General features: G+C 49.6%; 1 protein-coding gene across 2 annotated transcripts; it reads right to left on the reverse strand.

Annotated features, from left to right (window-relative positions):
* Positions 1–45,460: 45,460 nt before the first annotated feature.
* Positions 45,461–436,830, reverse strand: ITGA9 (integrin subunit alpha 9). 2 transcript variants are annotated; one of them, XM_058290624.1, is made up of 28 exons: positions 436,651–436,830; positions 416,043–416,170; positions 414,470–414,576; positions 402,787–402,910; positions 388,273–388,340; positions 380,317–380,446; positions 372,946–373,031; positions 371,378–371,446; positions 366,920–367,057; positions 363,363–363,468; positions 362,077–362,171; positions 356,316–356,406; positions 353,741–353,786; positions 347,509–347,663; positions 337,213–337,373; positions 237,007–237,156; positions 217,870–217,946; positions 194,773–194,923; positions 137,951–138,037; positions 134,767–134,846; positions 125,148–125,237; positions 123,023–123,131; positions 118,400–118,507; positions 92,249–92,374; positions 90,322–90,441; positions 85,293–85,394; positions 68,273–68,392; positions 45,461–49,608 (listed from the first exon to the last, which is right to left on the reverse strand). In XM_058290624.1, exons 2-28 carry the CDS (start codon positions 416,050–416,052, stop codon positions 49,510–49,512), a joined length of 2,805 nt encoding a protein of 934 aa, XP_058146607.1. In that variant the 5' UTR covers positions 416,053–416,170; positions 436,651–436,830; the 3' UTR covers positions 45,461–49,509. The 2 variants fall into 2 exon arrangements, with proteins under 2 accessions (XP_058146607.1, XP_004471221.1); XM_004471164.3 differs by lacking the exon at positions 436,651–436,830 and adding an exon at positions 436,000–436,199.
* Between the last annotated feature and the right edge of the window lie 56,150 nt (positions 436,831–492,980).

The raw sequence follows: 492,980 nt of genomic DNA on the forward strand, positions 1-492,980 counted from the left end.
TTTCCAACTTTTGGCAGTCGTGAATCACGCTGCTGTGAACATCGGTGTGCAGATGTCTGTTTGGGTCGCTGCTCTCGGTTCTTCTGGGTATATATCCAGTAGTGGTATTGCAGGGTCACGTGGCAAGTCTGTAGTTAACTTCCTCAGGAACTGCCAAACAGTCCTCCAGTGGTTGTCCCATTCTACAGTTCCACCAACAGTGAATAAGCATTCCCATTTCTCCACGTCCTCTCCAACATTTACAGTTTTCCGACTTTTTAATGGCTGGGCCTTGCTTTGCCGGCAGGAACGTGCACCTGATGGTCTATTGTCCAGAAGCCTCTGGAAGAGTGCAAACCAGAGGGGCAGCTGCCTGGTCTGAGAGGAGAGATGGACTGAGGATGTAAAATTTCTGGACATTCTGAAACCATTAAAATCACTTTTATAATATGAAAAGCAAATATGTCGGAGAAATGAAGCTACTGGCTGCATGGACTTGACCTTGAGAGTTCACAGATTGCTCCCACGACATCCCGTTCAGCACAGCAACCGCAGAGTCCCGCCTCGGCTCAGGGCTAATAGGCCCCACCTCTTGGTGGGCATGGCAAGGTGCTGGAAAAGCCTGTGGGTGGAAAAATCCCCATGGCCAGGCTTGGACTATCTGCCGCGGTGATCCCCCCTGTTCGGGCAGAGCTGCCACGCCGGGTCACGTGACAGATCACGGCAAGTTCAGCGGGGGGGCTGCCCCCAGGTCCTGAGTCCAATCCCATTCCAGCCCTGCCCTGCTCTTCAGAGGGCCCCGTGGGAGCCCTCATCCAGCTGGGCCTCCTCCTGAGAGGGGATTCCCTGAGGAATTCACGGGGCCACCGCCTGTGACTACCCAGGGCTGCACTCCACCCCTGCTTTTTTGTTTATTTGTTTTTTAAGGAGATACCAGGGATGGAACCCAGGACCTTGGGTATGGGAAGCAGGTGCTCAACCACCGCACTACACCTGCTCCCCCCCACCCCTGGAGCACACTTGCGGCACCCAGGACGCTGGAATTTCCAACCCAAACATCTCTGAACCCACGTCTAAGACCAGTTTGAGTCTCTTCTCTGGGTCTCTTTTCTTGAGCGCTATGTCTGTAGCAATCAGTCTCTCTCTTTATCAATCACCTATTTGTCTCCAATCTATTAAATCATGAGTTCAGAGTGATACCTCAAATTCCAGCACCGCACGATTCATTCCAGCCTTCCCCGTTTTCGTATTTCCAACTCCCGTCTCTAAGAGTGAGACACTTGATTCCCATCATCCACAAATTATTTCTTTAGGCACTCAGTCTTAGAATACCCAGAAAGTAGCTTCAGAATTGCTAACCCATTCCACTGCCAAAAAAAAAAAAAGGCCACTGAGTAAGTTCAATATTTATAATTCTTTTTGTCTTTTGTCAAAATTCTTTATTCAAATGGTACTTGGATTAGTTCCTCCACCCCTGAATTAGGATCTGTTTTAGCTTTTTTTTTCCTCCCTCCTTGTTGAAATAAAAAAAAAATTTAGGTAAGTGAAACATTTACATTGTTCTTAAAGTCAGAGCTATGCAGAAAGGTATACTCAAAGAAATATCACTTCCCCATCCTTTCTATCCCATTCCCAACCCCACATCCTCTCCACCCTATTTTCATCCTCCCCTTTTTGGTGACCACTCTCATTAATTTCTGGTTAATCCCTCCTGTGTTGTTTTGTCCTTTCTCCTCCCCTCTTCTCTCCTCCCCTCTCCCCCTCTCCTCCCTTCCCCTATATTTCTATTATTATGTGAGTTGAACATATTTTCACAGCCTTAAGGGCCATTTTTGTATCATTTTTTTAGTGAATTTCCTGTTCATGTCTTTTGCCCATTTTTCTCTTGAGTTTTCGATCTTATCTCCTCAGTTTTTTCGAGTTCTTCCTCTGATGCAGATCGAAATTTTTTTCTTCCATTTTGTCATTTGTTGTTTGTTTTTTTTTCTTTGCTCACAATGTTGCTGGTTTTTTCTCCTTTAAAATTATTTCAGTTTTATGTAATCACATTTATTACTCTGTTCTTTTATGGCCCCTGGATTTTGAGTCAATGAAAACCTTTCCCTACACCCAAATTATGCAGGAATCCATGCATGTTTTCTTCTACTACGTGTCCAGTTTTATCTTTTACAGTTAGATCACTAATCCATTTGCAATTTATCCTTTGGTATGCTGTGAGATGATCTAGATGTATCTTCATTCCTGTTGTCCTAGCACCATTTATTAAAAAGCTCATCTTCATCCCAGTGATCTGAGATGCCACCTTTATCCCACTCAAAATTTCCATGCGTGCTTAGGTTAGTTTCTGAGCTTTCTATTTTGCTCAAATGGTCTATCTATCCGTGCATCAATACCACACTATTTTAAAGATCTTACATTATGGGTTTTTTTTTGTTTTACTTTTAAAATACTTTATTTTTCAAACGGTTTTACATTTGTAGAAAAATTTAGCAGAGTTTTCATACATCCCATGCCCAGCTGTCCCTATTATTAACACCTACATTAATGTGGTATTTTTGTTATAATTAATGAACAAATAGAGATACATTATTATTAACTGAAGTTCATACTTTGTGCAGATTTCCTTAGTTTTCACCTGATGTCCTTTTTCTCTTCCAGGATCCCAGCCAGGATGCTGCATTATATATATATATGTATGTATGTATTTTTAAAATTAAAGTTAATAGCTCACAAGGAATTTTACATTAAAAAACAAAAAAACAAAAAACATAAGAGGTTCCCATATAACCCACTCCTCACCCCACCATATCATTTTTGTAAACTGTATTTTTTTGAAGATATGTACATCACAAAAAAAAGTTACACTAAAAAACATAAGAGGTTCCTGTTTACCCCCCACCCCCCACCCCACTCCTCCCACACCAACAACCTCTCCCATCACTGTGGCACACTCATCGCACTCGGTGAACACATTTTGGGGCACTGCTGCACCACATAGATAATAGTTTACCCTGTAGTTCACACTCTCCCCCAATCCATTCAGTGGGTTATAGCAGGATGTATAAAGTCCAGCATCTGACCCTGCAATATCATTAAGGACAACTCAAAATCCCAAAAATGCCCCCACATCACATCTCTTCTACCCTCTCCCTGCCCTCAGCAACTACTGTGGCCACTTTCTCCACCTCGATGCTAAAATTTCTTCTATTACTCGTCACAGTATCTTATACTATGTTTTAAGGTCTAGCAGGGCTAGTCCTCTACCCCATACCTTTTCTTTCTCAGTATTTTCCTACATGTTCTTGCAAGGTCATTTTTCCATAAAAATGTTAGTGTCGACGTGTCTAGCACCATTTACAAATGGTGATTACAGTGTTCTTAGAATTTTGAATTAGTTTCCAACATTTTCAAAGGGGATCACTTGAAAATCTAGGTTTCTGATTTCTCTTGGAAATTGGGAAGCTCTATCAACATGGGGCTTTTGTTTCCGCATGGCATAACAGTCTGGAGCAGAGTGGCAGCTGTGGGTTGGCAGTAGCCACGCCACAGAGGTCTCCACTTCTACCCATTCCTCACCGCCCCCGACCTCTCACCCCTCAACTTTTTCGTGCATATAAGTTCCCTGCTTGGCATCTGAGTTGGCGAATCTGACTTTAAATGATCCCAAAGTATTCCATGTCTACCCTCATCATCCATTTCTATGTCTCACAATGGTAAAGTTATAAAAGGCATCAGTGGTTAGTCATGGGGCGGGGGGTTGAAGAAATTGGGCAGGGGGGACAGGGTGGGAGGGGGACTTCTGCCTCTTTCTATTTCTATCATTTATTATCTATCTATCTATCATCTATCTATCAATCTATCATGAACCTGAGGAGTATGTCTTAAACCAAAAAACAATACATAAAAAATAGAATAACAACTATTAAAATAAAGCAACAGGAGAGGAAGCTGTCACATCCCAGAGAATACAACTTTCCAGCCAGGGACACTCTGTATCCCACCCAAGGGATGCAAACTCTAGGTCATGCGCTGAAATTTTTCACACACCTTTGCTGGAAGATGATATATTGTGCATGTTAAGTCTATTTTGACAGACTGGGCACTTAAATATGTTTCCACTCCTACCATCTTGAATACAGAAATTCCCAGAGAACACCTTATAAATTGACGGCCAATACCCACTTCACCTAGTGGAGAAATAGACCAAATACCAGGACATATTGGCAATATTCATGCCACAGAGGATGGACCTCCCTCTCCCCAAATGCTTCATGATAAAGTGAAATATCCCAGGGAATGGAATTTTCACTGGGAATTTAGCAAAGAGAGAATCCACCAAGTAATTATAGTCCTAGAATGATAGAAAGCACGATCTTTCTTCTAAAATATTGAAATTCAGGAAGTCTTCAGAGAATAACGCAGATCATATATATTATATCGGGTCTGACACATGACATGATCCATTTAAAAAATTTAAAATATTAATTTAAAAAAGAAAATTCATTAAACGGAGAGCTGTTAGTCAAATAAATTAAACAAATGAATCTAGATCTGTTATAGCGCCTATAAAAATATTTTAAGTTGAGGAGCCCAGAGACTAATATAGTGGTAGACAATATTTTTAGATATATTCTATTATGCCTCAATGACATGCCTTTGTCCTTTCTTTTGGTGTACAGTTTAATTTTTTTTCTGGATTGCCACTATTCTTTGTTACTAGCTTTTTTTTTTTTTTAAGGAGGGACCGAAGATTGAACCCATGACCTCTTACATGGGAAGCAGGCGCTCAACCTCTGAGCTACATCTCTTCTCCAACTTCTTCTTAAAAAAAAATTCTCTAACAACAAGCAATCTGGTTTTCACACTTGGCAGATAACTTAATGATGGATTTTAACATTTTTGGTTGACAAAAGACTGGTATTTTCACTCAGTACTCCACAGCTCAGGGTCATAGTCTCAAACCAGAAGAATATTAATTGTCAAAAAACTTTATCGTTAATCACCTGAGACTGAAGATAATTAAGTACAATGGAAAGTGCTTTCAACCTACAGGCATAGAGCATACAGTTAAGCCTTCATGTACATGGGCATAGACATGGAAAAGAATCTATATTAAATGCCATGAGAAGAATGTAAACTGTGTAAAGTCAAAGGTTATCTCTGCTGCCTTTTAAGGTGTGTTTAAAGTTAAGACTTTTAAAAGTAACTGCAATAGAATTGTAGAGAAAATGTTGCCAAGAGGTACCACCAATTTAGTGGCATTTTACCCATTATAAGGGGACTGAGAGTGGTAAACCTGCTTGACAGTGATAATTTTTTGGAGTGGAGAAATTAGGTTACAAAACAGTACATAGAGACAGTCCTATTTCAACAAGATCACTGCTCTATGCAGTGATTAAGATAATTCTTAATTTCCCTTCTGAAGAATTTTGCAACTTGGAACAAATGCCCTATTTTTAAATTGCTTTTATAAGTTCATGGGAGAAGTATTTTGTTCTTTTAAAAGACCCTTACCTTCTTTTCCCATTGTTTCCTGATTGCTTAACTTAATTTCTTGATCACTGTTGCCCCTCAGCAGCATTTTACCAAAGTTCAGGAAAAGTTAAACCTCTTCTCCTAAACACAAAAAATAGCTGCGTATTTTTTTTAAAAAAGCGTAGTTCTGTTAGAAAGGCTGCATTGATATATCTCGACCGCCAGGAGGCAGTCGGTAGCCAGAATATTTCATTTTCTTCCTATTCAAGTTCTGACGGGCAGAGGGCCTTTCCTTCCAGTTTGGAATAGGCAGAGAGGTACTGTCCTCCAGCCACCTGCTAGCTGAGTGCCTGGCCCTGCCTCTTCTGCCTCACCTCCCAGCTGTGCCTCATTTTCCTGAACAAGCCCGGCTCCCTCCTACCACCAGGTCTTTGCTTTCCTTCTGCTTGTAGTTATTCCTCCTTCATAATCGTTTCCTATTCATGGAAGACTTCCCTGATCTCCAAAAACAGGCAAACCCTTTCAGATCATGCCTTCATCACACCACTTATTTGTATGATTATTACTAGAGGCTGCCTTCCTTTTAAAACTCTATACTTTTTAAGTGGAGAACCCTTTCTTCTTTAAGTCACCACCATATTCTCTATTACTTAGTCGGCTTTTAAATTTTATTTTATTTTGAAAGAAGCTTTAGATTACAGAAATGTGGCAGAGAAAATATAAGGGGATTCCCATATACCCCATCCCCTCCTTCTCCCACACTTTTCCACTGAGAGGGTTTTTGGTAATTATTTGCTGAATGAATGAGTGAATGAATGAATGCATTCTTTGATGAATTTGGGTCATTTCCAGAGGTCAGCCATTTGCACAGCCTTCTTGCAGCTTGCTGAGAAGGGGTTCACCCTGGAAGGTAACTTTCCACAGCCAAACTCAACAGAAGCTTGTGGGCTGACGTAGGATGCCTCCTAGTGAGAGCCGTGGCTATCGGTCGCTTCTTTGGGGAACCGTGAAAGTTGGAGGCAGGGGCTCGAGGCTGGATGCATCTAGCGCATTATAGCGCTGCACCTACTGGGTGCTGATGCTGCGGCTAATGAGCCGGGGCTCATGTCGGACACCTCCAGGCTACTTGTTCAGTCTTGACCACTGTGGCCCCAACTGTCCCGGCACTGGCCTTCCCAGCGCTTGCCCTGCTGCAGCCGCGACTGCCCGTGCCTCCCACCACTTTTGGGCTCAGACAAAGCCTCGGGCGTGGGATCCGGCTGCCCAGCGGCTGGCGAGGGAGCTGATATTATCCTTCACACACTGCAGGTGTGGGCGTGTTAACGTCCACCGAGGAATTTTGTACCCCTGGGGTGCAGGTGACGGAAAAGAACCAGCAGACACATGAGCTTTCTATCCCTTGTGCTGGCGGGTGAGCTAGAGGTGGTCTTTCAGCCTCGTGAGATCCGTGGTCAGCTGAGCTTGCTGACAAGCAGTGCCAGCTCAGGAACGCACCCCTTCTCTTCGCGCTCCCCTTTCTCTGCTCCACCACCCTTTCCCCCCTCACTTCTGCTTCCCCAGCATTGTGCTCCCCAATAAACTGTTCACATGTATAAATCTTTGTCTCGGGCCTTATTTTCTGGGGAACCTGGGCTAGGTCGGCCCCCCCTCCTGCCAGTCCTGGGCACGCACTGCAAATGCGCCCCCTTCAAATCCCTTTATGGTGGTCGTTCTGCCTCCAAACCCCCCAAACCCCCCATCAGGCAGGCACCCTTTTTAGACAGAATGCGATGCAATCAGTTAAATTTAACCTTTCTTAATTATAACCACAGTTCTGTCCTGATTCCCTGATACCTATATCATCCTGCTCCAGAACATTCCTTAGTGTCGTCATTTCTTCAGGTAGCTGATACTCTCCTTTAAAAATGATTTTGAGGACAACCAGCAAGATGGCAGTGGAGTAAGGCGCTTCTAGAGTCGGCTCCTGCTACAGGGCAGTTAGCAAACACCCAGAGGTCTCTGGAGCTGCTGAAGCACCTTTTGGGGGCTCCAGGAGGCCAGAAGAGCATCCTGCCACATCCAAGAAGAAGTGGAAGGAGGAGACTGCCCGATTGCAGAGAAGACTCGTGAGTAGAGGCTCCACGCCCCAGAGGCCGGTGCCCATCCTCCCCTGGAGGCACGAGCTACCCCGGGAGCTGTTCCGTGGCTGGAATTGGAAGCTCCACTTCCCCAAAACGGGGGAGGAAGAGACGGTTGGGCACCAACTTCAGCTACTGAGGAGTAAGTTTAGCAGGCTACAGTATAATCCTAAGAACAGCTAACGTTTGAACCTGTCCAGGTCAGAGAGAGGCCAGTGGCCACCATTTTGACTTTGCCCCCAAATGGAGGGGAAGCCTCACAGTGATGGTAGGGTCCGGTTTCTTTCACCCAGATCGGCCTGTAACCCTCATCTGGCCTTCAGCCCCACCTCTGGCAGAGAGGAATTTTGGTACAGGCATCTTTAGCCTCCTGGGTCCCACTTCCATATCCCTTTCCCTGGAGTCAGCCACTTTGAACTCTGAACTGATTGGTGTTTACACCCATCTTATAAACAACAATCTTTGCTATATCCTTCTCTTTCTCTATCAGACGTTACCTATTAATTTCCCCCAATGGCAGGTGAGGATGTAGCTCATTTTATGAGCCTTGTAACCGCCACACTGGCCTTCCCTGATGGCTGAAGTGTGTAATCTTCCATGGTTTGATGGCGTGATTGGCCTCTGGTGGAGCTCTCTTTTCCTGTAGATCTGACCTCATTGAAGGAGGAAGGGGAATGGAAAATAAGGAGAAAGGGCGTCTCCTTCAAGGTGACTGCCTCAGGTCTTCAAAAAAGGCAGGATCAACCTCATTAGGCATGAGGGGCAAAAGAGGTTCATGGAATCCTTTATGTTCCCATTCCAATGCTTGGGTCCCACACATTTCCCCATTAATGCCCTAAATTTTACTTAAGGGATCTAATAATCTGTGGATGTAGTGGAATTCAAAATGTGATAACCTCTAGGATCAAATCTGGAGTCTTGAAACAAGAATGTAGAACGTTGAGCTGCTCGGTCTTTTTCATTAAGTTCTCCAGGGTGATTAGAAATAACCAGCCCACCTCACAGCTCTGGAGTTCTTCACGGCCTCCCTGGAGTTTTACTTCAGTGGCCCCTTGATCCCTCCACAGGTGCTGTCTTCATTTCCGGGGGACCTCAGGTTTGACAGTTTGCCTTGGGCTGCTGGAACAGCACCCTTTAACTCCTCATGGGTCCTCACTGCCTCCAGGCTCCACCAACTGGGATGAAGAGCTCAGATCCCCGTCTCCTTGAGGCTCTGCCATTTGCAATCACTCCTGGTACCAGCATCTGGGCGAGGGAGGGTTCTTGGTTGTAACAAACCAGAACACACTTTGGCTAGTTGAAGCATAAAATGAATGTGTTAAAGGGAGGCTTAGAGAATGAGGCTCTGCAGCTCTATAGTTAGACGCCAATCACGCTGCTTAAGAGGTCTAGGAGAAGGTTTTTGTGTCCGTGGCTGGGCAGGGGCCCTGTGACATGCCCTGCTGGTGCTGGGGCATGTAATGCCACCCCGAGAGGCTCCACCCTCTGTCTCTGAAGGCCCCTCCTTCGCCACGTCACTCTCTTCTTTTTTTTTTTCCAGAATTTATCCCCCCCTCCAGTTGTCTGTTTCTCTGTGTTCGTTTGCTGCATGTTCTTCTTTGTTCGCTTCTGTTGTTGTCAGTGGCACGGGAATCTGTGTCTCTTTTGGTTGCGTCATCTTGTTGTGTCAGCTCTCCGTGTGTGCAGTGTCATTCCTGGGCGGGCTGCACTTTCTTTCGCGCTGGGCAGCTTTCCTTACGGGGCGCACTCCTTGTGCGTGGGGCTCCCCTACACGGGGGACACCCCTCCTTGGCAGGGCACTCCTTGCGTGCATCAGCACTGCGCATGGCCAGCTCCACACGGGTCAAGGAGGCCCGGGGCTTGAACCGCGGACCTCCCATGTGGTAGACGGACGCCCTAACCACTGGGCCAAGTCCACTTCCCACTCACTTCTGAATCAAAGTCTTGCACACCTTTATTTCACTGGGAGCGCCTCAGTCCTACAGCTGCAGAGGGGACTGAAAAAAGGGAGTTTCTGCCTTCTAATCTGCGGAGGCAAGATTATAAAGTAGGAATTCCCGAAGCACATCAAGAGTTATTATAAAGTGCAAGGGACTGAAAATCATAACAATTATTTACTACAGTGTATAAAGGTGAAGTTGTGATGTTGTTTCCAAAAATCAATTGTATAAATAGAACATGGGGATTAGAAACAACTTGAATATCCACCGAGAGTGGAATGGATAAATGAAATGTGGTTAAGCTATATCATAGAATAATACATAATCGTTTTAAAAATGAATGAACTAATTCTATATATAAAACCGTTGGGGTGAGATGGTTGCTTCTCACTGCCTTAGAAAACTTAACAAAAGAATCTTGAAATGTTGAGCAAAGCCAGCAAGTAATGGAATGATGCATAAAATATGATCGCATTCACGTAGACTAAAAACAGCACTCTCTGTTGTTCATAGACATGCATATCTGTGTCTGTAAAAATGTAAAAAATCCCCCAATACTGGAAAGATGCACTCTAAATTCAGGATAGTATTTCCCTCTGAGGAAAAATGGAGGGGATGGGAATAAGAATTGGGGACATAGGGGATTCAACATCATCCAACATATTTTATTTTTATATTAAAATACTTGAAATACTGGAGCAACTGGACATTCAAAGCCCAGAAACATGAACCTTGACCTAAACGTCACACCTGTAAGATATTAACTCAAAATAGACCATAGATTTAAAAATAAATTATAGAACTGTAAAATTTAGAAGGAAACATAGGAGAAAATTTTTGTTAGTTGAGGACTTCTTAGACATGATGAAATATCCATAAAAGAAAAAAAATCAATAAATTGGACTTCATTAAAATTAAAACTTTTGGCAGTGGACTTGGCCCAGTGGTTAGGGCATCCATCTACCACATGGGAGACCCACAGTTCAAACCCCGGGCCTCCTTGACCCATGTGGAGCTGGCCCATGAGCAGTGCTGATGTGCACAAGGAGTGCTGTACCACCCAGAGGTGTCCCCTGTGTAGGGGAGCCCCACGCACAAGGAGTGCGCCCCGTAAGGAGAGCCGCCCAGCGCGAAAGAAAGTGCAGCCTGCCCAGGAATGGTGCTGCACACACGGAGAACTGACACAACAAGATGATGCAACAAAAAGAAACACAGATTCCTGTGCCGCTGACAACAACAGAAGCGGACAAAGAAGACACAGCAAATAGACACAGAGAACAGACATCCGGGGTGGGAAGGGAAGGGGAGAGAAATAAATCTTTAAAAAAAAAAATTAAAACTTTTGGTCTTTCAAAAAAAATCTATAGGTTGGAAGAAATATCTGCATACCACATATCTGACCAAGGACCACCATCTTGAATATATCAAGAACTCTGAAAACTCAAAAATAAAATATCAGACAATCCAGTTAGAAAATAGGCAAAGGACATGGAGACATCCCACCAAAGAGAATATGAATGGCAAATAAGCATATGAAATATCTTTAGGGAAATGCAAATTAAAACCACACCAATCTATCACACCTATTAGAACAAATAAATAAATTAAATAGTGACAATATCAAATACTGGTGAGGCTGCAGAAAAACCAGGTCATTCCTACATGGGTGCTGGTCATGTAAAATGGTAGAATAGTTTTGAAAAAAGACCTTCTCATGAGGATTTTCTCTCTGAGATCTCCTTGTCACTCTCCCCTTGAGGACAGATTTCCAGTCTGTCTGAGAGGACCAAGAGGCTCTCCAATGGTGGGCTGGATGTGAACTCCCCTCCTACCTGTCTTGGGCCCTGTGCTGGTTTGGGTCTTTTGTGGACCCCAGAAAATCCAGTTCTTAGAACAAACCCATCCCTGAGCCTATAAACCCATTGTAGATGGGAGCTTTTGATTATCCAGTTAAGGGATCTTTTGATTAGATCGCTTCAGTCAAGGTCCTTTGATTAGATTGCGGGACCCAGGATGGGTCTTAATCTTTTTACTGGAGTCCTTTACCAATGGAGGAATAAAAGCCTCAGGTACAGAAAAGAGCAGCAGAGTCGGATAGAGGCCTTCAGAAGCTGATAAGCCTGGGAGAGAGAAAAGCCACAGGCCTGGATGAGAGGGGAGAGAAGACTAAATGCGTGCTGTGCCCTGCCATGTGCTTGACCACCCACAGCTGAGCTCCGAGAGAAAGCAGCTGTAGATGCTGCCACCACGCGCCTGATGGCCTACAGCTGCGGCTGGGTGAGAAAGCACCTCTTGATGATGCCTTCCACAGCCTCAGAACTGTCAACGTCATCTCCTGAAGTTCCATTAGAAAAAGCAACCCAACAACCTTCAGCAAACTAAACAGGCCCCCTGTAATTTCAGGGGTTGTGGGGATGGCCACTCTCTGATAGCCCCTGAAGAAACCTTGAAACCAAGGGGCGGTTGTTTCCTGAGGACACAGAGGACCCCTGGAGGGCAGGGGAGCCAGACCTCCTCCTAGCCCTACAGAATGTCACCTGAGACCCAGCTTACCGTTTTTGCTTTTATCACCATGGTTGACTTTGGCCCTTTCCTTCCAGCCTGTGTCTGCCTTAGACGTCTTCTCGCTTGCAGGTGTGTCTGACCAGCAGCTTCCTTGCCCTGGGGCACTTCCGGTCCATTCAGCTGGGGCCACGAGACACAGAACATGACTCTGGGTATAACAAACAGCTTTGGCTCATTTTATGAGAAGGGGCTGTGAATATGATAAACAGGCAGAGCATCACACACTCCTCTCAGGATCGATTTTAGGAAAGATCTGTTCAGAGTTTAGATGGTCACACATGCAACTAGCCCGGGGTCTGTTTTATCCTAAGAATCTTGTAAGCTAATACCTGGCAACACTCTCTTTTACAGTGGGGAGATGGTGCTCAGTGGTTGGCACCGGGGTTTAGGAGCAGATGTGGTACCTCTCACTGGAGGAGAGCCAGGTGTTGCAGCTAGCTCTTGGTGCCTGACAAACTTACCTGAAATGTAGTGGCTTAAAACAGCCACCATGGTTATTGCTCATGGGTCTACGGAGACAGCTGGGTGCATCTGCTGATCGAACTTGGTGGGATGATGGAGAATGAAGGGAGAGGGAACTGGCTCACGTGGTTCTTGTCCTCCAGATCAGGCCTGGGCTTGTTCACATGACGCCTGAGCTGAGTTCCAAGAGACCAGGTAAGAGAGTGAGCAGAAACATGCAGGGCACCTGGGCTTGGACCAAACTGGCCCGTAGTCAAGTCAGCCATGCATCCTGGTGGCCAAATTAAGTCAAAGGGCCAGTCCAGCTTCAAAGGGAGGGGACGTAGACTCCACTCCTTGATGGGAGGAATTGCACAGTCACGTGGAAAAATGGGAGGGGAATGACTGGGACCATTTTTGTAAGCCCACGGTGGGTTCAGCCAAAGGCCAAGGCTTTAGGGGAACTGGGAACCGGAGCAGCTGGGATCCAGGGCAGGAAGGATTTAAAGAACATAAGGCTTTAGCCCTGGGCATAAATATTACAAAGGTGACCTGACCAGTCACGTAAGCCATGGGAACCCAAACCAGGGCTCCCTCATAAATCCAGATCTGCCTAAATCAAGAGCTGGTCCTTTCAACCACACTCCTCACCCATCATCTGTCAACAGGTTTGGACACAGTGTGAGAACATGAGGGAATATTTGCTATTACAGATAGCCTGGGAAGGGCCTACCTGGAGACTCCATGCCTGGGGCCATTTCTCAGAAGAGCTCGGTCAGTACTTTGAATTTCTGTTGTAGCAGCAGTTACTATATACTCCTTGTCCTCAAAATATAGAATTCCTTGAGGAAGTTATACTATTCACTGCACTTGGAACATGCAATGTGTATTTTTTACTTCCGTGTTTCAAGCCCTCACCCTATTACACTCTAAGGAGCCAATCCAGCAGGGGTCAAAGGAAGGACAGAAGGAAGGTCTAAGGATGCAAACATGACCGTGCAATTGACCTCTGTCTGACCTTTCACACCCTCTCCTAGATATGAACCCAGCCCACCAGTGGAGAACGCTCCCACACGGGAGCAAAACTAAGTCGGCAGGGCGTTCTGTAGAATACATTTCCATTCACCAAGGCCAGAGGGCCCATTCACCAGGCCTCGTGGTCCTTTATACATAATTTTTTTTTTTTTTTAATGTCTCAAGAGGCTTTAAAGAACACTCAAGAAATTATATGGCTTCTGGTGGGGTGTATTTTCATAGCCTGGTTTAGAGAAAGACCATGCATTTGCTTGAAGCTGTGTGTTCTCACATCCCGACCTTCTTCGATATTTATAATTAAGTCCTAGTTGGCAATATTTACTCTGGCTACATTAATGCCATAAGAATCGATCCTGATATTTACTGATGTTAATTATTGATATTAAGCATTGACAAGCAGGCTTCTAGTTTGTAAACTTATTTCTATCAGCTCTATACGTTCACGTAAGTTTCAACACTCAGTTAATAACAAGTGAAGAATAAAACAAATTTTATTACTTACGGCTACTGCCAACAGTGTATGGGTAATAAAACCTTGAACTATAAGGTAGGTTCATTTAAATGAGAATCCCAGAGGGTTTAAATAACCCATGTAATATAAATGTTGTGCAGAGATTCTCATCATGCTCTGAGGGCCTTGTATAACCACTTTTTACATATTTAAGTCAGAGTTGAGTAAATTCTTAGTAGAGCATGTGAGAAGAACTTGAGACCCGAAGAAGTTACTTGGCTTTTTATTTTTATTAGATTATTTTTAAATTAAGGTATAATTAAAATATAGAGAAAAATATGGACTTCCACTGCTGGCAATAGGATTAATCTTTCTGCTGAGAACAACTGAAAGTTAAAGATGAACTGTCATATTTGCTTTTCTTAAATGGTTGATGAACTGTCAAGATAAGAAGCCACATGCAAGCCAAACACAAGGTCAAGGCGGCAACCACGGTGGGGTTGTGGGATTTTGGTGCTAAAATGAATGCTCAAGCCAAGCTTTGGTCTTGAAGATGTTTACCAAACTCAACTACCTTGAACGTCAGTTTTCATAGCATCATGGGACATGGGAAACTGGAGACATAGTCCTGGAATCACTCAAGGAGGAGAATCTGGAAGAAGTCTCTCTTTCCCCTAAATCTGGACCACCAAAGAGGTACATTTTCAGTGAAAATGTAAATCACAAATAAACTCACCACCACCCCACCTAGAAGAGATGCAAGGAAATGGTTTATAGAGAACATTCGTATTGAGTAAAGGAGGGAAAAAAATCTTCCTTGGAAATTTATAACCTCATGTCTGCTGTAATATGACGTTTAAGGCTGATTATATACTCATGGTGGTCTGAAAAAGCTCTAGGCAAGACTTTATTTTAAAACAGTCCCAAATTATTAGTTCCCTCAGGCACTTTGCGGAACAAATGAAAATCTTCTCTGGAGGAAACTACCTCAAAGAATTCCCACAAGCAAGTAATAAAGGAAATGATCCCCAGGGTTCTTAACCAGGGGTCCACGAGCTTGAACTGAAATTTTTAAAAAACCACATTATTCTTGTGGGGACGTGTTAGTGCGGGTGTGATAGATTTATTAAATAATAAACTATAGCGTGGACTTAGTAAGGGGTCCATGGTTTTCACCTGACTGGCAAAGGGGTCCATGAATCAAAAAAGGTTAAGAACCCCTGCCTGATAGTAAAAAATTATACAACATGAAGAAAACAAATCACCATGACTAGAACCAGCAGAAACAAGCATACAACAAAAATCTACATTAACTATTGGAAAAAACACATATCATACAATAAATTTGAATACATTTAAAGAAATGAAAGAAAAGCGTAAATGTATGTGTGGGATTAAGAAACTATAAAAAATGCTCAAGAAGGTTAAAAAAAGAAATAAGTAGAACATGAAAAACATGAAAAAAAAAATTGAATTGAAAATTCAGGGAAGCAAATTTGGCCCAATGGATAGGGCATCTGCCTACCACATGGGAGGTCCACGGTTCAAACCCCTGGCCTCCTGAACCCGTGTGATGAGCTGGCCCATGCGCAGTGCTGATGCATAAAAGGAGTGTCGTGCCATGCAGTGGTGTCCCCCACATAGGGGAGCCCCACATGCAAGGAATGCATCCCGTAAGGAAAGCCGCCCAGTGTGAAAAAAGTGTAGCCTGCCCAGGAGTGGCGCCGCACACAGGGAGAGCTGACACAGCAAGATGACACAACAAAATGAGACACAGATTCTGGGTGCCACTGACACAAGCAGACACAGAAGAACACACAGCGAGTGGACACAGAGAGCAGACAACTGGGGGAGGGGGGAGGGGGAAAGGGAGAAAAATAAATAAAAGCTAAATCTTAAGAAAAAATTCAGATATATGAAAACAATTGACATTCTGGGAACAGTGTGCTGGTATCTGCAACTTGCTTTGAAATGCATAAAAGTAAGACATAATGATGGATGGAAGGAGGAATGGATAGATACGTGATAAACCAAATATAGTAAAATATTGATGGTAGAATCTAAATCTTCTCTTTGAGACCTTTTACTACACTAAAATCACAACAAGTCCCCAAAGGTGAAGTACAAAGTGTGACCCACGAGGAAGCATGCTATACTCTAAAAGAACTGCATGGGTGTTCCAATTTATATAGACAGAAATCAGGGGAATGCTTGTGGGTATGGGATAATGGTGGAAGGAATATAAATTTGGATCAGGTTGAATTTATCGATATGGGCCCACTAAGCTGAGATAATGGGTTCAGTGCGGTAGCTCGAGGAGTTAGAAAGGGCTCTAACAGTTAGTTTGGGTGGCTGGCTAGAATATGGACCAAAAGATGGCCCAGAACAGGGGTTCTTAACCAGGGGTCCACGAGTCCATGGAAAAATTTCAGGGAGTCTGTGAGCTTGAACTGAAAAAAATCAACTCATTATCTTTATTTTCTCTGACCTCTAAGAGCAATCTAGCATTTTCTTCACTTATGAATATATGCAATAAATAAATTACAGTAGTATTCATTTCACCTGACTGGCAAAAGAGTCCGTGGAGCAAAAATGGTTAAGAACCTCTGGCCCAGAACGTCTGAACTTGTGATGCACAACTTACTTGGTAAAATGTAGATGGGGGATCCAAAGGCTTAAAGAGATTGGAATGTTAGAGTGGATTCACCATTTAAGACCTGCCCACCCACCCCAGAATGTCCAGAGGACACACCTTTAACCAGGACTGTGAGGAATAAATTTGTGAGACTAGGCGGCGGACTTGGCCCAGTGGTTAGGGCGTCCGTCTACCACATGGGAGGTCCGCGGTTCAAACCCCAGGCCTCCTTGACCTGTGTGCAGCTGGCCCATGTGCAGTGCTGATGCATGCAAGGAGTGCCCTGCCACATAGGGGTGTCCCCTGCGTAGGGGAGCCCCACGCACAAGGAGTGCACCCCCTAAGGAGAGCTGCCCAGCGCGAAATAAATTGCAGCCTACCCAGGAATGACACTGCACACACGGAGAGCTGACACAACAAGATGACACAACAAAAAGAGACACAGATTCCCGTGCCACTGACAACAACAGAAGTGGACAAAGAAGAACACGCAGCAAATAGACACAGAGAACAGACAACCGGGGTGGGGGTGGGGGGAAGAGGAGAGAAATAAATAAATAAATAAATAAATAAAAATCCTAAAAAAATAAATTTGTGAGACTAACTCCATCTTCCCTGAAGAGCTCTGTGGTTGCTCTTCTCTGTAGGTCAAATAGTATTATGGGAACTGCTGTTCTGGAATTAGAATCCTTAAACTCTATGGGAATGAGCAGATCCTGGGCTGGTAGAAGCCAAGCAGCAGCAATTAATCTGCAAAGACAAGGTACTCATGGCTACTGCAGTGAAAGGCACACTCAGAGGAGCAATCAAAAGAGTCTGAGTCACTTGGAGGTATGGCATTGGCTAATAGTCATGGGGCCCCTAGAAGTGAAATGGATGGGCAGTCTACTGAATTCCTGCTTGATCTGTATTAGCAGAAGAGTTCTACCTCAAGTGAACAAAACCCTAACTTGAATTACAGACGCAGAGAATCACGGCCCCTTAATCAATTCCCAGACTCGAGACAGCGTACAGAGCCAGAGCCCCTTGAATGTGGGGAGGCCAGGTCCCCTCCGGGAAGGATCCTGTTACACTGCCAAAAATTTATACTGTTAATCTTCCTCCTAGCTTTCCCCCAAAAGACCTACGGCCTATTACCTGGGTAACTGTGCATTGGGGAAAAGGAAATGATTGGACATTTTGGGGATTTTTAGACACTGGCTCAGAAGTGACATTAATTCCAGGAGACCCAAAATGTCACTGTGGTCCGTAAGTCAGAGTAGGGGCTCATGGAGGTCAGATGATCAATGGAGTTTTAGCTCAGGTCCATCTCACAGTTGGATCAAGGATGCATAATTGGAATAGACATACTCAGTAACAGGCAGAATTCCTACATTGGATCCCTGACTTGTCGAGTGAGGGCTATTAGGGTAGGAAAACCAAGTGGAATTCAGTAGAACTGCCATATCTAACAAAATAGTAAATCAAAAGAAATACCTGGTTCTTGGGGAAATTGGAGAGATCAGTGCCACCATCGAGGATTTGAAGATGCAGGGGTGGTGATTCCCACCACATCACCATTCAACCCTCTTATTTGGCCTGTGCAGAAAACAGATGGATCTTGGAGGGCGACAGTAGATTATTGTAAACCTAACCAGGTGGTAACTCCAATCATAGCTGCTGCCCCAGATGTGGGATCATTGCTTGAGCAAATCAACCCATCCCCTGGTACTTGGTATGTAGCTATTGATCTGGCAAATGCTTTTTTCTCAATTGCCATTAGTAAGAGCCACCGGAAACAGTTTTCTTTCAGCTGGCAAGGCCAGCAGTATACCTTCACTGTCCAACCTCATGGGTGTATCAACTCTCCTGTCCTACGTCATAAATTGTCTGCAGGGATCTTGATCGAGTCTCCCTCTCACAGTACATTACAATGGTCCATTATATTCATGATGTCATGTTGATTGGACCTAGTGAGCAAGAAGGAGCGATGACTTTAGACTTATTGGTAAGGCATTTTTGTAAGAGAGCATGGGGGATAAATCCAACAAAAACACTGGGGCCTTCCACCTCGGTGAAATTTCTAAGTGTTCAGTGGTGTGGGGCATGTTGAGATATCCTTTCTAAAGGGAAGGGTAAGCAGTTGCATCTGGTCCCTCCTATGACCAAAAAAGAGGCACAATGCTTAGACGGTCTCTTCGGATTTTGGAGACAACACATTCTTCATTTGAGTGTGCTACTCTAGCCCATTTACTGAGTGACCAGAAAAGCTGCTACTTTTGAGTGGGGACTGGAACAAGAGCAGGTCCAAGCTGCTGTGCAAGCTGCCCTGCCGCTTGGGCCATATGGCCCAGCAGATCCAACGGTGCCAGAAGTGTCAGTGGCAAACAGAGATGCCGTCTGGAACCTTTGGCAGGCCCCTATAGGAGAATCACAATGCAGACCCTTAGAATTTTGGAGCAAAGCCCTGCCATCCTCTGAAGGTAACTACTCACCTTTTGAGAAACAGCTTCTGTCCTGCTACTGGGCATTAGTAGAGACCGAAAGCTTATCCATGGGCCACCAAGTTACCATGAGACCTGAGCTGCCTGCCATGAGCTGGGTATTGTCTGACCCACCAAACCATAAAGTTGGGAGCAGCACTCCATCATAAAGTGGAAGTGGTATATACAAGACAGGGCTCAAGTGGGTCCTGAAGGCACAATGAGGAAATACCCCATATGCCCATGGTCACAGCTTCTGCCACCTTGCCTTCTCTTTTCCAGCCCACAGCTATGGCCTCTTGGGGAGTTCCTTATAATCAGTTGATTGAGGAAGAGAAAACTTGGGCCTGGTTTACAGATGGTTCTGCACAATTTGCAGGTGCCACCCAAAAACGGACTGCTGCAGCACTGCAGCCCCTTTCTGGGATGTCTGTGACCGACAGTGGCAAGGGCAAAAACTCCCAATTGGGCAGAACTTTGAGCAGGGCACTTGGTTGTTCATTTTGCTTGGAAGGAGAAATGGCTGGAGGTGCATATGTGAACTGATTCATGGGCTGTTGCCAATGGTTTGGCTGGATGGTCAGGAACTTGGAAGGATCATGATTGGAAAATTGGTAACAAAGAGGTCTGGGGAAGAGGTATGTGGATAGACCTTTCTGAGTAGGCAAAAAACATAAAAATATTTATGTCCTATACATCAGAGTGTGACTTTAGTAGAGGAAGATTTTAATAATCAGATGGATAAGATGACCTGTCCTGTGGCTAGCAAACAGCCTCTTTCCTTAGCCACTCATGACATTGCCCAGTGGGCCCATGAACAAAGTGGCCATGGAGGTAGGGGTGGAGGTTATGCATGGGCTCAGCAACTTGGACTTCTCCTCACCAAGAATGACTTGGCTACAGCCACTGCTGAGTGCCCCTTCTTCCAGCAGCAGAGACTCACACTCAGCCCCTGATATGGCACCATTCCCCGAGGTGATCAGCCCACTCCCAGGTAACAGGTTGATTATATTGGACAACTTCCATCATGGAAGGGGCAGCAATTTGCTCTAATTGGAACAGACACGTACTCTGGATATAGGGTAGCCTTCTCTGCATGCAATGCTTCTTCCCAAACTACCATTCGTGGACTTACCAAATGTCTTATCCACTGTCATGGTATTCCACACAGCATTGCTTCTGATCAAGGAATCCACTTCACAGCAAATGATGTGTGAGAATGGGCACGTGCTCATGGAATTCACTGGTCTTACCATGTTCCCCATTATTCTGAAGCAGCTGGACTGATAGAATGGTGGAATGGCCTTTTGAAGACTCAATTACAGAGCCAACTAAGTGGCAATAACTTGCAGGGCTCCAGGGGGTGTGCAACTCTAAATCTGCATTCGTTTCATTGTGCTGTTTCTCCCATAGCCAGGATTCATGGGTCCAGGAATCAAGGGGTGGAGATAGGAGTGGCATGACTAACTATTACCTCTAGTGACCCAGTAGGAAAACTTTTGCTTCCTCTCCATGCAACCTTAGGCTCTGTTGGTTTACAGATTTTAGTTCCAAAAGGAGCAGTGCTTCCACCAGGAAACTCAACAATGATTCCACTGAACTAGAAGTTAAGACTGCCACCTGGCCACTTTGGGTCCTTGTGTCTCTGAAATAACAGGCAAAGAAGGGAATTACTGATCTGGTTGAAGTGATTGATCATGTCAAGGGGAAACAGGACTGCAACTATACAGTGGAGGTAACGAAGAGTTTGCCTGGAATACAGGAGCTCCTCTAGGGCATCTCTTAGTACTGCCATGTCCTATGATTCAAGTGAATGGAAAATTGCAGCAACCCAATCCAGGCAGGACTAACAATAGCCCAGAATCTTCAGGAATGAAAGTTTTTGGGTCCCCCACCAGGCAAAGAACCACGGCCAGCTGAAGTGCTTGCTGAGGGTAACGGGAACAGGGAATGGGTAGTGGAAGAAGGTAGTGAGGAGTACAAACTTGGACCACGCGACCAGTTACAGAAACACGGCCTGTAGTGGTTAGGAATATTGCTTCCTTGTTTTGTTATGAGTATGATTGTTTATGTATAGAAAACAGATATCTTTGTTTTCTTCCCTAAGTTTTCCCTTATCATATGTCATAAGTTACATTAGTTCCGTGTCATATTTAAGGGTGTCAAGTTTAAGAGTGAATATTACCCAAGGACTTGCACCCTATGAAGGGAATCAGTGCATTTCCAGTTGTATGCAGGACAGTTGAAAGTTGTTAGGTGGTAATATGTATATATTTATACTACACACACATTTACATATATCTGTTACTGTTTGTACTTAGAAACTAAGTATGGTTTAGGGTAATGTGTATAGCTGCCAAGTTGACAAGGGGTGCACTGTGCTGGTTAGGCTGATGTGCCAACTCAGCCAGGTCATTGTGCCCAGTTGTTTTGTCAAGCAAGCACTGGGCTAATTTTAAAGTCCATTTCATGGACTGTGATGACAGTGAGTTGATTGCATAGATGGTTGATTACAACTACAATCCACCAAGGAGATCGCTGTTAACAGTGAATGACATCTTATCCAATCAGTTGAAGGCCTTAAAAGGGGGAGTGATTTCATCATTCAGAGAGAGAATTTCCATCTGTACTTCAGACAACCAATGTCTCCTGGGAACTCATCAAGGACCTTCATCGGAGCCCCTGGTTTGCATCCTGCCCTGTGGAATTTGGACTTGCGCATCACCAGGGTTGAGTGAAAGAATTTTATAAAATTTCATACCATTGATAGATACCTCCTGTCAGTTCTATTTCCCTAGAGAGCCCTGACTAATACAGTAACAGAATAAAATTTTTAAGTCCCTGGAACATACATTTTTAAGTATAGTGCTAATAATAGGTTCAAATAAAATTTTTTTATTTCATAAAGACATCCATGGAACTAAAAGAAAAGACTTCATTGCCCTTATTGGACACAACATAAAAACTAATTATGATTGTTATGTTTAAAGAAACAAAAGAAGCTTGACATTGTATGCAGAGAACAAGAAACTCCAAAGAATTGCCTATCAGAGGTGAAGGACGATCAAATATATCTAAAAATATAATACCTGAAATTAAAATCCCAATAAACAAATCTAAAAGCAACTTGGACATAGCTGAAAAGATTTGAGTGGAAAAAAGACTAGAAGAGATATTAAAGAATGCTGCACAGGGAGACAATTAAATGGAAATATTTATAGACAACAAAGAGGCAAGGAGGATAGAGTGAGATGTTTCAACATTTAATTAGAGTTCTAAAAGGAGAAGGAAGAGAGAATGGAACAGGTGTAGCAGTTTGATATTATTGATAAATTCCAAAAAGAAATACTGGATTATGTTTGTAAACTGATCTTTTCCTCTGGGTGTATTAGATTATATTGGATTCATAGGTTTACTTGATTAAGTAATTATGTAAACCTCTTGTGCCAGTAGGACACATCAAAGGGTGGGGACTCACAGATAAAAGGCAAGGGAAAAGACAGAGTTGGAGGGTTTTTGATGTTGGAGTTTGATGCTGAAGCCTTAGGTTGGAGCCCCGGGAAGTTAGCTCACAGAGGAAAGAGAAGCAAGCCCCAGGAAGAGAGGAATGCTGAGCCCAGGAAGAAGCAAGCCCTGAGAAGAGAGGAGCCCTGAACAGAGAGAAGCAAGACCCTGGAAGGGAGGAACCCAGGAAGTCTGAACCCTGGCAGACGTTGGCCGCCATCTTGCTCCAACACGTGGAAATAGACTTTGGTGAGGAAGTAACTTATGCTTTATGGCCTGGTATCTGAAAGCTCCTACCCCAAATAAATACCCTTTATAAAAAACCAATCCATTTCTGGTATTTTGCATCAGCACCCCTTTGGCTGACTAATACAAGGGGTAATATTTAAAGAGATGCAGAGAACTGATGAAAAACTTTTCAGTAGAGTCGAGGAAAACAGGTGAAAGGCATCAAACCATAGAAGCCCAGCAAATGCCAAGCAGGATAAAGAAAAATAAGTTCCACGTAACCCATCAGAGTAAATTTGGTGCTGAAAAAAAAATGAGAAAATCTTAAAAGAAGCCTGAGAAAGAAGACAGATCCTTTTCATTTTATTAATAAATTTTTTTTAAATTTTAAAAAAAGCTTTAGATTACATAAATGTTACATTAAAAACATAAGGGAGGGAAGCGGCTGTGGCTCAATCGGTTGGGCTCCCACCTACCATTTGGGAAGCCCTGTGTTCATAACTCAGGGCCTCCTTGTGAAGGCAGGCTTGCCTGCACGCTGCGGAGAGCCGACTCAGCAAGGTGATGCAACAAAAAAGGAAGACAAGCAAAAAAAAAAAAAACTCACACAGAAGAGCGTGCAGCAAATGGACACAAAGAGCAGACAGTAAGCCAGCCGCAAGGGGGGAGGGGAAAGGAAAAAAATCAATACAGTCACAAAAGAACGCACAGCAAATGGACACAGAGAGCAGACAGCATGCAAAAAAAAAAAAAAGCCACGGGGGGGGGGGTGGTGGTGATAAAAAAAAAACAACATAAGGGATTCCTATATGCCCCATTCCTTCCCTCTCCCACATTTTCCCATTTTAACAACATCCTTCATTAGTGTTGTACATTTGCTACAATTGATTGCTTCTAACCATGGAGTACAATTTATATTACAGTTTACACTCTGTCCCACACTATTTTGTAGGTTTAGACAAAATATACAATGGCCTGTGTCCATCACTGCAATGTCATGCAGGACAATTCCAATGTCCCGAAAATCCCCCCATATTATACCTATTCTTCCCTCTCCCATCCCTCCGAAGTTATAGTGGCCTCTGCCTTTATATCAATGATAAAAGTTCTTCCATTGCTAGAATAATAGTAAGTCCATAGTAGGATAATAATAAGTCTACTTTAGTCCATTGCTCATTCCCCAATCTTGAGGATTTTGGGATGGTGATGCCCATTCTGCTTCTCCTTGAGAGGGAGCTCAGATCCCATGGGGCAGCTGGATGGGACTATCTTGCTTGCAGTCGCAGACACTCTCTGTTCCTTGGGATGGGTGTTGTCCATCATCATCTCCTTGTTAGTTGTCCTGGGTGAGTCCAGTGAACTGGACAGTAGATATTGCAACTTTGCTGAAATTCAGGGCTCAACTATCACAAGGATGGACCAAGATTTAAGTCCCTGGAACATACATTTTTAAGTATAGTGCTAATTATAGGTTCAAATACAAGGGGCAGAAGAACCATGTGTGGAGAACCGATAAATGAGTTTAATCTGTTACACTGGGGAGCATAAATTCCAAAGTTAGTTCCACTGACAGGAGGCCGAATTCCTGAGCTGTCTGCCCTGCTTTTAGTTTCTGGATGGACAGATCCCTTTTCAAGGAGTCACAAAGGGAATGATGGCTGACTTCTTAACAGTAACAAGAGTCAGAAGAAAATGAAATGATGTTTGTCCACTTTGAGAAAATAACCATCAATCCAGAATTCAATACTAGCAAAGATTCAAGAAAATGGACAAACTAAAGGCAGTTTCAGATAAAACAATGCTGAAACATTTGCCATCAGCTGACTCTATCTAAAGGAAATTACTAAGATTTTACTAGGCACAAGGAAAATTATTCCCTGATGGAATAATTGCATGAGATGCAAGAAACAATGAAGGGCAAAGAAAGTGGCAAATAGATGGGTTAATCTAAATGAGCATTTATTAGAGAAAACAATGAATCGATGACTTATGAGACTAAAATATGTGATACATTAAAAGATAGTGGTTAACTGTAGACTGTGGTGTGTTAAGCAAGTAAGCTATGTTAAATCTTACAGTTCTAGGGTATCTGGGCATCCACATAAAGAATAAAAGAAGAGGGAGTAATGGAGGGAAAGGATGGAATGTGAGAAAAAAGGTAAAAAAGGAGAGAAAAAGAAACATAAAAAGGTGGATAAAAGAAAGCACAAAATAAGATGGTGGGAATAAATCCAGTTATTATTATTTTTTTAAATGCATTTTTAAAAAAGATTTATTTATTGCCCCCCTTCCCCCCATTGTCTGCTCTCTGTGTCCATTCACTGTGTGTTCTTCTGTGTCTGTTGTATTCTCATTAGGCAGCTCCGGGAACCCATACTGGGACCTTCCAGAGTGGGAGAGAGGCGATCATTCTCTCGTGCTACCTCAGCTCCCTAGTTTGTTGTGTCTCATGTTGTCTCTCCTCTGTGTTTCTTTTTGTTGCGTCATCTTGCTGTGTCAGCTCTCTGTGTGGGCAGCACCACTGCTAGGCGGGCTGCACTCCTGCTGGGGGTGGCACTTCTTGCGTGGGGGGCACTCCTGCACGTGTGGAACTCCTACTCAGGGGCACCCCTGTGCGGGGCAGTACTCCTTGCACGTGGCAGCATTCCGCATGGGCCAGCTCGCCACACGGGCCAGTATCGAACCCTGGGCACCTATATGGTAGACAGGAGCCCAATTACTTGAGTCACATCCGTTTCCCTGTTGTCTTTTAATTACAATAAATATAAGTAAACTAAATATTCTAGTAAAATGACAACGACTGTTACAATGGATTAAAAATCCAGCTATATGCGGTTTACAAGTGACACATCTAACATGTAAGAATATAGAAAGGTCATAAGTAGAAAGATGGAAAAAGATATGTTGTGCAAATACTAACCAAAAATCCTTTAAGACCAGAAAGTATTACTGCAGGTAAAGAAATTCTGTGCATAATGTTAGAATATTAAATTTTTATTTTTGAAAATATAAGTATTCTATATTTGTAGGTATTTAATAAAATAGCCAGATGCCTAATAAAAGGCCAAAATGGCTAGAAGTTAATGGACAGAAATAAGAGGAGATACTGAAAAATCTACAGCCATATTCATGTTGGATATGGAGAGAGAAACAGGATTGTTTCTGAATGACCCTGAAAACTTGTCAGGGTTGCCTGGCGATGAGTTAAAAGAGTTAGCAGCTTTCCACCTGCCCAGTACTTCATGGCTACAGTTTTCCAGATGCCAGCAACTGGTGTTCTCAGGGGGATGTACAAATTTCCTGATGGACATGTGTAGAACAATGCATTCTGTAATCGCTAGGTACACATCCTTTCCATGTATACATGGAACAAAAAAGTAAATTGACTATATATTGGGTGTATTAGGCCATAATGTAAGTCTTATCAGTTTTTCCCCCTGATTAGGGAAATTGTAGGTTTACAGAACTATCATGCATAAAATACAGGATTCCCATGTACCAACCCACCACAACACCTTGCATTGGTGTGGAACATTTCTTACTACAATTGATGATAGTTCATTTTTAATAATTGTACTATTAATTAAGTTGATAGTTTAACCGAGGGTTCACTCTTTGTATAGTATAGTTCCATGGCTTTTTAAAAACGTTTTTATTCTGTTGCATATAGACAATTTAACATTTTCTCGTTTAATTGTATTCAGATATATATTTCAGCGCTGTGAATTGCATTCTTAATATTGCACTACCATCACCATCACTGATTACCAAGGCATTTCCATCATTCCAAAAAGGAACTCTGTACATTTAGGCCTTAATTTCCCATTGCCTATCTCCACCCTATCCACTGATAACCTATGTTCTAGATTTTGACTCTATGAGGTTGCTTATTTTAATTGATTCAAAGCAGTGAGATCATGCAATATTTGTCCTTTTGTTTCCAGCTTGTTCATTCAACATGATGCCTTCAAGTCATCTATGTTGTCACATTTATCAGGACTTCATTCCTTTTTAATGGCTGAATAATATTCCAGTTTATGTATATCCACATTTTATTAATCCATTTATTGGTTGATGGACACTTGGTTGTTTCCTTCTTTCAGCAATTGTGAATAATTCTGCTATGAACATTGGTGTGCAAGTATCTGTTAGAGTCCCTGCTTTCAATTCTTTCAGGTATATACCTAATAGTGGGATTGCCAGGTCATGTGGTAATTCAATACTTAGCTTTCTGAAGAAGTACCAAACTGCCTTCCACAGCAGTTGTGACATTTTACATTGCCACCATCAATGAATGAGTGTTCCTATTCTGCATCTTCTCCTATACTTGTAATTTTTTTTTTTAATAGCACAATTTTAATGTGTGTGAAATGGTGTCTCATTGTGGTTTTGATGTGCATTTCCCTGATGGCTAATGACGATGGGTGTTTTTCATGTGCTTTCTGGCCATTTGTATATCTTCTTTGGAGGGATGTCTGTTAAAGTCTTTTGCCCATTTTTAAATTGGGTTATTTGTCTTTTTGTTGTTAGGCTGAAGGATTTTTAAAAAATATACTGGATATTAATCCTTTATTGGTTATGTAACTTCCAAATATTTTCTCCCTTTGTGTAGGTTGTCTTTACTTTCATGATACAGTCTTTTGAGGAACAAATATTTTTATTTTGATGAAGCCCTATTTATCTATTTTTTCTTTTGTTGCTTGTGCTATGGATATAAAGTCTAGGAAATCATTGCCTAACAAAAGGTCCTGAAGATGCTTCCCTATCTTTTCTTCTAGGAGTTTGATAGTTCTAGCTCTTTTTTTTTTTTTAGATAAAATCCTTTATTTTATGTATGTTTATAAGGAAAAAAAAAAGAATTTCCAGCTTTTTTTACAAAGTACATGATTTAAAACACAAGTTAAAATTCCAATAAGCCAGGAAATACAATTTTTGAGTTACTATCTGGTTAGTGAGTTATTGATATGAGTTGATTGTCTTCCTAATACACTAGCTTTGCTGGATAACGAGGCTCAGCTGAAATGTTAAATCTGATAAACATTTGCTCATTTTAAGGAAGTAAAGCTGTAAAAGCAGTGATTCTGTTCAGCATGAGGTCAGTAGATTTAACAGGGCTGTCTCCTTTTAAATGTGGATCCAGTGAGCATGAGGGTTTGTCATGGTTTTAGGGACACCTGATAGATAAATTAGATGAAAACCAGTCCGAGATGCTGGAAGGGGAGTGAGGGATAGCGATGGGGTCAAAGCAGGGACTGCCCTGGGAGTTTCCACCACGAGCTGCTCCACACGTGCTGTTTTCCTTGTGTGTCCGCTGCTCTGTGGCTGAAATTTCCAGCTCCCCCAGGTCTGTGGCATTGGATCTTGTGGCTTCTTTCTCTAATGAGACAGCCCAATTCTTGTTGCGCCTTTTTTTCCTGGATGAGGTTTGTTGTGACTCTCTCTTCCCAGCTGGTGATTTTGCTTTTCTGTTGTTTCCATTTAGCATTCGTGCATCACTCCAGCCACTTCTTGAACACAGGCTAACTGGTTATTTCATTCTTTATGTTTTGAAACTGCAAGTAAGAAAGCATTCTGATTTACCAGCTTTTGTTTCACTGTGAAGTGGATGGGAATCGGAATTTTCATGCCTGTGTTTTGTGTTGAACAAGTTGCCTCTATACAGAGTTACACAACACTTCTTAGATTGACTTTTTTGTGTCCCTTGCACAGGGCTTCTAAAATCACAAAATCTGAGAGCTGAGAAGGGGTTTCATGGGCCATCTGGTCCCTTCTCCAGTTTCTTGCTCTCATGCCAGCACTAAGGGCCAGCTCCACCAGGGCTAGCGAGCCCTCAAGAGGCGATCCGTCTTCCCGCAGCTCCCGCCCCTTGTTTGAGGTCTGCGCTACACAGCCTCAGAACACAAAATGGCTCTCCCTCTCTTGCCATCTCATCCCTCTTCCCACAAGGTAGATCCTGGGCTTTTTTTCCCCCACTAAGTTAAACATTCCTAGGTCATTCTTCACATGCCCTTCATTGTTGTTAACTCTTCTGGCTACTTAAAAACTTTTTAAAGTTATTAATACATTTAAGTGGTTTTAAATGTAAAGACTGTACATGAAAAAAATCTCGCCTCTGTCCCTAGCCAACCACTTTCTGTCCAGAGACAGCCCAAGTTGCCAGTTTCTTGTGTCCTTATGCAGTTTACTTTGTGCATTTACAAACAGAGGTGTGTGTGTGTACACTTACATATTCTTCCTTCCCTTGTTTCTTTAAAGGCTGACTCTTCCTAACTTGTTTTTGTGTGACAATACAACTTGGACTTTTCAAATCCGTTCCTAAGGGGCACTCTCTCTCTTTTTGATGACTGACAATGTTCTGTTTTTTTAAATTTTTTTATTTTTTGGTCTTTATTTATTTTTTTAATATTACTTTAAAAAAATATGAGGTCCCCATATACCCCCCACCCCCTTCCCCCCACTCCTCCCCCCATAGCAACATTCTCCTCCATCATCATGAGACATTCATTGCATTTGGTGAATACATCTCTGAGCATTTGGTGAATACATCTCTGAGTCTAGCTCTTATATTTAGGTCTCTGATCCATTTTTTTGTTTTTTAAAAAAGTATTTATTTATTTATTTACCACCCCCACCCCCGCCATTGTTTTGCACTCATAGTCTGTTTTCTGTGTCCATGTGCTGTGTGTTCTTCTATGTGTGCTTGTCTTCTCTCTAGGTGGCACTGGGAACCAATCCTGGGACCTTCCAGAGTGGAAGAGAGGGACTCAATCTCTTGCCACCTCAGCTCCCTGGTCTGCTGCACCTCTTATTGTCTCTCCTCTGTGTCTCTTTTTGTTGTGTCATCCTCCTGTGCCAGCACTCCTGCATGAGCCAGCACTCCACTTGGGCCAGCATGCTGCATGGGTCAGCACTGCGCGTGGGTCAGCTCTCCACGTGGGCCAGCTCGCTGGCCAACTTGCCTTCATCAGGAGGCCCTGGGTATTGAACCCTGCACCTCGTATATGGTAGATGGGAGCCCAATCGCTTGAGCCACATCCACTTCCCTCTCTGATCTATTTTGAGTTGATTTTTGTACGTGGTGTGAGGTAGGGATCTTTTTTTTTCTGAGATTCAGTTTTCCCAGCATCATTTGTTGAAGAGACTGGTCTTTCCCAGTTGAATGGTCTTTGCCCCTTGACAAAATCATTGGGTCATAAATGTGAGGGTTGATTTCTGAGCTCTAAATTCTATTTCATTGGCCTCTGTGTGTGTCCTTGTGCCAGTACCATGTTGTTTTCATTAATAAGTTTTCAGATCAGGAAGTGTGAATTCTCCAACTTCATTCTTATTTTCCAAGATGACTTTAGCAATTTTGGGCCCCTTACCATTCCATATAACTTTTTTTTTTTTTTAACAAATCAGTTTTATCAAAACATATTAAGAAAGCATAAGTCTATCCAAAGTGTTCAATTAATGGTATTTGGTGTAATCATATATTTGTGCATTCATCACTTCAATAATTCTTAGAGCACTTTCGTTATTTCAATAATAATAATAAACAAAAAACAAACAAAATTCATTACCTCTCAGTTTCTCTGTATCCTGCCATACATTGTCACTATTCTTTTTTTTTCTCTCCAATATATTTGTGTTTATATTTTATAAAAACAGTCTTATATATGCAATATCACCCATATTTGTGTTTTACATGAGGTTTTACTATCTTAAATAGTCCCATGTTATATTTTTCAGCTTTCTTTCTAGTAATATATATGACCTTAAACTTTCCCTTTCAACCACTGTCATACTCTATTGTATGAGCACTACTAGTTACAAACACCGTGATATGCTCTAACCATTTCTACTCATTTCTAAAGAATTACAAACAACCTTTTTACCAATTCTACGCAGAATAACCCTCAGCTTTCCATTCTCTACTCTCCTTCTATTTTCTGGTGGCCTGTATTCTAAATAGTAACTCCATGAGTTTGCACAGTATATTTTAGCCTAAAATAGTGCAGTCACACAGTATTTGTCCCTTCGTGTCTGGCCTGCTTCCCTCAACATAACGTCCTTCAGGTTCACCCATGTTGTCCTGTGCTTCACGACTTCATTTCTTCTTACCACTGCATAATAATTCATCATGTATATATATCACAATTGGTTTATCCATTCATCAATTTATGGACACCAAGGTTGTTTTCAGCTTTTGGCAATCATGGACAATGCTGCTATGAACATTGTTGTGAAGGTGTCTGTCGGTGTCTCTGCTCTGTGTTCTTTTGGGTACATACTTAGTAATGGTATTGCCAGGTCAAATGGCAAGTCTGTATTCAGTTTCCTTAGGAACTGTCAAACCATCCTCCACAGTGGCTGTGCCATTCTACCTTCCCACCAACAGTGAATAAGCATTCTTTTCTTTCCACATCCTCTCCAACATTTACAATTTTCCAACTTGTTAACAGTGGCCATTCTAATAGGTGTGAAAATATATCTCATTGTAGTTTTGATTCCTTTTCCTTAATTGCTAGTGATATTGAACATTTTTCATGTATTTCTTCACCATTTGTATTTCTTCTTTGGACAATTGTCTTTTCAAGCCTTTTGCCCATTTTTTAATCAGTAATTTGTATTTTTAATTGTTGAGTTGTTTGATCTCTCTCTATATCATGGATATATTAAACCCTTATGAGTATGTGATTGCCAAGTATTTTCTCCCATTGAGTCAGCTGCCTTTTCACCCTTTTGACGAAGTTCTTTGAGGTGCAAAAGTGTTTAATTTTGAGGAGGTCCCATTTATCTATTTTTTTCTTTTATTGCTCATGCTTTGGGTATAAGGTTTAAGAAACTACTGCCTACCATAAGATCTTGAAGATGTTTAAATTTTCTTCTAGGAGCTTTATGGTTATCACTTTTATACTTAGGTCCTTGATCCATTTTAATTTTTGTATAAGGTGTGAGATAGGGGTCCTCTTTCTTTCTTTTGAATCTGGCTATCTGGTTCTTCCAGCAGATTTTGTTGAATAGACTGTTCTGGCCGAGCTGAGAGGGCTTAATTGCCCTGTCAAAAATCACTAAACTGTAGATGTGAAGGTCTGTTTCTGAGTTCTTGATTCAGTTCCATTGGCCAATCTGTCTTTATGCCAGTACCAGGCTGTTTTTACTACTATATCTAGGTAGTATACTTTAAGGTCAGAAAGTGAGAGTCCTCCAACTTCATTCTTTTATTTATTTTATTTTTTAATTGATTTTGTAAAAACGTTACATTAAAAAAAAAATATATATATATATATATATATGAGGTCCCATTCAGCCCCACCACCCCCACCCCACCACTCCCCTCCCAGCAACACTCACTCCCCTCATCATGACACATCCATTGCACCCGGCAAGTACATCTCTGGGCATCTCTGCACCTCCTGGTCAATGGTCCACATCATGGCCCATACTCTCCCACATTCCATCCAGTGGGCCCTGGGAGGATTTACAATGTCTGGTGATTGCCCCTGAAGCACCATCCAGGGCAACTCCAAGTCCCAAAGGCGCCTCCACATCTCATCTCTTCCTGCCACTCCCCATATCCATCAGCCACCATGTCCACTTTTCCCACTCCAATGCCACCTTTTCTCTGTGGGCCTTGGATTGGTTGTGTCCGTTGCACCTCTATGTCAGGAGGAGGCTCAGATTCCACATGGATACTGGATGCAATCCTCCTGCTTTCAGTTGTAGGCACTCTAGGCTCCATGGTGTGGTGGTTGTCCTTCTTCAACTCCATCTTAGCTGAGTGAGGTGAGTCCAATAAATCAGATTGTAGGAGCTGGAGTCTGTTGACGCTCAGGGCCTGGCTATCATATTGTCAGTCCAGAGATTCAAATCCCCTAAATATATCTTAAATCCCAACACCAACTACAATTCCAGTAAAGTAGGATGAAAGTCTTATGAAAAGAGATCCCATCTGAGTCCAGTTCCATCACGCAGAAGCACCAGCTCCAAAGAAGGGCCATCTGACATGGCAGTGAACCCCGTCTGCCATGACCATAGAACCCGTGGGTCTCTTTAGCCCTCAAAGGAACCAATACCTGGGGATCGTATCTACTTTATCTGTCTCTTAGACTCTGCTCAGTTGTGCATAAGGGCAATCCTTCTGACAGCCTCCAGACTCTTTTTTAGAGACTCGTAGCCATACAAACTCATTTCTGCTTTCCATTTCCCCCTTACATTAGGTCAAACAGCATTTTAAAGTCATGTTATTATATGTAGACAGGGATATTCTGCTGATCCGCATTGAACCTTTAATTCAAGGTCATTTTCTAGTTGCATCTTCAGCTGGTATTTGGTAGTGATCCCTCGGTGCCAGGGAGGCTCATCCCTGGGTGTCATGTCCCACGCTGGGGGGAATGCACTGCATCTACATGCTGAGTTTGGCTTTGAGACTGGCCACATTTGAGTAACATGAAGGCTGTCAGGAGGAAATTCCCAGGCACAGTGCTGCTCTAGGCCTTGTTCTTATTTCAGGCATATAGGCTCACAAGCATAGTCATTAGTATCATGCTCTCACTGTTGGAACCTCATTCCTTCCTGGTCCTTACTGTTGCACCTGGGGGACTGCCGCTCTTCCCCTAGGGACCACGACAGAGCACCCCCGGCCAGGAACTCAGTACCCCCCCAGCTGTAGTTTTTAATTGTTGCCACTATGAGTATATCCAAACATTACCATGCACCCTGGGCATATGCCCTGTACAGCTCGCTGTCAGCCATATATCACCTGTCAATAGTATCCTATACCAGTATTCCTCCGCTGCCATTGTTGAACCACTCTGTTATCCAAAACTTCCTGAAAATTGAAGTCCAGTGTAATGTCAGGGTCCCTTACTAGTAAAATGGCATATAGCGATGGGTTTAAAGGTTAGATATAGAATACGTGTTGACTTGGAAAAATTCTACATCCTATCTTTTTTTTTTTTTCCCTATTTATTGAACTTTTCTTCACAAGAGCCCTAGACCACAGTAATTCATATATACAATATACAGTACTCCCCCACATCTACCATTAAACCTTTTCCCTTCCACAGCGATGTTCTTATAACTTATTCATATCATATTTACTTAAAGTGATGTACAGACTCCAAGACTATAGCTTTCAAACAAGGTGACATCTGTGCTTACATTGTGGCCCATACTTTAGGATATACAGTTTTGTAAATTTTTAGTTATCCTATGTTTTACATTGTGGTTTACTTTATTAGTCTGTCATCCCCTATATGTTTATGGTGTAATAGTACATGTTTTATATCCATCCTTGTGTACTCTCATGAAAGTCCTCTCTTACCCCACATTTACTTTGGTTCCACACATTTAACATCCATTTTCCCATCCCCTTGGTGCCCACAGGGACAGCCAGCCTCCGTTTCCCGAAGAGCCCGGTCCAGAGACACTTGCGACATTGTTCAGGGCCTAACTTCCTCAATTACCCCAATGCCCTGGGAGCCACCCTTTCTCTCGAGAGATACAGTTCCCTCTATCTGATGGCATTAGTCCTCCCCAGGATGTGGGTCCACCCCCACTCTCATTACTTGGGTCTCTACCCAATGGTACCACCCACTCTGGCAAAATGAGCATTCAGACATTCCCCAGGAGCCCGTCCCGCATCCGACCATCCCCTCCGAGCATCCTAAACAGGTAACCCTCTTAATTATATTTTGATATGATTTTCTCAGCATTTTACTCTCGACCAACACCTGATGCTCTCCTATGTTCGTATGCTACCCTTCCCTCCCCCCACTTTTTGGGCAATATTACCCATCCGCCATCCCCAACCCCCCTCAAACCCGCAAAGCCCCATCCAAAGGCAACCCCTTACCCCCATTTTATCTCTTCTTTGTGTTCATACTTACCGCCAGCTCATCATAAATTCCATCCCTGCAGACGTCGGCTCACATCCTTCCTCCACCCCCCGATTTCCTGTAAGCCTATCGTTCAGTCGCTAGCTCTCTGAGGCAGCTTTCTTATTTCATATCATTGAGTTCATGTAGTATTTGTCCTTCAATGCCTGGGTTGCTTCACTCAACATAAGGTTCTCAAGATTCATCCATGTTATCACGTGTGTTTGTAGTGTATTTGTTCTTACAGCCGAGTAGTATTCCATTGTGTGTATACATCACATTTTGTTGATCCACTCATCTGTTGATGGGCATTTGGGTTGATTCCAACTTTTGGCGATAGTGAACAATGCTGCTATGAACATTGGTGTACATATATCGGTTTGTGTCCTTGTTTTCAGTTCTGCTGGGTATATACCCAGCAGTGGTATTGCTGGGTCATATGGCAAATCTATGGTTAGTTTTTTGAGAAACCGCCAAACTGTCCTCCAGAATGGTTGGATCCTTCTGCATTCCCACCGGCAGTGGATGAGTGTTCCCCTTCCTTCACATCCTCTCCAGCACTTGTATTCTTCTGTTTTTTTCATAGCTGCCAATCTTATGAGAGTAAGATGGTATCTCATTGTAGTTTTGATTTGCATTTCCCTGATAGCTAGAGATTTGGAGCATTTTTTCATGTGCTTTTTAGCCATTTGTATTTCTTCTTTGGAGAAGTGTCTGTTTAAATCTTTTTCCCATTTTTTAAATGGGTTGTTTATCTTTTTATTTTCAAGATATAGGAGTTCTTTATATATGCAAGTTATAAGTTTCTTATCAGATATATGGTTGCCAAATATTTTCTCCCACTGTGTTTTTACTTTCTTGACAAACTCCTTTGAGGTGCAGAAGGATTTAATTTTGAGTAAGTCCCATTTATCTATTAGTCCTTTTGCTGCTCGTGCTTTTGGTGTGATATTCATGAATCCATTTCCTATTACAAGGTCCTGTAGATGTTTCCCTACACTGCTTTCCAAGGTTTTTATGGTCTTGGCCCTTATATTTAGGTCTTTGATCCATCTTGAGTTGATCTTTGTATAAGGTGTGAGATAGTAATCCTCTTTCATTCTTCTACATATGGCTATCCAGTTCTCCAGGCACCATTTGTTGAATAGGCCACTCTCTCCCAGTTGAGAGGGTTTGATGGCTTTATCGAATATTATATGGCTATATATGTGAGGTTCTATATCTGAGCTTTCAATTCAATTCCATTGGTCTGTGTGTCTCTCCTTATGCCAATACCATGCTGTTTTCACTATTGTAGCTTTGTAGTATGTTTTGAAGTCAGGTAGTGTGATTCCTCCAATTTCGTTTTTCTTTTTCAGTATGTCTTTGGCTATTCGGGGTCTCTTTCCTTTCCAAATAAATTTCATAGTTAGTTTTTCTAGTTCCTTAAAGAAGGCTGTGTTGATTTTTATTGGGATTGCATTGAATGTGTAGATCAGTTTTGGTAGGATAGACATCTTAATAATATTCAGTCTTCCTATCCATGAACAAGGAATATTCTTCCATTTATTTAGGTCTTCTTTGATTTCCTTGAACAGTCTTGTATAGTTCTCGGTGTATAAGTTTTTTACCTCTTTAGTTAAATTTGTTCCTAAGTATTTGATTTTTTTATTTACTATTGTGAATGGTATTTGTTTCTTGATTTCCTCCTGATCTTGCTCATTATTGGTGTACAGAAATGCTACTGATTTTTGCGCATTGATCTTATAACCTGCGACTTTACTAAACTCATTTATGAGTTCTAGAAGCTTTGTTGTAGATCTCTCAGGGTTTTCTATGTATAGGATCATATCATCTGCAAATAGTGAAATTTTGGCTTCTTCCTTTCCCATTTGAATGCCTTTTATATCTGGTTCTTGCCTCAGTGTTCGAGCTAGTACTTCTAAGACTATGTTAAATAGAAGAGGTGATAGTGGGCATCCTTGTCTTTTTCCTGCTCTTAAAGGGAAGGATTTTAGAATTTCCCCATTGTAAATGAGGTTGGCTCTGGGTTTTTTTAATATATACTCTTTATATGTTGGATTTTTATTTGGATTGTGTTGAATCTATAAATAAATTTGTGGAGACAGTTCTTAACGATTTCTTAACGATATTTAGTTTTCTAATCCATAAACATGGAATGATCTTCCGTTTATTTAAGTTTTCTTCATTTCTTTTAGCAATGTTTGTAGTTTTCTGAACATAGGTCCTTTATGTCCTTGGTTAAGTTTATTCCTAAATATTTGTTTTAGTTGTTATTATGAATGGATTTTTTTTTCTGATTTCCTCCTCATATTGCATATAAGTAGTGTATAGAAACGCTATTGATTTTTGCATATTAATCATGTATCTCACCACTTTGCTGAACTTATCTGTTAGTTCTAGTAGCTTTGTTTTGGATTTTTTAGGATTTTTTAGATGTAGGATCCTATCATAAGCAAATAGTCAAAGTTTTTACTTCTTCCTTTCATATTTGAGTGACTTTTATTTCTTTATCTACCCTAATTGCTCTAGCTAGAACTCCTAGCCCAATATCGAACAACAGTTGTAACAGTGGGCATCCTTGTCTTGTTCCTGATCTTAGCGGGAAAGCTTTCAGTACAATGCTAGCTGTAGGTTTTTCATATATGCACTTTACCATATTGAGAAAGCTTCCTTCTATTCCTATCTTTTGAAGTGCTCTTATCAAGAAAGGGGGCTCTTTATTGTCTAATGCCTTTTCTTCATCGTTTGAGAGGCTCATGTGATTTTTCTTCTTCAATTTATCAATGTGGTTTATTACACTAATTGGTTTTCTTGTGTTGTACCACCCTTGCATACCTGGGATAAAACCCACTTGATTGTAGTATGTAATTCTTTTAACGTGCCTTTGGATTCTGTTTGCAAGTATTTTGTTGAGGATTTTTGCATCTATATTCATTAGAGATGTTGGTCTGTAATTTTCTTTTTTCATAGTATCTTTATCTGGTTTTGGTACTAGGGTGATATTGGCTTCATAGAATCAATTTGGTAGCGTTCTTTCCTGTTCAGTTTTTTGGAAGAGCTTGAGCAAGATCAGTATTAGCTCATCTTTGAATGATTGGTAGATTTCATCTGTGAAACCATCTGATTCCAGGCTTTTCATCTTTGGGAGGTTTCTTTTTTTAAAGATTTTATTTTTATTTATTTCACTCCCCCGACCCTGCACCCCTGTCCCCCCTGCCCCCGTTGTCTGCTCTCTGTGTCCATTCTCTGTGTGTTCTGTGTCCACTTCTAGTCTCATCAGGCGGCACGAGAATCTGTGTCTCTTTTTTGTTGCATCGTCTTGCTGCATCAGCTCTCCATGTGTGCAGTGCCACTCCCGGGTGGGCTGTGCTTTTCACACGTGGCGGCTCTCCTTGTGGGGCGCACTTCTTGTGTATGGGGCACCCCTATGCAGGGGACACCCCAGCGTGGCACGGCACTCCTTGTGTGCATCAGCACTGCACGTGGGCCAGCTCACCACATGGGCCAGGAGGCCCTGGGTTCAGTTGAGCCACATCCACTTCCCTGGGAGGTTTTTGATGACTGTTTAAATCTCTTCACTTGTGATTGGTTTGTTGAGGTCTTCTGTTTCTTCTAAAGTCAGTGTAGGTGGTTCATGTGTTTCTTGGAATTTGTCCATCTCATCTACATTTTTTAGTTTTTTGATATACAGTTGCTCGTAGTACCCTCTTATGATTTCTCTTATTTCTACAGGGCCAGTGGTTATGTCCCCCCTCTCATTTCTGATTTTATTTGTTTGTGTCTTCTCTCTTTTTCTTTGTCAGTCTAGCTAAGAGATTGTTGACTTGTTTATCTCCTCAGAGAACCAACTTTTGGTTTTGTTGATTCTTTGCTCTCAATTTCATATATTTCTGCTCTGATCTTTACTAGTTCTTTCCTTCAAGTTGATTTGGGATTAGTTTGCTGTTCTTTTTCTAGCTCTTCCAGGTGTGTGGTTAGATCTTCAACTTTAGTTCTTTCTTCTTTTATAATGTAAAAATTGAAGGCTATAAATTTCCCTCTCAGCACTGCCTTTGCAGTTTTCCATAGGTTTTGATCCGTTGTGTTCTCATTTTCATTTGTTTCAAGATATTTGCTGAATACTCTTGCAATTTCTTCTTTGATGCACTGATTGTTTAAGAATGTGTTGTTTAATCTCCATATATTTATGAATTTTTTCTTTTTCCATCTGTTATTTATTTCCAGGTTTGTTCTGTTATGATCAGAGAAAGTGTTTTGTATAATTTAATCTTTTTAAATTTATTGAGACTTGTCTTGTGACCCAACATATGGTCTATCTTAGAGAAGGATCCATGAACACTTGAAAAAATGTGCATCTTATTATTTTGGGGTTCAATGCTCTATAAATGTCTCTTAGGTCTAGTTCATTCATCATATTATTCAGGCTCTCTGTTTATTTAGCCTCTGTCCAGATGTTCTATCCAATACTGAGAGGTGTTTTGAAATTTCCAACTATTATTGTAGACATATTTATTTCTCTCTTCAGTTTTGCCAGTGTGTGCCTCATGTATGTTGAAGCACTCAGGTTAGGTGCATAAATATTTACTATAGTTATTCCTTGGTGAATTGCCCCTTTTATTAAGATATAATGACTTTCTTTATGCCTTTTAACAGTTTTGCATTTAAAATCTATTTTGTCCGATATCATTATTGTCATTCTAGCTCTTTTTTTGGTTACTATTTGCATGGAATATTTTTTTCCAACTTTTCACTTTTAGCCTGGTTGTTTCCTTACATATGAGGTGAGTCTCTTGTAGACAACATATAGATGGCTCATATTTTTAAAATCCATTCTATCAGTCTAGGTCTTTTGATTGAGGAGTTCAAGCCATTACCATTTAATGTCATTGCTGTAAAGGCATTACTTCATCCATTTTGACCTTTGGCTTTCTGTTGTCATTTTGTACTGTTGTCTGTCTTACTACCCTTTAGTTTACCTTTCCTAATAATCTTCATTTCTACCCTCTTCTCCAAGTCTCTTGCCCTTGTTTTTTCCTTTCAGGCTGTAGCACTCCCTTTAGCATCTCTTGTAATTCGTTTTTTTTGTTTTGGTAAATATTCTATCAGTTTTTTTTTTTTTTGTCTGTGAAGACTTTGAACTCTCCCTCATTTTTTTTTTAAGATTTATTTTTTATTTATTTCTCTCCCTTTCCTTCCCTCCCCCCCCCCCCCAGTTGTCTGCTCTCTGTGTCCATTCGCTGTGTGTTCTTCTGTGTCTGCTTGTATTCTTTTCAGCAGCACTGGGAAACCGCATCTCTTTTTCATTGTGTCAGCTTTCCTTGTTTGCAGCCCCATTCCTGGGCAGGCTGCACTTATTTTGCACAGGACGGCTCTCCTCATGGGGCACACTCTTCACATATGGGGCTCCCCAAACAGGGACACCCCTGTGTGGCACGGCACTCCTTGCTCACATCAGCACTGAACGTGGACCAGCTCCACATGGGTCAGGAGGCCCTGGGTTTGAACCCTGGACCTCCCATGTGGTAGGCAGGTGCTCTAGCAGTTGAGCCAAATTTGCTTCTCTCACCCTCATTTTCAAATTATTTTTAAATTTTTATTATTCCCCCTTCCCCTTGTGGCTTGCTTGCTGCCTGCCCTCTGTGTCCATTTGCTGCACACTCTTGTGTGTTTTTGCTTGTCTCCCTTTTTTGTTGTGTCACCTTGCTGAGTTAGCTCTGTGCGGTGCTTGTGGGCTGCGCAGCACTCCGTGGCATGTGGGTGAGCCTGCTTTCACAAGGAGACCCCGGGACGTGAACCCAGGGCCTCCCATATGGTAGACGGGAGCCCAACTGATTGAGCCACAGCCGCTTCCCTCACCCTCATTTTTGAAGGAGAGTTTTGCCAGATACAGAATTCTTGGCTGGCAGTGTTTCTTTTTCAGTGCCTTAAACACATCTTACCACTTTCTCTTCTTCTCCATGGTTTCGGATGAGAGGTTTGGCACTTGATTTTATTGAGGTTCTCCTGTATGTGATGACTTGCTTTTCTCTTGCTGCTTCCAGAATCCTCTCTTTATCTCTGTTATTTGTCATTCTGAATAGTAGGTGTCTCGGGGTAGGTCTATTTGGATTTATTCTGTTTGGGGTGCTTTGTCTTTCTTGGATATTTCTTTCTTTCATAAGGGCTGGGAATTTTGGGTCATTATTTCCTCAAATACTTTCTGTCCCTTTTCTATTCTCTTCTCCTTCTGAGACACCTATAATATGTGTGTTTGTATATATCACTTTGTCATTCAGTTTCCTCAGAGTCTCTTCTGTTCTCTTCTGTCTTTGTTCTGTCCTTTCCAGTTCAGATGTTCTGTCTTTGAAACCACTAATTCTGTCTTTAAGCAATTCAAATCTGTTCTTATGTGCCACTAACGTATTTTTTGTCTCATCCATTGTGTCTCATTCCCATAAGGTCTGTTACTTTTCTTTGCAGGCTTTCATATTGTTCTTTATGCTCACCCAGTGTCTTCTTAATATTCTTTATCTCTTCAGTCATATTTTCTTTCAATTTTTGAATTGACTTGAGAGTTGTGTGATTATCATTGATTAATTGTCTTAAATCCTGTATCTCTTCAGGATATTTGGTTTGTTTCTTTGACTGGGCCATCTCTTCCTGCTTCCTAGAATGGCCTTTTTTTTTTTTTTTGCTAATGTCTAGGCATCTGAATATGTTGGTCTGACTTGCATTTAACAGGGCCAATCTGGCTGCTGCATGGAGAGCAGACTGAAGGAGATTGGTAGCAGGAGCAGGGAAACATTAAGAGACTATTGTAGGGAAGTGGACTTGGCTTAATGGATAGGGCATCCACCTACCACATAGGAGGTCCAGGGTTCAAACCCAGGGCCTCCTTGACCCATGTGGTGAGCTGACCCATGCACAGTGCTGATATGTGCAAGCAGTGCCGTGTCATGCAGGGGTGTCCCCCGCATAGGGAAGCCCCACGCACAAGGAGCACACCCCGTAAGGAGAGCCACCCAGTGTGAAGGAAAGTGTAGCCTGCCCAGGAGTGGCACTGTACACACAGCGAGCTGACGCAGCAAGACGATGCAACAAAAAGAAACACAGATTCCTGGTGCCGCTGATAAGGATAGAAGTGGACACAGAAGAAAACAGCGAGTGGACACAGAGAGCAGACACAGTGGGGGGAGGGGGGAAGGGGAGATTAAAAAAAAAAGAGACTATTATAATAATCTCCTTGGACAAGGACAGTATTGGTAGAAGTGGTGAGACATGGTCAGGTTCTGTGTCCAAATTTAAAGTAAATTTGGCAGGATTTCTGAGGAATTGGACGTGGACGGGAGAGGGATGAGTCAAGAATGGTTATAAGTTGGGAAACGGACTTTGGCCCAGTGGTTAGGGCGTCCGTCTACCATATGGGAGGTCCGCGGTTCAAACCCCGGGCCTCCTTGACCCGTGTGGAGCTGGCCATGCGCAGTGCTGATGCGCGCAAGGAGTGCCGTGCCACGCAAGGGTGTCCCCCGCGTGGGGGAGCCCCACGCGCAAGGAGTGCGCCCGTGAGGAAAGCCGCCCAGCGTGAAAAGAAAGAGCAGCCTGCCCAGGAATGGCGCCGCCCACACTTCCCGTGCCGCTGACGACAACAGAAGCGGACAAAGAAACAAAAAAACAGACAAAGAAACAAGACGCAACAAATAGACACCAAGAACAGACAACCAGGGGAGGGGGGGAAATTAAATAAATAAATAAATCTTTGGAAAAAAAAAAAAAAAAAAAAGAATGGTTATAAGTTTTTTGGCCAGAGCAATCATTAGAATGAAGTTGCCTCTTCCTGAGGAGAGGATGGCAGCAGTTGTGCACCTGCCAAGTTTGAAATGCCTGTTACCTAGCTGCGTGGACAACAAGAGAGTAGTTGATGATATGAGTCTAGAGTTCAGGGCAGAGGGCCAAACTGGAGATGTTTCTGTGGATGGCGTTTAAAACCAGGAGGCTGGATGGGCTCCTCTCCAAGGGAGGGTAGATGGAGGGGCGTTCCCAGGCCTGAGCTTTGAAACTCTTCCAATATTTAGTGGCAAGGAAGACAAGCAGGAACCAGCAAAAGAAGCTGAGAAGTGGCTGGTGCAGTAGGAAGGTGTGTTATCCTGGAACTCAAATGGAGAAAGTGTTCAGGGAGGTGAGACTTATTCTGGGGAAAGAAAATGGAACGGATGTATGTGTGTGGCTACCAAATACGTTCACATTTAACTCCATTATACCCTGGAGATTGGCAAGCAAGTCACTTAATTCCAAGTTGGACAAGTATGCACTGCTGATGGGAGTGCATGCTGTGCAGTGATTTTAGAGAGAAGCTGGCAGTGTTTTACAAAATAAGAAGGTAACCACACTAAGATGCAGGATATGTAATATGTACCAAGAGAGAGTCCAGCTGAGGTCCATAAGCTCTCAGGCTCAATTCCATTTAATTGAAACACAGAAAAATAATATTACGTACATACATCTCTAAGGACGTTAGCCTTGCTGTCTCTGGGAGAGGAATGTGAATGGCGATGGGGAAGGAAGGGAAATATAACATAGAACAAAGGAGGGCTTTGTATGGGCATGAATATGATTAACCAACTGTGCCCCTGAGGTCCCCTCACCTCCCACCTCAAATAAAGGCTGTCCTCTTGCTTAAATCTAGGTGGATTTAAGGATTTGAAGGATACATGCTTAGGGCTTAAGGCAGCTATAGATCCTGAATGTTTTATGTGTCGTGGCGATGGCAGGACTGCTAGTTGCCTCCAGTATCAACTGGCCTCTTATTCCTTAATGAAAGAATCCCGATTTTTGTTTGTTATTTTATCCTAGGTCTTCTGTGTGGATGGGTTGATCTATATGGCAACTTCTGGCCCATGATGTGTGGGACTTCAGGGAAGCTTAGCTAAAAGGGAGGGGGCTTGTGCCCTTTAATCCTTCTCTGCTGTTGTGCAGGAATATGGACATGATGGCTGGAGCCCTGGTTGCCACCTGGGACCACGAGGCAACTGGAGGATGGAAATCACATGCTGAGATAGAGAAGCATGGGATTCTGACTCCTAGAGCTGATTAGTTCAGATCTTGATAACCCACATCTGACCTAATTTTAAGTAAGATGGGCACACACTTGTATCATGCTTAAGTCATTGTTATTTTGGATTTTTCTAATATATGCAGCCAAGCTAATAAAGTGGGTTCTGAATAGATGTGAAATTGGAGAGAAATTCACTCTTTCCTAATCTGCCATTTTTTAGAGGAAAGTTTTCCTGGCCATCTTTTTCATCCTTTTTTGAATGTACCTGCTTTTTCATTAGTTTGGTGTCTTCAAAGGGTAGTAATTATTACCTCTGTAGAAATTTATTGGTTTTAATTTTTAGGATTTTTAAAAAATTATTGAAGAATCATATCAAATAAAATATGAAATGATCTGGCCTAGACTTTGAGAGGAAGCAGAGGTTTGGCAACAGGCCCAGAACACACGGCCTCAGATTTCCGCACGGAGTTGGCAATAACTCTTTATACATCCTTTACTTGGACGTGGATGTAGAATGAATGGATCTGACATCAGGGACAGGTGGCTTTACTGATGGATCACTGCCAGGCGGTTTGGTCGTGTAGCCAGAGCTCAATCAGCACTTACATTCATTCTATTATGAAGCACAGGAGCCTCATGAATAAACAAACTTTAAGGACAAGATAAAATTTGGTGGACTGAAAAACTGCCCATTGAACTGGAAGCAGATCTGACTGCTGGGCCAATTTTTCTTCCTCTTCATTTTGTTTCTTTTGATTCCTTTACGTTTGTCAAGGCATTTTCCTGGCTTAAAGGAGAAGGTTGGGCAACCTTTGAGAAATGTGTTTAATTAGTGTGAGTGATGGTGGCAGGTCTTGTTATGCCTGGAAGCATCCGGAATTAAAATGCTTGTCATTACTTACGTGGCCACCGTGATAAGTGTTAGGCTCATCAGTGCTCTTTGCTACTGACAAATCTCTTTTTCTCCAGAACTACGGGTCGGGGTATCTTTTGGCTTGGCAATTCATACTCACCCAGATGTAAATAAAAAAAAAATTTTCTTTTGCCAAGTGTTTTACTTATCATTTAAAAAATACAATCTTACTACAGAAAAATAAGAATATTCAGACAAGTAAAAACATACATATGGCGTGTATGTGTGTATATTTTAACCATAAAGATGGTAGAAGAAATTCTAATAAATATAAGAACAAAATATAAATAATTAGTGAAACAGAAAGCAAAAACCAGTAAACTTGACTGACACAGTCAAAGAATCACTGCTGAAAAAGACCGACAAAACAGGTAAATCTTTGTTGGTCTCCTCTTGGGGGAAAAGAGGAGAAAACACAAACAACGATTGGGGTAAGAGCAGGGTCCTAGCAGAGGGAGAAGGTTAAAAATCTAAGCAAATACTATGTTTGCAAATGTTGTAATGCTACCAAAAAACTACTGGGAAAATGCTTAGTGAGTGGTGGGCGCATGTAGAAGGAGTCTATTACCAAGTGAGGTATCCATCCCATCTAACCTGGGCACATTTACCTCGAGATCAGAGTTCCAGGTGGGTGACGCACAGAGAGGGTGATAGCCTCTAGCAGGTGGCCAAGGACCGGAGACAGTCCAGCCACACCGAGAGGGCTGACGGACCTTGCGATGCTATTTAACGCTCGTGTGGACACTGAAATCTCAACTTCGACATCCTGAAAAGGCTCCCGTTTGTCACTAGCAAAGAAATGACAGTCCAAACTCCGGAATCGTTTGCAGCCATTTTTATTCCAAACTTTTTCGTAAACCCGGCACTCCCCAAACAGTGCAAGTGAATTAGAAGTGACCGCGTAGACTCTAATACATGTGACGTGGTGAGGCGCGACAACCCTCTCTCCAGAGGTCCTCAAGGAAAATGCGCATGGATGCATCAGTAGAGAACAGCAAGTGGGATAGCGCGGCTCGCCATGCAATCAAACACTCTCAAAGCCTTTGCACGCCCTCTGCCAATCACACCGTGCACATCGGGATTTCAGAAAACCTTCACAAAGCCTGAAGTCTACATCGCCGCGCTGCAAAGCATGGCATCATGTGGGAAATGTGTTCATTATCCCCCCTTCACGTGCTGAGAATCGGAAGACATTCTAGAAGGCTCATACCGGCCCCATGGGCTCTGCAACCCCCTTTCACCATTCTTTGTTTCAGAAAATACTCTCCACTCTGTATATTATTACTTTATATATCAAAACAAAACACTGAAGCTCTGCATACCTGGAGCATTTCCCAAAGGACCCTCACTTTCGGCCTTTTCTCTGCGAAGGATCATTTCCCCCAAATAACAATCCTTCGAAATACCTCTGAATTTCTGGAAAAATTTGTACCCGGTGTACATTCCATCTTCAGCTTTTTCTGCTCATGTAACTCATACACAGATGCTTTTACCTGGCCATAATGCCTCATCCCAAAATAAAGGAGAATAACCTTTCAAAAAAAATCACTGTGCTAGGGTCCCAACAGGGAGCACACAGTACAGCTATCATTTGGGGGGACCTACTATACTGCTACATTGACAACAGGGTCCAGATGTCTCTGGGAGCTGGTGAGTTCTTAAAAAATCTCCTTGCCTTTGGGTGAAGGACAGTAGCTACGCTGGTTCAGTGCAGGACTCGTTATTGGGTTTTCTACAGTTCACCACCCTTCAGCGCATTTCTGCTGATGTGGACAGAGGTTTCCTGAAGAACCGCCGGACAAAGCCCTCGGTGACCTCAATGGCCCGTGACCTCGGACGTGTGCCTGTCAATCGCGATGCAGCAAATGGACCCAGCCCACCCTCCCAGGGCCTCCTCGTTCCTAAAACTTCATGGCATCGTCTTTTTGAAGGGTCTTAGGCTCACGCTGGGGATGTCCCAAATTCTCTTGAGTGCCATGTAAACTGAGCATAAGGGAATTATCAAAAAAAAAAAAAAAAGGCATTATTTTACTCAATTTCTACGAGGGTCCTTTTTCATACTGAAAAAGCATCTCACTGCTCTGACAGCTGGTGAGAACTTGTTGAATTCACAACTAAAAGCTGAAGTAGGTGGAAGTCAGGCTGCCCAACAGAGTATCTTACAGAATTCCAGTGCTCCCATAGGAGAGGGAGGAAGGCGGCCGGAAGCGACTGTGGCACTTTAAAAGGGTGTTTTGGAGAGGACACACAGGCACACCCACCCCTGGGGAGCACCCTGTCTGCTTCTCCTGGGGTCTCCTGAGGGCTTCTGTCTTGGGGCGGAGCTGTTGGAACTGCCTAGGTTGAATACCCTTGACTTTCATTTCTCGATCACTGTGCTAAACGCCCAACTTTCCAGGCCCCGAAGCTCCGCCCGGGGAGCTGTGCACCATCAGACAAAGCAGGAGCAGCACCTCTCTCATCTGCAGGTTCTTGGGGTGGCCGCCGGCATTTGCTCCTGGGGTTCCCAGGATGGTTTTCTTAAAAACTGCCCGATGAAGCCTTAGCGACCTCATGGGTGCGTGAACCCGCGTGTGGGTCCACTGCGCAGAGGCAAACAGAAGCAAATGCACCCCAGCTCTGCGGCTGCACGCAGCAGCCTGCCCGTCACCCTTCTACTCTGTCGCCAACGTACAGCACCCCTCGTGGGAGGCTGGTGAAATGCATTCGGCCAAAGCTGCTGAGGGGCTGTCCCTGGCCTAAGAATCCAAAATAATTAATCTAGGCAAACGTGGTATGATTAACAAGAGCTCATCAAGGAGAGCTGCAAACGTAAGCCATGAAGGAATCATATCTACCCTCTGTTCCAGGAGGCTTTGGGCCTGTGCTGCTCTTTGGAGAACTCCCAGCACCTGGCACAGCGTCTGGCATACGGCAGGGGACTCACAAATATTTGCTAAATGAATGAATGACACCCTCCCAAGAATGCCTTTCTTAGGGCTTTGACAAAACTTAGAAAGCAAAATCCGAGTAAGAACTGGTTTCTCTGCCTGACCCTGCTCTATAATGACCCCGGTGCCTCCATCCCTTGGTCAGAAGCAACATCCCCGACTTCATCTAAGGTCAGCGCAGCTCGTGTCATGGGTCCTCTGGCTTCTGCGCTCTAGCCTCGTGCTCACCAGGAAGGAAGCGTGATACAGTCATTATTACTCGCTCCATGCCAGGTTTGCACCTGCCTGGAGCTCTTGTCATTTTACCAAAACTTTAGATCTGTGGGCAAGTGTGAGTCAAACATGAGTCTAGAAATCCTGTCACCCCTGAAGCTGAGATCTCTGCCTTTTCCACTATGTTCACAGATCCCCCAACATGTGGGCTCCCAGTAAACAAGGCCCTGCACGGAAGATCCTTGGTGTTTTCTGCATGTGCCTGCAGCTCGGGAAGGCTATACAGAGCCATCATCGGCTCTGGGCAGGCCAGCTCTTAGCCCTGTGTTTTCTCTTTCCCATTATCCAGAAGTGGCAACAGCAGTGCTATCAGTTATTGAGTGTTCGCTATGGCCCAGGGACAATACTTAGCAGGCGACATCCATCATCTCATGGGCCTTTTAAAGCACACTGCATTCACAGCTGGGTAGCACAGCGAGCCTGATGATAAACACTTTCAAACAGAGAGCTCGGATATTGAAGGCTGTAACTCTGCATTTGCATGTGCAGGGGGAGGACCGCAAGTGCCAGGAACACTTCCTTAATAAATCACTTGCATGCAAATCCTGATTTCAGGGTCTGCTTCTTGGGAATCCCAACCAAGATACTTAGAAAAAAAATAAAGACAATTTGAACAGTCATCTCTGGGAAGGAATCTGCAATTTCCATTAGCTGGGAGAGCAAGAGTGACAGGAGAAATGGAGATCTTTGATGTCAAATTACCATGAAAAGGCGATGCCCCTCAGTATTCAGATACAAGTCTTTGCTTGGTTGGCACTGAGTTAGCCCTTGAGGTGTGTGGACGCGGATGCATGATGCCCGGGATGCAACGCCATTCTGAGGTTTACCAGATGACCAACTGGCACTGCTCCAAGCTTTCACCCATGGATCTGAGTGGAAGAAAGGTGAGTTGTCTGCTGTGTGAAGGTGATGCAGAGCAGACTTCTTATTGCTAGTAATCAGGTTTTTCCATCCAAATTCCTGTTGGGAAAGTTCCAATGAAAAGGACATGGAGAAAATATTTATAGTTCTTTAGTACATTACTTCAAACTTGACTCCAGGTAATAAAGATGTGACACGTCTCAGGGGTCTCACCACACGCACAGCTCATATGCAGCACTGCCAGCTTGGTGGACTCATTACACGAGGTTTCTTCAGCTTATTTTATCTGTCAGTCTTTTTTTTTTTTTTTTAACAGCAAGTTCCGAAGAATAATAAGAGTTTTCTCCTTTAACATTTGTATACATGTACATGTTTTTCCAAGATTTCAGGCCAACATATCAGTGCTTGAGTGAATCATATAACTATTTAATAGAAATAATAAACCATTGATACAAATATAGAGACATAATCAGTATAAAAGGCTTATATTTATAAAAATACTTTTAGGTAATAGTTTTCCCCTGAGGGTTGACCATGCATGTTGCATCCATAAATATTGCTCGGCTCTGTAGCTCACTTTCTAAAATTCAGAGTTCATCTCTGAACGGAAGTGACGGTGGCTCCAGTCACATGACCTGGCCTAAGTGGCTGCCTTGGGCTGGCACCCAGGCTTGATAGAATGAGGAAGAGAACAGGATCAGTGGGGCCTCCGAAAAATCTGGAGAAGATTCTTTCTTCCAAATATGGAAGATACAAAGATCAAGGACGAGAGGCGAATGGCGGGTCGTGTGACTGGGGTGGCAGGTCACTGGTTTTTCTGGGCCCAGTCCCAACTCTCTTCATTCTCCTTCCGGTTCTTCTCCGCTTCAATGATTTCTTTGTACCTTCGGCGAAAGAAGCCCATCTGAAAAGCAGAAGGAGAAGGCGGTTAGCAAGGCTGGGAAGCAGCCACATTGGGTCCAAGGCAGCCGGGCCCAGGAGTGGCCTTGACCCACCTTCCTAGCCCTGGCACAGCTCAGACCACTCCTTAGATTAGATTGTTTTAGAAAGCACATGGGAAAGGAAGGCATTCTCCAGGGCTCCTTTTCCAAACTCAGGAACGTCCTGCAGGCTGTGTGTTGATGAGTTGCTCAGCCCTTGTAAAGGGCTTCTGATGGAGTGTGTGCTGGGGAACACCAGTCACTGAGTTATTTATAGGTGTTTGGGAATAAAAAATGGTTTGGGAAACACTGCATTCTTTTTCGTTCTCTTAGAGACATGTAATGAACATCAGAGCCATAAAAGATCTGATAACTCCTGCAGGGAAGAGACCCAAGGAACCGACATTTCCTGAACTTGACTCATGACAAATCTACTAACATCTTGAGAGATATTAGCCATCTGCGGAACAATGTGATAACTGCTCTAACATCCGTTGGTTTTTCAAAGTGTCCGCAGGTCCTCATTCTACCCTGCGGTCATCTAGATCGCCTTTCTCCGAAATGTTTGGAATTCACATTACCTGTGCGCCATAACCAGCATATGAACTCCCTTAAAGCTGGCATTGAACCCCGATCCTTGGATGGCAGTTTCCTTGACCTTGGTTCTGGTCTTGTGGCTTTTCACATATGGCAAGAGGAAATTCTAGTTTTTCTCCTACCGTCACCACAGGCCCTTCAGACGAACATTTAAGCAACTTTTTGAAGGCCAAAGCTTACCTCCTCTTCCACGCCCAGGGAGACTGGGCACTTCTGGTCCTCTGCTCGTCAGTGTCGGCGCCCTCTTTCTGAAGTAGGATACCTCTCCCTGCATCTGTCCTTAAACTGGACTGGCTGAAGTGGGTGTACATATGTCATCTGCTTGGGTGGGTAACTAAGAAGGGCGTGCTACCTCACAGTTTCCAGTGGCACTTGCTCACAGTGTAACTAGCTCGATCACACATCCTTTTTGACCTTCCCTCTCTTCCTTGTCTTACTTCCGTGCTTCCCTATCAGTGTTTTCTGAGATCACCTTCCAAAGAAAGTAGTTGCACTCAGATCCTTATTTCAGAGTCTGCTTTAGAGGAATTCAAACACACACACACACACACTTTGTCTGCTGCTGGAAGGCCTGCTACACTGCAGGTCTGTGGTATTGCAATTGTCATATTTGTCATATATTGTCATATTAGAGAACTCTGAAGTCTAGCAACCTCTAAAGAGAGGCTACTGCCAACGAAGCATGTATATATAAAATACCCTCTAAGCAAATCATAAAGTGAGCACAGCTCTCATGGGCACATTTGACCTCTTTGTTGGGTATTTGTCCTCAAGCTTCTCCACTTTGACTCAAGCAGCAGAGGAAGCAGGCACAAAGATTATCAACGCCCCAAAAGTGGGGGTGGTAGGTGGGCGTCAGTGCTTAACCTGCTGCAATGTATTCCCAAGCCCCAAAAGGGTACTTAATGGCCTAGCCAAAGACGGGGACTCAAGAGAGCTGCCAGGAAGGAGTGAATCACCCCCACCCACGATGCCAAGGAGATCCTGAGCACTCAGCTGGACTGGCATCGACGAGGTGGTGTAGTCTGAAGGACTTGAGCGGGCAGAGGCTTTCTTAGAACTGGGAAGGGTCTTGTGTTCTGAGCTTTGAGCCTCAAGGCCAGCTTTGTGAATGGACATCGTGACCCTGGTGGCTTCTCCCAGCATAGACCACACCTGTCAGGACCCCACTTTCATAGGTAACTCCACACGTGCACTTTTCTCTCCTCACACCTCTTCCGCCTTTTGCCCTCTGCAGGGGCAGTGGGGAGGAGCTCAGCCTCAATGTTTTGGATAAGAGGAAGAAGGTCATTGGGGTCTCCCCCAAGACACACTCCCAGAAGGCCAGAAAAGAGAGCAAGACTTCATGGAGGGAAGCGGATGTGGTTTAACTCACGGAGCGTCCACCTACCATATGGAGGGTCCAGGATTCAAACCCAGGGCCTCCTGACCCATGTGGTGAGCTGGCCCACGCGCAGTGCTGCTGCCATGTGCAAGGAGAGCCGTGCCGCGCAGGGGCGTCCCTGCGTAGGGGTCCCCTCATGCGCAAGGAGTGCGCCCCACAAGGAGAGCCACCCCATATGAAAAAAGCACAGCCCGCCCAGGAGTGTCGCCGCACACACAGAGAGCTGATGCAGCAAGATGATGCAACAAAAAAAGAGACACAGTTTTCCAGTGCTGCAGGATAATGCAAGCGGATGCAGAACAACACACAGCGAATGGACACAGCAGACAACGGGAGGAAAGGGGAGAGGAATAAATAAAATAAATCTTAAAAAAAAAAAAAGACTTAATGGAATGTCTAACTCCATAGCATCTGCTTGAGATATCATTATTTAAAGATAAAGAGGCGGCTGGCCTGGCAAAGATGGCACAGGAGACACTCATGAAAATAGGTTGGATGTAACGTGGAAATAAGGCTATTTTGCAGATAACTCTGGCTACCGATGGGGTACTATATCAATAATCCCAGTTTACTCAATTTAATTCCAGATAAGTTCCATCTCTCTACTGTGGCACTCATTAAGTAGAATTTTAACTATCTGCTCCCTTACTATTGACCACATTTGTCTCAGGACTCCCTGAAGGCAGGATTTGTGCTTTTTATCCTTAGTACTTAGCATCTCCCTTGTACTCAGTATCAGCATAAAATTACAAAAATGCCCAGAATCCTCCATTCCCTCTGTATCGATGCCCTTTGCTCGGTGACTTTGTACCAACTCCCAATGAGGTGGAGTCTAGCCCCCACCTCCCGCCTTGCATCTGGGTTGGGACCGGCTTTGACCAATAAGGTGCATGGGAGGCGAAGTGGCGTCAGCTCCATGCCTGGGCCCCAGGAGACCTTGCACATGTCCACTGACTTTCTCAGAACCCGGCCCACATGCCATGTGCACGGGCTCAGGTCAGCCTGCTGGAAGACAAAGGAGCACCCCATTGAGGCCTCCTAGAGCAACCAGCCCCCACTGACGAGGCATGGGCGAGTCCAGCTGAGACCAGAACTGCCAAGTTGAGTTCAGCCCAAATTGTCAATCCACAGCTACAGAAAGGTCATTCTTAAGCCACCAAACCTTGGGGTTCTTTGTTATGCGGCAAACGTTAACTGATACTGAGCTCAACGTTATTTCTGCTGAAGGACTCACCACCCATAGGAAGTGGCAGAGGGGAATCAGACAGAGTTCTAGATAGGAAGATTAATAGTTTGCCTGGTTCTGCTGAACCAGATGGTTCTTGTTTATCTCTGAGATGGACTAAAAGTTGGCTCACATCACTTAGCAACACCAGCATCAAGATTTGATACAGCAAGTCCGTTTACACCACAGGAAGGATTTAGAGCACCTGAGTTAACTCCCATAAGTGACTCTTGTTTGTGCATGCTTTAACTGTGTCATACTTGTTACCAACCAAGTGAAGGCCCAGCCATCTCCTGCAGGCACCCAGAAGCAGCCCGCTCTCTCGAGTGGACTTATTCCCATGTGGTGGCATATCTGTCCAGAGCCTTGTCACTAAGGCATCAGTGACAAGATTTCTCTAGAACCCCTCAGGTCCAAAAAAAGATCATAATTAAATTTCAGTACCACTAGGACATTTACTCCTATTCTGCATTTTTCTTCGAAAAGATGAAGCCCTTTCTGTAAACTCTAAAGTTGTGTCCACCCTGTGATTACAATTCCCCAAAGTCCAAACAAATGCATGGAGAAAAAAGACTGGAAGGAAAGATTTACAAAACATTAACAGTGGTTATTAGATTGACAACTAGGATTATAGTTACCTTTTTTCTTTTTCTCTACTTTCAAAAAATTTTGGAACACAGAAAATTTTGTTTATATTGAAAAGGGAAAACTTAAAAAAAAAAAAAAAAACCCAAACAAAGCTAGCAATGTTTAGCTATTTGGGAAGGTTCCTTTTATCTGGCAGATTCATCTGTGATTTGCCGGGATGCCGTACCTGGGGAGATGAAAGCTAATGTTTACCAGGTATTAGCATTATGTGCCAGATGCTGTGTGAAGCCCCATTTGGCAGTATCTCATTTATCCTCAGAACCTACTATGAGAAAGCACGATGATTATCACCTCCATTTCACACACAAGGAAATTAAGGCTTGGAGACCTTAAAGGATTTGCTGAAATTGCACGGCAGGTCTGCGGTGCTGACTCAGTGACCGTCTCTCCACGACAGGAGAAATGGGGGGAACTCCATGGAACTTTGGCATTCACCTTCTAGATCAGTGTGGATAATTAGCCTGAACACATGCCTCTAGCAGCAAGCTCGGAGAACTGGTCTACCTTTCTAACAGGGAGCTCTACCCAGCACTCAGCCCAGGGATGAGCGGTCCTGCCCTGTTTGAGAAGAAGGCTAGAGCAGAGCGTGGAGAAAAAGTTGCCATGCCCTTGCCATACTTTTCCATAGTGGGTGTAGCAGTTTGATATAACTGATGAATTCCAAAAAGAAATATTGGATTATGTTGGTAATCTGGACTATTACTGGGCATGATTGAGTTATAATTAGGGCTTTAATTGGGCCACGTCATTAGGGCACTGAGTCTTCACCCCTTGGTGGCTGGGGACTCATGGATAAAAGGCGTGGCAAAGGACAGAGTTGGAGCTTTTGGAGAGAGGGTTTCTGATATTGGAGTTCTGATGTTGGAATTTGATACTGAAGACTTAAACTGGAGCCCTGGGAAGTCAGCACGCAGAGGAAAGAGAAGCCAGCCCCAGGAAGGAAGGAACCTTGAACCCAGAGGAAAGCAAGCCCCAGGAAGGTAGGAACCCAGGAAGCCTGAACCCTGGCAGACGTCGGCAGCCATCTTGCTCCCAATAGACTTTGGTGAGGGAAGTAACTTCTGCTTTATGGCCTGGTATCTGTAAGCTCCTACCCCAAATAAATACCCTTTATAACACCCAGCAGACTTCTGGTATTTGGCTGACTAATACACTGGGTCTAGCAGGGTTGCTGGGAAAATTCTTCCCTCTTGGCTGACTCTCACCTCCACGACAACATGATAATAACAGGATAGATTTAGGTCCCAAAGTAAGCCACTGAACTGTGGGGTGGTTTGTTAAAGGAGGAGGCACGAACCTCTAGATAGCAAAACACTTCTTGCCACCGTAAAAGCACTCCTTAAAGAGCTGTGGCCTGAGTGAGGGGTGGGCAGAACCTGATGGCCCGGCATCCGAAACCGGGGGTCCCGGCCCTGCCCTGCCCCCTCCTCGGGCAAGTCCTGGGCGTCTTGGGGCCTCCGCTTCCTCCTGCACCAAATGAAGGCCTCCCCCAAGTGGTATCTTCTGAGACCCCCTCTCCTTCTGGCATCCTTAGATTAAAGGGGGGGAAATGGTTTTGGAATTTTTTTTTTTTTTTAAGATTTATTTATTTCTCCCCCCCCATCCTGCTGTCTCCTCTCTGTGTCCATTCGCTGTGTGTTCTTCTGTGTCTGCTGGTATTCTCATTAGGCGGCTCCAGGAACTGAGCCTGTGTCACCTCACTCCCTGTTCTGCTACGTCTTCTTATTTTCTCTCCTCTGTGTCTCTTGTCGCGTCATCTTGCTGTGCCAGCTCTCCACGTCGGCTGGCATGCCTGCGTGGGGCGGCTTTCCTGTGCGGGGCGGCATTCCAGCGTGGGCCGGTGCTCCACGTGGCCAGCTCACCACATGGGCCAGCTTGCCCTGGGCATCGAACCCTGGACCTCCTGTACGGCAGATGGGAGCCCAAATGCTTGAGCCACATCCGTTTCCCCAGAAATCTTAACATGTGCTCAAAACAGAAATCCAAATGAAACATCCAAACTGCTCTAAACCAAAAAGAAATGGGAAGTGAGGCTTTGTCTTCTGGTCCCGAGGCCACAGATTTTTAAAAATGCCTTCTGGGCTCTAGCTTGCTGGTGGCACAGCGTCATTCTCTACAAACCACTCCCGGGGGAAGCCTCTTGCACCGCTCCTGCTCACATACGGCAGGTAACCCCTTGCTGTTCGCCAAGCGCACAGGCGAGCTGCGTCCCCTTTTCATCTCCTTGCCTGCCTGGCCACCCTGCTGAGCAGCCAGGGCCAGGGGTCTGGTCTCCCCACGGCCAGGCTGGGGACCTCTGCACTGGCCGCCCCTTCAACAGCACGCGCTGCACTGACTTCCGAAAGTTCTCCATTCACCGGTCTGTCTCGTGCTCCACCACATCCCTCCTGCCTAGCAAAGGCCTCTGCATGCAGCATGTGCCCAATAGATGTTTGTGGAATGAATGGACGTACCATCGGAGGGCTGAGAGTCCTCAGGGTGTTGGCCTCATTTCTGCTCGTGGGGTCTTTCTCGACGGCCAAGTAAATTGTGGTTAGCACCCTGATGCGCGGTACGGACCACTGCCCCCACCCCCGACTCGCCAGCAGGGAAGGTGGGCCGTGTGGCTTGCACCTGGGTCCCCTTGCGTTGGCCCGACGTGGTGAATGACCCCCATTCATGGCCAAAGTCTCCTGCAGGTGTGACCTGCAGAGCAGCGCTCCATGGTGCTTTTACCTGTCCTGGAACCAGCTACAGGTCTTTTTTTTTTTCCCTCTCCCTTCGACCCCCCCCCCCCACCCTGAAGTTGTCTGCTCTCTGTGTGCATTTGCTGTGTGTTCTTCTGTGACTGTTTCTATCCTTATTAGCGGCATTGGGAATCTGTGTTTCTTTTTGTTGCGTCATCTTGCTGTGTCAGCTCTCCGTGTGTGCCGCACCATTCTTGGGCAGGCTGCACTTTCTTTCGCGCTGGGCGGCTCTCCTTACGGGGCGAACTCCTTGTGCGCGGGGCTCCCCTATACAGGGGACACCCCTGCGTGGCAGGGCACTCCTTGTGTGCATCAGCACTGCGCATGGGCCAAGTGCACACGGGTCAAGGAGGCCCGGGGTTTGAACCGCGGACCTCCCATGTGGTAGACGGACGCCCTAACCACTGGGCCAAGTCCGCTTCTTTATCGCCAGGTGTGTCAGGCCTTGGCAGTCACGGCTGCCACTGGGCATCGCATTTGGCCTGAAAATCACCCCCTGCCCGAGCAGTGCCTAAAGAGACGCAGACGCAGCACTGCCCGGCCTCAATAGTTCTAAGCCTAACACAACCCGCACAAAATTCCTCAGCGGGAAGCTGCAGTTGCCGCTCACATCTGTCAGTCTTCGGAGCCCGAAGACCATTTCTTAAAACATGACCCACTCTCACATCCAGAAGGATCTAATGTGGGCATGCTGGCACAGCAGGGCAGCTGCACATTGCATGTAAGGGGTGTCGCTCGTCCCAGATACATTGATTTGTGAATTTACTAGACCTATTTTCCAACAGAGGGCAGTAGAGGGTCTTGTTCAAACAAAATCAGTTGATCTGAATTTTTTGCCAGAAGTAAAGAAATTTTACTTTTTTTAAAACTAGCGGTGTTATTTACTGCTTTGCACCAAGACAATGGGCCCAATCTTGCTCCTTACGTGACAAAATTGCTTCTGTTCCAGGAAAAGGAACATGTGACCCTTTTGCCTGATTCTGGTTTTTGATACAGATCTCAAAGCTCCCAGCCTTGAGGTTACCAAGTATTGGTTCCCCAGAAACCGCACTGTGGGACAGGCCTGCCCGGAGCCCAGCGGACCTGCCCAAAGAGCGGCACGGAAGGGACGTGGCTCGAGCAGCCCAGGGTGCCGTCCGCTCCGGCCCAGCTAACTGTCCCCTGCACAGGGCAGCGCGGATTCCGGCTGGAGCCCCGGTGCCTGCCTGTGCCCCGGAGGCCGATGGCACCCTCGGGCCCCTTCTGGCCAACGGGACTCCTTCCTCAGCACCCTTGTCCAGTGCCACTTTCTCTCAAAGGTGTCGGGGAACGTTTTTGGAAAACTGAGTTTCTGGTGTTGGCGTTAAGGCGCAGGTTTATTATAAAGTAGAATTCAAGCTTCTCAGCAATCGAGACACATCAAGACGTGGCGGCATTGCCCCTCCACAGCGGGCCTCCTCGGGCATGCACGTCCGCGCCCACTAGCCCTCACAGGAACCCTGCGGGAAGCCGGGGAGAAGTGGTGGCAAAGCGACGCCTTTGCTTCTAGGAAAGCCCGCTCCGAGGGTGCTGGACTGCGGTTCGTGATGAGTCTGAGCTGGAACCTCGCAGCCCCACGCTATCTTCCAAGCCCATGGAGTCAACGCTTTCCTGGTGCCTTTTCTGGAACCTTCCAGGGCTTGCTTTGCAAGGAGAGACTCAAGCCAGGCTTCCCGTCTCTGGGAGCTGAGGGAGCACCTGCTTTCTTTGTGTCCAGGCTGGTCTTGATGGGAGTCCCAACCTCCCGACAGACTCACCCAATTTCCTGATATAAACGCCCGTCGAAACCTGCCAGAAAACTTGCAGGGAAACGGCAGCTTTCCCCCAGTAGCCCTAGTGAGGCAGGGCCGCGCATGGCACCGAGCCCTTCCTTCCTTCTTCGGGTGCGTGAGGGACAGGCTGGATGACTTCGTGGTGTACAGGCTCCTTGCCCTCGGTGGCTTCTCCCAAATCCTCAGCTCCTTCTTTGGATGAACCCGGGGCCTTCTGTTTACTGGCCTCTTCGGTGACTCAACTATTTACATAGCACGTCTCTGTCTTGAGATGTCAACTGGGCCACACCAGCCCAATATTTACTTCCAAACGTAAACAAGCCCCCGCCGAACGTCGCTGGCACATGGCTTTAATTCTCCAACGGCGCGAGGTGTGCGTGTGTGTGAGTGTGTGCTCGTGCGTTTTCTTTTCCTCTGGAGCAGAAGCCAGGATGGGGCCGTGACAGCCTGGTTTGGAGGGAAGGTGATAATCTCCATGTCCTTTGGAGGGGCCGTCCCACCCTACCCATTTTTCGGAGCCATTTCGCAGATACATTTCTCTAAGCTTTTCTGTTTGAGGACAGAAGTCAAATAAAAACCACGAGCCCAAAGCCAGCCCTAGAGCAGCTGCCTCTCGGAGCATGCCCAGCTCACGGCGGTTTGTGGAAGCCCTTTCCCGAGGGTGCCAAACTCACTCTTGAGCCTCTCTCCCCCGCTGGCGAGAGGGCCACGCAAACCAGCTCCAGGCCTCCTCAGGGAAGAAAGGGGCTGGCGAAGAAGCCATGGCGTTTCTCGTTGCTCCAGCCATCTCGGTTTGCAAAGGGCCAAACAGGAGGAAGGAGGAGAGGATACTACTGCAAGCAGGAGGAGAGGGTGGCCTGTGTGTTTTGGCCAACTACAAGAGAGGGAGAGAGGAGGGGGGAGGGAGGGAGGGAGAGCGTGTCTGTGTGTCTGGGCCCCACACGAGGGAAGGGGTTTCTCTTCCATGAGGGAGAACCACCGCAGCCCCTTCGCTCTTTCCATGTGACGCCAAGTCTGGCTTGATGAATTGAAGATGCTCCTTCAAGTTGTACGAGAAGTTTCTATCCCTGCTGGACCCCCAAAGAGGGAAATGTCCTCAGGCGTCTTCAAACCCAGTCAGGAGGCAAACGAAAGGAGAGGGGATTGCATTTGGATTCCACCCCCGCCCCCCCCCCCTCAAAAAGAGCTTCATATTTCAAAGTTCTCTTCTCGCATGGTGGTTTGGCCGGCCACTGTAATCCTCGCACATACCATTTAAATTACGGCTCCCGGGGTCTGCTCACATCTCGGCTTTGGGAAGCCAGTTAGGATCTATTTCAGCGTTTGCAGAAGCGTCTGGGCAGCTCGGGGCCTTGGCTGTGGCTTTGGGGCCGGAGCCAGGGCCTGCTGCCCCCGAGCAAGAGACTGCCTGAGATGCCAGAGGGCGGGCCTCCTGGGAGGACCCCGGGCGGCTGAGGGTGGGCAGGGGGCCTGGGGCTCGGCTCTGGAAAGGGCTCTCTGCTTTAGAAACACGGTTAATCGGGGGTGTGCAGGTAGCACCCAGGAGGCGCTGGCACAGGGCACTGGGAAGGCACCAGCGGAGCTCGCGGCTCCGGGAGGTTTCGGTACCATGTGAGGGTTTGTGTTTCCAAGACAGCTTTGGGGAAGAACCACAACGGGCTCATCAGCTCAAATGGCAGGACCACGAGTTAGGAGCAGAGTCAAGAGCCACCCTGAAGGGCAGCTCAAGAGGTGTGGCCACTCTACGAAGGAGAGAAGAGTGGAATGTCACCCGCCATCTCCAAATGTCCTCGGGGGAGTGTTCCCTGGTCAGCAGTGACGACTGGGAGCCACTCGGTGGCCTGTCCATTGAGAGGAGTGGAGGGAGCTATACAAGGTAATGCGGTGATAAGCCAGACCATTACGACCTCCCCTGCAAGTCAAACATCAGGCTGGACTGTGGGCCCATTACGCAGATTTCCGGACCACCCAGTGATCTTGGATCTCTGTTCCCTGCATTTAATGCCTGAGTCTCAGGATACTGGCACAGGAACCAGAGTTGACAAGAGGTCTGTAGGGGAAGTTTCAGGCCTAACAAAACCACCTACGCCAAGCAAGTTCCTTACTGCATTACATCTTCTTTGGTTGTTGTTGCGTCATCTTGTTGCACCAGTTCTCTGCACTGCTTGGGCCAGCTCGCCTTTACCAGGAGGCCCCGGGAATCAAACCTGGGACCCTCCATGTGGTAGACGGGAGCCCGATCGCTTGAGCCACATCCGCTTCCTGTGCAGTACGTCTTCACTTAATAGACTTCCCACTATGACATGAATGTGGCGCCAAGATTTACTTTCTTCCCCAAAGGAGCTCAATGGTGATTTTTGTCTATGACACTGTGGAAGAGAGATGAGACGTCGTCTACTTTAAAACAGAACAGAACTTCTAGGTAGGCGACTCTTCCTCCTTTTTAATTGTGACTTTCAAAGAAAAGATACAAATTTTGCCCATATTTCTGAACATCATGATTGTGGTGGATTAAAGAGGGCCACAAGGGAAGCAGATTTGGCCCAGTGGTTAGAGCGTCCGCCTACCACATGGGAGGTCCACAGTTCAAACCCCGGGGCCGCCTGACCCACGTGATGAGCTGGCCCACGCGCAGTGCTGATGCGCGCAAGGAGTGCTGTGCCACGCAGGGGTGTCCCCGCGTAGGGGAGCCCCACGCGCAAGGAGTGTGCCCTGTGAGGAGAGCCGCCCAGTGTGAAAAAAGCGCAGCCTGCCCAGGAGTGGAGCCACACATGTGGAGAACTGATGCAGCAAGATGACGCAACAAAGAAACACAGAATTCCAGTGCCGCTGACAAGAATGTAAGCAGACAGAATAACACACAGTGAATGGACACAGAGAGCAGACAACTGGGGTGGGTGGGGGAGGAAGGGGAGAGAAACAAACAAACAAAAAAAGACAGCCACAAACCCTTTGTCGCTCCGCCCATTGAGAGGCAGGGTTTATTTTCCTTCCCTCTCAGATCTGCGCTGGCAGGTGACCGCTGTGACCTGCAGTGTGGAGGAGGCCACGCTGCGCCAGTTCTGGGCTCACCGTTGAGACAGCCGGCAACTTTGGCCATGGTCGTTTGGAGCCGAGCTGTCGTCTACAAAGGCAGACGACTGCGACAGAAGGACCACACGGAGAAGACATGGGTCGCCATGAGAAGGAGAGGGCCAGCTCAGTCCCACCTTCCAGCAGGCCCTGCCAGGCTGCCAGGCCTGCTCTTCGGACCGGCCCCGCCACCAGCTAAATACCCCTAAGTGGCCCCACTCTATGTCCTGGGGAGTAGAAGAATCACCCAGTCAAGCCTGTCTTGAATTCCCGACCCATAAATTTGTGAGATATAATTTATATGGTTGTTTTAAGCCTCTCAGCTTCGGGGGTGTTTGTTACGTAGCAGTAGCTAACTGGTATAACCCTACGATTTAGGCAGCACCATCATATTCATAAAACCCTGCTGGAGTGAATGCCTTGGGGTATCTGTCTGTTTTCCCTCTTTCCTGAGAGTGACCGCCACCATACACCCATTGGGCGTCTTCCTTCCCCATTCTAGTCTTAGCTGCGTGGATCAATTGGAGATACATGACCTGAGCTCCACTGGCCGATTCTCTCCCTGCCAAATCCCTGCCTTGGTGACAGGAGTGGCCATCTGACTCAAGGTGGGCCAACTGCATTCTGTCTCCCAGAAACGTGGAATTAGGAGTCAGAGGAGGCTGAGCAGGCTGTGATTGGGCGTCACTGAGATGTAAATTTGGAGGGACTGGGGGCACCCACCTTCTACTGTGTGCAGGGAACAGTGGAGCAAGCTGACCTGCTGTGGGAGAAGATGAGGCAGGTGTGGGGGGCTGGGTAGGGGGCTGGATGGGGGGTGGGGATGGGGAGCTGGATGGGGGAAAGGCTGGGGGCTGGGTGGGGGCTGGATGGGGGGAGGGCCTGGGTGGGTGGTTGGGTGGGGGGCTGGATGGGGGGAGGGGCTGGGGGCTGGATGGGGGAGGGGCTGGGAGGCTGGGTGGGGGAGGGCCTGGGTGACTGGGTGAGGGGCTGGCTAGGGGGAGGGGCTGGGTGGGTGGCTGGGTGGGGGGCTGGATGGGGGAGGGGCTGGGAGGCTGGGTGGGGTGCTGGATGGGGGAGGGGCTGGGAGGCTGGATGAGGGAAGGGGCTGGGGAGCAGGGAGAACGGCTGCCATGGTTTCTGGAAAATCTCCAGGCCTGGATGCACACATTTCTTTTGGGATCTGTGAGTGCCTGTGCATCCTTAGAATTCTCTCGTCCTTTTTGCACAAGTGCCTATGAATGGGTTTGCTTTCTTACAACGAGAAAAAAAAATGACTTCTGTGATGCCGGAGGTCAGCCCTGAAGAGAAAGCGTCTCAGGCCAGCGAGGAGTCGGCAGTTTTCTTCTGTGGACTTCCCTCCTGCGAGTCTGGAACGGCCTGGGAGTGAGCTCAGCCCAGCTCCCCGCAGCCACCCTGCTCAGGCCAACCCTCACACCTCCTTCTCCAAACTACGTTCATATATATATATATAGTTTTTAATTTTTAAAAAAGATACTTAGATTACATAAATGTTACATAAAAAATATACGGGGGAAGAGAATTTGGCTCAATGGATAGGGTATCCACCTACCACATGGGAGGTCCGCGGTTCAAACCCCGGGACTCCTTGACCCGTGTGGAGCAGGCCCACGCGCAGTGCTGATGCCCGCAAGGAGTGCCCTGCCACGCAGGGGTGTCCCCGCGTAGGGGAGCCCCAAGCACAAGGAGTGCGCCCCGTAAGGAGAGCTGCCCAGTGCAAAAGAAAGCGCAGCCTGCCCAGGAATGGTGCCGCACACACGGAGAGCTGACACAGCAAGATGATGCAACAAAAAGAAACACAGATTCCTGGTGCCACTGACAAGAATACAAGTGGGCACAGAAGAACACACAGCGAATGGACACAGAGAGCAGAAAACTGGGGGAGTGGGGAAGGGGAGAGAAATAAATTAAAAAAAAAAAAAACATACATAGGGGATTCCCATTAGCCCCACCTCTCCCCTCCCACACGTCCCCACATTGACAGTGGCCTTCATTAGTGTGGTACATGTGTCACAGCTGAGCAACACATTTTGAAGTGCTGCCACGGAGCGCGGATTATAGTTTACATTGCCATGTGCGCTCTCTCTCGCACCGTTTTGTAAGTCCCAAACTACTTTGAGTCCCCTCTTCCCCTCTGCTGCGGGGCCTCCAACCAGGGCCTAAGCTAAAAATAAGGAGAAAAAAGAATTAAATTAAATTAAAAAATAAAATAAAATAAAAGTAGGGGGAGAGTGCTGTCCTTTCCTCCCCGACCCTCCAGTCCAGTGGCCACCGGATCCTGCCTGTTCTAACGTGGCCCCCTCTCCCCGCCTATGGCCGGCCGCTCTCCCCACACAGGCACCAGGTGGCCACCGTGGAGCTCGGCTGCTGCACCGCTCGAGCACCTGGCACCTCCGGTGACAGTGGGCCCTGAGTCCCACAGCAGAGAAGCCCCTTTCGGGGACTGACTCGTCCCCCGGCCGCCTCAGGAGATGCTCTCCACACACCCCTCTCCCGCGGTGTGCATTATCCCCCTGCCCTTCCCTGCCTCCTTGTGCGTCTTTAGCCTGTAAGACCTCTGCCCCTCAAGTGCTGGGGTCTTCTTGCAGAGGGCCCCGGGGGGAGTGACTGGCCTAAGCCCCCACGGCTGGCATGTGCCAGGGCTGGGACACCACCCCCCGGCACCCACCTCCATGGCTCGCCGCTCACCCCTCACCCACCTGCGGCCCCCAACCCCCCCGTGGCCGGTGGGGACCAAAGTACCTCGTTCCCAGAGCAGCAGGCCTGCAGCAGCCGCCACCCCACGCATGCTCAGAGGTCTAGATGGTGAGGGGCTCAGGCGGGCAAGGGCCACGTTCAGTTCTGCCCCCCAGGGCCCAGCTCTGTGTTTGGGTCACAGCAAGCGTCCAGGTGACGAGAGTTGAAAGGAAATACTGCTCTGCAGGCTACTAGCAAGGCAGGTGCTTCTGTTTTTCCAATTGTGATGCCTTTTTATTTTGTTGTTGTTTTTTTAAAGATACATAGATCACACAAAATGCTACACTGAAAATTTAAGAGGTCCCTTTTACACCCACTTCCCCTCCTCCCCCCCTACTCCTCCTACATCAACAACCTCTTTCATCATCGTGGCACATTCATTGCATTTGGTGAATACATTTTGGAGCACTGCTGCACCACACGGATTATAGTTTACCTTGTAGTTCACACTCTCCCCCATCCACTCAGTGGGCTATGGCAGGATATATAATGTCCTGCATCTGTCCCTGCAATATCATTCAGGACAACTCCAAGTCCTGAAAATGCCCTCACATCACACCTCTTCTTCCCTCTCCCTGCCCTCAGCAACTCCAGTGGCCACGGTCTCCACATCAAGGATGCAGCTCCTTCCATTGCTAGAGTCACAGTAGTTCTACAGCTGGGTCGAAGCCCCCTCTCGACTTAGAGGTGGAGGGGACATCGCCAGCCCAGGGTCGCAGGATGGAGGACAACAATACGGACTAGAGCTGAGCAGGTTGGACACAGGCAGCCTCGTGCCACAGCGCCCCCGAGGCATGTTTACATCCTTTTCCTCCTGTCTGGGCTACAGTGCGCGCTGCGCCCCTTGTCCACTGCGCCCCTGCTCTTTCCCCGGTCGCAGCGGAGGCCCGCGGCTGCCCTCTCAGGCCCTGGCTCTTTGGACCACAGCCTGGCCTCGGGGTCAGGGCACAGCCTGTCAGTGCCCTTCAGCAGCTGCCCTTTAAACAAACACAGCTGAAGCAGAGCGGAGTACATGGGGGGCAGAAGGGGGCTGGACTGTGCAGTGGGGAGGGACGGCGCCTGAGGCCGCAGGGGGGTCCCTATTCTGTGTCCCTGCCTGGCCCCGCACACCTCCCATTTCAAGAGCACACGTACAGGCGGAAGGAAGTACCGAGCACACACACACGAGCAGGCACACACGCGAAACAAAGCCTGCGGGGCCAGCGAGAAGCCGTCTTTTCAGGTCCCACACGTGGCACTGGCTTTGTTTCCCGCACACAGCCTCAACGGGCAGGACACGGAGTTGAGCCGAGGGGGAAAAGAGAGAGAATTACGTCTCTCTATGGCAATTTGGATTGAACAAACAATAAACTGTCAGATTTCAGGAAAAAAAGAAAAAAGAGGCGAGACGCACTGTTGGTAAATAGGCTGGGATACGTGAATTGGTATAACCTTTCCAGGGGGCAATTTGCAAGATGTAATAAAAGCCTTAGAATAAGCATTCCTTTTGACTCGATAATGCCATTTCTTGGGTTTCATCCTAAGAAGTTAATGAAGGATTTGTGTAAAGATTTGGCTCTAAGTATGTTCACTCCAGCACCCTTAAGAGAAGCGTGAAGCCAGGATTAAACCAGCTTTCCACACCAGGGGCCTGGAAGTAACTGCAGTGAAAGTTATGCAGCCTTAAGACAGTGCTGGGAATGGGCTTTTAACTACGTGGAAAGTATTCTCAGTATTGTGTTCTTTGAAAAACGTAGGCTGTGAAATAGCCTGAGATAATGTCAACTTATTGTGGCAGTTTGAGATTAGGTGTGAATTCCAAAAAGAGAGCTTATGTTTGTAAACTGGTCTCCTCCTCTGGGTGTGGGCCCCTTTGATTGCATTAGATTCAGCTGAGATACCTTTGATTAAATTATGTTAAGATTAGGGTTTTGATTCAACCTCGTCAGTAGGGGGTTACTCAGGTTAAGTCCCCCTCTCTTGGTGGGCTCTATCAAAGGACACTCACTCAAGAAGACACACAGAAGATACATGAGAAAAGAGAAAGAGCCCTGTAGATGCCTGAGGAGAGAACTTTGACGCTGCGGCCCCGGGAAGAGACAAGCTCAATGCCAGCCTGTAGCTGACAGAGAGGAAGGCTGAGCCCCCGCAGAGACGGGCAAGCACCTTGCTTCAGCACGTGGCACTCGCTTTGGTGAGAAAGCAACCTTGAGTTGGACTCTTTTGGGCCTTGTAACTATCAGCTTTTACTCCAAATAAACACCCTTTATAAAAGCCAACAGAGTTCTGGTACTTTGCATCCTCACCTCTTTGGCTTACTAATACACTTCTTTTCAAGTAATGTGCTCAATATATTTCTCTTCAACCTCCAGACACCTTTTTAAGGGCTGTATCTCTAAATTTAAAATAATCAGTCCAATTGGTCATCTGAAAAAATGTACAAGAAACACTCTTTTCCCTGTGTTTCTAGAATTCTCACTTTTTTTTTTCCTGATTAATAATTGGGCCCACTGCTTTAACTTTAGAGGTACTTCACCTGAAAATATATTTATTACTGGAGAATATAATGTGTATCCTGTTAAAAAATAAGTTGATCCGTATTCCAGGTTCGTGTATATATATGGAAAGAAGCAGGTCATGAAGAGGCACAATCCTGTGCTCACAGCGGTTAATTCTGGGCTGTGGATCCTGGGTGTTTTATAACTTTTTTTTTTTTTTTTTGGTTAAACATAAAATTGATTTTAAATTTCTCTGCCTTGGCTTTTGTAATTTAGTCATATATTTTGAAGATCTGATAATAGCAGATTGCAGATACAATGCAACATACCTTCTAAAGCTGCATAGAATTTTGCTTATATACATCATAATTTAACCCATGCCCCACAGATGACACTTATGTTTCTTAACTAGTGAAAACTATATTCCAAAAGTTTTTTTCTCTTACTGAGATGTTAACATGCTTGACGAATAAATACACATTATCTTACAATCCCAAAGCAATCAAGTATTTGAATTTAAAACATCCATCCACAGTAATTTGAGAGGCTGTTCCCACCCACATCTGTAACCCAGAACCCTGGAAAAGCAGGGGCTTTGGTGTAAGGAAGACTCAGCCACGGCCCTGGTGCCGGTACAGCCGCTGGGGACACCGAGGAGACCAGCACAGACTTGTCCCGCACTCACCTGGAAGGCCCCCTGCCCCGGCGGAGGAGCTGAGCCTCCACGGAGGACACCGTCAGTCGTGAACAAAGGGGCTCTGAAATAAAAGGGCTCACAATCCCTGGGAGGAGAGCGTGAGGCCAAGAAGCCCCCTTAGACTGGGAGAGGGATCCTTCCTGGAGAAAGTGACGGAGGTGGGGGCCACCTGCAGATGAACCACTGTGGGGCTGGAGGAACTTAGGGTGACGGTACCCAGGCAGTGCTGTAAATCTAGCCCATTCCAGCTCCCCGAGCTCTGCGGGCAGAAAACCTTCTGAAATTCCCCAAGGGGAAAAGAACACAGAATTGCTCTGCAGTTCTAGCTCTTTCTTCAGGTAAATGGTAAAGCACCCTATTCCCAGCTTCTGTTTCGGAGTGAGGCTCCCACCACCCTTTATTTGGACAAGTGGTAACACTGTCAGGGAAGATAAGAGACAACGGGGGAAGCGGCTGTGGCTCCATCAGTTGGGCTCCCGTCTACCACATGGGAGGCCCTGGGTTCACGTCCCGGGGCCTCCTGGTGAAGGCAGGCTGGCCCGTGCACCGCGGAGAGCTGACGGCCCGTGTGCTGCAGAGAGCTGGCATAGCAAGATGATGCAACAAAGGGAGACAAGCAGATACAGATAAAAGCACACAGCGAATGGACACAGAGAAGAGACAGCAAAGAATGGAACAAGCTGCAAGGGCGGAAAGCAATCAATCTTAAAAAAAAAGAGAGACAAGTGGGGGCAGTGGATTTGGCTCAAGTGATTGAGTTCCTGTCTACCGCATGGGAGGTCCCAGAAGAGACGTACAGGAGAGCAAGCTGACTCAATGGGGCTGGTGCAGCAAGCTGATGTGACAAGGAGGAAAAACATAATGAGAGACCCAACAAAGCAGGGAGCAGTGGTGGCTCAAGCGATTAAGCACGTCCCTCCCACACGGGAGGTCTTGGGTTTGGCTTCCTAAAAAAAAAAGGAAGATGGGCACACAAAAAATAGACACAGCAAAATGCAAACAATGAGGGGGTGGAGAGAAATAAAAAAAAAAAAAAAAAAAAAAAAGAGACAACGGGGGTGAGATGTTTGTTTGCTCTCCCTCAAAAGTAGTCCAGGGCTTGGCTGTGAATGTGCTCAGAGGGGCCAAGAGTCCTTTCCCTGCCTGGCGGGGACACTGCCTTCCCTTCCGTCCACACCACAAAGGACACTCCTCTCCCAGGGCACTCTGACCCCGGAGAGGCAGGAGGGCCGGGCTCCCGGGTGGGGCCTGGGGCCTGAGATCTCCAGGACTCACCTTCCAGAGCAGCACCGCCAGCAGCAGGAAGATGAGGACGCCCACCAGCAGACTGATGGCGATGATCCAGCCCACCACGTAGCCGCGGGGCTCCAGGTTGTGCAGGGCCTCGAAGACCACCTAGGGGGACAGGCAGGAGTGAGGACGGAAGCACCCGAGGCGCGCCTGGCCTTCGGAGGGGCCGTCGAGAGCCACGCGAGCCGCTCCCGCTCCCGCACGGGCTCCCTCATCTGCATCCTCGGGTTGGGGCTGGTGGCTCTTTCGCCAGTTGAACAGGCACTTGGAATTGAAGCTGCGAGTCTTGAAAGATCAGCCTGGGGTGGGGCAGCGGCCACCGGTGGCTCTGAGCGGAGGAAGAGGGAGAAACGGGTGCAACGCGGGGGCACTGTTGGGACATTGTCCTGAAGGCCACTGCAACGACCGGTGCAGGCCACTGCAGATCTTGTCATAATCTACAAAATCGAGTGGCGGGGAGTGTAAACGACAAGGTGAACTGTGACACATGCCCCGTGGCCAAGCTCCAAAACGTGGTCATCAACTGTGGCAAACGTGCCACACTGACGGAGGAGGGTGTTAAGGGGGGAAAGTGCGGGAGGGGGAGGGAGGGGGCATAGGGGGATCCCCGACATTTTGAATGTAACATTTATATAATCTATCTTCAAAAAAAACCCGAGTATATTAAAAAATATGTATTTAATAACAAAAAATAAATATTGTGATGTGAACGTAAGAGTAGTGAAAAACTTCAGGCCAGTTGTGTGCATCGCCTCCCAACCCTGCCTGCAGTGATGCCACAGCGGCAGGTGGCAGAGGGCCACGGTGGCAATGCTCATTGGTTCAGGTAACCGGATTTGTCTACCACCCCTCGGTGCTCTCCCCTCCCGCTGCCAGAGAGCTGGTTGCTGAGCACCATTCACACTGACAGGCCGGGGCTCTGCGGCTGGCCCGCTGGTCACGACGCAGTTTGGAGTTACAGACTCCTTCTGTCCCCTGCGGCCAGATGACCCTCCCTGACACATTCCAGCTTCCCAGCGCTGGAGACCAAAACCTCCCACGGCTCCCGCAGGTCGACCCAACCAGCCTTCTGTCACGCTGTGGCTGCCCTCCCCTTCGAATGCCCATCCCGTCCTGGGCGCACCTGTTGGAAGCCAGCTCTGTACGTGAGGCCCGGGGGAGCTCGGCTCCACCAGGGAGCCCCACTGCACAGCAGCCCGGGGTTCCTGCCGCCTGCACGACGCCGGGAGCAGCGGGGGGGCAGCACGCGGACTTGACACTGCCCAGCGTGCTCTTTTACCTTCTTGTTGTTTTTTCCCAGACATATTTTTCAATTTGTTTCTCTCCCCTTCTCGCCCCAGTTGTCTGCTCTCTGTGTCCATTCGCTGTGTGTTCTTCTGTGTCCGCTTGTATCCTTGTCAGCAGCACCAGGAATCTGTGTCTCTTTCTGTTGTGCCATCTTGCTGTGCCAGTTCTCCATGTGTGCGGCGCCACTCCTGGGCAGGCTGCGCTTTTCTTGCATGGGATGGCTCTCCTTACGGGGCGCACTCCTTGTGTGTGGGGCTCCCCTGCGCGGGGACACCCCTGCGTGGCACGGCACTCCTTGCGCACATCAGCACTGCACGTGGGCCAGCTCCACATGGGTCAAGGAGGCCCGGGGTTTGAAACGCAGACCTCCCATGGGGTAGGGGGACACCCTATCCGTTGGGCCACATCTGCTTCCTCTATTTTGCCTTCTAAGGGCCTGGCTCCCATCTCCTCCTCTAGGTGACCAGCCTCCCAGGACCACCACGAGGGGTCATCCTTGCAGAAGGCTGCCGGGAAGAGCTGGGGTGTGGGCAGGGGCTGGTGAGGAGCTAACATGTATCAAATGCTTCCCTGTGCCAGGCTCTGGGCTTTTTCCTGCCATTTTTTTTTGCCGAATCCACATAAGCCCCCCCGATGAAGAATTTAACACTCATTTTACAGAGGGGGACATGGAACCTGGAAGGAAACAAGCAAATTTCCCTGGATCTGGAGAGTCAGGATTTGAACTCAGGTCTAGCCAATCCCAACCCCCCAAAGCTGAGCTTGTCACCACCACATCCATACCACAGAATGCCTGGCTGGTGGTGGCCCTCCTTACAGACTGCCACTCACACGGGTAATTCACTGGTAATAAGGAAAGAAAGCACGACCATCCCTACCTCAGGGTCTCATTCCCAGGGCTGGGGCAGAGGGAGCGTGTGTGTGTGGGGGTTGGATGATCATCCATGAGGCACATGAGCTCCCACGGTTTCACCTGCAGATACTGAGGCTAGACACCTCATCGCTAGGGAAATCAAGGAGAACAGAAACCATTCCTTCTTGTCTGTCGGACAAAGCAACGAAAACTGGCTACAGAACCCATACTCACTAGCTGTGTGACCTCAAGCAAGGCATTCTACCTTTCTGAGCCTTGCAAAGTATGGGTAGAACAGCACGGCCCTGTAGGATTCAAGGGGATGCTAAACATAGAGCCTGGCACAGCACCTGGCAGTCTACGGTCAAAAGCGAAGGATGCCCTTATTCTCACCACTACATTGCTGGCAGGGAGATTTTTTTGAGGTTGTGAATGGTTGGCTCCTTTTTTTTGGTAGATTTAATTTTCCCCACCCCCTCATTGTTTGCACTTGCTTTGTCTGTTCATCGTCCTTGTTTCTTTAATAGGCACTGGGAATCTATCCCGGGACCTCCCTGGTTAGGGAGGCACCTAATTGCTTAAGCCACCTCCACTCCCTGCTTTGTTGTGTCTCTCATTATGTTTTCCTCCTTGTGTCTGTTGTTGTATCAGCTCGCTGTGCCATCTCACTGTTGGGCTCAGAAGGCACTGGGAACTGAACCTGGGTCCTCCTGTGTGGTGGCAGGAGCTCAACTGCTCGAGCCACATCTGCTTCCCATAATTGGCTACTTTTTAATTTTTAAAAACTATTTATTGAAGTGGAACCTACATGAAGTGGAACCTACATCCTAAGTGCCCAGCTCACTGAACTGTCACACACCGTGTGCTGCGCACCTACGGAAGCAGCATCCAGATCAAGAGAATGAATGGGCCCAGCATCCCCGGAGCCCTGCTCTGTGACCCACTCCAGGCATGGCCCCCAGCCTCCTGCCTGCTAATGGCCTAGATTAGCTTCACCTGCTTTTGTCTCTGTAAATGGAATGACACTGTCAACTCCTGTGTCTCTTTTCTCCCAGCATTGTGTTGAGAACATTCATCCAGGTTGCAGCAAGTTCATTCCCATTGCCATAAGGTATTTCACGGTATGCACACACCCTCATTTATTGATCCATTCTGTTGACGGAGGGCACTGAAGCAGTGGCCAGGCTGAGGATATACAAGAAGTGATTTTCAGGCAGCAGGCAATCCTCTGGGAGGTGGAGGGAGGGAATGGGCTCTAAAGTCTGCCATCAAAGCCCACTGCTTTTCATCGGGCTCTTGCCCCTACAAATCACCTTTCCCTTCAGAATCTCTCATGGACAGATAGACCACGAGGCGCTGTGGCCACGAGGCAAGAATTAGAGGTAGGAGCCTGGCCTCGGTGTGACCTTGGGCAGCTAAGACGCTAGCTCAGTTTCCTGCTCTGTGAAATGGGGGTGTGGCTACACTAAAGCACCTGGTGCCCGTGTAATCAAAGTTTGCTAAACCTTCTTGCTGCCAGGGAACTGCAGAGACAGGCCGTGAGCCCAGTGGGGGTTAGTTGGAAGGGCCAGTCCCTTGGGACAACCCAGATGGCCTCTCGGGGCCACTGCCTGCCCCAAGGCGTCTGAAATCGGCATCCTGGCAAAGCCACACTGGAGGTTTGGTTTGTGGACACAGAGTTGGAGTATCTGCTACAGTTCGTCTGGCAAACTCCCCAAGGAGGTGCCGTCACTTCCCTGGAGCATGCTTAATCTTTTCTATTATTTTTAGCAATGCCATTCATCTTGGACGTGGGTTTTATGCTCTGGCAGCGCCAGTTCCCTCCCATCACGACTCTGATAAACTCATCTGCGGGCGACGCTCCGTATCCCGCAGTTCCACGAAGTCACGGCTTAGATGAAGACCCAGGGGAGCGAGCAGTAAGCAGCACGGACTGACGGGTGGAGCGTCAAGACACACTGACAACCAGGCAGCTGGGAGATGCAGGTCGCACCTGTCCCTCTCTAAACAGCCTTTCCCTCCAGCCTCTGGTCTCCATCCCCAGAGCTCCAGCCCAAGTACGAGCCCAGCCTTTCCTCCCCGGCACTATTTCGGGAGCCTTGAGAGGCCCCCAGCTGGTAAGAGCTGTCTTCCTAAAACACAGTTCTCAGCCTACACCACCCATGGCTTCCCTTTGTACCGTCTAATCCAGGTACCTCTACAATCTGGTCTCCCTCCACCCCCAGCCCACGACATGTATCCACATCCTAGCCAGCTGGCGTAGGCACCCCAGGAAGGCCAGTGGCTCCCCATTTTTCCACAGGCCGCTGTCACCCCCTGGCGACATTCTTGTCCATTTGACAAACCCCAATGTCGCGCATCTGAAAAACGTTCCTAGCCTTGGATCCGTAATTCTGTACTTGAAAACGTACTCAAAGAAATGTAAAATACAGACAAAGTTTTATGCTCAAAGATGTTCTATGCCAAATGATGTCTATTGATGCCAGATTAGAATTATCCAAAACATTTAATAACTGGGGACTAATTAAGTAAATTATGTTTGATCACAAAACGGAATATTATAGACTTATTAAAAGTGATAGTTTTAAAGCTGGCTGGCAAAGTATCATTTTCAAAAACACGACTCACTGGACACATGTCAAAGATTTACTTAGTTCACTGCTGAAGGAGTCATAGGAGAGCAAAGCTAGTTCAAAGATGGAGCTAAAGGGAAACGGACTTTGGCCCAGTGGTTAGGGCGTCCGTCTACCATATAGGAGGTCCGCGGTTCAAACCCCGGGCCTCCTTGACCCATGTGGAGCTGGCCATGCGCAGCGCTGATGCGCGCAAGGAGTGCCGTGCCACGCAAGGGTGTCCCCCGCGTGGGGGAGCCCCACGCGCAAGGAGTGCGCCCATGAGGAAAGCCGCCCAGCGTGAAAAGAAAGAGCAGCCTGCCCAGGAATGGCGCCGCCCACACTTCCCGTGCCGCTGACAACAAAACAAGACGCAGCGAATAGACACCAAGAACAGACAACCAGGGGAGGGGGGGAAATTAAATAAATAAAATAAATCTTTAAAAAAAAAAAAAAAAAAAGATGGAGCTAAAGAATGCATAGTCCCAGGAAAAGAAGAATGTTCAAAAATTACGCAGTCTGATACAAAATTGGTTAATGCCCTACAGGGCAATAAACTATAACCTTTGGGATTACATTTCTACTAGAGAGAAGTTATTTGCATCTTCACTAGCAAAAGTCATTTATAACTTCTTGGTGTGATATACACACCAGGCAACTTTACAGAATCTGGGCTCTAGAGAGTTAGATAATCCTAGGGCAGGCCTGCTGGGCCAGTGCTTTTCAAATTTTAATGTGTCTAAAAATCGAGTGAGGAATCCTGTTAAGAGGCAGGCTCTGAGTCAGTGTCTTTGGGATAGGGGTCCAAGGCTCTACATTTCAAATAACCTCCCAGGCAATCCGAAGCCGCTGGGCCCATGAAGCACAGTTGAGCTGAAAGAGGCCAGGGAATGTTCCGGCATGCTGCTGCAAAGACATGCTGTCATCCTCGAGCCTGGTTTCCCAGTTTGATACTTTTAAAAATATGGCAATAATGCCGGGAAAATGATACATGCTATAACGCTAAGTGAAAAAAATCAGAATATCGACTAAATATATCAGAGAGCTAACTTTCCAGGATAAAAGTAGGAAATTTAAAAAGGAAATAGATGGTTTCTGAGATTAGGGGTATTTTTTTTCTCTTTTCTACTTTTTGCTACTTACATTTTTTAAAACTGAGCATTTTAAACGCAAATTTTAAAAAATCGATGAGACACCTTGCTTCAACATCCCCTTTTCTGAGAAGCTGCTTTCAAGTTCTTTTAGCAGAGAAAACCTACTGTAGCATCCCAATGTATAAAACAGAAAAAAAGTGGAGACTGGTTGAACGGAAGTGGGACCCAGAGCCCAGGCTGCTCAGCCTTCCTTTCCAAGCCCTGCCCTTCCCCACCCCAGCGGCAGCCACTGAGCCACCTCACGGGGGCTCAGGGGCTCACCAAGTTCAAGTTTAAAACCGCAGCCTGAGCACTTTACGGTCCCAGGTCTAAGACCTCCTCACTCTGTACGGGAACGACGCACCCTCCTGTCTGCGACAGCAGTGAACTTTGAATTCTTACACAGGCTTGCACACATGTATTCCTGTCACCTAAACCAAGATGTGTTGTGATTCACCAAAGCACACAGTAATGACTTAAATGTCCTTTCTGCCACGACATTAGGTGGAGCACGGATATGAAGCAGTCTGCAGCAAGAGAGGTGACGGATTGGAACCTGGAGTCTTTTGGAGCCTGCAAACGTTAGGTCTTTTGGGAGAGTCCTGGCCATTCATCCATTCACCTAGCGGCCTGTTGACCCATCCCTTCAGCAGACGCATTACGCAGCACCTACTATGTGCCTGGAATCGTGCGGATTCACTGACGAATGAAATAGGCAGTCTCTGCCCTCCTGGGACTTCTAGACTGTGGCGAAACCTGGCCGGTAACACAAATAAATGCAAAATCCTACTTGGCGGGAAGTGCCCCAATCACGTGGTGTAAGACTGGATACTGTGTGATGCGAAGGCCAGGAGTCAGGAAGGAGCTCTCCGAGGACCTGCCGGAGCTGACTGCAGAAGGATCGGCAGATGTTAATTAACCAAAGAGAGGGGAGAAGAAAGGGAGCGGAACGGCATGTGCAAAGTCCGCGTGGCAGGTGCGCACTGGCCAGGGTGCGATGGCTGCCCCTAGTGGGGCTGGAGCAAACGAGTGACCCAGAAGCCGCAGGAAACTGTTGCAGATGAGGCTGAGAGATTGGAAGGGTTGCAGGCTGCAAAACGAATCTTCTTCTTTATCTTAAGAGGAGTGGGCAGCCCAGAGAGGGTGTCCGGCAGGGATACGATTTGCATTTTGCAAAGAGCCCTCGAGCTGCAAAACGAACCTGGGTTGGAAGGCAGAACTGTATTGAGGGGTATAAGGGAACACAGTCCCAGTCTGAAGGCCGCTAGGGAAGAGATTTCCCAAGGGGAAAGCCACGTCTCCAATAAGAAAGGAGAAGGGAGTGAGAGGAGAGCAAAGATGGAGAGTGCAAGGGCGCCTGCTGATTTTGGAGAGGTGGAGGGAAGGGATGGGCACGGCAGCGGGCTGAAGCTGGGGGGCTGACGCTTGGGACACGACCTAATAACACGTAAGGAAGTGAGCTGCAGGAAGGTTTGTCTTGACCGAGTCTTCAAGGGGGGCGGGCAGCCCAGACACGGTGCCCCTTGCCTGCCGCCACCCGTGGTTGGCGCGCCAACGTTAGGGAGTGGCCAGGAGCCAACTCGCAGGGGGAGGCAGCTGGCGATTCTAAATGACAGCATTTGATTCGCTTCCGCGCTCCTGGAAGCTTTCATGCTCTAAACAGAGAAAACACGCCTGCTCTGACAGCCACAAGGGCCCAGATCCCCGAGGGCCCAGGTCCCACGATGGGGACACACCCGGCCCGCGCTCTGCGGAGGGTGGCCGGCGGTGCCGCCCCAGACCCAGGCCAGCTAAAGATCAGTCACAACAGCAGGGCGCTCTCCACGGTCGGCTGCACACATGCAAGTAAGTCTCAAAGGAAGGAAGGAATTTCTGTAAAACGAAAAGAGGAGAGAGAAGACAATCTGGGATGAGGAAGGACCTGTCCACCTGCTTGTGATTACATCTAATAGGTGGGGGGAGGCTGGAAGGATGCGGAGGAGAAAGGGTTGTGGGGGCTGGAAGAAGCGTTCTCAGCAGAACCCCGTCTTCCATGGCTCTCGGGGCACAGAACGCGCCCCAATTCCTAGCAGCAAGGAGCCTACAGAAGTGACACATGTGGACAGAAGACAAACCGTGCACCTGGCAAGACAGACATTAGAAATCTGTGCTATGACACACGGGGATGCCTGAGCTGCCCCCTGCCTGCCAGGTGCTGGCTTTCAGAGATCCCTCGAGCCACTAGGATGGGCAGGGGAGATGGGCAGCGGCCAATTCCTTTGTGGCGACGGACAGGTCACGTTTGTTCAGAGCTTCCCAGGTGCCGGGCACGGGGCCGAGAGGTTTAAATCTACGACTCCCACAAGTTCTCACAACCTCCTTTGAAGGGGAGGAAAGAAGGGAGTTGTTTTTTTTTTAAGCTCAAGCTATCCAAGGTCCCTGTTTTAGATTGAATTGTGCCCCCCCCCCCACCAAAGATACGGGTAGGTCCTTATCTCTAGCCCTGCGAACGTGGCTTTGCTGGAAATAGAGCCGTTACAGCTGGAATTAAGCGAGGTAAAGCGAAGTCACATTGGAGTCGGGTGAACCCTTGACCCAATATGACTGACGCCCTTAGAAGTAGAGGGAGTGGAGACAGACAGACAGACAGAGAAAAGACATGGATGGGGGCGAGATTGAGTCCTACCAAAAGCCACAGAATGCCCCGGATTGCTGGTGAGCCACCACCCGATCCCACGGACCTCAGCCGACACCCTATCGAGGTCTTCAGCTGCCAGGACTGTGCGATGAACTTGTGCCGTTTCAAGCCACCCAGTGTGTGGCACTCGGCTATGGCACCCGAGCCAAGTAAAACAAGCCCGAGGACTGCGAATTCTCTCGTCGGCATAGCTGTGCAACAGAGGAAGGATGAGGCCACGGCCGGCAGAGTTCCAGAACCCACTGGCCACCAGGACCGAGCAGGATGGACTTCTAGGGCCATCAGAGCCAAGGGTCACTTCTAAGAGGGCCACCACCATGACTGCGCCTCCTACCGCCTGCTCAGCCAGGCCACCACAGCTCAGAGGCACAGCGGCTAAGAGAAGACTCGTGGCTTGCCAACGGGCAGACTGGTGGCCAGTCCTGGCTCTCCCATTCACGATGGACCTCAGGCAGGTCCCTTCACCTCCCAGAGCCTCAGTTTCCTCAACAGAAGATGGAATTAATAGCACCTTGTTCACAGGGCAGGGTGAGGTGAGAGTGACAGTACAACATGGGCCTTGAGTACACACAAGAAAATCCACTGCAGTGAAGTCCTTGAGCATAACACAGAAGTACCTGTTGAGTGGGGCGCCCGATGCTTGAGGGGAGAGTATTTCCATCTGTAGCCAACACTGCTGGTTCTCTGGCCGGATCTTCTTGGATCCCCTCCACTAGTTCTGTATGCCCAACTTGCTTTTCAGGCTTTTTTTGCTCTAGGGTTTGCATCTTCTTAAGAGGCCGCTTTCCCCTCGGGTGCGTCAAGAGGGTGAGATACGTAGGAGTTGGTGACCCTCTGAGGTGGTCCCTAGCCAGTGGCCAACAGGTGCAGGTGTACAGAAACTCAGTTTCCCGGCTTCACTGTGGGACAAACTCTGAGGAGTTATTGTGCTCCAGAGTTCCCCAGGGAATCAGGCTTGGGCTAGGATTTCACCGGAAATCTTATCTGTGCTTCCCTTCTCCCCTTCCCCTAGCCTGTCTCCCTGTTTCTTTCATGGAGCACTAAACACTACCCCAATAAACCACTTGCACACACACACCCTCACCTCGGGATCTGGTTCCTTGAGAATCCAATTTAAGGTGCCATCTGACTTCATCCGAAATGCTTGATGTTCCCTTTTCTGCCTGAAGAATTCCTTCAGTACTTGCTCAGGGGTCACCTTCCATGGAACCTGCCTTTATCTGATCAGCACAGGAGTTCTTGGCATACTAGCATACTGTGCTGCAGGTGCACGTGTGTGTATAAGCTGTCGGTGCCCCCACGAGGCTGCGGGAGACTTGAGGGTCAGATTTTGTCTCATTCGTATTTATTGGTGTACAATTAGTGTCTAGTGAAAAGACACTAATTTCACTAGACAATTGGTGTATAGTGAAAAGAATTCAATCGACCAGACTTCTACAGCAGTGGTTTTCCTGGAATCCATAGGGCCCTGGGGTTCAGGGACGGCACGCAGAGGCCACCAAAGGAAAACGAGAAAATGAATAGAGGGAATTTCAGGTACCCCATCCCTGATTCAACCAAAGCACACTTCAATCAGAAAAGGGTTCTGCAGCTTAGAAATGGGTTCTGCAGCTTAGATGACGACGATGACGACGATGACAGGAATAATGAATGACCACTGGAGATCAGTGATTTAGAGTAAGTTGAACCTAGTTCTTGAGGATTTGGGGGAAGGAGAGGTGCCCTTTTCACTTGGTTCGTCCTCTTGGGCATCTCCCTCTGAAACGACAGCCCCCATTAAGGGGACCCCACGTGGCTGTGTCAGGCAAGGGGCTGTAAACTGAGATGTCATTTAATCCCTCCCAACTCCTGCCTACTCCCAGCACAACCGCCACACCCTTTTACTGGTGTAAATCTACCTGCCACTTCTCTCCACGTCCTCCATCACCATCATATCTTATCACCATCATATCTTGCCAGGGGACAGTCACAGCCATCTAACTGGCCTCTTTATTTCCACCCTTGTCCCCTCTAATTCACTGCCCACATAGTAGCTGGTGAATTGTTTTGAAGACTTTACATTGGACTGTGGCACTCATTGCTCCAACCCCTGCACCTACCCACCAGCTTTTTGGTCTGGACCCCGCCTGCGTCTCGCCGCTCCTCTGCTCATCAGGTTCCGGCTGCTCTGGCCTTCTTCCAGTGCCGTGAACATGCCGAGCTGTCTGGGTCTTCACGTGGCTCTCCCTGCCTCTGGGACACTCTTCCATATGCTGGACGAGCTAATTTCTTCTCACCCTCCAGGTCCGGATGCCTCAGCTTTCTTGGAGAGCCATTCCTCGACCCCCTTGGTCTAACGCAGGCTAGATATCCTCTCATGGCCCTACTCTCAATGGGAAATAGAACGTTTTTTTGCATGCTTGTTTGCTGCCTGTCACCTCACGGTCGGCTCTGTGGGGGGGCAGGGACCATGCCTATTTTGATCCTTATTGTGTCTCCGGGGCCTAGGACAGCACCAGGCCCTCAGAAGGAAGCCTGTAATGAGAGCCACCGAACGAATAAGCAAACGATGACCATTAGTAAACATGAACTCAGGGGGTTGGCAAACCCTACTGGAATTTTCTCAATTTCTGACGGTCAGAGCTTAATTCTTGCTCCCATCCAACATGTGGGGCTGGTTGGGGGGACAAGGGCCCACCACCTTCTGATGATGGTACAGGATGAGGAAGGCGAAGACCTCCCACCCCCCTCCTCTTTATCCTACATCTCAATATAAGTCGAGACCCAAGGTCGCATGGACCTTAGAGAAGAGAATTTTAACGGAAATTGGCCACACAATGGTAAAGAACAAGTCACAGTCTATTTTGTGACAGTAAAGACTATAAACTTTGTGTGAGAAGCAGCCCAACAACCAAGAACTATGAAAGGCATCTTCTGGGATAAGTTTTCTTTACTGTGTTAGATTATGTCCCTCTGGCTGACACATCCCAGCTTGCGCCTTTGGCTGGGGCAGTGGTGGGAGTGGAGAGAAGGGGCGACTCGCACATGGGGAGGGTCACTGAAATGCTGTGGTGCACCGAGCACCGGTGGCATGCCAGCTATCCTTCCGGGGGCTTCACTTGGGGTCACTGGACCTCCTCAGCACCTCCAGGAGGTAGGAAGCAGCTCTCCCATTTGAGGGAACTGAGGTTAGTGGAGCTTACCAGACACCCAGAGTCACATATAGGAACGGAAGGGATGGGATGTGAACCCAGGCTCTCTCACTCCAAAGGCGCCAGCTGCAGTGTCCCCGTGTCAAAGAAGAAAAGGCCCCAAGACGAGGAAGGGCTTCCTGAAAGGGCCAAGATGGGAACCGCACCTGGATGGCTCCAGAGAAAACCAAATTGGAGCTTGCTGTCCTTATCCACGAGCGCGCGACTGGGCAGGCTCATTCAGAAGCGAAGGCGCGGCCACCGCCGCGAGGCCCCGGGCTGGGGTCTGTGCTCAGCCCGAAAGGGAAGCCCCAGCTGTGGTGAGGGGAGCTGCTGGGCTTCGGGGGCCCCTGGGTTTGTTTTTTTCTGCCCCCCCCCATTTGTCTGTTCTCTGTGTCTATTTGCTGCGTGTTCTCTGTCCGCTTCTGTTGCTGTCAGCGCATGGGAATCTGCATCTCTTCTTGTTGTGTCATCTTGTTGTGTCAGCTCTCCGTGTGGGCAGCACCATTCCTGGGCAGGCTGCACTTTCTTTCGTGCTGGGTGGCTCTCCTTACGGGGTACACTCCTTGCGTGTGGGGCTCCCCTACGCGGGGGACACCCCTGCGTGGCAGGGCACTTCTTGCGCGCGTCTGCACTGCGCGTGGGGCCCCTGGCTTTTAATGGAGGTCCTTAAAGCCAGCCAGCGCCTTCCCCTGCAGCCTGGATACCCAGTCCCTGTCCCCACGAGCCTCAGGGCCTTCCCACGTGGCTGAGCGACTGCAAGGGCGGGGGCAAGGAGCGCCCTGCCAGGAGCGAAGGGCCCTGGATGCCCTCCTTGGCGCAGCCTCGGGCGTTTGGGGTCAGCCGCCCCTCCTCCCCACGGAGGAGCATCCTTCGTTCCCAGGAGGAGGGGGCTTGGGGTTCCCCACGAGGGAGGGGCGTGCTTCTTCTTCCAATTAGAGCCCCCCCCACTTCAGGGTGAGGGAAAGCCCGGCCGATGGTAGGGGGCTCCAAGCAGGAGGTGAGCGCCTCTCTGGACCGATGGTTCCCACAGCAGAAGCTTTAGAAAGGCCCCAAACATGTGCCCTGTTGAGCCAGCAAGGAGACAGCACCCCGTCAACCACTTACTTCTCAGGACTGAACAAAACCAAAGGCTGCAACCCACCCCCGGCCATCGCTGGGCAAAGATTTTCATGATTCCTCCTTAGGATTACAGCTTGCCCGGGAAGGTGCCACCAAAAAAGTGGTCTGAATGACCGAATGAAGATGGCTTCAGACGGAGCCCCAAGAAGAGCCCGGGGGTGGCTGGCCTGGCACTGACCCCTGATAGTACAGAGACACCCTGGGGGGACGTGTGTCACTTACTAGCAGCGCAGCATTTATACTCTCATGCTGGGCACCCCCCCGCGTGACTCTCAGGGTAAGGCAAAAGGTCCTTCCTTCCCCCTACAAGAGACGGAAATGCCAGCGACCCTCTTTTTCAGAGGTGACCCAGGGTGCTGGAAAGTTCCTCCCCTCGGCCAGCGGGAGGCTGTGGCCAGGTGTCTGGCCGAGGTGGCCCCACACCCCGGCCCCTCGGCTCCTGAACCCCTCTCTGTCCTCAGTCCAGGTCTCCGGCCTTCCCGGCATTTCTGAGGGACCAGGTATCCCTCCAGCCCATGCCGGTTCTGCTGACGTGCGACAGGGCCGGTCTCTCCTGCGGCCCCTAAGTCCCAGCCTGGAGCCTGCTCCACACGGCGGGGACCTACGCATTCACCCGGCTATCCAGGGGTGAAAAGCACCCGTCCCGCTCTTAAAATAGAACGGGCACAGGCTCCTGGCGGAACTCACGCAGGCTTCTCCTCTAGACTGAGAAGGGCGTGTGGTTTGGTGGCCCGCGGCAGCAGGCTGATTCTGTAGACTCTTGGTTTGCTCTGGGGAGCTGTGGGTCTCAGTTGTTGGGAGACTTGGGAAGCGGCTGTGGCTCAATCGATCGGGCTCCCATCTACCATAGGGGAGGCCCTGGGTTCGCGTCTCGGGGCCTCCTTGTGAAGGCAGGCTCGCCCACACGCCACGGAGAGCCACCCGCCTGCAAGTGCTGCGGAGTGTCCACTCAGCAAGGTGACGCAACAAAAAGGGAGACAAGGAAAAACAGAAGAGCGCGGAGCAAATGGACACAGAGAGCAGACAGCAAGCAAACCATAAGGGGGGGGGCGATAAATAAAAAAATGTATACATATATGGGAGACTTATTGAGTCTTTGTCCTCATCTGTGGGCCCCACTGGCCGATACGGGGACCAGTGACAGCCCCCCTCAATGTCTTCTGATGCCTAACTAGGGCTGCCTATTCACGCGGCACACTCTTCTGTCCAGGATGAATTCCTTTTCTTTACGAAAGCCAGCCTGCCAGGGCGTGATGTGCTACTTTTGGGGGCTCCCTGTCCATTTTTCTCCACCTGTCCCCCTGCTCCACTACACTCTCTGAAAAATAAGGGTGGTCCTGAATTCTGAAATCTAAGCATCACTGGCATCTGGCCAGCAGTGCCTTGAGGTTGCAGTTGCAGAGGTCTCACCTGGAATTTTCAGGTTTGGGCTGTACAAAGCCAGGTGAGTTTGATGTAGTGGGCCTTGCATACAAGCTAACACCCCACCTGGAGAGTACCCCAAATCTATTTCTTATTAAACAAGGCAAATGCCTCAAGAATCTACTATTTCTATTCCAAAGTCTCTGGAAAGCACTGCTTTTACCACTGCAGAAAGAAAAAAGTCAAAAAACAAAAACACAAAGAATTACAGGAAAAGGATCACACTTTCCTATCAGTTAAACTTATCACCATGTACATTTTGTGTGGTCAAAAAGCTGGGTGTTTTCCTCTTCTCTCCGTCACACTGGTCAATACCAGCCGCAAGGACATTTCCTGTTCATTCTAAGGTCAGAACAATTTGGTGCCTAATCTAAAATCTTGTGAAGTTTTGCCTGATTTAAACTTGGTGGCTAGCCTTTCTGGAAATTCCCCTCCAGACTGACGGCTGACAGAACAAACACGCAGGGAAGAATGTGTTTGTTCTAAAAAGGAAAACCTCCTACTCAGAAAAGATTATTTTTTCTTCTGCTAGAAAAGTTGAGAACAGATTATAGAACTTCATCTTAGCCCATGGACTGAAAAGGCAAAGTTACGGAAAGGAGGGTGAAGGGGGCATTCTCAGACTCCAATGTGTGCTCATTTTTTCTTAGGAGTACAGAAAAAAAAATCAGTTGAAATGAGTTTCTTCCCAAGAATTCTTGATAATGAAAATATCACCATAATGCTCAAAGTGAAACAGTAATTAATAGAAGTGGTATTTTGGGAGAGTACAGATGACTCAGAATCCAAAAGTGGGAGATTAAGTGATGCTTTCCTGGATCCTACAGCCTAGTTTTCTGAAAGAAGGCAACATTCCCAGTGAGATATATATATTTTCATCTATACAAGGGCTAGGGTTAGGGTTAGGGTTAGGGTTAGGGTTAGGGTTAGGTCACCTGTAGGAGACCTGTTCATTACTTCCATTAGCTTTTATATGGGAATCTACCCACTGCCAGCACATTCCAAACAGCTCATGTTAGACAAGTACTTCTTTCTATAAAACTTTTTAACAGAGCTATAGCAATAAGCAGTGAACGGCCTCTCTTTCTCTCCCCTGCTGAAAGTTTGAATTAGCAGTGAAATGGCCAAAAGGCAGGGTGGAGAAGGCAAAAGCCAATTCCAAATATTTGACCTGCCAGAAAAACTGACCCTAAGCAGTGAAGAAGCTCAATGTCATTTCATTTGATTTTTTAAAAGATTTATTTAAATTTAAAATTTACTCCCCTGCATTGTTTTGCGCTCGCTGCCTCCTTGTTGCGTGCTTTATTAGGAGGTGCTGGGAACTGAATCTGGGACTGCCCGTGTGGGAAGGAAGTGCCCGATAGCTTGAGCCACCTCTGCTCCCCATTCGATTTCTATAATTAAAATTACTGCTTGCTTGGACAACTTCTGGGTGCGTAGCACAGCACAAGGTCTGCATTTGACATTCCCTTGCTGCATTGAGTGTGCAGAGCCTAATCCTTTGGGCAGCTTTTACACCCCCAAGTCAGGGGATTCCTATTCATCCTGGACCAGGAGCCGACGTTCTTGTCTCTTGCTCACCAAAAAAGGGAACAGACCCCAGGATTTATTTTCCATGTGAGCCCTTCCCACCAGGCTCCTATAAAAGTGGGCCCTGGTCCCATCTTGTCCAGCCATTTAGACACGCGTCGTCTCGCTGTTATCAGAAAGTGAGTAAACGATCTTTCCTTGTGAGTAAATGATCTTTACCAATTTGTTACTTTTTATACATTTGCCATAGAATGTTGACTCTTCCAAGAGAGAGCCAAGTCTCCCTCGAGACAAGATGAGTTCCGGGAAAGGGATGCAAAAAACGGACCACACACCCATGTAGAACTTGAGTGTTAACGCAGCAATTAAGGGACTTCCAGAACGGAAAGTAAAATCACTTCAAATAGAGAAAACAAAACAAAACAAAAGAAGGGATTGCATAGCGCCCTGGTGAGAGCAGCTCACAAGCTGCTGCTCCCCCAGGACCTGAGACCGTGGGTACCAAACAAAAGATGAGCCTTTCCCCCCCCTTAGAACAGTAAAAGCCAACAGCCAAATCCCAAGGTCACGCTCTCCCTGCAGATGCTCTCCTACGCCCCCACATCCAGGCCCCGTGGTTTTCCGCGTCCTCCCACATCGCCGAGGCCTGAATGTCTCCACTTCGGGGAGGACGAGCGGGCCACGCAGAGAAGGAAAGAGCGGTTGCCAAGGCTTGGCTGTTTGGCCGTGACCCCTGCCAGTTCTTCAAACCACTTGCTTTAAAGCACCCAGTGCTTATCCAGGGCGCAATGGGACTGGCAAGGCAGGCGAGGGTTCAGGGAAGGGCCTGAGAAAGATAAAAACAGCCTTGGCTTCAGAGTGGAAAGCCGAGGTCCGTCAAGGGTACTTCCAGACTCTTTTCCTTTCGGCGGGCCTCAGCAGGGAAGCGTCACACAACGATGGCACCCTACAGAACAGCGCTAGCCCAGCTGCAGCACACCGCAGCATTTCTGCAGGGGGCACGGAAACTGAGGCAGGACCGTCCCGGGCCCACCACGAGCTCCAATTCCAGCTCCATGCCACCCAGGTCACCCAGCGGCCCTCCCCCTCTGGAGAGGGCTGCACAACCTCCAATTCCAGCTCCCCGCCACCCAGGTCGCCCAGCGGCCCTCCCCCTCTGCAGAGGGCTGTTCCTGAGGGGCGGGGTGGGGGTGGCTCACCGTCATCTCCTCCGGGTTCCCGTTGGCTACTTCCACCACCCTCAGGGCAGGTTCCACCTTCACCTTGGCTCGGGCCATGAACTGGATGACCGACGAACTGTCCTGTGGAGGAAGCCACACAGCTTGCTGTAAGGTTTTTCCGACAGTGGCAACGGCTGGGCCTCGAGGTAACAGGCAGAACTGAAGTTCTAAGATTCCGTGTAGACCAGACAAAAGAAGGAACAAACGCACTCCTCTCCATCCCAGGCCCCCAGAGCACGCGGCCAGCACCCAGCCTTTCTCTTGAGAATTCCCTCCTATCATGGAGGATGCTGAAAACTATGGAGTTTGTCAGCCCTTAACGCATGCAAGCTTGTGTGCGATGGTTTGGGAGAGGTAAGATATGTGGATATTGATACTGACACATTCACAAAGAGATGAGAATAAATAAAGCTGTTTAATTAAGTACAGCAAATCCAGGCCTGTCATTGCCCAGAAGGCAGCTGGTTTGTATTTTTTAAGCATCTGCCTGCTCTGACCACAACCCTCAAACCCTCCACACGAGGTAGCTTTAACTCTTTTCTTTTTTTTGGTCTTAGATGGAATTGTTTTGGAATTAAAGCTATTTAACACTGAAAGGAAGTACTGATGGAGAGACGAGAAAGGGGGATGCACCCAGACTATAAATGATCCATGTGGATGTAAGAAGCAATGGCCCAAGGAGAGAGGGGAGTGGGCAGGGGGCACTTCTAAGATTCAGGAAGAGTTCACCAGCCAGAGGTAGTCAGTGCCCACATCCAAAGCCACTGAGCCACATGGTAAGAAGATGGCTCCAAGGCAGGGAGGAGAAGGGACTTGGAAAGGGACAGGGGTTGGCAAAACGATGGCCTAGGGAAGGGCCAGCACCGAGCCAGGGGTGCGGTGGAGATGCCGCACTGATCACTGTGCAGAGGCAGCCGGGCTTCCGTGGTGCAAACCGAGGGCAGGCGTGGAAGTTTGGTATTATTATAAAATAGATACTGGATTGTGTTGGTAAACTGGTCTGTCCCTCTGGGCGTATTAGACTGTAAAAGATTCAGAGGTTTCACTTTTACTTTATTCAATCAAGATTAGGATTTGACCACATAAGTAGGGTGACTCAATTTGAGTCCCTCTGCCTGCGCCCCACCTCACGCCTTTGTGGGCTGTATAAACAGATGCTCAATCAGAGGCAGGGAAGCAAATACACAGAGGAGGAGAACACAGAGAGTGTAGCTTTGGACACTGCAGCCCCAGGGAGAGAGACGAGCCTTATGCCAGCCTACAGCAGAGATCGGAGGAAGCTGGGACCACGGAGCCTTAACAGGAAGAGGAAGCTGAGCCCTGGCAGACGTCGGCAGCCATCTGGGTCCAACACGTGGCAACAGACTTTGGTGAGGGAAGTCACTTACGCTTTATGGCCTTGGGACTGCAAGCTTCTACCCCACTTAAATAACCTTACAAAAGCCAACCGATTTCTGGCACTTTTCACCAGCACCCCTTTGGCTGACTCACTCAGCAGGCAACCACGGCATGCTCGGCAGCCCACGTTGGGGACCCCACCCCCTGGGGGGTGCCTGGGGCTCTGGCGGCACCGAGCCTCCCTGTGCGCCCACCCACTTCTACTCAGCTTGTCATGCAGGGAGGCCTGTATTAGGTGCTTTGACCTGCTCCTGGCTACATCTCCTGAAATGAAGCAAATGGAGAACTGTCCCTACGGGGAAGAGTCTCGAGGTGGCCGTGTGCTCACCTCCACAAAATCCTTCCTGGGATGACCTCTGCACAGTTTACCTGGGAGTTATGCACAAATTGTTGTTTTTTTCTAAACAATAAAACATGGGCGGTGGACTTGGCCCAGTGGTTAGGGCACCCGCCTACCACATGGGAGGTCCGCGGTTCAAACCCCGGGCCTCCTTGACCCGTGTGGAGCTGGCCCATGTGCAGTGTTGATACGTGCAAGGAGTGCCGTGCCACGCAGGGGTGTCCCCGCGTAGGGGAGCCCCACGCGCAAGGAGTGCACCCCGTAAGGAAAGCCGCCCAGCGCGAAAGAAAGTGCAGCCTGCCCAGGAGTGGCACCACACACACGGAGAGCTGACACAGCAAGATGACGCAACAAAAAGAAACACAGATTCCCGTGCCGCTGACAACAACAGAAGCAGACAAAGAAGACGCAGCAAAAAGACACAGAGAACAGACAATCAAGGTGGGGGTGGGAAGGGGAGAGAAATAAATAAATAAATAAATCTTTTAAAAAACCCAATAAAACATATTTCAAATGCTTCCAGGAAGCATGCCATTCAAATGATTTGCTCTAGTTAATTCATGTGCAGCAGGAAATAACTTAGTATGCAAATAATATTTTTTTCCTACCAGTTTATCGGTTTGGTGAATTTTGTGGTTTTATGTATTATGTATTTTCAACATTGGATATGAATAACCATCCTAATAACCCTGGATGACGATGAGGAGGATGACAATAATAAAGAATAACCGTGAAGTTCAAGGCCCAGCCGATGGGGCACCCGGCACAGGACGAGCTCCTGGAGGACGTAGAAAATGAGGTGAAGAGAAAGCCTCAGGGTCTGGAAGAGCACTTTCAACGAAATCTGAATCCTCTGCATGATTTAGAAAATCTGATCCCACATTTCAAAGGAAAACTTGTTAAGGGCAAGACAATAAAACCTCAAATTCCCTCGTCTGGGGCCAGACCTTGGGGTCAAAAGGAAAATAAACACAACTGGAGGCGCAGGCAAACCACGAGGCTGGCCCTGCTCCACAGGCCGGCTCCAGTGCCGCGCTGTCCTCAGCTCCCCGAGGGCGTCCTCTCCGGCTGCAGGGGGACGCCACACCACATTCCCAGCCCCGCGGGCAGCTGGGGCCCTCGCTGGCGCCCAGGGCAGCGTCGTTCCAGGCTGTCCTCTGCTCCTGAAATTTCTGCAGCTTTCTGCCGAAGGGCACTCAAAGAATGAGCCTCCGACGCCCACATGATGCCCCTCCGCTGGCAGCTCTTTGGCGTGGGGCTCCACTGAGCCGGATGGACCACGGGAGGGTGGTCGGGGGCGGGGAGGACATGCTCCTGGGCAAAGGGTCACCACTGGCAGGGAGATGCAAAAGGACCGGGCCCCAGGGCTGGGCCCAAGGAGGGCTTGAGGTTTGCAAGGAAGTGCAGACGGCTGAAGCGCAAGCAGCAGGAGGTATCGGAGGGCCTCCCACGGTCAGTGGCACGGCCAGGGCCCTGGAGGCAGCCGCCCACGTGGCACAGGGGGTAATGCGGCAGCAGTGCCATCTGTCAAGGAGGGACAGGGAGGGATGCAGAATCACATACCCTACCTGGGGTCTGCACAGACCCCCTTCCGGAATCACGGCCTGGCCAGCGGGGCTCTCATTCATTCCTGGTCCTCTCCCAAAAGGGAGAGGTGCAAGAGAGAAGCACTGCTGTGTAAGCCCAACTGGCCCCAAAACAGGTTCTCCTAAAAGCAAACCAGGGAATCAAAGCTAGGTCTCCATGGGTGTGAGAGCGGCAACAGCTACAAGCAGAAAGTGGTAAAAACATCCGGTATCCCCAGTGCTCGCATGTTCTCCAGGCAATGAGTTACAGCCACGACCAGTTTAAAACAAAACAAAACATGGAAGGGCTTTTCTAAGGATATTCATTCGCAGGCTAACGGGGTTGAATGGGCTAACACATTTAGTCTTTCCAAAGGAAGATTACTACATCTCTGTGGCTAACACCCATGTTTTGTTTGATCTTCATGTGTAATTATTTGCACAGCATCTTCTTGGAACTGGTCTCTCATACGCAGCAGTTCTCCTCTTAATATAAATCATGGCAAGTCTGTGTGATTCTTCAAGGGTCGCCAATTCACCGGGGGTATTTTTTAATGAAATGCCTTTGATAAACTCGTAACAACAGAGTGGCCTGAGGTTGAAAAGTTGGACCTCCCTGAAAAAAGGTGTCATCTAAAGCAGGGGTCAGCAAACTACAACTTAGAGGCCAAATCCGGCCCCCTGCCTGTTTCTGTAAATTAAGTTTTATTGGAGCACAGCCATGCTCATTGGTCTGACTACTGTCTAAGGCTACTGTCGTGATACGGTGGTAAAGCTGAGTAGTTGCAACAGACATACATCTGCGAAGACTAAAATATCTAGCCTTTTACAAAAAAGTTACCAACCCCTGATCTACAGTGTTGTCCCCAGACCATCAGCATTAGCAGCATCTGGGAGCTTGTAGACTCTGACACCATGCCAGGAATCTGTGTTTTAACAAGATCTTCAGGTTATTCTGATAAAGGCTTAAGGGTGAGAAGCTTAAATGTGGAAACAAAACACCTGGTGAGAGGAAAGCAGATTTGGTTCAATGGATAGAGTGTCTGCCTGCCACATAGGAGGCCCAGGGTTCAAACCCTGGGCCTCCTTGACCCGTGTGGCGCTGGCCCACGTGCAGTGCTGATGCGCCCAAGGAGTGCCCTGCCACGTGGGGGCATCCCCCGCGCAGGGGAGCCCCACGCACAAGGAGTGTGCCCCATAAGGAGAGCCGCCCAGAGCGAAAGAAAGTGCAGCCTGCCCAGGAGTGGCGCCACACACACAGAGAGCTGACACAAGATGACGCAACAAAAAGAGACAAATGCCCAGTGCTGCATGACAAGAATACAAGCGGACATAGAACACACAGTGAATGGACCGAAAGAGCAGACAATGCGGGGTGGGGCGGGAAGAAGGGGAGAGAAATAAATAAAAAATAATTCTTTAAAACAAAACAAAATGCCTGGGGAGGTTGTTAAACTGAGGATTCTGACCCAGCAAGTCTGGGGTGGAGCTCCCAGGCTGCACTTCCAACAAGCTCGCAGGTGCTGCGGGGCCTTGGACCACACTTTGAGTAGCAAGGACCTGGTATTCTTCCCCCGCATCTTCCAGCAGCAGGATTACAAAAGGCGCTAGCCAGGAAAAGTTTTACAGGGGCAGCCCGAGTTGGATGAAGAAACCAGTTCAAATGTTCTTGAAGGAACCGAGAGCACAGCCCCTCAAGACTCACCTTCTTCAATATTTCTGTGTTCAGCAGCATGTACACATCTATGGTGCGACTTTCTTCTTTAGCGAGTGCGCTAAGGTTACAATGCATTGTTAGACAAGAAATCCCTGGCTTTTCACAGTCCTGAGAAGAAAAATCAGAGAGTTGTCACATGTTATGAAGAACAGAGACAAATCCACGGTGATTCATAGCCCAGCGGACTCCAGGAGTGCCTCTTTTCCTGGCGACTAAGGTAATTCCAGGCAGAGGAAATCATTCCTTCCGGCAACCAGAGGGCAATATTGGGATTTCCTGTGTGGCCCCAGAGCGTGTCTTGGAGTCAGGCAATCATTTAAGCGACTATGAGGAAGCTGCTCGTTGGTTTACTACCGGAAAAAAAATTGAATTTCACAAGGAGGAACAATTCTTTTAAGAAGAAATACATTCACATATTCCAAAAGCATTCTTCTTATGAGTTTTAAACCCAAATGTATTTCTCGTCTAGTTCTGTGATAGCTGTCTGTGCAGTGGCAAACACACTTTCATGTCCATTTTTTCAGTCAAGTCAGATCAGAGGGCAGGAAGTCATGGGACTCTTGTTCGAGAAAACACAATGAATTACTCGTAGAAATCTAATTTCCAAATTTAAGTTACAAAAGAGGAATTTCTCTTTTGTGTTATAGGAGCCAAAATGAATATACTTACCCTCATGATGTTTCATGTCTGAGGTAAAAGTTTCAGCCAGACACAGAGTTCTAACTATCAAATAACTAGATATCACTCTAACTAAGGCTTTTAAATTCTAAGGGCTTTTAAAATCACATGTATCATCAGCATCACAGAATTTTTAAAAAAGTCCAGGCCTTCCACAGGGCAAACAGTTCCACTTCTATTGCAGGAGAAGAGAGTGAGGAAAGAAGCAATAAATGTGGGGCCAGAGCTGAAGTGCAAGGTGTATGGGCTGAAACAAGGAGCTAAAGAAATATAACCAGAGATGTGGGGGAAGAGGCTTTGGAAAAGCTTTATGATTGTATCTTCAATAGTGTCACAGTAAAAAAAAAAATTAAAAACAGGTATAACTTACATACAGTAAAGAGAGCAAATCTCAAGTGTACATCCCTATAAACTTTTACATAGTTTACACCCTGGAAACACCACCCAGATCTAAGATGTAGAACATTCCAGCATCTCAGCGGGCTCCCCTCCATCCCCTTCTCAGTCAGTATCTCCCCAAAGTAACCACTGTCCTGAAATCTATTCACCATAGATGAATTTTGCCTATTTTTGAAAAACTTCTAATGGAAATCTTACAGTATGCATCCTTTAGTCTCTGTCTTCGTTTGTTCAGTAGCATGTCTGTGAGATTCTTTCAGGTTGGAGTGTGTAGCAGTCATTTGCTACTTTTCATTGCAGTGTAAAGGTCCAGTATATGGATATACCACAGTCTCATTATTCATTCCCCTGTTGATGGGCATTTGGGTTGTCTCCAGTTTGGGGCAATTATAACTAACACTTCTGTGGACACTCCTGTGCATGTCTTTTGGGGGAAACAAGTACTTATTTCTCCTGGGGATATACCCAGGAGCGGAATTGCAGGGTCGTAAAGTATACATTTGGTTAGTTTTAGTAGATACTGTCAACAGGTTTCCCAAAGAACCTTCACTCTTGTTTAGACTCAAACTAGTTGTAGAAACTTTTTACTTTGTGCTTGGTGGATTTCAAAGGCTTAGCCTTTCTCAGGCACTTGTGTTTGGGATGTAAAGTTAACACTTCGATGGAAATTTCAGGCTGAAGAATAGATGACCACAGTCTTTATGACTTTATGAGTCTACTTGATTAAAATCGGATTTGAGAAATAATCCATTCCAACCAGAGAACTGGCCCCACATTTCAGATTTGGCTCCCTAGTGAGAACCATGCATGCTACCCCAATTCCTGAGCAAATTCTTACCAACACTTTTCTTCCAGACTTTGTGAAAAAAGCAAATATTGTGTGGAAGATATTTTCTTGTTCTTGAGGGATGATGCATGGGGTTGGGTTCTTCTGGAAAGAGCAATTTCCCTTCTCTTGGCTCACCTGAAAATGAAAGGAGACCCATCAGAGCGGTCAGTCCCAGGAGACTGGGGTTTCTCATTGTAGAAACTATTTTCCCGCATCCATTCTCCAGTGGACAAGGAACTAAAAGCTGAAAGGTAGAAGCTGTAACATCAACAGGACCAAACTATATGAAATGTGGATCCTAAGTCCCAAAAGAATCGAGATGAGATGGCAGACAACATGCATGCGAGATGTGACTAGGAAATTTCATAGGAAGGAGCAAAGTGAATCTTCCATTTCATAGTTCCCCAAGCACACGTACAAACGTCTTTACAGCAGCTCTCTCAGAAAGCCACTGATGCTCTTTATCCACATGGGAAAACTGAGACGCAGGGAGTCACTTGCCCAAAATCACTGAGTCGAGAAGTAATGGAGCCCCAAATCCTCAAGATTGAGGAATGAACAAACACAAAGGGGAAATGCAACCACGGACCAAAGTACACACTACTATTGTAGAAACGGAAGAACTTTTAACATTGACATGAAGATAGTGGCCACCAGAGGTCCCAAGGGGAGGGGGAAGGAAGAATGGGGGGACATGGGGTATTTTTAGGGCACTGGAATGGTTCTGCATGATTTTGCAATGATGGACCTAGGCCATTATCCATTTTGTCAAAACCTATAAAATTATATGGTGTAAAGTGTAAACCATAAATGTAAACTAGAGACCATGGTTAGTAGCAATGCTTCAATATTTGTCCATCAATTGTAACAAATGGGCCATACACATGTAAAATGTTATTCTTAGGGGAAAATGTGAGAGGGGGAGGGAGGGGGGTATATGGGAATCCCCTATATTTTCAATGTAACTTTTCTGTAGTCTAAAACTTCTTTAAAAATAAGGTTAAAAAAAAAAAAGGAGTAACGGAGTCATATTTTGAACTCAGGTCTTCTGAAACCACTGCCGATGGTTTTCAAACTGTATTCCACGGCACACCTAGGTTGCTATTAAAAATCCCTTACAAGGTATTGTAAAGAAGGGAAGGGCATTCAGTGGAACTGCTTTAGTGCCCATCTCTGCTCCAACGAGAGCATCAACCACGTGATGGCATTTAAAACCAGGCTTTGTTAAAAAAAAAAAAAAAAAAGCTGCAAAGCCACTGCACTGAGCTGAGAAGGAACTTAGATGCCCGGTAAACTCTTAGTGAGTTGTCTGATCTGCCTCTACATGATCCCTGATAGCCATGGAAATAGTTCTGAGCAATAGCAACATGAAAAACAAAAGAACAAAAAACAAAACAAAACTGTGTGTGGTCTTCCAAGGTGATTTATTTAAGAAACGTTATTGTTGATGCCTAAATTGAGGAATTGTTGAAAAAACTATGCAGGACCTGAAGACTGAACTGAGCTTAAAGTCAGGCCGCAAAATTAATCCCAAGTGATTCATGAATTAGGATTGTATTTACAATTTCATTTCTAACCAGACTAATCTGCTTAAACAAAACCCTGCCCCGCCTTTAATAACCTCGAGTAAAATACTGTGAGTCTGAATTTATTCAGGAAAGTTTTAATTTCTCACTCACAGCAGGGAACACAATGTAAAGTTTTTACACGAAGAAATGTTTAACTTAAGATAACAATGTTAATCTTTTCATAATGAAATATAAAATAAGATTCCCCCAATTTTACTAAATCAATCCCTATTTTATCTTTGATCTGAACACCTTTCAGGATTTATTATTCATGCTTGAAAATAAGTAAAGATTTCCCAAATTAGCTTTTAGGAAAAAAAGTATGGCCTAGTATTACTGTTCTTGAAAAAATGTCTCATTCTATGGGATTCTCTCAATTACTTTATTTGGGCTGCAAAATTTGGGGAAGACACACAACCTAAACGGCTTCATTCACTGCTGGTTGGGATGCTTCCAGAGGTCACCAGAAGGAACCAGTGGGAAGAAGGCAATGCAATTTCATGCAGCTATGGAGTTATTCCAGGGGTGCAACTGCTGCATAAATATTTTAAAGCTCAATTTAGAAAGCAATACAAAAATAGGAGGGGTTAGGAGAGAGAAATAAATAAATAAATAAATAAATAAATAAATCTAAAAAAAAAAAGTTCTGCATTCACATAAATTAGAGGAATTGAAGATGACATACTGTTGACTAAACAAATGGCTGATCTCAAAAGATACACATTTTAATGAAATGATTTCATGAAATGTGAGAATGGAAAGAGTAATATTAATACAATTAATACGTTAGTGTGTGATTGTAACTATGTACCTATATGATTAAATACTATAAGTGGATAGCTGATTGCCTCATTCATTTTTCTAATTTCTTTGATTGAGGTAAAATTTGCATTCGCTAAAATGCATAGATCTTAAGATTACAGTTTGATGAGTTTTGACAAAGGATACTTCAGTCCAGAAAGCTCTCTCTGGCCCCTTTCCACTCAGCCCCCACCCCCCCACCCGAAGCCACCATAGTTTTGATTGCTATTAGGTTGGCAAAAAAAAAAGTGTTTGAAATTCACCTCATTAGGGAAGTGGGGACTGTATTATCTGGGGGGTACATCACTGATGGAAACCATTTCCATTCACTGGGCATTGGAGAAAGTGAATGCATATACAGAATTCCCATCATTTTTCACTCTGATTCTTGTGGGTCTCCACTTCGCCTGTGTGTCTCCCGGAGCTGACGTTTGCTGAAAGACCACAGGAGAAAAAAGGTCCTTCCACAGCCCAGTGGCGTACATATTCTTCTGCTGAGATTACCAGGCTGGGCCACCCAAACACATTCGGCCTGGGTTTAGGGAAAGAGCGCGGCTGAGTCTTTCGAGGCATCTGTCCCTGATTAAAACCAGGGCTAGGGCAGAGTCCTCTTAACTCTGCAAATTGGCCCTCGGGGCGAGGCAGGGAGAGGATGGAGCAGTCCCAGCAGGCCAGTTTTGCTAACGTGCTGCAGGTGTGAGGAGCCTGGTACTGTGGCCCACGAGACGCCTCCCGGGTCAGGCAGGGGAGGGGGCGAGCCTCAGTGCCAGGCGCCGCGGCAGAGACCAGGCTCAGAGCAGCGCTTGCCTCTTTCCACCGCGAGCTTCTGTGGACAGGGGCGTGACGATGACATGGCGTGCCACGACGTGCCACCGGATCCACTCCCCGGGAGCTGGAGACCGAGTCTGCGGTGAATGGGAAATTCTCGGGCCGCACTGCTCCCGGCTGTGCTTACGCAGGAATCGCTGCTGTCGGGGCAAACGTTTTTCTGGAAGGCTCTGGGTGGGTCCTTTTCAAAGGGAGATAGAAGTTCTCCTTGTACGGTGCGGCTACTCCTGCGGTTGCTCCCTCAGCTAAAATTCAATCACTCAGTTCTTTTCGGGGTCTTGAAAGAGGGGCTTTTCTGTGTTGGACAGAGATGTATGCAATGGCCCCCGCTTTGAGAACCCTGACTGAGCGCATTTTATTTTATTTCCTTTAATCCGCGCACCAATCCCTTGCGGTGGGTGCTCTGATCTCCACTTTACAGATGAAGAAACTGGGGGGCAGGGGGAGGCCAGAGGCTCAGCCTGGGGTTGCGGAGTGAGCAGGCGCCCCAGCTCCATCTCCCGCACCGCCTCTTAGGTAGGAGGCCTGCAGGTGGGCGTGCGGGGTGGTGGGTGTCACAGAGGTGCGACTCTGAGAGGAGCCATCCCTCCCTGTTGGTACCTGGGTCAAAAGGAAAGAGCTACAGGCTCAGAAGGATTGGACGCGGCCTCCATCCCACCATCGTGGCAAAAATCTGATTCCTGCTGGGACCGTGGAGGATGCCAGCGCCTGCTGGCTGGGAGGCCAGGCCGCTCAGTGCCGTCTCTCGCACTGGAAGGGAAACAGAGCACCTTGGAATGTTGTTTCTGGAAGGCAGCTCCAAGATCAGGCAGCATCAGGCAGGCCTCAGCTGACAGATAAGGAACCAGAGGCCCTCAAGTTCAGGGACTTGTCCAAGGCCACGTGGTTGGCGGTCGGCAGGGACCAGCCCCCAGTAAGGAATTTCCTAGCACAGAAGCCCTTGGCGGACACTCAACGGCAAATGGCTTTGGCCCCAGCTCCGTCTCCTCCCGGCTGTGCCAATTCAGGCTCTCCAGAGCCTCAGGGTCCTCATCTGTGAACTTAGGATGGTGGGCTCTCTGGTCGTGACAGTTGTCCTCGGTTGCCAACTCCACTCTTTGGGGACCATCTGTGCACTTTGTGGGGTCACCTAATCTCACATGATGCAGGGAAGCAATTGCTGGCCACCCCCTCCCCACCACTTGGCTTTAGCTACCATCTTTTAATTCAGAGGCAAGGGGAAGGCAATGTTTTCTCCTTGGGTGGCAGACAATCCAAGCACCATACAGCTAATGTCCGAGAGCTTTGTCTCCTTAACTGCCCAAGGACTTTCTAGACACTGCTCTCTCAGCTCATCTCTGCCTCCTTCTCATGTGTTTTTCAGACAGAGTCTGAATGTTTCCTGTGGTTGCTTATCCTCTGTGACCTCTGAGAGCTGGAAGAGATCCATGTCTACTGGAATTTGAACAAAAGGACTTTAATGAATATCCAGAAGAGGACAAGTGGACATGGGACAGAGTGTCAAGGCTGAATTCTGCCAAGGCAGCCATTGAGGGTTTTCTACTGGCATCTGTCCTGCCCATTACCCAAAGAAAACATTGTGCAACTTGAAACCAAGAGATGGTGGTGATTTGCGAAACCACAGGGAGCCCTGGTTGGGAGAGCCCAAGGGGCATGTGGATGGCACCCGGTGGCAGGGTCCAGGTCAGCCTTGGCTAGGGAAGCCTTCAAGGTCAGCAGCCTCCGAGGTCCCAGGCTTGTCGGAGGATGACACACCCCTGCTCGCTCTAGGTGGCCTGGCAAAACCTTGTTTCATGGAGACCTGGGTTGGGCGCATAAGTCAGGGCTGATTCCATGGGTATGATACTGAAAAAGAGGAGACCCTTTGTTTCATGGAAAAGTAACATCTAGAACTTTTACTAAAGACCTTCCAGACTGTGGTGATCTGATAAAAGGGATGGAGAAAACAGGACCATTTCTATGTTGTAGGCTCAAGAAGACGGTCTGCATAAGGTATCTCTAAAAGTTGTTGACTGACCTACAGAGAGACAGAGAGACAGAAAGACACACACACACACAGAGTGAGAGAGTGAGAGAGAGGACACAGGTCTCTCAAACCCTATCAAGAGCAGCCCTACCCGCAGTCCCTGCCTCCAGGCCTGTAGCCTGAGGACTGGAAGAATGGAAAAGTCCTCTGATCTGTTTTCTAAGTCTCAAACCCCAACACATCACCCTGGAAACTTATTCCAGTTGACTATGGCCATGTCTCAACGAGTTCAGATCTCAACTGGAATAATAACAGCTAACATTCGAACTATTCTAAGCTAAGGCACTCACTGAATTCTCACCACACCCATGTGAAGAGGGTTCTATTATTACTAGGGTAACCATATAATTGTTTAAATCAGGACACTTTCGAAGGTGAAGTGGGGGTGGGGAGAATTAACAAAATAGAAGAGCAAGAAAAAGACACGTATCAGGGCTGTGTCAGGCAAACTGGGACACCTGGTCTCCTTAATGATCACCACCATTTTACAGGTGAGAAGTGTAGCTCAGAGAGGTCCAGTAACCCGCCACGTACCTCTAAGCTCTGACTGGGAGGAGGGCCCCATCAGGGTGCTCCCTGTTCTGCCCCATCTTCCTCCCAGTCAAGCTGCACAGTCACGTTTCCATCCACCAAAGCCCAAGTGCACAGAGCACGATCTCATCATTTATCTGTTTGCAGCCCTGAGAGCAGGTCCTACTGAGGTCATAAATCTTGCCTCCAGATTTATATCTCCACCAGCAGGTCAGCCCCTATCACAGTCTGCATTCCTAACTTCTGCTATAACAAAGCACACGCTTGATGAGGAACAACAACTATACCCAGACACTGACTCCAATGTGGCATAGACATATAATGGGAGAAACCCAGAGAAGCTTCAGATGTAGAGCTGATGGTGTCTGTCTTCAAGGCATGGGAAGAGGCTGGCCTTGTGCAAGGAGGAGGATGGTCAGTGTTGCATTGGGAACACCTGGAGGTCCACTGGTCCATCCATCCATCCATCCATCCATCCATCCATCCATCCATCCATCCACCCATCCATCCATCCACCCACCCATCCACCCATCCATTCACCCATCCACCCACCCATCCATCCATCCACCCACCCACCCATCCACCCATCCATCCATCCATCCATCCATCCATCCATCCATCCTTCCTTCCATCCATCCATCATCCATCCATCCATCCACCCATCCATCCATCCAACCCTCCCATCCACCCACCCATCCACCCATCCCTTCACCCATCCACCCACCCATCCATCCATCCACCCATCCACCCATCCACCCATCCATCCATCCATCTACCCATCCATCCCACAAGCGTTCATGTAGCATCGTCATTGTACCTGGCACTGTGTTGTATAGAAGATAATGGTGAAGACCAAGACCTACCTTCAGGGCACTCGCAGTCTAGCAGGGGACTGTGACCTGCAGCCCAGGTAAGCACTTTCCCCAGGAGGACCCTGTCTACTGAGCCCCGTCCCTGCTTTAAACTTTCCAGGGTCTTCACATTGCTCTTGGGATCAAGACAAAACTCATGACAGGGCCATGCCCTCCAGGCATTTCTCTAGTCCCGTATCCAACCGTGCCCTCTTGTGCTCTCCTACTGCAGTCACGCTGGCCTTCTTTCAGGCTCTTTGGCTCCCCAGGCTCCCCGCTCCCCCCTGGACCTTTGCACCTGCTGTCTCCTCCTCGTGGAATGCCCTTTTCTTCTTTTCTCAGCCCTCCACTCCTGGTATCTTCCTCAGAAGCCTTTTTGACTCCCCTCCTAGCTCAGCCCCCTAGGCAGCCCTGGGTAACTTCGCCATCTGTGTGTTTGGCTATGTGATTCAAGTCTGTATCTCCCATGGAGCAGCCCGAGGAGGGCAGAGACTGCGTCAGCTGTGCCCACCGCTGGCTGGGGTTCCAGGGACAATCAGAGTCACCATTTGGAAAGTGTCCTTGGTGTGACGCTGCTTGAGAGCAGGGCGCAGTCAAGTAAAGAGAAACCAGCAATTGAGCAAAGGAACAAACTGAGTGGCAAGAGCAGTCCCCGTGGACCGAGTTTGGGTCTCCACCAATGTGGATCGTGGGGAAAGTTGGCTCTAAAAACCATCTTTGTTGAACTGGCTGGGATTAAAGGGAGCCTCGGCTGATTTCTGAGGAGCATGTGTTTCATGTTAACTCACATGCATCTGTTAATCATTCACTTTGCGCTCCCTGCTACATCCCTGGGACACTTTTCCATATCACGTTACACCAGTCACAGTGGAAGGCAACTGGGTAAACATGACCTGTCCCCTGACTGGCCACCTGCTTTTCTGAATTCACACGCCCTTTGAGTCTGAAAACCCAGGAAATGTTCTGAATGCCTACTCCGCTAATTCAATTACCTATCGCCTACCCTTGGAACCAAACTATCAAAAGACTGTAAGCCCCCTTGCACCACGGGAGCCTGATCATTTACCACAGTGGCTTTGGTGGCATTAACTCTAGGACTCCTCAGTTTGAAATAAAAATAGTACACACAATGACCGACAAATGATACCAACTGGTTGCTTGGGCTGACCTAGAGACATTTACTACTCAAAAGATAAATACGATAGCTACATATTTTCCACTCAGCGGAATGCGAGCTGCGACACACTTTTCAATTTTGTAGAGCCCTTCGTATTATAGCTCACGTTAAATCATGTTGCTATGACTTACCATTGAGTATGTCTCGGTATTAACTAAAGAACCATGAACTATGGGAATAATATTTCTGATAATAAATTCTAAATACTAGAACGGGTGGAAGCGCCATTTATCACTCTGATGTTTCAATAGCAATGTCCCTATTTAATGTAGGGCCAGAGAAACAAGGACCGCTAGCTCGGATATTTTCTAATTATGGATAAACGTTATGTTATTAATGTACTCGAAAGGTGGAGAACACAATTTCTGCGGGTGTGCTCATCACACCATTGAGAGATTACAGGGAATTCTCACGGGCATCCTTTGGTAGCTCCTTGGGAAGAGCGATGGATTCCTTTTGTTTTGTGAAAAGGAGCCCCTTTTCTCCATCAGTTCAGCAAGTTCTGACTTTTTATTTACTTGTTTGTGTAGCTAGAGGCTTCACTGTGTTCATACAAATAAATAAACAAAAATCCAGGGAGGAAAACTACTTGAGGATCACACCATGAGGTAAGTTAATAAAAGGATTTGGACAGTCCTAGTCTTGATGCTCAAATAAAAGAGCCAGGCTGTTTTTGAACTGAAAAGGGTAAATGACAACAACGGCCATCTGCTGAATCTTCAGAGTTAGTCGCTGGAGCAGGGGGAGCAAAATAAAGAACGATCTAGTGTCATTTACTACCAGAAAGGAAAAGATTGCAAGTAAAAATAACCTAAAAATATAACTAAAAACCTAAAAATATAACTTAAAAAATTAGTGTTTTTCCTCTCTTTATGATGGAAAACTGTCTTCTACATAAGATACTTGCTTTCCCTACCCACTGCCCCACTAGTAAGGCGAATACCTGTCAAAAAATGGCATGAGTCTGAAAGACCAAACTGAAACAAAATAAAGGGGAAAAGCCTCAACATCAACATTCCAGAGGAAAAGCAGAGCATAATCTAGAGTCCAATTTTGAGTTCTGTAGGCGTCTGCCATTATTTCATGAAAAAGTCCACTTCTTATAATAAAGCCAGTGCATCCTCCCTCCCCGACCCGTTCCAGGGTTTGACGACACGTTGAACTAATGGCTCTCCCACCCCACCCCTTCCTGTGGGTGGGACAAGTTACAGGCTGAAAGTCAAAAGTGCAGGCCACTACCAGGCTGCCCCGTAAAACAGAATTCATTTACATTTAATCAGAGAAAGACAACTTTCCCAGATGAGGCCCATTTCACAAGCAGGATGGCCTTTTCCTGGAGTTAAAGTGATACAGATGGGGTGTAGTTTTCAGAGAAGGAGTGACACAAAAGAATTTCCAGATGCAGGCAGATTCTTTTTAGAGGGGGGAAAAAAAAAAGATTAAAAAAAAGAGACATAAATATGTTATCTGAGCACATGATGTACATGCCAAAAATGTTTTCCTTCCACGGATAATGAAACATTTTGAAGCAGAACAGTCTGTTGATTTGGATAATAAATGAGTCAGTAACCCCCCTAAGAGAAAACACAGTCCTTGGAATTGCATCCATTTATTTAAAAACTCTGGTTCTAGCTCTTGGTCCCATCTTGGAGAAAAAACCAAACTCCCTGCCCATCTCACTTAAAAGGTCCCACTGACACTCTTTGATTCATCGGCCCAGCTCTGCATTTATTAGGCGTATCACTTTATCATTCCCCTTCAATCGAAAGGTAAATACTCATTTTCTGGATGCTACGTTTCACGTGTCATCATTTGTCTAAGCTCTTACGCTATTTTCCCTGCCAGTAGATACATCAGAGCAGTGAAAAGAGAAACCTAGACATTGAGGGAGCCCAAAGTTTCCAGAGCTTCATGGGAGGCCTGGCACATGCTTTAGGTCATAAGTTTAGATTATTAAAGAGAAAGGAGCCAAGTCGGTGCCCTGACAGCTGGGGAAATAATTCCTTCTCAGTGTCTAGCCCTGTTGATGCAATTCTTTTGGTCAGAAGAAGCTGTGTGTGTGTCAGAGAGGAGTTTTCCTGTGTTTTTTTTGCTTCCGAGGCACACACAATTAGGCGAATCAGAACCATGTGTTTCTCCGTAAAGGCTGATGAACTCTGTTTATCCTCAGCGAGGTTTCCTGTGATCCACTTCAGTTAACAACCAACAGGCCCTGCAACCAGCGGGCTCTGGGTCGTGCCGCTTTGAAGGCAGGAAAAAAGGAACGAGCTGAAGTAAACCGCGTCACCGTGGGTTTTTTAGGCCTCTTCGTGGAGGAGGCCAGAAAACAGTGCGGGGCGCCGGCGTTCCCAGTGGCCCCTGTGCCGCCCATGGAGTGCTAATGCTTCCAGATGCCCAGCTGCGGTGGACGAGACTCGGGGCCCTCCCGCAGCAGGTGTGCCAGCCTGGGCCGCTCTCTGTCCACGCGGGTTCCAGGGCAGTCCCAGGCCCCGGCGGGCGCGGCCAGGCGGGCTGGAGCGGCTCCTCCCCCTCCCCGAGGGCGTGTGTCCAGGGTCCACCGCGCACGGGCACCTACAGCCCTGCTCCCTCTGGCCCTGGCCGAAGCCTGGGGCTTCCTGGAGAAGAACGTTTTAAAGCAAACTCGAGCCTGACCCACTGTGGGACCTTCGCTGCTCGACTCCCGTCCAGGCATGTGCGGAAGGAAGGAGGAAAGATTGTCTGGGGCCATTGCTGAGATGAGCGGATTTGTGTGGGAGAGGGGTGGGGAGAGAGGAAGAGAGAGGAAGAGGGAGGCAGGGAGAGAGGGAAGGGGGAAAGGAGAAAGGGAAAGGGGAAGAAGGAAGGGGGAGGGGAAAGGGAGGGGGAGAGGCAGGGGAAAGGGAAAGAGGAAAGAGGAGGAAGGAGGGAGGGGGAGGGAGAGGGGGAAGGGGGAGAGGAGAGAGGGAAAGGGGGAGAGGGAAGGGAGGGAGGGGAAAGGGAAAGCGGGAAAGGGAGGGGGAGAGGGAAAGGGAGGAAGGAGGGAGGGGGAGGGAGAGGAAGAGAAAGGGAGAGAGAGAAAGAGAAGGAGGGAGGAGGAGAGAGGGAGGGGGAGAAAGAGGGAACGGGAGAGAGGTAGAGAGTGAGAACGTTTTCTGGATGCCTCTGACCAAATGCTTGTGGGGTTTAGCTTGGGAAGCAATCACTCCTAAAAATCGTTCATTTCTGTTAAGTAATTCAGCCCCTTATGTCAAAATGGCACCTTTAAAAATTCTCACATTGCAATTATGGCAACCTCTGAGGTGGTTTAGGGGAAGTTTCCAAAACCTCTCTCCTGGGGGCTTTTAGGCTGCGGGTGTCCGGATCCCTAAGGACAAGCCCTTCCTAAAGGCAGAAGGAAACTCATCTATGGGGACGTGGACAGAGAAGGAGCAGCCCGTCTTTCCTTTATTGGCGCGCATACGATGTCCCAGGCACCAAATGCTGGGGAGTCACAGAAATCAAGGCAGCCAGGACCTTTACTCTCACGGCATTTTTAATCTCAGGGAAGAAGGCAAAAAAAATAAATAGTAAGTTCAGAGAGTGATGAAAGCTAGTAAGAAAACACTGGAAAGGGGACGGAGAGTGACGGGGGCTTGCAACTTTAGCTGAGGCAGAGGCAGGTGCAAAGGCCCCGAGGCAGGGCCGTTGGAGAAGGCAACCGGGAGAGCGTGATGCACCCAGTGAATCGGGGCTCGAGGAATGGGTGGGCTTTCCACCGCCTGCCAGAGGGCAGGGAGAAGCCCAGGGCAGGGCCTTAGAGTTAGGATTAGGTTCATGGTCCAGTGTGGCTGGAGGACAATGCAGGGGCAGGGTGGAGAAAGTGGGGGAGGGGATCAGTAGGAAATGACCTGGAAAGGTGGGCAGGGAGGTCCTGCAGGGCTTGGGGCCTCATGGGACCCAACAGAAAGATCTCCTTGTTGATCTCTTTTTTTTTTTTTTTTTTTAATTATTTCTCTCCCCGTATTAGGAGAATATGCGGAGAACATAAAACGATGAGAAAATGAAAACTAAAGAACTATGATCTTTTCTGGAAGAAAAGTGGGAAGAATGACTAAACAATAGCTCAACTTCTCTATAAAGGGAGCGAGGCAACTGTTTTCCATTTTAGCTAAAAAAAAAAAAAAAGACCAAAAGGAAACTAGAGCATGAAGAATTGAGGACAGCCATTAAAAAATGGGATACAGGCGATATTAGAATGGCTTAATCAAGGAATCTTGCTGGAAACGTTGTCCTGTGGTACCTGGAGATGCCTTAATTGCACTCTGTCCAAAGGCAGAGGGTGGGCTCATAGGACCCCTCAAACCTACCGTCGGCCTAAGGGTTATAAGCCCACCTCCAGCTGGAGAGGGTTTAGCAGCCTTGGGTCTTGGTAGCAAGAACTTCTCAGGATGAAAACTTCGTACAGGGCAAGCCCTCGAATTTCTACCGGAAAAAGTGCAGGTGAAAAAGGGGGTGGAAAAGCAGCATGTATTCCCAAGGGGGGTGAGAGTAGTGATTGGGGAAAAAAAGAGGTGATTTGTTCAATTTTGTTTAGGGTTATTTGCTGGGTTGCTTTAAAGCTCCAGACCTGGCTGGCCTACAAGTTGTCTGTCTCCAGCAAGCCTTGTGGCAATTACTCTCTGCGGCAGTTTGAGATTGTTTATGAATTCCAAAAATAGATCCTGGATTATGTTTGTGAACTGGTCTGGTCCTCTGGGTACATTAGACTGTATTGGATTCAGAGGTTTCACTCTTACTTGATTAGGTTATGATTAAGGCTTTGATTGGGCCATTTCAGTGGGCTCTTGAGTCCCTGCCCCCTTGGTGTGTAGGAACTCACAGAGAAAATGACATGCATTTGAGACAGAGTTTCATCCTGGAGCCCCATAGGGAACACACACAGAAGCAGATCCGTGAGGGCAGAGAGAGGAGCCGTTAGCCTGAGCGTTTGCAGCTGACCTTGTGGAGAGAGCAGAGCAGCTGAGCCTGAGAGGAACGAGCCCCAGGAGAGAGACGAGGCTTACCCCAGCCTGCAGCTGAGATCGGAAGAAGCTGGGACCACAGAGCCTGAAGAGGAAGAGAAAGCCTGGACCCGGGCAGACATCAGCAGCCCTCTCACTCCAACACTTGGCCACAGACTTTGGTGAGGGAAGAACCTTACGCTTTATGGCCTGGTGACTGTAAGCTTCTACCCCAAATAAATACCCTTTACAGAAGCCAAAAGAATTCTGGAATTTTGCATCAGCACCGCTTTGGCTGAGGAATACACTCTCCGTGCAAAACTGTGTCAAAAAACCCAGGACTTTCCTCCTGTAAAATGCGGCTCAGCGACCAGCCGGCTCTACAAATCGGTGTCACCGTCAACGGCTGTTGCCAGGGAATGTCACACATTCTGGCAGAAACCTCCCTGAGAGCGAACGCTGATGAGCGCACACACCACGACTCCTCAAGTCCAGGGTAGAAATCACACAGGGCACACGTGGCTGGAGCTTCAAGGGAGAGAGAGGAAGCAGGCCTAAAATCAAGGCGGAGAGAATCCTCTGGAAATACCGACGTGGCGAGGCCTTCATGAGCAACGACCGCTTTACGGACCCCTGAGCGACGGCGTGTGGCCCTCCACCCTGAACCTTTGTGCGCGAAATGTTCCCATGTACGGAACCGCAGGATGCCGTACAGGCTGGGAGCCCTTTGCAGGCCTTTGGATGTCATTTGACGCCTGGGGTTCCGGGCAGTGAGGCCGGCCCGCCAGGGGCAGAGCTGGCACCCGAGTCCCAGGTCAGGGCCTTGGGCTGGCAGTTCAAGTTGGTGGGGGACGCCCTGCAGCCATGACTATGGCAAGGTTTCCACGGTCCCTCTAGGCCTGGAAGAAGACACAGCAGGCCTCACTGAGCTGCCAAGGAAAGCACAGACCCTTCCGGAAGCCTCCTCCGGGCTCAGGGCTGAGTTAGGGGCTCCAGGAAAGCGTCTCCTATTCATCCCACTATTTCCCACCACCTCCTCTGTGACCACCGGTTCACCATCCCCTTTCACCCGGGTTACTGCAGCGGCCTCCCCCTTGGCCAAAAAGAGCAAGCCCGAAAGCCAAGCTCTTTGCTGAGAACCCTCCAGCGGCTTCCCTACAAAAGCCGGAGTCCTTGGAGTGGCCCGCAAGGCCCCGCACCGGGGATCGACGCGCTTCTTCTGTAAAGAGTCAAAAAGTGAATAATACAGGTTTCGCGGGCGGTACATTCTGCTTCAGCTACTCAAGTCTGCCACTGTTAACGTGCATTGTGGCTTTGTTCCAATAAAACCTTATTTGCGAGAACAGGTTGGAGGTGGCCTATTTGTCGACCCCTGCCCTACGCTATCGACCGAGCCACTGCCATTCCTGCGAGCCCCCCTTCGTTTCATCCAGACCCACAGCCCCCTTGCTGTTCCGGAAGCATGCCAGCATGCCCCGACCTCAGGGCCTTGGCACGGCACCCCAATCTCCAGGCGCTCAGCACCTTTTCAGCGAGACCTTGTCTGAACGCTCTATTTCAAACTGCAACCTTTCCCACTCCCTGTTCCCTTGCCTTCTTTATTTTTCTCCATGGCATTTACCATAACTAACATATTATGTGTTTTACTTATTTATTTGTCTCTCCCACCAGAATGTAAGCCACATGAGTGCTGGAAATGTTTTTCGTCGGTTTTATTCCTGTAGTAACACAATGCTTAACATATGGTGGGTGCAAAGAAGTATTTGTTGAATGAATGTATGGATAAAAAAAACAACCCACAACAGCCTTGTGAGGTCTTATCACCATTTTAAAGAGGGGGAAAGGAAAGCTCAGAGATTTATAGAAAATGCTCTAGACCAGGGCTTCTCAGATATTAATGTGCAAATAAATCGCCTGGGGCTCTTGTTAAAATGCAGATCCTGATTCAGCAGCTACAGGTGGAGCCTGAGAATCTGCATTTCTAACTTCCAGGTGATGAGAAAGCTGTTGCACAGCAACCAGACAAAAATGACGGCCTGACGCCTTGCAGGGGCTTGTGTAGTCAAGGTTTAAGAGAGAACGCCAGGCTAGCCACTTAGCTACTCCGGGACCTGGGCTCCCGAACTCTTGTGCCTCCATTTCCTCATCAATTAAATGATTAAACGATTACAGGATCAAAAGATTACATTTCCTGTTAGGCCATGTAGGAAAGTGTGTTCTTGTTATTGGTAAATAGGCCCTCACTGAAATCCAAGCTTGGAAAGATTTCCCGGATTGTTCCAGATTTTCTTGCTTGATTTTGAGGGATGGCTTACAGAGCTAGAGAAACGGTGGGAGGGATTTATCTAACGTTGAATTCTACTCCATGAGCTTTTTCAAGGTGTTTATTTTATTGCACCATATTAAAACTTCTTTGATATTAAAAAAATGACCTGAAATTTGTCCAGGCAAAGCACTTGGTATAGTGCCTGGCCTATAATAAGTTAATCAAAGTTAACTATTATTTTTTACTACTGCTATCACTACTTTGTAGCTGAATCTAAGGGCACCCTCTCAGAATCCTAATGAATTATTATTTTCTACTTCACCAAAATAGGAAAAGGCTACATTAGTGCTGAAAACAAAAAACAATAACAACAACAAAAAAATTCATTTACTATTAAATGGTTAAAATTTTCTGCTGGACATATATGAGTATTTTGAGACGGTTTCCTGAAAGTAGAAAAATGTAATTTGCATTGCTCTGATTACTGGTGAGGCGGGGCATCTTTCTACAGGTTTGATTCCCACTAAAATTTCTTCTTTTGTAAATTATCTGTTCATATGCCTTTGCCTGGTTTTATACTTTTTGGCCTTTCCTTATTGATTTGTAGAAGTTATTTATATATTAATTGTTAACTATGTTACAAATAAATTTTCCTAAATATCGTTTAGTTTTGGTTATTATGTCTTTTGATCACACAAAGGTTTAACGTTTTTATTTGGGAAGTAGAAGTCTTCTATAATTTCTTCTCAAATGGATACTCAATTGTTTTCACATAGTTTATTGAATACTGTATACATCTCTACAGTTTTTGGCTATTATTTGATCGAATATTTTTTTCTGCCCAGTTTGCTATATTCTCTCCTTTTGGAACTGCCATTATATGTATGTTGGTATGCTTTATGGTGTCCCACGTATCTCTGAGGCTTTGCTCATTTTCCTTTTTTCTTCTGTTCCTCAGAATGGATAATCTCTATGGACCCATCTTCAAAAGTTCACTGATTATTTATTCTGTCAGCTCAAATAATCTATTGAGTCCCTCTAGTGAATTTTTAAAAAATATTCAGTTTTACTTTACAACTTCAGAATTTCCATTTTTTTTTTTTTTTTTATAATTTCTATCTCTTTATTGATATCCTCTGATGGATGGGTAATTGTTACCATCCTTTCCTTTAATTCTTTAAACATGGTTTTCTTTTAGTTCTTTAAACATATTTATAATAATTGCTTTGAAGTCTTGGTCTGATAAATCTAGCATCTGTGCTCCACAAAGATGCTTTCTAATGCCTGCTTTTCTCCCCCTATATATGGGTCACACTCAGCTGTCTCTTTGTATTTCTCATAATTTTTTAAAATAGAAAACTGAACATTTTAGAGAATATATTGATGCAACTCTGGATTCTGACTCCTTCTCCTTGTGGTAGTTGTTGCTGCTATTTGTGGTTTCGTTTGTGTGCTTTAGTGACTTGACTGAAATTCTGTGGAGTCTATTTCCCCTACAGTGCATTAGTCTCTGGGCTCTGCTTAGGATTTTTCTTTTTTTCTCTTTTTTTTGCATTTGTTTTGATATGTAAAACTGTTTTCCTAGGGGTTTCCTTGTCTAGCATAGCTTAGTGGTCAGCCAGTGATTGGTCAGAAATTGTACATAAACATGTTGGGCCAGCAAGGTTTCCACCCTTTGCTGATGGAGCGGTGTGTGGGCTGGTGAATGCATTCAAAGGTTAAGTCATTTACAGATCTAGTCCAGCTTTTATCCTCTTCCTTCTGGAGCCTCACATTCAGGCAGTTGAGTCTCCTGAATTTTCTAGGGGGACAATAACATTTCTTGAAAAGGGAAATTTTGTTTCTTCCTTTACAATGAAGGTTATTAATTTCTTTTTATTGTTGAGATCGCCAACATTACTAAATTTTAAGAGACTATAAAGCAGACTCATGCCTTGCTTTTCTCTTAGGTGGGACAGCTTCCAATGTCTCAGCATTCGGTAGAACTTTGCTGCAAGTTTCTAGTAGATGATCTTTATCAGGTTGGGGAAATCTCCTATGCCTTCCTCACTGGGGATTAAAAAATAATAATAAAGGGATGTTGAATCTAATTTCTGTCTTTCTGGCCCTCATCAAGACTATCAGCTGGTCATTTCCCTTAATGCTACTATAATGACTATATTCATTAATATCCTATTGGAGAACAAACAGCATTCCTGGATTACATCCTCCTTCACTCGGAAAATATATTCATTTACGAGGAATTAATCTGCAAATATTTATTTAGAATATTTTTACCTGTTTACAAAGTGGGTCTGACTTACAGTTTCTTTCTTTCTTTTTTTTTTTTTTTTGAGTGTGCCCACTAGCCATTCCTGATTTCTGTGCTAGAGTCATGCTAGCCTCCTAGAATGGGTTGTTTATCTTTTTCTACTCTCTGGAAAAATCTATATAAAATAGGAATTATTCAGTTCCTTAAAACATTGGTAGAGTTTGCCTGTAAAGCTATTTGGGGCTAGTGGATTTTTATTTTTGTTTTTGTTTTTTTGGTATAGGTCTTTTGCTACTTTAAAATTTATTTCCTAAGGTAACTGTTCTAGTTGGGTTTTTTTTAACCTCATGCATTTCTTTTAAGTTTTTATGTTTGAGGGAATAAAATTGGAAAAAGCAGAGTCTTATAATTTTAAAACGTTTTTCATATGGGAATTGTTCTTTTATCATTTCTAGGGTTTTTGGCATTGTCACTCTTTTTTAAAATTTTTTGATCAAGCTTGCTGTAGGTTTGTCTATCTTATTGGATTAAAAAAACCCAACTTTTAGTTTTACTGATCTAGCCTACTTTTTGTTACTGTTTTTTTCTTTTTCATGACTTTTGCTTTTATCTTTAATAATACCTTTATTTTCTCAGAATTGGGTTAATTTTATTGTCTCTTTTCTAGCTTTTATGTTGTCAACTTGGCTCACTTATTTTTCCAAGTCTTTTCTATTTTCTACTGCAAGTAGCAGCATTTTCCTCTGTGCAGGTTTTGGATATGTCCCATTGATTTTGATATGAATATGATTTCAATGTCTTTCATTTCTAAATTGTTTATCCCTTCAACTTCAATTTCTTTCTTATCTCAAGATTATATAAAGGGGTTTTGAAAAATTCCCCAGTGCATATGCTTTTGGTTGGTCGTTTGGCTGTTTTGTTTTTAGCTTCCACATTTATTGCATTGTGTTCAGAAAATGTGGCTTGTATTACTTTGACTTTTAAAATCCTGTTTAGTTTTTGTGGTGTGATATGTGGGTCATTTTGGCAAATGTTCACATGTGTTTGAAAAGAATGTGCTTCCCTTATTCATGTGTTAGGAACCCTGCTAACTGCTCCATATACTTCAGCATCTCAATCCTCAAAATGTGAGGTGGTCCATTTTGCAGATGAGGAAAATAAGTCTGGAGTGTTTAGGTAATTTCCTCAAGTTACCCTGGCTGGTGAGTGGGGCAGCACTACTGAAAGCAAGATGTTCTGATTCATTCTGTCTTGTTCCCTCTCTATGCAGGAGGTCACAGTTGCTAGTGGCATTATTCACATACTCATTATTTTAGTATGCCTATTTGTGTGACAATTTTGGAGAGAACGGTGTTAAATTTTCCTGCAATGACTATGAATGTGTCAGTTTCTCCCCGTATTTCTATTAGATATGGTTTCACATTTTATAGCTGTGCTGTTGGTTACATAAAAGTTCATTTATGTTACAAATTCTTGGTAGAATGCATCTTTAATCACTCTGATTAATGTTTTTTGTTCTCAATTCTATTTTGTTTGCTGCTGATATTGCTATACTTGCATTCATTTTGTTACCATTTGCCTTATATATCATTTTTTTGGATGCTGTACATTCTGGGTCATTTTTTAAAGTGTATGTCTTGTTAATAAATTAAAAAATAAAGTTTACTGGGGGCTGGGGATCGGCGGGGGGGGAGGCGGGGAATGGGGAGTTACTGCTTTATCGGTAATGGATGGCGGTGATGGTAGCACAACATAACTTATTAATTCCACCAAGCCGTAAACTTAATGGTTAACATGGCAAATTTCATATTTTAATATGTTACCACAATTAAGGTTGAGGAACCAAGACTCAAGGTTTACCCAACATCACACAGCTGGTAAGGACCAGAACTAGGACTGTTAGCCAGGCTGATCCGACTCCAAAGCTGTGTGCTTCCCGCGGCGCTGCTCAAAGCCCTCCTGGCAGCGCCGCCACCCCAGTCACCAGAGGCGGGCTTCGTCGACAGACATCAGCCAGGGGCTCTTAACAAGGGGTCCGTGAGCTTGAATTTAAACATCTCGTGGGGATGTTTGTGCGGGTGTGGTACAGTTATTAAATAATTCACAGTGGAGTGTGGACTTAGTAAAGGGTCTGTGGTTTTCACCTGGCAAAGGGGTCCACGGAACAAAAAAGGCTAAGCGCCCCTGCGCCGAGGATTCCACGGTGAATACTAAGTGAGAAGCATCACCGCAGGGACACACAGGCGCCACCTGCTATGAGAAGAACTAAAGCAGAAGGTGCAATCATGAAACAAACGGAAGACTGATATCTTCAGAGGGGCAAAAGGGACAGTATTTCCACCAAGAAATAAACTGGAGATCTGTAAATTTAAAAATTTGGGTCATTAAAAATAAAAATCTCCATATACGGGCAGTGTGGTAGAACTGATACAGAGGAGGAAAGTGATAAGAGCGAAGAGGTTTTCCCAGGATGCAGGGCAAAAGGACAAAAAGGCCAGCGACACTTATAATTCCATTTTTAAATAAAAAACTGGTCTGAAAATCCCAGATCATCTCAATGCAAGAGCCGGAAGGCAGGGGAGAGGCAAGTGAAAGCAAGCTGAAGCTCTCTTGTGGGAAGATTCTGCGTACTGATTAGCTCAAGGCTTTGATCACATTACAAAATACAGTTAAAAATGTTAGCAGTTATTTAGAAGTATAAACACAGAATGTAGGACATCCAAGTCCCTAAAGAAGAAGAATCTAAAACAGAATGAAGACAACTCAAAACAACCCACCAGAAGAAAGTCCAGGGCTTTGCTAAAAAGTGCTACAGTGTTCAGGCCAGTTCTTATTAAGCTGTGTGAAAAAGACGCGTCCTCAGTCCACGCAGGAACCTTCTCTAAGGAGCGGGCGGCTGGGTACTGCCACCAGCTTTGGGGACCACAGAAGCCGTCGCTCTCTGCAGGGTCAGAGGCTCATCTGCTGGCCCAGGGCAGGTCTCGGGTCAGGCTGCCTTGGGCAGCAGGGGGCTTGGCTTTCCCCATTCCTGATGGCCAGAAAAAGCGAAGGTTTCAGATCTGAAGACATCCCAGGGGCTGTACACCAGAAGGCGGGGTTAATTTACCACCTGCCATGGGAGATGACCGGGCTTTCGTTCTCCCTGGCATTCTGCAAAGATGCCCACCAGCTGCACGCCCTGCGGCAGGCAGAGGATGGTGACCAGGTGGGGTCCTCCCGCAGCAGCTGCGGCCCCTGACGCACTTGCTCATAGCGGCCTCCTGCCTGGAAGGTTCTGCTCCTCACCCGTCCACAGGTGAGCTCCCCCTACTCATCCCCTAAGTCCCCACATGAAGAGCCTACTTTGTGAAGTATTCCCTGCCACCCCACCCCCGGGCTGACCACTGGTGCCCTGCTACCATCGCTAGGCCCTCATGCTCCATTATTGCATTTATGTGGTATGCTACCGCGTTATGCTTTTTCTACTGCCACTGCATTTTACATATGTTTCTGGCAAGACTAAGAACTTGCAGGTGCAGCTGTGTGACTTATTCCTCCCCTCAGAGACCAAGATGGGTGTTTGCTCAGCCAGTGCATGCCAAATAATTTGGGAACGATTATTTGCAATGACTTTCATTTTCAATGGACTTTTCTAGAGGCTGTTACTCTTCTTCTCTCCTTTGTGTATTTTTTTTTTTTTAAAGATTTATTTATTTATTTATCCCCCCCCCCACTGTTGCCTGCTCTCTGTGTGCATTTGCTGTGTGTGCTTCTGTGGACTGCTTCTATCCTTATCAGTGGCACCAGGAATCTGTGTTTCTTTGTTGCATCATCTTGTTGTGTCAGCTCTCCGTGTGTGCAGTGCCATTCTTGGGCAGGCTGCGCTTTCTTTCGTGCTGGGCGGCTTTCCTTATGGGGCGCACTCCTTGCGCGTGGGGCTCCCCTATGCGGGGGACACCCCTGCGTGGCAGGGCACTCCTTGCACGCATCAGCACTGAGCATGGGCCAAGCTCCACACAGGTCAAGGAGGCCCAGGGCCCTTCTTTGGAGCTGGTGTTTCTGCGTGATGGAAATGGACTCAGAGGGGATCTCTTTTCATAAGACTTGCATGCTACTTTATTGGAATTGTAGTTGGTGCTGGGTTTAAGATATATGTAGGGGATTTGAATCTCTGGACTGATAATATGACACCCAGGCCCAGAGCCTCAACAGACTTCAGCTCCTACACTTTGACTTATTGGACTTACTCCACTCAGCTAACATGGAGTTGAAGAAGGTCAACCACCACAACATGGAGCCTAGAGTGTCTACAACTAGAAGCAGGAAGAGTGCATCCAGTACCCATGTGGAATCTAAGCCCTCACTTGACATAGGTGTGCAATGGACACAACCAATCCAATGTCCACAGAGGAAATGTGAAATGGGTGTGGGAACGGTAGCCATGGGGGCTGCTGGGTGTGGGGAACGGGAGGAAGAGATGAGATGTGGAGGCGTTTTCGGGACGTGGAGTTGTCCTGGATAGTGCTTCACGGACAATTACGGGACACTGTAGATCCCCCCAGGGCCCACTGGATGGAACGTGAGAGAGTCTGGGCTATGATGTGGACCATTGACTATGGGGTGCAGTGATGCTCAGAGATGAACTTACCAGGTGCAATGGATGTATCACGATGATGGGAGAGAGTGTTGCTGTGGGGGGAGTGGGGGGCGGGGGCGGTGGGGTTGAATGGGACCTCATATATTTTTTTTAATGTAATTAAAAAATAATAATAAATATTTAAAAAAAAAAAAAAAAAAAAAGGAGGCCCAGGGTTTGAACCCTGGACCTCCCATGTGGTAGACGGACGCCCTAACCACTGGGCCAGCCAAGTCCAATTCCCTGTCTATTATTTTCATGGTCATTCTATCTTGGCTGCAAGACAGACACAGGCCAGTTCCTTGTGGCTTGCCCCACAGTTTTGCTAGGCTGGGGGAAGTCAGGATGTTGCCCCAGGGCTCTGTGCAACCCCAACGGGTGAGAGGCAGTAGGAGTTTATGGCCTTTCCTCGCCGTTGCTATGGCTCCCTTTCTAGGTAAAACCTATGCAGCGGGGAGGGGCTCAGGGCCATTTGCTGCAGAGAAAGGAAGGTCGCGAACCTAGGCTGGGAGGATACAGTGGTCACACGTGATTAGGATCCCCCTGGAAATCCTTCCCATGTAAGTCAAGTCGCTCTCCATCCACAGGCAGCTGGAGCTCAAGAAACGCCTCGGGAGAGCGCAGAAGACGTACTGGTGGGGACTGGAGGCACTGGTCCTCCTCAGGAACTCCGCCAGCAGCCCCAGAGACTTATGAATGAATTCTGACCCAATGGTTGGAAAACAATCCTGCAGACATAGGGCTGTAGGCAGGGGGGTGGTCCAAGCTCAGCGGGCCAGCACTCGCACCCCCATCACTCTATGTGGGTGACGAGCAGTGGCACTGTTCAAGGGAGAGGAGCAATGTGAGGGTTGCTTTACAAGGCCCAGCTTGGGAAGTGGATGTGGTTCAGCAGAGAGAGAGGCCGCCTACCATATAGGAGGTCCAGGGTTCAAACCCAGGGCCTCCTGGCTCGTGTGGTGAGCTGGCCCGTGCGCGGTGCTGATGTGCGCAAGGAGTGCCATGCCACGCAGGGGTGCCCCCGTGTAAAGGTGAGGAGTGGCCCCCGCGCCAAGGAGAGCTGCCCTGCATGAAATCGCAGCCCGCCCAGGAGGGGTGCCGCACAAACACAGCTGGCGCAGCAAGATGAAGCAACAAAAAGAGACACATCCCTAGTGCTGCCTGATGAGAATGCAAGCGGACACAAAAGAACACACAGTGAATGGATACAGAGAGAAGACAGTGGGGTGGGGGTGGGAGGAATAAATAAATCTTAAAAAAAAAAGGTCCAACTGGCACCCAGCAGCTTGAAGCCAGGAATGGTGGTAGCTGAGGGTGGGGTGGGGTAGGGTACAGTACAGTTTCTCCTAATGGGAGGGTGCTGGACCCCCCAAGCCACCCAGATCCCCAGAATGAAAGCCCTGCTCCATTCACAGTCCTAGAACGTCCATGCCAGGAGTCTTAACCAGAGGTCCATGAGCTTGAACTGAGAGTCACATAACGTTATTCTTGTGGGGACATGTTGGTGCAGGTGTGATGTATTTATTAAATGACATACTGTGTAGTGAGGGCTTAGTAAAAGGTCTGTGGTTTTCACCTGACTGGTAAAGGGCCTGGGGAACAAAAAAGACAAAGAACCCCTGGTCCCAGTGGAGAGAGTCGTGAGCTTCGTGCATCACACCTGATCTGGGGAGGGTTCAGGCTCTCCTGAGAAGGGACGGGCCGGGGCTGGGAATTCTGCAGAGTCCCCTGGGTGCCCTTGCTCTCAGAAGCCATGGACCTTAAGACAGGGGCTGTGCTGGCCACAGGCCTCTGCAGCAGCCACACAGCAGTCTCGCCTCATCACACATTGCATCATGCAGCAGGTGCTACATGTCCAGTCTCACCATCGCTCTGGTCTCCCATGATGATTTTTTAGAAGAACACAGCGCTTTACCATTTGTTGAGTGAGATTTCTGAGAAGGGAGTGGGATTTACCAGAGAATTTGCTTTTCCATACCCTGAAAATGCCAAAGGACTGGTCTACTCACTCGAAGACTTGGCCGTCCTTGAGAATTTTTTCACAGGCTTTATGATAATTCTAAGTGTAGTTTTGAAAATCCAAAGGGTTTGTTTCTGATTCCTCAAGGAACAGAATACGGCCAGGTCACTCCACTTGGATTTGTCCTCCGACCCTTGAGATGGCTCCCTTGTCTGTCTGCTCGTTGTTTCCACTCATTGTCTGCTCACTATGTCTGTTTGTTTTCTTTAGGAGGCATGAGGAACCAAACCTGGGACTTCCCATGTGGGAGGTTAGTGCCCAACTGCTTGACCACATCCACTCCCTGCTCGTTGCATCAGCTTGTCTTCTTTAGGAGGCACTGGGATCCGAACCTGGGACCTCCCATGTGGGAGACGGGCACCCAACTGCTTGAGACACATCTACTTTCCCCTACTTGGATTTTTGAGTATTCACTCAGTCAGACCAACTGCCGTGCAACTTTCATGCAAGCCAGCTATTTATAAATGTGCTCCAAAGTCCTTTCAGTGGCTTTTCATTGGCCCAATGATTAAAGAGAAAAAGGAGTGTACTTTGTTCTAAGAAGACTTCAGAATCTGAGAGGCTTATATTTCCTGTTTTGGTCAATAAATAATTTGGCCCATGGGGGGAAAATTCTCTCTGCAACAGGTGTTTGTGGGAACAGCTCTTAGAGCACAATGTATGAGAACATAACTAGACACCTGGGGGGACGGTGGGGTAAACGATGACTAAGGAGGTAGACAGGAACACGCGTTAGCCTCATGCTAAGTTCAAACCACGGTGCGCAATGGGTATGGACAGTGGTCCCAGCAGAGCTCACACATGTGAGCACAGCCCGAACACTACAGAAGAGCGCGAAGGATGATGCAGTTCAGCCCGTCAGCCCAACATGACCCAAGAGAACTGCAGTGCCAGAAGTCACTGCCATCCCACAATGCCTTCTGAGCTCCACTCTGGGGGCAGCATCCTCTTCGAGTCTGGGCCCAGATGTGCCACATGCTGTGGGCTTGGTGGCTATGATTTTCAAGCTACCTACAGAGAACTACCTATGGAGACCCGCTCTCCCTCATGTGCCCGTACCAAGGACAGTGGCTTCAGCGGTCCCTCAACGTGGACCACATGGGCTTTCCTTGGGTACCGCCTTTCCTGAGCTCCAAGCACCAGTCCCTCCCAGGACTAGAAGGACCACTTTGCTGCTGGATCAAAAACAGGCAGTGGGGGGCCAGGGCAGGGAAACCCTGAGGTGGCTTCTGCAAGAGCCGGGGTGACAGATGATGGTGCCCCTGCCGGGGTGCGGGCAGTGGAGAAGTAAAAAACGGCAAAGTTCTGGATTTGTTGGGAAGGTGGAGACATCAGGATTGGCTGATGGACTGGATGTAAGGTGTGGGAAAAAAGAGAAGTCAAGAGTGACGCACGGTTGTGGGTTTTTTTGACACAAGGTTTTTGAGCACTTGGAAATCATTTGCTGAGAGGGAGAAGGTTGAAGGAGAAGTGTTAGGAAGGGGGCTGCCAGGAGTCCAGTTTTGGATCGGACTGAGAAACTTGTTAGGTATCCAGATGGAGCTGGCCTTCGGTGGTTGGCTGTTAAAGTCTGGAATTCATGGGAGAAGTCTGGGCTGGAGATAAACATTTGGCATCATCGGCAGAGATGGAACTCCAAGCCATGCGTCTGGATGAGCTCTCTGAGGTTGAGCGCAGGTAAGAACGAGGCCCCAACACTGAGCCTCAGGCCCTCGAGAAGTCAGGGAGGTGAGAGGGGAAGGCAGAGAGAGAGGAGAAAACCAGGGGAGTGGGATGTCCTGGAAGCCAAAGAAAGTGACTGTTTCAAGGAGGATGGTGGGAATGATCAAGCTCGTTACCAAGCTTCCCTTGAGATAAAACTGTCTCCAGCTGACCCGGGATCAGGGCACATTGCATGCTATATTCTGTAGAGGAACTTGGGTTTCAACTTACACTTTTGACTTACGGACCAATTCTTCATCCTCTAGGCATCAGTGGCCCCTCTGAGAATCTTTAGGAATGCCATGGATCTTCAGAAAAATGCAGGCAGACATACACAGGACTGCGGACGGTCTCTGGGGGTTCCCAGAGCCAATAAAGACTATTCTAGAAGCTGGGCTCAATCAATCCTACCCCTTCTTAAAAGGAGTCTGGGTGTCGCAGGTCCCCCCAGCTTCTCCAGATTTCTTTTCAAAGCACAGCGAGTGGGTGAGAGTCAGGAGTGGAGTGGGGTATGCAAGGTGAGCGGGGCAGCTCAAGTCGGAAAGCAATAGTGAAAACAGAACTCACCACCACGTCTTGGACGTGAAACATCTCTGCACCACCGGAGGACAGCCGATTGGGGAAGGAGATGCTGACAGAGGACCCAGGAAGGGTGCTTGGGCCAGTGTTGTAGACCTGAGGGTGGGAAACACACAGAGCAAGTTCTAGTGGAAATAACAGATATGCCTTTTAGGGCATGCACGGATTCTCTAAGATCCTTTGAAGTGATGTATAAAGATTCTGGAGTTTGAGATCTAGGAGGTCATAACTTGAAGTGAGGTGAAACATACAGAATGATGGGCTATTGCAAAGAAATAGAAATTCTTCCAATGTGAATTCCAAAACCCCAAACTTTCAAATTACTTTTTAGCAATTTCTTGTCTTTTTCCTACTAAAAATTCTCTCTTTTTACCTATCTAGGAATTTACTCACAGTGAATGACACCTTTGCACTTAGTGGGAGATGGGAACTCAGGTTCTCAAACTTCAGCATAGCCAGAATCCCCTGGAGGGCTGGGAGGGGGGCTCACACCGGAGTGCCTGAATCAGCAGGTTTTGTTGGGGCTGGAGAATTTGCGTTTCTAGCAAGTTCCCAGGAGCCGCCATGCTGCTGGCCAGAAGCCACACTTTGAGAACCGCCATTTTGTCTAACCCCTTTCCTTTTCCGGGTTGAGGTAAATTAGCCTTAGGGTCTAATTTAGAGAAAGGGCTGTTTTCATTATGCTACCCAGCTGACTCGGCTTCTTGGCAAGTTGCAGCTAGTCACGTGCTAATTTTTTTTTGATGACATCTTTGTACCTCTTTTCTATCCCAGCCTTGGAGCCTATAAAACTTTGTCTTAATAAAAACAGGAAAAAAAAAAAAACAAGCAAAAAAACAAACAAACAAGCCATTTTCTCTCTTATGCCCCCTGCTGTCCTCTGTTTTCCAAGAGCCAACCAGCTCCTGAAATATGAGGGGAAAGATGGTGACCATAAAGAAACTGAACAGAGAAAGGAGATGAAGCAAAGGCTGAATGGGAACCTCCAGGAAGAAATGAAATATAAAGGAGGAAAAAACGACGGACAGATTTATAGAGACAGGCAGGAGACGGATGGCTGCTTAGGTCTGGGGGGAACGGAGCTCGGGGGGTGTGGTAGGCAGAATAATTGCCCCCCGAGGAGGCGCACGTCCAAATCCCCAGGACTTGTGCACATGTTATATGGCTCGGGGGATTAAGGCTGCAGGTGGAATTAGGGCTGGTAATCGGCTAATCCTAAAATCGAATATCCAGGTGGACCCAGTGAAGTCACAGGGGCCCCTAAGTGGGGAAGAGGGAAGCAGAAGGACCTGAACCAAAGAGATGGCATCGTTAGAAAGCCTCAAGGGGCCATGGCTGGCTTTGAAGATGGCAGGGCGGGCTCGAGTGCGGGCAGTGCCTAGACACCAGAAAAAGGCAAGAAACAGTCTACCCTAGAGCACCCCAGGGAGGAAGGCAGCTCTGCTGGCAGCCCGGTTTTAGCCCGACGAGCCCATTTCTGACTTTTGCCCTCCAGAACTGAAAAAGACTAATTTTTTGTTGGTTCAAGCCACTTAGCGGGCGGTCATTTGTTACAGCAGCAATAGAAAACGAATCCAGGGAGTGAGTGCAAATGGGCATGGGGATTCTTTTAGGGTTGACGAAAATATTCTCAAATTAGGCTATGGACATATTCGGACAATTCTGTAAATACACTGAATTGTACACATTACAACAGAATGAACTTTAGGGTATGTAAATGGTATTTCAACAAAGATGATATTTTTTTTAAAAAAAAAGATGGGTTGGAACTGGAGGGGACGAAATGAAACCCTGCTGAGTGCCCTGGGGAAGCGAGAGAAATCAGGAGCTCAAGGCGTCTCGGAAGCTGAGGTCAGAAGGGCAAGGCCAGGAGAGGGGCTGGAGAAGCTAATTAGTTCTTCACACAGGACAGAACGTGTGAGTGGCTCCAGCTGGCTCTTCCCTGGAAAGCCGTGTCTTCACTTTTTACAATAATTGGCTCTGCATCAAAAAACGGAGAGGGGGTGAGTAGATGTTGCCAATTTTTGATTCAGAAAGTACAAAATTGACCAAAAACAACAACCCTGAGACACAAGGAAAAGGAAGGAATATCCGACCACAATTGAGATAACTAATTCAATGTGAGACATGAGAGCACAGAACTGAAAAGGAACCCCTGGCACGTCTGGGAAATCCCAATTAAAGCATGAATGGTGGCAAGCGAAGAAGAAAACGATTTGGATTTGCACTAGGTTGACTCATTAGAACCAGAAGGATGGAAGAGCTTGTATTACCATATTTATTTATTTTCAACAAATGTCTTAACATTGGATTCTCTGCAAATGTTCCTGTGCAACATCTGCATTAATTTTCTTCATTATTTTTTCTTGTGCTTGACTCATACCCAAAAAGCCTTATCAATGGCTGACAAATTATTCTAAGAAAACTGTGACAAGATGTAGAAAGCAGGCTTGGGACTAGCATTTGTTTCTCCCATTTGCATTTGCAGTGGAGTCTTAAAATAATATAGCTTGTTGAAGACTAGTTTTCACAAGACACAGAAAAATCTCTTCATATGGAAACCTTCCTATTCTAAGGAGGAATGCTGCCGGAATAAGGAAATATAGAAATGTTTTATCCATAGTTCTGACCCCATCCTCCCCCACCAGCCCCATTCTCCACCATCGTCCCCACCAAACTGGACAACGGCCTTCCTGTCGGATGATCGCAGTAATGATGATTTTACCAGAAAATGACTTGTCAGAGTTGTCAAGGAAACTGTCAGCTTTGCTAACACAGCATCTCCTGATCAATAGCACAGGCCATCAATCTTTCAGAGCCGCCAACTCTCTGAACCCTGAAGGAAATGCAACGGCCTTCCTCAGGCAACTGATAATCAAGAAGTTTCTCTAAGGGGCTTGCCAATCACTCGTTCTCCTGGGCCCAGATTCTCTAAACTATATCCTATTTCAGGTCGGATTTGAGGAAAGCTATTTGCCTGGAACACCAAACTTGAAGCTCCCTGTAAATGCCTTTGGAGAAACTTAAACATATGGCCTCAGATTTCTTCCTTTCTCTCTTTGAAAGAGGGATAACGTTTCTGTATCTTTTGTATAACTGCTCCTCCTTGCCTGCTCTTTTCAACACCTACACCCTCTTCATTCAATAGTCTGCCATTCGAACTCTTTTAAATACTTTCCTTGACTACATCTTTTATTGCAAGACACCTCAGATATTATGGGTAGGGGAGAGTATAAATAATCAACATGAAACAAATCCATCTGGTCTTTTATCTGTTTTCTACTCAATTACAAAAAGTAATGGAACAACATTAGCGCTGAAAAGCAATTCAGAAACAGAGGTCCTAGTTGCAGCAATTACGCCAGTCACAAAAGCAAGCTCTACCCCCGTCTTTCCCTAGCTCTCCTATAAATCAGGGGTAGGGGTGACAGCTGGGGCTTAGCTGGCTGGGAGGCACATCTGCTCTGGGATGGGAACATGTGTTATCCATCACGGCCTCAGAGGTCTCCTCCTTGGGAGAACCAGACCATTGTTGGGGAGAGCCCACGAATGTTTTACTGCCTCAATCTCTTGACCTTCATCCCATCACTATTTGTCAGCCCCTAGGTCCATCAAGGAGTGGCCACATGGAAAGGAAGTCATAATTATTTGGCCACAACAGTGAATGCCAGACCAGGAAACCATCCTCTCCATGGGGATGGATGGAGTAGAGGCAGGGAAGAGCACTGGGAGCTAGAGCTGGAGAGCTGTGGGACCGTAGCTTATGGAGATCTACTCCTTCACGCCATCCACAGCTCCCGGCAGGGTGCTGGACCACACAGGGGCATCAGGCAATGCCTAATGGGTCCTGGCCCCAGGCCCCACCTCTCCCAGCTCTGGGACCTTTGGTATGTCCACTTTCACTTGGGCTCCCATCTCCCTGTGTTTGTCAATCGACGGCCACTGGACTGGACGATGCCGAGATCCCTCTAGCTTTACATTCCAAGACAGGCCCTTTGAAAAGCACTGGCCTGAGAATTCACAAGGGAGAGCAGGGGTCAGCAAACTAACGCCCATGGGCCAAATCTGGCCGGCTGCCTGGCTTTGTACGGTCCACGAGCTAAGAACGGATCTCACATTTTTAAATAGTCGGAAAAGAACCAAAAGAAGAAGACTACTTCACGACACGTGCACATTCAATGAAATCCCGTGCTCTTGTGGACGGGGCTTCTGTGGGACAGTGGACTCCGGGCTGGGCTGGGCTGGAGAACCTCCTCTGAGGCTGCTCAGTGTGAGAACAGAAGGGATCCTCACGGGGCTATTTGGGCTGGGACGTTGCCCTAGGTCTCAGCCATCCAGAGGCTTTCTTGGGGAAAGCTGGTCTCCATCAGCTCTTAAATATGCTACAGGTAAGATATGGGCTGTAGTTAGCAGAAGCCGAGGTAGCCACACAGCCAAGAATCAAACAGGGAACGGATTAACTCTGCGAAAGGTTGTAGAAGACATGCCCACACAGCACCTCCTTGGCCAACCGGGCCAGGAAGGGTTTCTCCTGGAAAGAGCCGGCCCTTTGGCTGTGTGAGAGGCCCTGCCCTCTGCCCGGTGACAGAGCGGGCCTCGGGGTGCGGGTACCTGGAAGGTGATGTTGAGGGGCTGGAAATGGCACTCCAGGTCGTCCAGCTGAATGAAGCTGGACGCGGCCACCGACTCGCCGTACACGAACGAGGTTGGAGACATGACTCTGAAAGAGGAAAGCGTGAGACCCGTCATCCCCACCTACAAGAGCATTGTTGTCTTGAGAGCTCAGACACGTGTCCCAACCTTTTGGGAGGTTCTACTTCTCTCCCCTGTAAATGGTCATTGGTAGGCCAATGTGCTCTAAAACAGACTCTTCCAGTGGTGTCTTCTCATCTTAGGTTGACTCAGTAAAAATATATAAACACACACACACATAGACATACCCACATAATTACATATATGGATTACATTTCTAAAATGAGAAGGAAGACCATGATACTGTTGATTTCAATTTTTTAAAAAACTGGATTATAAAATGACATAATTTCTGGTTTGTCATTTGAAAAAAAAATTTCTGGGTCAAGGAAGATTACGGCAACCTCAAGAAATAAACATAAATGAATTATATATCTGGCATCCTAAACTCTACCATGTGACAAATGCAAGAACCCTTAACTTTAATTTGTCAGACTCTCAAGGGTACTAGAGGTCCTTAAAAGCTGAGTCAGTTTGTCAAGATTTTTCTTCCATTTTCAAATAGAGGCTACATAAGCGGTGACAGAGAATTCTAGGTCGGTTTGTAGCAATGTGTTCAAAGCAGCCCGTATGAATGAACCCCAAGAGAAAAGTCTAAGCCCAGCCTCACTCAGATTCCCAGGCGAATAAATGACTTCAGATGAGATTCTAAAGCAACCCACTTGGCTAAACATAACAATGTAGGATTTTTGGTACCAAGCCTGAAGGGGCAGCAATTCACTTATTTTCAGTGTAAGTACATTGTTTCAGAAACGAAGTGTTTCCCAGCATTGTCAAATGGCAAGAACTGGTTCACTGGCTCGTTTAAACTGGCCCTGAGTTTGAAGTTCCAGGGAAGATGAGAGGTCGACTAGTTTGTTTAACTGACGGCTTCCTCAGGGGCTGTTAACACCTCCCAACGAGCTCTCCTAAGGCCTGACAACAAGATCAAGTGGGAGGCTGTTTTCTTCTTTGTCTCCAAGGACAGAGCTGTTTCAGGGACAATTTTCCCTGTGCCTCTGATGAGACAAGTAAATAAACCATTCGGTTAAAAACAGAGCTGTGAACAAAGGCAAATATATGTTAATTTCAAATATATTCCACGAGTGCCTCGTGTCTGGAGAAGGTGACGATAAATGCCACGAGCTCAGGAGCAGGGGATGTGCAGGCTCCCGGCGGAGCGGCAGGATACAGCTCCTTCCTTGTACTCCCACTTCCTTCCTTCTGTGTACTCACACTTCCCCTTCTAGACAAGGCCGGGACCCAGAAGCGCTTGAAAACTGAAAAAGGAGAAACTTCGAACCTCCGGAAAGTTCAGCTTGCGCTTGGGGCCGGGGTTCAACGGGTCCTCGTCTGATCTAGACCAGGTGTGCAAATCCCTGTTCCACTCCCCGAGACGTCTGCGCTGTGTTAGCGGACGCCGGAGACGGGGAACTGAGTTCTCACGTTTCTGGGCTGGATTTGGGCTGGAAACCTGCTCGGGCTGTTTAGGGTCCCTGCAGGCCGCAGCCCTGCCTTCCAGCAATGCCGGCAGCGCTGAGTGGTGGTGGGCGTCACCTGGGCGCGCGGCTGGGCCACCGTGCGCGTCACCTGGGCACTACACAGACACTACATAGAAGTGCCTCTGGCTCTGCAGAAGGGGTTGGCAGGGTCCGAAAGCCTGGGCTTCCCAGCTGCTACCTCTGGCTGAGCTTTTAGCCAGGAACCACGCCGGCTACCATGTGGCACTGTGGGGCAGTGGGGGCCGGGAATATCTGCATATCAAGGTGTTCAGAGGATTATAGGACTTGACCGTGTCATCCCACGTCTCATGTTACCTTCCAGGTGCGCGCACGACTGGGAAAGAGAAAACAAGGAGGAGGGCGCAGGCACTAAGGCCACAGCGACTCCTGCTTTTCAGAGCTCAGACGAGGGGGCGTGGCAGGGCCACGGCTCCCGGCTGCACGGGCCCCTGCCGGAGGGGCCCACGGCTCGGGTTCTGGGAGCCCGGGGAGGGGCGGCTCACCCGGTGATGGACGTGTCCACCTCGTGCATCAGCGGCACCACCAGCATCAGGCCGTTGTCGTGCAGGGACCCAGGGCGCTCCACGTTGCCGCTGCGTGGGAGAGAGGGGTGAGCGCCGGCCCGCGCCGGGGTCCAGCGCACCCCGACACCCCTCCAGGGCGGGCGCCGCCCCCGCGCGAGCCCTGGATCCGCTGTTGGTCTCCGCGCACGCCCGCGGCGGGTGCTCTGTCTTACGTCGAGGGGGGCGCTGCACGCGCAGGGGGGTGAACGCATGTGGTTGATTTGGGAGGGCACCCCAGGAGACCCCAACAGGGGAGGGGAGAGGGGAGAGAGAGGGCAGAGAGGACGGGGAAGGGGTGCTCTCCTGGGTGATCCCTCCTGCGGGGGAGGCGGAGAGCTGCCGCCGGGTAGTGGGGGGCAGGCGGGTGTTACCCGCGGGACCTCTGCCCTGGACACGCAGGTGAGTGGGCTCCCGCCAGAGAGGCAGGTGCTGGGACAGCCGCCCAGTGTATGGGTGCGGCCAGGGCCGAGGGGTTATGGGTGGGACACAGCAGGTGCTACTTCGACTCGCTGGTTCCACCAGGGAGTGGCCCCGGGAGGGCACCGCAGCCAGGAAGGGGTTTCCGCCCTTGGCCGTGATTTCCCAGCCCCAGGTCCTGCCCATGAGCCATGGAGCGCCAAGCCCAGGAGGGCGGCCCTGGCCAGCCCGGGCCTGGTACCCGCCCCCGAGCTCCCACGACAGCCCGCAGCTCTCTGGGCCCCCGAGCTCCCACGACAGCCCGCAGCTCTCTGGGCCCCCGAGCTCCCACGACAGCCCGCAGCTCTCTGGGCCCCTGAGCTCCCACGACAGCCCGCAGCTCTCTGGGCCCCTGAGCTCCCACGACAGCCCGCAGCTCTCTGGGCCCCTGAGCTCCCACGACAGCCTGCAGCTCTCTGGGCCCCCGAGCTCCCACGACAGCCTGCAGTTCTCTGGGCTACCGAGTGGCTCGGGGGAGAGAGCTTGGCACGGGGACTCAGTGCAGTCATTCTGGAAAGGCGGATGCGGACGTGGCAGGCGGGCTGCTGGGACCGGGTGGTGTGCGGGCACGACATGGCCTTCCCTCCCTGGGTCCCCAGAGGGCAGCCCCCTGCTTCCCACGGGGGGAGAAGCCCAGACAGGGTGAGAAACCTGCCCCAAGGTTCCTCTGCAAGCTGGACAGGGGGCAATTCCAACGCAGCTCAGACCCTAAAGCAGGGCCCCGTCCACCGGGACAGCCTCCCCTGGTACTGGACGGGGCAGGAGGCGGCAGGGGAGAGAGAAGCTGGGTCTCTTCCAGGTTACTAAATTCACATCCGAGTTGTGATTATCCCAGGGAAGCAACTCCCTTGGGAAGGGGCCTGGCACAGGCTTTCCAGGCCCAGGCAACTGTGACACTATTTGGGGACTGTCGCTAAACTTACTGTCGAGCCAACGGCCAGGAAAGAACAGGGGACCCCCGCCCAAGGCCGAGGTCCCCCTCCAGGGGTGGAAGGCGCATCCACCAGCCCCCTGAGGGCGGGGCAAGGCTCGGGGCAGACCCTTACCTACCACACTCCCCCAAACGTGGGCTGAGCTCCCCCAGCTCCGCGCCTCCGTGGCCCCTTCCCAGCCCTGCCCGCAGCTTCCTCTCCACCCAGCCAGCGCTGACAGAAGCCCGCACACCTCCTCCCTCCTATTGTTCTGAAACAATGGGCGCTGGGACTCTGACCCCCTAAAGGCCACAGCCCCTGGGCTCATCTGTCTTCTGCTCTTTGAGTGACATCAGAGGGCAGCCACCTTTTGCAGAAGCAGCAGGATGCCGGGCCCACACAGCAGAGTTTCCTTGCCCTTCCTTTCCCAGGGGCAACGAAAGCCACCGGGCAAATGGGAGGCCACTGCCCCATCCAGGGGACGGCACCACCCTGCCTGCTCCCGCCCCCACCCCCAGCTTCCTGCCAGGTCTGCGTAATCCAGGGGTTCCTAACAAGGGGTCCGTGAGCTTGAACTGAAATTCAAAGAAATATTATTCTTGTGGGGACGTGTGGGTGCAGGTGTGATATATTTATGAATAACACACAGTGTAGGGTGGACTTAGTGGAATGAAGAAGGTAAGACCGTCTGCAGTCAGCACTGTCCTCTTAGCCCAGCCACCTGCCGCCGTGGGCAGCTCTTGCCCAAGGGCCTCGGCCGTCACCCGGCGATTGCTCCAGACTGAGCTAAGCTGAAAAGTGGGGATAATGAGGCCGAGCTCAAAAGCTCCCATGTCCTGCAAGCTCAGGAGCTGGCCGGGCTTTCCTGGGCTCTGCACAGCCAGGCTGGAGGCTGCCGAGGCGGGGGCTCTTGAGAAACTGTTTCCTCTCAATTTTACGTCTCCTAAATCCACAAGTGGGCAGGAGGCCTTCAAAGGGTGGTGACAGGAAGAAAGGAACGTTTGATACTTTAACTGCGGCTTTCAAGATAAGGAACTTTCCCATCACAGCGGGAAGCCAAGCGCCGAGCGGGCCCTCTGGAGCGGAAAGACCAGGATTTCACCAAAGCCTGGGAAGAAATGGGTGCTGCAATATTCTGCTGTGTTTAACAGACCATATGGCTTCTTTAACTTGAGAGTCAAAGAACCAGGAGATTCTAATATGTAATCACCACGGCTACAAATATTAGGTGTCCCGTGATGCTATGCAGCAATATTAATTTATGTAAGAGAATTTTCTTGAATTCACTAAGTTATTGGCATTTCCTTATGTGCCCAGCACTTAGCCCTGCATCTGAAAATAGTAAGCACTTAATGGATGATTACTGAGAGAAAACAGTAAGCACTTAATGGATGATTACTGAGAGAAAACAGTAAGCACTTAATGGATGATTACTGAGAGAAAATAGTAAGCACTTAATGGATGATTACTGAGAGAAAACAGTAAGCACTTAATAGATGATTACTGAGAGAAAACATGCCCAGCACAGAGTAAGGGACTACAGATAGTGATTTTTGGATTTGGTTGCTTGAAAAGCCTTTTTAAAAAAAATTTATTCTCACCCCCCCCCCCTTGTTGTTTGTGCTGTCTGTGTTCTGTGTCTGTTCACTGTGTCCTCATCTTCTTTTTAGGAGGCACTGTGGACCAAATCTGGGATCTCCCATGTGGGAGGGAGGCACCCAATGGCTTGAGTCACTTCCGCTCTTAGGTCTCTTATTGAATTTCCTCATGGTGTCTCTTCATTGCGTCACCTCGTTGCATCAGCTCGCTGCACCAGTCCATTCCATCAGCACGCTGTCTTGCTCGTCTTCTTTAGGAGGCACTGGGAACCAAACCAGGGACCTCCCAGGTGGTAGGTGGGCACCCAGCTGCTTGAGCCACATCTGCTTCCTTGAAAAAGCCTTTTTAACAAGCTCAGTGCCCAGGTCTCACTCCAGTTCAATTAAATCAGCTTCTCCTGGGAGTGTGAACAGGCATTAGTATTCGTTAACGCTCCCCGGTGGATGGCACTGTGCACCTAGATCAAAGGCCGCTGCTCCGTGGATAATGGATATTGCACATTAGCAAATGAAGGTTCGCCATTGCTTGAATGGCTCCCCCCCCTTCCTCTCTGACTGGTCCTGAACAGGGCTGGGAGGCAGGTAGAGTTTCCCCTTGTCACATTTCCTGCCCAGTGCTAATGACAAGGAACACCGACTGCCCCCGCTGTGTGCTAGTGAATCTGCCCAACAATGGTGAGTCTTCTTCCGGTCCGACAAACAGCGGGGGATGAGAATTTTCCAGTCTGAACAGACATCGGTCTGTCCTTACTAAATCCCACAATCTCACACTGAGCTTTTCAAGAACTTCCGCAGGCTCTCCACCGCCTTTGGAGCGTAGCTCAGACGTTCTCCGGCTACCTCTCCTCTTGCAGCTGCATCTTCCACTGCCCTTGCGTGTTTTCCACCCTCCCTTCGAGGTGGCCCATGAGTCCCCAGTTCACTCCAACGCCCACTGCCCATGTAGCTATAACAGAGAAGGTTGTACCCTGTACATTTCCACTGCTATGCATACGTTTCTTCAGCCTGAAAATAGATTCTTTGTGTAAGGTTCTATTTAAATGCCACCTTCTCAGGGAAGCCCTTCTAGATTTACCTATTGGAATTAAGTCTCAACGCTTTGCACCTGTTTCTATTAAATAACAGGCACGTGTTACTCGAACATGAATTATATGATACTGAAAATACTGTGAATACAAAAGCATCCAACTTTGTCTAATTTCAGAGCTGGCCGGCCCAGCCACTGTAATCTGCGTTTACTGGCTATTACCCCATGTCACGGCTGCTCTTGCAGTGGAAGCCGTCCTGCAATGGAAGGTTGTGGGGATTTGGGGGATAACTTTGAGTGTTATTATTATTTATATCTACTTAGTGTATCCAGTTGCAACGCCACTCACAAGTTCATTAAGCCCAACTGCTGCCAAACAGCAGGCCCGAAATTCATCAGCTTTGGAATGGAAGTTGGATGGGATGACACACAGTAAAGAAGGTCAAGCAACCCATCGTGATGGGCTCTGGGTTTGTTTTTCCTTTTCTTTTTTTTTTACGATTATTTACTTATTTATTTCTCTCCCTGCCCCCTGCCTCATTGTTTGCACTCACTGTCTGCTCTCTGCGTGAGCTTATCTTCTTTTTAGGAGGCACCCGAACCCGAGACCTCCCACGTAGGAGAGAGGAGCCTAATTGCTTAAACCACACCCACTCCCTGCTTGTTGTGTCTCTCGTTGTGTTTTCTCACTGTGTCTTCTCGTTGCATCATCTCGTTGCATCAGCCTGTCGGTTCGGCTTGCTGTCTTGCTCATCTTCTTTAGGGGGCACCGGAAACCGAACCCGGGACCTCCCATATGGTAGGCAGATGCCCCACTGCTTGGGTCACCTCCGCTTCCCTGTGTTGTTATTTTTAGGAGAACATTCTCTGAAATATCAGAGATAATGCTGAAAAAACTCAGGGCAGCAATAAAAGCTAAAATGTGCTTTGCTGTTTGTAGATTGAGGGGCTTGGTTCCCTTCCAGCTTGAAATTCATTCCCAAGGGAAAATTCATCCTTAATTTTGCAGGCTGGAAATAACGCTGGGACTGGGAAAGGATTCATAGGAAAGCAGAGGGGAGGCCAGTGGGAGACAAAAGGAAAGCCGCCCCCGCCGTACGGGGCCTCGCGCGGTTCTTTACCCAACGCCAGGCACGCAGGTCCAGCCTGGAGCCCGCAGTGAGTCAAGAACCAACCCGGAGAGTATGGAAAGATTCAGGGCTTGGGGAGCATCTCAGTCATCCCTTGGGTAAGTGGTGGTTTTGTTTTTTTGGTGAAAATTTAAAAATAACAGCGTGGGCGTAATGGTGTTAAAATGCAAGTTTTGGCTGAGGCGTAATAGATGCCAAAATTAAAGGAAAGCACTAGACTCGCATTTACTATATTTGGTGGCAAAATCCAGGATACAACTTCAAGGATGTAACAGAGGTGAAAAGAGGAGGAATTCTGGAGACAGTTTTTAGAGAAGACCGTTCTGGTTGGAGAAGAGGGTATCTGCCTTTTTTTTTTTTAAATAGATTTTTTAAAATTTATTTTTTTAAAGATAAACATTTAAACACAAAATGTTACATGAAAAAATATAAGAGGTTCCCATATACTCCTGGCCCCCCCACTCCTCCCACATCACCAACCTCCTTCATCGTTGTGGCACATTCATTGCATTTGGTGTATACATTGTGGGGCACTGCTGCACTGCATGGATTATAGTTTACGCTGTAGTTCACGCTCTCTCCCAGGAATCTGCCGTTTAAGCCAAGCTTTGGGAAGAAGTTTCGACGGGATCTTGATCAGAACAGTCTGATTCATGCCCAGGAAATATAAGGAAGCCGGGGGCTGCCGGCTTCCCCTCAGGGGCAGAGTGAAAGAGAGAGAACCGCACAGCAGCCACCTGCACTTGCAGAGACTGTCAGGTCAAGACTGGTGAGAGGGAGACGAGGGCCCTGGTGGGAAGCCAGCGTGGCGCCGATCACCTTTGGGTCTGTCCTGGAGGACACACAGCCTCCGCAGCAGATGCTGAAGGTGTCTCTGGTTGCCCTAGAGGCTCAGGGCGGGGTAAGTGGAAGGAAGGGGCGGTGAGAGGCCCCTGGGGTGGGAGGTGGTTCTCCAAAGGGAGCTAGCTTTGACCTGCCCAGCCTCGAGAGCGCTTACCACTGTGGCTGTTAGAGTCAGACCTTTCTCTTTCAAAAGTAAAGGTTCATAAGTACAGCCATCACAACCTAGAAGGTCCCATCCAGCTGCCCCATGGGACCTCAGCCCCCTCTCAATTAGAAGCAGAGTGGGCATCACCTTCCCAGAATCCTCAGGAGTGGGGAACGGGTGATGGGCTAAAGTAGGCTTACAGTTCTGCTGTGGACTTGTTGTGAGTCTAGCAATGGAAGAACTTTTATCATGGATGTGGAGGCAGTGGCCTCTGGTGGTTTTAAGGGGAGGGGGAGGGAAAAATAGGTGTAATTTAGGGGCATTTTCAGGATTTGGGAATTATCCCGAATGACACTGCAATGACAGATACAGGTCAATGTATAACTTGTCATAACTTGCACAATTGTGTGGGAAAAAGGGTCAACTACAATGTCAAGTAGAACCCATGCTTAGCGGCAAGGCTCCAAGATGTATTCATCAATTGTGGCAAATGCACCTCACTAAGGAAGGATGTTTAATGTGGTAAGTGTGGGAGCGGGAGGGAGTGGGGCATCTGGGAATCCCCTATATTTTTTTATGTAACGTTTATGTAATCCAAGTTTCTTTTAAAAATATATGTATTTTTTTAAAAGTCAGACCTTTCCTGTTTCACTCACTCCTTCTCACAACCCTGATGTGGGCCTGGAGGCGTCAGAAACTGCTCTCAGGCAAATGTGGGGGGACCAGGAGAAGCTCTGCTGGAAGGAAGCAAGGTCATTTCCATGAGGCAGACTTTCAGCCGCAGCTTATACCGGCAGAGGGCAGGAGGCCTTTGCTTGCCATCAGGTTCAGAGTTTTATTTCAGCGCCAAGGCCCTTTGATGACGGATTTGCGACTGGGCTTGGGGACTTGGAGTGGAGGTGGGACCTTGTCTCACCGGCGCATGACCTGAGGACGTACAGGACTGCCCTGGAGTTATTCCGAGCTGCTTGGTGGTGGTCAGTGAGCGTGCAGTGCTTGCTGACGAGTCACTTCCCCTTCCGTCTCCCCCGGCATTACCCGTTCCCGTTCCCCATGTGTTCATTACCTGTCACTAGCACGCTAGTCCCACGAGGGCAGGGACTTGTCTGCTTTAGTCAAGCACTGTGTCTCCTAGTGCCCAGCTATCTGGCCTGCGGTAAGGGCTCCAACAAACGCCTGTGGGATGAATGAAAGCAGCGAGCCTGGCCTGCCTTGGCACTCTGGTACACGGTGTGTCAGCCTCGGTTTCTTGTCTGAAGCCTTGGGGTGGCCTCTGTCTCACCCATCGCTGATCCCTCTTGGCCTCGGCTTGGCAGCCCCTTGATGAACGCACGTGGAGTTGAGAGGAACAGTTCAACGTGCAATACCGAGTTCAGTCTGGGCATCCCACGAGCAGCACCTCTGTTTCCTTGCACAGCATGTTGTCTCTGGGCTGGATGAGGCCACGAGGCTCATCTGACACGTCTGGAAAGTCCTCCTCTGTGGCCTGGAGGAGTGGAACTAGGAGCTCTTTCTCAGTTTCTGATACACTGTCTTCCCTGCAGGAAGAGATGAGCCTCCTCGTTTCAAAGGTGCCCACGTGGGCGGGAGGCCGCAGTTTCACAAAGCTCCCTCTTGTGCCTCTCTCTGTGCCCCAGGTCCTGTAGGTCTTCAGGCTCTGGACCACGTGCCCCCTGGGGCTCAGGCCGTGCCTTGCTGTGATTGGTGCCTGGTCTCACTGCTTGCTCGCCCCGTTTCCAGCCTTCCGCTCCCCCAGCCTCTGTTAGCCACACAGTCCCTGAGCTTGGAGTCACCCTTATTGGCGCATCTTGCCTTGACCCTGGCCTTCAGGATGTTGGTTCCAGGCTCCTGACCACTTCTGGGATGAATTTAGGTCTCTAAGCATAAAAGGTTGGTTTGGAGGTGAAAGCCGGCTAGAGAGACACGGTAACTAAATGCAGTGCATGGACCTGGATTGGATCCTGCACCAGAAGAAAAGTAGCTACAAAGACACTGTTGGGAAGTGGACTTGGCCCAGTGGATAGGGCGTCCGTCTACCACATGGGAGGTCTGCAGTTCAAACCCCGGGTCTCCTTGACCCGTGTGCAGCTGGCCCACGCGCAGTGCTGATGCGTGCAAGGAGTGCCCTGCCACGCAGGGGTGTCCCCTGCGTAGGGGAGCCCCACATGCAAGGAGTGTGCCCCGTAAGGAGAGCCGCCCAATGTGAAAGAAAGTACAACCTGCCCAGGAATGGTGCCACACACACACAGAGCTGATGCAGCAAGATGATGCAACAAAAATGAGACACAGATTCTGGGTGCCACTGACAAGAATGCGAGCAGACACAGAAGAGCACACAGTGAATGGACACAGAGAGCAGACAACAGGGAGGAGGGGAGAGAAATAAATAAAAATAAATCTTAAAAAAAAAAGACTGTTGGGACAATTAGCAAAATCAGAACATGGACTGCAGATTAGATAATAGTATTGTATTAGTGTTAAATCTTCTGAATTTGATACTGTGGTTATACAGGGGAAGGGCTTCATTCTTAGGAAATGCATAGTGAGGTATTTATGGGTAAAAGGGCACGATGTTTGCAACTTTCTGATAGTTAAGAAAAATACTGTATCTAGAAAGAGAATGATAAAACCAATGGGGTAAAATGTTGACATTGGGTGAACTGGGGTAAAGGATATATGGGAAGTTCCTTGCACGATTCTGCAATGTATGTGCTAAGTTTGAAGTTATTTCCAAACAAAATTTAAATAAAAAGGTTACCTTGGCTAACCCTGGACCATCCTGATCAAAGATATCTTCCTGTTCAAATGCCTCTCCCCCATCCCAGCTGCCAGGCAAATACCACCTAGGCGCTCGCGGATTCTGGCATGGGAAGGCACCTCATCACTCCCCTCCCAGGCACTGGCAGCCAAACTGGAGATGGGCAGGCGTGCTCTCCTGCAGGGAGCCATCCTTGCCGTGCTGTCCCCTCCCCTGGTTATCCAGCCACCCTGCCTCCAGGACACGCCTCTGCAGAGGAGCCTCTGCCAACAGGCCCGGAGGGGCCCTCGGGCTGCAGGCACCCTCTCCCCATCCATCGGGGGATGCACCGCACGTCCCTGAGATGCAACCGATCTCCCTGACCACCACCGAGGACCTACGTCCGATCTGGACAACGCACTGCAAAGCAGGAGCCAAACAGTGGTGTGCACTTGGGTAAGAATCTTCCCCCCTGCTCCTCTCCCTCCTCCGAGGCAGGACAACTGGACGGTTCCCAGTCCCTCCCAGCAGATCTGAAGAAGTGACTTACGCAGGCAGAAGAAGACAACTTCCATGCCACCCACCGGGCCAGGGCGTCATCGCTGAATAGCCTTTTTCTTCCTTCTCAGCATCTCGGGGCTCATCAAAGCATGGCCATGGCATCCCCTACCCTGGTCCCCCAGATCTTGTGTCTTACAAACATCCCCCTTACCTCTGAGCAGTAATGTTGAATCTCAGGACGTCCTCTTCCCCCGACAGGTGGCTCGTATCAAAGATCACACTGAATTCATACTAAAGGAAGGAGAAAGTGAAAGTTGGCATCAGCAGGCTCTTCTGACTTAATTTGTGTTTGCTACAGTCTTCTGCAGTTTCTTGCCTCTGGAAGCTCACTTGCAGTACAGGCTTTATGTTTCCTGTGTATCCTTCTGCCAGGCCAGAGCACAGCTTTCGCAGTAAAACCAAGCCCAGAGTATACTCTGTCCTTTCCAGCAAGGAGGTTCTCCTTAGGGAGCGAGGCATTTGTTCTTTAAATTAGGGCTTCCTAAATTCCACTCACATATCACCTTCCCAATTTTTGGCACATCTGCACCTCGTATCACAGGTGATATTATTCAGTTTTTATTTTTATTTACTTGGTCTTTACAGATTTTTTTTTTTTTTGAGGTAGTGGGGCTGAGGATTAAACCCAAGACCTCATACGTGGGAAGCTGGCGCTCGACCACTAAGCACATCAGGTCCCCTGAGTTGGTTTTTCTGTTCGTTGTCTGTTTTGGTATTGTTTTGTTTTTAAGAAGGTATTGGGAACAGAAGCCGGGATCTCCCATGTGGGAGGAAGGCACCCAACTGCTTGAGCCACATCTGCTCCCAGAGATTGCTTTTAAAGGAAATTTCATATCACCACCATGGATGGGAACCCAGCATCACTTGCCATAAAGAGAAGGTTGTCAGAAAATGAATACAACGAAGACAAAGCCACATTGGAATCTGTTGCTGCTGAGGGCTCGGGGCATGAGGGCCACTCTACCTTTGTTAAAAAGGGAGATTAAAGATTCTAGGGTGCGTTGAGGACATGCTAACAGTGCTGGAGACTGCACATGGTTAGGATAGAAAGAGAGCTGAGAGATGGACTTTCTCGGTGTCAGGGTCAATGTCGTTGAGTTCTGTGGCCATGTATCACCTCCAGAAACCTCACGAGCCCCCATCGTCTCAGGTGCTCCCAGCGGTGAACTTGGGGGACACTGCTCTGAACAAACAGCTTTCACCAGGCTGATGAAATATGACATGTGCTGGGGCGGGGGGCAGTGAGATGTGGGAGGGACCCTTCCTTAGGGCTTAACCCAACGAGGGTCTACCACAAACCAATCTCGTGATCTCGGCCAAGACACTGGCCCTCTGTGCAGCTGAGGAAAGGGGGTTGGATGAACTGATTCTTAAATTCCATCAAGCTCCAGAGCCTAGGACTTACTTCATAGCTAAATATTTGAATTCCGTTATGACTCATTCTAGGCAATGGTCTACTTCTGCAACACTGAATTCTGCCGAATTGAAAGTAACGAACCATCTACAGTGGACTTTGGAAATCCTTTCTAGCCAGAAATTTCTTTTGCAGAGGGACTTGTCAGCCTTCAGTGAGGGCATGGAGATGGAGCAGGAAGCAGGTGGGAGGATGCAAAGGAAGAGAGAGTCAAGGGTCTTGTCCCAGCAAAGAGTCAGAACTTGGGCAGGACGTCTGAGTCGAATATACTAAAGATCAAAGTGAGGTGAGAAGTGAAATATAAGGGCGAGAAGCCAAAACCAGAGACAGAGGCTGTGAGAAGAGAAGGTCAGAAACCGGGCAGGCTGGCCACGAGAGAGAGAAACCTAATGCCAACCAAAGTGTGTGGCAAGACCAGGCATGAGGCTTGGCGGGGGGTCTGGAGACCGAGACCCCGGAGGCCAAGAGCAGGGGAAAGCAAGCCAGGCTGTGTGTGGAGAGAGGAAACTCCTGCCCCTGCCAGGAAACTTGCCGGGTTTTCTCCAGGGAATCACCCCATCCTGGGTTGAGTCTAACTGGAGGTCTTAATATCTCTACGGGCGAGGAAGGTAGTGGTGTCACCTGGCAGGAAAAATAAATTGATGGATGGGTGCAAAGGGCCTCCCCTGACATATATACTTCTGCTGACTTTGGCTATTTTGAGAGTTAATGAATTTAGATAAAATTTAACACCCCACTAGAGCGAGCAGGGCATTTTAGGTTCGATTTGTGATGTAGGTTGTTCTTTGCGGTGAAATGGCGACTGTGAAGCGTTTTCAGTTAAGCCTCTTTTCTGTTACTCAAAGTATTTCAATTAAATGTGTACGTGGTAGGGCCATGAGGTCCAGGGCTCAGCCCTCTCCTCCGTCTCCCACCTCCCCGGACTTTAAAGGACTTGGCCTCTACTCTGTCAGCTATTTGTAACCTGTTTTCTGAGGGCAGCCGCTCTTGGGGTTTCCCTTCTCCCAGGGCAGAAGGATGAATGTGGACAGGGCCAGGAACGAATCCAGGAAAAGGCTGAGGAATCTTGGACACGACAGCCGCCGTAGTTTGGAGCAGGTCCATCCAGTGGGACCAAGAAAGATGATTTCTTTCACACTAGAACATTCTCACAATTGGTTCACAAAATAGCTATTACATACCAGGACCGAAAAGCCCTCGAGATGAAAGTGATCTGACTCTATGACACAGACAGGAGAGAGAAGGATTAAGCTTTCATTTTTAAGGAGGAAAAAGTAGACAAAAGAGTATGAAATTTCCTTCAACTCATAGCAGGGAAAGTAGCTTTCATTTCAAAAAGCAGACCTGGTCCTTTAGATTTTAGCTTTGTCTCCAAAGATCACATCTTCTAGGTTTCCCTGCATCTCCCTATACTGTTGGCACATACCAGAATGCCCCATAAATGTCTGGATATACCGTTATTATATTATTGTTTGAATTTTAGAACATCTGGCTCCTTATAGACACTAAAGGGACTGCAATTTCTTTTAATTTCTTCTTTTTTAGTGAAGCTGAATACAATTATTTATGTTTCGAGAGTCTTCAGAAAATTTTGAGTGCCCAGAATAGTGATGGAAAAGGGACTGGGGGTCCCTAACCATGTTTTTTTTTTTCCTATGTTGCCTTGGGGACTGGAAGTGGCCTGGAAACCACCTCGGATACTGCTTGCCAAAGGGCGAAGGCCACGGAGGAGCTCTCGTATTTGGGGTCTGCCACGGGGACTGAAGAGAGGGCCCAGGTGGCCACGGCCCCTCTGGAGTGTCCTCTGGGGTATACTGCCATGGACAGGTAGGTTTCCGTGGCCCCCCAGCTGTACGGATGTGGAGAGAACTTTGGGGGGGGCTGCGGCTGATGGGAAGGGCGCCCCGTTGCTGCCCCTTACCTTCGACTTCGACCTCATGAAAGGAAACCCCACGCTGCATTTGAGGAAGTCCGACTCCAGGAGCTCACAGGAAATGCCCATCTCCTCCTGAAAGAGAAAGGCACCAAGAGATGGGCAGACGGCAGGGGACACAGGCGTGCCGAAGTGGCCACAGCGGGGCACACGGCGGCTGTGGCAGACGCAGCCTGGTGTAGGGTGGTTCTCGGGTCACAGCCCGAGGGCTGGGAGGGGAAGGGGTTCTCTGGCCAGCCTCCGTGCCCAGGCCTCCTCTGGCTGACCGCCCCCTCCATGGGCTCCCAGCACAGGACACGGCTCGGCAAAATCACGCTTTACTCTTTACGAGTACTCTGGCTCTGGATTCCAGTGCTCTCCCGGTGAATGTGGCTAGACCATGTGAGAGCTGGAAGCCTCCTAAGGCTTGACTTAAAAGGCATGCAAGCAGTATTTCTAGCCCTGTTCTCTCTTTAAAAAGAAAAAAATTTAAAGATTTATTTTATTTATTTATCCCCCTCCCCCACTATTGTTTGCGCCTGCTGTCTGCTCTCTGTGTCTGTTCGTTGTGCGCTCCTGTTCTTTTTAGGAGGCACTGGGAATTGAACCCAGGACCATCCCCTGTGAGAGGCAGGCGCTGAATCGCTTGAGCCCCCCCTGCTCCTGCTTGTTGAGTCTCTCATTGTGTTTCCTCGTGGTGTCTCCTACTTGGTGCCATCTCGTGTCAGCTCGCTGCGCCAGCCTGTTGCATCAGCTCGCTGTCTCGCTTGTCTTTGGGAGGCGCCGGGAACTGAACCTGGGACCCTCCGTGTGTTAGGTGGGCACTCAACTGCTTGAGCCAAATCCCCCTCCTGGCCCCTCTCTCCTATGCAAACATTCTGATCCTGCCTGTCAAGATCTCACTAGGTTAGGAAAGACAAACTCGAGGAAAAAAACACCAAGGGGAAGAGGTTTTCTTTTGATAGCCTGAAGGAACCTGGGCAGAGCTGCCCACGCGCAAGTCTTCTGAGGGTGGGGGAGGGCTGGGGAGAGGTTTCTGGGCATAGCTGGCCTAGGCTAAGTGCTGCACACAGGGTATGAGGGAACCTGGAGGGAGAAGCTGCTGGGAGCTGGTGTTTTTCCACAGGACACACCATTTACAACTGCTAACTACACCTGCCTCCTTCTCCCCTCCGCCAGAGCTTCTAGAGGGAATGCCCCAACTGGGGGCAAGATGGCAGCCCGACAGAGCCAGCTCGTGTGGACTCCAGCCCTCCGTCCTCCGATTCCCAAGACCTGCCCCTCGGCTCAGGCCAACATATCCATTCCTCCAGACAAGTGGAATGAAAAGTTTATTGTGCATCCAATCAGTAAAAAAAATGTGAGCACTCATCGCAGTATATCTATTTAGTTATAAATTACAGATACATATGGCTATACTAATATATCACGAACATTATCAAACACACACAAAATAGAAATGACAAAAAGAGGAATAATTAGTCTATGGGATTAGAGGTCAAGATAGTTCCTGGAGAGGCAGTGAGTGGCGGGGAGCTCCTGGGGTGCTGGGGCAAGATTCCGACTCTTGATCTGGGTGCTGATTTGAGACCTGGGCCCACTGGCATTAGCACCACCTCAGGAGCCCATTTAAATAGGCAGAGTCTTGGGCTCCACTTCAGGTGTCTGGAATTAGATTCAGAAGGTATAGGCCTGGGAAGAGCCTTTTCCATAAATGATTCTGCTGCGCAACGATGTTGGAGAGTCACTGATATGAACTTTCTTTCCTTCGGTCAGTTCTACAGGCTGCCTGAGGAACTTTCTTAAAACCAGCCTCTCCCCACTGCAAACAGAATAAAGTTCACACTCCTAGTCCTGGTCTTCCTTTGTCCCATCATTTTCTGCTTCTGCCCTTGCCACCCTCAGCCCCAGCCCCCAGCACACACGTTACGTTCTACCGACACCCTTTGCCTGGTATCCTTTCCAGACCCTTGCTTAAGCTGCGTGCACTCTCCGGAACGCCCTTCTGCTCCTCCCCCTCCAAGAAGGAGCCAAGGCGCGTCCACTCTGCCCCCGACACTCACGAGTGGTAAAGTTACGTACACCCGTGGAAATGGCACGGGAGTCGGAAGGGACCCGTTCCACAAGCGTCCACGGGCTAGCGTGGGTCATGCCACACAGCAGGCTCAGTGCCGAGGGCACAGGTCCCTGTCCGTGAGGAGCTCACAGCACAAGACGGGGAGACCTCCCAGGACGGCACCAGACCTCACCGGGGAGGGGGACGGCGCGCGTGAGGGGCTGCTCCTGGGACCCAGAGGACACGTGGTGGCAAGTTCCACAGGGAAGGCCCAAGAATAAGTTCTCAATGCTGCTCAAGACTTGCACGTCGCAGCAGTTGATACTGTTGATTCACAGGTGGCTTCGAGAAGGAGCTACTCCGAATCCCAGCTGATCAGCTCTCGGGGATCAGAAGCAGCAAGCCCAAGTTAGGTGACTTTAACTTTCAGTTTCCCTGGGACAGTCCTGGTTCCTGCCTGACCAGGTGGAATTACTCTCCAGAGTGTTTCAGCACACACACACACACACACAGATAAACATACATATACACATGCATATGGGCGGCATACTTGGCCCAGTGGTTAGGGTATCCATCTACCACATGGGAGGTCCGCGGTTCAAACCCCGGGCCTCCCTGACCCGTGTGGAGCTGGCCCATGCGCAGTGCTGATGCGCACAAGGAGTGCTGTGCCACGCAGGGGTGTCCCCTGCGTAGGGGAGCCCCATGTGCAAGGAGTGCGCCCCGTAAGGAGAGCCGCCCAGCGTGAAAGAAAGTGCAGCCTGCCCAGGAATGGTGCCGCACACACGGAGAGCTGACACAACAAGATGATGCAACAAAAAGAAGAAACACAGATTCCCATGCCACTGACAACAACAGAAGCGGACAAAAGAGATGCAGCAAATAGGCACAGAGAACAGTCAATGGGGGGGGAGGGGAAATAAATAAATCTTTAAAAAAATAATATACATGCAGATGTACACATACCCACACACACACACACACACACACACACACATACATGTATACATACATATATGTATCTATACATGGTATCATCACCCAACCCAGTCCTGGACCCTTTTCTTATGCTCACTGCCTCACTGGCTTTCCTTTTAATCAGGAGAGAGGTTTTCAGTTTAAGTCAAAGGCCCACCAATTCTTGAAGCAAAGATTTATCACCGCAAGGACTTCTTAAGTCCTTCTAAGGAAAGACTCAGGCCTCAAACCCGTACTCTGGAACTTGAGGTGACCTCGGTTTACTTAGCTTTGCACTAACACTCCTTTTGATTATTGAAGGACTACAGAATTGCCTTATTTTTTTTCCCGTTAATTCTGAAATGCTTGAAAGTAACATTTAAATCCATTCTTCCATCATTGTTCCAAATCTTTCTTCCACTCTACTCAGTTAATAAAAATTTCCAAATTGTGGTTGGATATCAGTAGGGATAAGCAGAAAGAGTGAACACCATGTCACGGAATGAGAGGGCTACGCTTCAGCTCACGCCTCGTGCGCTCCTGGAAGGTGTGCTGAAAGGAAGTGCACAGACCACCCCTGCTGCCGGTCAACCAGCACCACCGCGGCCCAGAGGTTTTGAGTTTCCAGAGGTTTTGAGTTTCCTTGGCTGCTCAAGCAAATCCCATCGAACGGGTTGCCTTAAGCACTGGGAATTTACTAGCTCACAGTTTTGAGTCTAGGAAAAACTCCAAATCGAGGCGATGTGTTCTTCCTGAAGACTGGCCTTCTGGGGCCGGCGGCCAGCAATCCTTGGTCCCGGGCGCCTCTGTCACATGGCAACACACATGGCGGCCTTTCCTGGCCTCTCCCTTCTCTTCCCGGTTCCGCTGACCTTCAGTTCTTGCTTCCTTTGGCTCTCTCTCTTTCTGTCTGAATTTCAATCTGCTTCTAAAGGACTCCAGGAACTGGGTTAAGACCCATCCTGGTGCCATCGGGCCACAACTGAACTGAAGTAGCCACATCCCAAGGAGGTCAAAAGGGCCATCAGAATGGGCTCTGGCAAATGCTACAAGTTCCTGTGTGGATGGCGGTGGTGCCACCCAGCTCCCAGCCGACGGGAGCCCCTACCCCGAGAGTTTACAACGCCCCACCCCGCCTCCGCCATCTGCAGCCAGTGAGTGACATGAGCACTAGAGGTCACCCTCCTTGCCGCAAGGTGGGAAGCTCTGAAGAACAGTGCGTGCTCCAGAGCTCCCGGCTGAGACTCCGTTCTCACTTCACGTGCCCCTCTGCCCTATCCTGCTCCCCCACTCCCATCTTTCCAAGAGTAATTTCTCCAACAAACCACCTCTGTCAGAATTCCCATCTGAGGCTCTGGTTCTGGGGAGCCTGACCTAAGACCCACTCTTTACAGCTGAGGCTCCCAGCATTGCAAGCCCCGGAAGCTGCTGGGCATTTGCTGCCACGTGGGGAGAGGCGAAGGGAGGGGAGCCAGGGGGACATGCATGTGCTAATAAATCTTGTCGAAGTCCATAATAAGGAAGAGAAAACTTCCCCAACCCCGGTTCATAAAACCTGCAGAGCTCTCCCCATCACAGGTAATTTGGCCTAAAACCACAAAGCAATGTCAGCCCCTCCTCTGTTCTCCAGGTTTCAAACCGTGCCCAGGGCGTAACCAGGGTCATTCTGGAGCCAGGTACTCCCTTGGTAGTCAGGTAGTCACAGCAAGACCCAGAGAAGCTTTAGAAAATGATCTCTGGGGAGATGCGGCCACACGAAGCTGACGCCGGCTCTGGGCTGCACGTGCATGGAGAGTGCCTTGGTGAGAGTTACTACCTCCTCTGCCGGGCACACGGCACCCAGCACGAGATCCCTGGGAAGAACCCCAGGAGCCACACTTCTCTTTTCCTTTGGTTCCTTCCATGTGCCAGTCCTCGCTTACCCTGACTTTGGCTTAGAGCATTTAACTTGAGCATTTTTTCAAGGCCTATGATTATTAGCCTCTCAGCTGGCTGAGAAAGTGGACAAGGGAACAAACTATCTATCCACAGTCCCTGATTGCCAGGCAGTGTAGACATCTGATTATCCACTTCAAATACAAATTCAATGCAGAGTGAAACATACACCTCACTGCAAAAGATGCAGACTTTTGTGGAATCAATGAAGGTGATGTTGGGAAACTGCGTGAATCACTGCAAAGCCACCAGAAAATCCAGATTTGGCCGAGTTAGAGCAATTAATTGTTGAAGAAGTAAAACTTATCAAGGATAACACATTAAGATGCTTCAGAAGATAAGGATTTAAGTTAAAAAAAAAGATCAAGAGATGAAATCAACAGAAATGTGTGCAGTATTATTTTAAAGATGCTAGTACAGCAAATAAGTTTCTGCCTTAGGTCTAAGACACCATTGACAATATAATTATAACTTAAGTTCTGTTTAACGTAGGTTAAAATGAACTTGTTTTCATCATTTTTAGTTTCATTTCTCTAGTAAAGTCCCAAATCAAAATGTTTGAAAACCTTTTTACTATGAAATTTGGAACCATTTCCCCAGTCTCGATTTTCCTTGGCTAACAAGGACCGCCGATCCTATAAATATCGGGGTTTCTCCCTGGAGATTGTGAGCGAGTCGGTCTGGATTTTCTACAGTTTTCACCAGCACACATTACTCTCAGGATCAGGAGCATATCAGTTGTTTTGTTTTGTTTTTAACCAAAATGATGAACAGCACATCTGGTCTGCACACATTCACCTCTGGATTCCCAGGGCCTGGCCCCCCATCCTGGCACTTGGTAGCGACTGAGTTTGCATTTATTAAATGAATGCCTTTTGGCTCGTGGGGGATTCAGATGGAGGGACGACAAGAAGAAATCTGGTCCGCCTGGCACGGGAGTGCTTGCCTTGGCAAAACCCGTGTCTTTTCCAGACGTCCCCCGGCCCTGGGAGCTCATCTGGCGCAGCCCGCCCCAGCCCTGCCTGGAACATGTGCTGGTTGCAGGAAGAGGCAGGTAATGACCTTCCCGTGCCTCTGGGACCTTGAGGCTCCTTCCTCCCCGCCGCACGAGGCATGCAATTTGATTCTGAAGCAGTGTTCTACCTGACCAGCAACGGAGAGTTCTTGGGGAGCAGAAAATCTGCGAGGTCCAGCTCAGCACCGGGCTGAGCCGGATGTTTGACTGCCCTTCTTCTGGCTCCCACATGCACTTGCCAAACTGAAGATGACCCTCGGCTCAGGGAGAACTGCCTTAGGCTGAGCAGCAGCACGGTATGGGGGAAATACAGTCAAATGTGAGAACCGCAGCTTCAAGGCCTGAGACTTTGTGGGCATTTAGCATAAGCCTAATGGATTAATTGGGACTCGGCTCTGCTTGATACTGAGTGATCTCCTATGTTAGTAATAGAGAGAAAATGCTGTTTGTTGGCTGCTCATCTAAGGCCCCCTTCCATCTTTCCCAAGTTAATTCAATATATAATTCAGGTAGATTTGGGGAGCATCTTATCCCAAATTCTCTAACTTCCTGAGGAGTTAAAGGTGAGCAGGAGCTTCCGATTACCTGGCGCAATGAGTTAACAAGAAGAGACTTTATTTCCAGAAAATACTTTCTTGGCCCCACAATGATGAGTCTGCTTGAGCGTCTCCAGAATAAAAAAACAATACATCCTATTCCCAGAGGGAAATCCTCTGGGACAGGCCCATGAAATTCCTACCCAAGACGAAAACTCTGTGGCTTTGTAGCATTTAAAGCACCCAGGCTTGGGCACTGGTGTCCCTACTCTGATTATTGGCTCAGATATGTGACAGCTGTGCGTCCCCAGGTAAATCAAGTGTCTTCTCTACCAGCCTCCCTTTTCTCATCTGTAAAATGAAGAAATAACACCTCCCTGACAGGACTGTGGCTCGACTGCCAGGGCTGCTAGGGGTGACGTACGGGGCACGTGGATGGCCCCTACCCACGGATGACTATTTAAAATCCATTACCTAAGAACTCTGTGGGGTAGCTTCTCTTCTTGTTCCATCATACAAGGAGGAAACTGGAATATAAAGAGCTTAACTCACAGCCAGCAAATGGTGGAGGCAGGATTCCAGCTGGCTTGACCCCTCCCCAATGCCTGTGTTCATAACTGCTCTCCTGCACGGTCTCCCGAAACGTTAACTACCTTCTCCCAGCCCAATCCGCCCGTGCATCTCCCCATAGAAGGCAACAGGATGCTCTGAATCCACACGGGCATGGGGCAAGGACCTGATTGTTTGCACACCTCGGATATTGGAGACTTCAGTTCCCAAGACAACTATTGCAGGTGCCAGCTGCTGAGAATCTTTTGCCTCCTGCTGCTTGCTGGGAAGCCAGCTTCTGAACAACACGCTACGAGGAGGAAGTCCACCTGTGAGGGAAAACTTCCATCCCCTGCTCATCAGAGGACACTGGACGCGGAAAACTGATGTGCTAATGTGCAACGAGCGGTGGCTGCACTATGCAGTGTGGTACTCGATTAGCAGGGCCGGAGGTCCAGGAGGCAAGGCAAGGCACAGCCAGAAGGCTGCTTTGTGAGCCAAGGCAGCAGCCACCTGTCTACTCGCACCCTCATTCAGGTAATAGTCACTGACTGCCTCCCCCATGTCAGGCCCTGCTCCTGTGCTCGGGCTGCACCCGGGAGCAAGGCCCCTGCCTTTACAGCATGTGTCGTCCATGAGGGATGTGGCAAAAATGCAAAAAGAATTAAAAAGGAAATTCAAAATAACTACAGAAGCGGCAAAATAAAAAGCAGATAAATTGGACTTTGTCAAAATAAAAAATTTTGTTGCTTCAAAAAATAGCCTCAAGCAAATGAAAAGACAGCCCACAGAATGGGAGAAAATTTTGGCAAATCATATGTCTATAAGGCACTTGTATCTAGAATATGTAAAGAACGCTTACAACTTAATAATAAAAAGACAAATAACCCAATTTTAAAACTGGGCAAGGGATCTGAACAGACAGTTCTCCAAAAGGTCAATAAGCACACACAGAGATGCTCAGCATCCTTGCTTACCAGGGAAATTGGAAAGAAAATCACAATGAGATACCACTTCACAGTCACTGGGACGACTATAATAAAAAGACAGATAATAACAAGTGTTGGCGAGGCTGTGGAGCGATGGAAACCCTTGTACATTGCTGGAGGGTTAACTGCTTAGGTAAACAATGTTCCTCAAACATTTAAACTCAGAGTTACCACATGATCCAGCAATTTCACTCCTAGGTATATACGCAAACAAAATGAAAACATATGTCCACATAAAAACTGTACACAAATGTTCACAGCAGCATCATTCACAACAGCCAAAGAATGGAAACCACCCAAATGTTCCATCAACTGATAAGTGGATTAACAAAATGTGGTATAGCCATATAATGGATGGGAAGTTGGAGGTACAACAATGAGTACAGGTTTACTTTTTGGGGTAATGAAAATGTACTAAAACAGGGAAGTAGATGTGGCTCAAGCAGTTGGGTGCCCACCTACCACATGGGAGGTCCCGGATTCTGTTCCTGGTGCCTCCTAAAGAGGATAAGCAAGACAGTGAGCTGATGTGGTGAGTTGACACAACGAGATGACACAACAAGGAGACACAATAAGCAGGGAGTGGAGGTGGCTCAAGCAATTGGGTGCCTCCCTCCCACATGGGAGGTCCTGGGTTCAGTTCCCAGTGCCTCCTAAAAAGAAAATGAGCAGACACAGAGAGCACGCAACGAACAGACAGACAGAGCAGACAGTGAGCACAAACAATAAGGAGGAGGAGAGATAAATAAAAAGAAATCTTTAAGAACATGTTCTGAAACAGATCGTGGTGATGGATGTACAACTCTGCGATGACGCTAACCAACTATTGAATTAAAGCACACTTTACATGAGTCGATTGTACGGTATGCGAATTCTATCTCAACAAACCTACTTAAAAACAATCACAGATTTTAAGAAGCACCATGAAGGAAGCAAACAGCGCTGCACCTGGTGTAGGTGAATGAGGACGGCCTCTTCAGGGAGGTAACATTTAGTCGTAGCCCACACGATGAGAAGGACGAAGAACCTGGGGCGAGGGTGAAGTGATCCAGGCAGAAGAGAGAGCGAATGAGAAACCCCTAAGTGGGCAAGGGCAGGTGAATCCAAGGAAGCGACCAAGGGAGGTGGAAGGTGAAGGGCAGAAGAAGGCGCGCTGGGCGGGCTGAGCCCGGCAGGTCATAAGAAGGAGCTTGGGCTTCATTCTAAGCACAGAGCAGGTGAGTTGTATAAGCTGCTTCGTATTTTTGAGAGTACAAAGATATCTTCAAAATATCTGCAGTACAAAGTGGATCAGAGGGAGCCAGGGTGGAGAATACCAACCACGGAGAAAGACGAGGCCCGTGTCCACCCTGTCCCCAAAGAATCCATGGGAATCGAGCATGACAGATGGGGCGCATCACCCAGAAGACTGTGTAGCTGGGAAACCGATGGTCCCAAAGTGGCCTCTAAGGAACCCCGAGCTGACGGTGCCTAGCACAGATGCTAAGTATGCTGAAGGCCTGGCGGGCTGGGCCGAGCACACGGCCCTTCTGCTGGGTGGCGGCGGTGACCCAGCAGTCTGAGAGCCTCAGGAGTCGCCCGCATGCAAGGGGGCTTTGGAGGAGCGTGCCAAGGATGTCACTCAAAGCAAGCTGTTGACACTCCAGCAAAACCCTCATTTGGAAGTCGAGGCCAGGCTGTCCCAGGTTTGTTCCCGCCAGGCTTTAAAAGGCGAAGCAAGGAGGATCTATCTTTGGAACACGCGTGGCGCGGAGGGCGGGTAAACCACACACCTGTTAGGGCAATAGGCATCTGGCTGTGGCTTAAGGGACACCAATCTCCCCCTCCCAAGCTGAGTGTCAGACTTTGGAGAGTGCTCTCCACCCCTCAGAGGGGAGGAGCTGGAGTGAGGAGCAATCATCTGAGCAGAGGGGGACACATGCCGTCTCCTCCCAAACAGTCCTCCCGGCCCTTAGAAGAAAAGTGCTTTGAAAGTTTTAAAATGAGTCAAGATAGGATTTTTGGAAACCAGTAATGGATTAGAAATGGCTTGCATAAGCTGTCTTGTTCCTGCAATGCATCCCTCCCTGGTGCATTAAATCGACTGTTCAGAGCTAATCTTTCCATTTTCCCCAAAAGAAGACAAATAGAAACAGTTCCCCAAATGCTCTTTCTGGATCACAGGAACACAAACTTGAGAATCTAAACAGACATATAAACACATCTAAATGAACCAGCCCTCACTGAAAAGCACAACGTGAAAAGACCAGCAAGACATTGCTTCTAAGGCTTGAGAAGTAAAGCATTTGATTTTCATCCAAGAAGTTTCTACTCCTATTAAATGAAGGCAAATGAACTACTCTTAGGATTTTTAAAACACAGTTTATATTCTTAGATTTAAAAAAATATTTATCCGAGTCTGCGATGTCTTGGTCAATAAACAGTAGAACTCAAAGGTTGAAATGAATCACGAGTCAAATTCTTTTGCTTTTCTATCACTCTTTCCTTTTGCCCAATACTCAACAAGGTAGGGACCTCTCTTGAAGGAGAGGAAAGAATTTAACATCATGGCGTAAAAACAACTCAGGAGCGCTATTTGAGTAGCAGGTTATACAGGAGCCAAGGGTTGGAAGGGGCTCTGATACTTAGGGAAATCTTGGCCAGGAGTCTTGATATTAGAAATTTATGCATGGCAAAGAGTTCCGTCCCATCAACCAACCTGCGTATCCTCCTTCCCACTCAAAGCTGGTTGGCCAAGAGCCTTGCCACTCAACGTGAGGCCCTTGGACTGGCAGTGTTGGCATCATCGGGGAGCTTGCTAGAAATGCGGAACCTCGGGTTCCCCTGCTGAATCAGAAACGCATGTTTTAACAAGATTTTCAGGTCATCTGTGTTCTGTGTGATACTGAAGTTGGAGAAGCACTGTTCTAAATCACTGAGTCCACCCACCTAGGAAGCATGATGTCCACCCCTCGCAGACCAACTTCCTTGCGCTCTCTACTGTCAAGAAAAGTAGTATGCAAGTTGCCAATGTTATTAAGTCTGAGACTTAATTTTCTGGAGCTGAGGACTGGCCCATTCACAGGCCCTTTGTCTGGGTTCCTCCAAAAACACATTCTGGGATGGGTATTGGGGTACGAGCAGTTTGTTTGGGAGGTGAATCTCAGAACACTGTGAGTGGGAAATTTCACCGACAATGGGTGAGAAAGCAGGGGCATCTACCCATCAATCCCCACACCTCCTCGGCTGAGAGCTGGTCCAGGGACACTGACGGTCCAACACGTCCAGCCCTCTTGTGCTTGAGTGCAGTGAATTCCTGTAGCCAGAGGAAGCCCCAGGTAGAGAGATGCAGGGGCTGTCTGCAGGTGGCCGCGAGGGTAGGCCGGGGGACGATGGGAGGGTGTGCCCAGCATCTTTCCTCTCTCCCCTGCCCATAGGTAATGCGGACAGAGAAGAGAGACCAGAGGCAGCTACTGCTTCATCCCTTGGTCAAGGTGAAGAACAGGGGCCCCAGTCCAGCAGCCCTGGAGCATGTCTTCACTGAGTACGCGGTGGGCCCCGAAACCTGGAGCCTCCTTGCCACCACAGATGATCTCCAATCTCCTCACACCTAGACCAGTATCGAATGGCCTCCCTGCTCCAGGCTATCTTACTCCAGCCTGTTCTTACTCCAGATGCATCTTCCCACATTATTTGCCCACCAGCCCTCAAAAGTTATTAACAATCAACATTCTTCACTGATGGGGAGCGTGACTCGGTGCGCCTAGAATCAACTGGAAGCTGGAGATGGCATGTACAGTTGTGTAGGCTGTTCACGGCACAAGAGACCTGGCTGAGAAGACTGGGGCTGAAATCCAGCCCATATTGCTCTACCTGGCACAAGGCTGTACACCACTGGAGAGAGCACTTTTCTCCAATTTGCATGATGAAGCTGGGAAAACAATGGTGACCCAGTGAGGAGCTTTGTCAGAAAGACTCAGAATGGAGGTCCCACTGTGAACTCACAGAATCGAAGCACACAGCCTGTACATGCATTTGCTGAAATAGCTCCCTGAATGGTTCCAGTGTGCACCCCAGTTAAGGACCTTGAGGTTTTAACCTGTATTTAAAATCCTCCATCAGGCCTCTGAAAGATGCAGATTGCCAGCTCCACTGTCCAGAGTCAGATTCTTTCAGAGGGGAAGTGGTGCCAGGGAGTCTGGAGTTTGAATCGCCCGAGGCCAGTGTTCTACACCAGACTTTGGAACACTGGCTCCAAGAGCTAGCACAGTGGCCGCCACTTGGGCGGTCAAGGAACGTGAGCTCCAGAGTGCACAAGGAAAAGTGCCTTCCCGGGGGCTCTGAATGTGGTCAGAGGCTTGGGTGCCCCCGGCTGATGCCCCTCCCTGCTTGTGCATTGCCAGATCAGAGGCTCGCAGGACATCTGTCCTGCCCACTGCACTCTGGGGACAGTGACACAGAGAGAAGAACTCTAGAGACCACGGCTGGCGCCAACAGTGGTGCCCACCTCCTGCTACCCCAGAGGAAGGCCATTTGTTCATTTTAATTTTGCCTCAAATGGCAGCTTCTGTACAATAATTCTTTTAATTAAAAAATTTTTTTTCAAAGTGTATTTTAATATTTGTTAATTTTTTTTTTCTTTTTGAGGTATCAGGGCTGGGGATTGAACCCTGGGACCTCATATGTGGGAAGCCGGTGCTCAAAGCCACTGAGCTACACCTGCTCCCATAACAATGGATGTGACGTGTGTGTGTGTTTTGTTACTTCTTCCATGCTTTTGTTCATGCTCTTGTCTAATAATTCTGTGTTGCATGAGCCTCAACGTTCCTCATTGAACCATATGTTGTCTTTCAAGGAGGAGTTCCCAGCTTGGGAGGAGCTGGGAGGATCAACGGGTTTGAAGGTAAACCATTTACCACCCCCTTGCGGCTTCTTGCATGCTGTCTGCTCTCTGTGCTCATTTGCTGTGTGTTCTTCTGTGTCTGTATTTATTTATTTTCCCCTCCCCCCTTGCCGCTTGCTTGCTGTCTGCCCTGTGTGTCCATTCACTGCGGGCTCTTCTGTGTTCTCGCGTTTCTTCTTTCTTTTTATTGCGTCACCTTGCCTAGCTGGCTCTCCACAGTGTCTGCGGGCGAGCCCGCCTTCACAAGGAGGTCTCGGGACATGAACCCAGGGCCTTCCGTATGGTAGACGGGAGCTCATCTGATTGAGCCACAGCCGCTCCCCGAAGGTAAACCCTTATAATCCCGTGTGATGAGTGCTTGGCTGAGGTGTGCACAAAGGGCTGCAATCGTTCTTCTTTTACAAGAAGCCCCCCATTCCCACCCCCATTAAGTCCTAGTTTCCCATTCATTATTATTTCTTATCTTTCCTTTGAATGACAAATTCTAAAAGTTCTTTCCATTATAGAGTCCAAGACTGGGCAGAATGGTCTACCAGAGAGCCATCCCAGTGCTGACGTGAGTGGGACAATTAGCTCACCATTTGAACATACAAGTCATAAGCTATTACAAATGACAATACCCCCAATCTGCCAGAACTTGCTGAGAGGCACTTATTCAGAACTTTATCTAGGAGATAAAAAGCCTGAGATCTGGCCCCCTCTCTCAAGAGGGACCCGGTCATGACTTTTTCACTGAGCTCATCCAATGTGCCAGGCATGAAGATTTACTGGCAAGCTTTTTGTTAAGCAAGACACAAAGCAAGTGCCTTGGCAGGGATCAAGCTTCAGGAAATGTCCATGAGGACAGAGAAGGGAGCGCAGTGTGTCTCTGTGGACATACAGTTGGTGAATGCTTGAAAGAAATGCCCGATGCCCAGAATCTCAATGCTCAATTCCCAACTGGAACAACTGCAGGGCAATTTTAAAGGAATTGGATTTAGAGCATCAAGTCCATTAAGAAGGACCCACTGACATAATTAAATGTTAAAGGTATGTGCCCCTTTAGTATGATCAAGAACATAGGGAAGCAGATTTGGCTCAATGGGTAGGGCATCTGCCTACCACATGGGAGGTCCAGGGTTCAAATCAAGGGCCTCCTGACCTGTGTGATAAGCTGGCCCACGTGCAGTGCTGATATGCACAAGGAGTGCCCTGCCACGCGGGGGAGTCCCCCACATAGGGGAGCCCCACACGCAAGGAGTGTGCCCTGTAAGGAGAGCTGCCCAGTGCAAAAAAAAGTGCAGCCTGCCTAGGAGTGGTGCCGCACACATGGAGAGCTGACACAGCAAGATGACACAACAATAAAAGACACAGATTCCCCATGCCACTGACAAGAATACAAGCAGACACAGAAGAACACACAGCGAATGGACATAGAAAGCAGACAATTGGGGGGGGGGCGTGTCGGGGAGGGAAGGGGGAAGGGGAGAGAAATTTTAAAAAATAAAGATTATAGGAAGACGGACTTGGTCTTCAAGGATTATATTTGGTTAATTGAGTGTTTAAAATGCCTTGCACACACACATAGTAAGGGTTATTTCTGCTTGTTTCAATGGTTGGGTTTCAAATTCAACCTTGCTGGAGTCATTTGTGTAAAATTAATAATCTGTCCTGGTTCTTTCAGTTGAGTCTATGAAAAAGGATGAACCGTCAGATTATCCAAGACCAACTCTGTTTATCCTGAACGTGTTGGACTCTTTCAGGCCTCTGATTGGGTTAGAAGCAGGCTTGTTTGTGGGGAGAGAGACATGTGGACTGGATTATTTATTACTTTCCATGCTCTGACCCTGCACAAGTAATTTATTGATCAACATTTTCTGTTTCCACAGCTTTCCCTGTGTTTCTCCCCCACAGGACAGTTTCGCTCAGTCTTCATGCTACTGTTGAAAATGCCTTCACTTGTCTTGTTTTCCACGCCTGGTTTTAGTTCTGTCTCAGGGGTCTAGCCTGACTGCACAGTCTCTTTCGCGGCGAGGAAGGATGGGGCATTCGAGCGCCGTCAGGGCTCTGTAAATACCCACTCACCATTGCCAGGCACACCGACTCCCCGTTGGCAGATGGCCCTCCTGTTGCTGGAATCCTGGCCTGTGACCATGGAGAGACGCACCTGCCTGGGACTGACAACCTCTTGGGGGAGTCCCTAACTGAGTCCCTTCCCTTGACTGGGACACTCTGAGACGTGACTTCTACTCTGGACTGAGGCGGTTACCCACCCCTTCTCTGCTCCCTTGGGGCTTTGCTTGATGGCCTCCATCCCTTCCCAGTTCCGCTGCCCCTCCTGATTCTTCCCGGGAACACTTCCTGGTAAACCACTTTAACGTGAAGTCTTGTCTCAGGATTCCATTCTGGGGAACTCAGCCTCAGATGGGAGAGACGGGATATCACCGCGGCATGCAGCTTTCCCCCTCTCTGTGCCCCAGCTGTGGGGCGCCAACCTGGCGTCAGCAGCGGCATTTAAGGTGCTGAGCAAATGGCTTCCTGGGTCTTATAAACCTCACATCCTCCCTAATGCACCATGAGGGGCAGATGTGCTCCACTGGTGACGGCCGGTTCCAAGCAAATCAGCATCCTTTCAAACAGAGAACTCTGCCTGCCCCACATGAAGGATGCCAGCCCAGAAGGCCGTGCAGACTTAAAAGACTCACATATTGATTTTCATCCACTTAAGTGCCTCTTCAACACGGCCTCGTTTAATTAGCGTTGCTCAGTGTTTTCTCTGTCCGCTTTGGGAAGGAGTCCTCCCAAATTGGCCACACCAGGCTCCAGGGAGTGAGATCAAGGCCCAGAAGAGCATGTGAAAGCCACTCTCCTCTTCACAGAGCTTCAGCGGGGAAGGAGCTGGGACTCCGGAAACTTCTCGGCTTGTGATTGCACAATGATGGCTTTTCAAAGGGACAGATTTGAATCTCGGTTCTGCCCCTCGCCAGCTGGTGCATTATGTAACCTCCTCCACATAAAACCACAGGTAGTAGGTGGGAGGATGGCAGAGCAGGAAGCGCGAGGAGCACTTTCCACCCAAACAGCTATGAACTGGCCCAATTGTCTGAATCAACAACTCTGCAACTGTAGAGTCTAATGGAACAGCGTCCAGGCGAGCAGGAGGAAGAGGCTGGTACACTGTGATAAATCCTGGTGAGTTTCAGCTCCCTGCAGCCACTGCCAACCCCTTTCCCAGCCTCACGGCGGGCAGCAGCAGGGACTGGAGCTTGGGTTCCTGGCACCGCTTGCCGGCGCAGGGGTGGGACATAACGACCTAATGCTCCAAACTCCAGGGGGGTGGCCTGAAGGGGGCCTGGGCAGCCAGTGCTCCAACCACCTGGTGTGGCAAAGGCGGCAGAGGAATAACCTTCCTCAGTGGCTGCGTTAACTGGGCAAGTGCTGAATCAAGAAAATGCAGCCTCAGATGCCACAGAAGAAGCTCCTGGTGTACTTGCTGACCCCTCCCCATGCTCGCTACAGTGCGGGGGTGCAGCCAGCCTGCACTCCCACTGTGGGACCCTTAGCCTGTTCCAGAGGGAAGAGAATGGCTCCTGCGTGCACAGCAGGGTGCACGTATGTCAGTGCCAATCTATCAAGTAGGAGTTTGAGAGACTGAGCCTCTCAAACTTGCTTTCCCAGAGTTTGTCCTGAGGGCAGAGAAGTGGCTTGCAGAGAGCTGGGACAGTATGAGAAACAATTAAGTTGAAATGGCCTGGGGTAAAGGATTATCTCCATTAAGTCACTCAGGAGAGCACCTGGCAAGGGGAGCAGGGAGGTTGTTCTCCTATACAAAAGGAGTAGAGCGGTGTTACTCCAGTAAACTTAAAAGGGAATTCCTAAGGTCTCCAGCAAGCAGAGCCCAGAGCCACCCTGCCCTTCCCATTTGCCTGAGGCTGATCTTGATAGGAAGGCTCAGCTCTGAAGGAGGCTACCAGCGAAAGCTAAGCCAATTTGCAAGGACAATGAAAAGTAATTTTTGCCCCGGCTTATTTGTTTTAGCTATCTCCTGGCATTCAGGAACATCTCTGCAGTATTCCTAGCTAGACATAAAATTAAGGAATAGACCGCTCAGGAACTAAATCCCAGAGTTAACACTTAAAAATATCAAAATGTACAGTGTGCAAGAAAATATTACAAGACAAACAAGGTAACGAAAAAGATGGCCCACCCAAAGGAATAAGAAAAATTCAGAAACCATCAAGAGGACTAGACTTTGGACTAATCGGATATAGACTTTTAAAAAAATGACCCTCCGTATGCTCAAAGAGATAAAGGAAAACACACAGATGAACGAAAGGATATGAGGAAAACAATGAATGAATAATATGGGACTCTCTTTAGAGAAATACTGGAGTTGAAGAACATAATAACTGAAATGAAACATTCCCTAGATAATTTCAACAGTAGCTTGGAAGTGGCTGAAGATAGAATCAATGATCTCAAAGACAATGGAAACGATTCAGGCTGAGAAACTGAAAGAAGAGTAAAAAAGAATGAAGAGAACCCAAGAGAGCTGTGGGGCACCATCAAGCGTACTCGTATGTGCATTTTAGGAGTCCCAGTAGGGAAGGAAAGACAGAAGGAATATTTAAAGAAATAATGGCAGAAAACTCCCCAAATTTAACAAAAGACATGAATATACACATTCAAGAAACCCAATGAACCCCAAGCAGGATCAACTCAAAGAGAACCACTCCTAGACACATAGTAATCAAACTGTACAATACCAAGGACAAGGAGAGAGTTCTGAAAACTGCAAGAGAAAAATTAAAAGTTATGTACAAAGGAATGATGATAAGATTATCAGTATGTAATGACCATCTTTGTCCCTCATAGTTGTTTTTGACTTAAATACTTTTTTATCCAATATTAGTATAGTTAGCCCAGCTCTCTTTTGCCTACTACTTTTTTTTCACTGTCAACCTATTTGTATCTTTGACTTTAGGATGCATCTCTTGCAGACAGCATATAAGTGGGACATGACTTAAGTCATGTTTTGAAAGGATCACTATTGCTTTGTGGAGACTGGACTGTGTAACTGTATAACTAGTCTCTTGCCTTTATCAACTTTTCGCCTCTTTATCTCTTTGTTTCTTTAGAGGGAATTTTAAGTCCTCCAACCATGTCTGAATTTGTATGTTTCTTTCTGTCATGCCATTTTTGCTTTATGTATTTGGAAACTCCTTTGTTCCAGATTCTATTACCCAAGGCATTACTTATCTGAATGAATTCTGTGGCCTCTACAAGTTTAATAAATATACTTTTTATAATTAAAAAAAATAATAGGTTGGTATGTGGGAAATCTGTATTTTATGTGTGGTTTTTCTGTAAACCTACAGTTTTTCTAGTAAAAATACAGGTAGTAATTCCTATCCCACAGTCTTGCTGTAGGGCTTTAATGAATTACTACAGGGGCTGCCACCAGTGCTGTCACTGCTACTCTTAGGCTCTATGGAGGGGCTTCTCAAATGTTTTCTTTGCTCTGCCTCTTACACAATGCACTGGCAGATCCTTAGGCTGCCAGCGGATAAGATGCTCTGCCTTACTGGGCTGCCTGGAAACAGTGTATTGGGCTCTGACCATGTGGCAGGCTGTGCTGTAAGCATTTTGCTTGGATGGTCAGTTTATGCTTCCCAGCAGCTCTACACGGTAAGTTTACAATGACCCCAGAAGCAGTTAGGGAGGCCCAGGGCAGGTGAAGGAACATGTCCAAGGCACAGAGCAAGGACATGGTAGCACTCGCACTCGGAGACCGAAAGTCTAACTCTGGAGCCCTGGCTGCCTCCCAGATGCCAGCGTGAATTTGCAATTCTTTACCAGTTCCCAGGTGCTGGGCCCACACGCCTTGAGCACTGCCCTGGATTCTTCAGGAACACGGGGGGCTCTTTTCCCTCTGGAGGGAAGCGGCTCCCCGGGCAGGACCCACAGCAGAGCTCAGCCTCCGGGGAGAGGATTGGGGATCGGTCTGCGGAGCCAGCAGACACCTGTGTGGCCCCCTCTGGCCCGGAGCAAGGGGTGCTGGTAAGTCTGCAGGGCTCCCTGCCGCCACCTGTGGGCTCTTGTGCTCAAGAGCACGTGTGCCTGCCTGGCAGATGAAACCCGTCTCCTGGTAGATGAGGAGCGCAGGTACCTTCCTTCCCCTATCGACCCGAGCCCCTGGAAACGTTCACTGGAGACGGCCAGACGTGGGCACGTTTGCACTTCCAGCTCACACGCCTGGGGAATACCTGTCCCTGGAAGGGAGAGGGCAAGGCTCATCCACTGCAGCAGGTCACGGACATGAGAGACGGGTGCTCCTGCCTGTGTCGGCCGGGGTGGAAGCCCTCTGGCTACGGGGGACGGAGACCCACTAGGGAAGCGGACCTTCCTCTGTCAGTAAAACGTCTTCCCATCAGAGCCTGCGAGCTGTGCTTTTACTCGTGTCCCCGACACCTGTACCGGAGTGGGCTGACATCTCTCTAGGTGTCTCTCCTTTTGACTGAGTCTTCACTGGCCACCGGCTGCCTCTGGGACACCCAGAGGTCACCTTCTCCAGTTTGCTGCCAACTCCCCTTCTGAAAAATGGGTCTAGAAAACCAAATTTGTAAAGGTGGAGGAGGGAATGAACTAACGATATTTACCAAGTACATTCTTCATGCTTGGTGCTTTCAGGACCATCTTATTTAATCTTTTTTTTAATTTTTAAAAAGACTTACTTATTTCTGCCCCACCCCTCCTGTTGTCTGCGTTTGCTGTGCTCATCTTTTTTTTGGAGGCACCAGAACTGAAGCCGGGACCTCTCATATGGGAGGGAGGCTCCTAATCGCTTGAGCCACCTCCGTTCCCTGCTTTGTTGTGTCTCTCATTGTGTTTTCCTCCTTGGGTCTCTTTGTTGCATCATCTTGTTGTGTCAACTTGCTGCCATGCATATCTTCTTTAGGAGGCACCAGGAACTGAACCCAGGACCTCCCATGCAGTAGGCGGGAGCTCAATCGCTTGAGCCACATCCGCTTCCCATCTTATTTAATCTTTACATCACAAAGGGCACCTCATAATCCTCAATTTACAGATGAGGAAAAACGAGTCCCTGAGAAGCTGGGCAACTTGCCAAAGTGCGCCCAGCTTCTCAGTGGCCGAAGCAGGATTCAAACCCAGGTCCGCCTGGCTCCACGGGCCCCGCGTTTCCTCCACCCCGGCTGCCTCCCCGTGGCCGCCCCGCCGGCGCACATCCCACCTCTGAGCAAACAGGCGGCCACTTGCCCTGGCACTAAGCAGGCTGCAGGGAGAGGCCTGAGGCCGCGTTTCTGCCAGGGAAGGAAAGACCCACAGCATTTTAAGCCACGAGCCACACTCTGGTCTGCGTGGGGTTTCCCGACCAGAAATAAAAGCTGAACAAGATCAGGCGGCGTCTCGTCACCTGGAGGACGCACAGCGCGCTCAGCGCAGGTGGAGAGGGCAGGCTGACCGCACAGCGGGGGGCCCGGGCCTGGAGCTGGCCGCGGACCCGTGCTGGCCCCACGCGCCCACCGCTGCGTCCCGACCAGCAGCCGCTCGTGCAGAGAGCTCCGCAGGCTTTTTCTACAGAGCAAAGCGTTTTCCTTGGCGTGAGGCTCAGATTTCCCGCCCTGCTGGATGATCTCACGAGTAAATGCTGACAGCACCCCCGCCTCCCCAGCCCCAGCCAGCTCAGAAGGACTTTGTTTCTTGTCTTCTCAACTGGGGCCCCCTCCACCCCCCCACTGCCCTCTGCATCTGCAGCCTGAGGCTGGCCCTGAAGCTGGAAGCTTCCAAACGCAGGGCTGAGGGGGAGGGAGACCCCTCTCTCCCCGTGAGGACCAACTCCGCATCTCCTCAGCAGCAGGGACTTTAACTGCTGAAGAGTGACCCATGGGGAAAGAATTCCGTGTTTAAGTCTTACAAGTAGGCGGCACCACGAGGTGAAAGGCAAGGAGGCTCAGTCTTTTCAAGGATTTCTGAGGAGGAACTCTCCCAACCAGAAATGTTGCCTCTCGTCAATGGGCACCAAATCCCACGCCACTATCTCCAGCCAGTGGCATTTTAACCTGGTCTTTGGTCATGTCTCAGAGTTTCAAGTGCGTACTTAAAAAGCCTGGAGAGCACTTAGGAGTGAGGGCGAGGATGGAAAAACTTCTTCCTTCATCAACACGATCAGGGCAGGAAGGCCAGAAGGATCGAATTCCTCACGTGCTATTTGCTGTGTGACTTTGGCCAAGTTACTTGCCTGCTCTGAGCCCCAGTTTCATCACTGGTAAATGGTGTAACAGTGCTATAGCAGACATCTCTTTTTTTTGCCAGTCACATCCATCCACTTTTCTGACAGCCTCTACCCCAAATTCCTTCTGGGAAGCCATCCCTTCCCCACTCTCATGTGCTCTGGGTGGTACTCCCTCTCACTCGCCCCCCTCCCAAGGAGTGGGGCGTGTGAACCTAGGCTTGAGCCAATTAGATTAATGAGGCTTAATAAGACACAAGGAACTTTCGCTGAAACTTCTAAGAAATCAGATTATTCATTCATGATGTCGTGGCAGACACTTTGGCACTCTGAGGGGACAGCCTGTCTGAGAATGGAGCAAAAACAAGAAAGAGAAGCTGACCCAGAGAGAGACAGACAGACTCTGACGACTTCCTGAGGCCCCCCAAACAAGCTGCGACCCAAGCCAACCCCAGGCTTTTTACTGTTTGAGAAACAATAAATTCTCTTTCCACCCAAGCGAGTTGGAGTTGTTTTCTATCGTGGGCCACCAAGAGTGAGGACAGGCACAGATTCCTCTCTCACCACGTTCCGAGAAGCAAGTTAAATAAAGGCTCTTGAGAGGGCCCGGCTGTGCATGAGCCGGAGCACGGCCGGGGGAGGCTCCTGTGCTGCTGTGCGGGGCGCCTGGTTCCCCGGAGGTGGGAGCAGGGGGTCAGCCGCTGCGGTTCCCAGCATCAGAGACTCTCAGGGGGATGCACGTGAAAGTCCAAGCCCAGGTGGCTTGGGCTCACCCATGTCTGGTGGGGTGACGATGACGACGTCCCCTACCCCGAGGAAGCGCGATGCCGCCTTCTGACAGGATGGGCTCGTAAGCGAGGGTGGGTGTTGCTGGCCCAGCTGAGGCAAGTCCCGGTCGTGCCCACCCTTCCACCAACCCATCAGAAAAGACCTGCCCCGACACTGCCACTCAGCGCCCCGGCTCTCCCCTACCTCGCGTTCTTACCGTGTTACTTCAAAAGCACAGATCTGGTTATTTGGTGTCTGTAGCAGTTTCGTATGGTTTATGAGTTCCAAAAATAGACATTGGATTATGTTTGTAAACTGGTCTGTACCTGGGCGTGATTAAATGCTTAGGGCTTTGATTGGGCCACGTCAGTAGGATGTTGACCCCCTTGGTGGGTGGGGACTCACAGATAAAATCACACGGCAGAGCAGAGGAGTTAGCTGGAGTTTTGATGCTGGAGCTTTTGAGCTGGAGGCCCGGGAAGTAAGCATACAGAGGAGCTTGGTTGTGAGGAAAGAAAAAAGGCCCTGGGAAGAGAAACAAGCCATTCACAAGCTGGCCTTGTGGAGCTAAAGAGGAGCTGAGCCCAGAGAGAAGAGAAGCAAGCCCTGGGAAGAGAGGAACCCAGGAACCCTGAACCCTGGCAGACGTCGGCAGCCATCTTGCTCCAACGTGTGGCAAGAGACTTTGGTGAGGGAAGTAACTTATGCTTTATGACCTGGTAACTGTAAGCTCCTACCCCAAATAAATAACCTTTATCAAACTCAACAGACTTTTGTTATTTTGCATCTGCACCCCTTTGGCTGACTAATACAGTGTCCACTGAGTCCCCTGTCTTCATTGCCTGGCAGAGGTTTTGAAAGAAAAAGTGCAGCTCAAAGAGCGTTTCCATGGCTGAGGGTCTGCCTTGGGAAGCTTAAGAGAAGGCTCTGTCTTGTGTACCAAGCTCTCCAGGCTGATGAGTGAACAGAATACCTGCTCATCACTTTGCTGGAAGAAAAACCTCTCTTCTCAAGCCAGTGCACATGCCAGACCAGCCCCATGTCATGAGGTTGATGGTAAGCATTGTGTCAGGGCAAGAAGAATTAGATAAGAACGACTCCTGGGCATGATCCTAGTGCTTCACAGAAATGTCCAATTTAATGCTCCCAACAAACCTATGAGGTCAATATCATTATTAGCTCAATTTTACAGGGAAGAAAGCTGAGGCCAGGAAGAGGTGCCATTGAACTTGCCCAAGGTCCAACAGGTAGGAACTGGTGGCAGGGACTAGGGACAGACTGAAAGCCAGGATGCTGCATTCTTAACTACTATACTGTGTTGCCTCATAGATAAATTGCATCTTAAAAAGCATCATGCTAAAGTGATCTGCTATATCCATCTGCCTAAGAGGGATATCGGTATAGTTAGCAGTGAAGTGTACAGAGATGGGATTAAAACTAGGCTCTACAAACTCAGCATGTAAATGCATTACCTTCCCCCCAGTGTGGGACATAACTCCCAGGGATGAGCCTCCCTGGCACCGAGGGATTACTACCAAGCACCAGTTGGTTTTGCAACTACAAGGATCTTGAATAAAAGGGGGAAATGGTAAAGACAAATGAGTTTATATGGCTAAGAGACTTCAATATGAGTTGGGAGGTCATCAGAGGGGTCGCTCTTAAGCACATCTCAGCAGAATCCCAGGGATAGCCAAAGTTGATACAACCCCAGGTAGTGGTGCTCCTGAGGGCTACGGAGACACCCAGGTCCTACGGTCATGGCAGATGGCTCTGGAGTTCAGTGCCTTGCCAATGGGTGCTACTTTGGAATTTGTGCTCCTGAGTGTGATGGAGTCGGACTCAGATGTGACCTCTCTACACATGCCTCTTCTGTCACTTTTACTGAACTTGTGGCACTGGGGTTGGTGTATGCTCAGGAGACTTGAATCTATGGACTGTCCATGTGTCAGCTGGGCCCTGAGCCTCAGCAGAGTTGCAACACCTACTCTCTGGTTCATTGGACTTACCCAGGTCAGCTAACAAGGAGGTGAAGATGGTCAACCATCACCCAGGGAACCAAGAGAGTTTACAACTGCAAGCAGGAGAATTGCATCCATCAGCCATGTGGGATCTAAGCCCCCTCTCGATTTAGAGGTGGAGTGGGCATCGCCATCCCATGGTCCGCAGGATGGAGGAATAAAATATGGATTAAAGTGGACTTACTGGTATTCTACTATAGAATTATTGTGACTCTAGCAATGGAACAAAGTGTATCACTGAGGTGGAGACAGTGGCCAAGGGAGTTGTTGAGGGCAGGGAGAGGGAAGAAGAGGGGTGATATGGGGGCGTTTTTGGGATTGGGAGTTGTTCTGAATGATATTGTAGGGACAGAGGCAGGGCATTATATAATCCTGCCATTACCCACTGAATGAACTGAGGGAGAGAGTGTAAACTACAATGTAAGCTATGATGCATGCTATGTAGCAGTGCTCCAAAATGTATTCATCAAATGCAATGAGTGTAACACACTGATGAAAGAGGTTGCTGTGGGAGGAGTGGGGTGGGGAGTGAGGAGTGGGATATACGGGAACTTCTTATATTTTTTAATGTAACATTTTGTGTGATCTATGTATCTTAAAAAAAAAAAGACAATAAAAATATTTTTAAAAAATAAAAAATAACTGGGCTCTACCAAATGGAAGCCTTCAGGCCCTCAGTCTCCTCATCTGTAAAATGGGGATAATCCAGGATTTCTGAACCTTGACACTTTTGACAGTTAGGACTGGATAATTCTTTGCAGGGCAGGGAGTGGAGGTGGCCCTGTATACTGTAGGGTTTTTAGCAGCCGCCCCACCTCGACCCACTAGAGAGTTCCCTCCCACTAAAATGTCGCTAGACATTGCCAAATGTCCCCTGAGAGGCAAAATCATCCTTGCCTGGGGCAGATGGGTGGCAAAAGGGCCACCACTGTCCACCCTCCCTGTGGGAGGAGCATACACCCCTTTCCGGCTCCTCCCATCACCAAGTGGACATCATTGCTTCCCCTGACGCCAGCTGGGGTGCCTGACTTGCTCTAACAGAAAGCAGCAGCCGGGATGCTGGGCCTGTTCCACGCCCGGGCCTCAAGGGGCCTTGGAAAGTCTACTCACTCTCCTGAAACCGTGCCGAAGCCACCTGAGCCTGGGCTAGCCTGCTGGAGGGCGAGGGCACACGGATGGCCACTGCCCTGCAAGAGCCGGCCCCGGTTGACCTGCCAACCAACCAAAGAGGACCAAGGTCAGTCGAGATCAGCCCGGCCAGAGCCGAAAAAACTGCCCAGCTGCCTCCTAGAGTCAATGCGCCATGACAAGCACAGTGGTTGGATTCAGCCACTAAGTGTTGGGGTGGTCTGTCGTACTGATGAAGACGGGCAGGCTCTGAAGAGTAACTGAGAGCACCTGGGAGCTACCTGGGCCCCAGCGAGCCCACGGAAGGATGCAGGAAGGGGTAGCCACGACGACGCCCCCTTCCACCTCCCAGGGCCTGCGCTGCCAGCCCAGGGAGAGGGGGACCCCGGCGCGCCCACACTCCACTGTCCAAGAAACCAAGGTCGATCTTGTTTTGTGGTTGAGCCCCCAAAGAGAGACGGCCCCGAAAGCCACAGGTGACAATATTATTAACATCATTAAAGGGGAAGGGCATAGAGAAATAGTCGCGGCGCAAGAGCATGGATCTACTCGGCTCTGAGTGGTGAGATCACATGATCGAGGCTCTCTGCTTGACGGGAGGGAAGAGGGGGACTTGGGGAGATACGGGACGTGTTCAGGAAGCCCTGGTGTCACCTCACTGCACTTTGTACTCGTGTCCCCCGGGGGCTGAGGGGTGAACTTCTGAGGGCAGAAAAACATACCACCTCTGGAGATGGAGGACAGAAAAGGGCCATCCATTTTATTTAATGTCCCAAACCTTCCAAGAACCTGAGGGAAGTTCAAATAAAATGAAATAGAAGTACACCAACATAATAAAAACAGGGGAGGTTTTCATGAACTCCTTCAAAGAAATTTTTTCCTCGCCTGCTGAAAGTCCAGCCATCCCCCCAGAGATCCCACTGAAATAGAAAATAGCTTGCTTATAGAGTAGTTTTCCCCTACCTAAGTATTTGTAAATTATTGACTTTAATTCCAGTATTAATCCCTTTGGAAACAGAAGGAAATTGGGATTAGAGTAAATCACTTTTACCTTGGTACTATCTGAATTTTCTTTGTTTGGCTCAAAGTAAGGTTTCCTGCATAGTGTAATTTAAATGCCATTAATTTTCAGACATTTTCCCATTTTAATTTTTTCTTAATTTATATTCGGTGTCGACAGCAGTGATCAGCATCACTTTCGCTGTAAGATTTTAAATGATACCTTAAGAATTAATTTTATTCCATTTTTCCACCAATAAGAGCAATAATTCTCAATACAGACAATTTGGCCAAAATAAAAAGGTGGTCAATGGACAAGATATAATCACCTATACCACTCTGGCAACAACCATTGCTGACACGTTACTTCCTTTATTCAGTGAAAAATTAAATTAATGCCTTATCTTTAAGGGGCAAGGGTCTAAGAAATGCTTACCTGGAAAACATCTACCCTGGCATCAGGGCAGAGCCTCCTTCAAGACTTTACTTGCTGTTTACGTGGAGGCCAGGTAGCGCAGAGGGTCCTGAGAGCGAGAGGGTCGTCTGGGCTGATTATCAGAACTTCGTGCCCCCAGAGACTTGGTCTCTCGTCCCTTCACAGCCCCTCTGCCCTCATTTAAAAGGGTGGCTCTAAAATTGTTAGCAGTTTCTCCCTCGCAAGGTTTAAAATGATTAGCTGAGCACAAGATTGGCCGTGGCTAACAGTGACTTGCACTCCTGTGCAGTAGAACACAACCCATGTGGAGCCTACGTGTCCAGATACAGCTCATTTCCTCACGAGAACAAAGGAGCCACATGGCTCCCCTCCCGTGCCCCTAGAATTCACTGCCCCTAGCCCACCCCCCTCAGCCATCCCTTCTGACCTGGAGTCTTACCCAAGCCCCAACCCCTTCCACTGACTATAGATGTACGGTATAAATTCGTGACTGCCTCTGCCAGGGGCAGGTGAAGTCTCGCTTCAGACCCCCACCATGCCGGTGGGTGGAGGGCACTGAGGTCTGCTCTCCACACCCCTCCATCGGGAGAGCTCCCCAACAAACTTTCTGCCTGCCATCGTCGGTCTCCGTGTCCCAGTGAGCGCCGTTTTTCTCTAACAAAAACGATATCACCCCATGTGGCAAAGTTTATGCTTCTACACCCATTTTCTCAAAAATGAGTGTTTTATTCATCTTTTTAAGGAGGAATTACCTATGTTTACAGCATAACACAAACTACTCTAGAGAGGGATTTAGAGGGCACAAGAACCAAGGCAACCAGTGCTCTCTCAACTTGCTGCACGTTACGTAGAGCTGTGCTGCTCCCAGTATGGTCCACAGACCACCGGCCACTGGTGAACTGGGACAAGCACAAAATGGGAAGTCAGCATACATATGCAGGGATTCCACAGATGTCTGATAAATCTAATAATAAAAAACTCACTTTATATTTTGTATGTCTTAAAATACTTTATTCTTAAACTTGTTCATTTTTTTAAAACAAAGATTTATTTTATTTATTTCTCCCCACCTCCTCGTTGTTTGCACTTTGCTGTCTTTAGGAGACACTAGGAACTGAACCTGGGACCTCCAATGTGGGAGGGAGTTGCCTAATCACTTGAGCCACTCCATTCCCTGCTTTGTTGTGTCTCTCATTGTTTTTCTTCTTGTGTCTCTTGATGCATCATCTTGTTGGGCCTGCTCGTTGCGTCAGCTTGCTGTCTTGCTTATTTTCTTTATGAGGCACTGGCAACCTCTGCTCCCTGCTTTGTGTCTCTCATTATGTTTTTCTTCTTGTATCTCTTGTTGCATCATCTAGTTGTGTTCAGCTTGCCGTGCCTGCCTGTCATGCCAGCTCTCTGTCTTCTTTAGGAGGCACTGGGAATCGAACCACGAACCTCCCATGTGGTAGGTGGGAGCTCAGTCGCCTGAGCCACATCTGCTTCCTAATAGCTCATCTGTTTTTTATGAAAATGTCAGTTTGTGACTGACTGTCAAGAAAAATAACCAATCCTTCATCATCAATCATCTGAGAAGCCCTGATCTGGAGCTGCTGAATTCTATCTTTTCTTTCGCTGACACCTTAGGAGGAGTTTCAAAAGCCTCTCATCTGCGAGGTTTCCTGGCCGCCCCGGTCTCTCTCACATGGCCGGTTTCCATGCTGACCTCCCTCGGTATTGGGGATGTACAGCCAAAGCAAGGCAAGGCAGAGGAGAGACCCCAGCGCTGTCAGGTCTCCTCCCGCTCCTGCTTCTCCAGTCACTAGAGGACTACATGTACAGAAGAAAACTTAGACACGACGGGGAGCCGGAAGTGAGTGAAAGCAACTCTGTCCACGTTTAATCTACTTAGCTGCCTTTCTCACAGAACTGAGACCATTCGCCACGTCCTGCTATTTTACAGCCTACTCCGCTTCTGCTCACACACTTCACAGCGGCCCCAAAACCTCGCCCAGCGGCTCCTCACTTTCCTCAAATTATGATACAACCCTGCCCAGTAAAGGCTCCGTTTTTAAGCAGGAAGCGCCTTTCTCTCTCCTCTGCCTTTTTTTCCCCCTTAAGATATATTTATTTTTTACCCCTGCCCCCTTGTTGTTTTGCACTTCTGTCTGCTCTCTGCATCCATTCATTGTGCGCTCTTCCGTGTCTGCTTGTCTTCTCTTTAGGTGGCACCGGGAACTGATCCTGGGACCTTCCGGAGTGGGAGAGAAGCGCTCAATCTCTTGCTCCACCTCAGCTCCCTGGTCTGCTGCATCTCTTATTGTCTCTCCTCTGTGTCTCTTTTTATTGCTTCATTTTGCTCTGCCAGCTCTCCTGCGTGGGCCAGCACACCGCGTGGGCCAGCCTGTGCTCACCAGGCAGCCCCAGGAATCGAACCCTGGACCTCTTACATGGTAGACGGGAGCCCAATCGCCTGAGTCACATCCGCTTCCTTCCTCCCTGTATGTTTCAGTCACCTCAACTATTCTTCCTTTCCTGAGGAATCAATCTTCAGCACCAGTCAAAAAGTCTCAAGGTAATTTTATGAACTCTACTCTCTGCCTCAAGGGGCACTGCAATTCCCCCCTGGAAATCCTGTCTATGCGGCACTTTTTCACAAACCTGACAACTCAGTATAATGTTTTTCACTCTCTGCAGCAGCACACGATGAAATCTCTACACACAGTTCCCCCACGAGCCCCTGACTGCTGATTTGTTTGGGGAAGCATCAGTATTTTATTTTATTTTTTTTAAATTTTTAAATTTGCATCAGTATTTTAAAATGACGGTCAACAATACGGCGCCCCTCTGTACACCCAGGAGCACGCTTGAGAGTATGGGAATGATCGGCGATCAAATTTACGGGATTTTAAATATTGGCTAGACACTTTGCTCAGGGGTCTTACATGTGCTGAATCCCTGACTTCTCAGAGCAGCCCTGGGAGGCAGGAATTGTTAAAGTCACTTTACAGGGAAGTGGATTTGGCTCAACAGATGGAGCCCCCGCCTACCACATGGGAGGTCCAGGGTTCAAACCCCGGGCCTCCTTGACCCCTTTGGTGAGCTGGCCCACGCGCAGTGCTGATGCGCGCAAGGAGTGCCGTGCCACGCAAGTGAACCCCATAAGGAGAGCCGCCCCGTGCGAAGAGAGTGCAGCCTGCCCAGGAATGGCACCGTGCACACAGAGAGCTGACACAGCAAGATGATGCAACAAAAAGAAACACAGATTCCCGTGCCGCTGACAGGAATACAAGAGGACACAGAAGAACATGCAGCGAATGGACACAGAGAGCAGACAACTGGGGGGAGGGGAGAGAGAAATAAATAAAAAACCTTTAAAAAAAAAAAAGGCCAGCTCAGAGATAGAGGGCCTATGGGAATCCCCTATATCTTTTATGTAACATTTATGTAATCTAAATATCTGGAAAAAACCCACAAACTCCCGGCACCATGAGCGTGACCTCAAAAACACTCGTTGCGTTGCCTTTTCCTCCCTCCCCCCTCGCTCCGGCTTCCAGGGACCCTGCCCGAGTCAACCGGCCGCGCCCACATCCTTGTCTCGGGCCTTGCTCCGGGGGATGCCCAGCTGGCGGCATCGCTGGCCCGTGGTCGGTAAGCCCGAGGAGAATGCGTGGTCTGAGAAGCACCACGTTGGGGGGAAGCGGCCCCACGAAGCCCTGACGGTCCAGCGGAAGCAGAAAGGGCCATTTCCCTGGACAGCTGCCCGGAGGGCACCCCGACAGCTTGCAGGGCCAGCGGGCAAACTCGAGGGCAGAGCACCCTTCTGGAGCAGGCCCTCTGCGTGCAGGGCGAGGGGCGAGAAGAGGGGTGGAAGAAACTGGTTTCCCACGGCCTCCTCTTGCCCTTACTTCCACTGCCCCCTCCACTGTACCCTAAACGGCAGGTCTGTCCCTTGGAAACTGCTGGGCCGTCGATCAGCTGCATCTTCTGCAGCCTCCACCCTTCAGGAGAGAAGGAATGGACGTGCTCAGAAAAGGGGATGCTACGTCAGACGTGGCCCTGCTCTCGCATCCTGCCTCTAATTGGCAAGCTGAGGGTGGAGAGCGCGTGAGTTCACGTGGGCCGGGCCAGGCCAGGGGAGGCTTTTATTCTAGAAAAGTCGGTGAATGGAGGCTTTAAGAGAGCCAGATGCTCAATGTGCAGACTCGTTCCCCTCCTTGCCCAATTAATTCACGAGGCGCAATCAAAATAAGATGGATGCTGTACCCTTCAGCCAAGTAAAAGAAACCTCAGTGCCCCAAGCCAAAGCTAATATATTGTACGCTGAAATTGGCTGGAAAGCTGATACGGGGCAGGTAGAGCATTGCACAGAGGGCACGCTGCAGCCCTGGGCTGTGGGCGCCTCCCAAGCCGAGCGGCCGCTTCGGAGAGGCTGAAGAACGAGCGGATTATTCTGAATCTAGTATTTGGTTTCCTTCAATGAGGACCAAAACTCAACAAGCCCCTCGGTTTGGTGACTTTCCATAGACCGTTTCCTTTCCTAGGCGGGTGTTTCATCAGTAAAAAGTACCCTTTTATAACCTGTGCAGCCATTCTCCTAGGACAGGTTTCAGACTTACGGCTTGGCTCCGGCAGCTGGCTGATGATCGTTAGCAGTGCACGTGGTTCTGTTATGATAACAAATCTGGTCTCCGTTTAAAGGTCTTTATTTTCAATAAAGGCAGGTTTTTGGTCTTTTTTTGGTTTGTCTTCTAAAGTGAGGAAAAATGTAAATGCATGTCTTTTCTTCCCCAGAGTTAAAGTAGAGCTTTATAATACATACATACATGCATACATAAACATTTTCATGACTTTTTTTAAAAAGATGACTTATTTATATATTTCAACACATCCTCCCCCGACCCCGTTGTTTGTGCTCGCTGTCTGCTCTCTGTGTCCATTTGCTGTGTGCTCTCTGCGTCTGCTCATCTTCCCTTTAGGGAACCAACCCAGGGACCTCCCATGTGGGAAAGAGGAACTCAATTGCTTGAGCCACCTCTGCTTCCTGCTTTGGTGAGTCTCTCATTGTGTTTCTTCTTTGTGTCTCCTTGTTGCGCCATCTTGTTGCATCAGCTCATCAGGTTAGCTCCCTGTCTTGCTCGTCTTCTCTAGGACGTACCGGGAACCGAACCTGGGACCTCCCATGTGGCAGGCAGGTGCCCAGATGCTTGAGCCACATCTGCTTCCCTTCACGTCATTTTACAAACATATTCAAGGGCCCAAACATTAAGGCAGACCAGTTTTAACATAGGCACGGCATCTGCCTTCCTGCTGCTTGTTCACTGACGTCCTACCGTGGACTGAGACGCCCGTGCCATCCAGCCCTGCCAGTTCTTCAGCCTCAGCTCGGACCTCATCATTCTCTCCTTCAGTATCGTTTAGCCCCACTGGCCTTTTCTGGAGCAGCCCAAGCTCCTTTCCATCTCAGTGTCTTTGTTCTACCTGACACTCTCCCACAAGGTCTCAAGGGATCCTTTCATGACTCTCAAGAGTGTCACCACAATTGCAATTAATTTTGTGAGGTGCTGTGGAGCTACCTATTTCCCCAACTGTAGGCAGAATGAGGGCCTATCTCTGTTTGCTAATGTATCTCCTAAGTTTTGCACATGTAAGAGACGCACTTTACAATTCCTGAATGAATGAACGACACTGCAATCCTACCTACTAGCCAGGCAAATGCCATTCTTTTTTTTTTTTTTAAGATTGATTTTTTTAATACTTATTTCTCTCCCCTCCCCTCCCCATTGTCCGCTCTCTGTCCATTCACTGTGTGTTCTCCTGTGCCCGCTTGTATTCTTGTCAGCAGCACCAGGAATCTGTGTCTCTTTTTGTTGCATCATCTTGCTGCATCAACTCTCCATGTGTGTGGCCCCACGGCTGGGCAGGCTGTGCTTTTTTTGCATGGGGTGGCTCTCCTTACAGGGTGTGCTTCTTGTGCGTGGGGCTTCTCCATGCAGGGGACACCCCTGCGTGGCACGGCACTCCTTGCGTGCATCAGCACTGCGTGTGGGCCGGCTCATCACATGGGTCAGGAGACCCGGGGTTTGAACCCTGGACTTCCCATGTGGTAGGCGGACGCTCTATCAGTTGAGCCAAATCTGTTTCCCCCATTATGCCATTCTAAGCTCACACTTTTTCATTTGTAAGTTTAGTACTTGTAGAAGGAGAAGTAATTCCTTGTGCTTGTAGAATATGGGTCAATGGTTATTCCCCAGTGCCTCATTCTGAATTGCCACAGCAAAGGGGGGCTCCATATTATTTCCAGTCAGTCTTTAACTGGTAGAACCTTCTTTTTCTAAAACAATGTTGTATAGGAAAATCATGCGGAAAGTACAGATTTCCCCATAACCCCCCCTATTACTAACATTTTGCATTGGTGTGGTACTTTAATAGAACTTGCTTTTGACTTACTAGAGTAAAAAGGGAGGCTTTTATCCTAAGAAACTCAAATGTCTCGACAAGTCAGCTTTATCCCGCTATATCAGGAAATTGGAACCTCTTACAGAGTCTCAGCTGTTACATAATGCAATCATTCAATAACCCACCAGTTTCTTAAAAGAGCTTCGGTTCAGGAGTGCAAACAGCACAGAGCCAACGGCATCTGACCATTCATTCATGTATTTTGTCTTTGTTTCCTAGGGCTGCCCTTGTGAATTACCAAAAACTGAGTGGCTTAAAATAACCGAAATTTATTTGCTCACAGTTCTGAAGGCTACAAGTGCAAAATCAAGGTATCAGCAGGAGTCCTCCCTCCAAAGGCCCCAGGGGAGAATGCTTCCTTCCTCTTCTAGCATTCATTCCTTGCTGGTAGAAACATTTCTCTAGCCTCTTGAATTAGTCAGCCAAAGGGGTGCTGACACAAAGTACCAGAAATCTGTTGGCTTTTATAAAGTGTATATATTTGGGGTAGAAGCTTATGGTTACCAGGACATAAAACCTAAGTTACTTCCCTCCCCAAAGTCTGTGGCCACGTGCTGGAGCAAGATGGCTGCCGACGTCTGCCAGGGCCCAGCCCTCCTCGTCCTCCTCCTCTTCAGGCTCTCCGTGGTCCCAGCTTCTTCCAGCATCATCTGCAGGCTGGGGTAAGCCTCGTCTCTCCCCCAGGCTTGTTTCTCTCTGGGCTCAGCTGCTCTGTCCCCCCTACAAGGTCAGCTGTAGACTATCAGGCTCTCTTCCCAGGGCCTCTGCCGTGTCCGTGGAGCCTTCTCTATTCCTCTGTGTTCTTCTCCTGTGTGTTTACTTCCCGGGGCCCCAGAATCAAAAAACTCCAACCCTCTCCTCTGCCAGGGAGTTTTCTCTGTGAGTCCCCATCTACCAAGGGGACAGGGACTGAACATCCTACTTTTGTGGCATTTGCCAACATAATCCAGTATCTATTTTTGGAGTTCATAAATAATACCAAACTGCTACACCTCTCTTTCCATGGTCACAGGTTTTCTGCCTCCGTGTCCAAATTTCCTTCTTCATATGAGGACATTAGTCACTGGACTTAAGGCTCACCCAATATGACCACATTGCAATGTGATTATTTCTGCAAAGACCCTATTTCCAAATAAGGTTAGAATCGCAGGTAACGGGAGTTAGGACTTCAACATATCATTTCGGGGGACACAATTCAATCCCAAGCTTATTTACTTAGGTGACTTGAGTTTTCCCCCTGATAGCTGAACCTGAGTTGGGGCGGCTGGTGACTGAGTTAGGAAAAGGGCATGAAGGCAACCCAAGGCATTGGACCCCAGAAGGACGGGGCCTCCACCTGCCGCTCCCCTCCCAACTGTCCACTGGACCCGGGAAGGACGGGGCCTCCACCTGCCGCTCCCCTCCTAACTGTCCACTGGACCCGGGAAGGATGGGGCCTCCACCTGCCGCTCCTCTCCCAACCGTCCCACGCTCAAAGGCAGGTGAAGCAACAGAACGGGCTGTGCTAATGCCACCGTCCCACCCCCACCCAAGGGCAAAGCCATCAGGTGCAGGTTTCCTTTGGCGCTCCCTTATGGCCGAATTAATTCCAGAGAGGAAAACCCAGGCGTGAGGCTGCTGCCAGCTCTCCTGGGTCTGGCGAGGAGCCACGTGGCACCACCGGGGCAGCCTGGTGGGGAGCCTGGGCGTCGGCCAAGATCCTGGGGTGCTGAAGAGAGCCTTGTTCAGACAGATGGCAGCTGGGTCAGAAACTTCACCAAGGCTTCTTGCCCACGGGCCCCTGCACAGAAACACCAGTGATGAGGTAACAGAATGAGCCAGTTCACGAAGCACCTGGCGTTCCGGAGAGTCGCAGCCGGAGCCAAGGGGCAGCCGCGCATCCCACCAGACATGCAAACAAGTCTCTTCATGCAGAGAAGACGTCGGGGCACCCTGAGGTCAGCCTGTGACTGAACCCCACTCGCCACTTCCTAGCTGCCTCTCTTTCTTATAATCTCACCAAGCCTCGGCTTCCTCATCGGAAAAACTGAGATCATAACTGGACATACCTCACTGGGTTGTTGTGAGGGTTAAACGTCTTCATAAACGTTAAGTGCTGAGTCTAGGGTCTGGTTCATAATCGGGAACTCAGTAAGGGTTAGTTCCCATAGCCTGCTGTCTATGCCATTTAGATGCTTCCAGAGCCCAGTGAAAGAAAGCAAGCTTATTGCTTATTTTTGTGTGAATGCTAGAAAATCCCCGATACCAAAGAAAGAGAATGCTAGATGCAGCTTGTTTATGAATATAGATTCAAAAATACTGAATAAAATATTAGCAAGTCCAGCTAATATATTAAAAGAATGATACACAACGACCGAGTAGAGGTTGGAACTTATAAAATATAATTGATGGTATTAAAAGGTCAAAAAAGAACAACCGATGTTAGGTTAATATGTCGATATTTCAAATGTTAATTAATAGGCAGCGAAAAAGGAAGTTGTAATTTCAGTGATCCAAGTGATCGAAAACTTTAGATTTAACGGAATTGGACCGGGTCTCATTCAGAATAAATGGAGAGACACTCAGAACAAATACTACAGAGTGTGACTCTGTCACAAAGGTAAGATACCCCAAAAAGAGTCACTTGAGGGGCAAGACATGGATCACAAAAAAATCAAAACCTATCTGGTGGGTCTGAGGCAGTAATCTGGGAATTTTGTGCTGTCATGAGCAAAGCCCGTTTATTAAAAAGAGGGCCTGGGGAAGCGGACTTGGCCCAATGGATAGGGCGTCCGTCTACCACATGGGAGGTCCAAGGTTCAAACCCCGGGCCTCCTTGACCCATGTGGAGCTGGCCCATGCGCAGTGCTGATGCGTGTAAGGAGTGCCCTGCCACGCAGGGGTGTCCCCTGCATAGGGGAGCCCCACGCGCAAGGAGTGCACCCCATAAGGAGAGCCGCCCAGCATGAAAGAAAGCACAGCCCACCCAGGAGTGGCGCCGCACACACGGAGAGCTGACACAACAAGATGATGCAACAAAAAGAAACACAGATTCCTGGTGCTGCTGCTAAGGATAGAAGCAGTTACAGAAGAACACACAGCGAATGGACAGAGAGAGCAGACAACTGGGAGGGCAGGGGAAGGGGAGAGAAATAAATAAAAATAATTCTTTAAAAAAAAAAAACAAAAAGTAGAGGGCCTGTCTGTTTTAGGTGTGGGTACCCCAAAGCGGGCCCTGAGATGAGGATTCACGAGCAAAAGGTGTTGGAGAACATGCTCCCGGGGGCGCGGCAGGGAAGGAGCCAGCTAGGGTGGGTCTCGGCCACGCCCCTCAGAGGGTGGCCCCGGCCTGGCCCTCCGGGGCACAGCGTCCTGCCGGCAGGTGCTGGGCCCTCACGAGCCCGCGGCAGACGCAGGGTCACTGGTCCCGGGCTGCCCAGGACGGGGCAGTGCGGCCCTTCGAGACTCCAGGTCCAGCAGCCGGGGCGGTCCAAGGCCCTGGAGGAGGAGCCCTGGGCGCGGCTGTTAGAACAGGAGCAAACCAAAGGGGGGGCCGGAGGGGGGGCACAAAAGGCAGGAAGGGTCGGGGACATCGGGAGGGAGCAGGGACATCCTGGCGGCACTGGCCGGCTGCGTGATGGACTGGAGCAGAGGGTCCACCGCCCCCCTCCACCCTGGTCCCAGACCTTAGCTTTGGGGGGGCCACCCTAACTCTTCTGGGGACAGTCAGGATGCGTGCAGCCCCAGGAAGCCCGCAAACCCAGAGCTGGGAGTGGAACCTGACCAGAGACGCTAGAGAATCTTAAATCCCGACACCAGCCCTTGTGGTTTTTCTAGGAGTCCACTGACCAGCGAATTGGGGGTTTGCACTTTAGGGTATGGAAAGCACTGAAAAGAGTCTCGGATTTATGAAAAAATTCAATGCTAGGTGGGAAAATCTATCAGGTTGAATCACATGAAATGGTTAGCATTCGACTATTTTTTTTGACCTACGACAATATCAATTTCCTATGGCTCAACTTAACCCTATTAAATTCGTGTTTTAATTTACAAGTTATGTAAGTTACTACCACTAGGTAGTACACTAGAATATGTGTAAAACGATATGTTCCAAAAATTAATGAACATTAGACCTATTACTAATAGAAACGACCATTCCTGTTTTGTGCATAAAAGCCCCCCAGAGATAAAAAAGGATTTTATAACTGATGCTGAAAGCATATCTGACCAGATGTCGGGCACCCGTGTTAACGCATTCCTTAATACAATTAATGAAAAGCAGAACTCAAGCCTAAGGCCCATCGTGCCCCAGTAAAGTCAAGACGGAGAAGGATACCCACTGTTCCCAGTTATCACCCATGAGGAAGTGACAGGCTGATAATAGACAGGAGGACGCAAAATAATTCTTGGCATGTGATATGGTTTCTACCTAGAAAGCCCTAGGGAAAAAACCTGAAAAACTGAGATACAATAAGTTCAGTAAAGTGAGCCAACTTATATAACTGTAAGTTTTTTTATACACAGGTAATGGCTTAGCTAAAAAATATAATGGAGGGAAGCAGGCGTGGCTCAAGTGATTGAGCTCCTGCCTACCACATGGGAGATCCCAGGTTTGATTCCCAGTGCCTCCTAAAGAAGATGAGCAAGACAGCAAGCTGGTGCGATGGGTAGGCGTGGTGAGCCTACGCAACAAGGAGACACAAAGAGGAATAAACAAAGCAGGGACACAACAAAGCAGGGAGTGGAGGTAGCTCAAGTGATTGGGCACCTCTCTCCCACATGGGAGATCCCAGGTTTGGTTCCCAGCGCCTCCTAGAGAGAAGACAAGCAGACAGAGAGAGCACACAAGGAATGGACACAGAAAGCAGACAGCAAGCAAATAGCGAGTGCAAACAATGAGGGGAGAAATTAAAAAAAAAAAAACCATCACAAGCCCCCTAGGACGTTATGTAAGTTTGTTTTGTAAATTTACAACTTTTACTGTATACTTATTGTTTATGTATATTCATGTATGAATGATATACTTCAATAAATTGTTTTTTTTTTTTAAAAAAAAGAACCCATAGCATAGATAGCTTTAAGCCCACGGTAATAGAGCTCACAACCAGCCCAAACCTAGGGCCTGCAAACCTGGGGGATGAGAGACTGCTCTGGTGGGAAAGAGCTGCCCGCTTAGGGGTGAGTTTAGCACCGCAGGAGTCAGCTCACTCCTCAGGGCTGGCCCTACACAGCAGTACAGCCTCACCAGGTGGTGGGAGCATTTCTCCACATCTCTATTTTCAGCTGTTCCCCTTTCCAGGGAGATGAGTAATGAGCATACAGTGCCAAACTACTATTTTGTAAAAAGGACATTTGGCCTTAAATATCATTTATATAGTAATCATACAGTACATGGAAAGATAGAAATACACTTTATCTATATCTCTAGCCACCATTCATTCATTTGTTCATTCCACAAATACTGAGGACCTACTGTAATCAGGTGCTTGGGATGAGTCTGAGAATAAAAAGCCATCCCCTACTGTTTGGAGCTTATATTCCAGCAGGAGGAGAAAAAAATATACAACAGATAAAAATATGTAAGATGGTAATCAGTACTAGAGAAAGGCAGGGGAAAGGGAATGAGATGGCGGTGTAGGCGGTAGCGGGGTGTTGCCAATCAGGTGACATGTGAGCAGAGACCAGGAGGGAGTGAGGCAGTCTGTCATGTGCAAAACTTGGGAAAGAGCCAGCGCAAAGGTCCTGAGGCAGGAACAAGCTCGGAACAGCAAGGAGGCCGCTGTGGCCACAGTGGAGGGGGTAAGGGGGAGAGTAGTAGATAGGACCTGACAGGTATTAGAAGGCCCAAGGTTTATAATAAGATGTGAAATTATGAGAAGGGCTGAGCAGAGGAGCAGGTGGGGCCAAGGGTGGCAGCAGGGACACCAACTATGAGGGAGGCTACTGTAATCCGTAATCAGGTGAAAGAAGATTGGGAATTGGACAGAGATGGAATCAGCGATGGAACCTGCAGGTTCAGCCAGTAAGCGTCTGTGGAACACACGTGGGCGTAAGAGAAAGCGGGGAGCCAAGAAGGATGGGGGTGCTCGTTTCTGCGAATGGCGCTGGCAGGTTTGGGGGTGGCGTGGGTTAGGATCCCGCATCGGCTGCCCTAAGTGTGGAAACCTGTCAGGCATCCAGTGGAGGCTGGCCAGGCAGTCTGAAACGGAAAGCTGGAGTTCCGTGGTGAGCTCTGGGCTGGAAAGGGAACTTTGGGAGTTGTCAGCATATCAGGGATATAAAGTCATGAGGCTGGCTGAGTTCACCCAAGAAATAAGCATAGACAGAAGAGGAGAGGTTGAGGGGCTCTCCAGCATTAAAAGGTTGGAAAGATGACGACACAACAAGAGAGACTGAGAAGGCACCACTGCCCAGGGGGAGAAGCAAGAGAACGGGGGTCGGGGGGTCTCAGGATGCAGGAGAAGGAAGTACTCTAGAAGAAGGGAGTACGAAGACTTGACAGGAATTTTATAAAAGTGTCTTAACCGCCAAGGAGCACACAACTGTCATTCACCTTTAGGGATGCAAATTAAAGATACGGAGAAATACCACCGCACGCCAGGATGGCTCAAACCGAAGTGCTGGCAATACCAGAGGCAGGAAAGGCTGTGGAGCGCCTAGAATTCTCATGCATTGCTGGTGGGAGTGTCAGACTGAACTACTCTGGAGAAACCCAGCAACAGAACGATAGATAAACACACCATAGCATATTCATAAAATGGAATTTCATAAAACATACACAAATCCCTGATACATATGTATGGATGGATCTCAAAAACAGAACGTTGAGTAAAGGAAGCCAGACAAAAATGAGTACACGGCGTATGACTCTGTTTTATCTGAAGTTAGAAAATAGGAAACATGAACCCATGGCAATATGAGGCGCGATACGCCCTCTGGGGTACATCCCACCTGGACAAAGACATGAGGGAAGCTTCTGGGCTATTGGAAAGGTTTTCTTGAAATGGGCAGGGGCTCTGGGGGTGGAGACATCTAAAAAGTTTTATTCATCTGTAGAAGATTTGTGCATTTTACTGTATGTACCTTGATGAAAAAAGGCTATTAAAGGCCAAAAAAGGAGGGAGCAATTATAGGAGCTAATAACAGCTGAGAGGCCCGGACAGAAGAGGACTGAGGAATGACCCTGGGTTCCGCCAGGAGGAGGGTGCGCTTGCACATCGCTCGTTAGGCTCAGGCACAGTCCCGCGGCCCGGGGAGCCTTTTCTCCTTTTCTTTAGTTGTGGGCAGCTGTGCTCGCAGCTCTGAGCTCTCTAAGCTGGTCCTGAGACTCTCTTCTAGAGCCCTCAAGGTCTCTCCCTGCTCTGGAGTGTCTAGTTTCTCCGGCCCGTGCACCCCTTGGCGCCTTCTCCTTCACGGTGAGTGCCCTAAATGCCTGCCGTTCTCTAACTTAACACAGGCACAGGCGCTGCTCATGGGTAAGAGACTGCTTCCCCAGCCAGCCGACCAGCTCTTCGGCGAAGCATCTGCGAGATTTCCTGGCGGGTAAGAGGATGAGAGCTGGCCGGTGGTAACATTCGCACCAGCTCAGGCGCTTACGAGTGTGTGACCTTAGTCATGTCACCCTAACTTTTCTGAATCTGGAGCATAAAGAAACCTTAAGCTTGCTGAGCCTTTGTCCCCTCGTTCTACACCCTGGGCATAAGACTGTCTATCTCAAGGGGCTGCAGTGACCACCCAGTGACGTGGATAAGGCACCCAGCAAAGTGCTGGAAGCACGCTCCTAAGTGCTCACTCCTTCCCTCCAAGGCCACCTAGTTTTTTGCTTCCTGTCTTCCCCCAAAGGATCACACCTAAAGCACCTCCAGACCCCACCCCACCCTGGCTCCAAGTGCATCTTCTTTGCTGTCTTGATAAGATTACTTAGTTAGATGACCCAAAGTCCGGAGCTATCGCTGATGCAATTTATCAGCACTCTGCATACAAATTCCCGAAGCTCTTGTTAAAATGCAGGTCCTGACACAGCAGGTCTAGGGTGGGGCACTTCTAAGAATCTCCAAAGTTATACCAATGCTGCTGGGTCCACAGACCATATTTTGAGGAGCAAGTCTATAAGTGATATAATGAAACTTCCAAAAAAAAAAAAAAAAACCATAAAAAATCAAAGGGAGAAAACGCATCGAACATAAATACAAATTGTGCTGTGGCTGCCACATTAGCAGAAATGTCACGTTCAGATCCTGGGCAATAAGAAGTCTATGCTGTGGTCATTGGATCACAAGTTGGACCTGGGTTCCCCATTTTAAGTAGGAAGATGCCAAACTAGAGAAATCGTGGAGACTGATAAACCGAATAGGGAAGGTGGGACTGGAAATGACATGTGCCAAACAGGAACTGGCCTCGGCGCTTTCTTGGGCAGACTGACCCAGAGCACCTCTTTGTTGAAGGCCAAAAATCTAAATGATGTCATTGGAATGGCTTTGTTTTACGAAAATCAGAAATACACTCATCAGTGGAGCTAGAAAAGATGGAAAGGAAAAGTTGGAATCAACCCAAATGCCCATCAACAGATGAGTGGATCAATAAAATGTGGTATATCATACAATGGAATACTACTCGGCTGTAAGAACAAATACACTACAAACACACGTGATAACGTGGATGAATCTTGAGAACCTTATGTTGAGTGAAGCAACCCAGGCATTGAAGGACAAATACTACATGACCTCAATGATATGAAATAAGCAAGCTGACTCAGAGAGCTAGAGGCTGGAAGATAGGCTTACAGGAAATCGGGGGGTGGAGGAAGGATGTGAGTTGACGTCTGCAGGGGTGGAATCTATGATGACCTGGCAGTAAGTATGAGCACAAAGAAGAGATAAAATGGGGGCAAGGGGTTGCCTTTGGGTGGGGCTTTGCAGGTTTGAGGGGGGCTGGGGATGGGCGGATGGGTAATATTGCCCAAAAAATTGGGGGGAGGGAGGGGCAACATACGAACATAGGAGAGTGTCAGGTGTTGGTTGAGAGTAAAATGCTGAGAAAATCGTATCAAAATATAATTAGGAGGGTTACCTGTTTAGGATGCTTGGAGGGGATGGTCTGATGCGGGACGGACTCCTGGGGAATGTCTGAATGCTCATTTTGCCAGGGTGGGTTGTACCATTGGGTAGAGACCCAAGTAGTGAGAGTGGGGGTGGACCCACATCCTGGGGAGGACTAATGCCATCAAATAGAGGGAACTGTATCTCTCGAGAGAAAGGGTGGCTCCCAGGGCATTAGGGCAGTTGAGCAAGTCAGGCCCTGAACACTGTTGCAAGTATCTCTGGATGTGGCTCCTCGGGAAATGGAGATTGGCTGTCGCTGTGGGCCCCAAGGGGAGGGGAAAATGGATGTTGAATGGATGGAACCAAGCTAAATGTGGGGGCAAGAGAGGAGTTTCACGAGAGTACACAAGGATGGATATAAAACATGTAATATTACACCAAAAACATATAGGGGATGACAGACTAATAATGTAAACCATAATGTAAAACATAGGATAACTAAAAAACTTAGAAAACTGTATATCCTAAAGTATGGACCACAATGTAAGCACAGATGTCACCTTGTTTGAAAGCTATTGTCTTGCAGTCTGTACATCAGTTTCAGTAAATATGATATGAATAAGTTAAAAGATTATCACTGTGGAAGGGAAAAGGTTTTATGGTTGATGTGTGGGAATACTGTATATTGTATATATGAATTACTGTGATCTAGGGCTCTTGTGAAGAGAAGCTCAATAATTAGGAAAAAAGAAAAGAAAAAGATAGGATGTAGAATTTTTCCAAATCAATATGTATTCTATATCTAACCTTTAAACTTATCGCTATATTCCATTTTACTAGTAAGGGAACCTGACATTATATTGGGCTTCACTTTTCAGGAAGTTTTGGATCACAGAGTGGTTCAACAATGGCAGCGGAGGAATACTGGTATGGGATGTTAATGACAGGTGATATACGGTTGACAGGGAGTTATACAGGGCAAGTGTCCAGGGTGCATGGAAATGTTTGAATATACTCATAGTGGAAACAATTAAAAACAACAGCTGGTGGGGTACTGGGTTACTGGACGGGGGTGGGGGGGGCTCTGTCATGGTCCCTAGGGGAGCAGCGGCAGTCCCACAGGTGCAACGGTAAGGACCAGGAAGGAATGAGGGTCCAACAGTGAGCCCCTGATACTAATGACTATGCTTGTGAACCTATACACCTGAAATAAGAACAAGGCCTAGAGCAGCACTGTGCCTAGGAGTGTTACTCAAATGTGGCCAGTCTCGAAGCCAAACTCAGCATGTAAATGCAATGCCTTCCCCCCAGCGTGGGACATGACACCCGGGGATGAGCCTCCCTGGCACCGAGGGATCACTACCAAGTACCAGCTGATGATGCAACTAGAAAATGACCTTGAATTAAAGGTTCAACGTGGACCAGCAGAATATCCCTGTCTACATATAATAACATGACCTTAAAATGCTGTTTGACCTAAATTAAGGGGGAAATGGAAAGGACAAATGAGTTTATATGGCTATGAGTCTCTAAAAAAAGAGTCTGGAGGTTGTCAGAAGGATTGCCCTTATGCACACCTGAGCAGAGTCTCAGAGACAGATAAAGTAGATACAACCCCAGGTATTGGTCCTTTTGAGGGCTAAAGAGACCCACAGGTTCTATGGTCATGGCAGATGGGGTTCACTGCCATGTCAGTTGGCCCTTCTTTGAAGCTGATGTTTCTGCGTGATGGAGCTGGACTCAGATGGGATCTCTTTTCACAAGCCTTTCATACTACTTTACTGAAATTGTAGTTGGTGCTGGGGCTTAAGATATATCTAGGGGATTTGAATCTCTGGACTGACAATATGATAGCCAGGCCCTGAGCCTCAACAGACTTCAGCTCCTACACTCTGATTTATTGGACTTACTCCACTCAGCTACATAGAGTTGAAGAATGTCAACCACCACACCATGGAGCCTAGAGTGCCTACAGCTGAAAGCACGAGGATTGCATCCAATATCCATGTGGAATCTAAACCCCCCTCTTGACATAGATGTGGAATGGACACAACCAAGCCAAGGTCCACAGGAAGGAGGAATACAGTAAGGATCAGAGTGGACTTAATGATATTCTATTCATGAACTATTGTGGTTAATAATCGAGAAAATGTGGCATTGATGCAGAAAAAGTGGCCATGGTGGCTGCTGGATGCGGGGAAGGGGAGGAAGAAAAGAGATGTGGAGGTATTCTCGGGACTTGGAGTTGTCCTGGGTGGTGCCCCAGGGACAACTGCCGGATGTTGTATGTCCTCCCATGGCCCTCTGGATGGAACGTGGGAAAGTGTGGGCTATGGTGTGGAACACGGGACATAGGGTGCAGCGATGCCCGGAGATGTACTCACCAGACGCAATGGATGTGACATGATGATGGGGGCGAGTGTTATTGGGGGGGGAGTGGTGTGGTGGGGGCGGTGGGGGCGAATGGGGACCTCATTTTTTTAATGTAATATCTTTTTAAAAAAATGAATAAATTGAGTAGAATCTGGGAAAAAAAAAAAAGAAAATAAGTCAACCACTCAGTGGAAAAAAATATTTGGAAAACACATAAATGCATATTTGATAAAGGTTTGATATCAATTTTATAAAAGTAGTCAAACAATTTAAAGATAGTAAGCAAAATAATTTTTAAAAAATGGCTAAAAGATTTGAATAGGTATATTTTTCCAAAGAAAAAATACAAACATCCAAAAAGCTCCACAAAAAGTTTAAATATCATTAGGTATTAAGGAAAACCAGATTAAAATTACAATTATAGATATATTTAAAAAAAAAAGATGGAAAGGGCCATCTTACGGGTTGATCAAGGTCGGGTGTCTACCAAAAGGAGGAGATTTGTTGGGTGCTGCTCAGTAGGGCCGGCTTGGGTCCCACCACCTGCTGGTGCACGCCTGCGTGGGACCAGATCAGGTCCGCCCCAACACGTGCTCCTCAGGAGGATCCTCGAACTTCTGAACTCCTAAATGCAATCCTGCAGAGGCCGAAGGAACTCGGGTGAAAGACTCGTTGGCCGGCCATTCCTTCTCGGTCCCCCCCCAGTCCTGCTGTGTACCTTGAGATGCCGATGCTCACACACTACGTCTCCCAGCGTCTGCTCTGGCTGGCCCTGGGGGCTCCCCAGTGGCCCCTCTTCCCTTCTTCCTAATTCTCAGCACTCTGTGTTTGGGGTGGCATACGCCCAGCAAAGAAACCCATCTCCCAGCCTCCCACGTGGCTAGGGGAGGCCAAGCATAACAACGAGGTACCCTTCAAGGAGACACACTTGAGGCATGCTTTTTGGGGAGAGGCCCGGCAAAGCTCTCTAAAGGGGCACACTCGGCTGGCAGAGCCTTGTGCCCTCTGCCCTTCCTTTCCTTCCTTCCTGGAATGCAGTCCCAGCGTTGGAAGGGAAAACCAAGAAAAGCCACGTATGAAGAGGAGAGCCCAGGCGAAGGAGAGCTGAATGGAGAGACAGAAGGAGCGAGACTCCTCGTGGAGTTGCCTAACAGACCTGGAGTGCCGCCCTCTAGATTTCTTATTACGAAAGAAAATCCAAAACCTCATCAGAATAAACTGCTAAGAGTCGCCTCCTCTGTGACACGCAGCCCAGCGCCGTCTGCGTTTTCATTCGCCAGGCCCAGGAGGATGGGGGCAGGCTCTCTTGTCCTACTCAGATGCTGGATACGGCCCTGCCAGCATCCAGCACAGAGCACCGGGGCCGTGGACCCCGCCGCCCGTCTGTCAGTCTGGCCTCAAAGGGCTGAAACGACAGCTCTGGCAAGCTGCACGGCCCTGAACCGTAGCTCTGCGTTCTCTGTGAAATCTCACGGTCACCCACATTTGCCAGGTCCCTAAGCCAGATGCTGGCAGAAAGATCCTTTGTGCCCCCGACACCGACGACGTGACAAACACCCCAAGAGCTCAAAGATGTCTGTTACGGTGCAAGTGGAGATTGTTGACGTGCCTGTAACAGACGCTCGGAACACCAAGGAAACCAGCTGACGATGCACCTCCTCGAGCAAACCATTTCCGTGCTCCACCAGGATCCTCTTGGATCCCTCTTAGGGGCCCACCTGCTCCCCTATCCCCAGGCTCAGTTTCCATTCCTGCCCGAGATTCGTCTTCGGAGACCCCAGCTTGGGCTCTGGGAGCCCCTCAGCTCATGCCTCCCCCTCGGAGAGTCAGAAGTGCCCAGGACATTTCCTCCCGCCCCAGTGGCCCTGAGCCGACGGCTGGCCTTAGCAGGAGAACATCCTGACTTGAGAAGGGGCGGTGCGGCGGTGTCACGCCCTCCAGGGCGCCCTGCAGCGTCCGGCTGAGCCCGCGCTCTGGGCGCTGTGCCCGAGACTGGCCCTGCCCTTCCTGCACGCCCTGCTGCTTGGGACCACTGGCCGCAGAAACTTCTCATCTCAGCCTCTGCTTCCGGGAAACCCAGCTGATGACACCTAATTTCTTCAACTTGATTTTTAAAAAATTTTTATTTTATTTCCCCACGCCTTGCTGTCTGTGCTGTGTGTCCATTTCGTGTGCATTCTGTGTCTGCTTATCTTTTTGTCTTCTCTCTGGGAGGCACCAGGGACCGATCCTGTGACCTTCGAAGTGGGAGAGAGGCGCTCAGTCTCTTGCGCCCCCTCAGCTCCCTGGTCCGCTGCGTCTCTTATTGTCTCTCCTCTGCGTCTCCCTTTGTTGCGTCATCTTGCTGCACCAGCTCTCCGCGGCGCGGGCCATCAGCTCTCGACCACGCGGGCAAGCTGGCCTTCAGCAGGAGGCCCCGGAAATCGAACTCAGGGCCTCCCACATGGTAGACGGGAGCCCAATCGCTTGAGCCACGTTCGCTTCTCTCTCCTTGACTTTTTTTTTTTTTTTAATTTTCTTTTATTTGGCTTAGCTTAGCAGTCCACTTTCATGGCTTTATTTTTAAGAGGTGGTACGCGGCTCGATGAAAAAGATTTTAAATCCAGGGCTCCCTCTTTCCCCTTAAAAGCGGAAATTATTAAATTGCTGTTTTGCAGTTAGTTAGGAAAACCACGTCCAGAGGTTCCACACATGTTTTCTAAACGTCCCTCTACAGGCTTGTCCGAACCCTACACCTCCGGGAAACGGCCTTCTTAATTGATCCGTGTCGTAGCTATAGCTCTGTTGACATTTCTCAAGCAAAACGCGGCCTTCCTTCGAAACTCAGTGAATACACAAATGAAGCTTTTCATAGACGTGAAAACCGAGCGCCGCGGTGGAACGCGGAGGCCACGCTGCAATTAGAAACGGACATCTGGCTTTCCCCGCCACTTCCTCACTGCTGCCGCCACAGGAAGGGCCCAGCCTTCTCTCCTGCACGGCTTCATTCTCGGCTAGGATCTCTTAGGCTTCGGGGGGCCAGAAGACACTAAAGCAATGGCCACATGCAGCCCAGGAGAGGAATGCTGTGCCGCAACTCGCTCCGTGCCATCTACTCTTACCCTCTCAAGGAGGAAGGTCAGGACCGGCAGAAGCAGCTCAGAGATGAAGGGTCTCTAGGAAACCTGCCAGTGGAATGGGACAGACCAACGATGAGAAAGAGAGAGAGCGAGAGAGAGCGAGAGAGAGAGATTGCTGCCGTGCCTGCCTCGGCTGGGCTCGGGGCCAGGTGAGGTTTTTCTTTCTGGCTTTACGCAGGAAGTTCAAGGTAAAGTCACCAGGGGGCTTGGGGCACTGGATTAAAGGCAGGAAAGGGGCGGAAAAGACTTATTATTTTCTGAGTATCGATATCCACCCTCAGGGTTCTCTTACAAGGGCAAGCGGCAAGTTCATTCATCATCTTAATGGCCTGGCCAAGATGTCTATAAACATCTAAGGGGAGCGTTTTACTCGGGGCTACTATTAACTTGACGAGAGACACCAGAGAAAGCAGGACACAATGAAAACCAGTTCCTGCCTTGAGTGAGCGCAGCCGGAGATCTCGAGCGGCTGTTGGAGATCTGCTGAAGGCTAAGGCGCATTTCTGCCTTGCAAAATGTTCTCAGGCACAATGTGTGCTCTCCTGGCTCCATTCATACTTCTCATTTTGTTCACATGGATGGAGGCAGCTTCTGTGTAGGACGTTCTCTCTGAAAACAAGCCAGGGCACTCCCTCTGCTAGAAAGGTAGACCAACACGTGTTTAGGCCTTCCAGCTCTATCAGGATTAGAAACTGGACCTGTTTTATCTCTTGGCACCATCTTGCAGCCGTTTATCTTGAAAGTGAGAAGAAAGAAACTCCTGGGAGAAAAGCACTACCCTTTCAGTAGAAGAGGTAGATAGCAACTGCAGAGAATCATTTTACAAGAAAAACAAACTTCTGAGCCCTCTATGCTTCTGTCATAAAGAATAAGCCATTGAAAGCCACAAACGCTGACCTGGGACGTACAAACCCGACTTGGGGGCTGAATTTAATACAAACCTCAAATCACTCACTCCTTGGAGGCCGTTTACTGAGCTTTCATTCCAGTAATTTGAGACACCGTCACACCCACCCCCATTCCCACATTAGGCCCATGGGAGCAAAAAAATAAAAATAAAAATACAGGGTCCATCCCTCCATTTCGATTCTCTCCAGGAGATGAGAAGGTGAAGCAACAACTCTGTACTCCAAGTTCCAGCGATGAAACACCCACCAATGCGGAGTATCGACCGCATTTCTTATCAGCCTGAAAGTGCTCTGGAAGCTGTAAAACGTGTCTCACGTGCAGGTTCTATGTTCTCTTGGCTGAACTCCGCGTGCCCCCGGACCAGCTTCTCTTCCCAACTTGCCTCTTCCAGCTGTCCCAAGACGCGCATCTCAACGCGTGACGTCTCTGGCGCGCTCATTGCTGCTCAGTGCGTCCTCCTGTCCCCGGCCTCTGTCTGTCCTTCTCTGATTCCCCAGTCCAGCCCTCATCCGCTCAGACCGCTCTGCTGCAGAAATCACCTGCCCAGCGGCCTTGCTGGGCCCGACATTTCTGTCCTCGTTCCACGCAGGACACGGCTGCCATGGAACCCCACTTTTTCCCTGTCATTCCTCTGCTCAGAAACCACAAGTGGCCCATCTCCATTATAAAAGACCCCAAATTCTGCAGCCAGGTGTTACAGGACCTGCCGCAGGCCCCCAGCTGCGGCCCCAACCTTCGAGATTCAGGAGCGAGCCTTGCCGCTTTGGGGGAGTGCGTTACTCCCCCTTTGCTCTAAATCCTAACACTACTGAATGTATCACACATTTGAAGAATTAGATATCTTAGATTTTAGTCAAATATCCCCAAACCAAAAATCCTAATATTTCGACAAATAGTAAGAAGACAGAAAAAAAACCCCCAAAAACCCCCAACATTCTTAAAAGAAAACAAGCAGGAATTACAAAAACTGCCAAACATTTGTTACCTGACATAAATTGACTAAATTTGATACTGCTTTCCATGTCATTTTATTTTTGAAACAAAACCAATTCATTAAACATAAAAATAAGATCAGTTTAACGCTACATTTTTAGACAGTAGGAAAACATACCCATACCCACAGCCAGTCCTTTATTAAGAGCATGCGTTTTAATTTGAGCTGTCTTACATTCCCGCTTTTTGCTCTCCCTCCAGCACTTAATATTGGTCTGAAGCAGGTGATCAATTTATACTTAGATTCCGAGTAAATGGGAGAACTGTAAGAGTGCGCCTGTGTGTGGCAGGGAGGCGAGGGCCACCGAGGCAGGCACTCGTGTACAAGTAGCCTGGGAAGGTCTCCTCTAAGCCAGAGGCTGAATGTAAACCCTGAGCCTGACTGTTGCAGGGCCAGGCCTTCCCTCTCGACCACACTGGCCGTTATTTTATTTTATTTGTAAAGATTTATTTTTTATTTATTTCTCTCCCCTCCCCCTTCCCCCAGTTGTCTGCTCTCTGTGTCCATTCGCTGTGTGTTCTTCTGTGACTGCTTCTATCCTTATCCAGGGCACCGGAATCTGTGTTTCTTTTTGTTGCATCATCTTGTTGTGTCAGCTCTCTGTGTGTGCGGCGCCATTCCTGGGCAGGCTGCACTTTCTTTCGCGCTGGGCGGCTCTCCTTACGGGACGCACTCCTTGTGCACAGGGCTCCCCTACGCAGGGACATCCCTGCGTGGCACGGCACTCCTTGCGCACATCAGCACTGCGCATAGGCCAGCTCCACATGGGTGGAGGAGGCCCGGGGTTTGAACCGCGGACCTCCCATGTTGTAGGCGGACGCCCTATCCATTGGGCCAAGTCCGCTTCTCTACACTGCTCATTATTGTACTTCACTTCTAAGACCTTCTGAAATCCAAACTCCAGCTTATCTGCATCTTGCAACCACTGCTAAGTGCACATATCCCAGCCTGCAGATATTACAGCTCTCAAAACGTGATTAGCTTTAAAACTTCAATGCAACGACATCTGAGCTGACCTTCTCCATCCCGACTTCTCCCAAACACTCGTCTACACCGTGAGCTCCCAAACCCCAATTCTCTGGCTAGCTTATCTGCCGCTGAGGCAAGGGCATGAAATACAATCAGGGCTGCTGACAGGCTAAGTTCTACCAGAACTTCAGATCCTTGATGCAAATGGGAGGAGGGAGAATGAGACTAGAACATACAGAAGCCGGCGAGGCTGGAGGTGGCAAGTCGGTGGCCTAAGGCTGGATGTGGTCAGTGAACATGTTTTGTCTGGCCCACACGATGCTCGGGAAGCACTTTCATTAGTGGCCAAAGTAGAGAGATTTCACATAAAAGTGTGGATTTCTGGCTTTTATCGAAAAATAGCAAGTCTGGCAGCACTGGCCCTTGTTCGCACCTGGCAACCACGGACTAGCTGCTCTGAGGTGGCTGTGCCCTGTGGGTGAGATGAGAACCCTGCATTTCTCCACAGTCTTCACTGCTCCCTCTTGTCCCACATCTGGCTCTCTGCAGCCATTTACTACACCTGCTTTGCTCCAGCCCTGGGGACTGTGAGCAATTGTATTTTCTTTTTAGTTTTTGCTTATATGTTCAATTATTAAATGTACAAAATAAATTTAACCAAAAAATAGCACAAACTTCCAGGTCCTCTCTTTTGCCCATCCCTCTTTCCCTGCTTCCTCCTCCACCAGCCAAACCAACTGGCCACCCTATCTTCTCTGCAGCGAGGGCCCCAGCTCCTGCGGCATCCCACCTCCCCAAGCATTTATCCAGGGATGCTGGCCAACGTGGGACTAGCTGTTAGAGTAACGACACTTGCTTCACCTTGTCCCATCTGTGCTTCAAAGCCGCTTTTCAGAGCAACTGGCACCCTGTACTTTGCTGACACACACGCCTTGCCCCCTCTTTAGGCTGTGAGCTTCCCAGGAACAGGCGCCAGATCGTTGTCTCCCAGTGCTGTACAGCCCCTGGCACTCAGTAACCACTATCCACGCAAATCCATTCCTCACCTAGAGGTAAGGTCAGCGCCTTTTGTTCCAGGCAGCGTGGCAGCAAGAGTCAAAGCTAGACCTTCTCCCGCCTCCAGGGCCACGTGGCTTACACCTCCAGGGGACACCGTTCACCTCCGTCCTGTGGCCTGGTCTCCCGGGAGTGTCATCCACACAGAACCCAAGGTGGACCCAAGGAACCCGGGAGCTCCTCGCTTCCAAACTGCTTGCTCTCTCTTCCTCCTTTTTCTCCCTTTCCACCGCACCCCATCCCGGGGGAGGTCCCGCTCACTGCTCCCGCAGGAGACCCCAGGAATAGCCACACGCGGTGGAGACGCTCTGCCAGGGAGTGCCCACTTCCTTGCCTGGCAGGGACACGGTGCGTGGGCCTGTCCCATGCCCAGCTGCTGGCCACTGCACACTGAGCTTTGGCCGAACAGCACACACCAGCCAGTGCCCTGGACAGCCCCCGGTATTAAGTCCTATCTCACAGCATGGCTTCAAGTTTGCTTTATTTAGGAGAGAAGTCAGAGGTGGCCATCCACGTGCACCCCACATTTTACAAGTGGCCTTCCCTTACAAAGCAAGAACCAGAACAAGTCTGTGAAAGCGGCCGTGCCTTAGAAGAGAATAGAGAAAATCAAGTACCGGGGATTTTGTGGTTGTTGTTCAATCTCAGCAGTAACAACTAATCATCACTAATTGGCTGTGTGATAGGTCTCAGGGCATGGGTTCGTAACTTTTTCTGTTCCACAGACCCCTTGGCCAGGCAGGTGAAAACTATGACCCCTTACAAGTCCACACCATACTGTGTATTATTTAATAAATATATCACACCCACACCGGCACGTCCCCATAAGAATAATGTTTTTTTGAGTTTCAGTTCAAGCTCGTGGACCCCTTGTTAAGAGGCCCTGCCTTAGAGGCCTGCGTCCTGAGCTGCTCTGGACAAGATGGCTAATCATCCACCTGTCCATCCATCCGTCTGTCCATCCATCCACTAACCCTTCTTCAGGGCAGTCCTGGGCAACGGAGTAAGGAACGTAAATCACCTGAGCTGAGCTTTGACGGCAGGGTCGTTCCTTAAACACGGGGAAGAGGCGATTCCTTGGCGCAGGCAGGTAAGGAACGCGTTGCAAAGGGCCCCGAGTGTGAACGTGGGGTGAGCAACGAGGCCGTGAAGAGGGAGGCAGGAGAACCAGCTCACAGCAGCTCAGGTAGCAGGTGCAGAGGCGCGCCTCCTGCCCGGAGACCGTCGGTCACCAAGAGTGACAGGGGCAGCTTTCTTCCCAATGTTTCATTTGCAGAACTGAGATTACAGCCTTTTTAAAAAACCACGAACCTTTTAAATTACGTACTTACTGCGGCCCTAATTATTTTTTGCCTTCGCTTACTATTTTCAATATTGATAAAGTTTGTTTTTGCTGAATTCTCTGTTTGGCTCTAACCCACTTTTTTATCAAACAACTTCCATATCCTTGCCTATCTTATCTGCAAGTAGCTACTCTTCAGAAGCCAGGGCCTCGCCCTGAGGTCCAACCAGGAGGCTGGTCATCTGAAGACAGCCCCTTCCAGGCCAAAGGCTGCCCGCGCCTCTCGACCTGGGCTGCTTCCTGGCCCCCGGGTGTGTGACCTGCAGCCAGGGCAGGCCAGAAGTGCCCGGGAATGACCGTTCCTGAATGGGTGACAGGGGTTGGTGGATAAACCTTCCAGCAGCTCCCGCTGCTCAGGGCGATGCTCCTGAGATGTGGCCCACCCCATCGCGGGAGCTGCAGAACGAAGCCCCGGTGTCCGCAGCAGGAACCTGCTCACTAAGGCCCCTTGTCAGCCCTTCCTCCCTTGCCTGTCTCAACCCCGATTTCCACGTGGTGCTTCCTGAGGTCACCATCCTCCAAATTAAACCACCTCGACCGACACCGTTGTATCAGGGTCTGCTTAGGGCAGGTCCTTAACAAGGGTCCATGAGCTTGAATTTAAAAATTTTAAAAAAGCATAATTCTTGTATGGATGTTTTGGTGCAGGTGTGATCTATTTATTAAGTAAGACACTGTGTACTGTGGACTTAGTAAGAGGTCTGTGTTTTTCACCTGCCCGGCAGAGGGGTCTGTGGAACAAAAAAGGTTAAGAACCCCTGGCTGAGGGGAAACCCAAAATAGAACAGCTACTAGACTTGTGAATTCATATATATCAGAGAATATCCTGATTTTGATTTCACAAATGGAGGTCAGGTTAACTGGGTATAGAATTCTTGATTCACAAAGGAACACATGGCTCTAATTTTTTACCTTAAAATTACAGGAAAGAAGTCTGTGAAAAATGTGTTTCTTTGATTTCTGTTATCTTCATATCCTTGAAATAAAAAAATTCGTGAAGCTACTGTAGACTTTAGACTCTTATGTTTCTAACTGGTATTTGCACATCCCATTCAAGAAAATGGAGATCTTGCTTAGCTATCTATTCTTACAGGATCTGTTCAATTATTCTGGAGCTGGGTTTTTTTTGCTTCGCCAATGGTCTAGTCTCCCACTTCCGTATCTATAGTCTTTACGTGGTCCTTTTCTCCTGACACTGTAAAATTTTCCCTCTGCTCGACCAAGTCAGTTTTTTTGGTGGTGATTCTACTCTTTCCTGATTATAACACATATTTTAATTCTGCCAATGCCTTTTTGGCTTCATTATAGTAATTCCATATCCCATCTCTGATGTTTATTTTTGCTTGCCTCTCAGTCCCTTCCATTTTCATCCCATCTCTTGTTCTCCTATCTGATCTTTGGCTGTGTTCATTTTTTCTTGAATTTCATTGACTACAAAAATTGATACTCTCTAAAATTTCCTTTTGCTTTCTCTTATCAATCTTATTTAAAAAGTTTGCTCTCCCCTGTGCCTTGCGTTATATTTTTCTTAGTTTCTATGTTAAAATCTTTCCGTTGGGGCATGTGGGTTCTGTTAGGTTTCTGCATTATTAACAGGGGGTGCTCTTTTGATGGCTCCTCACTACCTGCCTGGGACTGTTAGAATCCTGTCCTGGGCTGGACGATGCCACTGGATCAACCTCACAGCGTGGCTGCAGCCACAGCGGGGGAGTTTTGTTTCCTGGCCCTTTCTGCTATGGCAGGGAGGGCCACCTTGCTCCTGGGCTCCTCGGGCTGGAGCTGGCTCATGGCAGCACCTTGCTGTCCCCGTGCCCGGCTGCCTTTCATGCACTAATGCTCATCACATACCAATAAGCCTCTGATACCCTGTCAACTTTCTGCTAGGTAAAACCTAACGTTGTGCGTGCTGAAGATTTTTAACGTTTGCTGGAATTCAATGGCGAAGAGTTAGAAGATGATGTACTCCCACCTTCCCCATGAGCAGCTACTGTGGCAAATGACTTAAACCCACGGCCTTCTCAGGACCCTTGTCCTTGACCGATTGGAGCCCCCTTGCCCAGACCGCCTGGTCAGCTACTCACCACACCTCCTCCAGGGGCCAACGACGCTGCAGGAAAATCATGGCCTACCCTGCCTCATGGGGGAGCAACTCGGCTGTGCAATTTATGCTCTAGAGCATCCCTCCCCGTCCGTGCCCCTCACAGCCCTCATCCTGAGAGCACTCCTCCAGTAAATCACACCACCCAGAACTCAAGCAGTAAGGAGGGAATGGGAAAATATATCGAAAGCCCTGGTGTGTAGTAGGTGGTCAATAAATGCTACTTCTCATCCCTGAAATAATTGTAGGTCTCAGGACAGAACCATTTGTCTCTGTAAAAGAGATTAATCACAATACTACTTAAAAGAGAACAAAACTGGAAATAATCTAAATACCCAACAATAGGAATTCGTAGGTGATCCACTGTATATCTATGTGATAGAAAATTAAACAGTCTTAAAGTTATAAAGAAAAACATGATGAATGGAAGCAAAGTAAGACAGAGGAGTCTACTTAGTTTATAAAATAATACTACCAAGTCCTGTACTCTAGCAGAATCTACCAGCTCTGAACTTTCCAGTCAACAGAACAAAGCCTCATCCGTCCAAAGACTGTTCAGAAGGTAAAAATAGGCTAAAACACTTGGAGGCAGGCACAGCTATTCCTACTTCTGAGACTGGAGAGAAATTTCTCCCCAGGGTCCTGAGTGAGAGAAATCTGTGTAATATACTGATCTAGTTGTCATCCACATGCCTTCAGTTACCATGGAGATGAGTAAACCCACCTCCCCTAACTGCAGGGAGGTGGCATCCTGACACTGCAATTCTGTGAAAGAATTCTGAGAAAGAGGTTTTGAAAGGAACCAGAGAGACAAGAACTCTATAAAGATACTTGGTTTTCTCTCGACCTGGTTTAATCCAGGAACGATTTTCTGGGTGTAGATGGATGGAGAGCCAACCCTTCCCACAGTCCTTCTTGATTCCTCCTTTGTGCCCTCCCCAACTCTGGGGCTCCTGAAAGCTCTCGGGCGGCAGGGGGGTTGAAGTAACTTCTTGGAGAGAAGTTGGCAAGTTCTGGGTGACCCCACAGGCTTGAGCCACCCACCAAGGTGGGCAGGGCTGGCACCATCCCGTCAAAACCGTAAGCCTGGCTGGTGTATCTGAACAGAAGACTGCCCAACGTGCTCAAGGGGTCAGCTGCGGGCAGGGCAAAGACTTCCCTCAGAAAGCGGTTTTGGTTCCATCAGAACTCAGAGATTAAGGCGCCACAGTTCAACGCTGTAAACACTAGAAAAAGCTGCAAATTTCCCATCTGAACAGCTGTCGACAGTTAGACCCGCCGCTGGGTAGAATGAAATCTGAGTCTACTCCTTCCCCCTTGTCGCCTCCTGAGAAGAACTTTTTCTCTCCCTTCCCAAATGTGGGATACGGTGAGACAGGGAAGATTTCAAGCTCCTTTTCTCTTTCTGAGTCATGTTTTTTTAAACCCTCATTCAAATAAATTAATTTTACTCAAAAAGAAAACACCATAATTCATGGAAATAATTTCTCAATCGACTCGAATCTGTTAGGGATAAATAAATAAGTCAAAGTACAGGCTGAAGCACATGGCCCTCTCATGGATAACATCAAATGCACGATCAGTTATAATTAGCCTGATAAACAGTGATCTGTCCTTATTTCTTGCCTGTTCTTCACAGCAACAACTACTGACCTAAACCTACCATTCCCTCTAGCGTACGTGAGCCAGAGACACTATCCATAACATGTGGAGAAGGTGCCAGACATAAAACTGCAGAGAGAAAGTTCAACAGGAGAGAAGTGATGGATGACAAGGTAAGCTTCGGTTACTGCCCCGACTTGCTGCAGTGTTGATGACTTCTTTGGCTGTGCCAACATATCATCTGAGTCCAGAAGGGAAGCATTTCAACAATTCCACATAATAGGCCTTATTGAAAAACCCGTCTCCTTTGCAGCAGCATCATAGCGTATTCCAAGCTCTGATGGAATGTCTGGCCTCCTGGTCAACCCAGGCGCCAGCCAGAACGAAGGCTCTCGTTGGCGGTGTCCCCTTACCTTCTGCCACATGTTAATGAAGAACAGCTCCCGGGAGACATTAAAGGACACGTTGGCGTCGTAGGCGTCGTCCCCGAGGTTGGAGATGGAGATGTTCAGGGAGATATTCTTCACGGCGCCCAAAGCTAGGTATGGGGTTTTCTCATCAACGCTGCAGTGAAAACAATAAACCGCAGTTAATGCCCTGACTTAGCCCTAATGGGACAGGAGGCATCAGGGGACAGATGGAGGGTAGGGGAAGAAACTCCACTGGGATCAGAACTACAAGTCCCAGGAACCCCATTTCGCAGTCACCGGTCCTCGGGCAATCAGTTAACTCCCGTGGGTCTCAGTTTCCTTGCCTAAAACACAGGGATTCTGCCTTGCCCAATCACTAGGCTGTTCTGTGCTCATGTGAGATCTTACAAAGCAATCCTGGAAAATGAGAAAGCATTAAGTCACCTATACTTGGGATTAAGTCATCTATTTTTGAGCACCTTCTCCATGCCAGTCAATACTCTATGTGCTAGGAAAAGAGCAGTGGACAAAACAGAGTCTTGCCTTATTATAGCTTCAGGAGACAGACAACAAATACATAAAAAGGTAAATATTTATGTTAGGTTGAGACAAAAGCTACAGAGAAAAAATATGAAGGGTAAGGAAGATAGAGAGCCCCAAATCTGGAGGTAGGATAGGTTAAAATTTTAAATGGGGTGGCCAGGAAAGCTGAACGGATGAGGTAACTTCTCAGTAGAAATCTGAGGGAATAAAGGGGATGAGACACATAGGTATCTGGGGATCTAGCAAAGGAAAACTCCCTAAGGTGGACGCTTGCCTAGTGTGTTTAAGAAATGGCAAGGAGTGGGTGTGGAAGTGACTCAAGTAGCTGGGTGCCCGCTTCCCACATGGGAGGTCTGGGATTGGTTCCAGGTGCCTCCTAAAGAAGACCAGCAAGACAGCAAGCTGACACAGGTGAGCTGACACAACAAGCTGACGCAATGAGATGTTGCAACAAGGAGACACAATGAGAGACACAACAAGCAGGGAGTAGATGTGGCTCAAGTGATTGGGTGCCTCTTTCCAACAGGGGAGGTCCTGGGTTCAGTTCTCAGTGCCTCCAACAAGAAGGCAAGCAGACAGAGAGAACATCCAACAATCAGACACAGAGAGCAGAGAGTGCAAACAATGAGGAGAGGTGAGAAATTAATCTTAAAAAAAAAAAAAAGCAAGAAATAGCAAGGAACAGCTGAAGTGGCACAAGTGAAGAGAGAGTGGGAGAAGATGAGGTGACAGAGGTGAGGGGAGTGGGAAGACTGACCTGGCAGGGCCCTGTGGGCCAACATACCAACCCTGGTTTGAGCCTGTGTGCGATGGCAGCCACTGCAGGGTTCTGAGTGGCAGAGCCACACGATGTGACTTACATGGTGGAAGGCCCACAGTGGCTGTTAGGTGGCACGGTTGGGGGTGGGGGAAGCAGAGAGTGCGGTTAGGGGGTAAGCAGGCTGCTACGTGGTATGTGGTTAGGAGGCTCTTGTAATAATCCAGAAGGTGGCAACTGAGTCTCGGGTGGTGGCAGGTGAGGCATAAGAAAAGGCCAAGTTCTGGATACGTTTCAAAGGCTGGACCGACAGCTTTGTTCATAGACTGAATGAGGGGTGTCAGGGAAAGAGAGAAGCCAAGGATGACTCTAGGGCTTTGGATTTAACAGATGGAAGGAGAGAATGTCATTTACTGAGGGTAAATGACTGTGGGTAGAGACGGTTTTGCAGAGAAAATCCAAATGCCTACTGGATTTGTAAGAGATGTTGAGGAGGCAGCTGAATGCATGTGTCTGACATTGAAGGAGGGACCTGGACTAGAGATACACATTTGTGATGGACTAGATAAGTTCACTAGGGAATGAAAGCAGATGGAGGGAATGGACTTGGCCCAATGGTTAGGGTGTCTGTCTACCACATGGGAGGTCCGCGGTTCAAATCCTGGGCCTCCCTGACCCGTGTGCAGCTGGCCCATGTGCAGTGTGGATGCGCGAAAGGAGTGCCGCGTAGAGGAGCCCCACGCACAAGGAGTGCGCCCTGTAAGGAGAGCCGCCCAGTGCGAAAGAAAGTGCAGCCTGCCCAGGAATGGCGCTGCACACATGGAGAGCTGACACAACAAGATGACGCTACAAAAAAAGAAACACAGATTCCCGTGCCGCTGACAACAACAGAAGGGGACACAGAAACAAGACACAGCAAATAGACACAGAGAACAGACAACGGGGGTGGGGGGGAGGGAAGAGAAATAAATAAATAAATAAATCTTTAAAAAAAGAAAGCAGATAGAGGAGAGGACTCACATGTAGGGGTTGTAGAGGAGGAGAAGCCAGCAAAAAAGACCAAAAAGAGTGTACAGGAAAGGAATGTTTTAAGGAGGGAGTGATAGATTTTGTCAAACATGACACATAGGTCAATATAGCATGAAGAATTAGGACTGCCCATTGGATTTAGCACCAGGAAGTCATTGGTGACCTCGAGAAGAACCCGTTTAAATGGACTAATGGGAGTAAAAGCCTGCTTGGAGTGGGTTTAGGAGATGGTGGAGGAGACTCAATGGAAACAGGGAGTACTGACAACTATTTGGAGGAGTTTTTCTGTAAAGGGAAACAGAGAAATGGAATGGTAGCTGGAGGGGGAAGTGGGCTCAAACGGACCTTTTTTAAAAGGTGTGAATTATCTCAGCTTATTTGTAGACTAATGGGAAGGATCCATTAGAAAGGGACCAATTAACAAAGAGGTTAGACTCTCATTGTTAGAGCCCAACCACTGTTGGAAGGCACCTGGTGAACAAACAGAGGAGAAAGTGGTTCATACTGCAGTGTGGATGCTCAGTAGCTGGGGTGTTAGGACACACAGAAGTTCCCTTGAGATTCCTTCCATTTTTTCAGTGAAATAGAAACAAGGTCAAAGAGTGGGAGAAGGAAGGGTTTGAGGGGTGAGAAGATGGAGTGAAATGGTAGCCCCAGAGAGTGGGCAAGGGGTGATGATGATGGTGATGATGATGATGATGAAGATGCACAGGAGATTCACGGTAATTCCTATGTGATGGGGGCTCTGGATGAAATAAATGAACATCAGTGGTCAATATTTAGTTGGCCAACCAGTTGACGGGAGATGTGATAAGCATATGAGAGTTGGTGTGAAGGATAGTTGTTATTTTTGACTGCTCAGCACCCTGAAACCTTCCTGTTTGGGGGAAGTCCCATGATAGGTGGTAGAGGCGTCTCAGCAGAAAGAGGGCACACCCTCCCTCTCCCCTCTGCCTGGTCACTAGAGCGTGGGCACCTGACCATGTGCAGTCAGGCCATCTCTGGTGTGGCTCTAGTGTGGTGAACAGCAGCGGAGAGTTGAATGGATTCTGAGGGTTCCACAAAGGTCCTGGGGCCCTTGGAGATCATCTGAGGTGTCAGAGGCGTCGAGAGCCCAGGATGGCATCCTGGTCAAAGTCTTTCCTGCCCGTTACCTGCCTGCGCTGGTTCTCCAGCCTCCCTGCCTATCCTACGGACTAGCTCACATCCTTCCAGTAAAGTCATTTTCTGCTTAACCAGAATACATTTTTGTTGGGAAGTGAACTTGGCCCAGTGGATAGGGCATCTGCCTACCACATGGGAGGTCTGCGGTTCAAACCCCAGGCCTCCTTGACCCATGTGCAGCTGGCCCATGAGCAGTGCTGATCATGAAAGGAGTGCAGTGCCACGCAGGGGTGTCCCCCGCGTAGGGGAGCCCCACGCGCAAGGAGTGCGCCCCTTAAGGAGAGCTGCCCAGCGCGAAAGAAAGTGCAGCCTGCCCAGGAATGGTGCCACGTACACGGAGAGCTGACACAGCAAGATGATGCAACAAATAGAAACACAGATTCCCGTGCCGCTGATAACAGCAGAAGCGGACAAAGAAGACGATGCAGCAGACAGACACAGAGAACAGACAACCAGGGCGGGGGGGTGGGGTGGGGGGAGGGGAAATAAATAAATAAATAAATCTTAAAAAAAAAAAAAAGAATACATTCTTGTTGTTTGCAGCCATTAATTCACCTAATACAGCAAGAAAGGGGAGCAAACTATCCAAAATCTCAATAGGCTACAATACTGTGAAATGAGGGGAGTTTTAAGGGGAGGAATCATCATTACCCATCCCGAAAGAATAGACTTCACTCTCCTGGGTGTTTGGCACATCAACAAGAATAACATATACGATGAGAAATCTGATGGCCTTGCTTTGGAAGCAAGAGCCCTGAAGATCCAAACAAGATGTGAAAAATTAGCCTAGAGAAGAGTTTCAAATTCTTGAGTGGCCTCCAATAAATTAAGACCTTGACCTCAAGCTATGGTGACAGTTATTTATTATTGTTGGCCACTTGAGCTTTAAACAATTGACGAGCTATTTCTGTCCTCTGGTTGCTTTTCTAAGATTAAAGGAATAAATCTTCAGGCCGTTGAAGAGTTATGAGAGAGAGCTAACCCAGCTTTAGCTTCAGAAGGAATTGTATGAGCCCTACAAATAGCCCAGGCACCTCGGAGAACATCTCTAGCTTCCAAATGAAATATTAAGCAGAGAGGCACCTACAGCAGCACAGGTCCACGGGGGCAGGGGGCTGCCTCCTCATTCCAGTTTTGTTGTTCATGTGACCAGACTCCTCTGCTCCTGTGTAAATGGCAAGGGATCAGGCCAGGGACATCAAAGTTTCTGCCAGTCCCCAGAGCTCGGGCCTCTCACTTTACCGTGCAGGAAGGTTGTTTCTGAAGTAGCAAAGTCAAGCGAATCAAGCATGACTGCCTGGTTCAGGGAAGGCAGGTGCTTTCAAAGGGCCAAGCCACAGTCCAGGGCAAACAAAGGCTACACGCAGCCTCAAGGGAGGCGGAACTGGCCCAATGGATAGAGCATCCGTCTACCACTTGGGAGGTCCAAGGTTCAAACCCTGGGCCTCCTGACCCGTGTGGAGCTGGCCCACACGCAGTGCTGATGTGTGCAAGGAGTGCTGTGCCACGCAGGGGTGTCCCCACTTAGGGGAGCCCCACGCACAAGGAATGCGCCCCATAAGGAGAGCCACCCAGTGTGAAAGAAAGTGCAGCCTGCCCAGGAGTGGTGCCACCCACACGGAGAGCTGACGCAGCAAGGTGATGCAACAAAAAGAGACCCAGATTGCTGTGCCACCTGAAGAGAATGCAAGCAGACACAGAAGAACACACAATGAATGGACAGAGAGTAGACAACTGGAGGGAGCGGGGAAGGGGAGAGAAATAAAAAATAAATAAATCTTAAAAAAAAAAAGCATCCTCAAGGCTGTTTTAGGGCTTTCTCCGCAGCAAAATACCTATGACTACAGCAGGACATTCTGCCTCCAGCGTTATCCTTAGAAATGAGGGAGGCAGCTGCCAGCACGGCCCCAGGTCCATTCAAAAGCGTTATCCTTGCGGAACCTTACGTCACCATGCAAGGGGTCTGAGGCTAGACCCGTTTTCAGAGATGAGGAAACTGGAATGCAGAGGGAGAAGGAACGAGGCTGGGGTCAGGAGCAGGAGCCCCCTGTGCCTTCAGAGCCCGTTCCTGTCCCTCACGGCTCACCTTGTCCCAAGCCTGGCCGGGAGTGTCCCCAGGAGGCCCTTTGGGAGCCCCCTGCCCGGGTGAACTCAATGCCCGTATCATCAGCATCCCCGGCCCGTGTGCTCCCCTGTCCTTGCAGGCACCGACAAGGCTTACACACTCAGCCACGGCCGTCTGACAACCAGGACGCAGCGGGCAGGGGCTGTGACTCCTGCTCATCACTGCACCCCCAGGGACAGAGCTGCAGCCGGCACCCAGCAGGCGCTCAACAAACCCTCGCTGAATGCACGAGAGAACACCCACGGCGCCCGCACCACGGAGCCTCAGCTCCACCTCTGCATTTTGGAGACACTGAGCTCAGGGAGCCACCAGACGGGGGTCACACTGCTGCAGTCTCGAGGCCACGCTTCCCTGGGCGCCAAGGCCTCTGGCCTGCAGCTCCTAGAGAAGCGCCATCTCGGCCGGGAAGGGCTTTGGCAAGAAACGCCTTTCAGCGACATCTGAAGAAGACAGGACTCCGTGAAGAACCACCGCCCTGACGGCGCGGCCGAGAGAGGAAAACGTCAGGCGCGGAGTTTCGCGCCAAGGAGTCCACACGTACTTATTGAAGAACAATCTTTCTAAACTTTCAAGGAATTTTATTCCCTGTGATAGTTTCCCCATTAATTCTAATTTGCCTGAGCAGCCTTCTCCGCGGGTCATGTCACTCTGTACAGCGATGACTCCGGTGGACTTTTCTAGAAAAGCATCCTTTCCCGCCAACGTGAGCTACAAACCGTCCTGTTCTCAGGTTTACATAAAGCATCTGTCTCGCCTGCTGGAAAGATACCGCTCACTTGTTATTAAAATTCCTGTCCTAATACATCTTATAACAGCTGTTGTCAAGCATATTCCTGGGTTTATGTTTAAACTTAGCACCCATTTGTTCGGTACGCCCAAGTGAGATGTCACCGTTGACACCTGGGTAGCTGGGCCGGGCCAGGGAGCTCTGCAGAACGGACTCTCGGACCTCATTTGTCACTGTACGTTACTAGCAGGCACCATCACATTTCCTTACTTGGTAGAGGTAATCCATTGCCACATCAGGCATCCTATGCCCTGAGAGCAAATTCTCTTTCCACCATCATGGAAAGAGTCTTAAACACAGGTAAATTTTCCATATGAAGATGATAAATTAAAATAGCTGAATGACACCCAATAATTTTCCATTGGATCATTTTAGATTCTCCATAACTATTTATTCATTTAGTTTATTTATTTATTTTATTTCTCTCTCCCCACACCCCAGTTGTCTGTTCTCTGTGTCTATCTGCTGTGTCATCTTTGTCCGCTTCTGTTGTTGTCAGCGGCACAGGAATCTGTGTTTCTTTTTGTTGCGTCATCTTGTTGCATCAGCTCTCTGTGTGTGCGGCACCATTCCTGGGCAGGCTGCGCTTTCTTTCGCACTGGGCGGCTCTCCTTATGGGGCGTACTCCTTGCATGTGGGGCTCCCCTACACGGGGACACCCCTGCGTGGCAGGGCACTCCTTGCGCGCATCAGCAGTGCACATGGGCCAGCTCCACACGGGTCAAGGAGGCCCGGGGTTTGAACCACGGACCTCCCATGTGGTAGACGGACGCCCTAACCACTGGGCCAAGTCGTTTCCCTCTCCTTAACTCTTAAAGCTATAAACTGGGACCTTCTTTAAATAATCTGTGACTACAATCTACTTGCTGTAAAATACTTTTTTTGCTGCTAGCATGAATCTGCCCTGAGTAAAGGATGCTAACGCAGGCATTAGGCCCGTGCATTCTAGCGAACTGCATTTTAAAAACTTCCTGTTACGCCACTATTATCTTGGTATACCTGCCCACCACAATACTATTTGATGACAACTAAGATGATAGCACCGGGTAGCCAAACCCATCCATTCTTCACACATGCCTGCTCTCCTCCCTTCCTCCCTCCCTCATTTCCTTCATTTCATCCATTACTTTTAAAAAAGACTTTCCCAACCTAGGGGCCAGGGATGCAGGTCCTGAGAGAGGCAGGAATTGAGCATGCCTTAAAGAATGACGAGCCCTTGGTGGGCAGAGAAATAGGAGGCACATTCCAGACAGAGAAGAAAAGGGATGTGAACACAGGAACGGCCAGTGGGTCAGAAACACGAGCAGCAAGATCAGTGAGGGGCAAGCAAACCACAGAAAGTGGGTCCGGGCTCCGGGGAGTCTTACATGCCAGGGTATGGGTTTGGGGTCTGACCCTTCAGGAAGGTGAACTTAACATGTTATTATTACTTTTAAGATTTATTTTATTTCTTTCTTTCTCCCCACCCCCTCGTTGTTTGCACTTGCTGTGTCTGTTTGTCTTGTTTCTTTAGGAGGCACCGAGAACTGAACCCGGGAGCTCTGATATGGGAGCAAGGTGCCTAATCACTTGAGCCACCTCTTGTTTCCTGCTCTGTTGCGTCTCTCGTTATGTTCTTCCTCCTATGTCTCTTGTTGCGCCATCTTGTTGTGTCAGCTCGCTGCGCCTGCCTGTTGCATCAGCTCGCTGTCTTGCCATCTTCTCTAGGAGGCACTGGGAACGTGTGTCCCCTGCTTTGTTGGGTCCCTCTTTATGTTTTCTCTTCTTGTGTCTCTTGTTGTGTCATCTTGTTGCATCAGCTTGCCATGCCTGCCCATCACTCCAGTTGGCTGTCTTCTTTAGGAGGCACCAGGAGAACCAAACCATGGTAGGCGGGGGCCCAATCGCTTGACCACATCCGCTTCCCGTGTGGTAGGTGGGAGCCCAATCGCTTGCCATCTGCTTCCCGTGTGGTAGGTGGGAGCCTAATAGCTCGAGCCACATCCACTTCCCAACCAGGTTATTTTGAATCACCACTGCCAGGGCCGTTGCAAGTGATTTGTTCGTAATAAGGCACCAAAATGAAAGTATTGCCAGATGTGGTAGGCTCTGGTGGGTCCATCCCCCTCCCCTGAGGCCCCAGGATTGCAGCCTACCGCCGGCTGCAATTCCGCCTGCTGGCATCGCCATCTCTTTGCTGGAGGATTTTCCTCTGGAGGCTGAAGCCTACTCTGCAAAGCACCAATGAATTCAGCCCCAGCTGCCCCGCAGCAGCCCAGCGCCAGGGACCGCTAGGAACCTGTATGGAACCACCCAGCTCCCTCACCCACTGGGTGCGCCAACTCTAGAGTCCACGTGCTAGACCTGCGCTGCCCCATACCGTAGCCACTAGCCACAGGTGGTGCTTGCGCCTTGAAATGCAGGTGGTCTGAAAAACACCCACTGCCTTTCAAAGACCTGGTACCCCCACCCCAAAGGAGGTGAAACGTCTCGGTAATTTTTTAACATCAATGATATGTTCAATCATATATACATATATTTTAAAGATTTTATTTTTACCATTTCTCTCTCTCTCTACCCCCTCGCTGTCTGCACTTGCTGTGTCTGTTCATCTCCTTGTTTCTTTAGGCGGCACCAGGACCTGAACTTGTGGGATGGAGACGCCTAATCCCTTGAACCACCTCCACCCCCTGCTTTATTGTCTCTCATTATGCTCTTCCTCTTGTGTCTCTTGTTGTGTCATCTTGTTGCACCCGCTTGCCAAGTCGGCCTTCATACCAGCTCGCTGTCTTCTTCAGGAGGCACTGGGGACCGAACCAGGGCCTCCCTGGTGGTAGGCGGGAGCTCAATCACGCGTGCCGCATCCGCTTCCCTAATTATATTTTTGGTATATTGAGATAAATAAAATTTGTTTTACCTGTTTTGCTTTACTTTTTAATGTGGGTACTAGGAAATTTTAAGTTGTCATTATATCGCTATGAGAAGCAGCGCTCTAGAGTTTCCCCCATGGGGACACCTCCTGCCTTTGATCGAAGGAAAAGAGGTGCACGTGCCCCCCCAATGGCCTCTCCCTCACTGAAAATCGAGGCCCTCGCTCCCTCACTGCTGGTCAGCAGGCCAGCCCGTTCTAGACTCCGGATAAATTCTGCATATTTTACTTTTAACAATATAATACGATTGATTCGTGACTATCTTTAAGGGCACACATTCGCTCTGGTTACTGCGATCTCTTTGGAAGTAGAGGTTTAGGAAAAATAAAGTCAATTTGAGATAACATTGAGTATCTTCAAAAACCAAATCGGTAATGGTTAGCTTTAAAAACACACTTGCAGGTAAAATGCTCCAGTGAATATTGCCAAAACAAACAAACCACCAAAAAAGTACCACGTTGTGAGCCTCTCTTGCCCACGGAGTGATTTTGAGTGGCACCAAAACTCCGAAGCCCCAAGCTGTACGTTGCACGAGTGAACCTCATTCGGCGCACGTGAGGTGGTACCTCAGGGCTCGGTGGGAAGGCGGGGGGGCCTCCCCACCAGCAGACCCCGAGACGCGTTTGGGAGCATGTAGTTTATTGGGGCAGTGGCCCCATGGGACCCCAGTAGGGGACTGGTGGAGGGAGACGTGGAAGCACGGGCCGTGGAAGGTGTGACATTGAGCCCGTTAGCTCTGTGGGTACAGAACGTGCAGCGCGGGGCGACCCCATCTGCGGGATGTGCCATGCCGGTCAGCCCCCCACAGAGGGCGCCCATAGGCTGGGTGGGGGCGTCGGCTCCCGGCACCGCTGGCCAGCTGGCCAGGTCCCGGGGTGCCTGCTGCAGGGTGCGACGCCAGCTTTAGGGCCAGGAAGAGAGGACCCGCTCACCACGGTCTGTCCGTCCTCATATCTCCCAGCATCCGAAGGGACCAAATCCTTGGAGAATCCCCACCCAGCCCTTGCGATCTACAGCCTGTTCACTTGCCCTTTCTGAGCACCTGCCACAAGGATGCCTCCCGGGGCCAGATCCTCCATCTCCACCGCTGGTTTCTGCTCCCGCCGGCCTCGCAGAACTGCCAGATGAGGGTAAACGTGACCGAACACACCCCTGCGTCCAGGGCTGCCCCGCAGGGGCGCTGAAACGCTTGTCTGTGGCTGGCAGCTATTCTTGAAGCTGTGTAGTTGTTCCCTATTTCAAATATCACTCCTGCCCTAAAACCAGGGCCCCTTAGGGGCAGGATGCACAGGGCGCTGCCTTGCTGAGCCTGATGGGTACAGGCTTCTGAGCTTTCCCACTAAAACTCACTGTGGGGACCCTGCTGGAACAACTCGCGGAGACTTAGAAGGGAACGCATAGTTCTTTTTTTTTTTAAGGTGCCGGGCCCAGGAATTGAACCTGGGACCTTGTGTGGGGGAAGCTGGCACTCAACCACACAGCCACATCAGCTCCCTGAGTTGTTTTTTTTTTCATTTATTTGGTTGTTGTTTGTCTTGGCTGAGTTTTTAAAAAAATATTTATTTATTTATCTCCCCTCCCCCCATCTGCTCTCCGTGTTCATTCGCTGTGTGTTCTTCTGTGTCTGCTTGTATTCTCATTAAGTGGCTCCGGGAACCGATCCTGGGACCTTCCAGGGTGGGAGAGAGGCGAACATTCTCTCGCGCCACCTCAGCTCCCTGGTCTGCTGTGTCTCTTATGGTTTGTCCTCTGCGTCTCTTCTTGTTGCGTCATCTTGCTGCACCAGTTCTCTACGTGGCGCAGCACTCCTGCACAGGCCAGCACTCTGCGTGGGCCGGCTCGCCACACAGGCCAGGTTGTCCTCACAGGAGGCCCTGGGCACCGAACCCTGGACCTCCTATGTGGTAGACAGGAGCCCAGTAGCTTGAGCCACATCTGCTTCCTTCTTTGTTCTTTTTAAGGAGGCACCAGGGATGGAACCTGGGGCCTCCCGTGTGGGAGGCAGGCGCTCAACAGTGTGAGCCACAGCCACTCCCTGTGAACACACATTTCTGAGCTTCTCTCTGCAGGTCATGCACCTCTGCAAGAGATTGCTCTCAGCTTCCCAGCCCAGGAAGACAACTGCTGATCCCTTCCTGTCCAACACACAGCAGGATTCGCACCTCTTTGCCCCAGAATGCTGCCCCAGTGTTGACTCTTCAGCCTCTGTTCACCTCCGTGGGCCTGAGGCCTTTCCCGGTCAAATTTGCTGTTGCATCAGTTATTCCAAAGCTCCCTGGATTAGCACTGAAGCATTTGCCTTCAAAAGGCCACACTGGAGATCTTTCCCCTGTGACGTGGGCAACCCCTCTTTATAGAAAATCAGCGATCTCTTCCAAACAATAGATAAATGCATTCTCAAAACCCCCAACACTTCTGCGCCTCCAAAGAATGAAGCTGCCAGGTCCAGCCTTCAGTGCAGGGTGCCGGGAGTGTGCCCCCGCCAGGTTCGAAAGACACAGAGTCACCTGAAGGTTACGACCCTGCCCTGGGAAATAAACTGTAACAACCGCCTCCAGGACGGAGGGAGCGAAATCCACCCGTTTCTCAGAACATATATCATACGATCTAGAGAACCAAGGACGTTTTAGAGCAGCAAGGGCCATCGGAATTGAATGCAGACCCACCTCCCTCTCTATTTTGCAGGCAATTCAGGACCAAATTAGGCAAATGGCTCATTAACGTATCTGGTAACTAGTGGAAGTACCAGTTTAGAGGCCGTTCCAGGATGCAAACGTTTTTTGTATCCATCAGGTTCCAGGCGGGAAGAATCCTCTAGAAGGGATTAAAATGGAGAACTAGGTATAAAGGGGTCATAAAAGACAAAATAACAAACAAGGGAAGGAGCAAACAAAAGGCTAGAAACAACTGTCACCCCTAGAGGGGGGGTACAAAAAAGAGGAGGTGGACCTGGAGCTGGGGCTACCCAGACGGGGCAGAGGCCACAGAGCGGAAATAACTGTTGCCAGAGACGCTGCTCGAAGAGGGTGGACAGGGGAGAAATAACGACCCCCCTCCCACTCCCATTGGCTGAGCTAACAGGATGCCCATGAGGAAGCAGGGAAATTTCATTTTCAGAGTCTGCCCCCTGCGAACCGAGCAGGGGGAGGAGGGCACTGGGCTGGCACGCTGTGATTTCAGATTCTCAGTTAAGGACTCACAGCTCATAAAAGGCTGGAGGAGCTCTGACCCAGTTGCTCTCGTGTGCTAGAACTCGGGACAAAGCGGGCTGGAACCACAGCAAGGAGCTGCGCTGGAGTCAGATCTCATGGAACGCTTAGGCGCACACTCAGAATTTCTCTTCACTACATGGAGGGAAAACTGTTTTTTGTCTTGCCAGCAACGTGACCGCCTATCATGTTGGTATTTTTGTAGATTTCATGGAAACACCCAATGATTTAGAATCACGGCTGTGAAAGATCATCGCTGCTTCCCAATTTGAGAGGTTCGAATTATCGCTGCAACTATTTAGGGATTTATCTTACTAGCCAAGAACATCAAAAAAGATCTTTAAAAAACAAATCACCAAGAGATATCCAAAAAGTTGCCTCAAAAGGGTGCAATTCTAAATGTATTTAAGAAATCAGATCTAATCTTGTTTCATGTTTTAGTATTGGCTAAGAGAGTGGGAATTGATTTTTTTCTGCCCAATCATGAGTCTCGCCCTGTGGGAATCCCACAGTAGACCCCACCTGAATGCAGATCTTGGGCAACCTCCTGTGGTTGCAGCCTCAGCCTCTCATTTCACACCCTGAGACATAGCTTTTGCTCAAAGTTCAGCGCCCCATATGGGACCAGCCTGCTTCTCTGGCATGGCCCCACCTCCGCCACCACTCAGGTCCCTTCCAGGTCCTGCCTCTGGCCTCCCTGGACACACCTCCCGGCCGTCTGGAGCAGCTTCAGCCGAGCCCCACGTTGATGCGCTTACGTGGCTTGCCCAGACCCCCATCCTCTGCTGGACATTTGTCTACTTTCAGATACACTTGAGGAAATCTAAACAGCAACTGTCGGCATTAACTACTTTCTGCTTTTGTTTTAAATCCATAACTCCAAGTAGCTTTAATTGTTTCATATTGTTTGTACCCTCAAATTCTACATAAACCACTAATACTCTCATTGAACAGAACACACCAAATGTATGCTTCTAAGAGTGTACGTTTTAAATTTCTCCAACAGGGGTTATTTATTATGCCACTGTTATGACGCCATATAATCTGAGATGTTTCACATCTTACCGTGTTTCATAAATCCTTTCTGATCGTACAAAACAGACCCACGTGGTGATTAACTCCAGAGGGAGATGGCAAGGCACCTCAATTAAAATTTATGGTGGGTCAGGGGACTGATCCCTGGGACTGAATTTGTGATTTCAAAACCACTTAAACTAACCAGAACCACCTCCCTCGTCCATACACACCTGGGCCAGTTGTATGCTCATAAAGTGAAGGAAAAGAGAAAAGCCTTTACCAGGGTGATCCGAGCCAAAATAGTGGTTTCCCCAGCAACGTTCAGATATGAGGTAAACATGTGTTCCTTAAGAAAATGAACATGACGGTGACCCCGCGGATCTTGCTAGCAAAAATGTGACCCTCGCTCTGGCTCATGTAGTAACTCAGACAGTGGTGGCATCAGTCTTTGCTTCCAAGGCCCTCACAAGGAGTCTGCAACTGCAAGCAAGAGAGTCCCATCCAGCTGCCCCATGGGACCTAAGCCCCCTCTCGATTAGAGGGAAGTGGGCATCACCATCCCAGAATCCTCAGGACTGGGGAATGAATGATGGACTAGAGTGGACTTACTGGTATTCTACTACAGACTTCTGGTGATTCTAGCAATAGAAGAACTGTTATGGTCGTGGAGGCAGTGGGCACTGGAGGTTCTGAGGGCAGGGAGAGGGAAAAAGAGGTGTAATATGGGGGCGTTTTCGGGACTTGGGAATTGTCCTGAATGACACTGCAATGACAAATACAGACCATTATACATCTTGCCATAAAGTATAAAATTGTTCGGGAGATAGTGTAAACTGTAATGTAAATTACAATCCATGCTTAGGGGCGATGCTTCAAAATCAATTGTAACAAAGGTTCCACGCTAATGAAGGGTGCTGTTAATGTGGGAAAATGTGGGAGGGGTATAGGAGCAGGGCATATGGGAACCCCCCCATATTTTTTATGCAACATCTATGTAATCTAAGTATCTTTCCAAAAAAACAAAAATTTTATGATTATTAATAAAAGGGCACCCCCTTTCTGCCGAGGCCCCCCTCTGTCCCTCCCAGCGGCCCGGGCTCCCTCAACTGGCCTCATATGTTTAACTGTGAAAAGCACTGCTGGCTCACGGAGGACTTCCAACCCTCCTCAGCCTTTCCTTTAGGAGTGGTCTCTGGAATCACAGCTCGGGACATCTGGAACAGATCAGGTCCACTCACTGTAACAACTGGATTAAGGGCAGAGAACACCGAGCGGGGCAGGGGAATTCCCGAGAGCTGCCGGCTGGCCTGACGTCACCAGACGGGGGGGCGCGGTGACGCATGCCTCGAACCACAAGTGGCGCGGTGCCCCCCACGCCACACACATGCAGCTCGTTACACTTGCCCACCACCGCAGGGAAGCAGGCAGACCAGCTAACCCAAGAGACCCCAGATCAGCAGGGCCCCAACAAATCACTCTGCTGCGGCCAGAACTTGTCCCTGCCCTGGCTCAGTTACCAAGTGGCGGCCCTAAAGGGGCACAGACAAGAAAACATACCGGAACGACAAGGCCTCCTGGATTTGGGATCTTTCTCCAGTGAGGCGGCCACGGGAGCAGGGGCGAGCAGCCACCCCCGCCTGATTCTCTATCTCTGGGGGCCCCTGAAGGCAGACACAACCTTCAAATCAGACGCAGCATTTCAAGGGGCCTCGCTGAAGTACCCATTTGTCCGCCAGGTGGCTGCCCACATTTGCCACGGCACCACGCACTGCTCTTCCTGAGCTCCTCAGAGCTCCAGGAGTGATCGGAGCCTTCGATGAACAAAGAGCAGGGAATGAACGTTTCCTTCACACGCCATGTCTGACAGAAGCTGGGAGCCACAGGGTCACACTTGCTCCAGCGGCTTCTCCACAGAACAAAGCCCCGGTTCTGGCCACTACCATAAAGAGTCTGTTGTCCACTTCAGTAAGCAGCACGAAACTTCTGCTTCTCTTCCAGGTGAACAGCACGTGGCCCTTCTGCTCTGAAGACTGCAACTGCTTCCGGGTCACCACCAAGGGAGGACGTTTTACGGGGAAACCCTCTCTCACACCTCTTGCGTTCGGAAAGTGCTCTTTATAAACGAAGTCTCAGGGAAGGAAGGCTCAGAAATAATCTCTGAAAGACACGAAGCCCCACTGACCGGCTGAAGGGGCCTCCCTCCTCCATATCACCTCCTAGGTCTGGGCTTTTAAAATCCCATCGAAATGTTCCAGGTCTAAGAGGGCAGATAAAATGTCCATCAGACACTGGGTAATTTCCGCGCCACTGAAAGAGGATAAAACGCACTAAATTTTACTGGCCTCTGAATTCCATCATCCTAAAAAGGAATCAGCCTGCCTGAGATTTAAAAGCAAACGAACACAGTGAGATCTAAGTTCTACAGCATCTCAAGTCAGGTTCTCTGGAAGTGGCAAAGTGACAAGGATTCCGGCCAAAAGACAGCGAGCGAGAGACGCGGGAGGGGCCGGGGAGGAGCAAAGCAAGGCTGTGGGCTCTGGTACGGGCTAGCCTGGCCGGCTCCTCAGGGGGGCTCTTGACCAGTAACAGTGCGTGCAGTCGTCCTTGCTTGAGGAAAGGAGTCTTCAGTCAGGCAGTCGGTCGGCCGGTCAGTCGGTCAGTGGGTCGATCGGTCGATCAGCCAGTCAGTTGGTGAGCCAGTTAGTCTTTCAGTCAGTCAGTCAGTGATTCAGTGGGTCAGTGCACTGGTTGGTCAGTCAGTCGGTCGGTCGTCATTCATTCATTCATTCATTCAGTCAGTCAGTCAGGCGAGGCAGCTCCCAGGGCTGGGAGCGGACGTGAGCGCCTCGCAGCCGGCGCCACACCACTGGGGAAGGCGCACCTGCACTGTACAAGGGATCCCGCCGTGGCTCCAACAGAGCCCACTACTCCGCCCTGGTCATTTTTGGATGTGGAATGGAGTGGGGGACGAAGGCTCAGACAAGCTGGCCGCTCCCCGCGGGCGCCCTTCCTCTCGCTGCACTGCAGTGACCTGTGGCTCCCGGGCAGTTCTTGCCATACCCTTGCTGGGCACCTTCGGCTCTGGGCGGAGCCCGTGGGCGCCGGGAACGGAGCAGAGCAGCGTCCTGTCCCTCCTCAGCCACCGGCTGCGGCTCTTCCCCTGCAGGCACGGCCCTCTGACGGCCTGAGGTTTCACGAGGTGGCCCAGAACAAACTTGGAAAGATGCTAACGAGAGGGTGTGTGCAAGACAAGAAGCCCACGGGGCCGGGGCAGGCAGGAGGCGGATTTACTTGAGAAAACAGAACTGTGCTCCTCAGGAATTTGGCTTTTCCCACAGGTACCGTCTGCCCTGGGAAGGGGATGCTTAGCATCAGCGGCAAGAGACCAACACACACGGTGGACTACACTGCAGAACGCTCAGCAGAGCAGCAGCACGTGACCGCGCGCCACCTGAGACAAGGGACAATCTGGTTCCTCCGTGCCACTGCCGGCGCGTGTTCTTGGGCTGAAAGGCCACGAGAAGGAGAATAACGGCCCCACTGTACGGCCACACTGGAAAGACGCGGAGACATAAATTCTCCGATGGCTGCCTGTCTTTGGAAGCCAAGGAAAATACGATCAAATAAAATTTTATTAGGCACACTGTGAGGTAGCCCTAGACTTTCCAGGTTGCTGGAGCGGGAGACCCAGCCACTTTTGTGGTTGCCGTGGTTACAGCCTGAGCTCCAGGCTCCTCCACAGATTCCCCAGCCTCTTAGCATCCAGAACCTTCTCGGTCGGGCTCAGCGCCGCGGGGGCAGAACCGGTCACTGACGTACACTGTGGGCTGGGATAGATTTCCACGCGCATACGGGATGAGGTCCTGAAAGTTCAGTGGGCGCCTCTCAACGTTTGGGGAACCAACAAAGGGAAACAGTCAGTTTCGTGGGGAGCGGCCCCTCTGTCCCCAGGAAACGACGAATTAGACCGTGCCCACGATAAGTCATCTCCACCTGGTCCGCAGGGCATCACCGTGGAAGAGGGAGGTGGGACAAGGTCCCTGAGCTGCTAGTGGCTATTTAAGGACGGGGCCGGCTGTCTCTGCCCTTGGACTTGGGAGCCTCCTCACCCGGTGTGTTTCCCAACTCCGCATTTTAACTTTCCTTTTGACCTCAGATGGCCATCTGGCCCCCGCGCACATGCTTGAGAGTTCCCGACCACGAAGAGCCTGACACCCAGGTACTTTGTAAAACCGTCGATGGGGCACCGTGTCAGTCCCTGCACTTCCCTGGGCCGGGCTGGGAGCCGGGCTCCTGAGCTCCAGTGTGTGGCAGGTTCTCCAGGGAAGACACAGGGGCCAGGGCTCTTATGCTCTCTCTGCCTGGGACGTGCGACGGATGCATCCCTCACCTGCCTTTGCCGCTGCCCTCCAGAAAACGGGAACGAAGCCCCTGGGCCAGGACACGGCTCACGGGTTTGCTTCCAGACCCAACGCACGGCACGGAGTGTGTAACACGCTGCCCTGCTTGGCAGAGAGGGTCCAGAAGAGAGAAAAGGTGCAGGTAAAGTCAAGAGCATGAGATCTCCAGGGTGCTGCAAGCCAAGGGGCAAGCACAGCGACCATAGAAACGGAGAAGGCTGGGTGTTTGGCAATGAGAACATTTCCAGGGAGTTAAGGGGGAAAAGGCGGGTTGCCAAAGGTGACTGAACACGCCTGGTGGAAGTGCCAGAATAAACCCACCAGCGGAGATCCTTTGAGAAGGCAGACGCAGGAGGCGCTGTCCATTTTCGTCACCTGCCCCTCAGACCCCCCGAGAATGCTCGTGCCGAGCTCCGGCCGCTGGAGTCTAAGTCTTCGCATCGGGCCTTTCCCAGAACCACCTAAGGCTGCTGTCTGTCCCAGGCTGGGGGTGCCTGGGAATTCACTGTCTCTCTCCGTGCACCCCCAGAGAAGCCCTCAAGCAGTGACTCTCAGGAGTTGGTGGCTAAACGTCCCAGCTCCTTCGCCCCTCGGATGCGGTAACGTTAAGGCGCATTTGCCACCATTTCCCAGTTTCCCCGCTGGAGTGAGCTCCAGTCACCCGCTGTGGTAGCTGGGGGTGGTTGACTAAGCCACCTGGTGAGCCCCTCAGCAGGCTCTCCGCTTTCCCACTCTATGCCAGCTGACTCTGCAGCTCCGCTCATCGCAAAGCGAGTCTGCGTCCCCAGGCCTTGACTTGCTTTGGCAAACAGAACATGGCAAAAGTGACAGAACCAGACATTCCTGGATTTAATCCCCCCCTCGCCTGCCATGAGCCCTTGAGCAGGTAGGCTGACCTCCGTGACTCTCTGTATCCTCCTTGCTATAGAGCGTGGGAATATTTACTTCTCAGTGCTGTTGGGAGGATTAAATGAACTGATATGAATGGCACCCATGTGGAATCTAAGCCCCCTCTTGATATAGATGTGGAGTGGACACAACCATTCTAAGGATGGATGAATAGAGTATGGATTAGAGCGGACTTACTGATATTCTATTCATGAACTATTGTGATTAGTAATCGAAGAAAATGTGGCATTGGTGTGGAGAAAGTGGCCGTGGTGGCTGCTGGGGGTAGGGAGTGGGAGGAAGAGATGAGATGTGGGGGTGTTTTCAGGACTTGGAGTTGTCCTGGGTGGTACTGTGGGGACAGTTACCGGACATTGTATGTCCTCCCGTGGCCCACTGGGTGGAACATGGGAGAGTGTGGGCTATGGTGTGGACCATTGACCATGAGGTGCAGCGGTGCTCAGAGATGTATTCACCAAATGCAATGAATGTCTCATGATGATGGAGGAGGTTGTTGTTATGGGGGGAGGAGTGGGGTGAGGGGGGTAGGAGGTATATGGGGACCTCATATTTTTTTAATGTAACATTAAAAAAATAGACAAAAAAAAAAAAAGGGAAATAAATGGCGCTCATCTACTGAGCGCTTACCATATGCCGAGCACTTAACTGTGCACTAATTCATTGACTACTCAAAACAACCTCACAAGGTGTTGCTAGCATTTCCCCCATTTTACAGATGAGGAAACAGCAGAGAGGTTAAGCAAGTTGTCAAGGTCAAGCAGCTGGGCAGGCACTCTGTGAGGCACCTGGCATACGCGGTGGGCGCGCAATAAACAGGCTGCTCTTCCAGTCCCTACGTCAGAGCCACCGTCACTTCTACCTCACGCAGTGCAGCTGCTGAGCCTGACCACGTCTGCCCCTTTTGAGAAGGGCCGCGATTTGTTTTGAACTCTAACTAGCCGTCTTGGCACAGTGCTTCTCTTCTAGAAGGCTGGTCCTCGGTCCCTGCCAAGGGCTTAGGAAAACGCACTTCACCCCGGGACAACGGTAGACCAAGGCTGAAACCATGTGACTGCTAGATGGTTCCTCTACCTTCACAAATATTCCACTGTCTTTTCCACCTCTCTTCAAATTTTCTATTTTTTTTATTTTTGTGAAGTTGCCTACCCAGGAGGTACTGAAATGTTCTACTGGTCTCCTATAAGATGCATCCAAAACAATTCTTTTTTTCAGTTTGACTGCCACAGTCTATTTTTCTTTTTCTTTATCTTAACCACATACGATATTTCTTAGATACTGTGAGTATACAGACAAATAAAACACAGCTGCATTATTGTACAAGAGGAATTTCCAATCCCATTTAACAGACACGTCCCTATTCCTAGACATTTAGGAAATGGTGTGCTTTGGAACTAGGTTCAAGCCCATTAGAGATAATGGACTTTTAATTGAAGGGCTGATTGTTTAAGAGACAACAAGCCTGCCAGAATTCATGCTCTCTGGAGAAAAATAAAAATACCCGAGTCCTGGTCACAGAAGGCATTTCCTGGCCACTCTGGGTGACCCAGCTCCTCCCAGACATTTCCCTCTGTCTTCTTAGGGCAGAGGTTCCCTGGTCCACTGGGGATCAAGCTGCTTCCAGCCACAGTGCCTGCTGTCCACACAGTTACCAGCAGGATCTTTCTCAAGAGCTGCTACCCCTTCGCTTCAACTTTTTAGAATGGAGGGGTCACAGTGAACATACGAGGTTCTAAAGATAGCATGAGGGGGGTGGGGGGGTATATGGGGACCTCCTATTTTTTTAATGTAATATTAAAAAAATAAAGACAAAAAAAAAAAAAAGATAGCATGAAAGGCAAAACTCATGTTCAAATTGCCCTTGTGGGGAGGCGGATATGGCTCAAGCAATCGAGCTCCTATCTACCATATGGGAGGTCCAGGGTTCAATGCCCAGGGCCTCCTGGTGAAGGCGAGCTGGCCTGTGTAGTGAGCTGGCCCACGTGGAATGCTGCCCCGCGCAGGAGTGCTGGCCAAAGCGGAGAGCTGGTGCAGCAAGATGAAACAACAAAAACAGACACAGAGGAGAGACAATAAGAGATGCAGCAGATCAGGGAACTAGGCGGCGCAAGAGAACGACTGCCTCTCTTCCCCTCCAGAAGGTCCCAGGATCAGTTTCTGGAACCACCTAGGGAGAATACAAGCAGTCACAGAAGAACACACAGCGAATGGACAGAGAGGGCAGCCAATGGAGGGAGGGGGGAGAAATCAATTAATCAATCTTAAAAAAAAATTGCCCTTGTGAATCCACTGGGAGGATGACTGGGTGGACGCCAATGTCTTAGTAAGTCCACCCCTCCTGCAGCCCTGCCATGGACCTACATGAGGGGTGTGAGCCTCAGATGGATGGAGAGAGCAGCAGACTCGAAACGCAAGTGGAAACACACTTTCATGACGTGGGACAGTTGGCCACATGCCCCTCCCCATCTCAATTATTTCTCTCTGTATCATCTTACTGAGCATGCTGAATTTATTCGATTGGATTAAACGCACTTGTGCCATGAAGCTTTCTTACACCCACTGTCTGCGAGATGAAGCCCAGCCTGACCGGTGGATTGCAGTCTGGTTTGTCCCTCCCTCCGTTTCCTGACCACCCCATTCGCCCCAGACATCTGCTCTCCTCGCCTCCATGCCTCTGCTCCCATGTTCCCTCTGCCCAGAACGTCTGGCTCGTCCTCACCCCCGCTACTAGCTCATCGTGGAAGCCGCTCTACAGCCCTGGCCCCCTGTGCTAGCACTCAACAGGTGGCACTGCCACCACCCAGTGCCATGCTCCTCTCCCACCAGACTGGGAGAGCAGGGCCCCCATGTCACGAATTCCAGCGTGGTCCCTGGTACTTCCTAGCTTGGACAGTAAAGGAATGTTCACCCCGATCTACTAATGGACAGCAAGAGTACTGGGATTTTCCTAACTTAAAATTTAACCTTGGCTCAAGTGAATATTTTCCTACCACGGGAAGTTTTCTACGCTCCAAAAAAATCTCAACAAGGTCAAGCAAATCCATATATTGCTTGGCTTTATGTGACTCCGTCCCTAAAACACTTTTTGGAAGACCTATATAAAATGAAAAGGAGTGAGCCGATCATTTATGAACCTTATTTAGAACTGGTTTCACTAATAATCCCAGGAGGCCCTTCTTATTAATTAAACAATTCAAACATCTACTCCACAAGTTTTAAGTAATTTTCTCAACTTGGCAAACACAGGCAACTCTAATCTGCTTTTGTCCCGAGTAACAGCAATGATAATAGGGAAGCAGTTTCAAAGAGTATTTGCATATGTGGGGGGTAGGGGGTGATGCCCTCATCTTTCTCCCAAGAAACTCAAACACAAGAAAAAGAAACTTAGTATCATTTCCTTTGACAGATAAAAGATTAATCATCCTGAGTAAAAGTGTCCTAGCACAGGCAGTGGTTCATCAGGGGACGTCACTTTCATTCCACTCAAACTTACATCCCACCATTACAAATGAGGGGCACACCATGGTATTCTAGGGAATAACTATCCAAACGGATAACTGTTTCTGAGAAATGGTCATAGGTCCTCCTGGACGGGTCTCTTGGCCCCCAAGGCTAAACCCATCTCTCAGAAGGAATTGTTCCAAAGGAAGTCATTCTCTGAACCGTGGCCAAATGAGTCAGGATCAGCTCCTTCCTGCTAAAAGAAGTAGAAAATGAAAGGCTGGCAAGGAGGAAACAGAAGGCCTCCGAGCGGCCTTTAGCCTTCGGGGAAACTTAGAAACAATAGCGAGCCTGTTCACGTGGATCGCGAGAGCCAGCCCCTCTCCTTCATCCCACCCTGCCACAGAGCCAGGACTTTGTGTTCAAGCAGATATCATTGTTAGGTGTGGGGGGAAAAAAGAATTCCCATCGTAATAGGCTGAGCCATAGGAAATTGCCCCAAACGATCAAAGACCAGCAATCTTGTCTGGTTCGAGTAAACTTAAAACACGACCCCGTCCCCAGGCACTCAACAAACCTAAAATGCAGGCTAGATGGTGAGATGGGTGGAACTGCCAAGAAAACCCAAGCCACACCAGCCTCCCCGAAATCACAGCTGTTGTTAAAATTATTTCACAACAGACAGGCTTTAAATCCTAAGGCATGCCTGTAACCCACCAAGGCCCTCTTCAGCAAGGAAATGGCCCCTCACGGGGCCTGGGGTCCTGTAAGACAGGCTTGTCGGAGCAGGGTGGCGAAGGAGCGCGGACGTACCTGGAGAGCAGCAGTTTGCCCTGCAGCTGCAGGTCCGCGGCGCAGTCCTCCGAGCGGCAGTTCCTCTCAAAAACAGTCTGTGAGAGAGACACAATGGGAGAGTTGGAACAGGATTCTGATGGCGGATGAGTCAATAACAGCCAAGGGCGTGTTGCAAATCAGCAGGGGAGCACTTCCTGTTAAGGGAGGAAATGCTCCCAGGGGATCCCTCCAGCCTCTGTGCCCACCTAAAAGAAACCAGCACCCCGGCTTGGTGAGGGGCCCCTTTTCAAGGCTCCAAGGAAACACAAGTCCATGGTGGACTTGAGGTCATGACTGCTTTCTAAAATTCAGATTCATTTCTTAGTCCACTGAAGTGCTTTTTATTCCTCCCCACCCCCTCGGTGTTTGCATTTGCTGTATCTATTTGTTATGTGCTCGTCTTCTTTTTAGGAGGCACTGGGAACTGAACCCCGGACCTCCCATGTGGGAGGGAGATTCCTAATTGCTTGAGCCACCTGCACTCCCTGCTTTGTTAGGTCTCTCATTATGTTTTCCTCCTTGTGTCTCTTGTTGTGTCATGCTCACTGCGCCAGCCCATCATGTCTGCTCGCTGTCTCTCTTGTCTTCTTCAGCAGTCACAGGGAACTGAACCCGGGACCTGCCATGTGGCAGGTGGGAGCTCAATCACTTGAGCCACATCCGCTTCCCTGAAGTGCTTTTACAAGTAGCTTTTTCATGAAGGGTACATGCTCTTGGCTTATCTGAAAATGTCTTTTAGATGTTTGCAGATGTGAATGAAAAATAATCTAGTTGAGAAAAAAAATGTGTAGATGATAGTCTGGTCATTTCCCTTCTTTTTGCTCTCTGGGAGAGGGGGAAAAAAATCTATATTTGATGGGGTTCTGCTTGAACGACAGGACCACTTTCTAATTTTCAGTCCCAAGGGGAAATGCAGAAGGCATGACGCTGAGGGATACCAGACAGGCAGAGGGAAGCCTGTCCCGTATCTAGGTGGGGCCGCCAGCACTTAACAAGGACACAGAGTCCTTTCTCCAGCCAAAACTGGGGCTCAACAGCCAAAACCCCACCCATGGGCTCTGTGTGCCAAACCCCGATATATTTCCAGAGGATGTGGGACAAGCCTGAGCAGGCTCGCATCTTTGATACGAGGTCTGCTGGGAATGGTGAGTGGCATTTGGAGAGGGGCTAAAGCTCTCTCTGTGGGAAACGGAGGGCCTGCCAGTTCTCCCCTCAATCGGGGCTCAACCTCTTTGGCGTTTCTCAAATCTGGACGGCAGCTTCCCTGAGACTGGCAGAGGCTCTGCTCTCTTTAGACAGCTTTGATCATTTCAGGGGATTTGGAGAAAAAGAGACTTTTCCTTGGCCATTTAAAAATTACTATTTATTCACGATTCAACTTCTGTAGTGTCATTGTTCGTGTTCAGGATTTTTTTTCTCCCCACAGAATATTGTTCCCTCCCACAGAATCCTTCCAGAATGTTCCATCAGGCCAGCACGGACTCCAGCCAACTCGTTGGCCAACCAACAGTCTAGATCCAACCGAGTAATTTTGCCTATGGAAATTCATTTTCCTGTGCAACATTTTCAAAAGAGTAGAATGTCCCAGCCAACATTCCCTCCCTTGATCATGGGGGGAAAATCTCACGGAAGTCTTGGGCGCAAAGGGGACACGCACAGGTTCTTTCGGCTATCACGAGGAGCAAGGACCGAGCCAAGTTTCCAGAAGATTTCAATGTAAGGCATCCATGTTTCGTTTGCCGTCTCGACAGTGGTGGTTGGGAGCGGTATGCACCTCAGAAAAAACATGTTCTTAAATGTGACCCATTCCTGTTGGCATAAGCCCGTGGTCAGTAGGACCTTTTGATGAGGTTACTCCAGTTAAGCTGTGGCCCAGCTCGATCAGGATGGGTCATAATCATATGACTGGAGTCCTCTAGAAGAGCATGAAATTCAGAGTGCGAGAAAACCAGAGGGGGCAGCAGAAGCTGAAGGGGAACAGAACCCCGAAGAAAAGGGAGCGACCAGGAGAGGCCACCACGTGCCTGGCCACGTGACAAGCTGAGGACCAAGGATCGCCAGCAGCCAGCCCCAGAACGCCACGTCTCCAGGGAGAAAGCACGGCCTTGGTGAAGCCTTGATCTGCACTTTTTCCTAACCTCAAAACCATTTAAACTGGCTAGTAAGATAGGGAATCCACAGATGGATCTGGAAGCTGGCAAGAAGTCCATGTGGACATCAGTAACCCCAAGATGGCTGCTGGAGGACCCTCCCCAAGATACTGCCACTCAGAAGAAGACTTCCTCCAGAAGCCAGGAGAAGCCCGGATATTCCCCAGGCCTTATCATTGGGCCCTCATGGGGGATTGATGGGTGGGGTAACCAATCAAAGCAGCAGACAGCTGGGACTCCTCCCCTGCCATCAGCAAAGGGGTGGAATAATTAACAGTCTAAAAAGCAGGTGCGAGGCCTGAGTGTGTGCTCTCTTGCCTGTGGACCCCTGTTCCTGCCCTCTGTGCACCGCTTTTGCCATTTTTCCTCTGCCATATGGCCACGCAAATAAAACCTGGGCGTTAATAATCTATCATAGGGAATTGTAGCCTATACAGAGGGCTATAAATCAGCCCTCTTTATCACTTTTCAGCCCCTTCCTCTGTACCTGGGACCCCTGCTCTGTTATTTTCTCCCATTTCTCATCCCTCCCTGCCTGAATAAATCACTGACCCAATTCACCCAGTGTGCTCTTCATTTCTGCAGCACAGTCAAGAACCTTGACAAAATCCGGTAACACCATGAGTGAATAAATTCTCATCATTTAGCCCGACCTGTTTCATGGCATCTGCTTGAGTAGCCAAGAAGCTAAGTCATCGACCAAAGAAAAAACCGGAGGAAGTGGGTACGAGGGCGGCACGGATGCCTCCGGCGCCACGAAAGGAAGGCAGAACTGAGCTCAAGAGCAGCAGCGGGGCTCCCCTGAAGCTATCGCAGTGTAAGCCTGAGGGTGCCTCACCCACACGGCCCCTGCCAGGTCTTGCGTCCAACTTTGTATTCATTCCTTATGCTCTTTTTTCTTAAAGCGGGTCCCCTCTCCCCACATTCCAAATCCTAGAAGCTTCGAGGCCCATAAAACCCAGCACGGCCCTGGGTTACACTTTCTTCCTCCCACGTGTTTCACAGCTGAGACCGGGTGTCTGACTTCCCGACTTGAAAGGCGGGCTGGTGTGCGGTGAGCCGGCCCACGCGCAGTGCTGATGCGCGCCAGGGGTGCCCTGCCACGCAGGGGTGTCCCCACGCAGGGGTGTCCCCGCGCAGGGGAGCCCCACGCGCAAGGAGTGCGCCCCGTAAGGAGAGCCGCCCAGCGCGAAGGAAAGTGCAGCCTGCCCAGGAATGGCGCTGCCCACATGGAGAGCTGACACAGCAAGATGACGCAACAAAGAGAGAGACAGACAACAACAGAAGCGGACAAAGAAGAACATGCAGCAAATGGACACAGAGAACAGACAATGGGGGTAAGAAAGAAATTTAAAAAAAAAAATCTTTAAAAAATAAATGGATAAGAATAAAGGTGGGCTGGGGGCGGGGGGTGGAGCAGATGAGAGCAGGAGAGGAGCCCCCCCGCCTCATGCACAGGAGCTGGGCCCGGCCCTCCTCCCCTCACGCTGCCCCGGCTTCTCTGACCTTACCACGCCCCACCTCGGGGCTCCCCCCTACGCGGGTCCTCAACTTCTCCCCTTCCAGCACCCCCTAGCTCACATCCTCTCACCCTTCAACACGCGAAGACAGACCCTCGGCACGTTCAGGCCCGGCCGTGCACACCTCCCATTCCACGTCCTCTGCCTGCCGCCGCTCATCTCAGGTGCGATGACTCAACCTGCAACCGCACGTTTAACGTCTGTCTCCCCTGCTAAAAGCACGCTCCGTGACAGCAGGGATGGCGTGAGCCTCAGCCACCCCTGCGCGTGCCCGCAGCGCCCGGCACGTCGCAGCCGCTCGGTCAGCACCGAAGACCACGCGACGCTCTGAGACGTGGCGTGGCCACGGGAACGCGCAGCCCAGTGGCGGCGGCCCCAGTTCCGGCCACCGCTGGCCCACGGCCCCTCGGCGCCAGGGCTGGCGCTCCCTGAGCAAAGCACCCGTCCCGCAGTCACACGGAGGCCCAAGGCCTGCTGGCGAGGCGCGCGTGCTTCGTCAAAGCCCGTTTTCCTTGGGCTTTCCTTCCCTCGTAATCTGTTCTCTGTTTCCGGCCCCTGCAACTGGATTCTCTACCTATTCAATCTAGTGTGAATTTCCGTCCTACAAAGGCAAACGCGGAGTCTTACGCACTCGCAAATACATATACGTGTATAGATACACGCAAGCACACACATGTATACATATACGTGCACATGTAACATATATGCGAGTGCACACAGATACCCTAAGTGAAGGCTTCCGCTGAGCAGCTAAAATTAAGCACACACTATAGTGAGAAGATCAAGTATTAGATTAGAAATGGAGAAATTAAAAATCCAACCCTCGTTTCACTGTGTTACATTCAGAAAATTGTCTTTTTCTCCCTCCGGGACTGAGTCTCTTCATTTCTGTGAAATGAATATCAAAATGTTGTTAATCCAGATCAGCAGCCCCCCCAGGGTGGGAGGTCTGAAGTTATGCTGCTTTGTTTTAGGCACTGTGCATCCCAGTTTATACCAGCAGATGTGAGGCAACTTTAGTGCAAAGGAGTGAAACTCGGCTTCCTAATTTATGCTAAAATAAGAAGACAATGGAAGCAAAGGGTCAAGGTGAATTTACCTCTGCGCAGCAGATGGTGCTTTCCCCAAATGGATGCAACAAAAGCTCCCATTGTCCTCCTCACCACGTGACTGTGACACTCCTGCCTTGGAGAGGCCTGTCTTTTCTCCTCTCGAATCTGGGTGGACTCTGCTGGAAATGACACCCTGGGCTTTCCAAGGCTAGGTGATAAAAGGCAATATAGCTTCCTCCTGGCTCGCCTGGGACACTGGCTCTTGGAAAGCAGCCACACTGCTGTGAGGACGCTTCCCACGGAGAGGCTCCCATGAAGAGGAAATGACGGCATCCCCTTGAATGGAAGGGGGTCCCACAGCCCCCGGGGCAGCTGCTGAGCTGACTCCACGTGGAGCGAGGACTAGCTGTCTCCTCCAAGCCCTGCTCCAAGCACAGATTCATCGACAGAACAAATGAGTGGGATTTGAAGCCCCTGAGTTTAGGAGGGGGCTGTAACACAGCAGTAGATTTCTGCAACAGCCCCCCAACCTACTTGCCTCCTCTAACCTGGGCAACGCTGTGAACAAAAGTGGGTGCACCTTCCAACCCCAGTCAAGCCTTCACCCGGGTAAGGCCCTTCCCCATGCTGGGAATGCAGTTTTTTTTGTCAGTTTTTTAATTTTTAAAGATTTACTGATTTATTTATTTCTCCACCCCCCGCTGTTGTTTGTGCTTGCTGCCTGCTGTGTCCATTCGTTGTGTGCTCTCTGTGTCTGCTCATCTTCTTCTGGAGGCACTGGGAACTGAAGCCAGGACCTCCCATGTGGAGGGAGGAGCCCAATCGCGTCAGCCACACCCGCTTCCTGCTTGTTGTGTCTCTCATTGTGTCTCCTCGTTGTGTCAGCTCACTGCACCAGCCCAGCGTGTCAGCTCGCTGCCTTGCTTGTCTTCTTTAGGAGGCACCGAACTCAGGACCTCCCGTGTGGGAGGCGGGCGCCCAACTGCTCGAGCCCCATCCACTCCCCCCCATGGTTATTTTATAGATAAAACAGCAAGACAGCAGGAATCCAGAGACCCAAGTCACGCATGGGAGGGTCTGAAGTTGAAGCTCAGAGCTCCTGTGTTCTGGACCTGGATTACTCTCTCTGGGCAAGGAGGCATTTTGTTTCCTAAAGAACTGACAAGCCTCTCTCTGGGGCAGGAGCGGGGGCAGACTGACACATCAGCAAGCTCCAGGGCCACCTAGAGTTCTAGGAGCAAGCTGACTACTTCTCCCTTCCTGAGTACAGACAGCCCAGATGCTTCCTGAACCAATGGGCCGCGCGCCCGATTTTCCCCACCAGCTCCAACGCGGGCCTCAGAAAAACTCTTCCTGCTTTTCCTGTGTCCCCCAAGTCCTTGGGATAAGACAAGCTTGGCGACCTGGAATCAGACAAACCAACCAGTCTGGAAGCAATTGTCCCCCGCCCTCCTCCTCTGGTCCTACCTGCTGGTTGGCCAAAACCCTGTCGATTCATTTGCCTGGAAGCAGCTTTTCCGGAGAATGGAAACAGATCTAAGACGCTGTCACACCTTCTTCCTCGCTGGCTAAAGGGGGGGGCCACACCACGCTCACAGGTGACTGCTGCTTCATTCCTCAGGCTCCGGGCTGCTGTGGTCTGGGACCCCACAGCCTCTGCCAGCACAGACTGGATTTCCAGGCTGGCTGCCTCCTCACCCCGGGCCCCCCCTCAGGTCTGCTTGGAAGCTACCCCGTTTTCTTTTGCAAATCCTTATTTGACTTCTTTTAGAAAAGGGCCAGCAAATTTTTTTCTGCCAAAGGTCAGATAGGAAATATTTTTGGCTCGGGCGCCGTGTAGTCTCCGACGGCTCAAGTCTCTGCCGTTGTGGTACCCGGGCAGCCGTCGACAATACCTAAAGGAAAAGGCATGGCTGTGTTTTGACATCCTATCTTCCGAAAACACTGGCAGGCTGGACTTGGCCCATGGGCGGTAGTTTGCCAACCTCTGTTTCCAGAACATTCGGTTTTGGGTATCTGCATTCCCTTCCAGCCAAAAGAAGAGGGTAAATCCAGCTCAGGCTGCATTTTGCTCTGGGCCAGAGCACAGAGGCGGCATCGTCCGGGCTTTCCTTGGGGGTCACGTGACTTGGGGTTGAGCACTCAATGGCTGGTCAAAGCTGACCTCAGAAAGGAAGACATCCAGGATGCCCAGGCCTTGGGGGCCCACTTCTCCCCAACGTGGCACTGGAAAAATGTCCTCTTTTGGTCTAGTTCCAAGGAAAAGGCAGATTCCAGCTGTCATGTTCAGACGGGGGGCGGTTTCCTGGACTCGGTAATATTTGCTTGAACCAAACCCACGCTTGTTTACATGGATCAGACACTGTTTATAGGGTTGCTCTGGCAACCGAGTCCCCTGCTGAGGCCTGAAGGATTGGGACAATTGGATTGGTGGGAATAAATGCTTTTCAAATAATCCATCCCACCGAAACCAGACGGGAGAGCTATTTTTAAGCTCAAAAGATTGAGACACTCCTTTGCGCAATGGCTTCGCCGTATGATGCTGCGTTCTACCCAGATGGTGGGAACAGCGCAGCTGTGCTGGTGTCTCTCCCATCGTCCCACGGAAGCTCCTGGAAGCACCAGGCACGCGTAAGTCATGTCTGCAACCCTGACACCTCGGCCAGGGTTCGAAGATGCTTGCACGACTGTCGTCACCTGAGTCTAAGAGGTTTTCTCCTTCTGCTTTTGTTTCAATGGCCCTTTTTTCCAGAATCTGGCCCATTACTGGAGCTCAGAGTGGTCCCAGTGCCCAATGACTCCCTGACACGGGAACCAAAGGCTCGTCACGCGGTGCTTAAAATTCAGGCCACACAGACATACTCGCTCTCTAAAGAACACCACATCCATTCCTGTCAATGAAAGACAAATGCTTCGTGAAATGACAGCAGAGAAAAGTCCTCTATTTCAGCGTCTTTAAAAATTGTCTTTTCAGGTTTTGAAATCACGGGAGGAGGAAAAAAGTGCCCCTTGTCTCCCTCTGAACACAAACACGGTCCCAGTTTTGTTTCGTGCTCCTGTGGGAAAACTGGCAGCGATAAATTGTTCTGCCTGTGGAAATCCCTTGGTTTCCCCTCCATGGCTCTGCAGGTGGTGGCAGTGTCCCTCCACCAAAGTGTCACGTGGATGATCCCGTTCAGCTCCCGCGACGAACTCAAGAGGAGGCTGAAGTTGTTCAGCCAGGCCCTGGATTCCAGCCCAGTGCCCTCCCCGGGTCCGCCTGGGCCTGCTTGGCCTTTTCCAGACTGTGTTTATGTCCCTCTACAACCCCCAGCCACAGCTTCCCTCCTAGGGACTTCCATGGCCTCCCAGGGCTGGAAATTCTCCCACTGATCTCCATCCTAGAATCGGTTGTGCTCTCAGTCGCTTTTCTTTTCTTAAGCTCTTGCTCATTCGTTCTAACAAGAGGCAGGAAATGCAATCGGCCAGTTTCAAGGGACCAGTGCTGTCAAAGCGAAGGAAGAGTATGCTCGTGCCACACTGACAAGCTGTCGTAGCAGATGTAGGCACGCAACTGGGAGTGAGAAAGGAGGACCCTAAACTAGAGAGGAGCCACTGGAAGCATTTCTCCCCACGAGTCAGACTTCTCCCCACCGACCAGCAAGGCCACCCCTACATAAGCCTACGGCGGCTGAAAATTCTTTGATGAATTCCCAAAAGAGAGAGATGATAGCCTCGACCTAATCCATTCTTGTGGGTGTGAGACCCTTTCGACTGGACTAAGTCAGCGAGGCGAGACTCAGGCTGAGGCTCCCGCCTCTCGCTGGGTCTGATATAAACAGCCACACACAGGTAAAGGAAGCTCCGCCATATTCGATCCTGCCCTGTGAGAGAGAAGACTGCAGGGGAACAGAAGCCCCGAGAGGCCCAATGAGAGATGAGCCATCGCCTGATAGCTCAGGCAGAGCGGCTGACACTGACAGAGGCGGCTGGAAGGAGACTTGCCTGGGCCCTGTGCCCTCAGTGGGGGGAGGCGAAGGCCAGCGGCCACCTTGCTTTGCCCCGAGGCTGGACGACAGGCTCACCAGCAGCTGACTTTAGGGAGAAAGCACCTCCGGTGGTGCCTTGATCTGGGCATTTCACAATCTCAGAACTGTAAGTTTTACCCCCAAATAAATCCTCTTCCTAAAAGCTAGCCAATATCTGGTACTTTGCATTGGCAGCCTTTGGCAACCTAAAACATGGCCCCAGCGTTTGATTTCCTAAATCAACTCAGAAGATCATGAGAGGGGCTGAAACTTTTTTCCTAGACAGACACTGCCCATGGGGCACGTTCCTTTGCTAAAACACACACATACACAGCGGCAGGTTTTAAATAAGGCAGGGCAATACAGAAGCAAAACTACCAGACATGAAGATTTGGGGGAAAAGTGTTTTTTTTTTTTCTGAAAAAATGTCTCAGATGATTAGAACAACCTTCGCCTAAATTGCAAAGATAAAACACAACACTAAAGAAGTAGTTTTTCAAGTTCACCCCACCCTTGATAGATGCAGGCATCCACTTTCCTCTGCCCTTAGACATAACCTTGGAGTGGAAATCTTAGAAAAACAACAGATGGAACCAAAAACCCCCTTCCCCTGGTCAGCGAGACGTTTAAACTATTTATTTTTCTCACTTGTACTTGAAGCTAAAAGATTTCTACACGTGTTTCACAATGGTGCCCTTTCTGAAAAGAATATTACTCAGAAGCTGATGCCAAAGAATATAAAAGTGGGTTGAACTGGGTGGAACAGGGGTGGAGGTGGGGAAACTTCCTCTCTCACCCCCTCTCTGCTTCGGCTGGACCAAACTGCTCCCCTGAATCCAGGTTGGAGGGTCTCTGAACGCTTTTTGGGTCTAATGTCTGAGTTACTCTGCTTTCTCTCCTCGTCCATCCTCCCAGCTCCTCCACCTTGCATTCCTTCTGCAGCGACATTCACTCATGACAATGAAACTGAACCTTGTAGCCATAAACAAGAGCATTTTTAACCAGATGGGCACCTTCAGCTGGGAAAGTATTTGTTAAAGCCCAGGCTATAAAAATAGTGGATTTTCACAGGCATGGAGCTGGATTCCTACACACGCAGCCAATGAAGGGGCTTGGGGAGGGGGGACAGATGTGCCAGTTCCAAGCACCATGGAGGCCCAAAGTGTATAACTTCACCACGACTGAAAATGAATATTAAAGCAGCTCGCTTTTCCCTTGAGAGGTGAAAGAGTGAGTAATCTGAACCTTTTCATTTGCCAGCAGTAGTTCCTCCATCTGGGTTTTCTAGGGCACAAATACAAGGTGGTATAGGTAAGTCATTGCCGTGTACACACCACTACCCTGCCCAAAGGGAATTCCCAAAGGACTGACTGAGCACATTTCTTTTAATTACACAGCTCTGCTGACTCTGTTTATGAAGAGACACTGAGGTGATGTCCAACATTTGCAGGATGATCCAGCCCTGTGTTCTTTCAGAAGGGTTCTTTAAACTGAGCATCTGCTCCAGGCGAGGCACTGGGCTAGGCACTGGGGATCAGCAGCAAGTAAGGGAAACTAGGTTCTGGCCCCCACAGGGCTTCCATTCTAGCGATGGAGATAGAAAATTGGGATAGATGTGATGAAGAAATCAAATTGACAGCCAAGCCAGGGTAGTCGGGGGATGGTTCACTGAGGAAATGACATTTAGGTTGAGACCTAAAGAATGAGGAACTTGCCATGAGGAAAGAGCAGGGAAGAGCTTTCTAGAAGCGGAATTAGCATGTGCAAAGGTCCTGAGGCAAGAAAAGGCTGAGAATGTTTGAGGAACTGAAAGAAGAGCAGGATAGCTGAAGCACAGAATGTGGCACCATCATTCAGGATCTTGTTGGTTTTAGCAAGAACCTAATTTACTCCTAAGGGCAGAGGGAAGCTACGGGGGGAGGGGAGGGTCAGAAGAGGGGTAGATTATGCAGGAGAGTGACCCAATCTAGGTGAGAAACGATCGTCCCCTTCCCTGGGAGGTGGCAGTAGAGATGGAGAGAAGAGAAGGATTTCCTGTGTCATTTGGGCTTGTGGTGGTACGACTGTCTTTTCTGTTTTGTTTTTTTTTTGAGAAATCAATTTTATTGATAAGTATTAATAAAGCATAAATCCACCCAAAGAGTACAAACAATGGTATTCAGTGTAATCACATATTTGTGCATTCATCACCCCAGTCATTCCCAGAGCACTTTCATTATTCCAATAGCAACAACAAACAAAACTCATCACCTCTCAGTGTCCATGTGCCTCGCCTGCTGTATATACCTGTTATTCTTTTTCCTTCTCTCTAGTATATTTGTATTTGTATTTTGTAAGAACAGTCTTATATATGCAATGTCACCCATATTCACGTTTTACATGAGGTTTTACTATCTTATACAGTCCTATGTTACATGTTTAGCTTTCCTTCTAGTAACATACATGACCTTAGAATTTCCCTTTCAACCACTGTCACACCCATACGCTAGCACTGCTAGTTACAAACAGCATGATACACTTTAACCATTTCTATTCATTTCCAAAGATTTCCAAACAACCTTTTCACCAATTCTGCACAGATTAACCCTCAGCTTTCCAATTCCCTACCCTCCTCCTATTTTCTGGTGACCTATACTCTAACCATTAACTCCACGAGCTTACACAATATATTTAGTTCCTAACAGCACAGTCCTACAGTGTTCGTCCTCTTGCTGCACTCAGCCCAATGTCCTCCAGGTTCATCCATGTGGTCACAGATGACTGTCTTTTAAGAAATCTGGTCCGACGGGTCATCTCTGAATCTTCCCGTTTGAGATAAGCAAAGGGGCATCCCTGGGACTGACAATCCCAAAATGCTCACCTGTGGCACTGGCCAGATCCCTTTGATGGCGCTGGAGCCAACTAGTAAGATAGGAAGTCAATAGGCAGATCCGGAACCTGGCAAGAAGTCCATGTGGACATCAACGACCCCAAGACGGCTGCTGGAGGACCCTGCCTAAGATTCTGCCATGCAGAAGAAGACTTCCTCCAGAAGCCAGGAGAAGCCCCGGATACTCCCCAAGGACTTTATCATTGGCCCTCATGGGGGATTGATGGGTGGGGTAACCAATCAAAATGGTAAATGGCTGGAACTCCTCCCCTACCATTAGCAAAGGGGTGGGATAATGAATGGTTCAAAAAGTGGCGCAAGGCCTGAACGCTCTCTCTCTCGCCTGTGGACCCCTGTTCCTGCCTTCTGCATACCACTCTCGCCGTTTCTGCTCTGCCATGTGGCCATGCAAGTAAAGCCTGGGCTTTTACAATCTATAATGGAGAACTGTAGCCGGTAACTCAGCCCTCTTTATCCCTTTTCAGCCCTGTCCTCTCTACCTGGGACCCCTGCTCTGTTATTTTCTCCCATTTCTCGTCCCTCCCTGCCTGAATAAATCACTGACCTAACTCACCCGGCGTGCTCTTGAAATTCATTTCTGCAGCGTAGACAAGACCCTAGACAAAATCCAGTAATGGCGCCATTGCTTCCTACTGGAGGGGCCACGGCAGCCACGGACCTGCTGAGACTGAACACACCTGAGGGGAAAGGCACCGGCACGGGGGAGCCCCTGCCACGTCGGAGCGCCGGTCGCACTCACGCCGCGGATTACTTTGTTCTTTCTTCCTCACGACACTGTCGGGCCAGCTTGGGGAGGAGATGAAGGCTTCCAGAAGCTGGAGAGAGTGGTACCTAAGGCCGCCTCACATTTCAGTGCTTTGTTATTACAGCTAATCCCACAGTCACCCGGAGGTAGACAAGCATCACCCCAAGCAACAGGTGAGGCAACAGAGGCTCCAAGGGGGGAAAGGACTTGCCCAGAGCCACCGAGGGAGCACCTTCTGCTGTGGGAGAGGACCTGGTCTCCTCTTAAGGCTGTGCTCCTTCCCCAGAGAAGCCAAGCGGAGAGAGGAGCCCGGGGTGCTCTGAGGTGTGGACTGTATTAGTTTCCTATTGCTGCTGTAACAAATCACCATGGGTTTAGCGGCTTACACACAGTGCAGATTTATCATCTCACTGTTTCGTAAGTTAGAAGTCTGGGTGTTCTCTGCTGGTTTTGCTGATACAGATATCATGAGGCCAAACCAAGGTCTGAACTCTTATCTGGGGGTCTCTGGGGAAGACTCTGCTCTTCCAGGTTCACTCAGGCGGTTGGCAGGACTCAGTCCCCTGTGGCTGCAGGACTGGGGTCTCCATTTCCTGACTGACCCTCAGCTGGGTGCCTCTCAGCAGCCGAAGGCCCCCTGCGTTCCTTGTCACGCCGCCCCCTCCGTCTCCAACACCTGCAGCGGCAGGTCGGGCCCTTCTCGCACCTCCCATCTCTCAGGCTTCCTCTTTTCCTGCACCTCTCTTATCCCTTTGCCATCTGTTCTGCCTCCAGCTGCAAAGTTCTCTTCTTTAACATGGTCCCTTGATTAGGCTGGGCCCCCCGATAACCCCGGACACTCTCCCTATCTTAAAGTCCTTCAGTACCTGTGAAGATGGAGCATGGTCACAGCTTCTGGGGTCAGGGCGGGGTCCTCTGGGTGACCCGGGGGCCCCCTGCGGAAGCACGATTCAGAATCGGAGCTCTGGCTCTGTGTACAGGGTTCGAAGTCAGGTCCCTGCCGTGGCCACGGGTGTGCTTCCCCGAGAGAGAAGGGTAAATGCCCTCCCGTGACCAGTCCAACCACAGGGCTGCTCCTTTCCCAGCAGGTGGGCCACCAGCGACTTTTCATGACTGTTTTATTTAGTTCCGCACTCACTGTGTCAACAGCCGAGGTCAACTCCTATTTAATGAGGAGTCAACAGCAAGCCAGAGGTGTTTCCAAAGACTCCCCTCTAGACCGTCCGGGTCACTGCGGTGAGCCCCTCCCTGGGCCTCCCGTCTCGCCGAAGCCCAGCTCTGGCCCCTCCCCACGCAGAAGGCGCAATGCTCTCCTGCTCCCTGAGAGCCCAGGCCACCTCCTCCACCAGCGAGCAGCCCCCCACGGAGCCTCAGACCGTCCTCCCAGCCCTGATGGCAGCACCCCTCTGTATTAGTCAGCCGGAGGGGTGCTGGCGCCAAACGCCAGAAATGGGTTTTTATAAAGGGTATTTATTTGGGGGAGGAGCCACAAAGCGTAAGTTATTTCCCTCACTAAAGTCTATTTCCACATGTGGGAGCAAGATGGTGCCAACGTCTGCCAGGGTTCAGGCTTCCTGGGTTCCTCCCTTCCAGGGTCTCGTTTCTCTCTGGGTTTAGGATTCCTCACTTCCTGGGGCTGGCTTCTCTTTCCTCTGTGAGCTTACTTCCAGCTTAAGGCTTCAGCATCAAACTCCAACATCAAAAACCCTTAATCTGCCCTTTGCCATGCCTTTTATCTGAGAGTCCCCACCCACCAAGGGACAGGGACTCAACAGCCTAATGATGTGGCCCAATCAAAACCCTAACCATAACTCAATCACGCTCAGGTACAGACCAGATCACAAACGTCATCCAATATCTATTTTTGGAACTCATAACCATATCAAACTGCTACGGCTTCCCCTTAAGTAAGAGGTGTTTGGCCACAGGAAAGACAGGCAGTCCCTATTTCTCTGCAAGTCTGTCAAAGCCCTCCAGCCTTCAGCGTCCAGATCCTACCTGCTCCTTTAGACTCAGGCTAACTTCCCCTCTCTCCATGCCAACGTCTCCTTCTCAGCCGGAAGTGGTCTCTGCAGTGAAATTCACACGTGCTGCCCCGGATCCCACTCTCTGCTCTGTGAAAGTTATTCCTGCACCATCTGTCTGTCCACGGAAGGCAGCCAAAGTGCTTTCTCTTTCCATCAAGGCCTTACACGTAGGAGGCACTCAACTGACTCAATGGCTCCTGGAATTGGAGTCCTTTGAAATACTTCGCTGGTGAATGGATAAGGGGGGCTGTTTTTAAATATCAACTATCCCCCAAGGAGAGGCAGGCAGGTCTCTGCTTTCCTTAAATTTTAAGATGGCATGTATGCTCGTCAGGCCATAATGGTGGGACTGCGTGTCCTGCGCCCGTGCTTCCAGAGCACCCCCAATCCCAATTCTCTCAGCTTCGGTGGCCAGTCCACTCTTCACCCACACAGTATGGTGCCACAGCTGGACCCCGGAGCCCACCTTGTCTCCCTGTTCTGTCACTGTCAGTGCAGGTCTGCCACTTTCAGCAGACCACCGGTGGAGCAGACCACGGCTCCAAAGATCACTAAGATTTCACCCATCCCTTTGCACACTCTCTTGTTCCCACAGTGGGCTTGGTGGCTTCCAGTTGAAGAGCTGAAGGCATCTAAAATAGTTCAATCCTAACTCATGTTACAAAATATGATCTAAGGAGCTCTGATGAGTTTATTCCTCCTATGAAAGAGGTGAGGCACTCTTTGCGTTTGCTCTGCTTTCTTGACTGGCCTAGCTCTCGGAATCTTTCTTCCCATCCCACTGAGCCAACATCTGGAGGACACATGGAGGAAGATCATGAAATTAGCTTTTTTTTTTTTTCATATTCAGGAAAAGGAGTATAAGCAAAAATTGCTCTCCCAGAGTATTTCTCAGACTTCTGGACAAGCTTCCCAATCTAAGAACAATATTTTTCTTGTATTTTAATTTCAATCGAAGTTATCATATGGTTAAAAAAATAATAGCCCCCTGCTGCATACCTCCCCATTACTCTCCAGGGGCAACACCTATTACCCATGTCCTTTTATGTTTCTCTCAATGATTACTTCCATATCTCCAGAAAACATGCCATTACTGCTCTTTCTTAACTTGTCAAATCTAAACATCATCTATCGAATTCCTGCTCTGATAGATGAGGATTGATCTCCCTCGCATCATGGCCCATTCTCCTCAACCTTCCTAATTTCAATAGGCAAGTCATTATGTTTAATTCCTCTGTTGCAGAGGTTCTCAAACTTTAGCTGCATCAGAATCACCTGGCCAGCTTGTTAAAAAGCAATTTTGTGGGCCCCAAATCCTGAGTTTCTGATTCAGCGAGTCTAGGGTGGGGTCCAAGAATTTTCGTTTCTAACAAGATCCCAGGAGATGCTGACATAGCTTGTTCTGGGTCCAACTTTAAGAACCATTGCTCTACTGGTTGCACCTGCAATTTCTAGTAATAAACAGCTATTCCTTGTCTCATAAAGTTCTGCAATATCTCTTGACTCATTAGTTTAAAAGGTAAAGATGACTACAGAATTTGTAGTTATGTTTTTCTGTATTATAAGTAGAAATCTGATTTTGGTTTGATTGTAGAGAAAATCAATAAAGAATTCTTATGTTATTATGGCTACATAATTACTGTTCACAGTAGAGCCAAGACAAGTGTCATGATTAAATATTCTCCTCTACAGCACCGAAGTTAAAACTTGTGGAATACTCAACTTCTTATACCTAAGGGAGACTGTTTCTATTATCAAGATCAAAAATACTCCTTTATACTCTTCTCCTTGCTCAAAAGCCTACCACATTTTAATTTGTTTTATATGTGAACCATGACACATTGAACTTATTTCTATTTTTCCTGGAGATTTTGATTGCCTTTAGTTTTTCTTATCTATAGCAGAAATATACATTCTATCTTCATTGTATCCTGAATATCTGTCACTTTTTCCTCATCCTGTTATACTGCTTCATTCTTTCTGAAGGCCAATGATTCCCTGCTCAAAATTGGATCAATTGCTTGTTAGATCTACTGGGTTGTTGTTGTTTTTGTCACTGGGGGTTAGGTCCACAGTTTCCTGTATCGACATCTTGTTCCTTACTGTTCCCTTGTTTGGTTGGATTACATCTCAGTGATTTCCTTCAAAGAGTTATTAGGGAGGTAAATTTTCTGGGTTCTGCTTGTCTAAAAATGATTTTACTTTAATTTTATACCTTTCTGTTAGGCAAAGTATAAAATTTAGATTCAAAATCACTTTCCCTCAGAATTTTGTTTCCTTATTTCTCTATCTTAACAGCCTCCAATCAAGTTAATAGGAAGTCTAGTGGACTACTTGGTCTGACATATGTCTCCACTATCACAATCCTGCACTCCCTTATCCTGAAAGCATTTAGGATTTTTCTTTATTCTTTGCAGCACTGACATTTCAAAATGATGTGTCTAGAATATTTTTGGTTTATCTTGCTTGTGAGTTGATGGGTCCTTTCAATGAAAAATAGTATCTCTTCTCTAACTCTGGGAAATTTTCTTCCATTATATCTCTTACAATTTCCTCCTCATTTTTCTGTTCACTTTTTCTGGTATACCTATTTCTTAGATGTGGAACCTTGTAGAATAGTCCTTTAGCTCTCTTTTCTTTCTTATTTGTCTTTTAGCTCTGTTCACTGGGAGATTTCTTAATATTTTCTTCTAATCCTTCCACTGAATTTTTGGCTCTGTAACTGTAATTTTAATTTTCAAGAACATTTCCTTCCTATTCGATTCTTCTCTTTTAGAAAGAAATACATTCCATTCATTATAAATGGATGGGATATATCCTTAAATTTCCTGTGTTTACTGCACAGAGTTTAAGGTTTTCTTTAAAGAATTTTATAATCTCTTCTATTCTTGGAATTATTTGTTTTCTTTCAAGCCAATTATTCTGTTGATTTATTTCGGACTTTCATTTTCAGGCATTACATCTTCCTCCAATCTTGGGTTTCCTTTCATATTTAAGAATGAGGTAATAGGGCTGAATGGAAAGTCTGTGGATATATCTGGGGGGATGGTAGGAGGGGAAGTTAGCCCTTAGAATGGAGGTTCCAAATATCAGAAGAAGTAAGGCTTTCCTCTGGGAAACCAGCCACTCCCCACCTCCCCACATACAAACTATCCCAAGCAATTTATTCAATAATTTAGAAGAGAAAATGTCTGGTTGCTAGCAAGTCTGCATCCCTGAAGCATGTGGGAGTGAGGACAGAGGGGGGAAGTCAATTATTCCATATACCAACCTTCACGTCACACCCCCTCCCTGTTTCTACCCCCTCTGTAACTGCTGGCCATGGCTGCAGCCTCTCTGGTTCCACGGGTAGACAGATTCCCAAGCCCTCTGTGTATAGTTCAAGGTTCCATCACCGTTCCTCCAGAAAATTACCAACTCTATTCCATCATCTTTCCTCCATCTCTCGCCAGCTGATGCCCCGTCCCCTGCAGTGTTTTCTTCCCTGTTGTGGATTAACTCATTTACAGTCATTACAACACGTCTTGGGAGGCACAGACATAAACATTAGTGCTTGCTTGACCACCTTAAAGTGACCAAAAACAGGATTTTAATACTAATCTGCTTCTGAATCATTGGCTTTGATCAGGCTGCTTGAACCTAAAAGTGTCAGCAAAGGTTCTAAGATGATGTTCATTAAAGGATGTCCACTTCGCTGCCATTGATGGATTTACAGGTATAAGAGTTGGGTTCACTGTGGAAGATATGTCCAGGGCTAGCAAGAGGCTGAGCAGAGTCGGTAGCTACCTTATAGTCATTTCAGAGACGAATGAAATGATTCCCAGTACCCTGAGTTTGGACTATTTCCATGAACAAAACTATGGGTGAGTTGCTGAGGTCAGCAGGAGGTCATCTGAGAATGCAGAGAAGTTCTAGGACTTGGAGACTAATGATGGAGGAATTATCATAATACCGTGATTTACCGAGGCCCCAGTCTGACCTCTTCTCTCCACTTGATCGTCAGGAGATGACATTGATTTCTACTCCTCAGTCATCAGCCCCTTGTCCTGCCTCTTCATCTTCTCTTTCTCTCCTCTTACCCTTGCCTTCGTCACACTTCCCCTAAGGCCAACCATCCTCTCCTGCCCCACATAGATACCTGCTATCCTCGTGGTCTCTCCCCTGACTCCACCAGAGCCTGCTCCAAGAATCAGCAGGGCCACTGGTCACCTGCAGGGCCACCTGAGTCTTGGAAGATGTCTGCGGAAGCGTCCTAGTACTGCCAACAGGCTGTGCGTCTATGTGCAGTGGGCACTCTTGGCCTTGCTATATTCCCATTACAATGTCTACCCCCATCCCCAGCTGACGTGAGTGTTGGTTGCTAACGGCTCACAGCGGCCCCTTCTCCAGAGCACTGTCCTCAGCTAAAGGGAGCCTGCGTCAAAGGGGTCACACAACCCTTCCAGCCAACGGCTGGCTGATACAGGGCTCAAGATGCCAGCGCCCTTGCCTCAAGGAGAGAACAACTCCCTGGTGTAGTTGATGCCCCACAGTCCCTGGTGGACCAGGCCATGGCTAGACTTTCGCTGAGATCACATCCTTGCTCAGCCTCCTCGCCTCGCTCGCTTCCTTCCCGCTTTCTCCCAGGGACCACGTCGCCCTCGAATGGTTTACAGTTTTTGAGCCGCTGGACAACAGTCTCAACGTGTTGGAGCACACGGTCGTTAGAAGCTTTAAGGTTCTGACCTGATTCTTTTGGGCAATCTTCTGTCCCTTCTTCCAGCGGAGCACGGGTGTCAGGGCCGGCAGCTCCCGCTCCTCGTCCCCCGTCACGTGCTCGCCAAGGCTGTAGGCTGCTTCGAACACAATAGGGCTGATCACGTCCTGCACCCTCCGCTGAAACAAAAACCAAAGGCGCACGTTAACAACTCCTTCCGGGTGACGGTGGCCCACGTTTACAAAGACGGCTCATGTGACTCGCCCCTACGATCCTCGCAACCACCCTTGTAAGGTAGGATTTCCTGACTTTCATATTTTCAGTGAGGTAATGGGGGCCTTGGACAGTTTATGTCGTGTCGCTAGGTGGGGTGCAGGGTGCCACATAATCTTCCCGTTAGCATATGGAAGGCATTATTTCACTCATCTTCCAAATATTCTTATAAAACGAGTTGGCGGGCGGGAGAGCATCTGCTCTCGGGGCAGGGCTAATCCTTTGCACTCATAGTGTTTTGATGATCAAAGCTCTTTTGTGTTGAGCTAAATATGAATCTTGTGTTAGGGGGCAACGCTGAGGGGCCTGGCGTCTCCACAAAATTCATCTTCGGCTGGAGCCAAGGATGAAAGTCTGATGTCTTTCCTTTGGAGCCCAAGGACTTTAAGCCCCAAGGAAATGACAGGTGGGGAGTCCCAACAGGAAAGGAGAGGCAGGGTTATGGAGCCCTGAGGTTCCTCAGAGCTCTTGGGGCACTTGGAGACACTGGAGGGTAGCTTGAGAAGCTCCCGCAGCTGAGCAGGAGAGAGATGGTGGATGTGGCCGCACCTGTGGCAGCTGAGCTGTGGGGCATGGGGGGCAGGGGGAAGTGGCACAGCCACCGCCAGGGCTGGGACCCTGGCCAGGGGCTCTATATGTGTGTCCTGGAAAGCTTTCCGCTGGCAATAGATTCCGTAATCCAGCACAAATAAAATACAAGATCTCTCCAGAGGAGGGAAGGGGTGCCTTTGGATAAACCATGCACCAGATTTTGGAAGCACTTTTAATAGCCTGGTCCTTTCCAGAAGGAAATGCACACCTGGGATCCAAATCCTCTCCGCCTACTGACAACGTAGAGATTGTAGGCAGTGGTGAGAATAATCAATGACTGCAGTCTCACCGCTTTCACAAAGACAGCCTGAGTGCTTCTTTAAACTGACCATGACCACCTTAAGATTTTGCATTTCAACACTTCATGGGGAAATAAGCCAGGTATGATGTCATCATTCTTGGAGGTAGGGGTGACAATGGGGCAGGAAGAGAGAAGTAACAACATTTCTTGGCTACCAATTTTACTCCAGGGACGGGGCCAAGCTCTTCACAGACATTATCTTACTTAATCCTCATAACGCCCCCATTTTTATAGACAAGGAAACAGGCTTAAGAGTTCACATGAATTGCCCTCCATCCCGAAGCCAGTAAATGGTGGAACCAGGTGCATTCTTGGAGCTAGAAGCAAAACTGTTTTTCTTTGAGTCCATAAAATACCACTATTTAAAAGTCATCCCAACCACTTTAGGTTCCAACACCACCCTAAAAAATTACTTTTGACTTAAGAGTATATAGGGCAGGGAGGCAGAAGTAGCTCAAGTGGTTGAGCACCTGCTTCCCATGTACGAGGTCCCAGGTTTGATCCCCGGTACCTCCTAAAAATAAAACATACCAGCAAGGAAGCCAACTCGCATTTGGGAGCAGATGTAGCTCAGTGGATGAGCACCTGCTTCCCATGTACAAGGTCTTGGGTTTGATCCCCCCTACTTCCTTAAAAAAAAGAATATATAGGGCAAGTGTGGAAATGTTTCACCCAATAAGGTAAATGTGAATAATTGATAAATGGGGCCTTGAAGAGACCTGGCTCTAAATGTGAAGTCATTAAAGTTACGACCACCAAAGAGGGATATTCTGGCCTATTTTCTTTTGGGTGAAGAATGAAACTGGACATCTAAGATGGGACGACTGTGCTCTGGCACTGATGACTAGCTGCATACACCTGTTTTAGTAAGCTTGAAAAGCAGCCTCTTATTACACGTTCCAACAGCTCTGGGCAGAGGGGACCCCAAGGACACGGAGCTGACACGGACGCCCAGGGGGCTGCGGTGGCCGGCTTGCTGTGACGCTCCGAGGCCCATCACCTGCCCCCTCGCACTTGAGCTCTGCAGCAGCGCTGAGCCAGGGACAGCCATCAAGTCACAGATGGCAAGCTGAGGTCCCCAGAAGGGAACGGAAAAGACGCACCTGCCGACCACCGCTGAGGTGCCAGGCCCTGTGCTAGTTGGGGGTGGAATCATGCTGCCCACGAAAGGCACGTCAGGTCCCAAACCCTGGTCCTTTGGGTGTGGACCTATTTCAAGGGGCCCTGGAAAAGAAAGGAGAAGCTGCTGCCATGTGCACTGTCATGTGGCGGAAAAGCCAAGGGGCCCGAAAGACTGCTGGCCAGACAGAAGACACTGGCCCCAAGAGGAAGCACGCCATCTAGCCTCTGAAACCCCGAGCCAACCAAGGCCCGTTGTTAAGCCAACCCACTGCACGGTATTTGTTTCAGCCGCTGGGAAGCTAATACACTAGTGCTTTATGCATTCCTACTCATTGAACTATCACACCAGCTCTCCAGGAGGTAGCGCATCCCATCTTACAGACTTGCAAGGGGAGGCTCGGAAACGACCCAGCTTGCCCACGTTCTCACAGCTGCAAGCGGCCAGGGGATGGATCTTAGACTCAGCACCCTCTGACCCCAAGGTCGTGGCCCCTGGTCGGGCACTGAGGCTGCAGACGGCCGACTGTCCTCACAGCCAGATGCTGAGTGCCTGGCCTGGGGGCTCAGTCGTGGATTTTAGTCCCATGACTCCTAGACAACCCCAGGTCCAAGGTCAAGCCCTGATTTGCAACCAGGTCACTCAGGGCAGACTTCCACGTAAATGGGGCCAGAGCAATAGGGCAGTAGTACAAGTGCCATATCTGATCACGCATTGCCCATGTGTACATGTTCTGGTCTGGAAGTCTAGGTAAACAGTGCAACCACCTTGGAAATGAAGGAAAACCTCTCGACTGGAACTAATTCTTTCCCCCTCCAATTTTAGTTTAAAAAAAAGGTAGCTTGACCTCTCTAGCAGCATCCTTTAGAAAGGTGCTATGCTGGCCAGTGTTCATTCCAACGATGAGCAGATCAACAATCTCTTGCCCAAATGCACGTCCAGGGCATTGGAAGCTCCTTGCCCCTACATGATCAGAAACCAGTCCACACCCTCAAAGGACAGCTCCTCTTTCCCACCCTGTGTTTATTTCCCTGAGTTGTAAAGGAAAAAGAGCAATGATAATTAGCGCTTTCTCTTCAGTTTTGCAAGTGCAGCTACCCTCGGCTGAGCACCGCAATTAAGTGGAGAAATTCCTCAGAGGAGAAGAGGCACAAGAATCTGGCTCAGGCCTTAGACACTGAAATTTTACTGCTTAAAAAAAAAATCACTATGAATCAAAGCTTCTAAAGTGGAACAAACAGACCAGAAAGCAAGAATCTACCTTCTCCTGCTAACGTGCACAGGAATCTCCTGCCTCTGACACTGTCAGAGAGCCCAAAGAGGAGAACACCCAGACTGGGGGCAGAAGGGGCAGTGGCTGAGGCTTTACAGGGGACTTAACATCTGCCCAATTTAAAATTTATTGGGTGCCTACTTTATGCCAGGCCACGTGCTGAAACCCCAGGGAAGCAGACATGAAAGATGGTCAGGGAACAGTGAGTCACAGGGGAAACGGCAGGTAATGACGAAGCAGAGCCACATGCACCAGAGGACACCTTGGAGACACAAGCCTCCCAGGGGGACCCCTGGACTGAGCTATAAGACAGGAGGACATTAGACAGCAGGTGGGTAGCAGGCTGGCCCAGCAGTGGGCAGGGCTGCAGTGGACCGCAGGTGATTCCTGAAGGTCAGGCTTGTGGGCAAGGCTGGGGGCTATTGTGGGCAACAGTTAAGAGAGGGATGCTCAGGCAGAGAGCATCTCAGGTTGTACGGCCTTTTATCCTAAAAACTAGAGGGTGGGTAACATGATCCTAGAGGCTGTGCTATGAAAAGATCCCTCTGGGAAGCGGATGTGGCTCAGGCAGTTGGGCTCCCATCTACCATATAGGAGGTCCAGGGTTCGATGCCCAGGACTATCTGGAGAGGTTAAGCTGGTCTGTGCAGTGACCTGGCCCACGTGGGAATGCCGTCCCACACGGGAGTGCCACCCTGCGCAGGAATGCCACTCCATGCAGGAGTGTCAGCCGACACCAAGAGCTGGCGCAGCAAGATGACACAACAAGAGACATAGAGGAGAGGAAATAAGAAGACGTAGCACGATGGGGAGCTGAGGTGGCGCAAGAGGGTAATCGCCTCTCTCCCACTCCGGAAGGTCCCAGGATCGGTTCCTGGAGCCACCTAATGAGAATGCAAGCAGACACAGAAGAACACAGAGTGAATGGACACAGAGAGCAGACAATGGGGTGGGAGGGTGGGGAATAAAACAAACAAAGAAAGATGCCTCTGGCTGCAGCAGGCTCGATTGATGGGGGTCAGACTGGAAGCAGGTGGGCCAGCAAGGAGGCTGCAGGAGGCTGTGCCTTAGGAAGAGCCTCCCGCTGTAGCATGGAAGTGGATTGATGTGGGTGAGGACCAGGGACCAGGCTGGGAGGTTCAGAGGACGCTAGAGAGGACCTCAGTGGGACCCTGCAGTGGGGCTGGAGAAGAAGGGAGGGGTGTGAGAGAGATTTAGGAAGAGCTGATGGCAGGACTTGGTGCCTGGATATGGGGGATGAGAGAGAAGAGTAACGGAGATGCCAGGTGTTGAGTTCGATGACTGAGAAGGCACGAGAAGGAGCAGATGTGCAGTGAGTTCAGGTGCATACACTGTGAACTCTGTTGTGACCCAGACATCTCCTTTTCTGCCCCCAGAATCTAAGTAAGGAGCAAAAAATTGGGGAATCATTTGATCTTCACTTAATCAAGTCTGTGGATTAATTTTGTATTATTTTGAAATATTTGCAGAAATTTTTCCCCTTAGTTTTTCACAGCCTTTCTAAAAATCTATAAGCTGAGTTTTCCAAGAAAGATTATTCAAATAACTTTGAGTGTTCTATCCATGCAATGGTCCAGTCAGGCTTTATTCCTTGTGTAAAATTCCTCTGCAATCCATAATTTGCACTATGAAGTGGTTTCGTTTCCACGTTCTGATCACCCGACTTAACCTGGAAGACACTGGCTCCATTTAAAGTTTCACTAGGGATTGCTGGCACTGGTTAGGTACTCAAAGCACATCAGGATGTTAAACTTCCTTCCCGTCTCATGGAGTAAATGGAGATGTCTCCTGCAGATGTATGTGCAAACTGTTAAAGAGCAATTAACATTTCTTTTATACCATCTCTTCCATAAGATATAAAGGAAGGGAACAGTTCATTTTATGAGACCTGTATTACCCTGATGTAAAACCAGACGAAGACAGTAAGAAACTAAAGAACCATATCTCTAATCAATTTAGATGCAAAAATCCTCAACAATGTATTAACAAACAAAACACAACAATGTGTAAAAAGAAAAATACAACATGACAACGTGAGATTTATTCTAGCTATGCAAGGTTGGTTCAATATTCAAAAATCACTCAATGTGATCCACCATGTCAACAGGCTATGGAGGAAAAATTATATGATTATATCACTTGCCCCAGAAAATGGATTTGACAAAACCCAGGATTCATTCATGATAAAAATGCTCGGCAAACAAGGAATAAAGGGAAACATGTTCACTCTCATAAAAAGCATCTACAAAAGTCCTAGCACCAACATCATACTTAAGGGTGAAAGACTGAATGCTTTCCTTCTAAGATCAGGAAAAGACATGAATTTTACTCTCACCATTCTTATTCAACATGGTACTAACAGTTCTAGTTAGTGCGATAAGGCAAGAAAAAGAAGTAAGACTGTTCCTATTTGTAGATGATGTGATTGTCTATGTAGAAAATATAAGGAAATTCCAAAACCTTCTACAACTAGTAAGTACACCAAGGTTGTATGATACAAGATCAACACACAAAATGCAATCCCATTTGTATATATGTAATATATATTTGTAATAGGAATATCATGGAATCCAAAGTTAAAAATACCATTTCCAATCAATTCAAAGAAAACGAAATCTTAGGTATCAACTTAACAAAGCACATACAGGATGCTGAAATAGAAAAAATATATTCATGGCCTTGGGACAGAAAAAGATTTCCTAAGATGAAAACCACTAACCATAAAGTAAAGGTTTATAAATTGGATTGTACAAAAATTAAGAACTTCTGTTTATCAAGAGACTCCCATTAAGAGACTAAAAAGGATATTGTAATACATATATAACACAAATAACTCATATTCAAAATATATAAAGAACTATTACAAATCATTAATAGATGATACAAATTTAAAATGAACAAAAGATATGAAAAAGCACTTCAAAAAGTGAATTAACATCCAGATGGTCAATAAATATGTAAAGATGCTCAAAGAAATGCAAACTAAAACCACACTGATATTATGAAATTTAAAAAGACAGTGATTCATAATAAAATCTGTTGCCATTAAAAAAACACAAAACACCACCACACTGAAATACCCATTATATACCTACCAGAATGGTTAAAATTTTGAAAGGATAGACAATACCAAATATTTGTGAAGAGATGTGGAGAAAATGGGACTCTTATACACTCCGATGGAAGTAAATATTGACATAACAGCTTCGGAAAACTGTTGACCTTATCTTTTAAGCTACCACACCCTATGACCTAGAAATTCCACACCAAAGTTTATACACAACCCAAAATGCAGACATGTGTGTACCAAAAGACATATGCAAAAATGTTTATAGTGGCAATATGTTTGACAGTCCCAAACCTGAAACAACCCAAATGTCATTAAGAAGAGAATACATAAATAACTTGTGGTGTATTCAGACAATGGAATAGCATCCACCAATAAAAACAAATGAACACTGCTATATCCAATACCGTGGAGGAATCTCGTGGTCACAACGTTGATCACAAGAAGCCAGACACAAAAGAGAACCCACTGGATGATTCCATTTATACAGCATGCAACTCAGGCAAACTAATGTATGGTATAGAAGTCAGGAGCTTGGTACCAAGTGCTGGGAAGGAGTGACTAGAAGAGAACATGAAAGTGGCTTCTGTGGTGCTGGCAATTTTGTTTCTTGATCTGGGTGCTAGTTACATGTGTGTGTTCAATTTGTGAAAATTCCTTCCTTCCTAGAGAAATGTTATGCTTCAAAAATTAGGAGTAAGAAATATCTCCCATCTGACTTGTATGAAGTGAGCCTATAGTATATGTACAAATACGCAAAGATATAAACAGATACAAACATAAGGATGTTCAGCATGATTTGTTAAAGCACAAAACTGGAAACAACCTCAGTGTCTCTCTATAGGGAATGGGTTACATAAACAATGGCCATGTCATACAGTGAAATACTGTGCACCTTTTCAAAAGATGAATAATTATCTATGCATCTCTGCGGAAAGTCCTTAAAGAAAGGTTGTTAAGAGATAAAAGGAATATAATATTATGTTTAATATGAATCCACTTATGCAAAAATAAATGTTCTTAAGTATACACACAGAGGTTTTGTAAATACACAGAAAAATACATGGAAAGATAGTTCTGGGAGCAGAAAGTGAAAGGGAGAAAGGAGAACTTTCATTTTTATTGTATGTATGCTGCCATGTTAATTAAAGTCATTTCTTTAGTAATTTTAAAATCAAATCAGATTAAAAAAATTTAGAACTACATGCATAAGTAATCTAAAATAAGGTGACACAGTGTTAGAATAAAAACTAGAGATTCAGGGGTCCAGCCATCTGTGATTCAGAGTTGGAATCCAGGCCTCAGTTTGCCCATCAATAAAGTGGAGATATAACCCAAATCGTATATGGTTATCAATGAGAATCAAATGACTAAAATACATGGAACACCTAGCACAATGAGCAACATTCCATAGAAAAGCAATAAACAGTGGCTATTTTTTTTTATCATAATTTTAAATGGTAACTTTGATATGAAAATTTGTAAAAACTGCCCTGTTGGGAAATGAATGCTTATTACGAACTGTGCATCTAGCAAGAACATCTTTCACGCATGTGATGGATAATTTTACATGTCATCATGCCTAGGTTATGATGTCCAGTTGGACTTAGATGTGGAGATCATCTGTAAATGGGATTGGTGTCTTCAATATGTTGGGTTCAAGTAGAGGAGGTTACCCTTGATGATCTGGGTGGGCCTCACACGATCAGCCGGAGGCCTTTGGAGCAAAGAACTGAGGGCTACAGAAATAAGAAATTCTACCTCAGGACAGCAGCATCATTCTTACAGGAATTTTCTAGCCTTCTGGGCTGCTCAATGAACCTGACTTGAGAGCCCTTACAAATGCGTGAGCCAAGTCATTAAAATTAATTAGTGTGTGTATGTGTGTGTGTCTCCAACGGGTTCTGTGTTTCTAGAGAACGCTGACTGATAATGCAATATAAACGGAGACCAAACATGGTTTCATCTAGGGGTCTCAGAGGATAAAAACAGACAAAAGAAAGGCTTAATGACTCCCAATCTAATTGCCAAAACTGAAACCAAGGGAGAGAATTCTAAAAATAATTTTTAAACAAAATTTATGAACAGTACCACTGGCTATCATGGTCTTCCAAGACAGGATTTACACTGGGACAAGAGAACAGCTTTATCTTTGGATGATTTCAGCTGTAAACATTGTCTAGACAGACACAGCTCTGAAGAACAGTTGACTTCAAAGGATTCCGGAGGTCCTGTCAAGACAGCAGCCAATGACTTCAACGCAGATGAGTAAAGCTCATTTCTGACAGTTTCAAAGAGATCAGCGATTTTAATTATGACTACATATTACTTGATATGTAACAGCATACTATGTTCACAGATATCATCGTTAGTCTGAAACGTACGCCTCTTTGGCAAGCGCCGGCGCTCAGAAAGGCGGAGGGAACCCGAGCTCCCAGTCTCTGGAACGAGCCGGTGACGGGCAGGGTGGTGTGCGGCCACAGAGGGCAGGACACGGAGCGCGAGTCGGGGCTGGTGACAGCAGGCGGGAGGGGCCGGCTGGCGTGAAGGGTGAGTGGGAACTCCAGCACACAGAAGTGGAGAGGAGGCAGGTAGGAGGAGGTGAGAGTGCATAGCGGAGATGCAGGGAGTGGGGGGCCCACACAAGAACTGGGGGATCCCTGAGAGGGGGGAACTGTCTCTGACGCGGTGCGAGGTAAGAGTGGAGAGGGTCAAGAGTCCGTGGTTCTGTAAGGAAAACCTCAGCAGCCTGACGGGGGACTGGGATCGAGGCCAGCTGGCAGAGGCAACACGGAGATCTAATAGGCACCTGCATGTCGGTGGAGTGGGGGCGACACGGGAAGCAGGGAGCAAGGACGGTGACATCTGACTTTCCTAGGTCTGAGGACCAGCTCCGTCTCTCACAAACGTGAGACCTTGCTCACAGCCCTTAGTCTCTCCGAACCTGTTCTCCCAGGGGCGAAGGGGGTTGACGGAACCAGCCTTGCCTGGTTGTGATGATGACTAAATGAGACCATGAACTTCAAGCATCTCAGAGAGCTCCTGGCGCTCGGTCAACGGCAGCATCATCCCCTCCATCGCCATTGGCACCAGCTCCTGAGAAGGGCCCAGAGCGCAGCACCTCAGGGTGCAGGGAGGCGCTGCAGGTGCGGGGTGGAGGGGGGCACACTAGAGCCAGGTCGCAGGCCCTCAGACACCGGGTTCAGGAGTGGGCTCTTGACTCTGTGGGCAATGGAGACTCGTCCTTTTTTTCAGTCTGCTTTTGGGTAAGAACCCCAGGGGTGACCTGAAACCCTGGCTGGCTGGATAGGGGCAAAGCTGGGACCACCACACACAAGTGAGCCCCCACACGGCTGCCACCTGTGCACGCTGGGGCGGGAGGGCAGCTGCTCCGAGGAGGGGCCTTTGGCCCACTGGCACAAGGTGCTTTACTAGCACTAGCCGAAGCCCAGGTGGGAGGACAGGGGCCCATTTATAAAGAGAATCGCCTTGGGAGGAAGAATTGAGACTCCAGATTAGAGCACTCAGTGGGGTCAGGATGGTGGGGAGGAGGACCCTAACCAGGACAGGGACTGCAGGAGGAGGGGTGAGGGAAGGGGTAGGAATGAATAATTCCACGTTGGCTGTGGTCAAGGAGCTGCTCTGAGATGTGGAGAACGTTTTCCTTTGCAGATGTCAGTTACTCCATGAGGAGAGAGAAACATCCCCAAAGAACTGTTGACCTAGAAGGTCCCTTAGGGATGACGTAGATGCTGGTTCCCCCCCAATCTCCGTTTGTGGGGCTGGTGCACGTTTATCCCCTAGCTTAGCACGTTGGTTGCCTTCAGCTCACAGCTGCCTCTTCTACAGCAATCGTTACATGGGAGGTCCCTCACTTAGGAGATTTGGTGCCAACCCACCCCACCTCACTCCAGGCAGACCCCTAGCAATGGCTGACTGGCATGGGTGGGTGAAAGGTTGGGGACAACTCTAGGTGCAACTCAAGGTCCAGAGCTCCCCTTGGGACCCGGCTGAGGTTAGTCTCTGGCTGAGAACACCTTCCTGCTGACCTCCATCCATCTCCTGCCCCATCCCGTTTCCCACATTCCCCTTCTGTTGCAAGCACTCCCTCAAAAACTGTATGAGCCTGGAGCCCCGCTCGGGTTCTGCTTCTAGAGAATCTGAACACAGCAACGCAGTGTTTAAAAAAAATTGTGGCAGCAGAAAATATATTTAAATACACATGTGCAATAAAATATGGCCTTGCTGGAGGAGCAGAGAGTCCCTGCTCACCTAACATCCTATCTCCAAGCCTTGGACATACCCAAGGGGGAGTCCCCTCCTGCCTACATGGAAAATCCTCTTTGTAGAAATGAAAAAACTGAGGGCCAAAGAGGCAAAGAGGCTCACCAAGTCAGAGCCCGCCTCTTTCTTCATTCTGCACCCATTCTGTGAGGGGGTGAGAATTTGGTAAGGCTCAGAGAGGGAAGTTGTGTCCACAGATGTCTGAAAAGAGGAAAGAAGAGATGCCTCCGTGGCCCTGGAGACCCCTGTGCATCCCAGCCTCTCACCAGGAGCCAAATGTGGCAGAGGAGGCAGTGCATGACCATGGCACGTGGTCTCTGAAGTGACCCCTTCAGGCCCTGAGTGCTCTCAGGAGATGCTGGTCTGCAGAGGACCAACACGTGCTTATTTGCACTTGGCCTGCATGACCAGGAGAAGCTGCATCAGGTGGGTGACAGATTCAGGAATGACTTGTTCATGTGTCCGTCTCTCCCACCAAACTGAGATGAGAGTGGCATGAGGGACAGAAATCAAACTCTCAAGGCCACTCACCCCACATCAGCCCTAACCTCTATTTTTGAAGCTCTAGGTATCTGCAGATTCCCATATACAGCAAATGCTGTTAGTGCCCTGCCCAGATCCCCTTTTCCCGCTGGTGGACTCTGCTCGGGCTGTTCTAGGCATTGGTACGACCGGCACATACCCACAACCTTCAGGAAGGACTGCCCTTGACTGACTGGAGTCAACTCTCCCAGAGATGCCTGGGAGGTTATGCCCTATGATAGGCAGGATTTTAAGATGACCCCCATTGATGCACACCCTCGTGGTGTGGGAAGGATTGTAAATACGATGGATGTCGCTCCCTTGGCTATACTGCATTTCATGACCAAGATGAAGGGATTTTGCTGATGTAATTGAGGTCCTTAATTAGCTCATCAAAAGAGGGATGGTCTGGGTGGGCCTAACCTCCTCAGGTGAGCCCTTTAGAAGAGGGCTCAGGTCCTCCCGGAGCTGGGGACTTGAAGCAGTAGAGACATTCTCCTGCTGACCTGGAGGAAGCAAGCCCACCGTGGATTCCAGAGCTGCCAGGACATGAGCGAGAGCCCAGAAGACAAGCCCTCATTTCAGCTTGGCCCAACTGACATCCGGCTTGCCTGCACAGGCATGTCTTTTGTTAAATTTGGGGGCGTCTTCAGCCTTTGTTTCTTTGAATCGTCTCTCTGCTCCTTCCTTTCTCCTCCTTCTGGGGCTCCCTCCATGCACGTGTTGACATGCTTGATGGTGTCCCACAGGGGGCCTCTGGCTCTGGTCACTTTTCTCCATTCTTTCCTCTTTCTGCTCCTTCCACTGGATGACTTCAATTGCCTTATCTTCAAGTTCACTGATTCTTCTGCCAGCTCCAATCTGCTATTGAAGCCTTCTTGGGAATGTTAAATTTCTCTTACTGTGGTCTTCAGCCGTTCGGTTCCTTTTCATAATTTCTGTCTCTCTATTGACACTCTCTTTGTGCTCATCTATTGTTTCTTGATGCCCTTTAGTTCTTTGTCCATGTCTTTCTCTAGCTCTTTGAGCATATTCAGGACCTTTTTTTTTTAAGGATTTTGTTTGGAATGCCCCAAGACTGGTCCTCCTCAATGATGGTTTCTAATGCTTAATCTTCTCCTTTCCCTGGGCCATCACTTCTTGTCTCTTTGTATGTTCTGCAACCTTTTGCTGAAACCTGGACATCTTGATTTTTTTTTTTCATTTTGATATTTTAATGTGCTATCACAGGAATTTAGACTTTGAGGAGGTATCTTCCTTAAGCTTGTATTCAGCTAATGTTATGACCAAGCTTTCCGAGAATGCCAAGACTAACAAAAACAAACAAAAAGGGAGTAAGAAAACACCTTTCTCAGTCTTTCCTGATTGACCTGTGTGAGTGTTCTTCAGAGCTAATCCATAAAACGAGCTTAAAGAATAGCCCCAGGCCAAAACATAGGGGCCTGCACCGTCCTCTTGGTGTGTGTGCTTTTGGTTCTAAGAATTCCTCCATTTCCACGGATACGAATGTCTCTTCTTCCTAGAAAAGTTTCCTCACAGTCCCAGGCACTGCTCTGTGTCCTGCAGCCAGCAGTCTCTTGCCTCAGGCAGATGACTCGGGGACTCTCTCGGGGTTCTGTAGGAGCCCGGTGAGCCCGCTGCCTTGTGCACAGGGCAAGTACTGGGACAGCGAATCCCTCGGGTCACCACCAGCAGACTGGGCCCGACATGATGCTCCCAGTACACGCACAAGGACTCCCTGCTCCCTTCAAAACCAGGACCAGGATCTACACTGCAGGACTGGGCTAGCTCAGGGTCAAGCGGTGAAGGGCAGGAGAGGGGCCAGCCTGGGCACCACGACATCCTACTGCTTTTTTTTTTTTTTTTGAGCATTGTCACTAAGCATGAATTATAATTTACATTATAGTTCACAGTCTCAAAAATTAAAAAAATAAAGTAACAAAGAATAAAAAATAAAACAATTTTAAAAAGTATAAAAAAAGAAAAAATACACAGTTTATACTCTCTCCAGCACAATTTTGTAAGTTATGACAACATACATAATGGTCTTTATCTGCCATTGAGATGTCATTCAGGACAATTCCAAAGTACCGAAAATGCCCCTATATTTTTCGGTACACCCATTTTTCCCTCTCCCTCCCCTCGGAACTTCCAGGGCCCACTGCCTCCACATCCGTGATAAAAGTTCTTCCATTGCTAGAATCCCAATAAGTCTATAGCAGAAGAGCAGTGAGTCTACTCTAGCCCATAGTTCATCCCCCGATCCTGAGGACTCTGGGACGGTGACGCCCACTCCTCCTCTCATTGAGAGGGGGCTTCCGTCCCCTGGGGCAGATGGATGGGACTCTCTTGCTTGAGTCAGACTCTCTCTGTTCCTTCGATGGTAAATCCTACTGCTTTTAAGCAGTGTTTTTCTTTATTCAGCACTTGCCCTATTACTGCAGTCCTTTAAGTGTTTTCTGCAGCTTTGAGAAAGATGTTTCTTCCCATTCTGGGTAGCTCTTCAAAACTTCTGTGGGGAGGGGTACAGAGCTCTGAAGCTTCGCATTCCACCTTCCCACTGGAGTGGAGACTTGTGTGTGGCTGGGAGTTGTTTTAAGCTGCTACATTTGTGGTACTTCGTTCCACAGCATAAAAACTGACACTACCCCCCTCCCCTGGCGGCCGGATGCAGCGGCATGAAACCTTCCCGCCCTCCCATGCCTCTGGGTAGGATGAGCTCAGTGGAGCAATTCACACTCTGCAGCTCTCTTGGGATTAAGCCAAGGCTACACTTTTCCTGAGACCACATCCTTGACTTCTTCCCTGGCCCCATCCTGTTTCCCCCGTTCCCCCAATAACTCTCTGGGAAAACTCGCCATCTCAGCCTCTGCTTCTGGGAAACCGGACATAAGATGCCACGTTCTACATTCTGTCCTGAGCTTGTTGGTTTACACAGCCTTAAAGAGGCGATAAAGGCTGCGGAGAACAGGAAGGCATGACCCAGAGCTCACGTCAGACCCAAGTATCAACCGGGAAACCAGTGCCCTGGGCAGACTCCCGCTTTAAACGCCACTCTCCACTCTTCCCACTCGGAGTTTCACCGTGCCCTTCTTTTATTTATTCCCACAAAGACTAGCAAGCTCTCCAAAGCCTCAGGCTTAGGCTCAAGGCGTGGATTAAAGACACAGAGCAGGCTCAACCCCCCTCAGGGACAACCTTCTTCTCTTTTTCAGAGTTGTTCAGAGATTTACAAAGGGCAAAGCAAGGAAAGAAAAGGGCTGGGGCTTGGATTATCCTCAGAAATGAATAATAAACTTCCTCACCCCTGACACACCGATGATCTACTACCACACTTCACATAAGCTACATACTTTTATTTATTTTTTTACTACTTTCAACCAAAACTGTATCTTAAACCACAGATTCTTGACCTGGAAGAGAATTCAGGGGCCCATGGACTTAGATGGGAAAAATTTTCTTTTTACATCTATGTTTTTATTAACCTTTAACTATGAGTTTCATTATAAATGCAGGCAATACCCCACAGAGGTATGAGCAAGCTCTGTGACTTTTTCATCAATGGAAAACTCAGATCTTCTCACATCACAGTCCAGTCATTGCAGATACTTTGAAATATTGTTTATGCTCATCGTTACCTAGAATTCCAGTTATTATTTAGTATGTTTAATGAAAAGTAGTAGGTTTTATACTGTATTACAAATGTGGTTTGTTTTCAAAACATTTTGATAACTGGACTTCAATATAATTGGTTTTCTTTGTAATCCTATGTATTTTATAATATGCATCAAAAACACAATTCTGAGAAGGGGGGGCCATAGGTTTCCCCCCAGTTGCCAAAGGACTCCATGGCACACAAAGGGTCAACAACTCCTGTGTTAATGATAAAAGGTACAATTAAAGGGACCATCCCGTGGTTTCTGGCATGCTTCAGAACAGGCTTCAGAAACCACAGAAAGCAGCGCTCTGTTGTTTCAGTCTTCCTAAGCTGTATGAATTCCCTGGTCTCAGCGGTTAAAAATATACCGTCCATTACGTTTTATGACAGGTTCAAGGCCTGGGCTCCAAATCGCCCCAGGAACCCTGGGGTTTTAAGAATTTGGTCCTGGGCAGATATGTTGGGCCAGGGTAGAGCAGAGTTGCTTCAACGCTGAGAGTTATATGAAACCATCTGTTGCCCGAGGTGAGCCCATGGGAGGAGGCGGGTGGAAAGAGGGGGTTCTCGGGGCTTTGTGAAGTGTTCTCTCCTTCTACAAAAAGAACCCTGACCTTTCCAGGGCACGCCTGCTGCTTCATGAGCCCTGAGAGGATCTCTAGAAAGGTGAGATGCTTGCCCTAGATCTTGGTGGTATGTGAAAATCCTCAACTGTGACTGAGTCAAAATACCAATCCCACAAGATTTCCCAATTAAACCACAGTGGGCCCACTGGCTCAATTTGGGGGTTCTCTAAACCAGCCCAATATCTCTGAATGTTTTGCAACTTGGCAAGTGAAGAACGTAGCTGCCCCCAAACCCGTACGAAAACAAGGTTATTAAAATTCCAGTGATTTTCATCAAAGCCTGTTCATTCTTTGGTCTATTGCACTCTCCTTTCTGCCACTGGTTTTGGCAGGGTAGCCAGTGGCCGCCATGTTGTTAGGTCCACTGGATACTCCCTCTCTGCCCTCTTCTTTCTTGACCCCCAGAGGTACTCTTCACAGATGACTCTTTTCTTCTTGAAGATCTTTCATCCCCAGCACCCCCAGGGGATGGTACACTCCTCCCGTCTCCACTGTTCCCTGTCCTTCTGTGTGTGATGACGTGGAAAGCCATGAGTGACACATTTGCTCCCACCCGCTAGACTGAACTCTTTGGGAGAAGAGGCCATGTCACATGCACCTCAGTGTGTCCAGCCTTTAGCACAGCGCATGGCACAGAACAGACACTAAAAATCTGCCGTGATTCACATGAACTAAAGCACACACTTTTCCAAAAGGAAGACCTGAATTTGAAATCACCTCTCCTACAAAAAGTCCACTTTATCCAGTGGACCGCTAGTCCACACACAACGTCAGCATCAACATTTTAACTAAGTGCGGTCCTGAACCTTTATTTCTTTGTTCTGCCACCACTTCCTTTCAGTGTTTATATCTTACACCTCTGTACTGCTTTTCTTTTCAGATATTCCCTCTTTTTAAAGCTTGACTGTTTTAAATGTCTTTTAACTCAAAAGAGGCAATGGTTACCTCTCCATGAAGCATTGTGAAGTGACAATAAAGACCCTTTATCACACCTCATTGATTGAGCTTCTGGGATTGCTGGTCCAATAATACAGAAGACAGACTCTGGACTCTTATTTGCTAGAAAGGGTTGGAAGTTTGAAAAATGGGCCTGAGCGAGGTCTCCTTTCTGTCCCTTTGGCATTTGCATCTGTCACATTTACACTGAACTAACATCAACTCACCACCAATGCCAGGACTGGGCTGGATGCTTTTGCACAGGTTATCTTCTATAAAACCTCCACCAGATTACACCATCAGTATTATTTTTCTCCCAAATGGGGAAACACAAACTCAGAGAAACTAAGTCTGTGAATGTATCATTTTGGAGTTTACTGATATGATCCCAGGAGACTGCTCACTCTATTAGGAATCACAGCTGAATATTCTGATCTATCATTACATTCCCAGCATTTTTAGCAGAAATCATTTATCATATCACCTTCTCATTTCTCCCTCTTCGATTTGGGTAAGTCTTGTTTATTACCTCCTTTCCCACCTGGCCATTAGATGGAAATTTTGCACAAATTTAAGAGGACCTATGAGTTTTGACTGAAAAATGTAAAGAATGAAAAATAAAATCTCATCTTCCTCTTGGGTAGATAAAATATTAAACAGAGCTCCCCTCAAAAATTTGAAATCTAAATTAGGAGAAAGAACCAGTCCTTCAATTCACCCAGTCTAGGGCTGTCCCTTTTCATCTCCAGCACAAGTCTGCTCATTCCTGCTAACGAGCCCTAACTCCGCTCATTAACCCGGCCAGAGCGCACGGGAGACCCAGTGCTCTTCTTCCAAGAGATTCTGTCATCCAACAATAATCACTGTTTGCTATTATGCCAGTTACTTAGGTATTTACCTATTGTTGCAAATTGTTGAGTATTTTTCAGAGATACACCTCTCCTGCTCTTCAGCGATCTGACCTTGCCACTTCCCCCACCAGAGGTGGAGTTTATTTCCCCTTCCCTCGAATCTGGATGGGCCTTAGGATTCACGTGTAACCAATAAAACGTGAACATAATACTAGACAGCTCCCAAGGCTAGGTCAGAAAGGCCGCCTGGTGCTCTGGGGATGCGCACTCTGGAATGGCCGCGTAGGAAGCGTGGAAGCCCCCCCACCCCTGCCCAGACACTTCCAGGCTGGAGGTGCCAGCTGAGCCGAGCCTTCCAGCATCCCTGCCAAGGCGCCAGACGAGCGGATGAAGAAGCTTATATGTGCAGCCCCTAGCCCCAACTTGGAGGCTCCAGACATCAAAGAGCAGAGAGCAGTCATCCCCAAAGCACCCTCCCCAAATTCTTTGCCCAGCTGTGAGCATAATAAAACGGTGGTTGTCTTATACCACTAAGTGTGAGGTGGTTTGTTACAGAGCAGTGGACAATGGAAACACCCATATGCTGTGGGCAAGACTACTTAAGAGTGTCATGGGTGGGAACTGTGTCCAAGAGGGTGCACATAGTTCACATAGTAGGTGCTGAACCACTCTCATTCTGTCATTCAGGAAATAATTCTTTAGAATGTTCCCTGTGCACGGCAGGTTGTGGTAGCGTTTACGAAGATGAACAAGAGAGCATCACACCGTGCAGGGATATACCATTGGTCTTTAGATGGAGACAAGACCTGTTCACAAATAATTCTAACACAGACCTTAAGAGACAAAATGTTAGAAAAATTCAGAGGAAGAAACCCTATCCTTAAATTAAAGGATGGGCAGAGTGTTTGACAGGAGGAAAATGTGTGGAGGAATGACATGGGTGTGTGTAGAGTGCAGCTTCTGTGCACGCTCCAGGCAGAATAGAAGCAAAAAAGCCCAGAGCATGTCCCGTCTCAAGCAAGGGGAGGGGATTCCAGTGAAGAGTTTGTTGCTGAATGGATGAAAAGTAAGGGTGGGGAGCAGGTGTGGGTCCCACCTACCACATGGGAGGTCCCTGGTGTGGTTCCCGGTGCCTCCTAAAGAAGACGGTGAGGTGGCGTGACAGGTAGGTGTGGCAAGCTGACCCAACATGATGACACAACAAGAGACAAGAAGGAAAACATAATGAGAGACACAACAAAGCAGGGAATGGAGGTGGCTCAAGCGGTTAGGTGCCTCCCTCCTTTGGAGGTCCCAGGTTAGGTTCCCGGTGTCTCCTAAAGAAACAAGGAAGATGAACAGACACAGCAAGTGCCAACAATGAGGGAGTAGAGAGAAATAAATAAACAAAATAAATCTAAAAAATAAACAAAATAAGGTGTACCATTGCTTGCTTTGATGAGTCACAAACTTTGGGGATGATGAGCTACACCTTAGTGGCTGAACCCCTCCAAGACAAAAACGTCAGACTCTGGGGGGTCCATCTGTCTGCCCAGCTCCTCTCCCTCAGTTCAGGAAATGCCTGGACTGACAGCCTCCACTTCAAGGGCTATCCTAATCTGAAGTTTCAAAGACACCCTGATGCTGATAAAAGCCACCATAAAAAACTCGGTCCTGCTAACACTATAAAGCAGTGTTCATGCCTGCAACACTGAGTCACTGAAAAGTGCAGTACGAGTCTATTTTGTTGGACCAGGAAAGTGTCTTTGGGAACTTTAAGCTCAGAGCCACGTGTACCAAAGACAGACCCTCAAAACTGGCTCGCATGAGTTGGATGAGCTGTCTAGAGCCCCCAACGCAGCCTTCTTCATGAGACTAGAAACAGAGGTGATAGAGTTCTTGTTGGTTTAGTTTGTCCACTAAATCTCTGCCTATCTGCATGACAGTCCATAAGGTATTTTTAAAAAAGAACAGAAAAGACAAAGGAGAAAATAGTTAAAGCTTTTTGGTGTTCACCTTCACAGATGTCCTAAACGTTTTCTGATAGTAGAAATAACTGATTTTTAAGTTCTTAAAATAGTATTCGTGCTACATTTATAATCTCTTTCATCCTCCCTTTTTAAGTGAGTAAATTAATAATGTTTTTTATGTTAGAAAGGGAAACATAAATGATTGAAGCTTTTATGATGTCACTACTCTCCCCAATCAAGATAATTTTGACCATAATTTTTAAAAGCATATTCCAGAAATACAGCCTTATGGAGCACCCCGAGAGTCCCTGATCCCTCCCACCCCCCGTCCAGACCACCTGTTTACAAGTAGGTCAGCTCAGAGCCAGGGCTTGAAGGAGGCTGCTCCGTGTAGAAAAAGCCAACACGACGATTCGGATACCCACTTGTAACTGAAAATCCCTGCTTGGATTTCCATGCCAGCGAACCTGGCAGGAATTGGCAGACTGACGGCCAATGGTGAAACACAGGGCTCCCCACCAATTCAAGACGGCTCCTGGTAAAAATGAATTATTTAAAACGAACCAGCCGTCCTTTCACAGGACCGTGCCTGCCAGGGGTCCGGGCCTGCCTGACACCACTCCTGAGTCTGGGCTGTTCTGGGGCTGTGATGTCATTTCTACCAGATTCGTAGGGCTTCTCACCCCTCATTGCTACGACAGGCAGCCCCCAACCTTTTAACCCCATTCTTCCCTGGAAATGTTATATTCTAAACCTAGACCAGACAATAAACAAAGCTGCTAGCTACCGAACAGTCATCTGGTCTCTTTCAAGTATCTTTTACTATGTAGAGCATAAATCCATCATATGCTGAATGCTGATGCCTTAAACTAATTTGGAAGGTGGGAGTCACGCAGATATCAAATTCCACAATGGCTGAGATTTAGATTCCATCCACAGTTAAGGCTCATCCTACCATCAGACTTGGACTTGTCCTCAGTCTCATCTACGCTAAAGTAATCGCCAACTGTCTCTCAACGGACAACTCTGCTACCCAATTTCACACCACGAATCTAAGGTTTCTCCTGGTGCACACATCAAAGGCTTCCTGAAAACACTTGTGTTTCCAAGGAAATGGGAAGACACTGAGAGTTCCCTTGGTCTCTGCCAAGCAACAAAGGAGCTACAAGCCTTGCTGTTGCCACGGTCTCTGTACTGAGTTACAATCCCCCAATATCTCTCATGCAGGCCAGGAAGTGGGCACGTGCCAAGAAACCATCAACTTTCCAGTGTCTCTACCAGACAGGACAATATTAAACACCAAGGGAGGAAATGGCACAGAGCCTGACGGGACTTCCTCTCCTCCGCAGCCGTGGCCGACCACCCAAAGAGATCCGATGGGAAAAGCCAGAATTCGGAGAAGCAGCCAATGGGGGGGGGGGCACATTTCCCTCTGTGGACAGCCTCCTCGCTGACCCCTTCTCAACCTCACTTTAATCTCACGCCAAGGTGGAATACTTACCTGGCAGAGGTGATCCCCTGTACCTGTCCAACCAAAAGTATACCTGATGGCACTCCCCAAAGCCTGGCAGACACAGAACTCCAGGGAAGGTCTGTTGGGGGGCTCTGTGGGCTCATGGATTCACACAACTCTCAAAGGAGAGGTTTTCCAAGGGAAACAGCATTCCTTTAGAGCGGCACACGTGGCCATTTAAACTTTAGCTGCATTAGGAACATTTCAAGCGCTCAGTAGCCTCGGAGAGCTGGTGGCTACTGTTTTGGAGTGTAAGGATAGAACATTTCTGCCCTCACAGAGAGTTCTACGGAGAGCACCGCGCCAGCGAACAGCTGTAAATCTGTCTACCTGGGAAACCTGAGCCCCTGTCCGATGACAGGGCAGCAAATCTCAGCCTTTGCTCAGTACCACCACCGAAAATTACACTTGAAACGGGATATTTCCTCCCACCGTAAGGAGGCCGACTCCTGATGGAAGATGTAATTGCTTGGTTTAAAAGCCAAAACAAGCATTCTACGACCACTGCGGCCCAAATGACGTTCCCCACCAAGGCATGTCCAGAGCCTCGGTGGTGCTGTGGGTGACAGCCGGTTTTAACAGGATCTCTGAAGGGGTTACTAGGGAAGGTGCCGCCACCCTGAGCCAGGGAGGGCTCTGCGCCAGTACCACGGGAGGCCCTCGAAGAGGAGGCCATTTGAACACAGGCGGAGGCGGGTGGGGGGAGAGGTGCCACGTGCCCAGGCAGGGCTGGGGCCCAGGTGGACAGCCCGCCACCCCAGGGCCTTCTGGGAAAGCACGGCCCTGCCGCCATCTTGATCCTGGACTTGCGGCCTCCACGGCTGAGAGACAGTCGCTTCCTGTCGGTTGAGCCGATCAGAATGGACAAACCCAGTCGGTGACTTCAGCCTAAAAGGGTGGGGAGCACGCAGCCATCCATTCGACCTGGGAACAGCGATGACCCGTTGGCACTTAGGGCGTCAAAGCGTGCAGCTGCCCCTCAGGGGGAGCGACTGACCGTGGGGCCTTCACCTCCCACACAAGCTACACCACGTGGCGAGCAGAGACACAATTTTTATTTTATTTTTTAAAAACCTGCCCAGCCATTCCAAGTGATTCCCCCAGTAAATGACCATCAATAAATAACCAAACCGCGTGATATTTTTTTTAACCAGCCGCCCTCCCTCGGGGAGACACTGAGGGCAGTAAAGAAACAAATGCATCTTTTTAGCCTCAGTTTCTAATAAAACGTTGCTTGCTCAGCAGCGGCTGAGCGGTTTTTCCAACATTGCAGGAGTCCACCTCCTTTCAGTATGACTATTATACCGCAGATGAGCATATGGTCTGAGTTTCCAGAGGGCTTTATGAATACTTATTCCTTCCAGAAACCACATGAGAAAACACTTGTTCCTATTTTATTAGGGGTGAACAGTTGAACGCCAGAGAGATTAGGAGACCTGCCCGAAGTCTCACGGTAATGAAGTGGCAGAGTCAGGCTCAGAAGTCACACCGTCCGTGGCGGGGAACGGCGGTTTCTTGCCTGACCTACCACATTAATGTCCTCTGGGGCGCCCTGCCTCCTCTGCTGCACTCTCCAGAACATTGTCCACACAAGAGCCAGTGTGATCTTAAAATACAAGCAAAGGGAAGCGGATGTGGCTTAAGCGGTTGGGTGCCTGCCTAATACACAGGAGGTCCCAGGTTCGGTTCCGGTGCCTCCTAAAGAAGATGAGCAAGACAGCGAGTGGATGTGATGGCCTGGCAAGGTGAGCTGATGCAACAAGATGACGCAATGAGGAAATACAATGGAGAGACACAACAAGCAGGAGAGGAGGTGGCTCAAGCCATTGGGAGCCTCCCTCCTACATAGGAGGTCCCGGGTTCGGTTTCCCGTGCCTCCTAAATAAAAGCAGACGAGCACACAATGAGCGGACGGTGAGAGTAAAACGAGGGGGGACAGAGAGAAATAAATAAACTAAATCTTTTTTAAAAAACACCAAAAACCACACACCCCATTGGTGAGAACCTTTCAATGGCTCCCCATTGCTTATCTAATTAACCCCCCCCCCCAGCACAGTCCTCCAGGCTCCCTGTGAACTGACTCCGACCATGTGTCCACCTTCTCCACTCTCCCCCCTGGCGTCACACTCCAATCACATGCGCTCCCCTTTGTCCCTGAAACACTCACCCTGCCTCCAGGCCACCACTGTGGCTGTGCCCTCCCTCTGCGATGCTTTGCCCGCCAACACTTAACGCGGCTAAGCCCTTCTCAGACACATCGCCCTGTCATTTCCCACAGAACAATCCATTTCCACGTGTGTGTTTATTACGTGTACTTCCTACCATCCCCACCGGGTGGGAAGATCTGGGAAGAGCAGCCCTGCCTACTTCATGGACTGCTGAACGCCCAGCCCAGAACAGGCCTGGGCGACGAGTTCCTGGAAAGATGGCCTACTGTGCGTCTCCGTCCAGCCTCGCCAACGGCCTTGGTGCTTTCGTGGCGGGGCAAGGAGACCTCCCTTTGTGCCCCATCGATTTCCCTCAACTTTCTGAAAACGAGCTCTCCTTTCAGGGATTTTGAGGGTGGGGTGGGAAGCACAGAACTCCACCAAGGACAACCGCCAAAACCAACACTTTTCAAGTTTCCGTTCACAGGGAGCGAAGAAAAGAGAGGGGCATTGAGAGAAGGTGAGCCGAGATTAAAGCGCTGAGCAGGGCCAGGGGCCCACGCCCCCCCATCTCCACACTGACACAGAGCCCTCAGTGAGGAAACCCTAGAGCGAAACATTTGCTTCCATAAACAACGCGCTCCTCAGTGTTTAGCCTGGGCTCCTGATTTTCAAGGGGAACCTGTTTTCTGCTAGCCTCCCTGTACACGCAGCAGAAAAATTACACAGATTTTCATGACTTGCTTTTAAAACACACCAGAAAGCGAAACTTCGCTTCTAATAAACTTGCTTCTAGAATTCACCTGACGATTTAAAATATGTGGCTCTGTGACAGAGTTTGAAACAAAATGTTAAGAAGTAGAGAAAACTGGGAAAAGTTCACCTGATTCAACTCCTGACTATTGAGCGTCTCTTAAGCCACTGTTGTCCTCACTCAGCTGGCTATTTCTCCCCATTCTTTCTCCACTGAAATTTCAGATACTTGAGTGGCTCCAGCTGTCTCAAAAAATAAGTATGGCTTCTATCTCCCTGTTCCTGCTTCAGGGCTAAGAGGGATGTGATATGGGAGAGGGGACAGAGAAAGAACCTTGGAACGCCTCAAAACTGAATCAGCGTCCCATAGCAATGCTTGCCTGTCTGCATCCCCTGTCCATTTTCTGACTGAAACCAGCAGCCTGCTCTCCAATTCCTGCACAGGACCCAACGAGCCTCGAGTAGTTACAACTTGGCTTGGACACACCTGGAATCAGTATGTCCTGCAGTGGGCGCCATCTTTCCCTTCCCGATCCCAACAAGATGAAATGAGGGCCACCTGGCAGGGTGGACAGGGGAGGGGAGGGGAAGAGGCAGGACTGGGAGAAGAGAAGAGGGCCCTGAGCCCACGGAGGGGCTGAGCTGTGATACAGTCCCAGTGCAAGCTCCAGCCAAACCCACAGAGAGTTGGAAAGAAGGAATGCCCTTTCAGAGCAGTCCCAAGTTGGGGCAAGGGGCTGCTCCAGGAAAGGGGGAGGTGGGTGACCTTGGGCAAGGTCAGCTGAGGGCCACGCCAAAAGGAAGATGACAGCATACGGGAAGAAGTCCTTTACTCCTGGAGGGAGTCTGAGCGACACATCACAGCGTCCACCATTTTGCCTTTCTCACTTCCCATTCTTCCACTCTCCAGGTGGGAGCTCTTGAGGGCTTGCTTTGTCAGTACAGATGGAACTGCCTCCTTTTTACCTGCTGCATGGTACATTCCATAGTATGAACGTACTACAGCCCACCTAATAATGTTCCTGTTTGTGGACATTTTGGCGTTCTCAATTTTTCTACCAATATAAATAGCATTGTAATAAAAATCCTTGCTCGGAGCATGTGTGCAAATATTTCCGTAGAGAAGATAGAGAAAAGCGGAATTGCTGGGTCAAAGGACACAATTTAATATATATAGTCAAGTCGTACCCCATCACAAGTGAATGGGAATAATTATTTCTGCATTTTCACTAATATTTGATGTCAATCTTTTTAAATCTTTGCCATTATGATAGGTAAAAAAATGCAATGCTTGTTCATTGTTTTCTGTTACCTTGATTAGCAGTGAGAATAAATGTTTGATTATTCACTGAGCTATTGTAATTCCTAGACTATGAATTGCCTCTTCATACCTTTTGTTGGTTTCCTACTATTGGTATATAGTTTTCTTTGTTGTTTTTTATACTTTTTACATTTTATATTCTGATTAGGAATTCTTTGCCTATTATAATATCTTCTACTAGTCTTCTTACTCTGTTGATGGTATCTAGGCCAGAAGAAAGGATTTTTATTTTAATAAAACATACCAATCTGTTCTTTATAGTATTGATATCCAGTAGCTTAAGACAGCGTCTCCTACTCCAAGTTCATGAGTACAGCCTTTATTTGTTTTCTACTCCTACTAGAATCATGATTTTTACATTTAACTCTTAAATCCACTTGGAAATTATTTTTGTGGATGGAGTGAAGGATTTAACCATTTTTTCCAAAATGGTTAAGCCATTTTTGCTACTATTTATTGAATAGTAAAATTCAGCCTTTGCTCTAAGACTTGAAACACAATCTATTATCTTTTAAAAGCTCAAATGTACATGTTTGCTTCTTAATTCTTTATTCTGCTTCACTGATCTATTTGTCTATTTTTGTACCAATTTTATATGGTTTTATTTACCATTTGAGAAATTTTTATATCTGATTGAGCAAGTACCTTCTTCCACTATTTTCCCTTTCCTAAAAAGTTTGATTCTTTCCATACATTTTTCTTTTACACATAAATTAAAGAATTAGGCTGTCAAGTTCCATAAAAACAAATCTTATAATAGTGTTTGGGGGCAACTGATAGAGATTTATATGGCATATTTCCTTAAAGATTTAGTCAAATCTTTTAAGTCCTTTATAAAATCTTTTAGTTGTCATTCTATGATTCTCATACATTCTTACTAGGTTATTTCTGAGATATTTTATATTTGTCATTATTGTGAATTCCAGTTTTATTAAGTTATATTTTCTCACTAGGTACTGGTGTGCAGGAAAGCCATTGATTTTTATGTTTCGATCCAGCTAAGCTGCTTAAATCTATTAATCTAGGTTTGTCAATTATTTGGTTAGACTTTGTAGGTAGGTAGTATCATTTGTAAATAATCAAGTGTTATTTTTCACTTTCCACTATTTAGACCTAATTTACTGTTCTTGTCTTACTACATTGGGAAGAACTTTCAATAGACAGTGGCAATGGAAGCACATATTCTAGCCTTATTCCTGCTTTAAGGAAAATTATTTCTATATTTTACCATTAAGCATGATTTTTTTGTGTGGGCTTCTGATTGATACACTTAATTAAATCAAGAAAGGTTTCTTTAGTCCCTAGAATTTGCTACCTCTGTTTTAGCTCTAGGGTATACACGCCATGGCCAGAAAATAGGCAGACACCTCACTGTTTCACTCCGTTTTGCATCTCCAATTTCTAAAACAGTTATTAGAACCAGAGGCCCACAATTACTGTTAGTTCAATAAATTAACGGGATAAAAGAACAAAGTTGTTTTGTTGTTGTTGTTCTAGGAGGTACCAGGAATTGAACCACAGACCTCTTATGTGGCAAGAAGGCGTGCAACCACTGAGCTACACCTGCTCCCCTGAAATTATTTTTTAACAGTGTTTTGAGCATTGTTTTCCATTTTTAGAAAAACAAAGTCACCAACTTTAAATTCCGATTAAAGGAAGAAAGTTCTAATGTGTGTGTAAGAATTCAGTTAAAGCCTGTAGAGATGAAATTCAAATCTGGTTAATATCAGAGATATAGCTTAATATTGCTGATGATTGTTAGCAGAAGCCATGGCATCTGGAAATTACCAATATTCTATCTCGAATTCTCCCTAAAATTTCCTTAAATATAGGTAGCTTCTGGCGAATATGCTGCTTCTGGGAAATTACCAATAATTGACTTATATTAACGAGATGTTAAAAAGTAATTTTTAAAAAATCCTTGGAGCTGCACTACACAGTGGAATCTTAAGATAAACAATGGGTGATAGTTAATAGTACAATTATAAAAATATGCTTTCATTAATTGTAACAAACGTTTCATACTAATACAAGGTGTTAATAACAGGGCAGTATACAGGAATCCTTTACTTCATGCATAATTGTTCTGCAAGCCCACAACTTTGCTAATAAAGAAGAAAACACACAAAAAAGTAAATTCCAATGTTGATATCCCATTTCTACTTTCCCCCACTTCTTTCTGCGAGCAACACCTGCCTGAGTGACACAGGAGCCTCTGCTCTCCTACTACACATTATCTTCATTTCCTCCTGAGCTCTCTTGTCCCACCTCTGTGTTCTTTCCTAGAGAAATGTCTTGTAGGTCCACGTTATACCCTCCCTTTTCTCCCTCCCCACTTCCCAACTGCCATGGAGCAGATAAGGTCTGTATTCAGAGCTGTTCTGTCTCCAGTTCATTGGACTCACCCAGGCCAACTAACAAGGAGATGATGATGGACAACAACCATCGCAAGGAACAGAGAGAGTCTGCAACTGCAAGCAAGAGAGTTCCATCCAGTTGCCCCATGGGATCTAAGCCCCCTCTCAATCAGAGGTGGAGTGGGCATCACCATCCCAGAATCCTCAGGACTAGGAAATGAATGATGGACTAGAGTAGACTTACTGGTATTCTACTATAGAATTATTATGATTCTAGCAATGGAAGAACTGTTTTCATGGATGTGGAGGCAGTGGCCACCAGAGGTTCTGAGGGGAGGGAGAGGGAAAACAGGTGTAAAACGGGGACATTTTCAGGACTGGGGATCATCCTGAATGACACTGTAATGACAGATACAGGCCATTGTATATCTTGCCATAACTTATAAAATTGAGAGAGAGAGTGTAAACTACAATGTCAACTATAATCTGCTTAGTGGCAATGCTCCAGCATGTGTTCACCAACTGTAACAAATGTGCCACACGAATGAAGGATGTCGTCAATGTGAGAAAGTGTGGGAGGGGGAGGGAGGGCGGTGTATGGGAATGTCCCATATTTATTATGCAACATCTACATAACCTAAGTGCCTTTTGAAAAAAAAACCCAAAAAGTATATTATTAAAAACAAAACCAAAGTATATTATTTAAAAAAAAAAAAAAAAAGAGCTGTTCTGTTCAGCAAAACCGCCATAGAGGGAGAGATGGACCTCGCCAAGGGAATCTGGTGGAATAACAGGCGGAAACCACAGCTCCCCTTTCCCTCCAAGAAGACTGAGCGGTCTGAAGGAAAGGAGCCTGGGCCCTTGGAAGGGCTGGCGGTGGCTGGAGAAGCCCAGAGCCCCCGAGCCCCTTGGTGGTGAAGAAGCCACACTGCGAGGGTCCCTTCCACAGCCCCAGCACGAGACCCTCACCTGCTTTCCGTCCAGCTACTGAGCTGCTATTTGTGCTGCGCCACCTCCCAGCCTTCCCGTCCGATAACTGCAGACCAAGGGGGAGGAGGGTGGGGTGCGCGATCCCCCGAAGGTGGCTGGCGGGGGGTGCTGGGGGAGCGGGACTTCGTCACCGCCTGTGGCACTTCTAGGAAAGGGTGTACTGTCAGGTGGAGGATGTGGCAGGAGAGGAAGCGTCTGCCCGTGGAGCTCGCAAAGGGGGTGGCCGTGGTCCACGGGCGACTTCAGGTGGGCTCTTAGGATGGGGGGATCGCAGCAGGCCGGGGCGGAAGGCGAGCCTCGGCAACGGCTTCTCGAGAGGGAGGGAACAGGGCCTGTCTACGGCCTCTGGGGCCCCGGATCTCGGCTGCATGCAGGATCCCCGTGTGTCTGCTGGGTGTGGCCGCGCTCCACCCCTGGCCGCGCATTGGAGCCCACTTCTGCCCTGGGACTGTCTGAAGAGTGGGGAAGCACTGGCCATGTCTGGGGCACAGGGACGAGTCCACCGCGGCCTGATGACGGCCCAGGAGAAGGCACAGGGTGGCAGGGCAGCTGCGGTCATGTTGGGAGGACACCGACCGTCAAGAACCGCAGAAGCAATGGACGTGCTCGGCGTTTCCTGGCAGGAGGTGAAACGATTCCTTTAATACAGAGGGGATGCCTTCAGTCCTTATTTCTTTGTGTCTCTGGCTCCTAGCATAGAGTCTAGCAGATAATAAATGCCGAGTTTTATTGACTAAGTAAATGATCAGAATCATTGCATTTATAATATCAGGCTCTTTAATTCTAGCTCACTGTGTATGCGTATAGATGAGCGTGTCGGGTTGCAGAACATCCATAAGTTGTTCTTCCTCCTTTGCTTTGTGATTTCACAGACCCTCCCAACAAGAGACGGAGCTTATTTCTCCAGCCCATGAATGTCGTCTGGTCGAGCGACTTGCTCTGGCCAACGAGACAGTGATGAACAAGACGCACACAGAGGCTAGAAGAGAACTTGAGCAGGAGGGCCTGGCCTCTTGCTCTTCTTGAAATTCTCATCATGCGGGATGAGCCCAAACTCGCCTGCTGGAGGATGAGAGGCCAGATGAGAGCACTGAGGCCCCCTAAGCCGTAGCCAGCCCAGCTCCTGGAGACACGAGCAAGGCCACGCTAGACGAGCCAGCTGCCCCGACTTGCCAGGCGACTTCAGGGGCATGAGGGAGGCTAGCAGAGGTCAGCAGAGCCCGCCTCCACCAGAACGACCCAACCAGACTGCAAAACCATGAGCAAAGTGAAATGATTGTCTTCAGCCACTAAATTCTGGTAGAAGGGAAGCGGATGTGGCTCAACTGATCGAGCGTCCGCCTATCACATGGGAAGTCCAGGGTTCAAACCCCGGGCCTCCTTGACCCGTGTGGAGCTGGCCCATGCGCAGTGCTGATGCGCGCAAGGAGTGCTGTGCCACGCAGGGGTGTCCCCCACGTAGGGGAGCCCCACACACAAGGAGTGCGCCCCGCAAGCAGAGCCGCCCTGCGCAATAAAAGCGCAGCCTGCCCAGGAATGGCGCCGCACACACCGAGAGCTGACGTAGCAAGATGATGCAATGAAAAAGAGAGGCAGTTTCTCAGTGCCGCCAGATAATGCAAGCAGATGCAGAAGAACACACAGTGAATGGACACAGACAGCAGACAACGGGGGGAAGGGAAGAGAAATAAATAAAATAAATGTTTAAAAAATTTTTTTTTAAATTCTGGCAGCACATGTTAACTGACACAATGGATATGGATAGTTATATATGTATATATATATATAAAAATATATTCATTCATTCAGTCATTCATGTTCAGCCTCAGGCATCTAGTTCTCCATCTTAAAACTCCAAAGAAAATTTCTGGCATTCATCGGCTGCATTTTGCCTGCTGGATAATCCACACGTGCTACTTAACTGACTACTAATGCAAATGTAAAAATAAAAAGGGAAAATTCAAAGCTCAATAATGTTTAGCCCAAGGCACCTATGGAGAATGGAGTTTCCATGCCTCTTATAAAAACACACACGCTATATGACTGCCTGTGTAAACGTAAAACAGCCAGAAGCTGGCCAGCCAGGCCTCTCCTCTTATTTGCAGAGCTTTACTAAATGAAGGGCAAGTCTGACACTTTCAGTTAAGAAAATGGGTAGTCGGCTAGGTACTTCTCTCGTACATGAGTGCAGAATACAGAAAAATTATATTCTGCTGTTACTGAACAGTTGGCAACAGAGGAAATAGCCTTTTCGACCTGGAAAAGGAAAATTCTCCTATAGGAATGGAGCAGGTGCCCTGATGTCCTGCTCTGACAGGCTCAGAGGCTGTGTGTGTGTCCTGGAAGGCACACAATTGCCACCAAAACAGATGCCACTTTGTGAATCCCTTAGGCTGCCTTTATGAGCGGGCACGGGGATGAGATGGAAGGGGATGGAAGGGGATGGAAGGGGATGGAAGGGGATGGAAGGGCCACTAGAGGAGGCAGTGAACAGGGAGAGCTGGAGGGCTGTCCCGGCCAGTGCCCCTCCAACCTGGGGCTCAGGAGCTGGGCCTCCCGAGGTGGCCGACTTCTCCCGCTACTGGACAGTCCACATCTCATGGCCCATACTATACTGACGCCATTTACTTGCACAGGTTTGATTTCTTTGTTACACCCTTGAGGGCAAGGGTTATCTCTCTTTCATTTGTCTCCCGGTGTCTAGCCCAGGACTTCGTGCACATTTAGAAAATGACCAAAAAAGCAAACTAGAAAGACAATGGAGAAGAGGAAATTCCAGGCCAAAAACAAAAACAAAAAACCACAGCACGTACAAAGCCCGGAGGTGGGAAGTCTTGAATGAGGAGAATGAATGAAACATTTGTCTCCTGTTGATGGGAAAGCCCCATTTCATAGAGTCTCCAGTAAAAAAAAAAAAAAATAGAACCCCACTTCTTCCTCCACTCTAATATTCCATCCCCAAGTGTCCAGTGTGGACGAACGCTCACGCCATATTGTTTCCAAATTGTGCTTCTGAGTTCACACCATGCCACAAGGAAGGAGGCAACAATTCCCCTACTGCCTCAGGGCAGGGCAAACCTATGGAGGGTGCATTTTCATTTTCCAAGCTAAACTATGCACTTAAGAAGGAAGAGGAAAAAAAGAACACTGGAATAATGACAATTCAGAAAAAGCAAGATGCATAACAAGCTATTTTTTTTTATTGAGCATTTACTATGCATTAGGCATTGTGCTCTACCTGTGTTGCTTCATTTGATCCTCAAAATGATACTCTGACATCGGTACTATCAGTGTCCCCATCTTATGGGTAAGGGTTATGGGTAGGAGAGATCTTCAATGGGTGAGCCCGTGTGATTCCAGAGCCCATGTGCTCTGCTCACTGGAGAGGGCCACAATCCCCTGCCCCTCCCTACATGGATGTCTTGGAAATACAGCCCCTCCCACCAAGAGGGGAGTCTATTTCCCAGCCCCTCGACCTTACACTGGCCAACAGAAGGCAGCAGAAGCAGCGCTGTGCCACTGCTGAATGCACTTGCTGGTTTCCACTCTCACTCCTAGAGCCTTGTACACAGCCCGGGCTAGCCTGCTGGAGGAGTGAGGGAAACCAAGGCATCCTCGAACCCCAGCCGGCGGGAAGACATCTGAGGCAACGCTCAGCCAACCTGCGAGCCGAACGCTGGTGAGATCAGCCGAAGCGCCAGGCTACCTAAAGACCCGTGCATGGTAAGCAATGGCTGCTGTCGAAGCCACGACCCTCGGGAAAGCTAAGTGATGTCCTTTGCCAGGCGCGCACACGTCTACGGCTCGGGATTGAATGTCTCCCACAAGAATGGGGCTCTGAGCAGCAGTCACTTCTGCTGGCCTATCGGTCTCAACTCCACCCTGCCTGCTCGCCACCTTGGCTTGCACTTCACTTCTTTAGTAGAAGTCTTGACAAATCTCTTTCCAGATGTCTGCATAAGAAGTAACAAGGGGGCGATGGACTTGGCCCAGTGGATAGGGCGTCCGCCTACCACATGGGAGGTCCGCGGTTCAAACCCCGGGCCTCCTTGACCTGTGTGGAGCTGGCCCATGCACCGTGCTGATGCGCGCAAGGAGTGCCCTGCCACGCAGGGGTGTCCCCGCGTAGGGGAGCCCCACTCACGAGGAGTGCACCCCGTAAGGAGAGCCGCCCAGCGCGAAAGAAAGTGCAGCCTGCCCAGGAATGGCACCGCACACACGGAGAGCTGACACAGCAAGATGACGCAACAAAAAGAGACACAGATTCCCATGCCGCTGACAACAACAGAAGCGGACAAAGGAGACGCAGCAAATAGACACAGAGAACAGACAACTGGGTGGGGGGGGGAGGGAAGAAAAATAAATAATAAATAAATCTTAAAAAAAAAAAAAAGAAGTAACAAGGGAAAAGCACCGCCCGCTGGGCTCAACTGGTCTTTGGTGCAGCCTTCCCCGCTAACCCAGGGATTCCTTAAAACAGACACACCTTAAGGTGCCCAAACCTGGGGTGCAGGGGGAGGGAGTCCAGGTGGGAAGGCCCTAGGCCGCCGTGAGGAGACAGGTTTGCCAGCAGAGCGGTCTTCAAACACTTGGGGCCTGAGAGCAGTCCCTCTGCTTGTGGATAGGGCAAAACCCCGCACAGCAGCAGTGAATCTCAAGCCTGGTGCTCTTTACGTCTTCACCCCACCCACCCACCGACCCCAAACTCATTCTGTACCAAGTTCTTCTGGATCACCCTTCCCAGCTCTCCCACTAGACTGTGATGAATCACTGTCGTATCCCCAGCACCTAAAAGAATATCTTGTACACAGTAAGGTGCCGAATAAATGTTGATGAATGAAAGAAGCCGCTCTCTTCCTGCAGAACATTCTGTGACTCCCCATTGCCTGTAAAATAAGAACAGCGTTCCCTGGCATCTGCCCCCCAGAGCGCCGTGAGACTTCAGGCCACCTTGCGACACACTCTCCCACCTCTCCCTTCACAGAGCCTTTGGGCTGCTCCTCTCCGTGTCTCTGTCCAGGCCGTTTCTTCTGCCTAGAATTCCTGGCCCTGCCAATGAGCTCTCTTTCATCTTACAGTTTTCTTCCTTTATCCGTTTACATCTGTTTCTCAGGCACAATTATCCACTACCCCAGGAGGGAAGAGTGGGAAAGAGACATAATTGCTGTTATTAAATCCTCACCGCCCAGTGCGGTAGATTTTATCAGCCTCGTTTTACAGACCAGGACCTGCAGCCACAAAGTGTAAAGTAACTGACATGACGAGTGAGTGAGGCACACGGGATTCAAACCTATACCTAATTCTGTGGCAGTATGATTGCATCAGCAGCCCCAACCCTGCCCTTCCGGCCATGAGAACATGCCCGGGCTAGCCTGTTGGAGAACAGAGCTGAGCTGCCTCGGTCACCGCAGCCAAAACCAGTCTAGGTAGCCAATAGCCAGCTGGCCCCCAGCTGTGTGAACAAGCCCTGCCACAATCAGCATAACCATGGGGCCAACTCCCTGCTCAGGCTAGATGTGTGAGCAGTACTCTTGCTATTACATGCCACTTTGGTTTTGAGTTTATTTGTTACGTAGCATTATTGTTATAACAGATAACGGACACAAACTCCAATGCTCACACATGCACTTTCTCACTATACCTTATTTAAACCATAGTCATTCACCAAACGTTTCTCGAGGACCTCCTGTAGACAGGTGAATGGAGTTGGTCCTGGGCAGGGGAGGGAAGCTAAGTCACACACTGATTTCTGCATGCAATATAGATAAGGAGATGGTAGGAGTTAGACCCCACTGGATCCTGCCCTCCATGCAGCCTTCCCTCTTCTCTTCACCTCCAAACTAGACCGCTGCAAACTTGCTACCTTGTTACCCTGCATCCACATTCACCCTCTAATACTTTTCCCCATCCAGCAGCCAGAATGTGGTCAGAAAAAGCATAACAGTGCACCTGCTGTGCTTCCGAAGCCCTTAGAGGTCTCAGTCGTCCCCTTTCTCCCTGGACCCCCTTGGGCAGGCCCCATTATCAGATCACTCTTGGATCACAAAAAATCTTAGAGTCATCCCTAATCCCAAGCATAATCCCACTCAGTGTTAAAATGACCAGTCCAGCTTAGACCTGCTTCAGACTCGAAGGGTTCTGGGAATAGACACAGGCCACGGTCACTCTCTCGTGTCTCCCATTCTCCAGAAGCTGCTCTGGCCCCAGGGCCCTCCACTGCTGGTCACCGTCCCACTGGCCCTCTCTGGCCCCAGGGCCCTCCACTGCTGGGATGGTCCCACTGGCCCTCTCTGGCCCCAGGGCCCTCCACTGCTGGTCGCGGTCCCACTGGCCCTCTCTGGCCCCAAGGCCCTCCACTGCTGGTCATCGTCCCACTGGCCCTCTCTGACCCCAGGGCCCTCCACTGCTGGTCACAGTCCCACTGGCCCTCTCTGGCCCCAGGGCCCTCCACTGCTGGTCATCGTCCCACTGGCCCTCTCTGGCCCCAGGGCCCTCCACTGCTGGTCACGGTCCCACTGGCCCTCTCTGGCCCCAGGGCCCTCCACTGCTGGTCACGGTCCCACTGGCCCTCTCTGGCCCCAGGGCCCTCCACTGCTGGTCACGGTCCCACTGGCCCTCTCTGGCCCCAGGGCCCTCCACTGCTGGTCATCGTCCCACTGGCCCTCTCTGGCCCCAGGGCCCTCCACTGCTGGTCACGGTCCCACTGGCCCTCTCTGGCCCCAGGGCCCTCCACTGCTGGTCACGGTCCCACTGGCCCTCTCTGGCCCCAGGGCCCTCCACTGCTGGGATAGTCCCACTGGCCCTTTCTGGCCCCAGGGCCCTCCACTGCTGGTCACAGTCCCACTGGCCCTCTATGGCCCCAGGGCCCTCCACTGCTGGGATAGTCCCACTGGCCCTCTCTGGCCCCAGGGCCCTCCACTGCTGGTCACGGTCCCACTGGCCTCTCTGGGGTCACCTAAGGCTAAATCCTTGTCGAATGGCTCCAGGCCAGCTTTATCCACTCCTGGGAGGGCAGGTCATTCTCAGAACTCCACCAACTCCCTGGACACATCTGACACCCACCTTTGTGTCCCGAGACCAGGGACGACCACGGGCAAGCTCTCTAATCGCCTCCCCCTTTCCCGGTCAACATCCCCTTCTCACTTCCAGGATGCTCAGGTGGGAAAATGCAAACACGCCGCCTGCTTTCTCCAACACCTGCTCTCTGCAATGTCAAATGTCCTTGGTCTCTCTAACGTTCATCACATTATCCTCGACACTGGTAAGGGGCGCAAGGGGCCCGAGCTGAGTCGTGCCCTCTCTCTTTGCAAGTCCTGATGGGTGCACTCGCATCTCGACTGAGGGATGTGGAAAGACTTGCAGCCTTTTGGGGCTCGGTGAACACTGGCCAGGGAATGGCGAGTGACTATCTGGTGATACTTCCACAGTAACGTGTCTTCACAGGAAGTATCCCAGCCAGAAGGGGACGTTTCTTCACAGGGTCATTTGATTCCCAATGGGGCTTTCAGGGGGGCAAGGACCCTACCTACTTAGCCTTGCTACTGGATCCCAGCACAAAGCTGGCCCACGATGGGTACGAAGGAAGAAACCGCCCTGACCAAGCCGTAGCTGTTCAACCTTCCTGCCACAGCGGGACGAATGGATTAGAGCTTCTAGTGGCTTCTCGGGCCTCAGCACAGCAGCGGACTGAAGCTGCAAGGCTGGAAGAAGAGGGCTGAAACCGTCTTCCCCTGCCCCATGTGGGAACAAAGAGAACTCTCTTAAAAGCCGAGTGGCAGGAAATCGCCCCACAGCTTTCTTCTTGTGTATATTGCCATCATGCTGACAAATCCAAACACCCAAGCCAGAAAAGGAATGGAATGGAGAAGCAAACTGAAGTTGCTCGAACACAGAGGAAAAGCCAAGTGAGGCCACGGGGACCTGACTCAAACTGCGCTATTACCAGCTTTCCCCGCGCCACCCCCAACTACTCAACTGGAGAGATTAAGTAGCTGAATTTGTTTTTGCAGTGTTTATGCTTTTCTGCCATCTTCTGACTTGTGCACTTTGGACAGGGAGAACAACTTTCTCATCTCCGAGTCAGTGTGCTTGCCATTTTGGTTGTTTTTGTGGACCCCAATCTGGTGGCATGCCATCAGATTCCCTGCCGTCTGCACTCCTTGCTTACCTGGCCTCTCCTCCTTGGCTGGCCCTCGGGTTGCCAAAGATATTATCTAGGATTGGCCTTAGGAGGCTGCTGTCCTGCCGCGGGGCAGACGGGCCTGTGCCCTCGAGCAGCGTGGGCCCCTGGGGTCTGCTGTCCCTCCACCACCCAGAACTCCTCCCAGCCTCCCAGTCTCCCAGCTGTGTTTGGAGACCTTGTTCCAACCCAGCTTACTCTCAACCGTGATACTGTTGCTGCTCTTCCTGATACTAAAAACCTTCCAAAACTTGAAATACGGAAAAAAATATCATGGATGCCCTTTCGGTGTCTATGGCAGTTTGATATTATTTATAAATTCCAAAAAGACTTATTGGTTGTTTGTTAACTGGTCTGTTTCTCTGGGTGAGATAACCTTTGATTGTGTTAGATTCAGCTGAGATGTCTGACTAAATTATGTTAAGATTAGGGCTCAGATTCAACCGTTTCATTAGAGTACAACTCAGCCTTGAGTCCCAGCCCCCTAGCGCTGATAAGACAGAGTCTCACATGGATGTAGACACACACAGAGAAGAACACAGAGAGAGAGAGACAGCTCATTAGACATGGTGGAGGCCCTAGGAAGAGAGATGAGCCTGATAGTCTACAGCTGGCCTTGTGAAGAGACCAGAGCAGCTGAGCCCGGAAAGAAACGAGCCCTGGGGAGAGAGGCTAGCCCTATGCCAGGCTACAGCTGAGATCAGAGGAAGCTGGGACCACGGACCCTCAAGAGGAAAGAGGGAGGCTGACCCTCGCAGACATGCCTGCCATCTTGCTTCAACATGTGGCCGCACACTTTGGGTGTTATGGTACCTTGAGTTGGACTCTTTGGGGCCTTATACTGTAAGCTTCTACCCCAAATAAATACCCCTTATAAAAGCCAACAGAGTTCTGGGACTTTACACCAGCATCCCTTTGGCTGACTAATACAGCGTCATGTTAGCACATGGTTCGCCAAGACTGCCTAAGGGTCATGTGACTGATTCTCCATTTTGTACAATTTCTACTCCTGGGTAGGGCCCAAACTGTTGAGTGCCAGGAACTAATTGAGGGACACTGATAAGTGGGGAATGGTGCTTGCCTAGTGGAAAAGACTAGCCCATAGTTTTCAGTTTTACCGCCCTGTAGGCCATCAACCAGTTTCATGTCCACTGTCAATCTCATCCCAGCATTCGTTAGCCTAGACCACATGGAGATCAGCTCCTCACATTCTCCTTTGGGTCAGTGCTCCCACCACGCTGGCTCCCCTCTTAATGAGCTCAGGAAATCTCCGACACACGCTCGCTATATATTTTCATGAGAGTCAAGTTTTTAACTTTTTGTAAATGATGTTTCAACTCTGCACAACCGTCTTCAGGACGTGATGCCTCTGGACCCTGTCTCCACCAAGTATCATCAGAAGAAGCCGACTTCTATATACCATTCCTCACGCGGTGGACCTCAGCCTCGGCTGGCTCAGGGACTCCTTCGAGAAGGTGGTGAATGCTAAGGATGCTCTCCCCGGGGAAAGGTACATCCCTGCGGGACTCAGTCCCCTGTTTGGGGGAGCGCACAACCTGAAGCCCTGAGATTTTTTAAAAAATTAAAAATATAAAAAACTGCTTTAGGAAAAAGAAATTCAGCTGCAAGGAGCCATCCCCACCTCCTCCCCTGTCTTGGTCTGGGTTCTCTGAGGAGCCAAGCATGAGACAAGGACTCCGGAGCAGGCAGTTTACTTTTAGGCGATCCCCAAAAACATGGTTAAGGGAGTGGGGCAGTGCGGCGGGGAGGGGCAGAGAGCCAACCAGGGCATCATCGGAGCAGCCGCCACCGCGGACGAGGGAGCCCCACCCCACCGGCGGCCTCCGAGGGGCACTGTCGAGCAGGGCTCAGAGGAGGGGCCGGAGCGCCACCCTCCACCCTACCCACACAGAGGGCTGCTCCCAGGGGTCTCCACTCCCCCAAGGGGGTCTCCACTCCCTCGCACCTCCAGCCAGCCGACGTCGGCAGAGCAAGCAGCAGTGGCCACAGCCCTGGCAGGCGATGGCGGCGCCTGTAGCTGGAACGGGAGCAGAGCCCCTGGAAACCGCACGCGCCAAGGAGGGCGCCACATCCCTGCCACCCCGCCGCGCACATGGCCCGCTCCGTCCATTCCTCACCCCTCCCCGCGCCTCGAGATCTCCCCCTCCTCCCCCCCTCGCGGCCCCTTGCTCAGCCTTCGAGGCACAGATGGCCCCCGCTTTTCCACCGGGGAAACCTCCCCCGAGCCTGCAGGCCCACGCCCTCCTCCTGGGGACCTCCAGAGGACGGCCAGCATGCAGCACTGAGTCTGCTCACAAAGCGTTTTGGGGGCTCCTCCATGGGGTCACACCCCCTGGTAGCTCAACGACTACCCACCCTCATTCCCATCGTTCTCAAGGCTCCGCAGGTGCTCAGCCAACACGGGGCTCGAGCGGTCGAGAGGGAGGACAAGGACGACGCACGCTCAAATGGCAACCAGAGCATCAGCATCACGAGCCTGCAGGGAGAGGAGACGCTGGCGCCCGTGGCAAGAGCTTGGCTCGGGCTAGGGTTTCAGGCCCGGACTCTGGACCGATTCATTCAACTCATTCTGCAGCTGCTTCCTTATCTGCGAAATGGTCAACCAAAGGCCACCAACCCCCAGGTTTTTGCTTTGTTTCAGGATGAAAGCCTCGCATGTCACCTGCAAACTTGTTTTCCACTCCTACCCTTTCCGGCTTCGGCAACCTCGCCCCGTGTGCACTGTCTAGAAAGAGGGCTAGACATAATTATCATGATTACTCTCCAGCTGCGAGGGGCAAAAGGAAATAAAGCACATCTTCTCACCAAAGGGACTGGAGGGTTGTTTTTGAGGGAGAAGACTGGCGAGAACTAGGATCACCATCTAGTTTATATCCACTCCTCGACTAAATTTAATTTTTTATAAAATTTCACACACACTTATATGGCACTTATTACATGCCAGGTACTGTTCTAAGCACTTTATAAATATTTACTCATTTAGTTCTCCTAATAACCTTAGTAGATGGTCACTGTTATCATGAGTTTACAGATGAAGAAACTAAGGCAATGAAAAGTTGAATGACTGGTTCCACGGTTGTGGGTAGCAGAGTCAGAATTTGAACCTGGGTCATTTGTTTCCCGCGTCTATGACCTTCACCTCTGCTAGGCCATCTCTCCAACACTTCACCTCATGCTTTCTCTGTTTTAACATAACAACCAAGGCACCTCCCTTAGCAGTGTCCTCCTATTCTGAGAAATTGTATTTGCTCCAGTTTTTCGGTCATCACTCTCGAGTTTTCTTACCCTTTAACAGAAGGCAGACTGGCAGGGGAGGAGGTGAAGATGCTTACGGAGAGCACAGGAAGATGCCACAGATGGAGAAGTGGACTTGGCCCAGTGGTTAGGGCATCCGTCTACGACATGGGAGGTCCGCGGTTCAAACCCCGGGCCTCCTGACCCATGTGGTAAGTTGGCCCACACGCAATGCTGATGCGCACAAGGAGTGCCACGCCACGCAGGGGTGTCCCCATGTAGGGGGGCCCCACGCGCAAGGAGTGCACCCCGTAAGGAGAGCCGCCCAGCGCGAAAGAAAGTGCAGCCTGCCAGGGAATGGTGTCGCACACATGGGGAGCTGATGCACAAGATGATGTAACAAAAAGAAACACAGATTCCTGGTGCCGCTGATAAGGAAAGAAGCAGTCACAGAAGAACACACAGCAAATGGACACAGAGAGCAGACAACTGGGGGGGTGCGGGGAAGGGAAGAGAAATAAATAAAAAATAAAATCTTTTTTAAAAAAACAAAAGAAAACTGAGGGGGGACCTCAGTTGAGAAAGCTGAGGTGGTCGGAGGACAGACGGGTTCTCTGCCCACTCTTGTACGGGGAGGTGGGGAAGGAAAGCAGAGGTCGTGCCATCCTCTCGCCACCCCCGTCACCCCCCTGGGCCTCAAAGGGACTGAATCCAGGGTCCAAAGCCCTCTCCACAGCGTTGCCTCCTCACAACCTGGGAAAACACCCCTTGTCCCCTGTCGAAGGAACTCCACGTAGGTGCCAGATTTCACAGGAGAAACCGAGGCACCCGGGGCTGGACCCAGGGGCGGGGGCGGCCCTCCCGGGAAGGGGTAGGGCTGTGCCGAGAGATGCTCTAAGCTAGGCGGGAAGGAACGTGCTGGAAGCCTTCCCCAAGCCCTGCCGAGGCCCCGGCTCTGGTGGCTAAGGCCCAGACGGGCTGAGAGGAGGGCCCTGGACCCGGGACACGGGGAGGGTCTGCGCGCCCACGGGGTGCAGCCCACGAGGAGGCAGCTCCAAGGCGGTGCGGGAAGCCGGGCTCCCACAGGGCCTCCACCTGATGCGAGGCTGACAGCGGCCCAGCCCCTCCCTCAAGCCCCCCACCCCCAGCGGCCCCCAGGGACAACATGCATTCAGGGGTCACCCCCCCTCCCAGGAGGGGCAAAGCAGGGACCCCAGATGCCAAGGGGAGTCATTCCACCCCAACTTACATAACCCCCTGGCGGCAGCCCAGGTCTGAACTGAAAAGGCTCCAGCAAATAAATTCCAGGGGCATTAGGCAAAAGGCCTTTTAAAATAAACACTAGCTTTCGTTTTCACACAGGCATGATAAAAGAGAGGTGGGGTAAAAAAAAATGAAAAAAAAAATGGACACTTCCCAGAGGACAGCGCTTACTCTTAGTGGGGTCCCGGAGCCGGGGCCGGGGTCCATGGGACACCTTCCTGCAGGCCCACATGGCCACATACACTTGACTCTCCGTGCAGGGCCCTCCCTCTGCAGGGCAGGGGTGCGACCGAGCGGGGCAGGACAGAGGACGGCAGCAGAGGTGAGGACCTCCTCGCCCCGGGCTCCCCTGAGAACGCCCAGGCTGCACAAAGGCAGCTGCCCTTTCCACTGCCACCGTTTTTTCCAGAAACAAAGCCACAGAGGTTCCCTGCGTGGACCTGGAGAGAGGCTCAGCAGGGAGGAGGCTCTGACACCAGGGGATACGCCCTGGCCCAGAGACACCCCTCATCTCCACCCCCTGGAGGGCTGGGGGAGGCAGGACAGCGTTGTCCCACTCCTCCGCCCCTGCGGGCCCACCCACACAGCTGCAAAGAGCAAGGGACCCCGGAGGGCCTCCCAGCCCCAGGCTGATGCCAAGGGCGGGGTAGACATCTCTGGCAGGGTGTCTGGGCTGACGTCAGGAGCAGACAAAGGGCCGGTGTGGCCGTCGCTAAATATCTGGGATTGGCTGCACCATCCACAGGAAGAAGGCGTCTTCAGACTGCGCCCTGCAGCCCCATGGAAGAGCCCCCACAGGGAATGGGCTGGAGAGCAAAACCCCTGGCCCTCCTTCCTGTTGGCGCCTAACACACACAGCCCCACCCGGCTGCGCTCCACCCTGACCCTCCACCCAGCCCAGCAAGAGTAGCTTCTTCCTGCCTTCCCCAGCAGGATAAAGTCAGCCTGGAGACCCAGCAATGTGGCCTGGGACAGGCCCAAGGCTCGTGGGGAGGGGGGAGAGCAAGCCAATCCAAGGCTCATGGGGAGGGAGAGAGCAAGCCAACCCAAGGCTCATGGAGAGGGGGAGAGCAAGCCAATCCAAGGCTCATGGGGAGGGGAGAGCAAGCCAACCCAAGGCTCATGGTGAGGGGAAAGTAAGCCAATCCAAGGCTCATGGGGAGGGGAGAGCAAGCCAACCCAAGGCTCATGGGGAGGGGAGAGCAAGCCAACCCAAGGCTCATGGGGAGGGGGAGAGCAAGCCAACCCAAGGCTCATGGGGAGGGGAGAGCAAGCCAACCCAAGGCTCATGGGGAGGGGAGAGCAAGCCAACCCAAGGCTCATGGGGAGGGGGAGAGCAAGCCAACCCAAGGCTCATGGGGAGGGGAGAGCAAGCCAACCCAAGGCTCATGGGGAGAGGGAGAGCAAGCCAATCCAAGGCTCACGGGGAGGGGAGAGCAAGCCAACCCAAGGCTCACGGGGAGGGGAGAGCAAGCCAACCCAAGGCTCATGGGGAGAGGGAGAGCAAGCCAACCCAAGGCTCACAGGGAGGGGGAGAGCAAGCCAACCCAAGACTCATGAGGAGGGGAGAGCAAGCCAACCCAAGGCTCATGGGGAGGGGAGAGCAAGCCAACTCAAGGCTCATGGGGAGGGGAGAGCAAGCCAATCCAAGGCTCATGGGGAGGGGAAGAGCAAGCCAACCCAAGGCTCATGGAGAGGGGGAGAGCAAGCCAACCCAAGGCTCATGGGGAGGGGGAGAGCAAGCCAACCCAAGGCTCATGGGGAGGGGGAGAGCAAGCCAACCCAAGGCTCATGGTGAGGGGAAAGTAAGCCAATCCAAGGCTCATGGGGAGGGGAGAGCAAGCCAATCCAAGGCTCATGGGGAGAGGGAGAGCAAGCCAACCCAAGGCTCATGGGGAAGGGGAAAGTAAGCCAATCCAAGACTCATGAGGAGGGGGAGAGCAAGCCAACCCAAGGCTCATGGGGAGGGGAGAGCAAGCCAATCCAAGGCTCATGGAGAGGGGGAGAGCAAGCCAACCCAAGACTCATGAGGAGGGGGAGAGCAAGCCAACCCAAGGCTCATGGGGAGGGGAGAGCAAGCCAACCCAAGACTCATGAGGAGGGGGAGAGCAAGCCAACCCAAGGCTCATGGGGAGGGGAGAGCAAGCCAATCCAAGGCTCATGGGGAGGGGGAGAGCAAGCCAACCCAAGGCTCATGGAGAGGGGGAGAGCAAGCCAACCCAAGACTCATGAGGAGGGGGAGAGCAAGCCAACCCAAGGCTCATGGGGAGGGGAGAGCAAGCCAATCCAAGGCTCATGGGGAGGGGGAGAGCAAGCCAACCCAAGGCTGATGGGGAGGGGGAGAGCAAGCCAACCCAAGGCTCATGGGGAGGGGAGAGCAAGCTAACCCAAGGCTCATGGGGAGGGGAGAGCAAGCCAACCCAAGGCTCATGGGGAGGGGAGAGCAAGCCAATCCAAGGCTCATAGGCAGGGGTGGAGCAAGCCAATCCAAGGCTCATGGGGAGGGGAGAGCAAGCCAACCCAAGGCTCATGGGGAGGGGAGAGCAAGCCAACCCAAGGCTCATGGGGAGAGGGAGAGCAAGCCAACCCAAGGCTCATGGTGAGGGGAAAGTAAGCCAATCCAAGGCTCATGGGGAGGGGAGAGCAAGCCAATCCAAGGCTCATGGGGAGAGGGAGAGCAAGCCAACCCAAGGCTCATGGTGAGGGGAAAGTAAGCCAACCCAAGGCTCATGGAGAGGGGGAGAGCAAGCCAACCCAAGGCTCATGGTGAGTGGAAAGTAAGCCAATCCAAGCCTCATGGGGAGGGGAGAGCAAGCCAATCCAAGGCTCATGGGGAGAGGGAGAGCAAGCCAACCCAAGGCTCATGGGGAGAGGGAGAGCAAGCCAACCCAAGGCTCATGGGGAGGGGAAAGTAAGTCAACCCAAGGCTCATGGAGAGGGGGAGAGCAAGCCAACCCAAGGCTGATGGGGAGGGGGAGAGCAAGCCAACCCAAGGCTCATGGGGAGGGGAGAGCAAGCTAACCCAAGGCTCATGGGGAGGGGAGAGCAAGCCAACCCAAGGCTCATGGGGAGGGGAGAGCAAGCCAATCCAAGGCTCATAGGCAGGGGTGGAGCAAGCCAATCCAAGGCTCATGGGGAGGGGAGAGCAAGCCAACCCAAGGCTCATGGGGAGGGGAGAGCAAGCCAACCCAAGGCTCATGGGGAGAGGGAGAGCAAGCCAACCCAAGGCTCATGGTGAGGGGAAAGTAAGCCAATCCAAGGCTCATGGGGAGGGGAGAGCAAGCCAATCCAAGGCTCATGGGGAGAGGGAGAGCAAGCCAACCCAAGGCTCATGGTGAGGGGAAAGTAAGCCAACCCAAGGCTCATGGAGAGGGGGAGAGCAAGCCAACCCAAGGCTCATGGTGAGTGGAAAGTAAGCCAATCCAAGCCTCATGGGGAGGGGAGAGCAAGCCAATCCAAGGCTCATGGGGAGAGGGAGAGCAAGCCAACCCAAGGCTCATGGGGAGAGGGAGAGCAAGCCAACCCAAGGCTCATGGTGAGGGGAAAGTAAGTCAACCCAAGGCTCATGGAGAGGGGGAGAGCAAGCCAATCCAAGGCTCATGGGGAGGGGGAGAGCAAGCCAACCCAAGGCTCTTGGGGAGGGGGAGAGCAAGCCAACCCAAGGCTCATGGGGAGGGGGAGAGCAAGCCAACCCAAGGCTCATGGGGAGGGGGAGAGCAAGCCAACCCAAGGCTCATGGGGAGGGGAGAGCAAGCCAACCCAAGGCTCATGAGGAGGGGAGAGCAAGCCAATCCAAGGCTCATGGGGAGGGGGAGAGCAAGCCAATCCAAGGCTCATGGGGAGGGGAGAGCAAGCCAATCCAAGGCTCATGGGGAGGGGAGAGCAAGCCAACCCAAGGCTCATGGTGAGGGGAAAGTAAGCCAATCCAAGGCTCATGGGGAGGGGAGAGCAAGCCAATCCAAGGCTCATAGGCAGGGGGGGAGCAAGCCAACCCAAGGCTCATGGGGAGGGGGAGAGCAAGCCAACCCAAGGCTCATGGGGAGAGGAGAGCAAGCCAACCCAAGGCTCATGGGGAGGGGAGAGCAAGCCAACCCAAGGCTCATGGGGAGAGGGAGAGCAAGCCAACCCAAGGCTCATGGTGAGGGGAAAGTAAGCCAATCCAAGGCTCATGGGGAGGTGAGAGCAAGCCAACCCAAGGCTCATGGGGAGGGGAGAGCAAGCCAATCCAAGCCTCATGGGGAGGGGAGAGCAAGCCAACCCAAGGCTCATGGGGAGGGGAGAGCAAGCCAACCCAAGGCTCATGTGGAGAGGGAGAGCAAGCCAACCCAAGGCTCATGGGGAGGGGGAGAGCAAGCCAAACCAAGGCTCATGGGGAGGGGAGAGCAAGCCAATCCAAGCCTCATGGGGAGGGGAGAGCAAGCCAACCCAAGGCTCATGGGGAGGGGAGAGCAAGCCAACCCAAGGCTCATGGGGAGAGGGAGAGCAATCCAACCCAAGGCTCATGGGGAGGGGGAGAGCAAGCCAACCCAAGGCTCATGGGGAGGGGAGAGCAAGCCAACCCAAGGCTCATGGGGAGGGGAGAGCAAGCCAACCCAAGGCTCATGGGCAGAGGGAGAGCAAGCCAACCCAAGGCTCATAGGCAGGGGGGGAGCAAGCCAATCCAAGGCTCATAGGCAGGGGGGGAGCAAGCCAATCCAAGGCTCACGGAAGGATGGCCGGGACCAGTCCTACTCAGAAACCACTAACCTGCCCCATGTCTGAATTCCCACCAGCAAGATCACTGTTTTCTAAAGGGGTTCCAGAACACTGTCCATCACTGCAGAGAAGATCACTGGCCAATGTTCATAGAGACATTATTCACAATCATCGAAAGCTGGAAACAACCCAGATGTCCATCAGCCGACAACTGGATAAACAAACTGTGATGCATTCACACCATGCAACACTGTGCAGCAGTAAGAAGAAATGAAGTCACAAAGCATAGGACAGCAGGGATGAAACTGCAGGACATTATGCGAGCAACGCAAGCCAGACACAAAACGACAGGCGCTGTATGACTGTTACTGTGCACCAAAATATTGTGTAACGTATTGCACGATTCCAAAAAATAATGTCTATGTACCTAGAACATTTAATTGAGAAGTGTCTGTCTAATAAATAAATAAGAGCTCATTGGCTGGCACAGGCATCTAGACTCTAGATCCATGGTGACCAAAGGGGCAGGAGTTAACAGGGACAGGGACAGGATGCAGGGGAGTAGAGACCCCTGATGATACAGAAGCAGCCAGAGGACCCAAGAGCCATGGGGCAGGAGCCAAGAGTCAAGTCTCTTTCCCCCTCAAACTCTGCAGTGGCCCCCATCCCACTTGGAATAAAAACCAAGACCATTCAATGGCCCACAGGGCCCTATCAGACCCGCCTGGCCGCACCGCCCACTCCTCACCCCATGCCATTCCGCTCAGTCACCCTGGCCTCCAGGCTCTGGCCTCAGGGCCTTTGCACAGCTCTTCCCACTAGCTGGAAGACTCTTCTCCTAGATCCCTCCACGTGGCTTCCTCTCTCACCCCCTTCAAGTCTTTACTCAAGGGTCCTCTTTCATGAGGCCTCCTCTGACCACCTCCCTTTTTTTTTTTCTTCAAAGATTTCCTTACTTTTTAAAAAATTTTAATCCCATCTGCTCATTGTTTGCTCACCTTCTCCAGGAGGCACAGAAACCGAACCCAGGACCTCCCACATGGGAGGGGAGTGCCCAACGGCCTGGGCCACATCTGCTCCTGTGGGATATGGCGTCTGCTGGTTTGTGGCACCTGCTCGTTTAGGCATCTGCTCATTGCGGCGGGTGCAGCATCCAGCTCGTTGCGGCACATGCGGCACATGCTTATCTTCTTTAGGAGGCACCAGGACCTCCCAACTGGTTGAGCCACATCCACTTCCCTGGCCACCCTTTTTAAAACTACATCCCACCTTGGCTCAACCAAATCCTCTTCTCCTCTTGACTTTTTCTTTTTTTCCAGCACTAATCAGCTTCTGGGCAATTTCCATATTTATGATACTTATGAGTTAGCCCTACCTCCACCTGCTGGGATGCCAGCTGCACCAGGGCATGGGTTTTTTACTTTTTGTTTATTTATTTCTCTCCCCTTCTTCCCCCTCCTCGCCAGTTGTCTGCTCTCTGTGTCCATTCGCTGTGTATTCTTCTGTGTCTGCATTCCTGTCAGTGACACTGGGAATCTGTGTCCCTTTTCGTTGCGTCATCTTGCTGTGTCAGCTCTCCATGTGGATGTGTCGCCACAGGCTGCACTTTTTTCGCATGGGGCGTGCAGGGCACACTCCTTATGCGTGGGGCTCCCCTACACGGGGGACACCCCCGCGTGGCACGGCACGCCTTGTGTGCATCAGCCATGGCCTTGTATGCATGGGCCAGCTCCACACGGGTCAAGGAGGCCCGAGGTTTGAACTCTGGACCTCCTATATGGTAGGCAGACGCCGTATCCATTGAGCCAAATCCGCTTCGCACGGGCATGGGTTTTTGCCTCTCTTGTTCACTAGTGAAGCCCAAGGTTCCAGAAAAGTGCTTGGCACATGAAAAGTGCTCGATACATATTCATTGAGTGAAGGGATGGATGGGTGGATGGGTGAATAAATGCACGGCAGCCCGGGCTCGTGAGAAGCAACGACAGTACCAGTCACGACAGCTGCGCCCGCTGGGTGCTCACTGTGGGTGAAGCCAGGGCTTCTGCAGGCCCCTGAACACACGTCTCCCTTCCAGCCTCTGCTGCCAGCGGAGACCACTTTTGTCCCAATTTCCAGATGAGGAAACCAAGGTTCCAGGAGTTTCAGAAACCTGCCTGAGCGAGCCGGTGGTGCTGCTGGGATCTGCAGGCCAGAAGCCTGTCCCCAGGGCTCCTAGTTTTGTGTAAACTGTCACATCCCCATGGCAGAGCCCCCGTGAGCTACAGTCACCCACCCACGCCCGGCCTTGGGTGGTTTCACCCTCCAGATTGCCACTAGGATGGTGTTCAGACCAGTCAGTCCTCTGAAACTGCATGTAAGCGGCAGGGCCACCTTAAAAGACGAGAACAGGGTGCTGGGTGGGGAATCAGGCTCCAGCTCCAGCAGGGCAGGCTCAGCCGCCGTAAAACGAGAGGAGCGGCTCACACGGCCTCTGCAGGCCCTTGCGTCCTCCAGGCTGGTCCAACCGACGCCTGCCTGGGCCCCAGGCGCAAGAGGACACTGCCTGGCTCTGCTCTGCCACACCTCTCCCCAGGGGCAAGGAGCCTGCAGGGCCAGGACCAGAGCCCAGGTCCCCCACTTCTAGCTAATCTCAGGGTGCCAAAGACCCCCACTGTTCCCAGCCCAAACAGCCCCGAGTCCAGTTTGTTTGGGGCTCTTCTCCCAGGTCCAGCCCCTCAGTTATAGACAATAGAAGCAGTGAGGGGACCCGAAGGCAGAAGGGACAGCCTTTTGTGGGGAGAGGGTGGAGGCAGCTAAGGGGTGTCCACACGGATGCACAGGCGGCCACTGCGATGCGGGATGGAGCCAGCGGTAGAGGGGGAAGTAGAGGGGGGGCTGGGGGCCAGCTCTCCCCAAGCTGCCCATTTCTCTACTCAACTTCGGGTTGTCTGAGAAATCTAAATTTGATCCTGGTCGCCAGGTTGTTATAAAGGTTTTTTTTTTGTCAAGGCAGGAGGATAGACTAGACTTCACGTAATTATTTTGATTGGGAACTTTTAAATATTTAGACAGTCACTAAGTGGACCTCCATTTCTACTCTCATACTTCAGCTCCCAAAATGAAAGGGCGAGTCCAGACAAAACATCAAATTTCCAAGAGGTAGTAGAGGGCAAGACAGAGAAATGAGAGCTGGTGGGTCTCCCTGGCCCTCTGTCTTCTGTACGTCCCTCTCCCTGACTCAGGAATAGCAGGAAGCCACCCAAAGGGAGAAGATGTGACAAACGAGGACTTGTTTATATGCTGACCTTGCCACTCCCAGTACCCCAACCAGCCTGGATGGTTTCCTCCCAGCCCGGAGAAGTGGCAGTGCCAATGGCCCTGGGCCCATTTAACTTCAAAGGGGAAACAGCTGCTCTGGCCCTAGTGCCGTAAATAGACCACAGGCCTGCTCTGCCTCGACTGGCTGGATGGTCTTGGGGAAGGGACCTCGCCAAGCTGCTTGAGGACTGGATATAGTCTGGTTCTCAGTGATGACGGCGATTGCCATGATTTATCCTTGCAATCTTAGCAGGTAAACACAGTGCCATATACCGTGTAATTGGTTAATGCTGAAATGGATGGGTGGATGGGTAGATGGTGGGTGGATAGGTGGACTGGTAGGGGGCAGGGGAAGATGGAGGGTGGATGGATAGGTGGGTGGGTGGATTCTTGTTTGGTTCTTTAAAAGATATTACAAACTACCCAGTATTCATCCATCTCCCCATCCAATAACAATGCACCCAACTTTGCCCTTGAATTGAACTCAAATACCAGGGCATAAAACTCCTTTTGTCTTTCATGAACAATAACAAAAAGCTTGGAAATCATGACTGGAGTGAGGACTTGGATTTAAATGTATCCTCCTGAAGCATGTGCTGTAAGGTCATGTACAAACAATTGCAAGCTCAGTTCTGGAGAACGCGTGTTTCAGAGTTCATGGCCCCAAAGGCCTCAAATACCCACTGTATGAGTCAGCTAAAGGGGTGCTGATGCAAAGTCCCAGAACTCTGTTAGCTTTTATAAAGGGTATTTATTTGGGTAGAAGTCACAAGGCCCTAAAGAGTCCAACTCAAGGTACCATAAGAGGTACTGTTTCACCCAAAGTCATAGGCCATGTGTTGGAGAAAGATGGCGGGCAATCTCTGCGAGGGTTCAGCCTTCCTCTTCCTCTTAAAGCTCTGTGGACACAGCTTCTTCCGATCTCAGCTGTAGGTTGGCATAAAGCTCTCTTCCCAGGGCTCATTTCTTTCTGGGCTCAGCAGCCCTGGTCTCATAACAAGATCAGCTGTAGACTATCAGGCTCCTCTCTCTTCCAGGGGCCACTGCCATCTGTCTCTCTTCCTCTGTGTTCTCCTTCTATGTGTCTAATTCCATATGAGCACCTGTTTTATCCCCAAGGGAGCTGGGACTTGACATCGAGTCACACTCTAATGGTGTGGTTGAATCAGAGCCCTAATCTTAACATAATTTAATCAGACATCTCAGTTGAATCTAATACAATCAAAGGTTATCAGGCCAGAGGAACTGACCGGTTAACAAACATAATCTATATTTCTTTTTGGAATTCAGAAATAATATCAAACTGCCCTACCCATCATGATCTCACCTCTGCCTGGGGATAGAGAGGCCATTCTTAATATCAGAATTATTAATTCAATTAATTGAGGTGCAAATCTTCATCACGTTACTTTAATGTGGAATGAGAAAAACAGATCTCATACTATTTTCCCAGATGCACAATGCAATATCCACTAAACCAGGGAGGCTGAAAAATCATCTTCAACTCCAGGTATCAAGAGGGATGAGGGAAATGTGCCAATACTAAAATGTGGGTATCCCAGCTCCCTGCCTCTCCGAGCCCTTGGTCAATGTATTACTCATTCAACACAGTCCCAGATTTTACAAAAGGCAAAAGAAAGGGTGAGCGGTGGGCATGGAAAGGAAGTGAGGAAGTAAATGTCACCAACAGCATGTGTGGGCAACAGAAAGAATCGTCAACACCCTGAGAGAACAAAGTATTTCTTCCCTCCACGGGCACAGAAGCAACGAGCAGAGGACCTGTCAGTTGACAGCCCAGGCTGCCCAGCAACTCTAATTAAAATTAAATAACATGATGGTTTCCCCGAATGCATGAATTAAGAAAGTTTGAAAAATCCCCCCCAAAATCTTGAAGCCCTATCACAACGCCTTCTATACAGAAGATTGCAAAGTCATCTGGTAGCAGAGTAATTGTCAATTTCTTAGGCACGGGGTTTCGGCCGCATTGCTACAAAAACTTGAAAAGGCATTCTTGAAAGATTTGAGAGCCAGCAAGGAAAAGTTCAACATGTCCTTTTTTAGGAGAGAAATTTGTGCTCCTCTCAAGGAAGCAGTCAAGGAGGCTTTCCATAGCTTAGCTATGCCTGTCTGCAGGAAAGCCCTCGACGGAGTGCTCTAGAAACACCCCTTCATGATGCAGTGGGGTTGAAAGAATCTTATCCAGAAGCCAAGCAGCAGTTCTCGAAGAGCGAGCTAGAGGCTATGTGCTGATAGCTCTCACATCTACCACATGGCAATGTGTGTATCTCAGCTTCTACTGTCACTAACAACCACCTCCTGTTGGCATTCTTTCCATTCAATTACAGTAAAAATAGTCTCCGTGATAAAATATTAGACAAGAACAAGTCCTGAGCAGGCCACTGTGGTTATGTCAGACAAACTGTAGAGGGCTTTCTAAATGTTCCGTATTCTGTGTGCCCTCGTCGTCCTCACTGTGATCATTCTCACTGGATTTCTCCTGCGCCAACAGAGCAAAAAGGAACGTTGACCACGCCCAGTATTTCCCACGCTTGCTTAATAAGAATCGCCCAAAACCCTTGTTGAAAACAGATTCAGTGAATCTGAATTGCTGGGAATCTGAATTTTCAACAACCCATTTTTAATCAGAGGGCTTTAGAAAATACTACCATGGTTTTCAAACTCATTCGGGGGGTTGAAATCTGGGGGTTCTTTTTTTCTTGTTGAAAAGAAAAAAACACACGAATGCACTGCTCTGTTGAGTCAGGCACAGCCGTGTTAACCACTCCTCCCCCCCCAAAAAAAATTAACTAAGGCAATTATCATAGATGAGCTTTATATATAGCTTCCTTAGGTTGAGACTTCTTTAGTTACCAGCATTCTCCATGCTCGCATCTTGGAAGGGGATATGGCATACATCGTACATGGGAATTAAAACCCCTACAATTTATAGAGAAAACGATGCCCTTCAAAGGACCCCTAACAACCCCACAGGGCATCTCAAAAAAATCTATCTAAATTCATTTTAGTGAATTTCCTCTGCCGGGTTCTTGGGAGAGGGGAGAGGGGATGGCGTTTGGACTAGTGATGGGGAGAGAGGCGGGAGTCACTGATCTAAAATCCCGTGGCGTTTTCCAGTTGGAAGAGGTGACTAGTTGGGAGTGAAGGCCAGCGGGAAAGAAAACCACGGAGGCCTGGTGCTTACACAGCCACCTGCCTATGGAGCACCTGCCGTGTTCATTAGGGACAGGAACAGAAGGTTCGTGCGATCAGGGACACTGAGAAGGGTTTATGAAGGGACTTTTTACAAGAGTGGGCAGGCTTAAGAGAGACCCCCGCGGTAAAGCACCTAGGGCTGGGGACAGCTGGGAGCTCTTACTACGCAGGGCAAGGGAGGGTCATCAAACACAGACATCTGGAGCTGTGGGCGCGGGCCGCGGGCAGCAGCTATAGACTCACCTGGGGCAGGGCACTGTTCCACCCTCTCCTTCTGGGGCTCCCCGCTGACTGAACCCAGCTAGAAGCCAGAGGGCACGGGAGCTTGCGGCTTAAGACCACAAAGCTCAGTCTCCCAGGGCACAAAGCATAGGAAATAACAGTGGAGAAATGGAACTGCAAGGGGAAATGGAGAATCCAGCCTGCCCGCCCTTCGGTCTTCAGAGAAATTATATCCCCTGTGGTAGGCTGAATTTTTATTTATCAACCACTCCCCACCCCTCCTGGGATTCATGCCCTTTGGTCACTGACTCTGCAGTACCTCCCACTAGGGGCAAACTATTTCCCCGCCTCACTGATATTGGATTTGGCCACATGACTTGCTTTGGCCAAAGGAATGTGGGAAGAAGTGCTGGTGCCAGTTCTGAGTCTCTGCCTCAAGAGGTCTTGTATGCTCCTGCTCTCCCTTCTTGTGGATCTACCAGGGTAACCTGCCCCAGTAGCCCACAAGTCCTAGGAGGATGAGACGCGTGGAGAAGGGCTTTCCCAGATGACAGGCAGACCTCAAGCTTAAAGCAGCGCTGTCCAGTCACCCCACCTCACCCCCAAACCTGTGAGAATGATTTTAAATGTTTGTTGTTGCGTACCAGTGAGTTTTGAGGTGGTTTGTTACGCAGCAACAGCTGACTGATACATAATCCCAGCCAGGGAAGTAAGTTATCCCAATTCAGTAATAGATGCTATGGGTGTAGATACTAAAAGGAAAGAATGAGCACAATTGATAGGGCCAATCCAAGTAGGAGTTAAAAGGCAGTAGTGTCCAGTAAGACGAGCCAAGGTTTAGGCATGAGACCCGCCCTGACGTGGAAGCCTCTTAGCAGTGCTAATATAAAACATGCCCACTCAGAGGAACAGATGAAATACATATGTAAAATGTATACCTAACTTTGTTCCAAACAGGCCCTAAGGCTGCTTACAAAAATGCCTGCGATAAAATAAACAAATGAGAAGAGGAGAGCAACAGAAAAATGACAGCATGTGAAACTAAGGGGTCAAAAAAGTAAATGCATGCCATAAAGTCATGTTCTCCTACTACACGTAAGTTTCAATGTTGCCTCTGAGCTCCCCAGTAGCAAGTGCAAAGACATAAACAAGATCAGCTGGAAGAGTCATGCTATAAGTAAGGCTTAGAGGATCCAATATCTCAAGACAACTATTTCCTGATAGAAACGTCTTCCAGGGGACCTCATAAAGACACTGGGTTTTGTAGTGAACAATGTCTTCAACAGAATGCTTCTAGAAAACATACTGAACTTCATGACGATGATGATGGTGATAAGATAGTTAATGCATATAGAGTGCTTGCCACATGGCAGGGGCTTTCTAAGTGCTCAATATGTAACAACTTATTTCATCCTTAAAACAATTCATTTTCTTATGATCCTCCAAGAAAGAGCTGTGGGTTATTTCACATGATGAACCACAGGAGAAGTAGCCTTGGGGAGGACGGGGACCCAGGCAGAACAGTCCAAGGATTCCACTCTCGGAAGAAGAAGACTAAACCAAGGATAAACCTTAAAGCACCCCAAGAAAATCCAGAAATCAAGAGGTTTCTTTTAAAGATTTATTTTATTTATTTATCGATCCCCACCCCCTCGTTGTTTGCAATTGCTGTGTTTATTTGTCTTCTTTGTTTCTTTAGGAGACACCAGGAACCGAACCTGGGACCTCCGATGTGGGAGGGAGGCGCCCTATTGCTTGAGCCACCTCCGTTCCCAGCTTTGTTGTGTCTCTCGTTATGTTTTTCCTTTTGTGTCTCCTGTTGCGTCATCTTGTCACGTCCACTTGCCAAGTCTGCCTGTCATGTCAGCGCACCGTCCTGCTCATCCTCTTTAGGAGGCACCGGGAACCTCTGCTCCTTGATTTATTGAGTCTCTCATTACGTTTTTCTTCTTGTGTCTCTTGTTGCATCCTCTTGTGTCAGCTTGCTGTGCCTGCCCATCGCACCTGCTCGCTGTCTTCTTCAGGAGACACCAGGAACCGAACCACAGACCTCCCATGTGGTAGGCGGGAGCCCAAACGCTTGAGCCGCATCCACTCCCCGAGAGTTATTTTTTTTTAATCTGAATTTTGACTATTGGCAATTGCATAGGCCAACACTGCACAGGGCAAGCAAAACATGACAGTGAGCAAGAGCTGGCTTGCAGGGCACTGGTTTTTGACCTAAGGCCATGGACAGCATAACCTCCAGGCACCCCACCTTACATCCAACTCCTTGCAACCAAGGTTCCGGTGGCTCTGAAAGGGCAGGAAGTCTTGGGACGGACACGTTATTCTGGTGGTTTCTGGAACAGAAGGAAGACACCATCCCTGCCAGGAAATTGAACAAGAACGGTCCAGACACCAGCCCGTCTGTCTTGGAGAAGTAACACTTGTATTTCCTCAGCTAGGAATTTATTTCTTCAGCTTGGGTTGGCGCAGAACCCACTTGAGATGAAGTTTTTAGACGGCCCTTCCCATCTCCTGGACCAGCCACCAACCAACGTGTGGGCAAGGGGTGGCATCACCGACGCCGTCTGAAATCCTGCCACCTGCCACCTCCCTTACGACCAAGAAAACCAAACTCTCCTTCCTTTACTCAAGGGGCGGTTTGGGGTAGGGCAGGAAGTACAAAGAGCGCGAGGGGAAAACAAGAAATACGCGCACATGCAGCCATCTTCCTACCCGCAAAAATCAATCCCTATTTGGAAATGTTTGCTGCCCCTTCTTAAACAAGACCAGTGACCTCAGGGCCAGAGAAATAAAATCCTCTGCCTGTCTCGACTCCACAAGTTCCCTGACAGGCTAAACACAGCTGCGCTGGAGCTGCTATTTTTAGACCCAATAAATTCTGGCCTTTCTTCTGGAATACTCTCTACAGATCTGCCTGAGACTTTTATCTAGGCTCTCGCTCCGGGACTGTAATTGCACGAGGACAAAGTCATCGTTGTGGCGTTGTCTTGCTGCTGTGATGATTATTTTGGGAACACGCTCGCAGCCTGCCTCTCGTAGGCTCCAGAGTCAGCACCGCGGCCGGGAAGGAAGCACGGCCGCCGTGTGAGTTCCTTTTTCAGAAACCAGAAGGGAAAGAACCAGAGCGGGGTGGCTCGAGGGTTTTCCCAAGTGGTTGAGAACTCGAATCGCGGGTGCCTCTCCCCCCGCATCGTGGACCTACTCAAGTGGAGTGGGGGGTCGGAGTCCTGAGCCTGCGTCTTGGGGAGCCCGGCCCAGATTATAAACCCACCCCGACTCCAACCCCTGGTCCACACCCACTTTGATCCGACCCTGTGCAAGCAGCAGCTTCTGGGGGGAACCCGGGATCACTGAAGGTGGGAACGATTGCCAGGGGTCCCCGGAGCTTTCTGGGGACGGTCGCCTTCCTGGCCTGGCTCGGTAATGCCCAGTGGGAGTCGAGACGCTGCCGTCTAAACGGGGGTGCACGGGTGGGCCGGGAGCTGCGCAGCCAGAGCCGAAGTGGGCCGTGGCCTGTCCCCCCATCTCCACCACCAACAGGCGCTGCTCCTGTCCTCCCGGTACCCACAAGTCCAGCCAGCAAGCACCTCGTGGGTGTCACCACGCGCAGTCTCCGTGGCCAGCACCGCCGCCCGCATCGCACACTCAAGCACCCAGACGGGGGGTCATCCCTGTTTCCTTTTCCATCTGAGGCTTTAGCGATGCCCACTCGCTTTAGCTCCAGCGAATCCCCCTCTGCTTGCCCTGGCCTCCACCAGGACCCCCCTAGCCTCGGCCGTTGCGTCCACCCCCTAGCTGGGTGCCTGCTCCTCCTCTCAGGCCCATCGCGCAGGACCCACTATCTCCAAAGAGCCAGGCTGGTCATCTGAGAACATACGTCCTTTCACGTCACCGCCTTGCTTCCCAGACACTAAAACCCAAACTCCTCAGCACGGCCTACGGAGCCCGACAGCACCCGGCCTTCGCCTCCTTCTCCGGGTTTTCCTTCATTCCTTATTCCACTCGCTCGTCCTCTTAGCCCTCTGAAGTAGGAATCAACCTCAGGTTACAGCTGAGAGTCAGGAGATCCAGAAAAGGTCAGCAACTCACACAGCCTGGAACGGTGGAGCTGGGATTTGCCTCCGCGTCGTTCTGGCATCGAAATCTATGCTCCTCCTGCTCGAACTCTCCGTGCATATCAGCCAGATTCAAAACACAAAGATATAAACATTTGGAGGCAGGCAGCCCCCATGGTTCCTCATTAATATATTTCCAAAGATCCGACCTGAACCGATTTGGGGGGAGCAGAGTGGCTGCGCTTAGGAACGCATCTGGGATAAAAAGACGGAGAAGAGAAGAGGACGCAGAGGAAACGGCAGATGCTTCTCCCAACGCTTTAAAACGGAATTACAGACTGTGGCGGCAAGCGCCCGCCTGGTTTTGGCCAGGGGTTTGTGAAGCTTCCGTTGCCAGAGGATGGGGCCAGCAAGGCGTCTCCCCTCTGGAGCTCTGCGGTGGCCGGTTACGTCACCCCTCCCGAGGCCCGGAGGACAGGGCCAACCAGCCCCTCGCGTGGGAAGGACTCAGCGGAGGGCCCTCCCGACAGAGTCGGAGCTTCCTTCCCCCGAGAGCAGAGGGGAGAGCCCTCCCACCCAGCTCCCTGATTTCCTCCATCTGCTGCCTTTCCTTGGGGCAGAACATAATTGTCCGTAACTCGATTTTCAGGATTCCCTGCCTTTTTACAAATATCAGGAGCAGAGAGACAACTCCGACCTTCCCACATGGCCAGTTCAAACTCAACACGGTGAAAAGTGACCCCCGAGAGCCCCCGAGAAACCCTCCCTACGCAGGAGAGCTGGAATAGGGCCCCCTGCCTGTGCCAACAGCGTCCCAGAAGTCAGAAGGCTGTTACCAGTAGATGTGGATGTCGGCGCAAGGCACCAAGAGGGCAGTCGCTGGCAGAACGGGCAGTGCGGCGCAGCCCGCGCGCCGCTGGGGCTGCCCCAAACCTCGAGGCTGAGCTCAGCGGTATTTACAAGGCCGTCAGGGAACGGGGGATCCATTCTCTGGAAGTCCCGGGGCTCCGAGAGGTTGACGTCAGCCAGCTTTGCGCACCGCACATCCCTGCACGTCAAGGCGCTGCTGGGGGCAGGGGCCAGCCCCCTGCGGAGGCACGAAATGGGGCATGCACCCTTGGAGCGTGCCGAGCAGGGGGGTGGTGAAACTCCTGAGGGCTTCTCCAGGCCCCAGGAGAAGCAGCGGAAGCGTGAGGCGCAGGCACGGCGCCTCGTCCCCCCCAGAGCCGATGGCCGGCGGCGGCCACGGGAAGTCCATCGCCGCCACGGGTGCTGCCAGCTGGAGAGAGGAGAACGGCCGGTACGGTGGAGAACGCCCTCTCGTCTTCCTCTTCTTGGAACAGGAGAAACTGAGCTGGCCAGGCAGACACCCAATAGATGCCCAAAGATGTCAAAAAGGGCTTTATGGGGCTGGATGTGTCTAAGTCCCAGGAGCAACACGAGGTGGCCAGGTTTACGGGGTCCCCACCAGGCTACATCAGCCACAAGCAGGGCAGCCAGCTGACCGAGGGACTGAAGCGGTGCCCCAGAGCTGTGGAGCTCTTGGAAGAGTCAACATCCACCCAGATGTGCTCGCCGCCACCCCGCCGCAGCTGTGCAGGGAGGGCCGCTGGCAGGTGGAAAGGACCATCAGCCGCAAGGAAGCCCTCAGCGTGTCCTCTACCGTGGCCGGCGATGAGCCTGCACAGCACTCTCGGCGGCGAGGCAGGAAGCTCTGGAGATGGCCCCTGACCGTCTTGCTTGAGAACCTTGGGGACGTCCAGGTTAGACCAGATGGGACAAGATCACCCTCTCCAAGAACTTGGAGAAGAACGGGATTCGCTCCCTCCTAAGAGCTCACTTCCGGAGGGACGATCAGCGCGATCGTCGACTTCCCCCCACTCTGATACACAGAACTCATCCAACCAGCCAACGAGCAGCTGAACTTCGAGGCCAAGAGAGCCGAGCAGAAGCACGACGGGCCTTGGGACCACGAGGTGGCAGAGCGCGCCGTGGCACCCGCGCCGTCACCAGAGGTGGAGCACCGTGGGGCGGACCCGCCGGCAGCGGCCCGTGAGCAGAACCTGCGGCCAGGAGCCGGTGCTCTGAGGTTATCCCTGGAGGACGCAGATAAGAAGCTGCCCGAGACCCCGAACGGACCACACCCCAGGCTGGGAAGCATCCACCCAAGCTGTGGCCGGAGGTCACCGATAGGGACAGCGAGACCCTCAAAGCGGTCATCCGGGTGCCCCGACACCCACGAGACGCTGTGCTCCGTTCTCTAGCACCCACCTCCCTGCCTGGACGTGCCCTCCACACCCAAGCTGGGCCTGGCTGAAGAAATGCAGCGACACCCTTCATGAAGATTTTTCTCTAACATTCTACTGACAGTAACGAGGAACGAAACCCGGACCTCGGTTTCGAGCATCAGGAACCATTCGGGTAACTTCCTAGGTACCCACTCTGCTAATTCCCATCACCCAGACCTACTCTTTCAAATTCTAAGAATAAGTATTAACATCTTGACAATAACAGCAGATTGAGTTGGTAACTGTGTGCATGCCTTCTGGGAAGAACTTTTAAGAGAATTCTTAACAGGAAGTCATTTCTAACTGCAGGGCCGTGGAGGCAGGGGCACGGGCTGAACCTGAATGAGCTCGACAGACGTGAGCTCAGGAGCCACCGTGCACCTGGGCTGACAGGACCCGCTGCGCGTGCCCCTGCGGCTGGCAGCTGTAAATGACACAAAGAGGAGGGGGAGAAGCTCCAGGCCCCCCAGCAGCTCAGGATGCGGTAGGACCATCAGATAACTCTATAAATGACTGGAACACTTGGCAAAATATGGTAAGGTCCACAAATGAGGTACTTCACATATGCGAGGCTGTGAAAGAGGCTATTTGCCTACGGAAGATCCATTATCTCCCTTCCTCTTTTAATTGAACCTCAAGTTTATTCCAGGTTGCAATGGGCCTAGCTAAAGGGCAACATTTCCTAATCTCCCCTGCAAAAAGAGGTCAATAAGATGTAAGCAGAAACTGTTGTGTCAGGCTTCCAAGCAATCTCTTTAAAGGGAGTCAACTTAGGTAGGAAATGAACTCTTGTGCACCCTTCTCTCTCTTCTTCCTTCTTCCTTTCTGGGGTTTGGATGTGATGGCTGGACTTCCAGCAGCCATAGTGAGCCATGGGGGTGGCTTTGAGGCTGGAGGTCATTCATGTGTTAGGGATGGTGGAACAAAAAGAGAGGAGGATTCAGGATCCTTGGTGGGCACAGAGCTACCATATCAGTCCTGAATTTCTCTTGCGTGAGAGCAACAAACCTCTATCTTGTAATCCTGCTAGTTGGATTTTCTGCTATATGCAGTTTGACTTGGTCCAGAAGAGTGTGACACCACCTAGCCACCAGAGAGGAATCAAGAGAAGGAGAGGAGGTTGAGAGAGCTGCCCCGGGGCTGCAGGGGCTTCTGGGGAGGCCAATACCCCGATACCAGACGAGTTCTCAGAATTTCTCTTGGAAAGGATGGGATATTAAATGAGGGAGGGCACAAGAAGGCAGGGAGAAGCCTCCCGGTCTTCTTTACATGAGCTAACTTCTACCTGGCAGTGACAAACCATTTCCTCCTTCCCCACCTCCCACGCTCTCCCCCCTTCAGGCCTAAGGTGAATGACACATGGCTGCCTTAGGAGCAACGAGGAGAAGACACCTTACCACCTTCCTTCCTCCTTCCCGCCATCATAAGGCTTTTCCCTGACGTTCCTCTTGGAGACCTGGACACAGAAGTGGCTAGGGGCGGGTCAGGAAGAACTAATTGGATCCTGTTGAAATTAGGATTACGGGAGGTGGCTTTCGCTCATCCCTATTTTTCTTTGAAGGACAAAGGGGCCCCAAACGAAATTCCTGATCCAGTCCAAACCCAAATCAGAGCGATGGGCCCGGAGCTGATGGGCTCCATCTCCTTTGTCCAAGACTCCTGGGGTCAAGCAGCCACTGTGACACAGCAGAGCCACAGGAAACAAAAATAGGAGAAAAGGAAGGTGTCTAAGGGAAAATAAGGCACGACCGAGGAGGGGCTGCTAGCCGTCTTCCGTGGAAACTCCTCCAAGAGCCGACCGGCCGCTGCGTTTCCTACCACGGAGGAGCCGGTCAGCCACATCCCCGTACGGACCCCGGCCCTTCTGAGGGAGGACAGCTGCTCCAGCCCCGCCCACGTCCTCTCCTGAGGCATGCCAGTCCTCCTGCAATGAGCGCACCCCAGCTTCCCAGCAATGAATCAAAATTTAGCCCCACCAAGGAGGCCACTTAAAATGCCCAAATTCAAACGCTTTTTTTTTTTTTTCACAGGAAATGCAAGTTTTTCAAGAGCAAAAGGCACAGGATTCAGAGTCTTTTCTCCCATGGAACATTTTCTTCTCCTCTGAGCTACACCCGTCCCCCCCTCCCAATGCTTTCTGGAACTAAAAATACCAAACCATATTAAATGTATTCTCCCCGCTAGAAACCAAGTTTGGGCTTGAGATTAAAAAGTAAGGATTCTTTAGAACTACATTAGTTTTGAAAAGTAAATAATGACCAAGGGACAAAAGAATCCCAGATTTTTCCAATACAACATAAAGATGACAGCATAAGATAACACTCAAGCTCCAGGAGGGAAAACAGAAACGGTCCAGGGCCCTGTTTAGACTCCAAGGGACACTCGTGACCAAATGAAAATGTGTTTATGTTTCCACCAACCTCTTCAGATTTCCCATGTTCATAGGGAAAAGACACCAAGCCTCACCATTGATTGAAAATGAAGGGTTTCTTTAATTGCTCCCCTTGTACCATGATCTCATTAAAAACAGAACCGAGACAGAAAGTTCAGAAGAAGCCTCTGGCGGGCAGGGAAACAAAACACAAAAGGCCGCCTCTTCCAAAGTGAAAGAGGCCACCAAAGAAGATGCAGCCTCTCGTCCGCCGTCCAGGCCATTTCTTCCTGCCTTTTAAGGCCAGGCTGGAAACGCCAGGGGAGACGGGGCTGGAAAAACCCCCTCGGCTGATGCACCCGAGGCAGGAAGGGCCGGTCCCACCGCCGGGCCTGGGGCTTCGTGCAGGTGCATGCTGGGGGCCTGCAGGGACCCCCGCCCGCCCTGCGCCTCTGCAGGACACAGAAGGCTGCTGCTCTCACAGCCGGGGGGTCTGGACACGGCCGTGGCACGGGGGGGCCAGTCATCTTGGCTTTCAGGATGAGAGTCACTCGATGTTCCTTTTAGATGCAAGACAACCTGAACGCTCACCTGAGGCTCAAGGCGTTCCCACCCAAGGAAGAAGTGGGGGGCCGGGCAGTGAGGAGGGGGCTCGGCCCCTGGCTGTGAGTGAGCGTGGCAAAACGCACGGGACTGTCCCCCTGACCCCAGGCAAAGCAGCTCTCTGCACGCGGTCCTCAGCCCCACTGACCATCTGCGCCCCATCACAGCAGAGTCCAGGGCTGGACCTGCCCAGGCTGGGACCCCGTCACGGTAGAGTCAAGGGGCTGGACCTGCCCAGGCTGGGACCCCGTCACGGCGGAGTCAAGGGGCTGGACCTGCTCAGGGTGGGACCCCGTCACGGCAGAGTCAAGGGCTGGACCTGCTCAGGGTGGGACCCCGTCACAGCAGAGCCCATGGGCTGGACCTGCCCAGGCTGGGACCCCGTCACAGCAGAGCCCATGGGCTGGACCTGCCCAGGCTGGGACCCCGTCACAGCAGAGCCCAGGGGCTGGACCTGCCCAGGCTGGGACCCCGTCACGGCAGAGCCCAGGGGCTGGACATTTCCAGGCTGGGACCCGTCACAGCAGAGCCCAGGGGCTGGACATTTCCAGGCTGGGACCCGTCACAGCAGAGCCCAGGGGCTGGACCTGCCCAGGCTGGGACCCCGTCACAGCAGAGCCCAGGGGCTGGACCTGCCCAGGCTGGGACCCCCGTCACGGCAGAGCCCAGGGGCTGGACATCCCCAGGCTGGGACCCGTCACGGCAGAGCCCAGGGGCTGGACCTGCCCAGGCTGGGACCCCGTCACAGCAGAGCCCAGGGGCTGGACCTGCCCAGGCTGGGACCCCGTCACGGCAGAGCCCAGGGCTGGACATCCCCAGGCTGGGACCCCGTCACGGCAGAGCCCAGGGCTGGACATCCCCAGGCTGGGACCCGTCACGGCGGAGCCCAGGGGCTGGACATCCCCAGGCTGGGACCTGTCACAGCAGAGCCCAGGGGCTGGACCTGCCCAGGCTGGGACCCCGTCACGGCAGAGCCCAGGGGCTGGACCTGCCCAGGCTGGGACCCCCGTCACGGTGGAGGCCAGGGGCTGGACCTGCCCAGGCTGGGACCCCGTCATGGCAGAGCCCAGGGGCTGGACATCCCCAGGCTGGGACCCCATCACGGCAGAGCCCAGGGGCTGGACATCCCCAGGCTGGGACCCCGTCACGGCAGAGCCCAGGGGCTGGACCTGCCCAGGCTGGGACCCCGTCACGGCAGAGCCCAGGGGCTGGACCTGCCCAGGCTGGGACCCCGTCACGGCAGAGCCCAGAGGCTGGACATCCCTAGGCTGGGACCCGTCACAGCAGAGCCCAGGGGCTGGACCTGCCCAGGCTGGGACCCCGTCACGGCAGAGCCCAGGGCTGGACATCCCCAGGCTGGGACCCCGTCACGGCAGAGCCCAGGGGCTGGACATCCCCAGGCTGGGACCCCGTCACGGCAGAGCCCAGGGGCTGGACCTGCCCAGGCTGGGACCCCGTCACGGCAGAGCCCAGGGGCTGGACCTGCCCAGGCTGGGACCCCCGTCACGGCAGAGCCCAGGGGCTGGACATCCCCAGGCTGGGACCCCATCACGGCAGAGCCCAGGGGCTGGACATCCCCAGGCTGGGACCCCGTCACGGCAGAGCCCAGGGGCTGGACCTGCCCAGGCTGGGACCCCGTCACGGCAGAGCCCAGGGGCTGGACCTGCCCAGGCTGGGACCCCGTCACGGCAGAGCCCAGGGGCTGGACCTGCCCAGGCTGGGACCCCGTCACGGCAGAGCCCAGGGGCTGGACCTGCCCAGGCTGGGACCCCGTCACGGCAGAGCCCAGGGGCTGGACCTGCCCAGGCTGGGACCCCGTCACGGCAGAGCCCAGGGGCTGGACCTGCCCAGGCTGGGACCCCGTCACGGTGGAGGCCAGGGGCTGGACCTGCCCAGGCTGGGACCCCGTCATGGCAGAGCCCAGGGGCTGGACATCCCCAGGCTGGGACCCCGTCACGGCAGAGCCCAGAGGCTGGACATCCCCAGGCTGGGACCCGTCACAGCAGAGCCCAGGGGCTGGACCTGCCCAGGCTGGGACCCCGTCACGGCAGAGCCTAGGGCTGGACATCCCCGGGCTGGGACCCCGTCACGGCAGAGCCCAGGGGCTGGACCTGCCCAGGCTGGGACCCCGTCACAGCAGAGCCCAGGGGCTGGACCTGCCCAGGCTGGGACCCCGTCACGGCAGAGCCCAGGGCTGGACATCCCCGGGCTGGGACCCCATCACGGCAGAGCCCAGGGGCTGGACCTGCCCAGGCTGGGACCTGTCACAGCAGAGCCCAGGGGCTGGACATCCCCAGGCTGGGACCCCGTCACAGCAGAGCCCAGGGCTGGACATCCCCAGGCTGGGACCCGTCACAGCAGAGCCCAGGGGCTGGACATCCCCAGGCTGGGACCCCGTCACGGCAGAGCCCAGGGGCTGGACCTGCCCAGGCTGGGACCCCCGTCACGGTGGAGGCCAGGGGCTGGACCTGCCCAGGCTGGGACCCCCGTCACGGCAGAACCCAGGGGCTGGACATCCCCAGGCTGGGACCCCGTCAGGGCAGAGCCCAGGGGCTGGACCTGCCCAGGCTGGGACCCCGTCACGGTGGAGCCCAGGGGCTGGACCTGCCCAGGCTGGGACCCCGTCACGGCAGAGCCCAGGGGCTGGACATCCCCAGGCTGGGACCCGTCACAGCAGAGCCCAGGGGCTGGACATTTCCAGGCTGGGACCCCGTCACAGCAGAGCCCAGGGGCTGGACCTGCCCAGGCTGGGACCCGTCACAGCAGAGCCCAGGGCTGGACATCCCCAGGCTGGGACCCGTCACAGCAGAGCCCAGGGCTGGACATCCCCAGGCTGGGACCCCGTCACGGCAGAGCCCAGGGGCTGGACCTGCCCAGGCTGGGACCCCCGTCACGGTAGAGCCCAGGGGCTGGACATCCCCAGGCTGGGACCTGTCACAGCAGAGCCCAGGGGCTGGACATCCCCAGGCTGGGACCCCGTCACGGTGGAGCCCAGGGGCTGGACCTGCCCAGGCTGGGACCCTGTCACGGCAGAGCCCAGGGGCTGGACCTGCCCAGGCTGGGACCCGTCACGGCAGAACCCAGGGGCTGGACCTGCCCAGGCTGGGACCCCCGTCACAGCAGAGCCCAGGGCTGGACATCCCCAGGCTGGGACCTGTCACAGCAGAGCCCAGGGGCTGGACATCCCCAGGCTGGGACCCCGTCACGGCAGAGCCCAGGGGCTGGACATCCCCAGGCTGGGACCCCGTGACGGTGGAGCCCAGGGGCTGGATCTGTCCAGGCTGGGACCCCGTCACAGCAGAGCCCAGGGCTGGACATTTCCAGGCTGGGACCCCCGTCACGGCAGAGCCCAGGGGCTGGACATCCCCAGGCTGGGACCCCGTCACGGCAGAGCCCAGGGGCTGGACATCCCCAGGCTGGGACCCCGTCACGGCAGAGCCCAGGGGCTGGACATCCCCAGGCTGGGACCCCGTCACGGTGGAGCCTAGGGGCTGGACATCCCCAGGCTGGGACCCCGTCACGGTGGAGCCCAGGGGCTGGACATCCTCAGGCTGGGACCCCGTCACGGCAGAGCCCAATGGCTGGACCTGCCCAGGCTGGGACCCCGTCATGGCAGAGCCCAGGGGCTGGACATCCCCAGGCTGGGACCCCGTCACAGCAGAGCCCAGGGGCTGGACATCCCCAGGCTGGGACCCCGTCACGGCAGAGCCCAGGGGCTGGACATCCTCAGGCTGGGACCCCGTCACGGCAGAGCCCAATGGCTGGACCTGCCCAGGCTGGGACCCCGTCATGGCAGAGCCCAGGGGCTGGACATCCCCAGGCTGGGACCCCGTCAGGGCAGAGCCCAGGGGCTGGACATCCCCAGGCTGGGACCCCGTCACGGCAGAGCCCAGGGGCTGGACATCCCCAGGCTGGGACCCCGTCACGGCAGAGCCCAGGGGCTGGACATCCCCAGGCTGCGACCCCGTCACGGCAGAGCCCAGGGGCTGGACCTGCCCAGGCTGGGACCCCGTCACAGCAGAGCCCAGGGGCTGGACCTGCCCAGGCTGGGACCCCGTCACGGCAGAGCCCAGGGGCTGGACATCCCCAGGCTGGGACCCCGTCACAGCAGAGCCCAGGGGCTGGACCTGCCCAGGCTGGGACCCCGTCACGGCAGAGCCCAGGGCTGGACCTGCCCAGGCTGGGACCCCGTCACGGCAGAGCCCAGGGGCTGGACATCCCCAGGCTGGGACCCGTCACGGCAGAGCCCAGGGGCTGGACATCCCCAGGCTGGGACCCCCGTCACGGCAGAGCCCAATGGCTGGACCTGCCCAGGCTGGGACCCCGTCACAGCAGAGCCCAGGGGCTGGACATCCTCAGGCTGGGACCCCGTCACAGCAGAGCCCAGGGGCTGGACATCCTCAGGCTGGGACCCCGTCACAGCAGAGCCCAGGGGCTGGACCTGCCCAGGCTGGGACCCCGTCATGGCAGAGCCCAGGGGCTGGACATCCTCAGGCTGGGACCCCGTCACAGCAGAGCCCAGGGGCTGGACATCCCCAGGCTGGGACCCCGTCAAGGCAGAGCCCAGGGGCTGGACATCCCCAGGCTGGGACCCCGTCACAGCAGAGCCCAGGGGCTGGACATCCCCAGGCTGGGACCCCGTCACAGCAGAGCCCAGGGGCTGGACATCCTCAGGCTGGGACCCCGTCACAGCAGAGCCCAGGGGCTGGACATCCCCAGGCTGGGACCCCGTCACAGCAGAGCCCAGGGCTGGACATCCCCAGGCTGGGACCCCGTCACAGCAGAGCCCAGGGGCTGGACCTGCCCAGGCTGGGACCCCGTCACGGCAGAGCCCAGGGGCTGGACATCCCCAGGCTGGGACCCCGTCACAGCAGAGCCCAGGGGCTGGACATCCCCAGGCTGGGACCCGTCACAGCAGAGCCCAGGGCTGGACATCCTCAGGCTGGGACCCCGTCACGGCAGAGCCCAGGGGCTGGACCTGCCCAGGCTGGGACCCCGTCACAGCAGAGCCCAGGGGCTGGACCTGCCCAGGCTGGGACCCCGTCACGGCAGAGCCCATGGGCTGGACCTGCCCAGGCTGGGACCCCGTCACGGCAGAGCCCATGGGCTGGACCTGCCCAGGCTGGGACCCCGTCACGGCAGAGCCCAGGGGCTGGACATCCCCAGGCTGGGACCCCGTCACGGCAGAGCCCATGGGCTGGACCTGCCCAGGCTGGGACCCCCGTCACGGCAGAGCCCAGGGGCTGGACATCCCCAGGCTGGGACCCCGTCACGGCAGAGCCCATGGGCTGGACCTGCCCAGGCTGGGGTCCGTCACGGTGGAGCCCAGGGGCTGGACATCCCCAGGCTGGGACCCCGTCATGGCAGAGCCCAGGGGCTGGACATCCCCAGGCTGGGACCCCGTCACAGCAGAGCCCAGGGGCTGGACATCCCCAGGCTGGGACCCGTCACGGCAGAGCCCAGGGGCTGGACATCCTCAGGCTGGGACCCCGTCACAGCAGAGCCCAGGGGCTGGACCTGCCCAGGCTGGGACCCCGTCACAGCAGAGCCCAGGGGCTGGACATCCCCAGGCTGGGACCCCGTCACGGCAGAGCCCAGGGGCTGGACCTGCCCAGGCTGGGACCCCGTCACAGCAGAGCCCAGGGGCTGGACATCCCCAGGCTGGGACCCCGTCACGGCAGAGCCCAGGAGCTGGCCGAGCCACAGGGCGTCACAGCAGTAGAGCTCCGGTCAGCACCCACTGCACTGTTGAATGGGCGTGCAAACCTGATTCCATTACTTGTATGTCACCTTTTTTTTTTTAAGGAGGTACCGGGGATTGAACCCGGGACTTCATATATGTGAGGCAGGTGCTCCACCACTGAGCTACACTGGCTCTGCTTGCTTTTTTTTAAAGGAGGTATTGGGGGTTGAACCCAGGACCTTTGTGTGGTAGGCAGGCACTCAACCACTTGAGCTACATCTGCCCACCCCCTTTTATTTTCAATAACTCACCACTGCGGTGGGGCCCGCGTGCTGGCCTCGGCATTCCTGGGCACCCCTGCCGCGCTCCAGGGAGTCTTCGCCCTCATTCTCTTCTAACCCAACCTCTCCACCAGGACTTTTCTCGGTGCAAAGCGATCCCAGGAGGAACTTTCCGTGACCTCAGTCACGGCTGCAACTTCAGCCCCTCGTAAGCAAACGGAGATCCTTGCGCTTCGATGGCACGTCTTCATCAAAAACCTGGCACACCCGAGACTCGCCCCTGCAGGGAGCCGTTTCCACCCCGAGCCCCGAAGCCGCTGCGCAGGCGGAGGCTGGCATCACCCTTTTCCGCTGTGCCCCCAGCCCTGTGCGCCCGGCCCCGCGAAGGGCTGTCACTTTATCACAGCCGTGTCCCCAGAGGATGCCGCGGCGGGCGCTGCCCTAAAACTGGAACCACAGCTGCCTGAGGGGCTGCGCCCTGGGTGCGGCCTGCCAACCCCCTTTCAACTCCAGGTCTCATTTTTGAGAAAGATTTTTGTCAATGGCTTAGAAAGAGCCCCCCAAAGCTCAGCTGGGACCCTGGGCTCCAGTGACTGGCTTCCGGGGTGCTCAGAGCTGCTGGCAGGGAGCCCTGCCTGCGGAGAGCAGACACCGAGCGGGCAGGAGACCCGTGGGGCTTGCCCGCAGCGCTGCTCTGCGGCCGGGCAGTGTCCCTGTCCTGGGAGGTCCCTGTGATGGGACAAGCCCGGCAGAGCAGTGGGGCTCCAGGTCCCAGCGGGCCTGGCTCCCGCCTCAGCTGCTGTCTGTGCAGAAGGCGCTGGGCCAAGCCGCTGAGCTCCCGGGCCTCGGCGTCTGCCTCTGTAAAAGGGCACAATGACAGCCTGTGCTTCACGGGCTGCGGGGAAGGATCGGCAGCGACACCTCGGCGGAAGGGACTTGAATCAGGGCGGCACTCACTAAGGACCGCTCATCACCACCCGCGTCTTTTTGGGGACTCTGGGGCGCTTTACGTATCCTCGGATTGGGGACAGCAGAGAAAAGTCCAACTGAACGGCAGCCTGAGCACAACACGAGCAGGTCAGGTGGATTAGCCCCCGCAGAAGGCAGACCAAGTGACTGAGCGACCCCGTCCTCCTCGCAGAGCGCTGTGCCACTTCCACGCCAGCCGGCGGAACAATCTAGAATCTGCTACTGCAAAACGGCGAGTCCGAGGCCCGGCGTGAGAGAGGGCGAGCTACACCCGCGGGCACCCAGGGGTCAACGGCCCGTGCTCGACTCAACTGCCAGCAGGAGGCTCACCAGCTGACGCCCTTGATCACCGAACATCCCACGGGCAGCTGGGCGCCACTGCCCGCCGCCCTCCCCGTTGACCTTGACTCAAGGGCGTTCTGGGGGAGCCCCCAAAGAGACAGACTGTGCACACAGCAGAAAGACCCTGGGAGGCAGTTCGGGGCAGGGTCCCCTGCAAGATTCTGAGAACGTGCTCCAGCTCTGGAAGCGCTTTGGTGAGTCGGGCCCAAGTGGCCTGCTGGGGTGCCAGGGCCAGCGTGGAACCCCTTCGCCCACAACGGCCTCAGGCTAGCCTCCTGGAAGGGTGGAGCGCCCCCCGGGATGGAAAGAACACAGCTGCAGAGCCAGGGAGCCAACAGGCCCCGCGCGCAGGGGAAACGGGCAGTGGAACGTCGGGGAACTTTCCAAAGGCTCAATAAGAAATCAACTAGGGACCTACGAGGAGATGACGCAGGAAGTTTAGGAAAAGGGTAACCACATCTCAGTGGGAGCTCAAGAGCTTTCCCGCTTATTGGTTAAAATCCTGAGTTTAATTTCAGATTGGATCTTAAAGTAACAATCCTTGGCTGCAAGAGCTGCATGAATATGGAATAACAGGAAAGAATAATAGGGGAAAAAATCAGCAAAGGTGACTCGGGGGAATTAATATTTTATTACACCACACTTGATCCTAACCCAAAGGTCAGAAAGCAATAGGATTTTCATCTCTGCTTCACCTGGAGCTTCTCCAACCATTATTTAAAGTTAGCTGATGGGAGGATATGAGGATGATTCAAAAATAAGAGAGAGCTTATTTTGGAGGGGAGTGGCAAATGAGAAGGAAATGACTACGACCGGTACGAAAAGGAAAACCTGCCTTACTTATGCAGCACACCAGGACTGAAAATAAACTGCACATAAGCATAAAATAAACTCTTTGCCACGCGTTTTCTTCCCGTCTCAAACGGTAAGCACGGCGGGCCGTGGGCTGTGATGTACTTTTCACTTTTGAGAGAGTCCGTGTAACTCTGTAAGTCCCGTGCCAAATACAAATAAATCTAAAAACAGTCTTCGACAGGCCCAGTTTTCAAGAGGATGGGGATACGCGACAGAGCTTGGGGCTTCCCATGAGAAATGACCGCCCGGAAGCTCCACGAGACCGCGTGTCCAGCTGAGCCTGCGCAGTTTGGGGACAGACTGACGCGGTGAGCAAACGACCCCTAAACATCCTTCCCCGCCCAGGCCGCCACGTGCCCACGCCGCCGCGACCCTCCACTCGGGATTCTCATCCGTGGCTCCCATGCCTCAGGTGTGTCAAGTTCATGTTTTCTTCCTTCCACGCGGGGAAGTCAATGGCTTTTCTCGCCACGCAACCTTGACACCCCTTCTGCCGAGGTGCCTTCCCCTTGAGCTTGAGCAGAACTGTGAGTTCCTCGAACCCCAAAAGCAGGGCTCTGTCCCCTCTCAATTGGAGGCGGAGTGGACATCACCATCCCAGAACCCTCGGGACTGGGGACTGGAAGGTGGACGAGAGTGGACTTACTGTATTCCACTGGAGGCTTATCATGACTCTAGCCATGGAAGAAATGACACCACTGATGTGGAGGCGGTGGCCACTGGAGGCTCTGAGGGCAGGGAGAGGGACAACAGATGAAACACGGGGGCATTTTCGGGACTTGTCCTGAGTGACACTGCAATGACAGATACAGGCCATCACGTATCCTGCCATAACCTACAAAATCGTGCGGGAGAGGGTGTAAACTGCAATGTAAACTCTAAGCCATGGTTAGCGGCAGCGCTCCAAATCGTGTCCATCAATTGTAACAAATGCACCGCACTAATGAAGGGTGCTGGCACTGTGGGGAACGTGGGAGGGGCAGGGAGCAGGCCACACGGGGGTCCCTGATATTTCTTACGTAACATTTATGTCTTCTAAGTATCTTTTTAAAAATACGAATTTAGAATATATTTTTAAAAGTGGTGCTCTGTGACTTCAAAGTGAGGCCATCAAACTGCCGTGCATTCCACCACCCCCTCCGAGGACGCTGGCTTGGGACCCAGCCTCCGAGCTGCGAGGAAGCCCCGTCCACCCAGGCGGGAGACCTCACTGAGGGGTCTCACGCAGGTGGTCCGGCCGAGAGCCCAGCTGGGCTCCCCGCCCCGAGCAGGCACCTGCTGGGCAGACGCTCTGAACATTCCAGCCCTGTTGTCGCCCCTGCCCAGCGGAGGCCCGGAAAACCCCAGAGCAGAGACAAGCCATTGTCCCTGCGTCCCCCTGAACTCCTGACCCACAACGCCCACAAGCAAAACAACTCACCCCCTCAAGTTCTGGAATGGTTTGAGCAAGAGCAATGGGGATCGCATTTCTCGGTGGATTAGAATCACAAATCCGAATAAGGGCTCAGAGTTCCAGGTGCCACACACACCAGGAAAAGAGGAATTCCAGGAGAGGGAGATGAGTTTAAAGTCCCAGGTCTGCGCTACCGCTCAACAACGAAAAGAGAGGCAACCCATTTTAAAAGTGGCCAAAGGACTTGAACAGGCACTTCTACAAAGAAGATACACAAATGTCCAACGAGCACATGAACACAAGGTCAGTATCAGGGAAATGCAAAACAAAACCGCAATGAGATACCGTGTCACACCTACTAGGCTATTATTTTTTAAAGAAGAAGAAGGAAAATGAGTTTACAAGTGTTGCTAAGAATACAGAGAAACTGGTACCCTTGTGCACTGAATTTATAACAGGAACAGATAACTGTACATCTATGTTCATAGCAGCATTACTCACAAAGTCAAAAGGTGGAAACAATGAAGTGTCCATCATGTGATGAATGGATAAATAAAATGTAGTATATATAGTACATATATAAATAAAATGTAATATATATAGGGACACAGCATATATGACTTTGCATTTTCTCCCCCAAAGCTTCCTGTTCTTTCCTCTACCCCAAATAAGAGCAGAATTTCTAAGCAGTTAAAGCAGCAAGCCCCCTGGGACTCGTGACTGATCAAGAGATCTTGTACTAGGATACTTAGCCTAGTTCTTCCGGAAACCTGCTATAGTATCTGTTTTCCCCAAAACTGCCTGACTTGGCAGTTTGTTCCCAGCGGTTTGGGGGAAACCAGCAGTAAACCTTTCCACCGACGGCTAACTTTTGCCTGCTGCAAAACACCTGTCCCTTTAGTATCTGCTTCCTGTAAAAGTCGCACACATCCCCGGTGCCTTGACCACTCCTGTCGAGCCGTGTGTTAATACCTTTGGCTCTTGAGCAGTCCACGGCGTTCTTCAGATGGCAGCTCCCCCCTGCCAGCAGCCGCCCTTAGCCGTGCTCCATAAAAGACCGCTCTCCTCGGGCAGTGGGCGCGGACGTCGCGCCTGGGAAGTGCCGGGTCTCCTCCCGCCACCGAGGGCGAGGACTGGACCGCGGCCAGGCCCGTCTCGTCCTCGCTCCCCCGGGATGAGGGCCCCGCACAAACCCCCTAAATACATGCTCGTTACTCGTCCATGTCTTTCTTTGGTCTGACGTGTCCCCGTCAGTTCAGGGGGAAGCTGTTGCCTCGGCTCCTCGCCATACCCGGGGCAGATGGAATATTACTCAGCCGTAAAAAGGATACGTGCTGGTCACGCTACAGCGCGGGTGAACCTTGCGGTCATTATGCTGCGTGAAATAAGCTGGACACAAAAGGACAAGTGCCATATGATGCCGCTTCTATGAAATACCTAGAATTAGCAAATTCATCAAGACAAAAGAGTAGACAGAGGTTCCTGGGGCTGGGGTGGGGTGGGAGGACTGGGGAATTCATGTTTCATGGGTGCAGAGTGTCTGTGTGGATGATGAGAAAGTCTTGGTAATGGATGGTGGTAACGGTAGCACAACACTGTTGATGGAATTAACCCCACTGAAATACACACTTAAAAGTGGTCAAAATGGGCAATGCCGTGTTTCAGCTATGTTACCACAGTAATAAAAACAATAGTGTGGGAAAGCGGACTTGGCCCAATGGATAGGGCGTCCGTCTACCACATGGGAGGTCCGCGGTTCAAACCCCGGGCTTCCTTGACCCGTGTGGAGCTGGCCCACGCCCAGTGCCGATGCACGCAGGGAGCGCCCTGCCATGCAGTGATGTCCCCCGCGTAGGGGAGCCCCACGCGCAAGGAGTGCACCCCCTAAGGAGAGCCGCCCAGCGCGAAAGAAAGTGCAGCCTGCCCAGGAATGGCGCCGCATACATGGAGAGCTGACGCAACAAGATGACGCAACAAAATGAAACACAGATTCCTGGTGCCACTGATAAGGATAGAAGCGGTCACAGAAGAACACACAGCAAATGGACACAGAGAGCAGACAACTGGGGCGGGAGGTGGGGCGAAGGGAGAGAAATAAATAAAAATAAATCTTAAAAAAAACAACCCGATAGTGTGGGGATACAGTGTACCCTTCACGGGCCCCTCCGGTCCCTGCTCATCTTGCGAGGGCTAAGGACGCAAGGATGCGAAGTCCAGGCCGCTCTCCACGCCATTCAACTTCCACAACTGTGTTTCTGCGGTAAGGGAGGAGAAAACGTGCTCCCCTGGGCCAACGAGCAGGTTTGTGGCTAGCTGCTGGCAGGCGGCGGTTCCCGTCAGCTCCTTGTTCCTCCCTGGGAACACACCCCACGGCATACACAAGTATCCACCTAGGCCGGGTGCGACTGGTGCTCAGGAAACTGAGGTAAATACGTGCACAGATATGCTTTCTGCTTTGAGTAACAAAATCTATTGCCCCTGGGAGAAAAAAATTCCCAGGGCTGGCATTTAATTGCCCGTGGAGCCCGGACCACTTTCCTGAAGCTTCACCGAATGATCAGCGAAACGGGGCTGACAGAACCGCTGAAACGAGACCACTGGGAGCTTAAATGAGGCACAGCACACGGCAGTGCTTTGAAAGGCGTGACGCATGAGGCTGGGGGGCGGGACACTGTCCCTGCCACAGGCGAGGGCTGTATCAAAGTCATACACATCCTCATTTCAGGAACAGGAACTTTATGATTCCGTACTGCTTCGTACGGCCCACTGGAAAACTAAAACAAGAGGTGAGGAAGAAAGCACTAACAGGTAGGAAACTAGAGGAGGCTTAAAGAATTTTGTGTCTACCATTTTCCTTCCTTCCAATGGGTTTTCTCTAGAATACACATTGACAGCTCCTACCAAAAAAAAAAAATCTTGACCAGGCCAGGAAAATTAATAATTCCATTCCTAAAAGAATATATACACAAATGTCTTACTTTACAATTTTTTGGCTGCTTCAATGCTGGTGGCAATAACTAAAATGTACTGGCTCCTTCCTATAAGTGTCAGGTACAAGTCTAACTGCGCTAATTCTTAGTTTCTTAGGGTTGCCATAATAAAATACCAACAAAGCAGAAGGCTTAAAACAACAGAAATTCATTGCCTGGATTTATTGCTCTGCATGCTAAAAGAAATCCCCTGGGAGAATCTTTCCTTGCTCTTCCTAGCTTGAGGGGGATCTGCCAGCAATCCTGGGGCCTCCACCTCTGCCTCAGGCATCATGTGCCAGTGTCACCCGTGACTCTCCAAATGTGCCCCAAGTTCTCCCCTTCTTATAGAGAAACCAGTCATATTGGGCTAGGGTCTCCCTAATCCAGCTTCCAAACATGGTCACAGTCACAGAACTAGGGCTGGGGACTCTAACGTGTCTCCTTGGGGACCCAACTCAACCCGTAACACATCACAACACACAACCTCCTTTAAGCCTTACAAAATCAGATTCTAGTAGTACCTGATTCCTTAAGCACAGGAAGGTCAAGTCACATGCTCAAGATCACACAGCAATGAATTAGTACGACCAAGTTTCCCAACCCAGGACTTGTAAAGTGGGGTCAAATGCTAAACCTCCCACTTGAGGGGACCTCTCCTGGGCAAGCTTCTGGATGGTAAGATCTGCACTTGGAGCTAGCTCATTTCCTCCTCAGTGATAGGGAACTCAAACTGGGCTTGTAATAATATGCTCCTGGGCTCCCTTTAAGAAATGCAGGGCTGGGGAGAGGAAAAGAACCTTCCTAGGAACACAGAGAGAAGAGCTTTCTGTTCCACCCCCAGCCGACGTGGTGCACAAGCTCCACGCTCGCATCCTCAGGGACCCCTGGGCAGGCTCACAGAGCGTTCGGTGGGCTCCTCCGGAATTTATGAGGCCGGTGCATCCTGGTGCAGTTCTAAGATGGACCTCAGGATACCCAAATAATCTACAGAACCCCACGATTCTCTCCCGCCGGGATGGCAGCCAATTCAGGTGCCCTTCTCTCCTTAACAGAACTAGCAGGGTCCTAAGTCACCCTTTGGAATTCCTGAGAACATCAATGGGCAGAACGAAGCAAAGAACACCGGGTCCTCGGATGGGGAGACATGCCTGGGACCAGCCTCTCCCTTCCAGGCTCCCCGGCCACCTTCCTGCCCCAGGGATCTACTCCCAGCCCCCCTCACTCCAGCCCCCTCCCCACCCAGGACCCAGAGCTCCTTTCTACATCAGAGGCTCTCATGGTGTGGGCCCAGGTCTAGCTACAGAAGCCTCACCGCGAACTGGTTAGAAATGCAAATTTCCCGGCCCCACCCCAGATCTACTGAATCGGAAATTGTGGAACTGAGGCCCTGCCAGCCAGGTTTGAATAAATCCTGCAGGGCATGCTGAGGGCCACTAGAATTGGAGACCCACTGGCCTCAAATGAGATCCACAGACCTGAACTACGGGGCCACAGAGGGTTCCGGTTTGTCTAGTCCAAGGTCCAGGCAGGAGTTGTTGGCACGTGGATAACTGCACACCCAGGGCCCGTCTGCGTTGGCTGGGCAGGGCGATGGGCCGAGGGCAGCCTCCTTGCTCAGTTATCCAGCTCCTACTCGGTCATCACTTCATTCACTGAGACGAATCCTGGCCCACACAGATGTCACCTTAGGAGACCCCGAGCTCTCATAGCCAAGGCTCAGACGGTGCTTGCTCTCACAACCTCGCAGACAACTCCTGTGTGTGCTAAGCCACCTCCAGTGGGTCTCCCAGTCCTGGGCACCCAACTTTGCACTGCACCCCTTCCTCCTCTTCTCGACTCCCCACTGGACCCGACCTTCTGTTTTAAATCATCTGCCTTAACGTTTGCATTTCCTTCTCAGAAAAAGTGGGTCGTGTGTTCCTGACCTGGCCAGTGCAGTGTCTTTGGAAACAGGGGGGTGACAGCCCTAATTTACAAAAGGCCCACTGCTTCCAGATCCATTCCTATAGCACCCAATAAAAGCAGCCTCTTGGAGCCCTTATTTGGATCACTAATTGGGGCTTTTTTTTCTGTCTACCTCTCATCAGTAGGTTCTCATAACTTGAGTTCGCTTCCAGAGGTTCTGTTCTCCATTTCTAGACTTCTTTACAAAGTGTTTTCTCATCTTGCTACTCCCTGCAGTTCCTCCACCTCGTTCTTATTTCCACGGTGCAATTAAAAATAAAAGAAGGCATAACATAAGCATCGCCATGCTTGCGCATTCAGCTCGGAAGCCAAAAGCAGCTCTCAAATGCCAAAGCTCGCCTTGGCGAGGAGGTGCAAATGTTCCCAGGGGGCCTTGCCCAGGTCAGCAGCAGAGTGGCCTCCTCTTTTAGGAGGAAGGTGGGTTCCTCTCCTCTGGGAGCCTCACACACTCCTCGACTGGTCTGACGATAAATTATCCCAAGTGCGAGTGGGAAATACCAAGAAGCACCAGAAAAGGAAAGGGGAGTCCCCTAGGAGATAGACGCAACCCCAATCTATCCACTTTGAGAAACACAAGGCCTCTCCATGGTTCAGAAGAAACCTGCAGGTGCTCAAGGAAGGAGGGGTACCGCTCTTTAAAGTCACAGCTGCGTCCTTCCCCTGTCCCACGGGGTCCCTCCCAGCTAAGGTCCAGGCCACGTATCTTTTGGACACTCTCCATGCAAGAATAGTAACAGCAAGAATAGCCTACGGGACCCTAAAGCTGTCCAGCAAAAGCGTCCCATTGGGTGTCTGCCGCACCCTTGAGGAAGAGGTCAGCCAAGGCCCGCAGTGGCCAAGCCCAGGGCGGAAATGCTTGGACTCCGGAGGCTCAAGGCAGCCGCTCTGGGGCACGGCCGAGCACTGACCAACCCCAGTTGGGGAGGACCAGGCTCCTCAAAAGCGCATGGTCCCCAGCGAGGAGTTGAAGAGCTCTCATGGGCGTGACTCATGAACACGGACACTCAAAGTAGCTCTCGGTAGTACTGACATTCTGCCATCAAAAAAAGTAAGTTTAGGAGCCAAGTCTTGCCTGGCCCATCCCAGGAATCTGAAATCTTGTCATACCAAGGTACTGAAGGCTAGTCAACAACTTCAAAGCTGCCATATCTCAGAAGCTCTGCACGAGCCATTTCCTTTCTCTGAAATGTTTCCCCTTCCCTGGCTCCTTATCAATTCTGAAAAGTCTAATCTACCCCTTGTGGTCCAACTCCTCTCTCAAACTTCCTTCCTGGCACCCTCCTGGCCCTGCAAATATTTGGAAAGCTGATTCCATCTCCCTGAGCCCTCCAGCACTTTATCCCTGCATGATGGGGCACTTGTTTACTTGTGTCTATCCTTCCCACTAGATAATGCCTCAAAATGACCAATCTCTCATCGAAGCCCCAAGACCTGGAACGAAGCCCACTGTAGAGTACAGGGCATCAGGACTTGATTCCCATGAAATGATTATTCCAGAACCCAGGGAGGCAATCGCTTTGGCAACTCCGTCGTGGTGGAGCGTCACACTGTCAACGTTAGCTGCACGCACTGCCAACGCGATGGAAAGCATCACAGACGTCTCGAGGAGTGAGCTACTCAGGGAACACCTGTCTAAGCCTCCGTGCTAGGCACAAGACATCCTAGGGTCCAGGCTCGAACACTTCCGCTGATGAAAACTCACTCGCTAAGGAGACAGCCGGTTCCAGGTTCATGGTCCGGCTGGGAGCACCGACACGGTCCACTCCAGATGCCTCTCCTCCACGAGGAAGCCACAGAGGCCCCCTTCGCCGCCAAGCCTGCTAAGTTCTACAACTTTACGTCAAAAGCCCTATCCCTGTGCAGCCCCGTCCTTGCCAAAGTGGAGCTAAAGGTAGGTGACGCCGGTCATTCTTTGTGAAAACAAATACATTCCTAGTCTTCAACAGAGAAATCTTCTAAAAATGGATAATATTGTAGAGATGTCAGTTTCCTAAGTTATGATAACGTACAGCGCCTGTCGAATACTCTGTCATTAAGAGACGCTGGGGAAATGGTACACAAGAACTTTCTGTACTATTTTTGCAGCTTCTTGTGTGTCTCACACTATTTCAAAATTAAAAGTTATTGATTGATGGTAGATAGAGAGAGAGAGAGAAAGAGAAAGAGGTAGATGGATAGATGACACAGACATACATACACACTGGACCCAGACTCACCTCCGTCAGGATATCTCTCCGTAACAGTAAGCTTTGGACATGGACACAGTGAGATATTTCTGAGGTCCTTATAGTCTATAAGAACTACTCAAATATATGGCAGGGAAGGGATGTAGCTCAGTGGTTGAGCACCTGCTTCCCATGTTTGAGGTCCCGGGTTCAATTCCCAGTGCCTCCTAAAACCAACCAACCAACAAACAAATGAAAAAAATCAGCTCTTACTGGGGAGCGGATGTAGTTCAGTGGTTGAGCGCCTGTACCTCCTTTAAAAAAAAAAGAAAAAAATATGGCAAATTCCATCACCTCTCAAGGGTTCCCAGCTAGCTATATTGTTTCCAGGGTCACTCCCTACCCAGTGAGCAGTGGCTCCAAAATGTGGTTCCCAGGCCAGTAGCATCAGCATCACCCAGGAACCTGCTGGAAATGTAAATTCTCAGGCCTCACCCCAGAATCAATCAGAATCTCCAGAGACAGGGTCCACAATCTTTTCATACACCCTCCTGGTGACCCTGATGCTCAAACCAGGGTAGGAGCCGCTGGCCCACAGTGACACAAGGCCGGCTTGTTGGCCATATACTGTACAGAGCAACTATCTTTTTATATCTTTGACCTCGTGGCATCCTCTTCTCATCCGCTGCTTTATACACATCTTCTGGAAAGAGACGATGCTGATAAGTTTATCTTCCAGTCCCCTAACTCCAGCCCAGCTTGGGGTTACACACGATAGGAGGCACGGCCCAGCTCCGACTAGCCAACCTCACCTTCAACCAGACTCCAAGATGGTGCCCCAGGCTTCCTAGCAAATGGGGACGGGAAAGCGAGGGGGCTCAGAGGGCACACCAGCCACGGGCCAAGCCCCCTCTAGGGGCTCCAAGTCCTCTCCATTAACCATCACCACAATCCCATGATGTCTCCCTTTCACAGAAGAGGAAACGGGGTAAAGAACATGCCACAGGCCGTGGGTCAGGAGGCTGGTGAGTGCACAGGTGAGGTGGGAGAGTCATGCCCTCAAGTCAGCTGGACAAGTCCGGCCCCCTTTGCTCAATCCCAACTCCTGCTTGACTTTTAGGGATGGCATTTCGGAATGTCTGTTCATCCCAAGGAGCTCTCTTAGACCCCCTGTCCTCGTTCAGTCTGGCAGGGCTGGGTGGGGCTGCACTGTCGGGTGAGGCAGGAGCTCGGTGGTGGCATGCTGTAGGCACTCAACAGATGTCTGTGGAACCAAGTATATCCATCCCCTTGATGCGTCGTAATTTGCAAAAAGACACCCAATTACCCAGGGGTCACCTCCTCTGGCCATAAGTCAATAATAATTTAAAAGGAGGAGGAGAGAGAATCACGTTTTCTTTCATGAGGATCAGCCATCAATCAAAGCTGCTGAAAGTCCAGCTAAATTTAGCATGAGATATGGGCTTTCAGAAGGCAGCGTAGGAGGCCACTAAAAATACAGCACAACGATTAGGTCACCCCGGGATGGAGGGAAGCCTACAAGTGGTGGGAGCCCCGGGGATTGGTACTGGGAACTCGCCCCTCCTTACACAGGTTCTGCTGGTGTAAAAAGACCTCAAGAAAAATCTCTAGATGTGAAACATCACTAGGTTTTACCAGTTATTCAGCATAAATGAGAAGCTAAAGAAGAAAAGCTAGATGAGCTGGGAGAAAAGTAAAAAAAGTCAAATTATTTAAAGAAAACTAACCTATATTGGAGCGATACCTCCCAGACTTCAGGAGAAAAAAGGGTTCCATGGTCAAGTAAGTTGGAGAAATCCCCCTTACGTACACAGCCTTCTAGAGCTCGGTGAGGTCCTGCAGGAAAGCACCTGTGAGTTCCCGCCTGATGTCAAATGCAGTATATTCCAAAATTTATTTGAAAACGGAACTTTGTTTTAACATAAAATCTGTTGCCTTCCTAGGGAAAAAATCTTTTGGGAGATGGCAGTGTCACGGATAATACTCTTTATGCTGTTGAGGTGACTTAAACAGCAGCCTGGTTGTCGTCAAAAACCATTCCATAAAAATACTCAACCTGGGGAAGCGGACTTGGCCCAGTGGTTAGAGCGTCCGTCTACCACATGCGAGGTCCGCGCTTCAAACCCCGGGCCTCCTTGACCCGTGTGCAGCTGGCCCATGCGCAGTGCTGATGCGCGCAAGGAGTGCCGTGCCACGCAGGGGTGTCCCCCGAGCAGGGGAGCCCCACGTGCAAGGAGTGTGCCCTGTAAGGAGAGCCACCCAGCATGAAAGAAAGTGCAGCCTGCCCAGGAATGGCACTGCACACACGGAGAGATGACACAAGAAGACGACGGAACAAAAAGAAACACAGATTCCCGTTCTGCTGACAACAGAAGTGGACAAAGAAGATGCAGCAAATAGACACAGAGAACAGACAACTGGGGTGGGGCGGGGGGGGGAGGGGAGAGAAATAAATAAATAAATCTTTAAAAAAAGAAAAGAAAAGAAACACAGATTCCCAGTGCCACTGATAAGTATAGAAGGGGTCACAGAAGAACACGCAATGAATGGACAGAGAGGAGACAAATGGGGGGAGACTCAACCTGGCAGGATAACAAAGATCCCAGGTACCGTCAGGGAAGGCGTGAAGAGTCAAGTCCAGAGCCTGCTGCTTCCAAGGCAGGGCTTCTGGGTCGGGGTGGGGGGTAAAAGGACAGCACCGATGCCAGGGCTGAGCCAGGGAGAGCGTACACGGCCATAACACTGACCGCCCACTCGACCGCCAGGTTCCCAGAGGTGCGCTGGAGCAAGGGAACAACGGGGGGAGGTGAGGGCAACAGCAACTATTCAACCTCAGGGGAGGAGTAGGAAAGGTGGGGTGCATCCAGAACGGGCAAGCGGGTTCTCCTGCCCCCACACACCCCAGCTCAGAGTTAACGTGGGGCGAGTGCCAACTACCTCACAGCCCCCTCGGGAGCCTGTTCAAACGGCACTGCTTCAGCCAAGCTGATCTGAGAATCCCAGGGGGAGGGGGGGGCTGCCCAGCGCAAAGCCAACCTTAAAACGGGGCCACGTGTTTCACGCCGTCAGACCACAGTGTCCGATAAGCTTCAGTCTATTTATGATGACAACCAAAGAGAATAATTTTATTCACAGCTATTTTGGAATATCTCAGACAATACACAAAAACTGACTCAAAATGGATGACTGACCTAATGTCAGAGCTAATATTAGAAACTCCTAGTAGAACATCTAGGACATATGTTCATCCTGGACGGAGTCCAGCTCCTTCCAACATTCAATGAACACGTAAATGGGCAATTAGTCAGTGTCAGTCTCTGCGTGGTGTTGGGGACATGGAGAGAAACGAGACGTCCTTGATGCCAAGTGTCACAGCCTTTTAGGAGCTCTTTGTGGCCTTGTCATTAATACAAGGATCACACGCGTCTTTGAATCCTTGTCTATTTCTTGCCAGTACAACCTTGGCGGTAACTGAGGTCTGTGGAACTTTCTGACTCATTAATTGATCACGTAAGGACACCAATCTGCTCGCTGCTAGCACGTCTTCAACAAAGCTGATGGAAAGAAGGCTATCAAGTGCCGGGAATTAGGGGATATAAAAAGAAACAAATGGCAGATTCGGAGAGCCCCACCGAGAAGCATCACCGTCTAATCCAGACCAGTGCGTAACTTCCGACGCGGGAGAAGCCTCGAGCCAGCTGTGGTTCCAAGTGCTAGGATCACAGTAGCCCACTTGAAGGAAAGAGCTTAACTGGAAGGGTTGAAAACATCCTCTCAACCTCCCAGGGGCAGGCATCTTCCCACCACTGTGGCTGACAAGGAACAAAAGCTGGTTGGTTGGAATTTCTCCTTTATTTCCCCTGACCTTTCTCAGGGGAGGAGATGAGAAAAAAAAATGGCTACAAGGTCAGCTACAGAGGAAGAAAGAAATGAAAACAAAGAGTGTGGACAACTCACTAATGGAATAACAAACTGGAGACCCGAGGAACGGGGGACTCGGAGCCTGGGGACAGAGGAAGTGGGGGTGGGCAGAGCTGGGGGCGGAGGTGGTGACAGAGGTGGGCTCCCCGTCAGCACCAGGAGAACTTCCAAGGTGTCTGGGAGTCCCAGGGCACCTGCGGTGACCCCAGGGCCCACCCACAGCTCTCTGCCCCGACCACAGAGAAGAGCCAGGCCGAGGAGCCCGAGGGCCGAGGTGCCTTGCCCAGGTGCGCGGGTGGCGAGCGCGGCCGTGACACACGGGAGATGCTTCTGCCCTGGCCTGCACAGGAAGCCGGGATCCCACAGTGCCCACTCCCTTCACCGGCCCTTCTCGCCCCGCAGAGCCCTGCGGGTTAGCAGGCTGGCAAGCCAGAGCGGCGGCCCAGGAGAGGAGCGCAAAAGCCCGTCCCCACTCACCCCGCAGCGCCCCCAGGCATGGCCATCAGGGGCCAAGCAGGAGAGGGGTGGGAGCCTCTCTTTTTGGAATAATGCGATTGTTCTAGAACGTTTAAGACGAGGAATACACAACACTGTGATTGTACCCAAAGCCATCGATGATACCCTTTGGAGAGAAGAGCCTGAAACAGCAGCTGTGTACGGTGGGGGGAGCTCAGAGATTGAGGCGGGAGGAATTTTTCCTTGTTTTCTTGTTTATTTTTATTGAGATAATGAAAATGCTCTAATCATGACGTGAGGAATGCACAACTACGTGATTATAGCAAATACTATTGATTGTACACCTTGGAGGAATTGTATGCTTATTAATATGCATCAATAAAATTGATTTTTTTCAAAACACACACACACAAAAAAAGCCAAACAGAAAGTGTGAAGGACATGGGGTCCCCAGCAAGCTGGGGTCACTAATACGCCACTGAAAGGAAGAGTGTCGCATGTTCATCAGCTTGATGGCCGTAGCTGTGACTCCCCTCAGGCTTTCTGAAACACTGAAAAGGCTTTCGCAGACCCCACCTCCCACCCACGTGGACAGCTGGGCTCCAGCCACCCCAGGTTAGAGATTCAGAATCATACTTCCTAACATTTCTAAGGAGGAAGGCGACCTTTGGAATATCGACATGTTTCTCAGCACTGCAGCTGATAGGGCACTGCTAGAATTAGTGGATCAAGGGACTGCGTTTGCACCTCTGAAGTCACCCTCCTGGCCCCTTGCAATGACCCAAAGTCCTCCAGGGCTAGGGGCTTTCACTCCACCCCACGTTGTCCAGCATGGTAGCCGCTACCCACCAGCACCTCGCAAACACAGACAACCGGGCCCAGTGTCAAAGCCCTAGGGCAAAAAGAATGTCAGTATCTCACTGATAAATGTTTACACTGATGACATGTTGAAATGCTAATCTTTTGAATACATTGGGTTAAATAATACATATTGTTAACGTTAATTTTACCTGTTTCTTTTCACCTTTTCGATGGGGCTACTAGAAATTTCCCGATGGCATATAGGGCTTGGATTATCTCTTGATGGAGCTGCTCTAGACTTTCCACTGTGGGGACCCCTCCCAGCCTGAGTAGAAGGAGAAGAGCTGCCCGTGCCTGGGGGCTCGGTGTGGCCTCCCCTGGCTGTAAATCAAGGGTCTCTTGCCACCAGGCCAGCTGTCTCCCAGCGAGCCACAGAGCAGAGTTTCTACACAGGCGACTGCTCTGGGCAGTTTTCTTAAAGAAACAGCCTAGAGCCGTATTCTGAAACCATTCCCTCATTCCCTCCCAGCTGGTGAGGTAAGCTGGGAGGCACAGGCCACAGTGTATGTGACATTCCACAACCCCAGCTGCTGGGTCATTACTTCAGTATCAAACAGACCAAAAACAAAATCACAAAGGACTAAGGAGCCTACAAGGACTCCGGCTTGGAAATTCCAGCTCACCGAATTTACAGAAGTCTCTCACCTCTTTCCCAGGGTGCCAAGCTTAGCACGTTACAAGCAATATCTCATTTTATCCTCTCACCACCCCTTTGGGGTATCGCTGGCCCAGACCACTTTCCCTGTACTGGGTTTAAACCTAATGAGAGAGCATCCAGAAATCCAACCCTTATTTTCCACACGTGACCCCAACGTGCGTGTGTTCAAACAGACTCACTCACCACATTCTTTCTAGGTTCAGAGAAGTCTCATTTATCACCACAGGAAAAAGATCTCTCCTTTCAAGTTCAGTCCAGTAACCCTTTACTCATTCTTTGACACGGACAGTAAAGAAGAAACACCACTGGACCCTTCTGAAGCATCTGACAGGAATTTGTGGGGTCCTATCCCAGGCAAGGCAAGGCCCAGGATAACAAACATCACAGGCTCCCTGCCCTCAAGGGGCCTACATCCTAAGAGGGGAAATAAAGCAAAACCTAAGGGAAACGGATGTGGCTCACGCAGTCGGGCTCCCGTCTACCATCCAGGAGGTCGCGGGTTCAATGCCCAGGGCCTCCTGGTGAGGGCAGGCTGGCCTGCGCGGCAAGCTGGCTCACGCAGAGTGCCGGGCCAGGTGAGAGTGCCGCCCCACGCAGGAGAGCCGCCCCGCGCAGGAGTGCCGGCCAATGTGGAGAGCTGGCGCAGCAAGATGACAGAACAAGAGGCAAGGAGGAGAGAAAATAAGGAGACGTAGCAGAACAGGGAGCTGAGGTGCGCAAGAGAGTGACTGTTTCTATCCCACTCCAGAAGGTCCCAGGATCGGTTCCCAGAGCCGCCTAATGAGAATACAAGCAGACACAGAGGAACACACAGTGAATGGACACAGAGAGCAGACAACTGGGAGGGGGGGGAGAAATAAATAAAGAAATATTAAAAAAAACACAAAATCCCAAACCTAAGTACCCAAGTGTTACCAGTAGAATTATGTACACCAAAAAATATGTTGAAGTCCTAAACCCCAGGACCTCAGAATGCAACTTTTAATTAGAAATAGGATGACTGCGGATGGCATCGGTTAAGATAAGATCCTGCTGGAGTAGGGTGGGTCCTAAGCCAATCTGACTGGTATTCTTATAAGAAGAGGAGGATGCCAGGGGAAGATAGAAACTCAGAGGAACGACAGCCGCAGGAAGGTGGAGTCAGACACTGAAGTGTCTGCCACAAACCAGAAGCTACTGGGAAAAGGCAAGGAACGGGCCCCAACCAGAGTCTTTAGAGCGAGCAGGGCCCCGCTGTCATCTGAACTTCAGGCGTCTAGCCTCCAGAACTGTGGGGCAACAAGTTTCTGTTGTTTCAAGCCACGCGCTTGTGTTCCTTCGTTACAGCAGTCCCGGGAAACGGTTAGCAAGAGTAGCAAATGAAGCTCACGCCGCGGAGAAGCAGGCCAGAAGGTGCAAGTTCCTGGGACCACGGGACCTGAAGGTCCACAGCCACCCTGGGGTGGGTGGGTGGGGGCAAGAGGGGGGAAGGAGGAGAGGACTCAGGTGGGGGCATCATCTGGGGAGAGGAGCCTCTCCGCTGAGTCTAGGGTGAGAAGCACACTTTGAACAGGTAGGATGGAGGCAAGGAAGCAGCAAGAGACAAACAACACATCTGGAAGGTGTGGGGCCAAGACATGGCGTTCAGGACACTCTGCAGCAGACCAAGAGCTCCTCGGTGGCAGGGGCTGCGCGTTACTCATCTCGGTGTCCCCAAGGCTTAGCGCAGTGCCCAGCTCACAGTGGGTGCTCAGGAATCACGGTGACCGGTGTCATTTACCACCCACACTGGAGCCCTTCGAGAGTGCAGGGGCACTATTAATAACTGTGCTGGCACAGCAGCTGCAGGCACGCCTGGAGACGTGGTCGCTGTGACAGCAGCATGTGTGGAAGTACATGCAGAGAAGCGTGGGGTGGGACGGGCAAACTGAAAACCCGCCAAGGTCTCGAAACGCAGGTGTGAAACAGATGGACCTTCTCCAGGGCAGGGCTAGGTCTTTTTTTTTTTAAAATAGCTTTGTCTTTCCTTTTTTATTTTATTTATTACTTCTCCCCCCACCCCGCCCCGTTTGTGCTCGCTGTCTGCTCTCCGTGTCTGTTCACTGTGTGCTCTCTATGTCTCCTTGTCTTCTTTTAAGGCGGCACCAGGAACGGAACCTGGGACCTCCCATGTGGGAGGTAGGTGCCCAATCACTTGAGCCACATCCGCTCCCTGCTTGTTGTGTCTCTCATTGTATTTCCTCGCTGTGCCTCCTTGTTGCGTCATCCAGTTGCGTCAGCTCGCCACGCCAGCTCACGGCGTCTGCTCATCTTCTCTAGGAGGCACCGGGAACCAAACCTGGAACCTCCCATGTGGTAGGCGGGCGCCCAAGTGCTTGAGCCACATCCACTTTCCAAGGGCCAGGTCTTTTTTATCTTGGTTTCCCCTGCATCCCAACAGAACCTGGCACCCAACGGCACTCACCACGCACTGGAGGGCTGGACGCATGAGCCAGACTCTGAGGTCCTCCAAGGAGGATTAAATGACCTCTATTTTTTAAACAGATGAGGACAAAGACAGACCAGGAAGAAGTGGGTCTGCTCGTCAAGAGCAAATAGAGGGAAACGGACTTTGGCCCAGTGGTTAGGGTGTCCGTCTACCATATGGGAGGTCTGTGGTTCAAACCCCGGGCCTCCCTGACCCGTGTGGAGCTGGCCCATGCGCAGTGCTGATGCGCGCAAGGAGTGCCGTGCCACGCAGGGGTGTCCCCTGCGTGGGGGAGCCCCACGCGCAAGGAGTGTGCCCGTGAGGAGAGCCGCCCAGCGTGAAAAGAAAGAGCAGCCTGCCCAGGAATGGCGCTGCCCACACTTCCCGTGCCGCTGACGACAACAGAAGCGGACAAGGAGACAAGACGCAGCGGATAGACACAGAGAGCAGACAACCGGGGGAGGGGGGGAAATTAAATAAATAAATAAATCTTTAAAAAAAAAAGAGCAAATAGAAGGAAACAGCTCAGCTCCCCAGGGCTCTGCCGGCTCCAGGCTCACACCCCAGGCTGAGCTTACCACCACCGAGCCCCTTAGATCTGGACGCCCGTGCGGGGACCGCCGTGCCTGCCCGTTCTCCAAATGAACCGACGGAAACCAAGGGCGGATTCGTCTGGAAACAGGCCCTCCAGAGCCAGGGTTTCTTCCCCCTCGGGGGGCAGCCCTCCTCTCTGGTGGCTATCACGCTGAGGCCATATCATTTACTCAAGGTTGCTGGATGGGACTCGAACCCAAGACTGCTGCCAACCCACTGCCAATTCTTAAATGCTTCAAGTCTCAGATTCCTCCACTGTAAGGAGGATTTTGTACATGTATATGTATAACATTAATGTTATTAACAGAACAGTATATAGCTAGTGTATATAACTACCTAATACACGAAGTAGTAATACAATCATAATGCATTATAGCATATATTTATTATATCTACACTACTAAATGATGTAATATATAAGTAGTATATATTTTATATAAATTATATAATTAGGGAAGCAGACTTGGCCCAGTGGTTAGGGCGTCCGTCTACCACATGGGAGGTCCGCGGTTCAAACCCCAGGCCTCCTTGATCCGTGTGGAGCTGGCCCACGTGCAGTGCTGATGCGCGCAAGGAGTGCCGTGCCATGCAGGGGTGTCCTGGAGTAGGGGAGCCCCACACGCAAGGAGTGCACCCTGTAAGGAGAGCCGCCCAGCGTGAAAGAAAGTGCAGCCTGCCCAGGAATGGCGCCGCACACACAGAGAGCTGATACAGCAAGATGACGCAATAAAAAGAGACACAGATTCCCGTGCCGCTGACAACAACAGAAGCGGACAAAGAAGACACAGCAAACAGACACACAGAGAACAGACAACCGGGGTGGGGGGGAGGGGAGAGAAATAAATAAAATAAATTTAAAAAAAAAGATGCAGTTATGTTGAAAAGAGTTGTGGAAAGTCTTACTGTCTGATGACTTGGACCCCTGCTTCCTGCACGCTAAACCAACAGACTTTTTGAGAGAGAGATACGAACAAAACTACTGTCAGCCTGGAATAAAAAAATTTTTTAAAAGACCATATAATTATATATATATATATCATTGAGTTCTTACAAGGATTCAATGAAAAAATGCACGTCAAACCCTTAGTGCGTACTAAACGCTCAATTAATGATGGCTGTTGTTATGCTACTACTTCCCTTCTCTTTCATCGTGGTTTCCCCTGCGTCCCACACAGCCCTAACACATTTGGAAAATGAAGGCGCTTCCCGCCATCCCGTCCCACCGATCTGGAATGCCTCTGGGTCGCTGCTCCTTGGATCCGCCCTTATCCCAGCTCCAATGCCACGTGCCGGATTCGTCTTGCGAGCAGCCCCCTGTAGCAGCGGCCCAGAAAGGGCGGTTTTCCTCGCCCTGTGGGCCTCCCAGGCCTCCCGCCATCCGCCGTAATCATCGAATTCCCCACCCTTGAAACTGGGGGTCTCTTGGAGGCTGGTCCCCCACCGTGAACTGCCAAGGAAGAAAACGTGACCATTTTCCCACCAACGCAGGAAGGAGCAGCTTCTCGCTCTCTGTTTGCTCTGAGAGAGCAGAAGGAAAGGAGAAGGAAAACCACTGAAAACGTTTCTGCTTAATCAGAGTTTAGACTTCGAGAGGGTCCTAGTCTCTAGGGAAGGGAAACTGAGTTCTGACCTGACGGAGCCCAAACTCTCAAGGGACGTAGAGGGAACTGCAGAAGAAGTGCTCAGCAAGTGACTGCTGGTAGCAGCCCCCAAGCACCAGGCAGTGAACGCAGAAGAAAGGGCAGCCCAGCCTGCCCTCCCACTCCTCGCTGCAGGGCAGGGGTTAGCCTTCCTAGTTCCAGGGACCCTTTGCCTGTCCAGGTGAAGACCACGTACCCCTCATGAAGTCCTGTGTGTGATTTAATAAACACATCACGCCCGCACCAACACGTCCCCGCAAGAAAAACGCTCTTTTGAATTTCAGTGCAAGCTCACGGACCCCTGGAACCTCTGCTTTCGGGGCACAACGTTATTAACAAGCATCTGGGTGGGCCCGGGAGCCAGGCGAGGTCACAGCGGAAAGCTCTTCCGCCGTCCACGCGAGGGGAGAGGCGGCTCGTCCCTCGGGCCCCGGGGCCACCTGCCAGCTGACGGTCTTTGCTCCTCATTTCCTCACCTGCCACTTGCGGTCCCAATTCCCCCTCGGTCCTCGTGTCACCGAGCACGAGCCTTGGCCCATTAGCACCGGCATCCCCTGGGAGGTTATGAGAAATGCAGACTCCCGGGCCCGCCCCGGACCTGCTGAATCAGAGCCGGGTGACGTGTGCACGCCCAGTTCGAGGAGCCCTGGACGCTGGCTGTGACGGTGACCGAGAGGCTCACGGCTCGCTGCATCCCGGGCGGAGAAGGAAGGCGTCGCCTGAGCAAGGCCTGCGCAGAACCATCGGTCCTTTTTTTTCCCCACACATATTTCTTATTTGCTCCATACTTGCTATTTTCTTTCCACGATTTGCTTCTAACCATTAAAAAAAGAAAATCCCCCAAACACCTATGAAATGCATTCTTGATCCATTCAAACACTGAGACAGTTAAGTAGAGTAAGAGAGTTCAGGGGTAGAGGAGAGGGGAAAAAAGGCTCAATATTTCCTGAACCCCTACTTTCGTTGTCCTTCCGTTTTCAGCTGGGGAAACTGAAGTGCAACGATAAAGGAGAAGCGACTGACTGGAGGTCACGTGGCGGACCGCAGAGAAACCGGGTCCTGGGTCAGCCATCCCAGGCCAGGCCTTCCTAAAGGAGGAAGGACTTCAACGCAGCGTCTGCACGCCGGCTGAGCCGGAAGAGGAAATCTCTCTACCCCGACTCGCTAGGAATACCAAAAGGCAATTCCAGGACACATCTCGAACCTTCACATGCCCTGCCCTTTAGCCAGCAATCCCGCCTCCAGCCGCGACACTGCCATCTTCTATATGTTTTTCAATGCCACAGACAAGAAAATAGCAAACATCAGCTATGAGATTGTGACATCCTTTGAATCGTCAACGCAAGGTCCACCACCCACTTTCTCTGTTCTCTTACGGTTTTCCCTTCCCTGTAGATAGCCCGAGGGTTCAATATATGTGGATAGAGGGATCTGTGTGGGAAAGGTCTAAAAGAACCTCAGGCAGAGAGACAAAGTACCGCGGTACTCTTGAAACCAGGGTTTGAATCGGCTTATGGTGCTGTACCTAAGTGCAAGGAGAAACGGTCCACTGGACCTCCACGGAATTGTTAATCCTTAGGTTTCCACTTGACTTGTGAGGCTTGATTTGTGAGAACAATGCACTGTGAAGCTCTGTGCTCTACTGTGGCAGAAGCTGCAAGCTGCCTACCCAATGCTCATCCCTCCGTCTTCTATGATAATCAAGCTTGAATATCACCACTGCCCAATACAGTAGTCAGTAACCACATGCGGCTATTACTGTTTAAGTTAAATTAAGTAAAAATCCAACTCCTTAGTGACACCAACTATAGTACAAATATTCAGTAGTCCCAGGTGATCAGTGGCCACCCTGTTGGGCAGTGTAGACACGGAACATTTCCATCATCCCAGAAACTTCTATTGGACAGCACTGCTATGAGGGCAGGAAACACATCCAGCTAAAACAGTGACATCTCCCCACCTCCCTTAAGAGATGGGTGATCAATGAGGTGTAAGTAGAAGTCACTGGGCAGGACTTCTGGAAAGTCTTTAAAAAGGTATACATCAGGTGGCAGAAGCCCTTTTGCCCACCTCCTTCTTCCTATATGGAAAACAGACACAAGGGCTGGAACTCAGCAGCCACCTTGGGACCATGAGGAAAGGGTGCCTTCCAGTGTTAGAGTGCCCCAAAGCTCACTCTTTGATCCCTCACTTCTCTGTCTCCCTTATTAGCCTTGGTGATCTCATCAAATCTCATAGCTTTACATACAATCTGCCTGCTAATGACTCCCAAATTTATATCCCCAGCCCAGACTCCTACTCCTACTCAAGCTATAGACACATATATACACATCTCTACTATAACGCTTAGTAGGCCCTATCTAAAATGTCTAAAAACAAACTTAAGCCTGCTCCACTGCAGACTTCCCCAGTTCAGGTGAAGACAGTAACGATGGCACCTCCATCCTCCCAGGTGCTCAGGCTGAAAACCTTAGCGTCACCTCTTACCCTCACACTGAGCAGTCAATCCCTCGGGGAATCCTGTGGGATCCACCGTTCAAGTGCATGCAGAATTGGGCCACATCTCCCCCTCTCTACTGCTGCCGCCCCAGGCGGCTCCTCCAATTTCTTTTCCCGGCTCACTGTAGCAATCCTCTAACCGCGTCCCTGCTTGTGTCCTGCCTCTCAGGGTCGGCATCAGCACTGAAGCCAGAGGTTGCCTGTCAGCCACCTCGTTGCTCTTTCCAGAACCCTCACCTAAGCGCCTCGAACTGCGGGTAAAAGCCAAAGCCCTGCCCGTGGCCGTGAGGCCTCCCGTGGCCTGTTCCACACGCTCCACCAGGCGCCGACCTCCCCTCCTCCCCTCTCCCCTCACCCTGGTCCAGCCACGCCGGCCTCTCTGCTCCTCCTCAAACACCTCCCAGTGCTTCCGGGCCCTGTCGGGAGACGCTTCCTCCAGGGACCTACTTCGCTCACTCCTCGCCTCCTTCAAGGCTTAGCTCAAGACTCACCTTCTCAGTGAGGACGCCCTGACTCCAGCCTGTGTCCCCAGTCTGTGTCACCTTGCCCGGTTTTTTCCCCTTTTTCCCACAGCCCTCACCACCTTCTGAACCGCCTCAATTTACTTCTTTATTTTATCTACCGCCTGTCTCCTTCCACTGGCATGCACGCTCCCAGAGGGCAAGGCTCTTTGTCCGTTCCTGGTTGTGGCACTCGATACAGCCTCTCAAATGAACCAAAGGCCAAGAGAATCACGTTCCTTGAGCCACTGAGCCAAAAGTAGCAACTTCTTCCTTCAGAAATCTCATTAGGTGAGAAAAATTGGTCTCTATGTGCTGGAGCTCCTGTAGCCAGGGCTCGATTCCCGGCAGCTGAAGGAATCCTAACTGATACTTCTGTGAAAGACAAGGGTATTGTGTTTTATTTTCAGACTGCAGTGAGAACTGGGAACTCCTTGCAGACACCACGGCATCCAAAGCCCGATTACCAACGCAGCTTAGTACCTTCCAAGACCTGGAGCTTTGCTCTAAGAGAGCAGCTGAAGCAAGTCATCCTACCCTTACTATCACCTCCCTCAACTTCCGAAGGACCCTTTTTGAAGAGTGCAACTGACTTTGGAAAAGTATGTTATAGTCGGAGTAAAAATACATATACCCTTTAGTGATGCTGGAATCTATGTCTTTAAATACACAGGTTACAACAGTTGTCTGGTGTTCCTGCAGAAAATGTATATCAGGAATCTAATCATGATGAGCAGACCCAAATTATGGGACACACAATAAAACGACTGACCCGTCCTCTTCAAAAAGTCAAGGTCATCAGGAAGAGGATTTGGCTCAACTGAAAGAGCATCCACCTACCACATGGAGAGTCCAGGGTTCAAACCCAGGGCCTCCTTGACCCATGTGTAGCTGACCCACGCACAGGACTGATGTGCGCAAGGAGTGCCGTGCCACACCTGAGTTTCCCCTGCATAGGGGAGCCCCACATGCAAGAAGTGCACCCCGCAAAGAGAGTTGCCCCACGTGAAAAAAGCACAGCCTGCCCAAGAATGGTGCCGCACACACAGAGAGCTGACGCAACAAGATGACACAACAAAAAGGGATTCCCGGTGCCGCTGACAAGAATGCAAGTGGACACAGAAGAACACACAGCAAATGGACACAGAGAGCAGACAATTGGGGGGGCGGGGGAGAAATAAATAAAAATAAATCTTAAGAAAAAAAAGTCAAGGTCATGAAAGACAAAGTGGAGCAACTGTTCCAGACTAAAGGAGACTAAAGAGACATGATAACTGAGTGCAGCACATGGTTTTCTTTTGCTATGCAGGACATTATTAGGGCAACTGGTGAAATTTGAAAAAGGTATGTAGATTAGTTCATTTAATTTCCTGATTTCCTGATTTCAATAATTGTGCTACAAGCATGTAAAGGAATGTCTTTTTTCTTAGAAAATACACACTGACTGACACATTTACGGGTAAAGGAGTAGGGGTTTGCAACTTACTCTCAAATAGTAAAAAAAAAATAGGAATAGATAGAACGAGAATGACAAAGTGGAGTGATAAATTGTTAACACTTGAAGCTGGGTAAAGGGTATATGGGATTTCTTTGACTATTCTTGTAACTTTTTTACAAAGTTGAAGCTTTTACAAGTTTCAGAATAGAACTATTTTATTATAAAAAAGATATACATATGTAAACTTCTCATTATAGCAAAATAGAGAAGTCTACTTGTAAAAAAGTGTCAAGTCAAAATCAATTTTTGTCCCTTATTTTCATAATATTTTTACCCCTAACCACTTCAGGCTTTTTTTTTTTTTACCCCTAACCACAAATGCCTACTGAAAATATACCTCTCTCAAACTGAGAAGAAAATGTGACCTTAATATATTGACCAAAATAATGTTTTTTTCCTTTAATAAAATAGGCAGAAAACATCTCCAGAGAGGTAAAAGCACTCTGCAGTAAGGTTCCCAGGGGCTGGGCCTCCTTGCTTTAGGCTGGATCATCTAAAACTGACTTAAGGACCTTTTCCAGGGTTTGTGGGGATGACGGATGAAAGACTGAGTGGGGGGCTGATTCCCAGCGGACCTTCAGGAAACCTGGGCCCCACGCGCAAGGAGTGCACCCCATAAGGAGAGCCGCCCAGCGCGAAAGAAAGTGCAGCCTGCCCAGGAATGGCGCCGCACACACGGAGAGCTGACTCAGCAAGATGACGCAACAAAAAGAAACACAGATATCTGTGCCGCTGACAACAACAGAAGCGGACAAAGAAGAAGACGCAGCAAAGAGACACAGAGAACAGACAACCGGGGCAGGGGGGAAGGGGAGAGAAATTAATTAATTTAAAAAAAAGAGAGAGGTGTCACTCGTTTCTTTTCTCCTCCTCCTCACACAGAGTTCTTGCTCCATCTAAATCTTCCCACCTAAACTATCAGCTTCTCAAGCTTAAACAAATGCTTGTGAACACGGGCATCTGGTGGCCCCAACTGTGATGAAAACTTAGCGCAGATGGTGAGACTGACGCTGCTGTCCCCAGGCATTTTGCTGGCTGTGAAATAGAGAGAACTAAAGCCAGTGGGCAGAGTCCAGGCCTGGTGGCCGAGCAGACCTGGTGGCCAGGGGATGGGCTGCCCCCGCCAGCCCGGGTGCGGGTCTGCCCTCAGAAGCAGCCAAGGGCAGCAGTAACCGAAGATTCAGGCTCCCCTGAAAGCCCCTTAGGAGTAAATGAAAAATCTCACGAATATTAGCTACTCTGAGAAGCCAAGAACTTTTACCTTCTCTCGTCTAGCATGGGCTCTTTTCTTTTTTTACTTGACTCCTGGCTATTGGGAGCTCCCGACGGGTCTGCCAAGCAGCTCTGCTCAACGAAGGTCATCTGAAGGCCTCTGGAGGGGTCCCTGGCCCTCATGGAACAAATGACCCCCAGCCTTGGTCTTGCCTGGGCTTATCCCTGGTCCCTGTATTAGCTCAAACCCGTCCCCATGGTCACTTCCAACTTGAGAGCACGAGGCCTGACGAGTGCTAAGCAGGTGGTATGCTCAGGGCCAAGAGTGCATGCCTCCGCGGCTATTGGTGAGCTAGGTCTGGCGCCCTGGGGTGGCTTAGGTTTTTGCTGACACCCAGCGCAGCAGTGAAGGAGGCACCTGAGAAAGCACAGCAGGGTAGTCAAGCCATGGGGGATCAAATCTAGACGAGGCCTGCCGCTGTGAAAGAAGGCTCCAACGTGCCGCCACTGCCTGCGAAAGGGGTTTCCTCCCAGAGGAGAGCGGACAGATCTGAGCCCAAAGATTTGTGACTCAGAGAAGGCCTGCCTGGCGTGGAGAATGAGGGGATCAGGATGCAACGTTATTTCCATCTCTGGTAGTTTAGTTGTGATGGATATTTTCACTAGGTTGCACGTGGAAATGCTATGGTCCGCCAAGGTCTGTCAAAGGGGAAAACTGTGATATTACCTCATTTTAAAGACTCTACCCATATGGAAGTATGCACCAGCTATTATCTCCTGGGAGTCAAAATTACGAGACCATTTGTCTTAGAAAGCAAAAATGTCCACTTATAGGGGGGCAGGGAGCCTTACGCAGGTGTAACAACGTGGCCTCGAATTTTGGGGGATCCCAGCTACAACCCCAACTACTGAAAGTTGTTTTCAATAAAGACAATGTATTAAATGAAAAAACAAACACAGAACGGTCCCCCTGGTTTCCTGGCCCTGGAAGAGACTGCCCGTTTGTCCACCATGCACCTGTTCTCACGCAGGGCTTGCTTTCTCCAGGTGCTTGGGCAGCATTTGAGGAGGGGGCACAGTGAGCACCAGGTGGACCCAGGGAAGGCGGAAAGCAACGGCGCACTGACACCACCCTCGTCCCACACTTCAGGGCAGGCCACGCGTCCAGAACCCTCCTTCCCGTCAGTCACACCATCACTCCCCATCGGCAGGTCCAACGCCACCCAGGTGAGACGCTTTCCGTGCCCCCACGCGCCAGCCACACGCCCAGCCCCTCCAACGAGGTGTGGCCCGACGAGCATTTATGCTGTGCCGATGACCCCCAAAGCAGCAATTGGGCACCACGGAATTACCTCTAAGTAAACAGAAAGAGCACATGGATGGTGGCATCCCCAGGACAATGACCAGCACCCAGGACATCCTACACCTGTCGGCTGGCCGAGCCCTGAAGGACAGACAAGCCTGCGGCAGGCAAGGTGGGGGAGGCACGTGCCACCGAAGCAGAGCGCGCCCCACGATTCCCCCACGGAACTCCCAAGGCGGTTTTCAGTGGCACGCTGGCCCGGCTCATAGCAGGGCGCGACATCTTTAAGAAGTGATTTCCCAGCCCTTCTGATCGCATCAGGGAGGAGGTTTCAGTGCAGTGTGGGGCCCGCACGTCTCTAGCACTAGCCCAGCATTCGATAATTTCCCTTTGTACCATGCAGCGGGAGGGGGCCGCCTCTTCGGAGACTGTGGCCAACAACGAAATCCATCTAGAATTCAATGACATTGTTGTGTCTTCAACTTTCTGCTTTTAGCACGCCAGCGCTGGCTTTATGCCTGCAGCAGGGTATCTGCAGTTTCTGTTTCAAATTATCTCATTTGAAGCATAAAGCTGGTTGGTCGACAGAACAATATGAACTCAAATATCGCAAGAGATGCGTCATTATGACAAAACACGGCAAGAATCGCCCGGGTGGCATGTGGTTGTGCACAGACAGAAGGCAGAGCAGGCCACGGGTGAGTGACGCGCCAGAAATGCCGATGGAGCACAAGAACGGAGGCATGGAGAGGCTCGTTCCCGATGCAAAGGGGAGAGGTTAAAAAGGGGGGGCTGGGGGCAGTTCACCCTGACAAGATCCTGGGGCCCAGGTGATGCGGTGGTCGAAGGCGAGGCTAGAAAGGTAAACTGAGGCCAAGTCCCTGAGAGCCTTGAGGCCCTGGGAAGGCACCCATGCTTTCACCTTTGACCGCGGGGATCCGCTATGGGTCTCCAGCCCATGTGCCTCGTAGAAGGGGGTCCATGCCCCAGGCAGGGCTGGTTTAGGGGGGTGGGCAGGTGAGCTGGGCAGGTAGACTCCGATGGGGCATGGGCTCCTGGAATTGCCTCAGTTCCACCTGACCGTATCGATGACTGAGAGTGTAGCTGGCTCCCCCAGTAGGATGCAGCTTATCCTAAAATTCTGTTCCTCCTGAGGCCACCCCAGGGCCACCCAGGAGCAAAGATGGGTCCAATATATTCAGCCTTGGAGGCAGGTGCTAAGCCAAGAAGTCTTCTACGATACAGACATGTATCACCATATATGGAATGAAAACTTCTAGGGAAAAGGAAAAATTTTTTTAAAAAGGATTGGAATGGGCTTAAAAAGAAAAAAAAATACCTCAAGATAGCTTAATCAAAACACACTCAGCCCCTTACCGCTCGCCTCATCGTCTGCTAGCCATATGGCGCGCGATAAGCCAGAAAGCTTTTATTTATCTTCCTTGACTTGTCTAGGGAGCAGGGAGACGGCCTGCTAGAAAGTTCCAGCTGCAGGAGAGGCTGCGTGGCGCTTTCATAGCCTTGACCCGCAGCTCCAGGCCCTGCTTGCGGAGGCGGCCTGCTACCTGCCCCCCCTTCCCCAAAACGCACCGACCTTGCCCCGACATGAGCCACCGCCTCCACAGCTGTTTTCCCACAACTGGATAAGCCGCTGGCCCCGCCGCTGCCAGCCAGCCCACCAGCATTCCCGCTCGCCGGCGCGGGTCCTCTGAGAACGGCCCAGAAAAGAAACTGGTAGGGAAAATACTTCCTCCCGGCCAAAAAGTTGTCAGCCACCTTGAGCGATGCTTGATGGGGCCTTGCCTCAGAGCCATGGGTTTCCCTGACGGCGCCCACCGCTTCCAGCTCCTTGCACGAGAAAATGGCCAAGCAATAACCACATCCAGATCGCGCCAGGCCCAAGATCACTAACGCAGGCCTGCTCTCTTGCTCTCCGTAAAACGGCTGAAACAATCACGGGGCCGTTCTAGGCTCCCTCTGTGCTCCTGAGCCTCCAAACGCTTGTGACCACCATCTCAATCTCAATCTTCTTCTCAGCCCCGTTTTGATCAAATGGACACATGATGTGGAGGGCTATCAGTAGAGTCGGCAGATAAAGTACAGAAAGCCCAGGTACATCTGCATTTCAGATAAAATACAGAATACCCAGGTAAATCTGCATTTCAGATCAACAATGAATTTTCTAGTATAAGTATATCCTGTGCAATATCTAGGATATACTTATCCTAAAAAAGGATACGGCTCATCTGACGTTCAGGTTTAAACAGGCGTGCTGTATTTTATCTGATGGCCCTCCCTGCTGGGAAACAGCAGGACTGACCCCTTGTGCAGACCTGCTCTTCTCCAGCCGACCCTCAAGGCCACTTAGAGAGAGCCCCGCGTCTGGCCTGCACCTTGCCGCCACCCCCTCTGTGCCCTGTGCACAGGCTGCAGGATCCATGGGGCCCCAGGTGGCCGAGGAGAAAGGGCGGCGAGCCCCGAAGGAAAGCACCTGTGGAACAGGCCGGGGGAAGATGAGCTGTCCCCAGCAAGGCCAGAATGACCAAGCACAGGCACCGAGAGGCCTGCAGGTGTTGGGACGGGAGCCTGTCCTGAGCAGCCTGGCACGCCCCAAGGGCACCCACGCGCCCGCGGAATCTGAAACCGAGAGGGATGGGTGGCTGGTCGGCTTAGCAGGGGCATTAACCGCTTTATAAATGGCCTTCGCCTGGGGCCTGGGGACAGCTGCTCTGGGCAGGCCCAGGCACGTGCCTGCCGGGCAGAAGGCTGCCCGGTCCCAGGAAAACCATCTCGGGGGCATTGATTCCCGGGCTCGGGGCCAGGCCAAGTGCCTGTGGATGCACCGTGCATTTCGCTATATACGGCCCAGAAGCTTCCAGGGGCAGCTGTTATTCTTCTACTCTGGTACGAACAAAACAGACGGGTACGTCCTCTCCCATCTGTGGACTACTTTGCCTATCGGCCCGCAACCCGGTGGCTGATACTATTAGGCTGAACCGTATGAAACTGCCGTTTGCGTGAGTCAACAAGGCTGGGGTACTGGCACTACGCACAGCCCGACTTCACAGTCATAGTGCTGAGCAGCTGCCATGTGTCAGACCCCGTGAGAGCCTCTAAGTATGTCCCATCCTGTCCTGCTGAATCCTTACCACCACCGTCCAAGGGACGTGGTACTGCATCCGCGCTAGAGATGCGGGCAGGGAGATGCAGAGTGGCGCGCGCCCAGCTGATACGCGCCGATCTGCCTGACTCACAGCGCACACGGACCGCCTGGCCTGACACACAGGGGACCCTCCACCTCCCGGGCTGCCAGGTTCTGCCCGTGGATCGGGGTGACCGTCCCTGCAGCCTCAGGCACTGCCAGGATTCCTGCCCCCACAGCACTGCCCCCCACGGAGGTCATTCTGTGGCCGATCAAAGCCTGGCCTCCTGAATTAGCAGCCAAGTATATTTAACAAACAATCTCAAGAGGAGAAAAACATTTGGAAGTTTACGTAGAGGGAGAGGGATAAAGGGCCAAAAAATGAACTCCAAAAATAAATGGAAAGCAATCAAGGGAGAAAAATCTAGTCCAACCGCTTTTGAGATGCTTTCACCGTGACCATGAGCTAACGTGTAATAGACCGATGAGAAGGCATCAGACCCAGTGTGATCCAGCATCCCTACAGACCCGGAGGATGTGCTTCTGGGGCTCTCTGAGCAAAGTCCTGAGCCTCAGGGAGGGGAAAGGATGAAAAACTTGCCAAAGAACAAGAAAAGACCAGAGACCTCCACTGGGCTCCTGTCCCACCATAATGCCCCGCAGAGGCTGAGACCAGCTCTATCAGACAAAGAAAAGGGCCGTCAGACTCCGAATTTAAAAGAAGAAAAGGAGAGTCTTCTCCTTGCCCAGTAAAATTTTGGAAGTCAAAGGATAAGTCGTGCACAATAAAAGGAGTTCCCACCAGCTCCAAAGAACCTCTGCAGGAATCCAAGTTTGACAACGAGAAGCAACGACTGACCTTCACGTGGGCCACGTAGTGATGGCACGTCTCCTCCATGTGGGCCAGCTGCAGCTTCTCTGCGACGTGGCCCACGGTCTCTCCCAGCAGCACAAAGTAGACCCTGGGCAGCTGACCCTTCTCCTTCTTGGCCACATCAGCCGTCAGAACGTAGTTCAGGCCTGCCAATAATAAACAGAAGGTCACATGGTCAGCAAAGACACACACCTTGGAGCAGCTTGTCCTCCACTCACAGCACCACACCCACCTCTCACACAGTACCTGACCCTCCACTGCAGCCTCCCGTCAGGACCTTCTCAGACAGAAGCAGGGTGGCCAGCGTGCTTATGGAATCCAGAGAGAAGCAAGATGCCACCTGCCTTCTGGGGTCACTCTGTGTGCCACAGTTCATGGCTCTCCTTGGTCCGATATTAAACCTCATAGTTTATCAACATCAACTGAGGCACCAGTACACATGCCCACAACTAGCTGTACCCAGCACAGGATGGTGCTCTGAAAAGAAGATAGCCTGGTGAGCCTACAGAATATTACTAGAAGCTGCTGAGCTCATCTACACCCCGTATAATATTGACTCCTATAAAGCAACGTGATGGATGTCCAACACAAGGGAGTGAGCACCATGAGAGAGTGTCTCAGAGATGCTGAGTCATGCTTTATAACCACGACATCTACTGGTCCGTGCACCCTCACGGTTGACTGAGCACCACTACGTACCAGGCACTGGTGCAGGCAAAGAGATGCACCAGCAGTCAACACAGGCCATAGCCACTGCCCTTGCGGAGCATGCACTCAAGAAAACTCACACGAAGGCTGAGGTTGAGTTTACTCCTAGGTAGCTGAATGTGGTGGTGGAACATTTTGTGGTGCCACCACTTTCAAGAGAACTATGACCACAGTGGGGCCTGCACTGAGGTCCACTCCTGAAAGAAACTCTCCTTACCTGCACCTGAGGTATAACGCCAGCTGGTAGCAGGTACTGAGACACAACGTAGGACTTTCTAAAACATTTTTAAAAAGGGGGTCACCATACGGAATGCATTGGTTCCTTGGATAAACCCAAAAGGTTTCTCCTCCTTTATTTCAGAGTCTCCTCCCTTATTTCAGAGTCTGTTAGGAAATGCACAACCATGTGTTTTATTATAGAAATAGGGCTTTAGCATTAACAGATCTATTTCACTGCTTTTCTGTGGAACCCCATTTCAGAGGCCAGTCCCTCCGTTCTTCCGTTCTTAAATGCCTTGTGGATTCAGGGGAAGACGGCATTTTAAAAGTGACCAAACAGGGAACTTCCTTCACTAAAACCACCAGATGAGTTTGCTGAGCAATGGGAAAGCAGGTGACCGTACCCCAGCCCATCCCCACACACCAGCCTCTTAGAAGCCTGGGCCCTTGCGCCCGTAAAAAGCAGCCCTGCACCTGCTGACATCTGAGTGAAGCCCGGGCAGCAGGGCGGCTCTGCCTTTTAATAACATCAAAGGGATCAACTACCAGGGGAGGTATGAACAAAGAGAGAGGAGCAGGACATGGAGGCACGGTGTCACTGCCCAGGGCATATTTTCGGGGCATCTAATGGCTTTCCTGGACCTCTGCCACCGGAGGGCTCTTGCCATGCTTCTCTGGCAGATGCCTGGTCAGCAAGGGCGAGGCTGGTTCAACTTGTTTATGAGGACAAACAGCTCATCTCCAAGGGAAACCTGAGTCACCAGGAGAAGCCCAAGACCTGGACAAGCCCAGGAGATATCGAGAAAAAAAGTGAGCATGTGGGAAAGTGCTTCCACCCAGAAAGCACGGCGTTGCACACCCACTCCGATGGGGAGACTCGCAGGACGCCCAAGCTTTAAAGCAGTCCCAGGGACCGTCGAGCCCCAAACTCATTTTTCTAGATGAAGGAACTGTGAGACCCCAGCATGGAGCAAGGCTCACTCCCGGCAAGACAGCCGTCCGCTGTGGAGGCAAATCTGGAACTCGGGTGCCAGGCTGTTCCAATCACATTGGTTTTTGGTGCATTTTCCACATTACCTGACCAAAGGCTCTCATGAAACGACTCGAACTGAACGCTGGCTGATTGACCAGGCAATGACCACACCTACCTGGGCACCAACCACCCAGGCAGAAAGGGTGATACAGACAAGTTCTGGGAATACCGTAAGAGCAAGGCACCCCGAGTTCTGTTGAGCAAAATCAACGAGCAGCGCCGGAAGAAGAGCCAGTGGCCCTGGGTGGCCAGAGCAACACGGGGCAGTGTGTCTGTGCGGCTCCAGCCCTACCCTGCTCCCAGGTGGGAGTGCTACGGCTGTCCTCCCATCAGAAGGTGGCCATGGGGACACCAGAGGCTTGGCCCATCTGGCCCGAGACGAGCCAGCAGAGCTCAGAGCCGCTGGGTGGAAACAGACACAGGAAGACACAGCTGCGGTGACCTGCCCACACATGTCCTCCTGGCTCTGGCCACCTCTCTCTGCGCTCCAGCCCAGGTGCAGCTGTGCACCTGTGTCCCTTCTACTGAAGGCTTTCCCTGGGGGCCCTGCCCATGTGCAGAGGGACAGGGAACCAAAGACCCCAGAGCAGCTCCCCAGGTCCCTCCCCCTCAGCAGGGAACTCGGAGGCCCATTCCACACTGATTCCAGAGGTCCCCACGGCCCCTGAGCTCAGCTGCTAGACAGCACAGCCTTCATTTGGCCGCCTCCCCTTCCTGGCTCACCTCCCCGCCAGTACTTCCTGAGATCACCTCCTAAACCGTGTGCGGGAATTCTTGCCTCCAGGTCGGCTTCTGAGAGAAGCCAAATGAAGACAGGAAATGGGAAGGAAACCAACTCTCTGTGTGTCCAGGTGCTCTGCTGTGTGCTTCTATCCTCTGAAGTCTCATCTCACTGCAGAACAGGGGACCCAAAATAACCCTCTCCCGCCTCAAGGCAAGGGAGAAACGGTTCACAATCAGTACAGACTCAGCTGAAGGCAAGGCACCTGCTCTCTGCTCGCAGGTGTGCGTGGACGGGTACACATTTACCCAGCCAATGTTTCTAAAACGTTAAAGTCAGCAATCACAGACCGAATTATCCAATTCACCAAATGCAATCGTTTTGGAACCATTTCCTCTCAAGCTTCCTGAGCAGGGCTTCTCCTTGATGTAAAATTTATTCTGACATTTTCAATCATCCAAAAGGAAGAAGTCAGCTTGGGAGCGGATGTGGGGCAGGCGGTTGAGCGCCCGCCTCCCACACGGGAGGTCCCAGGTTCAGTCCTGATGCCTCCAGAAAAAACAAACAACAAGTCAACCAATGAGAAAACCAACCAGGGGAGCCGATGTGGCTCAGTGGTTGAGCACCAGCTTCCCACATACAAGGTCCCGGGTTCAATCCCAGACCTGGTATGTCAAAAAAAAAAAAAAAGTCAGGTCCACATCAGGCCCCGTCCTCTAGGAGATGGCCCCAAGGACCCTGGTGGTGTGAAAACCTGCCCGAGGGAGGGTCTCACGGCCACAGTCCATTTGGGAGCCCTGAGCCTGACTGGCAGTTTCTAATCATACCCAAGCACTCCTGAAGAGAAGCCCCTAAGAAGGGAGCTGCTCAGGGCAGGGAGTAGGAAGAAGAGGTGTGATGTGGGGGCATTTTCAGGACTTGGAGTTGTCCTGAATGACACTGCAGGGACAGATGCTGGACATTATACATCCTGCCATTACCCACTGAGTGGACGGGGGAGAGTGTGAAGTATAACGTAAACTATAATCCATGCGGTGCAGCAGTGCTCCACAATGTGTTCCCCAAATGCAATGAATGTGCCACGATGATGAAAGAGGCTGTTGACGTGGGAGGAGTGGGGTGGGGGGTATATGGGAACCTCTTATATTTTTTGTGATCTAGGTACCTTATAAAAAAGACAATTTAATTTTTTTTAAAAGCATGCATCTAGAGGATGCCGAAGCACAATACAGGGCATTTGACAAAAGCTTGTAGGTGGTACGAAATAGGGTAAAATATCGTATTTGAAAATAAATTTATTTCCAGAATTAAGAAAAAAAAAAAAAGGGATGTCAGAGAAGCAGCCAATCGGCTCGCCCAGTGCAGCGGTCAGGGGACCCCGGAGGAGGGCAGGGGGCAGCGGGCCAAGCTGCTGCCCAGTGCAGGCCGGCGGCCCCTGCGCCGGGGAGGTGCTGGTTCTGACTAGGGCCTGCTGGGAACAGCACAATTCACATGTCCAGGTTTTCCTCCTGGCGGCCTGTATCCACGCCATGTTGAGTGATGTCATGTGGCTGGAAAAGCTGACCAGTCAGGCCCCAGCCGCCTCGTGTCCCGGCCCCCAGCGGGCTCCCAGGGGCCCCACGCCGGCCGGGGCCAGGAGGGAGCCACTGTCCTGCGTCAGCTCCAGCTCTGGTCTCTCCTAGAGTTCTGAGTATTTCCCACTCTCCATCAGAAAGAGACTTCAGCTGTGCCATTCTACTGATAAATTCTCCTCCCCGAGCTGCTCTGAGGTTCCCTCAGTTTCCCAGAAAGGGGGGGAGATATTTCCACTTGACTAGCTCAACGAAATGTTCTCCCCCTGCCCCCACCCCACAAAGGAGTGAGGCGGTAATTACTAGAGTATGTTACCCCATTCCTCAAACCCCACGGGATTCGCCTCGCTATCCCATCCCCACCCTTTTTCTTTTTCTTTTTTTTTTTAATTTATTTTATGTTATTTCTCTCCCCTTCCCCGCCCCCGGTTGTCTGTTCTCTGTGTCTATTTGCTGCGGCAGCTCTCCTTTCCGGGTGCACTCCGTGTGGGGCTCCCCTACGCGGGGACACCCCTGTGCGGGGACACCCCTGCATGGCATGGGGCTCCCCTGCGTGGCACAGGGCTCCCCTGTGTGGCACGGCGCTCCTTGCACGCATCAGCACTGCGCATGGACCAGCTCCACACAGGTCAAGGAGGCCCGGGGTTTGAACTGCGGACCTCCCATGTGGTAGACGGATGCCCTAACCACTGGGCCAAGTCCGCCACACACCCCCCGCCCCCACCACCCTTCTTGAGAGACTGGAAACCTGACAACGCTCTCCGGAGAAGCAACGCGCCCCTAGAGCCACAGGGAAGGCCTCTGGACCAGCCGCCCAGTTCCGCTCCCACTCCCGCTCCCGGCTAAGAGATATCCATGGGCTCCACTGCTTGTGCGGAGGCACAGCAGGGACCCCAGCTCCCTCACAGCCTGGCCAGGCTGAAAGCTGGGGACACGTGGGTAGGGGTCAGGGGGCACAAAACACAACCGTGAAGGAGTCACCTCTTCCTGGTTCTCGGTGAGCACTTCGGTGAGAAAGCCGGAGACTCCATTCTCAGCCTCCAGAGACTGAGGCCGGTGGGCAAGCAGGTGGGGCAGGGGCCCCTGGGAGAGGGGGAGGCCCCCCGGTGGGCTCGACCGGGGGTCAGGAGGCCCCAAGGAGCCACGGCTGCACCCCAGGTCAAGCATGAAGTGGCTGATAATATTATAACCTTGTTTTAAACTCATGCATGCACTATGTCATATGCCTGCTCCGGGGAAGCGCGCAGTCAGGACTGGAAGTCGGGGCCTGCACTCCAGCCCTTGGTGCAGGGCCTAGCGCACAGAGAGGCCCAGCGCCTGTTTCTAGAACAAGCTGTCCCTCTGCCAGCTCCCTGAGGCCGACGGCTCTGCCTGTGCTGTTCACCGCCCTGCCCAGAGCTGGGCACAGCATCTGGCCTTTGCAAGCACTTACTCCCCATCTGCTGATCGAATGAGCAGACGGAAGCATCAGGAACTCCAGGGTTACTCGGCTCCAAAACCACCCTTCTGCGTGGCGATGCAGGGGCTGGGACTCTGCAAACCACACTCCGCTCGGCCAGCAGGCTCCCTGGGAGGTCTGCCCACTTGGAGAGCTTGAGGGAGGCCTCAGGCCTGGAGGAGGGAGAAGGACCTGCTCTCCCCAGCCACAACCGCTCGTGGCAGTGGGTTCCCTCAGCGGTTCCTTCTAGTTTCCGGGTTTTTTGCCCTCACAGCCCCAGAGCCAGCCTCACTGCACCCCTCGGAGGTGTCAGCAGCACCAGCCGCTCAGCAGGGTCCCTCCTCCAAGCTTTTAGGTTCTGGTAACCCCAGTGAGGTAGACTGCCCCAAGGATTACCTTTTCCCTTTGCTCCCGCTGACCAGTGGTCCTCAGACTAAGCCTGCAACAGAATCACCGGGAGCAAAGCTCAGATGATAGCACCGCACTCCTGCAGTTTCTGATTAAGTAGGTCTGGGGCGGGCCCGATAATGTGCCTGTCTAATAAGATCACAGGCTGGTCTGGTCTGGGGAACCAGACTTTGAAATCCGCTGACACAGACCCAGAGGTGGTAGCTGCTTCCTGCAGTCACTGTCTCTGTGATACCTGCGCCCCATTCTGCCTGTACAATCCTCCAAGACCTGCAGAACCAATTCCCATGATTAAATTCTCTCTGTTAAAATAATTGGTGTGGTTTCTGTTGGCCCAACTGGGCCCTGCCTATCACAAGTGCCAAAGCGGGGACATTTCCTACCAAGGATCTCAGTATTTCCCAGGGTATTGCCAGAAGCCACAGCAGCCTGATTGCTTTGCTAATCCACTGCCCGAGCACTCCCATGATCCAGAGGCTGTGGTTTCCCATCACGACAGCAGGAAATGAAGAGGTGATTGGAGGCCCTTCTCTCTGAATGTGCTCCCCCAACCCCCCCACCCAAGTCCCAAGGAAGAGAGAAATAAACCAAAGGGACAAGCCTGTGACGTCAGATGGCATATGGCTCCCCAAACCATCCTTGCAAAGCACGTCACGGAGCAGGAGGTCCCGGCTCTCCACCAGTCCTCACAGCTCGCAGAGGACCAAGCACCCCCAGGGACCTGTGTGCGTGGCTGCCTCTGGCTGCACCATCCAGATGCATCCATTCAGATCACAAACTCGGCCCTGGGCGTGCAGACATTCAGAGGTGCCCAGGACGGCTGCCCGGACTTGGCAGGCACTCTCCGAGCATCCCGTGGACAAAACCACCAACCGCAGGGTTCCTCGGCAGCTGCCAGCTATGGGAGGAAGCCAGGCTAGAGCCCAAGAACCAGCCATCGGTCCCTGACCCAAAGGCCTGGCAGATGACGCTGACCTGGCCAGCACCCGCTGGTGGGCCTGGAAGAGACGGAATTACGTGTGGGCTCCCTGAGGCGTTCCCACGCTCTGCCTCCACCTGGAGATTGGGGGCTTGATCTTTACCTGTGCAAGCCGAGCTCTGGACGTCCCCCATCCACGGCTGGACCCACCAGCTACCTGACAAGCCACCGGGCACCTCCACCTGAATTCCCATCACATTTTCAAGACAGCTGCCCATTTTCCCTCCTCAAACTCTCCATTCCATTCATTCCATCCATTTGTGGCAGATTTCTGAATTTCATCCTTTCCCGAGAAGATTGAGGTATAGCTCATGTCCCCGGACGCCGATGGAAGAGAGAGAAAAAATGCTCAGGATGGATAATCTTCTACATTACCTTGATGATACCAAAATTCTCCAGTTACCATCCTCTTCAAAGTTGGGTGATTAAAGATGTGTTGGAAAACAGCCCCTGACGGTATAGAGGAGTGCTTGATTTCACCCATACGCCTGGGTGGCAGATAGGAGCTGAGGAAGCAACTGGAACGGGAGGGCGCCCTGCCACCAGCACTGTGCACCTTTTGGTTTACGATGGCATTAGGCAGGTGGCTCCACGTTATCTAAGCGGTCCAGTCCTGCATGTCACCCAGCATACTCTAACACTCCCGGGGCCATGGCTGACCCTTGGAGTTCATTATCATTCTGTCCAGCGGTCAAGACAAGGCAGAGAAAGGGCAGCTGGTCTGCAGCAGGCACAAGGGACACATCTCCTCACCCAGCCCTCGCGCCGTCAAGCCAAGGGTTGGCTCTGCCTCTTGTCTTAGGCTCTGAAATGATCCTGGCTCAAGGTTGCATCTTCGTGCCCGCTAGGCCAATCTACCCTCACTTTCATCACAACAGCGTTTAAAAGTAGTTAGAGGTGGAAGGTTGCCTACAAGATCACCCTAGTAGAAATTCTTTGTAACTCCAACTACAAGCTCCCTGAGGGCCAGGATTGCATTTCTACTGCCCGGCACGTGTAGACGTGCCATAAATAGCTGTTGAGTGAACACATACATGAACTAGTAATTGCTCGTTTTTACGTAGAGATCCAGAAGAGTTCTGCTTCTTTCCATGTGCAACCACAATTAATCTTGAACTCAGGCCTTCTTTTGAAATGTTTATAATAGAGTCCAATCACATCACACGTTGGTATTAGATGAGGGACACCCCATCTGATTCTTTGGAGGACGCACGAGTCCCAAGACATCAGAAAGCTTGTTTCCCTAGAGATTAGGGTGTCAAGTAATTAGGGAGGTGATGAGAAACAGTTATTGGAGAGCAAATTCAACTCCCAGTTTTACCAATAGCTGTATGATCTTGGGAAAGTTTCTTTTTCCCACTGGGCTGTACGCAAAAATTTTGTTTACCCTCCTTCTCTAACCCGTTCTCAAGATCATGGCACATTTCTATCCAATTTTTTAAAGTTCTAGGCTCTCTTTAAAAGAAAAAGAATATAGATGAATAAGCATAAGGTTTAATCATTGAGACTATTCAGTCCATTTGTAGATCAAGATAAAACGCCAAGGAAACAGCCTGGAAAGATGAACACATTGTTAGATGAGGTAGAAAATTCAAGGCACCTGAGGAATAAACTGGATATGTGCACACACACATAGGTGCACCAGGGAAGTGCTTCTCAAACTGAGATGTGCACACCGATCTCAGGAGGATAAAATGCAGATGCTGATTCAGCTTCCCTGGGGGAGGCCTGAGAATCTGCATTGTTTTCATAGGCAACAGATTTATTTTTCATTTCTTTTCTGGCTTCTTTTATCATCTTTTTTTTTTTTTAAAGATACATAGATCACACAAGAAGAATCTGCATTTCTAATCATCTCTCAGGTGGTCCTGAGGCTGCTCAGGGACCACACTTGAGTGTGAAGGGAGTCACTCGTGACGTTAAAAAAGCCTGAGAGGGCAGCGGATGTGGCCCAGTGGTTAGGGCATCCGTCTACCACATGGGAGGTCCACGGTTCAAACCCCGGGCCTCCTTGACCTGTGTGGAGCTGGCCCATGCGCAGTGCTGATGCGCGCAAGGAGTGCCGCGCCACGCAGGGGTGTCCCCCGCGTAGGGGAGCCCCACATGCAAGGAGTGCACCCGTAAGGAGAGCTGCCCAGCGCAAAAGAAAGTGCAGCCTGCCCAGGAATGGCGCTGCACACACAGAGAGAAAGATGACACAACAAAAAGAAACACAGATTCCCACGCCGCTGACATCAACAGAAGCAGACAAAGACGACGACGCAGCAAATAGGCACAGAGAACAGACAATGGGGGGGAGGGGGGAGGGGAGAGAAATAAATAAAAAATAAATAAAAATACAAAATAGAAAAGCCTGAGAAAGTCAAAGTGCCCAGACGCTTTTTGGTGGGTTTTTTTCCCCCGATAAATTCTATTTTCTATGATGAAACCAGTTTTTCAAGTGAAAACAAAGCAACTATTCATCTGCACCGATTCCTTTCCTTTGGGGCACTCTGAGCCCAGCAGGTTCTGAGACCTGCCCGGTCTCCGGAGCTTCCCAGCAAGCCGACCCTCCTCTGCCATCCGCCTGACTGCAACGCCCATTCTTTCTCTCTTTTTTCATTTCTCGCCGCGCCACCCTTCCCCCCCTCCCTCCACTGTCTGCTCTCTGTGTCCATTCGCTGTGTGCTCTTCTGGCAGCACCATTCTTGATGTCCAATTCCACACTAAGGGGCACAAGCCGCCTTGCATGCGGCTGACGCCACCAGCTCCAGGAAGCCCCCAAAGCCCCTTCTCTTTACTGACTGCACAGAGCACCCCACAAGAGCCGGGCTCCCGTCCCACCTGTGGCCCCCGGAGGCTTCAGCCCGGGCCTCGTACCCCTGGGGAAGGCACATTATTTGTCCCAGAGGTGGAAATTGTGTTCACTTGAGAACACACTACGAAGCCAAGAAGGGGAAGATCCTCGGCTGAGAGGGACGTGAGCCTGTGGACCTACTGGCTGCAGAACCAGCTGGGCCGCTGGGCCAGGAACATCCCACAGCAGAGCCCACATGGCTCGGTGGTTGAGCACCAGCTTCCCACACTCGAGGTCCCGGGTTCGATCCCCGGCCCCGGTACCTCAAAAAAACCCCCCAGCTGCCCACCATCCCCCAAGCGCGCAGCACCCTGCGATGCGGCACTCCAGCCAGGGCGGGCGGCCCGCGGCCGACGGGGGCCCATTACCGATTTCTCCCGGCACGTGCTTGCCGCGGAAGCGAAAGCAGGCAGTGACGTTCAGGCAGGTCACCGGCTGCTGGCCGTCGTGGCACTGCGGCGCCGTGATGTTGATGGAACCCGGGAGGAAGAGGGACACGTCCACGGTGATGACGGGTCTTGCCCTGCAGGTCAAGGGAGGGAGGTGACTTAGTCCTGAGCGCAGCTCACAGAGCCAAGCGAGGACGCCGCCGACGGTCCGTCCTCGGTTTCCCTCCCAGCACTCCACTAAAGCGCCAAACAGCCCGAGACAGAAGGACCGACGTGCTTGGAAAATGTTTAGGCGGGTTTGAGACGTGGCTTATTTCCTGATCAATTAATGGGTAACTGCACCATTAAAAAGGCAAGTCAGTTGATTGAAAAAAAAAACACGTCTGGTGAAGCCACCTAATGACCACCAGGTGGTGGGTATTTAAAATTTCACCAATTCAGTTCCTAGCTCCATTTTATTAGGAAGATCTGGAGATCTTTAGAGGAAGTCCTACACCAGCTGCCGTGTGGGAGAAACAGATGCCGAGGCCGAGAGGCCGCAAGGCAGTGACTGCCGTTACAGGCATAAACTGCACAATTCCACGCCGCCCCGTGGGTCAAACTCCCCTGCCTCATTCACCCCCATCAATTCATTAACCATTTTTCTGGAAGAACTTGCTTGGCGGAGCCCAGCTGGTGACAGAAGAGCACTTGAGAGCTGAAGTACTCAACCCACCCGGCCTCGGGACCAATGAAATTTTAAAAACCCAAGACACCCAGCCCCTTCTCAGGGACAGGGACCCCCCCAGAGCTGGATGAACGCACAAAAGGAAGAGGGGCGCCCCTGGGGCAGTCCATCCACAGCTGGGCGTGAGCCCCGCCGCTCCGCTCTCGCTGCCAGCATCTGCCCAGGGAGGCGCCATCCAAGCTGCGGCTCAACCTTCTCCTCGTGCCCCACAAAGAGACCCTCTGACCGCTAAGGAGCCTTGGTGTCCCTGGGGTGACCTCCCAAGATTAAGGGCCTTGGCGACCTGAAAACTTGTGCACACTGCTCCCACAGGGATGACCCAGGGCGCAGGACAGAGGGGAACGGTGACAGACGCCAGCCCCAAGAGAGGAAGGCGCCAAGGAGGTCCTCGAGGAGAAGGAAAGGAAGCAAGGAGACGGGTGGCACGGCCGGGCTTAGGGGACCCCAGCACGGCTGGGAGTTCTGAGTCTGCACAGGTATGAAAAGGCACGGGAACACAGGAGCCCAGGGCACATCCAGCCCAGGGCTAGCAGGAGGACGACAACGGCCATGCCTAAAAGGAATCCAATGGCTTGCCTTTCGATTTTCATCGGGGCTCATCCTTAGAAGATGCTCGGAAACCACTTAGCAAGTGGGATTGTGCGGATGCCAACAGGCACCCGGTAAACCACCATCGACTCAGCTGGCAGCCTCTGTGTTCCTCCCCCAGGAAGCTTCCCGAGAACCCCCGGCAGCTGGATGGCCCCCCACGGCTGCGGTCCCCCGACTGTCTTCCCCCCGCTTTCCTCATTTCCCCAAGTGAACAGTAACATGTCCAAATCTGCCCTGCCAGCCTGCAGCCCCCTCAGGAGCTGCAGTCCCGGCTCTTCACTCTGAGGTTCCCGAGACAGTAGGTGCTCAAAGCCCCTTATTAAAGGGACCTTCCTTCAGCCTGGAGGACTGAAAACCGTGGGGCAGCCCCAGCTTCACAAAGGGACCGAGGTACCAGCTCTGCCCGCCCACAGGAGAGGGCACATCCACTGCCTCATCGGGGAGACGCCCGGGTCCCCTCTCATGGGAGAGCTCTGCAGAAGAAGGTGAGCTGAGCAGGAAACAGGCGAGCGGTGCCAATGAAGCGGCCTCAGGGGAGGCTGGGGAAGCGGGGCCCTTTCCAAGGCAGACGGGGACCCTGCCACGTCCCTCCCAGACGTGTCACATCAGCTCCCTCAAGCCTGTTCGTTTCAATGCCAAGTATTGTTCTTGGATCAGGAGGAGCCCAGAAATCTTTCATACGCCCCTCTGATCACTTCCTGTCACCGTCAGTGGCACAGCACCAGGAACTTATCCGCCAAGCAGAGGATCCGCCCTCCCGAGCTAATCCAGAGCCCCGACTTCCCGCGGGCAGCGCGGACGCCGGCCCACGCACCTGCTGGGCAGGACCTGGCTCCACGGTCCCGCCTGCACGCGGGCCAGCCTCGGAGCCGAAGGCAAAGGGCACCCAAGGACAGCACCTCAGATGCTTCGGGGCCTTTTTTTCCAAAGCAACTGGTGGCTGGAATACTTTTTTTCTGGTGAGTCTCTGACAGGTCGAACCCTGACACTGCACTTCCAGGTAAATAGTAAAACCAGCCAGATGTCCCCTGACCTGCCGTTGCTCAAGCTGCCTTGGCCCTGTGCCAGGTCAGCGGGGCTTGCAGGACAGAGAAAGGCGGATGGATGCAAAGGGACCGCGCCCTTGGCGACAGAGTAAAGCCACTCAGCAGCCCTGGGGCCACCTGTCCACAGACAGCTAATAATGTCTACATGGTCGAAAGCCACTCTCAGGAAGGTTTCCTCTTAGCTGCAGCCCAAAGCACGCCTGCCCTTGAGGATCCTTAAGAACAACGAGCAGGGAGTGTGGCACGTGCACACACATACACATCCCAGCTCCCTCCCATTCCCAGGACCCACGCAAACCCCTTGAGCTCAGCAGACAGGCCCCTCCTCACCGCTCACCCCTCCAGCCTCACGTGTCTCTTCAACCTCTCCCCCTCCCTCCTTCTCAGCCTGGTCGCCCGTCCAGAGGTTCCCATACTTAAAACGCCCTCCCCGAGCCACCTGCCAATCCTACCGGCTCCCGCGCAGCCAAGCACCCGGAAAGGGAGTGGGGGCCCACTGCTTCTTTGCCTCTTCCACGCTCACCCGCCCACAGCCATCGGAATTCCGGCCCCATCGCTTCCCCAGCGCTGCTGTGGCAAGTACCCCTGACTCACTGCCACCTGCAGTGTCGAGCTCCGGCCTCACCCTGCTCGTCCTGCCTGCTCAACTCGGCACCGGCGCCCTGGACCCCATAACTGCTTCCTTGTCCTCAGGGTAGAGATCACAAATGGGAACTATCTTCTTTTTAAAATTTATGACACTTCTGGGAAGCGGGTGTGGCTCGACCAGTTGGGCACCTGCCTACCACACGGGAGGTCCCAGATTCAGGTCCCAGTGCCTCCTGAAGAAGATGAGCGAATGCTGCACCCTGCCACAATGAGCTAGAGGCCTGCACCCGCCGCAACGAGCAGATGCCTAAACGAGCAGACGCCTCAACGAGCAGATGTCACAGCTCATGAGGAGCAGATGTGGCTCAGGCCACGGGGCACTCCCCTCCTATGTGGGAGGTCCCGGGTTCAGTTCCCGGAGCCTCCTGGAGAAGGCGAACAAACAATGAGCAGACAAACGAGAGAATCATCTGAGAGAGGGAGATAACAAATTTTTTAAAATAAATCTTTTAAAAAAGCAACTTCTCTGTGACTTGGCCTCCTCATCCACAGAGTGGAGATATTACTGCCTGTGTCATAAAGTCATAATGCCATCAGGTCATTAACAGAAGGCTAATGGCTAGTACACAGTCCATCAGCCAGAGGACGAGGGAACAAACCATTGTATATTCAGGCAATGGGCCACTGCCCAGCAATAATGTTTTAAATTATCGAATCTCAAAACCAAATTGAGTAAAAAAAAAAACAGTCATAAATGAATGAATATGTACTGTATAATTCCGTTTATGCGGAACTCTAGAACAGGCAAACTGATCTGTTGTGTTAGAAATTGGAACCGTGGCCGACTGTGGGGGGAGGGAAGAGGAGCTCCCTGGGGTCACCTGGAGGGGCGTGGCCACTACATACTGGCTAAAAGTCATCCAATTGCATACTTAAATTGGTGCGTTTTATTGCAAATAAATCACACCCATTATAAAGAGGAAAGAACAACCAAAAAGCTAACGCATGGGAAGTGCTTAAACAGCGCCTGGCATACAGGAGGCGCTTACTAAACGTAGTTGTAACAGTCTGTGCTTGTTAACCGCTCCCTGGCTGGAATATAAAATCAGGGGCGAGGTCTGTCTTGTTCGCGGCAGTCCCAGGATCGGACACACGGCTGCACCTCAACAGGTGCGAACGACACGCGGGGGTCTGGACCGCGGGGTCCCGCCACCCCCAGGAGCCCCTCCCGCGCGGCCACGCCCACCTCCTGGTGGCCGCCTGCCCTGTCTGCTCCCCCTGGCTTTCTGCTGCCCACCCTGGCCTCTCCCAGACCCTCCTCTCCCGAGACACTCTCCCTCAAGGACTTGACATCTGTCCCTGTTAATTCCCACTTCATCAGCTCCAAGCCTCCACTCAGGCTTGGATCTGGGGTCTCCCATTCACTGCTTTGTTCATCCCGGGGGGCCAGGGATTGAACCCAGGACCTTGTATGTGGGAACCTGGCGCTCAACCACTGGTTTTATCTTTTGTTTTGCTTGTTGTTTGTTTTTTTTGTTTTTTTCAGGAAGCACCAGAAACTGAACCCAGGACCTTCTGTGTGGGAGGCGGGAGCTCAACTGCTCGGGCCACAATCACTGTTTCCACCGCCTCCTTTTTACACCAACGCATGAGCAAACTCCTGGAGAAGGCTGTTCCCCACCACGAAGGAGAGAACAACAAAAGCTAGTACTCGCAGCCCGGAGTTTATCAGACGGAAGAACTGTGAGTAAGCAGTGGACGTGCCGGGCCTTAAGCCTGACGCTCCCAGCATCGAGGGGGGCTGTTTTCAACTGTGTGAGCCCGAGGAGCCTGTTTCATTCAAGGCAAAGCCTGGCAAACCAGCGTAAGGCGCCCAGGACGGGCAGAGCATAAAAACACTGCCACGGCACCGGGCAGGGCCACCTGCCTCCCAAGTCCAATCCCAATCAGCCAGAACCAAGAAAGCTGTGTTCACTTAAGAGAGAAACCATCACCCTGGGGGAAGGGGGCCGGCGATGATAAAGACAGTAAAATCCAGGCACACGGGCACCAAGGCGCCAGGGAGGCTTTATCTGAGTGAAGGCACCTCCTGGGGGACACACCTGCTGCCTTCAACTCCTGGAGGACTGCTAGGTAGAAGACACAGAAGCAAAGAGCAGAATCTCAGGGAGGCAAATTTAACCCAGTTTCCGTAAGAATTGCTAACATTTATTGAGCACGTACACCAGGCACTGTTGCAAGCATTTTACGTATACTGGGCTGTTTAGTTGTGTTAAGCACCCACTGAGTGCTATTATTATCTTGTTTCACGGAGGAGAATCATGAATCTCAGAGGCTAGGGCTTGCCATAATCCACAGGCAACGGCCCGTCGGGGTAAGCCACGGCTACCCAGGGTCGCACACTTGACCTCAAGGCTCTTCTGCCTCTTGAACGATTTAGCATTTAGAGTGACGTGGGGTTCATTCATTTCCTCGGTAGTCATTAAGGCCCCACACACGGGGGCACCTCCTTTGAGAAGCGGCCACGTGATCCTAGAACTAGACGGCCTCTGGGCCCCCTTCCAGCGCTAAGACCCTGCCATCTGTTCCAGGAAGTCCCGCCATCAGGTCATTACCGAAACCCAAGAGGAGGCTCCCACTGCAGAGCGTGACCCTGCCCCCGCTCGCCCGGACGGGCGGACGTGGCGATGGTTGGCGGGTGCTGACGGCGCGCCCACGGGCCTCTGTCGCGAGCTGCAGCGAGCCCTGGGCCCGAGCGCCCATCCGTGCACCCTGCAGCCACCAGGGCATGGAGGGCTGCCCAGGGGGCGGGAGGCGCCACGCCCGCAGGACGCCGGGTAAACCCAATGCGGGGGCGACGGGAGGCGAGGGTGCGGGTGTAGGGAGGGAGAGCTTCCTGGGTCCTCTAGTGTCGGGGCACCCAGAGAAAAGAACGTTTGGGCGGCACACTCACGGAAAGGGCTATTCATGGCCAAAGGCCACACCTCTGAGGGCGCAGACCAGCCCAAACCCTGCCCGGAAGCCCCAAGGATGCTCTCGCACCTGGGAGCCTTCTAGACGCACCCGCCGCAAACGCTGGGCCTGAGGACGGGCACCAAGAATGAGAATAAAATATTAAAAAGCCCCCCCACCTGCAAGGACTGGGCAGAGGGACAGAGCTGACTAATGGTGAGCAACCAGCTAGCATGTAGAGCGCGTCCCACCAAACGCCGTCCCCCGCCCGTGAAGGAGGGGCTCCCCGAAGCAAGCAGGGTCTCACCTGAGAAGAACCACGCTGTCCGACATGAAGGCGCCAACGGTTACGTCTGAAAACAAAACACAGCGTTCAGAAACTCGCCGGAGCTCGTGCCCTCTCTACAGTGACTGAGGGATGCCCTGCCCTGGGCTGCAAATGCTTTTGTACGATGTACAGCCATGCTGACCCGCACGGCAGCCAAAACTCACACGTGCCCAGTGTGACCTTGAACCTGGCTGGCTTGAACTGAGGCTGGCTGTAAATGGTAAAGATTTCAAAGGACTCGTACTCCAACGAAAGTTAACTACCTCCATAATTTTTCAATGGGTTATGTGTTGAAATGACAATTAGAAATCTTAGGCTAAATAACACGTTAAAATTAATTTTGCCTGTTTATGTGGTTCCTGGCAATTTTTAAATGACACCTGTAGCTCTCCCATTTCTTTTGGAGGGCGCTGTATTAGAGAGAGGGACATCTGGAGTTAAGTGACTTGGAAAATGCCCTAGGTGCTGCAGAACCCTCACCCCGGTGTCCTGAGAGTCACTTAGTCTCTCACAGTTTCCTTGTCTATGAAATGGGGATGATTATCCCCAAAAGCTGGGCATGGTAAAATCTGATAACATTTATAAAAACACTTGATACCCCAGGACACAAGGGTTAGCTGGTACTAGTACGTTGATTCCTAAATGCCTTTAAATTAGGAAGTATTCACTTGTGCAATAGATTAAGTCCCTCCCACCCCCACCCCACATGTGAAACCTTTAGTCCTGGGATTCCTGTTAGTTCATCACAGAGCGAAGCATCAGAGTCCAAGAGAGGGTGGATCTGCACAATCACGGAAACAAGGGCATCCCTGCAATGCCCTCGTTACAGGAAAAACACCGGCAAATCTGTAAATCCTGGTGCTGTTAAAACTTCTGCACTGAGGTGTATTGGTTAATTTTCCTACTTTCCCATAGTCTTTTCCAACTGACTGCATATTTGAAAATAAGTTGCAATTCCTTTTACGAAAAATGCAGGAGAAGAAATTCAGCTCTCTATGTGCAACGTGGGCAGACCTGGACCGTGGACGTAGCAAGAAGCAGCTAAGCTATGAGAAGCCCTGGGTCTACGAACGCCACGGCGGGGGTCTAGCAAGCCCGTCACCCCTGGGTCCCCATTTCCTTGGCTATAGAGTAGGGAGAATACCCCCACCCCTGCCTACCTGCTGGGGTTACTGTAAGATAGACATCCACATGGAAGCATCTTGGCATAAAGTGCGGTATTATTTAGGGACAGCCACAAATTCCCCACAGCAAGGAGAACTGGCTTTTCAAACTCAGAAAGACCCATAAGAGGGTCAAAAACCCCAACCCTGACCCCTTCTATTCCCTCCTCCAGCTCTCTAAAGTCAGGAGGGATGCCCTGAGCTCCCGTCTGTACAAAGCTACAAAACATGCGGCTCTCACAGAGGCTTGCATTCACATTTTTTTAAAAGATTTATTTTTTCTTTATTTCTTCTTCCCCACCCCCCCATCGCAGTTGTCTGCTCTCTATGTCCACTCTTCTGGGTCCACTTGTATTCTTGTCAGCGGCACGGGAATCTGTGTCTCTTTTTGTTGCATCATCTTGCTGTGTCAGCTCACCGTGTGTGTGGCGCCATTCCTGGGCAGGCTGCGCTTTCTTTCATGCTGGGCGGCTCTCCTTACAGGGTGCACTCCTTGCGCGTGGGGCTCCCCTACGCGGGGGACACCTTGCGTGCAGCAGCACTGCGCATGGGCCAGCTCCACACGGGTCAGGGAGGCCCTGGGTTTGAACTCTGGACCTCCCATGTGGTAGGCCAACGCTCTATCTGTTGAGCCAAGTCCGCTTCCCAACACTCGCATTCTTAAAATCCTTCTGAGGCATTTCAAGTGGAAAGAAATATTTTCTCAAAGACAAGCTGACCTATATTTTCAGGGGAGTTTTTTTCCTGAATTCCGTGATGATTTTGGATTTTCTCAAATTCTTATTTTGCTTTCCCGCCCCACCCTATCCCATCCCTTCAAACACCCAAGACACCACCCTTCTCCTGCCTACTCTATTTGACCTCAGTTGGATGTCACATGGGGTTGGGATTTTTAAAAATCATACATTTTTATTCAGTTAGTCTCAGGGCATTAATTGGCCGTAAAGACCAGGCTTGAACAGTAAAGAGCACGCGGTAGGCAGGGAAATCATCGCTTAACTCCTTTCCCCCTGCCCCCTCACTCTGAGAAGCCTCCAAATACGGATAAACATCAAGGAAAGCATATTCAACATTTCCTGTGTTTTACTGGGAGTTTTTGCTTTTAATCATTTAAATGCAGACAATGCTGTTTTCTTTGCAGAAAGAACTGCTGCCACCGGAATGACCGTAAAATTCCACCCCCGATGCTTAAACCCACCACACCAGATCATTTTACAACTCAAAGATAAAGCTTCCACACTGTTTCCCTTAAAATCGAACACTTCGCAAAACACCCACATGCTACTGTGCACAATTTTTCATAATCCTAAATGGATGTCAGGCTGGAAATTATGCTACACCATGCGCTTATCTTTGTTTACCTCGTGTTCCTTTAAAGAAAAACAGCTTACCAGGATAGCCATTTCCATCCATATCAATGCCTCCTGATATGGCCTGACCAAACATCCGCAGAACTGGATTTATCTTCCGCCCAGACAGTTTCTGAAACAGATAATGGAGATACCGAGTCAGCAGCGGAGAGCACAGTCACAAGCAAGAACCCATGACTGTTTTTTTTTTCTTTTTTTATTATCTATTTTTTTTAAGATACACAGATGACACAAAATGTCACATTAAAAAATATAAGAGGTTCCCATGTACCCCACTCCCCACACCACCCACTCCTCCCACAACAACAACCTCTGTCATCATCGTGGCACATTCATTGCAGTTGGTGAATACATTTTGGAGCACTGCTGCACCACATGGATTATAGTTTACATTGTAGTTTACCCTTCCCCCTGTCCACTCAGAGGGTAATGGCAGGATATATAATGTCCTGCATCTGTCCCTGCAATATCTTCAGGACAACTCCAAGTCCCGAAAATGCCCCCATCACACCTCTCTTTCCCTCTCCCTGCCCTCAGCAACTCCCGTGGCCAATGTCTCCACATCAATGATACAATTTCTTCCATAGCCAAAGTCACAATAATTCTATAGTGGAATACCAGTGAGTCCACTCTAATCCATATTTTATTCCCCAATCCTGAGGACTCTGGGATGGCGATGTCCTCTCCACCTCTAATTGAGAGGGGCTTGGATCCCACATGGCTGGTAGATGTGATTCTCTGCTTGCAGTTGTAGACTCTCTTGGTTCCCTGGTGTGGTGGTTGACCATCCTCACCTCCCTGTTAGCTGACCTGGGTAAGTCCAACGAACTGGACAGTAGGTGTTACAACACTGCTGGCACATGGACAGTCCAGAGACTCAAGTCTCCTCAGCATACACCAACCCCAGCACCAACCACAGGTTCAATAAAAGTGACGGAAGAGACTTGTGTAGATAATGTCACATCTGAGTCCAACTCCATCACCCTCAGGGGCACAAATTCCAAAGGAGGGCCCACTGACAAGGCACTGAACTCCAGAGCCATCTGCCATGACCACTGGACATGGGTGTCTCTGTAGCCCTCAGGAGCACTACTACCTGGGATTGTATCTACTTTGATCGTCTCTGAGATCCTGCTGAGACGTGTGTAAGTGTGACTCCTCTGATGACCTCCCGACTCATTCTGAGCTCTCTTAGCCATATAAACTCATTTGTCTTTACCATTTCCCCTTTTTATTCAAGGTCTTTTTCTAGTTGCATCACCAGCTGGTGCTTGGTGCCAGGTTGGCTCATCACCGCCTCCGTCCCCATAACCTTTTTATCCCAGCTTCCCTGGAACACTTGGTCTTGAAGTGGTTGAAAGAAAAAAATATGTAGCCCTAATTTGCTAAGGGGGTCTTCACATATTCCTTTATTAGAACCTGCCCTGCTGAATGCCAGCACTTTAAAATTTTTCTAAGTTCGGTGCAAATGAAAGACCCATCTAGAAGAGTGGGATAATGTTTTGACATGCTGAAGTTCAAAAGGAGTTTAACTTCCACTTTTAACAGAGGTTGTTTTGTTTTTACACAGGTCTGTCTGGCTAAATTTTTTTTATTTATTTCTCTCCCTTGCCCCCTCCCCAGTTGTCTGCTCTCTGTGTCCATTCCCTGTGTGTTCTTCTGTGTCTGCTTCTATTCTTGTCAGAGGCACCGAGAATCTGTGTCTCTTTTTGTTGCTTCATCTTGCTGTGTCAGCTCTCCATGTGCAGCGTCATTCCTGGGCAGGCTGCACTTTCTTTCATGCTGGGCAGCTCTCCTTACAGGGCGCACTCCTTGCGCGTGGGGCTCCCCTACGCGGGGGACACCCCTGCGTGGCAGGGCACTCCTTGTGCACATCAGCACTGCGCGTGGGCCAGCTCACCACATGGGTCAAGGAGGCCTGGGGTTTGAACCACAGACCTCCCATGTGGTAGGCGGATGCTCTAACCGTTGAGCCAAGTCCACTTCCCTGGCTAAACTTCTAAGAGCATAATCACCTCCTCTCTCTCTACCCAGACACTGACTACATTTTTAACACCCCTGTCCTAAAAAGCACCTACCAAAAGGTCTTTCCCTAGACGGACGGGTGATGGACACACCTAGCTGGGAAAGGGTCACAAGCAAACCACCTCTCAGTCACGCCAGCCAGAAGGCCTCTGGGCCCCTCAGCTTCACAGACCACCCGCAACAGTTTTCCCTAGTAAATCTAGAGCTCCGTGGTCCTGGACCCCCCGTCAACCGTAGGAACTAAAACCGGCCGAAACGCAGCCCTCCACTGACACGCCGGCATCCTCAGCCCTGCGATCACACGCCGGCATGTGTGCTTACTGAGTCCCCTGCAGGAAGTTCGAGGCACGGGAGCGCACGCTGCGCCGTGCAAGGCTATTTGCTGTGCACGCAGCCTTCGCCCCCTGAGCCGTCCCTCACAAAGATCTCCAACTTCCTGAGCCAGAAAAGTCCATCTCCTGGGAGCTGGCCAGTTCCGGGCCTTTATCTCTACGGTCGTCTTGGGAAGGCTTATCTCTCTATGTGGACGGCTAAAAAAATGCTGTTTCCGTGGCAGGCAGGAAAATCCAGATTTACAGGCATTCCCGGGCTCGCTCTGACCTTTCTTTGCCCACCCACTTCCTTTCTGAGTCATGCTGCTAAGCGAAAGCTTGAGGGTGAGGAGGGGGCTTTCCCCGGGATCTCAAGGTGGAGATGCCAGAGACCGCTCCGTGCCTGTCCCCAGGCAGCTGATAGCGGCAGGTGACCCTCCTAGAAAGGAAGGTGGTGAGCCCTCTGCCACCTCCAGTTAAGCCTCCCGACGGGAAACGTGCAGCCCATCCAAGGACAAGCGGGGACACTGCAGAAAGCGCCAGAGAATCGATGCCAACAGGCCGTGCCCCGCGTCCCCCACGGCTCGGTCTCAGCAAACAGCCGCGTGTGCCCGCCTGCTCCTTAAAAGCCGTGCCTCGCAGCCAAGCGTCTCGGCTCTGCGGTCCAAGAACGCTGGCCGCAGCTGGCCCGGGGCTGCACTTCTAAGACCTTCTGTGGCCGGGAAAGAGGGACGAGCGAAAGGGTGGGCCACTCGGGGTGGCGGTGCTGGCTTAAGCCATCCCGCAGACATCCGCAGGCCGCTGCGCCATAAAGCCAGGAAGAGAAGTCTGCTCGGTGCTAACAGCCCTAAATGCAAGCCAGGAGCCTTCGCAATCCTCCGCTTGACCGGGTTTCGATGCAGGGGCCCTTAGAGCAAGAGAAGGATCACAGGCCGTGCCAGGGCATGCCGGGGGGGCTCTCACACAGGGACAGGCACAGGAGGGTCAGGACAGCAATATCTACACGGCAAGCTCGAGAAAGAGGAATGAGTTCAAGAGTACGTGGAAGACGTGTCGGCCCTGGCCTCACTACTCATCCAGCAGCACAAAGGAAAGCCATCCCGTGGCCCAGCGCTGCTTCTGTTCCTCCTCGAGCTCGCCCAGGCAATTCTCTGTTCCAGGACCTGGGCGCTCAGGAGTCGGTCTTGAAAAGTTTGGGGCTTTCTCTTCTAAATCACCGACGGTTTCATCTACACACTAGCAGCTTGAAAGAGACTCAGTCGGCCCGGTGTTGTGTGCGTGTGTGCTCCGGTTTGGTTTTCGTTTTCTTTTTGAAAGGGCACAAAACCACTTCTCCTGGTCAAAGCTGCACAGCCAGCGCGCCTGCTGACGATGGCGAGACGCGCCCAGCTGCTGGTCCCTGCTTCCTACTAAAGGACGCTGCCCGCTGACCACAGGATTTGTACTTCAGTCCTCTGCGGGGATCCCACCCAGCAACCAAACAAAACACCGGCAGGCCCCAGGGAGGGTGGCGGGGCATGCACGTGGCTTCCGAGGTGCAGGCACAAGCCTCCAGTGGACGCGAGGGGCCCACCCTGGCCGCCGGGGCCCACCGCCCGAGGGCCGGGCTCTGGGTGACGCTCAGCCGGCCGCGCCAGGGGCAGCGTCTCTGACCTGCGCCGGGGCAGCGCTCGGGCCACAGGCGTGGCCCCGGCTGTCCTCTGCCACGCTGGCTGATTTACCAAGAGCTGACCGCTCCCACCGCTCTCTCTCTCTGATGGAGAAAGGACGGTCCAGGAGCAAACCTGGTGGCAGAAGCAAGGTCCACTTCCGCTGCAGGCCTGCCCAAGGGGCTTCCTTGTGTGTTCCTTCTTCCAACCTGGAGTTGAGGGGGGCAGTTACCCTAAGAGGCTTGGGGTCAGGAAGGCAGAGTTCCAGTGCCCAGACTGCCACTCACGAGCCGGTGGCCTCACTCACAGATAAAAGGGGATCACACGTGCGCCCACCTCTCATGGCTGCGGCAAGAGGGAGACGTGCGGAGCTTGGCTGGTGAGTCAACGAGCCGAGCAGGAGGCACGAGCAGACAGGGTCCCAGGAGCAGCAGGCCAACCTCAACCTTGAACCAGCAAACTTACTAACATGCATCCTGGATCTGATTAGCAGATGGAACTAATTTACGAACACATACATTTTACCTAGCTGGAGATTCCAGTGTATGAACAGATTTTGGGTTTTTTTTTTTTTAAGATTTATTTTATTTACTTCTCTCCCCTTTCCCCCCGTCGTCTGCTCTTTGTGTCCATTCACTGTATGAACAGGTTTTGATACCGTACTACTGCTTCATTTTATAGCTGAGAACCAGGCGCCACTAAGGCAATAGTCAAGATAAGAAACTTGTTTGGAAGCAAGCTTCCTCGGGACGGAAGACGTAAACACGAGGAGGAAGTGGTTAGCGCAGAAGCAAGCGCTCCGTACATAAATATTTGCCGACTCGAAATTTCTGTTTGGACTCGGGCCCTTTCTGCCCCTGACCCTCCTGGGAGAAAGGCAAGCCTGCAGGGCTCTGCGCAGACCTCCACAGACACCAGGCGTGACTGCCCCAAGTGTGACTTCCTCGTTTCCCTCCACCGACACCCTCAGCAAGGCTGACGAGCAAGCTGACGCAGCAGAAACCAGAACCCGCCACTTCCACGTTCCCGAGCCAGAGCTCGGACGAGCAAAGCGTTTTGATGCCACTTGTGACAGCAGCCCGTGATATGTCTCAGGCCCCTTCTCCCTGGGCCCCTGTCTCTCTAGATTACACATACATAGATTTTTCAAATAATATATTTTTTAAATTTTTTTAAAATATACTTAGATTCCATCAATGTTACACCAAAAATATAGGGGATCCCCCATGCCCACTCCCCACACCTCCCACACCCTCCCACATAAACAACACCCTTCATTCGTGTGGCACGTTCGTGGCAATTGATAAACACGTCGCGGGCACTGCTGCCGAGCCTGGACCGCGGGTCACCGTGTCATTTACACTCTCTGCCACACAATCCTGCATGGTATGGGGAGATGTAAAATGACCTGCCTCTCTAGAGTATATTTTAAATCCTATTCCTTTGGCTTAGCAGCACAGAACTTTGCCAAAGAAGTAAACCAAAAGGGAAAAAAAAAAGCCTCCTCTTCTTAAATAAATAGCTCTTACTCTGGGATCCAAGAATTTGGATACTGCCTTCTGTGGTCAGAACTCAAGACTTCACTCGCCTGGATGGGGAAAGACCCGGGATTCCCCGGGGAGGAGTTTTTGTTTTGAATAAGCAGTATGTACTGCTTGTGCCTGGTCACTAAAGGTGAGAAGGCTGGAGGCAGAAACCAGACTGCGTGGTTCCCCCGTACCCTCAGTGCCCGGCAGAGGGCAAAGGTTCAATGCGTGTTACATGAAACTGCTAGCAGGTCGCTCTCCCAGTGCTTACCATTGAGTACTGAGGCACCACGCCACTGGCATCCCCGTGGTAGACGTACACCGCCCCCACAAAGTCGTCCTCCTTGGGTGCGCCAATGGCCACATCTGAGGGCGGAAAGACAGCAACGGGTTAGCAAAGCCACCTGGAAGGACACAAGGGCGGTTTCCTCGATTTCTGCTGTCACGTGTGAACCCCTTGTATGGGAAATTTCTTGGTTGTTGATGGTTTGGTCATTAAGTTAGGTGGGTGATCTCTTCGTAGAAAGAAAGTCGGTGGAAAGGAAATTACCAAAGCTGAGAAGAATGAAGGACCAGAAAAGTTTCTACCTGATCCCCATAGGAAAAAAAAAAAATCAGTGACTCACCCAATAAATGAAATATAAATAGAAACCATCCACCCTAATTCCTGTAGTAAAATAAATGTTACTCTCACAAACCGACACTTCCTGGAACATGGTCTAGATGTCCCCTACCTTTTTTTCCCTTTGTTTTTAACAAGTCATGTGAGGTCAGGGTGGAGGGGGCATGGCACCCACACAGCCTCCCTCTCCCTCCCCCTCTCCCTCTGAACGAGGACTTCTCTGGCTAGTGGTTTAGGTGCCTGGATGCCTGGCCTGTGGCAAGAGCTGCCTCCCATCGGCTTCCCCCTGAGCCAGCCCCCCATGGTAGAGCAGCCCCCATGGCCCTGACACCTGCGTACTGCAATCAGAGTGAGGGGAGACGTATTACAGACCAGAAGGAGGCACCTGTTTAGGCAACTAAACAGAACAACTAGACACTGGGTACACACACAAATGAAAGTCTACCCAATTGACAACATTAGCTATTGGGTTGACACACAAATGGAAGTCAACCCAATGGACAACAGCAGCGACCAACAGTCCACCCAACAGCTATCCTTATCAGGGGAGGAAATGTCTACTCCTCTCACCCATTTCACCAACAACATGGTGACAGAGCAGCAGAGGCTTGGAATCAAAGAGAGTCGGTGAAGGGAGGGAATTGGTTCAAGCTTCTCCACCTTAAGAAGCCCCAAGGGCCACTTCCACCCAAACAGAGAGCCAAGATGGTGGGCTGGTAAGTGATGACGCACAAACCAAACTCCAGTGGGCTCCCAGCTCGGCCCTGAGAGTCTAAAGGAGACCGTCTTCTCTAGGTGGTCTCCTCTCTCCCCAGAGTTGTTGGGTGGGCAGGCCGATGGGGGAGCACACCCTTAGAGGGCTCAGAGGCGGGGGGCAGGCCGCTGCTCTAAAGCGGGGGCCCGGGGGCGCCGCACGCCGGCAGGCACTCACGCACCTGGGAACCCGTCGTCGTCCAGGTCGCCGAGGCTGGCCATGCTCTCCCCAAAGTGGGCGTTGTAGGTGCCATCCCCGGTCAGGGCCAGCTGCTCCTCGAGGGCTCCCTGGGAAACAGGATGGAGAAAAGGCAGAAAACAAAACAAAAACAAAGAGAACAAACCCATAAAACAATAAGAACCCGGAGCTGGGAACACGCCCTCGTGAAGCATGCCCATCGGCAGGAAACACCTGGGCATACCAGAAACCCCCACTTCTCTCCCCTGGTGGCAAAATAAGTCCCTTCTACCTGTGCAGCGTGCGGGTCCCCGAGGGCTGGGTGTGCTTTGGGGGACAATGTCCTATCGGCCAATGACTAACGCCCCCCTAGACCTAACGCTCCATAAACACACCAACCGACCTACTGGCCCGTCCCCACGGGATCTTCTCAGCCTTCCTTGTGCAAAGCATTCTTCCCCAAAGTTGTTTCAAAAACTTATACACTTTTCTATTTTTTCTCTCCAGGGCCATTTAGTACATGTTGATAAAGCAGTTTTGCAAGGGGCTCATAGTCATAACACGGAGGGCGCCACGGTTCCGAAAATCCAAAACACCAAGTAGTTCTTGACGAGCGGGGAGCAGAGCAGGTCTTACAGGCCTGGGGCTGGGGGCTGGATCTCCAGAGCAAACGCCCACCAACAGCGGGAGAGAGGCCCCTGCAGTGGGGTGACAGGAAGAGCTATCCAATGTGCCTCACTCTACCCACATCACTGCCATCTGGATAGCGGAGGGTTAAAGAGCATTTAGGTGGTACAGAAGTTACTAGAATAAAAAGTTAAAAAAAGCTGCCAGTGCGGAGGAGCTTGGGCCACCCCCCGCCCCACCGCCATATGGCCACAGGCCATTCCAGAGGGTCTGGATTTGGGACTAAAACTTTTTCACCATAAAGCACAAACAACTGGCCTTGGAAACAATAAAGATGTGATGATTTCCTGGGTCAATGAAACCCCACCCCACAGCACAAATACATATTGATTTCCTCCTATCCCTGTGGCACCGGGAGAAGAGCACCCGTGGCGTGCACCGGGTGCTGTGTGCCCATCTCCTCATTTCAAAGGTCTCTGACTCCCCCCATCTTCCAGATGAGGACGTCGAGCCGCCAGTATCGAGCTCTGCTGAGCAGGCTAGTAAGTGGTAGAACCACGACTCAAAGTCAGGTCCCTCTAGCTCCCAAAGCATCCTTTTTACCCGTTCCTCCACACCGCCTTGTAATCATTCACTCATGAAGGAGTACGCCGATCATTAAGTCCCATCTGCAGAATGCCCCTTCCCTTCTCCCCACACCACACACTGTCCCCCTGCCTGAGACGTCAATGGGGAAGCAGGTGCCGAGAGTCCCTGCAACACGTGCCAGGAAGCACCTTCCGTCCCAGTTTTAAATCCATCCTCTCAAAGGGTTTGCAAACCTCAAAGAAAGCACAAGGCCCTAACATTCACTGGCCCTTCTTTTGTTTTGCTTTTTTTAAAAGACTTATTTCTCTCCCCTACCTCCTCCCCCTCCATTATCTGCTCTCTTGTGTCCATTTGCTATGTGTTCTGTGTCCGCTTGCATTCTTGGCAGCAGGAGGAATCTGGGTCCTTTTTGTTGCATCATCTTGCTGTGTCAGCTCTCCGTGTGTGTGGCCCCACTCCTGGGCAGGCTGCGCTTCTTCAAGCAGGGCAGCTCTCCTTGTGGGGGGCAATCCCTGCATGTGGGGCTCCCCTATGCAGGGGACACCCCTGCGTGGCACGGCACTCCTTGCCCGCATCAGCGCTGCGTGTGGGCCAGCTCCACACGGGTCAGGAGGCCCTGGGTTTTAACTCTGGACCTCCCGTGTGGTAGGCAGATGCTCTATCAGTTGAGCCAAATCAGTTTACCTCACTGGCTCTTCTTTAACGACGGCCCTTTCTTTTTGGCACCCACCCATTTAGTGAAATTCTGCCCCTCCCTCCCGGTTGGGATAACTGGCATCGTGGCCCCCCACTTACTGATGATTTTACTGATTATGAAACAACTCACAATTTAGATAAAGAGAAAACTAAAAATCTACCCAGAGAACTCTGCTGCAAACATTCTCTAGGTATTTCATGTATTTTTAAGTGGATTGGCAAACACAGTTTTTGTCCCACTTTTCTACCGATGATCTTTTAAGCACTTCCTCATGTTCATTAAAAAGTGCAGTGGTAGGAAGTGGACTTGGCCCAGTGGTTAGGGCGTCCGTCTACCACATGGGAGGTCCGCGGTTCAAACCCCGGGCCTCCTTGATCCGTGTGCAGCTGGCCCATGCGCAGCGCTGATGTGCGCAAGGAGTGCCCTGCCACGCAGGGGTGTCCCCTGCATAGGGTAGCCCCATGTGCAAGGAGCGCGCCCCCTAAGGAGAGCCGCCCAGCGCGAAAGAAAGTGCAGCCTGCTCAGGAATGGTGCGGCACACACGGAGAGATGACACAACAAGACGACGCAACAAAAAGAAACACAGATTCCCATGCCGCTGACAACAACAGAACGGGACAAAAAAGAACACGCAGCAAATGGACTCAGAGAACAGACAACTGGGGCGGGGGGGGGGGGAGGGGAGAGAAACATATAAAAATAAAATCTTTAAAAAAAAAAAAAGCCCAGTGGTGGTACGAGAATGTCTTCTTTTAACCACTTCCTTCTCATCAAACTCTCTTACTCGTCGATCAAGAAACGGTTCTGCCTCCCCCGGGGTCTCGCCGCATCACTGGCGGGCTGTCCTTCCCCCACCCGCCCGCCACCCTCCACTGCACCGCAGAGTGGCAGGGGCGCCTTCCGAGGCTGTCACACCCCTATAACGCCCTCCTCCAAGGGCTCTGCCGTCCACGCAATCAAAGGCAGCGCCGTGGCAGCCTCCAGCCACTGCCTCGGTCCCCCCAGCCCCCTCCCCGCCACGCGGAGCTACGTGGCACCACTGCCTCCACCCCCAGACCATCTCCCAGTTCCCGGCCAGAGCCCCGTCCCATCAGGAGCCTCCAACCAAACACCGAAGGCTTCCGGGCGAGCGACGTAACAGGCATAAAGAGAAATCAAGAACAGCGCAGGGAGTTACGGTTCTGCCCCCTGCCCGCCTGCCAGCATCCACTGAGAAGGCCTGTCTGGTTCCTGGGACGACAGGGGCAGCTTAGCCTAAAGACGAAGAGCGCCAGCTCTGGAGCCAGCCCGCCTGGGTTCAAATCCCAGCCGCCGCCGCTTGTCACCTGTGTGATCTGCAGCAGGTTGCTCAGTCTCGGGTTTTCACCTAGCCCTCCTGCCACGTGCACATGCCACTGGGATCCTTCCCATAAAGCAGGGGCAATCGTCCCCGGCACGCGGCAAGCGCTCGATGGGCGGTCACCAAGCTACCTCCTGCCCCGTGTGTCTGCAGTCATAGCACTGAACACGCGTCCCAGGATGGACAGCTGAGCTTCTTGACAGCGGAAAGCACGCTCTTCCAGGTGACGGCCCCGTGCGGCGCAGAGGGCGCTTGGTGGACAGATGCCCCCTCCCGCTCCCCGAGTCCACAATGCCCAGCTCATACTCACGTTTCCCCTGTTGATGTAGACGGTGACCTGCCCTTCGTCCCTGACCTCAGAAGACATGGGGGCGCCCACCAGCAGGTCGGAGAGGCCGTCGGCGTTCAGGTCAACTGCGCACAAGGAGGAGCCGAAGTAAGAGCCCATCTGCAACCAAGGCGAGGCGTGACAAAGCGTTCAGCGTCTGCCCTCGTGCAAGGAGGGCCCCCCAGAAGCTGTGGCGGCTCCACCGTCCATATGCCCGGGTGCCAGGGCGAGAGGCGAAACGCCCGCTTCCCCCGCGGCGCGCCAGCCCCAGGCCACGTGAAGCGGACGCTAACGGGCTCAGAGGCGCCCTTCCCTGGAGCCCGATCACACAGGAAACCAACAGACTGACCTCCGGAGAACGAGCTGCTGTTTTAAAAACGCCAGCTGAGACTGCGACGACAGCGGTCTCTATCAGGTGCCGTTTATTATGCACCTGCTAGATCAGACTCTTGACAAGGCCAAGCAAGTAGGAATATGAAATTTCACAACGCAAGGCGGGCATGAAAATAAGCGTTACGTGGGGAAGTAGGTTACCTTCTCCCAGTCCTGCGACTACGTAAAGATGGGTTAAGAAGACATGTGCTAACGTGACAGCAAAACCAACTCACCAGTTAGTTTTACCGATGAGGGAAGAGAGCCGGCTGGTGCTGGCTTTTCTTTAATGGTGGCTTAATCTTGCACCTGTTTATTTTAAACCAGGAATCTCAAACCCAAATACCAATCCCATCCAGGCTGGGGACGTAACAGGTATATCAATATATATGTAATATAATACAAGTGGAAGTGACACTTAGCTTCAGCGTCCATGAAACAATAAGGAGTGGTGGAGACTGTGGCAAAATGGAGCTCATCTGAAAGAACAGCTCCTACTCAGCGTCAGCTGCCTGCTACCATAATGGAGCAGGGTGGACCTTCCCAGTTTTCAAGAGAAGCCAAAAATCTAGCATTCTCTTTGAATTGCCTATTTTTTAAATGCCAACAATTTATTCATATTAAAAAAAAAAAAATACCATGCAGGCCAAACAAAAATTTTAGAGTCTGTGTCTCTTCCAGAGGCTGCCCGTTGGCCACCTATCCTTTTAAAAAAAAAAAAACTACCCCTTTAAAATAAATATTTTCAAGTAAAAGGAATCTGGCGTGATTTACATGAACAGCATTTGCTTTTGCTTTTGGAGTGCGCTGGCTCGTTGGCTGCTGAGTCCGGGGAGCATGAGAGGAGGACACTGAGAGCCTACTTCCCGGAGCTGACGCTGCCACGGGACTCTGGAATCAGGACCCCAGCTGCATGCCGCAGACCGTCTCTCCTCTAAGTCCCCCCAACCACCACCACCATTATTCCCAGGGCACAGGCAATAGGCAAGGCTTAAAATGAACTGCTACAAGGAATGGGAGGACAGAAACCAAGTGGCCAGGGGCGTGGGCAGGTCCCCCAGCCATGCTTTGGTAAAGGAAACGGGTAAGACGCGGGCACGACCCCAGAGAGCGCACCAATGGCTGCTCCCCTGGCCGGGCCCCAGGGGAGCTATTTGTTTCGTTCCAATGGGCTATTTAACTTGGCCTCTTCGTTCAGTGTTCTATCAGGAGTTCCTGCACAAGAAGTTTCCGAGGTAAGTTATGCCGAGCCACAGCTTCGCATACTCAGTTAGCTCAGTGAAGATGCAATCTGGCGATGCATTGGGGTGAGTGTTCCTTCATCAAAAGTTTTCCCGTCAGCCTGGAAGTACGGGGACATGAGTCTGAGCTACACAATATTGGGGATTTCTTCTATGTACTAGATGTCCAACAGTACAGAGAAATGGTATTTTTTAGATCTGGGTATAAAGCCAAGATACAGAACTACCTGGCCAAATTCTAGCCAAAGCAAAGCAGAACTGGTTGGTGGTTGGCGGAATATTAACAAAAACCCTCCTCTGTGAAGGTGGCTCCAGACACAGGGACGAAGCTAAGGGCATCCTTTGAAAACCTAGGGTCATATCTTTTCCTTGTTAAACAGTGGAAGAAATGGGAAAGACAAGAATTTCTCCTTTCTTCTGATAAAAAGCAGAATAAAATATACATACAGAGAGCTGGAAGGACCTACTTGGAAATCAGAAAGATGAGAGGGAGGTGAAGCTGGCTGGAAGCACTGGAAGGCAGGGAAGGCAAGAAGGCCTTAAGAGTGAAGGAATGAAGGGGTAAACTAAGAGACGGGGCCCAGGTGGGGGCAAGAAGTGCCCTAAAGAAAACAAAGAGCCGGGAGGTGAAGGAACCTTCTGTCCCTGCCTCAGGGAGCCCCAGACACATCGTGGCACAACCACCTTCGAGCCAGTCTGTCCTGGGACTTGACGGCATAAATGTTGACCTCCCAGGCCCCGCAAGTCCACCCCCAGCGACACCCAGCCAAGACCTGAGCATGGATGGGCGACCACGTACGTTATCCTTGGACTGGATGGTTTTTGAGAAGGAGAAAGGACTCAGTTACAAGATGACGAAGTACACCTGGCAAGAAGCAGCCCTGGGCCCGTCCTGGGTGCAAGCAGCCAGGAGGGGAGACCACGGGGGAGAGCAGCAAGCAGGCTGGGATGCCCAACTGCAGCTGATCCAAACGGGAAGATATTCTGAAAACAGGGCGAGAGGTTTGCTGAAGCTCCACCGCTCACTTTGGCAAGAATCCTTTCATTTTCTGCTTTCAAGCCCAGTTGTTGTATTTTTTTCCTTCCACTCTAGACACACTCACCCATTTTTATCTTTTGGAAAAAAGATCTAAAGTGTCAAGCTGAGCGGCATTCACACCCTACTCACCCTGTGGAACTCTCTTCATCACAAATGGCATGGAACTCACTCTTTTTAACTGTTTGGGTGGTTTGGAAAACTTTTTTTTTTTTTTTTAAGAATTCCCCACAGTCCTGTCTCTGTGTCACTTGCTTAGGAGTTCTGGAAACGAAAATAATGTAGGCCGGTAGCATTCTCAGGGGAACACAGAACCAGGCTCAGGAAGAATGTCACAAAACTGACTTTGACCACGCTTTTTTTTTTAAGATTATGACAATTATATACTAAGTCAATACATTGAGGATGTGGGCGGAGGGGGGTGGGGGGTATATGGGGACCTTATTTTTTTAATGTAACATTAAAAATTAATTTAAAAAGAAAAAGCGGGGGAGTAGGCAGGATCATTTTCAAAGAACATCATCTTTTAAATCACTGTTATTTGTAATGCACCAAAAATATCATAATGATTTTAATACAAATAAAAATTTAAAAAAGAAAAAAAAATACATTGAGATTGTGTTAAAATTGCAAAAGGGCTTACTTGTGAGTCGGAGTTTTGGAATTCAGAGTATGGTTCACCATTGCAACAACAGGTTACGGTGCTACCCTGGCTCACAGCAGGAGCTGACCTGGGGCTGGGAGCACGTGGCTCAGGAAGGAAACAACCTTTTTTTTTTCCTTCCTTTTTCCGATTAGTGGTAGGTAAGATCACCATCTGGCACTTCTCTATCTCCTGGAGTCTCCCTCCCAGTTTCCACGTGCCCTAAGCGTCTTCCCAGGGCCCGCAAGAGCTTCTGCCGGGACTAGTCTCCAAAACTGTCCTAGGCGCCAGGTCGCCCCCCTCATCTCCCCTTCTAAGCTCAGAAGAGCCGAAGGTCTCAGCTAAACAATCCTGTGGCTCTAAACCACACTAAACCGTACATGACTGATAAGGCCGAGAAAAATGCAGCTTCATCAAAGGAATCTCAGAAATTAACCTGGCTCAACTTTAGGCAGCAGCTATGGTACACACGGTAGAAACTTCTGGAAAATGGAGAAAGAGAATTAAGGACGGGGTGGGGAGGCCATGAGCAGATAAGCCCCACCAGGGCGAACTTGAGGGCAGCTTCCCCAGGAGATTTCGCTTTCAAACTTCCAAGAGGAACTGGGCAATTTGTGTTTGGTCTTTCTGTGTTTGAGGACAATTTACTCATAGCGGTGGGAGGCTATGAGGATTGGGGGAGATGGGGTAGCGCCAAGCTCGTGAGACAGGGACAGTGTCTCCTTCGAAAGTAGTCACTTAAATATCACAGGTTTGCCTCCAGTACGCAACTGTCCTTGACTTCTTGGAGATGCAGACGTGTATTTTTAAGAGAGAACAAAAGACAAAGTCAGGGAGCTAGAGAAAGGCAGAGAGAGCGACAGCATGCAGGAATTTTGATGACATTGTCTGAACTATGGACAATCTTTGAAAAGTCATGCACAAACTCATCTCGCTACATGATATTTCCTAAAATGAGCAGGACCCCCGTGACTTTGCAGGGTGCACACATTCCTGAGAAGGTAAAAGCACCTACACACAGACGGAACTGGCATATAAACCTGGGGTATATGGACGGCCTTTGAAGGAATTTTATGCAATTTAAGAACCGACTCCCACACGATCACATCTTGCAAACAAAAAATAGTCACGTATATCAAGAATCTTACCTTTTTACCTGATGCCTGAAAAATCTTAATTAAGGTGCCTGATCTTCGGTCAGCTCTAAAAATATAAACCTATAGAATGAGGGGAAAAAAGACCAGTTAGGACAGAAGCAACGACCAAAGATGTTTACCAGCATGCCCCTGGGAGTCCTACTGAATTGCCCGGCCAGGCACAAGGCAGGCTGGCTCATGATAACAAAGTCAGCATAACTCAACTTACCAACCCTGAAAAGAAATGTCCTTCAGTCCTAAGACAGAGATCCCCTCCACTGTTGCTGAACCACACTATTTTTTGGAAGCCATGAACCTGAGAAGTTTCCAAACACCTAGTGAGCAATTCAACCCCTTCATTCCCATTAATTCCAGCTTCGACCCCGCAACGAAAGAACCAAAAGCTCCCTATACTTCAGGCCCCTCGCAGGCCTTGATTCCCAAAGTGACTCAGCCCAAGATCCGTGGGGTGTTTTCTGCACTCTGGCAGTGGCTACTTTAGGGAAAATCAGACCCACATATTCCCAGTCTAGCCTCTGGTCCCAGAGAGCCTGGGGAACCCAAAGTTCCTTCTAAAATGTTGGGGAAATAAATATGAGCGTCAAGGCATAACGAAAATCCCCCAAATTCCTGAGACTAGACTGACTCCATTAAGTCAAAGCCAAACTTGGGGAGGTATCGGGGGCGGGGAGGGATTTGAAGCTGGACAGCCCTGAGTGCCATTCCTTTGGGGAACGCCATTCCTTTGGGGAACGCCATTCCTTTGTGAACACCATTCCTTTGGGGAACGCCATTCCTTGGGGAACGCCATTCCTTTGGTGAAGGCCATTCCTTTGGGGAACACCATTCCTTTGTGAACGCCATTCCTTTGTGAACACCATTCCTTTGGGGAACGCCATTCCTTTGGGGAACACCATTCCTTTGTGAACACCATTCCTTTGGGGAACGCCATTCCTTGGGGAATGCCATTCCGTTGGTGAAGGCCATTCCTTTGGGGAACACCATTCCTTTGGGGAATGCCATTCCTTTGTGAATGCCATTCCTTTGGGGAACGCCATTCCTTTGTGAACACCATTCCTTTGGGGAACGCCATTCCTTGGGGAACGCCATTCCTTTGGGGAACGCCATTCCTTTGGTGAAGGCCATTCCTTTGGGGAACGCCATTCCTTTGGGGAACGCCATTCCTTTATGAACACCATTCCTTTGGGGAACGCCATTCCTTGGGGAACGCCATTCCTTTGGGGAACGCCATTCCTTTGGTGGGCACCCTGATGCCAGTGGCCAATCGTACAAATGACATGTGTGCATGCGTACACACAGAGTCAGCTGTAGAAAACCTCAGCTAAAAAGTATGCAGAGAATGGGGAGGGCCAGGCATGCTGTTTACACTCTGAGTTTCTGAGCTAAACTCTCAAAAGAGGCTGAAAGGAGATAGGCAGGGGGTCCTCGTGACGCCATCACTTCCCCGCCAGCTACCCAGGGGAACGTTCAGATCAAACCATTAGGCAACCCTTTCTAGCAGGGGCAGCACGCTCCTCCCTGCCGTCTGACCCCACGCGACGCCACGGACTCATCCTCACCTTTCCAACGCCATCGTCCTGTGGGGCGCCTCCTACCACGTCGGTGGCGGCTGGATGAGAGAAGTGGCCAGCAGTCACCGCGTAGCCTGAACAGGATGCGTGGGATCCAAGGCCATGGGCGAGAGAGAAAGGTAGAGAAGAAAAAGACCCATCAGAGGGAAAAGGTGCATAAGCATGCCCCCTCTCTAGACAACTGTGCTCCAATTAGCCTCGGAACACAACCACCAGCCACACACGGCATCTGTCAATCTCCTCATACCGAAATAGCCCATCTCACACAAAGTCACACTCACAAGGACATGAGGACAGGAAAGCCTGCTTAGTGAGCGTTCTTTTGGGACAGGTGCTAGGCTAAACACTATATGGGTTATATTCTTCTTTTGTTGTCTTGTACAATGCCATGGATTTTTTTAAAATTTATTCTACTATTATATTAAACCTTTTATTTCCCCTTTTGACCACATTCGAATATACAATTCAGTGCTGTTAATTACGCTCACAGTGCTGTGCTACCATCGCCACTACTCATGACAAAACTTTCCCATCATCTCAAACAGATACTCCGTGCAATTTAAGCACTAATTCCCTACTGCCCACCCCCATCCCGTCCCCTGGTCACCTACATTCTAGATTCTGACTCTGTGGGTTCGCTTATTCTAATTGCTTCAAGTCAGTGAGATGATAACAATATTTATCCTCTTACATCTGGTTTATTTCACTCAACATGATGTCTTCATCCATGCTATCACAGGTATCAGCACTTCAATAATATCCCATCGCGTGCTCATACCACATTTTATTTACCCATTCATTGGTTGATGGACACTTGCCTTGCTTCAATCTTTTGGCAATTGTGAGTAATGCCGCTATGAACACTGTTGTGCAAATCTCTGCTGGAGTCCCTGCTTCCAATTCTTTGGGGTATACACCTAGCAGTGGGATTGCCAGGTCATATGGTAGTTCTATACTTAGCTTTCTGAGGAACCGCCAAACAGTTTTCCACAACGGCTGCACCATTTTACACTGCCACCAGCAAGGAAGGCGTGTTCCTATTTCTCCGCATCCTCTCCAACACTCGCTATTTTCCGTTGTTTTTTAACGGCAGCCTTTCTAATGGGTGTGAAATGGGATTTCATTGTGGTTTTATTTGCATTTCCCCGATGACTAATGATGTTGAGCATCTTTTCATATATGTCCTGGCCATCTGTGTATCTTCTTTGGAGAGACATCTATTCAAGTCTTTTGCCCAGTTTTTAATTGGGTTGTTTGTTTTTTTGTTGTTAAGTTGAAGGATTTCTTTATATGTTCTGGATATTAAACCTTTGTAACAGATACATGGTTTCCAAATATGTTCTTCCATTGTATAGGCTGTCATTTAACTTTCATGACAAAATCCTTTAATGCAAAAATGTTTTTAATTTTGAGGAGGATTTTTTTTCTCTTTTCTTTTGGCCTTTTGTTGCTTGCGCTTTGGTGTAAAATCTAAGAAACCATTGGCTAACATAAGGTCCCAAATATGCTTACCTATGCTTCCTTCTAGGAATTTTACAGTTCTGGCTCTTATATGTAGGTGTGAAACCCATTTTGATTTAATTTTCATATGTTGTGTGACATTCTTTTGTGTATGGACATCCAGTTTTCCCAGTACCATTTTTGAACAGACTATTCTTTCCCAATTGATTGGTCTTTACCCACTTGTCAAAAAACCAGCTGAACGTAAATGTGAGGGTTGATTTCTGAGCTCTCAATTCGATTCCACTGGTCTATATGTCTGTCCTTGTGCCAGTACCATGCTGTTTTGAGTACTGTGACTTTGTAATATGTTTGTTTGGCTTTTTTTCATTTAAAAAAATTTTTCTTCCTCATTGTAATAAGTTTTAATATCAGGAAATATAAGTCCTCCAACTCTGTTTTTTTTCAAGATGGCTTGCCTATTTTGGGCCCCTTTCCTTTCCATGTAAATTTGATGATTGGTTTTTCAATGTCTACAAAGAAAGCTGTTGGAATTTTGATTAGGATTACACTGAATCTATAAATTGCTTTGGGTAGAATTGACATCTTAACAAAATTTAGCCTTCCTATCTATGAATACAGAATATCTTTCCATTAGTTAGGTCTTCTTTGATTTCTTTTAGCAATGTATTGTAGTTTTATGTGTACATGTCCTTTATATCCTTGGTTAGATTTATTCCTAGGTATTTGATGCTGTTAGGAGCTATTATAAATGCAATTTTTTCTTAATATGGTCTTCTAATTATTCATTACTATTGTATAGAAATAGTACTGATTTTTGGGTGTTGATCTTATATCCTGCCACTTTGTTGAATTCATTTACTAGCTCTGGGAACTTTCTTGTAGACTTTTCAGGATTTTCTGTATATAGGACCATGGCATCTACAAATAAGGAGAGTTTTACTTGTTCCTTTCCAATTCGAATAAACTTTTATTTCTTTTCCTTGCATAATTGCTCTGGCTAGAACTTCCAGTACAAACTGAATAACAGTGGTGACAATGGGCATCCTTGTCTTGTTCCTGATCTTAGAGGAAAAGTTTTCACTCTTTCGTCATTAAGTAGGATATTAACTATGGGTTTTTCATAAATGCCCTTTATGATGTTCAGGAAGTTTCCTTCTATTCCTGGTGTTCTAAGTGTTTTTATCACGAAAGGGTGCTATCTTTGCCAAATGCCTTTTCTGCATCAATTGAGATGATTGTATGGGGTTTTTTTTTTTCCCTTTATTCTATTAGTGTGGTATATGATATTAATTTGTGTTCTTAGGTTGAACCACCTTTTGCATACCTGAGATAAATCTCACTTGATCATGGTGTATAATTTTTTAATGTACTGTTGGATTTGTTTGCTAGCATTTTGTTGAGGATTTTCATATCTATAATCATAAGAAATATTGGGTCTGTAATTTCCTTTTCTTGTGGTATCTTTATCTGGCTTTGGTAGGAGGTTAGTGATGGTCCTCACAGAATGAATTAAGGAGTGTTCTCTCCTCTTCAGTTTTTTGGAAGAGTTTGAACAGGATTGATGTTAATTCTTCCTGGAATGCTTTGTAAAATTCACCCGGTCTTTTGCTGTTGTTGGAAGTATCTGAATTATTGATTCAAGTCTTCACTAGTTATTCATCTATTGAGCTCTTCTATTTCTTCTTGAGTTAGTGTAGGTAGTTTGTGTGTTTCTAGGAATTTCTTCATTTCACCTAGGTTATCTAATTTGTTGGTGTACAATTATCCATTAAATCCTCTTATAGTCCTATTTATTTCACTGGGGTCGGGGAACTCCCTTGTACATAATACTTGCTTTTCTTTTTTTTTTTTTTTCCTTCAATCAAGCTTTTAATGAAAAGATCATAAAATAACAGTTTCTCATCACTGTACATTAAGACTGCACGCTTCTGAATGGAGAGATCAGTCGTCGGTGAATTGCTTTTTTTCTATGACACTTTGGGGAGCTGCCATGCAGCTCTGACCTGAATTTATTCAAACTCTCGAGGGAAATGAACTTAAGCTGAGGACTGACGGCGGCGGTGGCCAGTACAGGAGTGCGATCCTGGGCTGTCCCTCCCCCTTTCTGGGAAGGACATAAAAGTGGGACATGATCCCTCTCCAGTTCTGATCAAACAAAATAGCTATAGCCCGCTCCCTCCCCCTCGAGGTATTTGCAAATGGGTCAGTGCCCAACCTGGGGCCCCCCGGGGGAGGGGGAGGGCAAGTGATGGGTGGGGGTACAGAGAGGCTCCCCTCAGCACCTGGCCCCGCGGGGCCCTGCCAAATGGAGTGGGGGAGCCCTGGGGAGCCCCCGTGCCCCCAGTGAGGTCTGTTATGCAGCATTTTTTGAGGTCAATAAATTACAGCAATAAATAGCAAGGTGAGGTAGGGGGAGGGGTTCCTGGTAGAAAAATCAAGTGGGGTGACTGAAGCTGGGGGGCTCCTGGGCAAGGGAGGACCCGGGCAGCCTGGATCATCACCGCAAACGCCCCTAACCCTCCCCTAATTTGGAATGTCAGACCAAGGCCCTGGCTGGCCCCTCCCCAGCCCCTCCCTCCTGGCATCAGATTCACAGGTTCAACGTCGGCTGTGTCACACCTGCTCCAACACGGTTCTGGAAAACAGCAAGGACCCTGGTCCCTTTTGGGGGAGGGGACAGGGGCGGCAGGGGCTTGGACTCCCGAGCCTCGTCCTCCAGGGACGCGACAGATGTGGTCCCCTCCTCCCTGAGCCCGCCCGCACCCCGGCTGCCCAGGCCTCGCAACCCCCTCAGGATGGTCCCAGGGGTGGGGGTGGGGGTGGGGGACGGGTGGGACCCACCAGCCCAGCCAGCCCCGGCCAGATCGCACTCCTGCAGCAGGCCCTGAGGTCCAGTGAATACTGACAGGGGGGACAGGGGGTGGCGACGGCCCGGCCCCCCGCTCCGAGTGATGGGCTGATGGGAAACACACACACACGCGCGCACGCACACACACACACACATACACACGGCTGCGTGAGGCTACAAAAACCAGTCTCGTCCGGATTGTTCATTTCACAGGCTGAGGTGTATGGCTATGCTGCAAGTCTCTTGAGAGTCTTATTTGCTTAAAGGTTTGTCTATTCTTTTTTTTTTTTTTCCCCTTTTTTCCCCCCGCAATCCTGGAGGAGCCCTTTGCCGTGGCTCAGTGTGGCGGGAGCGTGCGGTGGCGGGGGCCGGGGCCGGGCCTGCCGCTCGGCTCGCTCGCTCTCGCCAAGTCTGAGAAATAAATACATTCATCACTGCACAAACATATTGATACAAAAAGAACACTGTGAAGAGTGTTTGCACCATCGGTGTCAGTAAGAACCAGGCCCGGTCAGCCCTTCCGCTGCTCGGGCGGGGAGGGGGCTCGGGGTAGGGGACAGGGCGGCCCACAGGGACGGAGCTGTGTGAAGGTCCTGGCTTTTTGGCTTGAGGGGACCCTCACAGCAACCACCCTGAGGCCGCGGGCAGAGAAGCCAGAGGGCCTGCCTCCCAGCCCGGGGCCCAAGCCCAGACGTGGGTCCTGAGGCCAGAGCCAATACTTGCTTTTCTTGTACAACTTTCAGAACTCTCTCCTTGACCTTTGCATGTTACAGCTTGACTAGTATGTGGCAGGTTGGATTTCTCTTCAGGCTTATCCTGTTTGGTGTTCTCTGGGTTTTTTGGGATGTGCATATTCATGTCTTTTGCTAAGTTTGGGTAGTTTTCTGTCATTATTTCTTTGAATATTTTTTCTGCCATTTTCTCTTCTCCTCCTGGGACTCTCATAATGCAAATATTGGGATGCTTGATGGTGTCCCACAGGTCCCTTAGGCAATTTTTGCTTTTTATAATTTTTTTTTTTCCCTGCTTCTCAGCCTGGCTCATTTTAATTGTCTTGTCTTTGAGCTAACCAACTAGTTCTTCTGCCAGCTCCAATCTGCTGTTGAAACCTTCCTGGGAACCTTTCATTTCAGTTAGTGTGGTCTTCAATTCCAGTAGCTTTGTTTGGTTGCTTTTAAAATCTCTCTTTATTGAGAGTCACATATTGTTCAGTCATGGTCTTCCTGATATCCTTTAGTTCATTTGCTACACTTTTCACCTCCTTGAGCATACAGAAGATCATTATTTTCAGGTCCAGTACGTACAGTCTGTTGTTCTTCATTGATGCTTTCTAGATTTTCATCCTCTTCCTTTGGATGGGCCATCTTTTCCCATTTCTTTATTTGTCTTGTTATCTTTCATTGCACACTTTTAATATTTTTAAATATTAATTGTGAATTATTCCCTGAGATGTATGTTTCTTGAGTGTGTATCCAGCTAAGGAGTGTCAGCTCATACAACCAAGCAAACCTAAGTTTAAAAAAAACACCTTTACGTCTTTGCTCTCTGGCTTTGCGCTGGCTGATGCCCTCTTTCAGAGTTCAGGCCCCCTATCAAGAAGGCCACCCCATGGCATACGCAAAGCGCAGCGTCTTCCCTGAGCAATGGCCAGTGGTCAGACCATAAACCCCCGATCTTGGGGAGCTGGGCTTTTATGTCCTACTCTGGCACCAGCAAGCTGCTCCAGGACTTCACTGCTGATTGTCGTGAAGTTGGGGGATGGACAACGGTTGCTGCCCCAGAGGGTACAATTCACTGGTATTTACTGCGATTTACCAGCCTCTTCCTCCAACTTTTCCTGGTATGGTACAAAATGTTCTACTGGACTCCAGAGTTTCGAAATAGTTGGTTCAGACAGTTTCCACCTGTTTAATACTTAACGGCATTAAGTATTCCTGGAGTTTCCTACTCTGCCATCTTCCCACACTCAGCCTACTTTTTATTTTTCCTCTTTTGTTTTTTAGGAGGTACTAAGGATTGAACCCAGGACCTCGTACATGTGAAGCAGGCACTCAACCACTGAGCTACACACGCTCCACAATCTTTTTCTTATTGAGATCTAATTTTCCTATAGAACAATACACACATTCTTAAGTCTCAGAGTAAAAATACCATTGGGTCTATGCTACTGGGCATGAAGAGGCAGGTCAGCAACTCCCTAACTCCATCTCACAAGAAACTTCCAGTGAATTCCCATGCAAAATGAGGGTCAGCGGCTTCCCCTGATATGGAAGCAAATATTTCTCTAGTACAATTCAAGGAAATTATTTTTTACCTGGTAAAATGTAACTACTAAAATTTAAATTATGTATCATGACTATAAAAGAGTATCGTTTTATCATCAAGAGACCCTCCTAAATTTAGCTTCATTTTCAGTCCTGAATTATAGTATTTATGCAAGGATTAAAGAAAAGAGTTTGGTAATTGCCATCTACATAAGGCAGGACAGCTTCGCACTGTTCTTAAACAGGAACAGCCTTCTCCCCGGGTCATTCTCAGCTTGGGGCTGCTAATTTAAATTGTATCTATCTTCCTTCTGGAACATTAAAGGGGTTGAGAAAATAAAAGATACTTTTCTGAGCCTTTAATTAAACTTTAGCATCAGGCTACCGACTCTCATGATAATTTCAGGTTTTAATTATTTCTATTTACAAGCAGGAAGCAGAAGCCCCATGTAAAAGGATTCAATTGCACTTTCTACGTCTGACCATCTGAACCTGAGTAATCACTAAAATAAAAAAATAAAATGTTTGCTCCCCTAGAGCCTCGACTGTCAGCTTTTTAATGAACTCACACAGTTTTTGGTGCAGTCCCTTCCTTTCTTCTCCTCTCAACCCTCCGTGCTGGGGCTAGATATTATGGTGCCCTGGCTAACACGGTAACTAACCAGAACATTAGCTATAAAAGCCGACGAAGGCGTCCTTCCACCAGGAAGGCAGTGATTCGTGAGCCTGGTGGAATCTCTCCCCCGTCCCCGAGCTTACCTGCCCTCTCTCTGAGCTACTCACCCAGGTAAGTGTACCGCCTGTTCATGATCGTTTCATCGTTCAGCTTGAAATAGGTGTTGTCGGTAAGGTTCAGCACTTTGACTGTCCCAGCCCAATAAAATGACCCCGGAGCACCCATCACCACCAGCTCCTACGAAGAGAAACCAGTGGTAACCAGGAGAGGAAGCGGAAGAGGGAATTAGGGGATACGATAAAAATCACGGTCACAAACAAAAGATAACTCAGAACCCACTTTAAAATGCCTGGGTCCAGGCGTTTCCATGACACCGTGGAAGCTATCGAGCGGATGGGACTCTCAGGACGAAAGCCGTGAGATACCCAGGAAGGTGACGGGACGAGTGGCATACCAGGTCCCGGTGCTATCCACAGGCGAGGGTGCAGTTTCCCCACTTTCACGTGAGGACCGAACAAGGCAATGGCAAACATGTGACACTGTCCTAAATGAGCATTCCAGGGAACCTTGCTCGCCAACAGTCAGCACCAGCTCACCTGGGCCGGACGCCGGCCCCGCTCTCCACAAGCCCACCTGCCTGGGTCGTGCCAAGAGAGAGCCAAGATCAGCTGGGCAGGCTCACCGGCCAGCCCTCCAGGAAACCCGCTCTTTAAGGGAATGGCCCTGAAGCTTGATTTTCTGGTCACCAAATGCAAACTCAGAACAAGGAAAACAAGAGGCCAGAATGGCCCATGAAGGCAGGACAGAGACTAGAAAGAGGAAGGTCCGCAGGCTGCAAGGCGCAGTAGAGCTATTAGAATCAGACACAAGAACACGGAAGACACAGCCGTCTTCGGCTTTCAAATTAGGGGCAAACAGTTCTGAACCCTCAACAGGTTTCCAAGGACATCTGTGCTACAAAACTATCTAGCGACCAACACCAACGCACATTCCAAGTGCTCGAAAATGATTCCATCACCTACGGAAGTCAGCTTGGACACCTCGGTTTACCCAAAAGAAAATGCACCTTCACTGCGTTAATAAAAAGTGGAAACGACCTAAAACTAACAACTGGGATTCAAAATCATGATGTAAAATTAAAGTACAACAAAAAATTTAAAAAACAGAACTGTGGTGCAGCCATTCAACAGATTTCTATGCAGCATCCAAAAGAGAAGCTCAAAAGACACTGAGACACAGTCACAAAGTGCTGTTGAGTTCAAAAGGATGTCCCAAGCAACACGCATTTGATCCTTCTTTATAAAGAGGACAAAGCATGCAGTCACAGAGAAAGAGACAGAGGCCAGAGTCCCCGCATGCTTATGTTTTTCCCACTGGCTCATAGGATTATGGGAACCTTCTCTTTCTGATTATCTGTCTTTTCTAAAATATGCTGCAAAGAGAAGGAATAGAAGTGATTTTTCTAACAAAAGCATTCATTTTCCACCGAACCGTATTTATGGAGACCCGACTCTTATGTATCAGAGCTGATGTACCAGATACAAAGATAAAGTCCCTTTGCAGAAAATTCTCAGGATAAGGCTGTATAGAACGATGGACAAAATTTTAGGAACAAATCCTACCAGAAAGCATTAAAATGAACACAATTCCTGGAGGAAACCCCTCGGCTGTGCCCAAAACCCAAGAGTACAGGCCATACAGACTGTGGGGCTCGGGGCGATTGTACCGGTCACGCTGCTCATTCCTGAGACATACCCAGCCCTCCCCGCGGCCTTTTGAGCCCCACACACACTGTCAGGTCTTAGAAACAGATCTTTCCAGGCTGACCCCTCTCTCTGCAGAGCCCGCCTCACGCTCTGTCACAGCTGCTGGTTGCTGACAAGTCCCCGGAGGTTAGATCCTGCCACCAACCTTCAGAGGTTCTGATGCCAGGTCAAAAAGTCACAGCTGAATTCCCAGGGTGCAAGGGTGTGCAAGAGCCCGAGCCCTCTCGAGAGGGAAATCAGAGAGGAGAGCGAGCACGAGTGGGAAGAGAACAATGCTTGCAGCCACACTGATCTGGGGAAGAACATGAAACAAGAAGTGGGGGTGTGAGCACAGACGGAACAAAAGCCCCCGGATTCCTGTCTGCATGGCTCGCTTTGGACAACTCAGGAAGGGGTGGGCCAGGAATTACTGCTGAGGAACAGGTCGTTTTAAAGCACTGAGATCCGAGCCCCTGAAAGGAAGCCGTCAGTGATAAGCCAGATCCTGTAAGACGAATCTCACTGTGTCATAAAAATAAATCACTTTCTACAGTCGGGCCTCCACACCAGGACAACCGTGCAGGGGCATGCGTGCACTCATCCGTTTATTCGTTCGTTCGTTCATTCATTCCCCTTACACCGATCCGCTCTGTGTAAGGACGGTGTTAGCTCTAGAAGGGGTGTGAGAAGGTCAGATGATCAGTTCATCAGAGGAGTGAATTTTTTTTTCCTGGCCTTGAGCTTGGAAAGGGATTTGGAACGTGTCCACACACAAGGGGCACCGGATGGCATCCTGGGCGCGATCCTCGGTGCCTGCTCACACAGCGGGTAGAGCCTTCTCCTGTAAAGGGGCTGCTCTTACCAAGCGCCTTTGTAGAAGCCAAAGCTGCACGCATCAGGCCCAGAAGGTTCTCCAGGACACCAGGTGAAGACATGCTGCTTTCTGGCCATCTAACTCAGCCCAGGGAAAAAGTGAACAAAGCATGTCCAGCGTATCCCTGCCTTTCCGCTCTCAAACCTTCCAGAGAGGATAAGAAAACATGACCCCCCTCCCCGAGCACCTCTGAAAACAACAGCCCTTCTTCCCCTTTCTTCTCCCTTTCTTTCTCATTTAGCACTCATACCCTCTCACCTGCAGGTCACGCTAACTACACAGGAGCCACGCCGGACCCCTCAGGGCTGGGGGGCTCGGGCCGGATGACCAGTGGCTTCCCGAGAGCCCCTCGGAGTCCACGTTTTCCATTCCCCGTGGATGACGCGCTTTTCACAAGTGCCAGGAAAACGTTCAAGCTTTGCGCCACCGCCACCCAGGGCCAACCAAGGCACACATAAATGCCAGCTTCTCCGCCAGCAGGGGCCACCGCGGCTTAAATCCTGCGTGTGGGACGCTGTGAGGGCGCAGTGCCAACCTCTTCCCGAGACGCGCTGCGTAGCGGAAGCTTCCGGCACGTGGGGGCACCTGTGTGTGCCCGAAAGAAGCCACGGGCCTTGCTCTGCACACCGCAAGTCGGTACGAGTAGGGGACAGAAGAGTGCTGGGCTCGCAACGCAAGTCTATGCTGAAGGGACTCTGGCCCAGACGTGGCCTCGCTCCACGGGGGCGCTCGGGCACTCGGGTTCCCCAAGCCCACGACGCGAGGGTCTAAGTAGCCGCGTCTGCTGTCATAAAGTTCCCAGGAAATTCTCCCTTAGCCTCAGTGCTGGGCTCGCATCCAGGCAGGTCCCTAACCCCGAGGGCTCGGACAACTCCAAGGCCACTGACCATCACGTCCAGCGAGCACCCGGGGCCCGAATCTTAGCCAAGGCCCCGTGGCCGTGGCCGCAAGGCCGTGGGGGCGCAGGCAGCGTGGGAGGCGCCGTGGCCTGCGCGGGCAGCGGAGCAGCTCCTGGCAGAGGCCAAGCGCAAGTGGGAAGGTCAGCCGGAGGGCAGAGGGGGGAGCAGCGCCCGCCTGACCCTCTCCACCACCGTTTCCTGTTCAGCCTCGAACAGCTGGAGTTCCAGAAACCACGGAGACAACGAGTTCAAAGACCTCCGCTGCAGGAGACCCAGAGCCTGGGAACCGAAGGGGAGGGCAAAGCCCAGACTGGCCGGGGAACAGCCGGGCCAGGGGTCAGGGGACGGCGCGGCGGTCGGGGGCGCCGCTTCCCCGTCCATGCCGCCCTCTCCCTCTGCCGCCAGCAGGACCTTGCCTAGTGCTCGGAGCCTGGAGTTTAGCCACGTCCTTGTCCCTCGGGTCACCAGAGGCTTGCACAGCCCAGTGGGGCCTCCCTGCTCCTTCTACCAAAGCCCCCATCCTACGTGACCCAGCGGGCCTGTCGTGGCCCACCTCGCCGCGCGCTCTGCAGGAAATCCTCCTCTCCTTCAGCTCCCCACGCACACCTCTGATTCCAAAATGAACCCCCTCTCTTCCCCCGCTGCCCAGCCGAGCTGTCCTCCCTCCAGCCTCTCAAGAGGCACACTCGGTCCCTTCCGGGAGCTACTGGAACGGCCAGTGCGGTCTCCGACGTAGGGTGAGCTCCATGCCTACAGCCAGATACCTCCTAAAGACGTCACCGCGCGTCCCATCGCCTCGGACCCTAAAAGCTGATGCAGCGGTTTCCCTCCCAGCAGGCTCTTTCTCCAGTGCTCCCCTCTCCACCATGGGTGTCTCCAGAGCCCTGTTTCAAAACCTCCTTCCACCCCACAGTCCTCCGGTCCCCCAGTTCACTAAGACCACCCTCCTGAGGCCCCCAATCATCTCACTCCTACCTCTGTCATCCTAAGCAGTCCTACTGCTTGGGGGCTGGACACATCCCAGCCTCACACTGGTTCCCTCCAAGCCCTCCATTTCCAAACCACTGGGCACATCCGGCCCAAACACCCTTCCTTACATGCCACCGTCAACTCTGCCAGCCCCTGCTGACGAATTTACAGACTCCCATGGCCTCTTGGACCCAGTCTTACTCACCAGGCCTGGCTAGAGGGACAACGGTGGCACAATCTAAGTGCTTATTGAGATGGAAGGAGAGTGTGAACATGGCATCAGGCAGGATGATATCAGTGGGACCCAGGAAAAAATTACTTAACCAACCAGTATCAGAACAACCACCTGCACAATTAGAAAAATGATTTCATTTCTACCACATAATACATGTGAAAATTAATCTCAGGGGAAGTGGATGTGGCTCCAGTGATGGGGCTCCCACCTATCACAAAGGAGGCCCCTGGTTCAGTTCCCAGTTCTTCCTGAAGAAGACAGGGAGCTGGGGCGCAGGGCAGATGCAACGAGCTGATGCAGCGAGATGACACAAGAGACACAAGAAGAAAAGCACTGTGAGAGACACAACAAAGCCGGGAGCGGAGGTGGCTCAAGTGATTAGGCACCTCCCTCCCATGTCAAGAGGTCCCAGGTTCAGCTCCCTGAAGAAACAAGGAAGATGTACAGACACAGCAAGTGCAAACAACGAGGGGGTGGGGAAAGACGAATAAATAAATCTTTAAAAAAATTAATCTCGGATAAATTAAGTTTTTAAAAAAAAAAACTATAAAAACACTAGGAGAAAATATAAGTGGATATTTTCATATTCTTAGGATGAAGACGGCCTTCCTAAGAGAGAGGTCTAGAATCCAGAAAGAAAAAGACTGACAGATCAAGGCAAAAATGAATCTCTAATGCCAGTATGATAAAGATGCCATAAGCAAATTTAAATAACAAGAAAAGGCTGCTGAAAAAAGATTGCAGCTCATATAACAGACAAAAGATTATTATGGACAATATGTATTAAGTTCCTAAAAACTCAGTGAAACAACAACCAACCAGTATAACGGACTGAGAACCTAAACAGGCAATTTCTAGAAACATAAATACAAATGGTCATTATTTGAAATGGATACTAAACTGTACTAATAATCAGGGGAAATATGACATATCTTTTTTTTCCAAAATTAAATGGTGAAAATTTAAAGTGTCGCTGAGAGAGGGTGGGGACAGCCACCTACACACGCCCAGGGGAGTGATAGGTGGAGAACTTGTTTGGAGTGCGACTTGCCAGCGTGTTTCAAAATTCAAATTGTGAATACTTTTTGGCCCAGCAATTCCTCTGCTGTGCTCCTCTTTTAAGGAAGTGTGCACTTGTGTACAGATCTTCCACTGCAATGTCCAGAAAAGTCCGGCATGTTCCAGCAGCAGCAGAAAGCCGCTACGGCAGGAGGGCAGCAAGTGGGAGGGGGGGGTAGCCAGGTGTGGTAAACTGAATCATGCGCCCCCTCCAGGCAAGGCTAAATCTTAATCGGCGTTCCTTTGGGTGTCACAGGACCCTCTGGAGACGTTGATCAGTTAAGGTATGGGCTCATCTGTGGACAGGGTCTTCTAAGGTCCTATTTAGGTGCAGCCAAACCAAATCAGGATGGTTCCTAACCCACATTCCCGAAGGCCTTATAAAAAGCCAGAAGTCAGAGGAAACCACACGGGAGAGCTCAAGGACATTGCCCTGTGGCAGGAGGCAGAGATGCGAGCTGAGGAACCTGAGGACAAGCCATCCCCAGGACACTACAGACTTAGGGGAGAAAGCACAGCCTTGATGACACCTTGATCTCCGACGTCTAGTCTCTGAAACTGGGTGTGGTATTTGTCGTAGCAGCTCTGGGAGACTAAGACACCAGGTAAGGAAGAGGTCAGAGAGGTGCGAGGCTGTGCAAGGAACCTGGGAGGCCGTGGAAGAGGGTCTGGATTGCAGTGTGTGATGGGAAGACAGCAAAAGGTTCTGGGCCAAAGAGCAGCATGCTCTCACTCGTCTTTCTAAAAGACGGATCGGGCTGCGGGGTGGGGAGTAGACTACCAGGAAACCAGGGTGGAAGCAGGAAAGACTATCAGGAGGTAAGGCTTCTGCAGTGGGCCAGGTGCAAGACGACTGTGCTTAGATTTGGGGGCACAGTGGAGGTGGGGAGAAGGGGGCTTCTTTTGATATCTCTTGAAGGCATAGGAGGTGGAACTGGGAGTTAGGTAGAGAAAATTGGCGGTGCCATTTCAAGGCTTAGCACGGAACTCTGCGTCAAGCAGACTGTTTTAAAAATGATTCTCCAGTTTCAACCACATACCTGACAATCTCCCATGTTCAAATGCTCCCCCCAGCCCTCCCCCCAATTCCTTGGGCCATCTGACTCATCCTCCCAACCCTAGCCCCCCTCAAGCCTGCAAATGACTGGACAAAATAAGAATTTCTGAAGGCAAGAGGGGGGTGGGGAAACGTATCATATTTATTGGTTTGGGAATGAAGAGTAATAAAATCTCTGACTTCTCTCCTTTTTTTCGTTTTCCTTTCTGCGTTAGACGCTATATCGCCAACTGCCTATTTTCTCTTCGAGTCCCTATTTTCTCTTTGAATTTAAATAACATGTAATGGGAAGTCATGGGGTGAGGATAACAGCACTTGATTTACAGCCTTGAAATAGTCCTCAGGCTAGTGTGCAGAAAACAGATGGCAGGAATCAAGGAAAGACGGAGACCAATTTGGGACCAGTATATCTGCAGGCACTGGCAAAAGTTTTTGGGGGATGGGGGGAGTACTGGTGGTGGTTGAAAAGCTGTCATATTCGGGGTATGTTCTGGAAGTTACAACCCCAGGCTTGCATCTGAATTCAAAGTGAGAGAACGTAAGGAGAACTTGTTTGACTTTTGCCCTCAGCCGCTAGATGGTTGACGATGCCACTTACAGAGCCTAGGATGGAACTAGGCACGTGGCAGACAGTCCTGGAAAGGTTTGCAATATGGCGAGTGAACATCAATGGTGATCTCTCGGGAGATGAGAGTCACGCAAGAAAAGAGTCTCTGAAAATGCACCATCAGCCAAAGGTCATGCCGCTCAAGGCACGTATGCGTTCAGGTCTACGGTCCTTCAGAATTTAGGAAAGGAAATGGTTAGAGTTGGTGGAAAATTAAGTCTCCCCGGTACGGAGAGAGGAGTGATCCAGGGTGATGCTCACAGACTTAACATATCTTTAGAACTGCCAGCCAAGAGGCACAACTCGAGCGAAGGTGGTTTTTACCAGCACACCTTAATCAACAACTTCCACGGGCTGTAGAGCAATGCTGATTCCCACAGAGGTGAGAGCAGCCTCCCGGTGAGCCAGCCCCTGCCCCACCCCGCCTCACCGCAGTCCCTGGTGAGCTGGTGCCCTCCTCAGATCTCACCTGCTTAGACGTGAAGCCTGGAACCTACTCACTCACTGCGCAGATACCTGAGGCACCAGACCCATCTCAGACGGTCACCCAAACACACAGCCAGCAGGGAAACGCACACCAACCAAACTTAATGAAAGGGCCAAAGAGCCAGCACCCACCTCGGTGAAGAAGCCTGCGATCCCAGCCTGGCAGGAGCCGTGTTCCTCCCCGTACTTCTTCTTATATTCTAGATGAAGGAAAGAGAAGCAAACCACAGCCATGTCAGTGGGTGCCAGCGGGGTCTGGGGCGGCCAGGGGAGCCGGCCACTTCTCCCCCAGGCCTCTGAGCGCCGAGCCCAGGATTGCCTTCCAGGTCGAGGCACGGAGGGAAAATCTAGCCAGCCCCCAGACCCCAGAAACCCAGGCTCTGGTGCCAGCAGGCAGCGAGACTGCCAAGTGCCCCGGAGGACGCCCTCCGTTCGTGGGGTGGGGTGGGGCGGCTGCCGTAGTAACGAAGCGGGAGGTTGGCGGCCACCACCTCATTCACTTCGGGAAGGACGGAGATCCCAGGGAGGACCGAGGAGACGGCACGAGGTGGCCATCCCAGGGTGGACTCCCCTGAAAGAAGCCCAGTCCTCAAAAGCCATTCAATACAGCTGGAAGCAACACACACTCTCCCATCCAACCCGAAACCCCCGGAATGCAGGAAGAGAGGCCCACGGGCCGGCGACGGCCACCGGTTATGTTATTGCTTGCATCTTCGTCGCGCCTTCCCTGCGTGGAAGGCAACTGGAAAGACCTCTGCAGAGGTCACCGCTGCCTCCAGGCCCAGCCCTCCCGCCTGCCCAAGGAGGCAGCTTGTCACTGCTGTTGTATCTTTAAGTTGGCAAGGGAGGGAGAGAAGGAGGATACTGTTGATGAGAGTTTAACATGGCCCAGGTGCTGCACCCATGCACGTCGTGTCCTTGATCCTTCATCCACGGGAACAGTCGTCCCCACCTGCCAACGGGTCACACTACACCGAGGTTCAGAGAAGTGAAGTCACCTGCCCAAGGTCACAGAGCCAGTAAAAGGCAAAGCGGAGATCCTTCCACTTCTGTGGCCTAGCAACGGTTTTGCAAAGAAGATGTGATTACACAAACCTGCTTGAAATAATTTCCCAGGGAAAGGCAGGGAGAGGAGAGACCTTCAGGTACCTCTGGACACCCTCAGGCTGGGGTTCCCTAAGAAAATAACCCCGTGACCCCTGAGCCACCCCCCTCCCGGGGTCTTGGCAAGACCCTGGAACCGTTAAAAAGCAACATAATTATTTTTGAAACGCAAAATAAATAATACAAAGGAACAATGAAGTTGTGATTGCAACACAGTGCCACTTCCTGTAGCGCAGAGTGTCTACACGGAGTGGAGGGGGGAAAGGGCTCTGGGGAAATATACAGAGCGATTCAGTTTCTAACAACACTCGCCGCAGAGCCTGGTAACATTTTCCAGTAAGTGGCCATTAACCGACTGCTAAATTACAATGGAATGTCAATGGAGTTACTTCTCCTCCACGCAAGGGCTAAACCAATTCCTCCGCCTTGTCCTTTTATTATAAGAACGCGCAGGCCTGCCAAAAGCAACCCGGTGACAAACGGAGCTCATCTGAGCCACGCAAATTCTTGCACCAAGGCTGTGTGTGGGCTTGTCGAAAGGAATAAATAAATCCTGCATCCCTGCATAGGCATCTTGCACGGTGGCAAGGAAAGATAAAAGCTAATAATAAATCCTGCATCAAATAGCACAGTGGCAAGAAGGATCAAAATGTCCCAGGCTAAATAGTTACATTAAACAAGAAATATGAAAGGTTCTGGCTTTCCGCATATCTGCAACGCTGACTCTAGGGGTTAACCGCTCAACTGTAATTCTCCAAAAAAAGGGGGGGGCACATCAAGGCAATTCAGCCCCCCAGAGCTGGACGAAACTACCATGCAAGAAGCGCCAATCCAGCCTCATAAATGGGCGATGAACAGGAATCCTGTGGGAATCTTTTCAGGCAAAAGATCTCGAGGTCTCTTTGTTGCAGGGACTCCAAAAACCATAGACGTGGGAGGTTCTCGAAAATGCGGTGTGCTGTATGTGGGGCGTGGGACCTGGGGTTTCCAGCATGGCCGTGGCCACATGGGGAGCTGCAGCGCCCCCCTCCTGCCCCTCCGGGGTCAAGGCTTGCCCGGGCAGCATGGCGGCACGGTTTAGGGGGTGACCCCCAACTCCCCAGGCTGGGCCGCGCCATCAGGGGCCCGAAAGCCAGGGTCACACGCGGAAGCAAGCACCATGCCACCGCGCTGACGCTTCCGGAAATCCAGGATCTACCCCAGCCTTCCACGGGTGCTCCAGAGCAAGCGGTCAAGCAATGGGTGCCCCGCCACCCCTAATTTCCAATTAGAGGGCATGCCGTGTTCTGACCTCCCAGAAACGTCTGTGACCCCGTGATTAACCCCTTTAGCCTCGGCAGAGGAGCCAGCCCTATTCCTCCCCCCACTCACCGCCGCCCCCGACTTCATCCACTCTGGGGGCAACTGGGGGGCGAAGCGTCTAGGACTGGTGTTACTGGGTCAGGCGGTTTCACAGCTCCCAAGCCCTGCTCCGCCTTCCAGAAGCCCTTCTCAGCTTCTCCACCCAGGGGTCCTAGCAGGTGAAGAGACACGAGGCCCTCGCCCCATCACAAAGCACACTTATTCGTCGTGAAGTCCCTCAAGCACAGAGATGGGTGCATGGTGCCAGCAGCCCCGCCGCTGGCTCTGGGCTGTGCTCGCGGTTGAGTGTTGCACACCTGCAGCTCCTCGCACGCACCTGAGGCCCTCCAAAGCCCAGGTAGAATGTGAGAGGAGAGGACCCGGTGTGTCCCTCCTGCCCCCGAGCCCCTGCGCCCCCAGCGCGCGTCCCTGGGGGTCTCCAGCCGCCCTGGCCTCCACCCTGTGCTTCTCACGTCCGACCTGCTAGCACCCCTGAACCCCATCCAGCCAGGCTTCCACGGGAGCCGAGCGCTGGCCGCACCTGAGCTCTCGACCCGGTGGCACCACGACCACAGCATGAGAGTAGGGGGGGTGGGAGCGGGGCGGGGCCCGGAGGGTGGGCACGCCCTCCTCTGCTGGCATCCCCCTCCCCAGCAAACCGGCTGCTTCCAGCTGGGGCCGCTCTGTCTCCCCAGGAAGTCGGGAGGAGCTGGGTGGCATTAGGGCTCTCTCCTCAAATCCCCGCCCGGCCCCTGGCATGACCCTTCGCCATCTGTCCCTTAAGACCAGGGAGGAGCCTGTGCGCTGATGGGGCCACGCCCGCCAGGTGCCCCCGGCACAGGAAGCGCGGCCCCCGAGCAGCGAGCTCCCCTGGGAAAAGCCAGTGCCCCCCAAGAAGTGACTGAGCGGGCTCCGTGAAACTCAACTGCCAGCCGGAGTGTCCTGTCCACCCGCCCCGTGGGATCTACGCCCCCTCTCAGTTAGAGGCCAGTGGGCATCGCCACCCCAGAATCCTCAGGATGGGGAATGAACAACGGGCTGGAGGAGATTTACTGCTGTTCTGCTATAGACTTATGGGGATTCTAGCAACGGAAGAGCTTTTATCATGGATGTGGAAGCAGTGGCCCCTGGAGGGGCTGAAGGGAGGGAGAAGGAAAAGCAGGTGTAATATGGGACTTGGAATTGTCCTGCAGGATGTTGCAATGACTGATACAGGCCGTTATATATCTTGTCATAATTTACGAAAATGTGCAGGAGAAAGTGCAAACTATAATGTAAACTATAATCCACATTTAGTGTTTATCAGTTGTAACAAATATACCACACTAATGAGGGATGTTCTTAATGTGGGAAAGTGTGGGAGAGGGAGGGAGCGGGGCATATGGGAATCCCCTACATTTTTTATGTAACAATTAGGTAATCTAAGTATCTTTAAACAAAATTAATTTTTTTAAAAAAGCATTTCCTGATCATCTACATCTTGAAGCACAGCAAGCCAAGGCAAAGCAAAACCAAGTTCTACTCCCAGCTGTTTAATGTATTAAATTATTACATTAAAAAAAAAAAAGTCATGGGAAGCCAATGTGGCTCAGACAACTGAGCTCCTACCTACCACATGGGAGGTCCAGGCTCAGTTCCCAGTGCCCCCCAAAAAAAGACAGCAAGCTGACATGATGGGTGGGCACAACAAAATGATGCAACAAGAGACACAGGGAGGAAAAACATAATGAGAGGCACAGCAAAGCAGGGAGATGAGGTGGCTCAGGCAATTGGGTGCCTCCCTCCCACATCAGAGGTCCCAGATTTGGCTCCCAGTGCCTCCTAAAGAAACAAAGAAGACGAACAGACACAGCAAGTGCAAAACAAAGGGTTGGGGAGAAATAAAGAAATAGAATTTTTTAAAAGTCACATCGTGCCAGCCGATTGGATGTTTAGTAATCCTGATTAAGACAGGCCAGAGTCAAGTCTCCTGAGCATACACCAACCCCAGTGCCAACCACAGGTTCAGTAAAAGAGACAGAAAAGGCCTGTGTAGAAAGGTCACCTCTGAGTCCCACTCCATCACACTCAGGAGGACAAATTCCAAAGTAGGGCCCACTGGCAAGTCACTGAACCCCAGAGCCATCTGCATGACAGTAGGACCTGGCTGTGAGTGGAAACCACAACAAAACTATAATCCATGCTGTGCAGCAGGGTTCCAAGATGAACTCATCAAATGCAATGAAAGTGCCACACGGATGAAAGAAGCTGTCAATGCGGGGGGAGTGGGGGGTGGGGGGTGGGGCATATGGGAACCGCTTATGTTTTTTCATATAACATTTTGTGTGATCTACGTATCTTTGAAAAAAAGATAATAAATTTTTCTTTTTTTTTAAAGACAGAATGGACCCGAGAGGCGGTGAGCAGACCCCAGGTCACGGCACGCTCCGATGGTTTCCACTATTATTTTAATCTGCTTCCTTCTTCAAAAAGAGAAAAAGTGAGGTGAGGCTTCTCCCATAGCCTACCCCAAAGTGCGTACACAGTCACATCCTTACCGACTTGAACTGGCTTGCCCAGAGCTGGGACTGCAGGAAAGCCTGCACTCCAAAGGCCCGGGAATGGGGCAGCCCCCTGGGACAGCACCCACAAGACCCCAGGGCCCACGCCGTCCCCCATCCTGAAAGGTCCAGGCGGCGCTGGGTGGAGGAGCCCAGGGCTGGGGTCCCCCAGCTCCCGCGTTCCCAGCAAGAACTGTCCCAGCACAAACACGAAGGCTGCAGGGCCCCGCAGGCAACTCTCCCGGGCACCTCCGATCCATCCCCCAACGCCCCTAGGCGGTGGCCCGGAGGGGGACCTGGAGGAGCAGGCTCCCTCCCTGCTTCGGACAAAGCACCCCTCACCCACCCCACCCCCCACCCCAAGACGCAGGGGACAAGCAGCCTTCGCCTGACAGCGGCTGTAACAATCCCCACTCTGCTGAAGTGGGGACACAGTCTGGAAGCAAAAGATGCAGTGGAGCTAGGGGACCCAGAAAGCCCTCGCAGGAGCTGGGAAGAGGGTGGAAAACTGTCTTTCTGCCGCGGGTGGGTTTGGAGGGCTTGGTCCGTGTCATCACAGATGCTAGTTCGCGAAATCCAATCGCTCCTCCACTCTAAAAACGGCAGCATTTTCCCTGGCTTAGCGGCTGGTTTTATAAAACCCCGTCTAAACAGGAGGCAATCTGGAGGGGAAAAAGTACCGGGTTCCAAATGCTCACGATCCGCAACTCCATCCACAGGGCCCGCAAGAATGAATTTTAATTCATTCACCAAGACCACTGATTGGGTGGAGCCACCTCCTGCTCCCTTCCCAAAACGCTGCGGTGGACTAAAACCATCTCCTGGGAAGATCGGGATTTAGATACAGCATAATCTATATTCTTCCTAATAATTTCTCTTCCTACTCATTTGAGAAAGTTTCAGCTTTCAAAGCCAGTTCTCTATAGCACATCAATTTTTAATTTATTTTTCCATAGTTACTTAGCTTAACCATGAAATAGAATATCAGGGAAAAGTAACTTTCCAACCTTAAAATATTTCTGAATTGCACGGAGGGATGGCAAATCTAAATAACTGATCATTAAACATCAATTTATGGTGAAATACATATAGGCACAGATCTCTAGTAATAGAAGGGCGTTTAAAGACACAAAAAAATGAAGAGAAGACAAAACTACCTGCAGTTTCAAGCGGCCACTAAATAGAAAAAAAATTTTAAGTGACCTAAATAGTTAGGTTTGAGAGGAAAGGAGAAAATTTTATCGAGATAATTGATGATTAAGTTATGGTAAGCATTAAAAGCAAATCTTATAGGCAAATACGGCAAATATTAAAAACTGGTGGCTCTGGGCATCTCTGGGTAGGGAGATGTTGGCATTCTCTGTACGGGTTTTGTATTACTTTTGCAAACTGTAATTTTGAAATTCTTTCCAAATAAAAAGTTTAAAAATTTAAATTTGAAAAAAAATTTTTAAGCCCCAGAAACTTACAATTAAGTGGAAGATTTTGAAAAGGGAAAAGATCCTTAGCAAACTCTAACCCTAGCCCTTCATTTAACAGAAAAAGACTCTTATTCAGAGGGAGCACATGAGTTATTTAAAGCCACACAGCTGGGAAGCGGATGTGGCTTGAGCAATTGGGCTCCTGTCTACCATATAGGAGGTCCAGGGTTCGATGCCCAGGGCCTCCTGGGGAGGGCAAGCTGGCTCGTGTGGCGGGCTGGCCCACACGGAGGGCTGGCCTGCACAGGGTGCTGCCCCACGCAGGAACCCTGCCCCGTGCAGGAGTGCTGGGCCACACGGAGAGCTGGCGCAGCAAGATGACGCAACAACAACAACAAAAAGAGACAAAGAGGAGAGATGATAAGAGACACAGCAGACCAGGGAGCTGAGGTGGCATAAGAGAGTGATCGCCTCTCTCCCACTCTGGAAGGTCCCAGGATCGGTTCCCAGAGCCGCCTAATGAGAATAAAGGCAAACCCAGAACACACAGTGAATGGGCACAGAGAGCAGAAAATGGAAGGGGTAAGGGGAGAAAGAAATAAATAAAATCTTTTTAAAAATAAAAAAATAAAGCCACACAGCTAATCAGGCTCAGAACCAGGACCATAAAGCAGGGTTCCTGACTTCCAGTCCACTTCCAGCCACACCATCCCATCTGCACCATTACGCCTCACAAAAGCACAATGCCAGTGGTAATATTTTTTTCCATATATATACAGAGAAGAGAGAAGTTTAGGACTCTGTTTTGCAAATTCCCACAGATGTCATGACCCCACTTCAGAAGAACCAAGCAACCACATGGGCACAGACGACCGTACGTTCAACTTCGTGTGCATTGTACCACCTTTCACCTCTCGCATTTCAGCAAGAACTCAGCTCAGAACTGAGTAGCACTTCACTCTGTGGCCAAAGCGCTTAAATAACTGGGGCCAAAACATGCACGGTCCAGCTACTGCTCAGATACTAACACCAAACGCTCAAGTTTCAGGAAAGCACAACAGATATGCCTCCCAGCTAAATTTTACCAGGATAAGGGGACGTGCCTGCTCCCTTCACCTGCTTGGAACTGTCTAAAATTCGTGTCTACCATTTCAAAACTGCATGTCAGGTCTATAGTGCAGCATCCTAAAAATTAAGATAAAAATATGACATGAAAAAAAAATTAGTCTCTGTTTCTCTTGATAGGCCACAGGACCCCAGTAATCACAAAGAAAATCAACCTCCCAACAGAATGTAGCTACAAAAAAAACTACACTGAACGTAAAGCCACGCCTCCTCTGCCGCTTAATAATCCTGCCACCTTCACCAACCTAAGCCTCAGTTTTCCCATCTGTCCACTTGGATAATAATGAACTTCTCCGCAATGATAGGAATACTCATCAAGATCATAAATGTGAATGTATCTGGCAAGCACCTGCGCCCACCAGGTGCTCAACAAATACTAATAGTAGGTGAATCTGAAACTTAGTTTCTCTGAGGAGAACCAAACCCATGACACCACTGTGCAGAAAAGGAGACTGTTCTAGAATTTGAACATCAGGAGGGAAAATATTTGGAGATGCTGTTTGAGCAATCAATTATTCCACATGCTGCATGAAAACTTGTTTGAAATAGAAAATATATTTTTGCAGTTTAAAAAAAAAATTCTTGGCACCAAAGGGAACACCTCATGGGGCTTTCTGAGCCCCAGAGAGCCATGGCCAGAGACCCCTGGTCTTTTTCCGGCCCCCCTCTCCCCATCGGCGCCTTCCCTCTCTCTTCCTCAGGGTCCCTCTCTGCCTTAACTGGTCATAAAACAGAACTGCATCCTCTTTCTTTATTTTGCTGTATTTACTTAAATGAGATGTTTACGAAAGGTCTTTGGAAACCATAAAATGCTGGGTAAATGGGGAGATCTTTAATAAAATCTTAGGGGCTTGCTCTCAAATTTTTCAATGGATCGACTCAGCCTTTTATGGTTCTCTCTAAAACAAAACAAAAACAAAATGAAACAAAATGAAACTTAATTGCTTTTCATTTGTAAATGGACCTTGATTGATTTTTATCCTCGGCGGAGCTACAGCCTTCGGCATTAGAAGAGGATAAAAAGGGCTCACCACATCTGGGTGGGTGATCTATTTCCTTCCTGAGAACTGAGCAGACTTGAGAGATGCCAAGTCATATCAGGAATGAAAGCGCAGCCCCGTCCACCCACCCATCCCCTAAGAAGAAGGGTGGTGCAGAAATCTTTGGAATCAAGGGGTAACTTTAAAGCACAGTAAAATTAATAAATTCAGATCCAACAATTCCAAATACAAGAGCACTTAAACAAGGCATGAATTAAACTTTAGATCATCTACAAAAAGGGCAGAGAGTGCTTAGGCAAGCAAATAAATTATGTAAATATGATTTTCTAAAGTAGTACTGTGTTTTAGGAAATTAGAGTCTTTTAAAGAGCTTTTTAAAATCATTTTAGTAATACCCAGCTTTCAGGGTTATTATCTGTTCACTAAAACAGGATCTGAAGACCCCATCTGAGAATGTTTAAGGGTGTTATTATTTTACATGAAAGGTAATCAGAAAACTCACGGATATTGAGTGTGCACTCTGAGCTTGGTACTGTGTTAGGTGCTTTATATACCTTAAAGCAACTTTTGTAAGTAGGTATTGCTCTTCCCATTTTACAGATGGGGACAGTGAGGCTCAGGGGGCCCAAAGGCACAGCTAGAAAGCAGGAGCACATAGGTTCACTCATAGGAATAAGTGCGTGGTAAAGTCAGATTCTGCAAGTTAGGTCTAATACATGGTTGTATCCTACTTGCCTCTAATTGCATTTCTTTACCAACGATTTATCTTGAACATTGTTTGTTTAGTCTGAATTGCTCCCAAATTATTCCATATTAGTAAGGTTGATCCATCACATATAAAGTTGACTCCATCTACAGCCTTATCCTCATTAAACTCCATATTCTCACCTCAGTGGGCTCAAAGGCAAAGAATTGAAAAAAACCTCTGTACTTGATTTTACAACAGGCACCGATTTACCTTTTGGGTATTCTAAAAAAAAAAACCACAGCTTGGTTAACAATAACTATCAATAACGTTTCATAGTGCTTGCTCTTCATTTTACAAATCATCTTCCCCCACACGTCATCTCACCAAACCCTGTTTTCTTACACATTCTGATAGAACCAAACACCGTATGGCCCTAACAAAACCGTTCTCCCGTCAACCACGAACTACACTGTTTTGACTTTAGCGTGTGCTCCATTCATTTATTTTACTTTATGTCCTAAATTCACTTTTATTTCCTATCCCCTCTACGTTTCCTAGTTCCAAACAGGATACTGTGGCAGCATTTCCCACCCAACCAGAAACAGGAAGCACCTGATAAGCATGAGAAAAAAACGTTCTTGTGCCAAACCAAAGGCCGGTTTTCTGAGAAGTTAGAAGCCCGAGCCATCCTGGAAGGGTGTTTGCACGCTTCGAGGTTGTTCCTCCTTAAACTGCCTTTCTGAGAGGGCCCAGGGGACGCTCACAGAGCCCCACAAAAACGCCTCGGTTACAGAGCAAGGGGGCTTTTCTGAGCACATCCACCCGCATTTTCCATGAGCTCCTCACAACAACTGCGCGGGTAAACGCGGGGAGGCCCCACGGCGCCCGCACCACGGAAAGGCCGGCTGGTACGTGCCAGGCCACGGAAACAGGAGCGTGGCCGCGGGCCCTGGCCCGGCCTCCCACGGCCTCTCCCCGTGGCCTAGCCGCTACCCCACAGGAAGTGCACCGGGCAGCAGTGCATCTCCCGTGCCCCGACCCACCCCGTGGCCCACAGTGGACCCACCCTCCCCCTCTTCACAGGCTGCAGGCTCCACGGGGTGTGTCCTTCCCGTCCCAACACGGAATGGTCCTGCCTCCGTGCCACCTTGGGCTGGGATGAAACTCCAGGTGGAGAGAGGTACGAGAGCGGCACATGCCCTACCCTGGAACCCTCTCCCCACGCAGCCCTCCCACTTTTAAAACACCATGTTTCCTCTGTTTTCCCTTGTAGGTAGAGAGCTGGGGCTGTGTTACTTGGGTTTTGCCTAGCAGGCATTTAGCACAGCGCCTGAGAAGTAAAATTAAGGGGGCAAGTGGATATGGCTCAAGCAGTTGGGCACCCGCCTACCACACAGGAGGTCCCACGTTCAGTTCCCGGTGCCTTCTAAAGAAGACGAGCAAGACAGCAACCTGATGCAACAGGCTGGCATGGCATGCTGATGCAACAAGATGACACAACGAAGAGACACAAGGAGGAAAACACAATGAGAGACACAACAGAGCTGGGAGTGGAGGTGGCTCAAGCCATTAGGTGCCCCCTTCCCACAGGGGAGGATTCTGGTGCCTCCTCAAAAAAAAGAAGATGCGCACACAACAAACAGACACAGCAAGATTAAACAATGAGGGTAGAGGGGGTGGAGAAATAAATAAAATAAATCTAAAAAAAAAAAAATTAAGTGGATTCTAGATTGTTCCTGGTGCATAAGGTAATCAGCCTATAGGGCAATGCCTATACTTGCTAAGGATATGGTACACGTTACAGGTATGAACTCACTCAATCTTTGTCAAGGTCCCCAGGGTAGGTCAGGTATAGAGAGGTAACTAACTCATCTGGGGTCATACCAGAGCCAGGACTTGAACTCGGGCAGTGGGGGTGCCTCTAGCCGCCAGGCTCTGCCACTCTCCATTGTACAGCACACGAATAAGACGGAAAGAAAGCCACGGCCTCGAGCAAGGCCTGAGCAGGCTGGCCCAGGCGACACGGGAGAGCTAAAACGCTTCCTTGTACTTCACCAGAACGTGATTCCCCCACCTGGAACAGAGAGTGGTTTCCTGCTTTGCTGAGGTTTCCTGCATTAAAGGAAATAATGTTGCCTCAAGAGCCAAAGTCAGTTCAGTTCAGACCACAGAAAAGAGGGGCGGAGACCCCAAAAGCCAACAGAGTGCACGCATGCCTCTAACTGTGGCGTGACTCCCCCCCAGCTCTGCCCGCCCCTGCCAGTCCAGTCTTCTAGAGAAATCTAAGCATCTGCTGCAGGGACCAAGAGGCAGAGGGACTTCCTGTTCAGTCCCCCATGTTTCGTAGGCTCCAGCACTCCCACCCCCTGCTCCCCCCTGGGCCAATGAACGAGTTAAGATATGGAAGTGTGCAGTGTGTGTGAGTGTGTGCATGTGCGTGTGTGTGTGTGTGTGGCCATGAAGATGAAGGGATGGGCAGGGCCACAACCATTTTGCTAATGTATTGGCTCGATCCATTTGGCCATCAGTAAGTCCAGGAAAAATCAAAATAACAGAGCTGGCCTGGAGGCCTGAGCCCGTCCCACAGCCACGGTGGCATGGGAAACTTCGGTTTCTGAGATGGACCCTGTATCAGTCAGCTATCACTGCATAACAACCATGACATCTCCACGGAAAACAATAACGAGCATTGCTTTCTCATGTGTGAGTCCACAGATGGGCTGGGGCCCGGCTGATCTCGTTGGCTCTGATCTGTGCCCCACGTCTCTCTCCTGGAACCAGCGAGCTACACAGGTTGTGTTCCTCTATGGCAGAAGCACACAATGCCTTGTAGGACCTGGGTTCCTAAAGCTCTCGCTTCCGCGCTCGTTCCACTGGGAACGAGACCCATGCAGGAGCCCTGAACCCGCCGGCCCGCCTGCTCCTGCTCTCCTTCGCTCACGCCTGCGCAGGGTTCACATTCCTGCCAAGCGCCATCCCGGAGGCAGCAGCACGGAAGGGGGAGGCAGGAAGGGCCCGCTGTGGAGAGCGCACTCCCCTCGCCTCATGATTCCATCTTCGGGACCGTTCAGGCGGTCACCCTTTCTTGTTTCGTGAGGATTGTTAACTGCCTGTCATTCCATTCTCATTTCAGCTGAAAACTCCAAAACAAACCAAGCAAATCGACGTCCCCACTAACCACAGGGGCGCAGAGTGGTTTGCCGAGGCCGGACACATGCAGAATTCAAGACCCAGCTCTGCCGTTTATGGAAGTGACCTTGGACAAGTCACCTCGACTCTGCATCGTAGCTTCCTCGTGCGAGCAGAAGAGCAGGCACGGTGCAGAGAGCTCTACCCCTCAGTCCCGACCATTTCTGCACATGTGGCACCTGCCGGCGCCCACATCTCTTTGCCTGAGAGCTTTCTGGCGCCCATTCTGCCCCACACACGCAGGCCCCCGCTCCCTCGCCCCTCGCGGCAGGTTAACGCTGCGGTGTGGTCTGCGCTGGCTCCCAGAGGTCCCCCAGCCACCGACCTCACATTGCCCGAAGCGTAACTTGCTTGAACACACACCGTTTAGGGCTTGTCCGCCCACCCCTTTCTCGCTTCTCCACCCCTGCTGGTGTCTTCTGGAATAACTTCCGAAATAGACCACTTAAACCCAAACCAAGAGAGATTCTTCTTTTTCTGGAGTTCTGTGAGAATTAGGGGTGCAAAGCCCCCAGAGCAACCCCAGGCTACTGCCGATCCCATAACAGCTTCGTGGTCTTGAAATACGAGGCGCGGTGCAGACGCTCAGAGGAGGATGTCCGACCCAGCTCCCCTCTCCACAGCGCTGTCCAGCTGCTTTCTCACGTTGACAGCGGCAGGAGGAGGCATTACAGGGGAAAAGAATCTGACCCTCTTTCTGGGAAAACCAAAGTGCATATTGGTTCTCTTGCATAACCAGTTTGGGCTCAGCGGTCATCCCCGCCGCTCCCTCACGAGCGACCAGACCAGCTTCTCCCAGGGCAATTCCCGTTTCTTTCTGGGGAAATAGGAAGAACGAGCTAGGGCTGGGAAGCGGGTGCAGCTCAGTGGTGGAGCGCCTGCTTCCGAAATACGAGGGCCTGGGTTCAATCCCCGACACCTCCTAATAAAAATAAAAATAATAGTAAAATGAGAAGCTGGGGCCATTAGAATTGGCCTTGTCACGTTATGTTTGTGTCTCAGCCCTTCTTCCCTCTTGATGGCTTCGCATATCACCTATCTTTAAGACGAAGCTTGTTTTCCTTCCGACAGGGGCCATAAAGAGAGAAGTAGGGCCGGACAATTTCCCCAAAAGGTCCAGCCAGAGTTGGTCAACTGGTGACAAAAGAAAGGAAAGCAAACAATGAAAAGAGAGGAGGGAAAACCAGAGAAAAGGAAAAGGACCCTGTCTGTTCTGTGGAGCCCGTTTCACGGAAACCCTGCCCGGATGGCGGAGGATCCTGGAGAGAGCTCCCCGTGAGACAGGAACCTGCACGCACCCACCAAGCACTTCCCCATGCCTGCTTTTTGGAGACAAAATTTAAAACTTGGGCAAGTCCAGGGAGGCCCAAAGGAAATGTGGACACAACCCAGTGGAGAATTCCGTCCAAATGGGAGGAGAATTAAAATACGAACCATCCAGCAGAGGAACCCATTTCTGGCTCATTGGGAACTAGGCCAAGAAAACAAGAGAACACGTGCTAGGAAACTGGGGAAAACGAGAGCATTTTCTGGATCCTTAAAGCTCAACTTCCAGTGGGCTAAATAACGACAGACTTGGCTGTCCTCAAGGCCCACAGGGTTGAAGGTTCTAAGCAGACAGCTCAAGAAAGCGAATTTTCCTTCTAAGACGCCCAGTGCCCCTTGGCAAGGAGCTGGAAGAGCAGCACGGTGGCCTGGGTCCCGGGGACTGGATGAAAAGGAACATCAGCTTCAGGGTCACGAAACGACCTCGTGGTCAGGGACGTAAGTGCCCTCGCGCTTTTGTCTTCTGGATGCTGGGGTAACTCTTCCCAGCCTCAGGATGTTTGTCTACAGGTGCAGCTAGCTGTTGTCTCCGGGGCCTCAGGACCAGCTGGGAGCTGCACGGTGACTTCTCAGATAAGGACACTGCGGGTCAGAGGGGACGGGGTCCCCCAGGCCTCGGGGAGCCCAGGCACTCAGGGCTCCCTCTGCCAGCCTGAGGTTCAGTGACGCAGCCACTGGCGCTCCACAAAGCTGGGTAAGCACCACGGCTCCGTGGTGGACCCGGACAAGGCTGGGCAGGGCCTGGGGCCACCGTCCCTGTCACGCCCGCCTCGTCGCCCGGGCAGGTTCCCGGGCACCCAGCGAGGCAGCTCAGAGCCAACGGTGCTCTCCTCCCACTAGTGGAGCCGGACGGGCTGGGGGGCAGCCGAGGACGGGCAGGGGAGGTGGGCGGGCGCCTCGGCGGCACTTACCTTCGTAGCACGGAATCAGCGTCCGGCCACCGGCCTGCAGGTTGGCCGGGATGACGTAGCAGAAGCCGTGGGGCAGGATGTGGTCCGTCTCGTAGTAGACGTTCTTCCAGCGGTGGGCGCAGGCCTAGGGGGACAGAGAGGGCTGAGAGCTGGTCTCAAGACACTGCCAGGCTACGGTCTAGTCGATATGCGGGAGAAGAGGAGCAGAGGGGCTGGAGAGGCGTCTTCCCTCCCCCCGGGACCACAGCTGCCCACCAGGCTCCGTGCTGGGCATCAGGACACGGCGAGCACGAGCCCCTGGCCCTGGCCTCACGGAGCTTTCGTGTCACCGCGGGAAGAGAGACAGTAAACAAAGGCATAAACAGGGAGAGGGCTTGAGCTAGGGCTGAGCGCAGAATGGGAAGAACCAGCGCCATGGAAGAGAGAGCTTGCGACGGGAAGGACAGGTCAGGGAGGGCCTCGCAGGGGAGAAAGAGCCAGCCAAGCTAAGCACACGGGGACGATGTGCCAGATGCGAAGGACTCGAGGAGAGAGAGGCTGGGAGGTCCAGAGAACAGGAGGGGGAAGCGGACTTGGCCCAGTGGTTAGGGCGTCCGTCTACCGCATGGGAGGTCCGCGGTTCAAACCCCGGGCCTCCTTGACCCGTGTGGAGCTGGCCCATGCGCAGTGCTGATGCGCGCAAGGAGTGCCGTGCCACGCAGGGGTGTCCCCCGCGCAGGGGAGCCCCACGCACAAGTATACATCATTATATATACACATATGTCAATCTGACCCTGCACACACGGAGAGCTGACACAACAAGATGACCCAACAAAAAGAAACACAGATTCTGGGTACTGCTGACAAGAATGCAAGCAGACACAGAAGAACACACAGTGAATGGACACAGAGAGCAGACAACTGGGGGGGGTGAAGGCAAGAGAAATAAATTTTAAAAAATAAAATAAAAACGTTTTTGTGCTGACTTAATTCCAATGGCTTGCCAACTTGAATCACTTCAAAGTATCTCATTGGGGGTAAATCAATTATATTCTAGTTTATGGATTCAGCAAAGCCCTCGGTTTCTAGGGCTAAACATGTTTTGTTGCTCCTCTGCGTTGCAGCTGCTACAGCAAGAGGCAGATGTTTACAGTGGTGCTAACCCCAGACGCACGCCAGAAGCTTCGAGGGAACAACTTGCTCCATCTGATGTCTGGTTTACTGTCCCCTCGGATTTTCCAAGTGCCATAAACTGTTTATGGCACAATCTTGGAGAATTCCTAGAAGATTCAAAGACTGCCCTTTGCACTACGTGGAAATTAAGGCTTTCTGTGAGATCAGAGATCCAAGGGCTGAAGGCAGGGGGACGAGGAAAAGTGTCTCTGAACATGAATTATAGAAAGAAAAAATCCCTAGTTAGCCCTGATTATCATTATACATCATTATATATACACATATGTCATTCTGACCCTGACATTAAGAAACAAAGATCTAGGGACTTTATCCAGAATATTAACAGCTCCATAATTCTCTCCAAATGAGTTCTGCTGGGCCGGGGGAATGAGGGCAGAGCAGAGAAGCTGGAGGAACAGAAAAAGGAGAGCATTTTTTGAAAACCGCAAGACTGGTTCAAAGTCCACTAGTTCGGAAAGAGTTGCAATGAAGGGGGGGGGGTGTGTCTAGAACGGCCCCAAATCCTGGAATTGGACTGATTTCAAGCTATAAGCATTTCTAGTCATGCCAAAAGAATAAAAAGAGGAAGAAAAGGGAGGCGGACTTGGCCCAGTGGTTAGGGCGTCCGCCTACCACATGGGAGGTCCGCGGTTCAAACCCCGGGCCTCCTTGACCCGTGTGGAGCTGGCCCATGCGCAGTGCTGATGCGCACAAGGAGTGCCCTGCCACACAGGGGTGTCACCGCGTAGGGGAGCCCCACGCACAAGGAGTGCGCCCCATAAGGAGAGCCGCCCAGCGCGAAAGAAAGTGCAGCCTGCCCAGGAATGGTGCTGCACACATGGAGAGCTGACACAGCAAGATGACGCAACAAAAAGAAACACAGATTCCCGTGCTGCTGACAACAGAAGCGGACAAAGGAGACGCAGCAAATAGACACAGAGAACAGACAAACGGGGGCGGGGGTGAGGAGAGAGAAATAAATAAATAAATTTTTTAAAAAAGAGGAAGAAAAATGGAACACATTGATTCAAAGGCCTTTTCTGTCCTATGGAAATGGAGCACGTGGCCCCGCCCGGGGCAGTGGGCACTGCGCCTCTCCCAGCGGCTCACCCAGGAAGGCACAGAAGGCCCCACCCCCAGCACTCACCATACACGGGTGCCGAAGCTTTCTTACTCCCTCCAGGCCCCCACGCGGCCAGGCCAGCCAGGCAGGTGGAGGGCAGGGGCGACACAAGGCCGTGAGGGGCCAGGGCTGCGATGCCACCAGTCCCCATAGAAGCTCCCCCACAAGAGGAGAGAGGAACAGAGAAGGGGCGGAGGAGGGACGGAGGAGGGAAGGGGAGGGGCGGAGAAGGGAAGGGGGAGGGACAGGGGAGGGACGGGGGAGGGAGGGGGAGGGAAGAGGGAGGGAAGGGGGAGGGGCGGAGGAGGGAAGGGGGAGGGGCGGAGGAGGAGAGACGGAAGAGGAAAGGGGGAGGGGAGGAAGAGGGAAGGAGGAGGGATGGAGGAGAGGCGGAGGAGGAGGAGGGAAGGAGGAGGGGCGGAGGAGGGATGGAGGAGGGACGGAGGAGGAACGGAGGAGGAGGGACGGAGGAGGGAAGGAGAAGGGACAGAAGAGGGAAGGAGGTGGGAAGGGGGAGGGAAGGGGGAGGGAAGGAAGAGAGAAGGGGGAGGGAAGGAGGAGAGACGGGAGAGGGAAGGAGGGAAGGAGGAGGGGCGGAGGAGGGGCGCCTGGGTGCCGGGAATGTGATTCCAAGCATGTGCACAGTTTTAGTTTGCTAAAAGCGGATGGGAGCAATACACCACAAATGGGTTGGCTATTATAAAGGGAATTTATTGGGTTAAAAGCCTACAGTTCCGAGGCTGTGAAAATGCCCAAAATAAGACATGATGAGAGATGCCACCTCGCCCCGGTCGGCCGCCGGGGACCCTGCTCTGCTGGTCTCTGCCTTCTGCTCCAGGCTCACGGTCTCCCACAGCTCGGCTGTGGGCACTCCAGCACGTGGCACGGCACCAGGCACCCGGCCCTCCCCTGTCCTCCAGGGCTCACGGCTGCTTCCGCTTCCAGCTGCTCCGTCGGTGGCTTTTCTGCCCCCCGCGTTCCTCTCTCACTACCTTCTCAGGAGCCTCTTCCCTTGCCTCTGTGCTCCACTGATTCCAGCCTTTGGCCTCGGGCACCTCTCTCTCTGTCTGTGCAGCTTCTTCCTGTGTCTGTGGTCTATCGGTCCTCTCTTTATAAAGGACTCCAGTAGAGGATTAAGACCCACCCTGGTTTCCACAGTCTAATCAAAGGCCCTCAACAGAAGTGACCTGATTAAAAGTGTTCTAATCAAAAGGTCCCTTGACCGAATCTAATCAAAAGGTCCCAAAAACATTGGGTTTACAGGCACAGGAAGGGGTTTCACTTTAAGAACAGGATTTTCTGGGGTCCACAAAAGACTCAAATCAGCATACTCATGCACCAAAAATTCATTGAATTCCAGAAAATTCCCCTGAGAGTTTGTGTACCTTTCTGCAAGTATGTTAAAGCTCAATTAAGAGTTCACATGCAGGAAAAAAAATAGGAAACAGGGCAACAGAAGTAAATGCAAAACGTACCCTGTGAGTCTGAAAAAATGGACAGAAGGAAAGTGTTGAAGAGATAGGGGCAGCCCTGATGTCTAGAAAGGAAACTGCAAGGAGATGGAGCTGAAAAGCACTGCTTCCACCCAGAAATCACTCAGTGGATTATAATAGTTGTCACTGGAGCCTTGAAGACTCTTTTGAAAAGCAGAAAAGATAGAACTTGAATGTTTCAAGTTGCCCTCCCAGCCCAGAGAGAAACAGTCAGTGCTTCACTGGGTTGGTTCTGTGGTTATTGAGAGAAGTTAATTTTTGTCCCTATTTGTTGCCAAATGAAATGCATTCTAGGAGCAAAGCTTGAGACTGAGAGACCAAAGGGGCTGGCCTCTCACCCCAAGGCTTATTCACACCTGGTGTCATTTGTTCCTGGGAAACGCAGAAGGTACAACAGTGCCCAGTGGCCGAGGCCCCCGCTTGGCAGGGTACCACACCAAGGTCCGCCCTCTAGGCTGGCCCAGTGCCCCGGGCCTTGCTGGAACTGGTTGATGTGTCCGCGCTCTGAAAATGCCATTTGTCGCTGAGATACTTCACTCCCTGTCACAGCTTTCAATCTCTCCATCGGTTCTTTGCTTTGAAATCGCACCAGATGTCATCTTCAGCAAAGCCATCCCACCACTCTTCTTCTAGCCCAACCTGGGAACTCAATGCCACAAACCCCAGGCACTTCTCAGTATCTCAAAATATGTTTGAGCAACATACACCCTCCTACATATTACTTAATTTTTAATAAATAAATACTTGTCTCCCAGCAAGCTTTGACAGGCAGAACTGAGTCTTTAAAGATCACGTATATTGATACGAGGCCTCCAAAATTTAAACATGGAGCAGGTGGCCACTCATTGTGCCTTGTTGTCATCTGTCATATCTGGGGGACATTTTATAGCATTTTGCCGCATGCTTTTATCAACCACTCAGAATCAGCCAGCAAGAAAAGATGGCAACTAACTTGGTTTCTAGAGTCAACACTGATGCGCGGGCCCTATATTGTTCGATCACACTTTTAGACACAACTCCTTAGAGCAGGGGTTCTTAATCTTTTGTGTTCCATGGATCCCTTTGCTAGTCAGGGGAAAACCACAGACCCCTTCTCAAAATGTAGCGGCAGATAGTGTTTTTTTTTAAGATTTATTTTATTTATTTCTCTCCCTTCCCCCCTGCCCCAGTTGTCTGTTCTCTGTGTCCATTTGCTGCATGTTCTTCTTTGTCCACCTGTGTTGTTGTCAGCAGCATTTGAATCTGTGTTTCTTTTTTGTTGTTGTTGCGTCACCTTGCCGCGTCAGCTCTCCATGTGTGCAGCGCCATTCCTAGGCAGGCTGCACTTTCTTTCACGCTGGGAGGCTCTCCTTATGGGGCGCACTCTTTGTGCATGGGACTCCCCTATGCGGGTGACACCCCTGTGTGACACAGCACTCCTTGTGCGCATCAGCACTGTGTATGGGCCAGCTGCACACGGGTCAAGGAGGCCCAGGGTTTGAACCGTGGACCTCCCATGTGGTAGACGGACGCCCTAACCACTGGGCCAAGTCCGCTTCCCCGGCAGATACTTTTATGACACTCAATATTGGACGTCAGAGAAAATAAAGATAATAAGTTGATTTTTTTTCAATTCAAGCTCACGGACCCCTTGGCGGTCTGTGGACCCCTGGCTAAGACCCCTGGCTGTCCTTCTATATGAACCTATAATTAGCACTAGAATTGGTGGGTATATGTCCAAGAGACTTAAATCTTTGGGCTGTCCATGTACCAGCTGGGCCCTGAATCTTAATAGAGTTGCATCACCTACTCTCCAGTTCATTGGTCTCACTCAGGACACCTAACAAGGAGGTGATGATGGACAACTACCATCCCAAGAACCAAGACAGTCTATAACTGCAAGCAAGAGACTCCCATCCACTGGCCCTTTGGGATCACAGCTTTCAATTAGAGGCGGAGTGGACATCGGCATCCCAAAATCCTCAGGACTGGGGAATGAACTATGTATGGACTGAAGTAGACTGACTGCTATTCTACTAGAGACTGACTGTGATTCCAGCAATGGAAGAAATTACACCGTTGATGTGGAGGCAGTGGCCACTGGAGGTGCTGAGGTCAGGGAGAGGGAAAACAGGTGTAATATGGGGGCATTTTTGGGACTTGGGGATTGTCCTGAATGATATTGCAATGACAGATACCGGCCATTACGTATCTTGCCATAACCAACAGATTTGGGTGGGAGAGTGAAAACTACAATGTAAACTAGAATCCATGCTGTGTGGCAATGCTCCAGTGTGTTCATCAATTGCAATAAATGTGCCTCGCTAATAAAGGATGGTGGTAATAGAGGGAAATGGGGAGGTGTGGGGAGCAGGGCATACGGGAATCCCCTATATTTTTTATGTAACATTTATGTAATCTAAGTATCTTTTAAAAAAAGAAACCCCCACCTTAGAGACATCTCCCCCAGGAGTGAAAAACTTGGACTGTGCCTTCAGGTGGCTTACATAAAAAAGAAACCACACACACAAAATAAATTATACATGCACTATAAGGTCATGCAGTGTTGATTTTCAAATGACACAAAAACTGCTGCTAAGGTCATTCCAGGCATTATCTCCCAGGACAAAAGCGAGGTCTGGCTTCACAGAGGAGGCATAGCCTAAACCTGGGGGGGGAGGGGGATAGAGGAGGGTGAGGACAGAGAGGATTCAGGACAAACCTTTCCGAGAAAGAGAACGCATGTGCAAGCAGCAGTGAGGAACGCAGATGCTGGCGGACGCCCTGCTTTCCCCAGCATCCTCAAAGAGTGGCTTCCTGAATGCATGATTCAATTGTGGCATAAAGCATGGGAAAACCAGCTCTGCGTGGAATTCACGAGGCCACACCTGTCCACAGCACCCTTACCCACAAATGCTCCAGCCCCGCCTTCTCAGCTTCCTTTGCTAAATCCCCCGGGATCCTCACTGCCTCTCACATCCCAGGCGAGGGCCCATTCTTTTTTTTTTTTTTTTAAAGATTTATCTTTACTTATTTCTCTCCCTTTTCCCCCCCCACCCCCCCATTGTCTGCTCTCTGTGTCCATTCGCTGTGTGTTCTTCTGTGTCTGTTTGCATTCTCAGTGGCACTGGGAATCTGTGTCTCTTTTTGTTGCATCATCTTGCTGTGTCAGCTCTCCGTGTGTGCGGCGCCACTCCTGGGAGGGCTGCACTTTTGTCACGTGGGGCGACTCTCCTTGTGGGGTGCACTCCTTGCGCGTGGGGCTCCCCTACAAGGGGACACCCCTGGGTGGCACGGCACTCCTTGCGCACATCAGCACTGTGCATGGGCCAGCTTCACACGGGTCAAGGAGGCCCGGGGTTTGAACCCTGGACCTCCCATGTGGTAGGCGGACGCTCTGTCAGTTGAGCCACGTCCACTTCCTGACGGCCCATTCTTGATACTGATTCTCAGGAAGGCCGAATCCTCTGCCCACGTCCCCTGGAAGACATCCTCAGGCTCCTCAGAGGGGCCATCCTTCCATGGGGAAAGGAAATGTCTTCACAGGAGCAACCTGAGGTCGCTGCCTCCAGACCACGGCCCTCCCTGCTTCCCTCTGAACCACGGCCTCAGGCCACTCTGAGTTACAGACGGATCAACTGCTTCCCTTTCTTTGGGCAGATCAGCAGACAAGCAGGCTGGCCCTTTGGGTGAGCAGTCCAGGCAGGGTCAGGCCGCCACATCTGGAGGAACGCAGAGCCTGGAGAGCGTCCAGGGCCGGCCGCAACCATGATTAAAGGACCCGAAGCCAGGGCAAGCGGAGGCAGGAAGAGGGCGCCTGCTGGACCTGCAACAGTGTCCAGTGAGGGGGCCCTGGGGTGCTGGCAACAGCACCCAGCTGCTCCCTGCACCCCCAGGGGCCCGGCCGGGGAGGGAGATGCTTAATTCGTGCCAAGGAAAGAAGGCGGAATTTGGATTGACAGCTTCTGGCTCTGAGAAGTTTAACACAAAAGTGGGCTCCTGAGCAGGACATGAGAAACATGGTGCACAGATCCTGAAGAAGAGAAGCCGTTCCCCCAGAATAAAGTAAACTGTAAAGCCCTCAGCTTTACAGCACGTGGGCCAAACGGAAGTCCTCAGTAAGTGGCAGCTTATGCTGCTATAATGAAACCTCCTTACAGCCTCCAAGAAGAGCCAACGACAAGAAAAGCTCTATGAAGCTGGAATCCTGAATATCTTGGCAGAGAGGAGGATTGCCCTAGGAAGGGCCCTGAAAGAATGTTCTAGGGTGTTAGAAATGTTCTAACATCTTCTGGGGTTTCAGAAATGGGGGTTCACAAGCGTACACATATGGAAAATATTCACCAAGCCACACACTTAGAGCTGTGCCCACTAAGGACTTTTCAATAAAAAAGTTAAAGAAAAAAGAAAAAAAAAATGGAATAGAGAAAACAAAACTTATGCCACAGTTGGAAATTGCGCTTTTTGTTGAGAGCATTTATCTTTGTCTCAGATGTCAACTCGTGGCAGCCCAGCCCACGGCCCCACAGTACGTCCCTTGAGCCTCTGTCCTCAGGAGCGGCAACTCCGCAAAGTCCACCTGCCACGCTGAAGGCATGGAGCCTGGCAGATCTGCGTCACTGCAGGTGCCACCACTTTCTAATGAGCGGCATAATCTCTCGGCTTCCCCATCAGTCACCTGAGGACAAGGTCAAGCTCTCAGGACCCACTGAGAGGACTGAAGGAAAGCATTCATTCATAGAACCTGGCACACAGGGGGGATTCAGTAAATATCAATTCACTCATTCATGCTACAAAATACCTCCTGGATGGCTACTAGATGCCAGGCGCTGTTCCGGGCTCACTGCCTTTGTCGCGCGGGCATTCCTTCCCAAATCTTCCGCCAGCATGTCCGTGTGTTTCTGGTAAACATGTTCTTACATACATTTTAGAGACCTTTCCCTTATATTTTCTAGCCCAGTGATGCCCAACAAATCTTCCTGCCGTGATGGAAATGCTCTCCCTCTACCTGTTCAAATGCGGCTACAGGGCACTTGAAATGTGGCAAGTGTGCCTGAGAAATTGGATTTTAAATTTAACTTTAAACATTTTTTTCATAGGATAAGCTTTATTTTAAAAAGAAGTTTTACAGAGACAGATAAAGTAGATACAACCCCAGATATTGGTCCTTTTGAGGGCTAAAGAGACCCACAGGTTCTATGGTCATGGCAGATGGGGTTCACTGCCATGTCAGTTGGCCCTTCTTTGGAGCTGGTGTTTCTGCGTGACGGAGCTGGACACAGATGGGATCTCTTTTCACAAGCCTTTCATGCTACCTTACTGGAATTGTAGTTGGTGTTGGGGCTTAAGATATATCTAGGGGATTTGAATCTCTGGACTGACAATATGATAGCCAGGCCCTGAGCCTCAACAGACTTCATCTCCTACACTCTGATTGATTGGACTTACCCCACTCAGCTAACATGGAGTTGAAGAATGTCAACCACCACACCATGGAGCCTAGAGTGCCTACAACTGAAAGCAGGAGGATTGCATCCAGTATCCATGTGGAATCTAAACCCCCTCTGGACATAGATGTGGAATGGACACAACCAAGCCAAGGTCCACAGGAACGAGGAATACAGTAAGGATCAGAGTGGACTTAATGATATTCTATTCATGAACTATTGTGGTTAATAATCGATAAAATGTGGCATTGATGTGGAAAAAGTGGCCATGGTGGCTGCTGGGTGCGGGGAAGGGGAGGAAGAGAAGAGATGTGGAGGTATTCTCGGGACTTGGAGTTGTCCTGGGTGGTGCTCCAGGGACAATTGCCGGATGTTGTATGTCCTCCCACGGCCCACTGGATGGAACGTGGGAAGGTGTGGGCTATGGTGTGGAACACGGGACATGGGGTGCAGCGATGCCCGGAGATGTACTCACTAGACGCAATGGATGTGACATGATGATGGGGGCGAGTGTTACTGTGGGGGGAGTGGTGGGGTGGGGGCGGTGGGGGCGAATAGGAACCTCATAGTTTTTTCACGTAATATCTTTTAAAAAAATGAATAAATTGAGTAGAATATGGGAAAAAAATTAAAAAAGATTAATTAAAAAAAAAGAAGTTTTAGATTACTTCATTTAATTTTGATAAATGTAAGTAAATTCATGAGGCTAGTGGCTACTTTTTTGGACAGCACAGCTCTAGGGGGAAGCAAGTCTCAAGGGCAAAAACTTCTTTTTCTTTGTACCTCTCCAAAAGCAACAGACGGATCAGAATACATTACATGTGCTTTGGGGGTGAAATAACTAACTAATTAAAAATAGCAACATAAATTTCATAAAGTGTAATACCATGTGGTAACAAACAGGAGTGAACTACTGACACACCAATATGGATTAATCTCAAAAATATTATTTTGAGGGAAGTTTTTCACAAAAGAACATACACTGTAAGAGTCCATTATATAAAGCTCTAAAAAAAAGCAACAGCTTTTGACAAAATTCCACAACCATGCGTGATAAAAATCCACACTCAGCATATTAGTAATAAAATGAACTTCCTCAAACTAATAAAAGAAAACTATGAGAAACCTCTAGCTTGGGCAGGGGGGGAGGGTATATGGGAACTCCATACTCTGTGTAATTTTTCTGGAACTCTAAAATTTCTCAGAAAAATGGTGTGTGTGTGTGTGTGTGTGTGTATACACACACACATTTTTAAAAAGATTTATTTTGTTTTTATTTATTCCTCACCCCCGCCACCTGTGCTCACTGTCTGCTCTCTGTGTCCATTTGCTGCACTTTCTGTGTCTGCTTGTCTTCTCGTCTTCTCTTTAGAAGGTACAGGGAACCGAACCTTCTGACATGGGAGAGAGGCACTCAATCGCTTAAGCCGCCTCAGCTCCCTGATCTCTCACCCTCTCTCCTCTGCGTCTCCCTTTGTTGCATCATCTTGCTGTGTCAGCTCTCCACGGCCAGCTGGCCTTCACCAGGAGGCCCTGGGAAACGAACCTGGGGCCTCCCGAATGGTAGACGGGAGCCCAATCATTTGAGCTACAGCTGTTTCCCCAAGTCAATATTTTTAAAGCAACTATGATAATATAAATCAAAAGAGTGGTTGCCTCAGGGATGGAGGCGGCTACCTGGAAAGGGACACAGAACTTATGGGGATCATGGAAATATCCCATATCTCGATGGGGCTGTAGTTACACAGGTATATACAATTGTCAAAACCCAAAATAGGAAGTGGACTTGCCCCAGTGGTTAGGGCGTCCACCTACCACATGGGAGGTCCGCGGTTCAAACCCCGGGCCTCCTTGACCCGTGTGGAGCTGGCCCATGTGCAGTGCTGATGCGCGCAAGGAGTGCCAGGCCATGCAGGGGTGACCCTGCATAGGGGAGCCCCATGCGCAAGGAGAGCACCCCGTAAGGAGAGCCGCCCAGCGTGAAAGAAAGTGCAGCCTGCCCAGGAATGATGCTGCACACATGGAGAGCTGCACACACGGAGAGATGACGCAACAAAAAGAGACACAGATTCCCACGCTGCTGACAACAACAGAAGCGGACAAAGAAGAACACGCAGCAAATGGACACAGAGAACAGACAACCAGGGCGGGGGGCAAGGGGGGAAGGGGAGAGAAATAAATAAAATAACTCTTAAAAAAACCAAAATGTACCTCAGTTTGAAAAGGCACAAAAAGACCTATGAAGTGTGCGCGTATTATAAAGCATCTTTCACATACATTCCAGCTGCCACTTTTCAATAGCAGACATTATCAACATCTGATAGACCAAGAAATGTAAGAGATGAGCCACCTGTCCACGCAGCGGGCCCAGCCTGGGCAAACGCAAAGCCACACCCTGCGACACGGCGCCCCGCCTTCCCAGCCATCAGTCGTTCATTCCCGGAATGCCCCCACCCCACCCCGGCCCCCGACGCCCCAGGAGTCCTCACCAGCACGCGGCCGTCGGGCTTGGGCTGCCGGGCCAGGCTCACCCCCATCCACTCGTCGTCCCGGTCCTCCCGGCAGGTCTTCCCACAGGGCGTGCCCCGACTCTTTCCTGGAGGAAAAGAGGAAAGACGGAGTGGGGGTGTTGAGAGACGGCGTTTCGCTGGTTGATTTTCAAAGAGCCCACGGCCCGAACGTTGGTTACTGGCCCGAGAGGCAATTCGGAGTTTGCAACAGAATGTACATCAACTCCATTACCAAACGTGCTGTGTAATCCAGCCGACCCTTTAGTCATAGCAAGACTTTCTTGACGAAAGAAGCAATGCATTGATCTCGATTCTAAAGCAAGCTCCTTGATTTATGTACCAGGAACAACAGTTTGCAAAACAGTTTGAGCAGCAATAGAGAATACAATGGGCACCCGTGCCTTTCTGCTAAAGAAAGTCATGACACTTCTTCATTAAAAAAATAATAATAATAGAAGATCTTGATGAGAAAGGGCTTTGGAGGCAGGCAAGGCTGGAAGGGATACTTATAATAAATCAGCTCCTATTTACTGAGTACCAGCTATATGCCAAACAGTTCTGTGCATTTTACTTCTATTATATCATTCCATCTTTTCAGGTAATCCTTGTAAGAAAGGTATTTTAGTCATGATTTTACACGTAAGGCAATTGGGGCCAACGAGACTATGGGGCTTTCCCAGGTAGTCCCAGATAATAACGAGCAGTATTGGGTGCTGAACCAGGGAAACCCATCTGATTCCAGAGATGATGGAACAAAGTCAAAGTGAACTTTTAACAACATCCTTCAGGGGAGCAGATGTAGCTCAAGTGGCTGAGCGCCTGCTTCCCATGTACGAGGTCCCAGGTTTGATCCCCGGTACCACCTAAAACAAACAAACGAAAAGCCTAGCTCTCATTTGGGGAGAAAGTGTAGCTCAGTGGTTGAGCACCTGCTTCCCGTGTACAAGGTCCTGGGTTCGACCCCTGGTACCTTCTTAAAAAAGAAATCCATCAAAGCATGTCTTGCCCTCCTTAAAATATAAAACCTACCCTTGCTTCTCAGGGCCTCCTCCTCTGTGCACTGAGTAACACCTGCTCACCCCACCCTGACCTGCTGGTCCCTACCCCAGCCTACCTCGCCAACCTCACCTGCTTCCCTTCTCCCCCTGCCCACCACTCCAGCTATATCGTCCTCGCTCCAGGCTCCAAAACGGCGCCCCATTCCTTCCGCCTGAAAGCTCGGCCTCCGTGCCCGTCCAGCTAACCACTGTGCATCTTTCCAGCCGTGTGTAAAGCTCACGCCCCAGAAAGGACTTCCCTGGCGCTCCAGCCTGGACTAGATCACTACCCACCGCCCCTCTGCACTTCTCCTGCTCAGTTATTTTCTTTAATGTCTCCTTCGCCCGCTAAAATGTCAAGCTCAGTGCTTAGTAAGGAATAGGTCCTGGGACGGACGGAGGAGTGGGTGATCTGGCTGCACTGGGAGGAAAAGCGGAAAGCGTGAGAGCGCGGAGCCCACTTCCACCCTGGCAGTGATGCCACCCACAGACCTCAGGGAAACGGCACCACCCACCTCGAGCCATGTCCAGCTCGGTGCATCTCCGGTCTGGGTTGGTGTGGATGCGGCACTTGAACACGGCCCCGGGCGACTTCACGGAGGTGCTGTACTTGGAATCCGCCTTGGGCGCACCCACGAGGATCCTGCACGTGCAGAGGAAAGAGCACTGCGTCATGAGTCAGTACCAGGAGGCGGCGGCAGATGGTTAAGTTCTCACCCGGCCGCAGACGTTGTTGGAACGCTCCTGGGAAACTGTTTGCCAGCGTTGCACTGTGCGGTGGGGGGGTCACAGGGTGGGAGAGGACTCCCACGGGCGAACCTGTTAATCTTTTCCAACTACATTGCTTTTCGTGACAATTGGGAACACAGACAACTGACAAGAGGTTCCTATGTAGAATTTATTTTGTAAACTCTTACAAATCCATAAGAAAAAGCAATAGAATAATGGGCCAGATACTTCACAAAAGACATATCTAAATGGCCAATAAACATATGAAAAGTGCCCAACCCTATCAGTGACCTGGAAAATCCAAATGAGATACCACTTCACATCTAACTGAAGGCTAAAGCCAAAAGGACTGAAAATGGCAAGTGCTGACTGCGATGTGGAGCAACTGGAACTCTCAGACCCTGCTGGTGGGAATGTAAACTGCTACAAACACTTGGGAAAACTTCATCAGCTTCCAATAAAGCTCAACATATGCCTGCTCCATGACCTGGCAATTCCATCTCTAGGAACAAATCCAGTGGGAATGTATGCATATGTCTCCCAGGAGACATGTACAGAAATGTTCACAGCTGACTGCGTGACATCCGAAAACTGGAAGAAACCCAAAGATCATCAGTGCAAGAATGGATAAGCAAATTGTGGTATATTCACAGAACTCTATACAGCAATGAAAACGAATGAACAACGTCCAGCTGTAACCACGTGGGTGAATCTCACAAATGTAACAGTGAAAGAAGCCGGGTACAATAGCTCCTCACCTTCTGATTCTAAAGTTCAAAAGCAGGAGAAATTTAATTTAAGGATTCTCTATGGGAAGGAGGAAGGTGGGGGGTTAGTCAGAATTAGGAGGATATGGCTTCTGGGGTGCTAATGTTCTACTTCTCAACCTGAGTGGTATTTACACAAACTTGGATAGTGCATTAAGTTGTCGACTAATGGTATGCACTTTCTCCTGATTGTGTGTTATACTTCACTGAAGAAATTTAAAAAACAAGAAACGGGGAGCTGCCGTTTCTAGTCTGTCTCCCGCCTGTCCTCACCTACCACCGCACACACACAATGTGCAGGGAGGGGAAAGCAGGAAAGCAGCAGCAGTGGGGAGCGGTTATGAACTGCATCCTCTACCCCAAAGCAAATCAGAGAAGGTTCTACATTCAAACAGGGGCACGAGCAAAGCTCTGCATCCAGCATCTCCAACTGATACGCCGCCTTGGGGAGGGGCCGTCCCCAGCAGGGGTCTTCCCAGGCTGGAGCAACAGAGCAAGAGCAGACCAAGAACTCAGAGCAGAGAGGTTAGGCTGAGTGGATGCCAGACACCGGGGTGGCGATGTGGCCAAAACAGTTTGACCCGCAGTTTTATGCGTTGTTTCTGGAAAGCAGTCAAGGGAAGATCTATGGCAAAGAATGTGAACCACCACCGACCGGGCACAGTGTGTGCTGAACTGTTTGAGAAGGGACTTGTACAACGTGATTTTAAACAAAACCCACACTGACGTTCAAAACAGGAGGAGATTCCAAACAACCGCTGGGGGAGAAAACAAGCTGTTCCGTACGTCTAACAGCCTGGAGGGGTGGCGGGGGGGGCTCACCTTGCTCAGGTATTAGATGCATTCGGAAGTCTATCACCTCCACGTGCCAGGGGAATAGAACGTTTTCCATTATGTTCTACGGAAAAGGAGTCCAGCAGGGTTTAGGACAGCCTGAGACAGCCTGACCTGGGCCGTGAGTGCTAACCAGGCACCGTCACTCTGTCCTGAGCACCACCTTCATCTTGGGGTCCCGGTCATTGGCCCAGGCACCCCCATCCTGGCCTCAGGAGGACACGCTCCCCAGCCACACCCTGGCTGGACAAAGGGGGCGGACCGACGAGCCCCTCCATGTCCTACGGCAGGAGTCTGAGGCCCTGCAGTGGGACCTGGGCCCAGGCCGGCCGAGATCACAAGGGAGCGCGGCACCACCCCGGCTCGGCAGACGTGGTCGGCGAGTTCGCAGGCAGGTCCCCCCAGCGGGAGCCCCGCCTTGACCCCCACTGTCCCCAGGCTCAAGCCCTCCACACCCAGGGCACGAAGGGGCTCTGGGGACACAGGGAGACCACCCCTCGCCTTGCTGGAGGTCAGACTGGGAGAGCCCGTGCTTCACTCTCCACGAGGAGGCTGCCTGGCGGGGGGTGAGAGGGGAGGCTCCCCACTGCCCTGTGGCCCCCGGAAGCTGCCCCCCGCCAGGTGGCCCCCCAGGCGGGCCACACTGCAGGCTCCCCGGGCAGAAGCAGAGCTGGGACCCAGCCCTTCGCAACCCTAAGCCAGCACTTCCCACGCAGACCACACTGCCTCCCACCCCAGGCAAGGCGGCCTGGCCGACCCTCGGCTGCTTGAGCTCAAATGCGTCAGGACACGAACACAAAACTCCAGCGAGAAGAGAGCCCCGTTAGAGGTCAAATCCCCCCGCCTCGCTTCTGGGGCTGAGCCTTAGAACCCCCCGGGCAAGTCAGGATGCCCTCCCGATGATGCCACTTCTGCGTTCACAGGTGAGAAGAAGGAACGGTTTGCCCCGTCTCAACTGCAGAAACACCCGCAGCCTTCACAGGTGGCAGGTAGGAAGAGCTGGGGGGCGTGAATTAGCCCCTCGAAAGTGGAAAAGCCCCGTGGGGCAGGGCTGAGTCCAAAGGTTCCCACCAACTCCAACTCTGCATCCGCACCGCAACGCAATTACAACGGATTTCATCAATATCACCAAAATAAGCAAACAGATCAGCAAGCGGCAGAATCCGTCGTGCACAAGGGAAGGAAAATGGCTGTGAGAAACCCAAGGCCGTTCCAGTTTGGCACAGGACCCCTGGAAACTGAAGAGAGGGCCAGTGTTCCCAATCACGGGCAGGATTCCCAGGCTCCCCAAGGGGGAAGGGGCCCCGGGGAGTTTAACTCCCACGTACGCTGCCCCCAACCTAGAGCCAAGACGGAGAGAGGCAAAAATCTATATTAAAATCTGAAAAAGGAAACGGCACCCACTGAATCATCTTTTCCTTCCAAGCCCAAGGTACCCGGCCGTGCTAACAACAATGGTTGATTCAAATCCTGGCAACCACTCCCTGGTGCACACTTGGGGTCAGCTGCTCGGATGAGAAGGTTTTTTCCGAATCCCGTGCTCCGGGAGATGAAGCGGAGTGAAGGGGGGTGCACGCACGTGTGTGTGCAGGACGCTCGCGGGGTGGCACCCTCCGAGGGTGCCCGTGTCTCTGTGTTTACAGAACACCGTGGCGTCGCCCGCAGCCGGGCGCTGCCCTTGACCTAGGCCGCCATCCAGCCCGGGCACACGCCTTTTCTGAAGTCGGTTCAGCTGGCCGTGCGCAGGGCCCATCCCACGGGACAGGCTGCTGACGACGGCCGGAGGTCAGGACAGGCCACGGAGACGATGCCATCTGCTCATCTCCTCGTCATCCTCTGAGATGGAAGAGACAGCCCCGCCGGCTCAGGCGTCCCCCGCCTCCCAGCGGCCCCGGCACTCTTAACAAGGCGATGACAAGATGCTCCCGTCCCCCGTACGTGACTGTACAAAAGGGCCCCAGCGTGCCCACGACGGGCTCTCGTCGGTGAGTCGCCAGGTTGCTTCTCACCTTTGCCTGCTACTCCAAGTGAGGTCGCCAGGCCGGCTGCACCTTGACAGAAATGACACATCTCAGCCCGCAGGCCCAGCTGGCTGAACCAGAACGTGGATTTTTTTTTAAGATTTTTTTCTCTCTCCCTTTCCCCCGTTTGTCTGTTCTCTGTGTCCATTCGCTGTGTGTTCTTCTGAGTCCGCTTGCATTCTGGTCAGCGGCATCGGGAATCTGCGTTTCTTTTTGTCGCATGATGTTGCTGTGTCAACTCTCCGTGTGTGCGGCACCACTCCTGGGCAGGCTGCACTTTCTTTCATGCTGGGCGGCTCTCCTTATGGGGTACATTCCTTGCACGTGGGGCTCCCCTACGCAGGGGACACCCCTGCGTGGCAGGGCACTCCTTGCGTGCATCAGCACTGTGCATGGGCCAGCTCCACACGGGCCAAGGAGGCCCGGGGTTTGAACCCTGGACCTCCCATGTGGTAGGCGACACTCTATCAGTTGAGCCAAACTCGCTTCTCCAGAACATGGATTTTAACAAACTGCCCAGGGGAGTGAAGTCTGAAAGGAGCTGTGTCACCATGGACACTGATGAGAGATGAGCACGTCCCTTCGCGTATGAGCAGATGGCCCTTGAGAAGTGAGACTCTCCTCATATGCCATCTCGAGTTACAATCAAACCTCAAAGCATCTTAGGGTCTTCTATCTCATAGACTCAGAACTCTGGATTTCTACTAACGGCATCTTAAAATGAGTAGAAATCCAGAGTTCTGAGTCAATGAGATGTTAAGATACCTAATAGCTAGTGGGTGGTGCAGCATTTAAGCTTCACAGGAACCCCAGGGAGGTACTCTGGTCCCTGTTTTGGAGATGGACCTTCCAGAGGAGGTCATGGGAGCTCCCCAAACCTGCAAAGCCTGTTAAGACACCAGCCTGGGAAGCAGATGTGGCTCAAGTGATTGAGCTCCCACTTACTGCACGGGAGGTCCCAGGTTCAGTTCCCGGTGCCTCCTAAAGAAGACAAGGAACACAATGGGCAGGCGCAGCGAGCCGACATAACAAGATGACACAAGAGACACAAGGAGGAAAACATAATGAGAGACACAACAAAGCAGGGAGCAGTAGTAGCTCAAACATTTAAGGTGCCTCCCTCCCACATCCGAGGTCCTTGGTTTGGTTCCTGGTGCCTCAAAAAAAATAAAATAAAATAAGGAACACAGACACAGCAAGTGCAAACAACAAGGGGGTGGAGAGAAATAAATAAATAAAAATAAATCTTAAAAAAGAAAAGACATCAACGTGCAGCATGAACCCAGGCAGCTGAAATCGGTACCCACTTCCCTATCCTGCCAGCACTGTGCATTTTAAAGAGAGGCGGAAAAGGCAACCAACAGGGAGCCAGTGCCCCATAGGGTACCAGGCACCCACACGTGTGACTTCGACTGAAAAAGCCCACGTGAGGCTCTGCGGGTGGCCTCTGAGATCAGAATTTTTATTTAGAAGGTCCATCAAGTCAAAGGACAGCCTGGAGTTTGGAACAGAAAAGGGGCCTTTCTCCTGTCCCATCAGGCTCCAGTGACCAAAAGGCATCTCCATCACCATCGTGCTTTTCGACAAAGATGACACAGCTGGCATGGTGTGAACCAGAAGGTCATGCCTCTGATTCAGCAGTCCACTCACTTCTTCGGCAAAGTTACGTCCATGGGGATTCCGGTCCCTTCCTCAGGGAAATCCTGGGTGCAGGCTGGCCTAGGTGGGGAGGGGCACACCACTAGCCAGTGGCCCGGCTGGGGTTTGAACCCAGGGCTCCCAAGTCCAGCTCTCTCCTCCCCCCACGCTGTGGCAGCTTAAACACCCCACATTTAGATGTCCCACAATGGGCTGCTGATGGCACCATTTCCCAACAGGGCCCCGTCTTTGGTGGCCCTGTGTGTCTTCGAGCTGGATGCGAAGGCTCCGTTGCAGGAACCCACCCTGCTTGCGAGCCGGCTCACACCCTGAGAGCAAACTGCAGGTAAACTCCCGGGAGAGCAGGTGGCAGAGAAGGGCTGAGCCACAGCTGCCTCCGGGGGAAGGACTGGAACTGCCAGTGCCTCCGAGTCTCCCGCCCCCCCCACCAAGGCCACAGCAGGAACTCCCCAGGGAAACATTACGGCCGCATGGAGGACAGCAACCCGGGATTAAAAACCTTTATCCCATGAAGCTTGCTTTCATGCGCTTGATCCCAAAGCCCAGGCTTCCCCGGGACCCACGTGTCAGTTACTTGAGTCGAATCCGATCCCGTGTGTCCCTGGTGGTGAAGCTCTGGGAACTGCTCCATGTCCCTTACGGGCAGGACGAGCTGGTACCGGGAGAGCCACCTGTGACACCCCGAAACCCTTCATTCCCAGGGGAGACCTAAGCTTGCCCACTGGAGCCATGGAACCCACAAGCCATTGGAAGCTCCTCATATTACATTTGGGGAAACCGAGGCAGCAGGTATTTAAGGAGTGGATTCTTAATGCCTCCTAGGATTTTTTTTTTTTTTTTTAAAGATTTATTTATTTATTTTAATTTCCCCCCTCCCCTGGTTGTCTGTTCTTGGTGTCTGTTTGCTGCGTCTTGTTTCTTTGTCCACTTCTGTTGTCGTCAGCGGCACGGGAAGTGTGGGCGGTGCCATTCCTGGGCAGGCTGCACTTTCTTTTCACGCTGGGCGGCTTTCCTCACGGGCGCACTCCTTGCGCGTGGGGCTCCCCCACGCGGGGGACACCCTTGCGTGGCACGGCACTCCTTGCGCGCATCAGCACTGCGCATGGGCCAGCTCCACACGGGTCAAGGAGGCCCGGGGTTTGAACCGCGGACCTCCCATATGGTAGACGGACGCCCTAACCGCTGGGCCAAAGTCCGTTTCCCAGGATTTTTAAACTAATAGTTCCAGCCCGACGCTGTGCTTTGAGGCGAAGATGCTCGGGGTGGTTAGGTGTAAGGAGCACAGCTGTGAACTGGGTTCAGATCCTCCCTCCATTGAGAAGCAGACTTGGCCCAGTGGTTAGGGCGTCCGTCTACCGCATGGGAGGTCCGTGGTTCAAACCCCGGGCCTCCTTGACCCGTGTGGAGCTGGCCACGCGCAGTGCTGATGCACGCAAGGAGTGCCCTGCCATGCAGGGGTGTCCCCCGCGTAGGGGAGCCCCACACGCAAGGAGTGCGCCCCATAAGGAGAGTCGCCCAGCACAAAAGAAAGTGCAGCCCGCCTAGGAATGGCGGCGCACACACGGAGAGCTGACACAACAAGATGACGCAACAAAAAGAAAGACAGATTCCCGTGCCGCTGACAACAACAGAAGCGGACAAAGAAGACGACGCAGCAAATGGACACAGAGAACAGACAACTGGTGGGGAGGAGGGAGAGAAATAAATAAAATCTTAAAACAAAAAAATCCTCCCTCCATCAATAACGAGCTGTGTGATCCCCAGGCTAGTTTCTTACCACTCTGAGCCTGCCTTGTCCTCCTCTGTAAAACAAAAGGAATAAGAATGGACCTACCACCGGTTCGTATAAGGTTTAAACAAGATAATTTTTATAAGGTCCTTTATAAAGTAGGTAAACAAAGAAACGTAGGCCAAACACCTGGCACCCACCTCCTCCCACCCCACCCGTTGACGGCACCCCCGGGAGCTCTCACTCCCTAGGACCTCGGCCCCTTTCCTGGTGTACTGGGCAGAAATCTACCCAGACCCTCGGCTGACACCACCGGCATCTAGGAACGGCCAAGACACCTTCTCCACTGGGCATGGGCTGTACAACCGGACACGAATCTCCACCTTCCCTGTGTCCACACCCTCTTCGTGCAGCTTGGCCGGGTCTTCCCTGGGGAGGCTGAGTCAGATTCCCCTCGAATGGGAACTGGCCCGGAACCCGCCCCGGCCAACAGCACAAGGCAGAAGGGGCGCAGTTTGGCCTCCGAGCCTAGTAATCAAGGGGCCGTGCCTACTCCCAGTTTCTCTCCTGACACCCTGCCATGTGCACGAGCCCAGGCCAGCCTGCTGGATAGTGAGAAGCACCCAGGCTGAGGCCACCCTAGACCAGCTGGCCCCAAGCCAACCTGCACGCTGCAGAAGGAGCCAGAAGAACCACCCGGCTGAGCCCAGCCCAGACGCACCGGCCGAACCACGAGCCTATAAATGGCGGTGCTTGGAAGCCCCTGAGAGGTAGGCTTTGTTAGGCAGCTAGACTGGGGTCACAGAAAACAGATAACGTCATCAGGCTGGGGCAGGTCACCTCAGAAGGGAGCTGAGCCAGGCAACCTCCATCCACCGACCGCTGGAGTCCAACCCAAATCCCCAGCTCTGCAGCTGACAGCTGTCGCTGGGGCTCCTCCAGCTACCGGCTCGCCTTTCTCTCCTGTCGGCCTTTCTCTCCTGTCCGTGACCTCATCACCCACCAGCATCGTAAACGTTGCCTGAGGGCCCTGTTATGACACAGGCAGGATGGGTGGAGAAACACCAGCCCCTCTCCAGCTCTGGCAAGTCCTTTGGCCTCTCCAACCCTCCATTTCCTTATCTCTAAAACAAAGACAATGACAAATGCACCAACCCGCTTGCACGCAGTGGTGAGCCAGGAAAGGAAACCGCGCGTGGCAAAGTGCTCGGAGGGCCTGATTTGTAAGAGAGTTGGTTAGTTCTTTCATCTGCCGAGGGCAAGAGCAGACAGAAATGCTCCCGAAGGAAGCCGCGGTGCCTCTCCTTCCTGCTTAGGAACCCGATTCCTTGGACAGGCGCTTGATGGGGGTCTCGGCTGCATGGCTGACCGTGCGAGCAGCCACATCAGCCTGCACCACCGAGGCTGAGACGGGGGCTCAGAAGCCAGCTCCCCTGGAGACAAATCGCACTCTGCCATTTGCTTGCTGGGTAACCTTGGCACAGGACTTGGCCCCTCTGCGTCACTGCACTGGGCTAACTGCGAGCTTAGTACATAGGTACCCACCAAAGGTTGGCGATTACTATCATCTTCACCACCACCATCGCCACCCCTGGCGCCTGCCTGGGGACCCTAAGTCGGAGTCCCCAAAGGGAGGGAAAGGGGTGCAATTCACACCAGGAAATGCTGAGTACAAGGAGATAAGTGGGGTTCTGTGTCCAACTGGGAAAGAGCCAAAGCTCGGATGTCAAGCACCCCCCTTGGTGAGGCACTGGGCCCTGGCTGCCCCGGCAGGAAGTGACGGCTGCTCAGAGGCCACTGCCCTGCCTGGAGGCTCGGGTCCAGGCAGAAGCATCTGAAGGGAGGCAGCTGGAGAAGGAGGCAAGTTTGCCTTCCCCACCAAGGAGATCAAGCCAACATGAAAAATAAACATGCAGAACTGCTACAGACCTCTGGGCAAGCTGAGTAAAGGCCGCGACGTCTGATGATAATTTTCTTCTCCAAGAACAGGCCAATACTTTTACTTTTTTTCTCTTTCTTGCCAAAATTGTCAACACTGCCACCGCTCCTTGGAACTATAACCTACCTCCCAGACTTATCCAGGGCCTGGGGTGGCGGCCTGAGTACCCCATTACAAGGATAGTCTCCTACCTGTTCTCGGCCACTTCAAGAGCAAAGAGAAGGAAGGCTACACAGCTCGAGGCTTCACAATCCCACAGTTCTCCAACAGAAGGAGCCATCGCAGATCCTTTTTGGAAGCAGGCAGGGTGGAAACGAATACACAGACTTGCAGATTTATGTTGAGCAAGACCAAAATTCTGGAAACCCTACATATTACGCGTGTACCTTATGTAAAAGAGCATCGCATTCATTTCGTACCGAGCGCGCTCGCATTTTGACAAGTGAATGAACGAATCAAGAAATGGACTGAAAGCAAACTCTTTTAGCATCTAAAGCTGGAAATTTTTATGGAGAGCAGATGTCGCTCAAGCGGTTGAGCACCTACTTCCCGCAAGGGAGGTCCCAGGTTGGTCCCCGGTGGCTTCTAAAAACAAACAAACAAACAACAAGGAAACAAATGAATGACGCCAACTCAGGGGAGCCGATGTGGCTCAGTCGTTGGGCACCGGCTTCCCACATACGAGGTCCCAGGGTCAATCCCCAGCCCCGGTACCTCTAAATAAATAAATGAATGAACAAATAAGTTCTACTTCAAAGGCTAAAGTTGAATTAATTTTTAAAAGATCGTTAGTATCAGAAATCAGATCGAAGTAACAGCATAAATAACTACTAATATTCACCAAGGGCTGAATATTAGTAGTTATTTTTACCGCTCTCACCCCAGGTCCAGCTAGTATTAAGACAGCTGTATCCCAGGAAAGACGGGCATTCTGGAATATTCCACGTGTCCATTCACCCTCCCTATGAGCTCTGAGTTATAGTTATAGACTTTGCAGACCTCACTTCGTGTAACGTTCCCGACAACTTGACGAGGGAGACTCTTACCGCCATTTTACAGAAGGAGGAACTGAGGCTCAAACAGCTGAAGGAGCTCGCCAGGATCACACGGCTCATCGGGGGACCGAGCAAGGGAGGGCTGGGGGCAGAGCCACCTCCTGTCGCTGTGCCCTTGTGCCCCCTTTTGTGACGCAGAAACCCCAGGTGCAGATGTTGCTGGGGGATCGGGGGCCACAATGAAGGGAGAGCTGGAAAGCACCCCTCTCCCCTGAGGCCGGAACATCCACTCTCCAGGCAAAAAGTTTCATTCTGTTGGAGTTTCTTTAATAAAGTCACAAATACAGGGGCGAATCCTAAATTCTGGCCACAGTGACTCCATTCCCCGCCTGCTCTCCAACAGGACGTCCTAAACAAGTGGCGAGAGCTGGGAGGACACGAAGGAGTGGACGGAGGATGGCAGCAAAAGCAGCCCAGGGAGGGTGGGGGGACACATGGACTATTCCAGAATGCCCGTCTTTCCTGGGATACGTCTGTCTTAATACCAGCCGGACCTGGGGTGAGAGCAGGGCCTTCAAATGGCCGTGACAGAATGGCCAGCACCCCAGCCCTGGTCACAGAGATTCAGTGACCAAGAGAGCGGGACCTCAGTGTCCCCCAAAGGTCCCGGTGGCTCATGGATAAGTATCTCCAGAAGGTGTCCCACGGGATCTGTCGCTACCGTAATTCCACAGGCTTTTCCAGCAAATCACGGCAGTACAGAACTTCAGGAGACAGAGGCGGGCGAGCGCTGGGGTCTCCAAACTCAGCCACTCTGCCGCTCACTTGCCATGTGACCTGGGCAACTAACCCCTCTGTGTCTCAGTTTCCCCGTCTGGGAATGGGAATAATAATAACAGCTACCTCAAAGGACTGGTAGGGGCAGGAAACGAGCTGATAAGAATAAAGCACTTAGAAGAGCGCTTGACATCTACTAAGTACTCAGTAAGTGCTGGCTATGGACGGTAACGGTCTGAAGACATTATCTCTTAACCTGTAAGAATGTTCCACAACAGTGTGGTGCGTTGGTGCAGGGGGGTTGTATGGGAATTCTACACATGTGCGTGATTGTTTTGCAAGTTCACGACCTCTGTAATAAAAATATATTTTAAAAAACGATAGAGTGGGTTGGGCGAAAAATACACCAAAATGTAGGATATGGACTATAGTCAGTAGTAATATTTTGACGATGCCCTTGCATAGTAAGTAACAAATGTATCACAACAATGCAAGGTGTTTGTGAAGGGGTGAGATATGAGAGGCCGGTATGATGTTAGGCATGTGTATTTTGTAAGTTCACAACTTTTACCATACACTTATTGTTAATGTATGTTCATGTACGAATGATATACTTCAATTAAAAAACATATTTCAAAAAAACGTCATGCCCAATGACAAATTTAGGTAAACGTTCAATAAACATCAGTTTTTAAATTAAAAAGAAAAAGTGCTGGCTATCGCTGCTTCCACTGTTGATTTAACCTCACAGCGCAAAGTACTTTTAGCGCCCACAAAAAAATACAGAAACTGGGGACCAAGTGAACCTGTGGATTCAAAAATTAGATTTTTCTCAATCTCAGACTCTCTTTTGCTTCCTAAGGCTCCCTCTGGCAAAAAGGAAGGTCATGATCAAACGCTTAGTTCTGCCTTGGATGGTCACCAAGTCCACTTGGTCCCCAAGGTACAAGCAATGAGGTCTTGCTGGACCTCGCATCGAGAGCCCGCTGACGGCTCGATGCACTCTCCTCTCCTCCTCAGTCTCACATCAGCTGGGACGCGGAAGTAGCTGACGCAATTGGGCTCCCGCCTACCAGATGAGGGGGTCCTAGGTTTGGATCCCAGGGCCTCCTGGCGAAGGCGAGCTGGCCCGCGTGGCGAAGCTGGCCTGCATGGAGAGCTGGCACAACAAGATGGCACAGCAAAAAAGAGACACAGAGGAAAGACGATGAGAGACAGAACAAAACGAGGAGCTGAGGCGGCTCGAGCGACTGAGTGCACCTCTCCCATGTCGGAAGTTCCTGGGATCGGTTCCCGGTGCCTCCTAAAGAGAAGATGAGACGACAAGCAGACACAGAAGAACGCACAACGAATGGACAGAGAGAGCAGACAGTGAGCGCAAGTGGCAAGGCGGGGGGGATAAACAAATAAAATAAAACATAAAAAAAACAATCACACCCGCTATTTCCCTGCCATCAGGTGAAGGCGCCCAGCAGCCAGCAGCAAGGAAGCTCCGGGTTCCACCCTGGGTCAGTTCCAACGGCCCCACTGGCAAGTCCCGACCGCCCCACGCACTGAGGCAATGGGCCAGTGAAGGCGCGGGTGCTGGCCAGCCACGACCGGGTCATGCCTGCCTAACACAGCGACTCAGGCACGTGGGGCACCACAGCGGCCGTGGGGGCGAGCAGTCGGCTGGTGGCGGCAGCTTTGGGACCCCAGCCGCGGCCACGCTCCTCCAGGCGGCCCCAGCCAGTGACCGGTCACGGAGGGTGACCGTCGAGCCTGCCATTTCCGTCCAGACCCCGTTAGGCTGGCGGGGACTTGGACGACATCTGCAGCTCACGTGGAAGGCGCTCCCTGCAGTCCTGCCCCATCTCCTTCATCTTTCACCGGCGTTCAGCCCAACAATCCTCTTGTGTTCCTAACTCTGTCTTTTTTTTTTAAGATTTATTTATTTATTTATCCCCCCCTCCAGTTGTCTGTTCTCTGTGTCTATTTGCTTGCGTTTTCTTTGTCCGCTTCTGTTGTTGTCAGCGGCATGGGAATCTGTGGTTCTTTCTGTTGCGTCATCTTGTTGTGTCAGCTCTCCATGTGTGCAGCACCATTCCTGGGCAGGCTGCACTTTCTTTCGCGCTGGGCGGGCTCTCCTTACGGGGCGCAATCCTTGCGCGTGGGGCTCCCCTACAGGGGGACCCCCTGCGTGGCAGGCACTCCTTGCGCGCATCAGCACTGCGCATGGGCCAGCTGCACACGGGTCAAGGAGGCCCGGGGTCTGAACCCTGGACTTCCCGTGTGGTAGATGGATGCCCTAACACCACTGGCCAAGTCCGCCTCCCCTAACTCTATCTTAGCGTCTGCTTCTTGGAGGCCTCAAACCGACCCACGTCCCCAGTGAATGTGTGCTGACCTGGGGCGCAGACTTGCCAAGGCACATCCCTCTGGAGGCCTCAGTAACCCCCCCTGGGAAACCGAAAACCACCCACTGGTGGTCACAGAGGTGACGGTGCAGCCAAGGTGCTGTAGATGCCTCACAAACACCGGCTGATGGAGTTCACTCGCCATTTTGATCTTTAAAGTTGCACGCGACGCCCCTGGAAGTGGACGATTTCAGAGACTGCCGTGGACCGCTCTCGGTAAACGTGACACCAGCACTGCCCCCAGACCAGTCACAAGAGAAGTTACCAGAAGGAGACGGTGTCCTAAAGAGCGGCAGGCCAGCGGCGACCGAGAGCAGGCCGACACCCAGCCCTTCTCCACGCTCGCGCCCAGGGCTGCGGACGACCGGGGAGGACTGTCCTCTGCCGCCGGCCCTGGAACGTTCTCCCCGGGGGAGGACACTGCCGCTGCCCCCGGCCAGCATTCAGCCCTCACCAGCTTCTCAGGACCTTCAGGGGCATCTCCCCGACACCCCAAGACGAAGCCTTCCGGGTGCCTGTGGGCTCGGGCCCCACAGATGGACCGTCCTTCCCGAGACGTGAGCGAGGAGGCTGTGCACGGCCCACTGAGAAGCAGGACCAGCTCTCGGCCACACCAGACGGGGAGTGGACTTTAGCCTGCCCCTGGGAGCCGGGGACGGGCAGAAGAACTCAGACAAGACCCCGCCACGGAGGAGAGGGGAGGCGAGGCCCGCCCCAGACGCTTCCGGGTCTCCTCACAAAGACGGGCAGGGTCAGAGGCAACAAGACGCTGCGTCCAGCCACATCCACGACCCTAGGGCCCCCTTCCAGAACTTTCACAAGGTCTCCTTCCTATCTCTCCCAACAACACGCACCTGCTCGAGCGCAGGCTCCCGCTCGAGCGCAGCTCATCCCCTAGAATAGAGCTGATATTTGGCCTCGCTTGTTTTTTAATATAGATTTTTTTATCCACCCCCCTTGCGACTCTTTGCATGCTGTCTGCTCTCTGTGCATTCGCGCGCGCTCTTCTGCGGTTTTTCTTTTTGCTTGTCTCCCTTCCTGTTGCGTCGCCTTACTGAGTCAGCTCTCCGTGGTGCTTGAGGGCTGGTGGCACTCCACGGCGCTGGCCGGCCGGGCGGCGCTCTGCAGTGAGCAGGCGAGCCCGCATTCACAAGGCGGCCCCAGGACTCGAACCCAGGGCCTCCCGTATGGTAGGCGGGAGCCCAACTGATTGAGCCACAGCCGCTTCCCTGGCTTTATATTTTGAGTCTAGACTCAAGACAATCTTCTCAATCACCAGACAGTAAGCAAATTTTACATTCTTGAATTCTTAGCCTTTAGCACAGAGCAGGCACTCCCGAGTTTGATAAATGAAAATCAAAGAATCTAAGAATTCAGTCTCAGGCCCTCTACCATCAAGTTTTTGTTAGATTTTTAAGCGCCCCTGTTCTGGTGATTTTGCTTTTTCATATATCTCCTTCTGATCTCTACGTAGCCTTATTCCCCACCCACTCCCAAGATGGCTCCCTCATCTGCTTGTCTGTTGGTCTTACTCACTGTTTCTTTTTTCACTCGTTGTTTGCTCTCCCTCATTGTCTGCTCGTTGCTTGTGCTCATTGTCTGTTATGTTGTTTTTCTGGGAACTGAACCCAGAACCTCCCATGGAGGAGGCAGGTGCTCAGCTACTTGAGCCATATCTACTCCCTGCTCGTTTTGTTTTTGCTCATCGTCTTGCTCATTGTTTTTGCTCACTGTCGGGTTTTTTTGGTCCATTGTCTGCTCATTTTTGCTTGATGTCTGCTCGTTGTTTGTCATCTTTAGAGACATTAGGAACTGAACCCAGGACTTCCCATGTGGGAGGTAGGTGCTCAACTGCTTGAGCCACATCTACTCCCCTGCATAGCCCTTCTTAAAAAAAGATTTATTTGTTTGCACTTGCTGTGTCTGTTCGTTGCATGCTTATCTTTTGTTTTAGGAAACACTAGAACTGAACCAGGGACCGCCCATGTGGGAGGGAGGCACCTAACTGCTCAAGTCACCTCTGCCCCCTGCTTTGTTGAGCCTCTCATTGTGTTTTCCTCCTTGTGTCTCGCTACCTTGCTCGCCTTCGTTAGGAGGCACCAGGAACCAAACCCAGGACCTCCCATGTGGGAGGCAGGCACTCACCTGCTTGAGCCACATCCGCTCCCCTGCATAGCCTTTTAAGACTTAAATTGCAGCTCTAAACCAGGACTGTGCAATAGAACTTCCCATAGTGACGGAACTGTGAGCTCCAATACAGTAGCCACTAACTGCATGTGGCTGCAGGGCACTTAGAGCGTGGCTAGTGCGATGGAGGAACTGAATTTTTTACTTTATTTAGTTTTCATTTACATTTAAGGAGCAGTACAGCTGGTGGCTAGACCTGACAGCGGAGCGAAATCGTCTAACTTGCTCTTTTTAATTCAATGCAAACCGAGGATGTCACGTTCTCCCTGGCTCTGAATTGCACTCCTCTGCCCCACTGAACCTTAACAAAGCACAACTCCGGGCGCGTCTTCCACTTCCAGAGCTCCTGCCCAGCGGCCTTGACGTCTGCCAGGAGAGGGGCAGGAAGCAGTGGCCAGAGAGGAAGCGGTGCACCAGCCGCCGCGGGCTCCGGGGGACTGGGGCAGAGGGAGCAGGGCTGTGCAGAGACCCGCTCTGGGGCTGTGCCGCCCGGTGGGCTGCATTTATTATGCCACAAGGTGTTGGGACTGCCAGCCCTGCAGCTGGGGAGCCAGCTCACGTCCAGGGAAGGGGGACAAAATCCGCCTTTGTCCACGCTTTCTGGCACTTACGGCCACTGTTCAAAGCGGCCAGGGAGTCTGGCAGGAGAGCTCTGGGCGGGCAGATGTCCTCCGGGTCCCTGGAAAAAGGAAACCGACCGTCACTTGGACCCAAATCGCTGCAGACATCATCGGTGACACTGCCCAGAAAATGCTGGCCCCACCAGCCAAGGGGACGGCGCTACGCCTTCTCAGCATGATGCGGCTACAGAAGCTGGATCAGAACCACCAGGGCTCGGAAAAGTGGGAGCAAGATGGCCCCCAGCGCCTTTGGAGACACTCTTGTCGATGCCAGCGTGGGCTGAAAGGAACTGATAGGAACACTCGCTCGTGGGCCTGGAGCGTTGCCGGTTCACCACCACAGCACACGCCTGTATTTCATGACGTGCCCTGGGGTCCTTAACACGGGATCTCAGCCCTACCACCTGCGGGGTCCATGCTGACCTGGGACAGCGTTCTCTCCCTGCCCCTTACCCTACCCACAACGCACCCTGCCACCTGTAAAAAGGCTGGTTAATGAGCCTGAAGCAAACTCCTTAAGCCACAAAATACAAACTAAGAAGCCAAAGTATAATTTCTTATTAAAAAAAAAAAAAGGCATAGGGAGCAGATCAGACTGAAGCAGTTGAGCACCCGCCTCCCACACAGGGGGTCCCGGGTTCGGTTCCCAGCACCTCCTAAAAACAAACAACAACAAGCAAACAAACAAACAAAACTAGCTCAGGGGAGCTGATGTGGCTCAGTGGCTGACTGCCAGCTTCCCACACACGAGGTTCCAAGTTCAATTCCCAGCCCCAGTACCTCAAAAAAAAAAAAGTATGGGATGAAAGGCTTAATTAACATTGACCTTCTTTTCCTTTGAAAATTTGTATTACTTTTCCTTTACATTTCTATCACCTCCCTTGCTCATCTTGACTATGTGATTTTTTTTAAGTCACCCTCCTGTAGTATTCTATCGCACTAGAGCAGTTCCTCGGTAAATTAGTCCAAAACCTCAGTGCCCGAATGAATGAAAGACTTTTCCAAAAATCACACTTCAGCTTCACTGGCACTTCAGCAAGGCATAGAAAATGCCTTAAAACCTTCACCCTCACTGACTCAGCAATCCCAAGTGCAAGGATTTTACGCTAAGGAAATAATTAAGGATGTCCGCAAGGATTTAGTTACAAGGATGTTTACCCCAGATGTTGCTGATAGTCAGGAATAATTGGAAGCAACCTACATGTCCCTCAAACAGGACTAGAAGATCCAGGGATCAGGAACTGCCCAGGAGAGGAGACCAACCATCAGTCACTAAGTCAATCAACAAACCCAGTAATGAACGGTAGGGCAGAATCTTATAAATTTAGGGAGACTCCTTTTAAGAAAACTCATACAAAATTAGGCAGAGGGCCTTGGTGGGAGCTGTGCAAGAGAGAGACCTGTGGTTAAGCATCATCAGCCTCCCAGTGAATAGGTCTCTAGCAGAGAAAGAGGAGATGCTGAAAGTCTGTTCCTTCATGATCACCAGAAAATAACAGTCAAGATCTAAGGGAAAGACAAAGAATATTCAGGGGCTGTAGGGGAGATGGGAGGAAAACACTTGCACAGTGAAGCAAGAGAACAGACAACAAGGAAATAAGCAAACCTAAGACAAAAGTAAAGCAATGTGAAAAAAGCAACAGATTTGTCCTTGAAAGATTTCGGCAGAATGTGGATGGTAGCTGAAAAACGGTGAGAGGCACTCCTAGTGGGCCCAGGAGCCCAGCCACACGGGTCCCCAGGGGCACCTGAAACAGGCACCCCACTCCCACTGGCACCAAGACCGGGCGTCGGCCTTACCGTCCAGTTCCACCCCTCCCTGCCATCTGAGCCGGGTGCTGAGTTCAAGGCCAGACTAAATTCTCCTGCTCTAGCCAAATCGATTCACACAGCACGGCTTGTCCTCTTCATCCCTTTTTTTTTTAAAGATCTATTTTATTTATTTATATCTCCCACCCCCACCCCCACCCCCATCGTTGTTTGTGCTCGCTGTGTCCGTTCATTGTGTGCTCGTCTTCTTTCTAAGAGGCACCGGGAACCGAACCCGGGAACTCCCATGTGGGAGGGAGGTCCCACTGGCTTGAGCCACCTCCGCTTTCTGCTTGTTGCATCTCTCATTGCGTTATCTTGTTGCATCAGCTCGCTGTTCCAGCTTGTCGCACCAGCTCGCTGTCCCGCTTGTCTCCGTTAGGAGGCATTCGAACCAAACCCAGGACCTCCCATGGGGTAGGCGGGCACTCAACTGCTTGAGATGCATCTGCTTCCCTCTTCATCCCTTTTAAAGAAAGCAGGTTGAATGCCTCTTCCGTGTCGGACAGTGCTCGACTCTACTTGGTTGCTCCCCAACCGGGCAGCTTTGACCCGAGGCTCAACCAAATCCGGGCGAGCGGGACCCCAGCAGCACCCCCTTGGGCCCCCGGGTGCCACCCGAATGCTCCGGCTCGCTCGGGCGCCCGCCCCTCCTTCAGCAGCCCCCTGCCCAGAGCGGCCCTTCTATTTTTGACAGTGCTTCCCACATTGCTCTGTGCTCGTGGGAAGAGCTCTGAGTTCAAATGCACCCCCCTGCAGAGCCAGTGAGGGGTGGTTCTGGGATGCGTTCTCCATCAGCTGCCACCCAGGCTGGGTTCTACCAAATCCAAAGTCCACTGCAGCCCCCAGGCCTGCGCTCCTTCAAAAGGCAGGTTTGGCGAGGACGGGAGAAGAGAGCCTGGCCTTCGGCTCAGCGCCTGGGGTGCGCGGGAGGGAGGGGCTGGGGAGCTGGACAGGAGCCACGCGGGGACTTGGGAGCCGGGGAGCCCGCTCTCAAGAGCTGACTGTTAAGGAGCGGGCAGGTCGCGGACTTCCCACCTTCCCAAGACTGCTCGAGTTCTCCCATCCTCAGACCACCCTTGACCGTCAGCCTCCCTCCAACTCAGGACAGGCGCCCTGCGGCTGAGAGCGCCTCCCTGTCCCCCTCCCCGCAGGCTCAGAAGTGCCTGCCCCTCCCCAGGGTGTCCTGCTGGCCACCCCACCATCAACCACCATCAACCAAGGGATCAGATGTCACCTGCGCCCCGCGGGGGACACGGCCTTGAGCGGGAAGATCCCCAGCCTAGCCCTCTAGCTGTTTCAGCCCCCAGCCTCTCCTCAGCTTCTCCTCCGGTGCTGAGTGCTGCAGCCCTGCACCCCACAACTGCTGGGGCCTCGGGGCCAGAGCCTGCACCCTCTCTTGAGACCCACCGTGTGGGGCTCTCGCAGGGGAAATCCAGGAGACAAGTGGCCTCTCCGAAACCACGTCCCTCTCCTAAGGTTTATGGGTGCTGGTCTCCAGGTTGGGGGGCTGTCCCCCCAAAAAACACTCGCCAGCCCCACGGGCCTTGTGACTTGGGGTTCTCGCCCAGCTTCCTTTCCTACATCCCAGAGACTGGCATCTCTGCTCCCCCGGAGAGCCCGGTGGGCGCCCGAACGCACCCCCCCGGGGCTCCCAGCCTCTCGCCCCACGGGGAGCCCCAGCCCTCAGCCTTCCCCACGCGTCGCCGGGTCCCTCGGCTTCCCGCGCTGGAGAGGCTCGGAAGGTGTCACCCGGAGCCCCCGAGACCGAGGGGCTGCAGCTCCGGTGGCCGGTGTCGCCCGGGTCTAGGGGCTCGGGACGCTCCCGGGGAACCGAGGCGGCCCCCCCCGGGAACCGAGGCGGCGAGGTCTTTGGCGATCGGCGAAGTCCACCCGAGCCTCGCGGGGAGGCTGGAAGGGGCGACTCCGGGCCGGGGGCCCCGGGCGCCCCGCCGCCCCCCGCCTGCCCCACGCAGCCGAGACCCCGGCCGCGGCGCGGGGCGCACTCACCAGCGCGTGTTGTCGTGGAAGTGCTCCAGCACCGCGTAGCCGAAGAAGGAGCCGGCGGGGCCCTGGAAGCGCACGGGGCGCTGCGGGTCCAGGTTGTAGGCGCCCGCGGGCACCCCCGCGGCCACCAGCGCCAGCAGCAGCGCGCGGAGCCCCCCGGCGCCCGGCCGCGCCTCCGGGCCGCCCATCCCCAGCGGCGGCCGGCCTCCCTCGGGCCCCGGGCCGGGCGTGCGGCGCGGGCGGCGGCGCGGGGCTCGGCGCGCGGAGCGGGAGCGCGGGCGCGGCGGGCCAGGGGCGCGGGAGCGGGCCAGGGGCGCCCGAGCGCGCGGCGTCCGCAGCCGGCCGGGAATCCGCGCGCCCACAGCCAGCGGGGCCGGGCGGCGGGGCCTGCGGGGAGGCGGGCGCGGGGGGCGGCCCGGGCGGGGGGCGGCCCGGGCGGGGCGGCGGCGCGGGAGCGCCCCCTGCGGGCCGCCGGGCCCCTGCGCGCCGCGCCCGCCTCCTCGCCGCGCCCCGGGCGCGCGGGGGCCCCGAGGCGACCCCGGGAGCTCGGCGCCGGCGGCAGGAGCAGAGGATGGGCAGGGCCCCGGGCCGAGCGCGACCTCCCCGCGGGTCCCTGCGAGACGGAGGGGGGGAGAGCACCTGTGACACGCTTACCTGGCACCTGCGGACTCTCCATCAGCGCAGGCGGCTGGCGGGGATGGGGCACCTGAGAGCGAGCAGAGCCTCCTCTGTATTGGCCTCGCGTGGTCTCCTCCACCTGTGGTCCCATCAACATGACCCCGGCCAGCTAGCAGGGAGGTGAAGGAGGTCAACCACCACACCAGGGAGCCAAGAGTGCCGACAACTGCAAACAGGAGAATTGCGTCCATCATCCAAGGGGCATCTAAGCACCCTCTCGATACAGAGGTGGAGTGGACATAACCATCCCGGGGCCCACGGAATGGAGGAATAGAGCATGGATTAGCGTGCACTTACTGAGCTTCTGTTCTGGAACTATGGTGATTAGGAATGGAAGTCAACGTAGCATCGAGATGGAGAGAGTGGCCACGGTAGCTGCTGAGGGTGGGGAGTGGGAAGAAGAGATGTGATGTGGGGGCATTTTCAGGACTTGGAGTTGTCCTGGGTGGTGCTGCAGGGACAGATGCTGGACATTGTACGTCCTGCCGTGGCCCACTGGGTGGACTGGGAGAGAGTGTAAACTACAATGTAAACCACCATCCATGCGGTGCAGCAGTGCTCCAAAATGTACTCACCAAATGCAGTGAATGTGCCACGACGATGAAAGAGGTTGATGTGGGAGGAGTGGGGTGAGGGAGATGGGGGGTATATGGGGACCTCATATTTTTTTAATGTAACATTTTTTTACAAAATAAAGAAGGAAAAAACATTACCTGAGAACTGATTAAAAATGCAAATTCTCATTTTAAACTTCTTAAAAATGCAAAATTTAAAAACTTATTAAAAATTAAAATTCCCCAGACCTGCGGAATCAGAAGCTCTGGAGAGTGGAACCCAGTAGCCCGGGTTTTAACGAGGTGATTCTGCTACATGCTAAAGTTGGAGATCCAGGACCACAGTCTGGTTGACACGCCTTTGCCCCCAACACCTGCGTCCTGCAGGTCAGCACAAAGCCACTCACCCTGCCCCGGCGCCCACCATCCAGCTACTGCAGGGGCCTGCTCCGAGCCCAGCTCAGGTGGAACGCCAGGTCACCAAGAGAAAATGAGAGCTCTGCGTCCTCCACCCTCCGCCCCAGCAGCTCACACGCACCCTAAAAGAGCCTCGTAGCCCAGGGGCCCCCCCAGGACTGCAGGGAATGAGCAGAAGAAAAAAAAGGGAATGCCATCATTAACTGAGCACCTACTATATGTGTCAAGTACTTTGATTATAGATTCTGTGTTTGATCCTTGCAACATCTCTTTAAAATAAATGCTATTACTCCCATTTTACAGATAAGGAAAGTAAAGTGGGGAGAGCCTAAGTAATCACCATAAAAGCATGTGATTATTGAGCTATGAACACGGAGGTTTGAACTCCAGTTCCTCTGAGACTGTTTCTGGATTCCCATCCCAGCCAGGGTTCCAGCCAACAATCCCGTGCCTCTAATAAGCAAAACATAAGGTGAAAATAGAATGACCTTGAACATGGAAAAGTCCCTTTTCCTCAGGTTTGCTTCTCCTTCTGGGCTTCCCACCTCACCAATGGCACCCTGGCCACCGGTCGCCGAATACGGCCCCAGCACAAAGCTCTACAACTATTTCCCACACATAATCCACCCAGTTCTGCTGCTTCTTCCTCAAGCTCTCAAGTCTACTGAGCCATCCTCGTCTCGGCTACCAAGCCCTTGCCTTTCCTTGACCACGCTATTAAAATTATTACATTTGATGTCTGTAAATCTGCAGTGATGCCCTCTTTTCATGCCAATTGGTTACTTTGTGATTTTGCTGCTTATTTCTTCCTTTGCTCATTTTTTAAAACTTTATTTTTTATTTATTTTATTTTTTTATTTGTTTCTCCTCCCCCACCCCCCCTGCCCCAGTTGTCTGTTCTCTGTGTCCATTTGCTGCGTGTTCTTCTTTGTCCACTTCTGTTGTGGTCAGCGGCACAGGAACCTGTGTTTCTCTTTGTTGCGTCATCTTGTCGTGTCAGCTCTCCGTGTGTGCGGCGCCATTCCTGGGCAGGCTGAACTTTCTTTCGCACTGGGCGGCTTTCCTTACAGGGCGCCCTCCTTGCGCGTGGGGCTCCCCTACGCAGGGGACACCCCTGCGTGGCACGGCTCTCCTTGCGCGCATCAGCACTGCACATGGGCCAGCTCCACACAGGTCAAGGAGGCCCGGGGTTTGAACCGTGGACCTCCCATGTGGTAGATGGACGCCCTAACCACTGGGCCAAGTCCGCGTCTCCCTTTGCTCATTTTAATCTATTAATTTTATTAATCTTTTCAAAGAACCAACTTTTGGCTTTGGTGATTTTTTTTCTCTATTAACTTTTTAATAGTTTCAAATTTATTTCTTGATTTCTGATCTTATCTTTATTATTTCCTTCCTTCTCCTTTCTCCATATTTGCAATGGTTTTCTAGCTCTTTGAGATGAGTGTTTTGACCACTGATTTTTACCCTTCCTCCTTTTCTAATTCTTTTCTCAAATATGCATTTAAGGCTGTACATTTCCCTCTAAGCACTGTTTGGGCTGCATCCTACATATTCTCATATATTGTCTTTTCATTATCATTCAGTTCAAAATACTTTCTAATTATAAGTGTGAGTTCTTCTTTGTCCCATGTGACACTTAGAAGTATATTGCTTTCATTTCCATGTTGTGGGGGATTTTCTGGCCATCTTTTTATTACTGATTTCTTGTTTTATTCCACTGTAGTCATAGAAGATACTCTTATGTTTTCAATCCCTTGAAATTTGCTGAGAATGCTGTATGACCCAGCATATGGTCAATTTGGGGGAATGTTCCAGATGCACTTGAAAAGAATGTCAAAGACATTGTTGAGAATGTTGTTCCATAGATGTGAGTTAGATCAAGATTGTTAATGAAATGGTTCAAAACTTCTGTATCCTTACTGAGTGTTTTTATTCTATAAGTTACTCATAGAGGTGTGCTCATATCTCCATCTATGATACAGATTTATCTATCTCCCATTTTAGTTCTGCATTTTTCCTTATGTATTTTTTCCTTAAATTTTTAAAATAATTTCCAGCGTATGAACAATTGGAAAAATAATACAGATAACTCTAACATACCCCCCACCCTAACACCCAGATCTGCCAATTTGAACATTTTGCCACACTTGCATCCCATTCTATCTATCCATCTCTCTATTTTACCTTATATATTTCGAGGCTTTGTTTTTAGATACACAATTAAGATTATTTTTGCTCTCCTACCAAAATGGCCCTTTTATCGTGAAGTTTGACCACACTGCTGTGGTTTCGCCACCTTCATTCTCTTCTACTTTTTCATTTGGCAGCGGAGCTTGGATGATGGTTTTAAAACCTCCTGTTGACTCCCAACTGCTTAAAGTTGGAGCCAGAGTCCTTAGCATGACCTCAAAAGTAGGGCCCTACTCACATTTCCAGCCCTTGTGCCTAAGCCCTTTCCTGCCCCACTTCCGGCAAACCCTAGACAAGTCCAGCAGGGGTTTACACACCTGGGTGCCTTCTCCAGTGATGTTCTTTGTTCATGAAATGCCCCCAAACCTCATCTCCAGCTGTCAAATACCATCCGTCCTCGTCTCAAGTGTTTTCCTCTCCCCCTTGCTCCTCTCGCTCCCATGGCACTGTGCATATGCCTCTGTCTCAGCATTTATGATGTGCTATTTCCATCGTTTCTCACCGCCTGTCCCTCCTCGTAGACCTGAAGACTCTCTGGTGAGAGCAGAGCGTCTTGGTTATCTTTGTATCTCCAAGGCCCAGCTCAGGGCCAGCTACAGGGAGATGCTTAAGCATTGCTCAGAGAGTGATATGCTTGAAGAAAAGCAAGCTTTGTGAGATCCTGAAGCAGACTTAGAACTTTCTCAGAGTTTTGGTTATGTGATGGTGAAAAATGATCCAGTCTAATCTTAGGAAACAAAACTCAAGTTTCCATGTGTGGTAGAGATTGCTGATAGCATGCCAGCATCCATCCTTCCCATTTTTCCTTGATAACAGAGCTCTGAATTAGGGCTCTAGTGCTGGAGCATTAATGCGTTTAGCTTAAAAGACAGATAAAACCAACTTCCAGTGCCTTTTGCAGACAAGGTGGCCATGTGACAGCATTCTGGCCAATGAGAGATACGCATCCATTATTTTGGCACAGGGTGTCTGAGAAGGTCTCTTCACCGGGGAGAGAGGTGGCACTGACTCACCTGTCCCATGACTTTTGTCCTGTGCCCGAACCCCGTTGCCTGAACCATTGAGGCTATGGCTAGAGACTCAGCAGCCATCTTAAAAGCTACTTAGAAGGAAAAGCCAGGAAAATTGCAGAGATCTTGGCTCTGACATCCTTGAGCTTCTGCAGCTGACCTGGGCTGCTTACTTGGGACTTATTACATTAGAAATATTAAACCCCTGACTTGTTGGAGCTGCTACTTTTGCAGCCAAACAATTCCTCACTGACACATCTAGAACGAACGGAATCTGGAGCAGATGTTCCAATCTAGGGCTTGCTCAAGCTCCGTGGGTCTAAGACCCCCGGGGCAGCCCGTGCTGCCCGTGTTCTCATCCCCAGAACCTGTGACTACGTTCCCCCATGTGGCAAAGGGGCCTCGCAGATGTGATTAAGGTCACAGACCTTGAGATTAGGGGAGATTATCCAGACAGCTGCAGGCAGTCTGAAAAAGAGACATATTAACACAAGTAGGGTCAGAGAGATGCCACCCTGTTGACTTTGAAGATGGAGGAAGGGGCTGCGAGGTGAGGAATGAGGATAGTTTCCATAAGCTGGAAAAGGCAGGAAACGGATTCTCCCCCAGGGCCCCCAGAAGGGAATGAAGCCTTGATTTTAGCCCAGGGAGACCCGTGTCATATTTTACCTACAAAACTGTATGATAAATTTGATACATTTTATTCACAAATAAACAGAAACTAAGAGAGCTGATAAAAAAAGAACCCACCTTTCCAGGAAGGGTTAAAGGAAGACGTACAGCCAGAAAAAAGAAAAGACAGGAGAGCGCAGCTTGGAGGACAGTGTAGAAGGCAACAGCAGAAAGGATAAGCAAAAGAGTAAAAAGATGAAAATGAGGTATGACCCATGGAAGCCAAAGAATAAAATGGTAGAAGCCACTAATGCAGTCACAGTAATATCATTGAATGTAAATGGATTAAACCCCCAATCAAAAGATACAGGCTAAGAGAATGGATTAAAAAAACATGAGCCAACCATATGCTGCTTCCAAGAGACTCACCTTAGACCCAGGGATACAAATCCACTGAAAGTGAAAGGTTGGAAAAAGATACTCCATGCAAACAGTAACCAAAGGAGAGCAGGGCTAGCTATACTAATATCAGACAAAACAGACTTTAAATGCAAAAGAGTTATAAAAGATACAGAAGGCCATTATATATCAATAAAAGGGACAATTCACCAGGAACAAATAACAGTCATAAATATCGATGCAGCTAACCGGGGTACCCCAAAATACATGAGGCAAACTCTAGCAAAGCTAAAAGGAGAAACAGACATTTCTCAATAATAGTTGGAGACTTCAACACACCACTCACATCATTAGATAGAACAATTGGACAGAAGATCAACAAGAAAACTGAGAACCTGAACGATATGATAAATGAGCTAGACCTAAGAGACACATTCAGAACGTTGCCTCCCAAATCAGTGGAGTGGTTTTTATATTGTTCTCAAGTGTTCATGTATCTTTCTCCAGGATAGACCACATGTTGGGTCACAAGGCAGATCTCAATAAATACAAAAAGAATGAAATTATACAAAGCATCTTCTCTGATCATGATGGAATAAAGCTGGAAATCAATTATAGATGGGAAAGGGGAAAATTCACAAATGTGTGGGGGCTAAACAACACACTCCTAAACCATCAAGGGGTTAAAGAAAAAGTATAAGAGAAATTAGTAAACACTGAGAAAATAAAAACAAAAACACTAGTTATCAAAACTTACGGGAAGAGGAGTCAATGTGGCTCAAGCGCTTGTATGCCGGCTTCCCACGTGGGAGGTCCTGGGTTTGGTTCCCAGTACCTCCTGAAAAAGAAAAAAAAACTTATGGGGAAAAATAATAATAATAATAAGCTTATGGGGTACAGTGAAGGCAGTGATGAGAGGGAAATTTATAGCCCTAAATGCCTATATTAAAAAAGAAGAAAGAGCTAAAATCAAAGAGATAGCTGAACAACTGGAGGAACTATAAAAGTAATCAGCAAACCAATCCCAAACAGAAGGAAAGAAATAATAAAGAATAGAACAGAAATAAATGAAATTAAGAACAAAAAAAATAGAGAAAATCAACAAAACCAAAACCTGGTTCTTTGACAAGATCAATAAACTTGACAAGCCCTTAGCTAGACTAACAAAGAAAAAACAGAGAAGATGCAAATAAATAAAATCAGAAATGAAAGAGAGACGTTATGACTGACCCTACAGAAAGGATCTTAAGAGGCTATTATGAGAAACTGCATGTCGACCAACTAGATAACCTAGATGAAATGGCCACTTCCTAGGAATACACAAACAACTTACAATGACTACAAGAATCCAACAAACCAATTACATTTAAAGAGATTGAACCCATCCCCAAAAATCTCCCAACAAAGAAAACTCCAGGAACCAATGTCTTCACAAGTGAATTCTATCAAGCATTTTTTTGAAAGATTCATTTATTTATTTATTTCCCCCCTTGCAGTTTGTTCCTTTCTTTGCTGTCTCTTCCCTGTGACCATTCACTCTATGTTTTTTTCTGTATCTGCTAGTCTCCCTTCGTTGTGTCATCTTGGTGCGCCAGCTCTCCTCAGCACATGGGTCGTCAGTTCTCCTCTGTGGCACATGGGCCATCAGCTCTCCGCAGCCTGCAGGTGAGTCTGCCTTCACAAGGCGACCCTGCGATGCAAACCCAGGGCCTCCCATATGGTAAATGGGAGCCCAACTGATTGAGCCACAGCCGCTTCCCTATCAAGCATTTTGAGAAGAATTAACACCAATCATGTTTAAACTCTTCCAAAAAAATTGGAGAGAAAATTGCCCAACATGTTTTACAAAGCCAACATCACCCTAATACCAAAGTCAGATAAGTACAAGAAAATTACAGACTGATCTCTCTAATGAACATAGATGCAAAAATTCTCAACAAAATAATTGCAAATTGACTCCAACAGCATCTCAAAAGAATTATACGCCATGACCAAGTAGGATTTATTCGTGGTATGCAAGGGTGATTCAACACGAGAAAATCAATTAACATAATACACCACATTAACAAATTGAAGGGGAAAAATCACATGATCATCTTGATCGATGCAGAAAAGGCATTCAATAAAATCCAGCATCCTTTCTTGATAAAAACACTTTGAAAGATAGGAATAGGGGAGTCGACAGCAAGATGGTGGCAGAGTAAGGAGCTCCTGGAGTTGGGTCCTGCTACAGGGCAGTTAGCAAACACCCAGAGCTCTCTGGAGTTGATGAAGCACCTTTTGGGGGCTCCAGGAGGCCAGAAGAGCATCCTGCCACATCCTTGAAGGAGTGGGAGGAGGAGACTGCCCATTTGCAGAGAAGACTCGTAAGTAGAGGCTCCACGCCCCAGAGGCCGGTGCCCATCCTCCACTGGAGGCATGAGCCACCTTAGGAGCTGTTCTGCAGTTGGAATCGAAAGTTCCACTTCCCCAAAACGGGAGAGGAAGAGACGGTTGGGCACCGATTTCACCTATGATGAGGAAATTCAGTGGGCTGCAGTATGATCTTGAGAACAGCTAAGGTTTGAGCCTGTTCAGGTCAGAAAGAGGCTGGGAGCTGCCATCTGAACTCCACGCCTGACACGAGGGGAAGCAGGGTGTTGGAAACTGAGGCACAGTGGCCTCACAAGGAGAGACGTGCTGTCTCCATGGCTATGCTTGCAACCTAAGGAATGTGGTTATTAAGAGTTCCCGGCAAACTGGATGAAGCTGTTAAAGGCTGAAAGAAAACTTGAGCACATACCTTTTGTAGGAAATAGAACACTTAGACTTTGTACCTTGAGATTTTTTCAGTTCCTTAGATCGTGAGTAATGTTATTAGTTAACTGCATACTTGTTCTCACGTAGACTGGGCTATATAGAAAGCCCCTTGTAAACAATAAAGTTGTCTGAGGAGTCTCTACTCGCAGACCCCTGATCCAGCTATTTCTCTTTCTTTCCTTCTCTTTCTCTCACTCTTCTTTTTCTCTTTCTTTCATTCCTGATACCCTTCAGGCCCAAATCTCCAACACAGGGCAGACTAAAAATCCCAGTGCTGGTGGGGACTGGCTTCTTCCCATCCAGAGCATATTTCAGCTCTAGCCTAGGCCCCAGTACCACCTCCAGCAAGGAGGAAGCTGTGGGGACCTGTGCCAGCCTCTCCGGGAAATTACTGGCCAAGCCATGGAGACCAGTGATTGTCCTACTCTGGTGGCACAAGTCACCCCAGGAGCTGTTCCGTGGCTGGAATTGGAAGCTCCGTTTCCCAGAAACAGGGGAGGAGGAGATGGTAGGCTGCTGATTTCAGCTACTGATTGGTAGACTCGGATGGCTAAGAGAAAGCCCTGGGAACAGCTGGGGTGTGAATTTGTCCAAGTCGGAAAGAGGCCGGTGGCCGCCATTTTGACTCCACTCCCAGCCTGAGGGGAAGCCGGGCTGACCAAATATCACAGTGAGAGTAGGAACTGGTTTCTTTCACCCAGATCAGCCTGCAGCCCTAGACTAGGCTTCAGCCCCACCTCTGGCAGGGAGGTCCCCCACGTAGGGGAGCCCCATGTGCACTGAGTGCGCCCTGTAAGGAGAGACACCCAGTGCGAAAGAAAGTGCAGTCTGCCCAAGAATGGCACCGCATACACGGACAGCTGACACAGCAAGATGACACAACAAAAAGAAACATAGATTCCCGGTGCCGCTGATAAGGATAGAAGTGGTCACAGAAGAACACACAGCGAATGGGGGGGAGGGGAGGGGAGAGAAATAAATAAAAAATAAATCTTAAAAAAAAAGACGACGACACTGGATGAGCACAAAGAAGAATTTGAAAGTTTACATAGAAAAATAGCAGATCTTATGGGAATGAAAGGCACAATAAATGAAATTTTTAAAAATGGAATCATATAATAGCAGATTTGAGGAGGCAGAAGAAAGGATTGGTGAGCTTGAAAAAATGGCCTCTGAAAGTGCACATACGAAAGAACAGATGAAGAAAAGAATGGAAAAAATTGAACAAGGTCTCAGGGAAATAAATGACAGCCAGAGATGTGTAAACATACATGTCATGGGTGTCCCAGAAGGAGAAGAGAAGGCAAAAGGGGCAAAAGGAATGTTTAAAGAAATAATGTTGGAAATTTTCCCAACCCTATTGAAGGACATAGATATCCATGTCCAAGAAGCACAACATACTCCCATTCAAAAAAATCTGAATAGATCAACTCCGAGACACATACTTAGCAGAATGTCAAATGCCAAAGACAAAGAAAGAATTCTGAGAGCGGCAAGAGAAAAGCAATGCATAACGTATAAGGGATACCCAATAAGATTAAAGGCTGATTTCTCACCAGAAACCATGGAGGCAAGAAGACAGTGGTCTGATATATTTAAGATACTATGAGAGAAAAAATTCTAACCTAGAATTTTATATCCAGCAAGACTGTCTTTCAAAAATGAGGGCAAGATTAGAATATTCACAGATAAACAGAAACTGAGAGAATTTCTAAGCAAGATACCAGATTTTCTGGAAATACTAAAGGGTGTGCTAGGGCTTGAAAAGAAAAGACAGGAGAGAGAGGTTTGGAAGAGTCTAGAAATGAAGATTATATCAATAAAAGTAACTAAACGTGTCAAAAGAGTGGTGAAAATAAAATATGACAGATAAAACTCAAGTAGTCAGGAATAAACTTAACTAATGATGTAAAACACTTGTATTCAGAAAACTACAACCCAATGTTAAAAGAAATTTTTTAAAGTCCTAAATAACTGGAAGAAGATTCCATGCTCATGGATTAGAAGACTAAATATCATTAAGATGTCAATTCTACTTAAATTGATAAACAGATTCAATGCAACCCTGATAAAAATTCCACCAGCATTTTTTTTTAATTGAAAACACAATTAGCAAATTTATTTGGAAGGGTAAGGGGTCCTGAATAGCCAGAAACATCATAAAAGGAAAAGCGAACCCTCATCGTTGACCTTTAAATCATACTCCCAAGCTATAGTGGTGAAAGATAGGAATAGAAGGAAAATCCCTCAATATGATAAAGGGTTATATGAAAACCCACAGCCAACATCCTACTCAATGGGAAAATGTTGAAGGCTTTCCCTCTAAGATCAGGAACAAGACAAGGATGCCCACTGTCATCACTGTTATTCAACATTGTACTAGAAGTTCTAGCTAGAGCAATTAGGCAAGAAATTAAAACAAAAGGCAGTGAAATAGAAAAAGAGGAATTAAAACTCTTGCTTTGTAGATAACATGATCTATATTTAGAAAATCCTTAAAGGTTTACAACAGAGCTACTTGAGCTAATAAAGGAGTTCAGCAAAGTGAGAAGATAAAAGATCAACATGCAAAAATCAGTAATGTTTCTGTGCACTAATATTGAATAATCTGAGGATAAAAAAATTCCATTCACAATAGCAACAATAAGACTCAAATGCTTAGAAATTAATTTAACCAATGATGTACAGGACCTATATTCAGAAAACTACAAAACACCACTGAAAGAAATCAAAGAAGACCTAAACAAATAGAAAGACATTCTGTGTTCATGGATTGGAAGACTAAATATCATGAAGATGTCAATCCTACCCAAATTGATTTATAGATTAAATGTAATACCAATTAAAATTCCAACAACCTACATATTGCCTCCATGATAAGAACTAAATACAATGACTAGACTTACGGAGTTGGACCATGAAGCGTAGGTTAGTGGGAAATGGAATGTGAGATGAGAAGGGGGAGACGATGCTGGATGGATAGAGAATGTTTGGTAAGTGTTGGAAACTGAGGCACAGTGGTCTCGCAAGGAGAGATTTGCTATTTCCATGGCTGCTTGCAACCTAAGGGATGCGGTAATTAAGAGTTCCCGGCAAACAGGAGGAAGCTGTGAAAGGATGAAAGAAAAGATGAGCAGATAACATTTGTGTAGTAAATAGAACACTTAAACTTTGTACGTTGAGATAAGATTTTTTGAATTCCTTAGACTATGAGTAATGGTGATGGTTAACTGCATGTTGCTGCTTCTACCCCCGTGGACTGGGGTATATGCAGAGCCCCTTGGGAACAATAAAGTTGTCTGATGAGTCTCTACTCACAGACCCCCTGATCCCAGCTCTCTCATTCCTTCTTTTACTTTCTGTCTCTTTCTTTCCTTCTCCTTTTTCTCTTTCTTTCATTCCCAATACCCTTCCGGTCCAAACCTCCAAAAAATAAGGGCAAATGTAAATATGTGGTAATGTTTGGACTTGATGGTAACACATTATAGTGCTGTAACAAACACTGTTGATTTATGGATGTGATTGTAGCTGAAACAAATAGTCAGGAGGATTAATGTTAGTTGGAGGACAGCTGGAGGAGAATATTGGGAATGTACAACTGATTTTGGAAGTAGATGAAGATTGTAGTTAATAAAATAAATAAAGGAATGTTCTACTACGGTGTGTGAAGAATGTGGTGATACATGGGGAAAAATAACTAACGTAATTTATGGACTATAGTTAACAACATTGTAATGTTTTTGTAATAAAAGCAGGGTTGGTACTACATCAATTCCAAAGGGAAAAAAGAATATGGGGTTTGGTTTTGTGAGATATGAACATCATGAAGCATTTTTTTCTCTTCATTTTTTTTTTCATTAATAAGGAGACCTTGACTACGTCGTCTAACTAACTTGTGTTCATCTGTGTATCTTTCTGAACACTGGAGGAACAACTGAGAGCAGTTGGAATTAGGAGAGATGAAAGTGCTTGAGACAGAACTTTTTAGGAGTAATGTTTCCATAACTTGTTGAGCTGCCTTTTCCTGTTCTTTCTATTCCTGTGAATTCGAAATCGGTTTTTTTATTAAATAATTTTTAAAAAGCAGCTTGAAGGAACAAGAAAAAAGAAAAGAAAGGGGAAGTCTAAGATCATGTATATTACTAGAAGGAAAGCTAAAAAATATAGCATGGGACCATATAGCATAGCGAAACATCATGTCAAATATGAATATGGGTAATACTGCATAAAGAAGACTGGTTTCCCTTGAAACTGAACAAATGTATATTAATGTTACAAGATATTAATATCAGGCAAAAATACAACCAAAGCAAAATATGTACAGTAGTGTATAGTAATGTATTAATCTTCCATAAAGGGTTTTAAAAAAGGAAATGTATTAAGTGAAAGAAACGAGACAAAAGGTACTACATGTTGTTTGACTCCATCTTTAAAAATGTAAATACAAATAAATTATAAAGACAGAAACAGACTAGCAGCTTTGTGTGGCAGGGGCAGCATAGAGCGATTGAGAAGTGACTATTAAGGGGTAAAGTGTTTTTGTGTGTTTATTATTATTACTGGAATAATGAAAATGCTCTAATAACGATACAAGTGGTGAATGCACAACTATGAGAATATAACAAATACCTGATTGTCCACTTTGGATGGATAGGACACTTTGAATAGATTGTACGCTTTATTAATATGTATCAATAAAATTGATTTTTTTAAAAGAAGTAATCTGAAGTAGTTGCAGACTGGATACCATGCACTATCAGCTAACCTATCATTTGCCTTTTCTAGACTCTACAATCAATTTCCCTAAGGCAAACTTGACTTCCTTCCTGTGGTGAAGAAAATGTTGAGAGCATCGTTACCATAAAAATGAAATAGAAGATGGCTTTTTGCCCTCGTTCCCTCCCTCCCATGGTAGAGAGGAATATTTGAACTATTCCTTTGAAACACTAGGTTTTCAAAACCCTTGAAAGTCTTAAGATTAATTGGCTATTTTTTTCCCTTCTTCCTTTCTCTATGAACTTTTTTTTTTTGCTTATAAATGTGTACCTAAATTTCTGTCTGTGTCTCATTATTCCTCAAATGCATAAATACTAGGTCAAAGGTTAAGTATGTTTCTATCTAAGGCTATTAATACAATCTGATTGTCCCTGTAATCTTCAGCAACCTTAAAATATAATGGGGAAGTGGATATGGCTCAGGCCACTGAGCTCCCGCTTACCACATGGGAGGTCCGTGGTTCAGTTCTGGTGCCTCCTAAAGAAGACAGTGAACTGGCATGATGGGCAGGCATGGCAAGATGATGCAACAAGAGACACAAGAAGAAAAACATAATGAGAGACACAACAAAGCAGGAACGGAGGTGGCCTAAGCAATTGGGCACCTCCCTCCCACTTCAGAGGTCCTGGGTTCAGTTCCCAGTGCCTCCTAATGACACGGCACACGGCAAGTACAAACAACGAGGGGGTGAGGGAGAAGAAAATCAATAAAATCTTTAAATATATATATATATATATATATAATGGAAAGTAGGGGGGAGTGGCTGTGGCTCAAGCAGTTGGATGCCAGGCTCCATGTGGGAGGACCCTGGTTCCGTTCCCAGTACCTCCCAAAGGAAAAAAAAACAAAAACAAAAATGAGCCATCTCAGCAATTTTTAAAAAAGAGCACACACAGGCTTCTTTCAAGGTAGGGCAAGAAATGCTATCTTTCCTCATTTCTTTAACTGTCCAGGTCCTAGAAAAAAAACCATCGCAAATTAAGCTCCAAGCAAAAAGTGTATCTTTGTGTTTATATGATTCGGATGTATATGTGTTTGTTCAGTGGGTTTAAAATATATATATTTTATATATATATATTATATATATATATATATATTTATATATATATATAAAATGGAAAACACACATAGTTCTTCAAGTTGAGAAGTGGTTATGTGAATATGCTCAGGCCCTGTCTTGAGCCATACCTTTGTCTGTATAAAAAACATATTACCTCATCAAGCTTACTTTCTATTGGAGGGTGATAAAAAATAAATGGGGTAAGTAAACATAAAAGAGTGCCAGTGGGGTTGAAGGCTATGAAAAAAATCAGAGCAGGGAAGAAGGAGGGGAGGTGAGGGTAGCGATTTTATATAGGATGGTCAGGGAGAGGCCACTGAGAAGGTGATAGTTTCTATGAATATTTTAGTTATTATCACAAGATATACCAGAAATGCCTGCCAAAGAAGGATATTTTACATTTCTCACTGATTCTTTTATTTTGCTTGGCATTCACAGGGCTCCCTGAATCTAAAGAATGCCATTTTCCTTCACTTATCTCTCAGCTGTTACGTATTTGAATATTGCCCCTCCCCATTCTCTGTTCACTCCTGCTAGAACTCTAATTCAATATATTTTGGATCTTCTTGGTCTATCTTCCATACATCTTCAAACCTTTCATATTTTCCATCTTTTTGCCTCTTGAGGCTGCCTTCTGAATAGTTCTGTTCTGTTCTGTTTTCCAATATACTGATTCTCTCTGCAGCTGTGTATAACCAGTTGTTTAACCAGTTCTTTGAATTTGTAATTTCTATTATTGCAGTTATAAAATCTAAAAATTCTATTTGGTTCTTCTTTTTAAAAACTTCTTTGTCAGTTTTGATAGTCTCCTACTCAATCATACTTCCAGCATCCTCTAATTTCTTTAAAGAAATTAAACTTATTCATTTTCTTTTGTTTCTGATAATTCTAATGTCTGGAATCTGTGAACTGGCTTCTGACATTTGCTGTTTCTACTCATTCTCTTTGATTGTGGCTTGTTTCCTTGTGTGTGTTTTCTAAATTTTTGGTTGTGGTTTCATGTTTTTGGAAATTTACCTTTGTTTATTGTGTACTCCTCCATCTTCCACCAGTTGCCTGGGCCACTATTGATCTGCCACTACTTTAACTTAAATTTCTGGCATGGATTTTTTTTTTTTTTTTTTTTTTTTTTTTTTGCTATACATGCATCGTAGCACAGGTTTATGATTCTGTAATCTGAGGGGCTAATTTTTTTTTTTTCTTCATTCAACCCAAAGCAAGGCCAAGACAGAAAAGACTTTATGGTTTCTCTCCGTGAGGCAGGTATTATCCTCCTTCACTCACTGAAGGGGTTCAGCTTTCTTTGGGGGGGGTCTCAGATCTAACTACAAGCCATGGTCAGGTCCCTGGCTTTGTCCGTTGTCCCTGCATGTGCGCAATCCACTTAAATCCAGACATACCCGGCATGGATGCTGCCAGCGTTACTTATCCCTTTAGATTAGAGGGGTGGTTTGGTTTTTTTCATCAGTTCCAGCCTCTGAATATTTATTTTATTTCTTGCCAGCTCAGGCATCCATTATTCATTTTTATATTTTATTCAGCAATTTTCAGCGTTCTGGACCAGGAAAGGTTTCCAGATAGCTGAGCATTTATTCTGCCATATTGCCAGAAAGGAAACCTCACTAATTTTTAAGTTCCTGAATAACCCTCTATTTTAACCCTTTATTCTACTGGGAGTGTCATGTTATTTCAAGTCCTCCTAGAGAAGCCAGAACAAATGTGGGGCCCTAGAATTTTAAGGCCAGTGTGGTGGAAAGAAAAAGCCTTTGCCATGTAGGCAAGGCTCTTTGGAATGAAAGGCCTTCCTTGACATCCTTACTCAGGCTGTGCCAAGGTGGGCTACAGCAAGGGAGCTTACGGGGGCAGCTGGGCATTCATTTACTTATCTGCTCCCATGTATTTGAATTATTTATTAGCTGAAACATTTTCAAACGGTATAAACAGTGAAACACAAGTCTCCTTTCCACCCCTTTCCTCTAATTCCCCTGTGCTTAGAGACAACACTCCAGCCAGTTTCTCAGCATGCTGCCAGAAATATTCTGCTCATATTCAAGTAGACAGCTTTCGTATACACACATCAGCATACCCCACACACTGTGCCTTGCTTTTTTTATGAACTTAGGAATATGTATTAGAAATGCTCCACATTGATCTGACTCGTTTTTCTAATGGCTGCATTTGTTTCCATTAAATGCAGGGTCTGTAACTGATTTATCCAACCAGCCTCCTCCCCTTGTCCCAGTTGGTGAAAACTGTTGCCTGTTACAAACAATGGCACTCTGAACATTCTAGTACCTATGGGTTGTGATCATGGGAAAGTATTTCTGTATAATAAATTCCTTTAAGTGGAATTCCTTATAGGAAGTTAAGTGGGACATACATTTTAACTGTCATGAACAGCACTAAATTTGTCCTTCCAAAGAAGTTGAGCCAATTCACAGTCCCATTAGCAGTGCATGAGACACCCACTTCTGAGGCTCCATCTCAATCTATTTCAATTGATATGCTCTTAATTGCTTTCTTAATAAATTAACAGTTTGTCCAACCTATTGAATTCAACCAGAAAGCCTCTAAATAAATGAATTATTCTTAAAATATATTGTGTACTATATCTTATGGCTATTATTAAATATAGGAATACCTGTACTAGATAGCTTGAAAACGGCATCCAAATTGTATATAAAGTAAATAATGCTAACATTGCTAAATTACTTTCTGATTTCAAAGATACTTTAATTACCTTACTTGTTGAGAATCAAATGGAAATGAGTCCTTAGACTTAAAATCTAAGTTTATATGCTTCTTCTCCCTACTCCACTTCTCTGCAACACAATGTAGCCTCAAAGAATAGCAATTTGGTTATATTTTAAAGCCCTGTTGGCCCCAGCCATCACCCCCTGGGAATGTATCAGTAAAAAATTGGATTTGAGTTTTTAAAAATATTTGCATAAAGATTTTCACAGCAGCTTTTTATAATAGTGAAATATTGGAAATTCCTAAAAGGCTCAATTCTTTAGGAAACATATTGGCTTATAATTTATGGACAGTCTTACAAAAGAAACTGTGAAGTCATCCAAAGTAAAAAGGGTCTGTTTGATCTCACCTTGTGAGGAATTAACATGAAATGGTTTCATTTTTCCTGTAATTGCTACCACCATAGTCTGTCAAACCCTCCTTTCTGCTGGCTATCAGCCTATCCTAATTATATCCCGTCACAATTCTATAACTTTTCAGACAAATTCAGTTCCTTACTTTGTCAGTAAGACTTCTGTTAAGTTTTAAATTCTGACTCATTCGTTTCAAAGCTCTCCTCTTCTCCTCAGCTAGTGTCGACTTATGGTTATGAAGGTTTGGAGGCTGTGTGTGTTGTGGAAGCATCTACTTTCTCAAGCACACCCCTTCCCTGAGTCTCCTCCCTGAGGCTGGGGTGGAGAGGAGAGATGATGAGAAGGAGTCTCCTTGCTTGCCCACCCTGGTGAGTCGCTGGTGCTGCCAGTTCCTGTGGGTCACCATTCAGAGCTCTTTGTCAGCAGACCCACTCTGGACTAGATGTGGATGGGTGGAGGTCTCAACAGACCGGCTGCTGAGGGACTCAAGCCCAAGGAGCCCCACTGACATTGGTAATACCTTATGAGATTTGTCTGCCTCTCTCTGTTGTCACCCAGCTTCTGACCTCGCTCCACGTTTCTCTGATGTGACCACCTCCCAGCCCCATGATGCAACGGTCTCTGCAGGAGCCCACACTCCATCTCCTCTCTGCCAACCCATCCCAGGCCCAGCAGTGTGGAAGAGACCTCATAACACTCAGGGACTGGAACCTCAAAGGCGCAATGATTGCCTCTCCAACAGGGGCATGCCTTTTCCATTTCATCCCCATTCTTCCCTACCACTCCACCCCACCCCAAATTCTGGAAACACCAAGAAAGGTCAGCAAGCTGGCAGAGCATAACCGAGAACAGGGTACCAGCCTCCTTCTAACAGTCTCCCACACCTTGTGACCAGTTATTTTGAGGCCCATTCCACGGGCTTGAAGCGGGGAAATCCAACAAATGGCCCTCCCCTGGTCCTCCTCCATGGGACAGTAAGAGGAGATAGACTTTCTTCATGAACACTGCATTCTCCACAAAAGTGGCTTCTTCCTTGCCCCAGTCCTCCAAACATAAGTAAGGCTCACAGAGTCAGTTCAACCGCTCTCTCTTGGGGCACATGGCTTCCTAAGCCAGCAATCAGGTTGGAGTTAATCATAAAGAACTTAACAACTAGGTACTTAGTGTACATCCTTGGTTGTAATATCTTCACCATTTGGAAGAATCAACACCTCACGCAAGCCTGTCACGAAAGGATGGTTTGCAACTTTATAAATGGACGAGGAAAGATGCTCACAACATCTGAAGGGGAAATACTCAGGTTCTTCAGCAATGTGGTCAGTGCATTCGAATGTCTGCACATGGTCATGCATCTATCTGGATACATATGCTAAAAAGAGATCTGGAATCTCACCTCAAATGCTAATGATGACTACAGTTGAAACTATGGGTTTTTCTTGCCTTTTATATACTTTTACTCTACAGAGCACTGGCCGTGGATGTAGAAGACACCACTTTCATAAAGCCAAAGTCACTTCAAAGTGAAGTCCTGTGAGAAACAGGGAAGTGGAGCAGGAGCAGCGCACACAGAGGAGAAGGAACCCTGACTTTCACACAACAAGGGAAGTGGAGCCCAAGGCAGCCCACATTACCGTATGGTGACAAACCCCTGCGCAGACACTGCTGACTTCTGCAGAGGAGCTGACATCCGCTTTCTGTGAAGGGGCTTTGTTGATAGGGATAAGGGAAAAGAGCAGCCAACGGGTAGAAGAAACTGGTCAATGGCCAGATGGCTTGTGTTAGTCAGCCAAAAGGGTGCTGAAGCCAAGTACCAGGAGTCTGTTGGCTTTTATAAAGGGTATTTAGTTGGAGTAGAAGGGTATTTATTTGGGGTAGAAGCTTGCAGTCACAAGGCCCTAAAGAGTCCAACTCAAGGTATCATATGAAGTACTTTCTCACCCAAAGTATTTGCCATGTGTTGAAGCAAAATGGCAGACAATGTCTGTGAGGGTTCAGCCTTCCTCCTTCCTCTTAAGGCTCCGTGGTCCCAGAGTCTTCCAATCTCAGCTGTAGGCTGGCATAAAGCTCATCTCTCTCCCTGGGGCTCGTTTCTTTCCAGGCTCAGCTGCTCTGGTCTCTTCACAAGGCCAGCTGTAGACTATCAGGCTCATCTCCCTTCCTGGGGCCTCTGCCCTGTCTAATGAGCTGTCTCTCTTCCTCTGTGTTCTCTTCTCTGTGTATCTACTTCTCTGGGAGAGTCTGTCTATCAGCCCAACAAGGGGGCTGGGACTCAGTGCTGAGCCACACTCTAATGACGTGGTTGAATCAAACCCCTAATTTTAACATAAGTTAATCAGAAGTCTCAGCCGAATCTAATACACTCAAAAGGTTATCACACTCAGAGGAACAGATTAGTTTACAAATAATCTATAACTTTTTTTGGAATTCATAAATAATATCAAACTGCCACATGGCCCTCATGGTACTTTCAAAGAATAGAGATAAAAATTTAAAAGGTATAGATCATTCACACCCTGGATAATCATTGTCTGAATGATTGGCACTTAGCTGAATACACTTCTTGATGTCAATTATTCAGAAGTTGCCTGGCTTTATTTTTTATACACAAGACAAACTTCACTTCCACATTGTTTTGAAATCCAGAAAGTTCAGGGAAAGGCCAAATACTATCAACATTCAATTGCAATAGCAGGCAGAGATTTAAGCAAATACTTTCCCACTGAAGAATTTCATAAGCCAAGAGTCTAACTGTTGTTATTGGATGTAACACTCCCAACCTGTCTCCATGTTCAAGAAAAAATTTTTTCCAGAGATCCAAATTTAGTGAAGCTGCTTTAAATAAAACTTTTCTTTTTTAGTTAGGCCAGTAGAAAGAATTTATTGGGAAATGGGGAAAAGAACAGAGCTTGCTGAGAAATGGGAGAGAAAGGTAGAAATACACACCAAGATTTGGTGCAGGCTCCTCTAAGAGAGAGAGCCAAGTAACAACTACTGATGTTAGGATAAATCCATATACCATGTGGCAGTTTGACATTGTTTATGAATTCCAAAAATCGATATTGGATTATGTTTGTAAACTGGTCTGTCCCTCTGGGCATATTAGATTATATTGGATTCAGAGGTTTTACTTTTACTTGATTAAATAATGATTAAGGGAAGTGGATTTGGCCCAATGGATAGAGGATCTGCCCTACCACATAGGAGGTCCAGAGTTCAAACCAGGGCCTCCTGACCCGTATGATGAGCTGGCCCATGCACAGTGCTGATGCGTGCAAGGAGTGCCGTGCCACACAGGGGTGTCCCCTGCGTAGGGGAGCCCCACGTGCAAGGAGTGTGCCTCGTAAGGAGAGCTGCCCTGTGCGAAAAAAGTGCAGCCTGCCCACACACATGGAGAGCTGATGCAGCAAAATGATGAAAAAAAGAGACACAGATTCCTGGTGCCACTGACAAGAATGCAAGTGGACACAGAAGAACACACAGTGAATGGACACAGAGAACAGACAACTGGGATGGGAGGGTGGGGAAGGGGAGAGAAATAAAAAATAAATCTTAAAAAAAAAAATGATTAAGACTTTGATTGAGCCAAATGAGTAGTATGTTACAGCCCCACCCCCTTGGTAGGTGAGGACGCACAGAGAAACCTCACCCCAGAGAAGGAAGGTTGGAGTTTGAGCTGGAGCCTGGGAAGTTAGCACACAGAGGAGCAGAGCAGCTGAGCCCGGAGAGAATCGAGCCCTGGGGAGAGACAGAGCTGGTCATCTGAGAGTCTACAGCTGGCCTTGTAGAGGAAACAGGGCAGCTGAGCCTGGAGAGAAACAAGCCTGGGGAAGAGAGGAATCCAGGAAGCCTGAACCCTGGCAGACATTGGCAGCCATCTTGCTCCAGCACATGGAAACAGACTTTGGTGAGGAAAGTAACCTATGCTTTATGGCCTGGTAACTTCTACCCCAAATAAATACCCTTTGTAAAAGCCAACCAATTTCTGGTATTTTGCATCAGCACCCCTTTAGCTGATTAATACATACCATAATGCCAGGTTTTTAAAACATATTTTCACCTCAATTTAAATACCAAAAATAACATACCACTTGTCAAAACATAAAAATACAGAAATGCTATTTCCAGGAGGCAGTTTAGAGTGTGGAGTACAAGTGAGGATCTGGCGCTCATGATCCCAGTTTAGCAAGTTATCATGTATGTGACCTTGAGAAGCTGTTTAACCTCTTGAAGCCTCAGTTTCCCCATTTGTAATGGGGATCATACCAGGAGGGTTTGGGGAGGATTCAACGAGATAAGCCATGTAGAGTCCATTGCACAGTGCCTGCGCTCAGGACATGGGAAGCAACTGATAAATGCTAGCAATTTAATGTCATTATTGGTGTACGATTTATTTCACTCATTTTCCAAAATAGCTATTCTTAGTTGGAGCAAAGAAAAAATTCAGAACACTGTTCTTGGGGTGGCTTCGTTTTTAACGGGGCATTTTAGAACCTTCCGTGGCTTCGAACTTCAACCCTCTAGCTTCCAGGTCCTCGGGGGCACCTAGCGGAGGCCACCAAAGTGAAATCACGGCCCTCACAGCCAGGACCCCTGCCGCTGGAGGGTCTCTCTACAGCTTTAGTAAAATGCCATATCCACACCTTCCCAGCTTCCCGATGTGAAGAACCGTATACAGACACCTCAAACGTCCTCCTGGGTGACTTCCTCAAGGCCCCACGTTGCTTCCACATTTTAAGTGCAGTGGGGCGTAAAGGGCCTCACCATTGCATGTGTTTGTGTGTGTGGAGAGAAGAGAAAGATCTACTTCCGGGCTGTTCAGATGAGCTGGAACACTCACAAATAAGCACCCAGAACCATCCGCTTCCTTAGTGGGCTGCTGTTGGGTAGCTTGTCTCAAAAGAGAAGCAGAGAGCTGGGGGGAGAAAGAGAACAAAGTCCCAAGAGAACTGGTGTGGCAGATACAGCCTTTTTCTATTTGTTCCTTTTTTTTTTTAACATGCATCTCAATTTATTCAAACTAGAAATTTAAAGTGGCATTGCATTTACTAGCACACTGTTAATAGCTTGTGACTCTAGGGTAGTATTAGCTGAAACGGCTTGAATTGTATCGACATATTCATCTGCACAGAAGTTGGTTTCATTATCCATTTACAAAATCAAAAATTAAATTAATGTCATTTAATAAAAACAGATCATATGTGTATGTTTCCTTTCCATGTCTGTAAAATGAAGGGCTATTTCTGGTTGATTTTCCTTTTTTTAAAAAAATAATGTACTTTTTTATTTTTTAAAAGATACTTAGATGACATGAATGTTACACAGAAAATATAGGGATCGCCAGGGTTTCCAGATTAATCATGATATGAGCCCTCGGGAAGGAATGTCAGGGCCACCTGGCCTCTCAAAAGACAAGGACGCCTCACTGTGGGCAGAAGGGACCAGTGTGAGCTGGTGGCTTCTCCCACGATGATTTACAAGGGAGTGGAATCCTTTCCAGAGCTCCCACAAATTTTTCATTTCTGAACATTGGACCAATGTTCTATTTGTTCTTTTAGGGGGCTTTAGTGTACCCCAAACTCTAAGTAGATGCCAATCTACAGGAGAGGTGCGAATCTCTCTTGCGGCAAGGGTAAGTTGCTGAACGAGAATTCTACCCCTGGTTCTCAGCGGGCCAGCTCTGGGCGCTTTTACCCTCCCCGTGGGCAGAGCTATCTGCACGCCATCCCCAAGGGCATTTGTCAGGCGAGGGCCTCGTGCTCGTGTCCCCGGGCTGTGCCTGCAGAGGACCAGGCCAGCAGGGGGGCTCCCCCTGAACGATGAAGGGAAGGGCCCTTCCACCCTGGCCTCGGCAGGCAGGGCAGCGCTTGGCGGGCCTTGGCTGGGGCAGCACGACCCCAGGCCGCCCTCGTGCTCCCACGGCCGTCGTCCCCCTGTGCGCCACCTCCTGGGGCCTTCTCCTCCCAGCACCTGGGAGCCTGTGTCTCTTCTGCTCCCTTCACCTGGGCTATGCTGAGCAGGGGACCCTGGAGCTCACTCGACCAGGACAGACCCTCCTCCTCCTCGCTCGCGGGCCGCGCAGCGAGGGCCAGCAGCCGGGGGCGCGGCAGGAGCAGGACATAAGCCCCGGTCACCTCGCCGGGTGCCAGGGGGCTCTGCGCACACGGGTTTTGGGGCGCTCACCGGGCTCAGGCGGGAGGGCCTAACTCCAAGGGCAGGGTGGGAAGGGCCTGCCATGCGGGAAACCACTAAGCATGCTGGGGCTTTCTTATCAGGAAATCCTGAGGTTGGGGGAGAGACATTCCTAGGATAGACAAGACGGGGCGCCAGCTGGGGGGTTCACTGGCATATTAACGGGAAACGTGTAAAATTAAAAAAATAAAATAAACAAATGAAAAGGAAAAAAAAGGTAACGTGTCATCAAATACAATGAACATAACCACACTAATGAAAGAAGTTGTCGATATGGGAAAAGTGGGGGGTGTGGGGAGTGGGGTATATGGGAATTCCTTATATTTTTTAATGTAACATTTTGTGTGATCTATGTATCTTTAAAGATATATATAATAAAAAATTTTAAATTAAAAAATAAGTATTATAAACTATAAAAAAAAGAATAAGTGAAGTCATAAAGCATATGACAACATGGATGAACCTGGAGGACATTAGGTCGAGTAAAGCAAGCCAGACACTAAAGGAAAAATACTGTATGATTGCATTACTGTGAACAAAATATACTGTGTAACAAAATGTATGATTAAAAAACAAAATTGATGTGTATAGTACATTTAATTGAGAAATGTATGTTTTTATTCAACTGTATTTTCTTTTTATTTTTAAATTATTGTTTATATTTTCAATTATTAAATGTACAAAATAAAGTTAAAAAATCTTTAAAAAGTAAAAAAAAAGAAATGTGGACAATATCTCATGATCTCGCTGATATGAAATAACTAGAATAAGCAAATTCATGGAGGCAGAAATTAAAATACAGAAAGAGAATGAAATCTCAGGAGAACTGGTATGGCAGATCCAGCTTTTTTCTTTTCTTTCTTTTTTTTTTTTAACACGCATCTCAATTTATTCAAATCCTGGCTCTACCAGTTACCAAATGCTGGCAACAGGGGGAGCTGCTGCACCTTTCAGGGGCTCCATTTCCTCAACCTCAGAAAAGAGAGCAATGGTACCCGCCTCACAGGGTAGCCGTGAGGTCAAGAGAAATGGAAATAAACCCACAAAAGTAACAGGGAGACAGGGGATAAGCTGAACCCAATGCAAGTTACTTTTTTTTTTTTAAGATTTATTTTTTATTTATTTCTCTCCCCTTCCCCCCGCCCCCCAGTTGTCTGCTCTCTGCGTCCATTCGCTGTGTGTTCTTCTGTGACCGCTTCTATCCTTATCAGCGGCACCGGGAATCTGTGTTTCTTTTTGTTGCGTCATCTTGTTGTGTCAGCTCTCTGTGTGTGTGGCACCACTCCTGGGCAGGCTGCACTTTCTTTCAAGCTGGGCGGCTCTCCTTACGGGGCGCACTCCTTGCGCATGGGGCTCCCCTACGCGGGGGACACCCCTGCGTGGCACAGCACTCTTTGCGCTCATCAGCACTGCGCATGGGCCAGCTCCACACAGGTCAAGGAGGCCCAGGGTTTGAACCGCGGACCTCCCATGTGGTAGATGGACGCCTTAACCACTGGGACAAGTCCACCTCCCAAGTTACATTTTAAAAGACATTTAGAGCATGGACCACTGAACTGTTAAGCTGTTGCCAATCTGCTTCCCAACCTAGTTTCATGTCACCATGAACTTTATGAAAGCTGGGCCTACGCAGGAGAGAATTCAGTGTTCTTGGCTGTCCCCAGACACCACCCCCAAGGCTGGCTCCTTAAGCTCAGGCCCTGTTCCAGCATCCCCCGCCTGCCCTGCAGAGGCGGCTAGCAGAGAATCTGACTGCGTCTGCTGCAATGGCCCCATGGCCTTGGTGGCAGTGTAAACCGGGGCATTGTTCTGCTTCCAAAAGTTAAGTATTGATAATGTTTGTAAATTGGTCTGTTCCTAGCGGTGTGAAACTCTTTGATTGTATTAGATTCAGAGGTTTCACTTTTACTTAGTTAAGATTAGGGCTTTGATTCTGCCAGTAGTGCCTTGAGGCTCCGCCCCCTTGGTGGGAGGAGACTCATACAGAAAAAGACATGGCAGAGAAGAGAGCTTAGTTTTTTGTTTTATTTTTAATATATTTTTTAAAAGATACTTAGATTACACAAAATATTACACACAAAAATATAAGTATTCTCATACGCCCACTCCCCATACCTCCCACCCTTCCCTACATTAGCAACTTCTTTCATTCATGTGGCACATTCATTGCAATTGATGAATGATGCTGGAGCACCAGGGAGAGAGCCGAGCTGTTTGCCTGATAGTTTACAGCTGGCCTTGTGGAAAGAGCCGAGCAGCTGAGCCCAGAAAGAGGCAAGCCCTAGGAAGAGAGACGAGCCTTATGCCAGCCTAGAGTTGAGATTGGAAGAAGCCGTGACCCTGGAGCCTTAGGAGGAAGAGGAAGCCTGAACCCTCGCAGACATCAGCAGCCGTCTTGCTCCAACACGTGGCAACAGACTTTGGTGAGGGAAGTAACTAACTCTTTTTTTTTTTTTTTTAATTTTTATTAAATTGTCTTTTTTATAAGGTACATAGATTCCCAAAAATGTTCCATTAAAAAATATAAAAGGTTCCCACGTACCCCACACCCCCACTTCTTGGTGCAGCAGTGCTCCAAAATGTAACTTACTTTTTATGGCCTTGTGACTATAAGCTTCTACCCCAAATAAATACCCTTTATAAAAGCCAATATGTTTCTCGAACTTTGCATCAGCACCCCTTTGGCTGACTATACACCTCAATTCAGAGTCCACTTCAACTAGTCAAGCAGGAGTTACATTTTAGAGCACTGCTGCACCAAGAAGTGGGGGTGTGGGGTACTTGGGAACCTTTTATATTTTTTAATGAAAAAAAATAACTGATCCACCTATGAAAGACGTTGGGTTGTTGTGAAGGTTAAATGAAATAACCAGGGAAAGTCCACGTCTCCTGCTGACACACAAATACTCCCTTCCTTCCTCCCCACTTGCCTCTGCCTGTCCTCCTTCTCCCAGCCGGAAAGGGAGAGCCCTGCTGGGACCAGGGTGGAGTCCTGGCCCCCATGGCCCTCACGCAGGGGCCCACGTGCCTGGCACCCGGCACCCGTCCTTCTGTGTCATGATAGGATCATGTCCCCACAGAGACATGCTCAAGTCCTAACCGCCCGTCAAGTAGGACCTTGGAAACAGTTATCAGTCAAGGGGAGGCAAAATGAGTCAGGGTGGGCCTTCATCCAGGGTGACAGGAATCCTCAGGAGGAGAAGAAATGTGGACACAGGAGGAGATGGACGGGGGGAGCGGCGGCCAGGTGACAGAGGTGACGATGTGCGTTGCCAGCAAGCCACCCCCGGAATGCTGCAGCCTTCAGATAAAGCGCGGTCCTGCTGACACCTTGATTTTGAACTTCTTGTCTCCAAAACGGCGTGTTGCTTAGGGCGGCCTGTGTGGGGTGCTTCTGCCTTTGGCCCATCCCGGATCCTCTTTCCCCCACAGACCCCGGCGTCCGTCTCGGCTGCTGGCAGGGCCTGGCCTTGGCTTGATTGCAGTTTAGGGATTACTGCCTCAAGGAAGGAAACCAGCCAGCCTTAAAGAGTTCAGCAATTAACCACTTTCATTCATTCTAGGAAACAAAAGCACTGCCTCTCATTTTAGGTCAGCTACTTTAAAAACACAGGGCATGAAAAATTGATGCGTATTCTTAAATAACCGCAGTCGATCACGATCACGCAGTGACACTTGCTTTTCCTTGGAACAATTGCCGCACATTACCGGATTTAGTGACTTTGCAGTTGACTTCCTGAAAAACTGCAACTTAATGGCCAGGCCGCCCAGGTGGAGGCTCATTGCAAACGGTGATAAATGACCACCGACAGCACCGAGGGGCCATTCCCACAGTGCAGAGCGGGCCCTCAAGGCCTCTGTGTGGCCAACTCCAGGGCTCCAGCGTTTCCTGTCCTGGCTTCCACCCAGCTCACTATAAAAGCATACTCTTGCCCTTCTTCAACTGGGATGCAATTAAAATTTAAAATTGCCACTAGAATTATTATTTTCTTAAAACATATATGTTATGTCATTCTGTGCGTTACATGGATTTTAAGCAACCTGGTTTTGTTTTGTTTTGTTTACTGCAAATACTGAGACTTAAATGAAATGTAAGTCATACCAATCATTGGCAAGTACCTAAGGCAAATGAAAACCCTTTCTTACCTCGCAGGCTCTAGACGGGAGTGGAAGGCAGGACAATTTCACACGTTGTACGAAGAAGGGAAGGAACCTGTGGCAGATGCTGCGGCTGCCCCATAGATGGCCTAAGCCCGCGGCCTTTCTGTGCAGGTGGCCCGACTTCACTGACCGGCAGCTGTGACTCTTCCTTTGTGTGCGGCTTCCTCTGACCACTGGGGTGTCTCTGTCCACACATGGCAAGCCAGAAGTGCTACAGAATTACCCAAGGACAGGCAAGGACAGCCAGGAGCCTCTGGCTAAACACGCCCACTCCCTTCCCCTCTGGAGGAATACCTCTGAGGTGCACGGTCCACGCTCACTCAAGAGGTCCCCGTGGCTTTGCACGCCAGGTACCCACAACGTCTTGCTTGATAACACTCTTTATAGGCTCTCTTCCCTCCTTGCCTTAATTCTCCATTCCGACTGATGTGTTCTGGAATCATCTTTCACAATTAAACTACTTGTACTTGAATCCTTGTCTCAGGCACTGCTTCTTGGGGGTGGGGGAGGTAGTGTGCAACCTAAGACAGGTGTTCATGAAATTCAAATATCAAACGATGACTAGGGGAAGTGGGTGTGGCTTGAGCGATTGGGCTCCCGTCTACCATATGGGAGGCCCCGAGTTTGATTTCTGGGGCCTCCTACTGAAGGCAAGCTGGCCGATGCCACAGAGTGCAGGAAGATGACACAACAAGGGGAGACACAGAGAAGAGACAGTGAAGGATGCAGTGGACCAGGGAGCTGAGGTGGCTCAAGCGACTGAGCGCCTCTCTACCACATTTTTGGAGGTCTCAGACTCAGTTCCTTGTGCCTCCTAAAGAGAAGACAAGCAGACACAGAAGAATGCGCAGTGAATGGACACAGAGAGCAGACAGCAAGCACAGGCGGCAAGGGGGGTTGCAGAATAAATAAAGAAGATCATTGGACCTAACCTCACAAGATTCCCTCTGTGGGGACCCCTCCCAGTTAGAGTCCTCCCCTTCCCCCCACTGACCCACAAACCTCATCCTGCCTTGATAACACACATTTTTTGGGTCATCACAGTATCAGTTGCCATTCACTGAGAATTATTTGTGTGCTCTGCTTTGCTAAATCCTCTAAGAATAATATTTTATTTTAACTTCATCACAAGCCTATGAGTTAGTGAGTTAGAATCACTGTGGACTCTTTCAGGAGCAAGGAACAGAAAAACCATCTCAAACTGGCTCACATAAACATTGGTTTATATCAACTAAAAGTCCAGATTTAATTACGGTTTCAAGTAAGACTTGATCCAGCAGCTCCAAAAGATGCCTCCAAAGACCCAGATCCTCTCCCTGCCCTTTCTGCCTTCCGTGATATTGCCTTTATCTCTGGGCTTCATGAGGTCAGCCCAGAAGATCCAGGCATTTCTGTGGTGGCCAGATGTTCAGGACCTCACGCCCTTATACCACATCACCCAGGAAGAGAACCACCTCTGAAACGTTTTGTCTTATTTGACCAAAATGGATCATGCGGCCATCCCTAAACAGATGGCTGTGGTGGGCGAGAAGGGCAGTGCAGTGAGGGAAAGAGGTTGATTGGATTAAGCCTTTGGGGGGACTGGGGCTCCCACCTTGAAGGGAGGAATGGTCCATGATTAGGTCCTAGTTCTCCCTGAGAGTCTCCCCAAAGGATCGTTCTTTGAGGCCCTTGACTTGCGCTCCGGGAGATTTTTCCTTCCTTATCCTCCTTGGCCATATCTAAATTGGGCACTGGACAGCATGCCCTCCCTGGGAGCTTCTCTGGGACACAAGCCTTGTACAGCTTCTCAGATTCCCTCAACCCCAATTCCAGGAACCCAGCCTGAAGATGTCTTCTCTAAGTACAAAACAACGTATCTACAGAGTCAGGCATTGAAGCCTTACTTGTCATAGCGAAAGAACGGAAACAATAGTAATACTCATCAGTAGAGGTCTGGCTGAGTAAACCATGCTACATTCATACAGTAAAACACTAATTCATCTGTTAAATAAAGGGGGGAATACGGAAGATCGCTGTGCACCGTCATGATCTCCAGAATATATTGTTAAGTAAAAAAAGGAAGATGTAGAAGAGCGTATATAGTATGCCAACATTTTCGTCAGAAAAAAGGGAGCAATGAAATATTTATATATATTTGCTTATTTAAAAAAAAACACTTAAAAACAGGATAGAGGGCATAGAGAGGGAAGTGAGACTTTTCTAAGGCTATCTTTTAATATTGACTTTGAATCATGTAAATATTTCACAGATTCAAAAGTAAATTTAGATCAGAAAAAGATTTGCAAACCCCCAGACTGAAGGTAGAAGCTCTGAGGATTTGGTGACCATTAGAAGCAGCAAGCAAAGAAGAGAGGAGTCTAGAAAGATGGCAGTGACTTTAACGGATATGGGGCAATTTGGGGAGAAGCATGTTTGGGGGAACAATCAGAATACGGTCTTCTACGTGCTAAGTTCAAGAGGCCTTTCATTCATTCATTCATTTATTTAAGTAAATCAATTTTATTGATACATTATTACTAAAGCATACAATTCATCCAAAGGGTATAATCAATGGTATTTGGTATAATCACATAGTTGTGCATTCAAAACTTCAATCACTGGGAAGCGGATTTGGCCCAACAAATAGGGCATCCACCTACCACATGGGAGGTCCAGGGTTCAAACCCCGGGCCTCCTGACCTATGTGATAAGCTGGCCCATGCTCACTGCTGATGCGCACAAGGAGTGCCATGCCACATAAGGGTGTCCCTTGCATAGGGGAGCCCCATGTGCAAGGAGTGTGCCATGTAAGGAGAGCCACCCAGTACGAAAAAAGTGTAGCCTGCCCAGGAATGGCGCCGCACACACTGAGAGCTGATGCAGCAAGACAATGCAACAAAAAGAGACACAGGGAAGCGGACTTGGCCCAGTGGTTAGAGCGTCCGTCTACCACATGGGAGGTCTGTGGTTCAAACCCTGGGCCTCCCTGACCCATGTGGAGCTGGCCCAAGCGCAGTGCTGATGCACACAAAGAGTGCCATGCCACGCAGAAGTGTCCCCAATGTAGGGGAGCCCCACGCGCAAGTAGTGCGCCCTGTAAGGAGAGCCGCCCAGCGTGAAAGAAAGTTCAGCCTGCCCAGGAATGGCGCCACACACACAGAGAGCTGACACAACAAGATGACGGAACAAAAAGAAACAGATTCCCATGCGGCTGACAACAACAGAAGCGGACAAAGAAGAACACGCAGCAAATAGACACAGAGAACAGACAATGGGGGGTGGGGGAGGGGAGAGACAAAAAGAAAAAAGAGACACAGATTCCTGGTGCTGCTGACAAGAATACAAACGGACACAGAAGAACACACAGCAAATGGACACACAGAGCAGACAACTGGGGAGAGGGGGAGGAAGGGGAGAGAAATAAATAAAAAATCTTTAAAAAAAAAAAAAACTTCAATCATTATTAGAGCATTTTCATTATTTCAATAATAATAACAAAAAAACAGACAAACAAGAAAACTCCTTACCTCTCAATCTCTCTCTGTTTCCCTTGCTGTCACAGCTGCTGCTTCTGGCTATTCTTGCACAATTCTTTGTTTTTTTTTAAGCAGTTTTATTGAGATATATTCACATACCATATGATCTATCCACAGTGTATAATCAATGGGTTTTTAAAAAATATACTAGAAAGTAAATTAGAGGTTACCAGTGGCTGGTGTAAGGGGAAATAGAGAGTTATTGCTTAATGGGTAAAGAATTACTGATGGGGAAGTGGATGTGGTTCAAGTGATAGGGCTTCTGCCTACAATATGGTAGGATCTGGGTTCAATCCCTGGGGCCTCCCCATGAAAAAGAAGAGAAAGTGTGCCTGCATGGTGAGCCAGTGCCTGTACGAATGCCTGCACTACTGTCCATGTGGTAAGCCAAAGCCCGCGCAAGTGAGTCACGCAGCAAGATGTTGACGCATCAAAACGAGACACAGATTCTGGGTGCTGCTGACAAGAATACAAGCAGACACAGAAGAACACACAGCGAATGGACACAGAAAGCAGACAACTGGGGGGGGGGGCAGTGGGGAAGGGGAGAGCAATAAATAAATAATCTTTTTTCAAAGAGAGAGAGAGAGACCAGGGGAGAGTCAAGGTGAAGCGCAGCAGAAACCAGGAATTAAAGTGGCACAATTGACAGGGAACCTCTCTCCACATCAGGGGTTTCCAGGATCAAATTCCAGTGAATCCTAGAGGAGAGAAAATGAGAAGAGAAGACAACACAGACAGCAAAAACAGCAGGGCAAGAGGAGAAGGGGGAAAAATAAATCTTAAAAAAAAAAAGAATTACGGATTGGGTGATGAAAAATTTTGATAATGGAAGGTGGTAATGTTATCAAGACATTGTAAAAGAAATCATTGGCACTAAATTTTAAAATTATGGTTAAAACAGCCAGTTTCGTGGTACATATATGTTACCACAAGGAAAAAAAGGAAGAGGCCAACATGATTAAACACAAAATAAGTGATCTGGAATATAAGTAGTGTATGAACTAGAGGAGGTGAATGCTGGACCTTATTAAGTGAGTTAATTTATAAATAAATAAATACACACAGACACACACACACACTTTTAATTTTTTAAAAAAGATGCTTAGATTACATAAGTGTTACATAAAAAATATAGGAGATTCCCATATGCCCCTCCCACATTTTCCCATATTAACAACACCCTTCATTAGTGTGGCACATTTGTTACAATTAATGCACACATTTTGGAGCATTACCACTAAGCATGGATTATAGTTTACATTGTAGTTGACACTCTCACACACAATTTTATAAGTTATGGCAAGGTAGATAATAGCCTGTATCTGTCATTGCAACATCATTCAAGACAATATTGTCCCATATTATACCTGTCTTTCCCTCTCCTTCCCCTCAGAACTTCCAGTGGCCACTGCCTCCACATCAATGATACAAGCTCTTCCATTGCTAGAATCACAGTAAGACCACAGTAGAATACCAGTAAGTCTACTCTAGTCCATTGTTCATTCCCCAATCCTGAGGATTCTGGGATGGTGATGCCCACTCCACCTCTAATTGAGAGGGGGTTTAGACCCCATGGGATAGATGGATGGGACTATCTTGCTTCTAGTTGCAGACTCTCTCTGTTCCTTGGGATGGTTGTTGTCCATCACCATCTCCTGTTAGTTGTCCTGGGTAAGTCCAATGAACAGGAGAGTAGGTGTTACAAATCCTTGGAGATTCAGGGTCCAGCTAGCACATGGACAACCCAAAGATTTAAGTCTTTTGGACGTATACCTATGAATTCTAGTACTAACTATAGGTTTAAATAGAAGGGGCAGAAGAGCCATGTGTAGGGAAATCACAACTGAGTTCAACTCTGTCACTGGGGAAAGTCCAAAGAAGGGCCCACTGGCAGGGCACCAAACTCCTAAGCTGTCTGCCCTGCCTATAGTGTCTGGATATCTCCAGAGCTTTTAGAAGCCCTGCTACTTGAGATAGTATATACTTTGGCAGTCAATGAGATCCTGCTGAGACATGCATAAGTATAACCTCTGGAATGACCTCCCGACCCACTATGAAATATCTGAGCCATATAAACTCATTTGTCTTTATCTTTTCCCCCTTTTGGTCAGGGTCTTTTTCCAGGTGCATTGCTAGTTGGTGGTTGGTACTAATCCCTCAGTGCCAGGGAGGCTCATCCCTGGGAGTTATGCCTCCCAGTGTGGGGAAGGTAATACATTTACATACTGAGTTTGGCTTAGAGAGAGGCCACATTTGAGCAACAAAGAGGTTCCCAGGAGGTAACTCTTAGGCACCCTATAATACTAGGCTAAGTTTCAATTTCAAAAGTAAAGGTTCATAAGTACAGTCATCAATATCAAGGGCCCATCAGTGGACAATCCTCCTTCACTAGTCATCATCCCTATACTTGGGGGATTCTTATTGTTCCATTAGAGAATGTGGCAGAGCTCCCCAGGATGGGAATTTGATATTCTTTTGGTTATTGTGTGAATCTCCACCCACTGCGACAATGCCCCATGAACCCTTGAACACATTTATATGCCTTATAGGTGTGTCTCAGGAGAACTTCCTCCCATGTATCCCCCATCACTGACATCCTGCACCAATGATCCTCCTCTGTCATAGCTGTAACCCTTCTGTGATCCAAAACTCAAAAATGAAGCCAACAAAATAACCAAATAGGGAAGCAGACTTGGTCTAGTGGATAGGGCGTCTGCCTACCACATGGGAGGTCTGCAGTTCAAACCCCGGGCCTCCTTGACCCGTGTGGAGCTGGCCCATGCGCAGTGTTGATGCGCGCAATGAGTCCCATGCCTCGCAGGGGTGTCCCTGTGTAGGGGAGCCCCACGCGCGAGGAGTGTGCCCTGTAAGGAGAGCCGCCCAGTGTGAAAGAAAGTTCAGCCTGCCCAGGGATGGGGCCGCACACACGGAGAGTTGACACACAAGATGACGCAACAAAAAGAAAACACAGATTCCTGTGCCGCTGACAACAACAGAAGCAGACAAAGAAGAACGAGCATCAGATGGACACAGAGAGCAGACAACGGGGGCAGGGGGGAGGGGGTTGGGGAGGAAAGGGGAGAGAAATAAATAAAAAATAAATCTTTTTTTTTTTAAAGATTTATTTATTTCTCTCCCCTTCCCCCCGCCCCGGATTGTCTGTTCTTTTTGCTGCGTCTTCTTTGTCCGCTTCTGTTGTCAGCAGCACGGGAATCTGTGTCTCTTTTAGTTGCATCATCTTGTTGTGTGAGCTCTCCGTGTGTGCGGCACCATTCCTGGGCAGGCTGCACTTTCTTTCCCACTAGGCGGCTCTCCTTACGGGGCGCACTCCTTGTGCATGGGGCTCCCAATGCGGGGGACACCCCTGCGTGGCACGGCACTCCCTGCGCACATCAGCACTGTGCATGGGCCAGCTCCACACGTGTCAAGGAGGCCTGGGATTTGAACCACGGACCTCCCTGTGATAGGTGGACGCCCTAACCACTGGGCCAAGTCTGCCGCCTAAAAAATAAATCTTTAAAAAAAAATAACCAAATACAATTAATAATGAAATGAAATAATGATAGTTTTAAGAATAAGAAATAAAATACAAAAATTTAAATATTGGAAAAACAATGAAAAAATACTTTAAAAAATTTTTTGACATTGTCTTTCATCACTGTAAGATCTGTTATCTTGTATGTACAGTGACATTTTCTTCTGTTTATTCCCCCAATGTCTTGATTTTTTCATCTTGTCTTCAGAGAAGTTTTAGTTTACAGAAAAGTCACATACAGAATAGAGGGGATTCCCATATACCCAATATCCTCCCCCTTTTCTCTTTTCCCCTATTAATAACATTTTACATGTGGGTGGTACATTTGTTACAATTGATGTACAAATATTAAAACATTGTTACTAACCATGGTCAACTATTTACATTACGGTTTACATTTTGGACCATACACTTCTATAAATTTTGACAAAATTTAACATGGCCTGTACCCATCGTTGCAAAATCATGTAGAACACTTCCATCGCCCCAAAATGCCCCATGTTCCATCTCTTCTATTCCTCACTCCCCCTCCCCTCAGGACCCATAGCAACTAATCTTGTTCCTTGAAGAACAAGATTCACAGTTACTTGCAACAGCAGTGAGGGCTTGACATACTGGCCTGTCCTCCCCCATTAGGCACTGCCTATGCTCTCGAGAGACTCCCGTCCCTCTATGTGAGAACAGAGCAGGACTCCCCCAGATGGGAGTCCAACACCTTCCTGCTCCTTACATGGGTCTCCACTCACCGATACCACTCACTATGGCACGATGAACACACACACACAACCTAGAGGCCTACCCCAGGGGCACCCTGTCCCACATGTTCCCCAACCCAACACCCCAAACCAGTAACTCTCCCCTGCCCTATTCGCCAAAAGAATATTCCCAACATTGTAGTTTCAATCACACACCCGCATATCCCCAGAGTTCACCTGCTCCCACCTCCAGCCCTCCCCCCCGTTCCATGGACAGTCCAACCCAGGAGCATCACTGCACTGCTGTCATGCCCTTCCACTGCACAACGACACCCTCCCACTTAATCATAGATTTTGCCCATATAAGCATCGGCTCACAACCTTCTTCTCCCTTTCTAACTCCTGTAAACCTATCTTACAGACTCTAGCTCTGAGTCTGCTCAATTCGCTTAATTCACATCAGTGAGGACATGTAATATTTGTCCTTCAGTGCCTGGCTTGTTTCACTCAACATAGGGTCCTCATCCGTGTCCATGTGTTTGTACTGTATTCCTTCTCACAGCTGAGTACTATTCCACTGTATGTATATATCACAATTTGTTTGTTTATCTGTTGATAGACATTTGGGTTGTTTCCAACTTTTGGCAAAACTGAATAATGCGGCTATGAACACTGATGTGCGTCTATCTGTTTGTGTCCCTGCTTTCAATGCTTCTGGGTATATACCCAGCAGTGGGACTGCTGGATCATACGGCAGTTCTATAGTTAGCTTCCTCAGGAACTGCCAAGCTGTCCTCCACAATGGCTGCACCACTCAGAGAGTCCTTTTAGACATCCCAATGGAAATGTTGAGGATAGGGAGTGGGATGTGGGCGTCTGGGGGTCAGGGAAGGAAGTCCAGGCTGCAGACCTCCATTTGAACGTCACGGGCATGTAGCTGGTGCACTAAGCCACAGGACTGGGTGGGAACTCCAGGGAATAGAGATAGGAGAGAGGAAAGGCCTGAAGACTGAACCTTAGGGCCCTCCTTACTCAGCCGTCAGAGAAGCAGGGACCAGCCAAGAAGATGGTGAAAGGTGTGGCTGGACGGGTGGGAGGAGAATGTAGTGAGGCCAGGGTTCTGGAGCCAAGTACAAGGGCGTTTCTCGGAGGAGAAAGTGATCACCTGGGTGGTGTAATGGGGACCCGGACTGACCACTGCCTCTAGCAAGTGACCTTGCCTGGAGCAGTTTCAGAGGAGTTGGGAAAAGGGGTCAGGGGAGGGGAGTCGAATCCTGCCCAGAGAAGTTAATAAGCACAGTTCTCTCTTTTTAAAGAGATCTTCTCCCAAGAAAAACATGGGAGAAAAAGGTAACAGATGGAGGGGAAAGTGGAGTCAAGAGAGGATTAACACTCTGAGACAGGAGACATCAAAGCCTGCTGTGTGCTGATGGAATGAACCAGAGAGGGAAAAACATGATGGAAGAGAGAAGTGTAGTGTATGATTTAGATAAGATGAGGGTGGAAGTTACCAGAGGTTGGAGCCATGACTTGCCCAAGGTCACAGAGAAAGAAATGACCCACACCTCAACCCCTCCATGGCCCAGAATGAGCACAGCAGGGCTCTGGCTCTGCCCGTAAATGGCCACAGTCACGGCGGAGACAGGTTGCCACCGGCAGACAATAAAAGCAAAACCACCTCCGTTAATCAGTGCACAGGATTAGATACAAAAGGCTAAAGCCCTGCCAACAAACTTCAGCTATGACAGCTGACGGGGAAAATCTGAGGCTCTTAAGCAAAAACACGCCTCTGAGTGCTTAGAGCAAGCCTATCTCTAAGTGCAGCCACATAGCTTGCATACGCAGCCGTCTAGCCAAGGTCAGAGGACCCCACAAGAACCCACCACTGCCGGAAGTGAGCGCAGCAGACCAAGGGCTGTAGAAACCCCAAGAGGTGATGGCTCGTGGATGAGGAAGCATCTTTCCTTCCTTGCTCATAGCTGTGTGATAGGCACGCTGGCCCAGTGCGGCACAGCGGTTGTGAAAATGGCCAGTCTTTTCCCTTCCTATACCCATGACACTTCACGGTGTGACTTGGCACCAAGAAGGGGGGTCTGTTTCCCATGCCGTGAATCTGGGCCCACAGGGTGCAGTGGAAGTGATGGAGCGTGGGAGCAAGAAGCCGAGCACACCCTTAACTTGCTCTCGGAACCCTGCTTGCTGCCACGTGAACCAGCCCAAACGAGCTGCCAGGTTGTGGGAGGCCACACGGAGCAGATACGCCATCCCGGTTCTCCAGACCAGCGCATCTCAGCCGACCGAGCAGTAACTGCAGTTGCGTGGAGGAGCCTAGCTGAAATTAGTGGACCCATCCAGGCTGAGCGCAGCCCGAAGTGCCAACTCAGGGCATGGGGAGCGCAATAAGCAGCTCCTATTCTAAACAGCAAACACTTGTATACCCAGCTAATGTCTACAGGGGGCCCAACAGAATTCGGTCGCTGTTGTTTTACAACATTTTGCTGGTGAAGAACAGTTCGGTGAAATTTAATAACTCGATTTTGGTGCTGGCACAAGAGGGTGTGGCTGAGGCGAGGCCTGGAATGGAAAGCAGAAGTCCTGAAAGAAAAGAAGAGCAGGAGTGGAAGTGTGCCCGGAAGTGCCCAGGCAGGAGGGCTCGCCAGGCCGCATTCCGGAAGGCAAGGCTGCGACCTCCCGCCTCTGCCCCGTGGCCTCGGTGCACACAGACCAGACCTCAAAGGAAGCGGCGCCTCCTTTCCTTGAGGCAGGACGTGCGGGGAGCTCACACAACCAGTGCATGCCCCTCAGGAGGTCACAGACCCTGCATACCTGAATCTAGTACAGCCCTGCCTCCAGCCACAAGGACTCACAGCACCAAGGCGCTTCCTGCTTCCACACAGCATGCACCCCGGGGATGCGTGCCAAGGGTGTGCACACCTGAACGTGACCCACCTACAGGCTGGGGAACAGGCTGAGACGCTGGCCCGTGTTTCTCCCCTGCTAACAGAACACCCCTGTGTGTGGGAAGGAAACAGACCCGACTAAAAGACTGCATATCCCCAACCCCCTTGCAGCAAGGGTGGCCATTCCTTCCTTCCTTCAGGACTTACTGAACCAGGTTGCAGGAAGTCTTAGACTGTGGGGGATGCCCTCATGGAGCCACATCCTAGTGAGGAAAGATGACAACAAACGAATGCCCCCAAAAGTCTAGAGTGTACCCCCAGGAAGATGACTGCTTTGAAAACACATTCAGAAAAGTGAGGGAGAGAACTGTTGCCTAGCGTTGAATGGGGGGTGCTAGGTTTTTTGTAAGGTAATCAAAGACCATTCTTAACATGTCATATTTGAGCATCAGGAAAAGAGGGGAACACAGTTAAAAAAAATAAAGCTCCAGAGAAGAGCATTTCAGCTGGGGGAACAGCTAATGCGCAGGCCCTGAGGTAGATGCCCCAAAGAGCAGCAAGGAGGGCGACGTGGCCGAGGCAGAGTGGGCGAGCGGCACAGTGCTAGGAGGTGAGGACAGGGAAGTGATCGTGCAGCCTTGCTGGGCACTGAAAGGCCTTTTGCCCAGGGTGAGACGGCATCCCACGGGGAGAGGATGAGCAGGCAGTGACACGGGCTGACTTCCACTTGAGCAGGCAGTGACATGGGCTGACTCTTGCCACCGTGTTGAAAAAAGACCGTGGAGTCAAAGGCAGAATCAAAGAGACTATGTGGGAGGCCCCTGCCATTTTCAGGTGAAAAATGGTGGTTTCCATCAGAGTGACAGCAGTGGAGGTAGAAAGTAGTTCAACCCCAGGCCTATTTTGAAAGGAGAGACAATGGGATTTACAGATGGATTAAATAGTGGGGTGTGAGAGAAAGGGGGGGTCAAGGGTGTTGGCAAAGGTTTTGATCTGAGAAACTGCAAGGAGGGAGCTGTCGTTTAATTAGAAAGCGGACTGCAGGAGGAGCAAGTTTTAGAGCAGAAATTCTGGACCTTTTTTGTCCCACGGACCCCTTCGCCAGTCAGGTGAAAACCCCAGATCCCTTACTAAGTCCACATTATACTGTGTATTATTTAATAAATATATCACACCTGCGCCAACATGTCACCACAAGAATAATGTTCTGTTTAGTTTTTTTTATTTCGATTCATGCTCACAGATCCCGTAAATATCCCTGTTTTAGAAGGAAGATTAGGAGCTCAGTGAATGGATCAGTTAAGTATGCGATGCCCTCTAGACAGCCAAGTGGAGATGTTGAGCAAGCAAATATATAAGTCTAGAGCTTAGTGGTGAGCTGCGGGCTGGGAAATGCCAGCACCTCGGTGATATCTGAAGCCATGAGACTGAATGAGGGAGTATGGATAGAGAAGAGTATGGACAGCCAAGAGGAGGGGCTTGGCCCATGACCCAGGGGCATGTTAAAGAGCCTGGGGAATGAGATTACCTGCAAAAGGAGATTGCGGCCAGGAGTTGAGATGAGAAACCAGAAAGGAATGTTGCAGAAGCCACAAGGAGAGGTTGGTCAACTATGCCACATGCTGTTGATGGTTAGGCAGAATGAGACTGAAAATCAACCCTCTGATGTGGCAAAGTGGAGGTCTGATGACCTTGAGAAGAGTCATCTGAGTGCAGTCATGGCGGTAAAGCCCTGCTTTTTGTTGGTTCAAAAAAAAAGAAGGTGCAAAAGTCTGGAGACAGGACATAAAGAGGAGTGGAGAAATGGAGTGGACGATGAGCAGGGATGTGGGACAAGGCAGACATTTGCTGTCAGTTGATGGGAGGCTCTGGTAGCGTTGGCTTTAGATAAGAGCATAGAGGGTTCACCCACCGCAACAGGCCCAAAGGCAGAGTTTATGGGACAGAGGAAAGTAAGTTCATAAACACTGCGGGGGAAATAAGGCAGTTCTCCAATTCCTTCTGTTTTGACCAATGAAATAGGAAGTACTGTCCTCATCAGAAAGTGAAGGAGTACGGAGTGTTAGAGATCTGAGAAGAGGGCTGTGTCTTACAGAGGCTATGAGGGAGGATGACAAGGAAATCAGGATTAGCAGCGGCATGAAAGCCACGTGCAAAGTCAGTGACCCTGAATCCCAGGGAAGCACATGAGCATGGCTCAGGGGACTTCTCCAGCCTCTTCCAGCTGCCAGGGGCAGGTGAGGGGTGGGTGGAGACTGAACTGTAGCCAAGGTTGGGGTCTGTCCAGATATGTCCAGTGAAGAGGGACAAGCGAGTTGACGATGTAGGACAATCATGATGGGCCACAGAATCCAGGCTGGTTAAGGAGAAGAGGGACGAAACCAGGGGTGGGATGAGGCTGGTGAAAGGATGGTGGTAGGGCCAACGAGCTGAAGAATTTGGATTTGCACTAACAGAGGGAGGCAGCAGGTCAAGAAAAGGAGTCATGGAAATTAGATTATGGAGGAGTGCAGACGGCATGAGGAGCAGGGAGGGGCAGGGGTCAGGAAACAGCAATAAGGAACAGGAGCAATGTCAGCCCCATCTTCAGGCCCAGGTCCAAGGGACACGGAAAAGAAAACAGCACCCCCATTCCCCAACCTTGAGAAAGGTGTCGAGGAATCACCTAGAGGAGAGGAACAGTTTTACTTAAAGCAAGGGAGCAAAAGAGAACGCTCAGAGCAGAGATTGAGGATATCAGGTATTTAGCTAATGATATCATATGAGAGGGCCCACTGAAAGGCTTTGGAATCACTGAGTCCTGAGTTCGACTCCGGCCCTCTTAGTTATGAGCCATGCAGCTTTTGGCATATGTCTTGAATTCTCCAAGGACCCACTTTCCTCTCCTGTTGTAAAAGTTGAAGGAGTAAGGCACGCAAAGTACCTGGAGTACCATGCAGTCAGCCCGGTCAGTTCTTTTCCATTCTGTTTCTAACATCTGAGATTTAAACCAGTTTTCTGATGATCAAACATGTTTCAGCGACCATCTTATCAGCTGTTTTCAAAGCAAAAGCTCTTTTTCCCTCCTGACTGCTCGCTCTCTTTCTCCTGTCCCCTCGCTCCCCACTCCACTCTCCTCTTCTCACTCCTCTGCCACTGGTTAAGCAATTCTAACATATCACATTACTGTTAAGGAAAGAATCCAATTGTATATTATCACTAGACAATGATAAGGCACCTGATATTTTCTGACCCTGGAACATTTTCTTGTTTCTATCCTTGTCATGGCTAAATAAAACCCACTTTCAACTTTTTAAAAAGCTGTTAAATATTATTCAAGGTGAATCATAATTAATAAAATGTAGACAACAATTCCTTCGTCCCAGGGAGGGCAGTTAAATGAGCCAGTGTATGATGAGTCCCTCATCGTCTGCCTGGGAGAAGACGCTACATAAATGGAGTTTCTCTTTTTCTCTTAAAAGAGAGCAGCAGGAAATATATTCTAGAAAAGAACACATCTTGGAACATGGTAATGTAAAGGCCTTGCTTTACATATAGCAAAATGTATACAATCTCCCATTCCAATAAGTACCTCACTTCAGCTGAGACACTTCATGGCTCCATCCCCCACAGGAGTTTGAACAACCCGTGAAGACTGACAAACATCTTCCTCAAAGTTCCAGAAAACTGTTAAAGGACTGCAGGCACCAAATCAAGAAAAGGCCACTCTGGGGAGTGGATGTGGCCCAAGCAGTTGAGTACCTGTCTCCCACATGGAGGTCCCAGGTTTGGTTCCTGGTGCCTCCTAAGGAAAAAACAGACAACAAGCAGACAAGGAGCAAAAAACAACAAGCAGACAATGAGCAAAAAACCAACAACAAGCAGACAAGGAGTGCAAACAACAAACAAAAACAATGAGCAAACAGATGAGGGAGCCATCTCGGGCGGGCGGTGGGGGGAGGCTACTTGAAAGCAGTAGCAATGGATGGGGCCATCCAAGGTGGTGGCATGAGACACTCCACATCATTTCCCCACAAAATCTTTGCACAATTAGAAAAACTGGCAGAGCCATTGTCCTCAAAACTGCAGAAAACAGTTAAAAGGCTGCAGTAACTGGGTGAGTCCCAAATCAAGACAATGTAGACTTAAAAGTGGTAGGAGTTCTACAACTGCAAACAAGACAGTCCCGTCCATCTGCCCGTGGGATCTAAGCCCCCTCTCAATCAGAAGCAGAGTGGGCATCACCATCCCAAATCCTCAAGACCGAGGAATGAGCAAACATAAGGGGGGAATGCAACATGGACTAAAGTAGATTTATTATTCTAGTAATGGAAGATCTTGTAACAATTATATAAAGGCAGAGGTCACCAGAGGTTCTGAGGAGAGGGAGAGGGACGAACAGGTGTAACATGGGGGCATTTGGGGCACATTAGACTTGTCCTGCATGAGACTGCAGTGACAGATACAGGCCCTTGTATATTTTGTCATAACCTACAAAATTGTGCAGGACAGAGTGTAAACTATAAGGTAAACTGTAATCCATGGTTAGTGGCAATGCTTCAGTATGTGTTCATCAATGGTAACAAATGTACTACCACTAATGAGGGATGTTGCTGATGTGGGAAAAAGTGTGAAGGGGGAGGGAATGGGGCATATGGGAATCCCTTATGCTTTTTAATGTCACATTTAGGTAATCTCAAGGTACTTTAAAATTTTTAAAAATTAAGTAAAAATAAAAACTCCCCCTCAAAAAAAAAAAAAAAAAACATGACCCAACCATCCGCTGTATACAAGACACTCACCTTAAAATCAAAGACATAAGCAGGCTGAAAGTGAAAGGATGTAAAAAATATATATGCCATGCAAAGAGTAACCAAAAGAGAGTCGGGTAGCTATAGTAAATATCAGATAAAATGGACTTTAAGTAAAAAACTGTTATGAGGGACAAAGAAGGTCACTACATACTGATAAAAAGGTCAATTCAGTAAGAAGACATCATTATAAATATAAACGAATCTAATGGCAGAGGCCCAAAATATATGATGCAAATATCAACAGATTTGAAGGAAGAAATAGTTGTATGTTAAAAGTGAGAGATTTCAATATACCACTTTCAATAATGGATAGAACACACAGACAGAAGATCAGTAAGGAAATAGAAGACTTGAACAATACTATAAACTCAGTGGACCCAAATGACATATATAGAGCACTTCACCCAACAGCAACTGAATACACATCCTTCTCTAGTGTACAAAGATCATTCTCTAGGATAGACCATATATTGGGTCGCAAACAAATTTCAATAAATTAAAAAGTGTTGAAACAATACAATGTATATTCTCCAACCACATGGAATGAACACAGAAATAAACAATAGAGGGGGAACTGGAGAATTCACAAATATGTGGAAATTAAATAACACTCTTAAACAACCAATGAGTCAAAGAAGAAATCACAAGGGAAATTAGGAAATATCTTCAGGCTAATGAAAATGAAAACACAACATATCAAAACTTATGGGATGCAGGAAAGCCAGTGCTGAATGGGAAGTTTAGAGTTCTAAATCCTTACTTTACAAAAGAGGAAAGATCTCAAATCAGAAACCTAACCTCTCAACTGGAAGATCTGGAAAAGAAAAGCAAACTAAACCCAAAGTGAAGAGAAGGAAGGAAATAATAAAGATTAGAAAGAGATAAATGAAATAGAGAATTTAAAAAATGGAATCAAAGAAAATAAAAGTTGGTTCTTTGAAACACTCTACAAAATTGACCAACTTTTAGCTATCTGACAAAGCAAATAAGAGAAAGGACACAAATAACTAAAATTTAAAAATGAAAGGGGGGGTTACTACTAATGCCACAGAAATTAAAAGGACATTAAAAGGATACTATGGGGGAAGCAGACTAGGCCGCCTACCACATGGAGGTCCACAGTTCAAAACCCGGGCCTCCTTGACCCGTTGGAGCTGGCCCATGCACAGTGCTGATGCGTGCAAGGAGTGCCGTGCCACGCAAGGGTGTCCCCGAGTAGGGGAGCCCCACGCACAAGGAGGCGCCCTGTAAGGAGAGCCGGCCAGGGCAAAAGAAAGTTCAGTCTGCCCAGGAATGGCGCTGCCCACAAGATGTGTGGAGAGCTGACACAACAAGATGATGCAACAAAAAGAAACAAAGATTCCCAGTGCTGCTGATAAGGATAGAAGCAGTCACAGAAGAACACACAGCGAACGGACACAGAGAGCAGACAACTGGAGGGAGGGGGAAGGGAAAGAAAGAAATAAAAAATAAATCTTTAAAAAAAAAAAGATACTATGGAATAATGTATTTTAAAAAAAATTAGATAGCCTAGATGAAACAGCCTAGAAAGACACAAATTACCTACACTGACTCAAGAAGAAATAGAAAATCTCACCTGACCAAAAATAAATGGAGAGATTAAATCAATACTAAAAAACCCCAATAAAGAAAAGCCCAGGGAAGCGGACTTGGCCCAGTGGTTAGGGCGTCCATCTACCACTTGGGAGATCTGCGGTTCAAACCCCGGGCCTCCTTGACCCATGTGGAGCTGGCCCATGTGCAGTGCTGATGCGCGCAAGGAGTGCCAAGCGGGGATGTCCCCAGCGTAGGGGAGACCCACACGCGAGGAGTGCACCCGTAAGGAGAGCTGCCCAGTGGGAAAGAAAGTGCAGCCTGCCCAGGAATGGTGCCACACACATGGAGAGCTGACACAGCAAGATGACGCAACGAAAAGAGACACAGATTCCTGTGCCACTAACAACAACAGAAGCTGACAAAGAAGAACATGCAGCAAAATGGACACAGAGAACAAACAACTGGGGCGGGGCAGGGGGAGGGGGGAATAAAATAAATAAAAATAAATAAATTTACAAAAAAAAAAATAGATTAAAAAAAATGCCCAGGATTAGATGGCTTCTTCTGGTGAATTTTACCGAACGTTCCAAGAATAATGAACACCAATCCTGTTCAGACTCTTCTGAAAAGGAGGAGAGAAAGGAATACACCCTAATCCATTCTATTAGGCCAATGTCACTCTCATACCAAAGCCAGATAAAGATACAAGAAAATGAAATGACAAACCAATATCCCTATGAATATAAACACAAACACTTAACAAAATACTAACAAGTCAAATCCAACAACACATTAAAAGAATTATGCACTGAGAAAAATTGAGATTTAATTCAGGTGGATTCAACCTGAAAAATCAATTAATGTAATACTCCACGTTAATAGAACGAAGGGGGAAAATCACAATTGATACAGAAAAGGCATTAAACAAAATCCAGTACCCCCTCTTGACAAAACCATTTAGAACACTAGGAATAGAAGTTAACTTCCTTAACATGAAAAGGGCACATACAAAAACCCATAACTAATATCCTCCTCGATGGTGAGACTGAAAACTTACCCTCCAAGATTGTGAACAAGACAAAGATGCCCACTGTCACCACTGTCATTCAACATTGTACTGGAAGTTTTAGCCAGAGCAATTAGGCATGAAAAAGAAATAAAAGGCATCTGAATTGGAAAGGAAGAAGTACAACTTCCTTATTTAGAGCACAAGATTCTATATATAGAAAATCCTGAAAAATCCATAGGATACTAGATATTAAAGCTAATAAATAATGCAAAGTAGTGAGGTACAAAATTGAAACACTCAAATAAGTATTGTTTCTATACAATAGTAATGAACAATCTGAAGAGGAAACTAAGGAAAAATTTCATTTACAATACCAAATAAAAGAATCAAATAACCAGGAGTAAATTTAACCAAGAATGTAAAAGACATATAGATACAAAACTACAAAACATTGCTGAAAGGAATCAAAGAAGATCTAAATTAATGGAAAGACATTTCGTGTCATGTATTAGAAAACTAAATATTGTTAAGAAGGCAATTCTACCCTAAGTGATTTTACAGATTCAATAAATCCCAATCTAAATTACAACAGGCTTCTTTGTAGTAATGGAAAAGCCAATTATCAAATTGATATGGAAGGAAGCGGACTTGGCTCAACAGACAGAGCATCTGCCTACCACATGGGAGGTCCACGGTTCAAACCCAGCGCCTCCTTGACCCGTGTGGAGCTGGCCTACGCACAGTGCTGATGCACACAAGGAGTGCCCTGCCACGCAGGGGTGTCCCCCGCGTAGGGGAGCCCCATACACAAGGAGAGCAGCCCAGAGCGACAGAAAGTTCAGCCTGCCCAGGAATGGCACTGCACACATGGAGAGCTGACGCAGCAAGATGACACAACAAAAAGAGACAACAGATTCCCAGTTATCACAGAAGAACACAGAAAACAGACAGCTGGGGTGGGGTGGGGGGAATGGGAGAGAAATAAAAATAAGTCTTTTAAAAAAAATTGATATGGAAAGGTAAGGAGTCCCAAATAGCCAAAGTCATCTTTATAAAAGTGGAACAAAGTTGGAAGACTCACACTTTCTGATCTTAAAACTTAACTACAGGAGAGTGGATGTAGCTCACTCGTTGAGTGCCTGCCTCCCATATATAAGGTCCTAGGTTCAATCCCTGGTACCTCCTAAAAACAAAACAAAACAAAACAAAATTCTCCTTTGGGAGCAGATGTAGCTCAGTGGTTGAATTCCTTCTTTCCATGTTACAAGGTTCAGGTGTTCAGGAAATGGATTCATAGAGATAGATAAATGGATAGATGGATGGGTAGATAGTATGAAATGGCAATTGCGGCAAATGCTAATGGTAGATCTAGAAATTGAGGGGATAGGGGCATGTTGGGGTTGTCTGTAGGGTTTTTTTATTTTTTATTACTTTTGTAACTGTTATGTTTACCTAGGTAGCAGTTAGGGTGTGTTGACTGACTCCTGTAGCTTCAGGTATAAGAAGTTAAAATTTCCTCTGGTGTATTTGTTTCCTATCCTCCCTCCCATTGTCTTTGGGTTTGCTAGAGGCTCCCTCTTACAGAGGTCTGAGCCTTGTAGTTCTTTTCAGCTGTAATCCTATGATACAGGAGCTCTGTTGGTGGTAGTAAAAAGTAGTTCCATAATCTTATCATTAGGTCTCTTTTAGTGAGCCTATACCTCTGGGCTGTGATCTTCACAAGGGTTTCTAACCTTTTTCCCCCTACCCTTTAGTTGAGGCAGGAAGGAAGGATAAAGGTGGCTGGGGTATGGATTTCCCCTTCCCTCAGGTTGGTTAGGCTCTGGAAAACAAGGTCTCTTAGGCTCTGGTAAAATAGTATCTTTTGAGGATGGTCCCTTGTTCCCAAGAACAAAAAGAAGCACCAGGGGAGGGCTTCCCAGAAGATGGAGGATTAGAGAGGCAGAGAGCTCACTTCTCTCCTAGAAAAGTAGACAGAGGACTAGCAGAAACGGTCTGGAAAATTGTCGTAGTGCTTAGAATACCAGGGGAAGGCTAGACACCATGCAGAAGAGAAAGGAGTAGAGGAAAGAAGTCTCAGCTGGCTGGAGAAATCCCCCAAGTGAAGCTGCAGCAGCAGCTACTGCTGCTGCCCATCCCAGCAATGTTGGAGCAAACGGCAGTGGGCCCTCTGGCTCCTGGTAGGCAGCGACAGATTGAGGGGGTTGCAAGAGACTTTTTCACCAAGAAAGGGGAGGAGGGACAGGGCCTACAGTAAATTCAGATTTTGGCCAGCAAACTTTGCTGTGTTGGAGGCGTGACACTCTTCCAGCCTGGGTGGGGCTGTGACACTGCCCTGAGAGTCAGCAGGAGCTAAAGAAAATCTGCCTTCTCAAACACCGGGCCTACTGCCCTGGGCCTGTTGCTGAGGACTCAGGGGGCGGGAGGGTGTGGCTGGTCAAGGGAGGAGAGCAGTTTCTGAGAACATGGTTTTGCAGGCTTGGACCTCCCTGAAGAGCTCGCTTCTGCAAGGCGCACCGAGGCAGGGTTTCAGGGAATACATTCCCCGCTAGCGTCTGGGGTCTGAACTGAGAGTCGGCCAACAAGCGCCATCTGCTGGCAGACCAGGAAAGTGCACAGAAGGAGGGGAAAACTAGTAATAAGAGGCGCTTTGGTGCCTTTACTCTCCCCTCTCCATCCAAGGCCTTGGAAACTGGCCTGTACCCCATTCCTGGGTCCGTAGCCCTGGTTTGAGAAGTTAAACAGGGGCAATTCTAAATATCTACAAGTTGAACCAAGAGTCAAAGAGCAGTGGTAGCACAAAGCTACTTAACATTAAATCCCTACTTCAGAGTGAAACTGAACATCAGAGCAAACTCACCATGATAAACAGATGCCTAGACACAGCAAAAGGTACAAGCCACACTATGAAAAAGGAAGATATGACACAGGCAAAGGAACATATCAAAGCTCCAGACAAGACATAGGATCGATAATGTTCATATAAAACTCCCATATCAAATCATGGAGCTGAGGGACAACAAGGCTAAAGAAATAAAAGGCATGAAGAAGACACTGGATGAACACAAAGAAAAAATTGAAGCCGTCAACAGAAAAGTAAGACAGCTTATGGGAATGAAAGACACAATAAGATTAAAAGTACAACAGAGGTATACTATAGCAGATTTCAAATCACAGAAGAAAGAACCAGTTGAAATTGAAGAGAGAGAAGAAGAAAGAGAAAAACGAGTGGAAAAAACTGAGCAGGTGCTCAGGGAGTTGAATGATGGCACAAAGCACACTAACATGCATGTCATAAGAGTTCTGGAAGGAGAAGAGAAGGGAAAAGGGGTAGAATATTTGAGGAAAGAGTGGCTAAAAAGTTCCCAACTCTCTGGCGGCAGACTTGGCCCAGTGGTTAGGGCGTCCGTCTACCACATGGGAGGTCCGCAGTTCAAACCCCGGGCCTCCTTGACCCGTGTGGAGCTGGCCCACGCGCAGTGCTGATGCACGCAAGGAGTGCCCTGCGCAAGCAGGGGTGTCCCCCGCGTAGGGGAGCCCCACGCACAAGGAGTATGCCCATAAGGCGAGCCGCCCAGCGTGAAAGAAAGTGCAGCCTGCCTGAGAATGGCGCTGCACACACGGAGAGCTGATACGACAAGATGACGCGACAAAAACAAACACAGATTCCCGTGCCGCTGACAACAATAGAAGCGGACAAAGAAAACACAGCAAATAGACACAGACAACCGGGGTGGGGAAGGGGAGAGAAATAAATAAATAAATCTTTAAAAAAAACCCACAAAATTCCCAACCCTCATGAAAGACATAAATATACATGCCCAGGAAGCACAGTGTACTCCAATTCGAATAAATCTAAACGGACCTACCCTAAGACACATATAATATTCAGAACGCCAAATGCCAAAGATAAATAGAAAACTCTGAAAGCAGCAAAGGAGAAGTGAACCATCACATACGAGGGACATCCAGTAAGAATTAGTGTGGGGAAGCAGATGTGACTCAAGCGATTGGGCTCCTATCTACCATATGAGAGGTCCAGGGTTTGTTTCCTGGGGTCTCCTGGTGAAGGTGAGCTGGTCCGCACAGAGAGCTGGCCTGTGCAGGAGTGCTGGCCCATGCAATGAGCTGGCCCGAGTGGAGAGCTGGTGCAGCAAGATGACGCAACAAAGAGAGACACAAAGGAGAGAGAATAAGAGACACAGCAGACCAGGAGCTGAGGTGGTGCAGGAAATTAAGCACCTCTCTCCCACTCTGGAAGATCAGTTCCCAGTGCGGCCTAAAGAGAAGACAAGCAGACACAGAAGAATGCACAGCAAATGGACACAAAAAGCAGACAATGGTGGGGGGGCGGGGGAGGCTGGAATAAAAAAATAAACAAAATCTTAAAAAAGAATTAGTGTGGATTTCTCTTCAGAAAAACTGCCAGCCAAGAAGTCTTTTTTTTTTTTAAAAAGATTTATTTATTTATTTAATTCCCCCCCTCCCCTGGTTGTCTGTTCTCTGTGTCTATTTGCTGCGTCTCGTGTCTTGTTTCTTTGTCCGCTTCTGTTGTTGTCAGCGGCAGGGGAAGTGTGGGCGGTGCCATTCCTGGGCAGGCTGCACTTTCTTTCGCGCTGGGCGGCTCTCCGCACGGGGCTCCCCTACTGCGTGGCGCGGCACTCCTTGTGCGCATCAGCACTCTGCATGGGCCAGCTCCACACGGGACAAGGAGGCCCGGGGTTTGAACCGCAGACCTCCCATGTGGTAGAAGGACTCCCTAACCACTGGGCCAAGTCTGTTTCCCCCAAGAAGTCTTTATCCAGCAAAACTGTCCTTTAAATATGACGGTGAGTTTAAAATACTCACAGAAATGAAGAGGGTTCATAAACAAGAATTCAGCTCTGCAGGAAAATATAAAGGGAGTTCTGTAGACAGAAAAGACAAGACAGAAGAGAGAAGCTTAGAGGAGAGGGCAGAAGAGAAGACTATCAGAAAAGAGAACCAAAAGGGTAAACAGACAGACAAAAATAAGATATGATACATGAAAGCCAAAGTACAAAATGGTTCAAGTGATGCCTTTACAGTAATAACATTGAAGGTGAATGCGTTAAACTTTCCAATCAAAAGAACATTCTGACAGAATGGGTAACAAAAACATGAGCCATCAATACACTATCTATTGGAGACTCACCTTAGGCCCAAGGATACAAATATACTGAAAGTGACGGGATGGAAAAAGATATTTCACAAAAACAGTAACCAAAAGAGAGCAGGGGTTGTTATACTGGTGTCAGACAAAACAGACTTTAAATGCAAAAAAAAGTGGTAAGATACAGAAAGCCATTATATGTTAATAAAAGGGGCATTCTACCAGAACAAATAACAGTCATAAATATCTATGCACCTAACCAGGGTGCCCCAAAATACATGAGGCAAAGTCTGGCAAAACTGAAAGGAGAAACAGATGTCTCTAAAATAATACTTGGAGACTTCAACACACCTCTCACATCAATAAATAGAACAATTAGACAGAAGATCAACAAGGAAAGAGAAAACTTGAACAACATGAAAAATGAACTCCACCTGAAAGACAGATACACAGTGTTACACCCCAGATCAGCAGGTTATACACTCTTCTCAACTGCTCGTGGATATTTCTCCAAGAGAGATCATGTGTTGGGTCACAGAACAGGTCTCAGTAAGTTTATGAAGACTGAAATTATACAAAGCATCTTTTCTGATCATAATGGAATGAAACTGGAAATCAATATTAGGCGGGATAGAAGAAAACTCTTAAATATATGGAGACTATATAACACGCTCCTAAACAATAGGTGGGTCAAAGAAGACATTGCAAAAGAAATTAGTGAATATCTCAAGAAAAATGAAAAGAATAAAATATATCAAAACTTATGGAATAGAGCAAGGGCAGTGATAAGGAAATTCATAGCGCTAATGCCTATATTAAAAAAGAAAAAAGAGCTAGAATCAAAGACATAACTACACACCTCGAAGAAATAGAAAAAGAACAGCAAACCAATCCCAAAGCAAAGAAAATAAATAAATAACAATGATTAATGCAAAAGTAAATGAGGCTGAGAACAACAACAAAAAAACCCCGAGAATATCAACAAAACCAAAAACTAGTTCTTTGAGAAGATCAATAAAATTGAAAAACTCTTAGCTAGACTAAGAAAAAAAGAGAGAAGATGCAAATAAAATCAGGAATTAAAGTGGGGATATTAGGGAAGCGGCCTTGGCTCAACGGATAGAGTGCTCGTCTACCATATGGTAGGTCCGCGGTTCAAACTCAGGACCTACTTGACCCGTGTGGAGCTGGCCCATGCGCAGTGCTGATGCGCGCAAGGAGTGCCGTGCCATGCAGGGGTGTCCCTGGCATAGGGGAGCCCCACGCACAAGGAGTAGTGTGCCCCGTAAGGAGAGCCACCCAGCGTGAAAGAAAGTCCAGCCTGCCTAGGAATGGTGCCGCACACAGAGAGCTGATGAAGCAAGGTGACGCACCAAAAACAAACACAGATTCCCAGTGCCGCCGATAAGGACAGAAGCAGTCACAAAAGAACACACAGCAAATGGACACAGAGAGCAGACAACTATTTGGGGGGGGGAGGGGAAGGGGAGAGAAATAAACGAAAAAGAAATCTTAAAAAAAATAATACAAGAAAAGAAAATCACAAATCTCTCTAATGAACATAGATTCAAAAATTCTTGATAAAATACTTGCAAATTGAATCCAACTGCATATTAAAATAATTTATATACCATGGCCAAGTGGGTTTTATTCCTGGTATTCAAGGGTGGTTCAACATAAGAAAATCAATTAGGGTAATATACCAAATAACAAAGTGAGAGAAAAAAAAACGACATGACCACCTCCATCTATGTAGAAAAGGCATTTGACAAAAGCCAGCATCCTTTCTTTTTTTTTTTTAAAGATGTATTTATTTCTCTCCCTGCCCCCCAGTTGTCTGCTCTCCAGGAATTAATTTAACTGGAAATGTAAAGGATCTGTATTCAGAATACAACAAAACACTGCTAGATGAAATCAGAGTAGATGTAAACACGTGGAAGGACATTCTGTGTTCATGGATCAGAAGACTGAAAACATCGTGAAGATGTCAATTCTACCCAAACTGATTTATAGATTCAACGCAATCCCAATCAAAATTCCAACAGCCTACTTTATGGAAAGAGAAAATGCAATTATGAAATTAATTTGGAAGGGAAAAGGGTCCTGAATAGCCAAAAACATACTGAAAAAGAAGAGCAGGTCAGAGAGCTCATGCTTCCTGATGTTGAAATACATTATAAAGTTACAGCTGTCAAAACAGCATAATAATGGCATAAAGATAGACACATTGATTAATGGAATTGAGATTCCAGAAATAGTCCTGCACCTTTATGGTCAACTGATTTTTGATAACTCTACCAAGTCCACTTTTCTGGGTCAGCACTGTGTCTGAAACAAATGGTGCTGGGAGAACAACTATCCATAAGCAAAGGAAAGAGGACCCCATCTCACTCCCTATACAAGAATCAACTCAAAATGCATCAAAGCCCTAAACATAAAGGCTAGGAACATAGAACTCCTAGAAGATAATGTAGGGAAACATCTCCAAGATCTTGTAGTAGATGGGGTCTCTTAAACCTAACACCCAAAGCACAAGCAACAAAAGAAAAAAAAATGGGACCTCCTCAAAAAATTAAACACTTCTGCAACTCAAAGGACTTGGTGAAGAGGGTAAAAAGGTAGCCTACTCAAATGGGAGAAAATATTTGGAAATCACACATCCAAGTGTCCAATATTCATGATTTACAGAGATCCTACAACTCAACAATTAAAAGACAAACTATCCGATTTTAAAATGGGCAGAAGACTTGAGTAGACATTTTTCTAAAGAAGAAATACAAATGGCAAAAAACCCATGAAAGAATGTCAACATTATTGACTATTAGAGAAATGCAAATCAAAGCTATACTGAGATATTTCACACTATTAGAATGGTCACTAATAATAATAACAAAAACAGAAAACTACAATTATTTGGTGAGGATGTGGAGAGATAGGAATATTTATTCACTATTGGTGGAAATGTAGAATGGTAAAACCACTGTGGAAGTCTGTTTTGCAGTTCCTAAGGAAATTAGATATAGATCTGCATACAACCTGGAGATACCACTACTAGGTATATACCCAGAAGATCTCAGAGCAGGGACACGAACAAACATCTGCACACTGATGTTCATAGTGGCATTATTAACAACTGCCACAGGATGGAAACAACCCAGTTGTCCATCAACTGAAGAATGGATAAACACACTGTGGTATATACACACGATGGAATATTATTCAGCTGTAAGAAGAAATGAAGTCTCAAAGCATGGATCAACCTGGAGGACATCATATTGAGTAAAGCAAGCCAGACACAAAAGGACAAATATTGTGTGATTTCGCTATTATGAACTAAATACAATGAGCAAAATCATGGAGTTAATAAAGTCACTAGAGAATAGAATGTGGTTAAAGAATGGAAAGCTGAGGTTTGACCCGTGCAGAATTGGTAAAAAGGTTTTTGTACATGTTCGGATAATGAATAAAAAAGGTTTGTGAATATTTGGAAATGAATAGAAATGGTGACAGCACATCATAAGATTGTAATTAATAGTGCTAACATACGGGTATGATAGTGGTTGAAAGGGAAAGTCTAAGGGCACGTATATCACTAGAGGGAAAGCTAAGAAATGAAACATGGGACTGTTTTTTCCTGTCAAAAATGAATTTGGTTAATAGTGCGTATGTAAGAATGTTATTCTCTGAAACAGAACAAACGTATGTTAATGTTACAAGAGATTAATATCAAGGTGATATTTGGGCAAAAACACAACCAAATATCAATAGTGTATAGTAATAAATTAATAATTCATCTCAATGGTAAAAAAAAGAAAGCATGGTAAGTGAAAGAAACTAGACAAAAAGTACTATTGTTTGACTCAATCTAAGCAAAATGTTAATACAAGCAAATTACAGAGTCAGAAATAGATTAGCAGTTACGTATGAGAGGGGAAGGATAGAGAGATGGAGTGGTGACTACTAAGGGGTAGGGCTTTTCTGTGTTCGTTTTGTTGTTTGTTGTTTTCTTTTCTTTTTTGGGAGTAATGAAAATCCTCTACCATTAAAGTGATGAATGCACAACTCTGTGATTATACCAAATTCCATTGATTGTACACTTTAGATAAGATGTATGGTTTACAAATAAAAAATAATAATAGAGTGGGTTGAGGGGGAAAGACACCAACTATTAAGATATGGACTATATAGTTAGTAGTAGTATTTTGAGAATACTTTTATAATTTGTAACAGTGTTTCACAGCAACGCAAGTTGGTGGTGGTGGGGTGATGTGTGAGAGCCCTATATATTATGCATGTTTGCTTTCTAAGTTCTAATTTTACTCTACATTTATGGTTATGGATGTCCATGTATGAATGATATACATGAATAAATTTTTAATTTAAAGAAAGGGTGAGGGGATTTTTCTTTACAGTGAGAGCCTGATGGGCCTCCTGGAGGCAAACTCCTCCAAGTGCGGGGCCCTCGCTAAGGCTGGGTTTCCAGGAGCTTTTATCTTTCAAGCTAGCCCAGGTTCCCTTTCCAGCCGCTGGTCAATCACCCTTTCAGGATTCCTACAGGAAGCTGGCGCCAGCCGGGTGGTTCTCTGTATCTGTCTGTCTCCTTAGTTTTGGGGGCAGTGGTCTGCCCTGTGACTCAATTCTCTGATGATCTACGAGTTTCTTCTGGTCTTCACTGTTCAGTTTTTTCTTGTTATAAAGATGGGAATGACCACTTTCAAGCATCATACTTTTCAGAGCAAAACCTCCAAGTTTCTTCCAGATTGTTCAGTCATCTCTCTTTCTTGGGGTCCAACTCCACAGGCACATCTGCTGTCACTCTCCAGCTCTCTGGGATGTGTTTCCTCACGTGGTTTGGAATTTCCCTGTGAGATCTTCAGGAGAATGACTCTCCGGGAGAGCCGTAGCCTCCTTGGGGGAGCAGGCATTCCCAGAGGGCAGTTTCTTGTTTGCTCATGCGGGGGTTCTTTGGGTTCCAGAGCAGCTTCAGACACCACCCTAAGCAGTGGAAGAGTACTGATTAATCTAAACCCCCTTGGAGGAAGATGCTACTGTTCGTCCTACTCTCACAGTCAGCAGCGTCCCCTCCCACACCCTGCTGGGATGGTACAAGAGGCGGTCTGGAGGGGATCCTAACTGAGCTCACCACCGACCACTGGTAGAGGCCACAGGGGAGCAGCAGCAAGGCACTCCTGCCCTTGCCAGCCCACACGGTATCAGCAGAAGCCCAGCGGGAACCAGAACTCCTTCCCCACCCCCTTGGGTGTCAGTGGAGACCAAGTGCCTGGACTTCCATCCCCACTGGCAGTAAGGAGGCAGCGCCCCGCTTCCCCTGCTAGAGCAGTGTCAGAGGAAGCCAGCTAAACAGAAGGTTCATATAACAAAAGAACCTAACTAAAAAGGATCTCAAGTAAGGTGAGAGACATCACTACTGTAGACACAAATGGCTCAAGGACACGAAGAATTCTGCTGCTGCTTCGCCTGCGCCCTCCACTCCCCACCCCTGCCACAGGAAGCACGCTTTAGGCACTGCTATTTCAATTCATCTTTGACACTTAAAATTTGAATGAAGACCCACTGTGAAATGTAGTGTTCAAAGAGCATACTGACTCAGAATGTTCGCCCAGGCATCACATCTTTGGAATGTTAGGGGAAATGGTCCCAGGCAAACCTGGCAAATAAACTGAAATGTGTCCGCTTGTTTGGAACCTCTCTCGTGGGTCCCTGTGCTTGGCACCAAAGGTTGCTGAGGCAAAAAAAAAAGATCAGCTCTGGATTGTTTTTGTGTGCTTACAATGTGGAAAGTAGGCAAATCATGGAGTAACGAAAGTGACACACTGCATAAAAGTGAAATATTCAACAATAAAGAAATTGGTTAAATGACATCATAT

The sequence above is a fragment of the Dasypus novemcinctus genome, chromosome 31, assembly GCF_030445035.2.
Source record: "Dasypus novemcinctus isolate mDasNov1 chromosome 31, mDasNov1.1.hap2, whole genome shotgun sequence".
NCBI lineage: Eukaryota > Metazoa > Chordata > Mammalia > Cingulata > Dasypodidae > Dasypus > Dasypus novemcinctus.

Coding starts and splice junctions, on each gene's coding strand:
- ITGA9 (XM_004471164.3), bottom strand. CDS start 436,184: ATGGGCGGCCCGGAGGCGCGGCCGGGCGCCGGGGGGCTCCGCGCGCTG. Junction 380,447..388,272: donor TCGCAGGCTTCTTCACCGAG/GTGGGTGCTGGC, acceptor TTCTCTTCGTAG/GAGCTGGTGGTGATGGGTGC. Junction 85,395..90,321: donor ACACAGAAATATTGAAGAAG/GTGAGTCTTGAG, acceptor CTTCCTCCACAG/GACAGTTCGTCGGTCATCCA.